Source organism: Pristiophorus japonicus, chromosome 1 (assembly GCF_044704955.1).
Source record: "Pristiophorus japonicus isolate sPriJap1 chromosome 1, sPriJap1.hap1, whole genome shotgun sequence".
NCBI classification, from domain to species: domain Eukaryota; kingdom Metazoa; phylum Chordata; class Chondrichthyes; family Pristiophoridae; genus Pristiophorus; species Pristiophorus japonicus.
Genome location: NC_091977.1, coordinates 220,125,964 through 220,613,550, shown reverse-complemented (window position 1 = coordinate 220,613,550; position 487,587 = coordinate 220,125,964). Strand labels below are relative to the sequence as shown.

Genomic DNA, 487,587 nt, shown 5'->3' with positions numbered 1-487,587 from the left:
TTTCGTGGAATATACTTGTCGTTTAGGGAGGGAGCCACAGAGCAGTTGATAAAACTTAATACAGTATTATTAAATACATAGAAAGGTCAGGTCAGCTATTCTATTTTATAAATAATGATGCGATGACAACTGAAAAAACTACTGATTTTGACGTATGAGATTGATACTTTGGAATATAGGAACAGGAAGAGGCCATTCAGCCCCTCGAACTTGTTCCACCATTCAATTAGATCATGGCTGGTCTGTACCTCAACTCCATCTACCCACCTTGGTTCCGTAACCTTTAATACCCTTGCCTAACAAAAATCTACCAATCTCAGTTTTGAAATTTTCAATTAAGCCCCAGCCTCAACGGCTTTTTGGGGGAGAGAGTTCCAGATTTCCACTGCCCTTTATGTGAAGAAGTGCTTCCTGACATCACTCCAAAATGGCCTAGCTCTAATTTTAAGGTTGCGCCTCCTTATGAATGTAAAGGACAAGGCTACAAAATGGCATCAAATGCCCAACATCTGCACAGACAGATACACTGATCCAAAATCTGATGGTTGTCTGACAAATTCAAGGAAGTGTGAAATTTACTTTATATGCTCCGCATTGCTGATTTTAGAGGAATATTTCACAAACTACAAATATTATAAAAAGAGGACCTTGGCTTATCAGGATGACAGTATAATAGATTTACATCATTGGCCTTTCAAGGGCACAGTATTTACAAAATAAGCCGCCATGCTCAATCAAAGTTTCTTTCAAAAGCTGACAAGTAGTTAAGTACACAAAGACAACAAGAAGGTACTTTTTTTCGCAGGCAACAGTCACAGATAGTTCAAATTGTCTCTTTGGAGATGAATTAAGCGTGAGCATTTCAACAAGAGCCGGGGTTTCAATCTATTGAGCTGAAACAATTGCTCTTTGTGTCCAAATCCCAGGTCGGAGGGCAAAACTGCAGAGAAAGCACCTAATGTCTTAAAGGCTCGGCAGTTTCCACAGATCAGGGCCACCTGGAGTAGAGGCCTGCATTAAACTATGGAGGCAAAGGGAACGTTTTTGTGTAGATTAGGGTTCTGGCTATGCCGATTCCGGCTCCGCAGAGAGGAGAACATCATGTTGCACCCAGGAACCTTGCACTTGTGCATTTCACGGAGATGCACAGTCTTGTAGTGAACCCTCAGAGTCCCCTTGTTGCTGTACATTTTGTGGCAGATAATACACATGATTCCACCATTGCTAGTTGATGCCGCCTGCAGTAAGGAAGCCTCTAGGATGTCATGACTGGAACCGGCTGCTTGGGACTGGGCCTCTGCTCTGTGAGCGGATTCACCACTGTCGCTGGCCCCATCCATCTCATCCAACAGGATCCCCTCATCGCTGCCCGCCTCCGATTCCCGCGACGAGTGGATGCTGCTGCTGGATTGGACACTGGAAGTGGTGCTGAGGTCTAGCACCATGTAATCATCTGCTGTGACTCTCGCATAGCCATTGGTGTGGGAATCGTCTGTCCCTGCCGGTGAACTGGCTTCGTCCCTCATGTCCAGCCCGATTCCATGGTGCCCACCGTAGATCTTGGCCAAGAATTCTTCGCGTAAGTCCTTGGCGAGTGGTGGAGCTGCATCCATCCCCATTTCATCCAGTTCTTTGGTCAGCAGCTTACGGTGAAGGTTTATGTTGGCACTGTGTCTGGAAAGAGTAAGAAGGAGGTGAGGTCAGTACATGATATGTTCATAGCAGTCCTAGCATTCTAACCTGTACCAGAACTTAATAAATATCAAGGTTTGCGAATACCATGGGCAATGAAAATTGTCCACAAAGAACCCTACTGACATTTCCCCAACTCCTGTGCTTTAGTTACTAGAGTATGACAATAATTTATAAGCAAAGCTAGAAAGCGTAGAGAACAGTCATCATTTGTTGCTGCAAACTTGCTCACTACTTTGACGTTTAAGTGGTGGGTTCTCTCCCAAAAATCCCCAATCTCAGCCAGAGCTGTCTGGAATTGTTGGTGACTGGAGGGAAGGTAGGAGGAAGAATCAGAGGGATAGTTGATTGGTGCTAAACAGCTACTCAAAGCCCAAAACAGCACATTAGAACAAGTGGCCTGATCACTGATTCAGTCTGGCGGTCACCCTTTGGGCTTTTCTGACCATTTTTCCACAGAAAAGAGTTACATTCAAATGTTGGGTTTTTAAAGCAAAAGTGCAGTCACAGAAGTTGAACAAGAGCACGGGGATGAAAGTTAGTTAAAATGCTAATGAGATAGTTATTTCATCAAAGACCGAAACCAAGTAATTCATTAGCCTGCCTTGGTAATTGATAAAGACCTCACACTGTGTTCGGAAGTCTCTTATCTGGGTTGTTTGGCAAGGGGTGTATGACATAGGCCCCTGCTCTAGTAGTGAACACAGAGCTAAAGTGGGATGGAAACACACACTGGCAGTTAGGTATTTTAGCAGAAAGCTGGTAGGGTAGGCTTTCACCACAGACACAGGTGGTTAGGAGCAAGAGAGTCATTAGATATTTTTTGGTTTAAGACAACCCACTGATGTGGGGAAGCATAGCATGCTCACTATTTTGTATTATGCAAAGACTAGTTATACTGATTAAATTAAGTGAGTCTGATCATAACTGTTCACTTGCTGTCTGAGTATTAAAACAACTTAATGTTTCATTCTGGCCCTGTCTGTTGAAGTGGAAACCCTGCCTACTGAAGGATTGGAGAACACATGAGAACAGGTGTAAAAGACCCAATATCCAGTCTGTATGTCAAGGGCAATGTACTGACAATTGTATAAGTAGGAATTGGGCTGTGTGAGTTAATTGCAAGCTGTAGGTTCCACTTAAAGGAGTGACTGATGTCATTGAACCCAAGAAGGTATTTACGAAAGACCCAAATTTGTAATACAGACAAAGTGCACATGCAATAGAAGCATGGTGAGGGGATGAGGGGTATCTTCAGACAGTGGGAAAAAAACAAGGTTTAAAATAAGGGGAGGGGAAAGTCAGCTCTATAGTTAAAATTAGAAAGGTCAGTTAAGTTAAAATGTATTACAAATGTGTGAAACGTATAAGATTCTGACGGGACTGGACAGGTTAGATGCGGGAAGAATGTTCCCAATGTTGGGGAAGTCCAGAACCAGGGGACATAGTCTTAGGATAAGGGGTAGGCCATTTAGGACTGAGATGAGGAGTAACTTCTTCACTCAGAGAGTTGTTAACCTATAGAATTCCCTGCCGCAGAGAGTTGGTGATGCCAGTTCATTGGATATATTCAAGAGGGAGTTAGATATGGCCCTTACGGCTAAGGGGAGCAAGGGGTATGGAGAGAAAGCAGGAAAGGGGTACTGAGGGAATGATCAGCCATGATCTTATTGAATGGCGGTACGGCTCGAAGGGCTGAATGGCCTACTCCTGCACCTATTTTCTATGTTTCTATGAAACACAAATCTGAAGGCAGCTGAAGTTTGCTGGAGCCTTGCCTGAATTGTACCAAGTGTAACTGCCCAACTGTACCAAGACTCCACATAGAAACAAGAAACTTCCTGGATAACCTTTGCCCTCTGCCCTTCATGCTTTTAAAATGTTTTTAATATTTAGACCTCCGTTCTATCATTACAGACTTATTGACTTTTGCTTGTTATTTTTATTGGGGGGGGGGGGGCTGGAGGGGGGTAAGAATGATAATTAAGTAATGTGGATTGTTTTTATTGAATTTCTAGTTTGCATATTTAACCAGTCATGGTATGATACAACGGATGTCAAATTGTTCAATCAGGTACTAATGAGTGGAACCAGTTTAGATTTTAATATGCGCGGAACATTTGTGTGAAACATCCAGTGCATAGTTTAGACATATGGGCGTACGACATATAGAAAGCAGTGAAGCATTCAACATCTCACTGGTAATGCTGACTCATAGTTAACTAATGGCTTCCTATCGGTCACATAATCAATACATTTGCACTTGCTTACATCACAACTTTTCTAATCTACTCTCAATGAATTCACCAGTCACTCAACCTAACAAGCTTTACTTATAAGTAGTGTAATCCAAGTAAAACAGATTTAAAAAGTTAAACTGTAGAATATGATCATCAAAAGGTGGTGATACAACAGCAATATCCTGAGGTTCCAGTGACACTGGGAAAGCACACTGGTATTCCTCGTCTGCTTATGATGTCACCTGATTGAATTACAGCCTTATAACTCACTTCTAGCTGTGCCTTGTTCTGTGTAACTGTATCCCCATGTCTGTTTAATATTGGCCAATGTTTACCCATGTCATGATAAATGTGGCACACATCTGTCCTGGGAAATGATTCCAAGCACAACACAAATCTACCGACTCCAACAAAACACAGCGAGGGAGCTGAATCATCAGCAAAATGCACTCCTTTGCTTTGTATGAAAATATATTGCAATGGTGCACAGGTGTGATAAGGCACAAAGCTGAATCCAGACATTCGCAGACCTGTACAAATGGCACTAATGACAGCTAATGCAGGCAAGGTATTGGAAATTGTGGAATATTGTGATTACCTGCAAGATAATTATTGTATCATCAATACAAAAATCATCATGTTGCATCTTTAGATGGACTTCTCAAGATAAATCCTTAAAACCTAAAGGCAGGATTGATATAACACTTCCTAAAGCTCTTTGCAGGTCAAATTCCAAATGATACTTGAATTAGATTACACCTTGTCGCAGTCTTCAAACTCTAGTTGGCTGAGTGATGTGCTGAGATGGGCTATTACAGCGTGGGACTCTTTTCCTACAAGTCCCCCTTCCCTTTGTCAGCAGTACAGCTAGTTTCATATAATCCATTTATATTGACATTTACTCAATTTGATGCTCTTGACTACTGTAACAAATTGCTCCATTGATGCAGGTGTAATGTAATAACTAAAATGAACTCTGAGGAGTGCATTAGTGCTGGATGCAGGAGCCAGTTGGGGATGTAGAAAGTTCTAACTTGAAAGGCTTTTCAATTTACTAATGGAGGAGTTCCAACTCTTCCCGCCCCCCCCTCCCCCACCCCCCCAAAAAATCTATTATTTGCAGAAGCCGTGCTCAAAGAAAAAAAAGTTCCCAGGAATGTATAGTCAAAAAAGATGGGAACCACAACTCCAAATTTCCTTGCAGGTCTGTTACAATGATGTTTCAGTAATACCCCCAAAATAAAATACGACAGGAATCAGCAAGAGGCTTTTCACTCAACACTCCCTACGACATAGTACATAAGAAGGACCACCTTGTACTGTAAACAATATACAATAAGATCATTTCTCTTTTCTTCAGGACACTTTTGTGGAGTGTTTGATCCGTGGGCTCTCTGGCTTTAGCCTGGCTAGGCACCGGATGATGGACAGACATTGTCATTCCTCGGTGAAAACATGAAGAAAATGGAGTCTTGGTTCAGTTGTGCTGTCTGAACTTTGTGACACCTACTTTACTTTTAGCAATGAGAGGCCCTTTAGTCTGTGGTTTGCCAAATGCAATTTTGTATCCACACAGGTTGGAATTTCAGCACAAAAATAGAGAACGGCAGGGAAACAAATATTCTTCTAATAAACCACCCTTGACGGATATGAGCCTTAAAAAGCCAGTTGAACCCTTTCTGAAACTACAAATGAGAGGGTGATTTAGTGATAGTCTCTGTCACCCCTCCGTCCCGTCCCCCCATCCCTCCCAACACTTTGATGTAACCAACATTTTCTGGCTTCTCCACTATTCTAGTACACTATTCTAGTGTAGACTGAACCCTAACAATGAGCTCAATTCACATGTGCAGTTAAGTTACCATGACAATGATTAGATTCAGTGTGTATCTGTGAGAGAGGTTGTGTGTGTGGCTGTGTGTGTGTGAGGTTGTGTGTGTGTGTGAGAGAGAGATTCTGTGTGTGTGTACTGAGGGAGTGCTGTACTGTCAGAGGTGCCATCTTTCAGATGAGACATTAAACCGATGGAGTGATTATCTGCAACAACATTTTTGTGTCCTTCTACACATGCGCGCGTTCTGCCCTATCCCTTTGCACACCCGATCCTTTATGCACATGCGCAATGTCACCGAGGTCTGGCTGCACATGCACAGTATCCTACAGTTGCAGCTGCAGCGGGGCCCACACTTTCCTCAACCCTGTGGGAGAAGGCCCCTCACTGGATCTGTGGCGAAAACAGAGGATCGAAAGGGCGATTGGAGAGAGGATAGAGAGGGAGAGATCAGAGAGATCGGAAAGAGAGGGAGGGGAGAGAGAGAGGGAGAGAGAGAGAGATGAGGAGAAAGAGAGGGGAGAGAGAGGGGGGAAGAGAGAGGGGGGAAGAGAGAGGGGGGAAGAGAGAGGGGTGAGAGAGGGGGGAGAGAGAGAGAGTGGCAGGGAGGTGGGAGAGAGATAGATGGGGAGGGGGAGGGGGAGAGAGGAGAGATGACAGAGAGAGAGATCGGAGAGACAGAGGGGAGAGAAAGAGAGAGGGGAGAGAGCGAGGAGAGAGAGAGGGGGAGAGAGAAGGGGGAGAGAGTGAGTGGGGGGGGAGGTGGGAGAGAGAGAGATGGGGAGGGGGAGGGAGAGATGACAGAGAGAGAGATCGGAGACACAGAGGGGGAGTGGGAGAGTGCGAGGGAGAGAGAGAGGGGAGAGAGAGCGAGCTCAGGAGAGGGGAGAAAGAGGGGGAGGGGGGGAGAAAGAGAGAGGGCGGGGCTTGGAGAGAGGGGGGTCAGAGAGAGAGAGGTCGGACAGACAGAAAAAGAGAGAGAGGTCGGAGAGAGGGGAGAGAGAGTAAGAGGAGGAATCAGAGCCAAAGGGAGGAATCGGTGGGGGGAAGAGAGGTCAGGAACTCGGTGGGGGGGAGGGGGGCAGGGGGGGTAAAGATCACAGAGAGCACGGTGGGGATGGCAGAAGAACGTGATCCAGGTCTAAGGGAGGGGGAGTTAAGAGTGTGATCTAGATGGCAAGACTGGACGAAATCCAGAAGTCACGACACTGTCACTATTAACTTCATACACAATATACCTGTTAACAATCCATGGGGTTGGGGAGTAAGTCAGGAGCTTGGGCGGGTGGGGTTAGATAATGAACTTGGGCGAGGGGGGCGTGGGGCAGGAACTTGTTTGGGGGTGGGAGAAGGTCTTAACCTGTGAAATTGAGCTCTATTTTGTCTGGAGTCGGCAGTCAGAATGGCTCAAATGACACTTTGCAAAGTCACTGACTACGTAGGCAGGGCAGTTCTAATTACACATTCAGAGGAACTGCTGGCTGTGCCTTATCCTCTAAAGGGACCAATCAGCAATCAGTCATGTGATCAAGGGGACCCAATCAGAGCTTTTAAGTGTTATAAATAAATGCGTCCTTAAACTGAGGCCCAATCTGCCCTCTCACATGGACGTAGCACTATTTTGAAGAAGCGCAGGGGAGTTCTCCCAGTGCCCTGGCCAATATTGATTCCTCATCCAACATCATTAAACCGATTATATGCTGCTGTTGTGCGACCTTGCTGTGCGTAAATTGGCTGCCGCATTTCCCACATTACAACAGTGACTACACTTCAAAAAGCACAACATTGATTGTAAAGCATTATGGGATGTCCTGATGTTGTGAAAGGCGTGATATAAATGCAAGTCTTTTAAAGGTAAATAATAGGAGAACGAGAATGTGAATGTATGAGAAATGGTGGCAACTGAGAGTTCAAAAGGTTAATGCTATAATATCAAAAGCAAACCGTGCTCAATGAACAAAAGGTACTTTTGGAAAATTAAGCAAGCAATGGCAGATAACAATATAAAGATTGTGGTGCCTGGTATGGTACACTGTGTGCCACTCCAACAGCACCTTGTGAATAATCAAAATAATTCCAAAATTATGACCTTGGTCTTGCTTTTGGGTGTGTTATTGTCAATATTAAAATTGCTGCAATTACAACCAGTCCATGATGATTTTATTCATTGCTTTTGATTTATTTTTAAGAATCTCACAGCACAGACAGAAGCCAGTCGGGCCATCGTGCTATCCAATTTAGACCCACACAGCAGCTTTTTCCCCATAACCCTGCAAACTTTCTTTCTCTTCAGAGAACAGTTCCTACTCATTGTGGGAACCAGATCCAGGGTGCAAGCTTGCTATTTGGTTGATTTTGCGATTATGGAATTGATTTGAAACTGACACACAGATAATCAGGGGGGAGAGAAGGGGGATGCGGACATTTAAAGAAAGATAAGCTTAAATTCAGGTTATGCATCAGCTCAAGCAGTTTCTCTGGACAGCAGATGATCATATCAGTACATGAATCAAAACTGGGATGGGAGGGACTCGGAAAATACGGGAAGCTTCAATAAACTGTTGTTAATAATAGACATCCCTTCAATTCAGTGAAATATCAACACTCCCTTAGCACAGTCTCCAAACATTACTATGGTTTCTTATATCTACTGATACTTGGCTGCATTTTACTCACTGGATTAGCATTTTTAACATGCTAATTATGTTAACATCAGGCAGTTATCATTAGAAAATACCTGACAAGCAGTTATATCTTAGTAAGAGTTTAAGTCTGGCACTGAAGTAAGAGTTTGTTCTTTGTACAATTTTAACGCACTCGTACCAATTTTACATTGGCGTGCACTTGCAAGTATTTCAGACAGTAGTTTACAATTTCACAATAAGCTACAACTACTTGTAAGATTAGTAAATGGTTTATACCTGTGCGGTATTCTGTGTATGGGATGCCTGAGAAATGGGTTATATAAAAAAAAGAAAGAAAAATTAGTTACGCCTTTTAGTCACATAAACCAGGAAACTAGTGCTTTCATAATCAGTACTGTTACAACTGGAGAATGGATACTGTTAACACGTCAATACATATTAGGAAACAAAATGGGACCCCTCTCCCGTACTTTCAAAGACATCAGAGGACAAACCAACTTTTAAAAAGAGAACCTGCTTCACTGGGGAGCTGGCCTGTGAAATACAGGGAAGATCTGTAAAGTAATTCTTGAGTTAATTTATTTCCTTTATTTTGACACACTTGGCTAAGACCTCGACTACAGACCTCCTTCCCACATGGGATGGGCGCCAGTATAAAACTCCATTCACAGCGTCTCCTCTGACATGTTGTGTTCATTTAATTCCACTGCACAGAAGCACAGGGGAACATTCAAAATTGTCACCCTTTTTTTCTCTCCAAAAGACAATAGTCTGAGCACACTCCCTCCCCCCAAAATACAGGATAAAGGATCGACACGCCGTACAATCACCAAACTCTTGGCTTGATTCGCACTCAAAACGGACTCCTAACTGCACACAATGAACGGGGGAGGCAGTTGATGATGTAATTTAAACTAGTCACCGATGATGGTTCAGGCCAAAAATCAAAAGGGGTGAACAGGATCTGCAATTAAAAAAAAACATAGTTTTCTGACATTTATTTTAAAACATTGAAGCAATACATCAGCGTAAACTCATCTTCCTTCCCTTCCCCTTATGCCCCTGCTCTAGCCTGGTGTACCATTCAATCATCCCTGTTATTTATGTAGTTGTTCAAGGTCTAATACCTTTATTTATTTATCCGACTGTAATACTATCCAGTGAAAATAGGCGGAAAACTCTTCCAAAAAACTACAATTAAATAATAGAATATTAGACTGATTTAACAATCTTCGAGTGAGGGGACTGGGAGGTGCAATGGCTTTGCATATTTTTCCTCCGCCACTGCAAGCTGGGTTTGAATTGAGTCCAGACTGAGAGCTCAAAGTCTCATCTCTCCAATGAAATACCTACAAAACACTTCCTTCAGAAAGTACAAGCAGCACTCACTGAACATAATCGCCTGCCCCACGCCCCATTAAACCAAAGTTTAGGAGAGTTTCAACCCACAAGACAATATTATAAACCTACCCATAATTAAGCACAAATTATACAAGGTTTGCAATTTTACTCCAAGAGACCACAAAGATGACTGCTGTAGGAGGTAGAAATATCACAATGGTTTAGTAAAGAGTGCTCTTCCGAGATTGGAATAGAATAGAGAGAGCTTTACTCTGAACCTGACCCGTGCATAATCTGGGAATGATTGATGCCAATCGAAGGCACAAAAGGTGGAAAATTTCCCAGTCTTTTTGCATTTGCCACTTTGATAACCACTGGTTCATCAAATCCTTTTTTTAAAAAAGCTTAAATGATAATTGCAATCAAGCCAGTTCAATAATTTAAGCTTTTCAGGAGCAGGATATCGAGATTGTTTTGCATTAGGCTGGGTTGGGAACCTCAGCTCCCTTATTTTTGTCAGCACAATTGAGAATGCTACATAAGGATTAGAGATTGACACATGCATTAGAACCACTGGCAATCAGAATTAAACATTGGATGCTGTAGATTGCTGGTGAAATCATTCTACAATAGGCTTACTATGCATCCCCGTTTTCTGGGAACAGTCCCCGGATTAGGTACTGTGTCTCCGGGCAAACAATGATCCTGGAAAAGTCCCTGGTTCAGTAAACTCACCCCGTATGTAGTCTTTGTTATATAAATGCAAATGTCATAGTGAAAGCAGAGGTAGTTGAGATACTGAATGGGATAAAAATTGATAAAGAGGTACTAGAAAGGCTGGCTGTACTTAAAGTAGATAAATCACCAGGACCGGATGTTGAGGGAGGTAAGGGTGGAAATCGTGGAGGTACTGGCCATAATCTCCCAATCCTCCTTGGATACTGGGGTGGTGCCAGAGTTCTGGAGAACTGCAAATTTTACACCCTTTTTCAAAAAAGGGTATAAGGATAAACCCAGCCACTGCAGACCAGTCAGTTTAGCCTCGGTAGTGGGGAAGCTTTTAGAAATGATAATCTGGGACAAAATTAACAGTCACTTGGACAAGTGTGGATTAATTAAGGAAAGCCAGCACGGCTATGTCAAAGGCAAATCGTGTTTAACTAATTTTCGAAATTCGAGATTCAGCTTAAAGTGAAAATGGCATTGTCTCTATACGTAGTCCACTCGCTGAAGCAACAAAGCTGTCCTGCCGGTTTTCTTGATACGCGTCCTAGCTACTTTGCTGTGCTCCCACCCTGTGTGTCCGCGGATTTGGTTTAGGAAATATGGTCACTCTGTTCTACAATTGAGGCTCCACTGACACGAAAGAGCCTCAAAACAATATCTATCATGGAGAAGCTTAAGATAAGGTCATAAGCGAGGCTCAACCCAGCTGTAAAATTCTGCTCCAGTGTTTACACGGCCAGACTCTTAATAATTGTGCCACACCAATCAGTGAAACCATGAACCACACGTTTCCAAAAAGGAGAATAGGCCGCTGCTGACATGCGACTGTGTGCAACACAAGGCAACTGACGCCATACAAAGGAGACTCATGATTAGAGACTTAATAGAATCAGGCTTCTGTAGCATGACTGTAAGCATTGTGGCTTTTAAATACCCATATTGTTTAATGGAATAGGCTCTATTTCTATTCTGTTTTTAAAGTGTAACTGTTTGAGTACTAAATAATCCTTCCTGCTTTCAAAATAAGTATGTTTCTATGATATTAATTAAGGAAAGCCAGCACGGATATGTCAACGGCAAATCGTGTTTAACTAACTTGAGAGATTCGAGATTCAACGTAAAGTGAAAATGGCATTGTCTCTACACGTAGTCCACTAGCTGAAGCAACAAAGCCATCCTGACGGTTTTCTTGACATGTGGAGACCTGGTTGGAGACACCAGCAGCAGTGGGGATAAAAGGTGCAGTGCCCAAGGTCCAGTGCAACACTGACCTGGTTGGACACCAGCAGCAGCAGCGGGGGTAAAAGGAGCTAGTTTGGAGCCGCCACAACCGGCAGCAGCGTGAGCCGACCTGAGAGGGAGAGAGGGGTAGAGAGAGGAGGGAGGGGGGGAGGAGGGAGGAGGGAGGGGGGGAGGAAGAGGAGGGAGGGGGGGAGGGGGAGAGAGGAGGGAGGGGGGGGAAGAGGAGGGGGGGGAGAGAGGAGGGAGGGGGGGGGAGAGAGGAGGGAGGGGGGAGAGAGGAGGGAGGGGGAGAGAGGAGGGAGGGGGGGAAGAGGAGGGAGGGAGGGGGGGGAGAGAGGAGGGAGGGGGGGGAGAGAGGAGGGAGGGGGGGAGAGAGGAAGGAGGGGGGGGAGAGAGGAGGGAGGGAGGGGAGAGAGGAGGGAGGGAGGGGGGGGAAATCAAAGTATGACGTCACAGGAAAGCAGGTAAGTGATTGGCTGGTTGGTGAGTATTTCTCCTTTTTTTCTAAACTTGGGCATTGGGTTAAATTAAGAGCCAGGATTAAAAAGTAAACATAGATAATTGATATTTCAACTTAAAACCTAATTAATTAAATAAAATATAATAGAGATGGGAGAGCAGGCAATGTGTTGCAGCTGTTGCATGTGGGAGCTGGTGGACACCATTGAGGTCCACGGTGACCACATCTGCAGCAAATGTTGGCAGCTCGAGGAACTTCAGCTCAGAGTTGATAAGCTGGAGTCCGAGCTTCAGACACTGCGATACATCAGGGAGGGGGAGAGTTACCTGGACGCTGTGCTCCAGGAGGCAGTCATACCCTTTAAGTTAAATAATTCAAATTTGGTCCGTGGTCAGGGTCAGGAGGGTGTGATGATGAGTGAGGAAGGTATGGGGACTCCGGATGGAGTGAAGGAGGAGCCTCAGCGCTTGTTCTTACTCCCTGTGTAGACGAGAGCAGGGACTGCAGGGAAGATGAGCAAACTGACCACAGCACCATGATACAGGGGGCCATTCAAGTGGGGGGAGTAAAAAGAAATGTTGTAATGACAGGTGACAGAATAGTTAGGGGGATAGATACCGTTCTCTGCAGCCAAGAGCGCGAGTCACGAAGGATGTGTTGCCTGCCCGGTGCCAGGTTTAAGGACATCTCCTCTGGGCTGGAGAGGAACTTGGAGTGGGAGGGGGAAGATCCAATTGTCGTGGTCCATGTAGGTACCAATGACATAGGTAGAACAAAGAAAGAGGTTCTGCTGAGGGAGTATAAGCAGCTAGGGGCTAAATTAAAAAGCAGAATTGCAAAGGTAATAATCTCTGGATTATTACCTGAGCCACGAGCAAATTTGCACAGGGTACATAAGATCAAAGAGATGAATGCTTGGGTTGAAGACTGGTGTTGAAGAAATGGGTTTCAATTCTTGATGAACTGGCACCAGTACTGGGGTATGAGGCAGCTGTTCCGTTGGGACGGGCTTCACTTGAACCGAGCTGGGTCCGGTGTCCTGGCGAATCAAATAACTTGGCTTTAAACTAAATAGTGTGGGTGGGGGCGGGGGAGGGTTCAGGTAAGCGGAAATTAAAAAAGTCAAAGAGAAAGGAGAAGGCAATAGAGCAGGGTAGCGATAGGGGAAATGATAACCAGAGTGTGACAGGAAGGGACAGAATATATAAACATAAGAGTGTATCAGAAAGTGGGGTCAAAGCAGGGAAAAATAGTAAATATACAAAATTAAAAGCTCTTTATCTGAATGCATGCAGCATTCATAGCAAGATAGACGAGTTGACGGCACAAATAGATATAAATGGGTATGATCAGATGGCCATTACAGAGTCAAGGTGACCAAGGCTGGGAACTGAATATTCAGGGGTATTTGACAATTCAGAAGGATAGACAGAAAGGAAAAGGAGGTGGGGTAGCTCTGTTAATAAAAGATGAGATCAGTGCAGTAGTGAGAAATGATATTGGCTCAGAAGATCAAGATGTAAAATCAGTTTGGGTGGAGATAATAAATAATATGTGGAAGAAGTCACTCGTGGGTATAGTCTATAGGCTATAGTACAGTAGCTACACTGTAGGACAGAGTATAAATCAAAAAATAATGGAGGCTTGTAAGAAAGGTACGGAAATAATCATGGGCGATTTTAATCTTCATATTGATTGGACAAATCAAATTGGCCAAGGTAGCCTTGAGGAAGAGTTCATTGAGTGTATCCGGGATGGTTTCCTTGAACTATTGTGGAACCAACCAGGGAGTAGGCTATCTTAGATCTGGTAATGTGTAATGAGACAGGGTTCATACATTATGTCATAGTAAAGGATCCTCTAGGGAAGAGTGATCATAGTATGGTTGAATTTCAAATTCAGTTGCAGGGTGAGAAAGTTGGGTCTCAAACCAGTGTTCTGATCTTAAATAAAGGCGAGAGATCCCAGCAGATTGGAAAACCGCAAATGTAATGCCCCTATTTAAAAAAGGAGGGAGACAGAAAGCAGGAAACTATAGACCAGTTAACCTAACATTTATTGTTGCGAAAATGCTAGAGTCCATTATTAAGGAAGCAGTAGCAGACCATTTGGAAAAGCATAATACAGTCAAGCTGAGTCAGCATGGTTTTATGAAAGGGAAATCATGTTTGACAAATTTGCTGGAGTTCTTTGAGGATGTAACAAGCAGGGTGGATAAGGGGAAACTAGTGGATGTGGTGTATTTGGATTTCCTGAAGGCATTCAATAAGGTGCCACATAAAAGGTTACTGCACAAGATAAGAACTCACGGGGTTGGGGGTAATATATTAGCATGGATAGAGGATTGGCTAACTAACAGAAAGCAGAGAGTCGGGATAAATGGGTCATTTTCCGGTTGGCAAACGGTAACTTGTGGAGCCTCAACTATTTACAATCTATATTAATGACTTGAATAAAGGGACTGCGTGTAATGTAGCCAAGTTTGATGATGATACAAAGAGGGGTAGGAAAGCAAATTATGATGAGGACACAAAGAATCTGCAAAGGGATATAGACAGGCTAAGTGAGTGGGAAAACATTTGGCAGATGAGGTATAATGTGGGAAAGTGTGAGGTTATCCACTTTGGCAGGAAAAATAAAAAAGCAAATTATTATTTAAATGGAGAGACATTACAAAATGCTGCACTACAGAGGGACCTGGGGGTCCTTGTGCATGAAGCACAAAAAGTTAGCATGCAGGTACAGCAAGTAATCAGGAAGGCAAATGGAATGTTGGCCTTTATTGCAAGGGGGATGGAGTATAAAAGTAGGGAAGTCCTGCTACAACTGTACAGGGTATTGGTGAGACTACAATTTTGGACTCCTTATTTAAGGAGATATAGACTTGCATTGGAGGAAGTTCAGAGAAAGTTCACTAGGTTGATTCCTGAGATGAAGGGGTTGACTTAGGAAGAAGGGTTAAGCCTATATTCATTGGAGTTCAGGAGAATGAGAGGTGATCTTATTGAAATGTATAAGATTCTGAGGGGGCTTACCCAAGGTAATTGTGGAGAGGATGTTTCCACTCGTGGGTGAATCTAGAACTAGAGGGCATAGTTTCAGAATAAAGAGTCGCCATTTAGAACTGAGATGAGGAGAAATTTCTTCTCTCAGAGGGTCGTAAATCTGTGGAATTCTCTGCCCCAGAGAGTTGTGGAGGCTGGGTCATTGAATATATTTAAGGTGGAGATAAACAGATTTTTGAACGATAAAGGAGTGAAGGGTTATGGTGAGCGGGCAGGGACGTGGAGCTGAGGCCAAGATCAGATCAGCCATGATCTTATTGAGTGGCGGAGCAGGCTCGAGTGGCCAATGGGCTACTCTTGCTCCTATTTCTTATGTTGTTATGATATAACAGCTGTATTAATCCACTTCCTGGGCCTTCCTGATGCTAATTACCATCAAGCAGAATTAGCAAATGCATGTAGCTACAGAATATTTGTGAATCTAAAACATTTTCTAAATAAACAAATACATGCGTCAAGTTTTAATTTAAATGATGGTTCACGATATTTTAATATCATAACATGAAATTCTATTACATGCAGACATAGTGTCAGCCAGCACTCATTAAGTCACCAGGTGAACGCAGTGTGACATGTTCTTGCTTATTGCTGTTGCTTAATCTGAGGATTCAGAGTTTGGAGTTTTCACTTTATAACTTTCCTGTTCTGAATTTCATAATGATTTTTACTACGTGACAATCCTGACAATAATGTATGATTCCTAAACCTTGCAAAATAGTTTCCAATTGAAAACACTAAGAAAACAATCTCTCAAGAAATATATTAATATATAGACACAAATGGAAGGCAAATTATAGCCATTTAATGGGGCTGTGTCCTAAAGAATTCCTGGCTCACAACTGAAATAAACTGAAAAGTGATTTGTTCGTCCAAGTCTGGGGCAAAATTTAAGTCAGATATTATTTTCCCAATACAAATGTTTCTGCAAAATGTCTAAACTTTGCAACTTTGAATAGTTTCAAAGAAATTCATTTAGATCATAACTGACACATGTATCCCTTATGCTGGATAGTCCTAAAATGAAAGAATTACTATATAATAGATTAAGTCCATTGGCTTCACATCCTTCATGCAAGACAGCATTGACTATTCCTGACTTCTTGTCCACCGTTTCTATAACACACTGAAAATTCTCAGCCTTCTGTTCAAAATTCCTCCATGGCCTTACCCCTCAGTATCTCTGTAACCTCTTCCAGTCATATCTCTGTGCTCTACCAATTCTTGAGCATCCCCATTATACACCACTCCACCTTTGGTGGCCGTGGTTTCAGCTGCCTAGGCCGTAAGCTCTGGAAATCCCTCCCTAAACCTCTCTCACACTTTAAGATGCTCCTTAAAACCTACCTCTTTGACAAAGTATTTGATTGTCTATCCTAATATCTCTTTATGTGGCTTGATGTCAAATGTTGTCTGATAATCGCTCCTGTGAAATACCTTGGGACATTTTACAATGTTAAAGGTGCTATATAAATGCAAGTTGTTGCTGTTGAAAATACAGATCAAGTAAAGACCAATTAAGACTATTCCAATCAGAGTCCATGTCTGATTATTCTATCATGGACTTCCCTCCCAAACCTTTTGTTGATTCTCTACTTTTAATATTATTTTGTTTATAGTACCAAAAACACCTTATGAAGAGCGTGTACTGTGGAAAATAGAAATGGTGGGTGAAGCACATGGTAGCATACATATTGGAACTACAATGATCAATGCCGTGGAGTGATGGGATAGAGGTTTGATTTCACCCCACCCCAACTTCCATTATTCTACTCTGGGAATGTAGGTAGGTGTGGACCAATGAGACAATGGAGAATGGTATGCAGCAATGAGACAATGAGAATGGTATGGACCAATGAGAGAAGGGAGTAGGTATGGACCAATGAGGAAACAAGGTAGGCATGGACCAATGAGGGAAGGAGGTAGGTATGGACCAATGAGGGAACAAGGTAGGCATGGACCAACGAAGGAAGAAGGTAATTATGGACCAATGAGGGAAGGAGGTAGGTATGGATCAATGAGGGAAGGGGGTGGTATGGAACAATAGAAACATAGAAACATAGAAATTTACAGCGCAGAAGAAGGCCATTTCGGCCCATCGTGTCTGCGCCAGCCGACAAAGAGCCACACAGCCCTTGGTCAGCAGCCCTAAAGGTTACATATAAACCTATGAAAAATGACGGAAAGGCAAAGAGCACCCAGCCCAACCAATCTGCCTCACCACAACTGCAACACCCCTTATACTAAAACATCCTACACTCCACCCCAACCGGAGCCATGTGATCTCATGGGAGAGGCAAAAACCAGATAAAAACCCAGGCCAATTTAGGGAGAAAAAATCTGGGAAAATTCCTCTTCGACCCTTCGTGGCAATCGAAACTAGTCCAAGAGATCACCCTGGCCGTATTCTATTCCCTGCAGTACTTACCATTATATCTGCTCCGTCCAACAACAGGTCATCGAGTCTAATCCCAATTACCAGCTCTAGGTCCATACCCCTGCAGGTTACTGCACTTCAAGTGCCCATCCAACCATCTCTTAAAAGTGGTGAGGGTTTCTGCATCCATCACTCTTCCAGGCAACGAGTTCCAGATCTCCACAACCCTCTGCGTAAAGAAGCCGCCCCTCAAAGCCCCTCTAAACCTTCCACTAACCACCTTAAAACTATGCCCTCTCATTATAGACCCCTCCACCAATGGAAATATACCCTTACTATCCACTATGTCCAGGCCCCTCAATATTTTGTACACCTCCTCTCAACCTCCTCTGTTTCAATGAGAACAAACCCAGCCTATCCAATCTGTCCTCATAACTAAGATTCTCCATTCCAAGCAACATCCTAGTAAATCTCCTCTGCACCCTCTGTAGTGCAATCACGTCTTTCCTACAATACGGCGACCAGAACTGCACGCAATACTCCAGCTGTGGCCTAACCAAAGTATTATACAATTTAAACATAACCTCCCTGCTCTTATATTCTATGCCTCGGCCAATAAAGGCAAGCATTCTGTATGCCTTCTTAACACCTTATCCACCTGGCCTGCTACTTTCAGGGATCTGTGGACAAGCATTCCAAGGTCCCTTTGTTCACCTACACTATTAAGTGGCCTACCGCCGGAGGATTGGAGGACTGCTAATGTAGTGCCCTTGTTTAAGAAGAGAGAAAGGGACAGGCCGAGTAATTACAGGCCTGTCAGCCTAACCTCAGTGGTGGGAAAATTATTGGAAAAAATCCTGAAAGACAGGATAAATCTGCATTTGGAAAGGCAAGGATTAATTAAAGACAGTCAGCACGGATTTGTTAAGGAAAGATCGTGTCTGACTAACCTGATTGAATTTTTTGAGGAAGTAACCAAGAGGGTAGGTGAGGGTAGTGCGTACGATGTAGTATATATGGACTTTAGCAAAGCTTTTGATAAGGTCCACATAGTAGACTGGTCATGAAGGTTAAAGCCCATTGGACACAGGGCAAAGTGTCAAGTTGGATCCAAAATTGGCTTGGAGGAAGGAAGCAAAGGGTAATGATTGATGGAATGTTTTTGTGATTGGAAGGATGTTTCCAGTAGGGTTCCGCAGGGCTCAGTACTAGGACCCTTGCTTTTTGTGGTATAGATCAATGATTTAGATTTGAATATCGGGAGTATGATTAAGAAGTTTGCAGACTTCATTAAAATTGGCTGTGTGGTTGATAATGAAGAGGAAAGTCATGGGCTGCAGGAGGATATCAATCTACTGGTCAGGTGTGTGAAGGAGGTATGGACCAATGAGGGAAGGAGGTGGTATAGACCAATGAGACAATGGAGGACTTGATGAAAAAAGATTCACATTTGACCAAAAGGAGGAAAGGGGATAAGAAGGTAGACTGCATTATTGCCTTTACAGCACCTATAAATATGATGATTGTGCAAAAGTGCACAGTCACTATGTATCTTATGGAAGTTGCAGTTGTTACACATTACAAAACAATATACATTAGCCAGTAATTCTATGCTCGTTGAACATTATACTGAGCTTACATTCACCATTTATTACAGAGATTAGTCCCAATATGCAACAATTACAGTCATTATGTATTATATGGAGATTATACAATCACTATACATTGTACAGATTACAGTCACTCTGTATTACACATAATAATGTATATTGAACAGACATTAATTTTTGCTATTATTATTGCATTGCAAATGTCTATTCTAGGCTTTTTTTGCAATGTGAAGTGAGGTTACTAAATGTTACACTGTTTTATTTTATATGTACTATCCAAGTGGTATTTTGTTCAATTCTAAATACATGTTGGTAAAACAGAAATGACTGGAAACCACAATCCTTTTTTCCAGCAGCGGGACAATATATGTTTGTATGAATTAAGGTGGAAAGTAACAGTCATTTAAAGCTGCTTTAATGTGAAACAAATCACTCACACTGGTCACGCACACAGCTCCCTCTCCAGTCAAATTATTCACTTCCAGATAAGCTACTGCGAAACCCTTATGGGGTTTAACTAATTTACTGCACAGATACTGCATGTCTGTTATAATAACAGGTAGGATGTATTGGGGTCGACCATTTATCAGAATTAGACTTCTTTTCTCAATTCGCATTGAATTGCTCTGCCTACACCATTCCCTTCACTGTAGCCAGGCAGCCCCTCATGGCCTGTAATGTGGCAGCAAGCAAAATTGACACTCTCTCTTTTCTTGTCGGGGGGTGGGGGAGTCTCTGGAGGGGCTCGGAAAAGTTTTGCAGAGGAAGTGAAGTACTAATGGATTTATCTCTGGAATGTTAATCATCTTCACACTTCTCTACGTTTGACAAGCAGGGACACTTGTTTACAAAGTTAATTACGTGTTAATGAATGTGTGACAAATCGCACAAAAAATTCAACAATCAGAAGGTAGATGGCAAATTTTTGAGGCAGGATAAGAAATATTACATAGGTGATTTTTTGTTTCTTCAGTTAATATTTGTATTGCAGGGAGGAGCTTGCATGTTTTTGTAATTATTTTCTGTATTAGTAAAGATAGAAACGTGTTGTTTCTTAAAGGAACGTACCAATCAAACTATGTTCATATAAATGGTTAGGATAAATTATCCAGCACATCATTACTGATACATTCCTGACTTTCTCTATTTCGGTCCAGGAAACATGCAGTTTCCATAAGCAGACCAGTGTCTCCTATGATCCGAAACTTAAACCACTACATGAAATAGGAGCAGTGTACCATAGGATTAACAATGAATGTTTTACCATGGGACATTGCATGGACTGCCCATGATTCACTCGTACCCACTCTGAGAGGTGTATAGCACCATGCTATCAGACCATATCACTCGGCTAAAACTAGCAGTCAAATTTATTTGCAAGATTATTAATTACATTGATGCTAAAGGTCTACAGTGAGTAATCAGCAATATAATGTCTAATTTATATAAAACTTTAAACTGCCTTGAAAGTAACAAAATGTATGTCTTAGAATCCTTTTCAGAATCTTTCGACTGAAACTTTGATAGTGTTTCTTCAATCCATGGAGTTCCATATCACCATAAAAATATGGAAACACACTGTTGAGGCAAGAGAACTGAAGATTCAAGGTAGCCAGCATTCCTTCTATTTCGATTTGACACATGATATCAAAGCAATCCTTTCCTACAAGGCAGGCTAGCAGGTTACAAATCAATTTCACCATTGAGGTAGATCTTAGACTTCCGGTCTTTGGTGAGTTGAGTGCTTTTGACCTTGACTCACGCATTAATTAGCTTTGCTGTCCTCAGATAGCTTGGCACTGATATGCTACTGGAAGCTTGCATGCATTAGCTCTCAAAAACGTAAGGGAATTGCAGGTGCAATTAGCTATTAAGAACAGGCAATCAACAGCACTGTGAGGAACCATGTGGGCCTCCCTCCAAAGCCCATGGCTGTCTTTAGACAGATTTATGTATTGTTTCACATCTTCCATACTAAGACAAATAATCCTGTTCCAATGACATCTCTCAGAGATCCATTTTAAATTTACTGGCCTACCCAAAATTTTGTATGAAAAAATTGTAACACAGAGACTGAGGGAGCTCTGCTTCCATCACTGCACAATCCTGGAATAAATCCTACCAATTTCTACATTTGCTGCAGGTAATATGATTTGCAATTTGTGTACTACAATTTTCCATTAAAAGATCCTGGACACAGTGAAATTGCAAATTTTCTGAGTGAATCGGAGTGAGCACAATTGCCTGCTGCAATTGAATTACTTGTGCGTATCGGTGCTGGTTAGAATAGAAGTATATGCAGGTTCTAAACTGGACTTAGAACATAAGAACATAAGAATTAGGAACAGGAGTAGGCCATCTAGCCCCTCGAGCCTGCTCCGCCATTCAAAAAGATCATGGCTGATCTGGCCGTGGACTCAGCTCCACTTACCCACCCGCTCCCCATAACCCTTAATTCCCTTATTGGTTAAAAATCTATCTATCTGTGACTTGAATACATTCAATGAGCTAGCCTCAACTGCTTCCTTGGGCAGAGAATTCCACAGATTCACAACCCTCTGGGAGAAGAAATTCCTTCTCAACTCGGTTTTAAATTGACTCCCCCGTATTTTGAGGCTGTGCCCCCTAGTTCTAGTCTCCCCGACCAGTGGAAACAACCTCTCTGCCTCCATCTTGTCTATCCCTTTCATTATTTTAAAATTTCTATAAGATCACCCCTCATCCTTCTGAACTCCAACGAGTAAAGACCCAGTCTATTCAATCTATCATCATAAGGTAGCCCCCTCATCTCTGGAATCAGCCTAGTGAATCGTCTCTGTACCCCCTCCAAGGCTAGTATATCCTTCCTTAGGTAAGGTGACCAAAACTGTACGCAGTACTCCAGGTGCGGCCTCACCAATACCCTATACAGTTGCAGCAGGACCTCCCTGCTTTTGTACTCTATCCCTCTCGCAATGAACTTTTGTACTCTATCCCTCAGCTTTTGTCCAATGTGTTTGTCAGTCTCTCCCCCGTCCCGTCTGTGATTCCAGCACAGAACATTTGTGTTCATGTACAATTCCATATCAAAGATTTACAAATGGTTCATGATCCTTGTGGTTGTGAGTTCCACATTCCCACATTCACTGGGTAAAGAGGATTCTCCTGAATTCCTTATTGGATTTATTAGTGATTATCTTATATTTATGGCCCCCTAGGTTCGGACAGTCCCATAACTAGAAACACCAGTCTCCTTAAGTGGAGGATTTTTGTCATGGATCATACAGACCGATGCAAGTTTTTCTCTTTTCTCCACTTTCCACCTCCAATGCCACATAAATCCAAATCTCAACGATAACAAATACTGTAAAGGACACTGCAGATTAAAGAGCCCACTGATGGGGTGCACATGTTGGGTACAAACAGCAGTGGGTTTTACATACCAGTGGTGGTGGCAAATATGCCACCTTTAGTGCAAAAAGAACAAAAACTCAGGGGTAGATGTTGACTTTGGGTAATATGGATGATAGCAAGTCGGCAACTTGTTTTCCATCTCTCCCTTTATTGACTACAGTGCAAATAAAAATGGGGAGAGATGTAAACCATGCTGCCGAATCACCCGTTTTACACCATCGTACAAAGCTAAGATCTACCGCATAATCTTTCACTGGACAACCTGTGCAGAACCTTCACATTTCTTGCTGATGTTTGCAACCAGGAAGTCCTGCCAGCAATGATACTTTAAACAATTGTAGTCACATCTCCCTGTGGCTCAAATTCTATTGCCTCAACCACTCCACGTGTCACATTCTCACCACTCTCTGGGTAAAGTCTCCAGAATTCCCTATTGGATCTATTAGTAATTATTTTATATTTAGTTCTGGTCTTGCCCCAAATGGAAACATCTTCTCCACATCTACCCTATCAAACCCTTTCAGAATCTTAAGGACCTCTATCAGGCCACTCCTCTGTCTTCTCTTTTCTAGAGAAATGAACTCCAGCCTGTTCAATTTTTCCTGATGGTTATAACCACTCAGTTCTGGTATGTAACCTGAAAATGTAACGCCCCTTTTTAAAAAAGGAGACAGACAGAAAGCAGGAAACTATAGACCAGTTAGCCTAATATCGATCGCTGGGGAAATGCTGGAGTTCATTATTAAGGAAGCAGTAGCAGGACATTTGGATCAAGCAGAGTCAGCATGGTTTTATGAAAGAGAAATCATGTTTGACAAATTTTCTGGAGTTCTTTGAGGATGTAACAAGCAGGGTGGATAAGAGGGAACCAGTGCATGTGGTGTATTTAGAGTTCCAGAAGGCATTCGATAAGGTGCCACATAAAAGGTTACTGCACAAGATAAAAGTTCACAGGGTTGGGGTAATATATTCGCATGGACAGAGGATTGGCTAACTAACAGAAAACAGAGAGTTGGGATAAATGGGTCATTTTCCGGTTGGCAAACAGTAACTAATGGGGTGATGCAGGGATTGGTGCTGGGGCCTCAACTATTTACGATCTATATTAATGACTTGGATGAAGGGACCAAGTGTAATGTAGCCAAGTTTGCTGATGATACAAAATGGGTTGGAGAGCAAATTGTGAGGAGGACACAATAAATCTGCAAAGGGATATTGACAGGCTATGTGAGTGGGCAAAATTTGGCAGATGGAGCAAATGTGGGAAAATGTGAGGTTATCCACTTTGGCAGAAAAAAATAGAACAGCAAATTATAATTTAAATGGAGAAAAATTGCAAAGTGCTGCAGTACAGAGGAACCTGGGGGTCCTTGTGCATGAAACACAAAAAGTTAGTATGCAGGTACAGCAAATAATCAGGAAGGCAAATGGAATATTGGCCTTTATTGCAAGAGTGATGGAGTATAAAAGCAGAGAAATTCTGTTACAATTGTACAGGATATTAGTAAGGCCACACCTAGAGTACTCCATATTTAAGGAAGGATATACTTGCATTGGAGGCTGTTCAGAGAAGGTTCACTAGGTTGATTCTGGAGATGAGGGGGTTGACTTATGAAGAAGATAGGTTGAGTAGGTTGGGCCTATAATCATTGGAGTTCAGAAGAATGAGAGGTGATCTTATCGAAACTTATAAGATAATGAGGGAGCTCAACAAGGTGGATGCAGAGAGGATATTTCCACTCATAGGGGGAACTAAAACTAGGGGGCACAGTCTCAGAACAGAACTTAAAACTGAGTTAAGGAGGAATTTCTTCTCTCAGAGGGTTGTAAATCTGTGGAATTCTCTGCGCCAGAGTGGAGGCTGGGTCATTGAATATATTTAAACCGGATATAGACAGATTTTTGAGCGATAGGGTAATAAAGGGTTATGGGGAGCGGGCAGGGAAGTGGAGCTGAGTCCATGATCAGATCAGCAATGATCTTATTACGAGGGACTGCCTATGATGATGAAATGAAGGAGCAGGCTCGAGGGGCTAAATGGCCAACTCCTGCTCCTATTTCTTATGTTCTTATGTATCATCCTTGTGAATCGTTTTTGCACCGTCTCCAGTGCGTCTATATTCTTTTTATAATATAGAACTGTACGCAGTACTACAAATGTAGTTTAACCAAGGTTCTACACAAGTTTAACATAATTTCTCTGCTTTTTAATTCTATCCCTCTAGAAATGAGCGGCAGTGCTTAGTTTGGTTTTCTTTATGGCCTCATTTACCTGCATTGCTACATTTAGTGGTTCCACTGAAAATGATTTGACTGCTTAAAAGACAAAGTGATGGTTGTTGGTGTTACATTACGGAATTCTGAGGGTGGGGTAACAAAATGGCTAACTTTAATCTTGTCGGGGCCATGAATGACACATTAAGATGACACAGAGCTTCTCCCCTATGGCCAGAGGAATTTGGACAGAGTGGTAAAACAGCAGAGGATTTCCCATTTGAAGAAATTCGAGTGCAGTCGTATATATTAAACCCATGCAATGGTATGAAGCATTACCCAATCATATAGGTGCAAATGAGATTTACTAGAATGACCTGAGGAATGATGGACTTCAGTTATGTAGAGAGACTGAAGAAGCTGGGATTGTTCTCTAAGGAGAAAAGATTTAATATAGGTGTTCAAAGTGATGAAGTGTTTGATAGAGCAGATAGAAACTGTTTCCAGTGGCAGAAGGGTTAGTAACCAGAGGACACAGATTTAATATAATTGATAAAATAATCTGAGAGATGAGGAGAATTTTTGCAGCGTTATGGGGAAAGAGCAGAGAAGAGGGATTAATTGGATAGCTCTCTCAAAGAGCCGGCACAGGCACGATGGGCCAAATAGAAACATAGAAACATAGAAAATAGGTGCAGGAGTAGGCCATTCAGCCCTTCTAGCCTGCACCGCCATTCAATGAGTTCATGGCTGAACATGAAACTTCAGTACCCCCTTCCTGCTTTCTCGCCATAACCCTTGATCCCCCGAGTAGTAAGGACTTCATCTAACTCCCTTTTGAATATATTTAGTGAATTGGCCTCAACTACTTTCTGTGGTAGAGAATTCCACAGGTTCACCACTCTCTGGGTGAAGAAGTTTCTCCTCATCTTGGTCCGAAATGGCTTACCCCTTATCCTCAGACTGTGACCCCTGGTTCTGGACTTCCCCAACATTGGGAACATTCTTCCTGCATCTAACCTGTCTAAACCCGTCAGAATTTTAAACGTTTCTATGAGGTCCCCTCTCATTCTTCTGAACTCCAGTGAATACAAGCCCAGTTGATCCAGTCTTTCTTGATAGGTCAGTCCCGCCATCCCGGGAATCAGTCTGGTGAATCTTCGCTGCACTCCCTCAATAGCAAGAATGTCCTTCCTCAAGTTAGGAGACCAAAACTGTACACAATACTCCAGGTGTGGCCTCACCAAGGCCCTGTACAACTGTAGCAACACCTCCCTGCCCCTGTATTCAAATCCCCTCGCTATGAAGGCCAACATGCCATTTGCTTTCTTAACCGCCTGCTGTACCTGCATGCTAACCTTCAATGACTGATGTACCATGACACCCAGGTCTCGTTGCACCTTCCCTTTTCCTAATCTGTCACCATTCAGATAATAGTCTGTCTCTCTGTTTTTACCACCAAAGTGGATAACCTCACATTTATCCACATTATACTTCATCTGCCATGCATTTGCCCACTCACCTAACCTATCCAAGTCACTCTGCAGCCTAATAGCATCCTCCTCGCAGCTCACGCTGCCACCCAACTTAGTGTCATCCGCAAATTTGGAGATACTGCATTTAATCCCCTCGTCTAAATCATTAATGTACAATGTAAACAGCTGGGGCCCCAGCACAGAACCTTGCGGCACCCCACTAGTCACTGCCTGCCATTCTGAAAAGTACCCGTTTACTCCTACTCTTTGCTTCCTGTCTGACAACCAGTTCTCAATCCACGTCAGCACACTACCCCCAATCCCATGTGCTTTAACTTTGCACATTAATCTCTTGTGTGGGACCTTGTCGAAAGCCTTCTGAAAGTCCAAATATACCACATCAACTGGTTCTCCTTTGTCCACTTTACTGGAAACATCCTCAAAAAATTCCAGAAGATTTGTCAAGCATGATTTCCCTTTCACAAATCCATGCTGACTTGGAGCTATCATGTCACCATTTTCCAGATGCACTGCTATGACATCCTTAATAATTGATTCCATCATTTTACCCACTACTGAGGTCAGGCTGACCGGTCTATAATTCCCTGTTTTCTCTCTCCCTCCTTTTTTAAAAAGTGGGGTTACATTGGCTACCCTCCACTCCATAGGAACTGATCCAGAGTCAATGGAATGTTGGAAAATGACTGTCAATGCATCCGCTATTTCCAAGGCCACCTCCTTAAGTACTCTGGGATGCAGTCCATCAGGCCCTGGGGATTTATCGGCCTTCAATCCCATCAATTTCCCCAACACAATTTCCCGACTAATAAAGATTTCCCTCAGTTCCCCCTCCTTACTAGACCCTCTGACCCCTTTTATATCCGGAAGGTTGTTTGTATCCTCCTTAGTGAATACCGAACCAAAGTACTTGTTCAATTGGTCTGCCATTTCTTTGTTCCCCGTTATGACTTCCCCTGATTCTGACTGCAGGGGACCTACGTTTGTCTTTACTAACCTTTTTCTCTTTACATACCTATAGAAACTTTTGCAATCCACCTTAATGTTCCCTGCAAGCTTCTTCTCGTACTCCATTTTCCCTGCCCTAATCAAACCCTTTGTCCTCCTCTGCTGAGTTCTAAATTTCTCCCAGTCCCCAGGTTCGCTGCTATTTCTGGCTAATTTGTATGCCACTTCCTTGGCTTTAATACTATCCCTGATTTCCCTAGATAGCCATGGTTGAGCCACCTTCCCTTTTTTATTTTTACGCCAGACAGGAATGTACAATTGTTGTAATTCATCCATGCGGTCTCTAAATGTCTGCCATTGCCCATCCACGGTCAACCCCCTAAGTATCATTCGCCAATCTATCCTAACCAATTCACGCCTCATACCTTCAAAGTTACCCTTCTTTAAGTTCTGGACTATGGTCTCTGAATTTACTGTTTCATTCTCCATCCTAATGCAGAATTCCACCATATTATGGTCACTCTTCCCCAAGAGGCCTCGCACAATGAGATTGCTAATTAATCCTCTCTCATTACACAACACCCAGTCTAAGATGGCCTCCCCCCTAGTTGGTTCCTCAACATACTGGTCTAGAAAACCATCCCTTATGCACTCCAGGAAATCCTCCTCCACCGTATTGCTTCCAGTTTGGTTAGCCCAATCTATGTGCATATTAAAGTCACCCATTATAACTGCGACACCTTTATTGCATGCACCCCTAATTTTCTGTTTGATGCCCTCCCCAACATCCCTATTACTGTTTGGAGGTCTGTACACAACTCCTACTAACGTTTTTTGCCCTTTGGTGTTCTGCAGCTCTACCCATATAGATTCCACATCATCCAAGCTAATGTCTTTCCTAACTATTGCATTAATCTCCTCTTTAACCAACAATGCTACCCCACCTCCTTTTCCCTTTACTCTATCCTTCCTGAATGTCGAATACCCCTGAATGTTGAGTTCCCAGCATTGATCATCCTGGAGCCACGTCTCCGTAATCCCATTCACATCATGGCCTCCTTCTCTGCTGTAAAATTCTATATGAACTCAACTTCCTGCAGGATTTCTTGGGAGTAAAATGAAGGCATATAGGAACTAATATGCCAGTGTGATCATGGAATGAGAGGAGTTTTGACAGCTTTGTAACTGTTTGGTGCTGGCTGGTGAAAATGTTTTTGGGCAATTGTTGACAGTACGGTGGACACAGAAGCTTTCATGATTGTTCAACTGAGATCGGTTGTGGCAGAGATGAACTAGCTGGAATGGGAAAGCTGTGACAACCTGGAATCAGATCCTTTTGAACAAGGAAGCTCCTATTTGCTGCAGTTTTGAAGTAAAGGAGGAAACATCTAAGTTCAAACAGGCAGGCCTGGAATCTCCTGAAATGGCATTACGTCAAAATTTACGTCACTCCTGTGCATCTCATCAGCACATGCTGTAAATGTAAAAACCAGTGACAACATATTTGCTCCTCAGTAAAAATGGCAGTAACCGGTTATCCAGTGGGAATGGAGAACTATCAATGTTTGTGATTTTAACTGCTCACTTGCCCAGTTTCCACCGAGCAGGTTGGGTTAAAATCAGGACTCTAGTCCCAGTGCTACAAGGAAGGAGCTGACATTTCTGCTTATGACATCCTCTAAACTATTCAACTATTTTGGTTAATTTAATTTTTTGGTGAAAATATAAAATGGTGACAATATATTCTCTTCCATTGACTGTGGAAATGAAAATCAGGAGAAATGTATAATGGGCGGCTGGCTCAATATCATTGTCACCCAATGTCGAAATGACCCCTTGAGATTTCAAGCTCATTCAAGGAAAGAAAGAACTTTCACAACCTCAGGATATTCCAAAGCGCTTTACAACGAATGAAGTACTTTTGGAGTGTAGCCACTTTGGTAATGTTGGAAACGCAGCAGTCAATTTGTGCACAGCAAGCTCCCACAAACAGCAGTGTGATAATGACCAGATAATCTGTTTAGTGACATTGGTTGTGGGATAAATATTGGCCAAGACGCCGGGGGAGAACTCCCCTGTTCTACTTCAAAATAGTGGCCATGGGATCTTTTATGTCCACCTGAGAGGGCAGATGGGGTCTTGGTTTAAAGTCTCATCCGAAAATCGGCATTTCCGACAGTGCAGCACTCCCTCAGTACTGCCCCTCCGACAGTGCAGTACTCCCTCAGTACTGCCCCTCCGACAGTGCAGTACTCCCTCAGTATTCCCCCTCTGACAGTGCAGCACTCCCTCAGTATTCTCCCTCCAACAGTGCAGCACTCCCTCAGTACTGCACTGGGAGTGTCAGCCTTGAATTTTTTTATTTCCAATATTCTGCATGAATGATTAACTTGACTTAAAATTTGCGACATGCTTGTACCCATGGTGACTCAGTTTGAATTTCACAGCTCTTTGTTGAATAATTACAGGTGCAACTTCAACCTGTGATACATTTTATCCTGAAGCAGCCAGTATTGAGTGCGTTTCCGATTTGCTTTCTTGGCATATTTGAAAGATTGGTCTGTAAAAGATTAAAGTGACAGTCAATGCATTTATTGTTTTAAGGCTTTGAAATTCCTGTTTGCTCACTCGGGTATGGGTTCAACACATCAAAGACTTGCAGATATACGTTTATGAAATATCTCTTCTCTTCCTCATAAGAGAAGATGGTTTTAGTTAACAGTATCCAGTGAAAGGTCTCTGCACAACATCAGGAATGTAAGATTTTCATTTTTCTGTTTCTTTTCAATCATATTATGGATGACAAAGGTTGTGGGTTGCTTGAATTATGGGATATGGTTTTAGAAACATATTCGAACTTATGAAGAGCCTGGGAGTTTCCCTACATTACAGGTGCTATATAAATCATCGAATCATAGAAACTTACTGCACAGAAGGAGGCCATTGGACCAGTCGTGTCTGTGCTGGCTCTTTGAAATAGCAGTTGTGCTTAATCCCACATCCCCGCTTTTTGTCCATAACCCTGTAAGTTCCTCATCCCCAAATACCTGTCCAACTCCATTTTAAAATTATTTGTGGAATCAGCTTCCACCACCTTTTCAGGTAAAGAGTTTCAGATCCTGACAACTCTGAGTGAAAAATTCTCATCTGTCCTCTAGATCTCTTGCCAATGCAAGTCATTGGTGGATTATCTCACAAGGAAACATAAAAGGAAAAAAAATCCTTCCATGTTCAAAATGGATAAAGGGGTAAAGAACACAACCATATCTGTCCTAATATTAATCCTAAAATATTTATGTTTGCTGTCTTCATCCCATGAAGCTCCACGGAAGGTCATCAGGTTTCTTATATAGAATGATACAGCACAGAAGGAGGCCATTCGGCCCATCGTGACTGTGCCAACTCTTTAAGAGAGCTCTCCAATTAGTTCCACTCCCCTTGCTCTTTCCCCATGGCCCTGCAAATTTTTCCTTTTCAAGTATTTATCCAATTCCCTTTTGACAGTCACTATTGAATCTGCTTCCAGCACCTTTTCAGGCAGTGCATTCCAGATTATAACAAATCGCTGTGTAAAATAATTCTCCCTTCTGTTTTTTTTGCCAATTGTCTTAAATCTGTGTGCTCTAGTTACCGCCCCTCCAACCAGTAAAAACAGTTTATCCCTATTTACTCAATCAAAATCCCTCATAATTTTGAACACCTCTATTAAATCTCTTCTTGACTTTCTCTGCTCTAAGGAGAACAATCGCAGCTTCTCCAGTCTCTCCACATAACTGATGTCCCCCATCCCTGGTATCAGTCCAGCAAATCTCCTCTGCACCCTCTCCAAGGCCTGGACATTGTTCCGAAAGTGAGCGGCCTAGAATTGGACACAATACTCCAACTGAGGCCTAACCAATGATTAGTAAAGTCATTTACAATTAGGAAGAGACTAGAGATTGATTTGGCTCTCATATTCCAGTTTCATTTACATAGTCCACCATAACTAATCCTCTTGTGGAGTTATCATGATGGATTTATTTTATTTTCACCCCTCTCTGCTCTTCCCATGATGCCGTGATACAGTCCCCAACCTACTGGGTGTCATCTGCTGCCCTGTATATTTGTCACTTGTAAGCCTCGACAGTAAGCATCATCAGATAATTCCACTATGGGGGCCTCTGGTGCTGAGCTTGGTGGTATTCTCATCCAACATAGAAACATAGAAAATAGGTGTGGGAGCAGGCCATTCGCCCCTTCGAGCCTGCACCGCCATTCAATATGATCATGGCTGATCATGCAACTTCAGTACCCCATTCCTGCTTTCTCTTCATACCCCTTGATCCCTTTAGCCGTAAGAGCCACATCTAACTTCCTTTTGAATATATCTAACGAACTGGTCTCAACAACCTTCTGTGATAGAGAATTCCACAGGTTCACAATTCTCTGAGTGAAGAAGTTTCTCCTCATCTTGGTCCTAAATGGCTTACCCCTTATCCTTAGACTGTGACCCCTAGTTCTGGGCTTCCCCAAAATCGGGAAAATTTTTCCTGTATCTAACCTGTCCAATCCCGTCAGAATTTTATGTTTTTCTATGAGGTCCCCTCTCATTGTTCTAAATTCTAGTGAATACAAGCCTAGTCGATCCAGTCTTTCTTCATATGAAAGTCCTGCCATCCTTGGAATCAGTCTGGTGAACCTTCACTGCACTCCCTCAATAGCAAGAACGTCCTTCCTCAGATTAGGAGACCAAAACTGTACACAATATTCAAGGTCTTACAACTGCAGTAAGATCACCCTGCTCCTACACTCAAATCCTCTCACTATGAAGGCCAACATTTCATTTGCCTTCATCACCGCCTGCTGTACCTGCATGCCAACTTTGAATGACTGATGTACCATGACACCCAGATCTCGTTGCACTTCCCCTTTTCCTAATCTGTCACCATTCAGATAATATTCTGCCTTCCTGTTTTTGCCACCAAAGTGGATAACCTCACATTTATCCACATTATACTGCATCTGCCATGCATTTGCCCACTTACCTAACCTGTCTAAGTCACCCTGCTTAGCTTCCTCCTCACAGCTCACACTGCCACCCAGTTTAGTGTCATCTGCAAACTTGGAGATATTACAACCACTCGGGTCACCAGATACTGATCAGGGACAGGAACCCTGACTAATTATTCTACTCACCAGACCAAGAATGGCAGATTTTAAAAATAATTCATAAGAAAATGCGTCCGATATTTTATGAACTCACTATGTAGTCTGTCACATGAAACCTAAAGCAATATATTGGTGCATTGTTGTGCACATAATGAGGACATTGTGCTATTTGGAGGGGCATTGGGATTATTACATAGAATCTTACAGCACAGAAACAGGCCATTCGGCCCAACTGATCCATACTGGGGCTTATGCTGCAGAAAAACCTCCTCCCACTTTTCTTCACCTATCAGAATATCCTTCTATCCTTTTCCCCTCATGTCTTTATCTAGCTTCCCCTTAAATGCATCTATACTATTTGCCTCAACTACTCCATGCGGTAGCATGTTCCACATTCTCACTCTCTGGGTAAAAACAGTTCTCCTGAATTCCCTATAGGATTTATTAATGATCTTATATTTATGATCCTTAGTTCTGGTCTAACCAGGTGGAAACACTTTCTCTACATCTACCCTATCAAACCTTTTCATAATCTTAAATAACTATCAGATCATCCCTCAGCCATCTCTTTTCTAGAGAAGGTTGAGGAGTTAAATGTCTCAGTTCTGGTAACATTCTTGTAAGTCTTTTTTGCATCTTCACCAGTACCTCCATATCACTTTTATAATATGGAGATCAGAACTGTGCACAGCATTCCAATTTGATGACAGTCCCTGGAGTTTGGTTGGATTGAGAGTGTCAATGGCCTTCCAATTACTGAGTCTAGTAGGATTGGAGCATTGCCCTTTAATGGAGGGGTGGGGGAGAGATGTTAATTTGTACTTCCCCTCTAACCTACTTAAAGGGTTTCCCGGGTCCATGGGAGAGAGGCTCTGGTTTATGTTGATCTCCAAGAACAGATGCCAACCCGCCTGGTATTTCCTGGATTCCATTCGTCATCCTTTCTGACTGGCACATGTTCTACGGATATTTGTTGTGAAGCGGGAAGTGCTTTGCTTTAGCAGGAGATGCATATTCTTGTGGCTAGAAGTGGTACTTGTTCTAGTCTCTATGTCACGGGGGAGAGGGGAATTCATTTTCTAGTGGGTAAGTCTAGCAGGTGTGGGCATTGGTCTGTAGGGTCTGTCAGGCCTGTTTTCCCTCTGAGACCCTTCGAATTGTTCCTCAGAATGATTTCAATGAAGCAGCAGAGAGAGTGCATATTTATAGAAATACTGAAGGCAGCTAGTGTGCTAGGCTTTACTTCTGTACGAAAGCTACACAGATTAAAAAGGAACTGGCTTATTTAATTGCTCATTATCCTAGCTGCAAAAAGTTAATGTTACAAAATAACTACTAGATAACCTTAAATTGTTCATTTGATCTGTAAAGCCCAGAGAAAGGGTTAATGTGAGAATCCCCAATCTCTCTGCGAGATATCAGCTTTAATGCAAGTCCCACTCTGGCGTTTCATATCTCCACGATCCCAAGCAACGGGAAAAAAAATTTCAATAACATACTTTTACCATTTTAACAGTAAAGAACTCCTGGGATTGACAAAGTGCTCAGTCTATTCCGAGGAGAGGAGAAATCAGCAGCTCAAATATAATTAACCTTACATTCTCAATGCAAACTGCCGTTCATGGGAGCTTGGCAGTCTATTAGCCAAGTTTCTAACGACCACCACATCAGGCAGCAATGGTCAAAATTGGCTGCTGCTATATTTTGGAGGAATTATGATTAATGACACTAATAATCTCGATGATTACTGATATGTGTGTCTCCATCAGTTTATCATATTACAGCAACTGCCAACATTCACAATAAACATGCTATCATTTACCTCACTTTGATAGTCAATGCTTCTGCTAAGGTCATCCAGGAATGCATGCAAATCACTCAGCAATAATCTCTCATTAAATACTTTGGTCTGTTGCAATCAACATTGGATGCCGAGAAATTTTTTTAAACCCTCTAGCTTTAACCCTTTCAAGAATGTGGTGTTCATCTTAATCCCATGCAGAAAAAGAACGTTGCTTAAAGGAGTGTCAGTACCTCAGACAGATATCGGCAAAGTCGGGAACCACCTTTCTGAAAATGCTGCTGCAAAGCCATGTTACACGTTGGCTGAGTATGGCAGTGTGAATGTTGCATTATGTCGCTCACTGCTTTCTCCCCCTCCTTTGTAATCTCCTCGAACCCTACAACATCCCTGCGCACCTCCAATGCTGACCTCTTGTGCAGCCCTGATTTTCATCGCTTCACCATTGGCGGCCGTGCCTTCAGCTGCCTGGGACTAAGCTCTGGAACTCCCTCCCTGAACCTCTCCACCTCTTTCTCCTCCTTTAAGATGCTCCTTTAACCCTACCTCTTTGACCAAGCTTTTTGCTCACCTGTGTTAATATCTCCTTATGTGGCTTGGTGTCAGATTTTGTCTGAAAACGCTCCTGTGAAGCACCTTATTAAATGTTTTACTACGTTAAAGGCACGAAATAAATGCAAGTTGTTGTTCCTTTAGCATTAGTTTTCACATTTAATATTAGTGGATGCAGTCCAGGATATGATAATGTTCCATTACCTGTCACATGATTGCAGTTATCTACTTACTTACTAGAGAATTTAGCAGATGGTAATGCCCCTTTAAAAATGTATGTATTTCAGCTGAATGACAATGTGACAATCATACAGATCTCACTTTGCCTTCTATTTTTATCTGTTTGTCTCTTGCAGCAACGCTGCTCAGTTTGATTTGATATGATCAGAGGTATTGGAAAAACTGCTGACAAGAGCTAGAATATTTATTTATTTAAAAAAAAAGATGACCAGAACTGGCAGGAAAGTTGCCAAGTGTGAGAATGTAGAGTGAAATTGAGAGACACTCACAGAGAGCTGGGTATAGGGATGGAGGTGGGGAGAGGGTGGGGAGCGGATTCATCAATGCACAAAATATTACAATTTAGTTTTTAGTGGGTTAAATTCCTGCAACTAAATCAGGCAGGGGGAGCAGAGCAAGTGTTGGAATCTCTTGGAATTTATAGATAAGCTCTTCTCAACCTGTAACAGCATCATTTAATATCTTATCATGTACTGTTAGGATTAACTCGCATGTTGGCAATGGGGACCAAGGAACATTTCTATGAAATTTGAACATGTCAAGCAAACTGTAGTCAAGTAATTATTACTGTTCAATTATATTAAATTATCATTCATCGAACCTAAGGTGCAGGCAAGGGAAACTAATCGCGACCAGCAACTGCTATCAATCTGTTACTTGTCGGCTAATGGTTGTTTTCTCTTGTAATACGTTCCGCATATTCTTATTTCATTCTGCACTAAGTAACAATAAATATAATCGGGAATTCAGGAGAAACTTGTTTGTCCAGAGAATGGTTAGAATGTGGAACGCGCTACCACAGGGAGTGGTTGAAACAAATAGTATAAATGCATTTAAGGGGAAATTAGATAAACATGAGGGAGAAAGGAATAGAAGGATATGCTGATGGGGTGAGATGAAGAAGGTGGGAGGAAGCTCTTGTGGAGCATGAACACTGGCACAGACCAGTTGGGCCGAAAAGCTTGTTTCTGTGCTGTAACTTCTATGTAAAATTGTTTCATAAGGCTGTGTTTTTTGTGTCAGTCCATTCTGTGTGGTAAAGTATTTTAAATAAAGACACCTGTCTCTGAACATTTCATGGGTTTTGTCCGTCTATCCGTGGCATCTTTGAAGGTATTGGAAAAGACGATTGGCTTAATGATTAATGGGAAAGACAGGAATCTGTCACAAAAAGCCTCACTCTGCAGGGATCGCTGGTGGAAACAATACAGCTCAAATGTGAGCAGAAAAAAAAGACACGGATTACGTGTTTTATTCCAAGTTAAACTTAAATTTAAAAATATTAAATGCTGGCACCTTCAAATGCAAATGAGGGTAAGGCCACAAGCACCTTTGCTAAAAGTGAGCAGTGAATGGCCGTTACTTGTGACAAAAGAATTTTCACAACTGCCCCACTAATTGACCTCAGGAACCAATTGACTTCAATGAGTGATATCAACGGTCAGTAAAGGAGGCTATTTCAGTTAACTGTACAAAGCACAGGCCGGTCATCTCACAACATGCTTAATTTAGCCCAAGGGCATAATAAGACAAGTTCTGACTGCAGATTTAATACGACAAGGCAAATGTAATGGTCAGGCTTTGTCTTTACCATTACAGTTACTTTGAGGTAATACTTCACCTTTCTTATTTATGTGTGTGCGCGTAGTGCTCAATGCCCATTAAAAGCATTCGAACTTTGAAAATAAAAGCCTGTTTGCATCAAGGAATTCTTCCCATCGTTCTGCTCCTACTACTTGATTTCAGAAATTTAAAAAAGTTGCTTCTAATTTGCTTTTATAGTGCTACACTGCACAGTGCAGGAAAAACATAAGTTTGTGTTCAAGGGCGAATGAACAGAACTTTGTCCATAAACCCTATTAAAAGGATTGCAGTGTGTGAAATTCTACTTATGAAACTTAGTATACACTAATATTTAATGTAGTATGATAAGGCAATGTTCACAAACAGAGAAATCAGCCCTATAGCTAGTTGAAAAAAGGGGACTGGCGTCTAAAGTCACTCTTCATGGTCTCAAATTTTTCCCAGAGAAATGAAAGAAGTGAGATATCAAAAACTGCAAGGATTAGCTTTATCAGCAATGTCAGGAACATGTTGCTTGATCCTACTTCCTGGTAATGTAACAGTGAAGTACTAAAGGCGACTCATTATGTTACTATTATGGAATCATACAACACAGAAGGAGGCGATTTGGCCCATCGTGCCGGTGCTGGCTTGTTGAAAGAGCTCTCCCCTGCCCTTTCCCCATAGCCCTGCAAAATTTCCCCTTCAAGTATTTATCCAATTCCCATTTTAATATTATTATTGAATCTGCTTCCAACACCCTTTCAAACATTGGAAGCAAATTTGTATTTTCTTCCCCTCCCTCCCAGGTCACACATTATTTCTGAGCTGAGAACATGGCCAATAATCGGCAAGTTCCTGATAATGTTGCTCTGGGACTCTTTACTAGGAAGTGTACAAGACTCGCCATCTCTTCACTTTTCTTCACTCAGCTTATCTCCTGAAACTACAGACAGGATCAGGAACTCACCTGGAGTAAGGAATATTTGAAGGGGAAAAATTTGCAGGGTATGGGGAAAGAGTACGGGAGTGGGACTAATTGGATAGCTTTTTCAAAGAGCTGTCACAGGCACGATGGGTCGAATGGCCTCCTTCTGTGTTATATGAGTCTATGACTTGAATGTAGGGGGTATGATTAAGAGGTTTGCAGATGATACTAAAATCGGCTGTGTGGTTGATAATGAAGAAGAAAGCTGTAGACTGCAGGAAGATATCAATGAACTGGTCAGGTGGGCAGAACAGTGGCAAATGGAATTCAATCTGGAGAAGTGCAAGGTAATGCATTTGGGGAGGGCTAATAAAGCAAGGGAATACACATTAAATGGTAGGACACCGAGAAATGTAGAGGAACAAAGGGACCTTGGCGTGCAGGTCCACAGATCCCTGAAGATAGCAGGCCAGGGGTATAAGGTTGTTAAGAAAGCACACAGATACTTGCCTTTATTAGCTGAGGCATAGAATACAAGAGCATTGAGGTTATGCTTGAACTGTATAAAACACTAGTTAGGCCACAGCTAGAGCACTGCGTGCAGTTCTAGACACAAAAGGCATCAAGGGGTATGGGGACAAAGCGGGAATATGGTGTTGAGATAGAGGATCAGCCATGATCATATTGAATGGTGATGCAGGCTCGAAGGGCCGAATGGCCTACTACTGCTCCTATTTTCTATGTTTCTATGGACACCACATTACAGGAGAGATGAGATTGCACTAGAGAGGATACAGAGAAGATTTACGAGGATGTTGCCTGGACTGGAGAATTTTAGCTATCTGGGTTTGTTTTCTTTGGAACAGAGGAGGCTCAGGGGAGACCTTATTGAGGTCTATAAAATTATGAGGGGCCTAGATAGAGTGAATAGGAAGGACCTATTTCCCTTAGCAGAGGAGTCAACAACCAGGGGGCATAGATTTAAAGTAATTGGTGAGGGGATTTGAGGGGAAATTTCTTCACTCAAAGGGTGGTGGGGCTCTGGAACTCCCTGCCTCAAAGGGTGGTAGAGGCAGAAACCCTCACAACATTTAAAAAGTACTTGGATGTGCACTTGAAGTGCCGTAACCTACAGGGCTACGGACCAAGAGCTGGAAAGTGAAATTAGGTTGGATAGCTCTTTGTCGGCCGGCACGGATACGATGGGTCGAAATGGCAACTTCCGTGCTGTAAATTTCTATTCTATGGTTGTACGAATTACGGGTGCAAGTCCTACCACTGCATGGCATATTGCAACTGACACAGTCTTGCACTATCCCTATGGTTATATTTTTTTATATAGTAATAAATTAGAGTACTTATTAGTCTATTATTTCACTGATTATGTGATTCACACAAGCCAGATTGAAAGAAGCTACAGTGCTAATGTCAAGCCCAAGTTATAAATGAGACCGTTAAATGCAATCATCGCAACAAAAAATTCCACAAAGTGCTCACTGGTATTCATTGAATTTGGACTGACAGCACAAATTATCTTTGAAGACCATAACACACAACTACTGGTGAGGGCACTGACCCAGTAAAGCCCTACTTGTGGCCACTGAGAAAAAAGAGGGACGGAATTAGATGGTTCCCTCTTGTAGCTACATGACCTTCGAGTTTTTAAAATTCTGTCATAGCAACCCCAAAAACATCTACCTGTCACCCCAGCTCATGTAATCTTGATATCTCTGCAATATCAGCCTTCATTCATAATAAATTATTACTGCACACCTCCATCCAGAGTATGCTTGCTCTTTTCTAGACGGTTCTTTTATGAGCCGTGAGTCACTGTTAGACCATGCCTTCATTTCTACAGGGACAACACAATATGCGGTCAACATCAGTGTCCATGGTTACTGGATGTTAAATTTTAATCACGCTTATTTTGGTATGATGAAGAGAGCACTCAAGTCCCAGAACTTGAACAAAGGCCACTTTTCATCACGAGCAGCAAAGCTTGCAACGCGTGAGAATCCCATCACTGCTCGTCAAGGCAATGGTTCAGGCTCCAACTTTGAGCGTTGCTTCAAACCCCTGCCGTCACTGCAGATGCTGCGGGAGCTGCTAGTCACAGCTTCTTATGGAAGCAAAAACAGATGATGAGCACAAAAATGTGGGCACAAACTCACTGTAACAGATTTACCACCAAATCTCTTGGTGTTACGTGGCTGCAACCTGTACCTGACTCTCTCATTCTACCCGTTCATGTTTAGTAAACTACACAAGGGCTACAATTATTTAATTACAGAGGCAGAGACATACCGGCTGCTCCTTACCGCACTGCACTGCTTCTCTTTAACTCTTTAAACATTCCTTGCCCTTCACTGCTCAAATCATGCTTGGTTGTTAGAACAAGGAGATAATACATTATATAAATTCATACAGAAAAGTATTAAGTAGAATTCAATAATTCTTGAACATTTTTACCTTTTTTGTTATGATATACTCTGAATAGGCTAAAGAAAATTCTTAAGAAATCATCTTTGATATAAAACTATTGCAGTTGAATCCTGACAATTGGGTAAGTACTTTGCCAAGAAATGTTATGCTTAAATCAGGATTGTGTTTCGATGAGGACCGTAAATGAAAATAACCGATTGGAGATCACAGCCCAATGAATCAATTATTTAGTAGCTCAATTTAAACAAAAACAAAGATTTATGTTTTACACAGGGAAGAACGGAATTCTGAAATATACCGTGGTATTATTGTTTGTTATTTGAACTCTTCAATATCACTAACAACTATTGGAACTTCTATGGTGTTACATAGGGGTAGACAAAGTTGTGGGGGTTAGAGGAAGGGAAAGGGGCAAGTGAAGAGAGAAAAGGAGAGGAGGGGAGGGGTGAGAAGAGGAAATGGATGAGAAAGTGGTGGAGAAGCAGAATAGGAATGGGAAAAATACCTCGGGTGGATGATTAGAAATATACCTCAGCAGATGAATGGAGGTTTGGAAAAGTACCTCAGTTGGGAAAGTCTTTGATTTTTCAACAAATGAGGAGCTCTCAGTTTTTCTAACACTGACGAGGTTCTAATATTTTACAAACTGCACAAGTCCCAATTTTATTACTTTTAATAGGTCCCAGATTTTTTATTAAAAAATCGATAGGCCCTAATTTTATTATGTTTTTAAAAATGAACAGAAAGATCCCTACCTGTACTGGTAAGATTTCTTCATTTCTGAACAGACATCAATTTCTCCAGGTTTGCTCCTGAGGTAAGGGGCTAGTCTTTCCACTACGGTCGCTATCGCCCCAAAATGGGTGATATTTACGGCCTTAGTGCTTTTTTAATTTCAGGATTGCTGGAATATCGCCCATTTTAAAAACCGCTAGTTTTGCCTTTTTAATTTGGGCGATAGCCTCAGCGATGTGAAATGGGCCTTAGTGATGTATTCAGTCGTGCAAGGCTGGCGTCCACAGCAACGGCCATTGTGCGCATGCGCGTTTCTTTTTTCAGGCAAAAAGTTTTTCCTACGGGGGTTGACAGAGAGACCGGGGACCTGGTTCCCATCAATAACATAATAGAACCTTTATTTTATTCTAGCCCCTATTGCTTTATAAAATAAAATCTATCAGCCAACTGAGGTGAATTCCATTTCCTTCGTCATGGGATGACATACCCTCGTTCTGTTTCTACTTGTACTGTGGACCAGAGGGGGAAAAAAATCCATGATTAATATTAACCCTGACATTACAGCAATATATTTGTATGTAACTTTTCTCATTTTATTCTGCTGCATGTGAGTAGTGATCAATACTGGTTGAGAAATTATAGGCCCCATCACTATAAACGTCCTTAATTTTTCCTCAACAAATACAAATGTGATTAGATGATTGGCAGGAGTCAAAAAGGCCCTTAAACTCACTCACAAATTGATTCTCCTGTCAGCCTTTTACTACAGGTCCTCCCCGTAGTGCCGAGTTATTACAACTTTTCTTCAGCGTATTTTTAGGCCGGCGATCATTTGGGCGAATTGTCAGCGAAATGCCGAAAGTAGCGCTCAGTGATAATCTGAGTGATAATTTGGGCTATAATCGGGCGCAAGTTTATTATCACTATTCTTGGCCTTGCACGAGGATGATGTCATATATATTTTTTAAGTAGGCCGGGCAATGCAGCTCATTCATGTGTGCCAAAAGTTGGGCCGGTGATAAATGGGCCATAATCGGGTGCTAGTTTCCACTTTTCAGCAAATATGGGCGATAGCCTGCATCTCAGCTCTTATATCGGCGCTAAATGGGCGATGATGTGCCGAAAGTCGAGCCCAAGGTGTTATGGTGCAAGGCGGTATGAAGTTACTCAAGTTCGCAAAGTTTAACACTGATAATCCCTATTACAGTACCACCTACAGTCATAACAGGTACTGCAGGTCGTTGTGGACATTTTTATAATGGGATTATTGATAAGGCTAAGTTGACATAGGAGTGTTAAATGCATTGTGCAATGGAATACTGTGAGCAACCTAGTATTTTTAATATATTTATAGTTTTGCTAATTCTCTTCATAAGTTTGAAGACTTCAATTAATTCGCCATTCGCAGCAGGAGTGAATGAGAAACTGTTTGATGTATTGAAACTCTGCGATGGGATTGGGGGTGGCATTTGATACATTACAGCTCTTTGTAATTAGAGTGATGGGAAGTAGTTTGGAGTTTTGCACAACTTAGTGGGTGCTCCGCCCAATCATGGTCAATAGGTGGAGAATTTAGCCCAATGAGGAGAACAGGACATGGCTTGATGCATCTGGAGTGAATGGGCTGCAGTTTAGAATGCAGTGAAATAGGAGTGAAGGGGAATTACATAGGATTACATAGGATATACAGCACAGAAACAGGCCATCAGGTCCAACCAGTCCATGCCACTATTTATGCTGCACTCAAGCCTCCTCCCGTCTTTCCTCATCTAAATCTATCAGCATAACTCTCTATTCCCTTCTCCTCCATATGCTTATCTAGCTTCCCTTTAAATGCATCTATACTATTCGCTTCAACCGCTCCCTGTGGTCGTGAGTTCCATATTTTAACCACTCCCTGGTAAAAAAGATTCTTCTGCGTTCCCTGTGATTTATTGGTGACTGTCATATATTGATGGCCTCTAGTTTTGCTCTTCACCACAATTAGAAACACTCTCTATGTGTCTACACTATCAAAACCTTTCATAATTTTAAAGACCTCTATTCGGTCACCCTTCAGCCCTGTCTTTTTAAAAGAAAATAGGTATAATCTCACTCTGCTTTTTTGCACCCTCTCCAGTGCCTCTATACCCTTTTTATAACATGATCAGAATTGTACACAGTACTCCAAGTGTAGTCTAACCAAGGTTTGATACAATTTCAGCATAACTTCTCTACTTTTCAATTCTATCCCTCTAGAAATAAACCATAGTGCTTGGTTTGCTTTTTTTAATAGTTAACAGTGGACTTCCAAAAAGTGGAAGTGAATAAGAAGGTATTTCAATATGTTGGAATTTTGTACAACAGGAGTGAACAAGAAGTGATTTGGCCCACTGTGTTTCTATATAACAGGAGTGAAAGGGAAATGGCTTGGTCCAACATATTCTATGCTAGAATGAAGAATGTATTCATTTATGTATTTATGTGGCTTGACGTCAGTCTTCGAAAGGCGAATGCTTCTCATTGTGTCAGTCTGCTCAGAAACAGGGGGGGTAGATTATCTTCAGTCTCAAATGGACACGTCTCTGGTGCACATCACATTGGTTTACCAGGGGCTGCTTCAGGTTGTCATTAAGTAGGCTGATAGAAATTGGACGACCACATTCTTAAATGTCTGCAGGTGTATACTGTAGAGACGACGTCTGTGGCACATCAAAGTGTTGGAAAGTGCCACAGACATTTGCTCAACTAATCACAGTGAAAGCATGCCAGGAAAAGTCAATGTGGAATGCCTGGATGTCTAATTGCCTTTGAGATACATCAGTATGAAATCTATGCCAAAGGATGCTGTAAATTAAGCTCTGCATCTACCTACTTAGGTGTATTCAATCTATATGGGTCGTAATATGATATGCTTGGTAAGGGAATTCTGTCTGTTTGGGAGTGCAATCTCTGTTCATTCATACACCATAATACTCAACTCTACAAAGTGTGTGTGTGGGGGGGGGGGGGAATGAGAATCTAAACATTTACAGTAGAGAAATTCTACAACATATTCAAGTTCTTGAAATCAATGCTGTTTTAAAAAGACACTGTACTCTATTCACCAAACATGCAAAAAATCTAACATTTTAAAACCACCCCGGTCACTGGCATCCCCCGCATCAATAAAAATCCACAAAGGAAGTGAAATATTTATAACTCTCGATATGTACCTGTTCCTAAGCAACAAAGCAATAACAGAGGCTGTAGATTTCTTTTGTTGGCAACACGGATTCAACCCAAAGTTCCAGCAATTTGAACCTTAAATTGTGCACAGCAACCATCACTGAACGGGTCTGGGCCAATGAAAAAATGACTTGCATTTATAGAGGGCCTTTCACAATCTCAGGTTGTCCCAAAGTGATTTACAGCCAATTTTGGAAGTATAGCTACTGTTGTAATGTAGGAAACACGGCAGCCAATTTGCGCACAGCAAGCTCCCACAAACAGCAATGTGATAATGACCAGATAATCTGTTTTAGTGATGTTGTTTGAGGGATAAATATTGTCCCAGGCACCGGGGCGAACTCCCTGCTCATCTTCAAAATAGTGCCCTGGGATTTTTTATATCCACTTGGGAGGACAGATGGGACCTCGGTTTAATGTCTTATCTGAAAGACGGCATCTTCAACAGTGTTGCACTCTCTCAGTACTGCACTGGAGTGTCAGCATGGATTTTTGTGCTCAAGTCTCTGGAGTGGGACTTGAACCCACAACCTTCTGACTCAGAGGTGAGAGTGTTGCCCACGAGATATGGCTGCCAAAATCAAACAATGTCAGGATATATGACTGTGTGATTTTGTACAGAAGAATCTATGTATAATGGCATTGTATACTGTGGAGAGAGATGCACGTATATAAGGATGTGTAGGCTATATAGCTATGCATGTATGAAGAACTATAAGATTTTTATCCCCTATCCACATATGCACGTTTGTTTAGATTTGTAAGCATTATCTAATATCCTGCATTCATTGCTACATCTTCCTAACAATGTGTTTTGTGTTTCTAAAGAAACTCATTAAAAATGATAATTTGCTACTTTTTATTTGAGCTGTTAAAGAAATTGACATATGATATGGGATGGGATTGACAGTAGCAAGTGCATTATTTTTTGGTTAGTTGTGGTAAAAGGGAACTGGATCAATTGCAGGGTCAGAAGTGCAGCAGGGCCTACCCCCTGTCCCCTTTATCCCTCAATCAACATAACAAAAACAGATTATCTGGTCATTATCACATTGCTGTTTGTGGAAGCTTGCTGTGTGCAAGTTGGCTGCCGCATTTCCCACATTACAATAGGGACTACATTCCAAAAGTACTTCATTGGCTCACCACCATCTTCTCGAGGGCAATTGGGGATGGGCAATAAATGCCGGCCTTGCTGAGAATGAATTAAAAGAAATCACCCTACATGTCTACAACCTACATGCCAGATTAGATGTCAGTAGATGCTTGTGCATCAAGAAGCTTGAATGGTCTAAAATAACTTGGTGTTATGGTTTTGAAAGACATGAACGTAGTAAGATTTGCAATGATACAAAGAGCTATAATGTTTTATGGCATGGCATGGGCGAGGAGTAGATGTGGAACAGGCTACACTTTGTAGGTGACAATCTTTGGTCCTTCATGAGATTCATGGTATTGTTGGGTGTTGTTTCCTTGCCAGCAACCCTTGGTATTCGCCATCTGCCATCCTATCCTTCATGTAGTAGACACAGCGAAGAGCCCAGTTATCATGTGCAGTCAAGAGTCATGCCCTTGTGTCTACTGGGAAGTGAGCTCTTACGTGCCAAATGGAGCAAGCCTCCTCACACCTACCTCTGGTTTGTCCGTTCTGGGGAAGCAGGGGTTGGGTTTGGGTGCTGTATCCTTCATCCACTTGCCCAGACACTCAGTGCTGTTCATCCAAGATGTGTTTCCTTTCACTTCTCACCTTCAACCCAACCTCGGGAAAACTCACTAATATCTGCATATGATCTCGCAGCTTGATAAAGGTTGAAATAAATATTTGTCACCACAGGCAGGCACTTACCTTTAAGAAAGAAAGAACTTGCATTTATACAGCGCCTTTCACAAACTCAGGACGTCCCAAAGCATTTTACAACCAATTAAGTACTTTTGAAGTGCAGTCACTGTTGTACTGTAGGGAAAGACAGCAGCCAATTTGTGCACAGCAAGATCCCACGTACAGCAATGTGATAACCAGATAATCTGTTCTGGTGATGTTGCTTGGCCAGGACACCGGGGAGAACACCCATACCCTTCTTCGAAATAATGCTGTGGGGTCTTTTACGTCCACCTGAGAAAGTAGATGTACAGCGTTCCACTGCATGGTTTGGGGACAGTCAGTGTTCAATGGCACCGTTTAAGGACAGTCAGAGTTCAATGGCATGGTTAACAGTGGCAAAGCAGTACTGGGGGTGGGTGACGGGTGTGTCCCAGAGGGGTTTGGTGCACCTACATTGATTGGTGTTTCACTCCTCCTCATTTCAATGTTGTATAGTACTATGACCACCTGAAGTTAAACCCACCCTCGCTACTTTGGAATGTTCAACATCAAAACAAAGAAAAACTGCGAGTAATGAGGAAAGTATTAGTGGGAGATGGGGCACCCAAAAATAAAGAAATAAAACTGAAGAATGGAGGAAAATGCAATCCAGAGGAAATAAAAACACAAATTTAAAATAATGAATAAAAGCTTCCTTCTCTTTTTTAGCAACGTGCTACAACAGGAGAGCTCCTGAGGAGTCATGTGCCTAAATTTAATGAATGAGGCTGCACTCAAAGGAGCTTTATTCTTTTTCAAGTTAGTTTATTTTTAGCCCCTTTGGCTCTGGGGTTATTCTGACTTTGTGCAACAGTGTAAAACGGGTGAAATCGATTCAGCCATTGAAGTCAATAGAAATTAGAATTGGAAGGGCAGTTTAAGGGGAGACTGAATGAATATCGTCCATTTTACACAGTCGCACAAAGTCAGAATGACCCCATATGTGTTTTGAAACTGACTGTTACTGGGCTCCCTCTGAAAGAAAGAAGGAACTTCCGCCTTTCAACACCTCAGGACGTCCCAAAGGACTTTACAGCCAATGAAATACTTTTGAAGTGTAGTCACTGTTGTAATGTAGGAAATACAGCCAATTTGTGCACAGCAAGATCCCACAAACAGCAATGAGATAAATGATCAGATAATTTGTATTTTAGCGATGTTGTTTGAGGGGTAAGTATTGGCCAGGACACCTGGAAGAACTCCCCTGCTCGACTTCAAAATAGTGCCATGGGATCTTTTACGTCCACCTGAGAGGGCAGACTGGGTCTCATCTGAAAGATGGCTCATCTGAAAGACGGCACCTCCGACAGTGCAACACTCTCTCAGTACTGCCCCTCCAACAGTGCAGTACTCCCTCAGTACTGACCCTCCGACAGTGCAGTACTCCCTCAGTACTGCCCCTCCAACAGTGCAGCATTCCCTCAGTACTGCCCCTCTGACAGTACAGCGCTCCCTCAATACCTCTTCTCAGATAGTGCAGCGCTCCCTCAGTACCACCCCTCAGACAGTGCAGCGCTCCCTGCAGTACTGCCCCTCCGACAGTGCAGCACTCCCTCAGGACTGACCCTCCAACAGTGCAGCACTCCCTCAGTACTGCCCCTCCGACAGTGCAGCATTCCCTCAGTACTGCTCCTCTGACACAGCAGCGCTCCCTCTGTACTGCACTGGGAGTATCAGCTTGGAATTTGTGCTCAACTCTCTGGAATGGGACTTGAACCCACAAAATTCTGACTCAGAGGCAAGAGTGCTACCCACTGAGCCACAGCTGACAGCTGATTGATACATGGCGATGTTGGCCTTGGTATGTTAACTACTGTTAAGGTCAGTGATTTACTGTGGTTTGGAATCCCATGACAAATCCTGCGAATTTCCCCACTGAGTCCATTCCGTTTTTCGAGTTGAGTTGCGCTGCTTGAAAAGTCCTGCAGGCAGATAGGTCCCACCATGTTAGAGTCACATTAGTATCAGTACGTATCAGGGGCTGAGTGGATAGATCAAACAGCAACTGGGGAGAGAGGCCACTGTGGGGAGCACCAGCTCAGAAACAGACTGCCTTTTTAAAATTTGGCAAAATATCAGTATAAAGTTTCCAGTATCTTTAGTATTTTTAAACAGAGCGGCTTGATTTGGGGCCCAGTGGTGATGTCAAAGCCTGAAGCTGGGAGTGATTACAGGGCAGTAACCCAATTAAGGCTTTTGTACTGAGCGTGCCTGCAGAGAACGGCTGGGCCAGGCGACACAGATAGGTGGCAAGTGATGTGCAGGAGTGTTTGGCAGGCATGGGTTGCTACACAGACACGAGAGCAAGTAACGGTTTGTATGTGACAAGCTGTCCAGATTTTAATTGCTGTATTAAACCAATTGTGCGCAGTGCGTTTCGGACAGTAGTTGGCATGTTCAGCTCATAAGCTCAGTATGTAAGGGCATAGTCACTGGTGTAAACTAAAGGGCAGAGGTCACAGTGACAATCAGTGCAGGTGATTCAAACCACTGACTACATGGAATAAAACAATTATTGAAGAAATTGTTCCCAAAACAAGATGAGGCCTGTTATATATTCAGATGCATGTGTAACTGTCTGTCTCCATGTGTGTGTATCTGTCTGCGTGTGTTTGTATGTGTCTGTGTATCTAGGTGTGTGTGTGTGTCAGTCTGCATGTGTTTGGGTGTGCGGGTGTGTGCGTCATGGTATGTGTGTCATGGTGTGTGTGCAGGCATGTGTGTGTGCGGGCATGTGTGTGCGGGCATGTACAGGCGTGTGTCGGCACGTGTGTGTGTCGGTGCGTGCGCGTGTCTGTGCGCGTGTGTCAATGTGTGTGTGTGCGTGGATGTGTGCGTCGGTGCATGTGTGTGCGCGCATGTGTCGGGGTGTGTGTGCGTGTCAAGGTGTGTGTGTGTTGGTGTGTGTGTGTGTGTGTCGGTGTATGTGTGTGTGTGTCGGTGTGTGTCTGTGTGTGTGTGTGTCGGTATGTGTGTGTGTGTGTGTCGGTGTGTGTGTGTGTGTCGGTGTGTCTGTCGGTGTGTGTGTGTGTGTGTGTGTGTGTGTGTGTCGGTGTTGGTGTGTGTGTCGGTGTGTATGTCGGTGTGTCTGTCGGCGTGTGCATCGGTGTGTCTGTCGATGTGTGTGTCGGTGTGTATGTCGGTGTGTCTGTCGGCGTGTGCATCGGTGTGTCTGTCGATGTGTGTGTCGGTATATGTGTCGGTGTGTGTGTCGGTGTGTCTGTCAGTTTGTGTGTCTGTCGGTTGTGTGTCGGTGTGTCTGTCGGTATGTCTGTCGGTGTGTGTGTCTGTCGGTGTCGATGTGTCTGTCGGTGTGTGTATGCGTCGGTGTGTGTGTCGGTGTGTGTGTCGGTGTCGGTGTCCGTAGGTGTGTGTGTAGGTGTGTGTGGCGGTGTGTGTGTCGGTGTTGGTGTGTTGGTATTTCTGTCGGTGTGTGTGTGTGTGTGTGTGTGTCGGTGTTGGTGTGTGTGTCAGTGTGTGTGTGTGTCGGTGTGTGTGTGTCGGTGTTGGTGTGTGTGTCGGTGTGTGTGTCAGTGTGTGTGTGTCGGTGTTGGTGTGTGTGTCGGTGTGTGTGTGTGTGTCGGTGTGTGTGTCGGTGTTGGTGTGTGTGTCGGTGTGTGTGTGTGTGTCGGTGTGTGTGTCGGTGTGTGTGTCAGTGTTGGTGTGTGTGTCGGGGTGTGTGTGTGTCGGTGTGTGTGTGTCGGTGTTGGTGTGTGTGTCGGTGTGTGTGTGTGTGTCGGGGTGTGTGTGTGTGTGTTGGTGTGTGTGTGTCGGTGTGTGTGTGTGTGTATCGGTGTGTGTGTCGGTGTTGGTGTGTGTGCCGGTGTGTGTGTCGGTGTGTGTGTCGGTGTCGGTATTGGTGTGTGTGTTGGTGTCAGTGTGTGTGTGTGTCGGTGTCGGTGTGTGTGTCGGTGTCGGTGTGTGTGTCGGTGTCGGTGTGTGTGTCGGTGTGTGCCGGTGTGTGCTTGTCTCTCTGCAGCCGAAGATCTGCGAGCCGCGGTTATGCTGCAAACACGGCCACCAAGGTTGTCCAACTCTCCCGGATTATCCACGAGTCGCCTTGAACTGAAGGTTTCTCTTCTGGGCACTGCTGCTAACAATTCAGGAGAAACGTACTTTACATTCACCAATCATGGAACTTTGGGCCAGTGCACCTCAGGCTTGCAAACCCGCCTCCCCCACCATCACACGTGCTCGAGTAGGCTGCGTAACTGTCTCAGCCATTCCTTGCCTCTCAGAATTGGCCTGGGATTTCCTCATAGCTGGTCCTGCCCCCTGACCTCTTGACCTTGCACCTCCAGCAAAGTTACACTGTGGAATGAGACGAGCCAAAAGGAAATTCCCTGCCCTAGAAATTCAACTCTCTTCTCTTTGTCTATTAACCAGTCCAGTCTGTAACATTCGGGGTTGATATTCGAATGTGTAAGAGCAGGGTGAGAAGGGGTAAGAGCAGGGTGAGGAGGGGTAAGAGCAGGGTGAGGAGGAGGAAGAGCAGGGTGAGGAGGGGAAAGAGCAGGGTGAGGAGGAGGAAGAGCAGGGTGAGGAGGGGGAAGAGCAGGGTGAGGAGGGGTAAGAGCAGGGTGAGGAGGGGTAAGAGCAGGGTGAGGAGGAGGAAGAGCAGGGTGAGGAGGGGAAAGAGCAGGGTGAGGAGGAGGAAGAGCAGGGTGAGGAGGGGGAAGAGCAGGGTGAGGAGGGGTAAGAGCAGGGTGAGGAGGGGAAAGAGCAGGGCGAGGAGGGGGAAGAGCAGGGTGAGGAGGGGAAACAGGGGTGAGGAGGGGAAAGAGCAGGGTGAGGAGGGGTAAGAGCAGGGCGAGGAGGGGGAAGAGCAGGGTGAGGAGGGGAAAGAGCTGGGCGAGGAGGGGTAAGAGCAGGGTGAGGAGGGGAAAGAGCAGGGCGAGGAGGGGGAAGAGCAGGGTGAGGAGGGGAAACAGGGGTGAGGAGGGGAAAGAGCAGGGTGAGGAGGGGTAAGAGCAGGGTGAGGAGGGGGAAGAGCAGGGTGAGGAGGGGAAAGAGCAGGGTGAGGAGGGGAAAGAGCAGGGCGAGGAGGGGAAAGAGCAGGGTGAGGAGGGGAAAGAGCAGGGTGAGGAGGGGAAACAGGGGTGAGGAGGGGAAAGAGCAGGGTGAGGAGGGGTAAGAGCAGGGTGAGGAGGGGAAAGAGCAGGGTGAGGAGGGGAAAGAGCAGGGTGAGGAGGGGAAACAGGGGTGAGGAGGGGAAAGAGCAGGGTGAGGAGGGGTAAGAGCAGGGTGAGGAGGGGAAAGAGCAGGGTGAGGAGGGGAAAGAGCAGGGCGAGGAGGGGAAAGAGCAGGGTGAGGAGGGGAAAGAGCAGGGTGAGGAGGGGAAACAGGGGTGAGGAGGGGAAAGAGCAGGGTGAGGAGGGGTAAGAGCAGGGTGAGGAGGGGAAAGAGCAGGGTGAGGAGGGGAAAGAGCAGGGTGAGGAGGGGAAAGAGCAGGGTGAGGAGGGGAAAGAGCAGGGTGAGGAGGGGAAAGAGCAGGGTGAGGAGGGGTAAGAGCAGGGTGAGGAGGGGAAAGAGCAGGGTGAGGAGGGGTAAGAGCAGGGTGAGGAGGGGAAAGAGCAGGGTGAGGAGGGGGAAGTGCAAGGTGAGGAGGGGGAAGAGCAGGGTGAGGAGGGGGAAGAGCAGGGTGAGGAGGGGGAAGTGCAGGGTGAGGAGGGGGAAGAGCAGGGTGAGGAGGGGAAACAGGGGTGAGGAGGGGAAAGAGTAGGGTGAGGAGGGGAAAGAGCAGGGTGAGGAGGGGGAAGTGCAGGGTGAGGAGGGGGAAGAGCAGGGTGAGGAGGGGGAAGAGCAGGGTGAGGAGGGGTAAGAACAGGGTGAGGAGGGGAAACAGGAGTGACCTAGTCTCCTGCGAGGAATGGAGTGACGCCACAGGCCACAGCCCCTGGGTGGAATGATCCAGCCGTTAGGAGAGGGATAATTCCTGTCGACCAGCGCTGTGTGCTGTTGTATAAAGTATTTTATTACATCAGGGTTCACCGTGAGCCTCACCTCCCTGAAGCTGGGTTTCTGCAGTGGGGTGCATGAGTCAGTGAATTGAATGAGGTTTTGTTTTGGTTTTAATTATTTTTTATACCTTGCGGTGTATTGTAAAAAATTCATAAAATTGCACAAGAACTTCAGCTGGAAGTTATGTATATCAATGACGTTTTCACTGAATCAGTGGAATTTACTTGGTGTTTCTCACTGCGATCGATACTGTGTCACGTGATCGAATGCCACAAGACCAAACGTCACCTGATCAAACCTTCAGGAACACATCAATCGGAATTGGCAGCCCTATGACCCCCGATAGTGGGATCAAAGGGAAGTAACGCCATCTGCTTAGGGCTGGTGCTTGTTTGCTCCATGGTGTTGCAAACAGCAACTCCCTCCTTAACAACACTGTGAGTACCTTCACCACACGGACTGCTGCAGTTCAAGAGGACGGCTCACCACCACCTTCTCAAGGGGTAACTAGGAGATGGGCAAAAATTGTCGGCCTTGCCAGCGATGCCCACATCCCGAGAATGAATTAAAAAAAATAATTTTCAAATGAATATATGATTGTGACGGTCGCTTTAGGATTTTAACGTTCCAAAATGTCGTCTTGATTAAAGTCACACCCAAACAATAACCATTGTATATACCGCAATTAATTTTTTAGACTGACAAAATAATCAAATTAAGATTCTGGGCCTTGGTAAATTTTGTCCACAGTTCAGTTCCTTGTGACTGGGATTAGTTGCGTTTAGGGAGAATTGAGGTTTCGAGACCTTTAATGTAGGTCACCTCTGCTTTTCAACAGCCATTAGGGCCTTCAAGCCAGCAACTTTGAGCACCAAGTCTCCAGAGGTTCAAGGCCAAACTCAAAAATGGAGACTTGGTTTGCCCGAACTCCTTTGTACAGAATCCACTGCCAGCAACGTGACCCCTCTCAGGCTGAGGGTGTGCCTGAGAGTTCGGTGGGCGGAACATGAAATCCAATCACTATAAACTGGCACCCCATCCACATTAGCACTGCCCCTGGCTTCTTTCTGCTGATTTCTCTCTCTCTCTATCCCCTTCAGTTTTACTGCCACAAACCTTTCTCTTCTCCCACATTCCTGGACAAAAGCAAAATTCAAATAAGAATGTATATTTTCCCCTCAACAAATTCCTCCTTTCTTCTCCTGAGGCGTTAATTAGATGGGCACCAGACCTCTCTGGCCACTTAAGCCTAGTGGTGATTCATGCATGGGCCTCAATAATGAACATTGGCAGGAGGCATCATCACCTAGCCTGTTCGAGTTTCATCCAAACTCGGGCATGGAACACATTGAGTGGAATGGACCTATATTCTCTGGAGTTTAAAAGAATGAGAGGTGACCTAATTGAAATGTATAAAATTCTTAAGAGGGCTTGACAGAGGCCGTTTCCCCTGGCTGATCAATCTAGAATTAGGGGTCATGGTCTCAGGATAAGGGAGTCGGCCATTTAGGACTGGGATGAGAAGAAATTTCTTCTCTTAGAGGGTTGTGAATCTTTGAAATTCTCTACACCAGAGAGCTGTGGATGCTCAGTTGTTGAGTATATTCAAGACTGAGATCGATAGATATGTGGGCACTAAGGGAATCAAGGGATATGGGGATCAGGCGGGAAAGTGGAGTTGAGGTAAAAGATCAGCCATGATCTTATTGAAAGGCGGAGCAGCTTGTTGGCTTGTATGGCCTACTCCTGCTCCTATTTCTTATGTTCTTATGGACAATGATCTAGAATAAGAACTCTTAGCTGAATTTTTCCTCCTTGACCTTGGGGCATTTAAGAGAACTCTAATGCCCCTTCTGCCAAACTGCTACTCCAGCAAGCACCAAAGCTGGTCTGCATGGATCAGCAAACGCACCTGATAAAATTTGCCAAGGCACAAGGGGAGTTCAACAAAATAGGGACAATAGATAATAGATGTGAGAGGCATTCCTTCATCATATATTTCACCCCTAACCCTTTATGAGAGACAGCAGACAAGCCACCACTCTTCATCACCTATCGCCCCTGTGCTCGCTGGCCTACACTGGCTCCCGGTCCAGCAATGCCTCGATTTTAAAATTCTCATTCTTGTTTTCAAATGCCTCCATGACCTCGTCCCTCCCTATCTCCATAATCTCATTCTCATTAGATCTCCCCGTGATGAACATCCAGCCCCAAAGTCCCCCCACCAGCCCCAAACTGGGAATTTGAAGCCCAGTTTATCTGGGCACCGCATTTCAGGAAGGATATATTGGCCTTGGATGGGTGCAGCGCAGAATCACCAGAATTACCGGGGCTAAAAAGGATTAAATTGTGAGGACAGGTTGCATAGACTATTCCCTTCAGTATGGAAGATTAAGGGGTGATCTAATTGAGGTGTTTAAGATGATTAAAGGAGTTGATAGGGTAGATAGAGAGGAACTATTTCCTATGCTGGGGTTGTCAAGGACAAGGAAGCATAACCTTGAAATGAGAGCCTGTCTGTTCAGGGGTGATGTCAGGAAGCACTTCTTCATACAAATCTGGAACTGTCTCCCCAAAAAGCTGTTGAGGCTGGGGGCCAATTGAAAATGTCAAAACTTAGATTGATAGATTTTTGTTGGGTAAGGGATATGGAACTAAGGAGGGTAGATGGAACTGAGATACAGATCAGCCATGATCTAATTAAATGGTGGAATAGGCTGGAGGGGCTGAATGGCCATCTGTCCCTATGCTCGTACTGGAGGGGCAATGGGTGGCAGGTACGCTATGAAACTATCGAGTGGGAAATAGATCGGTAAGTGGAATGCTGAAAGCAGCATGACTACACCCAGTGATATGGTTTTAGGAAAAATCGGCCAACAACATAAAATGTGCAGCAACTCTGAAGGAAGAGGCACCGACTGCAAATGTCAAGTGCCGGAACTCCCCATCACTTCTTACCACAGATATACCAGCAGATGCCCAGAATTTCTGAATGTTGATGGGATCCTGTGGAATACTTCTGGATATGCCTGTTGTTTATGAACATATCTTCCTTTTATACTTTGCAATTCATTTTCTGCTTCTCATTAGATCTCCCAGTGACGAACATTATAATCCCACCGAGAAAATAAACAAGTGACTGGTTTGTGGTCCTCTATTACTTGTCCTCTTCACATTCGCTGCGGGGGGACACACAGAAGTGCTGTGATTAACTCGCACCATCATCCCTTGTGTTATTGAATCACTCCTGCCCTCCACCCTACTACGTTCTTTCCCGCCCCTCTTTTCCCTGGCTCTGTGCTTGCTTATAAACTGTTAAATCTCAAACTTCTTCCAGTTCTGATGAAAGGTCATTGACCTGAAACATTTCTCTCTTCACAGATGTTGCCTGAGTTGTTGAGTGTTTTCCAGCATTTTGTGTGATTATTTCGGATTTCCAGCATCTGCAGTATTTTGCCTTTGCTGTTATGCGATGGGTTAGCTCACCCTCCCTCTGATAAAATTCCTCATCTCCCCTCACTGTTTTCTCAACACAACATGGGTGGAATTCAGAGCCTGCAGGAGCTGTACAGTCATCATGTGCCCTGCCATTTCATGGAGAAGTACATCAAAGACCCACACCACAGGCCTGCAGCACATGCAATGCTTCCAAACTGCTGTAACTACCAGAGAAAGCCCGCATCCATAAAACAATGTCGTTTACACAACGTCTTTTTAAAACATTATACTTAATTGTACTATTAATTTTTTGAAAATAAACTAAAAAATAAACAGCAAAATAAACACAAAAAAAATCTGGAAGTAAACACTTAATTTTTAAGTAATTGGCATTCAGTTAAAGTGAAGGTTGTAAATTAAATACATTCAAAAATAAATCAGACAAATGACAATACCTGTCTCTGCTCCTCCGAGATGGGAACGCTGCATTGCAACCTTCTACTGTGCAAACATGCATCTCCTTCAGGTGAACATTCTTGTAGTGTAGCTTCACGCTGTACGAACTTTTAAAGCTCTTCTTGCAGACGTAACAGATCTTAGGATCAGGACTGGAGCACAGTTCACTCTCTGGTGAGTATTTCTGGGGGCTGCTGTATCCCATTGAAGGAGAGAAGCCCCCTTGTAGGGCAGCCATGCTCCCTCCTCCACCATTGTACAACCCATACTGGCTGATACTGTAAAACGTGTCATAGGTTGGGTCAGTGAACTCTTCCTTTATTTTAATGGTCTCTGAATGAGGGGAAACACAGCCTTTGTCTTCATGATTGCTGCTTGACATTTCCTCCTGATCAAAAACCTCTCGATGCATCTGCTCATCATTATCTGTGGGGTCATCGCACATTTTAGACTCGGAGCCTTCGGACTCATCCTCAAAATCTCGATCATGCTCTTGATCCTCAGAGGTAATGCTATCCATTTGTTTATCATCAAACCCACCAAGGCTTCGCTCCTCATCTGCTTTCCTGCTGCTGTGCATGTGAATGGTGGGACTCATTTCTTCATGACAATGGCCATTGTTCATTTCCCCATCATGGATACCATCACTAACGTGATTTTCGTTGACCTGATCGTCTTCATCAAATTCACCGGCCGTGTCAATCACTTCCTTTTCAATCTTGACGGGCATGCTTGACTTGCGAGATTTTTTCTTGGGGGCGAGGTCAGCTGTAAGTTCCTGAACCGTGGATGGATGTTGCTCAGGGCCGCAAGGTTGCTCAAGGGTGGGCATCACTGGCATTATGGGACTGGTAGGGAGTGATGTTGGAGGGCTGACCATTTCACCCGATGTCAGCAAGCTCCTGTAAAATGGAGGGACGGGTTGTACTGTCTTTAGTGAAGGGAATACCAGTGGGTTCTGAAGAACTGGATCTACTGAAGATGAGTTGAAGCCCAGGGATGGTCGCCCGGGAGATGTTAGACTTAAGCTTGATTTGATGCTGGATATGACTGGAGTGGCGGCTCCAGATGTGGCTCGGATTAGGTCTTTGTCTCTGTTGTTCCTCAGCATTGGCATGTGCAGGCGTGGATTGGGGTTGGCACTGTGACGATTGCGGCTCCGCAGGGAACTGAAAACCATATTACAGCCGTCGATCGTGCACCTATGTTTAATCTTCAGGTGCACAGCATTGTAGTGGATTTTGAGGGTACCTTTGTCATAAAAAGTCTTACCACAGGCATTGCAGACCACTCGGCCCTTTCTCGGGGACAGTCCAATTCTTCTCATCCTCTGAATCTTTGCACTCAGAAGACTACTTTTGGAGTAGTCGGACTTGACGGGGTCGCTTGCAGGAGCTGGAGTGCGAATCGGGGACAAACTGTTCTGCTCGGTTTTGGGCTCAATGTTGATAATACTGCTGAGGGCATTCCGGCTGCTTACTTGGTCACTTCGAAAAGGAGAAACAGAGACTTCAGACTCACTGCTCTCCACATGCTCATTCTGGATGGGAAGGTTGGGTTCCCTCAATCTCAAATTCGGCTGTTCAAGCATGACGCCATTGGGAGGGAGGCCGAGTAACGGAGCAGAGGCGGGGTTTATGTATTGGAATGGAAGTAGGAATGCCAGGCTATTGGGGATGTTTTCAAAATGGTGGATACTGGAAGGGTTGCTGTTTTCTAGATGAGACAGGAGGCTCGGGCTTCGCGCCCGATTGTTGCCTTCTATAAAAGTCCTGATATCGGAATCTGCTTTCGAAGTCGGCACAGCCACAGCCTGCCCTTCTTTTTCTTGGATGGCCATCAGCTCCACGATGGATTTGGTTTCCCCGAACCTCAGGAACTGCTGGAGGGTAATGATCTCCTCTTCCCGGGACATGATAGCCCAGCGGTCCAGCACCTTGCCTGCAGCATCCTTCAGGCCATATCGAAGAAACAACAAAGACAAACACAAAAAAACTTATTGATTCCGCATAATTACAGCAGTCTTATTGAGAAGGTGCTACAACTGTCCTACTGATGAAACAGAGGCCCAGGAGCAACATGCAAAGATTGTTAATACCATTCGACCCACAGAGCAAACTTTTCTGCAAATGTGGTAATTAGGTTCGGTATTAGTGAAACAGACAGAGTTTAATAATGTCAAAGCAAACACAGTGAAAACCACTGGGACTCTATGAAATGATCCACCTAAGATTCTGCTATTACAAAGACAATGATCTCTTTTATGCAGATGTTCAGTATATATTGCTTATTAATATGGGAACACTTGCTGTGCAGACCCAGACTAAATCAAGGAGCTTCACTATAATTCTTATAGATTTGATGATATTGGAGGGGGGATCAATTCTGAGGAACAATTTTTTTTCTCTTCCTGTACACAAGAATGAGAAGCAAAAATTGATAACACAGCATAATAAAAACATACGTTTATTTAACAAAATTTGTCGTGTTAAATGTTCCTGGTAATAGAACAAGCACAAGTTATCTTCTTCCAGTGCAACTCAGCATGGAAGCGTTCCTGATTGTCCCAAGATAGGTGCCACATTCTGCAATACACCGTGTGATTAGAGTCTGTTTTCATAAGCTGTTATGACTAATGTAGGACGCAAATAATTGTGGATCAGTCTTGTTGCAGTAGCTCATCAGATAGGAGCAGAGCTGTGAACTTAAACTGCTGAAACCGTCCTTCTAAATTAAAAGCAAATATTAAAAATGAGACGGTTCCAATGTGCACAGTTACATTCCCTTTAATCATCACATTTTCACAAAAGAAAAAAAAGGAGAATGTTCTGGAGCCAATGATCACTACAGTCTTTGCTGTTAAATATACATTAAAAAGCATTTCACAGCTTTCATATTAGTGTCTTGGACTGCTTTGTGCCTTGAGGTAGCGCCAAATACTTGATGTTATACATTATTCTTATTCTGGACAAATGTTGTAATATATTAATGATATTGGTGTAGCATTTCAAAATATTCTTTTTTGTTTAAACATTAAATAGCAACGAGGAAAAGGCAAAAAAAATATCAGTTCAGTGAGAATGTACAATCTACGAATGGATCATTATTTCTCAATCTGGGTTTGAATTTCTTGCTCAATACAAATTTTCCATTGTTATCCATTTCAATGTTGTTCTGGGATAAGTAGATTTGGGTTTTTATGGTGGAGGGAATAAACTGGAAAAATTCTGATCAATCAGGGTTCAGAACTCACTTGAGAGCTCATCCCTAATAAAATCCGATCCTCAAGAGTCCCCCACGCATTAGACCGATAATAACACGTTTGTACCCACTAATATTTTCCAGGGATATGTGGTGTCTGTCAGGCACTTTATTGATTCACTAACAAGTACATCAATACTCAGAAGGAAAACAGAATTAGCATCGCTCTCTATTAAGGCCAAACGATCTTAAAAGAAACTGAATAACTAGCAAGTTACATTGCCTCGTCCTGTGCCATGCAGTCTCACTTACTCTTTTAGTTCAATTTACTCTTCTAACAAGTTGCGCTGGGGATGAATAAATAATCAGCATGATACCAAAACATTCGGGCAGACCAGTTGGAACTGTCCACTTTATTCGGTCAGCCTAGTTTGGTTGGAGGACACAACATTTGCAGAATGTGAAAGTCTTGTACAAAAACAAGAACAATACTTTAGGAACATAGGAGCAGGAGGCCATTCAGCTCCTCGAGCCTGTTCCGCCATTCAATTAGATCGTGGCTGGTCTGTACCTTAACTTCAGCTACCTGCCTTGGTTCCGTAACCCTTAATACCCCTTAACCTAACAGAAATCCATCAATATAGGAACATAGTTCAAGCATTCCAAGATTCTATGATTTGTTCAGGCAGTGCCATTTTACACTGGAAAGGAGGCAAATGATGTGAAGAAATAAGCAAGAACTATTGCTAATTGCTCAGAGTAGAAAAAGAGATTAAATCAAATATAGCTTTACAGTTAAAAACAATTCAGATGTTTTTTGTTTCCCTTTCTCCTCCCGTGCCCTGAATGCTGCATTTCATGGACTGCATGAACCAGATCAGTGGACACAGCAGCATTCAGCGGCTATTTAATGTCAGATCCAGTTCAGCTGAGATAATCGGAGCCTCCAGCTCCCCTGTAAACTTGAGTCTCTGCATTAGGGTTGCCAGCCCTACAGGATTACCCTGGAGTCTCCAGGAATTAAAGATGAACCGGAAGATAAAAATCAGAGGGGCTTTTAAAAAAAAACTGTGTTTAAAAAAAAATCTTTGAACATTTTTGTTTGTACGTTACAAAAATACTGGACATGGGGAAAGAAGACTATTTAACTGACAGCCAAGAATCATCCAATCAGATAAGGAAGTGACTTCGCTTTCCAATTGGCCGTGGGAAGGTGGTCATGTTGGCGGAAGTGTGGGGGCGGGGCAGCAGGTGGTCATATGATGACACCTCCAGGAATACATCCAAGCAGTGTCGGCAACCCTACTCTGCAGGGGTGCGGCACAAAAATATAATTTTGCTCTGCTCTAATCAAGTGGGAGTTTTTAGAAAACTCATATTATGGTGATAAAGAAGAAAGGAAGCAAGTGCTTTGCTTTTTGAAAGTAGTTCCTCGTACGTTAATGCTCGAAATAAACAACAGACAAAGTTAGCATCTGGAAGAGACATGCAGGTCATTGCTTCAGGTGGGATCTCTCGTCAGTTCTGCTGGAATGTGCCACCCAAAACGTTAATGCACTTTTCTTTTGCAAGTGTTGACCAACTTGCCATGGATTTCCAGCAGTTTCTATTTCTTTTACTTCAGGTTTCCCTTGTTTGCATCCCTTCCTCCTATATTTCTGTTCTCTTTTCATGTCATTTGGATTTTAAAGCTGTGAATAGTAATATAGAGGAAACAATGATAAAATGAGCACGCAGCATACAGTGACCAGCTTTGCTGATTGTGAGGAGTATGTGGTTATATTTAGAACAGTACTTGAGAATGCTACTGCTGCCTTTGGCTTGGCTTGTCTGAACCAACCAGATTTGGGGCGCCTATGTCTTTCGTCATAGTTTATTGGCCACTCTCCTCAGTTCAAGCAGACTTCTTTATGCACCAGGTACCAGGTACATACCGGCCATCTCTTTAGCTTCGATATCATTCCAGCTATCCCATTGACAAATCATTATCCAGTTAGAACTTCATAGAATCTTACAGCACAGAAGGAAGCCATTCGACCAGTCATGTCTGTGCCAATACTCTGGAAGAGCTATCCAATTTAGTCCCACGTCCCAGCTTTAACCTCATAACCCTGAAAATTAGTCCTATTCAAGTATTTATTCAATTGTGGTTTGAATCTTAACAACCCTGTGTGTGAAGAAATTTATCCTCATTTCCCCTCTACTGCTTTTGCCATTTATTTTAAAGCTATGACCTCTGGTTACCGACCCACTTGCCAGAGGAAATTATTTCTTCCTAGTTGTTCTATCAAAACCCCCCTCATCATTTTGAATACCTCGATTAGGTCTCCCCTTAACCTTCTCTTCTTAGGAGAACAAAGTCCAATATTATAATAGTTACATTTTTACTAGGACCATGCTGAGAATTATTGATGGTAGGAATTCGATTGTGGGACGGGTGGGGGTAAAGTTAGCTTTGATCATTATTTTAAGCATTTCCCTCCCTTCTATACTCACACAGCATTTACAAACTGCCCTGAAGGATGCTCTTTTAGCTGCGATGCATCAACCTGAAGTCTGGTTTGATACAAAACTACAGCGCAAGATCACAGGCGTACAGCAGCTTGTTGTGATTATCCACGAGCCCATTTGTTGATCTGAAGCTGGTGCAAACTGACATTAGAAAAAAGCTTACATAAATCTATGAAAGATGGTGCTCCTCCAAGGACTGGTGTCCACACCATCCAATAATAGTCGGGCGACTCAACATTGAAAACTGTTTTCAATTTCTACAAGTTGTTCTCAAAAAATCATCCTGAAGTAATTTCCTGCTGGTATTTCCAAGCGCCGAACAGTTTTTGAGTGTACTGACCCAATCCTATTCAACACTAAGAGACATATAAATAAACAGAGCGGTGGATAGATACCAGTAAATGGACTGATGCGTGCATGTTACACTGTTAGCCTGCAGTGCATTCATTTTGCAGAGTAAACATTAATGGTCCCAATTCTTCAGGTTAGGGGTCAAATTTTGGTTAAGTTATAGACCTGCAATGTTTTCCCAGTGTCTTAACAGTTTGGGTGTAGGTCACAAATATATGCAACCAGATATACAGAGCTATCTATCTCCTTAATGTGCAAGTTAATTGCAGGGAGAAGACTGGTATTTGCTACCACAGGGAGTGGTTGAGGCGAATAGCATTGATGCCTTTAAGGGGAAGCTAGATAAGTAACTGAGGGAGAAAGGAATAGAAGGATATGCAGATAGGGTTAGATAAAGAGGGGTGGGAAGAGGCTCCTGTAAAGCATACACACCGGCATAGACCAGATGGGCCAAATGGCCTGTTTCTGTGCTGTAACTTCTATGTAATTCTATGATTTTCGTCTTGCACAGAGTAGCTGTTCTAAACATTGTTAGGGTTAAGCATGGTGTAAACAGGTTACAATTTAAGGTACCCTGAGCATTGTTCCTACAGCACAGTATGTACCTAAACTTAAGAGAATTGTCTTGGCTTTCAGTACGATTCTGAAAGGGAAAAATGGGATTTAATAGAGAGAGTGTGAGCTCTCTGGATAGGGATTCATTACTTCCTGGGACAAAATACTTCTGGGGACGTAGCTGGAGAAATATTTGGAAAGAATTTAGGATTTTCTCTTCTCCAGCTCGTAACAACACCCCTAGATCACTTTTTACGACAACGAATGATTTGATTTTCCCCATTCATATTTTCACTTGATGCCACATTCAGCTGGGAAGCTGGATAGTCTGGAATGAAGACATGTGTATAGACGGCAACAATGTCACCAGTCAGTGACCAACATGAAGTGTTCCTCTGCAAAGCAGGGAACGTGTGGCAGCTCCAAGCTGGAGCGTTCTGTACTATGGTGAAGAGTTTAAACTAGCTGCCTGGGCAAGAACTAGCCAAAGTCACCAAGGCAGACAGACACAAGTGTCAGACCTGACCTGCTGTCTGCCTCTATTAGTTGCAGTAACAAAATAATATAATTACAGCACCAACCAGTTCTGTCATTGTTTTAGAAATAAAGACTTGCATTTCTATCGCCCCTTTCATGACCCCAGGATGTCCCAAAGCGCTTTATGCCTAATTAAGTAGTTTTTGAAGTGTAGTCACTGTTATAATGTAGGAAATGCAGCAGCCAATTTGTGCACAGCAAGCTCCAACAAACAGCATCTAAATACAATCATCTTTTTGAGGTGCTGGTTGAGGAATGAATGTTGTCCAGGACACTGGGAGGGCTCTCCTGCTACTTCTTTGAAATAGTGCCGTGGGATCTTTTACACCTACCTGAGAGGGCAGATGGAACCTTGGTTTAAAGTTGCATCGGAATGATGGCACCTCCGATAGTGCAGCACTCCCTCATTACTGCCCCTCTATTAGTGCAGATTCTGTGCTCAATTCTCTGGAGTGGGACTTGAACCCATGATCTTCTAGCTCAGAGCCGAGAATGCTATCCACTGAGCCAGGTCTGACGTACATTGACATACCTAGGTAAGGGGCCGAGGCCCATCCTGTAAGTATTACCAAAATGCACAAAGGTTGGAGAGAAGGTGAGTAAATGAGGAAGTAATGATTAATTGATGCCAAGCACGGGTTTTAAAAGGGCGTGAAGTGAAGGAAAATCTTGATGATGTGCACACGACATAAACTTCATCGCTTGCACATAATGGAAGCATTTAGGGTAATCAGACTCGCAAAGGCAGTGGACACAAATATACGAACCCCAGGAGTGAAGGAGATTCACCCGGGTGGCAATGATATAATTCTGACTGTAAAAAGTGCCAGAAATATGTTGCTACCAGTAATACATTTTTCAACAATCTTGAGGATAAGCCTCACTTTGCAGTGACTAATTTTGAGGCAACAGTTATGATTTGCACTGGGCTCTGCATTCCGAGTATGCCACAAAAACTTAGTTTGAGAATTGGCAGTGCTGATGTAATTTGCATCTACATCCTTTCACTGTCATTAGAGGCACAGCCTCATTAAACACAAGGCCCTGAAATCTGGACAACTTACACCCACTTGTATATTCTTGCTTAATTTGCTTCTCATCTTTGGAGAATACCCAGCCATTTAGAAAAGAGAAGGGGCATATTTGCTAATGATTACTGGTGCTGTGCCTTTTACATAACAAAGATAATAGCTGATTGTTAGATTGAAAAGCACAGTATGGAGCCAAAATGCTGTTTTAAAGGCAGAAACACAGGTCAGAAATACTGACATGCTTTCCTTGAAAAAAAAAGTATTATGAATGGGAAGTACAATTAAACTAATTCCTATTTTGGTTTTCTAAATATCTCGTATTGCTCAGAATGATATTTATTGTCCTTGTTCTGTTTCCAAACTGCTCCTCTGTTATTTCAAGTCCCTCAATATCTTTTCCGCTTGTCATAGATTGTGGATGATGGATACAAATTTACTTCAACACCCACTCAGAAATACAGTTACAAGCAAAGTAACTGTTGGCTTAAAGCTTCATCGCCAATTAACAATCACAATTAACCACTCTAGGCTCTGTTGGCATGATTTAATGTTCAGGAGAATTCACTGTGTGAAATGCGCAAGGCAGTCTGCTCTATAGTCACGGAAATATACCGGAGTCAATCCACACACATTCATGAGGCCCAACATTTTGTGTGTTATACGGCATGTGTGGTATGGTGAATGTCCCTTAAGACTATTTCCAACATAGCATGGAGATTTAATTAGGGATCAAAGTACCGAGGCTTTGTGGCATTGTGAAAACTCTTAAGCCCCATAGTGCTGGTGGGCGTCTATTCAATCTTATCAGAAAATTCCGGTCAGCATCTTGATATGTAAATTATTTAAATGAATAATTTTGAGGCTTGATATTGAGTCATGTCGCAGTTGCCCTGTTATGTCTCTCCGTGTACAGTATATTCTGACCGATTATACATGACAGGCATTCTCTCACGTTCCTGCTCATACTTCAAGAGGGCAATTGCTGCTGGCGAAACACATTTGACCAAAGCATGCCCAGTCCATCTTGGCAAGATGACACCACCGTGAGCTTTCGTTTTTAACCTTACAATAGAACAGAAGCGATTTCAAAGAGTTTAAAATGTGAAATGAGGTGGCAAGTCTATCATAAGTCTGAAACCAGCCAGAGTTATCCTTTGATGTGGTATATTTGGACTTTCAGAAGGCTTTCGACAAGGTCCCACACAAGAGATTAATGTGCAAAGTTAGAGCACATGGGATTGGGGGTAGTGTGCTGACATGGATTGAGAACTGGTTGTCAGACAGGAAGCAAAGAGTAGGAGTCAATGGGTACTTTTCAGACTGGCTGGCAGTGACTAGTGGGGTACCGCAAGGTTCTGTGCTGGGGCCCCAGCTGTTTACACTGTACATTAATGATTTAGATGAGGGGATTAAATGTACTATCTCCAAATTTGCGGATGACACTAAGTTGGGTGGCAGTGTGAGCTACGAGGAGGATGCTGTGAGGCTGCAGAGCGACTTGGATAGGTTAGGTGAGTGGGCAAATGCATGGCAGATGAAGTATAATGTGGATAAATGTGAGATTATCCACTTTGGTGGTAAAAACAGAGAGACAGACTATTATCTGAATGGTGACAGATTAGGAAAAGGGGAGGTGCAAAGAGACCTGGGTGTCGTGGTACATCAGTCATTGAAGGTTGGCATGCAGGTGCAGCAGGCGGTTAAGAAAGCAAATGGCATGTTGGCCTTCATAGCAAGGGGATTTGAGTACAGGGGCAGGGAGGTGTTGCTCCAGTTGTACAGGGTATTGGTGAGGCCACACCTGGAGTATTGTGTACAGTTTTGGTCTCCTAACCTGAGGAAGGACATTCTTGCTATTGAGGGAGTGCAGCGAAGGTTCACCAGACTGATTCCCGGGATGGCGGGACTGACCTATCAAGAAAGACTGGATCAACTGGGCTTGTATTCACTGGAGTTCAGAAGAATGAGAGGGGACCTCATAGAAACATTTAAAATTCTGACGGGGTTAGACAGGTTAGATGCAGGAAGAATGTTCCCAATGTTGGGGAAGTCCAGAACCAGAGGTCACAGTCTAAGGATAAGGGGTAAGCCATTTAGGACCGAGATGCGGAGAAACTTCTTCACCCAGAGAGTGGTGAACCTGTGGAATTCTCTACCACAGAAAGTTGTTGAGGCCAATTCACTAAATATATTCAAAAAGGAGTTAGATGAGGTCCTTACTACTAGGGGGATCAAGGGGTATGGCGAGAAAGCAGGAATGGGGTACTGAAGTTGAATGTTCAGCCATGAACTCATTGAATGGCGGTGCAGGCTAGAAGGGCCGAATGGCCTACTCCTGCACCTATTTTCTATGTTTCTATGTTTCTATGTTGATAGTCTATATAAACCAAACTAATTAAAGAACTTGGGCAAAACTGTTACCTTTTATTTTAAAAAGTATGCGTGTAAACATTGTACAATAATTTTGCCACAGAAATTTGTGATAAAATCAGATGTTTTATTATTTGCATAATTTATTCAACATTTCATTCTCAATGCTTCGTTACATAATTTATTTATTCATATATGGAATTTATTCCATTTCTGAGAAAGATCTTTTCATAAATCACTGCGTGTCTTTGTCACTTGTGAGTTTTCAGAACTCTCTTGCTTGTGGAATAGATATTACACTGGTTCACTCACTGAGTGATCTCCCAGTCTTGTAACCCAGAGGGAGATAGACTCAAGTAGTGGCTGGACTGATAACCAGACTCTTCTTGTTGAAAATAAATTGTTTGGAATCATCGAGGCTGAAAGGACCAACAAGGTGACAACACAGGGCTATAATGTGTTGAAAGGAATTATTTTGCTACTATTCATGTCCATCAAATTGGGGATGTTTCAGTAATTGGAGAGCTAATATACGTCACTCTACTAGTGAGCTAGCAAGAGGGGAAAAAACTAATCAGCCATGGGTTTTAGCTTCTGATCACATTCAGTGACCCCTGCTCTAAAGCACCCACATGGACATAAGGTAGGTCAGGATTGAGCCCCTTGCTTTACCGACACATGGTCCAGAGGAGGGGAGGGGAGGGGAGGGGCGAGTGGTGGGTTGGGGAGGTTATAGGAGGGTAGGGATGAGATAGGGTGGGGTGAGTTGGGTGGTAGGGGAGGGGTGAGGTGGGGAAGGGATGAGGTAGGGAGGGGTGAGTTGGGTAGTAGAGAAGGGGTGAGGTGGGGAGTGAAGGGTTGAGGTGGGGAGTGAAGGGGTGAGATGGAGAGGGTAGGGGGTGAGGTGGAAAGGGTAGGGGTGAGGTGAGGAGGGGAGGGGTGAGGTTGGGAGGGGAGGGGTGAATGGTAGGTTGGGGACGTTATGAAAGGGTAGGGGTGAGGTGGGGGTAGGGGTGGGGAGGAGAGGGGAGGGGTGAGGTGGTGGGTAGGGGTGAGGTGTGGCCCCGACCAGCGAGGAACGTCAGCGGCAGACCGGGGCCTTAAAAGGAGCATACCACTCCAGGAATCAGCGCGAGTTGGTGCAGGAGGGCGACGGCAGTGAAGAGGGTGACTGGATTGGACGTCACCATAACCCGGGTCGGTGATTGGAGCATGGGCAGGTACAGCGGGAGCGGCGAGGTTGGGGCGAAGGAGCGGCAAGACATTGCAGAGCAATGTGATCGGGGCCCAGGAGAGGCGTGAGTTCGGGGCCCAGGAGAGGCGAGGGCCCAGAGACAGCACGGACCAACCCACACTGCAATATGTGTGCGCACTAGGTCCGTGCAGCAGAGCTGGTCTCCAGTCCTCTTGATTGACCCTTGTCAGTGGACCATGACCTAGCTCTGTCAAACCCGTGTGGTGGCTGGTGTGCAATGGGCACCACACATTAAAAAAATCCACGCACAGGCATCTTCCACCCTTCAACATGTATTTCGGGACCTGGAATATTAGGTCCTTCATTGAAACACCTGTGAACTCATCCCTTTTTGACATGGAAGGAAGTCATCCTCGATATGAAGGACCGCCTAAGAAGAAGAAGGAGGGGTAGGTGGGAAGTGGGGGGTGAGGTGGGGAGTGGAGGGGAGGGGTGGGTTGAGGTAGGGGAGTGGACAGTTATTGGATTGTTTAAGCTTAGCAGCCTACAACAGCAGTGTGTCTCTCATTATGAAAGAGAGGGTCAGAGCTAAAGAAAACAGGATAGATTAAATGAATCGAAAACAAGCAACTGTAGGAAGTTTATGTAGAAATCTGGAAGACAAAGGTATTTGAGAGGTAAAAAAGAAAACTGTAGCAGCACAAAAGGAACTTTGCCCAGATAAAATGGAAGACAATATTGTCAAATAAAAGATCATGGCCTAGAAATTGGTTCAGCCAGCTCAAACTGAGTCCAGAAGGCTTGAGGCACACCCGATATTGGGCCTCGGGTCTCATTTAAATAAGAACATAAGAAATAGGAGCAGAAGTAGGCCATTTGGCACCTCAAGCCTGCTCCGTCATTCAATAAGATCATGGCTGATCTGATCATGGGCTCAGCTCCACTTCCCTGCCCGCTCCCTATACCTCTTTATTCCCTTATCGCTCAGAAATCTGTCTATCTCCACCTTAAATATATTCAAAGACCCAGCCTCCACAGCTCTCTCGGGCAGAGAATTCCACAGATTTACAACCCTCTGAGAGAAGAAATTCCCCCTCATTTCAGTTTTAAATGGGCGGCCCCTCATTCTGAGACTATGCCCCCAGTTCTAGATTCCCCCATGAGTAGAATTCCTCTCTGCATCCTCTCTGCATCTATCTTGTTGAGCCCCTCATTATCTTATATGTCTCAATAAGATCAACTCTCATTCTTCTAAACTCCAATGTGTATAGGCCCAACCTGCTCAATCATTCTTCATAAATCAACCCCTTCATCTCAGGAATCAACCTCGTGAACCTTCTCTGAACTGCCTCCAATGCAAGTATACCCCTCCTTAAATAAGGAGACCAAAACTGTAAGCAGTACTCTAGGTGTGGCCTCACCAATACCCTGTACAGTTGTAGCAGGACTTCTCTGCTTTTATACTCTATCCCCCTTGCAATAAAGGCCAACATTCCATTTGCCTTCCTAATTATTTGCTGTACCTGCATACTAACATTTTGTGTTTCATGCACAAGAACCCCCAGGTCCCTCTGAACTGCAGCATTTTGTAATTTTTCTCCATTTAAATAATAATTTGCTTTTTTATTTTTTCTGCCAAAGTGGATAACCTCACAATTGCCCACATTATACTCCCTCTGCCAATTATTTTCCCACTCACTTAGCCTGTCTATATCCCTTTGCAGATTTTGTGTGTCCACCTCACAACTTGCTTTCCCACCCATCTGCAGACACCAAATTAATGAGTATGGGACATTGTGAAAAAGACTGTGACAAGATTGCAGGAAGTCAGAGATAGGCTATGAGGTTGGGCAGATGGGTGGCTGATGCAGTTCAATGTAGAAAAATGTAATTTAATATATTTTTGAAGTAGGAATAAGGAAAGGAAGTCACTTAAACTGTTTAAAGGGAGCAGAGAAGCAGAGGGATCATGATGTATAGATACACAGATCATTTAAAGTGGCTGCAGTGGTAGATAACAACAACTTACATTTATAAAATGCCTTTAGCATATTAAAACATTCCAAGGTGCTGCACAGGAGCGTTATCAGAAAAAATTGACACCAAGCCACATAGAGAGATATTAGAGCAGGTGATCAAAGGCTTAGTCAAGGAGGTAGATTTTAAGGAGCATCTTAAAGGAGGAGAGAGAAGTCGAGAGGCGGATAAGTTTAGGGAAGGAATTCCAGAGCTTAGGGCCTAGGCAGCTGAAGGTGGAGCGATGAAAATTGGGGGTGCGCAAGAGACCAGATTTGAAGGAATGCAGGGATCCCAGTGGGCAAACGCATGGCAGATGCAGTATAATGTAGATAAATGTGAGGTTATCCACTTTGGTGGCAAAAACAGGAAGGCAGAATATTATCTGAATGGTGACAGATTAGGAAAAGGGGAGGTGCAACGAGACCTGGGTGTCATGGTACATCAGTCATTGAAAGTTGGCATGCAGGTTCAGCAGGCGGCGAAGAAGGCAAATGGCATGTTTGGCGAGAGGATTTGAGTATCGGAGCAGGGAGGTCTTACTTCAGTTGCACAGGGCCTTGGTGAGGCCACACCTTGAATATTGTGTACAGTTTTGGTCTCCTAATCTGAGGAAGGACATTCTTGCTATTGAGTGAGTGCAGCGAAGGTTCACCAGACTGATTCCCGGGATGGCAGGACTGACATATGAAGAAAGACTGGATCGACTAGGCTTACATTCACTGGAATTTAGAAGAATTAGAGGGGATCTCATAGAAACATATAAAATTCTGACGGGATTGGACAGGTTAGATGCAGGAAGAATGTTCCCGATATTGGGGGAGTCCAGAACCAGGGGTCACAGTCTAAAGATAAGGGGTAAGCCATTTAGGACCGAGATGAGGAGAAACCTCTTCACTCAGAGAATTGTGAACCTGTGGAATTCTCTACCACAGAAAGTTGTTGATGCCAGTTTATTAGATATATTCAAAAGGGAGTTAGATGTGGCCCTGATGGCTAAAGGGATCAAGGGGTATGGAGAGAAAGCAGGAATGTGGTACTGAAGTTGCATGATCATATTGAATGGTGGTGCAGGCTCGGAGGGCTGAATGGCCTACTCCTGCACCTATTTCCAAGTTTCTATGTTATAGGGCTGGAGGAGGTTACAGAGATAGGGAGAGGTGAGGCCATGAAGGGACTTGAACACAAGGATGAGAATATTCATTTTGAGGCATTAACGGATTGGGAGCCAATGTAGGTTAATGTAACGAGATGAGGTCATAAAAAAAGTAAACAGAATCTTTAGTTGAGAAGCACAGAATAAAAAAGCAAAGGAGGTTATTATGAACTTGTAAAAGACCTAGGTTAGGCCACTATTAGAATACTGTGTGCAGTTTTGGGCATCCCATTATAGGAAGGATATGAAAGCAATGGAAAAGGTAGATTGAATAGGATGTTACCAGAGATGCAGGTTTGAGCTTCTTTCTTGAGCGCTGAGAAGGTTAAGGGGTGATGTGATGGAAGGATTGAAAGGCAATGATAAGGTAAATAGCGATATATTGCATCCACTGGTTGATGAGGCAGTCAGGAGCGAGAACATATTGAAGATGACTAGAGAGAGATTAGAAACAATTCTTCACAAAGAAGGTGGTGAGAATGTAGAACTGGCTGCAACAAACTGTTGTTAAATCAGAGTGCTTTTAAAAGAGAATTAGATAGTTGATTCAAAAAGAGTAATATTTATAGGATCTGGGTAATGAACAGGTGAGTCAGATTAGATGGTAGTCTGTGAAGAGAAAACAGACATGACATGCCCAGTGAACTGTTTCTATGCTGTAACAGCCACTGATTCTGCAAAAAAAACAGTGCATTGACCTCAAAGAAGAGAAACAGACACAATAAATGCTGGAGAGAATAAATCATCCAGCTCATAGTACAGGAGCAGAGACGCAGCAATTACAAATAAAATTCTACAATCCTACACAAAGAAAATAAAAGAGAAATAGAGTAGCAGTGTAGATAACTACTTCAAAGAAGAGGACCCAAGGGGAAAGAAATAAATAAACAGGATCAATATTAAAATAAAATTTACATTGTGTAAGATGTTTAGCTATTAATAGATTGGTGGCTACTGGATATTAATATACAAGATATCGCTATCTTTCAGCAGCAGTAGCCTGTGCGTTCTAGAATCTGATTCAAAAGATACATTCGAAGGACCAACATTTGTTTCCAAATGCCCTTCTGATACCAGGAATTCAACAAAAAATTCCCAGGTTTGGAGCCATCATTTTAAATAAAGCCACCATTAAGCTGACTGCACCGATACCCAGCCACTGTTCTGGTCTATCAGAGCAGTAATCTGAAGATCAGCAAGATTGAAGAGGTTGAGGCTCTTTATGTCTATTAAAGAGAAGGCGGAGGGGTGACCTAACAGAGGTCTTTAAGATAATGAAAGGTTATGATAAGGTAGATGCACAGAAGATGTTTCCAATTGTGTGGGGAGACCAAAACTAGGGGGGCATAAATGTAAGATAGTCACCAAGAAACCCAATAAAGAATTCAGGTGAAACTTCTTTACCCAGAGAGTGGTTGGAATGTGGAACATGATTCCACAGGAAGTGTTTGAGACAAATAGCATAAGTGCATTTAAGGGGAAACTAGATAAGCATTGGAGGGAGAAAGGAATAAAAGGATATGTTGAAAGGATTAGATGAAGAAGAGGCTCGTGTGGCGCATAAACACAAGACTAGACCAGTTGGACCAAAGGGCCTGTTTGTGTGTTGTAAATTCTACGCATTATATGTAGTACTGTTATGTTGGCTCTGGTCTAAGAGGCGGAGCTGAGATCATGCCCCACAATTGAGCATCAAGAGCTTTCACTGTACCGGTTTATATCTCCTGGCATGGGTTGAAATTCTTGGATCAGTACATGCTGTGCGATAGGCAAATATAATACCCAGGTGGCCACTGGGCATGATTTCTTTGTCTGAAATTCAGAGCACCGCTGAGCATTCACAGACAAACACATGGGCAATGGTGCAATGTATCTGCGCCTCTACAATCTGGGTCAGAAGGTTGTGGGTTCAAGTCTCACTCCAGAGACTTGAGCACAAAATCTAGGCCGACACTCCCAGTGCAGTACTGAGGGATTGCTGGACTGTCGGAGGTGCCATCATTCGGATGAGACTTTAACCAAGGCCTTGTCTGCCTTCTCAGGTGGGCGTAAATAATGCCATGGCTACTATTTCAAAGAAGAGCAGGGGAGTTCTCCTCGGGTGTCCTGGCCAATATTGATCTCCCATTCAACACCACTAAAACCAATTATCTGGTCATTATCTCATTGCTGTGTGTGGGAGCTTGCTGTGTGCAAATTGTCTGCCGCATTTCCTACATTACAACAGTGACTACACTTCAAAAATACTTCATTGGCTGTAAAGCATGCACTGACCCAAGAATTTCAACCCATGCCAGGAGATATAAACCGGTACAGTGAAAGCTCTTGATACTCAATTGTGGGGCATGATCTCAGCTCTGCCTCTTAGACCAAAGCCAACATAACAGTACTACATGTAATGCGTAGAATTTACAACACACAAACAGGCCCTTTGGTCCAACTGGTCTATTCTTGTGTTTATGCGCTACACGAGCCTCTTCTACATCTAACCCGTTCAACATGTCCTTTTATTTCTTTCTCTCTCAAATGCTTATCTGGTTTCCCCTTAAATGCATCTATGCTATTCATCGCAAACACTTCCTGTGGAATCATGGGACATCCTGTGGTTTTGAAAGGCGCCATATAAATGAAAGTCTTTCTTTTCTTTATGCAGTGGTGCTGTGGTGTGCCTATTGTATGTTGTCAGTACAACATAAGTGAGGGTGATGCAGTTTAATGTTGACCACTCACGCAGTAAGGATAACCATTACCCCGTCAAACTCAACTGAATCTACAGAAATGACTTTACTTGTGACCCTCCCAGTATTGGCTGTGAAGCACTTTGCGATGTCCTGAGGTCTTACTTTCTTTCTTTCTTTCATTCGCGTTTTCTTCTTCTGCAAACACACAGCTCAGTCAAATCCACTTCTGTCCAAACCCAACAATGCCCTGCTTGATGCCCAATCAAATCATAGGCGATCCTTCGAATGAGGATGACTTGCTTCCATAAGAGCTCGCAGATGCTTCAATGAAGGACCCGATGTTCCAGTCCTGAACTCCAATTGATGCCTGTGCGTGCATTTTTTTAACATGTGGTGACCGTTGCACATCAGCCACCACACGGGCTCGACAGAGCTAGGCCTTTATCCAGTGGCAAGGGTTGAATCAGGACGACTGGAGACCTGCTCTGCTGCACGGATCTAGTGCACACACATATCGCAGTGTGGGAAGGCCCGTGCTGCCTCTGGGCCCTCGGCTCTTCTGGGTCCCGTACCCTCATTCGCCGCACTTTCGCCCACGATGTTCCAGGGCCCGGCGCTCCAGCTCTATTTATAGCCCCGAACTGCGGTGGTGATGCACATCAAACCAACACACATGTCTAGTCAGAAAGAACTATTTCTTCATCCATTCCAACTAATGGTACATAGGATTCCAAAGAGCATGTCTTTCAGACTCCAGATAATTTCATGGCTGCACTAGAAGAAATAACTCTCGATGATCAAAGTTTGTTTTAAATGCCACATGTTATATAATACAGGCATATTCTAGTCAATAGGATTGATGTAACACTATTCTGACCCTTTAGTACACCTTGTCCCCAAAGCCTTAGTTTGTTAGGTAGCCCAATTCCAGAGACAGGCAAATATGTAATTAGAAGCCCTCATGATACTGTGTTTTCAGCCCTCCATTAACGTAATGCAGCTAGTTTCTGCACATTTTCATACAGTCCTCCACAAATCTCATTAATATTTCCCCAGTGCTTTGACAGATTACCTTGTCATTATGCATCCTGGAGCCTTTTAAACAATATGGGTAAACTACTGTTTTGCGAGGTTAATGACAATTATCCCATAATTACTGCATAAGTCACTGGGTCCACTTCAGCTCGTAGTTAAAAGCTCTGTGCAGTGTCTGCATTGTGCAACTGCCACTATGTCACTGTAAATGAATCTTGTACAGATATATTTATCTGCTGTTACCTTGTAAATTATGCTGACAGCAGGATGAACAAATTACTGTGTGTCATCACTTAAATGCCACTGTTGATAAAACAAAACAGACAACAATTGCTCCCGTCTACCTACAATTAGCACAATCACATGAATACTTTGTACAGAGCCTGTCCAGGCACTTGGGCAACACAAGTCAGCATAACAATATATACATACAAGAGCGACAATATATCATTTTTGTAAATTCTTTTTCGGAACATTAAAGATTAAGCGGCGAGTCCTAGTAGCTGTTTTATAGCCTATTCCACTGCGTCACATTTAAAGGTCTATCATTTGTTTGCCATTCAGAACTGACCTAAAGGGGTCAATTGGACAAACATATTAATAGACCAGAATTTGCTGGGAAATTAATGGTAAGTTTAATGACACGCGCCAGTATTGATGTTAAATCGCCCAGCAACTTGTGACGAGGAAGAGATACCCACAAGTTGCTGGATGATTTGTGCTGCTCCGCCATTAGCCTTGCAAAAACAACAGCTCACCCTCAATCTCCCCGTGAGTTTCAGGAATTTGTTGCATTTGCGCATTAATTACCCATTAAACTCGCTGTAGAAAGTTAGGGTTGGAACTTAACAATGTAAGGACTCTTTTAATGAGGAGATTTATGTTCCTGCAATGCCACTCAACCTCTCTGACCCAGAAAAGGAACAATTCAAACTGTGGAGTCTCATTCCTGCAGGTAGTAATTTTTTAAAAAAGGCATTACATTTGTGTGTTACTTTTCCTTTCTGTCTCTTTTTCTTCTCTCTCCTAATGCAATCTTCCTTTCCTACTCTTTTTTTCTCTTTCTGTACCTGATTTGACTCTAATTCACCCTGTTTCCTTCTCTGTTTCTTTCTCAATCCTGAAATCTCATTGGTTAAGGAGATAGACTTTTGGTCCTGTCGTTCACTGAGGTCCCAGATGCCCCGTTGTCCTCAGTGCATCATTATCAGCTCGCACTTCCAACAACTTACAGGGCAAAACATATTCAAGCTGAAGGGTGAGGGGAAAAGTCTGACCAACAGGGTTCGTTGTGAGATGCCCCGCTCCAGCAAATTCTGGGCCTTTTTTACCCCATGCCTTGTATGGCACACCAGTTTGTATTTGCCAGTACACAAGATAGGGCTAGCCATGTCAAAACACATTGTCACAAAGAGTAGGAAAGAAAGATGAAAAGAAAGGAAGAATATTTATATAATTCCTTACCAAGTCTCCCAGAAACAGCTCTTGTACTTCCTACACACTGTTTACTCTGAAGTGAAGTCAGTGTTGCTATATTGGCAAATGTTGATCCTGATATTTTCATCAGAAGAAGGAAAAGTGTGTCGAATCATTTTTCATGAGCACAGTGCCCTTTAATGACACAGGTTCTTGGCTGGTGTGGAGTCATTTTTTTTTTAAACGAGTTTTTGAGGGAGAGGATTAGTTTGCAGGGAAGAAATGATCAAGCTGTGTTTCTTAGAAAAGTCTGTGCATAATTGTCACAAGGAGTCATGACTCTGAACCAGAATCTTTTGTCATTATTTTATTGCTGTAGTGAAAACAAATATACAAGTTTGTCTCTTTGTTTTTTTTACACACAGTTATTACAGAGAAATACTGAGTTCCTTAAAGCGAGCTGAATCCTGGGTGCATTGCACTCAGACAGACACTAGCTACATCTGCTGGGATGTGGGAAACCAAAACAGCAACCAATTCTGCGTGTCCTTGTAAGTGTAAAATCAGGACCCCTTAAAATTAATACATTTTTCCCAAAAAAAATCTTCGTTGAAGTCTGTTGTCGAGTTTTGGCTACAGTGAAAACTCTGTTTAGAGGCCAATACAGTGGGTAATTCCCAGCTGTTTCAGAAACTCCTCCAAACCATCTGACTGCACCTTTAAGTACAGAAGTATTAATGTGCAGTAATAATAAGATGAATAATTTGTGTATGAATTGATGCACCTTCACCCCCCACCCACCCCCAGCTCATCAACAAAATCCATCAAGAAGCAAGGGCAGATACACCTGTAAATAGCACAAAAGTAAATGTCTGTATTTTAACATCACAGCACAAAACAAAGGGGGGAGGATAAAGAAGCAAGCTGCACTACATTCATAACAATAATCAGATCTCATCATCTTGCATTATCTCATTAAAGACAGGCTTGTCCTCGCTGCTGTCTTTCCAAATTAAAAGGAACTGTATCCTTTTGTTCCAAGCCTCATAGTCCAAATTTAAAAATAATTAGCAATTCAAATATATGTAACATTCATGTGTCCCTGCCTTGTTGATTCCGAGGGACTGCCTATGATGATGAAGCCTCAAGATAATAAAGTAATTAAATTTGGTCAAATTACTTGACAGCTGTACAGCAGAAATCAGGTCTGATTTTTAGTCACAGACCTGATTCTACAACATTCAAACTCAATTTTTCAAGATGGCTGGGGATTCTGTGACAGAGACACACTGTACCAGTGGACTGGCTCAAACAATGGGCCTGTGCGGGAGTCTCAATCAGCAGAATGGCCCACGCCACCCTTCTCTATCTCGCTCTCCCCACTGAATTGAGAACTGGGTTGCTGAAACATTTCACACAGCAACACGAGGCGGAGAAGCAGATCTGACTGTATGGCCATCAAACATCCAGCCAGACTGCAATTTCCTTTCTCGAGTACCAAATGAATGCCTTTCGCTTCTGTGCACTTCTTCTGTTCAAGTCACATAGAATTACATAATATTTCCAGCACAGGAACAGGCCATTCGGCCCAACGGGACCATGCTAGTATTTATGCTCCACTCGAGCCTCCTCCCAACCCTCTTCATCGAACCCTATCAGCATATCCTTCTATTCCTTTCTCCTGCATGTGTTTATCCAGCTTCCCCTTAAAGGCATCTGTGATATTTGTCTCATCTACTCCATGTGGTAGTCAGTTCCACATTCTCAGCATCTCTGGGTAAAGAAGTTTCTTCTGAATTCCCTATCGGATTCATTAAAGGGTTGACGATGGATACTTAAAGGGTTGACGGTGAATATGCAATGGTAAACATTTAACGTATCACATGGATGAGCTTCAACAATTATACATCCCTGTTTGGAGTAAAAATAAACCGGGGAAGGTGGCTCAACCATGGCTAACAAGGGAAATTAAGAATAGTGTTAAATCCAAGGAAGAGGCATATAAATTGGCCAGAAAAAGCAGCAAGGACTGGGAAAAATTTAGAATTCAGCAGAAGAGGACAAAGGGTTTAATTAGGAGGGGGGAATAGAGTATGAGAGGAAGCTTGCTGGGAACATAAAAACTGACTGCAAAAGCTTCTATAGATATGTGAAGAGAAAAAGATTACTGAAGACAAACGAAGGTCACTTGCAGTCAGATTCAGGTGAATTTATAATGGGGAACAAAAAAATGGCAGACCAGTTGAACAAATATTTTGGTTCTGCCTTCATGAAGGAAGACACAAATAGCCTTCCGGAAATACTAGAAGACCGAGGGTCTGGTGAGAAGGAGGAACTAAAGGATATCCTTATTAGGCAGGAAATTGTGTTAGGGAAATTGATGGGATAGAAGGCCGATAAATCCCCGGGGTCTGATAATCTGCATCCCAGAGCACTTAAGGAAGTGGCCCGAGAAATAGTGGATGCATTGGTGATCATTTTCCAACAGTCTATCGACTCTGGATCAGTCCCTTTGGATTGGAGGGTAGCTAATGTAACCGCACTTTTTAAAAAAGATGGGAGAAGAGAAAACAGGTAATTATAGACTGGTTAGCCTGATATCAGTAGTGGGGAAAATGTTGGAATCAATCATTAAAGATGAAATAGCAGCACATTTGGAAAACAGTGACCGGGATCGGTCCAAGTCAGCATGGATTTATGAAAGGGAAATCATGCTTGACAAATCTTCTCGAATTTTTGAGGATGTAACTGGTAGAGTGGACAAGGGAGAACCAGTGGATGTGGTGTATTTGGACTGTCAAAAGGCTTTTGACAAGGTCCCACACAAGAGATTGGTGTGCAAAATTAAAGCACATGGGATTGGGGGTAATGTACTGATGTGGATAGAGAACTGGTTGGCAGACAGGAAGTAGAGAGTCGGGATAAATGGATCCTTTTCAGAATGACAGGCAGTGACTAGTGGGGTGTCACAGGGCTCAGTGCTGGGACCCCAGCTAATTACAATATACATTAATGATTTAGATGAAGGAATTGAGTGTAATATCTCCAAGTTTGCAGATGACATTAAATTGGGTGGCGGTGTGAGCTGCGGTGGAGGATGCTAAGACAGGTTAGGTGAGTGGGCAAATACATGGCAGATGCAGTATAATGTGGATAAATGTGAGGTTATCCACTTTGGGGGCAAAAACACGAAGGCAGAATATTATCTGAATGGCGGCAGATTAGGAAAAGGGGAGGTGCAACGAGACCTGGGTGTCATGGTACATCAGTCATTGAAAGTTGGCATGCAGATACAGCAGGCGGTGAATGCGGCAAATGGTGTGTTGGCCTTCATAGCTAGGGGATTTGAGTATAGGAGCAGAGAGGTCTTACTGCAGTTGCACAGGGCCTTGGTGAGGCCTCACCTGGAATATTGTGTTCAGTTTTGGTCTCCTAATCTGAGGAAGGACGTTCTTGCTATTGAAGGAGTGCAGCGAAGGTTCACCAGACTGATTCATGGAATGGCTGGACTGACAGATGAGACTGGATCGACTGGGCCTGTATTCACTGGAGTTTAGAAGGGTGAGAGCGGATCTCATAGAAACATATAGAATTCTGACGGGACTGGACAGGTTAGATACAGAAAGAATGTTCCCGATGTTGGGGAAGTCCAGAACCAGGGGATAGAGTCTAAGGATAAGGGGTAAGCCATTTAGGATTGAGATAAGGAGAAACTTCTTCACTCAGAGAGTTGTTAACCCCTACCTGTGGAATTCCCTACCGCAGAGAATTGTTGATACCAGTTCATTGGGTGTATTCAAGAGGGAGTTAGATATGGCCCTTATGGCTAAAGGGATCAAGGGGTATGGAGAGAAAGCAGGAAAGGGGTACTGAGGTGAAGGATCAGCCATGATCTTATTGAATGGCGGTGCAGGCTCGAAGGGCCGAATGGCCTACTCCTGCACCTATTTTCTATGTTTCTATTAGTTATATTTATATTTATGGCCCTTAGTTCTGGTCTCCCCACAAGTGGAAACAGTTTCTCTACGTCTACCCTATCAAACCCCTTCATAATTTTAAAGACCTTCATCAGGTCACCTCTCAGTCTTCTCTTTTGTAGAGAACAGAGCCCCAGCCTGTTCAGTTTTCCCAAACCAGTATATTCTCTCAGTTCTGATAACAAATCTTTTTTTGCACCTTCTCCAGTGCCTCTATATCCTTTTTATAATATGGAGACCAGAACTGTGCACAGTACTCCAAGTGCAATTCAACCAAGGTTCCATACAAGTTTAACATAACAGAGCATCAGTGTCATCTGTCGGGGAGACCTCAAGCATATTATTCCCACTGATATTATCAAGGTGTTGGCATCTAAAAATATGATAATGGCCAGCTATAACATGTTTCGAGACAGATTGCAGAGCACCATTAGCGAGGAATTTGGAGACATGGAAGTGGAACCCTCTGTGTTTGTACAGCTCTGAGCACAGGAACAAGCAAATGATCGTCAGCTGATCACAAGTCACTTGCTAGCAGCCATATGTGGATATGTAATGGTGGAAGTCCCGATAAACAAGCAAACTCCAGCAGCTGAGGGAGGATCGGCTGTAAGATCTGGCACACATCGAGATAAAGGACCAACTGAATGACAACTAGGTACACAGCAAACCTTTCAGGAAGTCTCCACACCCATTTACTTCAGTGGTACCTGTCGCAGGGGTGGTACAGGAGAAATATCATGGCGCACAGACCACAAGGGTTAGGCACATCTCCCGAGCCACACACTACACCTTCAACACACAAGCACCCGACCATAAACTTTGCAGTCATTGTTTAGTTTCAAAATGAGTAGCTTCCACATAAACAGTACTGTTGAGGAATGGTTAAAAATGAAACATAAAGGTCGGCCTCAAGAAAAGAAAAAAGACTCAGTCAGAGCCTGGGACGCCTTGGTGAGTCCTGCAGCGATTGCCCAGCTTCTGCCATCATGCTCTGGCTCCTCCTCATGCCACAACCTATGGCTGCTTATCTTCCAGAAACTTATGCTCGTTTCGACCAGCCATGTCTTGGAGCCCACGACACACAGAAATTGGGCTGGATTTTTGGCTTTGCTCTTTTCGAAGCGAAAATGGAGGCAGGCAGGAAATTTACCACCCGATTAATGTTTGCGCTGTGTGGCGCAATTTTTTCATTTGGCCCTTGCGGGACACAATGCAAAGGGAGGCGTTGTACGACTTTCGCGGTGCAAAAACGGGAACTTCGCCAACTAAAGTGCGGAGTCGGGAGTGCTCCGAGACAGGCCTTGGGTGTGGGGAGGGGTGGATTTAAAAACAAATTCACAAAAACATTTAAAAAACATTGCCAACACCCTTACAACACAAATCGCTACAAAAATATAAAAGAATAAAGACTGGAACTTACCTTTGTTGCAGTTTATCCACCTCACTGCCGCCGGCAGGGCTGGACCGCTGTTTTCCCTGGCGGTCATTGCGGGGCGCGCTTCACGGTGTACGGGTTGGGTATTTGTCGAAACTTCTACTGGTGTCGCAAGGAGAACCGCTGCACACCCAGCGCAGCTCTCCTGGTGGTGCTTCTAAGCGCCGCAGCAAAACCCAACTGGAGGATCGCGCCCAAATGCAAAAGAGCTCACCACCCCATTTTTTGCTGCGGAGGGGCAAAACCTGGTGAAAACTGGGTCGCAAATGACCTGAAAATCCAGCCCAATTTTCTAGCATCTTCCTCCGGATAGATTGTAGAGAATGACTAATGTGGTCCAAATATGGGAACCATGCAAAATGTGCTTGTGTGGGGCATAAACACTGGCATAGACCTGTTGGGCCAAATGGCCTTTTCTGTGCTGTAAATTCTATGACATGTCTGCTTGATAATATTCTTTCCTGCTGGATGTGCATCAGAGTAAGTTCTTTGCTAATTAGGAGGATGTGAAGTGCAGAGAGGGAAGTGACAGGGGAGGGAAGAGGGGTGGGGAGATAGGGGAGAGGGGGCAAGGGGGGAATGGAGGGGCATGGAAGGGGGCAAGGGGTAAGGAGAGGAGGAAAGGGGGAGAGGGGAGGGAGGAGGGGGGAGGGTAGAGGCAAGGGGAGAAGGGCGGAGGGGGGAAGGAGGGTACAGTTATTGTTCAGCACTGCCTTAAGCCACTTTTCAAGTGCGTAACCCAATGTTCTGACTCCAGAGGTGAGAGTTCTTCCACTGAGCCAAGGCTGACACAATAACACCAACATGAATCAGCAGTGCCAAAAAGTCTGTTTCTGTGCTGTACATTCTATATAATTTGTAACCAAACTCAGAAAGGGTCCTTTACTGAAATACCAAGCATTGTTTATGAAGTCTGCAATCCCTAGGAGCGTACACTTTGCCGTGAAGGTCAAAACAGAAGACATTCAGCCATGAATGAAAATCACATCCTTTATCTTTATTTCAATCTAATGTCAATCCTGAGCAAGGGGTTGATATGGAGAAAGTCAACAAACTAATTATTTGGTGAGCCTAATAACCTGTCTGGATGATCTGTGGAAAGAAAAATATGATCTTCCACCTTTTTTGTCCACAAATTGCTATGGTCAGAATCTGACCAGCCCTGCGAGTGCAGGTTTGGAGTTGGTCCTGATTGACAGTGGGGCGGAAGTCCGTTCTGAACCCACCTCATTGTGAATTTTCCAAGTGCCGGCTCTGCCTGCGGTTTGCAGACCTGGCACTAAGCGGCGTGTCAGGCAATTGAGAGAGTTAAGAAGCTGCTTAAAGCTATTTAAGCAACATTTTACCAGGTCCTAACCATTGTACCAAGTTTCTATGAGGTTCCCTCCCCCGGGTACCATGTCAGGTAAGTGTGTCTGGTTCTCAACAACTCTGGATTGGTTTGACTAATTGACAGCTGCAGAAGTGATATAAAAGCTACCATTTCACAGCTGTTCAATTTCCAATCTTAGAAGCCGGAGCCTTCAGGATTTGGAATACATGTTTCAGCTTTATGGAGGTTTGAAGTGTTTGCAGTGAACTCTCTATCCAGTGTCACCTCCTTGGAGCAACCTTTCTCACCAATGACAGATCGCTCTGTCATCTCAACTTCAGCTGCCATCTATTCCATCAGCATTGGTGCCCTTGAAAAAAAATCTCACGTTGGTCCTCAGAATCCCACCATGATGAGCCCTAACACCGACATCACGAGGCACACCAGCATTACCAACAACAACACCAACCTTCTCCGCAATCGCCTGATGCTGCACAGGACATAGGGCATCAGCACCGGAGCACATTGCTGCCTGGGATGCCAGGGATGGCTTCACCATGGCCAGGTTTATTTCACTTGACACTGTACACCCATATGGCTGCCACAGGATGTGCAGCATGGCCAGTCGAGTCGGGGGCGGAGCCAGCGGCCTGCGCTGAAAACAGTGCCGGGACATCTGCACATGCGCAGTGGAGTGTCTGCGCATGTGCAGTAGCTCCTCGCTACAGTTTCTCTGTGTGTCTGCTGCAGCCGCTGTGTGTGTGGGACCCGATGCCTGCCCCTAGCTATTTTTGAACTTTCTTAAAGACTTGTCATTTTCCTGGACTTTTGGATATTTTGAAAATATTATGTAAATATGTTTTGTCTCTTGTGAATAGCGGTGACCATTTGTCAAGCCTATTCACCTGGTGCTATTGAGAAAAAAGAACATAAGTGACGGAGGAACACTGAGAGAATATCTTATTTATTGAAGTCGACTTTATTTAGATAATATGGGCTCAATTTTGGCCCAGCATAATCATTGCAAACAAATAGTTGTTTAAATTAGTTGTGAGATTAGGGCAATTTACTTCAACTATCTTTTACTTTTATTTTTGTAGTTTAAGCTTCCATGAATGCTTCTGTTGTATAGTAAATTAACTTTGCGAAGTTTGTCATATGATGTCCTGTATAGCTGTTTGATCCTATTCACATTCTTTAGTCAAGTCATTAAGTTCTGCTGACCTCCGATGTACCTACCAACGCTGATTTCTTAACTCTCCGCAAGGGTTTTCTGAAGTGGCCACATACGCTGGCCTAAGTAGATTTGGAGTAACAATTAGCTGGCCAAAGTGGCCTAAATGGCCAAAACTGGCGTAAGTGGCTGGTAACGCTCCCTTTTGAGAAAAAAAACGAAACAAAAAAAATCCTAACTAACTCACTTAAACTTGCGCAAATTGAATGTGCAAAATGGGGATTTTTAAGGTACTCCTGAAAAATCAAGTTGCTCCAAAAAAAGAGCAACTCCTGGCCAAAATTGAGCCCTTTTTGAGGGAGTTCCAGTGATTAGGGCCCAGGCAGCTGAAGGCATGGCCACCGATGGTTCAGCAATTTCAATCAGAGATGTTCAAGAGAGCAGAAATTGATATCTCGGGGCGGTTGTGGGACTAGAGGATATTACAGGGATAGGGCGGGGCGAGGCTATGGAAGGATTTGTAAACAAGGATGAGAATTTGGAAATCGAGGCGTTGCTTAACCGGGAGCCAATGTAGGTCAGCGAGCACAGGGGTGATGGGTGAATGGGACTTGGTGCGAGTTAGGACACGGGCAGGTGAGTTTTGGATGACTTCAAGTTTGCGTAGGGTAGAATGTGGCAGGCCAACCAGACGTGCGTTGGAGTAGTCAAGTCTAGAGGTAACAAAGGCATGGATGAGGGTTTCAGCAGCAGACGAGGCGAGGTCAAGGCGGAGATGGGCGATGTTACGGAGGTGGAAATAGACGGTTTTAGTAAAGCCGCGGATATGTGGCCAGAAGCTCATTTCGGGGTCAAATATGACACCTAGGTTGCGAACAGTCTGGTTCAGCTAGGGAGAGGGATGGAGTCGGTGGCGAGGAGACGCAGTTTGTGGCGGGTTCCAAAGACAATGGCTTTGGTCTTCCCAATATTTAATGGCAGAAAATTTCTGCTCATCCAGTACTTGATGTCGGACAAGCAGTCTGACAATTTAGAGAAGTGGTGGTGAGGTAGAGCTGGGTGTCGTCAGTGTACATTTGGAAACTGACGCCGTATTTCCCGATGATGTCACCAAGGGGCAGCATATAGATGAGAAATAGGAGGGAGCCAAGGATAGATCATAGAAACATAGAAAATAGGTGCAGGAGTAGGCCATTCTGACCCTTCGAACCTGCACCACCATTCAATAAGATCATGGCTGATCATTCACCTCAGTACCCCTTTCCTGATTTCTCTCCATACCCTTTGATCCTTTTAGCCGTAAGGGCCATATCTAACTCCCTCTTGAATATATCCAATGAAGTGGCATCAACAACTCTCTGCGGTAGGGAATTCCACAGGTTAACAACTCTCTGAGTGAAGAAGTTTCTCCTCATCTCAGTCCTAAATGGCTTATCCCACATCCTCAGACTATGTCCCCTGGTTCTGGACTTCCCCAACATCGGCAACATTCTTCCTGCATCTAACCTGTCCAGTCCCGTCAGAATTTTATATGTTTCTATGAGATCCCCTCTCATCCTTCTAAACTCCAGAGAATACAGGCCCAGTCGATCCAGTCTCTCCTCATATGTCAATCCTGCCATCCCGGGAATCTGTCTGGTGAACCTTTGCTGCACTTCCTCAATAGCAAGAACGTCCTTCCTCAGATTAGGAGACCAAAAACTGAACACAATATTCCAGATGAGGCCTCATCAAGGCCCTGTACAACTGCAGTAAGACCTCCCTGCTCCTCTACTCCAATCCCCTAGCTATGACGGCCAACATACATTTGCCTTCTTCACCACCTGCTATACCTGCATGCCAACTTTCAATGACTGATGTACAATGACACCCAGGTCTCGCTGCACCTCTCCTTTTCCTAATCTGCCGCCATTCAGATAATATTCTGCTTTTGTGTTTTTGCCCCCAAAGTGGATAACCTCACATTTAGCTACATTATACTGCATCTGCCATGTGTTTGCCCACTCACCTAACCTGTCCAAGTCACCCTGCAGCCTTTTAGCCTCCTCCTCACAGCTCACACTGCCACCCAGCTTAGTGTCATCTGCAAACTTGGAGATATTACACTCAATTCCCTCATCCAAATCATTAATGTATATTGCAAATAGCTGTGGTCCCAGCACTGAGCCCTGCGGTACCCCACTAGTCACTGCCTGTCATTCTGAAAAGGACCCATTTATCCCGACTCTCTGCTTCCTGTCTGCCAACCAGTTCTTTATCCATGTCAGTACATTACCCCCAAAACCATGTGCTTTAATTTTGCACACCAATCTCTTGTGTGGGACCTTGTCAAAAGCCTTTTGAAAGTCCAAATACACCACATCCATTGGTTTTCCCTTGTCCACTCTACCAGTTACATCCTCAAAAGATTCTAGAAGATTTGTCAAGCAGGGTTTCCCCTTCATAAATCCATGCAGACTTGGACCAATCCCGTCACTGCTTTCCAAATGTGCTGCTATTTCATCTTTAATAATTGATTCCAACATTTTCCCCACTACTGATGTTAGGCTAATCGATCTATAATTACCCGTTTTCTCTCTCCCTCCTTTCTTGAGAAGTGGTGTTACATTAGCTACCCTCCAGTCCATAGGAACCGATCCAGAGTCGATAAACTGTTGGAAAATGATCACCAATGCATCCACTATTTCTAGGGCTACTTCCTTAAGTACTCTGGGATGCAGACTATAAGGCCCTGGGGATTTATCGGCCTTCAATCCCATCAATTTCCCTAACACAATTTCCAGCTTATTAAGGATTTCCTTCAGTTCCTCCTTCTCACTAGACCCTCGGTCCCCTAGTATTTCAGGAAGGTTATTTGTGTCTTCCTTTGTGAAGAGAGAACCAAAGTATTTGTTTAACTGGTTCGCCACTTCTTTGTTCCCCATTATAAATTCACCTGAATCCGACTGCAAAGGACTTACGTTTGTTTTCACTAATCTTTTTCTCTTCACATATCTGTAGAAGCTTTTGCAGTCAGTTTTTATGTTCCCAGCAAGCTTCCTCTCATACTCTATTTTCCCCCTCCTAATTAAACCCTTTGTCCCCCTCTGCTGTATTACAAATTTCTCCCAGTCGTCAAGTTTGCTGCTTTTTCTGGCCAATTTATATGTCTCTGCCTTGGATTTAGCACGGTCCTTAATTTCCCTTGTTAGCCACGGTTGAGCCACCTTCCCCGTTTTATGTTGACTCCAGACAGGGATGTACAATTGTTGAAGTTCATCCATGTGATCTTTAAATGTTCACCGTCAACCTATCCACTATCAACCCTTTAAGTATCACTCGCCAGTCTATTCTAGCCAATTCACTTCTCATACCATCGAAGTTACCTTTCCTTAAGTTCAGGACCCCTAGTCTCTGAATTAACTGTGTCACTTTCCATCTTAATAAAGAATTCTACCATATTATGGTCACTCTTCCCAAAGGGCCTCTTACAACAAGATTGCTAATTAGTCTTTTCTCATTGCACATCACCCAGTCTAGGATGGACAGCCCTCTAGTTGGTTCCTCGACATATTGGTCTAGAAAACCATCCCTAATACACTCCAGGAAATCCTCCTCCACCGCATTGCTATGAGTTTGGTTAGTCCAATCAATATGTAGATTAAAGTCGCCCATGATAACTGCTTTACCTTTATTGCACGCATCCCAATTTCTTGTTTGATGCTGTCCCCAACCTCACTACTACTATTTGGTGGTCTGTACACAACTCCCACTAGAGTTTTCTGCCCTTTGGTATTCCGTAGCTCCACCCATACTGATTCCACATCATCCAAGCTAATGTCCTTCTTTACTATTGCATTAATTTCCTCTTTAACCAGCAATGCCATCCCACCTCCTTTTCCATTCTGTCTATCCTTCCTAAATGTTGAATATCCCTGGATGTTGAGTTCCCAGCCTTGGTCACCCTGGAGCCATGTCTCCGTGATGCCAATTACATCATATCCATTAACTGCTATCTGCACAGTTAATTCGTCCACCTTATTCTGAATACTCCTCGCATTGAGGCACAGAGCCTTCAGGCTTGTCTTTTTAACACACTTTGCCCCTTTAGAATTTTGCTGCAATTTGGCCCTTTTTGCTTTTTACCTTGGGTTTCTCTGCCCTCCACTTTTACTTTTCTTCTTTCTATCTTTTGCTTCCCTCTGTCTACTTCCCTTTGTCTCCCTGCATAGGTTTCCATCCCCCTGCCATATTAGTTTAACCTCTCCCCAACAGCACTAACAAACACTCCCCCTTGGACATTGGTTCCGGTCCTGCCCAGGTGCAGACCGTCCGGTTTGTACTGGTCGCACCTCCCCCAGAACCGGTTCCAATGTCCCAGGAATTAGAATCCCTCCCTTCTGCACCACTCCTCAAGCAATGTATCCATCTGAGCTATCCTGCGATACCTACTCTGACTAGCATGTGGCACTGGTAGCAATCCTGAGATTACTACTTGTGAAGTCCCACTTTTTAATTTAGCTCCTAGCTCCCTAAATACATCTTGTAGGACCTCATCCCATTTTTTTACGTATATAGTTGTTACCTATATGCACCACGACAACTGGCTGTTCACCCGCCCTCTTCAAAATGTCCTGCACCCGCTCCGAGACATCCTTGACCCTCGCACCAGGGAGGCTACATACCATCCAGGAGTCTCAGTTGCGGCCGCAGAAACGCCTATCTATTCCCCTTACAATAGAATCCCCTACCATTTTAGCTTTCCCACTCTTTTCCCTGCCCTCCTGTGCAGCAGAGCCACCCACGGTGCCATGAACTTGGCTGCTGCTGCTCTCCCCTGAAGAGTCATCCCCCTGAACAGTACCCAAAGCGGTGTATCTGTTTTGCAGGAGGATTACCGCAGGGGACCCCTGCACTACCTTCCTTCCACTGCTCTTCCTGTTGCTCACCCATCCCCTACCTGGCTGTGTACCCTTTACCTGCGGTGTGGCCAACTCACTAAATGTGCTATTCACGTCATTCTCAGCATCGTGGATGCTCCAGAGTAAATCCACCTGCAGCTTTAGTGCCGCAATACAGTCTGTCAAGTGCTGCAGGCGGATGCACTTCCCACACATTTAGTCGTCAGGGACACAGGAAGCGTCCCTGACTTCCCACATAGCACAGGAGGAGCATAACATGTGCCCGAGCTCTCCTGCCATGACTTAACCCTTAGATTAACTTAATTTGGCAACAACAATGCTAAAAGGTTACTTACTGATAAAGAAAAAGAAAAACTACTCACCAATCACCAGCCAATCTCTTACCCACTTGGCTGTGACGTCACTCTTCGATTGCTTTCTACTTCTTTTTTGCCTCCCTGCTGCAGCTGCACCAGCTGGCCTTCTCCTCGACACTGGGCCTTTTGTAGGCCTCTCCGACATACCACTCCGCCTCCTCGACTCCCCGCTGGCCTTCTCCTCGACGCTGGGCCTTTTGTAGGCCTCTCTGACATACCACTCCGCCTCCTCGACTCCCCACTGGCCTTCTCCTCGACGCTGGGCCTTTTGTAGGCCTCTGCGACATACCACTCCGCCTCCTCAACTCCCCGCTGGCCTTCTCCTCGACGCTGGGCCTTTTGTAGGCCTCTCTGACATACCACTCCACCTCCTCGACTCCCCACTGGCCTTCTCCTCGACACTGGGCCTTTTGTAGGCCTCTCTGACATACCACTCCGCCTCCTCGACTCCCCACTGGCCTTCTCCTCGACACTGGGCCTTTTGTAGGCCTCTCCGACATACCACTCCGCCTCCTCGACTCCCCACTGGCCTTCTCCTCGACACTGGGCCTTTTGTAGGCCTCTCTGACATACCACTCCGCCTCCTCGACTCCCCACTGGCCTTCTCCTCGACGGTGGGCCTTTTGTAGTCCTCTCCGACATCCTGCTCTGTCTCCTCGACTCCCCGCTGGCCTCCTCCTCGACGCTGGGCCTTTTGTAGGCCTCTCCGACATACCACTCCGCCTCCTTGACTCCCCGCTGGCCTTCTCCTCGACACTGGGCCTTTTGTAGGCCTCTCCGACATCCTGCTCCGCCTCCTTGACTCCCCGCTGGCCTTCTCCTCGACGCTGGGCCTTTTGTAGGCCTCTCTGACATCCCGCTCCGCCTCTTCGACTCTCCTCGAGATCCTTGGGGGACACCAGAGGTCACGATGCGGGAGTGGGAAGAAAAGCCATTGCAGGTGATTTTCTAGCTATGATTAGATAGATAATAATGGAACCAGGCGAGTGCAGTCCCACCCAGCTGGACGATGGTAAAGAGGCGTTGGAGGAGGATAGAGTGATCAACTGTGTCAAAGGCTGCAGACATGTCAAGAAGGATGTGGAGGGATAGTTTACCTTTGTCACAGTCAGAAAGGATGTCATTTGTGACTTTGATGAGAGCCGTTTCAGTACTGTGGCAGGGGCGGAAACCAGATTGAAGGGATTCAAACATGGAGTTCCGGGAAAGATGGGCACGGATTTAGGAGGTGGCAACACATTCAAGGACTTTGGAGAGGAAAGGGAGGTTGGAGATGAAGCAGTAGCTTGCAAGCACAGTGGGGTCAAGGGTTGGTTTTTTGAGGAGAGGGTTGATGACGGCAGTTTTGAAGGAGAGGGGTACAGTACCTGAGGAGAGAGAACTGTGTAAGAGTGTAATAATCAAGCCCTCACAAACAGCACACTGGTACATTCAGTTCGTAATCCACAACCGCTGCTCGAAACTATGACATAAGACAGAAAAGGTAACAGGTGGAGTACCTGAAAAGAATAGAGCTGCATAAAAGGGATGCTGTACAAGAATTAATAATCCGTTTGTTCAGGAGTAACTTTTTGTTAATGCTGTACTCTTTGCTATTATCTTGACCCTGAAAGTACTCAATGACTCACACCCAAACAGTCTGTGAGAAAAGCAGCTAATGTGGGCACATTTTCAAGCTTTTTTTAAGGCCACAATAGAAAAAATTCTGAATTTTCGTAAAAGACCCCTCCCATTTACTAAAAATACCCCTTTCTGAAATCCTAAAGGATCCTATAGAATTCTGCTAGCTTCTTGAATTGAATCCTATAAAATCCCATAGGATAAACTGCAAATCCTATAAAAGTTTTATGTCTTATAGGATTCTGCAGGTACTATGGAAATCCTTAGGGAATATTTGGCAGGGGATTTTCACTAGATTCTTTTTTAAATAGGTCTGAAATATTGCTTACAGTACACAGACCAAAGGGAAGCAGAGAGAGACGTTCTCCTGCAACCCCCCACCCCCTCTCCTCGGCACAGTCTGAAATGAAAAGAAAAGCTGAAAGTCCAATGTCAAGAATAGTACTTGAAGCGATGGATCGATTTGAAGCGAGTGGTACCCTCCAGGTCTCAGACCTCCAGAGACTCGGCTCACTGCCTGTCCTGTGTGCAGTCAATGCAACTGCAGCAAGACATCTGCTTGGCAAGTGACTGCAGTGTCCACTTCAAAGAATATCAGTTCCTGAAAGCGGACAGAAACATCATGCACATGTCCCGGAGCATCTATATATCACAGGCTCTACCTTCTGAAAATAAAAAATATGGTGGAGAGGTGCAAGCCGAAAAAAAAAATCACCAGGTTTTAAAAGGCAACCATTGTTTCAGGCATTAGTATGTCACCTCTCACCCTGACATCCTTGACCTCTGCTCTCCCTACCCCGTGTTTATAGCCATGTTGCTGACATGCTGGTCAGATGAAGTCAGAAGTAGTTTTACTGACAAGCAATGGAGCTCAATTTCATCAGCATATCTTGTGACCCTTGCCTGCTGGACTATGTCCCTAGAGATTTTCCCCAACATGGATCACTAGGAAAGAACTATGACCTTGTTTGGTGACCACAATAATTTTAAAATCCTGAGACACATTGATTTTGTGTTCATGCCAGCGCATTGTTTGATCTATCTGTTACCCTCCTAAGGACATTAAGTGCTTACATATTTGACACCGTCAACAGCTACATCTCACAGAGAAATGATTATGGTCATAAAAAGCATGTATGGTTTACTGTAAACAGGACCTTTTGCATTTCCAACTGAAACCTTTCCCAATAATGGAATATATAGGCATGTGAGGGAATCAAGCAGTAGATTGTGAGCAAATTGTTTTTAAATCTCGGGATGCCCGGTGACAAAGAAATACCGAGCGAGCATAGCACTCGGATGGGCTGAAGGTTCAGCTTGCAGATGTACTGACAGTCCTATAAATAAACAGAACTGACCAGGCAGCACTGGGGCCGTGAAGCAGCACCAGTACATCTTTGGAGAAAATGATAAGGAATTATTTATTTGTTATTCCTACATCAGTTGGACTGATTTATTGCCTTGTGATTTGTTCTCACATGCACAAAACTGAATCTCAGCACTGGTTTAGCTTATTGTAAGTATCTAAATCTTTATCATTAATCCACTAAACCTTGAATTTCCATAACTTTTTTTTTGAGGGCATGTTGGCCTTTTAAGTTTCTCTCTAATAATTGTTCCTCACTTTTCCTGGTCTCGCTGGGATTTGCACCTCTTGAACCCCAACAATCTGCTCCCCGACTCCTTGCCAATGCCATTCCCGAGACAGCCACTGAGGGCAGCATCCTGGTGACGACTCTGCTGTTGTCCCTATGGGAACATTCCTGGCCTCAGCTCAGCCTCTCCCTCAGGGCAGTCTGCTTCAGCCTGGACAAGAGTTGAAGTGACTATTCCTACCTGCCTGCCCAATCCCATTGAAAAAGCAGAGCACCTTTGTGTTCCCTTAGCTTTCAGGGAGAACTTGCTAAAGTGCTTTTACAGTTCAGTGGAGAACCAGCAGTGTTAGTTTACACATACAGCATTCTCTAAATGAAATGAAGCAGTCCACAGTGAATTCAGATGAAATGAATCATAGATATATCAGAACAACCACCTATTTTGTCCATCATGCCAGTACCACATCAGAACTATCTAATCTAACCCCATTTTCCCGCTCTTTTCCCATAACTCCATTTATAACAAAAAATAATTCTGCACACTAATATTTAGCCCATAGAATTAGCAAAATAATCTTGCACTAACTGATTTTTTTTTAGTATACTTTCAGAAAAGCATTCAAACTAATTCAACGACAGGGATCATTCCTCAGGATCACAATCTTCTTAATGAAAATTACTGAGTCCGTTTTAGATTAAGATCCCAACATGAAACAGCAGAGTGCAGTAAATTCAAGTTGGGAAAGTGTTGGGCTCACATTCTCTGGATGATTGAATGTGCAGTTAGTTTCCAGAAAGCATCCTTCTCACTTGCCCTGTTTTATCAAATCTCAAGTTAGTGATGCTATCTCCTGCTCCTTAACAGAATGAAGCCCCTGTAGATATAGCAAAAGTCCTAACATGGTGTGATTCTGCAATAGACAAGATTTCATGATATTCAATCTCCTCACAAGCATTTCAGTGAAGTGTCACAGTGAGTAGGTGAAATTTTCATATATAGCTCAAAAAAAAACATACTGCTGTACCAAGTAGATTAGAGAGTTTGGCCTTCAATAACTTGGGACAGTGTCTAGAAAGAATATTTTGATCTGTATTAATATGTGAGCAAAGTACTGGTAGTTATGTGTTCCTCACTGGTGGATGAATTCGGAGCATCACACAGGAAGCGTTTTGTACAACATTAAAACAGGCCGGGGTATAAATTCATCGTGGGCATTCAAGCAAAATGGGCGATAGCGAATCAGCAGCGAGCTTTACGGCCCGCCCAATTCAAGTCAATAGAAAAGAAAACCATGCAGAGTGTGAGTGGGTTACCGATTTGCTATCTGTTGGCTTAAGCATACTTTTTCTGTCTCAGTGTATTGACACCAATAACTAATTAAATCTAGACAACAGTGAACAGGTAAAGGTGGTTTTGTCCAGGTCTGTGCCAGTGGTGAGGAATCTTCCCCGTCATGGCTGGGATCAATGGATAGACATTTCTGGAATTCTTGAATAGACGCTGGAGCTGATCCAGAACCCCACTGCAAGCACAGATTTGGAAAACCTAACCTTTAAAGGGACACTGACATCTGCCAGAGTATCTGGAAAGAATTCTTACCGGGAAGAGGGATTATTCTCCAAATAAAACACAATATTTTACAAAAAGTGTGACAAACCTGCTTTCTACTCATATTAACATTTTTTTTTAACATTAATGAACAGCAGAAACATTTTCATCAAGTTTTTAAACAAGAAAGCACCCAATGGTATCATTACTCCACTAATCACACACGTAGTGTCAGATTTTTATATTTAATAATTCCAACTGGCAGAAAACTTAAAACATTTAGGGCCCAAAAATGGTCAATGTGTGAGGTCCACCCATTTCTCGGCAGTATGCCGGCGGTACATCGTTTCACACTGCCGGCATACTGCCGAGACTGAAGAGGACAAAATTGGTCAACATTTTGTTGGTGTTATGTTGGCGGTCTACATCGGGCGGTATGTATCCTACTAGTCGATCCGATTGACTACCTCCTCGATGGGTGGTGTGGCATGAAACTGCGCATGCGCAAATTTTTTTTCTCTGTTTTTTTTATACAAGCCTTTTACCGCAATTTCGGGGGTCAGGGATCACCCGCGCATGCGCAGTGAGTTGAAGAGGGGGGGAGAGAGTGTGAGAAGGAGCAGAAAGCTAGTCGACAGGCAGTTACTTGAAAAATACCAAATATATTCCTACCAACTAATAATTCTTCAGTTTGAAGACTAAGAAGAGATATTTAACAAAGCAAAAATCATACAAATACAAAGATTATGGCAATGTTAAAAAAGACATCAAAGCACAGGAACATCGAGAAGGAGCACATAAAAGAGAGGTACTCCGAGTTAACCAAGGTGGGTCGTGGAAAGCCCCCCCAAATGAGTCCAACTGAATATGGGACGAGATTGGAGAGGCTGTGTCCTCGAAAAGTACAATGGTACACACCGGTGAAAGGTGCCGTAAAAGGTGGAATAACCTGGTGAGAGACACAAGAGTAAGTAATGATTTTATTTATGCACCCCCCCACCACCCCCCACATTGTGCTATGTACCATGTAAATGTAGGTTCAGTATCACACGGATGATGTTATTTATCTTAAGGTTACGGCGATGTATTCAATCTTTTCAGGCAATGGCAAGAGGATCAACACAGTGCTTTTTTTTTGTTTGTGTGTGTGTGTAAACGTGCGATGTTAAATGGATTAAAGATTTTTACTTTGATTTACTTTACTTTACTTTTTGCAGAAGACATCTGCAATAGCAGCCGATCAGCGTCGCACGGGGGGAGGACCCACAACCCAGGAGCCTCTTACTGACATGGAGATCGATGCCCTGTCCCTGGTCGGGGATAGCAACCGTACCACCACTGGCATTGGAGCTGACCCACTCACACAAGATGGTAAGTTGAATAAAATGCAGTTTGTGTTGCGGTCCTCTCATGTTGTGTAATGTAACTGTAACTGTAATGTTGGCCTGATGTAATGTCATGTAAGTTTATTGTTGGCCTCATGTACTGCAATGTTGGGGGCATGGAACGCAATTCATATATGTATTTTCTGTCTGCGATATGTAATGCAGTACTGTAGCAGTGGTGGACATATAAATAAGATTGCGTTAAGTCACATTACTATGTACGAATGTAATCCTGACCCCTCCTCCCCTGATGCCAAGCTTTTTCAAATGTTCTTTTGTACTTCCAGACTCCGATGATTCAGACCACAGCGACACAGAGAGACCAGCCGACAGATCCACTGCCTCCACCTCTAGCATCACCCAGCCCCCTCCCGATTTCACCACTGGCAGAGATGATGAAGACGAAGAGGAAGAGGAAGAGACGCTGTTCCTGGAGCCAGTGGAGGTGGAGCTGGTGGTGGAGACGGAGGAGGATGCACCAGCTCCATGTGGGCCAGCTGGAACATCCTCCATCACTGAGTCTATATTCAGGAGATTCCCCCATGGCTCCTCTGATTCTGCGGGACCAAGCAAGGCACCCCCAGTATTGCAGTGCCTTTGCCACAACGACGGAGGTTGGTGCAGGAAAGGTTAGTTGCTGTAGGCATGTACCAGGACATGGTGCATCTGTCACAGGCCAGCATCGACATAGGTCGAGAGCTGCTCAAGGCCATGACTACAATAGCCACCAACATCGCGGCTCTATCAGAGCGGCAGTTGGAGGAAAGGTTGCGTATGATCACCGCGATGGAGCGAACCGCCGATGCCGTTGAAGCCATGCGGCAATCGATGGGATCGGAACATGATGCGGAACCACCCCACCCGCCCCCGTGCCATAGTAGTCTGGTCGACAGCACATGAGGGTGGGGAGCTGACATCATCTTCCAGCCCTGAAGCCGTGCCCCAGTTATTTTGCCTGTAATGTCTGAGCCCCAACGACAGCAATGCCACTTGGGGTGCAGTGCTACACGCCGACTTGCTATCAACACGGGGAGGTCCGTGCCCAGGGGCACTGGGAAAGGGAAGGGCAGGAGTAAGAAAGGGGGAAATAGCCCCAAGGGTGGTGTAGCACGCGGGCGTGGATGGGGCAGAGGGTGTGGGTGGGGAAAGTAAAGGGTCTTTTTGTTGTAATTGAAGTTTTATTTGTAAAAGTTTACTAAAGTTGTAAAATGTTTGTTAAAGTTGTTATTAAAGTTGTTAAAGTTTTGAAATTGTATATTTTTTTACATTTTTACATAAATGTTTGAATTGAATTTAACCACTCTTGTACAGTGTCAATCTTTTGGGGTAACAGTCATGACGGTCCCAAAAAGCAGCTCTCCACATTCAAGCAAAGCGTTCATTTATGAGCTGCTGATGTAACAATTTTGCAGTGGCATATGCTCCGTGTGCCCTCTGCTGTGGTGTTGGGGTGGGGGGGGGGGGGGGGGGGTGGGGGGGCTGGTGCGAAGGGTTCATCTGCAAGCTCCTCGTCATCCTCCTGCCCCTCATTGTCTTCTTCTTTCTCCTCCGTCTCCTGCACTCTCTCCTCAGGTGGTCCTGCAGTCCCCTATGGGAATTCCTGTCCCCGCGTGATTGCTAAATTATGCAACATGCAGCACACCACTGTGAACTGAGCAACCTGCTCAGGGTGGTATTGCAGCCTGCCTTCCGATTAGTCCAAGCATTGAAAGCACTGCTTCAGCACTCTAATTGTCTTTTCAATTATGTTACGTGTGGCTATATGGCTTTTATTGTATCGTTGCTCGGGTTGTGTGTGAGGGTTCCGCAGGGGGGGCCAAGAGCCAGGTACCCTTTGTCGCACAGCATCCAGCATTTACCTTGTGGCTCAGACTTAAACAGGTCAGACACAATGCTCTCCCGCAAGATATGCGCATCATGGATGCTCCCTGGAAAGTTGGCATTCACTGCCATTATGCGCTGTGTATGGTCACATACCAGCTGCATGTTGAGGGAGTGAAATCCCTTACGGTTTCGGTACACCTCTGCCTCCTGTAATGGTGCTCGCAGGGCAATATGGGTACAGTCAACAGCACCCTGCACCTTGGGGAAGCTGGCAATGCGTGCAAATCCTAAAGCCCTGTCACTCTGAGCCTCCCTCATCATTGGGAAGTTTATAAATTCCGTCCGGCGTTCATTCAGTGCTTCGGTTACCTGTCGAATGTACCGATGAGTAACATACTGAGAAATAGCGCATATGTCCCCAGCTGATGCCTGAAAAGGCCCAGATGCACAAAAGGAAAGTGCCGCAGTCACTTTCATCTCGACAGAGAGTTCAGTAATATTGGTGCTACTGGTCCTGCAGGTCTGTCTTAATGAGCTGGCAAGTCTCAGTGATGACTTATTTTCGGAAGGGCAGCCTTCGGACACACTATCGATCGGTCAGGTCCAAGTACGAACACTTCTCCCTGAAGATGTTTCGCGGGTAAGGCCTCCTCCTCCTCATCATTCTGCAACCTCTTCCATGACCCTTATAACTATGCTGAATAAACTTTCTCACGTCTGTTTATTCTATCAGACAGATTGTGACCAATACAGGCTGAGATAATATAGGTCCGATTCTTGAAAAAACTAAAACTAAAATGCCTTTCTATCTTAATAAGTTACTCAGTAATAGTAAATATACCTTTTCCAATCAAAATTGCACTGTAAAATCACAGTTCACCTCAGAAATACAGAGCTGCTGCTTTAGCTGACAGTTCCCGATTTCCAAAATGGCGGATCACTGCACTCCGCCCATTCCTGCCCACTTAACATTGCATAAAACCACTTTTTCCAGGATGGTATGGAGCTCCGGTGGTATGTTGGCAGTATGTGATGAAAATTGCACTCTTTGGGCGGTATGCGGGCAGTCCTGCATGGCGGACGGTGTGCATACCGCTCGGCAGTATGTCAATGATGAATATTCCGCCAAGCAGTATGCCAGCGATATGTAGGTGTTTTTTGAACAAAATCGCATTTTTGGGCAGTACGCCGGCGGTACACGACCAAGTATGTCGACCAATTTCGGCCCCATGTAAAATAGAGAGTTTTCTCACTTAGAGTTATGAGTACAGTTCTGGTCGTCATATTATAAAAAAAATATATAGAGGCAGTGGAGAGAGTGCAGTGAGGATTTCCAAGGATCATACCAGAAATGCAAGGGTATACATACATATCCGGAAAGGATGAACAGGCTGGGTCTTTTTTCTCTTGAAAAAAGGCTGAGGGGTGACCGAATAGAAGTCTTTAAAATTATGAAATGTTTTGATAGAGTGGATACAGAGAGAATGTTTCCGCTTGTGAGGAAGAGCATAACTAGAGGCCATCAATATAAGATAGTTACTAAGAAATCCAATAGCGAATTCAGAAGAAACTTCTTTACACAGAATGTGGAACTTGTTACCACAGGGAGTGATTGAAGCAAATAGTATAGATACATTTAATGGGAGGCTAGACAAGCAGGAGGGAGAAGGGAATAGAGGGTTATGTGGATAGATTTAGATGAGGAAAGAAGGGAGGAAGCTCGAATGGAGCATGGACTGGTTGGGCCGAATGGCCTGTTTCTGGGCCATATATCCTGTGTTATCCTATGTAATATACCATCCACTGTGATGTGATGTTACATCCACATTTGGCTGCATTTTTCCTCAGTTTTCAGAACAACTTGTATTGATAGAGCACCTTTAATGTAGTAAATCATCCCAAGGCATTCCATTGCAGCATTATCAGATAAAATGTGACACCGAGCCACACAAGGACATATTCAGACAGGAACTTGGTCAAAGAGGTAGGTTTTAAGGTGCGAACTAAAGGAATGGAGAGAGAGGTAGAGAGGCAGCAAGGTTTAGGGAGAGTTCCAGAGCTGAGGGCCTAGGCTGCTGAAGGCACAGCCGCCAATGATGGAGCGATTAAAATCAGGAGATGCGCAAGAGGCAGAGATCGAGAAGGGTTACAGAGCTGGAGGAGGTTACAGAGATAGGGAGGGGCGAGGCCATGGAAGTATTTGAAAACATGGATGAGAATTCTCAACAGAACAGCCTATTAAAGGGGCTTAACATTGCATCTTTACTGTTACAAGTGTGGCTAACAGACAGAATACACGGTTCAGGGTAGCAGGGAGTGTATCTTCATTCTGATTAATCTGTGAATAAAGTAAAACAGCAATGTACACTTTGAATTGTGCTAAGGATTGACAACCAGATCCCTTAAAATGAACATGATGTTTCAGATAGTTTGAGATGTTCTGATTTTATTTTGGTGGAGGGGTTTCCACGTGTTTAAGTCATTTGACTTGATTATCTTGGGGCAATATTTGTTCATTAGACTGTACAATTACTGACTAACATTTATATAGAGAAAAAAACATGTTGTTCTGCTGTGTGCTGCAAAAGAATGAGGTAATAGGATATCTACTTAATCTAATTGTCCCCATTATTGACATAATGCCAAGAAAATGCAAGGCTATTAGCATTACAGCATCTCACTTGTGTATGGACTGAAAAATAAAAGCCAGCATTTAACATACAATTGAAAGGACAGATATTTAGACAATAAATTCACTATACATATATATGTATACACACACACGCATATGTAATATATAAAATGTAAAGTTTGCACAAATTATAGGTAATGTTCTGTCATTCTTCTGTTATAAAAACAGACGTCCACTTATCTCCTTTTAGAACAGATTTAATGAATTAAATGTAATTTATCTTTCAATTCTCAACTTGTGTACACAAGTCTTTAAAAACAGAGGGAAAAGGGAACTCTGTAAACAACACAGCTTTAGCTGCACACAGGCATAGAGACACAGACCTGACACAGGCATGGAGACACAGACCTGACACAAGTATTGTTATATATGTGGACTTGTATTTACTCTGTACAGCCACCAGAGGGCTCATTCTCCGGAGTCCCAAGGGATCCCATAATCCCTTGGGAGCACAGGTATTTAAGAAGGCTTCATAGGTTGGAGATGCACTCTGGAGACCTGCAATAAAAGACTATGTTCACACTTTACTTTGAGCTCACAGTGTTCAGTCTGACTCTTTCTCCATACACAACAAATGGCGACGAGATACAGATAGCGAACCTAAAGATGCAGAGAACAGTGGGCATCCTGGAGAAATTTTCGAAGGGAGATGATTAGGAAACTTTTGTGGAGCGACTCGACCAATACTTCGTGGCCAACGAGCTAGATGGGGAAGAGAGCGCTGCCAAATGTAGAGCGATCCTCCTCACCATCTGTGGGGCACCAACGTATGGCCTCATGAATAATCTGCTCACTCCAGTGAAACCCACGGAGAAATCGTACGATGATTTGTGCACACTGGTCCGAGAGCATTTGAACCCGAAGGAAAGCGTTCTGATGGCGAGGTACCGGTTCTACATCTACAAAAGGTCTGAAGGCCAGGAAGTGGCGAGTTATGTCACCGAGCTGAGACACCTTGCAGGACATTGCGAATTTGAAGGACATTTGGAGCACATGCTCAGAGACTTTTTCGTACTTGGCATTGGCCACAAAACCACACTTCGCAAGCTTTTGGCTGTAGAGACCCCAACCTTTAGTAAGGCCATAGCAATAGCCCAGGCGTTCATTGCCACCAGTGACAATACGAAGCAAATCTCTCAGCACACAAGTGCTGCTACAAGTACTGTGAACAAAGTGATGTTGTTTTTGAATCGTAACGTACAGGGCAGGTCACACATACCAAGCAGCTGCACATCCGCAGATGTCTCAGAGTCCACCATCAAGGGTGATGAATGCAAGGTCATGAACACCTTGTTGGCGCTGCGGGGGTGATCATCGTTTCCATTCATGCTGATTCAAAGGATACGTTTGCAAGGGCTGTGGAACAATGGGACACCTCCAACGAGTGTACAGGCGAGCTGCTAAGCCTGTTAAACCTGCAAACCGCCACGTTGCAGAGGAGGACAGATCCACGGAGGATCACTACGAACCAGAGTCTCAGATAGAGGAGGCAGAGGTACATGGGTTGCACACATTCTCCACGACTTGTCCCCCCGATAATTATGAATGTTGAGCTAAATGGACTCCCGGTGTCAATGGAGCTGGACACGGGCGCGAGCCAGTCCATCATGAGCAAAAAGACATTCGAAAGGTTGTGGTGCAACAAGGCCTCAAGGCCAGTCTTAACTCCAGTTCGCACGAGACTAAGAACTTACACGAAAGAACTGATTCCTGTAATCGGCAGTGCTGCCGTAAATGTCACCTACGATGGAGCGGTGCACAAGCTACCACTCTGAGTGGTACCGAGCAATGGTCCCATGCTGCTCGGCAAGAGCTGGCTGGGAGGGATACGCTGGAACTGGGACGATGTCCGAGCGTTGTCACCCGCTGACGACACTTTGTGTGCCCAGGTCTTAAACAAATTTCCTTCGCTGTTTGAACCAGGCATTGGGAAATTCCAAGGAGCAAATTCCGGGGGCGCGACCCATCCATCACAAGACGAGAGCAGTACCGTACATGATGGGAGAAAAGGTAGAGATCGAGCCAGACCGGCTGCAACGAGAGGGCATCATTTTACCGATCGAGTTCAGCGAGTGGGCCAGTTCGATTGTCCAAGTCCTCAAGGCACCATCAGAATTTGTGGTGATTACAAAGTAACTATCAATCGTTTCTCCCTGCAGGACCAATACCCACTACCAAAAGCCGACAACCTCTTTGCAATGCTGGCGGGAGGAAAGACGGTCACGAAGCTGGATCTGACTTCAGCCTACATGATGCAGGAACTGGAGGAATCATCGAAGGCCCTCACCTGCATCAACACGCACAAAGGTATTTTTGTTTATACCAGATGCCCGTTTGGAATCCGATCAGCCACGGCGATATTCCAGTGAAACATGGAAAGTTTACTAAAGTCGGTCTCGCACACTGTGGTCTTCCAGGACGATATCTTGGTCACAGATCGTAACACAGTCGAGCACCTGCAGAACCTGGAGGAGGTTCTGAGTTGACTCAACCGCGTGGGGCTCAGGTTAAAACGCTCGAAGTGCGTTTTCCTGGCGCCTGAAGTGGAGTTCCTAGGAAGGAGGATTGCGGCGGACAGCATCAGGCCCACCAATGTGAAGATGGAGGTAATCGAGGACGCACCGAGGCTACAGAACATGACGGAGTTGTGGTCGTTTCTGGGACTCTTGAACTACTTTGGTAACTTCTTACCGGGTCTCAGCACACTGTTAGAACCACTGCATGTCTTACTACGAAAAGAGGGCGAATGGGTTTGGGGTGAAAGCCAAGAAAATGCCTTTGTAAAAGCGAGAAAATTGTTATGTTCAAACAATTTGCTTGTGTTGTATGATCCATGTAAGCGTTTTGTACTAGCATGTGATGTGTCGTCATATGGTGCGGGTGTGTATTGCAACAAACTAATGATTTCGGGAAACTGCAACCGGTTGCTTATGCATCCAGGAGTCTGTTTAAGGCCGAGAGAGCCTACAGCATGATTGAGAAAGAAGCATTAGCATATGTTTATGGGGTAAAGAAAATGCATCAGTACCTGTTTGGGCTAAAATTGAAATTGGAAACTGACCATAAGCCACTTATATCCCTGTTTTCCGAGAGTAAAGGGATAAATACCAACGCATCGGCCCACATCCAGAGATGGGCTCTCACGTTGTCCGCATACAACTATACCATCCGCCACAGGCCAGGCTCAGAAAACTGCGCTGATGCTCTCAGTAGGCTGCCATTGCCCACCACGGGGGTGGAAATGGCGCAGCCCACAGATCTAGCCATGGTTATGGAAGCATTTGAGAGTGAGCAATCACCCGTCACTGCTCGGCAGATCAAAACCTGGACAAGCCAAGACCCCTTATTATCTCTAGTCAAAAGCTGTGTGCTTCACGGGAGCTGGTCCAGTGTCCCAGTGGAAATGCAGGAAGAAATAAAGCTGTTCCAGCGGCGCAAAGATGAAATATCTATACAGGCAGACTGCCTTCTGTGGGGCAATCGAGTAGTGGTCCCGAAGAAGGGGAGAGACACCTTCATCAATGACCTCCACAGTACCCACCCAGGCATCGTAATGATGAAAGCGATAGCCAGATCCCACGTATGGTGGCCCAGTATCGATGCGGACTTACAGAGTCCTGCGTTCACAGATGTAATACATGCTCGCAGTTAAGCAATGTACCCAGGGAGAAGCCGCTAAGTTTATGGTTTTTGTAAAGTCCTGTCCCCTCAGTACAGATTCACATGAGGCATGTCGTGAAGTCAAGGTCACTCTGGACCTGCACCTTTATTTCACAGCTCTGGAATGCTGCATTTGCCTGAGACCTGTCCTTATATACCTGTCTCTTGCAAGTGCACCCCTGGTGGTAAGGTATGCTGGTGGTTACAGGTCATATCTTATTACAGTCATGTATAGCATGTTAGGATACAGTTATATATAATAATGTAAGATACATGACATCACCCTCCCCCAAGGTCTTATTGTCTTTATAGGTTCAGTCTCTCAGGTGGTCTACGCTCTCGCGTGGAGCGTCTGAGTTGTGGTTCAGTTGTTTGCCTTGGTGTCTGTTTTTCTTTGGGTGTGGTTGCTGGTATCTCGCCTGGGCTGTCTGTTTCGATTGGTGTGATTGTTGTTGACTCGCCTGGGCTGTCTGTTGGGATTGCCCTTTCCTCAGGTTGTTCCCTCTGTCTGTCCACCAGGTGTGGTGCGAGTTCCACATTGTCGTCTGCCTCTGGTTCCACAGTGTTGTTGGTAAATCTGCTTTTGACTTGGTCTACATGCCTCCGGCAGGTTTTGCCATTGTCCATTTGTACGACCAGTAGCCTGTTTCCTTCCTTGCCCGTTACTGTCCCTGCAAGCCATTTGGGACCCCTGCCATATATTAGTACAAACACTTTGTCCCCTCTCTCATTCCATCTCCCCCTCGAATTTCTGTCATGGTACTCTGTCAGCTTACAGCGCTTTGCCTCAACGATTTTGTGCATGTCTGAGAGGATTATTGAGAGCCTTGTTTTTAAAGTCCTTTTCATCAACAGTTGCGCGGGGGGGGATCCCAGTCAATGAGTGCGGACGAGATCTGTATGACAGCAGCAGTCACGACAGGCGACCCTGCAGCGTGGGACCTTGGATTTTAAGCATGCCTTGTTTAATGATTTGCACTGCTCTTTCTGCCTGGCCGTTGGAGGCCAGCTTGAACGGTGCCGTCTTGACGTGATTTATGCCATGGTCAATTATAAAGTCTTGGAATTCTGCGCTGGTGAAGCATGGACAATTGTCACTAACCAATATGTCAAGGATTCCGTGCATTGCAAACATGGTTGCGAGGCTCTCCACAGTGGTGGAGGTTGTGCTTGAGTTTAAAATGGTGCATTCAATCCACTTTGAAAATGCATCTAAAACTACGAGGAACATTTTGCCCATGAATGGGCCCGCATAGTCTACGTGCACCCGCGACCACGGTTTGGTAGGCCAGGGCCAGGGGCTCAGTGGAGTCTCCCTGGGGGCATTGCTGAGTTGGGCACAAATGGTGCACCTTCGGACGCACAGCTCCAAGTCCGCGTCAATACCAGGCCACCAGACGTGGGATCTGGCTATGGCCTTCATGAGAACGATCCCCGGGTGCTCGTGGTGGAGCTCCCGGACAAATGCCTCTCTGCCTCGTAGAGGCATGACGACACGGCTGCCCCACATCAGGCAGTCTGCTTGGAGTGATAGCTCATGCATGCACCTGTGAAAGGGTTTTAATTCCTCGGGGCAGGCATCGCGAGCCTCTACCCAGTCACCGGTTAGGACACATCCTTTTACTAAGGATAACGTTGGGTTGCTGGCCGTCCAGGCTCTGATTTGGCGAGCCGTCATGGACGAACCTGTGGACGCAAAGGCATTGATTGCCATGACTATCTCACAGTCCTGTTCGTCAGAAGCTTCCATGGTCGCCAGGGGTAGCCTGCTGCACGCGTCGGCACAGTTGTCTGTGCCTGGTCTGTGCCTTATGGTATAGTCGTAGGACGCCAGCATGAGTGCCCACCGTTGAATTCGCGCCGAGGCGTTGGCGTTTATTGCCTTGCTCTCGGATAGGAGGGACGTGAGGGGCTTGTGGTCGGTTTCTAACACGAACTTGGCCCCGAAAAGGTATTGGTGCATCTTTTTGACACCGGACACGCACGCGAGCGCCTCCTTTTCCACCATTCCGTACCCACGCTCCGCCTGCGAAAGTGACCTGGAGGCATAAGCTATGGGTTGTAATTTGCCCGCACTATTGACATGTTGCAAAACGCACCCAACCCCATACACTGACGCATCGCATGCGAGAACTAGCTTTTTACCTGGGTCAAAGAAAGTCAAAACACTGTTGGAACACAGAAGGTTGCATGCCTTATTGAAGGCGCGGCCCTGGGCATCCCCCCAAAACCAATCGCACCCCTTCCTGAGTAGCACGTGGAGAGGCTCCAGCAGCATGCTTAAGTTCTGCATAAAGTTCCCAAAGTAATTGAGTAGCCCGAGAAAGGCGCGCAGTTCTGAGACATTCCGGGGCCTGGGTGCCAGGCGAATTGCTTCTGTTTTGGACTCTGTTGGGCGGATTCCATCAGCGGCAATCCTTCTGCCAAAAATTCAACCTCGGGTGCGAGAAACAGGCACTTGGATTTCTTGACACGTAGGTCTACCCGATCCAACCGCTTTAGTACTTCCTCCAAATTACAGAGATGGGAGTCGGTGTCCCTGCCCGTGATAAGTATGTCGTCTTGAAATACAACCGTCCCCGGGATGGACTTGAGCAGACTCTCCATGTTGCGCTGGAATATGGCAGCTGCCGACCTGATGCCAAATGGGCATCGATTGTACATGAAAAGGCCTCGATGTGTGTTGATGCTGGTGAGTAGCTTGGATTCGTCGGTCAATTCTTGCGTCATATACGCAGATGTGAGGTCTAGTTTTGAGAAAAGTTTACCTTCAGCCAATGTGGCAAATAAGTCCTCCGCTCTGGGCAGCAGGTACTGGTCCTGTAGGGAGACTCTGTTTATGGTAGATTTGTAGTCCCCCACAGATTCGTACGGATCCATCACGCTTCACGACTGGGACGATGGGACTTGCCTAGTCGCTAAATTCCACAGGTGATATAATGCCTTCCCGCAGAAGCCTGTCTAGTTCGTGTTCAATCTTTTCCCTCATCACATAGGGTACAGCTCTGGCCTTGTGATGGACCGGCCTAGCATCCTGTGTGATGTAGATTTTGACTTTGGCCACTTTGAAAGTGCCTACACCTGGCTGAAAGAGATGTTCAAATCGCTTTATAACTGTTGAGCAGGAGGTCCGTTCCTCTAATGACATGGCATGGACATCATCCCATTTCCAGTTTAGTTTTGCCAGCCAGCTTCTCCCCAGCAGTGCTGGGGGGTCTCCGGGGACAATCCACAGGGGAAGTCGGTTCACTGTCCCTTTGTGTGTGACAGAGAGCATGGCGCTGCCGAGGACTGGTACGATTTCTTTGGTATAGGTCCTTAGTTTGGTGTCGACCCTTGTGAGTTTTGGTCTGTCTCTTTTCTGCGGCCACAGTTGTTCAAATTGTTGAGCGCCCATGAGAGATTGGCTCGCTCCCATATCCAGCTCTATGTTGACAGATATCCCGTTGAGTAGGACCCTCATCATTATAGGAGGCATCCTGTTGTAGGAGCAGCGGCCATTGATCGTGTTGACCCACTGTACATCGGTGTCCCGGGTACTGTCACCACCATCTTCTGGTCCGCATTCCAACCCATCCGATTCATATACCAGCCGAGCTGCTGTTTTTTTGCACATGCGAGCCAAATGTCCTGTATATTCACAATTTCTGCAAACAGCCTGCTGAAATCGACATCCCCTTGATGAGTGCCCACCCCCACACCTCCAGCACCGACCTGTTCCATTGTTCAAAGTGTTCCCAAAGAATGAGCTGCGTCTGGCTGATCTCTCTTGAGCTTCTCTCAGTTTGTAGTTGATTGCTCGCATTGTGGGTTGATGAGGTGTGAACGGCTGTTCCTGTGGCCCTTGATGGCTTCTGCCTGCTGTCGAGAGCCTGTTCTCCCGGTTTTGTCTGTGTGTGGGGGTAGCAGCTTGTTTAGTATTGTGAACTTCTTGTTCCGATGTTTGGTTATTTGGAGAGCAGGCGGCTTCAACAAAGTACGTACCATGATAGCGCAAATGTGTCACGCGAGATTGAAATCAATGATCCTGTATTTGTATTAAATTATGGACAAGGTCCCAAGTGGCTTCCCGGCACTGTTTCGGGTCAAACTTTCAAATGGACTCATTCACCGGAAACACTTGGACCAAATCAAACTCAGATTCACGGACTATCCTGAGCAACCCACCTTGGACCGTACCTTTTTTGATCCCCCAACATACACACCAGTGGCAACCGGCACCACGGTTGACCATGAAGCAGAATCCATTATCCACAACAGCCCAGCAGGGCCCAACACATCAGGCAGCCCAGCAAGGCCAGCTGCACAGCAGCCCAGCGAGGGCCGAACAAATGATTCAACAACACCAGCTTTCACACTGAGACGATCAACCAGGGCAAGAAGGGCCCCAGATCGACTCACATTGTAAATAGTTACACTATTGACTTTGTGGGAGAATGTTGTTATATATGTGGAATTGTATTTACTCTGTACAGCCACCAGAGGGCTCATTCCCCGGAGTCCCAAATGATCCCATAATCTCTTGGGAGCACAATTTAAGAAGGTTTCACAGGTTGGAGAGGCATACTGGAGACCTGCAATAAAAGACTAAGGTCACACTTTACATAGAGACACAGACCTGACACAGGCATAGAGACACAGACCTGACACAGGTATGGAGACACAGACCTATAGAGACACAGACCTGACACAGGCATAGAAACACAAACCTGACACAGGTTTCGAGACACAGACCTGACACAGACCTGACACAGGCATAGAGACACAGTCCTGACACAGGCATAGAGACACAGACCTGATAGACACACAGGCATACATTTATTGTTAGTCAAAGAATGTTAAATGTTTGGAATAATCTACCAAACAAATGTCTAGAGACTAAAGTATTCAGAATATAACATAATATGTTATGGTGAGTGTGGAGACGTATTAGAGAGACTATTTCCTAGAGACTGGGACCAGCCAAATGGACTGCAATGGCCTTTTCTGTTTCGAAAGAAAGGAAGGAAGAAGGAAAGGAGGAATGGAAGGAAGAAGGCAAGAATGAAGGAAGGAAGGAGAGAAAGAGAGAAAGAGAGGAAGGAAAGAGAGAAAGAGAGGAAGGAAAGAGAGAAAGAGAGGAAGGAAAGAGAGAAAGAGAGGAAGGGAGGAGAGAAAGAGAGGAAAGAAAGTGAGAAAGAGAGGAAGGGGAGAGAGAGAAAGAGAGGAAGAGAGGAAGAAAGGAAGAAAGGAAGAAAGACCACAGGATATCCAAAATTGCTTTACAGCTAATGAAGCAGAGAAGGTTAAGGGAATATTTAAAATGATGAAGGATTTTGATAGGGAGAAACAGTTTCCAGTGGTGGGATGGTGGGTAACTAGTGGACCCAGATTTAAGGTAATTGGCAAAAAAATGGGGGGAGATGAGGTGAAGTTTTTTACACAGCGAGCTGTTATGATCTGGAATGCACAGCCTGATAAAATGGTGGAAGCAGATTGAACAGTAACTTTCTAAAGGAATTGGATAAATACTTGAAGAGGAAAAATTTGCAGGGCTATGCGGAAAGAGCAGGGGAGTGGGACTAATTGGATAGCTCTTTCAAAGAGCCAGCACAAGCACGAGGGGCCGAATGGCCTCCTGTAAGTTTCTATGATTCTAATTCTATTTGTAGCTAAACCCTTTTTAAAATGAGCTAACTGAATGAACTGTTTTATCTGGTAGTTTGTGCCGACTATTCTGGGGCGGTGGTCAAGGGATTTGTTTAAAAAGAACGAATCTCACCCTCAATCAAACCTATAATGTTATATTTAGACAGTAATGAACATTTATTAAATAGCATATGGAGCTGGTAGCAGTGCATTAAAGCTGTCACAATTCACCTTCAGCTGTGGGGTCTGCGAATTCTGACATTTTGACACTTGTGAATGAACTCAGAAACACATTACGACCAGTGTAATATCTTCTACATCCGTGATGATTATTAGCTAGTTGACCCCCTAAGCACCAAGTAACCTTTGCAGTTTTCAAACAGACACGATTTTAATGCCTTAACCTCTGTCTGCCTGATCTTCTGCAAATTGCTAACCTCAAGTGTTCGTGAAGTAGGATGAGAGATTGCCACAGAGCCGTGACACATTTGTTCAACAACAGCTCACCTTAAATAAACTATCCATTAGTAATCGCAGTATTTTTTATTCTGAGTGCCCATTTCCTTCTATAGTTGAATAGCAGAAATCTCCTTCTAATTTTCCCCCTACAGTCTATGGGGGAGTAAGTGTTGCCTAGCAACACATCAGGCCAGGTCAACAAGCAACATTCTGCTTCCACAATACAGAATTTGCGCATTCGAAAGGCACGGTGTACGAACATTTTAACATTTACGAAGCACTCTACTGTGGCTAATACAATGTAAAACAAAGCCCGATCTCCAGTTCTATCACCAAGTGCTGCCTGTTACATGTTAATAATACTTGGGATATTCAGTCGCTCACACACAAAGCTGAGAACACTCCAGGCAACCACAGACTCAGCACCTGTCGTCTTCCAACACTGCCATCAAAAATATCAAAGCAATTTTGTCTATTTTGTAACTGTTTCACACAAGGTCGGACAGGGCACAGAGTGGAGGGAGGCTTCTTCATGAGCACAACACCCAGATAATGAGTTGCTCATCTTAGATATTTGGGAGAGCATCCAGACACAGACGAGAATGAGAGGGCAAGTCGAATTTGAATCTATTCACAGACCTCCTAGTGGTCAACCTTGAAACTGTGAGCACAGGCAAATAAACTCATGAAATCTGGGCAATAGAGTACTCGAGGAAAAATAATGATAATGATATATAAAACAATGGTTAGGCCATGGCTCAGTGGGTAGCACTCTCGCCTCTGAATCAGGAGATTATTGGTTCAAGTCCCACTCCAGAGACTTGAGCACAAAATCTAGGCTGGCGCTCCAGTGCAGTGCTGAGGGAGCACTGCACTGTCAGAAGTTGCATCTTTTGGATGAGATGCTAAACCAAGACCCCGTCTGCCCTTTCAGATGGATGTAAAAAATACTATGGCACTATTTTTAAGACAAGCAAGGGAGTTATCCCTCAATCATCATCACAAAAACTCAGATTATCTGGTCATTTATCTCATTGCTGTTTGTGGGACCTTGATGTGCGCAAATTGGCTGAAGCATTTCTTATACGTGTAGAGCGTCCAAAATCCAGAAACCTTGGGACCGAGGCCGTTCCGGATTTCGGGTATTTCCAGATTTCGGAACGTCTTTCTGACATCCCGCGTCCAGAAATGCCTGGGCCGAGGTAGGAAGGGAGGGGAGGGAAGGGAGGGCTGGGCGGCCGAGGTGGGGGTCGGATGGCCGAGGCGGAGAGCTGGGGGGGGCGGGGGGTGGGGGGAGAGGTCTGGCGGCCGAGGCCAGTGAGTCCGGATTTTGGAATATTGACCAGTTTCTGGACGACCCCACCACGGATCCGCCCGGTGTCTGGATTCCGGAGCATTCCAAATTTCGGAACTCCAGATTTCGGACGCTCAACCTGTATTACAACAGTGACTACACTTCAAAAGTAGTTCATTGGCTGTAAAGTGCTTTGGGAGATCCTGAGGTCGTGAAAGGCGCTATATAAATGCAAGGCTTCCTCTTAGTAAAAACATGATGTTGATTAATCCTCAATAAAATGAAAGAGAGACGTTGGGAGAAATTTCTTTACACAAAGAATTCCTGGAGAATGGAATTCTTTGTCAAAGGGAATGGTTGAGGCAGAGACCATTGCATCTTTTAATGGAAAATTGGATGAATATTTGAAACAGAGGACGATACATCATCATCATAGGCGGCCCCTCGTATCCACACCAAAAAGGGATGAGTTCACAGGTGTTCCAATGAAAGATCTAACATTCCAGGTCGCGAACTACATAATTGAAGGGTGGAAGATACCTCTGCGTGAATTTTTTTAACGTGTGGTGGCCGTTGCACACCAGCCACCACAAGGGCTTGACAGAGCAAGGTCTGGGTCCAATGACATGGATTAACCAAGACGACTGGAGACCAGCTCTGCTGCACGGACCTAGTGCACGCATATATTGCAGTGTGGGCTGGCCCGTGCTGCCCCTGGGCCCTCGCCAATCGGCGGGTTGGGGCCTTTGGGGGAACGGTGTGCAGCCCAGGAAGATGCAGGGCTGTGGGGGAGCATGGGGCAGTGGGGTTACTTTGGGTATGCTCCAGCAAAGAGCCAGCAGAGGTACTGTAGACTGAATGGCCTCCTTCAGTGCTGTAAGCATCTGGGAATCAGAAATCTGAGAATAGCTTGCCTTCCCCTCCACTCAATGGGGAAATAGTATGTGTTGGGAAGGGGGCGAAGAGACCTAAAATAGAGGAGGAAATATACACCTATGTGTCTTTTTAAGTGCATTAAAAAAAATCTAATAAGGAACTTGAAGACTACCTCTGGGACCTGGGCTTGACTCCAGCTCGAGTGAATATATGCAAGGTTCCGACTTGTACAAGCTCGAAGTATCCTGCACAGGTGACCTTGGCCAGTCTGAAGCCACATCCTAGCAGGTACGAGATTGCAGCACACAACTGCCCAGAATTCATCACAAAATGGCCCAGTATTGAGTGGCTCACTCACGGCCATAGAAATTGCTGATTTGTGAAATGGAAATTAAACACTACTGCAGGGGGGGTGAGCGGAGGGAGGTGGGGAGGGGGACGGTTGCTCCTCTGAGGTCACTGTAAACGAGATCATCGATTGTTTCCACTTAATAGAAAGGGACCACTCGGCTCATCGATTCTGCACCCGGACTTCTCTACAAATGGGAAAGCTTCATGTTGATCTGGGTGCCGAAGCTAGACAGAGCCATATTCTCCAGTACTGATACTCTTACGTTTTCATGGTTCAAATAACACATATAAAAACAGTTTGTGACATCATCGCCGCCTCGTATTTCCCTGTCTCCGCAATACCAAATTCATTCAAAGAAAGCACGATCACTGACACTGCTTGGAAACACTACTGTCACACTGCAACAACTTGCATGTATGTAGCATCAGGAGATATTAGGACAGGTGACCATAAGCTTGGTTAAAGAGGTAGGTTGCAAGGAGAGTCATAAAGGAGGAGAGAGAGGTGGAGAGGCGGAGAGGTTTGGGGAGGGAGTTCCAGAGCTTTGGGCCTAGGCAGCTGTAGACACAGCCACCAATGGTGGAACAATGAAAATCAAGGGATGTCTCTATATGACATACATCAGCGGAGTGACTTGCAATATTGATATGGAATAAAAAGCTGAGATAACTACTTTTTACACACAATCTAAATTAAAGAAACATAGCAATTTCTTTTACACTTTGAGATTGCTGAGGATTCATGCTCAGTAAGAATTTCCAACTGCTTCAGATTTGGGCTTTGAAAGTTTAACTGTTATTTCCTGAATAGACAGTGAACCCTCAGTGCTATAAGGTGGCCGTGAGGAGATCACTAAATTAACATGGAGCAACCCGTCCCAAGTATCTGATGGAGCTCAACCGAGCCGTGGATTAGACCAGTTGAGTGGAGGGAGGCGATGGGCAGAGATTATGACCAGATTTTGCTGTCAAAGTAATATTGAGGCTAACAGCATTCACTATTATTTATGGGCAAATGGTACAGCAACTTCAGGCAAGGGTAGATACCGTTAGGTACCCTGCTATAGAAAAATCTAGCTCCGTGTTGTTCAGTGGAAGTCAACATGGCTTCCCTCATTCATCTCCTATTGACTGAGTGAGGAATGACAAGCAATTGGGAACAGGTTCTGAGGCCGGCGAAGAAAAATTAATGGAAAATGGTCTGTGGAGAGAAAAAAATGATGTTTGTTAAACAAATATTTAGCTTCTCTCCAGAATAGACTCCTCAAACCTTCGCAAAACAAGCAGTGATATTTAGTTTGTAAACGAGTGCTGGGAATGGATATCAGTGCTAGGACTGCACTGTTTGCCTTTGGTAATCTCACCACAGTCGCTGTGTCCTGGTCCTACAGGAACGACAAGACTTTGCAATAAAGGTCTGACATTTACAAAGACTGATACAAAGATTGCGTAAAACATTCAAAATGATTAAGGATGGTGGATTAATACATAGTTTTGGAACTACCAGTTCACAAACTAGGGTTGTATTCCCTGGAATTTAGAACATTAATGGATGATTTGATTGAAGTTTTCAAGATATTAATGGGAACTGATAGGGTAGGTAGAGAGAAACTATTTCCATGGTTGGGGAGCCTAGGACTAGGGGACATGATCCAAAAATTAGAGTCAGGCCTTTCAGGATTGAAGTTAGGAAACACTTCTACACGCAAAGGGTGGTAGACGTTTGGAACTCTCGCAAACGGCAGTTGATGCTGGGTCAATTGTTAATTTTAAATCAGAATTGCTAGATTTCTGTTAACCAAAGGTATTAAAGGATATGGGGCAAAGGTGTGCATTTGGAGTTATGTCACAGATCAGCCATGATCTCATTGAATGACACAACAGGGTCGAGGGGATAAATGGTCTCCTCTTGTTCCTATGTTCCGAACCAGTTAGCTCCGACGTGGTGTTTGGGCGGTTCATCCAGGTATGTATTGATTTACATAAACCTGAGTTGCACGGTGTTACTGTCGGAGAACAAACTTCCCGAAACACCCTTTACACTTCCATTTATAAGTCCAACAGCATAAATCTGGAAAAGTAAGAATTAGCAAGCTAGACAAAGGTACAGGTAGAGATGGTTCCTCTCTCACAGTCAGTAATGTAATTTATAAGATTATAAATCGGCGAGAGGCCTACAAAAGGCCGCGAGAGGCGTCGGGAGGTGCGTGGAGAGACATCAGTCCGGGGTCGGCGAGAGGCCGACAAAAGGCCGCGAGAGGCGTCAGGAGGTGCGTGGAGAGGCGTGACTCTGGGGTTGGCGAGAGGCGAGCCGGTGCAGCTACAGGGAGAGGGCAAAAAGAAGTAGAAAGAAACAGAAAGGTGACGTCACAGCCAAGAGGGTAAGTGATTGGCTGGTGATTGGTGAGTAGTTTTTCTTTTTTCTCTTCTATAACAGTGAGTAAACTTTAGCATTGTTGTTGCCAATTTAAGTTAATCTAAGGGTTAAGTCATGACAGGAGAGCTCGGGGTCACGTGATATGCTCCTCCTGTACCATGTGGGAACTCAGGGACACTTCCGGTGTCCCTGACGACTACGTGTGCGGGAAGTGTATCCGCCTCCAGCTCCTGACAGACTGTGTTGTGGAGTTGGAGCTGAGGGTGGATTTACTCTGGAGCATGCACGATGCTGAGAATGACGTGAGTAGCACGTGTCGCGAGTTAGTCTTACCGCAGGTGAAGGGTCCACAGCCAGCTAGGGAATAGAAGACCAGCATGAAGAGCAGTGCAAGGAAGGTAGTGCAGGGGTCCCCTGCGGTCATCCCCCTGCAAAACAGATACACCGCTTGGGTACTGTTGAGGAGGATGACTCATCAGGGGAGGGCAGCAGCAGCCAAGTTCATGGCACCGTGGCTGGCTCTGCTGCACAGAAGGGTGGGAAAAAGAGTGGGAGAGCTATAGTGATAGGGGACTCTATTGTAAGGGGAATAGATAGGAGTTTCTGCAGCCGCAACTGAGACTCCAGGATGGTATGTTGCCTCCCTGGTGCAAGGGTCAAGGATGTCACGGAGCGGCTGCAGAGCATTCTGGAGAGGGAGAGTGAACAGCCAGTTGTCGTGGTACATGTAGGTACCAACGATATCGGTAAGAATTGGGAAGACGTCCTACAAGCTGAATTTAGGGAGCCAGGAGTTAAATTAAAAAGTAGGACCTCAAAGGTAGTAATCTCTGGATTGCTACCAGTGTCACGTGCAAATCAGAGTAGAGGGAGCAGGATAGTTAGAATAAATACGTGGCTTGAGCAGTGGTGCAAGAGGGAGGGATTCAAATTCCTGGGACATTGGAACCAGTTCTGGGGGAAGTGGGACCTGTACAAAAGGGACGGTCTGCACTTGGGCAGGACTGGAACTGATGTCCTGGGGGTAACATTTGCTAATGCAGTTCGGGAGTGTTTAAACTAATATGGCAGGGTGATGGGAACCTATGCAGCGAGATAGGGCGAAGTAATATGGAGTCAGAAACAGATGGTAGAAAGGTAAAAAGCAATAGTGGAAGGCCGAGTAAACAAAGGCAAGAAACAAAAAGGGCCACACTACATCATAATTCTAAAAGGACAAAGGGTGTTAAAAAAACAAGCCTGAAGGCTTTGTGTCTTAATGCAAGGAGTATCCGTAATAAAGTGGATGAATTAACTGTGCAAATAGATGTTAATGGATATGATGTGATTGGGATTACGGAGACGTGGCTCCAGGATGATCAGGGCTGGGAACTCAACATCAATGGGTATTCAACATTCAGGAAGGATAGAATGAAAGGAAAAGGAGGTGGGGTAGCATTGCTGGTTAAAGAGGAGATTAATGCAATAGTTAGGAAGGACATTAGTTTGGATGATGTGGAATCTATATGGGTAGAGCTGCAGAACACCAAAGGGCAAAAACATTAGTGGGAGTTGTGTACAGACCTCCAAACAGTAGTAGTGATGTTGGGGAGGGTATCAAACAGGAAATTAGGGGTGCATGCAATAAAGGTGCAGCAGTTATCATGGGTGACTTTAATATGCATATCGATTGGGCTAACCAAACTGGAAGCAATACGGTGGAGGAGGATTTCCTGGAGTGCATAAGGGATGGTTTTCTGGACCAATATGTCGAGGAACCAACTAGGGGGGAGGCCATCTTAGACTGGGTGTTGTGTAATGAGAGAGGATTAATTAGCAATCTCGTTGTGGGAGGCCCTTTGGGGAAGAGTGACCATAATATGGTGGAATTCTATATTAGGATGGAGAAGGAAACAGTTAATTCAGAGACCATGGTCCAGAACTTAAAGAAGGGTAACTTTGAAGGTATGAGGCGTGAATTGGCTTGGATAGATTGGTGAATGATACTTAAGGGGTTGACTGTGGATGGGCAATGGCAGACATTTAGAGACCGCATGGATGAACTACAACAATTGTACATCCCTGTCTGGCGTAAAAATAAAAAAGGGAAGGTGGCTCAACCGTGGCTATCAAGGGAAATCAGGGATAGTATTAAAGCCAAGGAAGTGGCATACAAATTGGCCAGAAATAGCAGTGAACCTGGGGACTGGGAGAAATTTAGAACTCGGCAGAGGAGGACAAAGGGTTTGATTAGGGCAGGGAAAATAGAGTACGAGAGGAAGCTTGCAGGGAACATTAAGACGGATTGCAAAAGCTTCTATAGATATGTAAAGAGAAAAAGGTTAGTAAAGACAAACGTAGGTCCCCTGCAGTCAGAATCAGGGGAAGTCATAACGGGGAACAAAGAAATGGCAGACCAATTGAACAAGTACTTTGGTTCGGTATTCACTAAGGAGGACACAAACAACCTTCCGGATATAAAAGGGGTCAGAGGGTCTAGTAAGAAGGAGGAACTGAGAGAAATCCTTATTAGTCGGGAAATTGTGTTGGGAAATTGATGGGATTGAAGGCCGATAAATCCCCAGGGCCTGATGGACTGCATCCCAGAGTACTTAAGGAGGTGGCCTTGGAAATAGCAGATGCATTGACAGTCATTTTCCAACATTCCATAGACTCTGGATCAGTTCCTATGGAGTGGAGGGTAGCCAATGTAACCACACTTTTTAAAAAAGGAGGGAGAGAGAAAACAGGGAATTATAGACCGGTCAGCCTGACATCGGTAGTGGGTAAAATGATGGAATCAATTATTAAGGATGTCATAGCAGCGCATTTGGAAAGAGGTGACATGATCGGTCCAAGTCAGCATGGATTTGTGAAAAGGAAATCATGCTTGACAAATCTTCTGGAATTTTTTGAGGATGTTTCCAGTAGAGTGGACAAGGGAGAACCAGTTGATGTGGTATATTTGGACTTTCAGAAAGCTTTCGACAAGGTCCCACACAAGAGATTAATGTGCAAAGTTAAAGCACATGGGATTAGGGGTAGTGTGCTGACATGGATTGAGAACTGGTTGTCAGATAGGAAGCAAAGAGTCGGAGTAAATGGGGACTTTTCAGAATGGCAGGCAGTGACTAGTGGGGTACCGCAAGGTTCTGTGCTGGGGCCCCAGCTGTTTACATTGTACATTAATGATTTGGACGAGGGGATTAAATGTAGTATCTCCAAATTTGCGGATGACACTAAGTTGGGTGGCAGTGTGAGCTGCGAGGAGGATGCTATGAGGCTGCAGAGTGACTTGGATAGGTTAGGTGAGTGGGCAAATGCATGGCAGATGAAGTATAATGTGGATAAATGTGAGGTTATCCACTTTGGTGGTAAAAACAGAGAGACAGACTATTATCTGAATGGTGACAGATTAGGAAAAGGGGAGGTGCAACGAGACCTGGGTGTCATGGTACATCAGTCATTGAAGGTTGGCATGCAGGTACAGCAGGCGGTTAAGAAAGCAAATGGCATGTTGGCCTTCATAGCGAGGGGATTTGAGTACAGGGGCAGGGAGGTGTTGCTCCAGTTGTACAGTGCCTTGGTGAGGCCACACCTGGAGTATTATGTACAGTTTTGGTCTCCTAACTTGAGGAAGGACATTCTTGCTATTGAGGGAGTGCAGCGAAGGTTCACCAGACTGATTCCCGGAATGGCGGGACAGACCCACCAAGAAAGATTGGATCAACTGGGCTTGTATTCACTGGAGTTCAGAAGAATGAGAGGGGATCTCATAGAAACGTTTAAAATTCTGACGGGTTTAGACAGGTTAGATGCAGGAAGAACGTTCCCAATGTTGGGGAAGTCCAGAACCAGGGGTCACAGTCTAAGGATAAGGGGTAAGCCATTTAGGACCGAGATGAGGAGAAACTTCTTCACCCAGAGAGTGGTGAACCTGTGGAATTCTCTACCACAGAAAGTTGTTGAGGCCAATTCACTAAATATATTCAAAAAGGAGTTAGATGTAGTCCTTACTACTAGGGGGATCAAGGGGTATGGCGAGAAAGCAGGAATGGGGTACTGAAGTTGCATGTTCAGCCATGAACTCATTGAATGGTGGTGCAGGCTCAAAGGGCCGAATGGCCTACTCCTGCACCTATTTTCTATGTTTCTATGTTTATTCTACAAGAGGCCTGTTTCCAGTGCAGAGAATGTTAGATCTAATACATCTTTGAATACGAATTACAAGCTTAAGGAACTGATAGATGTAATAAATATGGACTACTTAATGTCCCAGACACTTTCTGGCCAGAGGAGTGCGAGTTATAATTTACCCACATGCCACGGGTACAAGCCACTCGAGTGCTTTCTAAAGGGCAGAAAACGGTGGAATTGCTGAAATTGGTTATTATTACCCAGTTCATTTTCCATGACATGTTCTGCAGTACAAAAGGATTCATGATGTTTGAAAATGAGTACCAATAAAATGAGATATTCTTAAGGTATTGACTGACTGAAGTTGCAGTCAAAAGGTCTGGACTAGACCTTGACCAAACATTGCAAATGAAAGGCCTGTGACACTCTACAATGGATAAGGAATGTATGGTGAGGCAGATTGAATTTCTAAATATCTTAAACGTATTTCTTTTTTTTTTCAAGACAGATTGCTTTATGTTGGGGTGAGGGTCATCATTTCAGTGGAACTTTGAACATATACTTGAAGTGTAATAACAGATTTGTAAATGTAGCTTTGTAATCATCATTTCTGTTACATGGAGCAGATTTTGTTGACCAAAATACTGAAGCAGAGAATTGTGTGTGTCCTGCTTTCGCCAGCAGTTATTTATCACAAGATGAACTGCTGAGCAGTCTGTTACTTTGCAGTCTGCTGCCAATATAAGGGAACACCATTAGGTCTAATAGGTTTAGGCAGGCAAAAAAATCACTAATAACCCAACTTGCATAGAGCAGGACTGACTATAAACATACGGACTTAAGCAGGGAACCAATTGGGACTAAACAACAATGTACTAAGATCACAATTGCACTCTCATTTTCATTTAGGAATGGAAGAAAGAAATGTCAGTATGACTTGAAATCAAAACAGAAAATGCTGCAAACACTCAGCAGGTCAGGCAAAATCTGCGGAGAGAGAAACAGAGTTAATGTTTCAGGTCAATGATTTTTCGTCGGAGTTCTGATAAGGATTCATCAATCTAAAAGGTCAATCCACCTTTCTCTCTCCACAGATGCTGCCTGACCTGCTGAGTGTTTCCAGCATTTTCTGTTTTTATTTCTGAAGTCCAGCATCTGTGGTATTTTGCTTTCCATATGATTGGAGACAAATGACATGGTTTGTGCGTTGATGATATGTGCATTATCCGGTATACAATAGCACAAAACAACAACAACTTGCATTTATATAGCGCCTTTAAGGTAGTAAAATGTCGCAAGGCACTTCACAGGAGTGTAATCAAACAAATTTTGACACCAAGCCACATAAGGAGATGTTAGGATAGGTGACCAAAAGCTTGGTCAAAGAGGTAAAGAAAGAGTTCCAGTCTTTCACAACCACTGGATGTCTCAAAGCGCTTAACAGCTAATGAAGTATTTTTAGAATGTAATTACTGTTGGAATGTGGGAAACGTGGCAGCCAATTTGTGCACAGCAAGCTCCCACAAACGGCAATGTGATAATGACCAGATAATCTGTTTTTGTTATGTTGATTGAGGGATAAATATTGGCCAGGACACCGGGGATAACTCCCCTGTTCTTCTTCAAAATAGTGCCATGGGATCTTTTACATCCACTTGAGAGAGCAGACGGGGCCTCGGTTTAACGTATCATCCGAAAGACAACACCTCCGACAGTGCAGCAGTCTCTCTGTAGATTTTAAGGAGCGTCTACAAAGAGGAGATAGAGGGAGAGAGGCAGTGATGTTTAGGGAGGGAATTCCAGAGCTTAGAGCCCAGGCAGCTGAAGGCATGGCTACCAATGGTGGAGCGATTAACATCAGGTTATGCAAGAGGCCAGAATTGGAGGAGTGGAGGGTTATAGGCTGGAGAGGGTTAGACAATAGGGAGGGGCGAGGCCATGGAGGGATATAAAAGCGTATGTTCTTTTAGAAAAATGGACAGATTTATAAATAGAATCTTGTGATTACTTAATCAGCTAAACTGTAAGATTTTTTTAAATATGCACTTTGGAAATATATTGATTTCAAGAATAATTAAAATTTCTTCTGAAAGCCCTCACATGGAAGACTTGACATCAGAATAGTGCAAGTCACATTTACTATACATTTAGATGCTACCTTTATTCTGGCTCCACTTTAAAACAACTTTTTCACCAAGGGACACCTGGCAGTCTTAATGTTTGATGTTTGTTTGTGTTGGCTCCGCCTTAACTCTGCTCTGTACGACCAGTGACTCATCGTCATCATCATCACAGGCAGTCACTCGGAATCGAGGAAGACTTGCTTCCACTCTTAAAATGAGTCCTTCGGTGACTGAACAGTCCTATACGAGAACCACAGTCCCTGTCACAGGTGGGACAGATAGTCGTTGAGGGTAAGGGAGGGTGGGACAGGTTTGCCGCATGCTCTTTCTGCTGTCTGCGCTTGATTTCTGCATGCTCTCAGCAATGAGACTCAAGATGCTCAGCGCCCTCCCGAATGCACTTCCTTCACTTAGGGCGGTCTTTGGCCAGGAACTCCCAGGTGTCGGTGGGAATGCTGCACTTTTTCAGGGAGGCTTTGAGGGTGTCCTTGTAACATTTCCTCTGCCCACCTTTGGCTCGTTTGCCGTGAAGGAGTTCCGAGTAGAGCGCTTGCTTTGGGAGTCTCATGTCTGGCATGTGAACAATGTGGCCTGCGACTGGCTCTTGACTCGCAGGGCTGCACTATTAATGGGCAAAGAATGGTGTATAGGATCTTGGTTTACAAATGCGCATGTCAATGTTAAAACTTTACAAATCACTGGTTAGGCATCAGCTGAAGTATTGTGGCCAATTCTGGGTTCCACACTTTAGAAAGGATGTCAAGGGCTTGGAGAGGATACAGAGAAAATTTATTAGAATACCAGGAATGAGGGACTTCAGTTATGTGGAGGTACAGGAGAAGCTCAGGTTGTTCTCCTTAGAGGAGAGAATGTTAAGTGGAGATTTTTTTTAGAGATGTTCAAAATTATGAGGGGTTTTGATGTGGAGAATAGGGAGAAACTGTTTCATTTGGCAGGAGGGTCAGTAACCAGAAGACACATTTAAAATAATTGGCAAACGAACCAGAAATGAGACAAGGTAAATGATTTTACATAACAAGTTTATGTGATCTGGAATGCACTGCCTGAAAGGGTGGTGGAAACAGATTCAATAGCAACTTTCAAAAGGAGCCAATTATATATTTTTTTTATTTAACAAAATGTAACCATCACAAATCTGCAGCTGTGTGTCACACTAGCTCTCATCTGGACCAGTGCTCTAAATTGCCACGATTGTGTAAATGGCGTTACTTAAAATTAAGTCAGCCAGCAGAATCCCTCCATTAATATCCTCTCCGCATTTTCCTTTGAAATAAATTGATTACACGGAGGAATACATGGAGGAGAGCACGTCACAATAAATGTGCACCACAGCAAAATGCGTTTGTGTTGCTAAATGCAAAGAGAATTTAACCCTTACTATAAATATGTTCATATTTTCCATTAAGGTACAGAAATTAAACATCCTGCAACAATTAATCACAGCTTTCATTTCTGTTCTGAAATGAGCTGTACGGTTGGACACTCCAGCTTGGAAATCACAGATTATATTCAACATGCAGAATACATAAACTAGTCTGTGAAAAATCCATTTCAGTTTATTACAATTCAAGTTTTGTAACATTAAGGTATTTGTTTACATGTGTGCATATCTGTGTGTGCGAGTGAATCTGTGTGAGTGAGCATGTGAATGAGTGAGCGTGTGAATGAGTGAGCGGGTGTCTGTGCGTGAGTCATCTTATCATAGGCAGTCCCTCGAAATCGAGAAAGACTTGCTTCCACTCCAAAAGTGAGTTCTCAGGTGACTGAACAGTCCAATATGGGAATTACAGTCTCTGTCGAAGGCGAGACATGCAGTCGTTGGAGGAAAGGGTGGGTGGGGAGTCTGGTTTGCCGCACGCTCTTTCCGCTGCCTGTGCTTGTTTTCTGCAAGCTCTCGGCGATGAGACTCAAGGTGCTCAGCGCCCTTCCGGATGCTCTTCCTCCACTTAGGGTGGTCTTTGGCCAGAGACTCCCAGGTGTCGGTGTGGATGTTGCACTTTATCAAGGAGGGTGTCCTTCAAACGTTTCCTCTGCCCACCTGGGGCTCACTTGCCGTGTAGGAGTTCCGAGTAGAGCGTTTGCTTTGGGAGTCTTGTGTTGGGCACGCAGACAATGTGGCCCGCCCAACGAAGCTGGTCGAGTGTGGTTAGTGCTTTGATGTTGGGAATGTTGGCCTGATTGAGAACACTGACGTTGGTGAATTTGTCCTCGCAGCGGATTTGCAGGATCATGCGGAGGCATCACTGGTGGTATTTCTCCAGCGATTTGAGGTGTCTACTGTATATGGTCTACGGCTCTGAGCCATACAGGAGGGCAGGTATCACTACAGCCCTGTAGACCATAAGCTTGGTGCCAGATTTGAGGGCCTGATTTTCGAACACTCTTTTCCTCAGGCGGCCGAAGGATGCACTGGTGCACTGGTGAGTGAGTGTGTGTGTGTGTGTGTGTGTGTGTGTGTGTGTGTGTGTGAGTGAGAGTGAGTGAGTGTCTGAGTATGTGCGTCTGTGTGAGTGAGTGAGTGTGTGTCTGTGAGTGAGCGAGTGTGTGTATGCATGTCTGTGATTGAGTGAGTGTGTGTGTCTGTGAGAGTCTGAGTATATATGTCTATGAGTGAATGAGTGTGTGTGTTTGGGGTGCTAAGGAGAATAACTGATCTATAGCCATGTTCCAAGCATGGCTGTATTTTAGGATTGGAGCTTCTGTGCTATTGCTGCACTTTGGCAGTGTGCTGACTTATCATCCAGCAGATAGAATATTGTCAGTCAATAACCAATTGGTCACACTATGGTTTGGAGATGAATCACATTTGCACTGCTTTCTGTCACATTAGGACAAATGACTAATCTCTTGAAGGAGAGTCACACTTAGGCCATCTCTAAAGAAGCATGTCAATACTTAGATGCTCCACAGGACAGCTTAGCATTTTTCACTGCAGTCAATAAATGAGGCTACAAGTAGGCCATGGCTTAGTGACTTAACCAAAGCAGAAGCCTCTCCTCCATGCCACATAATGCAAAATGGATTTACTTTCTGTTAAATCATCATTACAAGTTTGTGTATTTGATTCATATCAACGTTTTATTTTCCAATTATTGCTGCTATTATGTAATTTTCAAGGAATATATTTATTTCTCATGAAGTTTGAGAAGGGAACCAATAAAATGACTTTAAAGTCTGTGCGCATGTTTCTTTTATGAAGACATGTTAATAGAGAAACAACACAAACCCGGCTAGTCTGTGAGGTTGGATGTTTTACGGTTTGCATTCCTGTGCTCACTCTGGAACTGGTTGTAAACTGCTCTCTCTGGTTACGGATTTAGGCATCGCACTTGGATCAGCTCCAGGACATCCTTCAAACACAATTATGTGTTGCCGATTACAGTCATGTGCAGTGCCATCATCACGAGGGAAAAGTACTTCATTCGATGTAAAGCACTTTGGAACGTCCTGAGGTCGTGAAAGGCACTATAGAAATGCAAGTCTGTCTGGAAGGCAGCAAACTCGAGTTCAAATTCAACCTGATCCACATGAGGGGAAAATGTGGTTATTTGAAATGTTGATCAGGACCCTTCTTTACTGTATTTTGGGTGTAAAATGTTTGGGGGGAGGGGGGATATGATGGATTTTGTGGGGCTACGGCTGGGAGTGTTTGATAGTGACACTGGGTGCCTGAAATGCCAACACTTCCATTCCCCAACAACTCTTTTGATAGGTGACAAAATTAACCAGTTAAGTCAAGTGCCCCCCAATCTGGGGGACACTCCAAACATTTTTCAACTGCCCTTTTTTTTTGTTGTTTTTTTTTGACTTTTTGGGGGGTTTTTTGTGATTTTTTGGGGGGCAATAAAATCATAAATTTTACAAGTGCCCCCTATAAAAGGGGAGGGGGACACTATCCATTCCCCAACATCCCTCATCTTAAGAAGACAGGTGATTAAAATTAACACGGTGTTTTAATTGCGATAGTAACACCAAGAAAGCATTGCAATTGTGTTTTTCATGTTCTAACCCAAAGCACTTTACAGCCAATGAAGTATTTTTGCCTTTATACTTTTGTAATGTGGGAAACACCAATTTTCACACAGCAAGCTCCTACAAACAGCAATGTGATAATGACCAGTTCATCTGTTTTTAATGATGTTGATTGAGGGATTAAAAATTGCTCTTCTTCGAAATACTGCCATGGGATCTTTTATGTCCACTTGAGAGGATATACAGAGCCTCAGTTTAATATCTCATCCAAAAGACAGTGCAGCACTCCCTCAGTACTGCACTGGAGTGTCAGCCTGGATTTTTGTGCTCAAGTCTCTGGAGCGGGACTATGAATCCACAACCTTTCGACTCAGAGGCGAGAGTGCCATCAACTGAGCCATGGCTGACACTAGTTGAAAAGGCAGTGGAAGCAGATTCAATAATAACTTTCAAAAGGGAACTGCATAAATACTTGAAACAGAAAAATTTGCCATTCTACGGGGAAAGAGCGGGGGAGTGGGACTAATTGGACAGCTTTTTCAAAGAGCCAGCAGTCACGATAGGCCGAAAATCCTCCTTCTGTGCTGTACGATTCGATGATTCTAGTTTGGACATTTTAGATTGATATTTGTATACCCTTATAAGACAGTTTTCAATTGACCTTCCTGTTAAAAGACCATAGACCACGATTCAAAGATAATCAGGGAGTTCAGCCCAGTTTCTTGGTCAACATTCCTCCCTCAACCAACAACCAAAAGCTGAGTAATGTGTCATTCATACCATTGCTGTTTGTGGGATCTTGCAGTGTACAAAAATGGCTGCCAGCTTTGCCTGCATGACAAAAATCAGTAGACTTCAAAGTATTTGATGTGAAGCTCAATGAGACATTTCTGAGAAATGCATGGAAAGAAATTTGCCGGTATCGTCTGTCGAGCCGGAGGACGCTCTCCTGCTCCTCCTGGCTCCACAGCAACGGTGTCATCCTAAAACCAGCTGCTGAATAATCCTGAGGTCTGATGGCTGACCCACTCACCAGCTGACTAATTTGAGCAAGGGGTCCTTCATGGGGCCTAGCGCCCATTTTAGGCATTCACTAAAAACGCCTAAAAAATGGGCCCCAGGAATTTAGCAATGGGAGAAACATCTGCACATTTCTGTTATGTATGTAAACATTACCAATGTGTAAGACTTGCCACCAGGGGGCGGACCTGTGGGAGACCCAAGGGTCACCTGCACATCCTAGGCAAGCAGGTATAAAACTCAGTCTCCCATGCTGCTTCCTCACTCTGGAGTTACATTAAAGAGACCAAGGTCACAACAGTTTGAGCTTACAATATACAGTCTTGTGGAGTTATTCTGAACATAACAATTGTCGACGAGTAACAGATCACAAATTTTCACGTGGTTATGGCTGACGTTGGTATTCTTGAGAGACTTGTTGAGGGTGATGATTGGGAAGCCTTCGTTGAGCGTCTTCACCAGTACTTCGTGGCCAACGAGCTGGAAAAGGCAGAAACCGCAGTCAAGCGCAGGGCGATTCTCCTCACAGTTTGCGAGTCCACGATATATGGCCTCATCAAAAATCTGCTAGCACCGACGAAACCAACGGAGAAGACATATGAAGAGTTGTGCACGCTGGTTCAGGAACACCTCAAGACGAAGGAGAGCATCTTGATGGCCAGGTATCGGTTTTATACGCACCATCGCGTCGAGGGCCAGGACGTGGCGAGTTATGTCGCCGATCTAAGACGCCTTGCGGGACCGTGTATATTTGCTGGATGTTTGGGGGAAGTGCTGTGGGACTTTTGTGTGCTTGGAATCGGCCACGAGGTCATTCTTCGCAAACTGCTGTCTGCCGAATCCCTCGATCTGAGTAAGGCCAGGCTTTCATGTCCACGAACGATAACACTAAAGAGATTTCATTGCAGCACCGAAGTTCACCGGCAAGTATTGTGCATAAAATAACGCCTTCAGCAGGCAGAACTGTACATGGCAGGGCCTACACGCCTGCAGAGGCCAGACCTAGGATGACTCAGAGCCCGCCGTGGGGCGTGAATATTAATCAATTAGCACTATGTTGGCGCTGCGGGGGTAATCATTGAGCCCATCAATGTCGATTCAAGCACTACGTGTGCAAGGGCTGTGGAATAATGGGGCACCTCCAGCGAATGTGCAGACGTACTGCGACTCACCACGTGGCAGAGTTGGCAGAAGATGACCGATCCGGCGCGGATCACGCTGAACGAGTAAGAGAGGCAACTCAACCCGAGGCTGAAGAGGAAGTGTATTGGGTACACACCTTCACCACCAAAAGCCCTCCGATAATGTTAAAAGTCAAATTAAACGGCATTCCAGTTTCCGTAGAATTGGACACGGGGGCGAGTCAGTCAATTATGAGCCAGAAGGCCTTTGAGAAACTGTGGGGCAACAAGGCACAAAGGCCAAAACTAAGCCCAATCCACACCAAACTGCGCACTTACACCAAAGAGCTCATACCAGTCATTGGCAGTGCGGCAGTGAAGGTATCGTACGATGGAGCTGTGCATGATTTATCACTATGGATTGTACCAGGCGATGGCCCAACGCTGTTCGGCAGAAGCTGGCTAGGAAAGATCCGATGGAACTGGGACGACATCAAAGCAATGTCTTCAGTAGATGACGCCTTGTGCGCCCAAGTGCTAAACAAATTCGTATCGTTATTCGAGCCAGGCATCGGCAATTTCACAGGCGCCAAAGTGCAGATCCATCTAGTCCCTGATGCACAACCCGTTCATCACAATGCCCGAGCAGTTCCATATATAATGCGAGAAAAAGTCGAGATCGAGCTGGACAGACTTCAACGAGAGGGGATCATATTGCCAGTCGAGTTCAACGAGTGGGCCAGTCCAATTGTTCCAGTGTTGAAAAGCGATAGGATGGTCAGAATCTGTGGGGGCTACAAGGTAACAATCAACCGAGTCTCGTTACAGGACCAGTACCCACTACCCAAAGCGGATGATCTGTTCGCAACACTAGCAGGGGGGGGAAATCGTTCACCAAGCTGGATCTAACCTCTGCTTACATGACATAGGAGCTGGCTGAACCTTCGAAAAAATTGATGTGCATCAACATGCACAAAGGACTGTTCATATACCACAGATGCCCCTTTGGGATTCACTCGGCGGCGGCCATCTTCCAGAGGAACATGGAGAGTCTGCTGAAATCGGTTCCGCGCACCGTGGTGTTTCAAGACAACATCTTGATCACTGGTCGCAACACCACTGAACACTTGCACAACCTGGAAGAGATTCTCAAGCAACTGGACAGAGTGAGACTCAGGCTGAATCGCTCCAAGTGTATTTTCCTGGCGCCGGAGGTCGAATTTCTGGGGAGAAAGATTGCGACGGACGGCATCAGACCCACGGACTCCAAGACGGAGGCCATCAAAAATGCGCCCAGACCACAGAATGTGATGGAGCTATGTTTGTTCCTGGGACTGCTCACAGTTTTGGTATTTTGGTAACTTTCTACCGGGGTTGAGCACTTTGCTGGAACCATTGCATTTATTACTACGCAAGGGTGACGACTGGGTTTGGGGTAAATCTTAAGAAACAGCCTTTAACAAGGCCAGAAACCTGCTAAGTTTTAACGTTACTTGTATTGTATGACCCGTGTAAACGTTTAGTACTAGCTTGTGATGCATCTTCGTACGGGGTCGGTTGTGTGTTACCACAAGCCAATGTGTCAGGCAAAGTGCAACCGGTTGCATATGCATCCAGAAGCTTATCAAAGGCTGAAAGAGCCCACAGTATGGTTGAAAAATAAGCATTAGCATGCATATACAGGGTTAAGAAAATGCACCAATACCTATTTGGACTCCGGTTCGAGCTTGAAACCGACCACAAGCCACTCATTTCGCTGTTCTCAGAAAGCAAAGGTATTGACACCAATGCTTCATCCCGCATCCAAATATGGGCACTAACGTTATCTGAGTATGACTCTGTAATCCGCCACAGACCAGGCACTGAGAATTGTGCTGATACCCTCAGTCGGCTACCATTGCTCACCACCGGGGTGGAAAAGGCACAACCCGCAGACTTGCTCCTTGTAATGGATGCTTTTGAGAGCGAAGGGGTCACCCATCATGGCTCGCCAGATCAGGACCTGGACTAGCCAGGACCCTGTGCTATCACTAGTAAAAAGCTGCGTCCTCAATGGGAGCTGGTCGGTGGTTCCTAGGGAAATGCGAGAGGAAATTAAGCCGTTTCACCGACTCAAGGATGAAATGTCCATCCATTCGGGCTGTCTCCTATGGGGGAATCGTGTAGTTTTGCCAAAAAAAGGCAGGGAAACGTTTGTATGAAACCTTCACAGTACCCACCCAGGCATAGTCATGATGAAGGCCATCGCCAGGTCGCACGTTTGGTCGCCCAGCATTGATTCGGAATTGGAGTCATGCGTACACCACTTTAACACTTGCTCACAGTTGAGCAATGTACCAAGGGAGGCACCACTGAGTCTGTGGTCATGGCCCTCCAAACCGTGGTCCAGGGTCCACGTAGATTTCGCTGGTCCCTTTCTAGGAAAGATGTTCCTAGTAGCAGTGGACGCTTACTCTAAATAGATTGAATGTATAATGTCGTCATGTACGTCCACTGCCACCATTGAAAGCCTCCGGGCCATGTTCGCCACCCTTGGCCTGCCCGACATCCTTGTTAGTGACAATGGACCATGTTTCACCAGCTCGGAATTCAACAAGTTCATGACCGCAGTGGCATCAAGCATGTCAGGTCTGTACCGTTTAAGCCCGCATCCAATGGTCAAGCAGAACGGGCAGTTCAAACCATCAAGCAGAGCTTGAAACGCGTGACGGACGGTTCCCTGCAGATCCGGTTATCTCGCATCCTGCTCAGCTACCGGACGCGACCCCACTTGCTTACCAGGGTTCCCCCGGCAGAATTGCTAATGAAGAGAGCACTCAAAACCAGGCTCTCCTTCGTCCACCCGGCTTTCAATGATCATGTAGAAACCGGCGTCACCGGCATAACATGTACCATGATCGCGCGGCTGTATCGCGTGACATTGAGGTCAATGACCCTGTGTTTGGTCTTAATTACGGTTCTGGTCCCAAATGGTTTGCTGCCACTGTTTTAGCCAAGGAGGGGAATAGAGTATTTGTTGTCACACTTCTGAATGGACAAACGTGTAGAAAGCACTTGGATCAGACCAAACTGCGGTTCACTGACAATCAAGATCAGTTTGAAGAGGACATTACCATCAATGATCCACCCACACACACCCAACCAGCAATCGACCTCACGGTCAACCACGAGGATGAACCCACCATGCCCGACAGTCCGATCAGACCAGCCACACCGCAGTGCAGCAATGATCTGACTGACTCACTGAATGTCAGGACTTCAACTCAGGCGATCAACCCAGGAAAGCAGAGCCCCAGACCGCCTCAACTTGTAAATAACTTGTATCTAAGACTTTGGGGGGGGGGGGGGTCGAAATTTTGTTATGTATGTAAACATTACCAATGTGTAAGACTTGCCACCAGGGGTCGGACCTGTGGAAGACCCAATGGTCACCTGCACACCCTGGGCAAGCAGGTATAAAAGGCAGTCTCCCATGCTGCTTCCTCACTCTGGAGTTACATTAAAGAGACCAAGGTCACAACAGTTTGAGCTTACAATATACAGTCTCGTGGAGTTATTCTGAACATAACAATTTCCACTGCTAAATTGTTCTGTTTTGCACCTGTTTTACACCTAGAAAAGAGGCGCAACACACACCAATCTCTGCCTCCTGGAGAAACACAAGATAAATGCAAGTCTTTCCATTTCCTTCAAATTTGTAGATTCACAATTTTGAACTCTTGGACTCCAAATGCAAAGTCAGGATTTACTGAAGTGGTGTTCGTCGTCCCAGCATGAAGCCATTGAAGGTGCAGGAGAGGGTGTGTCGATCACACACTAGGGTGGGATACAGAGGCTGAGATTAGAGGCAGAATGAAGCAATAACAGACTGTAAGTAACATAACACTGAACGTTCATGCAGGGACAGTTAAAATAGCCCCATTGAAGAAAGAAACTATTTTGATCTCAGGCCACATGAGCAGGATAATGGTTGTTTTCTTGAGGATGTTTGTCAGGACAGTCATGGGTTTTAGTCTCATGAAATTAGTTTAACTGATGCACAATAAATATTATCTTGGCCTTAGGCGTTAAAGGTATTAAAGGTCAATTCTGCAGTTAGGAAGTAATGTGCAGATTAATGTAGATCAGCTTGGACTTTTAGTGGCAAAACTGTAAAATAGGGGACCGAGCATAGAAATCTTTTGCTGGAAGATAGAAATCCTTTCCCTGCCTCTTGCTCCTTCTGTTTGTGCTGCCTGTAGAGTATGTATCTATCTATATCTGTAGATATATATATATGAATACACTCCAGGGGAGTGCTGCACCATTGGAGGGGCAGTACTGAGGGAGTGCTGCACTGTCAGAGGGGCAGTACTGAGAGAGCGCTGCACTGTCAGAGGGGCTGTCTTTCGGATGTAACGTTAAACTGAGGCCCCGTCTTCCCTCTCAGGTAGATGAATAAAACTCCACATCACCATTTGAGGAAGGGCATAGGAGTTTCTCGCCAGTGTCCTGGCCAATATTTATTTCTCAACGAACATCCCTCAACATGAGCTGGTCATTTATCACATTACTGTTTGTGGGAGCTTGCAATGCCCAATTGGTTGCCGCATTTCCTATATTTCGATAGTATCTACACTTCAAAAATATTTCATTGGCTGTAAGGTGCTTTGGGATGCTCTGAGGCTATGAAAGGGGCGATAAAAATGCAAGTCTTTCTTTAGATATGAAATGAGATTGGTCAGTCTCAACTCAGTTCTTAGTGAATGTGAGTCTGAAGCATAAACTGGTTTTAATCTGGCTCTATATTAGGAATCTCACTGTCCAGATAAAGATGGCTAATGGAAGAAAGTGGGGTAGTGGGTATCACACTGATGCAGAAGGGTTTGGTTGGGGCTAAAGTGTCTTTTTGAGACAGAGTAACAGGAGCTTTATTCTGCATTGGGGAGTGTTATAATTGACCTCGCAGTGGAAATAATTCATTTCTCAGTATTGATTTCCCTCAGCTCAATGAACAGAAACACGACAGAGAATCAAACTACCCCAGAAAGAAAATGGTTCCGGGTTCAGGTCTGCTACGCACAGTATTAGATTGCAGAATAAATAAATTTGTGAAAATGGAAAGTTCTTGACTTGTGTGTGAAGAGCATGAATCACCTGAAACACAAACTGCCCTTTGGGGAGCGCGTCACAAAAGTGCGGAACGCTTTGATGAAATGCCACCAGCGCCAAAACTCTGAAATCGCATCACACGGACACAGTGAATCCAATAGCTCTTTTGAGAGACTTGCAATACTTAAAGTGTTGCTTATTTCACAAATAGATGCCAGATTTGCAAATCTCTGCAGAGATAATGAGGACTAACAAAACCAGCAGTGTGTGTGAGTGCAACGGAGCCCTTATGCAATTCAAAAGTCAAAGGTTCACATAAATCAATCCGTCTGTATCTTGCACGGGTTTTAAAGACACTCCTTAATTTTGGGGGGATGGGAGATTGACATTTCACGACTATGCTTTTAATTACAAATTATATCTACATTGATCTTGCACAGATGTCAATAGAATGTAGATGAGCTAGGTATAAGCAAGCAATTTGACTTGCAGTGTGAGCATAGAAAGAAAGAACTTGCATTTCTATCGTGTCTTTCACAACCTCAGGTTGTCCCAAAGCACTTTACAGCTTTTGAAGTGTAGTCATTGTTGTAATGTAGGAAACACAGTAGCCAATTTGTGCACAGCAAGCTCCCAAAACAGCAATGTGATAATGAACAGATATCTGAGTTTTGTGGTGTTGGATTCATAGAACTACAAAATACTGATTTAAAATGAACAAGCCGAGACAGAAAATAGTTAAAGGGGACACTGCACCGAGGATTATAAAACTGTAGATTTGGTCAGCCCAAAATTCTAGGAAAGTAAATCAGAGGACATGCATTAGGTTTGTGAAAAGTACATTTAAAGACAGATATTAACAGGAATTTATTCACTCAGAGTGTTCTATATTTGTAATAATCTGCGGGGTAGAATAGTAAAGGTAAAATTATTAGAGACTTTCAAAGTACAGTTTGAGTGTACAACGGGAATGTCAGGGTGCTAGAGAAGTGAGCGCGAGTGGACCAATGGGCTTGTTTTTTTCCATGACTTTCCATATATCCTTCTGTAAACATCAACTGAGACGTGAAGTTAGAATTGTACTTCCCGCAGAATAGTAGATATTGTAGAATAGAGTCCCAGTAAATGCAACTGACGTCGTGTCAATTAACTCCTTTAAAACGGAGTTGGATAACCATCTGGCTGGGAATAGGATTGGAAGTTATGTTGATAGATATAGACTGAGATGATAAAATATTCCACTGGGATCTGATAATTCATGTGCTGCTGGGGCCAGGGGAGATGGGAGTGTTACCTGGGGATGCTAGGACCTGGTTCAATAGTTAAGTTGTGAGGATTGATGAATAGTCTGGAGCTTTATTCGACAAATTTAGGGGATCGGAGAGAATTTTTATGCAGAACTTGCAGGAGATAGAATTGGTAGAGGGGAGCCCATGAAGCTTGAGCAAGGTACAGACTCGATAGGATACTATTATCCGATACTTTCTTGTGTTATGATTTATGGTATCTTGAGAGATTTTCATTCTTTTTTTTTAAAGCATGAAGCAGGATATTGTAGTGTTAATAAAACCCCTTTGCAAGTCTTACAGTAACCAGCCATCCAAAAACCGCAACAGAATTTACAAACCACACCAGAGTTAAAGGCACTGCTTGTATTTTTATTTTATTTATTTTTGTTCAGGTGGCATTTTGGTTTTCAAGAGTCTTTCTGCCAGTTGCGATTAATTTAAAAAAAAATGTTTTTGCCCTGCGCTCCCTTTATTGGCATCAGAGACTTTGCCACAAGCGATCGTCGAAGCTGATATGCTCAGAGGCAGTGAGATGGCCAGGCAGTCAAGCTATTGGAGAGGGGCTGGGTGCCCTCCTGCTGGCACCCATACCACCACCCCCACAACATCTGGAGAGAACAGTAGCCTCGCATTGGCAGATGTTTGTGTTGTCGAGGCTCCGCTTCCCCAGGGAGATTTCACCAGTGTCACTATGCAATGAAGGTCCTTGAGAAGCACTTTCAGCATGTTGTGTTTTACATGGTATGATACACAAATATCGGAACAATGACCAACAGGAAAAGACTCTCTGGTCCATCCAGATTGTCCCACACAATTGTGGTACCTTGTGCATCGCGATATATAGACTCCCCATCCCTGCTGAGACTGTGTTAACTCCTGGAAGAGGTGAAAAACCAGATTAAAAACTCCAGGCCAACTTGGGAACTAACGTGTGCCAGAGCGATCAGGAGATGGCTCTGTTGGTAGGCCACTCATGCCAAGATGCCACCAACTATTTGTGCAGACCTTGGGGAACCCAGCTGGCAGTAACCCTGGGAACCTGCTGTAGGAACACCTGCGATAACCACACAGTGTAGGGACGGTAATGGTCAGCTGGTGCCTGGAACTTGACTCCAGCTCCTTACCGGCATGTGGGGATGTTGAACTATGGGATGGTGGTGTGGGAGTGGTGTACAGGGCAACTCGCCTCACAGGTATCTCATGCAGCAGCACTTCAACTTCAGGAACCCTCATAAGGAGGAGGCCAACTGCTAGGCTGAGAGGTCACCTGTCCACAAAGTCATGCCTAGCCAAGCTTTCCTTTCCCATAATCCTGGCCAAATCACCTCTTAATATCCTGCCCCAGCAGCCTTGGCAAAGGCTTCTGATAAGTTGAGATGGGTTTTATTGATGCCAGAAGCTTTCTGAAATGTTGGCTCTTCCCTTTCATTGTCTCCAGCCCTTTAAATGTACTTACAACCTTCCCCTGTGCCAGTAGGAGTGGTAGAGGAAAATACATCCTCAGTGAGAATGGTGATTAAAAGCCTCTACCGACATTACATAGAATAACATGGAATATACAGCACAGAAACAAGCCATTGGCTCAACCAGTCCAAGAGCAAAACTAAAGGCCATCAATGTAAGATAGTCACCAAGAAATCAAATATGGAATCCAAGAAATCAAATATGGAATTCAGAAAAAACTTATTTCCCAGAGAGTGGTGAAAATGTGGAACTCGCTACCACAGGGAATGGTTGAGGTGAATAGTGTAGATGCATTTAAGGCGAAGCTAGATAAGTACATGTTTCATCCTATCAGAGTAAGCTATGGAAAGGGATATGTTGTGAAGATAGTATTTACATGATTTCTCTATGGAGAGGGATCCATTAACAATGCATGCTTTTATCAGAGATCACGATATATCAGTGAGACACACAAACACACGTGCACACACATACGCACACGCACACACATACAAACACGCCACACTCAGACACAGGCACACAAACACAGATGCGCACGCAGACACACACACACACACACACACACACCGATGAGCATGCAGACACACATACAAACACATATACATATACACATACACACACACACAAATGCAGACGCACATGCAGAGACACACGTACACACATACACACATCAGTATTTTCAGGTCAATTATTAAGCGAATAAAACTGAGGGAAACAGGAATGAAGCATTTTAAAACTGTGTGCATGAGCTGATTTGGAGTGTGATTAATGCAGTTCAACATCACAATCTGGCAGTAGATCACATTAGCTTGGATTGACAAAAGAAAATGCATGAAACAGATGTTCCAGAAGGTGAGAGAACACAAAATATTGGTGGATTTGCTTGCTGCAGTGTGCTGGCATTCGCTAACTGCAATGATATCCAGAATATGCTGTCAGTACCGTGCTGTAATTAGGGGATGGGCATTTTTTCTTTTACCTTCTTATTTGTGAACGGAGTTTGGGCCTATTAGCAGTTGATGGGAAGCGCAATATCCTCCCTGATTCCCAGGCTGTTCCTCTGCCCACGTGCTGGGCAGGTGAGGAGGAACACTGACCTTTTGGAGCAGAGCAAACAGAGAAGATAATTATAAAATAGTCACTAATATATCCAGTAGGGAATCCAGGAAAAATTTCCTCACCCAGAAAGTGGTTAGAATGTGGAACTCGCTACCACAGGTAGTGGTTGAGGCGAATAGCATGGATGCATTTAAATGGAAGCTAGATAAACACGAGGGAGAAAGGAAAATAGATACGCTGATCGGGCGAGATGAAGTAAGGTGGGAGGATGCTCGTATGGAGCATAAACACCTGCATGGACCAGTTAGGCCAAATGGCCTGTTTCTATGCTGTAAAATTCTTTGGGGTGGAAATTTGTTACCACCCATTATGAGGCGTTAATCCAGGCGGAGCGGTAAGTATAGCGCCTTGAAAAAGTTTGCGCCTCCCACCGAGAAATTTGTTGGAATCGGGCCAAGAGCTGACAGGGGCACGAAATCAGTGGTTACACACTTGACCTGTGGGGGGGGAGGGACGCTAACGAAAATGCTTGCGTTAAATTCTGGAATCCATTGCGCATGCTCCGAAGTCCGATTTGAAGTCCCGGGAGAAGCAGAGTCTTAAAGGCGCGGCATAGTAATGCACCCATTAAAGTTTTCAAAATCACTTGTTTTTAACCTGTACTGTTATGTCTGACTGTCGCTGAAAACTCAGAGGCTCACGCACCGTGCTCTGTGCAAACGTTGCACTGACTGTGATCTCCGAGGGAAGCGCTTCCTCGTCCCTTTAAGTAGCCACCAGTTAACGACTGTGGAAAGCTATACCAACTGTTTTTTCAGACGTGATTAGTGGCTGTCGCTAAATGAGACAGCTGGACCAAACTTAGCGAGCAGGGCGGTAGTGCGGTTGTTGCAGCCGACACACGCCATTATCGGACTGATAGGCAGCAGCCAGGCACTAGTGTTTCACACCCCAGTTAGCCCCTTCTGGTCGCTAACTGAGGCGCTAGGCAACCGAACCCTATGTAATTCCACGCAAGGTTGGCCCTCAGTTTATGGACCATTTCCTTCAAGCCTAACAATTATGTAAATGTGGTGTGTGTTATTTAAAAAATAAAAGCAGAAGTCCTATGAAGCAAATGTTCCCCTTTAATCAAGTAGCAGCGTAATAAATATACCGTGGAGGGAGAAGAAACCCAGTTGTAAGAACAAAACACAGGGACAAAAAAAATGGATGATAGACCCAGTGAAGTGTAAATGGTGGTTTTAAGTGAAAAGTCATGCAAAGCTACAGCAGGGCCTTGTGTCTCCAGTGGTTCAGGTACATCTAAATCAGCCTGCTGCTTGTGAACTCGTGCGATTAAAGCTGGGACCATCCATTTGATGCTCGCAGGTACAAATGGCCCATTTGCTTGTACATCTGTGATTACAGGCTCCCGTCTCCAGTCCAGCGTTAACAGCATGTAAAACAGAAAATGCCCTTCCTCTCTCTCTCTCACTCTCTTTGATGCACAAAAAACATCTCCACTCACAAAAAGTATTCTTGCTAGGGGCTCTCAACTATGAATACAAAAAGCACTGGGAAAGGATTAGCAGCAGAAGCTATTAGAGGCTACTGTGAAAAATGGACAAGATTCAGAAAGCCCAGGTTAATTGTAAGATAATGTTCCAGAAGTTTACGAAAGAGATACGTGCTTTTCGCCTTCCCACCAACAGAAAAATAAAGGTTAAATCTAAAGCGACACTTCAGAGTTCTCAGCTCCTGGTAAACACAGAAGACTGTTCTCCACAAACTCCTCTTCAATTCTCGTCTGTCACTTAAAGTCACAATGCTGTATTATTACCATACAGGTAGAAACTAAAGCAGCCAAACTCCAGGGGTGTCTGCTACACACTCTCATTACTTTCTGTGTGACCCTGGACAGTGAGAATCAGCAGACTATTCCGTCATGAGGGGCAGCAGTCCCCAAAAACACAATCATCACATTCTCACCCGACATCCAGTGCGTGTGGTATAATCCTCTGGGGCCACCGGATAGGGGGAGAGCAGCCATCCTCGGTGATTTTTGCCCTCCCTAGTCCAGCAACACTGAGTTTAACGGTCATGACCCTACTACTGACCTCCCTGAGATCGTCTATCTCAACACAGACCAGGGGTCAAACAATGGACCTTCGCTGCTTTGCGTGACATGGTGTATCTAACCCCCTTGGACACCAGCTTTTTAACACTGCGCAGATCAATACCAAACAGAATGCAAGTACTCCCAGTTCAGACCTCTGCTTTTTTCACCCCAGTTCTTGGCAGTCATTGAGTTGAGAACTAAGGGTCAAAGAGCAAAGGTCATTTCTGTAACTATGCAACAGTCCTCTTACTAATACTGATACTCTTGGGGAACAAGAAAATCTTAAAAAGATGTTGCAACAAAACATGAGTCATAAAGAATAAGGTTTCTTCAGCTGCCACAAGGACAAAATTCTAATCACAGGGCACCGCGACTTTAAAGCTAATCTTGCACTCTAAGAAAAAGAAAGAGACAGAAGTGAGTGTTGTGTTGAGAGCGTTGTCGAGGATGGATGTACTTGTTATACAGCCGGTGTCATTTCAATTGAAAAGATCCTGGCTGCTGCAGTGCAGCCGGACAATGACACAGGGTTCTTTAATAACTCACTCTGAATTAATAGCGCACTACACCTGCCAGGGCTACAGCAGAATCTTTTGGAAAATTAAATGTCACAGATTTTTTTTTAAATGGTTTACTTTATATTTAAAAAAGGTGATTACGGTTAGACACAGTGGGGCTGATTGTCATATCATTATCGCCCTTTGCTACCTAGTTAATGAGGTATAACTGCACGGTACCATGGCAGAATAATGTGCAGCAACAGCATCCTGGGTCACTGGGGTCAGGAACACCCACCAATCAAATTTAAATATAATAATGACACAGAAGTGCCATAATTACGCTGTTTGAATCCTCTATTTGTAAGGTGTGGAGCTCTATACAGCAGTATGTTTAAAGGGCCTTGTGAAAAGATTCATTCAACAATTTTAATACCATTTCTGTTTTTCTTCATTGGTTTTATTTTGTGTTGGTTGTCATGAAATTTATGCCAACTGGGTGTAATTTTTTTTTTTGCTGCCAGCACCATGACTGGGACCAACGGGCTTCCCAATGGGAATTCCCTTACAGTAATATCTGTATGAAAAGGAAGACCAGTGGAGACTGCAGGTAGGTGAGGTTGAGCAAGAGGTGCTTTGTGCCCATCTAGCCAGATCTGTACACCTGTATCTGTAAACAGACATGACCAGATCTCGCTGTGGCAGATTAGATCATGTGGAGACTACTACTCCCAAAACTAGGCCCAATGACACCACTAAGGATGCATGCATGACTACCCATAACGTTGGATGGTTGTTCAGAGGCACCACAACCACATTGTATCATGCGGACAACTTCACATCTACCTGCGGACAGCTGTGGGGAAAGCAGGCTCGGCGAGGTCACTAAAGAACCAGGTACAGCGCAGCGCCATCTGCTGCACAGACACCAGCGACGTGTGGTGGGCAGTGGATCATTTAAAGACCTTTCGAACAATCTCACTAAAAATAGCAAAGAAAGAAACCTTCATCAGCATCTTTAAGATGTCGCTGTACATGGCGACCAAAGGAACCAAAGATGATGAGGAATTTCTTCACTCAGAGGGTTGTGAATCTTTGGAATTCTCTACCCCAAAGGTCTGTGCATGGTCAATCGTACAAGACTGAGATCGATAGATTTTTGGGCACTGAGGAAATCAAGGGATATGGGGATAAGATGGGAAAGTGGAGTTGATGCAGAAGATCAGCCATGGTACTATGGAATGGCAGAGCAGGCTCAAAGGGCCATATGGAATACTCCTGCTACTATTTCTTGTGGTCTTTGAACTCCAGTCAGATTTTCTGATCTGAAGGCACAATCCTTTCAATTCTTCTAGTGAACAAAATACTTAAGGACACATAGTTCACAAGTTTTGAACATACACATTTATTTATTTATTTTATCTAACTTCTGTTTTTCGGTTATTTAATTTACTCCCCGCTTCCCGGCTCGCAGGCTAGCTCGAGATTCTGTTCTCAAACCTTTAGCAATGCTCACTGCCAGCAGATGTTTGAAAGTAGGCATGGGTAACTTGCAATCTCTGGTTTTCCACCCCCACATTCACTTCCCTCTGGGAAATTGCCTCGTCTCCTCTTAGTGCTTGCATCTACCAGTGTAGGTAGTGATAGTCAGTGCTTGCATCTACCAGTGTAGGTAGTGATAGTCAGTGCTTGCATCTACCAATGTAGGTAGTGATAGTCAGTGCTTGCATCTACCAGTGTAAGTAGTGGTAGTCAGTGCTTGCATCTACCAGTGTAGGTAGTGAGAGTCAGTGCTTGCATCTACCAGTGTAAGTAATGGTAGTCAGTGCTTGCATCAACCAGTGTAGGTAGTGATAGTCAGTGCTTGCATCGACCAGTGTAAGTAGTGATAGTCAGTGCTTGCATCAACCAGTGTAGGTAGTGATAGTCAGTGCTTGCATCGACCAGTGTAAGTAGTGGTAGTCAGTGCTTACATCAACCAGTGTAGGTAGTGATAGTCAGTGCTTGCATCTACCAGTGTAAGTAGTGATAGTCGGTGCTTGCATCAACCAGTGTAGGTAGTGATAGTCAGTGCTTGCATCTACCAGTGTAAGTAGTGATAGTCAGTGCTTGCATCGACCAGTGTAAGTAGTGATAGTCAATGCTTGCATCTACCAGTGTAGGTGGTGATAGTCAGTGCTTGCATCTACCAGTGTAGGTAGTGGTAGTCGGTGCTTGCATCTACCAGTGTAGTTAGTGATAGTCAGTGCTTGCATCTACCAGTGTAGTTAGTGATAGTCAGTGCTTGCATCTACCAGTGTAGTTAGTGATAGTCAGTGCTTGCATTTACCAGTGTAGATAGTGGTAGTCGGTGCTTGCATCTACCAGTGTAAGTAGTGATAGTCAGTGCTTGCATCGACCAGTGTAAGTAGTGATAGTCGGTGCTTGCATCAACCAGTGTAAGTAGTGATAGTCAGTGCTTGCATCTACCAGTGTAAGTCATGATAGTCGGTGCTTGCATCAACCAGTGTAGATACTGATAGTCAGTGCTTGCATCTACCAGTGTAGATAGTGATAGTCAGTGCTTGCATCTACCAGTGTAGTTGGTGATAGTCAGTGCTTGCATCTACTAGTGTAGATAGTGATAGTCAGTGCTTGCATCGACCAGTGTAAGTAGTGATAGTCAGTGCTTGCATCTACCAGTGTAAGTAGTGATAGTCAGTGCTTGCATCTACCAGTGTAGATAGTGATAATCAGTGCTTGCATCTACCAGTGTAAGTAGTGATAGTCGGTGCTTGCATCAACCAGTGTAGATACTGATAGTCAGTGCTTGCATCGACCAGTGTAGGTAGTCATAGTCAGTGCTTGCATCTACCAGTGTAAGTAGTGATAGTCAGTGCTTGCATCGACCAGTGTAGGTAGTCATAGTCAGTGCTTGCATCTACCAGTGTAGATAGTGGTAGTCAGTGCTTGCATCAACCAGTGTAGATAGTGGTAGTCAGTGCTTGCATCTACCAGTGCAGGTAGTGACGGTATAACGAGCATGGTGGATAGAGGTGTACCAATGGATGTGGTGTATTTAGATTTCCAAAAGGCATTCGATAAGGTGCCACACAAAAGGTTACTGCAGAAGATAAAGGTTCGCGGAGTCAGAGGAAATGTATTAGCATGGATAGAGAATTGGCTAGCTGGCAGAAAGCAGAGAGTCGGGATAAATGGGTCCTTTTCGGGTTGGAAATCGGTGGTTAGTGGTGTGCCACAGAGATCGGTGCTGGGACCACAACTGTTTACAATATACATAGATGACCTGGAAGAGGGGACAGAGTGTAGTGTAACAAAATTTACAGATGACACAAAGATTAGTGAGAAAGCGGGTTGTGTAGAGGACACAGAGAGGCTGCAAAGAGATTTAGATAGGTTAAGCGAATGGGCTAAGGTTTGGCAGATGGAATACAATGTCGGAAAGTGTGAGGTCATCCACCTTGGAAAAAAACAGTAAAAGGGAATATTATTTGAATGGGGAGAAATTACAACATGCTGCGGTGCAGAGGGACCTGGGGGTCCTTGTGCATGAATCCCAAAAAGTTAGTTTGCAGGTGCAGCAGGTAATCAGGAAGGCAAATGGAATGTTGGCCTTCATTGCGAGAGGGATGGAGTACAAAAGCAGGGAGGTCCTGCTGCAACTGTACAGGGTATTGGTGAGGCCGCACCTGAAGTACTGCATGCAGTTTTGGTCACCTTACTTAAGGAAGGATATACTAGCTTTGGAGGGGGTACAGAGACAATTCACTAGGCTGATTCCGGAGATGAGGGGGTTACCTTATGATGATAGATTGAGTAGACTGGGTCTTTACTCATTGGAGTTCGGAAGGATGAGGGGTGATCTTATCGAAACATTTAAAATAATGAAAGGGATAGACAAGATAGAGGCAGAGAGGTTGTTTCCACTGGTCGGGGAGACTAGAACTCGGGGGCACAGCCTCAAAATACGGGGGAGCCAATTTAAAACTGAGTTGAGAAGGAATTTCTTCTCCCAGAGGGTTGTGAATCTGTGGAATTCTCTGCCCAAGGAAGCAGTTGAGGCTAGCTCATTGAATGTATTCAAGTCACAGATAGATAGATTTTTAACCAATAAGGGAATTAAGGGTTACAGGGAGCGGGTGGGTAAGTGGAGCTGAGTCCACGGCCAGATCAGCCATGATCTTGTTGAATGGCGGAGCAGGCTCGAGGGGCTAGATGGCCTACTCCTGTTCCTAATTCTTATGTTCTTATGTTCTTATCTACCAGTGTAGGTGGTGCGAGTCAGTGCTTGCATCTACCAGTGTCGGTAGTGATAGTCAGTGCTTGCATCTACCAGTGTAGGTAGTGATAGTCAGTGCTTGCATCTACCAATGTAGGTAGTGATAGTCAGTGCTTGCATCTACCAGTGTAGGTAGTGATAGTCAGTGCTTGCATCTACCAATGTAGGTAGTGGTAGTCGGTGCTTGCATCTACCAGTGTAGATAGTGGTAGTCGGTGCTTGCATCTACCAGTGTAGGTTGAGATAGTCAGTGCTTGCATCTACCAGTGTAAGTAGTGATAGTCAGTGCTTGCATCTACCAGTGTAGTTAGTGATAGTCAGTGCTTGCATCGACCAGTGTAAGTAGTGATAGTCAGTGCTTGCATCTACCAGTGTAAGTAGTGATAGTCAGTGCTTGCATCGACCAGTGTAGTTAGTGATAGTCAGTGCTTGCATCTACCAGTGTAGTTAGTGATAGTCAGTGCTTGCATCGACCAGTGTAAGTAGTGATAGTCAGTGCTTGCATCGACCAGTGTAAGTAGTGATAGTCAGTGCTTGCATCTACCAGTGTAGATAGTGGTAGTCGGTGCTTGCATCTACCAGTGTAGGTAGTGATAGTCACTGCTTGCATCTACCAGTGTAAGTAGTGATAGTCAGTGCTTGCATCTACCAGTGTAGGTGGTGGGAGTCAGTGCTTGCATCTACCAGTGTAGGTAGTGATAGTCAGTGCTTGCATCTACCAGTGTAAGTAGTGATAGTCGGTGCTTGCATCTACCAGTGTAGGTGGTGGGAGTCGGTGCTTGCATCTACCAGTGTAGGTGGTGGGAGTCAGTGCTTGCATCTACCAGTGTAGGTAGTGATAGTCAGTGCTTGCATCTACCAGTGTAGGTAGTCATAGTCAGTGCTTGCATCTACCAGTGTAGATAGTGGGAGTCAGTGCTTGCATCTACCAGTGTAGGTAGTGATAGTCAGTGCTTGCATCTACCAGTGTAGGTAGTGATAGTCAGTGCTTGCATCTACCAGTGTAGGTGGTGGGAGTCAGTGCTTGCATCTACCAGTGTAGGTGGTGGGAGTCGGTGCTTGCATCTACCAGTGTAGGTAGTGATAGTTTACTGATCTAGACCATTTTGGATATAAAACGTGACCCCCAATAATCTGTAGCATAATGTGCCAGAACCCTGATGCGCTTCGTCACTGCACCCTCTGCAGAATCTGCGCATACTTGGTGGTGAGGTTCTCCTCAGTCAAAAATGGCAGAGTTCCCCGCGTGATGATGACTCATGCTGTGAGGAGCTGAGTCCTCGTGCGTGTTGCATCAGTTAATCTCACCCAGGATAATAATAGGAAACTACAATTGGTCCCAGTATCTAAGGTTTTTTCACTCCAGTGAAGCAACTTGGGACGTTTTATTACATCAAATGTGCTATATAAATATAAGTTGTTGTTGTTGTTGGAGAGCAGGAAAAAGAATCTCGGTCAGGGTTTCTTCCTGATTGCTTGAAGGTGCCCATGTTTGGGCAATAGGTAGGACTGGATTGGGTTGTGATGTCCATGTGCTCGAATAGCTTGCTAACACTCACTGTCTGGGCTCAGACCTGAAAGGTACCTGATAATCATCAGCGTTGCTGGGTCAAAATCCTGAAACTCTGTCACAACAGCATTGTAGGAATACCTTCACCACACGGGCTGCAGCAGTTCAAGAAGGTGGCTCACCACCACCTTCTTAAGGGCAATTAGGGATGGGCAAGAAATATTGGACTTGCCAGCGATGCCCACATCCCATGAACAAATTAAAAACAAATAATGGTAAGCGGTGGGTCCATAAAGGCAGCAAGGAGTTTATAAAGGCAGCTGATGCTAGATCAATTGTTAATTTAAATCCGAGATTGATAGATTTTTGTTAACCAAAAGGATTAAGGGATATGGGGCAAAGGTGGGTATAAGGAGTTATGTCACAGATCAGCCATGATCTCATTGAATGGTGGAACAGGCTTGAGGGGTTGAATGGCCTACTCCTGTTCCAGTATTCCTGTATAATGAGTTATTAACATCTTCAAGGTGGAGAAACCTATAGAAACACAAATTTCCTTAAAGGCACTTGCATTGGAGAGTACTGGATGTCACAATAGGTTAGCTCTGATGTATAACAACTATTGTTATGCGTCAGTAGAGTGGATGCTTTTAAGAAGTGCAAAGAACATTATAAAACGTTAAAGGGAGCCAAAAAAAAGAGAAACTTAAATCTATCTTTTCTAAGGTAGTTTATAAATATTTATTATCCATCAGAACAATTTATGATCTATGCCATTTGAAGGATTTCACTACACACAATCCTCCCAGAGTGTAGCCTCAATCATAAATCCACACACTGGTCATCAAACCATTATACTGACCAGAGAAAGACAGATATGGAACAGTCAATGTCTGAGAGCCACATACAGTAGTGGTGAGCATGATTCCACCAGTTTACTAGTCTCGTCTGAACTTTTACATAAGACCATAAGAATTAGGAGCAGGAGTAGGCCATTCGGCCCCTCGAGCTTGTTCCGTCAATCAATAAGATCATGGCTGATCTACCTCAACTCCACTTGCCTGCACTATCCCCACATCCCTTAATATCCAAAAATCTATCAATCTCTGTCTTGAATATATTCAATGACTGAGCCTCCACGACCCTCTGGGGTAGATAATTCCAAAGATTTACCACCCTCTGAGTGAAGAAGTTTCTCCTCATCTCAGTCCTAAATTTCCAACCCCTTATTCTGAGACTCTGACCCCTGGTTCTAGATTCCTCAGCCAGAGGAAACATTCTCCCTGCATCTACCCTGTCAAGCCCTGTAAGAATTTTGTATGTTTCAATTAGATCACCTCTCATTCATCTAAACTCTAGAGAAGATGGGTCTAGTCTACTCAATCTCTCCTCATACGGCAATCACCCCATCCCAAGAATCAGTCTGGTGAACCTTCGTTGCACTCCCTCAATGGCAAGTATATCCTTCCTTCGGTAAGGAGATCTAAACTGTACAGAATACTGCAAGTGTGGTCTCACCAGGGCCCGATATAATTGCAGCAAGACGTCTTTACTCTTATACTCAAATCCTCTTGTAATAAAGGCCAACATACCATTTGCTTTCTTAATTGCTTGCTCTACCTGCATGGTAACTTTGTGATTTGTGTACAAGGACACCCAGGTCCCTCTGAACACCAACATTTCTCAATCTCTCACCATTGAAAAAATAATACCCTGCTTTTCTATTTTTCCTACCAAAGTGGATAACTTCACATTTCCCCACATTATATTCCATTTGCCATGTTCTTGCCCACTCACTTAGCCTACCTATATCCCCTTGAAGTTTCTTTGCATCCTCCTCATAACTTATATTCCCACCTAGCTTTGTATCATCAGCAAACTTGGATATATTACAGTTGGTCCCCTCATCCAAATCATTGATATAGATTGTGAATATCTGGGGCCCTTTGATTTTTCTTTGATTTCCACAATGCTTTTAGTTAAACATAAATGTATTTCAAAAAATACTTATTAGTTTAGCCCTGGAAGAGGATGATGTTTTCCACTCCCTCCCCATTTTCAAAATATATTAAAGCTTCCATTCATCAATGAAGATTTATTTCAAAGTTTTAATAGGTTATTTGAAATTATATATTCTTTGGTAAATGTTGTTGGAAACTATGCTTCAAATGAAAAGTGGCACAGGTTAAAGTAAGTCATCAAGTGTGGAACAGACTTGCCACAACATCAGGTCTTCCTTGCCATGCGTTATATAGTCCATTAATCTGTGTGGTGATTTCCCCTTGCCTTCTTCACGGTTTTGGACTTTGGAGGACGTATTCCCATGTGGGTTGCAACCAAGGCTAAAGTGCTCTCCCCTACCCTGTACGATGGGGAAGGGGCCACCTGTTGGACTCAAGTTCCCTCGCTGGATGTTAACCCAATATTGAGAGACCACGTTCTAGTCTCTACTCCCCAGGGCTGTCTGGAGTGGGGTCGAACCCTTCACCTTCTGACTCAGAGGTGAGATTACTACCCCAGAGCTAGCAGTCACACCGTAAATTAGAGAGTATAAAGTGCGAATTGTTTCATCCAATTAGTTAATTCTCAATGCTGCTAAACTGCACAAGTTATCAACGGAGTTTAACCATTTAGCCATCAGATTATTTAACTTCCTTCCCTTGTACATTTGAAAGTGAGCTTTGTTGTTACTTGGCAAAATAACATTATTTTATTTGATTCTTCCAGGCTGTGTTTTACCAACATTTTGTCTTTGGTTTATTATGCAGCTCCCAATGTTTTCACCCATTACCAGAGCTGAGATATTACCAAGGCAGATGGGGGAATCAAACCGTTTGAGGTATACATGATTGTGTTTGTTTCAGAGGGTGTGTGACTCAGATAACCAGACATGCTTAACGAGCATAAGGGGTACATGATGTTGCCCATTGGATAACAGCAAGGGAAACTCTACCCACAGAGTATTTAAGACGATTTTAACCCTACGCGTCCTGCAGGAACGAAAGGGGGACGGGTGGTTAAAATGGCAACCGGGAGCTTCTTGCTGCGTTCCCGATGCATTTTACACCTTCCGCCATTTCAACTGCCGTAATTTTGCAGAGTTTGGGGCTGCTGATCACAGGCAGGCAGGAAGAAAAACTCGTTATTATTTCAAATTGGGGTCCGTTTAAATCATTTGGATCCCAATGTGATTTTAATTGCTAGTCGTAGCAGTGGTACTCAGTGCCACACAAGAGTGAGGCAAGAAGAGGCTCAGCTGAGTTTTAATTTTAATTTTATTTTTGAAAGGGTTCCTTGAGGTATTGCCCCACAAGAAACCTTGAGCCTCCCCTGGCCCAGGCTTCCCCTCCCCACTCCCGAAATCCCAATCGTCTCAGAACTCCTAAACCCGCTCCCACCTGCTCACCACTTAACAGCTAAAATCAGAGCTTTAACATTCAGTATTACAAATCTTGCTCCTGGTACTATAACAAGACTGAGTTGTTAAAAAACTAACTGAAGGGAGTTGATGGAAAATAATTGAAGCTATTATTCTGGCTAAACTTATGCTATTCATCAGCGGATAAGAACATAAGAAGAACATAAGAAATAGGAGCAGGAGTAGGCCATTTGGCCCCTCGAGCCTGCTGTGCCATTTAATAAGATCCATCTTTGTATCATCAACAAACCTGACTATATTACACTCGGTCGAATATTAAACATTCCAGTGAAAATATACAAAAGATTTGATTATAAACAGCAGTGGGTTAAGCCCCAGTGAAAATTCGTGATGCTCGTCCTGGACTGCTAAGTCAGCAAGTTGTGACACATTAAAAATTCAACACACCTTTCCAAACTTTGTTTTAAGTGACAGCCAAAAGGCTAATACAAAAGCAAAATAATGTGGATGCTGGAATCTGGAATAAAAACAGAAGATGCTGGAAATCTCAGCAGGTCAGGCAGCATCTGTGGAGAGGAAGCAGAGTTAATGTTTCGGGTCGATGCCCTTGGCTAATGGTTGAAAATATTTCCCATTAAGACTTGCCAGTAAGGAGAATTCTTCTTGATGTCCCAGTATGATGAAATAATACGATGAGCGCATGAGCTGTTTTTGAAATGAATAAAAAGCCCAATAAATGTAGTTTTCCATCCTCCAATTTTCCAAGTATTGCTTTCTTCGCTACTGCAGGCCATACATGGCACACAGATCTGTAGCTTAGTCTGTACAGTTGAACTTATGAAAGTGACAATGAGAATGGCAGAAAGGTCAAGGGTGAAGAAAGACTATTTAGCCCATCAAACCTCATCCTTCATCAATTCTCCCATCAAGACATCAAATTGTATTTAGAAACCCCCCAATCTTTTTGTCTCCATTATATTGCTTAATAGAGTATTCCAAACATTTATACTCTTTGAGTAATGAAGTTTGTCCTGATATCTGTTCTAAATTTACTTTTCACTTGTTTCCATTCATATCATCTGGTCCTACTTTATTGGCATTGTTTGAAGTAACAATCTGGATTTGTTTATCTATACTATTTAATATTTTATATACTTCGATGACGAAGCCCCATTGAGTTCCTTCTTCCTAGACTGTGAAGCTTAACTTTCTCCAACATTTCCTCATAACTCATTCCTTCACACTTCACATCAATTTTACTGCACTTTTCTGTACTTCTTTCCAATGCACAAATAACTGATTGCACTGTGTGATTTGACCAGTATTTTGTAAGGATTTAGCATAACCTCTGTAGAATAATATTCCATTAATACTCCTGGGACATATTCCCAGTCTCCCTGTGCTAATTTAGTTCAATTTAATATATACTTAAGTCCCACGTTTCTTTTACCTATGTGTAATATTTTACATTAAACATTATTAAATTTCATTCAGTCCTATGCCGTGAGATACTAATGCTTGTTGCACTTGTTTGAAATCTTCTCTCTCTGCTATTTTAACCCATTTAAAACAAACACATTAACATCTCAATTAAACACCAGAGAAATAAATTTCAGATAAACATATTGGCTCGGATTTTGCATTGAGAATATCAGTGCTTACCTTTATGAAGGAATAAATTGGACAGCAACTTCCGGCGACCACACATGCATAGTTAAATGTGGAAATCAGGAATTTGCTGTCCGAGTTGCCCTGCTCCTTCACAAGCTTTGCTACACCTCAATGAGAGACTTGGCATTGGAATCCATGTAAGGGCATCAAGTTGCGGTACTTACCCACTAGATACCCACTAAACATGCCAAAAAAAGTTAGGGCTGGTGCATTCAGGAATTTTTAATGGTGTAATAATTGATAATTATGCCAAACAACCTCTCTGGCCCATAAAATTTACTTTTACAAATGGGGAGTCTCCCTCCCTCAGAATTTCATTAGTGTTGGAGAAAATAAAAGAAATTAAAATATATATATATTTTTTAGCTTTTTCTGTTTGTCTCATTTAACTTTCTCTCTTAATCCCATCTTTCTTTCTAAATCTTTATTTTTTCTTTCTGTACATTATTTTACAATGAATTAAATATTCTAATTTATATTTCCTACTTTATACTTTCTCTGTGTGGCTCAGTGAGGATTCTTTAATCTGATTGGTTGAAGAGCCACGCTGTTGCTTGTTCTGCTCAAACACACCACAGATCCCCTGTAGAGGGCGCCGCACTGGATCAGACGCCTGATAAGCCCGCAAAAAGTCTGTGGGCAGCTGTCAGTGTGATGAACTGCGAGCGCCATTCCTTCGCCACTGACTGCAAAATCGGTGCCATTAAGTGCTAGGCTTCTGATATCACACAGTTTAATTTCAGAGGCAAATTGCCGGACTGTACAATCAATCTAAATCTTTCTCCAAATCTTTTACTGCATCTGCTACCTCAATTGCATTCCCTATCTTTGTATCAGTAAACTTGAACAGCTAATTTTGATATCTAGACCATTTATATAGATTAGGATTAATAGTTCAATCACCAACACTTGTGGAACTCCATTCAGAGGGCCCAAATTGGGCCCACCCGTTTTTTCGCCGCACTCAGGTGAGATGCGCCGACTTCTTAGGATAAAAATGGCGCCAAAAAGTTGCCCCCAGATTCTGGCCGCTCTGTGGCCTCTCCCATGGCTTGGCGCGGTGTGGCAATTCAATTAGGGGGCGGAGCAAGGGCCCTGCCGGCAGCTCAACGCATGCGCACTGGAGGTTTCGCGCATGCGCAGTGGCTCCTCTGCAGCGGGGACCCAATGTTCTGCCCCTATCCCAGGCCGAGTGTCCTCACGACGCGCGCCAGGCTGCTGCACGTCATAGAGAGAATCCCGCACCTATCTCCAGCTGAGTGGCCTCCCACACCGGCGAGTCCACTGACTTCCCAGACCGAGTTAGGAAGGTAGGACTTAAGGTTTTTTTTTATTTATTATTGATGGTCGTGCTTTGTTTAGTGAGGAGAGTTTTGATCGGAGTGGGGGGGGGCGTGAGTTTTGATGGGGGGAGCGGAGGGGGGCGAGATAACTGTGTAGCCAGTAATTTTAATGAGCTTACTCAAGACTTTCTTTGACCCTGTTGATGAAAATACTTTCCTACATAAGAACATAAGAATTACGAGCAGGAGGTACTTCTATTTTTTAATTTGGATATTTTGAAAAAATTATGTAAATATGTTTTGTCTCTTTATTTCTTTTATTTTTGTAGTTTAAGCTTGTATGAATGCTTCTGTTGTATAGTAAATTAACTTTGTAAAGTTTGTCATATGTCCTGTATAGCTGTTTAATCTTATTCACATTGTTTAGTCAAGTCATTAACTACCTACCTGTGCTGATTTCTCAACTCTCCTCAAGAGTTTTCTGTGCAGCCACAAGTGGCCACATACACTGGCCTAAGTTAGTTTGGAGCAACTATTAGCTGTGAAAAATGGATTAAATGGCCAAAACAGGCGTAGGTGGCTGGTAACGCCCCCTTTTGAACAAAACAAAACTAAACTAAAAAAATCCTAACTAACTCACTTGCACTGGCACAAATTGAATGTGCAAAATGGAGATTTTTAAGATAATCCAAAAAAATCAAGTTGCTCCAAAAAAACCAGAGCAACTTCTGGCCAAATTTGGGCCCAATAGTTCCACCCAATCTAATCTTACACATCACATGGATTCCTCTTATTGTCAAGCTTCTGCCCTGGCTTTAGTTAAATTAGAAGTCTTTCATGTGGAACTTTTTCCAAAATCTTTCTGAAAGACTATATAAACTACATTATTAGGAGTGCCTCTACCTACTTTATCTGTAACATCCTCATAAATGTTAAGATAGTGTTTCATCCAGTATTGCCCCCTTCTAAATTCTTCTTGGCTGTTTTTTATTAAATTAAATTGAGAACAGATTCCCTTGAGTATAGAAGAATAACGGGTGATTTACTTATTTACTTGTGGTGTTTAAGATGACTGAAGGAATTGATAGGATGGAAAGAGAGAAACTATTTCCTTTGGTGGGAGAGTCCAGAACAAGGGAGATAACCTTAAAATTAGAAATAGGCCATTCAGGGATGATGTCACAAAGCACTTCTTTACACAAAGGGTGGTGGAAATCTGGAACTCTGTCCCTCAAAAACCTGTTGAGGTGAATTGACAATTTCAAAACTGAAACTGATAGATTTTTGTTAGGCAAGGGTATTGAGAGTTACGAAACCATGGCGGAGATATCGAGTTAAGATACAGATTAGCCATGATCTAATTGAATGGCGGGACAGGCTGGAGGGACTGAATGGCCTCCTCTTGTTTCTATGTTCAAGATGGTGGGTAGGTGCACTCAAACCTTGGTGATTCTGCCAACAATGTCACTCTAGCACCAGTCTAGGAGGTAGGCAGATATACTGACCAAATCTTAAAACAATGAGATTGTGATTACGCGTTGCTTGTGATGAGAGTCTATGACATAGAATTCAAAAATTACCGGAGTAAGACTTAAATATATTCAAAGCGCACAGTCTAATTTAATTCTGGGAAACTAAAGGAGAAGAAAAAGGCACTATTCACTCCCATTAATAAAGTACACTATATAGAGCGATTTTACTTTACATCTGCTCCCACTCTTTAGATTCTCTCTGTTGTGGCCGCACTCAATTCTCACCCAAGAATACTGGCGGTCACTAGTCAGTGTATAAGAATAGCCTTGAGCCCATGATCCCTGCCCTTCACTCTGTGGAAATGTCTGACTCTCTATCTGGCCTACCTCAGGACCTGGGCGAGATTGGAAACTCACCATGGGTGAATCCTTGGTGTGAACTGGCATCCTGCTCTCAGCACTGAAACGATAGCACACAACCTAATCATCATTCTTCACTAATAATGAAGCTGAGGCTAAGTGAGGTGGTAGAGGAGCGGGTGCCTCTCTGCTTCTGCCTCATAGGGTTAAACAGCCAGCTCGGCAGTTAGTGTGCAGATGTGACAGAATGTTTTCATTCTGTAAATGCTGCCTCTTTCTGACACACTGCAAGATGTACAGCGAGTAAGTGCTTCAGGCGAATATGCCACACCAGTCTTACATCTGTCTGCTTTCATTTGTCTATAACTGTGCTTGCAGATAAAACAAGCCTTCCAGATGTCACGACAATTGGTGTTATGTACGCTGACTTTAAAAAGACAAGATCTCCTTTCTGTCAGCTTAACTGGAGTGTAAAGGAAGTCTTTCAAAGCCAGATTGTTGCAGAATGCCTAAACATATTCTAGTTTCTTACTTTATATAACTTCGTCAAAAATTAACTTGGTATTTTAAGAAGGAACTTCAATGGACAAGTAAAAAAGATGAGTCATCTGCTTTACACTGTTCTAATCAGACCTGCCTATATGTATTTCGAAGTCTTTCAACTTAGAGTCTGGCTGTACGTTGAACTGGAATATTATATTCGGTTTGTCACATGGGTTTAGGAAGAGGTGGTCCTGCCTTGTCTGTTCCCAAAGTACTGGAACAAAATTATTCAAGGATAATAAAGACAACTGTCATCAAATATTTCCAGCTCGCTTCAAAAAGGATATCTACCTTCATTCTTTGAAAAGACGAGGGGGGTGGGGGGAGGGAGAGAAGATACTAGCAGGGGAAGTGTCGGACAAAGACTGCAAGGAGGGAGGCGTAGGGGGAAATCAGTAGGCATTGCAGCCTCTTCATTCTAAAACACTGTTATTTATTCCTGTGGATCAGAGTTCAGATCCAATGCAGAGAGAAATGATGGTGACCCTCCCTCCCACTGATAGCTGTTAGGGGTCACAAACTGAAGTGAGATACAGCAGTCTCACCATAATCACCAGAGTCTGCAACTCCTTAGCCTTTAATGACCAGGAATCTGGCACCTTTATCTCGGAGCATCAAATCCGAGAGGCCAAGGGTCGCGACCTGGAATGGGGATGTCAATGTTTATTTGCTGTGATTTATAAATTTACAGTAACAGATATTTAAGTGAGTTACAGTATACCAGCACAATTAGACCGAAAGTACATTACCATGCTGACTCTTGACTTAACAGCTGCCTTGCAGTACTGTATAGGGTTCAACTGTTGTTATATTAAAGAACAATTTTTAAAGAATGCAGATAGAGGGCGGTTTATTTGGTACAACTGATCCAGCCTACCATTCCCACACCAGGCACACATCACTAATACCCACATTCAACAATCATGGGTGTCACCCATAGGTGTCAGCTGTGGCTCAGTGGATAGCACTCTCACCTCTGACACAGAAGGTCGTCGGTTCAAATCACACTTCAGAGACTTGAACACAATCCAGGCTGACACTACCAGTGCCAGTATTAATGGAGTGCTACGCTATCGGAGGTGCTGTCTTTTGGATGAGACGTTAAACCGAGGCCCCGTCTGCTCTCCCAGATGGATGTAAAAGATTCCACTGCACGATTTCAAAGAAGAGCAGGGGAGTTCTCACCAGTGTCTTGGGCCAATATTTATCCCTCAACCAACATCACTAAAACAGATTATCTAATCATTATCACATTGCTGTTAGTGAGATCTTATTGTGTAATAATTGACTACTGTGTTTCCTACATTACAGCAGTGACTATACTTCATTGGCTGTAAAGTGCCTTGGAATGTCAAGGTTGTGAAAGGTGCTATATCAAGTCTTTCTTTAATTCTATAACAGTTTTAACTATATAAAATGATGATGATGCAGTGCATTGCTAGTGGAAAAAAATCAAATACTTATGAGTTCCTTTAGGACAAGTGCTATAATGACCTAACGACATATGAACAAAATGAGCAATTTTTGCTCAAGTAAAGGCACTTTCTAAATTACAACAACATGTTCAATACCAAGATTAAGCTTTATAGTTTAGTTTTCCCAATTAGTCAATGAATTCCATGACTTTAGCAACAATGAAATCTATTGTGCAACCAGATGCAAGAAGGCACTCGATGTTGTCCAGGTAAACAAGTCCTTCAATTTTAACTCTCTCCCGATGCAAAAGCACTTCCCCTATGTCCAGCCAAGATTGGGCACTCACTGTGTAGGAATTTATGAGGCGTGAGTCAAATGGGTGCTTTTTTGTTAAAATGGACTACTTACACACAGTAAATATCAAACTAATTGGACCACAGTGAGAGTGCGTATAGGCCCAAAGCCATGAGGGATTAAATACATATCTAGAATAGATGCCCACATCTGTATTAAATCTTCAAATCAATTTTGATTGTGTATAAACAATTTATTTACTAATTTCAGTTTGTAATAAATGGCCATTCACCTGCCAGTAATATTCAGCCCTTCATAATGATGAATTAAGGATGTATCAGATTCAATATACAAAGGCATTCTGCTTTAAATAAAAAATGGGAGATTTGCTTTTTTTTGTATAATTAATAACTTATCAACAAAATCTCAGGAATGCATGGTTTTGAAAGATGCACAATTCACCAAGAATGCTATTTTGTTCACGCCAATGAAACCAATTATGATGCTCACATAATTATGATATGTTCATGCTTCTCAAGCAGCTAACAACTCACTTAACCAGTGTAAAATTCAAAAATATTGTTAATCCAGTTGTGGAGTTTTACAACAAGCAGTGAAATTTCAAGAAACAAAATTTTGGGATATGGTACATGAGTAATTTGAGACATGACGTGTGGTGAGTGTAGCGTGCTCGGGTGGAACAGGTGATTTTGGGCCGATGGTTCCCAAAGCTCTCCACCATTGGGGTTTTCCTCGCCTCATGTTTGGGTCTGTTGTAGACTTATTGATATAGATTGAGGGCTGGGATTAATCAACAACTCCATTATCCTTGTATTATGCGATGACCAGGATGGTAGAAGGTAAACTAGATGGACCTTGGTTTTTGTCTATCTAGCAATTCCCTATGTTCCAATGAAATTCTGACTTAAGAACAAGGGTCTGCAAGTCCTGGCATCTTGAAGCATGCTTTTAATGGGGAGGACACCCTCCAAATATATAAATGAAGCATTGGCAATTTGTTACTCTCAAAATATACTCCATCTCAGCTAATCCGAGGATATGGCTCAAGACCTGAAAGGTGGTTCAAATGTTAAAGAAGCACTGCATTAGGAAGGATGTTGTTGGAACACCATCACCTCCAAGTTCCCCTACATGTCACACGCCAACCTGACTTGGACACACAGGGGCATTCCATCATTGTTGCTGGGTCAGCATCCTGGAATTCCCTAACAGCAGTGTGGGAGTACCTTCACCACAAGAGCTGCAGCGATTCATGAAGAACGCCCACCACCACCTTCTCAGGAGCAACTAGGGAAGGGCAATAAATTATATAATGTATATGGGCAATAAATTGCTGGCTTTGCCAGTAACACCCACATCCAGAGAATAAAATAAATGTGGGAAGTATTAGATGTGAAGGTAGCTGGGTAATATGAACTGCAATATACTTGTCATGGTGGGTAATAGGATATGTGACAAAATGGATTTTACATGGGTTAAATAGCCACTTCTTTGGCCCCACTGATTTTATGTATGAAGGTAAAACTTAAACATAACAGGATGGCACAGCGTGTGTTGGACCTCATGACACTCCATATGACTCCAGATGCTATTGCATTATTGGGGGTGTGAATATAGAATGGGTAAGGTTGTGGAGATCATTATATTGCACAGAAATTGCATAAGGCATCATAGCTGACAATACATATACATGTGTATAACAGTGCGTGCAGTATCAAAATATCTCATGTTTTCTTATCTCCTCTCTCTACAGCATAAGGCAGCACACAGCTCTTTGCTAACCCCACTTGAACCACACAACAATGCCAATGCACAGTGATGTTGATGAGGAAGCTCAGAATGAGGTACCAAGTACTAGTGAGCAGAGGGTAGCAGTGATGGTGGTTGCCGAATGCAAGTACCTGCACAATGGTCTGCAGTCACCCACCATATTGGGTGTATTACAACACTAGACCCAAACTCTTGATCAGGACACACTCATTATTCATTTTCTTAAACACAAACACAAAATAGACTAGTTAGACAGCATTTGTAAAGAGAAAAGACAGGTTAATGTTGTGTGTGAGAGCTGTCCTCAGAACTGTGGAAAGGTGCAACAGCCGAACCATTAACTCGTCACCTGTCTTGGCAGATATTGACTGATCTGCTGTGAACCTCCAGCAACTTCTGTTTTTATTTCAGATTTCCAGCATTTGTGATTTCTATACCGGGACTCTGTTCTCACTTTCCGTTAGCATTTCCTTGATGCATTACTGGGAGGGAGTGTAAAATCTCAGATCAGTGCTAAAGATCGGTGAGGAGTTCAGTGGTACTTTGTCCTGACGTTGCACTACTTTTTCATTGCTTCTGTTTTTCATTAAGAATAGCGAAGCAGGAAAGTTAGCCTCAAGTGAACAATGATTTAATCCAGAATAGAAAAAGAAGCATAAAGATAATCGGCATCTTCTAATATGTGTACAGTATTATGTTACGAAGTATGAGTTTTATGGGTATATTAGACCTCTACCAGGCGTTTACGCTCACAACAGTGACAAATCTGCTTTCTGTTCTCCCCAAATGCTACATTTCATCCAAATATATATAACCGTTGCTGCCTGTCTGCAAATGAAGAATCATTTGGCTATTTATGCCAGTTGCAGATACAACCTAGCCATTCAAATTGGCGGCTCTTCCGTATAGAATGCCTTTCTGCACACCTAGATAGAGCTTTGCACCTTGAGTGCAAGAAAGTCAAATCTGAATCAGTTTCTGCCAAATAAATAAAAAAGAGACAGATCTAAATCAGTTTGACAAAAAAGGCCAATATGCCCAAAGCTATAAACATCTGCTGCTGCTCTTAATGGGCTGTTTGTTCTGAGGAAGCAGCTTCCTACCACGACACACGACTGTGGTTTCTCAGCCATGGGCCCAGTGTTACACAAATCCCAAAGATGAACGTTCATCTTTCAACTTTGTTTATAGAAGTGGTAAATAATTCCAAACAAAACCATGCTCCAACGTGCAGCGTCGATGGCTGGGTGATAAGGGCCTGGTCTTTGGCACCAGCGCCAGTTCTGGCAGCCAGTCAAAATGGATGAGGTCACTGTGATAAGTAAATGGCCCGATATTCCTGGGAATGGAACATTAAAGCTGCAGGGTCCCTTTGCGACAGTCTGCACTAAACTCGGTCTTTGCAAACCTCAGATAGAAAAAGAGGCACGGTGACCTTCTGATGGTCTCGCATCAAACCAAACAACGAATAACTCCATCTGAAAGTATTACATCAAAGAAATTATCAAAGTGGCTAAATAATGAGGCATTGTAATTATCACCAATAGCGATTTTTTCAACAGATCTTTGCAGCTCTGAACTTTATGGAATGTATCTTGAAAACTGCTTGATGCATCAAGACACAAGTTATATTGAAAATAACTGGCAGCTGTCTTTCCTTGCATCTGCAAACACTTTGCTGCAGTTCAGCAGACTTCTGAAAAAAAGCACAGACTGGATGAATTGAAAGTGCTGTTGGATGCTAAAATGATGCAGTGTGGGAGTGCGGCACTTCATTTATTAGTTTGTAAATAGAGCCCCAACACTTAGCAGATGGGAAGGAGCTGGAGTGTGAAATGGACAGGGAGCTGCCAGATCGGGAACAGAGAAATTCTGCCGTGTTTAGCTCTGCGACTCCCAGGGACACTGGACCCAGGAGCTGTGCTACCCTGGCGATAGAGCTGAGTGGAAGCAAACATCAAATAAACACACGTGGGGCAAAATCAACTGTTTTCCTACAGATGCCCTTTCCACTGGGAGCAATAGCCTCAGGCAGCAAGACTATTGCTATCATTGTCCTGCCAAAATAAGACTGGATCTTTCATTTGGATTCAATGGCTGTCGCTGGTTAGACATAAAATCCAGATCTTCCCAAAGTCTAATCACTTTTAAAAAAGTAATTATCTTGGTATTAGACCAATCGAGTTGTAGTCGGTCAGTTGGTAAAATAGCTGCAGCTCTTCGTCTTCTCGTGGGCAGACTCCATTGCCTCACTGAGTGCCCATTACTCATGTAGAACCCAGAATACCAGGGGGAGGGGAGGAAGAAAGAAGGGAAGGGAGGGGAAGGAATGAAGGAAGTAAATAAGGAAGTAAAGAAGGAAGTAAGGAAGGAAAGAAAAAAGAAAGGAACAGAAAGAAAGAAAAACATTTGCATTTATATAGCGACTTTCACAAGCTCAGGATATCCCAAAGCACTTTACAACCAATGAAGTACTTTTGAAGTGCAGTCACTGTTGTAATGTAGGAAATGCGGCAGCCAATTTGTGCATAGCAAACTCCCACAAATAGCAATGTGATAATGGCCAGATAATCTGTTTCAGTGATGTTGGTTTACCATCCCCAAACTGCCCTTATCCACCATCCATCCAGACACGCACTTTAAGCAAGGGCTGGAAATGCTCGCCCATTTCCCTGCTAATCCTGAGATGCCAAATCTTTGAAGTTCCACTAATATTACCTCAGGCTCGAAAATGGGCCTTCATTTGTCCATATGGCTCGTATCTCACTGGGCCCACAGGGGAAGCCTAAAAACCTTTCTATTCCCCGACAGTTTTCACCTCCATTTCCTATAAGCTCTTTATTTATACAATTGTCTCTTTTGAAATCATTTTCTTTTTTAAGCCACTTTGTTTTCCAAAAGCAATACATGGTTTGATGTAACCGTTTAAACGATCACAAATCTGGATTCATTGGAACATAATGGAGTTCTTAGAAATATTTGTGCCCGAATGTGTTGGGGTTTTTTAGTGTGCGATCGCACCCACATCATATTTAACATTGTGGCTCCCATATATACACTTCTTTCTTTCTGGATGAACAGAAACAGACAAAATGAGTATAGAAGTTTAAAGGGTGATCTAAGTGAGATAGTTAAGGAGCTCCTTCATGGTAAACGAGCCAAAGGTGGACAGCGGAAACGTTATAAGGACACCCTCAAAGCCTCCCTGGTAAAGTGCGACATCACCACTGATACCTGGGAGACCCTGGCCGAAGACCGCCCGAGGTGGAGAAAGTCCATCCGGGAGGGCATTGAGCTGTTCGAGTCTCGACGCAAGGAGCATGAAGAGGCCAGGCACAGGCAGCGGAAGGAGCGCGCGGCAAACCAGACCCACTGACCCCTTCCCTCGACGAATGTCTGTCCCACCTGTAACAGGGTCTGTGGCTCACGTATCGGACTGTTCAGCCATCAAAGAACTCACTTTGGGAGTGGCAGCAAGTCCTCCTCGATTCCGAGGGACTGCCGATGATGATGAGTTAAGATGATCAAAGAAGTTGATGGGGTAGATAGAGAGAAACTATTTCCTCTGGTGAGGGTGCCCAGGACAAGGGGGCATAACCTTAAAATTAGAGCTAGGCCGTTGAGGGGCGATGTCAGGAAGCACTTCTTCACACAAAGGATAGCAGAAATCTCGAACTTTCTCCCCCAAAAAGCTGTGGAGGCTGGGGGTCAATTGAAAATTTCAAAACTGAGATTGATAGATTTTTGTTAGGCAAGGGTATTAAGGGTTATGAAACCAAGGCACATAGATGCAGTTAAGGTACAGATCAGCCATTATCTCACTGAATGGTGGATTAGGCTCCAGCGGCTAAATGGCCTCCTCTTGTTTCTATGATGAAAGAATTCAAATTTTCCACTCGGGATCTGCCACGAGGTCTACATCAGCTGTTAGAAATATTTCCTTGGCTTTTAGATCCCCTGTTGTTGCTATGATTCTTCCTTTAGGTGAAGCTTGTGGTGCGGGGTAATTTGTCAGGAGTCTATCTGGAGTAGTAGTGCGTATGGGAGAGGAGTGAGTCTGCTGGGGGGGGGGGAGGGGCGGGGGGGAGGGTAGTGTGTCTGGGGGTGGGGTTAGTGTGCCAGGGTGGGTAGAGTGTCTGGTGTGTCTGGGGGGGGGGGGCGCACGGCCTGTCTGGGGGGGGCGCACGGCCTGTCTGGGCGGGAGGGGGGGGGCGCACGGCCTGTCTGGGGGGGGGGGAAAGAGGGCAGAGCAGCGCGTCTGATGGGGGAGAATAGCATGCCTGGGTTGGGTTAGCGCGCCGGGGTCAGAGCAGCGCGCCTAGTGTGTGTCGGGGGTGGGGGGGTGGGGGGAGGGGGAGGAGAAGTGTGTCTGGGGGGAGAGGAGGGAAATTGTGTCTGAGTGGACAGGGGGGAAATTGTGTCGGGGGGGAGTGTGTCTGGGGGGAGAAGGGGAAATTGCGTCTGGGGGGGGAGGGAAGAGTATGTCGGTGGGGGGAGGGAAGAGTGTGTCTGGGGGTGGTGGGGGTGGGGAGAAGAGCGTGTCTGGGGGGGTGCAGCGTGTCTCGGGGGGGGCAGTGTGTCTCGGGGGGGCGCAGCGTGCCTCGGGGGGGCGCAGCGTGCCTCGGGGGGGCGCAGCGTGTCTCGGGGGGGGGCAGCGTGTCTCGGGGGGGGGCAGCGTGTCTCGGGGGGGGGGCAGAGTGTCTCGGGGGGGCAGCGTGCCTCAGGGGGGGGGGGCAACATGCCTCGCGGGGGGGGGGGGCAGCGTGTCTCTGGGGGGGCAGCGTGTTTGGGGGGGGCAGCGTGTCGGGGGGGGCAGCGTGTCGGGGGGGCAGTGTGTCGGGGGGCGCAGTGTGTCGGGGGGGCAGTGTGTCGGGGGGGGGGGCAGCTTGCCGGGGGGGGGGCAGTGTGTCTGGAGGGGGCAGTATGTCTGGAGGGGGCAGTGTGTCTGGTTGGGGGGGGGGGCAGTTTGTCTAGGGGGGGCAGTTTGACTGGGGGGGGCAGTTTGTCTGGGGGGGCGGCAGTTTGTCTGCGGGGCGGCAGTTTGTCTGAAAGGCGGCAGTTTGTCTGGGGGGCGCAGTTTGTCTGGGGGGGTCAGTGTGTCTGGGGGGGGGCAGTGTGTCTGGGGGGGGGCAGTGTGTCTGGGGGGCACTGTTTCGGGGGGGGCACTGTTTCGGGGGGCACTGTTTTGGGGGGGGGCTTATTGTGTTTGGAGGGGGGGCTGTGTGTCTAGAGGGGGGGCTTAGTGTGTCTGGAGGGGGGGGCTTAGTGTGTCTGGAGGGGGGGCTTAGTGTGTCTGGAGGGGGAGGCTTAGTGTGTCTGGAGGGGGAGGCTTAGTGTGTCTGGAGGGGGGGGCTTAGTGTGTCTGGAGGGGGGGGCTTAGTGTGTCTGGAGGGGGGGGCTTAGTGTGTCTGGAGGGGGGGTTTAGTGTGTCTGGAGGGGGGGGCTTAGTGTGTCTGGAGGAGGGGGCTTAGTGTGTCTGGACGGGGGGCTTAGTGTGTCTGGACGGGGGGCTTAGTGTGTCTGGAGGGGGGGCTTAGTGTGTCTGGAGGGGGGGTTAGTGTGTCTGGAGGGGGGGTTAGTGTGTCTGGAGGGGGGGGTTAGTGTGTCTGGAGGGGGGGGTTAGTGTGTCTGGAGGGGGGGGGGTTAGTGTGTCTGGAGGGGGGGTTAGTGTGTCTGAGGGGGGTTAGTGTGTCTGAGGGGGGTTAGTGTGACTGGAGGGGGGGCTTAGTGTGTCTGGAGGAGGGGGTTTAGTGTGACTGGAGGGGGCGGTCAGTGTGTCTGGAGGGGGGGGTTAGTGTGTCTGGGGGGGGTTAGTGTGACTGGAGGGGGGGCTTAGTGTGTCTGGAGGGGGGGCTTAGTGTGTCTGGAGGGGGGGTTTAGTGTGTCTGGAGGGGGGGGGGCTTAGTGTGTCTGGAGGGGGGGTTAGTGTGACTGGAGGGGGGGATAGTGTGTCTGGAGGGGGCTTAGTGTGTCTGGGGGGGGCTTATTGTGTCTGGGGGGGGCTTAGTGTGTCTGGGGGGGGGTTAGTGTGTCTGAGGGGGGTTAGTGTGTCTGAGGGGGGGGTTGGTGTGACTGGAGGGGGGGTTAGTGTGTCTGGAGGGGGGGTTAGTGTGTCTGAGGGGGGGGTTCGTGTGTCTGGAGGGGGGGGTTAGTGTGTCTGAGGGGGGGGGGGTTAGTGTGACTGGAGGGGGGGTTTAGTGTGACTGGAGGGGGCGGTCAGTGTGTCTGGAGGGGGGAGTTAGTGTGACTGGAGGGGGGGGTTAGTGTGACTGGAGGGGGGGATAGTGTGTCTGGAGGGGGCTTAGTGTGTCTGGGGGGGGCTTATTGTGTCTGGGGGGGGCTTAGTGTGTCTGGGGGGGGGCTTAGTGTGTCTGAGGGGGGTTAGTGTGTCTGAGGGGGGGTTAGTGTGTCTGGAGGGGGGGTTTAGTGTGTCTGGAGGGGGGGTTAGTGTGTCTGGAGGGGTGGTTAGTGTGACTGGAGGGGGGGATAGTGTGTCTGGGGGGCTTAGTGTGTCTGGAGGGGGTTAGTGTGTCTGGAGGGGGGGTTAGTGTGTCTGGGGAAGGCTTAGTGTGTCTGGGGGGTTTAGTGTGTCTGGAGGGGGTCAGTGTGTCTGGGGGGGGTTAGTGTGTCTGGGGGAGGGGGGGTTAGTGTGACTGGAGCGGACGGAGTAGTGTGTCTGGAGGGGGGTACTATGTCTCGGGGGGGGGGGTGTAGTATGTCTGGAGGGGGGGACAGGCAGTGTGTCTGGGGGGGCAGGCTAGTGTGTCTGGGGGGAGTGGGCTAGTGTGTCTGGGAGGCGGGGGTGATTAGTGTGTCTGGGGGGGGGGGGGGGAAAGAGTTTTTCTGCAGGTGGAGGGGGAAGAGATTGTTGGGGGCGGTGAAATGTGTCTGGGGGGTGGGGCGGGGTAGTGTGAATGGTGGGGAGTTAGTGTGTCTGGACGGGGGTTAGAGTGTCTGGAGTGGGGGGGTTAGTGTGTCTGGAGGGGGGGGTTAGTGTGTTTGGAGGGGGACGGGCAGTGTGTCTGGAGGGGCAGTGTGTCTGGGGGGAGCGTGGTAGTGTGGCTGGGGGGAGCGTGGTAGTGTGGTTGGGGGGGATGGGCTAGTGTGTCTGGGGGGGCGGGCTAGTGTTTCTGGGGGTGGCGGGCTAGTGTGTCTTGGGGGGGCGGGCTAGTGTGTCTTGGGGGGGCGGGCTAGTGTTTCTGGGGGGGGCGGGCTAGTGTGTCTTGGGGGGGCGGGCTAGTGTTTCTGGGGGGGGCGGGCTAGTGTTTCTGGGGGTGGCGGGCTAGTGTGTCTTGGGGGGGCGGGCTAGTGTGTCTTGGGGGGGCGGGCTAGTGTGTCTTGGGGGGGTGGGCTAGTGTTTCTGGGGGGGGCGGGCTCGTGTGTCTTGGGGGGGCGGGCTCGTGTGTCTTGGGGGGGCGGGCTAGTGTGTCGGGGGGGGCGGGCTAGTGTTTCTGGGGGTGGCGGGCTCGTGTGTCTGGGGGGGCGGGCTAGTGTTTCTGGGGGTGGCGGGCTCGTGTGTCTGGGGGGGGGCGGGCTAGTGTGTCTTGGGGGGGCGGGCTAGTGTGTCGGGGGGGGCGGGCTAGTGTGTCTGGGGGGGCGGGCTAGTGTGTCGGGGGGGCGGGCTAGTGTGTCGGGGGGGGCGGGCTAGTGTGTCGGGGGGAGTGGGCTAGTGCGTCGGGGGGGGCGGGCTAGTGTGTCGGGGGGGGCGGGCTAGTGTGTCGGGGGGGGCGGGCTAGTGTGTCGGAGGGGGCGGGCTAGTGCGTCGGGGGGGGCGGGCTAGTGTGTCGGGGGGAGTGGGCTAGTGTGTCTGGGGGGGCGGGCTAGTGTGTCGGGGGGGGCGGGCTAGTGTGTCGGGGGGGGCGGGCTAGTGTGTCTGGGAGTGGCAGGCTAGTATGTCTGGGGGGGCGGGCTAGTGTGTCTGGGAGTGGCAGGCTAGTGTGTCGGGGGGGGCGGGCTAGTATGTCTGGGGGGGCGGGCTAGTGTGTCGGGGGGGCGGGCTAGTGTGTCGGGGGGGGGCGGGCTAGTGTGTCGGGGGGGCGGGCTAGTGTGTCGGGGGGAGTGGGCTAGTGCGTCGGGGGGGCGGGCTAGTGTGTCGGGGGGGCGGGCTAGTGTGTCGGGGGGGGCGGGTTAGTGTGTCGGGGGGAGTGGGCTAGTGTGTCGTGGGGGGGGCAGGCTAGTGAGTCGGGGGGCGGGCTAGTGTGTAGGGGGGCGGGCTAGTGTGTCGGGGGGGGCGGGCTAGTGTGTCGGGGGAGGCGGGCTAGTGTGTTGGGGCGGGCGGGCTAGTGTGTCGGGGGGGCGGGCTAGTGTGTCGGGGGGGGCGGGTTAGTGTGTCGGGGGGGTGGGCTAGTATGTCGGGGGGGGCGGGCTAGTGTGTCGGGGGGCGGGCTAGTGTGTCGGGGGGGGGCGGGTTAGTGTGTCGGGGGGGTGGGCTAGTATGTCGGGGGGGGCAGGCTAGTGTGTCGGGGGGAGTGGGCTAGTGTGTCGGGGGGGGGCGGGCTAGTGTGTCGGGGGGGGCGGGCTAGTGTGTCGGGGGGGGCGGGCTAGTGTGTCGGGGGGGGCGGGCTAGTGTGTCTGTGGGGGGGGGTCCAGTGTGTCGGGGGGGGTGGGCTAGTGTGTCTGGGGGGGGCGGGCTAGTGTGTCTGGGGGGGGCGGGCTAGTGTGTCTGAGGGAGGGGCAGGCTAGTGTGCCTGGGGGGGGCGGGCTAGTGTGTCGGGGGGGGCGGGCCAGTGTGTCGGGGAGGGGCAGGCAAGTGTGTCGGGGAGGGGCAGGCAAGTGTGTCGGGGGGGGCGGGGGCAGTGCGTCTGTGGGGGGGGGGGGGGGGCAGTGCGTCTGTGGGGGGGGCAGTGCGTCTGTGGGGGGGGGGCAGTGCGTCTGTGGGGGGGGGGCAGTGCGTCTGTGGGGGGGGGCAGTGCGTCTGTGGGGGGGGGGCAGTGCGTCTGTGGGGGGGGGGCAGTGCGTCTGTGGGGGGGCAATACGTCTGTGGGGGGGGGCAGTGCGTCTGTGGGGGGGGCAGTGCGTCTGTGGGGGGGGCAGTGCGTCTGTGGGGGGGGCAGTGCGTCTGGGGGGGCAGTGTGTCTGGGGGGGGGGCAGTGTGTCTGGGGGGGAGGAGGGACAGTGTGTCTGGGGGGGAGGAGGGGCAGTGTGTCTGGGGGGGGGAGGAGGGGCAGTGTGTCTGGGGGGGGGAGGAGGGGCAGTGTGTCTGGGGGGGGCGGGCTAGTGTGTCGGGGGGCGGGGACAGTGCATCTGTGGGGGGGCAGTGCGTCTGTGGGGGGGGGCAGTGCGTCTGTGGGGGTGGGGGCAGTGCGTCTGTGGGGGGGGGCAGTGCGTCTGTGGGGGGGGGGCAGTGCGTCTGTGGGGGGGGGGGCAGTGCGTCTGTGGGGGGGCAATGCGTCTGTGGGGGGGGCAGTGCGTCTGTGGGGGGGGGCAGTGCGTCTGTGGGGGCAGTGTGTCTGGGGGGGCAGTTTGTCTGCGGGGGGCAGTGTGTCTGGGGGGAAGGAGGGACAGTGTGTCTGGGGGGCAGGAGGGGCAGTGTGTCTGGGGGGCAGGAGGGGCAGTGTGTCTGGGGGGCAGGAGGGGCAGTGTGTCTGGGGGGGAGGAGGGGCAGTGTGTCTGGGGGGCTGGGGGGGGGGCAGTGTGTCTGGGGGGCTGGGGGGGGGCAGTGTGCCTGGGGGGGGGCAGTGTGTTTGGGGGGGGCAGTGTGTCTGGGGGGGGGGAGTGTGTTTGGGGGGGGGGCAGTGTGCCTGGGGGGGGCAGTGTGTTTGGGGGGGGGGGCAGTGTGCCTGGGGGGGGCAGTGTGTCGGGGAGGGGCGGTGTGTCGGGGAGGGGCGGTGTGTCGGGGGCAGTGTGTCGGGGAGGGGCGGTGTGTCGGGGAGGGGCGGTGTGTCGGGGAGGGGCGGTATGTCGGGGAGGGGCGGTGTGTCGGGGGCAGTGTGTCGGGGAGGGGCGGTGTGTCGGGGAGGGGCGGAGTGTCGGGGAGGGGCGGTGTGTCGGGGAGGGGCGGTGTGTCGGGGAGGGGCGGTGTGTCGGGGAGGGGCGGTGTGTCGGGGGGCCGTGTGTCGGGGAGGGGCAGTGTGTCGGGGAGGGGCAGTGTGTCGGGGAGGGGCGGTGTGTCGGGGAGGGGCGGTGTGTCGGGGAGGGGCGGTGTGTCGGGGAGGGGCGGTGTGTCGGGGAGGGGCGGTGTGTCGGGGAGGGGCGGTGTGTCGGGGAGGGGCGGTGTGTCGGGGAGGGGCGGTGTGTCGGGGAGGGGCGGTGTGTCGGGGAGGGGCGGTGTGTCGGGGAGGGGCGGTGTGTCGGGGGGCAGTGTGTCAGGGAGGGGCGGTGTGTCGGGGGGCGGTGTGTCGGGGAGGGGCGGTGAGTCGGGGAGGGGCGGTGTGTCGGGGAGGGGCGGTGTGTCGGGGAGGAGCGGTGTGTCGGGGGCAGTATGTTGGGGAGGGGCGGTGTGTCGGGGAGGGGCGGTGTGTCGGGGGGCAGTGTGTCGGGGAGGGGCGGTGTGTCGGGGAGGGGCGGTGTGTCGGGGAGGGGCGGTGTGTCGGGGAGGGGCGGTGTGTCGGGGAGGGGCGGTGTGTCGGGGAGGGGCGGTGTGTCGGGGAGGGGCGGTGTGTCGGGGAGGGGCGGTGTGTCGGGGAGAGGCGCTGTGTCGGGGGGCAGTGTGTCGGGGAGGGGCGGTGTGTCGGGGAGGGGCGGTGTGTCGGGGAGGAGCGGTGTGTCGGGGAGGGGCGGTGTGTCGGGGAGAGGCGGTGTGTCGGGGAGGGGCGGTGTGTCGGGGAGGGGCGGTGTGTCGGGGAGGGGCGGTGTGTCGGGGGGCAGTGTGTCGGGGAGGGGCGGTGTGTCGGGGAGGGACGGTGTGTCGGGGAGGGGCGGTGTATCGGGGAGGGGCGGTGTGTCGGGGAGGGGCGGTGTGTCGGGGAGGGGCGGTGTGTCGGGGAGGGGCGGTGTGTCGGGGAGGGGCGGTGTGTCGGGGAGGGGCGGTGTGTCGGGGAGGGGCGGTGTGTTGGGGAGGGGCGGTGTGTCGGGGAGGGGCGGTGTGTCGGGGGCAGTGTGTCGGGGAGGGGCGGTGTGTCGGGGAGGGGCGGTGTGTCGGGGAGGGGCGGTGTGTCGGGGAAGGGCGGTGTGTCGGGGAGGGGCGGTGTGTCGGGGAGGGGCGGTGTGTCGGGGAGGGGCGGTGTGTCGGGGGCAGTGTGTCGGGGAGGGGCGGTGTGTCGGGGAGGGGCGGTGTGTCGGGGGCAGTGTGTCGGGGAGGGGCGGTGTGTCGGGGAGGGGCGGTGTGTCGGGGGCAGTGTGTCGGGGAGGGGCGGTGTGTCGGGGGCAGTATGTCGGGGAGGGGCGGTGTGTCGGGGGCAGTGTGTCGGGGGGCAGTGTGTCGGGGGCAGTGTGTCGGGGAGGAGCGGTGTGTCGGGGAGGGGCGGTGTGTCGGGGAGGGGCGGTGTGTCGGGGGCAGTGTGTCGGGGAGGGGCGGTGTGTCGGGGAGGGGCGGTGTGTCGGGGAGGGGCGGTGTGTCGGGGAGGGGCGGTGTGTCGGGGGCAGTATGTCGGGGAGGGGCGGTGTGTCGGGGGCAGTGTGTCGGGGGGCAGTGTGTCGGGGGGCAGTGTGTCGGGGAGGAGCGGTGTGTCGGGGAGGGGCGGTGTGTCGGGGAGGGGCGGTGTGTCGGGGAGGGGCGGTGTGTCGGGGAGGGGCGGTGTGTCGGGGGCAGTATGTTGGGGAGGGGCGGTGTGTCGGGGAGGGGCGGTGTGTCGGGGGGCAGTGTGTCGGGGAGGGGCGGTGTGTCGGGGAGGGGCGGTGTGTCGGGGAGGAGCGGTGTGTCGGGGAGGGGCGGTGTGTCGGGGAGGGGCGGTGTGTCGGGGAGGGGCGGTGTGTCGGGGAGGGGCGGTGTGTCGGGGAGAGGCGGTGTGTCGGGGGGCAGTGTGTCGGGGAGGGGCGGTGTGTCGGGGAGGGGCGGTGTGTCGGGGAGGGGCGGTGTGTCGGGGGGCAGTGTGTCAGGGAGGGGCGGTGTGTCGGGGAGGGGCGGTGTGTCGGGGAGGGGCGGTGTGTCGGGGAGGAGCGGTGTGTCGGGGAGGGGCGGTGTGTCGGGGAGGGGCGGTGTGTCGGGGAGGGGCGGTGTGTCGGGGAGGGGCGGTGTGTCGGGGAGGGGCGGTGTGTCGGGGAGGGGCGGTGTGTCGGGGAGGGGCGGTGTGTCGGGGAGGGGCGGTGTGTCGGGGAGAGGCGGTGTGTCGGGGGGCAGTGTGTCGGGGAGGGGCGGTGTGTCGGGGAGGGGCGGTGTGTCGGGGAGGGGCGGTGTGTCGGGGAGGGGCGGTGTGTCGGGGGGCAGTGTGTCAGGGAGGGGCGGTGTGTCGGGGGGCGGTGTGTCGGGGAGGGGCGGTGTGTCGGGGAGGGGCGGTGTGTCGGGGAGGAGCGGTGTGTCGGGGAGGAGCGGTGTGTCGGGGAGGGGCGGTGTGTCGGGGAGAGGCGGTGTGTCGGGGAGGGGCGGTGTGTCGGGGAGGGGCGGTGTGTCGGGGAGGGGCGGTGTGTCGGGGAGGGGCGGTGTGTCGGGGAGGGGCGGTGTGTCGGGGGGCAGTGTGTCGGGGAGGGGCGGTGTGTCGGGGAGGGACGGTGTGTCGGGGAGGGGCGGTGTGTCGGGGAGGGGCGGTGTGTCGGGGAGGGGCGGTGTGTCGGGGAGGGGCGGTGTGTCGGGGAGGGGCGGTGTGTCGGGGAGGGGCGGTGTGTCGGGGAGGGGCGGTGTGTCGGGGAGGGGCGGTGTGTCGGGGAGGGGCGGTGTGTCGGTGAGGGGCGGTGTGTCGGGGGCAGTGTGTCGGGGAGGGGCGGTGTGTCGGGGAGGGGCGGTGTGTCGGGGAGGGGCGGTGTGTCGGGGAAGGGCGGTGTGTCGGGGAGGGGCGGTGTGTCGGGGAGGGGCGGTGTGTCGGGGAGGGGCGGTGTGTCGGGGGCAGTGTGTCGGGGAGGGGCGGTGTGTCAGGGAGGGGCGGTGTGTCGGGGGCAGTGTGTCGGGGAGGGGTGGTGTGTCGGGGGCAGTATGTCGGGGAGGGGCGGTGTGTCGGGGGCAGTGTGTCGGGGGGCAGTGTGTCGGGGAGGAGCGGTGTGTCGGGGAGGGGCGGTGTGTCGGGGAGGGGCGGTGTGTCGGGGGCAGTGTGTCGGGGAGGGGCGGTGTGTCGGGGAGGGGCGGTGTGTCGGGGAGGGGCGGTGTGTCGGGGGCAGTATGTCGGGGAGGGGCGGTGTGTCGGGGGCAGTGTGTCGGGGGGCAGTGTGTCGGGGGGCAGTGTGTCGGGGAGGAGCGGTGTGTCGGGGAGGGGCGGTGTGTCGGGGAGGGGCGGTGTGTCGGGAAGGGGCGGTGTGTCGGGGAGGGGCGGTGTGTCGGGGGCAGTGTGTCGGGGAGGGGCGGTGTGTCGGGGAGGGGCGGTGTGTCGGGGAGGGGCAGTGTGTCGGGGAGGGGCAGTGTGTCGGGGAGGGGCGGTGTGTCGGGGGCAGTGTGTCGGGGGGCAGTGTGTCGGGGAGGAGCGGTGTGTCGGGGGCAGTATGTTGGGGAGGGGCGGTGTGTCGGGGAGAGGCGGTGTGTCGGGGAGGGGCGGTGTGTCGGGGAGGGGCGGTGTGTCGGGGAGGGGCGGTGTGTCGGGGAGGGGCGGTGTGTCGGGGAGGGGCGGTGTGTCAGGGAGAGGCGGTGTGTCGGGGAGGGGCGGTGTGTCGGGGAGGGGCGGTGTGTCGGGGAGGGGCGGTGTGTCGGGGAGGGGCGGTGTGTCGGGGTGTGTCGGGGGGCAGTGTGTCGGGGGCCGAGAACAGTGTGTCTGGGAGGTGGGGGGGGCGGTGCGGAGAGATGACTGTGTCTGGGGAGAAGTGTGTCTGGGGTTGGGATTTGTCTGGGGGGGGTGGAGTGTGTCGGGGAAGAGAGTGTGTCTGGCGGGTGGTGGGGGGGGGAATGTGTCGAGGGGCGGAGGTGGGGAAGACAGTGTGTCAGGGGTAGCTTTTTTCGATGACATCTTATAGTTCTGCTGAGTAACTATGGAGAGGAACAATGGGCCAGACGTTCCATGAAGGCCCTCAATGCCCGACTGCCTGCTGAGAAGGATTGCTAACGTTTGCCGAAAAAAGCTGGTGGGAATTTCCATTTTGAAGGTAAAAGTAAGTAGAACTGATCGTCCAGCGAGAAAATGGGCTTTGCACATTCATTCTCGGCGGTTTTCTCGGCAGGTAAGTGCGAAGTTAGGCAAATGGATGGTCGTTACCGGAATGGACGGTAAGTCGAAAAATTTAGTCCGTGGCTGCGGTTGGGCCTTGGGAAGGGAAAAACTTTTTATAAAATTAAACACGTACAAAGTATTCCCAATACAGTTTTAACCCTAATCGCTGTGTTAAAATTTTTAAAAAAATAATTAAAGAACCTTTAACTTACCTTTTTTTGCAAGGTCCCCCCTTACCGACCTGTTAAAGCACCTTTTACAGGGCGGGTCTCTCGGCGATCTGGATGTCGGTGGTTGAGGCCAAACATACGCCCTGGCGGTTGTTCTCGGCGTCTCATCTGGTTCCGGCGGGCGATTTCAGATGTGGGCGATAACGTTCAAAAACTTACATGGAAACTCTCGCCGGGCGAAAAACCAACTGTAACGCCAAGAAAATCGCTGAAGCTGACAATGAAGCTGAAAGTCTGGCCTGAAGATTCGATGGGATAGCAGAAGGCAGAGTGATGCTGTCTGTGTTAATTATTTCCAACCTCCTTCCTATCCCAACTGAAAGTGCTCCATCTAGCAGTCTGGCTGAGACACCATTAAATGCGTTTTTCCCCACTGCTGCCAGACACTTTAGAGCATGAGTAGAGGCTGAGATTTGTACTCCTCAGGATGGCAGTCTAGAACAATCTACCATTTGAGCTAAATGCCTGCCTCAGACATCATTTCTATTTTTTTGTAAATTTGAGTACAAAATAGCTGAGCTGGAGACACGTGTGTGAATGGCGACAAATATCATCGTCGTCATCATCACAGGCAGTCCCTCGGAGCCGAGGAAGACTTGCTTCAACACTAGAAATGAGCTCTCAGGTGACTGAAGAGTCCAATGCGGGTTGTTCCGCCTCGGTCACAGGTGGGGCAGACGGTGGTTGAAGGAAAGGTGTGCTCCTTCCGCTGTCGACACTTGGCTTCAGCTTGCTCTCGGCGAAGAGACTCGAGGTGTTCAGCACCTTCCCGGATGGTCTTCCTCCACTTTGGGCGGTGTTGGGCCAGGGATTCCCAGGTGGGGACGTTACATTTTTTCAAGGAGGCTTTGAGCGTGTCCTTGAAGCATTTCCTCTGTCCACGGGGCTCACTTGCCGTATCGGAGCTCCGAGTAGAGCGGTTGTTTTGGGAGTCTCGTGTCAGACATGCGGGCGATGTGGCCTGCCCAGCGGAGCTGATCGAGCATGGTCAGTGCTTCGATGTTAGCGATATTGGCCTGAGCGAGAACACCGACATTGGTGCCCCTATCCTGCCAATGGAGCAGCAGGATCTTGCGGCGGTAGCATTGGTGGTACTTCTCCAGTGTTTTGAGGTGCCTGCTGTAATAGTCCATGTCCCTGAGCCATATAGGAGGGCGGGTACCACCACTGCTCTGTAGACCATGAGCATGGTGCCTGGTTTGAGGTCCTGGTCTTCAAACACTCTCTTCCTCAGGCGACCAAAGGCTGCACTGGCACATTGAAGGCAGTGTTGGACCTCATCATCGATGTCTGCCCTTGTTGACAGTAGGCTCCAGAGGTATGAAAAATGGTCCACGTTGTTCAAAGCCTCGTCGTGGATTTTGATAACTGGGGGGGCATTGCTGTGTGGCGGGGGCAAGTTGGTAGAGGACCTTTGTTTTACGGATGTTTAGTGTAAGGCGGTGAAGGTGTTGACCTTGGCTTGGAGTTTAGCCTCCGAGTGTGCGCAGACGCAGGCGTCGTCTGCGTACTGTAGTTCGATGACAGAGGATGGAATGACCTTGGATCTGGCCTGGAGGCAGCGGAGGTTGAACAGATTCAGTTTGTCCTGTAATTTAGCTCCACTCCAGCGGGGAGCTTGCTGAGGGGGAGATGGAGCATTGCAGCAAGGAAGATCGAGAAGAGCGTTGGTGCGATGTCCCATTAGACGCTGGATCAATAACCCTCAAAAACCCAGTCTGGATTCACAAGCAGCCACCAATTACACGTTCCAGCTCCATTGTTACCGTATATTATTTAATAACTTCCACGCCCTGTAGATGACGCCATCCTATTTCAGAACGAGTAATTAAAGCAGAGATGTGGGTGCTCTCTTAACCTTGCATCTTTCGGAGAGATTTTACCGCCCAAATTGAAGCCTTTGCGCATGGGCAGTCTTTATGTGAAATGGCTCGGTGTCAATGTGTGCGGGGAGAGCTTAATGACTGCAATGATGCTGATATACAAGGCGGTTGTTGGTGCGTGTTAAATTAAAATAATAAATGGCAGGCTTTGTTGTGAGCTTTTCCCCGAGTCTCTTGCAGCGCTGGGAGTCGGATTGAGAAATGGCACTTTTCCCCGGAGCGCCTTCCCTTTCAATATCTATGTTGCTGTGGGACGTGAAAATATAACAAAATAAAGCTCGCCGAGCAGTAACCTTTCTTTCCCGTTATTCTATCACCGTCATGAGAAGGATTCTCTTCTGTGAACAAGCTCATCTGTATTGTTTATTAGTAATTATGAGTAGAGATGCCTCTAATTAAAACAGATTGCAGGAAGTCTTCCATTAAACACACACACAGCAGCATTTCAAAGGCAGTAAGGCAGCTAGAAATGGCTTCTTCCCTTTGCCCAAGTTACTTGTTATTCTGTTCGAAGATTGCTTTCCAGTGAAGCTGTTTTGGCGGTCTGGAGCTATCTCCACAGGTCCTTCCCACTTGCCTTTTAACGGGAGCAGCGCCAGTCTCCCGTTAAAAGGCAAGTGGGAATAGTTTAGCGTTGTTACTTCTACATGTTGCGGACATCACGGTTGTAAAATTTAGGGTAATTGTTAATCAAAACACAGTTGGGTTTCCATCACACTCCTTCGAGGTGTCAAACCAAGCTCAAGGAACGTGATCAATTTAACAAATGACTCAAACAGATCGGGAACAGCAGCATTCTGTACCTCGCCGCAAAACAAAATACTTTGGACAAAATTCAACTCGAGGTCATCCTTGATGAAACAAATTTTGTTCCTTAATGAAAGGACTGTGGAAATTTCTGCCCGGTGTAAATCTGTTTAGAGACAAATTATTTTGCGTGTGTGTACATAACAGGATTACACGGTTCCACTTAAAGTGGTATAAAAGTCAAACAATAGTCAGAATTGGCTGGTTCGTTGAACGAGTCACAACGGGTGACATTAAGGAGGTTCCAGAGAAGGAACTCGGCGCTCGGAGGGTTAAGGCCAGGCCCAAGGAAACCAAACGGAATAAACAGGTTGCTTCTATAAATGTTGTGGAGAGTCTATTTACAGAACCCTTCTGCCAACAAGCCCAGTAAACAAGTGTTAATATTTCGAGAGAAGAGCGATCCAGTGGGAAATCGGTGTAGTTAGCAGCACGGAGCAAAGATCTGATCGGACAGGGAATTGTGTCAGGCTGGGCGAATCGGCAGAATGCGGCTGTCAGCACCGTGAAATGGAGCTGCATCAAAGCCTTGCAGGCCGTGACCTGAATACTGCACATATCTCCCTCACTGAGAGGATCAATGACAGCATTTGCCGGGCTCTCGTCAGAGCCCGTTGCTAATGAAAGCAGTGCTGAAAGGCGAGACCCAGGGCCTCCGCGTTCTGCAGTGCCGAGCTGGCACTTTGTAATGAGCTGGCTGGAAAGACACTGAGCCGCTGGTCCCTCCAGCTGCCTGCTCGGTGTCACTCCTGCTGAAGATCTTACACACGACGAAAGGCAAAGTGTCAGGTCGGCTGACTCGAATCATATGGGGCGGGGCTGGTGGTAGTGGTGGGGATGATGTGGTCAAAAACAATCACCTTGATCCAGAGCAGTCTCTTTGATGTGCCTCAAGCGAGCTTAGTGCCCAGACTAAGGTACAACTTCTAAAAATCTGGCTTGACGTTTTTAAATCATAACCAGATGAAGTGAAGTAACACATAAAACATTTTGTTCTCCCCTCACGTGAGAGCAGCATTTGGGATAGATAACATGAAACAGGTTTGAAGATAATGGTGCTTCGGTCCGATGTAACATACTTCTAACATTCGGTCGGATTACTTTCCTTCCCTACAGATCAGTGCCATCCGCAGCTCCTCAGAAAAAGCAGTCCATGCCCGCATACAACAAGACCTGGACATCATTCAGGCTTGGGTTGCTAAGTGGCAAGTAACATTTGTGCCTCACAAGTGCCAGGAAATGACTATCTCCAATAAGCAATAGTCTAGCCACCGCCCCTCGAGATTCAACGGCATTACCATTGTCGAATCCCTCGCCATCAACATCCTGGGGGTCACCATTGATCAGAAAATCAACTGGACCAGTCACATAAAAGCAGTGATTACTAGAGCAGGTCAGAGGCTGGATATTCTGCTGCCAGTGACTCACCTCCTGATTCCACAAAGCCTCTCCCATCATCTACAAGGCACAAGTCTGGAGTGTGATGAAATACCTCTAGTTGCCTAGATGAGTGCAGCTCCAACAACACTCAAGAATAGGCTGCGCAGGCTGGGTCTCTGGGAGGAACAGCTGGGTCTCTTTTCACTTGAAAAAAGGCTGAGGGGTGACCTAATTGAGGTCTTTAAAATTATGAAAGGTTTTGACAAAGTGGATAGGGAGAGAATGTTTCCACTTGTGGGGAAGAGCAAAACTGGAGGCCATCAATATAAGATAGTCAGCAAAAAATCCAATAGGGAATTCAGAAGAAACTTATTTACCCAAAGGATAGCGAGAATGTGGAACTCGCTACCACAGGGAACAGTTGAGGCAAATAGTATAGATGCGGCTAGATAAGCACGAGAGAAGGGAATAGAGGGCTATGCTGATAGATTTAGATGAGGAAAGATGAGAGGAGGCTCGAGTGAAGCATAAACACTGGCATGGTGTGTTTGGGCAGAATGGCCTTTTTCTGTACTCAACACCATCCAGGATAAAGCAGCCCGCTTGATCAACAGCCCATCCACAACCTTAAACTTTCACTCCTTCCACCACTGGCACACCGTGGCTGCAGTGTGTACCATCTATAGGATGCACTACATCAACTCGTCAAGGCTTCTTCAGCAGCACCTCCCAAACCCACAACCTCTATCACCTATAAGGAAAAGGGCAGCAGACACATGAGAACACCACCACCTCCAAGTTCCCCTCCAAGTCACACGCCATCCTGACTTGGAAATATATCATCATTCCTTCATTGCTGGGTGAGTTAGATTAAAATTACCCGCCCGCCCCCAGTTTATTTTTGAACCTTTTGTTCATCACTCTGTAGGTTTTGTGACGGTAATCCATCCTAACTCAAAATAGCCATATGGTCATTTTGAAGTAGAAAAAGATATAAAATACCTTGAATATTATATAGAATTAATCTAGAATATACAATACAGAAGCCGGCCATTCGGCCCAACGAGGCCATGCCGGCGTTTATACTCATTGGAGCCAGCCTGTGCCTTAAATTATTACTAAACTTTGAGAATAATAAGAAGCATTTGTAAACAACGTTCGATTGTCAACTTTCACTTTGATGTCTGTTTTATTAGTGTGACATTACAGTACGAGTTATTTATTTATACATAATTAAGCAAAATTCAGATTTTATATTAAAATGGAGGGCAGAGTGCGAATTCGTGAAGACTGCTAGTGACAGCAACTTACATGCTCCTCGCGTACAGAAAGACTTATCACAAACGTTAACACCAAGCGGGAGGGCGGGTGGAACAGAAAGATTGGGGAAAAGGAACAAAGCAATAGCTGAGGAGAGAGATGGAGTGAACTTGGTCTTGTGCGGCACAGCGAAATATGTGATAGCGAATGGGCAGTCCCTTGTCACACCCCAATTATCATTTCCACTGGGTCAGTCGAGTAGGATTTGTAATACGAGCTGCCGGTTACACTGACGCCCGTTTTGCGGGTTTTGTCCAAGACCAGTTTCACAGCACACCCCCATCCCCTCCCAATATTTTGGAAAGGTTTTGACAGTGGGGTGGGGAAATATGGTCACAATTCTGGTTGCAAAGAGAAGCTGTCAACAGTGGTGTTGAAAGGAACGGGAGGAAGAATTAAACCAAATTTGGCAGCAGTCTGAAAGGTAAGATTTTTTTTAAGTAGTAAAAGATATATTTTGAAGCAAGATATGTGGCTTTCATTTCAGCACTTAAAAAAATTGAAGAGAGAGGTAATAAAAGCTACACATGGGTGCTAGGGAGCCATTAAAAACTGTTTTGGAGTCGTGCAGAACACATTTTTGTGGGGTTTCAATGGAAGGAGATTGACTGAGAGCTACAGCGACATCTCAGTACAATAATTAACCAGTAATTAGGAGATATTGTGAAATAAGAAATTGTTTCCAATTCAGCTTTGACAACATTGCCCATTACAAGTAAAGTTTCTCGATGCATTTATTTGTACGAACTGAAATGCAGCATTTCTCTGATTGGTCTCCTTGGAGGATAAGCCACACCCTGAAGTTCCTCTGGAATGTATAACTGGAACCACCCATCCCAAATTCTGAATGAATTTCCAATTTGTAATTCGATCCATTTTGACTTCAGAAGCCACAGAGGATAGATCTCCCCAAAAGCCAGCAAGTTCCAGGCGAAGTCCTTTACCCCAGTGTGTGCATCCCTCTGCCAACTTAAGACCCTTACCCCAGCAATCCCTCCGCCAGCTGAAGACACTTACCTAAGCGCAAGACCTTATACACCCGCATAATGAAGTGAATAGTGACAGTGTCGTGACTTCTGGATTTCATCCACCCAAACGACGTGCCTTGCAACACATGCACCGAGCTTGCACACACCAGGGGATAGGAAGAACGTGATCCGTCTTCTCCAAGTTCCTTCTCTCCTCCGATCTCCCCCTTCCACCACCCCACACCCGTGTGTCTCTCTCTCCCCCCAGGCTCTCTCTCTCTTCACCCCAACTTGCCAAGCTCACTCTCCCTCTCTCTCGCTCTCCTCCCCCCCGCCAAGCTCTCTCTTCCTTACCCCCCACCCCACCCCAAGCTCATTCTCCCCCCCACCCAGCCCGCTCCCTCTGACGCCGAGCTCTCACTGCACCACCCCCGCCACTCTCTCTCTTCCCCCAAATCTATCTCTCCCTCTCCCCCCTCGAGCTCGCTCTCTCTCCCTCTCCCCCCTCGAGCTCGCTCACTCTCCTTCTCTCCCCTCGAGCTCGCTCTCTCTCCCTCTCCCCCCTCGAGCTCGCTCTCTCTCCCTCTCCCCCCTCGAGCTCGCTCTTTCTCCCTCTCCCCCCTCGAGCTCGCTCGCACTGCCTCCCTCCACCCTTGAGCTCGCTCGCTCTCCCTCCCTCCACCCTCGAGCTCGCTCGCTCTCCATCCCTCCACCCTCGAGCTCGCTCTCTCTCCCTCTCCCCCCTCGAGCTCGCTCTCTCTCCCTCTCCCCCCTCGAGCTCGCTCTCTCTCCCTCTCCCCCCTCGAGCTCGCTCGCTCTCCCTCTCCCCCCTCGAGCTCGCTCGCTCTCCCTCCCTCCACCCTCGAGCTCGCTCTCCCTCCCTCCCTCCACCCTCGAGCTCGCTCGCTCGCTATCCCTCCCTCCACCCTCGAGCTCGCTCGCTCGCTCTCCCTCCCTCCACCCTCGAGCTCGCTCGCTCTCCGTCCCTCCACCCTCGGGCTCGCTCGCTCTCCCTCCCTCCACCCCCGAGCTCGCTCGCTCTCCCTCCCTCCACCCCCGAGCTCGCTCTCTCCCTCCCCCCCAAGCTCGCGCTCTCTCTCTCCCTCACCCCCAAGCTCGCTCGCTCTCTCCCCCCCAAAACTCGCTCGCTCTCTCCTCCCCCCCACAAGCTCGCTCGCTTTCTCTCCCCCCCCCCCCCAAGCTCGCTCTCCTTCTCCCCCAAGCTCGCTCGCCCTCTCTCCTTCCCTCCCAAGCTCACTGGCGCTCTCTCCTTCTCCCCCCAAGCTCGCTCGCCCTCTCTCCTTCCCTCCCAAGCTCACTGGCGCTCTCTCCTTCTCCCCCAAGCTCGCTCGCCCACTCTCCTTCCCTCCCAAGCTCACTGGCGCTCTCTCCTTCTCCCCCCAAGCTCGCTCGCCCTCTCCCCTTCCCTCCCAAGCTCACTGGCGCTCTCTCCTTCTCCCCCAAGCTCGCTCGCCCTCTCTCCTTCCCTCCCAAGCTCACTGGCGCTCTCTCCTTCTCCCCCCAAGCTCGCTCGCTCTCTCGTTCTCCCCCCAAGCTCGCTCGCTCTCTCCCCCTCCCCCCCAAGATCGCTTGCTCTCTCCCCCTCCCCCCCAAGCTCGCTCGCTCTCTCCCCCTCCCCCCCCAAGCTCGCTCGCTCTCTCCCCCTCCCCCCAAGATCGCTCGCTCTCTCCCCCTCCCCCCCCAAGCTCGCTCGCTCTCTCCCCCTCCCCCCAAGATCGCTCGCTCTCTCTCCCTCCCCCCAAGCTCGCTCGCTCTCTCCCCCTCACCCACAAGCTCGCTCGCTCTCTCCCCCTCCTCCCCAAGATCGCTCGCTCTCTCTCCCTCCCCCCAAGCTCGCTCGCTCTCTCCCCCTCCCCCCCAAGCTCGCTCGCTCTCTCCCCGTCCCCCCAAGCTCGCTCGCTCTCTCCCCGTCCCCCCAAGCTCGCTCGCTCTCCCTCCCTCCCCCCCAAGCTCGCTCGCTCTCCCTCCCTCCCCCCCAAGCTCGCTCGCTCTCCCTCCCTCCCCCCCAAGCTCGCTCGCTCTCCCTCCCTCCCCCCCAAGCTCGCTCGCTCTCCCTCCCTCCCCCCCAAGCTCGCTCGCTCTCCCTCCCTCCCCCCCAAGCTCGCTCGCTCTCCCTCCCCCCCAAGCTCGCTCGCTCTCCCTCCCTCCCCCCCCAAGCTCGCTCGCTCTCCCTCCCTCCCCCCCTCAAGCTCGCTCGCTCTCCCTCCCTCCCCCCCCAAGCTCGCTCGCTCTCCCTCCCTCCCCCCCAAGCTCGCTCGCTCTCCCTCCCTCCCCCCCAAGCTCGCTCGCTCTCCCTCCCTCCCCCCCCAAGCTCGCTCGCTCTCCCTCCCTCCCCCCCAAGCTCGCTCGCTCTCCCTCCCTCCCCCCCCAAGCTCGCTCGCTCTCCCTCCCTCCCCCCCCAAGCTCGCTCGCTCTCCCTCCCTCCCCCCCAAGCTTGCTCGCTCTCCCTCCTTCCCCCCCAAGCTCGCTCGCTCTCTCTCCCTCCCCCCAAGCTCGCTCGCTCTCTCTCCCTCCCCCCCAAGCTCGCTCGCTCTCTCTCCCTCCCCGCCCCCCCCCAAGATCGCTCGCTCTCTCTCCCTCCACCCAAAGCTTGCACGCTTTCTCTTCCCTCCCCAAAGTTCACTCGCTCTCTCTTCCTCCCCCAACCCCAAAACTTTCTCTCTCCCCTTCCCCCACCCCCAAAGCTCTCTCCCCTCCCTCCTCCACCCCAAAGCTCTCTCCCCTCCCTTGCCCCACCCCCAAGCTCTCTCCCCTCCCTCCTCCCACCCCCAAGCTCTCTCCCCTCCCTCCCTCCCTCCACCCCCAAGCTCTCTCCTCTCCCCCACCCCCAAGCTCTCTCCACTCCCCCCAACCTCTCTCCCCTCCCCCCATCCCCAAGCTCTCTCCCCTCCCTCCCCCAACTCCAAGCTCTCTCCCCTCCCTCCCCCACCCCAAGCTCTCTCCCCTCCACTCCCATCCTCAAGCTTTCTCCCCTCCCCTCCCATCCCCAAGCTCTCTCCCCTCCCCTCCCATCCCCAAGCTCTCTCCCCTCCCCTCCCATCCCCAAGCTCTCTCCCCTCCCCTCCCATCCCCAAGCTCTCTCCCCTCCCCTCCCATCCCCAAGCTCTCTCCCCTCCCCTCCCATCCCCAAGCTCTCTCCCCTCCTCTCCCCTCCCATCCCCAAGTTCTCTCCCCTTCCCCCACCCATCCCCAAGCTCTCTCCCCTTCCCCTACCCCCCAAGCTCTCCCCTTCCCCCACCCCCCAAGCTCTCTCCCCTTCCCCCACCCCCAAGCTCTCTCCCCTTCCCCCACCCCCAAGCTCTCTCCCCTTCCCCCACCCCCAAGCTCTCTCCCTTTCCCCCACCCCCAAGCTTTCTCTCCCTCTCCCCACCCCACTCCAAGCTCTCTCTCCCTCTCCCCACCCATGCTCTCTCTCCCTCCCCCCCACCCAGCTCTCTCTCCCTCCCCAAGCTCTCTCTCCCACCCACCCCCAGCCAGCTCTCTCTCCCACCCCCCCAGCTCTCTCTCCCTCTCCCCACCCCACTCCCCAAGCTCTCTCTCCCTCCCCTCCCACCCCCCCAAGCTCTCTCTCCCACCCCCCCAAGCTCTCTCTTTCCCCCCCCAAGCTCTCTCTCCCCCCCCGCCACCCCCCCCAAGCTCTCGCTCCCATCCCCCAAGCTCTCTCTCTCCCTTGCGTAGAAGGGAGCCTTAGTGCAAATAGTTACTGCAAAAGTTTATTCTGGTGATTTGAGGCCATGTAATTTAAATGACATGGAATTATATTGAATATACAGAAACAGGCCATTCGGCTAAACCATTCCATGCCAGCATTTATGCTCCACTCGAGCTTCCTCCCATCCTTCCTCATCTAACTGTCAGCATAACCCTCTATTCCCTTCTCCCTCATGTGCTTATCTAGCTTCCCCTTAAACTATCTGTACTATTCACCTCAACCACTCCCTGTGGTAGAGATTTCCACGTTCTTACCACTCCCTGGGTAAAGAAGTTTCTCCTGAATTCCTTCGTTGATTTTTTGGTGACCATCTTATATCGATGGACTCCAGGTTTACTCTTCCCCATCAGTGTATAAAGCTGTGAAATAATTAAAATCTTTTGGCTTAAACAGATGACTCTGAATTAATTGTAGTCAGTATAGAGACAATGGTCTTTGAGCAAGGTGCTTTAATAAATGGAAATGTCCTTAAGGACTCGCAGATCCTCTGAAACAATCAGGCAGCAAAGCATTATTGATTCTCATTTAGTCGCAATGTGATGACATCATGCATAAGCAAATCCACATCTGAAATTCATATCGCTTCAAATATTGTTTAACTGTCTCAGAAGCTGGTAAGAGTTGCCAACTCTGGCTGATGTATCCCTGGAGGTTTCATCACATGACCACCCCTCCCCCCACCATCTCCAATATTTTTATGACTAATAAACTAAATATAAATAAAGTTGTTCATAGAATGAAAAAAAGCACAATATTTGTTTAACACCTCAGCGATTTTTCTCCTAGTTTGCTTGCAACAGTGTCCTGGAGATTCATCTTTAATTCCTGGAGTCTCTAAGACAATCCTGGAGGGTTGGCAACTCTAGAAGCTGAATGGGTAAAGCTCGGAATATTCCGTGGCCAGCCACCATTGAAGTGCGAGTGAAGGGTGGGAGGGTGCGAGTGAGGGGGGAGGGTGCGAGTGAAGGGGGGGAGGGTGCGAGTGAAGGGGCGGAGGGTACGAGTGAGGATGCGAGTGAGGGGGGAGGGTGCGAGTGAGGGGGAGGGTGCAAGTGAAGGGGGAGGGTGCAAGTGAAGGGGGGAGGGTGCGAGTTGAGTGAAGGGGAGGGTGCGAGTGAAGGGGGAGGGTGCGATGAGGGGGGAGGGTGCGAGTGAATGGGGGGAGGGTGCGAATGAAGGGGGGAGGGTGCGAGTGAAGGGGGGGATGGTGCGAGTGAAGGGGGGGATGGTGCGAGTGAAGGGGGGGATGTGCGAGTGAAGGGGGGGATGTGCGGGTGAGGAGGGAGGGTGCGAGTGAAGGGGGGAGGGTGCGAGTGAGGGGGGAGGGTGCGAGTGAAAGGGGGAGAGGGTGCGAGTGAAGGGGGGAGGGTGCGAGTGAAGGGGGGAGGGTGCGAGTGAAGGGGGGAGGGTGCGAGTGAAAGGGGGGGAGGTTGCGAGTGAAGGGGGTCGGGTGCGAGTGAGGGGGGGAGGGTACGAGTGAAGGGGGGTGGGTACGAGTGAAGGGGAGGGAGGGTGCGAGTGATGGGGTGGGTGCGAGTGAAGGGGGAGGGTGCGAGTGAAGGGGGGGAGGGTGCGAGTGAAGGGGGGGAGGGTGCGAGTGAAGGGGGGAGGGTGCGAGTGAAGGGGGAGGGTACGAGTGAAGGGGAGGGAGGGTGCGAGTGATGGGGGGAGGGTGCGAGTGAAGGGGGAGGGTACGAGTGAAGGGGGGAGGGTGCGAGTGAAGGGGGAGGGTACGAGTGAAGGGGGGAGGGTACGAGTGAAGGGGGGAGGGTACGAGTGAAGGGGGGTGGGTACGAGTGAAGGGGAGGGAGGGTGCGAGTGATGGGGTGGGTGCGAGTGAAGGGGGAGGGTGCGAGTGAAGGGGGAGGGTGCGAGTGAAGGGGGGGAGGGTGCGAGTGAAGGGGGGGAGGGTGCGAGTGAAGGGGGGAGGGTGCGAGTGAAGGGGGGAGGGTGCGAGTGAAGGGGGAGGGTGCGAGTGAAGGGGGGAGGGTGCGAGTGAAGGGGAGAGGGTGCACGTGAAGTGGGGAGGGTGCGAGTGAAGGGGGAGGGTGCAAGTGAAGGGGGGAGGGTGCGAGTCGAGTGAAGGGGGAGGGTGCGAGTGAAAGGGGGGGAGGGTGCGAGTGAAGGGGGAGGGTACGAGTGCAGGGGGTAGGGTACAAGTGAAGGGGGGGTGGGTACGAGTGAAGGGGAGGGAGGGTGCGAGTGAAGGGGGGAGGGTGCGAGTGAAGGGGGAGGGTGCGAGTGAAGGGGGGAGGGTGCGAGTGAAGGGGGAGGGTGCGAGTGAAGGGGGGAGGTTGCCAGTGAGGGGGGTGGGTGCGAGTGAGGGGGGAGGGTGCGAGTGAAGGGGGGAGGGTGCGAGTGAAGGGGAGGAGGGTGCGAGTGAAGGGGAGGGTGCGAGTGAGGGGGAGGGTGCGAGTGAAGGGGGAGGGTGCGAGTGAAGGGGGGAGGGTGCGAGTGAAGGGGAGGAGGGTGCAAGTGAAGGGGAGGGTGCGAGTGAAGAGGGAGGGTGCGAGTGAGGGGAGGAGGGTGCGAGTGAAGGGGAGGAGGGTGCGAGTGAAGGGGAGGGTGCGAGTGAAGGGGAGGAGGGTGCGAGTGAAGGGGAGGGTGCGAGTGAAGAGGGAGGGTGCGAGTGAGGGGAGGAGGGTGCGAGTGAAGGGGAGGGTGCGAGTGAAGGGGAGGGTGCGAGTGAAGGGGGAGGGTGCGAGTGAAGGGGGGAGGGTGTGAGTCGAGTGAATGGGGGAGGGTGCGAGTGAAGGGGGAGGGTGCGAGTGAATGGCGGGAGGGTGCGAGTGAGGGGGTCGGGTACGAGTGAAGGGGGGAGGGTGCGAGTGAAGGGGGTAGGGTGCGAGTGAAGGGGGTAGGGTACGAATGAAGGGGGGAGGGTGCGAGTGAAGGGGGGAGGGTGCGAGTGAAGGGGGTAGGGTGCGAGTGAAGGGGGTAGGGTACGAGTGAAGGGGGGAGGGTGCGAGTGAAAGGGGGGAGGGTGCGAGTGAAGGGGGAGGGTACGAGTGCAGGGGGTAGGGTACGAGTGAAGGGGGGGTGGGTACGAGTGAAGGGGAGGGAGGGTGCGAGTGAAAGGGGGGAAGGGTGCGAGTGAAAGGGGGGAAGGGTGCGAGTGAAAGGGGGGGAGGGTGCGAGTGAAGGGGGAGGGTACAAGTGAAGGGCGGAGGGTGCGAGTGAAGGGGGGAGGGTGCGAGTGAAGGGGGAGGGTGCGAGTGAAGGGGGGAGGGTGCGAGTGAAGGGGGGAGGTTGCCAGTGAGGGGGGTGGGTGCGAGTGAGGGGGGAGGGTGCGAGTGAAGGGGGGAGGGTGCGAGTGAAGGGGGGAGGGTGCGAGTGAAGGGGGGAGGGTGCGAGTGAAGAGGGAGGGTGCGAGTGAGGGGAGGAGGGTGCGAGTGAAGGGGAGGGTGCGAGTGAAGGGGAGGGTGCGAGTGAAGGGGGAGGGTGCGAGTGAAGGGGGGAGGGTGTGAGTCGAGTGAATGGGGGAGGGTGCGAGTGAAGGGGGAGGGTGCGAGTGAATGGCGGGAGGGTGCGAGTGAAGGGGGGAGGGTGCGAGTGAAGGGGGGGAGGGTGCGAGTGAAGGGGGAGGGTGCGAGTGAAGGGGGAGGGTGCGAGTGAATGGCGGGAGGGTGCGAGTGAAGGGGGGAGGGTGCGAGTGAAGGGGGGGAGGGTGCGAGTGAAGGGGGAGGGTGCGAGTGAAGCGGGGGAGGGTGCGAATGAAGCGGGGGAGGGTGCGAGTGAGGGGAGAGGGTGCGAGTGAAGCGGTGGAGGGTGCGAGTGAGGGGGAGGGAGCGAGTGAAGCGGTGGAGGGTGCGAGTGAGGGGGAGGGTGCGAGTGAAGCGGTGGAGGGTGCGAGTGAGGGGGAGGGTGCGAGTGAGGGGGAGGGTGCGAGTGAAGCGGTGGAGGGTGCGAGTGAGGGGGAGGGTGCGAGTGAGGGGCGAGGGTGCGAGTGAAGGGGGGAGGGTGCGAGTGAAGGGGGAGGGTGCGAGTGAAGGGGGGAGGGTGCGAGTGAGGGGCGAGGGTGCGAGTGAGGGGAGAGGGTGCGAGTGAGGGGGAGGGTGCGAGTGAGGGGGAGGGTGCGAGTGAGCGGGGAATGAGTGGGTGAGCACGGAGTGGATATATATATATTGTTTAAAAGAGGAGAGATGTAAAAGTGACCACTTACTTAAACAAGTACGGTGAAGGAGAGCATGGAGTGAGTGGCTGGGGCAGTGGTCATTTTGCGGGCTCTGCTGGGCTGTGGGTTGGGTCAGGTGAGGGGGACCTGTCACCTATAAGCACTGTTCTGAGGTTGGATCAGCACGAGAGGCTTGGATCTGAAAGTGGAGGACTCACTCACTATTGTACCGTTAAATTGAACAGCAGGACAGAATTAGCATGATGGAAATAGCACGACAGCAGGAAGTAATTAAGAGTCACTGAATAGAAAGTACATAATATATATTGCAGTAGTGTGTGTGTGCTTATTTTATTGGGAACAGGGGTTGAAGTTTTTAATGTACACACAGAGGTTTCAGGCACAATGTGACCAATATCTTGTTCTGTTCATGGATCTCGTTTTAAACTGAACTGAATCAAAAACTTACTATTAGGATATACAATAGAAATTGAGCACCAGTAAGCAGGACTCGGGTTGTCTGGCGCAGTACCAAGACATCCCAGATTCAATCACTTTAGCCAGGGCAGTGTTGCATGTGCTATTGTTGATGTTGAAACTCCTGTTCTAGGGAGCTTAAAAAAAATTGGCCCGAGTTCCCCTTCTACCTGTTATATTAAAAGTTCCAGTAGAGAGTGTTTATGTAGACATGGATTGCTCGTTGGACTGAGATCTGCTATAACCCTCGTCCTCCCCCATTGCTGGTAAAACAACCAACACTTAATGTCACGGCCACTTGTACACGATACTTAAGGGCTATCAGCAACCATAGAAACATAGAAACATAGAAAATAAGTGCAGGAGTAGGCCATTCAGCCCTTCTAGCCTGCACCACCATTCAATGAGTTCATGGCTGAACATGCAACTTCAGTACCCCCTTCCTGCTTTCTCGCCATACCCCTTGATCCCCCGAGTAGTAAGGACTTCATCTAACTCCCTTTTGAATATATTTAGTGAATTGGCCTCAACTACTTTCTGTGGTAGAGAATTCCACAGGTTCACCACTCTCTGGGTGAAGACGTTTCTCCTCATCTCGGTCCTAAATGGCTTACCCCTTATCATTAGACTGTGACCCCTGGTTCTGGACTTCCCCAACATTGGGAACATTCTTCCTGCATCTAACCTGTCTAAACCCGTCAGAATTTTAAACGTTTCTATGAGGTCCCCTCTCATTCTTCTGAACTCCAGTGAATACAAGCCCAGTTGATCCAGTCTTTCTTGATAGGTCAGTCCCACCATCCCGGGAATCAGTCTGGTGAATGTTCGCTGCACTCCCTCAATAGCAAGAATGTCCTTCCTCAAGTTAGGAGACCAAAACTGTACACAATACTCCAGGTGTGGCCTCTGTACAACTGTAGCAACACCTCCCTGCCCCTGTACTCAAATCCCCTCGCTATGAAGGCCAACATGCCATTTGCTTTCTTAACCGCCTGCTGTACCTGCATGCCAACCTTCAATGACTGATGTACCATGACACCCAGGTCTCGTTGCACCTCCCCTTTTCCTAATCTGTCACCATTCAGATAATAGTCTGTCTCTCTGTTTTTACCACCAAAGTGGATAACCTCACATTTATCCACATTATACTTCATCTGCCATGCATTTGCCCACTCACCTAACCTATCCAAGTCACTCTGCAGCCTCATAGCATCCTCCTCGCAGCTCACACTGCCACCCAACTTAGTGTCATCCGCAAATTTGGAGATACTACATTTAATCCCCTCGTCTAAATCATTAATGTACAATGTAAACAGCTGGGGCCCCAGCACAGAACCTTGCGGTACCCCACTAGTCACTGCCTGCCATTCTGAAAAGTCCCCATTTACTCCTACTCTTTGCTTCCTGTCTGACAACCAGTTCTCAATCCACGTCAGCACACTACCCCCAATCCCATGTGCTTTAACTTTGCACATTAATCTATTGTGTGGAACCTTGTCGAAAGCCTTCTGAAAGTCCAAATACACCACATCAACTGGTTCTCCCTTGTCTACTTTACTGGAAACATCCTCAAAAAATTCCAGAAGGTTTGTCAAGCATGATTTCCCTTTCACAAATCCATGCTGACTTGGACCTATCATGTCATCATTTTCCAAATGCACTGCTATGACATCCTTAATAATTGATTCCATCATTTTACCCACTACTGAGATCAGGCTGACCGGTCTATAATTCCTTGTTTTCTCTCTCCCTTCTTTTTTAAAAAGTGGGGTTACATTGGCTACCCTCCACTCCATAGGAACTGATCCAGAGTCAATGGAATGTTGGAAAATGATGTCAATGCATCCACTATTTCCAAGGCCACCTCCTTAAGTACTCTGGGATGCAGTCCATCAGGCCCTGGGGATTTATTGGCCTTCAATCCCATCAATTTCCCCAACACAATTTCCCGACTAATAAAGATTTCCTTCAGTTCCTCCTCCTTACTAGACCCTCTGACCCCTTTTATATCCGGAAGGTTGTTTGTATCCTCCTTAGTGAATACCGAACCAAAGTACTTGTTCAATTGGTCTGCCATTTCTTTGTTCCCCGTTATGACTTCCCCTGATTCTGACTGCAGGGGACCTACGTTTGTCTTTACTAACCTTTTTCTCTTTACATACCTATAGAAACGTTTTGCAATCCGCCTTAATGTTCCCTGCAAGCTTCTTCTCGTACTCCATTTTCCCTGCCCTAATCAAACCCTTTGTCCTCCTCTGCTGAGTTCTAAATTTCTCCCAGTCCCCGGGTTCGCTGCTATTTCTGGCCAATTTGTATGCTACTTCCTTGGCTTTAATACTATCCCTGATTTCCCTTGATAGCCACGGTTGAGCCACCTTCCCTTTTTTATTTTTACGCCAGACAGGAATGTACAATTGTTGTAGTTCATCCATGCGGTCTCTAAATGTCTGCCATTGCCCATCCACAGTCAACCCCTTAAGTATCATTCGCCAATCTATCCTAGCCAATTCACGCCTCATACCTTCAAAGTTACCCTTCTTTAAGTTCTGCTTCATGGTCTCTGAATTAACTGTTTCATTCTCCATCCTAATGCAGAATTCCACCATATTATGGTCACTCTTCCCCAAGGGGCCTCACACAATGAGATTGCTAATTAATCCTCTCTCATTATACAACACCCAGTCTAAGATGACCTCCCCCCTCGTTGGTTCCTCGACATATTGGTCTAGAAAACCATCCCTTATGCATCCAGGAAATCCTCCTCCACCGTATTGCTTCCAGTTTGGCTCGCCCAATCTATGTGCATATTAAAGTCACCCATTATAACTGCTGCACCTTTATTGCATGCACCCCTAATTTCCTGTTTGATACCCTCCCCAACATCATTACTACTGTTTGGAGGTCTGTACACAACTCCCACTAACATGGAATCAGTGTGCGTGTCAACGCCTTGAGGGGAGGGGAAAGTGGAGTGGAGATGAGTGGGGAGAGGAGAGAGGGGAGGAGAGAAGTGTAGAGCAGTCGAGTGGAGTGAGGGGGTGGGGAGGGGAGGGAGGAGGAGTGGGAGGGGCGGAGGGGAAAGGTGGAGGTGGAGGGGAGGGGAGAGGGTAGAAGGGGGAGGAGGGGGAAGGAGAGAAGAGGAGGAAGGAGAGGAGAGGGGGAGGGGAAGAGGGCAGAGGGAAGGGGAGGGGTGGAGGGGAGAAAGTTGAAAAAAATAACATGGAGCCATAAAGCAACTGAGAATACGAAAGTGTTTGGACAACATCAGAAACTGGGAGGGCAAAGTGAATGTGTATAGCATTCAGCTGGAATATTTCATCAAAGAAAATTGAACAGCCCTTTTGGAAATTATGTAGAACAATGTGGTTTGAAGTCGGTTGAAAACTGATGTGTTTTATGGGGGGTAGACAGACAGATAGACAATCACTGACTGACTGCAGCTACGGTTTGGCTTGTGCGCCAAGTATATCATCTGCTCCAGCTCTACTGCCAAGCAGCCCAGTTACACCGCAAAGAACTACTGCTTTTACTTCCCCACCGACATGTTTATTTTTCTTTTAACTGTCAATTGTTATTTTCTACCCTTCTCCTCTGTTGCTCTCCCCATGCGGCACATCATTCTTGATTGAGGGACCAGGCTGGCCTCCTCCTCCCCCAACGACCAGCATCTGGTTTTCCTACAGTGTCCGGACTTTGATCATCAACCCACAGTCTGGGGAACTGGACGCAAACAACGGATTTTACACTAGCAGACAATTCCAAACTCAGCTCTCTCAAACCTCTTATGATCGCAGCACTTCCCGTTCATAAAATGCAATCAGAGCGGGCCGATAGTGAAATCTGAGCACCCGACCCCTGATCCAATACACCGGCCCGGGAACTGAGGGAGGCCAAACGGGCGTCTCGCCAGAGGAAGGTTTTCCAATAACAGCCCGCCCCGGCCAGAGACAACGCTCGTGTGGGGGCGGGGGAGGGAGAAGGGGAAAGGATGAGGAGGAGTGGGAAGGGAGGGGAGGGGAAGATCGCGTGGAGAGGGAAGGGGAGGAATATGGGGAAGGGAGGGGAGAGGAAGATTGTGGGGAGAGGGAAGGGGAGGAAGAGTGGGAAATGAAAGGAAGGGGACAGTCGCATAGGGGAGGAAGTGATGGGAAAGGGTGGGGGGTGGGGGTGAGGGGAAGTTCATGGAGGGGAGGGGAGACAAGGTGGAAAGTCGGGAAAATGAGGGGATCAGGAAACTGAGAGGATTGGGTACCTCGCTTGGTTTACTCTCCATTGAGGGCAGTGGAGACTAATATTGGGCAGGTGTAAAATTGATGTTCCACCCCGATTCTGTGGAATTACCCCCTAAAGTACTCCTTTGAAACTTCAACATCAGAATGGAACAAATCAAATCCTCATCTTGTTCAGAGCCTATCATCCCCTGTGAGCATTTTTGATCTTTGCAATATTTCAGATTTAAGCACAGTTTACACTTTGGGCAAGCATTGGGATTGTGTGTAGAGACTTCATGCATTAAGATCTGAACACACTTTGTACGCGATACACTGTATTGTAAAATGCTCCACCGCAAGTTCGCCACAGTGCGTACTTTTAAAGGGCTTTATGCTGTAGAAGGATATTGAAATAAATAATCTAGCTTCCGATTCACCTCTTGGAGGCACTAACTGAGACCTGGGCACAAGCTGAACTTTCACTCGGGGATAACTTGATGGCATAGAGACAACAAAAAGGCTCATGAGAGAAAAGAAAATGATTTGTGTTCCTCTCCACACATTCTCCTTGCAGCCATGTCCTTGTATGCAATGGCTGTGGAGACATCAATGACTACTAATTTTAGCCAATTCGACGGAGGTGAAATGAGCAACATTCCTCTCCTTCTGCTGCCTGAGCACTGAGAGAAACCTTTCCCACATGTGGCTAGCACATTGTGGAATCATAGAATCCTACAGCATAGAAGGAGGCCATTCGGCCCACCATGCCTGTGCTGGTTCTTTGAGAACACTATCCAATTAGTCCCACTCCCCTGCTCTTACCCCATAGTGCTGCAATTGTTTTAATCTTCAAGTATTTATCCAATTCCTTTTTGAAAGTTACTATTGAATCTGCTTCCACCGCCCTTTCAGGCAGTGCATTTCAGATAATTAAAACTCAAAAATAATTCCCCTCATCTCCCTCTGGCTCTTTTGCCAATTACCTTAAATCTGTATCCCCTGGTTACTGACCTGCCTGCCAGTGGAACGGTTTCCCCTCATTTACTCTAGCAAAGCCCTTCATAATTTTGAATATCTCTATTAAATCTCCCCTTACCTTCCTTGCTCTAAAGGAGAACAATCTCAGCTACTCCAATCTCTCCACATAATTGATGTCCTGCCACCCCAGTCCCATTCTGGTAAATTCCCTCTACACCCACTCCAAGGGCTTGAGATGCGGTGCTCAGAATTGGACGCAGTACTCTAGCTGACGCCTAACCAGTGATGTCAGCAATGGACAGGGCTGGAGTTTCACCACCATGGTATAAATTGATCTTCAGCACAGGTCAATACATCAGTCGACTCACGTCTGCCTTACTACCGAATCATTAGGTCTTAATTTACCTCATCTTTGCTTTTTCTCTTTCACCCTTGGTGTCCACCAAAATGGGCTTCGGCCTACCACCCAACTGTCTTGTCCAGAATATAATTCTGTCTTCAGGCTCATTTATTTAAGTCTTTCAAAAAAATGTGTGTTTATTGTACTGAAATGACTGCCATTCAGGGTCAAGTAATCATTGTGCAGAAGATGAAGATTTTTACATCATATGACCGTTTCAAAGTAGTTCTTTGCTATCTGATTACTGTCCAGTCCAAAAAAAAAATCCTCACAACCAACCTAAGGGCAAACAGCTTCCAAAATAGAAATAAAGAGGGAGTGACTGTTCTAGTATATTAATTTTTCAACAGCCACCTAGACTTTTCCTTTAGGTTTCCACCAACTTTGAGCTTTATCCCACGAGCCAAACAGCACTGGTATTACTCGCTGTCATGACCTTCATATGCCTGGTCTGAGGTAATCATCAATTAAATGAGACAACTGTGCATGTTGTCCCACATGGGAAGGCAGGGTGGGGGTGGTGAAGGAAAGTGATTGGAAATGTCCTACAAATTCCCAACTAACAGTTAAGACGTTTGGGTGTCTGGCATGCAGATGTAGGTATTTGAATAAAGAGCTCCATTCTACAGCCCTCTGAGTTCTCAATAGCTCGCACTGCTCCCTCAGGGGAACAGCCACTGCAGCTGAGCTTGGAACTCATGCCAGTCAGGAAAAGCACATCCCTTCGAGCAAAGCAAGCAGGATGTTCTACAAGGGCAGAGCATTAGCGAAAATGTCACTCAGACCCAAGTTCCACATGTTGGCTGCCATGGCCTCGCTCCTCCCAGCATACCCCATTGATAGGATTTCCATCTGCTAGCCAGACAGTAACAGTGAAGAAATATTGGCGTCTGTTACCCATTTCTCTCAGCTTTTGTTCCCTGTTAAGCTGTAGCTAGAAACATATGAGGGTCTGAAAGGGCCATTTACTGGCACAGATTGGACTTTCTCATGTTTTTCACACTTTGAAATTGATTAACTTGTTTTTTTGCGGGGGGGGGGGGAGGGAAAATAACAGAATCGTCTCGAAGTGATTGAAATGGGCGGCCCTTTTGTTAAGTCTGTGACACGTCATTTGCTACAGAACTGGAAAACGGGGACATTTAAGCAGCCTTAAAATCCATACATTCAGAAGCAGTGATATAAAGCAAAATTTAAAAAATTACAACTTTATTCAGATGCCACATGTGGGGTCAGGAATAAAATGGTTGTCACACACTTATAACTCTTTATACTGTTGTAGTCTGGTTTACAAATTAAAGGCAACTGGGCAGGGACAGTAGAGAATGCTTCTTTTAACCCTTTCAATACCCATAAAACACGAAATGCTCAGTATGCAGCCATTAAAAAGAATATACATTATAGAAATGCTCAAATCTGAATCGTTTAAAAAAAATGTTTTTTCTATGGGTGATAGTTACAAATAATGTATAAAAGAAACAATCTGGATATGAATAACAATAGCAGAGTTTCAGAAACTGACCATGCATAGGATTTAGTCAGGGTAAGATCACATGGGCATCCAGGATCTTGATGTAGCATATCCACTGGCAAACAGTAGCATAGTGGGTGTTTTACTGGACTAGTAATCTTGGCGAATGATCCAGGGACATGAGTTCAAATCCCACCATGGCAGCTGCGGAATTTAAATTCAGTTCATTAAATTAATCTGGAATAAAAAGCTAGTTTCAGTAATGGTGACCATGAAACTATCGTTTTGTTGTAAAAACCCATCTGGTTCACAAATGTCCTTTAGGTAAATCTGCCGTCCTTACTTGGTCTGGTCTATATATGACTCCAGACCCACAGCAATGTAGTTGACTCTTAACTGCCCTCTGAAATGGCCCAGCAAGCCATTCCGTTGTACCAAACCGCTACAAAGAACATCGATTCAAGAAGGCGGCTCACCACCACCTTCTCAAGGGCAATTAGGGATGGGCAATAAATGCTGGCCTTGCATCGCATGAACGAAGATAATTTTTAAAATGCTTAAACGGCTATTTGTCTTTTTGATTCTTTTACATGAATTTTCTTTGCCTATTTTTCTTTCCTTTTTCTCGAGACTTGCACTTTTTTTAGTTCCTTTCTACTTTCCGATTATCTCCCCATGCAAGGTATCTTCCCCAAACCAACCTGCCCCGAGACTGCTCGACAAAGCTGCTGTGAAGCAGCACACAGTCCTGGACGTCACCCTCAGATGATTCCCCCCCCCGCCCTCCCACTCTCTAATGTGTAGCCTCTGATTGATAGCCCCCCCCCCCGCCCCCATTGTCGGAACTCGAGAGGTGTGGTGGGTATGCGTCCCCTCATTCCAATGGCTCAGCACATTGCCATGTCCAGGGGCTGCATTACTCTGCAATTTCTCTACAGTTTTTGGTTTGTTGAACTTTAAGCTGTGTATTTTTTTTTAAACTTTCCCAGCCTCAGTTCTCACCTTGAGGAAGTATTTGTAATATCGTGTTTGGCATTCCGTGTACAGCTGTAAACTTATGCACTCTATAAACCGATGTGGATTTAATAAAAGTAAAATATGTGCATCAACTGTACCCGATAGATGTTTCTTCTGAGCCCATGTAAAAGCAGTTCTGCTTATTAAAATATAATGGGCTGTAAGATTGCCAGAGCTTTACATTTCTAATGAAATACTTTGCCACATGTAGTTTGCAGTTGCACCAATTTCATTTGATTCATGAGGAGTGAAAACTATAGAAACAAATGTACTGGCTCATGTCAGCACATGCACGATGGGTCGAATAGCTTCCTTCTGTGCTGTAAGATTCTATCTAAACAACTTTACCTAAATTAAGCAATAATAAACCTGTGTACACTCGACTGATTTAGTCCAGCTTGCATTGGGCCGGTCTTGGAGCAAATTACCTGCAGCACAGAAACAGGCCATTCGGCCCAACTGGTCTATGCTGGTGTTTATGCTCCACATGAGCCTCATCCCACCCTACTTCATCTCATCCTATCAACATATCTTTCTATACCTTTCTCCCTCATGTGTTTATCTAGCTTCCCCTTAAATGCATCTATGCTATTCGTCTCAACCACTCCTTGTGGTAACGAGTTCCACATTCTCAACACTCTCCGGGTGAAGAAGTTTCTCCTGAATTCCCTATTTATTAGCGACCATCTTATACTTATGACCTGTAAAACATCGTCCATGACATTTGGATAGGTTTTCAAAATAGGGAGCCTTGCCACTGTTGCAATATCAGCCACAGAAAAGCACCCTGGGCAGCATTCAACATTCAGTAACAAAATAAGGGCCCAAAATACTTCTTTTAACAAAAAATGTGAGGATTTTTTTTCTGTAATTAGTACATTATTTGTTAAAAGAGGAATTTTGTTCCCCAAATGAGCTAAGTGTGAAATGTGGCTCATCTTAAAGAGGCAGTACCTACCTTTTTTGGTCTGGAATCTGATGAACAATAACCCTCATTATCTGAACATTTCAAGCCAACACACAAGAAAGCCTGTGCTCACTACAAAATAATGTTAGTTACTGGCTGTGATGGGTTTCCTAAAACCATGCAACTGGCACTGTTTGAGGACTAATATTTACATCAAGCAAAACAAGTTCTAAACAGACCACTTAAATGTGGAGATCTGCTTTTATGCCAGTTTCAACATGCGCACAACAAACATTCTGTACACATAAGTTGCCAAATCTTGAAGGCAAAGCTGTGTCCTTAATTACATGACATCCAGGACTACCTTTCATCGCATCTAAACCTGTAAATGTTGCTGAAACCGTTTCTGACAAAAGGAGAGTTGGAATAGGTTCAGAGTTCACACTGAACTGCTTGAGCACCCAACCAAATATCTGAAGTTTGGCACTAACCCATTGTGCTAATGACAGCTCGGTGGCTGGAATGCAAGCTGCTCTCACTGTGCCAAGCCACGTACAAGCTATATTAGCTGTATTAGTAGCACGACAGTGGAGTTCTGATACAAAGCAATTACAGTTCATAAAAGCCAGGAAGTTCAAAAAGATGCAGCTGCCGGGGTGAGTCAGTTACTGGAGGAGCACGTAGCTGAGCATCAATAGCAGAGCACAGAATGACAACTGACGAGTTGAATCACAGGGGAGCAAAGAGATGAGTTATTAATGGCGACAGGCGCACTACCTGGGAGACAGGTTGAGAGGAAAGAAAGAAAGATTATTTATAAGTGAATAGTTAACAGCTGTACCTACTGCTAAGCATTATATGCATGCCACAAACTCTAGAATTCAAATCGAGGGTTATTCAAGCAAAAACAACTGCCTGTCACCAAAATGCAATGTTCCACTACAAATTAAGTGCGGGAGGAAGGAGGCGGGGGGGGGAGATGAGTACAGAAATCAAGCCTTACTGAGCCAGAAGTGTCATTGCTGAACTCCACAGGAAAGGTGAAGAACTCAACTACCTGAAAAAGACAGGCCTGCATTTCTATTGCACAATCTCAGGATGTCCCAAAACACTTTACAGCAAATGAAGTACTTTTTGAAGTGCAGCCACTGTTGTAATGTCAAAAAATGAAAATATTCTTCAAATAATCTCATTGAGGCACCTGTACAATGGTGTTAGAATGGGGTAGCAGATTATTCCTCCTAGTTTTATCCAGGGGATTGCATTCCTCATTCCTTGTTTTAATAATTGTATTTTGTTTCAGTACAAAGTTATTTTAAGCACAGATGGTAGGCAACTAAATCTTACAAAAAGGTCCTGCACCTGTCCCTCCAAAGTACAGGGTCACTTTCACCTGCACCAACCCTGGACAGTATACAGGCCCAAGATGGAGGAGAGAATTCTTCATGACTAGCATAATTCTCGGAATCATCAAAACAATGTTTGTTTAGTTGCTCTGGTTGTGACATTTTTCATTGTTGTACATGGGCGTGCCTGTGCATGTGTGTGACTATGTGTGTGTCTATGTATGTGCTGTGTGTATGCCTGTGCATCTGTGTGTGTGTGTTTATGTACATGTGCGTGTAAAACACAAATACAGCTCAAGTCAAATTCTAGTGTTGTAATCAAAAATCTTTTACACATTGGTGCTGATGAAACAAAAAGAAATTTACTTCATACTAAAGTTTCTGGAAGATAAGAATGTTTGTAACATTTTAAAAATACGATCTGTGCAGCGTAAACTACAATAGGGAGCTCTTACAATTAAAACATTGGCACTTGATTTAAAATAGCTCATCACCGGCTGAGAATAAAACTCATGGTGCCAAGAGTTCATTCTTGGATATGCAGATGATTAACTTTAGATGCCAATTGTTGGGTCTTCAGCAATGAATTAACAAACATTATACAGAATGTAATGGAAAATGGTTGGAGTTAACAGGCATCACAATCTTCAATAAAACATCAGACATCGGTTATATTTCTCTTTATTCCCTTCGACATGTGGCAGGGGCGGGGATTCCTTACCAGAAGCAGCCTGTGTTAGTTTTACTGCAAAGCACGGGTTGATGCACGTCTCACTGCCAATTGTCACTAATTCCAGCAGATTATCTAAGGTCAATTTTTCAAACATCATATTTAATCTTGCTGTTGGTGAGCCTCTTACAGTGTCAGAAAGACTTGCATTTATATCTTTCACAGCCTCAAGATGTCCCAATGCACTCAACACTAAATGAAGAACTTTTTGAACTGTAGTCATCGCTGTAATGGAAATGCGGAATACAATATGTGCACAGCAAGATCCAACAAACAGCAATGAGATAATGACCGAATAATCTGTTTTTAGGTGTTGGTTGAGGGATAAATATTGACCAGGATTCCCCTGCTCTTCTTCCAAATAGTGACCATGGGATAGTTTACTCCACCCGAGAGAGCAGACGGGGCCTCGGTTTAAAACCTCATCCGAAAGACGGCACCTCCGACAGTGCAGCACTCCCTCAGTACTGACCCTCCAGCACTGCAGCGCTGGAATGTGAGCCTGGATTTTGTGCTCAAGTCTCTGGAATGGGTCTTGAATCCACAACCTTCTGAGTTAGAGATGAGAGCGCTACCCACTGAGCCACTGGTGGCTGGTCAGCGGGTAGTCTTCCCAGGAGTCCCTGTCTATTCAAAGGATCGAGCCTGCCCCCCCAACCCCCACCCAGGGCAGCTCGCCAGCACCTGACCATCCCAATATCAGGCAACCCCTACTGACCTCCAGGTCAGTGGAAGGGAGGCCCCGTGGTGCGGTGGGTGGGAGGATGCCTGGAGGTCTTTCCAGGTCAAGCACTCCTGCTCCTCCCGGCCTGATTTCCCCCCCCTGACTGTAGCCCCCGGCAACCGTCACCGCGGCAACGGAGCAGGTGGTCACTACAGATCATTTTTTGGGGGGATGGGGGGAATCACTCCCCGCTTTTCAGCCGAGCAAGCCTTGATGCTCAAAACAGCTTTTCACAAATTATCAACATAACCAAAGTAAGGCAAATTTTGCATCAGTAGGCTGATAAACCGGGCACTGAAGTGCTACAACAGCTGTACTGAATTTGCTAGTTGCAGACTGGCTGAGGCACTTCTTCGACAGATATGAAACCAGGCCCACGCTGGTGGGCTGAAGGTTTCCCCTCTCTTTGCTAGTGTTAAAAGTCTACAGTGAAACCACTCTCAACTTCTATGAATGGCCGGCACACACCTCACCCTTGTAAACTTCCTTCTCTGCCAAGAGCTTCCTAGAATGGTGCCAGAGTTGAGGGACTTCAGTTAAGTGGAGAGATTGGAGAAGCTGAGGTTGTTCTCCTCAGAGCAGAGAAGGTTAAGAAGATATTTAATATAGGAATTAAAAATCATGAAGGGTTTTTACAAAGTAGATAGGGAGAAACTGTTTCCACAGGCGGAAGGTTCAGTAACCAGAGGAAGATTTAAATTGATTGGCAACGGAACCAGAGGGAAGATGAGGAAACATTTTTTAACGCAGCGAGTTATGATGATCTGGAATGCACTGCCCTTTCAGATTCAATAGTAACTTTCAAAAGGGAATTGGACAAATATTTGAAAAGGAAACATGTGCACAGCTCTGGGGAAAGAGCAGGGGAGTGGGACTAATTGGATAGCACTTTCAAGGAGCCGGCACAGGCAAGATGGGCCGAATGATCTCCTTCTGTGCTGTATCATTCTATGATTCTCTGTGTACAGCTTAGATTGGGAACTCACTGCGTAGTCGCTGTACTTTGTGCCAGGAAGCTGCTCTAGAAGACAATTATGCTTTATGGATATGGATTTGTATTGCAAATATTCTCTGGGAATAGTTTATTTTTCCTGAATAGCACTGATTCCTAGAATAATCGTAATAATTGAGAAATGCAGCTTTAATTGATTAAAATACATCCAAATATTTTGAAATGAAAAAGGAATTGACTGGGTAATGAATTGCATTTGTCCAACTGTACGATATGAGTATGGTCTTAATCACAGATCTCAAACAGTTATATCCTGTGACATGTTATGTTATGTATTAGTTAAACAGATTACAGTGCAGAAAATCTCTTTATTAACTGCATTCTCTAAATAAGCTGTCAAACTCTAATCTTAAATTTTTCACTGCTGTGCTGTGCTGTGCTTCAGAGGATCTGGGTAGAATGTCAGAAAGCAGATATAACTTATATAGAATATTCATGGTAGATATTAGTGACAGTACAAGACCATGGAGAATAATGGATCGCTGGGAATAATTACAGAGCAGTAAACATGATCAAGGGGTTCAGAACCCAGAGATTCGATTTATTTCTCATACTTTGAGCTTTCTGCGGGTTTCCTGCCAGTTTTGAGCCTGTTCCGGTCCTGACAGTGACTGCTGTTGGTGACCACAGACTTTCATATCTTTTGATCCAAAATAATCTCCATTGATCCTCTTGAGAGATTACTTAAATTACGCTTGTATTCCCCAGACTATAGAAGGTTAAGGAGTGATTTGATTGAGGTTTTTAGGATTTTCAAAGGAATTGATAAGGTAGATAGAGTGGGGGCGAAATTCCCCTGCTATGTGCCTCCCGTTAGCGTCTCGGGAGGGCGTTAACAGAGCGCAAAAGTGTTTTCGCCCGGGGGTGGAGTCGCTACCAGCCACCGCGAAATTGCGTGAGTGTTAGCGGAGGCGTGAAACCAGTAGCACCGTGACTCCCTGGTAGCACCCTGGGCCGCTAGGCTTCCAGCGACGACGTCGTTGCCGTGTACAGTCACCCCTTTTCGCCCTGTGGCAGAAATTGGGCAGTGCCCCATGAGGCTGCCGCAGGTGACGTCAGCACTCCGCTTGCGGGGCATAATTTAATGGGGAGGTGCGCTGCCCTCCGACTTACCGGTCCGGCCTCGGTGGCAATTTTCACAGGGTCCGTGCAGCCCGTCACTCCGTTTTGCTGCTGGGCTATGGCCACAGCATCCCCAGTGGCCTAGTGAAGGCCATGGAAAACCCTGCAGAGCTCACACCGTAACTTTAATGGAAGGTGAGGGCCCTTGGGACGCGTCAGCCCTACACGCGTAGCATTCCGACGTTCCCCCGGGTAGCGCCCCGAAGCCCATCCGAGAGGAAGTGGAGCACCCGATATTGCACTCCACTTCCTGTCAGGGGCAATTACCCCAATTTAGGTTGCGCGGTAGAACTTCTGTACTGGGCGAGGGTTACCGCCCTCAAATAGGGTGCTCTCGAATTTCGTGGTCAAAGTTTTTCCGCTGGTGCGGAGAGTCTAGGACAACTGGGATATTACCTTGAAATCAAAGCCAGGCCATTCAGGAGAGAAGTTAGAAAACACTTCTTCACACAAAGGGTAATAGAAATGTGAAACTCTCTCTCACAAAAAGCAGTGGATGCTAGCTCAATTAATAATTTTAAATCTGCTAGATACATTTTTGCTAGACAAGGGTATACAAAAATGGATGGCGGATGGCGTTAGGATACAGATCAGCTGTGAGCTCATTGAATGGCGGAAGAGGCTCGAGGGGCTTCGATCCTCTTCTGTTCCTATGATTCTTTGCAGAAAAGATAGTGGCCCAGAAATTCCTCTCGAGGTTTTCCTGGGGCAAAGCACTAAAGAATGGACAGAAAATGCGCACTTACCTGAACCTGCTAGGCCCGCTCGAGATCCCGGTCCGGAGGCCTCTCATGACCGCGTCGCAGCGCGTTCACGTTGGGACGTCTGCAGAAGTCGCATAGGCCTGGACACCCAATCACAGATAAGTATTTTCTCATTCATAGGAGATACGTAAGTCCGAATCTCCTGTTACTATGAATGAGAAACACCCCAAAACACACAAACATTACATAAAACATTTTAAAAAACACCTCACATAAATACACTAATAGAAATTAAAGTTGTTATAAATGTTTTTTAAAGAAAGAAAATTTGTCAATTTAAAAAAAGTTTTAATTCTGGTTAAAAATAAATGTAATGTATTGGGCAGGGTTTTAAAAAATTATATGCTTTTTAAATTTTATTTTTTATGTTTTAAGTGTGTTTTAAAACTCTTACACCTGTAAAAGTAGGCTATGCACCTGCTTTTATCAGGCGCAAGAGTTTTGAGGACATTTGTCGGGCAAGATCTGGGTAAATACTGCAATCTTTGCTCATGCAAATGTCCTCGCTCCCGATCTGTCTAGGATCTCAGATCGGAAAAGCCGGTTTTCAGCGCATATGCATTGTGCGCTGAAAACCGGCTTTTCCGATGCCTTCCCGGGTCCGCAGAAACTTCGTACGGGCCCAGGACGTCAGAATTTCTGGGCCATTATCATCAATGCAGGTTTGTGGAGAGATCATTTGTTTGCGGTGGGTGGGGATAATTCAGAGGGAGAGAAGAGTTTAATGAGAGAGAGAGCGAGAACGGCAGCATAAATTTGCAGGGTTGGAGGAGGACTGCATCAGTAAACATGGCCGGGAGTTGGAGAGGACACAATGGGGTAAAGTTCCATATTCACCCATGGGTTGTAATCTGGGGAGTGGATTTCCCACCAGTTACAGAAAGCTGTCTGGTTTTCATTCCATTGAAACGGTCTCTGAATTTTGTTGCGTTGATTTGCTTGTTTGATTTTTATTTTACAATCTTTACGCGGGAAAATCTTTTCTTGAGCTATCGGGTCACAAAGATGGATGATAGCAATTTTGCCTGCTGCATGTAATAGTTATCCTGCAGAAGGAAAGATCGTTTCTCTCTTACTCACTGGCACCCTGATCGACTCTCAAAGCAGGGTAATATGGAGATCTCTCTTATAATATTTATGCTACATGCTACATCGTAACATTTCGTCAGTCCGCCTAGATTACTCTTAATTGGGGAAATCAATGTATCTTCATGTGTTTATCTAATTAACTGGTAACGAATATTTGAAGACTGGATTACACCCTTCATTTCCGGTTAACATACTCAGGATCAAAATCTTTACAAGTGCAGCATGGTAGCCAGACAAGAATGGCCTCAGCTTAGTTGCTGCAAATAATAGGATAAAGACTATTAAAATTATTTTTTAAAAACACTAGCAACACTCTATAATTAACCTCAGAAGCATCAACATTCAAGAGTTACTGTTGACTGCAAGAGACCGAAAATATCTCATGGACGAGGGTCAAATACTTTCCCACCATGCGCATGGCAGTGTTTTATTCCAAGCACTCAATTTCCTTTCTCCTCTCCTGAAGGCAATGACTCAATGCTAAGCCACAGTTCCACAGACATTGGCAGCCCTCCATTTCCTCACCACTTCTACAGCAAGCCTAGACAAGGAGTGCTGGTACCCTATAGAGCAAAGAGACCACAACACCAGCAGCCAGTTTGATTCTCAGTCCATGTCCATTATCCAATCCCTACCCTTAGAGCACCAAGGTTAGTTGCAATGCTCCATCACTGCCCAAGCACAAACCAGGGACAGCCCACCTGGTCTCCTGGTCTGTACTGCATTGACCTACTGAGCCATTGTAGCAGGCACACGTGTTGATGGTCTTATTCCCAAATAAAAGAATGGCTGTAACTCACCTTTAATGGTGAGATATTCTGTGACTTTGCAACATCTTAACAGAGTCATTAAGCAACTCCTTCAACAAAGTTGAAAACATTTTGTGCTCCTGAACTGAAGATTAAGTTCGATTTCACGTACAGAGGCGGCATAAATCAACTTCAGCAGGGGTGCCAAATGGACAGGAGTGAATCGATCGGCCATTATACACTCTGCCCAATTCGCCTTCCCAATGACTTGAATTTTACCTCCAGAGTGTTCTGTTGTAAGTAAAAGATCAATCCTATGGGATTGAAATCCCAAGTCATGTTTGCATGAGGAGAATGTTTCACATACAGCGAACATCCAGAGATATAGGAGTCACATTGCCCATCCACCTCTGGAATATGAGATATATAGGAGGCACCCTGCCCATCCACCTCTAGAATTTGAGATACAGAAAGCACATTGTTCTCCTACCTCTGCAATTTGAGAGACAGGAAGCACACTGTCCTCCTACTTCTGGAATTTGAGAGATAAAGGAGGCACACTGCCCTCTCATCTCCTAATTTAGGATTCAATCCAGCCCAGATTGAGGGGATGAAAGTCTCCTTTTTCTGCCAGATGAAAAGGTCCTACGTGAAATCTAGACAATTACAAAACAGTTCCTTGTGGCCATAATTTAGCCCTAAAAGTGCAATCTCACTTAGAGAGCCCATGAGGTTGGCTGCTGCGGGAAACAGAAATATCATTAGAGGGTGGGAATTTAGATAAAATGGAGGGAGCTTTATTCCCCAGTATAACCTGCAAGACGTGACCTGGAGTTTTGATTACCAGGTGTGGAAAACATCTTCCATTCTGCCACTCGGACATCCCTCATCTCGAGGCACAGGATCAGACTAGTTTTACAGAAAGTTGCGAGTCAATATATTGAAAGTTTGAGTAGATTAAAGAAAAGTTCACAGGGGTAAAGTTGTCTCTTAATTGACTATAACCAAGTATTATGTTTATATATGGGGCCATTATGAACTGTGTGTGGCAACTGGCAAACAGCTGCCAACAACAATCAGGACGACATTCTTGTAAGTGACGAGAAAGGCAGGGTTAAGGCATCTCCTCTGGGCTGGAGAGGAACTTGGAGTGGGAGGGGGAAGATCCAGTTGTCATGGTCCACATCGATAGCAACGATATAGGTAGGACAAACAAGGAGGTTCTACAGAGAGATTATGAGCAGCTAGGGGCGAAATTAAAAAGCAGAACTTAAATGGTAATAATTTGTGGATTATTACCTGAGCCTCGAGCAAATTTGCATAGGGCAAATAAGATCAGAGAGTTAAACACGTGGCTCAAAGTCTGGTGTGGGGGAAATGGGTTTTGGTTCATCGGGCACTGGAACCAGTATTGGGGTAAGAGGGAGCTGTTCCATTGGGACGGACTCCACTTGAACCATGCTAGGACTAGTGTCCTAGTGAATTGAATAACTAGGGCTGTAGAGAGAGCTTTAAACTGACTATTGGGTTGGGGGGGGGGGGGCGCAGAGGGATCAGGTGAGTGGGAATTTAATAAGTCAAAGGGCAAAAAGAAGGCAATAGAACAGGGTAGCACTGGGGGAAATGATAACCAGAGTGTGACAGGAATGGACAGAATGTATAAGCATAGGAGTGCATCAGAAAGTGGGGTGAAAGCAGAGAAAAATGGTAAAGAAATTTTTTTTTTAAAGCTCTTTATCTGAATGCATGCAGCATTTGTAATAAAATAGATGAATTGACAGCATAAATAGATATAAATGGGTATGATCTGATGGCCATTACAGAGACATGGTTGCAAGGTGACCAAGGCTGGGAACTAAATATTTAGGGGTATTTGACAATTCGGAAGGACAGACAGAAAGGAAAAGGAGTTGGGGTAACTCTGTTAATAAAGGATGAGATCAGTGCAGTAGTGAGAAATGATATTGGCTCAGAAGATCAAAATGTTGAATCAGTTTGGGTGGAGATCAGGAATAATAAGGGGAAAAAATCACTGGTGGACCTAGTCTATAGGCCCCTTAACTAAAGCTACACTGTTGGATGGAGTATAAATCAAAAAATAATGCAGGCTTGTAAAAAAGGGACAGCAATAACCATGGGCGATTTTAATTTTCATATTGATTGGACAAATCAAATTGACTAAGGTAACCTTGAGTAAGAGGTCATAGAGTGTATCCAGGATAGTTTCCTTGAACAGTACGTTGCGGAACCAACCAGAGAGCAGGCTATCTTAGATCTTATCTCGTGTGTAATGAGACAGGATTAATAAATGATCTCCTAGTAAAGGATCCTCTCGGAAAGAGTGATCATAGCATGGTTGAGTTTCAAATTCAGTTGGAGGGTGAGAAAGTTGGACCTCAAACCAGTGTCCTAAGCTTAAATAAAGTAGAGTACAAAGGTATGAAGGCAGAGTTGGCTAAAATGGACTGGGAAAATAGATTAAAGTGTGGGACAATTAATGAGCAGTGGCAGACATTAAAGGAGATATTTCATAATTCTCAACAAAAACATATTCCAATGAGAAGGAAATACTTTTAAGAGAAGGGATAACCATATGTGGTTCACTAAGGAAATGAAGGATGGTATCAAATTGAAAGCAATGGCATACAAAGCCAAGGCTAGTGGAGGCCAGAGGATTGGGAAATTTTAAAAACCAGCAAAGAACTAAAAAATAATAAAGAGAAGGAAGATAGATTATGAAAGTAAACTAGCAAAAAATATAAAAACAGATAGTAAGAGTATCTACAGGTATATAAAAGGAAAAAAAAGAGTGGCTAAAGTAAATGTTGGTCCCTTAGAGGATGAGACTGGGGAATTAATAATGGGGAACAGGGAAATGGCAAAGACTTTGAACATATATTTTGTATTGGTCTTCACGGTAGAAGACACTAAAAACATCCCAATAGTGGATAATCAAGGGGCTATAGGGAGGGAGGAACTTAAAACTATCACTATCACTAAAGAAGTAGTACTTGGTAAAATAATGGGACTAAAGGTGGACAAGACCCCTGGGCCTGATGGCTTACGTCCTAGGGACTTAAAAGAAGTGGGTGCAGAGGTAGTGGATGCCTTGGTTGTAATCTACCAAAATTTCCTGGATTCTGGGGCAGTCCCAGCGGATTGGAAAACTGCAAATGTAACGTCTTTATTTAAAAAAGGAGACAGACAGAAAGCAGGAAACTATAGACAAGTTAGCCTAACATCTGTCATTGGGAAAATGCTGGAGTCCATTATTCATTATCATACGCAGTCCCTCAAAATCGAGGAAGAATTGCTTCCACTCGTGAGTTCTCATGTGGCTGTACAGTCCAATGTGGGAATTAAAGTCTCTGTAACAGGTGGGGCAGACAGTGGTTGAAGGAACCAGTGGATGGGGAGCCTGGTTTGCCGCATGCTCCTTCCGCTGTCTGCGCTTGATTTCTACATACTCTTGGCGACGAAACCCAAGGTGCTCAGCGCTCTCCCAGATGCTCTTCCTCCACTTTGGGCGGTCTTTGGCCAGGGATTTCCAGGTGCCAGTGGGGATGTTATACTTTATCAAGGAGGCTTTGAGGGTGTCCGTAATGTGTTTCCTCTACCCACGTGGGGCTTGCTTGCCGTGTAGGAGTTCCGAGTAGAGCACTTGCTTAGGGAGTCTCATGTTGGGCATGCAGACGATGTGACCCGCCCAACGGAGCTGGTCGAATGTGGTCAGTGCTGCGATGCTGGGGATGTTGGCCTGAGTGAGAACACTGACGTTGGTGCATTTATCCCCCCAGTGGATTTGCAGGATCTTGCGGAGGCAGTACTGGTGGTACTTCTCCAGTGCTTTGAGGTGCCTGCTGTATATAGTCCACATCTCTGAGCCATATAGGATAGCAGGTATCACGACTGCGGTGTAGACCATGAGCTTGGTGCCAGATTTGAGGTCTTGGTCTTCAAACACTATCTTCCCCAGGCGACCGAAGGCTGTGCTGGCACACTGGAGGCTGTATTGGACCAAGTCATCGATGTCTGCCCTTGCTGATAGTAGACTCCTGAGGTATGGAAAATGGTCCACGTTGTCCAAGGCCGAGCCATGGATTTTGATGACAGGTGGCCACTGCTGTGTGGCGGGGTCAGGTTCGTGGAGGACCTTTGTCTTACGGATGTTTAGTGTAAAGCCCATGCTTTCGTACTCTTCGGTGAAGGTGTTGACAATGGCTTGGAGTTTGGCCTCAGTGTGCGCAGTGTCCGCGTACTGTAGTTAGACAACAGAGGATGGGATGACCTTGGATCTAGCCTGGAGGCGATATAGGTTGAACAGGTTCCCATTGGTTCTATAGTTTAGTTCTACTCCAGCGGGGAGCTTGTTGATAGTGAGATGGAGCATTGCAGCGAGGAAGATCGAAAAGAGCATTGGTGCGGTGATGCAGCCCTGCTTGAACCCGGTCTGGATGTGGATTAGGTCTGTGGTGGATCCTTTTGTCAGGATCACGGCTTGCGTGTCGTCATGGAGCAGGTGGAGGATGGTGACAAACTTTTGGGGGCAGCCGAAATGGAGGCGGACGCTCCATAGTGTCTCACGGTTGACTGTGTCAAAGGCCTTTGTAAGGACAAAGAAGGCCATATACAAGGGTTGGTGCTGTTCCCTGCATTTCTCTTGTAGTTGTCGCGCGGTGAAGGTCATGTCCGTTGTACCCCTTAGTGGACGGAATCCGCACTGTGACTCTGGGAAGAGCTCTTCAGCCACAGGGAGAAGACGGTTGAGGAGGATTCTTGTGATGACTTTCCTAGTGGCTGACAGCAAGGAGATTCCTCTGTAGTTGCTGCAGTTGGACTTGTCCCCTTTTTTAAAGATGGTCACGATTACGGCATCTCTGAGATCTCCTGGTATGCTCTCCTCCTTCCAGATAAGATATACGAGGTCATGCATTCGTGCCAATTGAACTTCTCCGCCATTCTTTAGTGCCTCAGCAGGGATTCCATCTGCTCCTGATGCCTTGTTGTTCTTGAGCTGACAGATGGCCTTTTCTACCTCATGCATTATTAAGGAAGCAGTAGCAGGACATTTGGAAAAGCATAATTCAGTCAAGCAGAGTCAGCATGGCTTTATGAAAGGGAAATCATGTTTGACAAATTTGCTGGAGTTGTTTGAGGATACAACAAGCAGGGTGGATAGGAGGGAACCAGTGGAAGTGGTGTATTTGGATTTCCAGAAGGCATTCGATAAGGTGCCACAAGATAAACGTTCATGGGATTGGGGGGTAATGTATTAGCATGGATAGAGGATTGGCTAAATAACAGAAAACAGCGAGTCGGGATAAATGGGTCATTTTCTGGTTGGCAAATAGTAACTAGTGGGGTGCCACAGGGATAGGTGCTGGGGCCTCAACTATTTACAATCTATATTAATGACTTTGATGAAGGGACCGAGTGTAATGTAGCCAAGTTTGCTGATGATACAAAGATGGGTGGGAAAGCAAGTTGTGAGAAGGACACAAACAATCTGCAAAGGGATATAGACAGGCTAAGTGACTGGGCAAAATTTGGCAGATGGAACATAATGTGGGAAAGTGTGAGGTTATCCACTTTGGCAGAAAAAATTAAAAAACAAATTATTTAAATAGAGAAAAAAATTACAAAATGCTGCAGTACAGAGGAACCTCGGGGTGGGAGGTGGGGGGGGGCGGTCCTTGTGCATGAAACATAAAAAGCAAGTAATCAGGAAAGCAAATGGAATATTGGCCTTTATTGGAAGGGGGATGAAGTATAAAAGCAGTGAAGTCCTGCTACAACTGTACAGGGTATTGGTGAGGCCACACCTAGAGTACTGCATACATTTTTGGTCTCCGTATTTAAGGAAGGATATACTTGCATTGGAGGCAGTTCAGAGAAGGTTCACTAGGTTGATTCCAGAGATGAGGGAGTTGACTTATGAAGATAGGTTGAGCCTACACTCATTGGAGTTCAGATGAATGAGAGGTGATCTTATTGAAACTTATGATAATGACGGGGCTCGACAAGTTAGATGCAGAGAGGATATTTCCACTCATTGGGGAATCTAGAACTAGGGGGCCTAGGGCTCAATTTCCCAAAGCCCGTTTTCCTGTGTACTGCCAGAGTTACACCCGTTTTTCTAGGCCAGAAATGTGCTGGAAATGATTTGCCAAAATTTCCCCGATATATAATTTGAATTTGGCACCATGCAGCGTGTCCAGTTGCCTCGGGGGGGGGGGGTGAAGCCTGCTGTCTGCGCTGAAAAATTATGCCGCACCTTCTGTGCATGTACGGAAAAAAGACAGTTACGTTTTTGACGTCGTTCCAATAGACGCGCATGCTCAGTACAGCTCTCAGTTGGTCATCGGCCATTTTTAAAGAGCCAGTTGTGTGTGTGAGGAGGAGTGCTGTGTGCGAGCATTGGAAAAATCACAGCTGCAGCAATACAAGATGCAACGCGGTGCAAGGACCAAGAATTTCTTACAGGATGAAGTGGAGGCTCTAGTTACTGTGATTGAGAACAGATGGCAGGAGCTGGACACCAGCAGAGGTCACGTAAAAGATCCACCCAAAGAAATGAAGAAACACTGGAACCAACTTGCAGAAGATTACTGTGCAATGGTGACCACCACGAGATCTGGAGGCCAGTGTAAAAAGAAGTGGCAGGACCTTAGTCAAGTAGTTAGTGTAAGTAATATTTTCATTTATTCAATGGAATTGCAATTGTAAATGTGACCATCTGTATGTCCCACCCAGCAGAAAGACATCCTGTCTAAAAAGTTAGGTTTTCATCTTTGCAGAGGAAGGTGGCTCATAATAAAAGGGAAAGAACTTGAACAGGAGGAGGCCCAGCAAATCTGCACCCACTGACACCCTTGAAAGAGAGGTCGCTGCTTTGATGGGTCCTGCCTGGAGAAAAGCAACCACCACTGCACAAGCTGGGCCCACACGTGAGGGAGAGGGTAAGTCCTGCAAATTCATTGTGGTCCTTCAAATCAGCCTGCTGACCTGCGATGTGTGAGCCTACTCATGCCACCCACCCTGCCTCCTCCTCTGCTGCTAACCATTTGAATGTTGTGTTATATTTTGCAGAACTTGAGGCCAACCCTGGCAATGCAGAAGAAGATTTAGACGCGGACGTGCCTGAAGAGAACATCTTCCAATCCAACCATCCAGATCAAAAACATGGGGGTGAGGGGGAGGGGGAGGGGATGGAGCTGGATGAAGCTCCCACTGTTGTACTGATTTTGGAGAAAATGCCGCTCATGGAGGTGACAGCCCCTTCCGTGACTAGTGGTTTGAGTGCTGGTGGGACATTCCATGGTTTCACACGTTCCAAGGTTGCTGGTCCCAGTGGCGGGGTGCAGCGAGGCACACATGTGGAGAGGAGGGGAAGGAGAGCTCGACCGCGCTCTCCTGAGGTGTAGGGTATAACAGATGTGGTTCCGATGATGTCATTGTGTGCGGAGAGCATTGACCTTACCCGATCACTCCTGGATGCCACCAGTAGGGTGAGTGTTGAGGTAGTGGGACTCAGGAGACATAACAACAATGACACCAGATATGTAAATGATATCCGGGACCATTAGTGAGGGAATAGTGGCCATGAGGGAGGGAATGTCAGAGGTAGTGCAAACCACGTCACTGACCATGAGGGAGGAAATGTTGCAGGTAGTCGACACAGTTTTGCTCAACATGAGGGAGGGACTGTTGCAGGTCATTGAGACACTGTGAGGGCGCATAAGGGGCTTGTTGGAGTTAGCTGCTGCAATAAGGGAACACGGCCAGACCCCGCGCCCATTGACAGAATGAACTGCCACTCCCACTCCAATCCCCACACCAGCCTCTGAAGAGCCCAAAGCCGGACCCTCCAACATGCCGCCTGGGCCCTCCAACTTGCCACCTATTGTGGACGCCCCCCCCTCCTGCATCCCCTCCCCCTACCCCTGTCAAGAGGTGCACAGTACCTGAGATGTTAGAAAGAATAAGCTTGGTACCAAGCCCAGAAACACAGTGCCACCGCCTGTGGGCAGGGGTGATGGAGAGTCCAAGACCGAGCGCAGCGGGCGGTCTTAGAATAAGGTGAAGGAGAGATGGGTGGGTGCAGCCTTTCTTTGCTGCTGTTGTTATTATTATTGTTGTTAATGTTGAAACTGTTCTCAAATTAAAAGTTTTTATGTAAGTTCTGTAAATTTACAAGTTTATAAAAGTTTGTAAGTGATCTTAAAGTAAAGTTTGATACAAGAATAATTTTATTAAAGTTAAGTTAAGTACGTTGTTAAACTTTTGAATAAAATATATTTTACATTAAAACTGAATCATGTTCCATTAACACAACACAACATTACGGAACAGCTCCAAACAGTAAACATGTCCATGTGGAATAGTTGTCGCTGAGCCCTCAGGCATCAGTAAAGTGCTCACGGATGAGCTGCTGGCACAAGGCTCAAGCAACTGTTAAAGGGGCACGATGGCCTGCCCTCCTCCGCCGTCGTGCTCCGGCCTCAGGCACTTGCTTGGCTTCCTCATCCTCGTCGTCGTCCTCCTCCTCCTCCTCCTCCTGCTCGTCACCTGCATCTTCCACATCATTATCATCATCAGCCACTCTCACCGCAGCTGAGTCTTCCACTACCAAGTGCTGAAACATCATGATGGCTAAGTTATGCAGCATGCAGCACACAACAGTGAACTGACCGACAATCTTCGGGGAGTACAGCAAGTAGCCTCCGGAATGGTCCAGGCATCAGAAATGCTGTTTCAAGATGCCAATGTGCGACATGTTGTATACACAGTCAACTTCCGTCCGGGTTACGCGTGGGGGAGTCATGAGCCAGGTGGTTAGGCCGTACCCTTTGTCTCCCAGTAGCCAGCTCTGCCCTTCTGGCTGCTGCTGCTGAAACGTGGCAGATAGAATGCTGTCGCGTAGGATGAACACATCATGGGTGCTCCCAGGATATCTTGCATCCACTGACATTACATGATGCATGTCGTCACACATGAGCTGTACATTAATGGAGTGGAAGCCTTTTCTGTTCCTGGACATCTCTGAATCCTCCAAAGATACTCGCAATGTGATGTGGGTAAAATCAATGCAGCCCTGTACCTTTGGGAAGCCAGCAATCCTGGAGAAGCCCATAGCCCGGTCATGGGTTACTTGGCGGTCATGGGGAATGTTATGAAGTAATTCCTATGCACATACAGTGCAGCCATGACCTGGTGAATGGAGACATGTGTTGCACGTTGAGAGATGGTGCACACATGCCCAGTTGTAGCTTGAATCGAGCTGGAGGCATAGAATGAAAATGCAGCTGTAACCTTCACTTCAACTGATAAAGCAGTCCACCTGATGCTTCTAGGTTGCAGATCTGCTTTGACCAACTCACAGATCTCACTTACAACTTCTTTGCGGAAACGCAGCCTTCTGACACAGTCTGCATCACTCAGGTGGAGGTACGAACGCCTGTCTCGATATACCCGAGGTGGGTAAGGCCTCCTGCCCAGCACCACAGAACATAGAAAATAGGAACAATAGTAGGCCATTCGGCCCTTTGAGCCTGCACAGCCATTCAATATGATCATAGCTGATCCTCGATCTCAACACCATATTCTCGCTTTCTCCCCATACCATTTGATGTCTTTTGTGTCCAGAAATCTATCTATCTCCTTCTTAAATATATTCAGTGACTTGGCCTCCACAGCCTTCTGTGGTAGAGAATTCCACGGGTTCACCACCCTCTGAGTGAAAAAGTTTCTCCTCATCTCGGTCCTAAATTTCCTACCCCGTATCCTGAGACTGTGACCCCTTGTTCTAGACTTCCCAGCTAGGGGAAACATCCTCCCCTCATCCAGTCTGTCCAATCGCGTCAGAATTTTATATGTTTCAATGAGATCCCCTCTCATTCTTCTAAACTCGAGTGAAAACCCTACAGGTTCTGATGTTCCTGATGCGATGACGTCGAATCAATTGTCTCCTACGTAGCACCATGATGCAGAAGGCTCACACAAAGTACGGCATTGTCAGTATTGCCCCCATACATAAATTTAACCTTTGAAAGCAGCTCAAAACGGTCGGAAAGCAGGCAGGCACGACAGGTTTGCAGTTCTCTCTCTCCCCAAGGTCGGTATGGATGGATCACACCCAAGGTCTTGTGACTTCTCCTCTTTCCCCCCCCGCGCACCCCGCCCCTCCAGCACCCCCACCCACTCATTGCAGTCTTCAGTGCAGAAGGCTTCCGCTCAGCACCTTGCACCCCGGCTCGAGGCCTTCCGATCGGTCTCGGTCGCTCTCTCCTCCCCACAGCTTGTTTTATAGCCAAGCCCCGAGCCTCTGTGTCCGGGCGTAGGTCTGATTCTGCCGGCCAAAGCTACAACCCTCCAGCCCTGCTTCAAGACATTCAGTGATGGCATGTGAGTGAGTAAAAAAGAGAAGACCTCTGAATTCCAACAAATTTATATTTATTACATTGACAGGTATAAAAATGTGAACTTTATTATTGATTTTGACAGTGATCTTGACTCCCTCCAAAATCTTTGATTTAAAAACAATGGCATCTTTCAGCGCCGATTTGTCAATGTGCGCTGGTTTTCTTAAGTGCCCAGATTTTTTGGGAGTGGCCAGATACGCCAACCTAGGAGGACAAAATGTTGGACAAACTGCGAAAAATGTTAAAAACCGGCGCAGACATAACGTTAAAAAAAAAAACGGGCCTAGAAAAATCGTAACTAAGTCAGTTACACCGGCGCAAATCACAGCGGCAAACTTGGGAAAAAATAAATACGGCAAAAAAAATGCTGCACGACAAAAAAATAGCTCAAATGACCGGGGAAAATTGAGCCCATAGTTTTAGAATAAGGAGCCGCTCATTCAAAACTGAGATGAGGAGGAATTTCTTCTCTCAGAGGATTGTAAATCTGTGGAATTCTCTACCCCAGAAAGCTGTGGAGGATGGGTCATTGAATATATTTGAGACGGATAGACAGATTTTTGAGCGATAAGGGAATAAAGGGTTATGGGGAGCGGAGAGGAAAGTGGAGATTGAATGGCGGAGCAGGCTCGAGGGACCAAATGGACTACTCCTGCTCCTATTTCTTATGTTCTTATGTTCTTATACTGGTAGCAACAAAATGCTCCCTTTACTTAAATTATCAGGTATCCATGCCCAAGAGAGCAACTGATCTACAGTGCACTCAAAAATATTTAAATTTAACACTGGTCATTAAATGCTGTCATTGTTAAATTCAATATTTTTCACTTTTCTAATTGGTAGTTAATACCATGTGTGAATCCTTGTGAAAGTATGAGAAGTTTCTATTGTGGAAACGTTTTTGTTTAATTCAGTATGGAAAGTAAGGTTCCTGTTTTCACTCATTTTTTCCAAAGAGAGTAGGTGCGAGTGTAAAACAACCATTTCATGGTCACCTGCCCCTGTGCAGTCCTTCACCGCACTCGTGCCTGGACTCACCGGAGTATTAAAAGTAAAGAAAGTGTTGCTCGGGGCAGCAAAACTCAAATATTACCATGGATGTGTACATCATGACCTACTTTCAGCCAACCTCAATCAGGAATCCAACGTATTACAGGTAATACCATTTTATGGTCTATCATACCTCAATCACAATCTCTTAATGCAACTAGCAAATCTTTCCCAATAGTTTCCATCTCTTTCAATGGAGTAGTGATCTATGGTGCATACTATCCGAAGCTAAGAATTCAAAATTAGAGAATAATGGATCATATGGTACATTTATCATGAATTTTAACTCACTAGGCAATGATCAAAGTTGGACAATGATCAAAGATGCTGCACCCAACTGCAAATTAAAATTCATTAATGTCATTGGGGGCATGTGTATTTTTTTGAATCACAAATAAGATGTTTGAATTTTCCTATTGCTGTATGCGATTCTCCTGTTTGACCAGCTGTTTCTCTCAATCACTCTCGGAGACAGAGTGAAACCATTGCTCAGCAGAACTCTGATAGCCCCACACATAATTGCAAGTCTATTGCTCCTTGGTCACGACAGACAAGCTCAGCATTGGTGTGAAGCCAAAATCCATTCGCACCAGTGAGTATAATTCGGGTATGAAGGCCTGAACTGACTCAGACGTGGAGTCTCAATGCTTTGTTTCGTGACACTGGATTCAAGCAACAATTGCACTATCAATATGAAGCAAGAGCACTTTGCACTGACATTGCAGTTGTAGTTTAAAATGAACCCTTAATATGCAGGGTCCAGAGTAGTATGGGCCTTGCAGTATGGGTATAGGTCTACATTGTCCTATTGAAAGAGAGAGCGTGAGAGGCAGCTTAGTACGTTTCCATGATGGTCAAAGATGGCAGCTTAAATGTAAATCTATCACAACAAATTGTAATGAATTGGGGAGGAGTTCTGAAGTGGACACTCAAAATGATAACTGGCATATGAAGACCACCACTTCAAAACTCATTGTGATCGTAAAGGTTTCCTGTGGACTTTTATTTGTTTCACCATCTTGGAAACTCCTAGGTGTTTACATTCGGACATTTTCTGCTTGCAAGCATTAAATTCCTGATCATACTGTGACTTCAGGAGTACTGCAGAGATACACTGCAGCATACTCCACCCACACGATTACGCTCTCAAATTATATTCTGGATTAAGACTGGCTTCCATTCAGTGATATGACTCACCAGATAAGTTTACTTATTGCCTAAACTCAGTATTAAAACAAACACAAAAGAGGAAAGAGGAACAAGCTTGTATGTACAGTATGCCTATCACTAATGTCGAAGAAAGAGAATTCATGCAGAGTGCTGGTTATTGGAGAGATACAGCACGCTACAGAAACTAAAACTATTGGGAATGGATTGCGTTTCACAACTGCTGTAAATCTTAACAGTTCAACTCTGCTGGAGGTAGTCAACATAGAAACATAGAAAATAGGTGCAGGAGTAGGCCATTCGGCCCTTTGAGCCTACACCGCCATTCAATAAGATCATGGCTGATCATTCACCTCAGTACCCCTTTCCTGCTTTCTCTCCATACCCCTTGATCTCTTTAGCCGTAAGGGCCATATCTAACTCCCTCTTGAATATATCCAACAAACTGTCATCAACAACTCTCTGCAGTAGAGAATTCCACATGTTTACACCTGTGAATGAAGAAGTTTCTCCTCATCTCAGACCTAAATGGCTTACCCTTTATCATTAGACTATGTCGCTTGGTTCTGGATTTCACCAACATTGGGAACATTCTTTCTGCATCTAATCTGTCCAGCCCTGTCAGAATTTTATGTTTCTATGAGATCCCCTTTCATCCTTCTAAACTCCAGTCCATACAGTCTCTCCTCATATGTCAGTCCTGCCATCCCAGGAACCTGTCTGGTGAACCTTCGCTGCACTCCCTCAATAGCAAGAACGTCCTTCCTCAGATTAGGAGACCAAAACTGAACACAATATTCAAGGTGGGGCCTTACCAAGACCCTGTACAATTGCAGTAAGACCTCCCTGCTCCCATACTAAAATCCCCTAGCAATGAAGGCCAACATACCATTTGCCTTCTTCACCGCCTGCTGTACCTGCATGCCAACTTTCAATGACTGATGAACCATGACACCCAGGTCTCGTTGAACCTCCTCTTTTCCGAATCGACCGCCATTCAGATAATATTCTGCCTTTGTGTTTTTGCCCCCAAAGTGGATAACCTCACATTTATCCACATTATACTGCATCTGCCATGCAGTTGCCCACTCACCTAACCTGTCCAAGTCACCCTGCAGCCTCTTAGCACCTTCCTCACAGCTCACACCGCCACCCAGCTTAGTGTCATCTGTAAACTTGGAGATATTACTTCAATTCCTTCATCTAAATCATTGAAGTATATTGTAAAGAGCTGGGGTCCCAGCACTGAACCCTGTGGCACCCCACTAGTCACTGCCTGCCATGCTGAAAAGGACCCGTTTATCCTGCTGTCTGCCAACCAGTTCTCTATCCACATCAGTACATTACTCCCAATACCATGTGCTTTAATTTTACACACCAATCTCTTGTGTGGGACCTTGTCAAAAGCCTTTTGAAAGTCCAAATACACCACATCCACTGGTTCTTTGTCCACTCTACTAGTTATATCCTCAAAAAAATTCGAGAAGATTTATCAAGCATGATTTCCCTTTCATAAATCCATGCTGACTTGGACCGATCCTGTCACTGCTTTCCAAATACGCTGCTAATTCATCTTTAATTATTGATTCCAACATTTTCCCCACTACTGATGTCAGGCTAACCAGTCTATAATTACCTGTTTTCTCTCTCCCTCCTTTTTTAAAAAGTGGTGTTATATTAGCTACCCTCCGGTCCATAGGAACTGATCCAGAGTCAATAGACTGTTGGAAAATGATCACCAATGCATCCACTATTTCTAGGGCCACTTTCTTAAGTACTCTGGGATGCAGACTACCAGGCCCTGGGGATATATTGGCCTTCAATCCCATCAATTTCCCTAACACAATTTCCCGTCTAATAAGGATTTCCTTAAGTTCCTCCTTCTCACTAGACCCTCGGTCCCCTCGTATTTCCAGAATGTTATTTGTGTCTTCCTTTGTGAAGACAGAACCAAAGTATTTGTTCAACTGATCTGCCATTTCTTTGTTCCCCAGAATAAATTCACCTGATTCTGACTGCAAGGGACCTATGTTTGTCTTCACTAATCTTTTTCTCTTCACATATCTATAGAAGCTTTTACAGTCAGTTTTTATGTTCCCAGCAAGCTTCCTCTCATACTCTATTTTCCCCCTCCTAATTAAACCCTTTGTCCTCCTCTGCTGAATTCTAAATTTCTCCCAGTCCTCAGGTTTGCTGCTTTATCTGGCCTCTTGCTTGGATTTAACACTATCTCTAATTTCCCTTGTTAGCCACGGTTGAGCCACCTTCCCTGTTTTATTTTTACTCCAGACAGGGATGTACAATTGTTGAAATTCAGCCATGTGATCTTTAAATGTTTGCTATTGCCTATCCACCGTCAACCCTTTAAGTATCATTCGCCAGTCTATTCTCGCCAATTCACGTCTCATACCATCGAAGTTACCTTTCCTTAAGTTCAGGACCCTGTGTCACTTCTCCATCTTAATAAAGAATTCTACCATATTATGGTAACTCTTCCCCGAGGGGCCTCGCACAACAAGATTGCTAATTAGTCCTTTCTCATTACACATCACCCAGTCAAGGATGGCCAGCTCTCGAGTTGATTTCTCAACATATTGGTCTCGAAAACCATCCCTAATACACTCCAGGAAATCCTCCTCCACCGTATTGCTACCAGTTTTGTTAGCCCAATCTATATGTAGATTAAAGTCGCCCATGATAACTGCTGTACCTTGATTGCATGCATCCCTAATTTCTTGTTTGATGCTGTCCCCAACCTCACTGCTACTGTTTGGTGGTCTGTACACAACTCCCACTCGTGTTTTCTGCCCTTTGGTATTCCGTAGCTCTACCCATACAGATTCCACATGCTCCAAGCTAATGTGCTTCCTTACTATTAACCAGCAACGATACCCCACCTCCTTTTCCTTTCTGTCTATCCTTCCTGAATGTTGAATGCCCCTGGATGTTGAGTTCCCAGCCTTGGTCACCCTGGAGCCATGTCTCTGTGATGCCAATTATATCATATTGGTTAATTGCTGCCTGCGCAGTTAATTCGTCCACCTTATTACGAATGCTCCTCGCATTGAGGCACAGAGCCTTCAGGCTTGCCTTTTTAACACACTTTGCCCCTTTAGAATTTTGCTGTAATGTGGCCCTTTTTGATTTTTGCCTTGGGTTTCTCTGCCCTCCACTTGTACTTTTCTTCTTTCTGTCTTTTGTTTCTGCCCCCATTCTACTTCCCTCTGTCTCCCTGCAGAGGTTCCTATACCTCTGCCATATTAGTTTAACCCCTCCCCAATAGCACTAGCAAACACTCCCCCCTCGGACACTGGTTCCGGTCCTGCCCAGGTGCAGATCGTCCAGTTTGTACTGGTCCCACCTCCCCCAGAACCAGTTCCAATGTCCCAAGAATTTGAATCCCTCCCTCTGCACCACTCCTCAAGCCACATATTCATCTTAGCTATCCTGCAATTCCTACTCTGACTAGCACGTGGCACTGGTAGCAATCCTGAGATTACTACCTTTGAAGTCCTACTTTTTAATTTAACTTCTAGTACGCTTGTGCTGGTAAATGTTATTTTCTAACAACGCGACCTGCTCATGGCCAATGCAGATTCACCATAGCGTAGACCAATTTGATGATCCGAAGACTAGCTATACATAGCATGATAGCAGTGAAACACATTTTTAATCACTGCGCGACACTGTGCGACTGCTAATTCTCCTGGCAACCTTTCAAAAAGGATATTTGTTGGCTGAATAATTTTCAGACAAGGTTGGTTCATTTGACCAGGGGCCATGGGAATGGATTAGTAAACCTCTAGAAATATAGATACCTGCCATGAATTTAGAAATTATTGCCTCGAAAATCCAGAGAACATTGCATCTGGGCGTAAAATCTGAGATGCCCCCTCCCTGGGCCTCTGTTGCTTACCCTGCCAAAGATTGCTGAGTCCTTTCATTAGCCTGGTATTGAAAGGTGCCCAGGCCCTAGAGTCACATCTCAGCTGCCACCATTATCCAAGCTGGAAAGTCCAGTGGAGGTAGACTGGTTGGGGAGTGGATCAAGATCCTCCCAAACGAGGATTTTGTTCCTCCACCACCACTCCCCACAGCCTCTTTGGTAAGGGGGCTGCATGAGAAAAGATATTTCAATTTTTAAAAAAAAATTAGATTGTCCTTTAGAGGTCCAACCTTGATCCTAGCCTCGACCACCTGGTGATCCCCACATGATCCCCTTGGTTGCTCGGCACCTGCAGGTGCTCCTGCATCGACCGTATGTTGGGTCCCATTGAAGACCCAGGAGGCAGGGATTCTCAACATGAGGAGTCTCCCCTGACCCCACTCCACATGTACAGCAATTGTTTTCCAGGGGACGGGTAGAGGCCATTCCAGATTTTGGGTTAGGATTTGGGCAGACGTGGGTCCCAGCCTAGCTTGCAGCCACTCTGACACCCACCGCCTAGAGATAGGACGAAGTATGCTATAACGGCTACAGATTTCTCAGCCTCCGTTATGCATAGCTACATTTCTTCCAATAAATTGGGAAAGATGTGCCTCAACGTGCAACCTTCAAAGAAACAAACCCAAGTCGTCACCTGGTGCAGAATGGGTTGTGAATAGCAACTCGGTGGGCTTACTGTGGAAATGCCACTTCTCATTCTACAATGTTTCTGGGGGATTGAAGCTGGTAACCAGGTGTCGTAACAAGCGTAGCTGTCCTCACCTAGCTAAAGTCACGTGGGCGCTCGGAGCGACCCAGTTTATCCACGCTTTATGCTAGTTCCTACCTGAAGGATGTAACCGCGAACGTAGTCTCGGAGAGTCCAGCCCAGGCCATGCAGGATCTGAAGCACCTCCTCCTGTTTGAGCACGCTGAAGAGACGGTCGAGAAGGATCTTGAGGCGCACTGGGACTGCCTGGGTCCCGTACAACATCAGGCTGCTGATGTCGAACACCACATTGGATTGAACGATCTCCACCTGAGTTGGATGGTAAAGGTGTTGGGTGCTGAGTTTGTCCAATGCTGGGGAAAAAAGAAGAGGAAATTAGATATTTAAAAAAATAGAATCATCATGCAGCACAGATGGAGGCCATTCAGCCCATCATGCCTGTGCCGGCTGTTTGAAAGAGCTATCGAGTAGAATTACATAGAATGCATAGCGTAGAAACAGGCCGGGAAGCATTTCTTCACTCAAAGGTCATGGAAATCTGGAACACTTTCCCCAAAAAACTGTTGAGACTGGGGGTCAATTAAAAATTTCAAAAGCAATATTGTTAGGCAAGGGTATTAAGGTAAATGGAACAAAGGTGGGTAGATGGAGTTTACAGATCAGCCACATTCTAATTGAATGGCAGAATAGATAAGAGGGGCTGAATGGCTTCTTCCTGTTCCTGTGGTCCTTGATTCAAGAAACAAATGTACCTCTGTGATCAACTGATGTGTTTCAGTGAGCTCGGATCAATTCCTTCACCCATCCTCTTTCCCAAGAAGAAATGAAGACCCCTTTCTGTCACAACTGATGAACTCCACCCAAAGTGAGTCAATCTGTTTATAGATTTATTAATATATTTTCCTCTGTTCCCCACTTTTTGCTTTGCCATTATCAAGCCCCATCCCAGCAGGTACTCTGGTACCTCACATCTACCAATGGCTCTATAGCTACCTACTTGAAGCAGTCCGGACTGATTGTCCTTGCAATCGATCCACCCAATACCCCTCCTCCTCCCCGATTATCCTTCATCCTTCCTCCCTTCCCTCCTCCTCCCTCCCATCACTCTTCCTTCCTACCTGCCCCTTCCTTCATCCTTCCTCCCTCCCCTCCACCTCCTTCCTCCTCGCCCCCTCCCCTCCCTCCTCGCCCCCTCCCCTCCCTCATTCTCCCTTTTCCTCCCTATCTCTCCCCTCCTCGCTCTTCCTTCCTCCCTGCCTCCTCCCCACCTCCCTCCCCTTCACTCTTCCTCCCTGCCACCTCCCCTCCCCCTCCTTCCTCCCCACCCTCGCTCTCTCGCTGCCAGCTCCCCTCCATCCTCCCCTCCCTCGCTCTTCCTCCCTGCCACCTCCCCCTCCCTCATCCCCTCGCTCGCTCTTCCTCCCTGCCACCTCCCCTCCTTCCTCCCCTCCCCTCCCCACTCTTCCTCCCTGCCACCTCCTCACCCTCCTTGCTCTTCCATCCTTTTCCCTCACCTCCCTTCCTCCCTCCTTCTCGCTCTTCTTCCCTCCATCTCCCCTCCTCTGCTTCCCCTCCCTCCCTCCCCCACTAATCCTCCCCCTCCCTCATTCTTTCCTCCAGCTTGCCCCCTTCCCTCGCTTTGTAGAAGCACATGACCTCCGCTCAGCACCTCCCCAGAAGGGCAAACTGAGACAGGCACAAAAATCGCAGGAACAAACTTAAATGGCAGCACTTTATGCAGAGAGTGTAGCAACTCCAACACACTATTCCACCACTGTGCCCCAGTTAAGACAATATAGGGCCCACAAATTCCACACAGCGGGTAGTCATTTTACTTTAATTTTTAATTGTCTGTTCTTACAAAAAAGATATAGAGGCACTACAGAAGGTGCAAAAAAGGCTCACAAGGATAATAACAGAACTGAGAGGTTATACCAATCAGGAAAGATTGAACAGGCAGGGGCTCCTTTCTCTAGAAAAGAAACTACTGAGGGGTGATCGGATAGAGGTCTTTAGAACTATGAAAAGGTTCGGTAGGGTAGACAGAGAGAAGATATTTCCACTTGTTTCCCCGGTGTCCTGGCTTATATTTATCCTTCAATCAACATAAAACAGATTATCTGGTCATTATCTCATTGCTGTGCACAAATTGGCTGTCACGTTTCCTGCATTACACCAATGACTGCTCTTCAGAAGTACTTCAGTGGCTGTAAAACGCTTTGGGATGTCCTGAGGTTGGGAAAGGTGCTATATAAATGCAAGTCTTTCTTTTAAGTGAAATGAATTAATTGCACTAAATTAATTACCACAGCATCATTAGGCTGATGATGTTACAGCACTGTTAATGAAGTATTTATTGAATGCGATACCCTGTTTATACAGAAATCATTGTAGTATACTACATTATATGCATACATGTATTGCAGCACAATAAAAAGAATATAGAGGCACTGGAGCAGTTGCAAGAATGATACCAGACCAGGCTCATGCCAGAGCAAGGCTTTTGATAAAGTCCCACATAGCAGACTGGTCATGAAAGTAAAACCCCATGGGATCTCGGGCAAAGAGGCAAGTTGGATCCAAAATTGGCTCATAGGCAGGAAGCAAAGGGCAATAGTTGATGGGTGTTTTTGTGACTGGAAGGCTGTTTCCAGTGGGGTTCCACAGGGCTCAGTACTATGTCCCCTACTTTTTGTGGTATACCTGTATAACAATTATTTAGACTTGAATGTAGGGCGTATGATTAAGAAGTTTGCAGATGATACTAAAATCGGCTGTGTAGTTGATAAGGAAGAAGAAAGCTGTAGACTGCAGGAAGATATCAATGAACTGGTCAGGTGGGCAGAACAGTGGCAAATGGAATTCAATCCGCAGAAGCGTGAGGTAATGCATTTGAGGAGGGCTAACAAGACAAGAGAATACACATTAAATGGTAGGAAACTGAGAAGTGTAGAGGAACAAAGGGATCTTGGAGTGCATGTTCACAGATCCTTGAAGGTAGCAGGTCAGGTAGATAAGATGGTTAAGAAGGCAGACGGAATACTTGCCTTTATTAGCCGAGGCATCGAATACAAGAGCAGGGAGGTTATGCTTGAACTGTATAAAACACTAGTTCGGCTACAGCTAGAGTACTGGATGCAGTTCTGGTCATCACATTACAGGAAAGATGTGATTGTGCTTGAGAGGGTACAGAGGAGATTTGCGAGGCTTTTGCCTGGACTGGAGAATATTAGCGATGAGGAAAGATTGGATAGACTGGGGTTGTTTTCTTTGGAACAGAGGAGGCTGAGGAGAGACCTCATTGAGGTGCATAAAATTACGAGGGGATAGAGTGGAGAGGAAGGACTTATTTCCCTTAGTAGAGGGGCCAACAACCAGGGGACATAGATTTTAAATAATTGGTAGGAGGTTTAGAGGGGATTTGAGGGGAAATTACTTCACCCAGAGGGTGGTAGGATGGTTTGGAACTCACTGCCTGAAAGGGTGGTAGAGGCAGAAACTCCCACCACATTTAAAAAGTGCTTGGATGTGCACTTAAAGTGCCGTAACCGACAGGGCTACGGACCTAGAGCTGGAAAGTGGGATTAGGCTGGGTAGCTTTTTGTCGGCTGGCACGGACGCGATGGGCCGAAATCAGTGGCGTAACTACGCCAATGCAGCGGCATTGGGGCCCTCGCCTGAAGGGGGCCCACCACCTGCTTCCTCGCAAACTCGTTGGTGGTGTGGCTCAGCTGGAAAACACTCTCGTCCATCCTCTTGGTGAAAGTTTTGAACCCGTCGACCCTGCTCTCGACCTCCTGCAGGTCGAGGGGGCTCTGCAGGGTGCTGAGCGTCAGGAAGAAATTGCCCCCCACCATGTCGTCCTTCTCGGCTTTCCTCTTGCCCTGCTTCCCAGCCTTTGCTTTGTTGCAGGTGAGGAATGCTGGAAGTCGTCACAGCGGGTCATGTGGTTCATCCACAGGATCAGCCCTTTCTTCCGATGAAGTCCTCCTCGAAGCGGCCGGTGGCTTGCTTCTTGGGGATATGGGGCACCGAGATGACGGGGAACTTTGCCCCCGTACTCACTCGCTAACAGCCCGTCCTGTCAAAATCCGAGAACCCGCCACCGCCGCCGGCTTCCCCGGACAGCGGCTCGTCCGTCACCGTCAAGTTATCGTCCCAGTCGTCGTCGCCGCCGCTGCCCGACGCCTGGTGCTGTAGCTCCGCCAGGACCAGCCCCCCAAGGCCGCCACCACCACCCATTTGGGCAAGAGGCGGGGGGGCAGAAGGTGCTGGCGGCAGGGCAGGCTGGCAGGGGAAAGCTGCTGGGGGGGGGGCTGAGGCAGCACCTCGTCCTCCTGCACCGAGATCTCGCCCACATTCTCGCTCTGGAAATCGTACAGAGCCCGAGCCTGGAGTGCCATCGTCCCACCATCCGCACCCGGCTCAGCTCCGCTCCCGGACCCCGCGGTAACCCCCCACCCCATAAACCCTCCCTCACACCGGTCCCGGCTCCCCCTCACACCGGCTCCCACAGACCCCGAACTCCCTCTTCGGCCCCCCTGGACCCCCTCACTCGAGGGGCAGCTGCGCAGGGTCTTCCCTGGCTGCTGCACTTTTCCCTGTCGTTCTGTGATTTTTTTAGATCTATGTTTGCATTGGGGCCCACATCCTCTAGTTATGCCACTGGCCAAAATGGCCTCCTTCTGTGCTGTAAATTTCTCTGATTCAATGAACTGAGGTTATACCCACCAGGAAACATTGAACAGACTGGGTCTCTTTTCTCTAGAATAGAGAAGTCAGGGGTGAACTGATAGAGTTCTTTAAAATTATGAAAGGGTTCAATAGGGTAAAGGTAGAGGAGGTGTTTCCACTTGTAGGAGAGTCCAAAACTCAGGGACATAAATAGAAGATAGTTACTAATAAATCCAATAGGAAATTCAGGAGAAACCTCTTTACTCAGAGAGTGGGGAGAATGTGGAACTCATTACCACATGGAGTAGTTGAGGCAAGCCGCACAGATGCATGTAAGCGGAAGCTGGATAAACACATGAGGGAGCAAGGAATATAAGGAGATGCTGACAGGTTGAGATGAAAAGGGGGGGGAGGAGGCTAGTGTGGAGCATAAATAACAGCACAGACCAGCTGAGCCAAATGGCCTGTTTCTGAGCTGTGTCTTCTGTGGAAAATGCTGTGTTGAGTCACTGCTATCAGTTTCTAACTTCAGTCACTGAATAATGGCGCCTCTTTGTGATACCCTGTAGTGTGAATCGCATTTCCATAATCAAGTGTTGACCCATGGAAAGGAAAAGGAAGGGGCAAGGGGGTATGAGTATTAGCAAAGTGACAGTGTGAAGTCTAGTGCAAATTAATATGCCAAAGGAGGTTTGGGTGCATGTCAAAAGAAAGGACTCTTGAAATTATGCCCAGGATTTTAGCTTGAGCAAAAGAAATGATTGGTTACACATAACCCCGAATGGACAACTCAAAACCAAGTTAAAACATTTTTCACCAAACAGCAGATCATCCCCTTGTGCACATCCTCCCATTGTGTGCCTCTGTAAGGGCTGGACACCACCTCTGTCCATGTAGCCTGCGCAGCACAGCACCACAGACTGAGGAGAGCTTCACCTCCTCACTGCACAATCCCAATGGAAGGAGTGTGATCTCCCCAATTCTAAGCACTCTACATTAGCACCACACAGAACAGAGTCACACTAAAACAACACACAATGAAACTCTATGTCTTGCACCATTTCTGAAGGAAAAATATTACTTGGAAGAATACAAGAATATGCATATTTTAGATATCAAAAGTTACAATTTGCCAGAACTTTGAAAAATATCTGCTCACGGTAATTCAATTAAATGTATAAGTTTCACTTATTTAAAATCTCCTTGATAAGACTTCAAATGCATCATCTACGCTATTTGAGATCTGTGCTTTCACTTATTCAAATGTATATTCTTAATTCATTTTATTCTTCTCTTTACTTGACTGAGCTAATCCGAGAAAATGTGAATTTAATTTGTAAATGAGTAAGTCTATATTAATTAACCACCAACGATTCCAACTAGTATGCTTAAATATTCTTTGATATTGCAAAGTATATTCATCAATTAACACAATTACAAAAATAAGGAAATTACCCCAATTAGGTCCAAGTAATACTCTGTGATTGAAAGTGATAGAGCTGTCTGCCTGCATGTGATAATCATTTTATCTTCACCACAGTGAGATAACTTATAGTTTTGCACACATCATCCATTCATGTATACAGAATAAATTAAAATTCATAAAAAAGGAAACTTTTATCACATTTCCTATTATCTTATTCCAAACGACACTTCAGATAACTGCTAGTTTTCATAGCCACAGGCAAGGTGCTGTTACACGCTCCCATCTGCAACTTTTGCTCCAAACTTTGAACCAAATCCAGTTTTACACAGTGCCCTTTTTATTTAATAACTATCAGGTTTCCGCTGTCTCCTGGCTTTGAGGCAGTCGTGCCATAGTCAGCACCTAGAGATAATAACATCTCCGGATAAAAGCAGCAGCATTAATGTAATTGTCGGCTGATCTCCCTTGCAAATCTTTTGGAGTTTTGACCGCAGATATGACACCTGTTTTTGTCTCCTCTGATCCTACGGCAAGCTTTCCGCTGATGGGTTGCCTGACACACATTCTGCCAGACGTGAGCATAATAAGAATGAAGTAGTACTCGTCAGAGGGGTTGCCAGCATTTACATGAAAAGTATTTCTGCAGGCTGCTCTTTCTGTCTCTCTCTCGCTCACACACACACTCTCATTCTCTGGCTGACTGTCTCTCTCACTCTCTCCAACTCTCTCTCTCTTTCTCCCCATCTCTCTACCCCCCCACCCCCCAATCTCTCTCTCTCTCACTCCCTGCCGCACCCCCCCCCACACTCCCCACCACCCTATGTCTCTCAGTCTCTGGCAAGGATACATGGTCTTGCTAAAGTTGGTCCTAGCATGTCGGAGCTCGGCCAGTGTCTCTGAACCAAGCATGTATTTGGGTTTTAAATGCTTTTCACTTATTTTTGAAAGGTTACTTAAAAATACGCCGTGAAAGGAAGAAGAAAAGTTGTTCATTTGCTGATGAAAGGCAGATCCCAAAAGTGAGGTCATAATTGCACGAGATATCTAGAATCAATGACTTGTGGTTCTACAATCTCTGCGATGCTCAATTTACAGTTACAAGACTGGTGGTCACGAGAACTCAATAGCATCAGTTCCAGAGGCCGCAACCATCGCCAAATTAGATTTCATATCTGAAGTTGTCCAGCTTTACGCTCACTTGAACGTACGGCAATAACATTGGCCAAGATTCAGGTTAGCCATGAAGGATAGTGGTCCAAACATGGATACAAATAGCTCATGAGTGCATGGTTCTGCTAGTGTTATAAATTATTTACAGAAACCCGCCATTCAGCCCAACTGATCTATGTTGGTGTTTATGCTCCACACAAGCCTCCCCCCACCCTACTTCAATTCCTTTCTCCCTCATATATTTATCTAGCTTCCCCTTAAATGCATCTATGATATAGAGGCACTGGAGAAGGTGAAAAAAATATTTACCAGAATAACATCAGAACTGAGAGGTTATACCTATTGGGAATGATTGAACAGGTTGGGGATCTTTTATCCAGAAATGATAAGGGTAAGAGGTCTTTAAAATTATGAAGGGGTTTCATATGGTAGATGTAGAGAAGCTGTTGGCATTTGTGAGGAGTCCAAAACTAGGGGACATAAATATAAGATAGTCACTAATAAATCCAAAAGGCAATTCAGAAGAAACTTCTTTACCCAGAGTGGTGAGAATGTGGAACTTTCTACCACATGGAGTGGTTGAGGTGAATAACATAGATGCTTTTAAGGCAAAGCTAGATAAACATATGAGGGAGAAATGAATAGAAGGATATGTTGATGGGGCGAGATGATGAGGGGTGGGAGTAGGCTCGTGTGGAGCATAAATGCTGGCTCAGACCAGTAGGGCTGAATGGCCTGTTTCTGTACTGTAGACGCAATGTAATTTTATTCATGAATTCATAGCCCTAAAACAAAGAGAACATTTTGTAACAATTATTTTTCCATAGATTTCATGGATAAAATGTTCTGAAAATAAATTATGTTATTGCTCTTACTTATTCGATCCTAAGCTCCACCCCTTTGCCTCCTGCATTTGACCAATTATAGATAGAACAGTCTAAAGGTCTCCCACTGGAAGGATTTGTGCACTAACACCCCGAGGCCAGAGAGAGGCATATTGAATCAAATTGGCCATTAACCCATTAAATTAGAATGAGAGCAAGCTGACAGTGACCTCCACATTGGGCAAGTGTTGTCATCTCAGAACTTGTAGCATGCATCAATTAGAACCAGCCCCTGCATAAAACTCACAAACAAAAATGGCTGAATATTTTTCTGCATTTAGGATTAGTAGAGGCTTTTTATCCATCTGAATGGATTTAGATTTTGTAAGTAATTCTAATTAAGCACTGGATTTTTGTTTATGCTCAGGTGAAACAGTGTTGTATCACCTATTGCATATGGCCATTATTGAATCTTGCTCATTTTTTTCAAAGCCATGTTGGTTCTCTTTCCAAACATCGGTCATATTCCCATTGATGAGGAGACAACCAGGAAACTTTCTCCCAGGCTTCTGCCATTGTTACTTTCTAAAGAAGCTTCTAGAATGCACAACAGAGTCTTCCCTCACCCTTTGGTATTCTGTAGCTCCATCCATACCGATGTGGAATCGGTATGGGTGGAGCTACGGAATACCAAAGGGCAGAAAACGCTGGTGGGAGTTGTGTACAGACCACCAAACAGTAGTAGTGAGGTTGGGGACAGCATCAAACAAGAAATAAGGGATGTGTGCAATAAAGGTACAGCAGTTATCATGGGCGACTTTAATTTACATATAAATTAGGCTAACCAAACTGGTAGCAATGCGGTGGAGGAGAATTTCCTGGAGTGTATTAGGGATGGTTTTCTTGACCAATATGTTGAGGAACCAACTAGAGAGCTGGCCATCCTAGACTGGGTGATGTGTAATGAGAAGGGACTAATTAGCAATCTTGTTGTGCGAGGCCCCTTGGGGAAGAGTGACCATAATATGGTAGAATTCTTTATTAAGATGGAAAGTGACACAGTTAATTCAGAAACTAGGGTCCTGAACTTAAGGAAAGCTAACTTCGACGGCATGAGGTGTGAATTGGCTAGAATAGACTGGCAAATGATACTTAAAGGGTTGACAGTGGATAGGCAATGGCAAACATTTATAGATCACATGGATGAACTTCAACAGTTGTACAGCCCTGTCTGGAGTAAAAATAAAACAGGGAAGGTGGTTCAACTGTGGCTAACAAGGGAAATTAAGGATAGTGTTAAATCCAAGCAAGAGGCATATAAATTGGCCAGAAAAAGCAGCAAACCTGAGGACTGGGAGAAATTTAGAATTCAGCAGATGAGGACAAAGGGTTTAATTAGGAGGGGGAAAATAGAGTACGAGAGGAAGCTTGCCGGGAACATAAAAACTGACTGCAAAAGCTTCTATAGATATGTGAAGAGAAAAAGATTAGTGAAGACAAACGTAGGTCCCTTGCAGTCGGACTCAGGTGAATTTATAATGGGGCACAAAGAAATGGCAGACCAATTGAACAAATACTTTGGTTCTGTCTTCACGAAGGAAGACACAAATAACCTTCTGGATGTACTAGGGGACCGAGGGTCTAGTGAGAAGGAGGAACTGAAGGATATCCTTATTAGACGGGAAATTGTGTTGGAGAAATTGATGGGATTGAAGGCCGATAAATCCCCGGTGCCTGATTATCTGCATCCCAGAGTACTTAAGGAAGTGGTCCTAGAAATAGTGGATGCATTGGTGATCATTTTCCAACAGTCTATCAACTCTTGATCAGTTCCTATGGACTGGAGGGTAGCTAATGTAACACTACTTTTTAAAAAAGGAGGGAGAGAGAAGGCGGGTAATTATAGACCGGTTAGCCTGACATCAGTGGTGGGGAAAATGTTGGAATCAATTATTAACGATGAAATAGCAGCGTATTTGGAAAGCAGTGACAGGATCAGTTCAAGTCAGCATGGATTTATGAAAGGGAAATCATGCTTGACAAATCTTCTGAAATTTTTTGAGGATATAACTAGTAGAGTGGACAAGGGAGAACTAGTGGATGTGGTGTATTTGGACTTTCAAAAGGCCTTTGACAAGGTCCCACATAAGAGATTGGTGTGCAAAATCAAAGCACATGGTATTGGGGGTAATGTACTGGCGTGGATAGAGAATTGGTTGGCAGACAGGAAACAGAGAGTTGGGATAAACGGGTCCTTTTCGAAATGGGAGGCAGTGACTAGTGGAGTGCCGCAGGGCTCAGTGCTGGGACCCCAGCTCTTTACAATATACATTAATGATTTGGATGAAGGAATTGAGTGTAATATCTCCAAGTTTGCAGATGACACTAAACTGGGTGGCGGTGTGAGCTGTGAGGAGGATGCTAACAGGCTGCAGGGTGATTTGGACAGGTTAGGTGAGTGGGCAAATGCATGGCAGATGCAGTATAATGTGGATAAATGTGTTATCCACTTTAGTGGCAAAAATACAAAGGCAGAATATTATCTGAATGGCGACAGATTAGGAAAAGGGGAGGTGCAACGGGACCTGGGTGTCATGGTTCATCAGTCATTGAAAGTTGGCATGCAGGTACAGCAGGCGGTGAAGGCGGCAAATGGCATGTTGGCCTTCATAGCTAGGGGATTTGAGTATAGGAGCAGGGAGGTCTTACTGCAATTGTACAGGGCCTTGGTGAAGTCTCACCTGGAATATTGTGTTCAGTTTTGGTCTCCTAATCTGAGGAAGGACGTTCTTGCTATTGAGGAAGTGCAGCGAAGGTTCACCAGACTGATTCCAGGGATGACTGGACTGACATATGAGGAGAGACTGGATCAACTGGGACTTTATACACTGGAGTTTAGAAGGATGAGAGGGGATCTCATAGAAACGTATAAGATTCTGACGGGACGGGATAGGTTAGATGTGGGAAGAATGTTCCCGATGTTGGGGAAGTCCAGAACCAGGGGACACAGTCTTAGGATATGGGGTAGGCCATTTAGGACTGAGATGAGGAGAAACTTCTTCACTCAGAGAGTTGTCAACCTGTGGAATTCCCTGCCGCAGAGAGTTGTTGATGCCAGTTCATTGGATATATTCAAGAGGGAGTTAGATATGGCCCTTACGGCTAAAGAGATCAATGGGTATGGAGAGAAAGCAGGAAAGGGGTACTGAGGTGAATGATCAGCCATCATCTTATTGAATGGTGGTGCAGGCTCGAAGGGCTGAATGGCCTACTCCTGCACCTATTTTCTATGTTTCTATGTACCCTCCAAACCGGGAAGATCATCCTCTGAATTGCCTCGCTGAGATTGGGTACATAGAGGTCCATCGGATCTACAGCACAGAAACTTGCCATTCGGACCAATAGGTCCATGCCAGTGTTTATACTCCACACGAGCTTCCTCCCACCCTATTTCATCTCACCCCAACAACATAACCCTCTATTCCTTTCTCCCTCATGTGTTTATCTAGCTTCCCCATAAATGCATCGAGGAGAGTGCCATGTGCCAGTATATAATGTAATGTACAATATTTTGAAGGTGCAAGAATATTAAACACCAAATGTTTGAGTTTCAGTCCATATAATATTCTATAAAAGGTTTATCGCGTAAAGGTCACTTTGGTGACATCACTGACAGAGTTTGTCCCTGTATTTGCTAGAGTGGCTCAATGGAAAACAGTAGGAGCCAGGACTCCAAATTGGCGTGTTGGCACAGTTCCCTGAGGTCAGATCGGTCCATAGCTGCTATTAGCTAGGAGTATTATGTATCATTCTGGTCTTGATATTACAAAAAGGATATAGTGGCACTGGAGAAGGTGCAAAAAGCGATTTACAAGGATGGTACCAGAACTGAGGGGTTATAACTATCAGGAGAGATTGAACAGGCTGAGGCTCTTTTCTCTAGAAAAGAGAAGTCTGAGGGGTGACCGGATAGAGATCTTTAAAGTTATGAAAGGGTTCGATAGGGTAGACGTAGAGAAGGTGTTTGCACTCGTGAGGAAGACCAAACCAGAGGTCATAAAAATAAGTCACTAATAAATCCAATAGGGAATTCAGGAGAAACTTCTTTACCCAGAGAGTGGTGAAAATGTGGAACTCACTATCACAAAGAATAGTTGAGGTGAATAGTTTAGATACATTTAAGGGGAAGCTAGTTAAGTACATGAGGGAGAAAGGAGTAGAAGGTTATTGTTGACAGGGCGAGAGGAGGCTCGTGTGGAACATAAACACTGGCACGGACCAGTTGGGCCGAATGGCGTGTTTCTGTGCTGTACATTCTATGTAATTCTATGTAAACTGGGTCCTTCCACATCAAAAGATTGAAAGCAGTAAATCTGCTTTATGATGCCTTAAGGAACTCTCTGACATCACAGGGACAAGCGCACAGTGTAATATCAGATTATATCGCTGAGGAGAAACCACCATCACATGTGGCATAATGTAGGGTGTCGGGGACAATGTATTGGCACTGCACATTAGTGATCTAACACTTAGAATCAGTGGGATGACTTTATACTCAATCCCAAACTCCACTCAATCCCTAAGGGCAAGGAGGTGCCAGCTCAGGCAGGTTTTTAAGTTAGCATAGTTCAAGCTACCACTTGTTCTGAACTTGCAACTAAAAAGGAGAAGTGTTTGGCAAATGAGTTCCTTTCTTTGGAAAGCTAGGAGAATCAATGCCCCAATTTCATTACAGCGACAACAAGTGACTCAATAATATAAAACTGATCTTGGACAGCAGCCAGTTGGCAGCCCAATTTTGCGTTTTCCATTGACCACTGGTTACTTGCTGTAGAGCAATGCATTCCTGATCACGGGACACAGTTTGCGCTTTGCGAGCTCCAACTAGTGTTGACAAATTTCCCTGAAATAGGTGCAGGACCTTCATTTCAACATTGAAGTGACGTCTGCCCTCATTTCAGGAGATCACCAGGGCCACTGACATAAAGGCCCCGACAAATTTAGCTGCAGCCTGTTTTACATCGTTTTGTGCCCGGATGGGTTTCTGAAGAAAAGCATTCAGATTTGTCACTTTTTTATGGAAACAGTTTTCATACAACGGGAAAAGATCATAACAGCCATAGAATTGTATGGCGCAGAAGGAGGCTATTCGGTCCATTGTGCCTGTGTCTGTTCTTTGAAAGAGTTATCCAATTAGTCCCACTCCCCGGTTCTTTCCCCATCGTCCTTCAAGTATTTATCCAATTTCCTTTTTAAAGTTATGACTGAATCTGCTTCCACCATCCTTTCAGGAAGTGCATTCCAGATCATTACAACTCGCTGTGTAAAAAAAAAAAATCATCTCCCCTCTGGTTGTTTGGCCAATTCCCCTAAATCTGTGTCCTCTGGTTACTGAAATAGCCACAATCGAAGAACTTGAATAAATAGAAAAGTGGAGATTTTTAAAAAAGAAAGCCTGGTTTCTGATTAAATTAATTTGTCTCCCAGCACCACATGGAGAAGTACACTTGAATACTTGGTGCAAATTAAGTTTGGGACTAAATGACAGCTCCAGATGTGCAACCAGGAGTCAAAATGATGCCATAATAGACTTAAAAATGATCTTCAAGGATTATCAAAAACATAATAAAGCATGGATCAAGAAAGGTTAGTGAGCCAATCAGGTCAGCTCCTTTATATATTGTACCCCACCCATTCAAATCCAGTGAGAAAGCTTTGCATAAACATTCCCAAATTCTCAAAGGTGAACAAAAATCCCAAATATTCATACATTTTCACATCTGCTATTGAACTTTGACTGCTATGCTCTTTTGCCCCAGAGAATTGGAAGCATTATGTCCCGTGGAGTCTCTGATCATTTCTGTCTATCTATACCCCAATAATTTCCAAACCTTTACCCAACCAGGAATATATCCACCTTCTCTTGAAATTAGTTAACCATTTCAGCCACAGGTGCTTTTACTGGGGAGGTGGGGCGTTGTTCTTCATATCCACATAGTCCAAATCAAACATTCACATCATCTATGTCTTTTGGAGAGTTGGATTATAAAAGGATTTTTTTTCTCTCTTTAAAAAAAAGACTGAGGGGTAGAGATCTTTAAATTTGATGGGTTCAATAGGGTAGACGGAGAAAATGTTTGCACTTGTGGGGGGGAGTCCAAAACTAGAGGTCATGAATATAAGATAATCACTAATAAATCCAATATAACATTCACGCGAAACTTCTTTAGCCAGAGAGTCGTGAGAATGTGGAACACGCTACCACATGGAGTGGTTGAGGCAAATAGCATAGATGCATTTAAGGGGAAGTTAGATAAGCACATGAGGGAGAAAGGAGTAAAAGGATGTGCTGACAGAGTTAGATGAAGTAAAGTGGGAGGAGTTTCGTGTGGAGCATAAACTCCGGCATAGACCTGTTGGGTCGAATGGCTTGTTTCTGTGCTGTACATTCTATGTAATCATGTCATCACTCAAAACATTTGGTGTAAACTGTTCCTCTCACTCACCATGTGCCACCCAGCCATGTTTACAATGGTCACAAGTCCGTAGGTTGATCTTTCCTGGCTGGAAACACTCACACGTGCAATTTACCAGTGTACAGCGGATGGCCTAAAGGACGGAAAGAAAAAGACAACTGTCAGGTGAATTACAATAGATTTCAGACTCCCTTCATTGTGTCATTATCGCCTAAAATGTGTGTGTGTGTGTTTTATCATCGCTCTGTGCTTGCAGATTCTTTGATTATGATGATGTTGGAGCTATCTTGATCTGAGAATCTTTTCACTCAGCAAAAAATAAATCACTCTGTTCACAAACTGGGCAATAGACTTAGTCCTAAAAGGGCTTCCTGCCTCAGTCTGTCCCCCATGAGGAGCATGGTGCCTCCAATGGACAATCTCACCAGATGAATTTCTAAATCTTCACTTTAGTCAGAGAGAATTGAATTAATTTACAAATGAGGCCAATGTTATAGTAAGTTTGGATTCAGGCCAACTATAGAACCTTTTCATAAGAACACAAGAAATAAGAGCAGGAGTAGGCTGTACAGCATGGCTGAATTTCTACAACTCCACTTTCCCGCCCTATCCCCATATCCCTTGATTCTCTTCGTGCCCAAAAATCTATCAATCTCAATCTTGAATATACTCATCGACTGAGGATCCACAGCCCTCTGAGATAGAGAATTCCAAAGATTCATAACCCTCCAAGTGATGAAATTTCTCATCTCATTCCTAAACGGCCAACCCCTTATCCTGAGACTATGGATGGAGGGGAAACAACCTCTCAGCATCTACCCTGTCGAGCCATCTAAGAATTTTATACATTTCAATTATATCACCTCTCATTCTTCTAACTCACAAGAATATCTGCCAATTTTACTCAATCTTTCCTCATAGGACCGCCCTCTCATCCCAGGAACCAGTCTAGTGAACCTTCGTTACACTCCAGCTAAGGCAAGTGTATCCTTCCTTAGATAAGGAGACCAAAACTGTACACAGTATTCCAGGTGTGGTCTCACCAAAGCCTTATATAATTGCAGCTTCCTTACTCTTGTTCTCCAACCCCTTTGCACAAAAGAGTAACATATCATTTGCCTACCTAACTGCTTGCTGTACCTGCATGTTAACTTTGTGATTCATGTACAAGGACCCCTAAATCCCTTTGAATAGCAACATTTACTAGTCTCTCACCTCTTTAAAAATATTCTGCTTTCCATTCTTCCTACCAAAATAGATAATTTTACACTTCCCCACATTATACTCCATCTGCCACCTTCTTGCCCAATCACTTAACCTGTCTATCTCCCTTTGCAGCCTCTTTGCAGCTTACTTTCCCACCTAGCTTTGTATCGGCAAACTTGGATACATTACACTTGGCCCCCTTATCTAAGCCATTGATAAAGATTGTAAATAGCTGAGGCCCAAATATTGATCCTTATGACACTCTACTAATTACACCCTGCTATCTCGAAAATGACCCATTTATTCCGACTCTCCTTCATTGGGAGTCACCCTGAAACATGTTCCCACTGATTAACACAGGAACTAAAACATTTTTTGAGCAGTCACTTGCCGCACGATAGTAGACTTTGCAAGATACTGGCCAAGAGGGAACAGGAAAAACATAAACCTGGAGCCCCCACTAAATTAGGTGCCACTGCTCCTGATCACGCTCAAAATACAGCAGACAAGTACTTTAGACAGTAGTAAATGCGTCAATCATATTGTAGCATTAAAAATTGGGACTTCTCGGTGCATCTACTGTGTTAGATTCTGGTTAAAATCTGGCAGGTTGAACTGTGTAGACCATGTCTGCTGATGGTCTGGTACTAATATGGTCCCTCAAACCCAGCGCTCCAGCACTGTCAATGCAAGCTCCGGGCAGAATTGAACATAATCCATTACGAGTGGATTTTTTCAACCTTCCACTTGCTCAGTGCCACCTAATCGATCTAAAGTGGTTTTTATTACGATCTAATAAGAAAACCAAACTATTATCAGACTGCAGTACCTGACGCCAAATACCAGTGAAAATACCCAGATCTATACGGACTCTGTATAATGCCCAGCAGAGAATTGTTTAGATTCCAGACTTTAGACCAGTAGTTCAAAAGTTTATCCTTTATTTGAAAATCTTTAAAACATTTACTGAAACAAGGATATCGCAGATAAATGTAGCAAATCCAAGTCTTGACCTGATTATTCAAATTAATGTTTATTTCAACATTTCAGTAAAGGTAGTAAATAGAGATATTGAGAGATAGAAGGCACACTGCATTTCCAATTTTGGGAAAACCACATTATACTCTAAACCTTAGAAAGTTATGCGGTGATCAAGAGGGGTGGGAGGAGTCTTGTGTGGAGCATAAACACTGGCATAGACCTGTTGGGCCAAATGGCCTGTTTCTGTGCTGTAAATTCTATGTAATTCTTGGCTATACCATTTCCCAATGTTGCTCGACCCAGTTTAAGTTCCCGGTTGGCACCATAGTCTATGAAACACCGGTGAGAAGTGGAGGTGCCAAATCTAACACCACTTCACAAGATCCAATGCTAAAGTAGGATGAGGTCATTCACAGAGTGCAACTGGTAGCAGAGGAATAGCACATGTCATCGGTTGCACATTTTTTGTAATGTGAAAGCATCTAAAGTTTCCTCAAATGCACATCTGTAGGTCCCAAATCCCCAGCAGCTAAGGGCTTGTAACCAAGATCTCGTTGTGTTTAATCCACAGCTCCAACCATATCCGTGTTGGGTGCATTTTGCGATTCTCAGCTGAGGTTACTGGTTGGCGCTCCCATATTGCAGCAGGAACCTCCTCACAGTGAGGAGGGAAAGGTTTACATTGTCTTTTGAGAATCACACTTAATCATGGAGGAGTCAAGAACCCAGAGCTTCTTGTGTCACTGCTGGAGGACAATGCACAATAAGGGGGCAGAAAGAATATTACACCCCTTACCCAAAAGATGTACAAAAACTATGGAATTCTCCAGGAGGAGGTGGATTATGGATGTAAAACTTCAAACAAAGAATGATTTGAAGGCCACTCTGAAGCAACTCAAGTAACTCAGTAAGTTATAGTTTGCTGGAACAGCACCATCTGGTGTATCAGCTGAGCAATTACAGGTATCTGTACCCTCTATGTATATAGCACCAACCATTGTAAGAACTGGGTGCTGTAATTAAAGCAGCAAAGATTCTTCTAAATTGTTCTTCTAAATAAATAATAGTCTTCAGCACGATTTAAAGAACCAGAGGGGTAAAACATTGGTTCACGCACTCACTTCACACTGTTGTGCTCAGGGTTGTAGTGAATGACACATGATAACAAACCGAGTCAGTCTCTGGCTGGTCTCCGTAGAGAGGTGCACAGTGCTGCTAGTGTATTTCTGCCTTTTAAAGCCACAAAACATTTATTTCCTCCCATCCTCCCTATCAGGATATGAGTAGAGCAGGTCTCCACTCAACTGAGGAAGGAACTGTATCAATGCCATTACAGGGGTGTGTGTGGCCCACTAGTTTGATCTGTCCATTGCACGCAGATTTAATTGTCACAGCAACATAAGGACACAAGTAAATGGAGGGAGGAGTGGGATAGAATTAAATAAAAATGGTAAGTAGACAGTCAATGCTTGGCCACTGCAAAAACACACTGATTTCCTGCTGTAAAAATGTCACTTGACGAGTTGGTTTACAGAAATAATTCAACGATGTTGTTCTGATCTGGAACGCACTGCCTGAAAGGGCAGTGGAAGCAAATTCAATAGTAATGTTCAAAAGGGAATTGGATAAATACTTAAAGAGGAAATAAATTGCAGGGCTATGGGGAAAGAGCAGGGGGAGGGGACTAATTAGATAGCTCTTTCAAACAGCCAGCATAGCCACGATGGGCTGAATAGCCTCCTTCTGTGCTGTAAGATTCTATAAGAACATAAGAATTAGGAACAGGAGTAGGCCATATGGCCCCTCGAGCCTGCTCCGCCATTCAATAAGATCATGGCTGATCTGATGATTCTCAGTGTTAGAGGAACCGCACAGCATCCTTCACTCTCAATACTCTTTTGATGAGAAAGGTTTTGCAAATAGCCAAGGTCGCTACTAGTACATTTGGTCACTCATCAACCAATTTTCAATGAATAAGTTCAATGTAGAAATGAATATTTATGGTTTTAATCAACAGGATGATGTTAAAGTTGAGTGCAGTTTGGATATTTCATTGGAATCTATTAGTCCTTTAATTCGAGGTTTAAAACTGTTGGTATTATTGACAAAGTCATCCAAAATTAATTTCATGATTTCTACAGCCCACTTGCACTGATAACTTTCGGATATTCAGTCTAACCCACAGAATGTGCCACCCTCAATCTTTGACTTTCTATTTGGAAGGAAATCTTAAAGTATTATCTGAAGTGCTTGAACTCACTGAATATTTTCATCAGAACACATTTTTACTTTGTAACCAAAACCTCTTCTTTTGTTGAATAAAGTACTTTTTGCTCAATTCACTATGCCCCACTTTATACCCAGCGCTCTGACTATAATTCAATCCTATCTCCAGCTAATAATATTTTTATGCACCATTGGACTTCCTAGTTCTCTGTGATATTGGCAGGTCAGATAACTAGTCAGGTATTAATGTGATATCCTCTTGAAATTGCCAATAGCACACTGACCTGCCTAATGGACTTTGTTTCATTTGTTATAGAGTTAAAATATACCGGGGTGATGAGTTGGGGTGGGGGGTCACAGGAGGAGTGCCAAGTGGATGCAGAGGGAGGTGCGGGGGGTACGGAGAGTGTGCGGAGCAGGTACGGGTGGGTGGGTAGGGGGTAGGAGGGGGTGTGGAGGTGGGTAGGAGGGAGATAGGAGGGGGTGCCACAGAGGGAGGTGCGGAGGGTTGGGTACCGAGAGGGTGCGGGTGAGTAGGGAGTAGGAGGGGGAGCAGAGACGGGCAGGAAGGGGTGCGGAGTGCATGCGTGGAAGGGGTGGAGCGGGTGTAGGAGGGTGTGCGGAGAGGGTGGGGATAGGGGGAGTGCGGAGAAGGTGCGGGAGGTGCAGAGAGGCAGCGAAGGGAGGGTTGCGGGAGGGTGCGGAGTTTGACACAATCACGGCAGTCACTTTGTTGAAATGAAATATTCAATAACCAGAAAGTTTCTGCGATCAAATTAAATTATGCGCAAAATTGGACAAGATGGAATAGGGTGTATGTTTAATTCATTTTGCAAAATAACTAACTGCAATTTAATTTTATTATGAAAAAAAATCTGAGTTTGCATAGTGGATGAAACTTGCGTAATAATTTGACCCTGTGTGCCATCAAGATGTCAATGGGGATCGGGAGATGATTGGCTCCCTGCTGTTTGTAAGTAGAACCAAAACCAGCACAACACTGCGATTCCCTGAATCAGAAATTTTATAATCTGCCCAGTGACTGCAGCAGTTTAGAATCTGTGTGCAACCAGCATTGGAATCGGCATTAAAAAGAGAATTGAAAACAATTCAGAACATCACGAACAGACAGTTTTTCTTTTAAATAGGGCACCAGGGAATCCAACCCTTGCACACTATTTGCTGTTTCTGAAAATATTTCTTTCTTGGTAAACGGAAAGCTGGGCACTAACTGTAGTAACAATGAGACACAATTTTGCTACTTGATCCCTAAATCTTATTAACTTGTGAGAAATCGTTGCATTTTACTGACAGCCAAAAATGTATTCCAATATCCAGGTTACTACATTCTGCACACTGCGTAAAATCGCATTTAACCTGTAAGTACATTGCTGATAGTATAAGGAATGGAAGAAGGTATGAAATAAAGTCACACTGCATTTAATTCCTCACCAGAAAGTGAGCAAGACGCAGAGCAGATATCGTGCCCCTGTTTGCAGTTAATACTGACAGTTACTCCGGTTTACACTGTTAAAAGTATTTCAGTCCCGGGTTAGTTCTATGCACAATGTCTTTCAATTCCGGTATGATTATAGATTGACAAAAAGAAAGCATTGTAGGTACACACGGGTGAATCAATAATACATTAAGATGAAATCATTTACTGTAATTGTGGGGTGACTGGCCAAGCTTTTTAATCGCTTAGGAAAGCACTAAAAAAATGTAATAGCTCATTAAAACAATTATTGCCATTCTATGATGATTTATCTTACACGTAAAAAGACGTATCATGAAGACTGTAAGGCAGATTCACAAAACATATCAGGACATAATTAAAAATCCGGTTTTGAATGTTGTGCTGCGCTGCTTTTGCTGAATAATAACTGTAGATTCTACACAAGAACAATCCTTTGAATTAACAAGGATCATGCACTGAATAATTCTTGCGTAACCGAGCAGCTCGAGATCTGAATTCTTTCCCTCTTCACATCATTTGATGCTTTACAAGTTCTAACATTTAACATCTGCACAAATTACTTTCCAGAGATTTATACAGTTCGTAGCATAATTAGAGAAACGGACACAACCAGTTGCTCACAGCCGGTGAATGAATGAACCCGCACCACCCTGTTTTAATCTCTCGTCATTCAACTAAACTCACAACTGAAACCGTGGGAGGGGGTAAGTGCACACATTTATGCAACCATACACGCACACATATAAACACATACAGACATATTCACACATACATATACAGATTCACATATACACACACATTCACACAGACACTTTCACACACACATATACACACTCACATCACACACAGCCACACACACACACACATACATACTCACACACAGGCGCATTCACACACACATACTCTGACAAGACACATTCACACACACGCACAGACTCACTGACACGCACATTCACACACACACAGACTCTTGACACATACACACACACACACACACACACACAGACTCACTGACACACACATTCACACACACATAGGCTCACTGACACACACACACACACACACACACTCACTGACAGACACATTCACACACACATACTCACACACACACACACATATAGACACACATATCAACACTCACACACAGACACACACACAGACAAAAATGAATGATCAAAACAGCTCTTACGTGTGTGTCACCCATCAGCTTTTTTTTGAATGGTTTACAAGCAGCCCAGACACCCTGTTTACAAGTATTTGTTAGCAATCTCTTTGGTTATGAGTAACAAATTTCTTTTTTGGTAAGCCGAAAAAAGTGTCAAAGGTGGCAGTGAAGTGCAGGCTTAGTACGTCCTCACTGTAATGAGGTTTCAGGAGAGTTTCAAGCATTCAGGCTTCATACAGCAGCTTTTGTGCATTACAGTGCTGAACATGCACACACTTGTCCCAAGCAGTATGCTCTTGCTGGATTCAAACACAGTAAATACAAATAAAAACATTAGGGGGTGTAAGGCAAATTATAGCTTCCAGTTGCGCAATAAAATGTTTTAATGATCGTCAATCTTTCCTGCCTTATAAATAGGAAAGTATGAACCCTGCAGGAATCTGCAACTGACTACTAATTACAAGAGTCTCACTTTTGGTAATGAAAGTCAGACAGGAACAACAAAGCTGGCTTTTGATGTGGGTTTCTAACGTAGAATTAGGAAAAGATTTCCACACTTTGGTGGTGGTACTGGGGTGGTGGGGTTGGGGGTGGCGGGGGGTGTAAAACATTGCACCGATTCACACATTTGCAGTAATGTCACTCATTCACACGGTCAATAAACAAGGAGGCATGTCCCATTGGCACGGAAACTGTGGCTAAAAAGAAAAGTACACCCAATTCACCCAGAAACTGTGAGAATAAAATAAGGCACTGGGTTATACGCCCAGCAATTATGTGAAAAATACCCTACTTTGACCAGGAGGTGGTGACTGACCGATTTTTAAACTTATGACAACTTCAGAACCTATCATCTTTTCATGTAGAAACTGAAAACAAAATATTCCCTAACCCAGAATAAAATTGTTCAACAATGTCGAAACCATTCCTTCCTATAGTTGTTACACTGTCACAACATATAGCGCCTTTAACGGAGTAAAACATCCCCAGGTGTTTCACAGGAGTGTCAGCAAACAAAATTTGATACCGACCCACTTAAGGAGATGTTAGGCCAGCAGCTTGGTCAAAGGGGGAGGTTTTAAGGAGCATCTTAAAGGAGGAGCGAGAAATAGAGAGGCAGAGGTTTAGTGAGGGAATTCCAGAGCTTAGGGCTCATACAGCTTAAGGCACGGCTGCCATGGATGGAGTGATTAAAATCAGGGATGCTCAAGATGGCAGAATTGGAGGATCGCAAAGATTTCGGAGGATTGTAGGGCTGCAGGAGTTCCATAGATAGGGAGGGATTTGAAAATAAGGATGAGACTTTTAAAATTGAGGTGTAGGTCAGTGAGCACAGGCTTAAGAACACCATTCCAGAAAATGTAACGAATATATAGGCATGATGTGTCATCATTTTATATATGTGTATGTTTATATATAAAAAATGGTGGTGAAGGGGTGATGTTCAAACCCCCCCCCCCCCCCCACCCTCCTGCCTCCCGAAACAAAACTAATAAACTACTGGCAACAGGTCTGTGAAGATCGGAGGGAGCTCAGGAATCTTGCTATGTCCACATTATGCAATTATTTGCATAATATATGTTACCACCCTAACGTGTCCACATACAATCACTCAGGTGATTTACACAACAGGGTAGTAAATGGATAAATTTGCGAATGCACTCAGAATATAATCTCTATTTTTTTTACAGTGGTTCCCGAAATGAAACTAGGGGATGTACTATTTAACCATTATGTCTCCCCACCATCCCCATTTCATGCAGTCATGCAGTGCGCAGCAATGCGAAAAGGAAATCGCAGAGTGAGACACAGCACACTGGTGAAGGGGTTGTTGCAGGGATTGGGTGAGGGGGACTAGCTGGTGCAGTGCAGAGGGAGAGCATGCTACATGCCCATAGCACATTTAGACTTACAGATCTTAGTGTGTCCGCTTTGAATACAGAGGCTGATGGAGCAGTGGGGCCAGAATCGAATTGTCACTTGACAATCAGGTTAGGGTCGTGACTCATGTGGGGAATGTCAATATCAGAGAATGATACAACACAGAAGGAGCCCATTCAGCCCATCGTGCCTGTGTTGGCTCTTTGAAAGAGCTATCCAATTAGTCCCACTCCCTTGCACTTTCCCAGTAGCCCCTTCAAGTATTTATCCAATTCTCTTTTGAAAGTTATTATTGAATCTGCTTCCACCACCCTTTCAGGCAGTGCATTCCAGATTATAACAATTTGCTGCGGAAAACAAATTCTCCTCAGCTCCTCTCTGGTTCTTTTGTCAATTATCTTAAATCTGTGTCCTCTGGTTACAGAGGTGGAACCAGTTTCTCTTTATTTACTCAATCAAAACCCTTCAGAACTGTGCAGACCTCTATGAAATCTCCCCTTAACCTTCTCTGCTCTAAGGGAAACAACCCCAGCTTCTCCAGTCTCTTGACGAAACCGAAATCTCGCATCCCAGTATGTCGACATGACTGGCATCTTGCACACGAGTGACGTCACAGAGCGACAATTGTTTGCGTTGTAGCCTGCCAGAGGGAATGATACCAGCTGTATCGGCAGTGGGAGAGGGAATTTACGTAGGTGATAGGTATGGTAGGGGCATCTTTCATTAAAGCTTCTACTGTCATCTTAGAATCTGTGGGGTCGGGACTTCAAAGATGATTACAGGCTTTAGGGAATGAAGGATTCGGAAACCCACTGTTATATTTTCAGAACAGGTCAGTTCACTGCAAAAAAATTAAAACAAATTAGAACTGATATTCAATGCTGTGGTGAGATTTTAAAACGTTCCTGTTTGTTAAGCTCACTAACACCAGATGTTACTATTTTTAAGTCGACTGTAGCTGAAGCGAGTTACAGGAGGTCCTCTTTATGACCTTCAAATGGAAATATTGATTTCCGCGCCACCCATGTTCATGAGTCCACTTTTGGAGTGACAGACACTTTCAAAACAGAGCGAAACACCTGTGAATAGTTAATTCGCACTCTCTACAGATATGCCATTTTCTGCACTCATCTATATTTTTGTTAAAATGAGTAAAGTCAGGAATATCAACCTCAGTGCGAATTAATGCTTCTTCACTTGAGAAATGACCTATGATCCTTTCGCCTGCGATGTCCGAGGACATTTCCTTGCAAATATGAAAGAGCAACTTCAGAGTTGGAAATCCCCAGCCATGAAATAATGTAGAGATTGCAACGATTTGAGAAATCCTCTTCACAATGTAGTCAGTTCTGTAATCCCCACATTCACCATTTCTTGCCCGGTGAAGCTACAGCAAATGTACATGATGATGTCATGATTCGACGCACTCTCGTTGAACTCCAGTCGCATCACTCGTGGGTAAAAGTGAAATAAAAATTGCGTGTCTCACTTCCTGTAGCTGTCAGTCTGCTTGTCTTCCACAGTCTGATTCATTTATTCTGCCTCTCTCTGCATTCCCTCTCACTCATTTTCACTCCTTGTCTTTGAACCTTATTGTCTCGCGTTCTGGCTGTACGCATAACTACTTCTCTCTGCGTGTCTGTGTTTTTCTCTCTCTTCCACTTGTCCTCGTACTCTTCTCCCCCTCAATGTTTGTCTTTCAAACAGCAGCACAAAATAGCTTTTATAAAGGCAAAACCACAGCAAATAAAAAAATGAAGATAATTAAAACAGATGATCCACAAAGTCAGATAGCTGAAGAACAGTGTTAAAACAATCAGGAAACATAGGAACAGGAGTAGACCATTCAGTCCCTCGAGCCCGTTCCGCTGATCTGTATCTTAACACCATCTAGCTGCCTTGGTTCCGTAACCTTAAACACTGTTGCCTAAAAAAAATTATCACTCTCAGTTTTCAAATGTTTAATTGACCCCCAGCCACAGCAGCTTTTGCGGGGAAAGAGTTCCAGATTTCTCAAAGGTCATTAAAAAAATAAAATGTAGGCCCCCGTGTCTCCCACAATAATCTGAAAGAGTCACACACCCACACCGCGCTCAAAAGTTACATTCACAACACTTGTAAAATTCAATTTTTAAAAATATATAGATGGATAGATTTTTATAGAAAATGTTTTAAAATATTTTCTTTAAAAAAAAAGGCAGCCAACTCCTCTGAGATAATATATAAGATCATGATTAGTTTATCAGGGTTTTCTTGCGGGCTCCTAATAACAATTTGCTTGATATCTCACTTGACAACCAATTCTATGAAATATGAAATATGTTTTGCATTTCATGAGGATGACACCACAAATTAAAACTGCAGCGCTGTGAAGCAATAGCATTTCCACAGGAAGCAGTCTCCATTCCACGAATCAACTAATTCTTATTTCAAACAATGACTGACATTCATCATTTTAATTATTTAAAAAGTGTGGTATATAATTGTAGTAGATGAAGTGACACTGGTCATAATCAATGTTCCCTCTAATTTTCTTTCCGTGCGCAGCATAACTGCAGCTTTAACTGGCTGCGCAGCCTATTCAAATTTTCATGTATGCGCAGTTTCTTCCATTGAAATGCCGGTGAGCGGCCTGTGTGGGACCACCAGACCAATGCACGCCCACAGCTTAGCGGGAATGTTGGTCATAATACATGTGAACCTTCATCAGTTGTGAGTTATCAAATCAGTGTGTGATAAAGTGCTGTCTTTTGCATTATCCCCCATACACCACACATGTATAGTTCATATTTCCACAGTTTCGTCGTAAGACACTTGAAGACTTCACCAAAAACAGGATTCGGAACACTGCATAGGTGAAAGATCAACAAATGTTTAAGATACAGAAGTTATTGGAGTGCAGTCCTTGAGTCCAAAACTAAGGGCCATAAATATAAGATAGTCACTAATAAATCCAATGGAGAATTCGGGAGAAACTTCTTTACTGAGAATGGCTAGAATGTGGAACTCGCTACCACATGGAGTTGCTGAGGCCTAACCAGTGTTTCATATAGTTCAAGCATAACCTTTTTTTTAATTTCAAAATATACTTTATTCATATAAAAATTTGTACAGCACATTCAAAAGCAGTTCACTACATTTAGCTGTGGTCAGCAATCCCATACACTACATTTGGGTGCTGACGGCAGTTCCGTTGGATACATTCCCTTGCTTTTCAGTTCAAGTACAATTCGGTACAATATGGGATACATTGTAGTACATTCAACAAATTACATTACATGTGTCACTATACAGTACACGGAATGGGTGACGGTACATTTACACTTTTCCTTTCCAACGTGCATAACGAAACAGACCTTACATGGCACTACATAGGTGTTTACAGATCATGGTGCTCCATGTACACAAAAAAGAAGTTACAAGTACGGCCCGAGGGGAGTTTTGTACTGATTCCTGCCCCCTGGTTTACCGTCGCAGATAACCTCCTTGCTCTTGTATGCCATGCCTCAACTAATAAAGGCATGTATTCCATATGCCTTGTTAACCACCTTATCTACTTGGCCTGCTACCTTCGGGATCTGAGGACCTGCACTCCAAGGTCCTTTTTGTTCCTCCTCACTTTTCAGTGTCACGCCATTTAATGTGTATTTCCTTGCCTTGTTAAACCTCCCCAAATGCATTACCTCACACTTCTCAGGATTAAATTCCATTTGCTACTGTTCCGCCCACCTGACCAGTACATTGATATCTACCTGCAATCCGCAGCTTTCTTCTTCATTATCAACCACACACCTATTTTAGTGTCATCTGTAAACTTCTTAATCATACCCCCAATATTCAAGTCCAAATCATTGATATATACCACAAAAAGCAAAGGATCCAGCAATGAGCCCTGTGGAACCCCAGTGGACATTCCTTCGAGTCACAAAAACACCCATCAACCATTACCCTTTGCTTCCTGCCTCTGAACCAATTTTGGATCCAACTTGCCACTTTGCCCTGGATCCCACGGGCTTTTACTTTTGTGACCAGTCTGCCATGCGGGACCTTATCAAAAGCTTACTAAAATCCATATACACTGCATCATATGCACTGCCTTCATCGACTCTCCTGGTTGCCTCCTCGAAAAATTCAATCAAGTTAGTCAGACACAACCTTCCCTTAACATAGGGTGCTACCCAGCACTGAGCCTGTGGCCAACATCTCGCCGTAGGCAACTAGGCCTATGTAGCAGTGTCTGGTCTCCAGTCGTCTTAGACCCCCTTGCAATTGGATCAAGACCTTGCTCTGCTAATCCCGTGTGGTAGCCGGTGTGCAACGACCACCCCACGTTAAAAGAATTAATGCACAGGCATCCTCCACTCCTCTAACATGAAGTTCGGGACCTGGAATGTCAGGACCCTCGTGGCCAACTCCAACTGTGACAGGCCGGAACACTGCAAACGACTATCTGTCCCACCTGTGACAGAGTCTGTGGCTCTCGTATTGGACTGTTCAGCCACCTAAGAACTTATTTTAAGAGTGGAAGCAAGTCTTCCTCGATTCCGAGGGACTGCCTATGATGAAGATGAGATGCATTTAAGGTGAAGCTAGATAAACACATGGTGGAAAAAGGAATAGAAGGTTATGTTGATGGGGTTAGATGAAGAGGGGTGGGAGGAGACTTGTGTGGAGCATAAACAGCATGGATTAGTTTGGCCAAATGGCTTGCTTCTGTGCTGGAAATTCTATGGAATACTGTGAAAGGTTTCTGACAAACCTTCTTTGTTAACAAAGGCGCAAAGGAATAATGTAAATGATGTCAAACACATCACATTTATTGCATCTGACATTATTGTGACAAATCTCTTCTTGCATTCCTCCCTCTCGGAGCAAGATAGATTTTCCAAATATATTTTCATAAAGGTAGTGTCCCTTTAACGTGCAATAAAATAATCGTGGGGGAGGAGGGCATATCTCCAGTAGGCAATGTAAACTGCACAGCTTGAAAGCTATCAGGTCAGTCTAGCAATGCTGTTAACAGCGAGGGAATGTTGGAAGCAATGACAGCAGAGAGATTTTGAGACTGACAAACAATTTTCAAATCCCTTTAAACATATAAAGCTGTGGTCATTTTACAGAATGACCCAATGATAAAATACCTTACAAAATTGACAAGAGCCAAGAGTCTACAACAACACCCATTTATATAGTTCCTTTAACATCCCAAGGCACTTCACAGAACCGTTATCAGCCGAAATTAGAGACCCAGCAACATAAAGAGATATTAGGACAGGTGACCTAAAGCTTGGTCAAAGAGGTAGGTTTTAAGGATCGTTTTAAAAGAGGAGAGAGAGGTGGAGAAGCGGAGTAGTTTAGGGAGGGAATTCCAGAGCTTAGGGCCTAGGTAGCTGAAGGCACGACTGCTAATGGTGGAGTGATAAAAATCCGGGATGCACAAGAGGCCAAAAATTGAGGAGTGCAGAGATCTCGGAGGGTTGTGGGGTTGGAGGAGGTTACAGACATAGGGAGGATTGAGGCCATAGAGGGATTTGAAAACAAAGATGAGATTACAAATGAAAATGTAAGTGTAAACCCTTCCTATTTGTAAGCATTCTTTCCACCTTTATTATCTAACCAGCTATGCATAAAAGAACACTGGGGGTGGAGGCGGGGAGGACACGATTTTAACTCTACAAAAACTGGGCAGTTAGGCAGTTTAAAAAAAATATTAGTTACTCACCCTGGAGCTGCCTGGATCTCTCAGTCCATGATTTTAACCCGCTCTTCCTGAGCACGCAGCAAGGACACCCACCCAAAGCCAGCGGGATCCAGCTTTACAGATGGATTCTTGGGTCCCGATTACATCACCAGGAAGAGACTGTAATTTTAACTCAGGCCTGGGGGGGGGACTGTGGAAATTGGACCCCATGACATTGGTGGGGGAATCTGGTTAAAGGAGACAGAACAGTATGGACTTCAGATTGGAATGTTTTGCTGCATTAAAGGCGCTATATAAATGCAAGTATTTGTTGTCAATTAATGGTGTGCTCTACAGTGACTCCATGCCAATGCTGTCAATCAAAACTGGTCCCAGCTTCACCTCATTTATCAGACATCGCAACCTGCGACTTCTCATCGGTTTCACACTTTCACATTACCAGTTTTATTTCCTCAAAGATACACCAGGGTGAAATAAAAACATGCAATCTATTTGATATCAACAGGAGATACTTGAATTGAAAATAAGCATCAATTAAAAGCAGGATTACATATATTACAAATAATTGCATGGAATTTACAGCCCAATAACAGGCCATTCGGCCCAATTGCTCCATGATGGTGTTTATGCTCCACACGAGCCTCCTCCTACCCTACTTCATTTAACCCTATCTGCATATCGCTCTATTCCTTTCTCCCTCATGTGTTTATCTAGCTTCCTCTTAAATTAATCTATACTATACACCTCAACCACTCCCTGTGGTAGCGAGTTCCACATTCTCACCACTCTCTGGGTTTGTCCTGAATTCCCGATTGGATTTATTAGTGACCATCTTATATTTCTGACCCTTAGTTTTGGACTCTAGAACAGCGCGCCAATAACTTCTGGATCTTAAACATTTGTTGATCTTTCATGTGCGCTGTATTCTGGATCCTATTTTCAGTGATGGATTTATTAGCTGGATTTTTTTTTAAAAATTGGGATTAATATTTAAGAATCATTACACATCTAAGAGAGGTTATAGGAAGTGTCATGCAAAATAGCAATCTCATATTTTGTATTGATTTCTTCATACTCAAAGTACTTTTCACATCCCTCAAGGACTGATATTGTTGCAGTGAATTCTGCCTGTGGGTTGGTTGCAATTCTATATTTTCCGAGCTTTCCACTTTCCGATTTTCTACTAAACTGCTCAGACTCCAACGCTGCAAGTCCCCAAGATCCTGTGGAATTATTTATTCCCTTGAAGTTTTTAAAGCATTGTAAAAATGATAAAGTGTGTTGGATTTTCCCTAATAATTAAATGTAAATTTCTATTTCGTTATGGCTACTTTACACTTTATAGGCTGAAATCCTTTATTTAATTAAAAATAGTCCAACTTTCTCCACAAATTCCCTGCTTTTGACTCACGTCTACTCTTTCACTCAGTTTAACAAAGACAAAAATTCTGGTCCACATACCATTCTGTGCCATCCAAACACTTATCGCCTGTTATTTGCTGAATATTTAACATGGAATCCAACGGTGTCGGTGTACAATTCTAATGAATCCACATCAGCCCCATCTGTTATCAGGTGTTGTGGAGAATATCCTGACGCAGTTAACTCAAGAACAACACATGCATGCATCTCAAGCAATATTCACATACTTACGAAGAATAACATTGAGCCTACAGTACAGAAATGGCCATTTGGCCCAGCTGGTCTATGCTGATGTTTATGCTTCGCACGAGCCTCCTCCCACTCCTGTTCATTTAACCCTATCAGCATGGCCTTCTATTCCTTTCTCCCTCCTGTACTTACAAAGCTGTCCCATAAATGCATCTATGCTATTCATCTCAACCACTCCTTGTTGTAGCGAGTTCCACATTCTAACATGGGTTTATTAGTGATTACCTTATATTTATGGGCCCTAGCTTTGGACGACCCCACAAGCCGAAATATCTTCTCTATGTCTACCCTATCAACCCCTTTCATAATTTTAAAGACCTCCATCAGGTTTCCCCTCAGCCTTCCCTTCTCGAGAGAATAGTGCCCCAGCCTGTTCAACCTTTCCTGATAGCTATAACCTCTCAGTTCTGGTATCGTCATTGTAAATCTCTGCTTAAGAAGCTGCTGCAAGGACACAATAAACCAATTTGTGTACAAGAGTTAAACATAGATACTCTCTCCTATGCACTAGATACAGGTTTTCTCCCGGTTCTGTACCCTGTGTGTTGTGCTGTGTGTGGTATGCTGTGCATGGTGAACTGTATATCATCTATGAGTCAGAGGGTTGTGTGTTCAAGTCCCACTCTAGAGACTTGGGAGCTTGCTGTGCACAAATTGGCTGCCACATTTCCTACATTACAAGAGACTACACTTCAAAAGGTATTTCATGGCTGTAAAGCACTTTGGGGTGTCGTGAAAGGCGTGTTAGAAATTAAAATATTTCTTTCTCTCTTTCTACGTACAGATATGGCAAAGTATTCAGTGAGAGTTTTCAGTGGGGGCAATGTCCCATTAACAGGGACATTATTTTGCTCTTTGCAGAGCGAAGGAACTGGATTTCCAGAAGGAACATCAGGATCGCATTGATGGATTCTGACACAGCGACTACCTGGCTCTCGTAGTGCATCTGGTCTACTTCCAGTGTAATGTATCCGGTGTGTCAATAGATGGGATGTATTTATTTAGTTTAAAAAACTGTATATGGTCGTGCTCTACTAATAATTAGTGCAGCTTCCTACAGTACTCTCAGTGTTGACAGCTGAAGAGCTACTTAAGCAACTTTTCTCCAGTAATTAGTAACTCACCGTCTATTAGTCTATAACTTCTGGCACCTTTTGAATAAAGTTACTTCCTGGCTGCATTAGGATTGCTGTCAAACGCCTGAGCCCTTCGTCAGATTAAAATGAAACAATTACTGGAATTAGAAAAAAAACAGAAGAATACAACAGTTCATTTGCTGAGGCATTTAACCACATCCTTGTCAAAGCTTTGGGCTCCATGCTTGTGAAGTATTTCTAATTCCTTGCTATAAGAGCACAGCATGCCTGTGGTTGATGGGGACTGTGCTTATAAATGCAGCAGAATATTGTCACCACAGCAAACAAAATTGCTAACCTATGTCTTGCCACATATTTCAAATTAGTCACCGACTGTCTAGCCTGGTCTCCCTATATGGCTGCAAGGATTGAAGGTGGGACTTTATCTTCCCTCTTTTCCCCTGAAGGACTGAGATTAGAATTTTCCTTTATGCCTGGATCACATTGAAAAGACATGTCATTTCTTCTGGCTGTAACTGCTGGATTTTTGTTTTTTTAATAGAGTAAATGCATTCAGGAAAGTTCTAGCGTTAAACCAAAAATTCATCTGAGAGACGGCACTTCGGACAGTCCAGTGCTGGAAATGTAAGCCTAGATTTTGCGCTCAAGTCTCTGGAGTGGGATTTGAACCCATGACCTGTGGATTCTCAGTCATTGAGTATGTTCAAAACTGAGTCAGAGGTGAGATTGCTATCCACTGAGCCTCAGCTGATACCCTGGGCAAAGTGGAAGTTGGAATTGTGTCAGAAGCCAGTTTAGAGAATCAGTAATAATCACAGAAAGGTGCAGGCGCATCAAGCACTTTTTCTGGGGAGTGACGGATGGGATTCCTGATCTTGTCCCAACCACAATAGCATATTCCCTGATACTAAACCAAGGAGCCTGCACAGAATTACATGTGGAGGGAAGGAAAAATACTGGCAAGTCAATGATCTCATACATCTCGAGGTGACCCATTGTGCAGCAGCATTAGTGGTTGCCAACCAATGTTCCGTGTGAGCTGCGCTTTGTCCTGCGCAGCCCGTTTCTTTTAATGCGCGGTCCCTTAAATGTCTGCGCTGTGCGGTATTTACAGTGTGAAAGGCGGTGAGTGGTTTGAGCGGGATCTTTCAGATTACTGCGCAGCCGCACGCGGACCTTAGCGGGAACATTGTTGCCAACCCTCCAGGATTGCCCAGGAATTAAAGAGTAATCTCAGGACATTGGTGCAAGAAAACCCAGGACAAAAATCATTTATTGGCAGTAAATAAAAAAAATGGTGTTTTAAATGTTTTTTCTTCAAACAATTTTGTTTACAAGTTATTCAAATATAGGAGATGGGGGGAAAAAATCATTATAGGCAATCCCTTGGAATCGAGGAAGACTTGCTTCCACTCCTAAAGTGAGTTCTTTGGTGGCTGAACAGTCCGATAGGCTGAACAGAGCCACAGACTCTGTCACAGGTGGGATAGGCATTCGTCGGGAGAAGGGGGGCGGGGTGGGACTGATTTGTCGCACGCTCCTTCCGCTGCCTGCGCCTGACCTCTTCATGCTCGCGGCGAGATTCAAAGAGCTCAACGCCCTCCCAGATGCACTTTCTGACAGTCAAGAATCATTCAACTGGGTAAGGACGAGTCTGTTCGGGCGACCAATTGCGAGAGTGTGGGAGCAGGGTGGTTGGAGGCAGGAGTCATGTGATGAAACCGGCAGGAATATGGGCAACCAAAGTTGGCAACACTGAGCAGCATTGGAGCACAGGTCAGCCCACCTAGCTGCCTCACGCATGAAAAGGTTTCACTAATGGGTTGGGTCCTCTAAATTTGCTGTTGATTTGTACTCAGGAATTTTTTGATCTGCAACCCAAGACTTGGTCTCTTCAACAGAGAATACAGTAATTCCTCGGTAGGGAGTTTTGAAACAGGTCTACGCTCAAAGAAAATCTTGCAGAGATGTTTGGGTAGTCCTTACCACAAAGTCTTATAATATGTTACAGGATTTTTAGCTTTTGGAATAAACCATCCATGGTGCTACAAAATAAGCTTCAAATTATTAGAACTTCTACAGCATCTTATTGAATCTAATCAGAACATAAGAAACAGGAGCAGGAGTAGGCCACACTGCTCCTTGAGCCTGCTCCGCCATTCAATAAGATCATGGCTGATCTTCGACCTCAACTCCAATTTCCGGCCCGATCGCCATGTCCCTTGATTTCTTTAGAGTCCAAAAATCTATTGATCTCAGTCATGAATATACTCAATGACTGAGCATTCACAGCCCTCTGGAGTAGAGAATCCCAAAGTTTTACAACCCTCTGAGTGAAGAAATTCCTCACCTCTGTCCTGAATGGCCGACGCCTTATCCTGAGACAGTGCTCCCTAGTTCCACAATCCACAGCCACAGGAAACAGCCTCTCAGCATCTACTCTGTCAAGCCCTCTAAGAATTTGCTTCTAATGGATAAGTTTTAAGACCTGGTTGTATTGATGGAATCTTTTATAACTACAAATGAGCCTAACTGAAACTAGTTGCTCTTATAAAGGCATAATTTTTAAATAGAAATCTCAAAGCAGCCATTTCACACATGACTGACTTGCCTTGTCAGTCTTTTGCTAATCCCAGCCACTCTTTATAAATGGTCAGATACTCAATCTTTTGATTGTGGAAAAATAAGAGTCAGGTAAACTCGTTTGTGAGCGCAGTGCAGGTGATGATTGCTGTATTTATAAATTTGCGCCTTGATATTTTCCTTACTCCAACACAGAAATAGCCACCAAGTTATAGATCTTTGCTTAAAAATAAACTTTGAACCTTGGATGTTTGCTGAAAACTTCATAAAGCCTTCTGACTGGCAGGCAAACAAGCAAAATAAAAATGTTAGTTTAACAGTATTTAGAAACCATGGTACATCTGTTGAGTCCCACTTAGCACTTTGATTAGTAATTAATTTAACTCCACAAAAACTCTTAAAACCCACCATTTGACACAGAATTGCCCTTTAGAAATCCCAACGCTAACAACGTCCATATAGTTCTGTACATGGTCCCCACCAACTATGAGAACATAGAACAGGAGGAGGCCATTCAGCCCCTCGAGCCTGCTCCGCCAATCAATCAGATCATGGCTGATCTGTATCTTAACTCCATATTCCAGCCTTTGCTCCATATCCCTCAATACCTTTACCGAACAAAAATCTATCAATCTCATTCCATGCTATTCATTTAATTGTCAGGTTCAAATTACTGCATAAAATGCCAAAGGTCCAACAGTGTGATTAAATGGCATGTGTGGTATTGTGGCTCCAACAAATATTACAATTAACATTTTAAAATAAGTGTAAAAGGACAGTTACTTTCCACTACTGTACCTTCACCAGAACCCCCAAAGCATCAGCCACAGCATTCTGCCACCACCTTGAAGAAGTTGGCGTTTATTCAGTGGTGGGAAAGGCTACAGTCGAGTGTGAACACTCTGCTGAGATTTACTGATTCTACTAATAACCAAATGGTGCACTTCACTTTTGAATAGTAGATCTAGTCATAAAAATCAAAGAGTTGTATGGACTGTTGTTGTAACTGAATAGTGGCTGCCACTGAGAGGCCAAGAATTAAACATTGGACCAATCAATATTACTGCGATTGAGATGGATTTTAATACCTTGAAGATTGCAGAAATATTTAGAAATGTTAGAAGAAACTTTCATTTTGAAAAGAATTGCTGACATTCTGAGCAGTCCTGGAGTACGCATCAATAACTGCCTCGGAGTGATGGTATAGTTAACACATGAAGAAACAAGAGGTAAATTCTAATGCAATTATCATACTCTTTTAAAAGAAGGGTGCAGGCACTAATACCTAACAAAAGAAATGGAAAAGCAAAGAGTAAATGATCTAGCGGATTTTCTTATCATGTTCTTTTATCGATAGATTTTTGGATACTAGGGGAACCAAGGGATATGGGGATAGTGAGGGAAGGTGGGGTTGAGGTAGAAGGTCAGCCATGATCTTAATGAATGGCGGAGCAGGCTCGAAGGGCCGAATGACCTACACCTGCTCCTATTTCGTATGTTCTTATGTGATGTGTATTGCAATCTTTTTCTTTTAGGAATTGAATTGAACACATTCTAACAATCAGTGAGGTGGACAGGAAAGCAACATTTTTGTAGCATTCTTGGCAAACCAATGTCATTGCTACTGACGGAGAACAGCAGTGGGGTATCACAATGAGGTCTTGCTGTTTGCTGCAGTGCTTGCAAAGTCTCAAATTTAAACAAGCCTTGCGTTGCTCTCTCAGCCCCAGCCTGACCTGCATTTCTCATATGCCCTATGAACACTGGTACGCGAACAAACATGCTTCCTACTCATATGGCAACCTTACCACACTCAGATGGTTTTAAGGGCAGGATGTTGGACTATTTATTGCATATTGTTTCACTGCAATAGATACTGGCTGCAGGTTGCGAGGTGCATATTTAACGTGTGCAGACAGCACTCATATCATCATCATCATCATAGGCAGACCCTCGTAATCGAGAAAGACTTGCTTCCACTCCTGAAGTAAGTTCTTTGGTGGCTGAACAGTCCAACACGAGAGCCACAGACTCTGTCACAGGTGGGACAGATAGGCATTGAGGGACGGGGTGGGTGGGACTGGTTTGCCGCACGCTCTTTCCGCTGCCTGCGCTTGATTTCTGCATGCTCTCGGCGTTGAGACTCGAGGTGCTCAGCGCCCTCTCGGATGCACTTCTTCCACTTAGGGTGGTCTTGGGCCAGGGACTCCCAGGTATCAGTGGGGATGTCGCACTTTATCAGGGAGGCTTTGAGGGTGTCCTTGTAGCGTTTCCGCTGCCCACCTTTGGCTCGTTTGCCGTGAAGGAGCTCCATATCATCCACATCCAAGTGGAAATGCCTTCTGAATTTTACTCGATTAGTATTGGTTGTTGTTTGGGGTCCTCCCTCCTCCAGACAGCTTTTTGCTAAACTAATAAAGGCAGATAAAGCATTATACACTCCTTAACTGGACGTCCGTGGATCCTCTCCTCCTTCTCCCTCCCTCCCTCTCTCCACCCATATTGTAATTTACACTGGTTTACGATCACTCTCAATGTCATTCCAAAAGGCAAATTAACTTTAGTGGTCCAGGCAAAAATGGTACAGATTCTTTAAGATAAAGTTCCTTCCAGCTGTTTTTCTTGGAGCAACTCAGCATTGAGTGCAGAGCGATTGATTTCTCAGTCTGCTTACATCATCTTGTTTGTAGCCTTTTCAAACCCTATCTTGCTGATTTTCCTTTACATCAGGCACAGTTTGTGCCTTTTAAACCGTTTCTGATTGTTGCACCTTATGAATCGCGTGCTTCAAAAGTGCCCATACAATTGGTGGTCACTAATAACTGTCAATAATGAAAAAAATATTTAGCAGAGACGAGATAGACAAACTGAAAGTCATTCAGCAACTTGGAGAAGGTTAGGCAGAATCTCCAGATGATTTTTTTTTGTAAGCAAGACACATAACAAATAGTGTGTTATTACGTTTTGTGTCCACACAGTATATACCTCACAGACACCAGAAAATGAGAGCCTTTCCTATTATTTGTTTTCTGACTGCCAAATAGCTGTGTGACATTTGGAAAAGGTCAAGATATAATACGCAGGGCTGTCACTCCTGAGTATACGCAAGTAAACTTCCAATCCACAGTATGCCAGAAAACTCACCAAATATACGTCAAAGTAGAACTTTGGCCCATGTTTTCAAAAAACATTCTTTTAAAACAGAATCCATGCTTTGGAGAGACAGGAACTGGTTCACTGTGGCGTAAGGAAACTTGAGCCTCGCCTGCAATCATTTGTTCTATTTAACCATCATCACAGGCAGGAATAGAAGGTGCACTGTAGAAATATAACATATTACAGGGCAGTACCTCCTGACTAAAAAATATAAGTGCTTGTATAGTGAAACGGAGAACCTCATTTATACCAGTGGCAATCCACTGCTCGTTTTGATTGTGTCATTGCCTGGGATGTACTTCTAAATTACGGTTTATGAATCCAAATAATCTAAACACATACCTTCGGCTTATCCAATCCCAGTGGTTGATTAGTTTTGATTGGTTTAAACTATCATAGAATCATACAGCACAGAATGAGGTCATTCACCCCATTATGCCTGTGTTGGCTCTTTGGTAGAGCAATCCAATTAGTCAGACTCCCCTGCTCTTTCCTCCATAGACCGACAATTTTCTCCCCTTCAAGTATTTATCCAATTCCCTTTTGAAAGTTACTATTGAATCAGCTTTCAGGCAGTGCATTCCAGATCGTAACAAGTTGCTGTATAAAAAAAACTGTCTTTATTTTACCCCTCAATTATTTGCTAATTATTTAAATCTGTGTTCTCTGATTTCTCTGAAAATAGTTTCTCCCTATCTACTCTATCATAACTGTTCATAATTGCGAACGTCTCTATTAAATCTCCCCTTAACCTTCTCTGCTCTAAGGATAACAACCCAGCTTCTCCAGTCTCTCCACATAACTGAAGTCCGTCATACCATTCTAGTGAATCTCCTCTGCACCTGTCTTCACATCGTTCCTAAAGTGTGGATCCCAAAATTATGCATAATACTCCAACTGAGGCCTAACCAGTGATTTATGAAGGTTTACCGTAACTTGTTGAAAAGTTCTCAAATTCAAGTTTTTTGTAAAACAAAAAGCTAAATTCTATACTATAGTTATCCTCGACAGGGCATCCTTGTAATGTAAGCTATTTCTACATTCACAGTACAATTTTCAGCTATGTCTTGCACAAATCATACAAAAAGGACCAGTGATTGGGCGCAGACATATTGCATAAATCTTTCCATTTAACCATCTGTAGTGCAATTTCTCATCACAAGGTTTATAAAAGGGCTTAGAGCCAGTGGAAATGGCATTTATCGCATGATAACAAATCACCTACTTCACATAAAAAGTATATAAACTGTCCTTTAATTCTTAAATGTTGTTGTCGGGTGGAGTGAGGAGGAGCTGGAGATGGTTCTTTGACATTGTTGGTTCACTGAAATTAGTTTCTTGAACTTGGCCACTCTGCTAAAGTCAACCAAATGGGAAACTCTTCACTGGTTCACCCTACGTTCCTGTTCATAGCTAGTTTATCCAGTTAGGTTCTTACATAAAAAGGCTTGAAAAGCATATAATATTACGAAGAATAGTAGTAAGCCTGAGGATTGGGAGAGTTTCAGAAAGCAGCATAGAATGACCAAAAATTGATATAATTGATATGAGAGAACACTAACAAGAAATATAAAAACAGATCGTAAGAGCTTCTACAAGTATGTAAAAAGGAAAAGAGGAACAAAAGTAAACGTTGGTCCCTTCGAGGCTGAGACTGGAGAAATGATGGGAAATAAGAAATGGCAGAAATGTTAAACAAATATTTTGTATCTGTCTTCACAGTAGAAGACGCAAAAAGCATATCTAAAATGGTGGGAACCAAGAGTCTAAGGAGGGTGAGAAACTTAATGTAATTAACATAAGTAGAGAAAAAGTACTAGAGAAACTAATGGGCCGAAAAGCCAACAAATCCCCTGGACCTGATGGCCTACATCCTAGGGTTCTAAAAGAGGTGGCTGCAGAGATAGTGGATGTATTGGTTTTATTCTTTCAAAATTCTCTAGATTCTAGAATGGTCTCCGCAGATTGGAAGGTAGCAAATGTAATACCGCTATTCAAGAAAGGAAGGAGAGAGAAAACAGGGAACTACAGGCCAGTTAGCCTAACATCAGTCGTCAGGAAAATACTGGAATCCATTGTTAAGGAAGTGGCATCAGGGCACTTTGAAAATCATAACATAGGCAGAGTCAACATGGCTTTATGAAAGCAAAATCATGTTTGACAAATTATTAGAGTTTTTGAGGATGTAACTAGCAGGGTAGATAAAGGGGTACCAGTTGATGTAGTATTGGATTTCCAAAAGGCATTCGATAAGGTGTCACATAAAAGGTTATTACACAAGATTTGGGATCAAGGGATTGGAGGTAATGTATTAGCATGTATTGTATGTATTAGAGGATTGATTAACACACAGAAAGAGTATTTTTTTAAATGGTGAGAAACTTTTAAATGTTGGTGTTCAGAGAGATTTGGGGGTCCTCGTGCAAGAAATACTGAACGCTAGCATGCAGGTACAGCAAGCAATAAGAAAGGTAAATAGCATGTTGTCATTTATTGCAAGGGGGTTGGAGTATAAGAGCAAGGAAGTCTTTATACAATTGTACAGGGACTTGGTGAGACCACACCTGGAGTACTGTGCACAGTTTTGGTCTCCTTATACTTGCCTTGGAGGTGGTGCAATGAAGGTTCACTAGATTGATTCCCGGGATGAGAAGGCTGTCTTATGATGAGAGATTGTGTAGAATGGGCCTATACTCTCTGTAGTTTAGAAGAATGAGAGGTGATCTCATTGAAACATAAAAGATTCTGAAGGGGATTGACAGGGTAGATGCTGAGAGGTTGTTTCCCCTGACTGGAGTGTCTAGAACGAGGAGGCAGAGTCTCAGGATAAGGGGTAGGCCATCTAAGACAGAGATGAGGAGAAATTTCTTCCCTCAGTGGGTTGGGAATCTTTGGAATTCTCTGCCCCAGAAGGCTGTGGATGCTGAGTCTCTGAGTATATTCAAGGCTGTGATAGATAGATTTTTGGAGTCAAGGGAAATCAAGGGATATGGAGATCCAGCGGGGAAGTAAAGTTGAGGTCGGTGATCAGCCATGATCTTATTGAATGGCTGAGCAGGCTTGAGGGGCCCTATGGCCTATTCCTGCTCCTATTTCTTACGTTCTTTTCTTATTATTTATATAGCGCCTATCACAACCTCAAGATGTTTCAAAGTGGTTTACAGCCAATGAAGTACTTTTGAAGTGTAGTCACACTTGTAATGTAAGAAACACAGCAGCCAATTTGTGCACAGTAAGGTCCCACAAACAGCAATGTGGATAATGACCAGATTATCTGTTTTGTGATACTGGGTGAGGGATAAATACTGCCAGGACACCTGGGAGAATTTTCCTGCTCTTCTTCAAATAGTGGCCATTACACCTTTTATATCTACCTGAGAAGGCAGATGGGGCCTCGGTTTAACATCACATCTGAAAGATGCCACCTCCGACAGTGTAGCACTCCCTCAATACTGTCCCTCCAACAGAGCAGCACTCCCTCAGTACTGTCTCTCCGACAGTGCAGCGCTCCTCAGTACTGATCCTCCAACAGTGCAGAATTCCCTCAGTACTACCCCTGACAGTGCAGCACTCCCTCAGTACTGCGCCTCCAACAATGCAGCACTCCCTCAGCACTACCCTGAGTATCAGCCTGGATTATGTGCTCAAGTCTCTGGAGTGGGACTCGAACTCACAACTTTATGACTCAGAGGCAAGCGTGCTACCCCCTTAGCCATGGCTTACACCTAACAAACAGTCCCGGGGGGGAAAAAAATGGAAAATAGAACTGAATGTGAGAAATATATCAAATTGTAATATTTATACTGGATCATGAATAACTGAGTCATACACTGGGTAAAAAATACCAATCTCGAATACTCAGCACATGTCACGTGACACTGGATTGTGGTAATTATTTATATCAGTATGACTGTGCTGTTATCCATTCACATCATATCCCAGTACTCACAATCCCACTCTCCTCTTGTTTGCATTAGCATTTGCTATAGGTACAGATTTTACAAATGAAGCAGAACCCCTGATGTATTTATTACCCAAAGGAATGCCCATGAGAGCGCTGGCTACAACAGCACTGCCCTCAAGGCTCAAATTAAGTTACAAATGATGATCTTCCTGAACCCCAGAGATTGTGCCTCCCAATTCTAGCCATCTGTTTTCCTATATGTTCAATCTCTGCACAACGGGGGAACCCACTGCATGGCAGATATGGACACGGAGGTCATGGACCAAATCTATCTCATCGTATGCCACTGTCTGACTCTAAATGGGAAACTGAGTCTTACTACAAGACATTAATCTGTACCAGTGATGTTATGCTACGGAAATCAACCAAAAGGCCAGCTTGTAATCAATACAGACTCTTCTTTGTTGTATGTGACTACACTACATTATGGCTAGATGTCAACTGTAGGAATAGGAACAATTACACCAGTAACATGCCACCTTCAATATTTAACACTCCCATACACACACACTTGCCACATCATACAAGAACACACATAAATCATGCGTTCAACCATTTAAGAAGCTCATGGGGTCTTTGCACACGGTCTCCATCCTCTGAACCTCTGCAATGCCTGCTCTGCCTCATCACACCTAAGTACCACTGGCACAGTACAAAGACTTACTGCCACAAGTCAATGCACTTTGTCTAAATAAAAGCCTACTGTATTTTGGTGTTTTTTTCCATTACATTGGAGCCTGTACCCTCAGGGAGGAATCTTTCAAAATGACTGTTTCCTGGGCAGTACCTCAGAAGAAATTAAGCTCTTTAGCATAACTCATTTTCAGAGAACTTTCATTGCTTTTATTTCTTTATTTTTTTTTACAAACACTCGGTTATTTTTCACAAGTCCAAGAGTCATGACTTGTGCCTTTGAGACTTCTCACAATGAACACTTGATGTATTCGTGAAATGATTCTAAGGCAATAAGGAAGATAAAAGCAGATCGAACGTAAACAAAATCTCTTCCCTGAACTCACAGGAAAGTCATATTATTTTCTGCTTTAGTCACAGTGTGCTGCACTTAACAGAATTCAGAACACATGTTTCAAATATGTGCTCTCTGAGATACTCATTTATCATCATCCAGATAAAGGCAATCTCAGATTTCAACTCCACATTCTACAACAAAAATTCTTGTAAAAAATATTAAGTGTCACAGAGTCCTTTAAAGATATTTATGATGTTTCCAATTATATAGTTTGGTACGAGGGCGCGAGTGAGTCACAGAAGAGTCCGAACTCTTGCCATTTGGCCAAACACAAAATTGAATTGAACCAACCACTTCTCCTCTGCAGAAAAATAAACCCAAAATGTTTGTTAAAGCACTGTTCCTCTTCACAAGGGCCCATGCAGGTGTAATTACTTTTGCTGTGGACTTTGGAAGATCACAAAAACTATAACCAGCTGTGTACGATCTCCTGCACAAGCAGGATTATGCCTCTTTTTCCAAATGTGGAACAGATCATCTCATTTTACCTTCTCCCAAAACATCAGCAAAGGCTGAGATTCACCTTGGTCCAATTGAGGTTTTAAATCTGTGCAAGCTGAGATTTTGCCCGAATCAGAGCGAGTCTAGCTTGTCCTTGTAGGGTTCTCACAGATGCCCATGTTGATCGAAGCTCAGAAAAACTGCATAGCTGCTCACATTCATCTCTTAACACTTTGAATATTTTGCTTTAAAAGTTTTATGTACTCTGTAGATCTCTCTTGATTCAATTTGAAACATAGTTTGTTCATCTTTTAGATTTCTCCTCATGCAAAGCCAGGAGGGCAAAGTGTTTTGAACTATCTGCCAATGCCCCTCTTGTACCAGCTGTTCAGAGGCACACAGCTGCAGCCTGGAGAAACTCATCCTGAGTTTTTCTCCATTCTGCCCTGTCGGAGAGAAAGCCTGACATTTCCCGATGGGATGACGAAGATCAGCAACATGGCGTGTGGGGCATGGTGGGCACTCTGGTATTTCTTCCCACCCTTGGGGCGCACTGTATTGGCTCACCATCCAGCCCACCATGCTGTGTGTGGGAATCACTGATGAGCTCAAAGCGGTTAGAAATACATTTTTGATGCTCTTTTGTTTGCAAGCCTGGGGACATCGGATAAATTCCACAAAACTGAAATTGTTGGTAACTGGGAAAAGCTGTAACATCTGAAATTGTCCAAAAAGAAAACTTTCAGCAATGCATGGATGGAAATCTATTCTGTAACAGTCAGCTGCCAAATAGAACTGGCTGGTTTGATGTTTCTGGGAACGCAGTAAGACTGAGAATTACTGTAGCACCTCCCCAAGATTAGTGATTTGGCTGACACCAACCTCTGCACAATATGCAAGGTTTATGGCTTCGTAAGTAACAATGGAGTTACACAAGAAGTTGTCCTCCTAATATGCCTCCCAATACAGCAGCATCTTCACTCTATTCTCAAAGGATATGTTAGAATTCAAACAGGGGGATCATACCCTTTTTGAGAGAATTGTTTTCTTAAATTATTAATGCTTAAAGAAACACAGCCTTGCTTGCAGGTTTTCAATGATCATCCCTGTGCATGTATTTATTTTAAACGTCTCAAGCTGTCAGATTAGTGGGCTAAGAATTCCTCTACCTGTAGTGACAGCTTTGAGAAATTGCAAATGTCTTACGTTTTCCTTTGCATAAATAATTTAGACATGAGCACGAGGAATGACAAGTTTTGCCGATAATGTAATGACAACAATTTTTCCGATAATGTAATGACAATTATGGGTCATGCAAAACTGTGACGATGAATGGAAGAGAAAGAAAAAAGGACTTGCATTTCTATAGCATCCTTCATCACTTCAGGGCATCCCAAAGCGCTTTGCAGCCAATGAATAACTTTTGAAGTGTAGTCACTGTTGTAATGTAGGAAACACGGCAGCCAATTTGTGCACAGCAAGCTTCCACAAACAGCAATGTGGTAATGACCAGATAATCAGTTTTGGTGATGTTGGTTGAGGGAAAAATATTGGTCAGGACATTGGGGAGAACTCCCATGCTCTTCTTCAAAATAGTGCCATAATGGATCTGTCACGTCCACCTGAGACGGCAGACGGGGCCTCGGTTTTATGTCTCACCTGAAAACAGCATCTCCAACAGTGCAGCACTCCCTCAATACTGCACTGTCAGCCCAGATTTTTTGCTCAAGTCTCTGGGGTGGGACTTGAACCCACAACCTTCTGACTCTGAGGTGAGACTGCTACCTAATGAGTCACGGCTAACACCCAAGAGATTGCAAGAGGGCAGAGCTGGACCGAGGTATGGTAGAGTCAGTTTAATGCAGAGAATTCGCAGCAGATTTTGAAAGGAAATGTAGCCTACGGCAAGACTCAAAGCTGAAAAAACAAAGATCTAGGTCTCCAGATGCATAGATCTCTAAAGGTGAAAGTGCAGATAAAAATAGGCACAAAAAGGCAATAAAAAGGTTGGGTTTTATACACAGGGACATTGAATACAAAGGCAAGGATGCAATGATGAATTTGTACAAGGCAGTTTAAGCCACAGTTAGAGGATTTTGGGCACTTCTGGGCATCCCATTGTAGGAAAGATAGTAGAGTCATGGAAGAGGTACGGCAAGGATTTACTAGAATTTTACCAGGAATTAGAAGTTATTGTTGTGAAGATTAGCTTGCAAATTCCAAACTTTACTCAGTGGAATGAAGATTTAAGGGGGATCGAATCGAGACTTTCAACATTGCAAAAGATCCTGAGTGGGTAAATATTAAACAATTGTTTCCTCTGGTTAGTGATTCAGAAACAGGATGCAAGAACAAAGGGGGAAACTAAAAGAAATGTTTTCACACAGCGGATTATTAGAGATTGGAATGCTTTGCCATAAGTGGCTAATGAGGTAACAACCATAACATAATTTAAAAGAAATCAGATAAATATTTGAAAACGAAGAAAACGAAAGGACATGGGGATAAAAGGCAGGAAAATTGGATTAAAGCAGACGTTAGTCAAAGAGCTAGAATCCGCACATAGTGGGCCAAATGGCAAATGCTACGGTTCCACAAAACGTTGGACAAAGAAAAGCTTCAGCAATGGATTTTGCATGTCGATAAACAGTGACCAGTGTCCTTCCTCCTAGATTGCTTAGTGAAAGATCACGAGAAGATTGTCCAAAACAAATTTCACAGAACCTTCTGGATTTTGCCTTGTATACCCTATGTTCCCATCCAGGACTCTGACTACTTGCTGCCCGTCTCACCGTCAATAGTTTCAACTAGTCTTCACCTTTGTAATGAATATGGACATGCTTATTTGCAACAGCGAAATGCTCTGATTGGTTCCCTTGGAGGATAAGACACACCCAGCAGTTTCTCTGCAATGTGTAATTAGAACTGCCCTGTCTACATAATCAGTGACTTTGCAAAGTGTAATTTGTGCCATTCTGACTGCTGACTTCAGTCAGGAGCGAACTCACTCTCTCAGGTTAAGACCACCCAAGCCAACCCCCAACGCCCAAGTTCCTGTCCCATCCCCAGCTCAAGTTCCTGACCCCCTCCCCCCCAGCCCAAATTCCTGCCCCAATAGTTGGGGCATTGTATGTGGGTCATGGATTGTTAACAGGTTTATTGGGTATGGTGAAAAGTGACAGTGTTGTGACCTCCAGATTTCATCCACTCCAATGATGTCACTTGTCACACACACACCCGAGCTTTCCACGAAATCAACCAGGTATAGGGGAGGAGTGGGAGAATGTGGTGCGGGTGTCAAGGGAGTGGGGTTGGAAGAACGTGATCCATCTTCCCCGAGTTCTCTCTCTCTCTTTCCCCCCTGATTCCCTCTCCCCCATCCCCTCTCTCTTCCCCAGTCTCTCTCTCTCTCCCCCCGCCCCACCCCAGTCCCTCTCTTTTTCTCTGTCCTCCTAGTCTCTCTCTCCCCCACTCTTTCTCTCTCTCTCTCTCTCTCCCCCCTAGTCTCTTTCTCTCTCTCTCTAGCTCTCTGTCTGTCTGTCTCCCCCAGTCTCTCTCTATATTCCCCCCCCCACTCCCCGATCTCTCTCTCGCTCTCTGTCTTTCCCAGTCTCTCTCTCTCTCTGTCTCTGTCTCCCCCAGTCTCTCTCTCTCTCCCACCTCTGATTTTTTTCTCTCCCATAGAAGGCTGCGAAAATGTACGTGTAAATAATCACAGCGATATTTCAAGCAAAAGTCCTGGAGATAATCCAAAATCCCGTGATGCAGCTCCAATGAGCTCCACGCGGTTCGTGGTTCGGCCCCACTTCCGGCACCTCATCTGTCGCACTGCGCATGTGCGACCAGATTGAGCACACATGCGCAAAAAGGGGGCGGAGTCCAGGACACGCGTGCGCAGGATGGATAAACGTTGTTGCAAATAATCACTTCAAAATAATATCAGCTGATACTTCCACTGTTAGCAAAGTTCAAAAGGTCAAATACTCACCAGGGCACACACTTTTCCTTCAAAGATCTCCTCCACATCTTCTTCTTCAGCAGTCCCTTGGAGTCGAGGATGACTTGCTTCCACATTAAAAATGAGTTCTCAGGTGAGTGAAGAGTCCGATGCGGGACCTACAGCCTCTGTCACAGATGGGGCAGATGGTGGTTGAAGGAACGGGTGAGTGGGGAGCCTGGGTTGCCATGCGCTCCATCTGCTGTTTGCGTTTGGCTTCAGCTTGCTCCCGGCGTAGAGACTCGAGGCAATCGGCGCCTTCCCAAATGCTTTTCCTCCACTTTGCGCGGTTTTATGTTCTTTGGCCAGAGATTCCCAGGTGTCAGTGGGGATGTTGCACTTTTTCAAGGAGGCTTTGAGGGTGTCCTTGATATGTTTCCTCTGCCTAGCTGGGGCACGCTTGCTGTGTCAGAGCTTCAAGTAGAGCACTTGTTTTGGGAGTCTCATATCGGGCATGCGGACGATGTGGCCCGCCCAATGGAGCTGATTGAACGTGGTCGGTGTTTCGATGCTGGGGATGTTGGCCTGAGCGAGAACACTGACGCAAGGGATTATAGTACCATTAGTGATTCTCACCCAAGGGTACATGGAGACACATCGTGTGAACAAGAAACAATTGGTGTGCCAGCAGTGCCTGACTTAGCTCCATTCAGACGATAGAATGATATAGCACAGAAGGAAGCCATTCATGCCCGTCCTGTCTGTGCCGGCTCTTTCAAAGATATGCAATTAGTCCCGCTCCCCCTGCCCTTTCTCCATAGCCCTACAATTTTTTCCCCTTCAAGTATATATCCAATTCCCTTTTGAAAGTTACTTTGAATCCCTTTCAGGCAATGCATTCCAGATCACAAGTCGTTGTGTAAAAAAAACTCCTCATTTCACCTCTGGTTCTTTTGCCAATTACCTTAAATCTGTGTCCTCTGAACCTTTACCCTAGAATAACACATGGACTATAACACATGGTGTTGCCCTATAATCCACAACAAGTAATTCTCTCTAATACTCTGGTAGTATAGCATTCGAGATTTCATACACACTTGCGAATACCACAGCAGCAATTTATTGGATCACTCCTGACAAAAGTTCCACATTTCAAAACACACTGACAATATCATATAAAACAGCAGAGCCAGTTCAAGGCTGTAATTCAGACTTGAGGTTAAAATGACTATAAACCTGGTCACTCATTTCCAGGTGTCCCTTCATTGACTGTGTAAGACAAGAGTAAAATAGTTAGGTGTATTAAAGCACGGCAGTATCGCAGTACATAGCCTGTCATCCCAATCTGACAATCCTGCTCCCACCCCCTGTCAGTTTTGGTAGGTAATTAGGGGTCATCACCTGAAGCTGCAGTTTCCCATTTGCATCAGAATGGTGCATCTTTCGCTCTACATGTTGCCTCTGTCCCATTCCAGTCTCACTAAAATTGGAACCTGATGATCTTATTCCTGCCTCTGCTTCAGGAGGCCAAAGACTGAGTCATGTTGAAAGCATTCAAAGTTGTTCAAACACTAGTGACTGATTCTCTGCTCCAGTCACCTGCTGATTCTGTCCAGGTGTTTCAAGGGTATCTTCAGGCACTAGAATTCAGACAGAAGATAGACTGTGCCAACCCTTTGTCTGGAATTGTACATTCCTAGCACAGATGGTGGATAGCCACAACCCAGACAGCATTTCAATCTCACTCCCCAACAATTTCTTCAAATGCAATACATTTTTTAAAATACATATGATCTAAATGTTAAGTTATACTTCATAAATGAATATTTGTTACGTTAGCAGGGATGATATGTGAAAGCTATTTCCTAACTGTATAATCATTCCAATTAAAAGAAACACTGGATGTGTTGTTTAAAAAAAAAATGTTTTGCAATCCCTTTTTTGTTAGCATGCAGATACATGGTGCAATACACACTTAGTGTTGAAGGATATCATCCCACTACCTGTGCATGGTGAATGTGTGACATGCTTTTCTTTGACCAAATCCCTTCCGCCCTTCCTATCCCCAAACAAAACAAGGTTTGCTAAAGGTTTCTCCATGGCGAAGGTGCCTCTTTTAATAGATTGCTTCACCTATGAGCTGCTGTTGGGTAATTTGGTTCGTGTTTCTCTAATGAGGCTTGATTAGTAGGTGTGGCTGAACTTGGGTTATTTCTCTGGATAAAGTGGCAGTCTTGTGGCAACTGGAGAGGAGGCGAGTGATCGTTGGAAAATCCTCAGGGTGTTGCCAATAGCAAACTATCAACTGTAAACTTATCAATAATATCTTTGATGAATTCTCATTACAATGATAAATGCAATACTGTTAAGTAGGCAGTTTTTGTAATGAGTTATTTCTGCTTTGCAAGCCAAAAATGGCAAAGTCCTTTCAAAGTAAAATGTTCGTTTGGTGGCTGGTTTATAGAATCTTACAGCACAGGAGGTCGTCATTCAGCCCATCGTGCCTGTGTCGGCTCTTTGAAAGAGCTATCCAATTAGTCTCACTCCACCCTGCTTTTTCCTCCATAGCCCTGCAAATTTTTCTTTTCAAGTATATAACCAATTGCACTTTTGTAAGCTACTGTTCAATCTGCTTCCACCACCCTTTCAGCTTTGATTAAAAAAAAAGAGCAAAATTGAAACAGTCTCCGAGATTAACAGCGTTTTTTAGAAAGATGCATCCAGTACCTTAAGAGGTCAAAATATTTTAGTCCACTGACCTAAAATGTAAGTCTTATTCTAACTTGAGCAAATTACAAGGAATGTAGATTGCAGAAAACATGAAGTGGTCCTCACTATTGAAATCACACTCCGAGCCCCTTTGCTGGAATGGTGGTCATACGTGCAGAAGCCTGCACACATGAACCCAGCAGACAGCCCCATGCAACTTCTATCACTTCCTTACTGTCATGCTAAAGAAATAAAAGTTTGTTACATAAAAAGGACTTGCATTTTGTAGCATCTTTCACAACCTCAGGACGTCCCAAAGCATTTGCAGCCAATGAAGAACATTTGAAGTGTAGTCTCTGTTGGCAGGAGCCAATTTGCGCACAGCAAGCTCCCACAATCCGCAATGTGAACGTGACCATATAATCGTTTTTAGTGATGCTGGTTGAGGGGATAAATATTGACCCAGGACACCGGGGAGAACGCCCATGCTCTTTTTCAAAATAGTATCCATGAGATCTTTTACAGCCACCCGAGAGGGCAGATGAGGCTTCGTTTTTACATCCCATCCAAAAGACAGCACCTCCGACAGTGCAGCAGTCCCTTAGTATTGCCCCTCCGTCAGTGCAACTCTCCCTCAGTACTGCCCCTCCGACAGTGCAGTACTTGCTCAGTACTAACACTCTGATAGCTCTGAGAATGCCAGCCTGGATGTTGTGCTCAAGTCTGGAGTAGCACTTAAACCCACAACCTCCTGACTCAGAGGTGAGAGTGCTACCCACTGAGCCACAGCTGACATCTTCTGAGCAGCCCAGCAGCTGTAACGACCCGAGATAAGGAAGATACAGGCGGCCCAAGTATTAGAGGGTAAAGCGTTCTTGGGCAGATTATTTAAATGTGGAAGTGTTGCCGGAAGAAAGCAATGCTGCATAGGAATGAGAGGCTACATAAAGGAAATGGGAAACCAATGAAATGTGAAATAATCAGATAAAATTCTGGAAACATGTCGGTCAGCATCTGAAAGAGAAAAGACAAGCCAATCTTTTCATTGGAACACAAGGCCTCAAAACACTGGAACACTGATGTCTGATTGGTTCCCTTGTGTGAGAGATGACTTTTATTTCTCAGCCCCTCTCATACACATTCTTGTACCCTCCCTGTACTAAATCCTAGGATGCAGTCTCTACTGTCTGTCTTTGTAATAGTCTATGTTAATGGACCGGAAGATCTTTTTAATGCTGATAGAACTGCAGTGTCAGAAAAATTCAATCTATTAAAGTCTGGATGATCCTCATTTCAGCAATGGGGAAGTGCAGATTGGTCTGAATAACTCGTCAGAGTTTCTCCCATTCACTCCCAGGAATAGAGAGGAATACTTTGCTATCTTGAATTGCAGTAAGGCAGGAATGTTGCACATTGTCGAACCCGCTGATAGATTAGTCTGTACAATATAAACAGCAGAAACCAAATGGAAGGAAATTCTTTCAGCAGTCCAGTCTGAGCTGCGGGATATGAGGAGGGGGTGGGGCAAGTGTTCTTTGCTGTCACAGCTTGCCTATTAAAATTTACCATAGAATGCGTCACCCAGTGCAAAGGTCTGGAGGCACTATTGACTTTCTGGTTAAATACTTTACCACAATGATTCACTTCGCACTAATAGACTGGTTGCAAAGTGAAAACCATCACTTTGCAAACCATTGAGCGCTTTCCAACTGTAAACCATTTCACCGCTCTTAAAGGTTTGGTGATAGCATTTCATACTCGGAACATTCGTTAAAAAATTGCTGTACCTTTTATTTTCTCTTCTGCCTTTATGTTTTCCTCTCCCGCTCCCCCGTTCCACAATCCATTCCCTGGATCCTTGGGCACACACACAAACATCCCTTCGGTGAGTGATACAGTGCGTTGTAGCATCGCTGAGTGCTAAATTTGCACCCACCATGGCTTAGTTAATGATTTCAATGGTGAGGAAGTGGGAGGGATTGGACATTGTCCCGGGCAAAGACTATCCTTCCAGCAAGGGAAGGACTCCTGCAAGGAGAGTCAACCTTATTATCCTCATAAACTTCATTAGTTTCAGAACAGCATAGGCAGAGGTCCAAAATTGACGACCTCACTAGCCCACCCACTAGGGCTAACACAGGGAGGCTAATTTGAGCAACTAGGGAGAGAATAAATTAAAGAAGCCTTAACCAACACAATCTCTGCCCCCACCATATCCTTATGCACAGACATAAACGCATTGATTTTGCACACTTGCCAGGTAAGGGTTAAAATTGGGCAAGGTGACTCACCAGCTCCAGATCACTCTGTGCCCACCAAGTACTATTTTCTCTTCACCAACTTTTAAGCTGTCTGAGGCTTCCGCTCCATGTAAAGCTCGCGACCCAATGATGTCATTGGCTCCGCAAGTCTATTTTAACCAGAGCTCCGGAGTGGGGGTTTTACCCACCAGAGAAACTGGTCAGAGGGAGCAGAGTGGTCATAAGAGACCACAGTCTGTTTCATTCTTTACTCTGCGGGAGGAGTTCCTTGGGAGACCAGAAGTGGCTCCTTTGAGCCCTGGAGGGAATCCTTAGGCTTCCCCTCCACTCCCCGCACCCAGCATCCATTTGGGAAACGCATCCTCTCCCCAGCACTCACATGCCGCACACCGTTCCCTAAGCTCCCCGACCCCCGCCCCTGATCCCAGCCACCGCCCCTGACATCATTCCCTCCGGCTTTCGGGAGACAGGTTTGAAATATTTGAAATTATATCTAGCAGTTCAAATCTCCAGCCCTCGCTTCCTTTACTGCTCCCAGTGAACCTCTCATGCTTTGGGCCCCTCACACAACCCATCCCGTCCGGACTTAAAATCAATCCTAAAACGTGTAATATGCTCTGAATTCCAACAACAGCAACTTGCATTTATATCCAGACCTTTAACATAGTGAAATGTCCCAAGGCGCTTCACAGGAGTGATTATCAAACAACATTTGACACCAAGCCACTAGGATAGATGACCAAAAGCTTGAACAAAGAGGTAGGTTTTAAGGAGTGTCTTAAAGGAGGAAAGAGGGGGAGAAAGGCAGAGAGGTTTAGGGAGGGAATTCCAGAGCTGAGGGCCGAGGCAGCTGTACAAAAGATGTACCTGACTTCACCAAGCTCTTGATGGGATGCTTGTGACTGTGAGGTTATTGTGTGGGATGAATTGAGGGCCGTAAATCACAGCTTTATGGCTCAGTGCCTTGAAACACTGTGGCAGAGCTACTGGATAATCTGAGGAAAGGATTTCTATTTAGATTTCACATGCTACTTAAAGGGAAGCAAATTCCTAACACGATTTTAACCCCATAACTGACGAGAATGGGGCATGCGGGGGGAGGTTAAATTAGAATCCTGACCAGTCCTTCCCCATCAATGTGATCTTCAAGGGAGCTATAATTCCTGCTCTCTCCTCTCTGGACCAATGGAAATATTTCACGACATCTTGTGAGCAGCAATTTCAGGCAGGTGTAGAGGGCCAGGAGTTTAATATTTCACTTCTCAACATGAAGGCAAGTCTTCCCCATGTGAAAAATCAACAGATTCAATAGTACTTTCAAAAGGGAATTAAATAAATACTTGAAAAGAAAACATTTGCAGGGCTATGGGGAAAGAGCGGAGGAGTGGGACTAATTGGTTAGTTCTTTCCAAAGGCCGGTGCAGGCACAAAGGACCCAATGGTCTCATTCTGTCCTGCATCATTCTACGATATTTAAAGTGCTGTAGGGGGCATCACTCTGGTGGAGAGAGTGCTACCTGGAGGGCGCAAAAAGACAAAAATGGAAACACTCCGAAAACGTGTTCGTCTTAAAGGGATGTGTTTACAACCCAAATTGTTCCAATAATCATTTTTATTGAAAAGGCCATTATAACCAAACCTTCGTTATTTTCATTAGGGATGGAAATAACAGGGCTTAAGTAAACTGTGCATTTTTAAACCTGGACCTACTGTTGCAATTTACACAGATAATTATTGCGCACACATTCTAATCTACTTACTCAGTTACTAGGGAGAGATATTAGCCTATCCACAGCAGGTACACATTTCTTCACAGACTAGCATTTTCTCCACTAGCTCTCTGCACAGGCAGGGAGGACATCAACAACAATCTTGCTGGACAGTAATGGAGCAGCACATTATATATCCTGAAACAAAATCAGGACAGGGTTAGGGTCCAAATGGCAGCGTGCTGTCCCACTGTTTGGTAAACTTCACACAAAGACGTTATCAGACATTTGCAGCAGTCCAAGAGTTTCCACAATCTCTATCCGTTTAAGTGCCTACATTTTAGTACAAGTCGACAAACTCCATGAAGCTGTGCTGCTGTGTGTCAGCTGTGGGTAACACACACACGCCAAAAAAAAGTGGGCGGGCGTTAATATTGAATCTCAGCGTTAAATCCGTGCAGAAAGTAAGGCTGGACAATATTATGGGCATTGAATTCGCATATTCACCTCTGACTCAGAAGGTTGTGGATTCAAGTCCTATTCCAGGGACCTGAGCACATAAATCTAGGCTGACACTCCAGGGAAGTGCTGCACTGTTAGAGGTGCCGTCTTTCGGATGAGACGTTAAACCGAGGCCCCGTTGCTCTCTCAGGTGGACGTAAAAGATCCCACGGTATTATTTTGAAGAAGAGCAGGGGAGTTATCCCCGGTGTCCTGGCCAATATTTATCCTTCAGTCAACATAACAAAATCAGTTTATCTGTTCATTATCACATTGCTGTTTGTGGGCGTTGCCGTGCACAAATTGGCTGCCACGTTTCCCACATTACAACAGTAACTACACTCCAAAAGTATTTCATTGGCTGTAAAGTGCTGGTCGTGAAAGGCGCTACATAAATGCAAGTCTTTCTTTCTTCTTCTTTGGTTTATAAGGTTTACACTGCTGGTGAGCATCTTTATAACCCACTTTTTTTTTAAGCTTACTTTTTTTGTAACTCACAGTTTCAAGATCCAGTATCCGATTTCATAAAAGCCCTTCCTGTCAACTTCACCAACTTTGCCATGATGCACATTTTTTTATTTGACTGACTGACTGACTGAAAACAAATTCCCAAAGTGCTCTCTGCTCTAAGCACTGCGATGAATTTCTGAAGACCAAAAAAATGTCTGAAGGCAGTCGCTCCTGTGGTTCTCTGTATTAATATCCCGAAAAGCTGAGAGGTCGAATCAACCAAAATACCAGAAAGATTGAAACAACATCAAAAAGACCAGACTTTAGAATTTTAGTTCAATGGCATTAATTAGATGAGTGGCTTTCCTGCTTAACTCTCTTAAAGCTAAGCGCCTAGGCTAGCACAGAAAATGTTTTTAAAAAGTGTTGGGGCTGAACAAAAGCACTGTTATGTCGTGGAGAGGAAGGACTCAGTTACATTAGATTGTCAGTAGTTTGAACAGGGCGGCATGCTGTGTAACTAGGCTGCACAAGTTATTTCTGGCAGGCTTCTTGGCTTCATAAAAGTTACGCAGATGTGTAGTCTGTACAAGTAATGCACTGCAGCCTTTAAATTCACTAAAACAACTTTTTTTGACACAAAACAACAAACGGAAAATGGGATCGCAGAAGAAAAAGTAAGTGTTATGGGAGGCAGTTGTGTTTTAAATTCTAACTGAGACAATGCAAGAATGCCAGGCAATGTACTAAAGGTGTTGTTCTTTTATTGGACAAAGACTTCTTTTAATTGTGGATTTCTAACTGGTGTGGTCTTCTGGCTACTGTTAGACTTAAGCTTCTAAGCTCTGATATGAAATATAGCCTTTCATTGATAGCATTTAAAGAACACAAGAGCAATAAATTATTGGCAGTGAAATCAAAAATCCTTTAAGGGTTTTTTATGCGTTGTCCCTTCAAGACTTTTTTTAAATTAAATTCCTCAATCCAGCTGCTGCTCGCCAAACCAAATCCATGTCCCCAGTAACAATCCTGTTCCATTATTTTGTTTAAGCAGTATGTCGCCATTGAACAAATTCCAATTCCTGCTCGCCCAGAAAATGCTCCGAATCTATTACAAGCCTTGCCTTTTAACCTACGGCATTCACAACGAACAGGGTTTAAGTCACAGCAGACATTCTGTTAAACAGACGCAAGCAACCAACACACGCAACTAGCTGACAGCAGCGTACACAGACAACAGACCTGCATTAACTTACGTCGCCTTGTACCTCAGACTGCATGGTTAGTAACTGCCTTCGGCCAGACATCACGAGTTTTACTTAGAAAACAGGCGAGGAAGGAGTCTGATCATGCAAACAGGCCCTTCCTCCTAAATGTTAGGCCATAAGCAGCAGCGTTCAGGTGAACATCTTGCAGTAGATATCCGCTGCGCTGCTGATCTGAACATCTTCCAAGCCCTCATTTATCACCAAAAAAAAAATTAAAGAAGGTATTTAAATCAAAAGGTATTCGGCTTCTACTTCTGTTGAATGGTCGTGCTCATTCCTAGTATCTCTATCATATTTGCAAAGTTCAAAGGTACTGAGCTGCAGCATGGAAAGACAGAGTGTCAGTGTTTTGGGTGCCACAGGTCATCCTATTGAGATATAGAAGGGACTTGTTGCGACACAACAGTCAGCTCAGATATTGGCTTTAATAGCAGTGCTGTGCACACAAGAACACAAACATGCTGGTTAATGGAAATCCATGCAGTGTTTGCATAATGCTCTTGCTAAGTAGAGAACAGATAAATTCAATGACAATCGGGATGATTTTCTCTTAATATGTTTACACTCAACAGGAGAGCTAACCTTTCATGTGGTGACGTGTAGGAGGCAGCCCTTTGCAATGGACATGGAGCAGAGGCATTACTACAATGTGGACATCATCATTCAGAAGGCGGAGATTGTTTGGCTTGCTTCAGCCAGGCACACCAAGCCTGGACCAGGGTCTGGGACTGGGGGCCTGGGGGCTAGGCCTCACTATTCTGCACCATAGCAGCACTGTTGCAAGGGCCCAATTTTGAGAAAATAAGTCCCAAATCATGGCTTGCACTGGCACTGCATTGTGAATCAATCAATCAATCGTTCTCGTGGCTGAGTGACAGTATTGCCGAATTATTGTGATGCCCAGACTTCTGCCAATGTCTTCTGTAGCATGCTGCTAGGAGGCTCACGGTAGCAGCAACAACAACTTGCATTTATATAGCGGATTTAACATAGTAAAATGGCCCAAGGCGCGTCACAGGAGCATCATCATACAAAATTTGACACCGAGCCACAGGAGATTAGGACAGGAGACCAAAAGCGTGGTCAAAGAGGTAGGTTTTTAAAGAGTGTCTTAAAGGAGGAGAGGCGTAGAGGTTTAGGGAGGAAATCCAGAGCTGAGGGCCATAGTTTGAGACTGCATGCTATTGCAGATTCTGGCCACCAGGTGACAATGTGAAGCAGATTTATCATTGAAACTTTTTGATTGCCTTTTTATTTCTTAGTAACTGACATTTCGAATGTCCAAAATAAGTGTTTAAACAAAATAAAAGATTCAACCAAAATGTATGATATCCAGAGTTGTGTTTTAATACTGTCATTAGAGTTTTTACTTCAAGTTCTCAGTCTCAAAAGAGTGAGCTTTATCGTAATATATTTGCCCAGATCTGAAGTTTAATTGTGCAATCGCCCATATGCAGTGCATCTACTTTCCGAGAATGCATCAGCCAGCTGTAGTGGTGGAATTTTTTCTTTAGCTTTTACTGTTTTTTATTAAAAATTACTCTGAATAAAAGCTAGAGGATAAATTTCCAAAGTTTTATTCGGATAAAGTTTGATGGGTTTATGTTCTGAAACAAAGACTTATATCTGTGTCCGAGAGAGAAAATGTGAAAAAAATGACAATGTAATGATTACAATCCTGTAGTAGCTTTCGTTTTGTGTTCTATATTCTTCAGAAAGTGTATTACGTTGAAACAGAGGATGAATGAGGAAGAGATCGGATCAGTGAGACAGAGATCAGGAGAGAAAGAGAAAGAAATTCTTTCTTCATGCTAGTTCAATTCTTTTTTAAAAAGTGGTTGAATTTTGAAGCCAATTAATTATCTCCATAGGCTACAGTGGCTTAGTGGAATTGGTACTGAACGAGCACCTCAGAGATGTGAATTCAAATCCACAATGGCAGCTTGTGAATTTGAACTCAAATGGTCGAGAAATTTGTCTCGGGCGGTGATGCAAATCAGGCGGTATCAGATCAGCCGCCCATTAAATGCAGTTAATATTCAGCTCCATTGCAATCAATGAATTAAATATCAGGCGCTGCGTATAACAGATGGCTAATCTGATACTGCCCGATTTGCGCCATCACCCGAGGTGAATTTCTAGGTCCATAAATCTGGTAATTTATGGGCCGGCACTAGGAAAAATTATCATCCAGCTACCAGATTGTTGTATAATACCAACTAATGAACCTGCCATTGATGGACTGACACATCTGTCTGGTTCCACAATATGTGGTTGATTTTCAATGCCAGTCTGATGTGCCTTAGCAAACAACTCAATTATAAAACAATTTCTGCAATATGAGAAATATCAGGTGGATCCAGCGGTACTGACACAGGCATCATATCAGGACAAGACTCGGGAAATCCCAGCCCACTTGACCCACCAAGGTGCTTCTCACCAACTTCTAGAGATTGGTGTCCAAGTGGGAGAGTTGTTCGACAGACATTGCCGTGCTCAGCATCATGTCTATCAGCAAACATCCCAGACTCCTCTGTCACCACAGACAGCAAGAGAAGAGGACAGACAGAAAAGCAGAAAGAGTTAAGGAGAGAAGACCAGAAACAAGTAGAAAGCCAGAGAGAAACAGCGCTAGGGAGAGGTGAACGACCATATTCTCAGACTTACTGAGTACAACACCACAGGAGATAGACGAGTTTAAAGGAATCCTTAATGATACCAATGTGCATAACTATCAGAGAGAGAAAGGTCAATTAGGATTCATAACTAGCAGGCTTGAAAAATATGGTATTTTGAAATTTGAAAATGGAGAAATGCAGGATAAATATTCCACTTCACCTTGCTACCTCCATCTTTGATCAAAAGTTTCTTACTTAATTATTTCTTTGACTTTGCCTTTGGTTCCCTCCCCTTAATCTTTCCCATCCCTTCATTGGAGGATTTATATTCCTCTTGTAAATCTCTCCGAGATCTTCGACCATGCAACGGGGCGCAATATAAATGCAAATTATTACTGTGTAGTATTTATATCCCAGCTTCATAATAAGTTACAATATAATAACATTGCAAGGCACAGAGAAGTATAAACCACCGATGATCAAACTGCCAACTTATCTTCATGTTAATCATAATCCAGTAGAACTTTTCTGACATCAACAGAAACTCTGTTCCAACGTCGACAAGTTGGCATATCCATTGATGTATATGGAAAAACAATTCCAGGAAAAGAATACCAGGATTCTGGCACAGCGATAGTTCCCAGTATTTATATCGAAGTTCTTCCAACAGTCACATACAACAACTTAGAACGTTACGTTCAAATGATTGCATTTAATTTCTATTGTGATCTTTGTGACAATGCAATGTGCAGTTAGAGTGTTCCGATCTCGATGAATCGATTTTGTACAGGCAGTTTTAGGTTAGTAAGTGAATGTTAAAGCGTTACTACATCACCATCAGTGCACCTTTATGACCAGCAGTTACACAGATCAGACACTTTTTAAATGTGATTATTCCTGTCTGCCTATTGATTTGTGTTTTGTTTAAGCAGTTGATGCTGGCACTTCAATGGGTGAATGAGTGAATTGGAGAATTGACTCACGAAGAATGCTGGATTAACAATGGTGGAGTTGGGCTCAGTATCTCTCCCCAAGTTGCTGTTCTCATGAGGTCTCGATTACTCAGAGGAGCAACCTTGGGAGAGACACGGAGCTCAGGGGAAACCTTCCCCAGCACACCTTAACCCAAATCTTCATCATCCCTTAACCAAAACCTCAGAACAGCACTTTCTCCACCTAAACCACCAGTGTGAATTTTTCCATTTCCCATATCAGCCAACCCCTTTGCCTCTCTGACTGCCAGTTGTCATCACTGAATTATAGGAAGCTTTGAGTTGTGGACATGCGCACTCCAGTCGATAAGTTGGCACTGCCCCAACTCATTTCCTTCTATCAGTTGAGACTGGATTGAAACCCAAGACCCACTACATCAAGTCATCCTGAACTCCGAGGGACTGCCTAAGAAGAAGACCACACCAAACTAATCGCTACATAAAAGATTGGAGACACTCACAAGGTCAATCAGTATCTGTGGAGGGAACAGGCAAGATCTTTCAGGATTGGAACCTTCCTCAGCACTGCATGTAGTCTCCACGTATTAGTGCTTTAGAAAATATGCTGCCTCATCCTCTCTCAGTAGAGTCATGAGTAAGTATTGTGTGGCTGCTGTAACACTGCAGTTCTACTGCAAATGTAATTTCACATCATTGCAACAATACTAAATTGTAACAGGCCTGCCTATATGTTCATACGTGTATGTGATACAGACAGTATAGGCAATAGTAAGACAACTTGTAGTTATATAGCAGTAAAACATCTCAAGGTGCTTCACAGGAGCGATCGTCAGACAAACTTTGACACCGAGCCGCGTAAAGAGATATTACGACAGGTGACCAAAATCTTGGTCAAAGAGGTAGGTTTTAAGGAGCATCTTAAAGGAGGAGCGAGAGGTGGAGAGGTGCGTGAGAGCATGAGTATCCATGTACACGGAATACTTCAGCAGCAGGCTACAGCAAAGTGCATTTCATAACATCATGAAAATTTAGTGTGTGCATTATTTCAGCAGTGGGATCAAGCAAGTTGTTTAACACTAGAACTGCATGATTCCAGATCACCAAGTGGCCGTTGTTCGCAAATTATTATTTCCTGCTGCATTTAGCTGGAATAATGTGCAATATTCCCACAACAACAACTTGCATTTTTACAACACCATTTAGCGAAGTAAAACATCCCAAGGCACTTAACAGAAGCATTATTAAACTAAATTTGACATCCAGTCACATAATGAGATATTAGGGTAGATGCAGGTTTTAAGGAGCATCTTAAAGGAAAAGAGGCGGAGAGGTTTAGGGAGGGAATTCCAGAGCTGAGGAGTGATTAAAATCGGGGATGCGTAAGAGGCCAGAATTGGAGGAACACAGATATCTCGGAGGGTTGTAGGGTTGGAGGAAGTTACAGAGATATTGAGGAGCAAGGCCATGGAGGGATTGAAAAGAAGGATGAGAATTTTTAAATTGAGGCGTTGGTTAACCAGAAGCCATTGCAGGTCAGCGAGCACAGGGGTGGTGGGTGAACTTAGTGCGAGTGAGGACACCAGCATCAAATTTTGGATGACTTCAAGTTTACGAGGGTAGACGTGGGAGGCCGGCTCGAAGTGCCTTGGAATAGTCATGTCTCAAGGTAGCAAAGGCAGTGCAGGCTGGGGTTCCAACAAAAGCCATTCTCCAGGGACAGAAGGATTAATTCAGATAGTGTGCTCTTATTTACATCAATGCATATATTGATTTAAATATTAATCAGGTACTTGTTCACACAAAAGCAGAGGTGAGCTGGAACAACCATGCTCTTGCTGTAGGGTGGTGCGAAGCATTTGATCGCCGAGCCATTGGACAGTTCAGCAATGTTCGCGAGGCCACGAAGTATCAACATTCGTGACCAGCTACTTGAGAATTTTACACTGTTAAACAAATAGCTGGATTCTTAAATCATTTGAAACTATCCTGAAGCAATCGGGGGAGATACTTCTTTTGAACTCCTTCGCTCGCTGGTTGAACTTCTAAAGAGACAGAGGGTTTGGGCCAGGGATCTCCGCAGAGCCCAGTGTTACAGTCCTGTACATGCCTAGGTGGTGCAGTCCAGATAGGAATTCAGGGCGTTTGAGGTTGTCCTGCAAGGCTATCTGCAGTTTTCCCACACAAAGTCAGCAGCCCTCCACCAGCCACGCTGCAGTTACTCGGGTACTGCACTGGGAGGATAGACGCACCAACATCAGTGTTCTCGCCCAGGCCAATATCCCCAGCATCGAAGCACTGACCACATTCAACCAGCTCCATTGGGTAGGTCACATCGCCCACATGCCCGACATAAGACTCCCAAAGCAAGTGCTCGACTCGGAACTCCCACACGGCAAGCGAGACCTAGATAGGCAGAGGAAACGCTTCAAGGACAACCTCAATGCCTCCTTGATAAAGTGCAACATCCCCATTGGCACCTGGGAATCCCTGGCCCAAGACCGCCCTAAGTGGAGGAAGAGCATCCAGGAGGGCATTGAGCACCTCGAGTATCATCGCCGAGAGCATGCAGAAACCAAGCGCAGACAGCGGAAGGAGCGTGCGGCAAACCAGACTCCCCACCCACCCTTTCCTTTCCTTCAACCACTGTCTGTCCCACCTGTGACAGAGACTGTAATTCCGGTTTTGGACTGTACAGTCACCTGAGAACTCACTTTTAGAGTGGAAACAAGTCGATTTCGAGGGACTGCCTATGATGATGATGATGATGAGACCGCATGACGGCACTGGAGCTGCGGATGGACTCACTCTGGAGCATGCGCGATGCTGAGAATGTTGTGGATAACTCATTTAGTGAGTTGGTCACACCGCAGGTAAGGGTTAGGACAGAGAGTGAATGGGTGACCAAGAGACAAGGCAAGAGCAGAAAGGCAATGCAGAAGTCCCCTGCGGTCATCTCCCTGCAAAACAGATATACCATTTTGGATACTGTTGGGGGAGATGACTTACCAGGGGAAGGCACCAGCAGCCAGGTTCATGGCACCATGGGTGGCTCTGCTGCACAGAAGGGCCGGAAAAAGAGTCGGAGAGCTATAGTGATAGGGGACTTTATTGTAAGGGGAATAGATAGTTGTTTCTGCGGCCGCAACCGAGACTCCAGGATGGTAAGTTGCCTCCCTGGTGGAAGGGTCAAGGGTGTCTCGGAGCGGCTTCAGAGCATTCTGGAGCGGGAGGGTGAACAGCCAGTTGTCGTGGTGCATGTAGGTACCAATAATATAGGTAAGAAGCGGGAAGAGGTCCGACAAGCTGAATTTAGGGAGCTAGGGGTTAAATTAAAAAATAGGAACTCAAAGGTAGTAATCTCTGGATTGCTACCAGTGCCACGTGCTAATCAGAGTAGAGGGAGCAGGATAGTTAGAATAAATACGTGACTTGAGCAGTGGTGCAAGAGGGAGGGATTCAAATTCCTGGGACATTGGAACCAGTTCTGGGGGGAAGTGGGACCTGTACAAAAGCGACGGTCTGCACTTGGGCAGGACTGGAACTGATGTCCTGGGGGTAACATTTGCTAATGCAGTTCGGGAGTGTTTAAACTAATATGGCAGGGGGATAGGAACCTATGCAGCGAGACAGGGTGAAGTAATATGGAGTCAGAAACTGATGGTAGAAAGGTAAAAAGCAATAGTGGAAGGCCGAGTAAACAAAGGCAAGAAACAAAAAAGGCCACACTACATCATAATTCTAAAAGGACAAAGGGTGTTAAAAAAACAAGCCTGAAGGCTTTGTGTCTTAATGCAAGGAATATCCGTAATAAGGTGGATGAATTAATTGTGCAAATAGATGTTAACAGATATGGTGTGATTGGGATTACAGAGGCGTGGCTCCAGGATGATCAGGGCTGGGAACTCAACATCCAAGGGTATTCAACATTCAGGAAGGAGAGAATAAAAGGAAAAGGAGGTGGGGTAGCATTGCTGATTAAAGAGGAGATTAATGCAATAGTTAGGAAGGGCATTAGCTTGGATGATGTGGAATCTATATGGGTAGAGCTGCAGAACACCAAAGGGCAAAAAACGTTAGTGGGAGTTGTGTAGAGACCTCCAAACAGTATTAGTGATGTTGGGGAGGGCATCAAACAGGAAATTAGGGGTGCATCCAATAAAGGTGCAGCAGTTATCATGGGTGACTTTAATATGCATATAGATTGGGCTAACCAAACTGGAAGCAATACGGTGGAGGAGGATTTCCTGGAGTGCATAAGGGATGGTTTTCTAGACCAATATGTCGAGGAACCAACTAGGGGGGAGGCCATCTTAGACTGGGTGTTGTATAATGAGAGAGGATTAATTAGCAATCTCGTTGTGCGAGGCCCCTTGGGGAAGAGTGACCATAATATGGTGGAATTCTACATTAGGATGGAGAATGAAACAGTTAATTCAGAGACCGTGGTCCAGAACTTAAAGAAGGGTAACTTTGAAGGTATGAGGCGTGAATTGACTAGGATAGATTGGCGAATGATACTTAAGGGGTTGACAGTGGATGGGCAATGGCAGACATTTAGAGACTGCATGGATGAACTACAACAATTGTACATCCCTGTCTGGCGTAAAAATAAAAAAGGGAATCGTGGCTGTCAAGGGAAATCAGGGGTAGTATTAAAGCCAAGGAAGTGGCATACAGATTGGCCAGAAATAGCAACGAACCCGGGGACTGGGAGAAATTTAGAACTCAGCAGAGGAGGACAAAGGGTTTGATTAGAGCAGGGAAAATAGAGTACGAGAGGAAGCTTGCAGGGAACATTAAAACGGACTGCCAAAGCTTCTATAGATATGTAAAGAGAAAAAGGTTAGTAAAGACAAACGTAGGTCCCCTGCAGTCAGAATCAGGGGAAGTCATAACGGGGAACAAAGAAATGGCAGACCAATTGAACAAGTACTTTGGTTCGGTATTCACTAAGGAGGACACAAACAACCTTCCGGATATAAAAGGGTCAGAGGGTCTAGTAAGAAGGAGGAACTGAGGGAAATTAGTCGGGAAATTGTGTTGGGGAAATTGAAGGGATTAAAGGCCGATAAATCCCCAGGGCCTGATGGTCTGCATCCCAGAGTACTTAAGGAGATGGCCTTGGAAATAGAGGATGCATTGACAGTCATTTTCCAACATTCCATTGACTCTGGATCAGTTCCTATGGAGTGGAGGGTAGCCAATGTAACCCCACTTTTTAAAAAAGGAGGGAGAGAGAAAACAGGGAATTATAGACCGGTCAGCCTGACTTCGGTAGTGGGTAAAATGATGGAATCAATTATTAAGGATGTCATAGCAGTGCATTTGGAAAGAAGTGACATGATAGGTCCAAGTCAGCATGGATTTGTGAAAGGGAAATCATGCGTGACAAAACTTCTGGAATTTTTTGAGGATGTTTCCAGTAGAGTGGACAAGGGAGAACCAGTTGATGTGGTGTATTTGGACTTTCAGAAGGCTTTCGACAAGGTCCCACACAAGCGATTAATGTGCAAAGTTAAAGCATATGGGATTGGGGGCAGTGTGCTGACGTGGATTGAGAACTGGTTGGCAGACAGGAAGCAAAGAGAAGGAGTAAATGGGTACTTTTCAGAATGGCAGGCAGTGACTAGTGGGGTACCGCAAGGTTCTGTGCTGGGGCCCCAGCTGTTTACACTGTACATTAATGATTTAGACGAGGGGATTAAATGTAGTATCTCCAAATTTGCGGATGACACTAAGTTGGGTGGCAGTGTGAGCTGCGAGGAGGATGCTATGAGGCTGCAGAGTGACTTGGATCGGTTAGGTGAGTGGGCAAATGCATGGCAGATGATGTATAATGTGGATAAATGTGAGGTTATCTACTTTGGTGGTAAAAACAGAGAGACAGACTATTATCTGAATGGTGACAGATTAGGAAAAGGGGAGGTGCAATGAGACCTGGGTGTCATGGTATTTCAGTCATTGAAGGTTGGCATGCAGGTACAGCAGGCAGTTAAGAAAGCAAATGGCATGTTGGCCTTCATAGCGAGGGGATTTGAGTACAGGGGCAGGGAGGTATGACTAGAGTTGTACAGGGCCTTGGTGAGGCCACAATTGGAGTATTGTGTACAGTTTTGGTCTCCGAACCTGAGGAAGGACATTCTTGCTATTGAGGGAGTGCAGCGAAGGTTCACCAAACTGATTCCCGGGATGGCAGGACTGACATATCAAGAAAGACTGGATCAACTGGGCTTGTATTCACTGGAGTTCAGAAGAATGAGAGGGGATCTCATAGAGACGTTTAAAATTCTGATGGGTTTAGACAAGTTAGATGCAGGAAGAATGTTCCCAATGTTGGGGAAGTCCAGAACCAGGGGTCACAGTCTAAGGATAAAGGGTAAGCCATTTAGGACCAAGATGAGGAGAAACTTCTTCACCCAGAGAGTGGTGAACCTGTGGAATTCTCTACCACAGAAAGTTGTTGAGGCCAATTCACTAAATATTTTCAAAAAGGATTTAGGTGCAGTCCTTACTACTAGGGTGATCAAGGGGGAGGGCGAGAAAGCAGGAATGGGGTCCTGAAGTTGCATATTCAGCCATTAACTCATTGAATGGCGGTACAGGCTCGAAGGGCCGAATGGCCTACTCCTGCACCTATTTTCTATGTTTCTATGACTGGGGTAGCACTTCGTCGGAGTACGAGGGCACATAAACCCCCCGGGAGTGCAGAGGAAGGGACCGACAGTTGGATCCCCAGCCATTACTGCCAGGGTCTGTTTAAGGCAGACACACTTTCCGTCCCAAACATGGCCCAGACTATTGGATGTGAAGGGTCCAGGGGAGAAGTAATTCCCACAAGGAACAGGAATCCTGACTTATTTTGCTCTCCCAAATCCAAGAGTGCAAAAACCAAGTGAAATGCTCCTATTGTTACATTGGCTCAGATCATCAAGGCCAGAGATCAAACTTGGACCTTCCTGTCTGCACAGCTCAATTACTTGCTGAGCCAGCAAGGGAGCTTTCCCCTTCATCTCAACATTGCATGTCTTTCATTTGCTCCTCCTGTCCTTAATGCCAAGATTCCCTCTGGGAGCATACTAGCCCCCTTGGGTCTGTCAGTTTCAAAAAATAAAAACACAGGAGTCTGTAACGACATCCAGTCTGTAAAATAAAACAGCTCAGTATGAAATTTATGAATGTATGAAAGCCGATTAAATCTAAATTAAGAAACCAGAAATAAAACCAGAAAATGCTAGAAATACTCAGCAAGTCAGGTAGCATCTGTGGAGATAGAAACAGAGTTAACGTTACATTTTGATGAACCTTCATCAGAACTGGAAAAAGTTAGGGATGTAACAGGTTTTTAATCAAGTGTAGGGGCAGGGGGAGGGGAGGAAAGAACACAAGGGAAGGTCTGTGATAGGGTGGAAGGCAGGAGAAATTAATGACAAAAGGGATGATGGTGTAGGGCAAAAGGAAATGGTAATGGGACAAGTTAAGAAACAAAAGATGACTCTAGATGAGGTGTAAATGTCATGAGAAGAAAAAAATAGGGGCAGAGGTAATGATCTGAAATTGTTGAACTCGATATTGAGTCCAGAAGGCTGCAAAGTGCCTAATCGAAAGATGAAGTGCTGTTCTGCGAGCTTATGTTGAGTTTCATTGGAACAATGCAAGAGGCCGAGGACGGAGAGATCAGAACGGGAGTGCAGCGGAGAATTAAAGTGCTTTTAAATTTAGAAACTAGTTTAGTTCCCCTTGTAACAGAATGAAGGATGAGCGATGCAAGCGACTGATGCACGAGGTCAGTTCATGGAAAAAAAGCAGAGGAAGTTGATGGGCGGGTAGCCCCAGTACAGCACACACCAGTAGCATTTGGCTGTCATCCCACAAGGTGGCCTTGGAGAAAGAGGTGATGAGAATGCGTACGGAATTGTTTCTCAGAACAGTATGTTACAGAACCTACAAGGGAGCAAGCTATCTTAGATCTGGTCCTGTGAAATGAGGCACGAATAATAAACGATCTCCTAGTAAAAGATCCTCTCGGAATGAGTGATCACAGTATGGTTGAATTTGTAATACAGATTGAGGATGAGGAAGTAGTGTCTCAAACGAGCGTACTATGCTTAAACAAAGGGGACTACAGTGGGATGAGAGCAGAGTTGGCTAAAGTAGACTGGAAACACAAACTAAACGGTGGCACAATTGAGGAACAGTGGAGGATTTTTAAGGAGCTCTTTCATAGTGCTCAACAAAAATATATTCCAGTGAAAAAGAAGGGCGGTAAGAGAAGGGATAACCAGCCATGGATAACCAAGGAAATAAAGGAGAGTATCAAATTAAAAACCAATGCGTATAAGGTGGCCAAGGTTAGTGGGAAAATAGAAGATTGGGAAAATTTTAAATGACAGCAAAGAATGACTAAGAAAGCAATAAAGAAAGGAAAGATAGATTACGAAGGCAAACTTGCGCAAAACATAAAAACTGATAGTAAAAGCTTTTACCGATATATAAAACGGAAAAGAGTGACTAAAGTAAATGTTGGTCCCTTAGAAGATGAGAAGAGGGATTTAATAATGGGAAATGTGGAAATGGCTGAGACCTTAAACAATTATTTTGCTTCGGTCTTCACAGTGGAAGACACAAAAACCATGCCAAAAATTGTTGGTCACAAGAATGTGGGAAGGGAGGACCTTGAGACAATCACTAGCACTCTGGGGGTTTTGCTGGACAGGCTAATGGGACTCAAGGTAGACAAATCCCCTGGTCCTGATGAAATGCATCCCAGAGTATTAAAAGAGATGGCGGAAGTTATAGCAGATGCATTCGTTATAATCTACCAAAATTCTCTGGACTCTGGGGAGGTACCAGTGGATTGGAAAGCAGCTAATGTAACGCCTCTGTTTGAAAAAGGGGGCAGACAAAAGGCAGGTAACTAGAGGCCGGTTAGTTTAACATCTGTAGTGGGGAAAATGCTTGAAACTATTAAGGAAGAAATAGCGGGACATCTCGATAGGAATGGTGCAATCAAGAAGACGCAGCATGGATTCATGAAGGGAAAATCATGTTTAACTAATTTACTGAAATTCTTTGAGGATATAACGAGCATGGTGGATAGAGGTGTACCGATGGATGTGGTGTATTTAGATTTTCAAAAGGCATTCGATAAGGTGCCACACAAAAGGTTACTGCAGAAGATAAGGGTACGCGGAGTTAGAAGAAATGTATTAGCATGGATAGAGGATTGGCTGGCGAACAGAAAGCAGAGAGTCGGGATAAATGGGTCCTTTTCCGGTTGGAAATCGGTGGTTAGTGGTGTGCCACAGGGATCGGTGCTGGGACCACAACTGTTTACAATATACATAGATGACCTGGAAGAGGGGACAGAGTGTAGTGTAACAAAATTTACAGATGACACAAAGATTAGTGGGAAAGCGGGTTGTGTAGAGGACACAGAAAGGCTGCAAAGAGATTTAGATAGGTTAAGCGAATGGGCTAAGGTTTGGCAGATGGAATACAATGGCGGAAAGTGTGAGGTCATCCACCTTGGGGAAAAAAAACTGTAAAAGGGAATATTATTTGAATGGGGAGAAATTACAACATGCTGCGGTGCAGAGGGACCTGGGGGTCCTTGTGCATGAATCCCAAAAAGCTAGTTTTCAGGTGCAGCAGGTAATCTGGAAGGCAAATGGAATGTTGGCCTTCATTGCAAGAGGGATGGAGTACAAAAGCAGGGAGGTCCTGCTGCAACTGTATAGGGTATTGGTAAGGCCGCACCTGGAGTACTGCATGCAGTTTTGGTCACCTTACTTAAGGAAGGATATACTAGCTTTGGAGGGGGTACAGAGACGATTCACGAGGCTGATTCCGGAGATGAGGGGGTTACTTTATGATGATAGATTGAGTAGACTGGGTCTTTACTCGTTGGAGTTCAGAAGGATGAGGGGTGATCTTATAGAAACATTTAAAATAATGAAAGGCATAGACAAGATAGAGGTAGAGAGGTTGTTTCCACTGGTTGGGGAGACTAGAACTAGGGGGCACAACCTCACAATACGGGGGAGCCAATTTAAAACCGAGTTGAGAAGGAATTTCTTCTCCCAGAGGGTTGTGAATCTGTGGAATTCTCTGCCCAAGGAAGCAGTTGAGGCTAGCTCAGTGAATGTATTCAAGTCACAGATAGATAGATTTTTAACCAATAAGGGAATTAAGGGTTACAGGGAGCGGGCAGGTAAGTGGAGCGGAGTCCAAGGCCAGATCAGCCATGATCTTGTTGAGTGGCGGAGCAGGCTCGAGGGGCTCGATGGCCTACTCCTGTTTCTAATTCTTATGTTCTTATGTTCTTATGCGAGAGGAAGAGGAGATCAGAGGGGGAGTCAGCTTAATCTGCCCTCACATCTCCTAGTGACCAATTAAACAGCAGCATCAACAAAAGCCACAAGCTTTCTTGGCGGGTCAGTGAGCCGATTCACCAAGTGGTGCAATTATTAATCTGTATGGACCAGAAGGTCCCAGGTTCATGCATGCCAACCATCAATGCTTCACTCAGGCACTCAGCAATTTCAGATCAGTGTCTGCATTTCTGGGACTTGAACCCATGGCCTTCTGACTCAGAAGCGAGAGAGCTACTCACCGAGCCAAGGCTGACACCAAATGTATGGCATAGGGGTGAGCTGGCATAAAGAGGATCACAAATAAAAACAAGCCAACCTTGATAAATAAGTATTTTGTTTAAACATTTATTTTGGACATTCGAAATGTCAGTTACTAAGAAATAAAAAGGCAATCAAAAAGTTTCAATGAGAGGGGATCGACCAGGCCATTTAGCCCAGCAGCTGTATGAAATCATCTCACTGTCTCAATGGGGTGCTCGCTCGTGCTACTGTAACAACTCCTGTTGCTCAATCTTGGGACACCAGGGCCACAGCCCTTGAGGAGTATGTGGACCAGATAGGCCCAATCTCGCTACTCAGCAAATCTGGCTAGCCTTCAGGAGCTTGTAGTGGAAAATTAAGCAACACAATCAAAAAATTATTGTTTCCCCATTTTAGAGTTTTACAGTCCAGAAGCAGGCCAGTCGCCCCAATAGGTCCATGCTCCACACGACCCTCCTCCCACCCTATTTCATCTCATCCTATCAACATATTCTTCCATTCCTTTCTCCCTCATGTGTTTATCCAGTTTCGTCTTAAATGCATCTGTGCTATTCACCTCAACCACTCCCTGTGGTTGCGAGTTCCAGATTCTAACCACTCTCTGGGTAAAGAATCTGCATTTTCACCCTTAAGACACATTATGAAACTCACGCAAAAAAACCCGACAAAATTATATCGCATCCAAGGAACAGTAACTCTAATATTTATACAGTCTTCCATTTAAAAAAAAACTTGATTGTGGTTCACAATTAAACAGTTACAGATTTCCGGACTTGTTTCACCCCCTACCCTGATTTTACCACATCCTAACAAAAACACGACCAGCTTGGCTCAAAAACCAGAAGGTTCCAGCTAATGAATCACATACTTTACAGCAGATACAGTAAGTATTACCAGCTGTGACATTCGCATTCTGGCAATGGAACTGTGGCAAACTCGGCAGAACAAGGCTGACACATTTGAAACCAGCTGTACTACAAACCGCAAGCAGAAACACTTCCAGCTGCCTTCTCAGGGGCTCTTTTGTCTCTCTGTTTGTCTCGCCACTTGTCCCTTGACTGCTGCGCACACACAGCCATCTTGTTTTTAAACAAAGTCTGGCGAGTCCAGGGCAGTTCCAAGGCTAATATCTGCATCTTATACATCTTACAGAAAAGCATTTCCAAGTCAAAGGTTTCTTTTAAAAGACATATGTTCTTTTTTCTCCATGCTGCAGCCATTGAAAACATATTACAAAACCAACTACTTTTCTTCCTTAGTTCTTTGAAAGCTGGGGTGCTCGCCCCCCAACATTTAGGCAGAAAATTCCATCAAATTTTTTCTCCAACATTTTTTTGGAACAGACAGTGCAGCACTGCAGAGGGTGGGTGGGTGGGTTACAAAAGACCTTTCACAAGTATTGGACACACGTTTTCTATTCTCTTAGAAGTGCCTTGAACAGCTTTTTTTCATGCTCAAGTGAAAAAATAGCAGCAATCAATGGTGTGATATTCTACGGGTCGATTTTAAACACCTCCCGGAATGTGTTTACACTGTGCGACCCATTAAGTGAGGGTTTAGTATAGTTAGTTAGAGTCGCTCTTTCCCCTGGAGTTCATTAGCACATTCCTGGGGGATGGTGTTACCACTAACACCAAACCGAACATAAGAGAGACCATCACGGAAATTAACAGGCACAAAGTAACATCTGGAATGCACCCATATTTGCATCCTCACAGCAAAATACACAGTGTAACATCGCCTGTCTCCACTCCTGCATCAGCCCATCTGCTGCAAAACCCTCATCCATGCCTTTGTTACCTCCAGACTCGACTATCCCAACACACTCCAGGCCAGCCTCACAACTTGCACCCTTCATAATCTTGAGCTCAACCAAAGTTCTGCTGCCCATATCCTAACACACAGCAAGTCCTGTTCGTCCATCGCCCGCTGACCTGCATGAGCACTTGGTCCAGCAATGCCTTTATTTAAAAATTCTCATCCTTATTTTCAAAATCCCTCCATGGCCTCAGCCCTCCCTATCGCTGTAATATCCTCCAGCCCTACATCCCTCCGACATATCTGCACTCCTCCAATTCTGGCCAATTGCACATTCCTGACTGTCATCACTCCAGTTGCGGCCGTGCCTTCAGCTACTGGTCTCTGGAATTCCCACCCTAAACCTTTTCGTCTCTCCAACTCTCTTTCCTTTAAGACACTCCTTCGAACCTACCTCGTTGACGAAAGCTGTCCCAACATCTCCTTACGTGGCTCAGTGTCAAATCTTTGTGTGATAATACTCTTGTGAAATGCCTCGAGACGTTTTACGACATTAAAGGCACTATATAAATGCAAATTGCAGTTGTTGTGCTAGCATGATCCCATACTTTCTGTTGATACAATGATACTGTGCTCGATTTTCATCTAGTGTCTGGACTCATTGATGCCATTTAATAAGGTTGTGGGTTCTGGAGAGCGGGCAGGGAAGTGGAACTGAGCCCAAGATCAGTTCAGCCATGATCTTATTAAATGGCGGAGCAGGCTCGAGGGGCCAAATGGCCTACTCCTGCTCCTATTTCTTATGTTCAATGTTGGGATTATGAATCGATGGCTCGTTATAGACACTGGTCGAGGGAAGTGGAAGCCGAGCACTTTCTATAAACGTGTGGTCACTCTGCAGCGCCAGTTTCAGACCCGGCTGGCAAGTTGAAAATAGGACCCACTGTTTTGTAAGTGTTAACCCTTTTGAATGAACAGCCCTTCCCAGTTATAGCCTGAAAGATCCTTGATTAAACAAAAAAAATGGCGGAATCAACCTGTTGGTTATTCACGCGAGTTGCACTCAGTACCCGCAGGATGTTGATTTTTGGAGATAATTTTCTAACGCTCGTGGGTATTTCCCTCTGCTCAGTATCGTTTATCAGCAAGTCAGCATGAGTATAAAGTGTGGAGACCTCTTGACATTCATGCCAGGTTAATTTCACTCACATTAGTAAACAAAGGAAACTTTACTTGAACCTGCGCTGTTGGAGCACATCTGGATACAGTGAGCTCGGCCCTTCCACATTCCCAGTGTGACATACCTGGACGTTGAGCTTATTGCGTCTATCAGAACCGTCGAACTGACTGTCACCCGCACCTGAACCCTGGGGTTGGGTTTGGGAATCTGCGCAGTCCCTCTCTCATTGACCTGTTCTGCAGGGTAGCTGCCTCACCTGTCGCAGGTTGTGGGTGCCTTGGGCTAATTCAAGAATTCACTCGTTCTTCCTCCGATGGAATTTCATCCATTGAGGGCCCTTGAGCATAAAATGGTTGCCGTTTCTCCTGCTTTACAACAGTGACTACACTCCCAAAGTACTTCATTGGCTGTGAAGCACTTTGGGACGTCCAGAGGTCGTGAAAGGCGCTATATAAATGCAAGTTCTTTATTTATTTAGCAATTCCACCTACAAATACCAGATCAGTAAACAAGTCATTCTTTTTTTGCATTAAGGCTGAAATATTCAGGAAATATAGGAACATAGAAATTTACAGCGCAGAAGGAGGCCATTTCAGCCCATCGTGTCCACGCCGACCGACAAAGAGCCGCACGGCCGTCGGTCAGCAGCCCCAAAGGTTACATATAAACCTTTGAACAATGGCGGAAGGCAAAGTGCACTCAGCCTAACCAGTCCACCCCACACAACAGCGACACCCCTTAGACTGAAACATTCTACACTCCACCCCAACCGGAGCCATGTGATCTCCTGGGAGAGGCAAAAGCCAGATAAAAACCCAGGCCAATTTGGGGAGAAAAAAATATGGGAAAATTCCTCTCTGACCCATCTAGGCAATCGAAACTAGTCCAGATCATCCGGCCGTATTCGATTCCCTGCAGTACTTACCATTATATCTGCGCCGGCCAACAAAAGGTTATCCAGTCTAATCCCAATTATCAGCTCTAGGTCCGTAACCCTGCAGGTTACGGCACTTTAAATGTCCATCCAACCAGCTCTTAAAAGTGGTAAGGGTCTCTGCATCCACCACTCTTCCAGGCAGTGCGTTCCAGATCCTCACAACCCTCTGCGTAAAGAAGCTTCTCCTCAAATCCCCTCTAAACCTTCAACCAATCACCTTAAAATTATGCCCCCTCGTAATAGAACCCTCCACCAATGGAAATAGGCCCTTACTATCCACTATTTCCAGGCCCCTCAATATTTTGTACACCCCAATGAGGCCTCCTATCAACCTCCTCTGTTCCAATGAGAACAAACCCAGCCTATCCAATCTGTCCTCATAGCTAAGATTCTCCATTCCAGGCAGCATCCTAGTAAATCTCCTCTGCACCCTCTTCAGTGCAATCACATCCTTCCGAAAATACGGTGACCAGAACTACAGACAATACTCCAGCTGTGGCCTAACCAAAGTATTATATAATTTAAGCATAACCTCCCTGCTCTTATATCCTGTGCCTCAGCCAATAAAGGCAACCATTCCGTATGCCTTCTTAACACCTTATCCACTCGGCCTGCTACTTTCAGGGATCTGTGGACAAGCATTTCAAGGTCCCTTTGTTCATCTACACTATTAAGTGGCCTACCGCTTAATGTGTGTACCCTTTCCTTATTAGCCCTCCAAAAGTGCATTACCTCACACTTCTCTGAATTAAACTCCATTTGCCACTGCTCTGCCCACCTGACCAGTAGATTGATATCCTCCTGCAGCCCATGACTTTCCTCTTCTTTATCAACAACACAGCCAGTTTTAGTGTTGTCTGCAAACTTCTTAATCATACTCCCTGTATTCAAATCTAAATCGTTGATATATACCACAAAAAGCAAGGGACCCCACTGGAAACATCCTTCCATTCACAAAAACATCCATCAACCATTACCCTTTGCTTCCTACCTCCAAGCCAATTTTGGATCCAACTTGCCACTTTGCCCTGGATCCCATGGGCTTTAACCTTCATGACCAGTCTACCACGTGGGACCTTGTCAAAAGTTTTGCTAAAGTCCATATACACTATATCGCATGCACTAACCTCATCAACCCTCTTGGTTAACTCCTCAAAAAATTCAATCAAGTTAGTCAAACACAGTCTTCCCTTAACAAATCCGTGCTGACTGTCCCTAATTAATCCTTGCCTTTCCAAATGTAGATTTATCCTGTCTTTCAGGATTTTTTCCAATTATTTTCCCACCACTGAGGTTCGGCTGACAGGTCTGTAATTACTCGGCCTATCCCTTTCTCCCTTCTTAAACAAGGTACCACATTAGCAGTCCTCCAATCCTCCGGCACCATGCCTAAATCCAAAAAGACTTGAATCCTGTGAAAGTCCTGCACACCTTGGCAGTTATTAAATATCTCCCAAGTGTTGCTGTTGGTACATTTAAAGACACTTGGGTAGATTTTAACATATGGGCTATTAAGTGGGGGGGGAAACACACCAACTGCTCCCCACCCCACTCTGTCCAGAGTACAAGAGGTCGGAGTCACTTTGGAGGGGGGGCGGGGGAGAGGTGGGGCGGGTCATTTAAATGGAACCAATGAGCAGGGTGTCAAGCAGGATTACAAATTTGACTGATTCAGGCCCAGGGAGTTTCAGTCTGCTTCTGCGTTGGGGTGGGACAGCCCACAGGTGGGGGAAGGTGTGTGCTCAGACCCTCAGACCCACAGGTATGTCCCAGATGGCCGAGGGGGGGGATGATGCATGAATGGGAGCCCAGGCTCCACTGCGGCCTGCGATACTTTTGCTGAGCAACGAGGTGCTTTCCCACTCCTTCAGCTGTGGAGGAAATTTCGGGGCTGTTTTCAGAGGGTCAAGCCAAGGTCCGTCATACAAACTGCTCAATGTTGGAAATGCGGACGGAGCGAGTGCCCCTTAAAATTCCAATCGGGGTCTTGCCAATGTCAGAGGACCCCAACTTGCATAATCGAGAGGTCGAAAGGCCGAAACAGGCTGCCCAAAGGAAGGCTCCTTTCAAAATGGCAGTGACAGGGAGGTTGCCGGTTTCGGGGTGCTGATTCTACCCACACACGTTGCAAGGTAGTTACCACTCCATCAACCCTGGCTTCAGCCAATGACAATCAACCAGAGCGTTTTAACATTCTCACCGGGTGGGCCAGTGTAAATAGAACCAAGGATTTGTGTTGCGCTACACAGTGAACAGACACTGAGGGGGAATACTGCTGCCTTAAGCAGGTTTCAGTTACTTAGGCACCTTATAATGAAGACAAGCAACGTGAATATCCCTCTGGCATTAAACAAAATAATATTTATTTAGACTTTGTTACAGTGTTAGAGTATAATTGGGCTCTTTGGACATGGGACCAACTGGGAGAAGATGTGAACCAGTTACTGTGGGTACACAAACTATTAACAATTCCAATCTTGTTCCATTTCCACATGTAGTTAGCATTTCCGCCCCACTGTTACATGTTCCAGCTCAACCCACTTTACGCTCAGCTAATCGCCCATCAGTTTTAATAACTATGTCACCCTCACAAAGCACTACCATTGCTCATTTCCTTCTTTTAATCCCTGGGAATACATTTCAATTTTGCTGCTCCTTCAGTTTAGTAAGAATCGTGGCAGGCTGATAAATACCGTCCACACTGTAGTTCCATTGACAGCGTTTGTGGCTTGAGAAGGTGATTCAATGAACACACTTGGACCACTTGGGGTTCACTGGGCAAAACAAAAAGAGGGGACTTCGGAGATCTAATGTTCAGGAGACATCTAGTCCCTCAAAAAGATACATTCAATTCGTAAAAGTGGCAGAGCATGTGTTCTCAGAGGGGAAAGTATTTGTGGGCCATCTTGTTCTAATTCCAGAGTGGTCAAGCGAGCGGTTGCCACCTTTAGGTTGGCGCCCCTCTGACTAGAGTCAATAATTTTTTTTTTGGTTAGTTGCTTTTAAATTAAACTTGCAAGTGGTGCACAGAGAGAGAAGGAGCAGCAATGGAGAAGGTTCCCACTTCTAGAGATAGAAACCTGACCAGAGAGGAAACACATTCCTCATCAAATCAACAGAATCAATTCAGTCAGCAAAGTGAACACACCAATCTCGCAGTGGGTTGGATCTTACCGGCGTTGACGCGGATTAACCTTTCAACTGCTTTTCAGCACTTTTCATGCACTGACAGCAATTACTTTACGATTGAAACATTTAAAACATTCATCTGGTGGGCGAGCTGTGTGAAACCAAACAGACATCCGATGAAACTCACCAGATTATGGCCTCAGGTTCAGGTCAGGGACACCGCCAGCAAGGTATGGAATAGGAGTGGGGGACGATGCAATCAAAGGCTCACAAAAATAATTCCTTTGGGGCCTCCTTGATTCCATCAACAATGGAGCTGGTCGCACTCTGCATGGATTAGGGTAAGACCACTTCTGGCCTCAAGTGCAGTGCTGAGGGAGCGCTGCAAGGTCGGAGGGCAGTACTGAGAGAGTGCTGCACTGTCAGAAGAGCAGTACTGAGGGAGCGCTGCACTGTCGGAGGGGCAGCACTGAGGGAGTGCTGCACTGTTGGAGGGACAGTAATGAAGGAACATTGCACTGTCACAGCAGCAGTACAGAGGGAGTACTGCACTGTCAGAAGGGCAGTACTGAGGGAGCGTTGCACTGTTGGAGGGGCAGTACTGAGGGAGCGCTGCACTGTCGGAGGGGCAGTACTGAGGGAGCACTGCACTGTCGGAGGGAAGTACTGAGGGAGCACTGCACTGTCGGAGGGAAGTACTGAGGGAGCGCTGCACTGTCAGAGGGGCAGTACTGAGGGAGCGCTGCACTGTCGGAGGGGCAGTACTGAGAGAGCACTGCACTGTCGGAGGGAAGTACTGAGGGAGCACTGCACTGTCGGAGGGAAGTACTGAGGGAGCGCTGCACTCTCAGAAGGGCAGTACTGAGGGAGCGCTGCACTATCAGAAGGGCAGTACTGAGGGAGCGTTGCACTGTTGGAGGGGCAGTACTGAGGGAGCGCTGCACTGTCAGAGGGGCAGTACTGAGGGAGCGCTGCACTGTCGGAGGGGCAGTACTGAGGGAGCACTGCACTGTCGGAGGGAAGTACTGAGGGAGCACTGCACTGTCGGAGGGCAGTACTGAGGGAGCGCTGCACTCTCAGAAGGGCAGTACTGAGGGAGCGCTGCACTATCAGAAGGGCAGTACTGAGGGAGCGCTGCACTGTCGGAGGGGCAGTACTGAGGGAGCACTGCACTGTCGGAGGGAAGTACTGAGGGAGCACTGCACTGTCGGAGGGAAGTACTGAGGGAGCGCTGCACTGTCAGAGGGGCAGTACTGAGGGAGCGCTGCACTGTCGGAGGGGCAGTACTGAGAGAGCACTGCACTGTCGGAGGGAAGTACTGAGGGAGCACTGCACTGTCGGAGGGAAGTACTGAGGGAGCGCTGCACTGTCGGAGGGAAGTACTGAGGGAGCGCTGCACTGTCAGAAGGGCAGTACTGAGGGAGCGCTGCACTGTCAGAAGGGCAGTACTGAGGGAGCGCTGCACTGTCAGAAGGGCAGTACTGAGGGAGCACTGCACTGTCAGAAGGGCAGTACTGAGGGAGCGCTGCACTGTCAGAAGGGCAGTACTGAGGGAGCACTACACTGTCAGAAGGGCAGTACTGAGGGAGCGCTGCACTGTCAGAAGGGCAGTACTGAGGGAGCGCTGCACTGTCAGAAGGGCAGTACTGAGGGAGCGTTGCACTGTTGGAGGGGCAGTACTGAGGGAGCGCTGCACTGTCGGAGGGGCAGTACTCAGGGAGCGCTGCACTGTCAGAAGGGCAGTACAGAGGGAGTACTGCACTGTCAGAAGGGCAGTACAGAGGGAGTACTGCACTGTCAGAAGGGCAGTACAGAGGGAGTATTGCACTGTTGGAGGGGCAGTACAGAGGGAGTACTGCACTGTCGGAGGGGTAGTACTGAGGGAGCGTGCACTGTCAGAAATACTGTCTTTCAGTTGAAACATTAAACCGAGGCCCTCTCAGGTGGATGTAAAAGATCCAATGAAACTATATCAAAGAATAGGGGAGTTCTCCCCGGTGACCTGGCCAATATTTATTTATTCCTCAACTAACATCACTAAAACAGATTATCTGGTCATTGTGCCATTGTTGTTTGTGGAAGCTTGCTGTGTGCAAATACCCGTCACGTTTTCTATATTGCAACACTGACTACATTTCACTGGCTGTGAAGCATTTTGGGACATCCTGAGGTCATAAAATGGGCTATATAAATGCAAGTGTTTCTTTCTTTTTAAAATGGAAATCAGGGTCTCTATTTACATCACGGGACCCCTATTTCCCTATTAAAAATGGATCCATTGCCTAAAATAGATGGTGCTTTGGACACCAGGCATTTGGCCCCTTTCAAAATGGCAGCACCCCCATTACCGGGGTTGGTGGGTGGGGGGGGGGGGGGGGGAGGCTGTGGACCCTATTTCTAGACCCTTACCCCCTCAGTTAACGCCAGGTGAAGGGAGTGAAAAATCAACCCCAGGGTAACTATTACAGTGAGCAAATTCCAACTGAGGAATTTACTTCATTTTGTAACTACAGGGAGTGAGACTCCCGAAATAGTGAGATTATTGCTTGTTTACTGTAAATATCATAATTGTTAATCTTTCACTGTGTCTGCTGTAACAAGGTGGGGATTTTCCCCCTCTCACTCTTCTCCGCCCCCCCGAATAAAGAAACTGGGGCAACTGGTCATAAATCCTTACTCTCCATCTGTGCACTCTGAGCCTCTCAGTCACAGTTGGAACATAAGAATATAAGAAATAGGAGCAGGAGCAGGCCATACGCCGCCTTGAGCCTGCTCGGCCATTCACTAACAACATGGCTGACCTTTGACTTCAACTCCGCTTTCCCACCCAATCTCCATATTCCTTGATTCTCTCAGTGTCCAAAAAGCTATCGATCTCAGCATTGAATAAACATAGAAACATAGAAAATAGGTGCAGGAGTAGGCCATTCGGTCCTTCAAGCCTGCACCACCATTCAATAAGATCATGCCTGATTATTCACCTCAGTACCCCTTTCCTGCTTTCTCGCCATACCCCCTTGGTCCCTTTAGCCATAAGGGCCATATCTAACTCCCTCTTGAATATATCCAATAAACTGGCATCAACAACTCTCTGCGGTAGGGAATTCCACAAGTTAACAACTCTGAGTGAAGAGGTTTCTCCTCATCTCAGTCCTAAATGGCTTACCCCTTATCCTAAGACTGTGTCCCCTGGTTCTAGACTTCCCAACGTCGGGAACATTCTTCCTGCATCTAACCTGTCCAGTCCCGTCAGAATTTTATATGTTTCTATGAGATCCCCTCTCATCCTTCTAAACTCCAGTGAATACAGGCCCAGTCGATCCAGGTCAGTCCTGCCATCCCAGGAATCAGTCTGGTGAACCTTCGCTGCACTCCCTCAATAGCAAGAATGTCCTTCCTCAGATTAGGAGACCAAAACTGAACACAATATTCCAGGTGAGGTCTCACTAAGGCCCTATACAACTGCAGTAAGACCTCCCTGCTCCTATACTCAAATCCTAGCTATGAAGGCCAACATATCATTTACCATCTTCATTGCCTGCTGTACCTGCATGCCAACTTTCAATGACTGATGAACCATGACACCCAGGTCTCATTGCACCTCCTCTTTTCCTAATCTGCCGCTTTTCAGAGGATATTCTGCCTTCGTGTTTTTGCCACCAAAGTGGATAACCTCACATTTATCCACATTATACTGTATCTGCCATGAATTTGCCCATTCACCTAACCTGTCCAAGTCACTCTGCAGCCTCTTAGAGTCCTCCTCGCAGCTCACACCGCCACCCAGCTTAGTGTCATCTGCAAACTTGGAGATATTACACTCAATTCCTTCATCTAAATCATGAATGTATATTGTAAATAGCTGGGGTCCCAGCACTGAGCCCTGCGGCACCCCACTAGTCACTGCCTGCCATTCTGAAAAGGACCCGTTTATCCCGACTCTCTGCTTCCTGTCTGTCAACCAGTCTCTATCCACGTCAGTACATTACCACGTCAGTACATGTGTGATATGTCCTTACTATACAGTACAAATGCACACGAGGCCCATACTTGAGAGAAGGTCACTCTGTGACCAGTAACCTTTATTCCAGCACTGAAGTGATGAAGGTGGTTGGAGCTTCCCCTTTTATACCTAAAAGTCCAGGTTAGGAGTGTCTCCCACAAGTTCACCACCTAGTTGTCAGTGTTCTCACGGTGTACAACTTAGGTCAGTTTATACATGGATTACAATGACAGTTGAATACATGACAATGTGCTTTAATTTTGCACACCAATCTCTTGTGTGGGATCTTGTCAAAAGCCTTTTGAAAGTCCAAATACACCACATCCACTGGTTTTCCCTTGTCCACTCTACTAGTTACATCCTCAAAAAATTCTAGAAGATTTGTCAGGCATGATTTCCCCTTCATAAATCCATGCTGACTTGGACAGATCCTGTCACTGCTTTCTAAATGCGCTGTTTCATCTTTAATAATTGATTCCAACATTTTCCCCACTACTGATGTCAGGCTAACCGGTCTATAATTACCTGTTTCCTCTCTCCTTCCTTTTTTAAACAGTGGGGTTACATTAGCTACCCTCCAGTCCATAGGAACTGATCAAGAGTCGATAGACTGTTGGAAAATGATCACCAATGTATCCATTATTTCTAGGGCTACTTCCTTAAGTACTCTGGGATGCAGACTATCAGGCCCTGAGGATTTATCGGACTTCAATCCCATCAATTTCCCTAACACAATTTCCTGCCTAAGGATATCCTTCAGTTCCTCCTTCTCTCTGGACCCTTGGTCCCCTAGTACATCCGGAAGGTTATTTGTGTCTTCCTTCGTGAAGATAGAACCAAAGTATTTGTTCAATTGGTCTGCCATTTCTTTGTTCCCCATTATAAATTCACCTGAGTCCGACTGCAAGGGACCGATGTTTGTCTTCACTAATCTTTTTCTCTTCACATATCTATGGAAGCTTTTGCAGTCAGTTTTTATGTTCCCGGCAAGCTTCCTCTCGTACTCTATTTTCCCCCTCCTAATCAAACTCTTTGTCCTCCTCTGCTGAATTCTAAATTTCTCCCAGTCCTCAGGTTTGCTGCTTTTTCTGGCCAATTTATATGCCTCTTCCTTGGATCTAACACTATCCTTTATTTCCCTTGTTAGCCACGGTTGAGCCACCTTCCCTGTTTTATTTTTACTCCAGACAGGGATGTACAATTGTTGAAGTTCATCCATGTGATCTATAAATGTTTGCTATTGGTTATTCAGCATCAACCCTTTAAGTATCATTTGCCAGTCTATTCTAGCCAATTCACACCTCATGCCGTCGAAGTTAGCTTTCCTTAAGTTCAGGACCCTAGTTTCTGAATTAACTGTGTCACTCTGCATCTTAATAAAGAATTCTATCATATTATGGTCACTCTTCCCCAAGGGGCCTCGCACAACAAGATTGCTAATTAGTCCCTTCTCATTACACATCACCCAGTCTAGGATGGCCAGCTCTCTAGCTGGTTCCTCGACATATTGGTCAAGAAAACCATCCCTAATACACTCCAGGAAATCCTCCTCCACCGCATTGTTACCAGTTTGGTTAGCCCAATCTATATGTAAATTAAAGTCGCCCATGATAACTGCTGTACCTTTATTGCACACATCCCTTATTTCTTGTTTGATGCTGTCCCCAACCTCACTACTGTTGTTTGGTGGTCTGTACACAACTCCCACCAGCGTTTTCTGCCCTTTGGTATTCCATAGCTCCACCCATACTGATTCCACATCATCCAAGCCAATGTCCTTCCTTACTATTGCATTAATTTCCTCTTTAACCAGTAACGCCACCCCGCCTCATTTTCCTTTCTGTCTATCCTTCCTAAATGTTGAGTTCCCAGCCTTGGTCATCCTGGAGCCATGTCTCTGTGATGCCAATTACATCATATCCATTAACTGCTATCTGTGCAGTTAATTCGTCCACTTTATTCTGAATACTCCTCGCATTGAGGCACAGAGCCTTCAGGCTTGTCTTGCCAAATGTACACACGACAAGTCGTCATAATTGCACATCTGTGTGACCAACTCTTTCAGTTTCCACACCTGTGAAATTTTAATGGCAAGAAATGTAAATGTGACAAGGATCGGCACAGAACAAGAGATGTTTAAATCATTGTTCGACTGTGGGATCTTGCCATGCAGTTGGTGAACTATCGCTGTACTGAGAGTGGAGATACTTGCATTGATGTGACAGCTGAAAACACACACAGCGAGTGATCTTCCACAGCCTGAATCAGCTTTATGGTTTGGTATAAACTTCCTCATCAGCAGTAACTCCCTTATCAAAATCATTCTCCAGCCAAGACAAACATTGTACAGGTTATATCACACTGTTTTCACAGGTTGTTAGGAGAAGGGCAGCAAGAACTTCCTAGGTGTATTTAACACAGAGAACACGCTTTCTATTTTATCAGTGAGCTTCTTCCTAATTGAGTTAAAATATAAAAGCAAATATGATTCGGCAGTGCTCTGCAAACAGTTCCCGCAGTGGACGGGCAATATATTAATTCAAAAGCACAATTCCCTTGACAGTAGCACTTGGGCCTTTTGAGGAAGTGGTGTCTTTTGTCTGCAGTCCATAAATCTCACGCCTTAAAGAGATCACGTCCTGTCTGCAGTGTTACCCAGGGCTAGGAAATCTGCACAACGTCCTTCAATATTTGTCCAATGCTTCTGAAGAGGAGGGACAGAATTTAAAGGGGCACACCCCTCTTTGATCTTTTTGTTTGGAGTATCTGAGCGATGAATCGATTCTATCCAACACCAGCGTCATTTGTTCAATCAAGGAATCATAGAATGGTTGCAGCACAGAAGGAGACCACTCAGCCCATCGAATTAATTTATGTGTAACGGTCATCGGCACACAATCCCAGCTTCTCTAGTGTCCCCACATCACTCAGCTATACGTACAGTATATGTAAGTGGGAGGGGGGGCAGCCTGTTGATAACAATAAGTGGTGGCATGTGCCTACTGAGCAAAGCAGCTAAAGGACAGCTAGATGAACCTACTAACACCAAGCCAAATGCACCAGACTGAAGACTACCTTTCACTCAAACTTTGAACAATTTCCGAAAACTATTGTACCCTCTGTCCGAAAGGTGAAAGGTCAGCCCTGAGGTCGGACGCTGTGAAGAGTCTCTATTTTGAGTGCTATTTGTTCATGTACCGTGTGCAGAGACATTGGGCCCAAGTTTCCACATGATTTGCGCCTGATTTTTAGGAGCAACTGGTGGAGAACGGACTATCTTAGAAATCGCAATTCTCCACATTTTTTTTCTGCAGTTCTCGTCAGATAGAACAGTTCTACTTTGGAACAGAATTTTTTCTTCAAAAGGAGGCGTGTCCGGCCACTGACGCCTGATTTGAAAGTTTCCACAGTGAAAACGTACTCCAAACTAAAGTAGAATGGAGCAAGTGAAGATTTTTGTAGAACTGAAAAAACCTGTTCTACACATTAAAAAATCAGGCGCAGGTTACAAATTAGGCGTCCAGAACGAGGTGGGGGGGGGGGGAATGGAAGTCATTACATTCTACAATAAATCCTTATTTATACTTCTACAAATATTATACAAATAAATTCAACCTGAATAAACATTTATAAGCAAAGAAAAGATTAAATAAACCATCTTCCTACCTGTGTGAAAGTGCTTCAGGCACGGAGAATTCTGCAGTCAGCCTGAGGCGCCCGTTCTTCCCGCGGGGGGGGAGGAGGAGGTGCCCGTTCTTTCCCGTGGGGGGGGGGGGAGGGGAGAGGAGGCGCCCATTCTTTCCCGCGGGGGTGGGGGGGGGGAAGCGCCCGTTCTTCCCGCGGGGGGGGGGGGGGGGGGGAGAGGAGGCGCCCGTTCTTTCCCGCGGGGGGGGGCGGGAAGAGGCGCCCGTTCTTCCCGCGGGGGGGGGGGGGGAAGGAGACAGTGAGAAGGCTGCAAGTGCTGATGGCAATGTGCTTTTATTTTAAAAAATTTCAAAAATTAAACAGCTACAAAGAACTACAAAAATGGCCGAGTGCCAATGTTTTTTTCACACTGAGCATGCGCGAACGCTCCAACGCGCACGCGCAGGGTTGCCGGCAGGAAAAAAACTAATTTAAATAGTACCCGCCCCCTCCCACTTACAAAATCGGCTCCTCCCCCCTGGGCGCCACGCCAGGCAGACAAGGAGCTGCAGAACGCTCCAGAATCGCGAGTTTTTTTTTAGGCGCCGTTTTAGGCGCGAAAAACGGGCGCCCAGCTCGGAGGGGCGCCCGTTTTTTATCGTGTGGAAACTTGGGCCCAATACATTATTCCAACGCCTGTCAAGGAAATTCATTGGAAATGTGTCAAAGATCAAATCCTGTTCATCCACATCAATATGAAGCAAATGTCTGGAAATGCTGGTGATATTGTTGAAATGTCCTTTACTGTTTAGCAGTTAGGAAACATTTCTTTTGTTTTTAAAGGATGTGAGCTGCAATGAAAAGGTAAAAAAAGAGCACTGAATTGAATTTGTATCCCAAACTAACCTAGGTTAATTCAATCAATATAATCATACAACAGGCTGCCCCCCACCTCCCCACTTACATATACTGCACGTATAGCTGAGTGATGTGGGGAGAGTAGAGAAGTTGGGACTGTTCTCCTTAGAACAGAGAAGGTTAAGGAGAGATTTAATAGAAGCGTTCAAATTCATGAAGGGTTTGATAGAACAGGTTGGGAGAAACTGTTTCCAGTGGCAGGAGGGTGGGTAGCCAGAGGACACAGGTTTAAAATAATTGGCAAAAGAACCAGAGAGACGAGGAGAAATTCTTTACACAGCAAGTTGTTTTGATCGGGATTGCACTGCCTGAAAGGGTGATGGAAACAGGTTCAAAAATAACTTTCAAAAGCGAATTGGACAAATACTTGAAAAGGAAAAATTTGCAGGGCTGTGTGGAAAGGGACTGATTGGATAGCTCTTTAAGTGCTGGCACAGGCATGATGGGCAGAATGGCCTCCTTCTGTGCTGTGTGATTCTAAGATTCTAATTAGATTTTCTTGCAGCTATCCAAATTTCAGCCTGTACTGCATTCGATGACACACATTCCCTTAGAATTAAAAAAAAACTCAAGAGGAAAATCAGCCTATTGTTGAATGCAAATCCAGGGACTTGTGCTGAAAACTGCATGGGTGAGAACAGGACTGAGCTCTGTGGCGACGCCCTGTATTGCTGAATAGCCAGCCAACAATCACAGGCTCGTGCATGAAGACTGGCCATGTGGTTGTACTGTAGGCTTCCATGGAACTGTACTCACGCATGGATTTCCACTTTCAAAAGAGAACAGGCAGAGAATTGTGGAGCAGGGAAGGTAAAAGAGTCTGTTCTTGTCATTTTGCCATCGTGACTCCCTTCATTTAACCTCTGCCAGTGAACTGGGATTTTGGTCCCAAAAGTAGCTAGCTTTACAGAAACAAATATTTGTTCCTCTGTCAGAAGTCATGTGGAGGAATGGGGTGTCTGATTGTCAGCAGTGTAGTGAAGAGGTGTCAGACATTGGGGAGCAATCCCCTACAGCATACGTTATTGAACAAGTCTGTGGGGCAGAGGTAAAACTGGAAATCAATGGAAATGTACGCTTGTTTCAGAATCTTTGTGCTGATAATTCAGTTGGTCTCCTTTTACCTCACAACCTGTACCTGCAATAAACATTTTTAACGTGCTGTGTCACTCATAGTCTGTGTGCTCACGTGAGATTTATCCTCCCCATCCCCTGCATGAAGATTGTGCCTCTTTCTATAATTCTCATTCTTGTTTTCAAATCCCTCCATGGTCTCGCCCCTCCCAAACTCTGTAATCATCTCCGGCCTTACAGCCCTCCGAGATCTTTGCGCTCCTCCAATTTTAATTGCCCCACCATTGGCGGCGAGCCTTCAGCTGCCTGGGCCATAAGCTCTGGATTTCGCTCCCTAAACCTCGCCGCCTCTCTCTCCTTCTTTAAGAAGCTCCATAAAACCTACCTCTGTGCCCAAACCTTGTTCTAATATCTCCTTCAGTGGCTCAGTGTCAAATCTCGTTTGATAATGCCCCTGTGAAATGTCTGAGGATGTTTTACTAGATTAAAGGCGCTATATAAATGCAATTTTTTGATGCTGAGTGTTTCAAGAATAATATCACGCCATGTAATTTCCAGGCTAGTTTATAGTTATGAGAGTGCTCTATGGGAATACAGAGTAAAGATTTATTTTTTGCCCCTTAAGAAATAGATCTTTTCTATCTGCATGACCACTACCAAGTGCAGAAAATACTGTCCGAGTGGAAGCATTGAACAGGGAACTGCACAGAGTACTGGTTCAGCATAGCGTACAGGGAGCTGAGGCATGAGAAAAAGGTGAAAATTGTGAGGTACAGAAAAAAACCAGCAGGTCCAACAGCATCTGCAAAGAGAAAAAACAGGTTAATGTTCAACATCAAAACCGCTATTCAGCGCCGAATCTTCACCGAAAGATTAAGCAGCCTTTTCACTTTACAGATGCGGATGAGAGAAATGGTGAAATTGAGCCTAGAAAGATGATCCGATAAGGACATTGATGTCAGGAAGATTTGTGTCGACTGAATTTGTTCCCCCCACCCCCGATTCCTTTATATGGTGTCAGCTGTGGCTCAGTGAGTAGCACGGAGTCAGAGAGTTGTGGGTTCAAGTCCTACTCCAGAGACCGGAGTGCACAATCCAGTGCAGTACTGAGGGAGTACTGCACTGTCAGAGTGCCGTCTTTCAGATGAGACATTAAACTGAGGCCCCGTCTGCTCTCAGGTGGATGTAAAAGATCCCATGGCACTATTCGAAGAAGAGCAGGGAGAGTTCTCTTTGGTGTCCTGGCCAATAATTATCCCTCGACCAACAGATTATCTGTTCATGATCATATTGTTTCTGTGGGAGCTTGCTGTGTGCAAATTGACTGCTGTGTTTCCTACATTACAACAGTGGCTACACTTCAAAAAGTATTGGCTATGAAGTGCTTTGAGATGTCCTGAGGCAGTGAAAGGCGTTATAGAAATCTTTCTTTCTATTTCAGGGGCAAAAAAATTGAAAAATCTCAGGCATTGTTTTTCATTCTGAGAGTTATTCCTGTAAAACTGAAGCCTTGTCATTTCTGTGGACACGGCATAGAAACACTGCTTCCCTCCTTTGAGAGCTGAGACTGGGCTCACTGTGTGCTCTGTGTGAAATGGACATCGGCATATCTGGCCTGCAGTTTTCCTGCGGGGTTTGTCCTTCAGGCTGGCTGGGGAATAGTTGTCTGAGCTCTACCGAGGTCAGGCTGCTCAGCTGACAGGTTCTGTCTTTGTACAAGAAAAGAATCAATACTTTTAGACGATGGCTGCACCCTCAGTGTAAAACAACAAACCTGTAAATTCTGACATGTTTTCAGGCAAGCCAAGGCACCTCTCAACTGATCTGCTCCCGGCAGCTGCTGCTGTCTCCTGCTCAAAGGAGCAGGCAGCGAGCGAGAGAGAGAGAGAGAAAGAGAAAGAGAGAAGCTGAACAAAGTGCTGAGGTGCAGCCCAGTGTCAGACCCTACAGCTATTAATCAGTCAATAAATCACACAAACTAATACAGCGCACACTCCTATCGAATTGGGCTTTTTTTTATTGTAACAAGGGATCAGAGGGACAAAGAGCAAGGAACTTGCTGTAATTATAGCAAGAGGAGAACAAACATCTGATGATTTCAGACATACACATACACACGCACAAACACAGAGACTTAGCCACAGGTACTGCAAGGACAGATGCTTTTCACTGAGAACATTCTGCATTCAGCTCAACATAAAGTATCAGTTCAAATTCCGAGGGTCTGAATAAAAGGAGCAAAACTAACAATGAGAACACCCGTGGCAGAGGGAGCAGGGAGAAAGACCCCATACCCCTGCCTTCACGTGGAGACCCAACGCCAGAATCAGCAGGCACATTGGCGGGCTGCCTTTACACTCCTGCCCAGCTCCAATAAAGCACCTTTGCCTTTAATTTAACCATTTAAATTATGGCTCTAAGAACCTTGCCCATGTGTGCACACCAGACACAAAATATTTGCGCAGACATATATTAAGAAAGAAAATTATTATTCCATTATTTTAATCATGCTGGTAATTCAGTGTTGGAAGATGGCACATGAGGGGAATCATAGGTTGTGGTGGGGTAAGAGGAGGGACAATACAGAGGGACATGAACTGACCACCAGTTTGGAGCACCAATGATTCCAACTGCATCTAAATTGGCCCCGGAGTGAGATGGTCCCAGAGGTGATTCTTTAGTTTAATGAGAAATGGAAAATTTTTTCAAAATTCACTCTCAGGATGTGGGCATTGCTGGTAAGGCTGGCATTTATTGCCCATCCATAGTTGCCCGAGAAGATAATGGTGTGTCTTTTTCTTGAGCTACTACAGTCCTTGTGGTGAAGGTGCTCCCACAGTGCTGTTAGGGAAGGAGTTCCAGGATTTTGACCCAGCAACAATGAAGGAATGGCGATATATTTTCAAGTCAGGATGGTGTGTGGCTTGGAGTGGAACATGGAGGTGATGGTTTTCCCATGTGCCTGCTGCTCTTGTCCTTCTAGGTGGTGGTCGCAGATTTGGGAGATGCTGAAGCAGCCGCCTTGGCAAGTTGTTGCAGTGCAGGTATGTGGTTACACCGACTTCTTTATACCATTTTAAATAGGATATAAGACCCATCGGGGGCACAGAGACTCTCCCAGCTGCTGATCTCCTGGGATTTCAGCCTTACTCCCTCCCATTACCAAAATACTGGGAATAATTAACCATCCCACCTCCAGCATTCTCCACTCTGTGATTAGCTGGTATGTCTTTCACAATTCCTCACTCAGTGAATTCCTGTTCCCCACCATATTGCTGTGGGAAGACCCTAAATGAAGACCACGTATATCTCCACAATGGGGCAAGAGTCAGCTCAGGCCACGTACCTTCCAATGGTGTGGCTCTGCGATTCCGAGAATGCCAATAGTTCTAAGATTGACGGTAAGCAGAGTTAATGCGACAACAACATACTGTGGATCCAAGCAAGGGCGTCAAAAGCTGAAGATATACACAAACATTGTTTGAAATCTAAACCCAAATGCGGAATTAGTGAGGATTTAACCAAAAATAAATACTTCTTTCTCGTGTCCTGGTCCCTGTGTTATGCCACTTATGATCCAGCCACAATAGACAGCCATCACCCCCCTAATTAGGCTGCTTACCACAATCCTCTGTGTCACTCCATACATGGGAACAGGAGCAAGCCATTCAACCCCTCGAGCCTGTTACATTAGGAACAGGAGCAGGCCATTCAACCGCTCAAGCCTGCTCTGCCATTGATCTGTACCTTAACTCCACTCACCCACCTTTGCTCGAGGTCCCTTGAAACCCTAACCCAACAAAAATCCATCTAAAGCTCCAAACGTCCCCCAGTGTCCACAGCGCTTTGGCGGGATGGGGGATGAGTCCCAGAATTCTACTACCCTAGATACCAGCCCTGTTCCCTAAACATAATTCTTCTCTACAAAAATGTTCATGTATGTCCAAAAATGTAAATAATATTTTACAGTAATGAAGCTACGGACTCAAATTAGCAAGTCAGCTTCACACATTCTATCCATGTAGACTCCAATATTAATCCCAGATTGCAGAAATATACCCCTATTACTGGAGTAAATCACAGATAAATTAGATCAAATTTTATATACAAATTGTAAAATAAAATGTATGATACAAATATTATTTAATACTGCATCTAATTTATGTATAAATACATAATAAACACAGTATCGTGCTTTTATCCTTACGATCAGACGGTTGGAGGTTCAAGTCCCACTCCAGGGACTTCAGCACAAAATCCAGGCTGACAGTGCAGTACTGAGGGAGTGCGGCACTGTTGGAGGTGCCATTTTTCAGATGAGACTTTAAACCGGGGCCCCATCTGCCCTCTCAAGTGGATGTAAACAATACCATGGCCACTATTCGAAGAAGAGCAGAGGAGTTATCCCCAGTGTCCTGGCCAATATTTATCCCTTAACCAACATCACAAACAGATGATCTGGTCATTATCACATTGCTGTTAGTGGGATCTCTATGTGTGTAAATTGGCTGCTGCATTTCCTACATTACAACAATGACTACACTTCAAAAAGTACTTAATTGGCTGCAAAGCCCATTGGGATGTCCTGAGGTCATGAAAGGCACTATAGAAATGCAAGTCTTTCTTTCTTTAGTACTCAATACACAAATCTTTCGAATGCAGAGTATTTCCCATGAACAAAAGTAAAATGGCTCCCCGAAATAAATTCACCTTTAACCCCAAGTCCTAACTTACCCAAAAGACTAAGCCAACTTTCACCCCAAGCCCTCATTCCAAGATCATCCCAAGCCCCAACCCTCAAACCTCATCCCAAACCCCAAACCTCATCCCAAGCTCATCCCAAACCCAAACACTCATCCCAAGCCCCAACCCTCATCCCAAGCCCCAATGCTAATCCAAGTCCTAACCCTCATCCCAAGCTCCAACCCATTCCCAAACCCAAATGTTCATCCCAAGCATCAGTCTATGAATTTGTTCAGTTTGCAAAAGTAGATGAAATTGGGAATTCAGGAACTGTTGAAAGAAGTCAGTCTTAACCCAACACTTAATTGATTGCTCATTGGATTCTGGGATTGTTTCTTATTGAACTGCACGAAAGCTCTCACACCAGAAGGTGATTTCTCTTCCAATCAGATAGCTCATGTGACATGAGGATTATCTCTTAAATTCTAATCTAAAACTATTACATTGCCACACCATTCATAAATTTACAAATGATCTGTGAAGACTAGCAGTAATATCTTGCTGCCATATCTCCTAACCTATCCTCCTTCTCCATTTGTATTTATTGAACACCGGTGTCTCCTTAATCCTCATTATTGGGCATTTTAATCCACAATAAGGTAATTGCACCTGATTTTAACATCCCCTATGTAATAAATTACACAGTAGACACTAAAAAAGCCTGCAGGTAACTTGCAAGACATCTTGGTGAGAGCAAGGGCAAAGTGGGAGGAGAGCAGGACAACAAGGCACTGGGCATGGTAGCAACGAGAGAGAGAGGGAGTTGGTGGAATGGGGGAAGGTGGCATGACAAGGTCACAACAAGATCAAAGATAAACTTGCATGCAATCCCACACCAGTAACGGCTGACCAGCAAGTGTGCTGCAGAAGTTTTGTAGAACCAGGTGCAAATAGTCTTCAAAATCGCACGAGATCCAACGGCAAATGGAAGTAGCCAATATTGGCAATCTCGTAAGAGAGCTCAGAATGAATACTATAAGCAATCAGTCTGACCAGAACGGGTACTGTGTTCCTGCCCCTCCCGGACCACGTTACCCCTTATTACACCAAACGGCAGAGAAGGTGACATTGTGATATACGATAGTCTTTGCAATACAAGAAGTGAGTACATTACCATCCAAAGCAACCTGCATCCCAATAAAACAATAGCATTCTCTATTTTCTTGCAAAAAGTAATCTTTCCCATAATTACAAAGCTGATGTGTGTGAGGATGAAGATTCTTCATGCTATCATTTCATGACAATTAAAGCAAACACAACTAATACAGTCTGATGATACTTAATATCCAGCCGAACTGACTTCCATGTGAAACACCTTCCAATTCTCAGTCAAAGTTTTCTGCAGTTTGTGAGAGCTTGGCTATACTTTGGCTGCCTTTGAAGTGGGCCTATATTTCTGACTTGGAGTGTGAGCTTCAAGAGGAAATGAGATCAGGAGCATGTTTTCCATGTGTCCAAAAGTGACACAAAACTCCCAAAGCCAATCATTGTAATAGGGACACGGATTAATTGCCTCTCCCTCTCTTCCACAGGTAAAAGGCAATTATAACATATTATTCAGCACCCATTACCAGAGTCAGTATTCAAAAGATCAATCATACACCTTTGAACTGTTATGAATGATGGCGCAGTTAAAACAATAGCATATGTCTCACCCTCAAATGTGCATGCTCCAAGAGTTAGCAGTGATTAATCATCTTGTAACAGGAACATGAATTAATTTAAATTAAACTACTTTTAAGCATCTCGTAGCACGAGAGTATTTCTACATCAAGTCTAATCAGCCTCCACAAATAACGAAATCATCACACATGACCTCATTTCCTGTTGGAGTTGATATTCTAGAATTGTGCGAGATGCTAGGAAAATCACAGCTCGTAAATGCAGCCCGCTTTACAGTGTGGATTTCAGCAATTCTTAATATGGCCACCTGCAGAAGACTTTTGACAAACCCTTCAAGGACACTCCCCCCCCCCCGCCCCCCCCCCCCGAACACACACACCCCATACACACATGTACACACTGACATATGTGTATGCACACACTGCCGCATATGCACACACGCACTCATGCAGATATACACAGACACACACGCATGCACACTGACACACAGACACACTGAGACACATTTATACACCGATACACGCATGCATACACTGGCACACATTCAGGCACACTTGCATACACGTGCGCACACTGGCAGACACACAATCACACAGAAACACACAAGCGCATGCGGACACTGACACGCACACCAACTGTGACACACTGGTATACACGTGCGCGCACACACTGACACACACACGCACACTGACACACACCTTGCGCATACCCTAAGGTTCATTGCCGACACTTGACTCTTCACCTTCCCCAGGCTTCCTAAAGACTAAAGTATTCCCCACTCTTGTGCACACTGTCACTGTGTTCTTCTGCAGTTGTACAACACTGGCAGCAGCCTCATTCTGTCACACTTACAGACACTTCAAGTGCACCTAAACATTCCGATATTGACTCCTTTCAGTCTCCTGGGAAAAGTCACTTTGAGCTTGCATTCCAGATGGTTTGGGACAGTGATAAGGGCTTAAAATCAAAAGCTTTAAGTCTTATTCTTAGATTTTTCAGTTCTGGGTGGGGTGTGGGGGAGAGGGGGGCGGGGGGAGGTTGAAGGTGTAATTCAGTCTTTAAACAAAATCAAACTTCTGAAACAGTGTTACTTCTGTTCTTTCTAGGATGTGGTCTGTAATATATGGGTTCAACAAATGAAAAAACGTAATTAATTACAGACTTCCGTGATAAAAATTAATTTAGTTAAAATAACATTTAATTATCAGTTGGGAATGGGGCTGGGCTGAACAGAAAGAAGAAAGATAGGGGAAATAGGGCAAATGAATAAAAAAAAGTGAAGCATCAAAGGAACAAAATGGGGAATGGGCTTCCCTTTAAAGTGACACTGATTAGATTAGGGGAGGGAATTCCAGAACCCGCACCCTAAATACTTCCATAATAGTCACTGGAAACGTCTGTGCAGTAGGAACCGCTGCACCGAGTGTGCAACAGGCTTTTATACTGTGGCGTGTCACTTTCTCAGTTTAATCTTTGTTTGGAATTTGTGTGGATCTGTAAAGGAAACTAATGACAGCTGATAATAGTGCATCATCCAGGTCAGTTTTGCATTGTTTTGTCGATTGTCTTTAATTAATTAATTAGGCCACATATCAATCATTTTAACCAAATATCATCTTGCAGATGAGATGTTAAACCGAGGCCCTCTCGGGTGGACGTAAAAGATCCCACGGCACTATTTTGAAAAAGAGCATGGGAGTTACCGAGTGTCCTGGGCCAACAGTTATCCCTCAACCAACATCATTAAAGCAGATTACCTGGTCGTTATCACATTGTTGTTTGTGGGATCATACTTTACACAAATTGGCTGCCGTGTTTCCTACATTCCAACAGTGACGACAAAAGTATCTAACTGGCTGTAAAGCGCTGTGGGCATCCTGAGGATGTGAAAGGTGCTGAATAAATGCAACCTCTTTCTTTCTTTTCTCAAATCATTAAATAAGGCCCAACAAGCTCAGCAGCTGAAGTGAGTCAAGGGACTCGTTCCGACTCTGATCTGATCAGATATCACTGTGGCCCAAAGTTATTCTGTAAAAAATGCAGTATTCAGGTGCCGTACAGCAGGACACGAGGCAAAGGTAGAAATTATTGGGATTTGTCACAAGATGTCTGGCCGCATTAAGTCACCTCCCCTAAACAGGAGCAACCACATCACAACTAACTTGCAAAACATTTGCTTGGCAGTTTAAAACTTATGGAGGTGATGTGGGAGCAGCACCGGCTGTTCCACTGTGATCCTCGAACATTTCCACACAGGGAGATGGCCATAGCTTTAGCGAGCGTTTTATAAAGCCTCCAACATGGAGCTGCAGCAGCAGAGCTTCGGAACTAACCAGTCCGACACCTCTTTGTTTTCACCTTACTTGAACTCAAAGCTCACTTTCCCAGTGCGTTCCCAAACCATCCAAAAGAAAAAGAATCGTGAGAGAAATTGACTTTGCCGGCACACATCACACCAGGCAGGAAATTGATGGCTAATCCACTGCCTTGTCTAGCATACATGTTAATCTAGTATATGTGGAAAAATAGTTGTACATGTGGTTGTAATTACATGCTTGATATCTCAGAGAAGTGCAGCACCAGATGCCACAATGGGCCCAGTTTTATAACATTTTGCGGTGCTTTAAGATCACGTCTGACCAGGTGCAGATATTAAACTTCTTTCAGCTTATTTTCTCCCCATTCTGCCCTGATTTCCTCATGCTGCCTACTGACCGTACCCAGGAACAGAGAGGGGGGAGTCAGGCAGGTCTCCGCTACTGCTGCTTCGCACCAATTTGTGGCATTCACGAGAGCAATGCAGGAATGATTCCGCTCCCATTTCCCTCCCCCCACCCCCATTGGAAACCACCTCGTTTCCATGCCAACGTAGCTGAGATTATGGACACAGTGCTGTGGAGGACAATCTATGCACAGTATGAGGGCACTGAGGCACTGCACTACTGACCTCTCTTGGAAAACTTGCTGGAGATAGTCCAGGAGGCCTCACCTTACCTTTTCCAAGATTCAACTCTTGTAGGAGAAGGTTCTTCAAACGGTTAGGGCTAAAATTGCTTTAGAAATGGCATTCTGAACATCCTTTCCTGACACCGTCAGGTACAAAGTGTAGTTACAGACCCCACAATAGGAGGCAGTGGATTGGAAGGTTAGAAACATAAAACATAGAAACATAGAAAATAGGTGCCGGAGTAGGCCATTCGACCCCTCGAGCCTGCACCACCATTCAATAAGATCATGGCTGATCATACAACTTCAGTGCCCATTCCTGCTTTCTCTCCATACCCCTTGATCCCTTTAGCTGTAAGGGCCACATCGAACTCCCTTTTGAATATATTTAATGAACTTGCCTCAACAACTTTCTGTGGTAGAGAATTCCACAGGTTCACCACTCTCTGAGTGAAGAAGTTTCTCCTCATCTCGGTCCTAAAAGGCTTACCCCTTATCCTTAGACTGTGACCCCTGGTTCTGGACTTCGCCAACATCGGGAACATTCTTCCTGCATCTAACCTGTCCAATCCCTTCAGAATATTATATGTTTCTATGAGATCTCCTCTCATCCTTCTAAATTACAGTGATTATAAGCCTAGTCGATCCAATCTTTCTTCATATGTCAGTCCTGCTATTTAGTGAGCAGAGAGATACCTTTTATTGTGCTGTTGATACATCATCTACCCTAAACAAAGCTCGTAAAGTGAGCAGCAAAATCTCTTGCAGACAGCGGTATTATGGGACAGTAAATGGGGAGTAGAGATGGACGTTCAGAGGCGTGTGCTCAGACCATGTCAACTATCAATGCAAAACAACCAGGGGGAGATAAGGAGAACTTTTTTTACACAGCGAATGTTGTTGATCTGGATTGCACTGCCTGAAAGGATGGTGGACGCAGATTCAACAGTAACAGTCAAAAAGGAATTGGGAATAAGCTAGAAGGGGAAGATTTTCAAGAGCAGAAAATTCTCTTCTGCAAACAGCAGTTGATGCTTGGTCAATTGTTAATTATAAATCTGTGATTGGTAGATTTCTGTTAACCAGGGATATTAAGGGATATGGAGCAATGGCAGTTATATTGAGTTAGGTCACAGATCAGCCATGATCTTATTGAATGGTGGAACAACCTCGAGGGGGGCTAAATGACCTATTCCAGTTCCCAAGTTCTCCCCGGTGTCCTGTCCAATATTTATCCCTCAACCAACATCACTGAAACAGATTATCTGGCCATTGTCACATTGCTGTTTGTGGGAGCTTGCTGTGCACGATTTGGCTGCCATGTTTCATACATGACAAGAGTGACTACACTTCAAATGTATTTCATTGGCTGTAAAGCACTTTGGGATGTCCTGACATCGTGAAGGGCACTGCATAAATTTGGTTCTTTCTTTAAGGCTAGGAATCTTACGCAAATTCCTTGCATCATTGTGTAGCACATCCCAGATACACAGATCCTTCCCTCCCATAACAGAACCATTACAGGAATATTCACTATATTTTGTCATTTTTATGATACTGCACTTTCCATTTTGCAGCGATGTCACAGCGAGATTGTAACTCTGGAATCAGGTTCCAATATAACTAAAGCACTCAGTGATGTGAAACCCTGTCTCAATGCACTAGGGATTGGCCCTGCATGGAGTATAATTCCACTGCAGTGTCAAACTTGGTTAGAAAAGATCCATCGGACCTCCTGGACAGAGCTTGATGTTTTAAGAATAATTACACTTCCTTCCCTGCAGCCCCTCCCCCCCACCCCACATCCCCTCCCGACTCCCCCTGACGTTCACAAAAACATTTCCTGGATGTGGAGCCAAACTCTTTATATCAGAACATAGGAACAGGAGGAGGCCGTTCGGCCCCTCAAGCCTGTTCCACCATTCAATTAGATCATGGTTGATGTGCATCTCAACTCCACTTACCCATCTTGGTTCCGTTGCCTAACAAAAATCTATCAATCTCTGTTAAAATTTTCAACTGAACCCCAACCTCAACAGCTTTTTGGGGAAGACATTTCAAGATTTCCACAACCTGTGTGGAAAGGAGCTTTGTGACATCAGCCCTGCATGGCCTAGCTCCAATTTTAAGGTTATGCCTCCTTGTTCTGGACTCCCCCACCAGAGGAAATAATTTCTCTCTATCTACCTTATCAAATGTTTTAATCATCTTCATCAGATCACCCCTTAATCTTCTCTCAACAAGTCTGTGCAACCTGTGCTATAATTCTGGTGAATCTGCACAGCACCCCATCCAAGGCCAATATATCCTTCCTAAGATGCGGTGCCCAGAACTGAACACAGTACTCCAGATGGGGTGGGACCACTGTAGCATAACTTCCACCCATTTGTATAGAATCATAAAATCATAGAAACCTACAGCACAGGAGGCCGCCATTTGGCCCATAGTGCCTCTACTAGCTCTTTGAAAGAGCAGTCGTATTTCATACCACAGCCCCCTTATGCACGGAAACACATCAGCACAGAGCTCTCCCATGACAGTGGGAGTGCAACTTATGGTCAGGCAATACATTTTCAGAATGGTGGCGCAGTATAACTACAGCTGCACAGGTCTGGCGGGGCAGGTCAATAGTTCTTTACCTTGGACTGGGAAGTGCCAGTCAAAACCTACAACCAGAAAATCTCTGGTCTCTCCCCCGCTTGCTCCCAAAAGTCAGTCTATCTTTTCTCTTTCAGAGACTGACTGCACGATCAGCATTTTGTGCCCAATTCTATTATTAATCATCATTTTCACGGTCAAACAACTTTGGCTTCATCACTTACTGACTTCATTCGTATGAATACTGACTTTAGCGAGAACACAAAGATATTGGGGTGGAGTTCCTGCTCATTATATCAGCACAATCCAGTGCAATCAGCTGAACTAGCACAAATGATTGGGAAATTCAAAGTGTTCGTGAATTACGCTCCAAAACCAATTACCCTCATGTTCTGCACGATCTTTTACACTGGTTCAGGATTCAGTTCACCCACAAAACTGGCCCCACCCACAAATCTGGCCACGACCCCAGGTTGAGATTGCGAGATTCAGCCAATTGCGCTGGTTCAGGAAGGCACGTCACATTGCGCTAATTTTCTGAGGCTCACAATTTTCTAATTGCGTCCCAAACGGAAACTCTTGTTTTCTATCTATACCCCAAAAATCAGGAATAGAGGCAGCAGTATTTGGCAATCTCCAGGCCTGCAGTAGCTTCAATGGTGATCTGAGGCCTTATTGTGAACGAGTGATCCAGGGGGCAATGTTCAACTGCTGCTCTACGCCCGATAAGCGGGTGTCTGAGTCTACTTCGTAGCAACATATGTATATCCCAGCACTGCCCCCGGTGCACAGAGTAGTGGGGCTGCGTTGTCTTCATTCACTTCACTAACGGCAATCCAATGCAACATATAATTATATCTCTTTCGACAAAACATCAAACTAGTTCAATGACATGAACTCGAATGTATTTCTTTTTATGCAGCGGGTTACGATGATCTGGAATGTACTGTCTAAAAAGGCGGTGGAACTAGAGTCAATCGTAACTTTCAAAAGGGAAGTTGATATATATTTGAAAAAGGAAATATTTGCAGGGCTGTGGGGAAAAGAGCAGGAGGGAGTGAGACTAAAGAGCCAACACAGGCACGCTGGGGTGATTGGCATCCTTCTGTGCTGCATGACTTTCGGATTCTATAACAATAAATTGATGCGAGCATTTAATCTCAATGCCACTAACTGAGCTCTTCCCTGAATAGTGTTCAATAAAAGAGTAAAGAAAAAGTATCACCATTTTCTCAGAAGTCAGCACCAACTGTGACATCTTCCTATCTCTATCATAAAGCCCCGAGGGTTAACCCTCAGCATGCTTGTCACCTCCACATATTTTCCCGTCATCCTCCATTAAAAAGAAACATAAGCAAAAAGAAAACCCCATTTCACACAAAAGTCTGTCATAATCAATTTTATCGCATTATTCAGTAATTTCACACAGTCTCTGATATGAGAAACCAAGAGAAACGATTTTGTAATGTTTTCTCCAATACCATGGAGGCTGATGCAGCTCCTTATACAGAGGCTGCAGCTAGACTCTGTTTCCCTTGTCAGATCTGTCACTAAACTCTGTCCGGAAATGAAAATTGTGTTTTTCTCCAAGACCCTTCATCACACTATAGATGAGATAGTGGAGTGTTGTAAACCTCTCTTACACACTCAGCAAAAAAGCCCTCAGGTTGCGCTTTCTTCAGAGTTGCTGGAACTAAGAGCTGCAGCTGAACTTAGAGGGCTGGAGTAATTGAATGTCACCAACATTCAGTACCGCTGAATGAAACAGTCCATTCAACTCTTGCAGTGACATATCAGCTAAAACCAAACCTCATTTTTTTACCGCTTTGAATGGCAGATCTATTACACCACTGCCATTCATAGGTAAACCGTACAGAAGGACATTGCTGGTCTGGATCCACTATCCAGTACAGGCCCATTTACACCTGTCCTCTCCTGCTTAATTTAAAAAAAAGGCCCATTTCATGTATTCTTCTTTCTTGAATCTTGCCTTTTGGTGTTTAAAAATTGAATCTTTCTATGCAGTGTTCTCTGCAATTTCAAGATTTCGGTGTTAAATCAGACAATCATACTATTTCCAAGCAGCATAGGAACACGAGGAGGCCCTTTGGCCCCTCGAGCCTGTTCCGACATTCAATGAGATCGTGGCTGTTCTGCATCCTAAATCCCTCCACCCACCTTGGCTCCATCTCCCTTAATACCCTATGTTAGCAAAGATCTATCAAGTTCAGAATTAAAATGATTAATTGAGCGAGCCTCTACTGCTTTTTGCGAGCGAGATTTCCACACTCCTGCCACGCCTTGTATGAAGAAGTGTTTCCCAACTTCTCTCCTGAATGGCCTGGCTCTGATTTTAAGGTTATGTCCCCTTGTTCTAAACTCCCCCCTCCAGCGTAAGAAGTTTCTTTAGATCTACCCTATCAATTCCTTTCAAAATCCGAAAAACCTCAATCAACTTACCCCTTATCCTTCTATATTCCAGGGAATACAAGTCTAATTTATGTAATTTAAGCCTTTCGTTGCTAAAGCTAACTAATACTTCGAAACAGTAAAACTTATTGAATGGAATTTTATCCAATTCCAATCCAATTATGAAGACAGGGAGGGGAATCAGAGGGAAGTCTGAGGGTGGGGCTTTGTAGGGGGGGTTGGAGGGGAGTCAGGGAGAATCTGAAGGGATTTGGAAGGGGGTCGGAGGGAGTCGGAAGGAGGTCAGAGGGAGGTCGGATGGAGGGCAGTCGGAGGGAGGTCAGAGGGAGGTCGGAGGTGATTCGAAGGGGAATCAGTGGGACGTTGGAGCAGAGTCGACTGGGTGGGTCAGAGGGGGGAGTTCGCGCCATCATGGCTGATCTTATCATGGACTCAGCTCCACTTCTCGGCCCCCTCCCCATAACCCCTTATCGTTTAAGAAACTGTCTATTTCTATCTTAAATTTATTCAATGTCCCAGCTTACACAGCTCTCTGAGGCAGCGAATTCCACAGATTTACAACCTTCTGAAAGAAGAAATTTCTCCTCATCTCTGTTTTAAATGGGCGGCCCCTTATTCTAAGATCATGCCCTCTAGTTCTAGTCTCCCCCATCAGGGGCAACATCCTCTCCGCATCCACCTCGTCAAGCCCCCTCATAATCTTATACGTTTCGATAAGGTCACCTCTCATTCTTCTGAATTCCAAGAGTAGAGGCCCAACCTACTCAACCTGTCCTCATGTCAACCCCCTCATCCCCGGAATCAACCTCGTGAACCTTCTCTGAACAGCCTCCAAAGCAAGTATATCCTTTTGTAAATATGGAAACCAAAACGGCACGCAGTATTCCAGGTGTGGCCTCACCAATACCCTGTATAGCTGCAGCAAGACTTCCCTGCTTTTATACTCCATCCCCTTTGCAATAAAGGCCAAGATTCCATTGGCCTTCCTGATCACTTGCTGTACCTGCATACTATCCTTTTGTGTTTTATGCACAAGTAGCCCCAGGTCCCGCTGTACTGCAGCACTTTGCAATCTTTCTCCACTTAAATAATAACTTGCTCTTTGATTTTTTTCTGCCAAAGTGCATGACCTCACACTTTCCAACATTATACTCCATCTGCAAAATTTTTGCCCACTCACTTAGCCTGTCTATGTCCTTTTGCAGATTTTTTTTGTCCTTTTCACACATTGCTTTTCCTCCCATCTTTGCATCATCAGCAAACTTGGCTACATTACATTCAGTCCCTTCTTCCAAGTCGTTAATATAGATTGTAAATAGTTGGGGTCCCAGCACTGATCCCTGCGGCACCCCACTAGTTACTGGTTGCCAACCAGAGAATGAACCATTTATCCCGACTCTCTGTTTTCTGTTGCCAATCCTCTATCCACGCGAATATATTACCCCCAACTCCGTGAACTTTTATCTTGTGCAGTAATCTTTTATGTGGCACCTTGTCAAATGCCTTCTGGAAGTCCAAATACACCACATCCACTGGTTCCCCTTTATCCACCCTGTTCGTTACATCCACAAAGAATTTCAGCAAATTTGTCAAACATGACTTCCCCTTCATAAATCCATGCTGACTCTGCCTGAACGAATTTTGCTTTTCCAAATGTCCTGCTACTGCTTCTTTAGTAATGGACTCCAACATTTTCCCCACCACAGATGTTAGGCTAACTGGTCTATAGTTTCCTGTTTTTTGTCTGCCTCCTTTTTTAAATAAGGACGTTACATTTGCAGTTTTCCAATATGTAAGATTCTGAGGGGGCTTGACAGGGTAGATGCAAAGAGGATGTTTCCCCTCATGGGGGAATCTAGAATCTAGTTTCAGAATAAGGGGTCGCCCATTTAAAACAGAAATGAGGAGGAATTTCTTCTCTCAGAGGTTCGTGTATCTTTGGAATTCTCTACCCCAGAGAACTGTGGAGGCTGGGTCTTTGAATATATTCAAGGTGGAGATAGACAGATTATTGAATGATAAGGGAGTCAAGGATTATGGGGAGCGGGCAGGGAAGTGGGGTTGAGGCCAGGATCAGATCAGCCATGATCTTATTGAATGGTGGAGCAGGCTTGAGCGGCCAAGTGGCCGACTCCTGCTCCTATTTCTTATGTTCTTATGTATGTTGTACCTTTGTCATATTCAAATTCTGCCACAATTGTGCTGGGTGGGAAGGTGTACTGAAGGTGTATGTAGTCCTTTTTGCTAAATCTCGTAACACTCTTGTGAAGCATCTTGGGACGTTTCACTACGTTAAAGGCGCTATATAAATACAAGTTGTTGGATATGAATTATTAACTCAGTACTGACGAGGGATTCCATTTTGGAAACAGTTGTATTTACACCGCGGGAGAGGCATTCCACAAATGGAATGTGTTTGAACTTTTTTCTGAACCACGCAGCATAATTCCGGCACAGAACAAAAAGCAAATTCACAAGGAAGTATTTCAAATGTTAACAGCCCCAGTTTTGATCTCCATATCATCCCGAGTGACTATCAATGCTCGATTTGTGTGGCTAGATCTCAAATTAAATTCAAATCAGGCCCGTTCACCTGGTTTGTTCGGGCCTCTCATGGAACCACATTTGGCATCCATCAGACACCCGCTAAAAGCCAAAATCAGGACCAACATTGTGGAAACGACATGAAGGTGCCATTATGCAGAAAAAAACTTGATAAACTAAAATATTCATGAGAAAAGAAAGAATAAGACTTGCATTTCTATAACGCTTTTCACAGCCATGGACGTCCCAAAGCACTTTACGGCCAATAAAGTACTTTTTGAAATGTAGTCAATGTTTTAATGTAGGAAGCAGGACGCTGAGCACAGAGTCTCGTCGCTGGGAGCATGCAGAAAACAAGCGCAGGCAGCGGAAGGAACGTGCGGCAAACCAGACTCCCCATCCATCCTTTCCTTCAACCACTGTCTGCCCCACCTGTGACAGAGACTGTAATTCCCGTATTGAACTGTACAGTCACCTGAGAACTTACTTTTAAAGTGGAAGCAAGTCTTCCTCGATTTCGAGGGACTGCCAATGATGATATGATGATATAGGAAGCACAGCAGGCAATTTGCACACAACAAAATCCCACAAACAGCAATGTGATAATGACCAGATAATCTGTTTGTTATGTTGGTTGGGGGATACATAATTGGCCAGGACACTGGGGATAACTCCCCTGCTCTTCTTTGAAATAGTGCCATGGGATCTTACATCCACCTGAGAGAGCAGTACTGCACTGGGAGTATCAACCTAGATTTTTGTGCTCAAGTCTCTGGAGTGAGACTTTAAACACACAACCTTCTGACTCAGAGGTGAGAGTGTGACCTACTGAGCCACATCGGACACTGAATTAATGGGCTCAAGTTTCGGCCTGAGTTGCTCCTATTTTTTTGGAGCAACTAGTTTAGAATGGAGCATCTTAGAAATTGCAATTCTCGGCATTTAGTTTGCTCCAGTTCCAGTGAGTTAGAACAGTTCCATTTTAGAACAGATTTTTTTTTCAAAAAGGGGTGTGAGCAGCCACTTACACCTGTTTTGCAAGTTTAGGCAGCGAAAATTTACTCCAAACTAACTTAGAATGGAGTAAGTGTAGATTTTTGTACGCTCAGAAAAACATTGCCTACACTTATAAATCTGGCGTAGGGAACGAGATATAGGGAGGGGGAAGGGGGGTTTACAAACATTAAACACTTCACTTTTACAAATAAAGAGCCATCATCAATAATAAATGATAAATAAATCAATAAATCAATCAAAAAAATAATAAAAAAATCAATAAATAAATAAAAAATTAAGTTTCTACTCACCGACTGCAGCACCGGGAGCCCTCCAACAGCGTGCTGGGACAGCCCCCTCCACCCCCCCCCCCCCCAGTGTCTCTCTCTCTGCTTCTGACGAGGGGTGGGGGGAGATGAGAGGGGAGGGGGGAGGGGGTGGTGGGGGGGGAGCAGAGGAAAGGAGGAGAGGGCAGAAGGGGGGAGAGGGGAGGGGGTAGGGGGTAGGGGGAGAGAGGGGGGCGGGTGGAGAGGGGGGCGGGGGAGAGAGGGGGGCGGGGGAGAGGAGGGAGGAAGAGGGGAGGAGGGAGGGGGAGAGGGGAGAGGGGAGGAGGGATGTGGGAGAGGGGAAGTGGGAGAGGGGAGGGGGGAGAGGAGAGGGGCTGAATGGGGGGGAGGGATGGGGCTGAACGGGGGCAGGGGGAAGGAAGGGGGCTGAACGGGGGAGCTGAATGGGGGTGGGGGGGGGAGGGAGGGAAGCTGAACGGGCCGCCGCCGAGCTCCCACGGAGGACTTTGGGCAGGACCCGCCCCCAGCAAGAGGCCGGGCGGCCCCGCTGACGAGGTAAGAGGTGTCAAGCCACTCGGCCCGGGATAGGGGCGCGTGCATTCGGCCTGGGATAGGGTCGTCGCCCGGAGACAGGACGCGCTGGGAGGGCCAGGAGCTACTGCACACGCGCGCAGCTGTCAGCACTGTTTTTGGCGCAGGGCTGTAGCTCCGCCCCCAGCAGCTCCTGCTGCGCCGCGCCGAGGTGGAAATTGGCCTACAAATATCGGAGAATTGCGAGGTAAGTATTCAGCGTAATTTTTGTTCTACAAACTAGGCGGGCCTCTCTGATGTGTGTCGTTCTAGCGGGGGTCCGAAACTTGATCCCAATACCCTGTTCAGATAACAATTATCATTTCGAAGAATAGTTTTAAATTGCTTTAATAAATTGTGTGGAGAGGGGTGGAATGGAGGGTGGATTTTCACTTTCCCTGGTTAAACGAGGGATTTGCAATCATTGGATATTATGAGTTTATTTTTCATTTATACCAAATACTGCATCGTGAGATCTTGTACAGAACTTTGGTTACTCCACACTTGGAGTACTGTGAATAGTTCTGGTCTCCATATTATACAAAGGATATGGAGGGAGGGAGAAGGTGCAAAAAGCTTACTAGAATCGTATTTAAGACTATGAAAGGGTTTGATAGGGTAGATGTAGAGAAGGTGTTTCCACCTGAACTAAACCATAAATATAAGATAGTGATTAATAAATCCAATAGGGAATTCAGGAGAAACTTCTTTTCCCAGAGAGTGGTGAGAATGTGGAACTTGTTACCATACGGAGTGGTTGAGGCGAATATTATAGATACATTTAAGGGGAATCCAGATAAACACATGAGGGAGAAAGGAATAGAAGGTTATGCTGATAGGATGAGATGAAGAGGGGTGGGAGGAGGCAGAGACCAGCTGGACCGAATGGCCTGTTTCTTTGCTGTCAATATATTGCAATACTTTGTGATTCAGGATTGTGGGTCTGGTACAGCAGCTCAAAACACACAGAAAATAACAATTAACCACTTTCCACCAACAATGTACAGATATCATATGCAAGGTTGGAACTGGAGGATTCTAATAGCAAGACATCGGCTGATAGCTGTGAATTTACAGAAAACCCCAGAAAATGTGAGTACGGGGGCCCAATTGGAGAGCAAAGAAAACCTCTGCTGACCTCATGTGCCTGATTATTCTGCTCTCTCTGTCTGAATGGAAACGTTCCTAGTCTCAGAATCGTGTGGGATGAAATGATAATGACTGGTCTGGTGATTAACACACTGATTCACCGGGTAAAGGGACACAGACTGTTTCTCTCTCTCTCTCTGCTCACCAGATGAGATTCCCAGTCTTGAACACGGGGTGCGGGGTGCGGGGGGGGGGTGCGGGGGGAGGCAATTGAAGAGGGAGGAAGCCCAGTGCAGCGGTGGCTGCTTCTGAATAATGCAGAGAGGCCTCCGAGCAACTCACCTATTGGCCCTCTCGTTCAGGGCCTGGAGTGGGGCGAGAAGGGAGGCCGACTGAACAGGGAAAATAAACAAACTTACAAAGGGAGAGAGCAGCGCAGAACTGAGAGAAATCTTCGAACAACGAACATGACTTTTAAGTTATGACGGGTCGCACTGTAATTTAAGCTCCACACAGACAGCCTGAAACATGTGTGCTTTGCAAATGGAATCTGAACTTAGCTTAACAGCCTCATTTATTCCTGATGGTTTAAATTATTTCATCACAATTAATGACACCACCCTCCCCGTGCACCTCCCCCCAAGTTTCCTATGCTGAGCTGCCAGATGTTCAGAGACCACTGTGGCAGTCTTTCCACTGTTGGCTGGTGACAAGCCTTTCTCTCAAGGACATTCCCTCGATGCACAGACCGGTGACACCCCCTCTGCTTAGCACCTCACTGTCTCCATGGGGAGCCCATTGTGTAGAGGAGCAGGAAGCAGCAACACACAAGTGAGTATGTGAGTGAGGGCTTCGTTAAAAATATACATTCATTAAAAAAAAGCTGTTTGCCTCACACAGATTCTGCCAAACTTTATGGGACTTAATTCGTTCCCTAAGTTACTGTTTCAGATAGGCAGGAAATGCAAGGACTTGTTCCATTTAGCAAAGAAATGCCAACCTGCAGTAGCCATTTCCATCACAGCATATTTGTTTGAAGGACATTTTTTAAAATTCCAAAATAAATAGCCTTCACAATAGATTAGAAGCAGGTATCAGTTTAAAGAAAGTGAACAATTCCAATCTTCTAACCCAGCTTCCATGTATTTTGGCAAATCAACTGCATTTTTTGGATTTACACTGATCTATGTCAGTGAATGTGTGCATGCACGAATACAGAACTTAGGCTATGTTTGTATGTGAATGTGTGTGTATGTTTATACATTGTGTGTATATAATATATATATTGTGTGAGTGTGTGCGTTTGTGTCAATAGTGTTTGACAGTGTATTGGTTTTCTAATGAGTCTGTGCGTTTCAGCCACAAAATTGGGACCGGCAGTGGGCCATTAAGGCTGGTTTGGAAGAAAAGATGGTGGACACCATTTTGGGCAGGTCGGCAAGCTGCCGTGGCCTGCGCTCGCCGCGCATATTTAAATGATCCAGATGGTGACATCAATCTGCATGCAATATCTGAATTGACGCATCATCTGTGATTTTCGACGTTTCTGCTCTGCATACCGCCCTCTTCAAACCACACACGGAAAAATGTGCATGCAGCAGTACAACAGAGACACTGCCAGCGCTTCAAAAGGGACACACACAAACTTTCAGGTAAGTTTAGATTTTTGCTTTTGGACTAGTTTCTTCATATTTTATTGTCGCAATGGCTTGGTGCACAAGTTAAGAAATGATTGAACTGTGCAGGGAGTGCAGAGAGAGCTGTTGGACATTTGCAAGACTTTGGCTCTTCAAGGGAGGCCTCTGAGAACATCACTTGCTCCCAACCCTGGGGGCTCTAGTTGCAGTCCCCCTTTGGCTGCAGCATCACCTGGAGATGGAGCAGAGGCAGTAAAGGGGAAAAGAAGGAGGAGGAGGAGGCAAAAGAGCAGGAAGCAGATGGAAAGATGCAACTCAGACAGCCACTTTTTGGTTGGGATATCTGGGATGAAATCATCCACCTGCAGTACCAGTGACCACAACCCCAATTCCCCTTTCAACAGTTGTGCCACAACTTGCCTTCACTCTGTTACTGACCATCACAGCGTCCTTCTGGCCACAATGCAGAAATAAAAGCCACCACAAAGAAAACAGTCGGTGACATCAAGGAGCCCAAGTAAAACTGAAGTCAGTGGGAATCAGGGGGAAACTCTCCACTGGCTGGAGCCATACCCAACACAAAGGAAGATGATTGTGGTTGTTGGAGGTCAATCATCTCAGCCCCAGGACATCGCTGCAGGAGTTCCTCAGGGCAGTGTCCTAGGCTCAACCATCTTCAGCTGCTTCATCAATTGCCTTCCCTCCATCATAAGGTCAGAAATGGGGATGTTCGCTGATGATTGCAGTGTTCAGTTCCATTCACAACTCCTCAGAAAATGAAGCAGTCCGTGCCCACATGCAGCAAGACCTGGATGACATTAAGACTTGGGCTGCTAAATGGCAAGTAAGTGCCAGGCAATAACTATCTCCAAGAAGAGAGTCGAACCACCTCCGCTTAACATTCAACGGCATGACCAAGTCCCCCACCATCAACATCCTGGGGGTCACCATTGACTAGAAACTTACCTGGACCAGCCACATAAATACTGTGGCAACAAAAGCAGGTCAGAGGCTGAGTATTCTGTGATGAGTGTCTCACCACCCGACTCCCCAAAACCTTTCCACCATCTGCAAGGTACAAGTCAGGCGTGTGATGAAATACTCTCCACTTGCCTGGATGAGTGCAGCTCCAACAACACTCAAGAACCTCGACACCATCCAGGACAAAGCACCACCTTAAACATTCATTCCCTCCACCACCAGTGCACCGTCGCTGCAGTGTGTCATCGCCACAGGTTGTCCCTCGTATTGAGGGTGACTTGCTTCCACGCCAAAAAGGGATGAGTTCACAGGTGTTTCAATGAAGGACGTAATATTCCAAGTCCAGAACTACATCCTGAGGGGTGGAAGATGTCTGCCTGTGCGTGGATTTTTTTAGCGTGTGATGGCCTTGCACACCAGCCACCACACGGGCTTGACAGAGCGAGGTCTTGGTCCAGTGGCAAGGATTAACCAAGACGACTGGAGACCAGCTCTGCTGCACGGATCTAGTGCGCTCACATATCGCAGTGTGGGCTGGCTCATGCTGCCCCTGGGCCCACGCCTCTTCTGGCCCCAAATTCCCGCCACTCCTGGGCCCCGATCACGTCGCTACGATCACTCGCCGCTCCTGCGGCCCAACCTTGCCATTCCTGCAGTACTCGCCCCCACTCCGACCAGCATCGAGCACTCGACACTTCAGAGAAGCGCAGACTTAGGGGTGATCTGATCGAGCTTTAAAGATGATGAGGGAATAGATTGTGCTCGATTTGACAGCTTGTTATTCTAGAACCAAATGTTGGGAGGATCTACGGTCGGGCCTGAATCACCCTGTCCTCTCCCCGGGAATGCTGCAGTTAAATCGGGAACCACTGTTCTTTCTTCCTGGTCTGGCCACTAAATGTTGGCAAAATATTCAGGCAGCATGTTCTTTCCCTGTTACTACATCTTGTATACATCTGGGTTCTTGGCCAACAGAAGACCAACACGGGGAGGGGGGGCGATAACAAATCCCTTCATCCGGCAGAAACCGAGTGATATCGCTGACTGCAGCAGTTCAAGAAGGCGGATCACCACCATCTTCTCAAGGGCAATTAGGGATGGGCAATAAATGCTGGCCTTGCCAGCAACACCCACATCCGATGAATGAATAAAAGTAAATAAAAAAAATAACGGGCGTTATCAAAGCAGTCCATTTATACTCTTTTTCTGACACACGGCCATCGTAAAGCTAACACCTGCCTGACTCCTGAATTTATATTTCATCGCGATCCTATTATGTATAGGATCCTAATACCATTATCATGGTATATTGGGTGGAGGGGAGAGGCTGTCAGACCAGGAGCAGAGGCCCTCAAAGGTAAGTTCCCTTCAGCACCGGTGCACCGTGGCTGCAGTGTGTACCATCTACAAGATGCACTGCAGCAACTCACCAAGGTTTCTTCGACAGCACCTCCCATACCCATCCTGACTTGGAAATATAATTGCTGTTCCTTCATTGTCACTGTTATGTATGTAAACCTGTAATTACCATGTCTAACCACCAGAGGACTTATCCCCTGGAGTCCCAAGGGATCCCACAATCCCTTGGGAGCATCTGTATATAAGGAGCTCTCACAGGCTGGAGAGGCACTCTGAGATCTGTAATAAAGGACGATGGTCACACTTACTTTGAGCTTGCAGTATCTAGTCTGACTCTTTATTCAAGACATAACAACTGGCGATGAGATACAGATGACGAATCCCAACGCAACAATGCAGAGAACTGTGGGCATCTTGGAGAAATTTTCGGAGGGAGATGATTGGGAAACCTTCGTGGAGCGACTTGACCAATACTTCATGGTCAACGAGCTGAAAGGAGAAGGGAATGCTGCCAAACGAAGGGCAATCCTCCTCACCGTTTGTGGGGCACCAACGTATGGCCTCATGAAAAACCTCCAGCGAAACCCACAGACAAGTTGTACGATCAGTTGTGCACACTGGTCTGGGAGCATCTAAACCCGAAGGAAAGCGTTCTGATGGCGAGGTATCGGTTCTACACGTACAAGAGGTCTGAAGGCCAGGAAGTGGTGAGCTATGTCTCCGAGCTAAGGCGCCTTGCAGGACATTGCGAATTTGAAGGACACTTGGAGCATATGCTCAGGGACTTCTTTGTACTTGGCATTGGCCATGAAATAATACTTCGCAAACTTTTGACTGTAGAGACCCCAACCTGGAGTAACGCCATAGCGATAGCCCAGGCATTTATCTCCACCAGTGACAATACAAAACAAATTTCCCAGCACACTGCTGCAATTACTGTGAACAAAGTAGCGTTGTTTTCGAATCGAAATGTACATGGCAGGATTACACGCATATAGCTCCACATCCGCAGATAATAAGAATTAGGAACAGGAGTAGGCCATCTAGCCCCTCGAGCCTGCTCCGCCATTCAATAAGATCATGGCTGATCTGGCCGTGGACTCAGCTCCACTTACCCGCCCTCTCCCCGTAACCCTTAATTCCCTTATTGGTTAAAAATCTATCTATCTGTGATTCAGAGTCCACCATCAAGGGTGGTGAATACAAGGCAATTAACACCTTGTTGGCGCTGCGGGGGTGATCATCGATTCCATTCATGCCACTTCAAAGGATAAGTTTGCAAGGGCTGTGGAACAATGGGACACCTCCAACGTATGTGCAGGCGAACTGCAAACCCTGCTAATCCTGCAAACCACCATGTTGCAGAGGAGGACAGATCCACGGTTGATCATGACGAACCAGAGCCTCAGACTGAGGAGGTAGAAGTATATCGGGTGCACACATTTACCACAAAGTGTCCCCTGATAATGCTGAAGGTTGAATTAAATGGACTCCCGGTGTCATGGAGCTGGACAGGGGCGCAAGTCAGTCCATAATGAGTAAAAAGACTTTCGATAAGTTGCGGTGCAACAAGGCTTCAAGGCCAGTCTTGACTCCCATTCATACCAAACTTAGAATGTACACAAAGGAACTGATTCCCATAATTGGCAGTGCTACCGTAAAGATCTCCTACGATGGAGCAGTGCACGATTTATCACTCTGGGTGGTATCGGGCGATGGCCCCACGATGTTCGGCAGGAGCTGGCTGGGAAAGATACGCTGGAACTGGAACGACGTCCGAGCACTTTCATCCGTCGACAACATCTCATGTGCCCAGGTCCTAAGCAAGTTCCCATGCTATTCGAACCAGGCATCGGGAAGTTCCAAGGAGCAAAAGTGTAGATCCATTTGATTCCGGGGGCACGACCCATCCATCACAAGGCGAGAGCGGTACCTTACATGATGAGAGAGGGTGGAGATCGAGCTGGACAGGCTGCAACAAGAGGGCATCATTTCACCTATCGAATTCAATAAGTGAGCCAGTCTGATTGTTCCAGTCCTCAAGGGAGACGGCACCATCAGAATCTGTGGTGATTACAAAATAATTATCAATTGTTTCTTACTGCAGGATCAATACCCACTACGAAAAGCAGACGACCTATTTGCGACGTTGGCGGGAGGGAAAACGTTCACGAAGCTGGATTGATCTCGGCCTACATGACGCAGGAGCTGGAGGAATCATCGAAGGGCCTCACCTACATCAACACACACAAAGCTCTCTTCATTTACAACAGATGCCCGCTAGGGATTCGATCGGCCGCAGCGATATTCCAGAGGAACTTGCTGAAGTCGGTCCCACGCACCGTGGTCTTCCAGGACGACATCTTGGTTACAGGTCGGGACACTGTCGAGCACCTGCAGAACCTGGAGGAAGTCCTTAGTCGGCTTAATCGTGTGGGGCTCAGGCTAAAACGCTCGAAGTGCGTTTTCCTGGCGCCTGAAGTGGAGTTCCGAGGGAGAAGAATCGCGGCGGACGACATCAGGCCCACCGATTCGAAGACGGAGGCAATCAAAAACGCACCAAGACCACAGAACGTGATGGAGCTGCGGTCATTTCTAGGATTCCTGAACTACTTTGGTAACTTCTTACCAGGTCTTAGCACATTGTTGGAACCCCTGCACTTTTTACTGCGTAAAGGAGATGAATGGGTATGGTGTAAAAGCCAAGAAAATGCCTTTGAGAAAGCTAGGAAGTTGTTATGTTCAAACAAATTGCTTGTTTTGTACGATCCATGTAAACGTTTGGTACTAGCATGTGATGCGTCATCATATGGGTCGGGTGTGTATTGCAACAAGCGAATTAATTTAGGAAATTGCAACCGGTTGCTTATGCATCCAGAAGTCTGTCTAAGGCTGAGGGGGCCTACAGTACGATCGAAAAAGAAGCGTTAGCGTGTATTTACGGGGTAAAGAAAATGCATCAATATCTGTTCGGGCTCAAATTTTAATTGGAAACCGACCATAAGCCACTTATATCCCTCTTTTCTGAAAGTAAGGGGATAAATACGAATGCATCGGCCCACATCCAGAGATGGGCGCTCACGTTGTCCACATATAACTACGCCATCCGCCACAGGCCAGGCATAGAAAACTGTGCCGATGCTCTCAGTAGGCTGCCATTGACCACCACCGGGGTGGAGATGGCACAGCCGGCAGATTTAGTTATGGTAATGGAAGCATTCGAGAATGAGCAATCACCTGTTACCGCCCAACAGATTAGAAACTGGACGAGCCAGGACCCCTTACTGTCCTTAGCAAAAAACTGTGTGCTCCACGGGAGTTGGTCTAGTGACACGTTAGAGATGCAGGAAGAAATAAAGCCATACCAGTGGCGCAAAGGTGAAATGTCTATACAGGCAGACTGCCTCCTATGGGGTAATCGGGTAGTTGTGCCAAAAAAGGGCAGGGACATTTTCATTAGTGATCTCCACAGTACCCACCCAGGCATTGTAATGATGAAAGCGATAGCCAGATCCCATGTGTGGTGGTCCAGTATCGATGCAGACTTAGAGTCCTGTGTGCACAAATGTAATACATGTTCCCAGTTATGCAATGCACCCAGGAAGGCACCACTAAGTTTATGGTCTTGGCCCTCCAAACCGTGGTCTAGGGTTCATGTTGACTATGCAGGCCCATTCTTGGGAAAAATGTTTTTAGTGGTTGTAGATGCGTACTCCAAGTGGATTGAATGTGTGATAATGTTGGCAAGCACGTCTGCTGCCACCATTGAAAGCCTACGGGCCATGTTTGCCACGCACAGCCTACCTGATGACCTTGTAAGTGACAATGGCCGTGCTTTACCAGTGCCGAATTCAAGGAATTCATGACCTGCGATGGGCTCAAACATGTCACATCTGCCCCGTTCAAGCCAGCATCCAATGGTCAGGCAGAACGAGCAGTTCAAACAATCAAGCAGAGCTTGAAAAGGGTAACTGAAGGCTCACTGCAGACTCGCTTATCCCGAGTCCTGCTTAGTTACCGCACAAGACCCCACTCGCTCACCGGGGTCCCTCCCGCTGAACTGCTCATGAAAAGGGCACTGAAGACAAGGCTCTCACAAGTCCACCCTGATCTACACGAATAGGTAGAGAGCAGGCGGCTTCAACAGAATACATATCATGATCGCACAAATGTGTCACGAGAAATTGAAGTAAATTATCCTGTATTTGAGTTGAACTATAGGCAAGGTCCCAAGTGAATTGCTGGCACTGTTTTGGCCAAAGAGGGGAATACGGTGTTTGTGGTCAAACTTGCAAATGGACTCACCTGCAGAAAACACTTGGACCAAACCAAACTCAGATTTACGGATTATCCAGAACAATCCACAATAGATTCTACCTTTTTCGACCCTCCAACACACACACACACACGTGGCAACCGACCCCCCAGTGGTTGACCACGAAGCAGAACCCATACCCCAGCAGCCCAGCAAGGCCAGCTGCGCAGCAGCCCAGCGAAGGCCCAACAAACAACTCACCACCAGCATTTGCACCGAGACGATCAACCAGGGAAAGGAAGGCCCCAGATCGACTCACATTGTAAATAGTTACACGATTGACTTTTGCAGGGGGAGGGGGGGGGGGGCGGGGCGGGGATGTAAACCTGTAATTACCATGTCTAACCACCAGAGGGCTTATCCCATGGAGTCCCAAGGGATCCCAAAATTCCTTGGGAGCACCTGTATATAAGGAGGCCTCACATGCTGGAGAGGCACTCTGAGATCTGTAATAAAGGACTACGGTCACACTTACTTTGAGCTTGCAGTATCTAGTCTGACTCTTTATTCAAGACGTAACAATCACTGGGTCAAAATCCTGGAACTCCCTCCCTAACAGCACAGTGGGAGTATCTTCAACACATGGACTGCAATGGTTCAAGAATGCGGCTCACCACCATCTTCTCAAGGGAAATTAGGGGTGGGCAATATATGCTGGCCTTGCCTGCGATACCCACATCTCATGAATGAATAAAAAAAAGGAAGGCTGCTGACTTTCAGTGGGGGACACTGCAGATGGCCTTGCAGGATGACCGAGGAGCTGGTGGCTGGGAGTGTGAAATTGAGTGACGGTATTTCTTCTTCTTCACTCTCCTTGATCAACTACTGGCTGGGCAGGCTTGATTTCATGACATCAGGAAGGCACAAGGGTCGGGTTGTGGTGAGGGGAGAGGGGTAAGGCAAGAGGTGCATGCTTACACCACGTGCAGCTTATACATCAGAAGTGATAATGGGATGAAGGGAAAGTGGGATGTGAGAAGGAGGATAACGTATGAGGATATCGGCATCTTGTATTCTTTCAGCCCCAGCGCTGGCCATGGGTTCAGCCATGCCCCTGCTAAGAATCGCCCTCACAGTCTCCTCCAAAGGGGTGTGGTGAAGCTAGGAATGGGAGGTGTACATTGTGTTTGTTAGAGATTGTTGTTAGGTGAGTGATTGGTGGGGGAAGGGGGGGTGGTGGGGAATCATGCAATGAGCATTATGTGAGGCTAGTGGTGCAGTTAGTAGGAGATGACTTTGAAGATGCATTCATCGGTCACCTGAGGAAGAGAGTGTTTGAAGACTAGGACCTCAAACCCGGCACCAAGCTCATGGTCTACAGAGCAGTAGTGATAGCCGCCCTCCTATATGGCTCATAGACATGGACTATGTACAGCAGGCACCTCAAAACACTGGAGAAGTACCACCAATGCTGCCTCTGCAAGATCCTGCAACTCCATTGTCAGGATAGGTGCACCAACATTGGTGTCCTCGCTCAGGCCAATATCCCCAGCATCGATGCATTGACCACACTCGATCAGCTTCGTTGCACGGGCCACATCGTCCAAATGACTGACACGAGACTCCCAACACAAGAGTTCTACTCGGAGCTCCGACACGGCAAGCGAGCCCCAGGTGGGCAGAGGAAACATTTCAAGAACGCCCTCAAAGCCTTCTTGAAAACGTGCAACATCCCCACCGATACCTGGGAATCCCTGACCCAAGACTGCTCAAAGTGGAGGAAAAGCATCCGGGAAGGCGCTGAACGCCTCGAGACTCTTCGCCGGGAGCAAGCTGAAGCCAAGCGCAGACAGCGGAAGGGGCGCACGGCAATCCAGGCAACCCACCCACCCGTTCCTTCAACCACCGTTTGCCCCACCTGTGACAGAGACTGTAGGTCCCACATTGGACTCTTCAGTCACCTGAGAACACAATTTTAGTGTGGAAGCAGGTCATCCTCGACTCCGAGGGACTACATAAGAAGATCAGAAATAGGAGCAGGGGTAGGTCATTTGGCCCCTCGAGCCTGCTCCGCCATTTAATCAGATCATGGCTGATCTTTTCTTTGCCTGAGAAGAGAAGAAGGACAGCACACGTGTGGATGCTGAGCATGCGTGGTGATTGGTGGCAGTGCTGTGAATTCAGAATGAAGTTCATCTCGCAGCTTCTAACAGTAGAGGGATTCTCGGTAATTTCCCTTGACAACAGCACCCCCTGCCCCAGCCCGACTGCACCTGGGCTCCAAGTCTGCACAATCCTCCGCAAAACCAAAGCCAACACTTTTCAACATTAATTTGCACAATTTTTTTTTAAACAGCATCAATTGGGGCGAGCGAGCAGGCGAGGCAGGGGGCAGAGGCTGGTAGCCGGCAGGGAGGGGATGGGCTGGCGGGCTAACAGCGATAAGCTTTTGAGTTTCAACTTTTTTTTAAACATACTGACCATAAATAAACAGCTAGCTGCAGCACCAGAAGCCCTCAAGAAACCTTAATCTGAGTGTTTTACTATTAGAATTCTGGATTACAGGCAAGAGGTGATGGCAGATGCAATTTATTGAAGGTGTCATTGCTTCTAGTCTTGGGCCTTTCCTTGTTGGCACTGAGTCATTGTATTTCGTGACCTGTGACATTGGTGGTTGTGCATTCAATATTTGCATTATTTGTAACCGCGGTTCATTAAAATATGTTAATGATTAACTTATTAAATCAAAAACTGGCCTTAATTTCTTTGTCTGTATTACCTCATTCCTCGGGTGAGAGAGAGAGACAAAAATTATAAGATTCAGCAAGCCCACATACGGAGGCCATTGCCTTTAAACTGTGGCAGATGCAAAAGGAGATAAAATGGACAGGAATTATGAAATAACCCATCTCCGCAGGTTCGCAGAGAGGAAGAATCACTGGAAAGAGCTCACATCTGGCAATCATTTGTCAGTCGCTGTAATGAATACGGCAGGAAACTGTCTGGCTGTTGGAGCAGATGAAAAGACAAAATGAACATGTGTCACACATGCACATTGTGGACACATTGACGACTACATTTTTAACGAGTCATTTTCCATTTGGAATGGTTCGTTGAGGTTGTATTTCAAAAGTGAAATCATGGATAAACACGGCACAGGCCATTCACTCACTCCCCTGGTCTACCGAGTAACCTGGAGCAACTGGACAGCAAGCTACAGACTCCGCCCTGCATCCTGCATCGGGCAAGGGTCACGCCACTCCGCAACACTGTCCCTTGCTGGACATTGCTCGCTCATTAAAAATAATTAACCCGACTGTACATTGCTCACTCATTAGTAATAATTAACGATTTCTCATTAATATTTTTATCAATTGTACGAAGCAAAAAAAGGAGTTACTATAATTTCTATCAAGAAGGATGCAGGATAAATCGTTTGGTTTGTTGGGAACTGTAAGTTTTGGCAGATGTTAGCTTGAGATTAACATCTGCCCATCATATTAATTTTAAGGACATAATAACTGCAAGCATCGCTCATGGTTAACCTGTAAACAGAATCTTTCGCTAATTTTAGCATCTGTTGTTACCAGGCCCAGATATAAACTGGTGAGACTGATAATCCTAACCTGGCCAGAATGTGATACTTCACAAAACATTCTCTCCTGCCCATTCTGTCCCAGCATCGTCACTCGCATTCTTTCAGGGTGACCCCAGGGTGACCCCAGGGTGACACTAATAACCCGAGGACACGGACGTCCTCCCACTCCCACCCCCCGCCCCCACCCTCTGCCTCGGAGGTCAGAGGTCACTGCTGTTGTTCCCCCGACGCAGTTGCTGCTGCCCTCCTGCACTTGAATCAAATATCTCAAAAACTATCAGCAAACACTGAGAAGATAAAAGCAAAATAGCCGGCGGGCAGGAGGGGGGAGAGAGGAGGTTTTTTTTGCGCAGCAAGGTGTTGTGATCTGGAATGCACGGCCTGAAAAGACGGTGGAAGCAGGTTCAATAGTAACTTTTAGAGGGAATTGGATAAATACTTGAAAAGGAAATAATTTGCAGGGCTATGGAGAAAGAGCAAGAGAGTGGGACAAATTGGATAGCTCTTTCAATGAGCCAACACAGGCGTGATGGGCTGAATGGCCTCCTTCAGTGCTATAAGATTCTATGGAGAAGAAATTTGTCTCGGACGGTGGTGCAAAACAGGTGGTATCGGATCGACTGCCCGTTAAACACAGCGGCTGATCTTCATTTCCACTGCAGTCAAGGGGTCTGGACAGAGCAGATAGAGAGAAACTATTCCCATTGGCAGAAGGGTCGAGAATCAGTGGACACAGATTTAAGGTGATTGACAGAAAATCCAAAGGCAACATAAGAAAATACTTTTTTACGCAGCAAGTCATTGTGATCTGGAATGCACTGCCTGAAAGAGTGGTGGAGGCAGATTCAATTGTAGCTTTCAAAAGGGAGTTGGATAAGTACCTGAAGAAAAAATAAATTGCAGTGCTATGGGGAAAGGGCAGGGGAGTAGGACTAGCTGAGGGGCTAGCAGAGAGCCAGCATGGGCTCGACGGGCCGAATGGCTTTCTTCCGTGCTATAATCATTCTATGATTCTATGGAATTAAATATCAGGTGCTGCGTATAACGGGCGACGGATCCGACACACCCCGTTTACCGCCACCACCTGAGATGAATTTCTTGACCTATAATTCTATAAACCCACGAATGCTGGGCAGCCATAAGAAAAACCTCAAATGCTGGCAATGTGCAGCAGATCCATCAGCTTCTTTCACTAACACAAAGGTTACCCTTTGGGTGGAGCCAAAATGTATTTCCCTTCCAGAAACTGACCTGCAGCAATGCAATCCCAGCATTTTGTGTCTTGGTATCAGTAGGGGTTGTTAAGCTGCTGGCTTTGAGACACCAAGACACCCAATGGATGACAATTCTTTCTGTTCAGTGTGTGTTCCCAGTCAAGCCTCTCAAATCTGGAAAATTCATTATGGAAAACACACGCTCCGATTATAAAACTTTCATCGTTCCAGTGTGTGTCAGCTTTCACTGCTGGATGACAATAATGTAGATCATTTCTCACCCATCAACAATTCAGCCAATTGGCAATATTAATATAATTTTTTTTCTTTTCGTGGCCTTTTAATGATTACGGTTTATAATTATCGGCATACAGTAAATCACGACAGTGCGTGCTTGGCATTCACAATAGATTGGTACATCACCACTTCATGGCACCCCCGGTGCCAATTAAAGCGTGCTCAGCACTCTCTGTCTTGCTGTAGTCCCCAGTGGTCGCCAGTCCGCAGCATAAGGCAGCACTAATACAACGGGTTCAGCTCAGAGACCAGTGAACAGGTAGGAAATGGTAATATCACCCTGGATGCTGGAAGTGATGTTTCGAGGTGGATTTCGGGTGGAATTAGCCATGACCGAGAGTTTGACCACCCCTCACCATGAAGAATTGCAACATTCTGGAGCCGTTGTCGAAAGAGAGTACAAAGGACGGGCAAGATGATATAGTTTTACAATGCAGCCACTTTAGCACCGGTGCTGTTTTAATTCAGACTGTGGTCCCATGAGCCTGGGCCTGGCGTTTGCAACTATTAAATCCACCTCCTTTGTCCTGGCAGCCAACTCATAGACCCAGGTTTTGTGGATCTACAGGTTAGGCCCCAAGGTAAAGGAGGTGGACTTCAGCAGTGCAAACTGTGGGAACTAACTGGCGGATGCTGGTATCTCAGAAGTTGATATAAAACAGTGCCGCTAGAAAATAGCAGCTTGTGTTTCACAGGATGCTGAGAAAGAACGTCACACAAAAAGCACGGTGTTTGATATGGGCTCCTGGATAGTAAATCCTGCAGATTTCAGTTTGTTTTATGATTTTATATTAATATATACTGTGAAGAACGACTTGAGGACATGAAAGATGCTATATAAATTCAAGTTCTTTCTGACCTCAACCTTTGATTAGACTTTGCGGCTCCACTTTAGCAAAATATATTAAAGACTTGATATAGCACCTTTTACAACCTCAGAATGCTCCAAAGTGCTTTACAGCCAATGAAGTACTTGTGAAGTGTAGTCATTGTTGTAATGTGGGAAACACAGCAGCCAATCTGTGCAAAGAAAGCTCCCACAAACAGCAATGTGATAATGACCAGATAATCTGTTGCAACGATTTTGATTGAGGGATAAATATTGACCAGGACACCGGGGGGAACTCTTCGAAACATAGAAACATAGAAAATAGGTGCAGGAGTAGGCCATTCGGCCCTTCTAGCCTGCACCGCCATTCAATGAGTTCATGGCTGAACATGCAACTTCAGTACCCCCTTCCTGCTTTCTCGCCATACCCCTTGATCCCCCTAGTAGTAAGGACTTCATCTAACTCCTTTTTGAATATATTTAGTGAATTGGCCTCAACAACTTTCTGTGGTAGAGAATTCCACAGGTTCACCACTCTGGGTGAAGAAGTTTCTCCTCATCTCGGTCCTAAATGGCTTACCCCTTATCCTTAGACTGTGACCCCTGGTTCTGGACTTCCCCAACATTGAGAACGTTCTTCCTGCATCTAACCTGTCTAAACCCGTCAGAATTTTAAACGTTTCTATGAGATCCCCTCTCATTCTTCTGAACTCCAGTGAATACAAGCCCAGTTGATCCAGTCTTTCTTGATAGGTCAGTCCCGCCATCCTGGGGATCAGTCTGGTGAACCTTCGCTGCACTCCCTCAATAGCAAGAATGTCCTTCCTCAGGTTAGGAGACCAAAACTGTACACAATACTCCAGGTGTGGCCTCACCAAGGCCCTGTACAACTGTAGCAACACCTCTCTGCCCCGTACTCAAATCCCCTCGCTATGAAAGCCAACATGCCATTTGCTTTCTTAACCGCCTGCTGTACCTGCATGCCAACCTTCAATGACTGATGTACCATGACACCCAGGTCTCGTTGCACCTCCCCTTTTCCTAATCTGTCACCATTCAGATAATAGTCTGTCTCTCTGTTTTTACCACCAAAGTGGATAACCTCACATTTATTCACATTATACTTCATCTTCCATGCATTTGCCCACTCACCTAACCTATCCAAGTCGCTCTGCAGCCTCACAGCATCCTCCTCGCAGCTCACACTGCCACCCAACTTAGTGTCATCCGCAAATTTGGAGATACTACATTTAATCCCCTCGTCTAAATCATTAATGTACAGTGTAAACAGCTGGGGCCCCAGCACAGAACCTTGCGGTACCCCACTAGTCACTGCCTGCCATTCTGAAAAGTCCCCATTTACTCCTACTCTTTGCTTCCTGTCTGACAACCAGTTCTCAATCCATGTCAGCACCCTACCCCCAATCCCATGTGCTTTAACTTTGCACATTAATCTCTTGTGTGGGACCTTGTCGAAAGCCTTCTGAAAGTCCAAATATACCACATCAACTGGTTCTCCCTTGTCCACTCTACTGGAAACATCCTCAAAAAATTCCAGAAGATTTGTCAAGCATGATTTCCCTTTCACAAATCCATGCTGACTTGGACCCATCATGTCACCTCTTTCCAAATGACATCCTTAATAATTGATTCCATCATTTTACCCACTACCGATGTCAGGCTGACAGGTCTATAATTCCCTGTTTTCTCTCTCCCTCCTTTTTTTAAAAAAGTGGGGTTACATTGGCTACCCTCCAATCGATAGGAACTGATCCAGAGTCAATGGAATGTTGGAAAATGACTGTCAATGCATCTGCTATTTCCAAGGCCACCTCCTTAAGTACTCTGGGGTGCAGTCCATCAGGCCCTGGGGATTTATCAGCCTTCAATCCCATCAATTTCCCCAACACAATTTCCCGACTAATAAGGATTTCCCTCAGTTCCTCCTCCTGACCAGACCCTCTGACCCCTTTTATATCCGGAAGGTTGTTTGTGTCCTCCTTAGTGAATACCGAACCAAAGTACTTGTTCAATTGGTCTTCCATTTCTTTGTTCCCCGTTATGACTTCCCCTGATTCTGACTGCAGGAGACCTACGTTTGTCTTTACTAACCTTTTTCTCTTTACATATCTATAGAAACTTTTGCAATCCACCTTAATGTTCCCTGCAAGCTTCTTCTCGTACTCCATTTTCCCTGCCCGAATCAAACCCTTTGTCCTCCTCTGCTGAGTTCTAAATTTCTCCCAGTCCCCGGGTTCGCTGCTATTTCTGGCCAATTTGTATGCCACTTCCTTGGCTTTAATACTATCCCTGATTTCCCTTGATAGCCACGGTTGAGCCACCTTCCCTTTTTTACTTTTACGCCAGACAGGGATGTACAATTGTTGTGGTTCATCCATGCGGTCTCTAAATGTCTGCCATTGCCCATCCACAGTCAACCCCTTAAGTATCATTCGCCAATCTATCCTAGCCAATTCACGCCTCATACCTTCAAAGTTACCCTTCTTTAAGTTCTGGACCATGGTCTCTGAATTAACTGTTTCATTCTCCATCCTAATGCAAAATTCCACCATATTATGGTCACTCTTCCCCAAGGGGCCTCGCACAATGAGATTGCTAATTAATCCTCTCTCATTACACAACACCCAGTCTAAGATGGCCTCCCCACTAGTTGGTTCCTCGACATATTGGTCTAGAAAACCATCCCTTATGCACTCCAGGAAATCCTCCTCCACTGTATTGCTTCCAGTTTGGTTAGCCCAATATATGTGCATATTAAAGTCACCCATTATAACTGCTGCACCTTTATTGCATGCACCCCTAATTTCCTGTTTGATGCCCTCCCCAACATCACTACTACTGTTCGGAGGTCTGTACACAACTCCCACCAACGTTTTTTGCCCGTTGGTGTTCTGCAGCTCTACCCATATAGATTCCACATCATCCAAGCTAATGTCCTTCCTAACTATTGCATTAATCTCCTCCTTAACCAGCAATGCTACCCCACCTCCTTTTCCTTTTATTCTATCCTTCCTGAATGTTGAATACCCCTGGATGTTGAGTTCCCAGCCCTGATCATCCTGGAGTCACGTCTCTGTAATCCCAATCACATCATATTTGTTAACATCTATTTGCACAGTTAATTCATCCACCTTATTACGGATATTCCTCGCATTAAGACACAAAGCCTTCAGGCTTGTTTTTTAACACCCTTTGTCCTTTTAGAATTTTGCTGTACAGTGGCCCTTTTTGTTCTTTGCCTTGGGTTTCTCTGCCCTCCACTTTTCCTCATCTCCTTTCTGTCTTTTGCTTTTGTCTCCTTTTTGTTTCCCTCTGTCTCCCTGCATTGGTTCCCATCCCCCGGCCATATTAGTTTAACTCCTCCCCATCAGCACTAGCAAACACTCCCCCTCGGACATTGGTTCCGGTCCTGTCCTGGTGCAGAGCGTCCGCTTTGTACTGGTCCCACCTCCCCCAGAACCGGTTCCAATGCCCCAGGAATTTGAATCCCTCCCTGCTGCACCACTGCTCAAGCCACGTATTCATCTGCGCTATCCTGCGATTCCTACTCTGACTAGCACGTGGCACTGGTAGCAATCCCAAGATTACTACTTTTGAGGTCCTACTTTTTAATTTAGCTCCTAGCTCCTTAAATTCGTTTCGTAGGACCTCATCCCTTTTTTTACCTATGTCATTGGTACCAATGTGCACCACGACAACTGGCTGTTCTCCCTCCCTTTTTAGAATGTCCTGCACCCGCTCCGAGACATCCTTGAACCTTGCACCAGGGAGGCAACATACCATCCTGGGGTCTCGGTTGCGGCCGCAGAAATGCCTATCTATTCCCCTTACAATTGAATCCCCTATCACTATCGCTCTCCCACTCTTTTTCCTGCCCTCCTTTGCAACAGAGCCAGCCACGGTGCCATGAACTTGGCTGCTGCTGCCCTCCCCTGATGAGTCATCCCCCCCAACAGTACTCAAAGCAGTGTATCTGTATTGCAGGGGGATGACCACAGGGGACCCCTGCACTACCTTCCTTGCACTGCTCTTCCTGCTGGTCTTCCATTCCCTATCTGGCTATGGACTCTTTCCCTGCGGTACGACCAACTCGCTACACGTGCGACTCACGTCATTCTCAGCATCGTGGATGCTCCAGTGTGAATCCACCCTCAGCTCCAACTCCACAACGCGGTCCGTCAGGAGCTGGAGGCGGATACACTTCCCGCACGCGTAGTCGTCAGGAACACTGGAGTCGTCCCTGAGTTCCCACATGGTATAGGAGGAGCATAGCACGTGACCGAGCTGTCCTGCCATGACTTAACCCTCAGATAAGCAACAACAATGCTAAAGTTTACTCACTGTTATAGAAGAGAAAAAAGAAAAACTACTCACCAATCACCAGCCAATCACTTACCCCCTTGGCTGTGACATCACCTTTCTGTTTCTTTCTACTTCTTTTTTGCCTTCTCCCTGTAGCTGCACCGGCTCGCCTCTCACCGACCCCGGAACTCACGCCTCTCCACACACCTCCTCGACGCTGCTCCCGCCTCAGCGACGCACCTCCACACGCTGCTCCCGACTGCCGCCGCGTTGGGCCTTTTGTAGGCCTCTCGCCAACCCCGGAACTCACGCCTCTCCACGCACCTCCTCGACGCTGCTCCCGACTCAGCGACGCACCTTCACACGCTGCTCCCGACTGCCGCCGCGTTGGGCCTTTTGTAGGCCTCTCGCTGACCCCGGAACTTACGCCTCTCCACGCACCTCCTCGACGCTGCTCCCGACTCAGCGACTCACCTCCACACGCTGCTCCCGACTGCCGCCGCGTTGGGCCTTTTGTAGGCCTCTCGCCGACCCCGGAACTCACGTCTCTCCACGCATCTCCTTCTTCAAAATAGTGCCATGGGATCAGTTATATCCACCTAAGAAGGCAGACAAGACCCCAGTTCAACATCTCATCCAAAAGACGGCACTTCCAACAGTGCAGCACTCCCTCAGTCGTGTACTGGGAGTGTCAGGTTTCTGGAGTGGGGCTTGAATCCACTTTGTCTCTGAGAAAATCTCATACAAAATTCTTTCCAAATCCCTGGTCTGCTTGGGACATCTGATCTATTGACACGCGAGATCCAACAATATGTAAATGAGACGAGGGACTTTAGTTTTGTGGAGAGACAGGAAAAGCTGGGGTTGTTCTCTGCAGAGCAGGGAGATTTGATTGAGGTGTTCATGATGGGTTTTGATCGAATAAATAAGGAGAAACTGTTTCCAGTGGCAGGCAGGTCAGTAACCAGAGGGCACAGATGTAAGGTAATTGGCTAAAGAACCAGAGGGGAGATGGGGAGAATTTTTTTTAGGCAGCGAGTTATGATCTGGAATGCACTGCCTGAAAGGGTGGTGCAGGAAGATTCAATCGTAACTTTCAGAAGGGAATTGGTTAAATAATTGGAAAGGAGAAATTTGCAGGGCTATGGGGAAAGAGCATGGGAGAGGGACTAATGGATAGCTCTACCAAAGAGCCAGCACAGGCACGATGGGCCAAATGGCCTCCTTCTGTGCTGGATGAGTCTGTGTGGAGATATATAATATATATAAGGAAAGGGATACAATCACTTTAAATACAATCAAGTTAGGCTAACGAAAGGGATGGATAAAGACATTCACTCTGTGCAGTCATCCATGCAAATCACTTGTGTGCCTCTACATCCCAGTTTCTTGAGCTAACCAGGCTGACACCTCAGCCATGTGCTACAGGTTGTTTTGTAACCTGACATAATCTCGCCAGCTTGTCAAACCATTATAGGAGCGCTGTCATCACTAAACACGCGTGATCACAGTTAATTACAATTCAGAGCAGAGAGCAGCAGCAAATGTTCATTAATTACAGGAAGCACCTCATTTAAATGTTATGGAAATTTACACCAGGACTTCAGTGACTGTGAGCGTGTTACTGCAATGGCTTCCTTGAATTAATTCAACAAATAACACTATTAAGATGTAACCCAGGATAAAATTCATATGAATGACAAGAAGTTCTCTTTCCTCCCTTGAAGAATTGTCTTTTCCCACCCAAGATCCCTCCTGCTAATTATAATTTGTCACCAGACAAACTCAGCTGGACATCAGTACATAACAAAACTTAAAGCGATAGAACACATTGACACAGCCCAACGTCAGTGCCAATGTCAGTGAGCCGATAGTCACCTGTCACAGTCTAGATTCTGTTGTGCAACTCAAGCTCACGTCACTAGCCATGGCTTGGTGGTTAGGACTCTCGCCTCCAAGTCAGAAAGTTGTGGGTTCGAGTCCCACTTGAGAGACTTGAGCACAAACTCCAGGCTGATACACCCAGTGCAGTACTGAGGGAGAGCTGCACTGTCTGAGGGGCAGTGCACTGTCAGAGAGGCGGTACTGAGGGGGCACTACACTGTCAGAGGGGAATTACTGAGGGAGGGCTGCACTGTTGGATGTGCTGCCTTTCGGCTGGGATGTTAAACCAAGGCCACGTGTGCCAACTCAGGTGGATCTGAGGAGGTGTTTTGGCCAATATTTATCCCTGAATGATCATCACAAAAACAGATTATCTGATCATTATTCATTGCGGTTTGTGGGATCTGGCTGTTTGCAAATTTTTAGCCATGTTTCTTGCATTACAACAGTGACTACACTTCAAAAGTGTCGGTGTTTAAGCTTTGCACAAGCTTCCTCCCACCCTAGATCATCTCACCCGATCAGCATATCCTTCTATTCCTTTCTCCCTCATGTGCTTATCTCGCTTCCCCTTCATTGGCTGTGAGGCGCTTTCGGATGTCCTGAAATCATGAAATGCGCAATATAAATGTTTTCCTTTCTTTTTTCTGGCATTAATCTTCTGAAGGATTTTGTTATATTGTTCCATTCATCTCTCTGGTCTACCTGTACTATACACTCGATCCACCGTCCATCCACCATCGATTCAGCTGGCGAGCAGACAGCATGTTCACAGGGAATTTCTGGTTCTTCTCATGGGTCTGGATGATTCTGCCTCCAATTTTCTGGTCTCCCTTTGAGGATGCACCTCTTCTCTGATTACTGCCTTCTGGCAATGATGTGCCCTACAACACAGGATTACATTGAACTGACAGCACAGAAATAGGCCATTCGGCCCAACTGGTCTATGCCGATGTTTATGCTTCACCCGAGCCTCCTCCAACCCCTCTTCATCTAACCCTATCAACATATCCTATTCCTTTCTCCCTCATGTGTTTATCTACCTTCCCCTTAAATGCATCCAGGCCCTTCGCCTTAACCACTCCATGTGATAGCGAGTTGCACCTTCTCATCACTCTCAGGTTGCTCCTGAATTTCCCATTGGATTTATTAGTGACTATCTTATATTTATGGCTCCTAGTTTTGGACTCCCCACAAGTGGAAACATCTTCTCTACATCTACCCTAACAAACCTTTTCATAATCTTAAAAACCTCTATCAGGTCATCCCTCAGTCTTCTCCTTTCCAGAAAAAAAGAGCCCCAGCCTGTTCCTTCTTCCCTGACAGGTATAAACTCTCAGTTCTGGTACCATCCATCAATAACTAAACATGTCAGGTATTCAAAAGTACAAATCCACAGCAAGGCACACTATGACTCGGTGCTTGCTGCCACAATCCAATGCACTAGCCCAGTTCTCCAAATAACATTATGAGAAGTACAATTTGAATGGATTGTCAAACTTATACTCTAAGTTAGAACTGAGATAATTTTTTTTTTAAATGACTGCAATTAACATTCATGCCAATTAAAAAAATATTTACTCTTATTCCTATTATGATTATTTTGCTGTAAAAATTATTTCGGTTTTCGTACAGATAAACGAGTGCAGCTTCAATATTTCTCTATGTTACAACAGTGACTACACTTCAAATGTACTTCATTGGCTGTAAAGTGCTTTGGGACATCCTGAGGTTGTGAAAAGCCCTGTATAAATGCAAGTTCTTTCTTTAAATCTAAATACAGGCATTTGCTCCACACTTTCAGTATCAAACTGTTGCCTTTGAACCTCAGCAGATGCAAAATAAAGGGACATGAAACTGCTTTCCCTAAGCAAACAGAACAAAGCTGTCTGGGAGAGGAGTCTTGCCTTTTATCATCATCATCATCATAGGCAACTGAGACAGTGAGGAGCAAGATTCATTTTTCAGATTGTTACCAGTACAGTTAGAATTATGGAATATTGTCTATTCCCGGAACACCAGGCCTTGCGCTATAAAACACTGCTCAATACACACCCTGGATTAACTTCTACAGTGTGCACGGTTTAGATGCACATCTCCTGAGATGTACTACGTAAAACTCTTATCTGTGTCCACTCCAAATCATCTCCGCCTATGTACAATATAAAACATTGCACACTGCAAAATATGGTCCATAACAGCACAACTTCTGGCCACATAAAACTGCCTGGACTTTATATATATTTTGTTTCATTTAACATTCTCTCGGTTTATAAAACCTAGGTCGAAACATTACTATTGCTAAAGATCATTCTTGCGGCTTTGAGTGGCAGAAACTATAATAATACTGTTCAGCATTTAACCCTAGCATGACTGATTGTGAAAGGCGGCCAGTTGCCAGGTATAATGGGCCAGTTAAACCACTGCTTCTATGCTGATGCAAAATGGTTTTGGATAAACATCAACACAGAACCAACAGTAAACCTCAGGACAGCAAGACCATGACATGCGAGAGGTTCAAACCACATGGGGTTTACATATGGCGCAACATAATAACAGTCTGACTCAAAGCCAGATTTAAAAGTCCATTGGATGACTGAGAGAACTGCTTAAATGTAAACCTAAATATTTTTAATCTTAACAGAGATTGGCTCTTCAACATCACAAAAACAGGTCATCTGGTTATTATCACATGCTGTTTGTGGGAGTTTACTGTGTGCAAACTTCTTGCCTGCAATAGAACAGTGACTACACTTCAAAAATACTTCATTGGCTGTAAAGCGCTGTGGCAGGTTCTGAGGTCGTGAAAGGCTCGATAGAAATGCAAGTCTTTCTTTCTCTTTGTTAATATTAAATGTTAACTGGCATTCAGAACCGTGCACATATGGCAGGGTTACCAACTCTGATCGGTCGTATTGCTGGAGGTTTCATCACATGACCTCCTGTTTCCAATCGCCTCGCCACTGGTCACCCAACACGTCCATCCTCGCAACACTAAGCCTTCCCACGGCCAATGGGAAAGCAAACAGACTCTTAGTCCCCCGACTGGATGATTCTTGACTCGGTCAAACAGCCTTTACCCCAATATTTTTATAACTAATCAGACAAAGTGATCAAAAAAAATGAAAATAAAACTCATGATTTTTCTCCCAGGTGTTGCTCATAGCAGTGTCCTGGAGGTTAATCTTCAATTCCTGGAAACTCCAGCCAGTTCTGGAGGGTTCCCAAGCATACAAGTCCAGAGCAATTCTGGTGAGGAGTCCACACTGTGAAGCTTTTACTTGTCTTGTTCTCTCCACACATGCTGAGTGTTTCCAGCCATTTTCTGTTGCTGTTATAGAACTCGAATAGGAACTTAGGAATAGTAGTAGACTATTCAGCCCCTTCAGCCTGTTCCACCATTCAATTAGATCATGGCTGATCTGTATCTGAACTCCCTCAACATGCTTTGATTCCATAACCCATAATACCCTGGCCTGACAAAAATCTATCAATCTCAGTTTTGACATTTACATTTGACCCCCAGTCTCATCATTTTGAGGAGAGAATTCCAGATTTCCACTTCCTGCCATCACCCCGAACGAGCGAGCTGCAATTTTAAGGTTATGCTGCCTTGATCTGTACTCTCCCACCAGAGGAAATAGTTTCTCTCTATCTAGAGAGAAAGTCTTGCATTTATAAGAGTACCTTTGAAGACCTCAGGATGTCCCAATGGGCTTTGCAGCCAATGAAGTACTTTCTGAAGTGTAGTCACTGCTGTAATATAGGAAATGTGGCAGTCAATTTGTGCACAGCAAGCTCCCAGAAACAACAATGTGATACTGACAGAGATAATGTGATTTTAGTGATGGTGACTGAGGGATAAATATTGGCCATGACACTGGGGTTCACTCCCTTGCTCTTCTTCAAAAAAATGCCATAGGATCTTTTACGTCCACATTAGAAAGCAGACGGGTCTCGGTTCAATGTTTCATCCAAAAGATGACACCCCCAACAGTGCAGTGGTCCCTCAGCCTAGATTTTTGTGCTCAAGTCTCTGGAGTGGGAACTGACTCAGGAAGGCTACCCACGAGGTCACAGTTGACACACTAACTTTGCATTGCCCTCCACAGGGACTGACTGAGTCCGGAATGTGCAACATAACTGGTACCGAGTGAGCGGGCAGCACCGTATACGGTGATGGAGCTGCGAATCCTGGGGTGTGCTTGTCTATTTAATATGGAGCAAACACAAAGTGACATGAGTACAATCCCTCTCCTTTTAGCAGCTAATGTTTTAATAGCCTTTGAATTCAGACAATCAAAAAATAAAAGGCAAATGACCCCTTAACAATAATAGTCTGTGGAACAATTACTGTGACCACAGGGTCTAGTACGCACTCCATGTATTGCAGGTTGCTCATAAAATAGGTTCTGCTTCACAGTCAATTGGTCATTAAGTTTATGACCCCATAAACCTTTTCATCATAATTGTGAGGAAGGCAGAACATGATTTTTTTTTAAATGCTCCAAAAAAATAGATACAAGAAGTTAAGTGATTATATGTGACAGACATTAATGGGTCTTAATAAATGCCTGGTTGAAATTTAATTTCACAAATCTCTCATTTCGTCTGAGATATTTTGAAGAATACTTATATATACAGGAACGTTCTTGTCCCTTAAAGGGAAGATATCTCCCCCAAGAATTAGTCATAATCAAAAATATTACAAAGAAAGATATTGGCCTTGTGTTTTACAAATGCTGGTTCGAGGCTGTCTCTGTGGAGCACCCCCTTATATGACATTGTAACATTATAGAGATAGGAATTATGGAGACTTACCATTAACACTGTAACCAAAATGAAGCTTCATGGTGTCACAAGGAGAAGCTGTTAAAATATCTGCTCCCAGAAAGTCTGTAACCAGCAGTTCATGATGGCAAATGGGGGAAAACCAAGTGATTTCTGCCATAATTCATCCACTATATTGCAACAACTTGCATTTATATAAGCATAGAACATAGAAACACTCTTGCCTAACGGAATAAATGGATACTAAGCCACAGGTGAGATTATGAGAGGTTACCAAAAATTTAGTCAGGGAGAGGGGTTTTATGATAGGTGTTAAGGGATGAGGGAGTGGAGAGGCGGAGGGATGTAGGGAAGGAATGGGCAGCATTTGAGGCAAAACGGCTCAAGCCATGGCTGTCAATGGGGAGGATGGATAAGAGGCCAAGTCAGAAACAGAGGACACAGACTTAAGACAATTGGCAAAAGAGACAGGCGAGACGAGGACATTATGCAGCAAGTTATGATTGATCTGGATTGCGCTGCATGAAAGTGTGGTGGAGGCAGGTTCAATGACAACTTTGAAAAGAAAATTAGGAAAAATATTTGAAAAATAAAATTTTGCAAGACTATGGGGAAAGAACAGGGGCGAGTGGAACTAATTGGATAACCCTTACAAAGAGTTGGCACAGGCACGGTGGGCTGAATGGCCTCCTTCTGTCTTGTATGATTCTGATTCCAGGAGTAAGTGAAGTGCATTAGCAACTGTTCAGACACCTCCCTTGATAGCATTGAGGCTACTTGGGCAACAGAACATACTTCTCCTTTAACAGACACAATAACTGCTGTAAGCCCTAGCATACAGAGATAAAGAGTTTGTTTGCATCTGCAAGTTGCACTATCTCCTACAGTGACACATCATTTTGCTGCTGGTCCTATTTAAAGGGGCAGTGTCACACTTTGGGATCATTCTCAAAGGCCTTAAAGGATTTGCATCGAAAACAACACTAAATGAGTACTGTTTTATGAAGAGGAATTACTAATGTCTGCAATCTCAATTACAATGCAAAATTTTGCATTTTAATTCATGTTTTTTTTAAGTTACAAAAATAATGGTCTAGAAATTTGATGAGGCTAGTTTTTAGGACCCAGATGGGGCCACAGGAATAATCCCAGCACCAGGAGACCAAGCTAGCCAATTACAACCCTCAGTTAAGTCCTGAGAGGGAGGGCTGGAAGGGAGGGAAGAGGTGGGGAGAGTGGTTTGGAGGGCAAAGAGAAGAGGGGAGGAGGAGAGAAGTGAGGGGAGTGAGGGGAGGAGAGAAATTGGGGGAGTAAAGGGGAAGGCAGAAGAGGGGAGGGAAAGGCAGAAGAGGGGAAGAGGGGAGGTCAGGGCAGAAGAGGGGAGGGAGAGATTCCCCCAACACCAAATGAATTAAAAAAAAAATCTCTACGTTCCTCCAACTCTAGCCGTTTGCGCATCTCCAATGTTAGTCGCCCCACCACTGGTGGCCGTGCCTTCAACTTTCTATGCTCTGGAATTCCTTCCCTAAACCTCTCTTTCTTCCTTTAAGACACTTCTTAAAACCTACCACTTTGATCAAGCTTTTGCTCATCTGGTCTAATATCTCTTATGTGGCCCGGCGCAAGTTTTGTCCAATAATCACACCTGTGAAACACCTTGGAACATTTTACTATGTTAAAGGTGCAAGATAAATGAAAGTTGTTGTTGTTTTAGGTCGGATTTTTTGGGGGCGTTCTTGGGGCACCGGACGTCAGTTCCCCAGATTCAGCCTCATTGCGCAAATTTTACGCCTGTTATATAAGGTTCAATTTTTGCACCAATATATCTATAGTGGCGGATGCAATCACTGTTTCAATAACCATCACTTTCTATACATGCACGAAGACATATCACAATTTCAACAACCACATATGAAGAAAATGATGCATTATGAAACCCTAGCGAGATGAGCAGTCGCGAGTACGTACCGAGCCTGCATGCACTCTCCCTACGACATACAAGTAACCTTTCCCTGGCCAAGCAATGTATGGCCTGCATGTTACAAACAGTGCCTGCTGGGATAAGGCTGCAGTCTTCAAACAAAGGTGGGACACAATAAATCCTTTCCGCTCATATATTCAACAGACAGATTTTGCTGCCAAAGTAGTGGCGAGCTTAATGGTGTTGCTGTTATTAATGTGCAAATTGTCCAGCAACTTATGGCAGGGGAGAGATTCCCCAAGAGTTTTGAATTGCCACAAGTTGCTGGACGAGTTGTGCATTTGAATATTAATTACCTATTAAACTTGAAAGTCAGGGCTGGTACTTAACAGCTCAAGGACCCTGTGAATAAGGAGATTTATGTTCCTGCAACCCCATGCTGTTGTTAAGATGTTGAGTGGCATTGCAGGAACTGGGGAGGGAGGGAGGGAGAACAACAGAAAGAGAACAATTTAATTTGTAGAGTCTCAGTCCTGCAGGTAATAAATTGTTCTTAGAGATTTAAAAAAAATGCTTACTTTTCCTTTATCTCTGTTTTTTTCTCGATCTCTAGCTCCAGTCTTTCTTTCCCTCTCATTATTTCTCTTTCTGTATCTGATTTGACTCTAATTCATCCACTTTCCTTCTCCGTTGTTCCTCTGTGTCTTTCATAATCTTTAAATCTCATTGGTTAAGGAAATAGACTGTTGGTCCTATCATGAGGTCCCAGATGCTCCATTGGCCTCGCCGGCTGTTATCAGCTCACACTTCCAGCAAGTTACGGCGCAAAACATGTTCGAGGTGAAGGGGAAAAGTCTAACTAACGGGGCTTGCTGTGAGATGCCCGACTCCATCAAGCTCTGGGACAATATTTTGCTTGTTGTTAAACAAAATAATTGGATTTTTCAAAGTTATTTGCCTATTGGTTATACTTTGTGGTTAGGGGGAAATGAAAGTCCTTTTCCTATCCAAGGAAGTAGCTAAAGTCATGCTGGGATATGTGGGAAAAATCGCCCAAGGTCCCAAATTGTTATGGAGCAAATCGCTCCTGGAGGCGCTCGCTGTAAAACTTCAGATGTGACTATGCTGCATCACATGGGCGAATAGCCTGCGGACGCCAAGGCTGACGCATGCGGAATGACCCTCCCCTCAGCCAAAGTGACAGGTGAAGGCTGTGATCCGTGTTGCAGTAATGCCAGTACGGGCGTCATAAACCGTGGTAGGGAGGGGAAAGGGCAAAAACAATTGAAGGGAAAATTTGGGAGCAAATAAATGCTGCAGCAATTTGAAATAAAGTGTGCGACTCAGTGTCATTCATGTAACGGACCTGCTTTCCAACTTACTGAGCGAGGTTTCACATACACAAAGCAACAGGAAGGTTCATTATTAGAACACAAGCTAAAAAAAATGTATCTTGAAACAGTTTACAAGATAAATGAGACATCGAGTAACATTTGCCCCACAATTTAATTGAAACAATTCCACTGCAATCTGCCGCAGGTCACAACAAATCCAAACCTCCATTCACCCCAAGCCCAAAAACATTTTACTGGAGCTAATATTTAATTTTTAAACAATCCCCCTACTTAATTCAACATTGCATTTACTAAACATTTTAACTTGATTAATTTAGCATAGCTCTTAAAATTCTTCATGTACTTATTTTTTTTTCTTTCCTACTGTCTTACTGTCTTCTTAAAACAAAAATAGAAAGAAAGAGAGAGAGACAGAACGAGAGAGAGAAGGAATGAGGGAGTATTGCGGTAACATACAGTACCATGAGCTGCTGTGGCCTCCCAGTCAGTTGTATACAGTTAACAGATCACTCGCGGCCTGTAGCAGACTGCAAAAACAGCTCTAGGGGTTCTGGCACTTTCACAAGCAGGCAACTCTGCTCCACTCTGGCACATTCCTTCTCTCTACCTCCCAGCCCCTTGCATGCGTCTCGTCATATTTCCTTCAGCAGTTAATTGTCTCAACGGTGAGATTTTAAACAGCCACAGTTTAGAAATGTGAAATCCTCCTAAGTGACTGTCACAGCAAATCAGCCTCACGTACCAGTGGTAACATTTTCCAAGGAAGTATTCTGCTAGCAGTTCCTGAATCGGTTCTCCCCACTCCCCCGCCCCCCCCCCCCTTCCGTCCCTCGAGAACTGAGCGCACTTGTGGCAATAAAACATTCATGCGACTTGGAATTTTAACACAATGCCATTTCCCTAGTTTAACCTGAATGGAATGCAGTAGTCACAACAGACTACATCATCCTGCCATTAAACACTGCCAAGGAGCCTCTGCTCACTCTGACGAGAGTGCAGCTCACAGACACCACCGAGAAACCATTCCTGCTTCCCCTTGACCTCCTGCAGCTACACCCTGCTCCTCGCCCTGACCTTTGCCCTGCTTCAGGATTGTGACAGAATTGTGATGTATCTGTCACTTACACAAAACTTCGGCCTCGAGTAATGAAGTCTCAGAGTCACAACAGTTCAGACTGACCAGACTTTAAACTGAGCTGCTGTGGAGAACTACTGTACGAGTTCCCTTCCAGTTATTTCATTAACTCTTTATGCATCCACTCTCTGTTCCTGTTTGCTGTAAACCTTTTCCATCACTTTGCACTCAGGTACAGGCTGCTCATAGGCTCAGAAACGACAGCAACTTAAAACAAAACTATAGCCGGTCTTCAAAATCTTGTGCTGCCAATTGCTTAGAAATCAGAAAGAAGTGAACCAAACAAAATTACATAAAATAATAATAGCTAGTAATATTTAAAATAAAGTTTAAATTTGATAGATTAAGGAGGTGGGAGAGAGGTTGGCATACATGCACACACAAACGCACCTGCACACACACGTGCAAGCACCTGAGCACACATATGTATACACACAAGCACCTACACACATACTCCAGTACACACACACACATGTATATACTCACACACACACATGCATATATACACACATGCAAGCACCTAAGCATACACATGTATACACACGTACAACACCTGCACACACATGTATACACATGCACACACAAGTGCCTGTGCACACATGTATAAACACACCCAAGCACCCAAGCACGCACATGTATACACACAGAAGCACCTGCACACACATGTATAGACAGACGCAAGTATTTGTGCACACATGGACACATACAAGTGCACATGCACACATTAAACAAACATTTACATATCTTTGCACACACAATTCTTTCCAGTGTGTTCCCTTTTACTAGAGGTTCATGGTTCCAGCTGCTTCTCATTATTAATGTAAATTATGTCCCATAAACCTTGCCTTGAATTCTGCCTGGGGGGGGGGGGACAGGGGGAGGGGGGTGGGGGCGGGGATTTTCTTTCGGCCGATAATACGGAATGTTATCAGAAGAATGCTAAGAACTAAATAGTCAGACACAGCTTGTAAATGTTCAGTTTCAGTGGACACAGTCCCTCAGGCTCAGCTTGCTAGTAAGGGACAGACTAATGTTCAGGTTGTCTAGGATTGCACAAGGCAGGGTTCCCCATTGGATGATCAATATTCTACCGTTCTCTTTACACAGTTCCATAGCTGTCCCTTGCCTTCCCTTCTCCATCAACACAGCATTGATCACTTTGCTGTGAGCCCATAAAGGTAAGGTCCTAATGAGGACTCTGGGGAAAGGGCAGCGGGGTGGGACTAATGGGATAGATCGTTTCCAAGAGCACGATGGGCCGAATGGCTTCCTTCCATGCTGTATGGTTTTATGAGTATGGGTGGATGGCTCTTTTGAAGAAAGGAGGAGGGGGGGGGAGTGGGGGGGGGGGGAGAATGCCTTGCTTTCTCTGTAATTAGCAACACATTCACACAAACATGCAGTTCTGAAATGTACACTTTTTGAGAAAGAAAGTGGGAATTCCCCAGAGTGTTCACATTCAAGCTGGAATGCCAGGTTCCAAGTGGCAAAGCAAGGCCCACTCCGAACATACACTATCACATGAGGCATTTTAACAAGCCCAGGCCCTCCTGTCCTGTAGGTAAGACATCACTAAATAGCTGTCAGAAACAGTACGGTTTCCATCTGTCTAGTCTTTGAATGGAGGTATTTCTGAAATTTAAACTAGAGAGTAAAGGTCTGGAGGGCAAAATTGCCTCTTGCCCCAATTGGAGGTGGTAACCATCTGGGGCCGGGACTTTTATCACCCGGCCCGGAAGTCCCATCTCCGACATGGAATTAGGCCCTATGCGCCTCAAAGGAAGCAGAGCACTGTCTCCAGTGCTCCGCTTCCTTTGAGGGAAGCTCCCGGGGCAGTAGCGTGGCGCTGAGTCCAGCGCTACCGTGCTACAACACCCCTCCCATTAAAGGGGAGGGCTGCTGTGCACTCTGCATGGCTCCTTGGTGGCTGCCACTGGGCCACCAGGACAGCGCGAGACCGGACCAGCAGCCCGGCACCCAAGACGGAGTGCCGCGGTGAACGATGGCGGCCCAGTCCACACTATGGCCGCCATGGTCGAGCCGACCCAAGATTCGGCCGACCAACAAAGATGGCGGCCCGGGGCGCTGCAGACCTCCCCTTTAAAAAGCGCCCCGAGAGCGGATGTCTGCCGGTCCCGCAGGGCGGGGAGGGGACAGCGCACATGACAATGACATCATTGCCAGTTATACGGCGGCCCGGGGAGTTAACCGCTGGTCACAGGGCTGGCAGGACTGCCCCCCACCCAAACCTCTAGCCAATTTCCCGGGAGGCGGTAGCGTCCCCGCCCCCCCCCCCCAGACAAAAATGGCCTTGAGCCCCGTTAGCACCACCGAAGGCACTAACGGGGCTATAAAAATGGGCTATTTCACCCCCCTGATTTAAAAAAATTCTGTGGCAGTTTTTCTGCACATTAAGGTGAAGTATTAAGGAAGAAAGAATATTTTCTTTTAAAAATACAAATCCTTATTCGTTACTGACTCCTGGGCCTCATCACGTGGATGTGTTCGTTCGTGAGACTTTCACTTAATTTTCATCATTAGTAAATAAAATGTCAGAACTCCAGCCATTATCCCAACACTTGTCCTGCTCCAATTCTAGCACCTCCCCCCTCCCCTCCCACTCCCTCCTCATCCCTTCCCTTCACCCTCCCCCTCAGCTCTCAATCCTCCCTCCTTTACACTCACGCCTTCCCCCTCCCCTCCCTCCTCCCCCCTTCCGCCACTCCCTTCTCTCCCTCCCCCCAATCCCTTCTCCCCCTCCCCCACTCCCTTCTCTCCCTCCCCCCACTCCCTTCTCCCCCTCCCACCACTCCCTTCTCCCCCTCCCCCCACAGCTAGTTTTGGAATTGACAAGTAGCAGCAATCCCATTATGAAAATATGACTGTTATTTGTTTTTTAAATTATGGTGCAATGCATCTCTACCAGAAAGTAACAGTTGAAAGGGGCCATAAATATGTGACAGTCATTCATAAATCCAATAGGGGATTCGGGAGAAACCTCTTTATCCAGAGAGTGGTGAGAATGTGAAACCATGGAGTGGTTGAGGCGAGTAGTATCGATGCATTTAAGGGAAAATTAGATAAGCACATGAGGGAGAAAGGAATCGAAGGATATGCTGATGGGGTGAGATGGAGAGGAGTGTGAAGAGGCTCGTATGGAGCATGAACACCGACAAAGACCAGTTGGGCCGAATGATTGATATTGGTTCCCATCCACCATTCCCCACGCAAACACCTGAGCCAAAGAGAAGACAAGCATTTACCTACAAGTCCTTCCCCACCTGCTTTCCCTCTTAACTGGAGGGATGGCCTGTCACAGTAGGGAAGGGTCCAGTGGAAAAGTAGCAAAATTAGTGAGAGAGAAAAATAAACAAATAGGGATAGAAAAGAAAGTGTTAAATGGTCCATTGTTAGCAGGAATTTCCAGTTTGCAAGCCCACAGATTCCCATACACGCAGAGTTCACTTTGTTAATATATAATCTCACACCTTCGCAACTTTCGGAAGAGATAATTATATAGTGAAAAAATTCAATAATATGCAATTATGGGAATGATCAAAATTCATATTTTTTTATGTATTTTATGTTCAGTATGGTAAGGAGTGTCACTGCTGAGAAATGGGACGTGCATCCAATCAAGTTTGGTTTGGATTGGATCTGGTCCCAGAGGTAACATCTGTGCACAAAGCCTGCATGATTGAATCCTCCAATTATTGAATTACAAAATAAAAATATCAGTTGATTATAAAAATAACAACTCACTAGGATGACAACAGGCCTTTAAGAAAGGGTATTTGGACCAGGCGGAGGAATAAGGAGCCTTGCATGTTTTACATCTACTTTTGGTGTATCTGCTACCTCAGAAATTCAACTAAAGTGCTTTCTAAACAGGAAGCAACATTAACACAATCTTACCGGCATCCTGGATGATGCCCTGATTATTGAAGATATTGAAGTTTCGGTCAAACATCGATCAAATCCACCTTGGCTGAATAAGTAAGTGTAGAAATTTGTTGTGACAACACAGTGTCAAATTTTGTTTAGTAACGCCTCTGTAAAGCACCTTGGGATGCTTTACTACATTAGAGGCACTATATAAATGTAAGTTGTTGTTATTGCAGAAAGTGCTGTGTTGAAATATCTTGAAAATATTTATAGATGTTCTATAAAAACATATATCGTATAATACAACATATAAGAGCCGAAATTGCCCTATGCCCCATTTGGGGCAGATATTTAGAATTAATTGAAGATTTAGCTCCCATAGAGATGGGACGGAGAATGGAGCGATATTCAGGGCTTTGTTTTTTAGGTAACCTCCCGGCGCTCTCGGGAGGCGGGAGCGGGGCAGAAGAGAGTCGTGAGCGGGGCGGAAGGCGGGCGGTGGCACTTAGCGTGGCGCTGATGATGTCAGCGTGACATACCTCCCCTTCATTTGAAGGAGATGGACGCGGTGAGGCCTAGTGAGGCCTCCGTGGCGCTTACTGGGCCACCAGGGAGGGGTTCGGCCAAATCAGCAGCCCGGCATCGAAGAGGAGGTGCCAGGCTGCCTGTTGGCTGCCCGGCCAGACCAACGACTGCCATTTTCAGACCAACTTAGGTGTCGGCCACCAATTAAAACAAAATGGCAGCCACGGCAGTACGCCCTCCCCTTTAAGGGGCAATTATCCCACAGACGCAAAAGGGGTCGGCGCCAGGCGAGGCAGGAAAGGTGGGGCGTGGCATAAATCTGTTTGCACTGGTCACACCCGCCGCCTGCCCCCAGGTGGAGAGGCCTTACCACCCAATGATAACAGGCCTTAAAAAAGGGGCCATATTGGCCCAATAGACTTTTGTCAGTGAGGGAACTCTGGTTACACTTTCAGCAATGCTAGTTTTAACTTAGTTAATAATTTTCATTGTTAACAAGCACATTGAATTGTGAAAAGGGTGAATATGGCAACACTGAAATGTGTAAAACTTGCTCAAGTGAGGTGAATGTTAATGATGCAAATCAACATAAATTTTAGTATATTTTAGCATTCTTGTTTGTGCCAGATAGTTTTGTGTCCGTATCAACAACAGTCTCTGAAACAAACTTTCTAATTGTTCTCTGCATTGTAAACATTGTGAATCAACGCAGTAGTACAAAGTGAATCACCAGACAGCTTTTTGCTGGATTTTTCATAGAAGAGAATTTTGGGGAGAATCTTACCCAATTCTGCCTGCTCTGCCATATCCCTGCTGAGAATTCCTTGTGGGATTCAGAGTTGGTGTTTTGTTAATAACCCCATGAAAGGCTCCATTTTTACTCAGGGTCGATGCTGTTTATCTCCAGGCCAAATATGAATCAGCATTTGTCTATCCATATTGTTTATTTTCATTGCCTAAATTAGCACATATAAACAACTTGCATTTATATAGCATCTTTATATTAGTCTCAAGGCACTTCACAAGAGCATTATCAGACAAAAATTGACATAAGGAGATATTAGGGAAGATGAGCAAAAGCTTGGTCCAAGAGGTAGGTCGTAAGGAGCGTCTTAAAGGAGGAGAGAGAGGTGGAGAGGTTTAGGGAGGGAATTTTAGAGCTTGGGGTCTAGGCAGCTAAAGGCACGGCTGTCAATGGTAGAGCAATGAAAATCGGGGAAGTACAAGGGGCCAGAATTGGAGCATCGCAGGGATCCCGGAGGGTTCAAAGAATGGGCTTCAGGGGCAAAACATCAGTGGGCGGAGTCAGTGCCCTAGTGCCAAGGAAGGGAGAAAATTCTCTGAAAAAAAACTGACTGTTCCCTGAGGACAGGCTGATTTGTGCAGATATCCCCTTGTGCTTGAAGATGTCATTGGCCAACATTCTCTGTTCTTTCTGCTACCCATGTCACTTGTTGAAGACCATCGGTCACTGCTGTTAATTAGCGGGACATAATGAAAACTATTTTCTCACACAAGACGGCTCTCCAGCCCCTTCAAGGTTACTGCAATGGTCAAAGAATGTAATAAAATCTAATAATAATATCACTTGCTCAGGAACACCAGAATCACTGACTCATTCCCAACACACTTTACTGCAAGAAACATACATTACACTGCCACCAAGGAAGGACACGTATACTAAAGGGCCTCCTCTGGGCATTAAAGCCACAAATCTTAAATCAATTGACTTTATTTTTTTATCACCACCAGTCCATTAATGAAAAAGTCTGTGTGGCAGCATAATCCATGCCACTGAAATTCCCAGTTCAAGTCCCTGCTGAAGGCAGACTTTTCAATGTATCTACCACACAATGACTTTCATTAATTTATCAGCAGTTGGAGGTCTAGATCTCCCCATCCTATGAAAAACTGGAAAAGTATAATGCCTCTGGTAGAGTTGGCATGGTTGGTAGACCCTTTTGGGCCCAGCATGGTCTCGAGGGACCTGCACAGAACAGTCTTGATGAGATGTAAAACCCTGGCCCCATCTGGTGAGGCCAGTAGGTGTTATAGCTCCCTAGGCATGCAAGAGGCACAATGTAATCTCAGTACCACAAGCCCGAATAAACCCCTTCTGCACAGGAGCTACATACAATTTGTTTCATGTCAAGCTTCTGCTCTGTGGCAACAAAATCATAAACTACAACCAGCCCCCTCTACCCACGAAGCAGTTCTTTTGTTTCTCTTCAGAACATCCAAATTATAAGCAGATCATCTGGCTGCCAGCTGTGCTATATGGTTTTTCAACTATTTGAGAACCCAACCAATATAGCGTGCCCAGGACTCCATTACTCACCGGTTAAAAAGAGGTCAGGGTCACTCATGCTGTAGACATGACATACCGCATCTAGCAGATGCCTATCCCTACTTTTAGGTTGTACACTCTCCCCCCATCACCCCAACCCTACCCACACAAAGGTTAGCAGCGAAAAGAATGAAACATAAAATAATAATTTCTATCAGCAGCATCATTGGTCACGAGATATGGTATTGCCCCACGCAGGGTCCTGTAACACTCAGACAGTTATGGAACAGATCAACCGTGTACTACTAGTCACTATCTATAGTTCAAGAGGGGGTATTTGCCAACAATTCTAGAGCCTTTTTGGAGATAATCACAAAGATTTATGCATCTTCTTGGATGACATACAACTTTTCTTGTCACAAAAGGTTTGACTCATCCAGTTGAGGAGCATCAGTGCTGAGGAACGGAATAGCGTTTGTACCCAGTGTCAGGATCAAGCATCGCAGGTCAGGAGTAATGTGCTCCCATGCAGAGTAAAGCTCTTCCTAATCTGCAGCAACAAAGGGGGAAAGCTTCCTTTCAGTGCCAGTGAACAGGTTGCAAAAGAATGCGTTTATGATTCTACACCTGCTGTACAGAAGAAACTTTTTAGTCGCAACCTCAGAACTGCATTCCAATACTGGATCATTGGGAACTTTCTCACTTCCTGTGCCAGCGATCACTGTGGCATCTCTGAGTGAGATTAGTAATTCTATGACAATTTGTACCATACTGAGAGCCCATAGGAACTGAGTTGAAACTTGTCCAAACATGTAGGGCCTTCACAATCAGCAAAGGCTTGGAACTTTCTCATATCTTGGGTTGCAATTCTTAGCCCAAGACCCAGAAATGAAAGGATAGTCCCATATGCCATCCAAGCCCCAGTAAAATGTATTTTATTTATTTAAAGCTTCAACCTCAACCCAGCACACTGGCCACATAAGGATCCAGTGGTACCCGGTGGTCAACGGTATGCTCACTCAATATTAATCATACACTGGATCCGACATGTCACAGTGTCCCATAAGACCCTTCAAAGTCCACATAACATCTGAATATGATTAAAGAGATGAGAGAGAGTCATGAATGTTAGGTTTGCACTAATACATCACATCTTCAATTCACTTCAGAGGCAATCACTCCTCAAGTCCTCAAGGCCTCAGCCGGTTTGCCAGACAAGTGTTTCAAGAAGGCTTCAACACTTGTCACAGCCATTCCAGGGCAAATCTCATGGAGATAATTGATTAGTTATTCTTTGGCACCACAGATTTTATCATTTGATGTTATTATTTATCTACCAGTACAGGATTCGCCATTCAAAGCAGCATTACGACAGTTCAAAAAAGTATTTCATTGGCTGTAAAGTGCTTTGGAGCGTCCGGAGGTCATGAAACACGCTGTATAAATGCAAATCTTTTCTTTCTTTTTAGACTGCCTCACACAGTGATCGCAGGCAGCATTAGGCTTGAGTAATGGTGTCTGCTCTTTGGTAAAGCGGTACTAAGCCATGTAAGGGAATCCCTATCCATACCACCCCAAAAAAACAAGCAGGTGTGTCTCATTTGCTCACATCTTGTGAGTCGCTGTGATTAATGAGGCGTTAGGTGTTGAGAATAGAGGTTTTATGCTCACCACTATGGAAAAGGTTGTGCAGGTGGCCACATGCCTCAAGACACATATTAGAGAGCTGGTCCCTAAAGAACACAAAATCTCAAAGCACTTTCAACAACTCCTGTGTCGATGGGAGCATAATGTTAATACTATATACTCAATGTGTTTACAAAGTAGTTCAGACTGATCGTAATTCTGAATACATTTGGATCTAAAAATCTAAAATTTTCATAGTGAAATGGCAGGTGTGTTAAGCAGCATACAGATAGTGTACTTTATCCCTGTTATGTGTAACATTCGCAAAGTATTACAAAGCACTTACAGCACAGGAACAGGCCATTTGGCCCATTTTAGTGTTGATACTCCACACGAGTATCCTTCCAACCTTCTTCATCTTACCCAATCAACACATCTTTCTATTCCCCTTTCCCTCATGTGCTTGGGGAGAGGGGGAGGGGAGGAGGGGGATAAGTGGAGGGGAGGAGAAGACGAGAAGGGGAGGGGAGTGGAGGAAAGGGGAAGGAGCGGCGGAGGGGAGGAGCAGGAGAGAAGAGTGATGGGAAGAGGGGAGGAGAGGTGAGGAGAAGAAGGTGGGGAGAGAGAAGAGGAGGAGGGGCAGAAGGGGAAGAGAGGAGAGGAGCAGGAGATTTCCAGATTTCCAGCATTTTCAATTTTTAGAAGTCGAGGAGCTGATTTTGAACACGTAGTTAATGCACATTCCACATGATCAAGCTAATAAGATTGAATTGATTGTGCTGTCCTATTGGATCGTACAGTATGCTGAACACAGCCTGCATTCTGCAACATACTTTAAATATTTGTTTAGACTTTATAAAGTGAAATCTCTGTTTGAGCAGACAGCGTGAAGTGACACTGCTGATTGTGGGGCGATGATATGTTTATCTAACAAGTGGCACATTCAGTGCAGTACTGAGGGAATGCTTCACTGTTGGAGGTGCTGTCATTTGGATGAGATGTTAAACCGAGGCTTTGTCTGCCCTTTCAGGTGCATGTAAAAGATCCCTTGACACTATTGGAAGAAGAGCAATCGAGTTCTTCCCGGTGTCTTCCCTCAATCAACATCACTAAAACAGATGATCTAGTTATTATCACATTGCTGGGAGCTCGTTGTGTGCAAATTGGCTGCCGCATTTCCTACATTACAACAGTGACTACACTTCAAAGTATTTCATTGGGCGTGCAGAGCTTTGGGAAGTCCTGAGGTTGTGAAAGGTGCTATAGCAATGCAAGTTTTTCTTTATTATATAATGTACATTATAAAGCAAGAAGAAAATTGCTCCTTACATGAATCATGAGCTCTTTTCGACATTACATACAAGGTCAGGCATGAGTTTGTATATTCATCAACAATAATTCCTAATGATTCAGAAATGCATGGCCGAATTATTGCCAGAGGAACAGGAGGAGACCATTCAACCTCTTGAGCCTGTTACGTCATTCAATTAGATCATGGTTGATCTGTACCTCAACTCCATTTATCCACCTTGGCTCCATATCCCTTAATATCTTTGCTCAACACAAGTCTATCGATCTCAGTTTTGAAAGTTTCAAACTACAGGGTTGCCTGTTCTTAGACACTTGTAGCAACCTACCCAATAGCCAAGGACAGCAGCATGACAACCATTGTGGGGACCAACCCTTCCTCCCCCACCCCATCACTCACCCCCACCACCATCCTCTACTATCCCTTCCCCCTCCCTCCCCCAGTCGCACTATCCCACCCCCATTCCTCTCACTGGCACCATGCAGGCATGCTCCATATACCATGTGTGGGAATATACATGATCATAAAATGTGTGATCATACAATGACTTCAGAAAATATATACATGAATGTACCCTTAATCCTACAATAACTTCCTGCAATATATGGGAATGTGCAAATGTCTGTATAATAGCTTTGTAAAGTGTGAAACTAATAGAAAACTACAAAAAAATGTAAACTTAATATGGTTTGTGTTTTTCATTTTTTTTAAAGCTACATAATTCCCCCCCCCACCCCCACCCCCGCCCTTCCTTCCTCTCATTCTATGGATACTCTTTAGATTTCCACTCTCTGCGAGTATCTCTTTGCCAGCAGAGTGAGGGCAGTAAATTGTCCTTCCACTTTTTTAAAATCAACTGCTGGGACATTGGGAAGAGAAATTAGTCCTGAGTCAGCTTCAAGAGCTTACTCACACCTCGAAGAGAGAGCGACGTCTTGCCGAGAGCTTGGGAACAGGACACTCGCCTGCCCTTCGACTGTGCGTGGCACAGGCAGAAAATACTAAGTAACTCACAAAACTAAGCTAAGCTACCTTCTGGGTTGAAAGATGAGAACAGATGTGTGGACTCTTAAATACTTATGTTGAATGCTCAATGCCTTGAAGTGCTGTCTGAACTATTTGTGATTACTCGGTACAATATTTGTCGTATTAACCTATTGTTCTTCCTGATGATCATCCTTTTGATTTCAGGACAATTTTATAATTCAAATTCAGCTCTTCAGCAAATACAGTTCAAATGACAAGTCTGTCAGCAGGTAGCGCATGGGTAAGATAATTCATGTAAAAAATATCTCGTATGAATGTGACATATGAGGAGGACGAGGCCATTCAGCCCCTCGAGCCTGTTCCATCATGGGCTGAAATCATTTCACTGCAAGTTAGGAACAATGATTTGAGTGAGGTTTCATTGAGGCCACGAAAACTTATTGCAACAACAATACTGCAGCTTCAATCAGACTTTGGCATGTTTTAACAGCACTTCATCGCACTAACAATCTGGCACCAAGTAAAGAATCTGTCAGTCTCAACAGCCTCACCCTAAAGTCAGGCGCCCCAGCTACCTCCCTGAAGACGTGAGTTTGTGACCTTTGTCAGTCCAAATAAAAGTGCAAGTTGATCCTTTCAGTTGGTCCTCTTCTCTGCTGAGGTCTCGTTCCTTTCTCTTCAGATTCTGCACACCGCAATCTCCCCATCGCAATTAGCAGAAACCTTTTCCCCAAAAAAGGGAGCGGACTGCACTTTTTAATATATTTGCTGCTTACGGTTACGATTTTAATGGCCATATTGCTAGCATTACTGCAGAAAAACAACATAAGGGAAAAGCTGGGGTAAGCAGCCAGCAGCAGCCAGCAGCAGCAGCCCAGTGTGTGTGGCCCAGGCAGCGGGAAGCAAGCAAGCCCAGCAATACAAGAGTGGAGAGGCAGCTGGGCCGACATGCTAATTCAGCGCTTTAGCAAATCAATGCCACTTGAAGAGTACAATGTGAGCCCTCACTGTACAGACGCCAGGGGACCAAGAAAATGCATTCTCAAGTATTTCACATTAAGAGGGAATAATGTGTTAATTTATAACTCTTCACCCTGTACACTTGGATTATCCATCTGTGTCAGCGATTTGACTTCGTAAATTTATCAAAAACTGGGAGAAGGGAACAGCATCCTCCAGTCAAGAACCAGGGAATGGTACTTAAAAAAAAAATGCAGTCCATTTTTGCCCCTTCAGCTCTGTTACATGGGTTGCAGTGCCCAGGGGAGCTCTGCTCGCACTGCAGTGATTGCACCAGGTCTCATCATTCACAAATGACAGGAGGGAGAAGCTTGCAGCAGCAACCAAGACTGTTAGCAATAGACTTTACTTTAGGAAAGTTAGCAAAGTCCCCATGTACAATTTCAAGCATTCACACACTCACTCTCAAACTCACATGCACATTTACACACTTTCTCTCACTCACTCATATATGCGCACACATATTTATACACTTTCACTCTCTCACTCACACACTTTCTCTCACTAACATTTACACACTTTCGCTCTCACTCACTCACAAACACAGTTACACACTTTCTCTCATGCTCACTCACACTGATCCGGACTCAGACACCACAACACAAGACTAGATGCTGACATACAGACCGCAATTAAACATTGATTGAGATCCAAGCCAACAGGGGAATGAGTAACTTTAGGGAAGCTTCGTTGAGTGGGTCAGCTGAGCGCATGTAGGAAAAAATATGCACTGACCTGGATGTACATCAAGCACAGTGGTGTTTCCAAAAATGTTAATGGTCTTGGTTAACCCTTTGACGACCATATTTCAGGATCAAAACAGTGAAAGTGGAACAAGTAATGGATGTGCTTCATGTTTTAATTAACAGTCATCATTGGGAATGTCGAGAGCATCATTTGTAAGGTACTTTATGAAAGAACAGAAATCTGAGATCATTCAATGCACATGGGCTTAATGTTACACTGGCTGTCATTTTGTTTTGTACAATCTCTTCTGCACATGCTGCTAGGTTCCATCCCTAGCACAGCGCATGGAAAATTAACACTCAGTTTGTATTGGAATGGCTGTCTTGGCATACAGTGGGCAGAATATTAACCAATAGCAGTAGTGATCTGGAATGTTATATAGTTTAGAAATCCTATCGTATTCAGTGCATGGCTAATGAATAACATTAGTTGTCATCTCAGCTTCCCACTGCCATCAGAATTATCAACTCTCAGCATCAAATATGTGCCACAGCAGCATTTGGGGAAGGGACTGGCCATCAAACATTTGGCAAGTGCTTCTTCCCAAACCTGCAACCTCCACCACCTAGAACGACAAGGGCAGCAGGTGCATAGGAACACCACCATCTCCAAGTTGCCCTGGATGTACAGTAGTAGATTGGATGTGAAGTGAAGTGAAGTGGATATGAAGTAAAATGGCCCAAATGCAGAGTGGATTGCATTTTTTCATTACACTTAATAATCCCAAGCTACACAGAAACCCACATCAGTAGAGTTTCTGTTTGCCTGACACAGAGTGCACACTCTCTCCCTATTGAAACACATCCCATTATCAAAGCCTAAGAGGTACTTAGGTGTAGGTTGGCTAAAGCCAATGTTCGTAACCATCAAGTGTGCACAGAGCGGTTGCTGGAATTTAACTGGCTGGAGCTTTGCAGCTCACCAGCACGGACCCCTGGTGGCATCGCCTCACACTAAAACGATGCAGAGTGGGAATCCCAATGCCCAGGTCCCACCTATCAGCCAGAGGGGCTGGTTAATAAGCAATGCCCTGTACAGCATCTGGCTCAGTTACACTATTTTATCACTCGTCATATAATCTCAAAGCCAAGCTGACCCCAAAGAACATGCCGCTTATCTTCCTTCCAAGAGGGATTGTCTGTAGTTGGTCAATGAATAAGATGTGTGCCCTTGCTGGACAAACAGCAGTTATTGCCTGAGCAACAGGATTCACCATAACATGTGTCTAGCCACCATCCCGCTGAGCGCAGCCCTGAACCAAGGTTTCACGAGTTGGATTGGTGCTGGGTGGGCCCAATGTTTGACAGACTGGATATAGGTTGGGTAGTTGGCTGTAGAGTAGATTGGGTCTTGCATGGTTTGGGTTTTGAATGGACAGGGGATTAGAGTGTTTGGTTTTCGGGAGCTCAGTTTCCTTCAGTACCTCATCTGGAAAAAATATTCCATATCTTGCTCTGGGCGACAATCTCGGTTAAAAATTCATACCAACATATTTTTCAAATTGCAATGTTGTTCACATGAAGACAAGAACAGATTTCCAGCTTTGTTTCCATTATCTCTTTGGTCACTATTACAACAGAGCCATATTATTGACAGGATGCTCAACCACAACACATTCCCCCGTCCTAATTCTGCCTCTCCACAAACCACAACAACTTCCAAACATCAGGGGCTGGAAGCAAGGTTACTGGGGAAAGGGAAACTTTTAAGTTCATGCCAAATATCTCTTGCTTTAGGACGAACTGTGTACACTGGTTGCCCAGCCACCAAAGGAAGCATTTAAGCCTCGGTTTCTCAGCGTTCCCAACCAGAAATAGCGTTTGAACTTCCGCTAAAGTTGCCACTGCACCAGCCAGTGGATGTGCATATTTCTCCCACTGTTTCCCGAACACTGCCCGTATTTAGTGCGCTTGCGGATATTGTGGCTCAGTACATCAATCAACAATAAGTCAATCTATCAAATCAATCAATCAATAAACGAATGATAAAATACTGTATTGCGCACGACAATTAAAATAATTATAAATATCATAAAATGTGGCCAATCCATTATTCCAAATGTAACAAACATTTGAACACTCATTTGCACGCTTGCCGATTTAATGCATCACGATCTAAGTTCTGGGGCACAATTTCTGAGGCGTACTGAATTGTATTTACATTTTCAGAACCAGTTGAAATATTGTTCGCCCATACAAATTACACAGATTAATTGATAAACATACTGAATTGTTTGTTTCAACCCAAAGCTTAATTTTTTAAAACATTTTTCAGAAAATATGTATTTAAAAAAAAATCTTAGTTACATAACTCCATATGATAAATCAGTTGGTATCGTTTTCCTTTTTCAAATGTTACCTCAGCCGTGTCTTCGGATTTTTTATTGCAGTTTGTTGGTTCTTGTACTATTGTATCGAGTGTTAAACGGTGGAGAATCAGGACTGATTTCAATCGCTATCACACCAATGTAGTTATTTATCCTTTTTTTAAATGCACGTGTCGGCAGACTATCCATATTGGATGAGAAATGTGACTCCCTGTGGGGTTAAGAGTTCCATTACAAGAGAAACACTAAAGGAGGAATATTGTGCACGGATAATAAAAATGTAAAACTGTTAATATCCCTGCAAGTAAAAGGTGATAATAGGCATATTGCCATAAACAATAAAAATACTAATGTTACATAAAAATTAACCAACCCCTCATTAAGATGCAATAATGAAAAGTCTATCACTTTCGCCCTAATGAGAATCTCAGCTTCAATCAGCAACACAGATTCTCGTCTTCAATAAGGACTAGAAAAGCCTTCTCTTTTTATACAGAGAAAAAAAGAACTCATCAAGCCCGAGTTTCAGCTCCGCCCATCTCGCAATATTCCCGTCTGTCCCAGCTAACGGTTTTCCCTAATGGAAACTATCTATTCTTATCAATTCCTGCTCTGTACAGTTAATCCTCTCCCGCGTCACCGAAGGGGTTAAAGCGCTGAAGTACATTTGCAACTTGTCAGTGACATATAATACCCTGGGTCCTTCATGCAATCAACTTTACTTGACATGTATTTGCTCATCACAGGATCCACATTACTACTGGGAAAATGAAGAAAAACCTAAATTAACACTTGACATTCAATATGGTCAAGTCCTTAATTGGCTGGTCTTCCTGAGAAAGCAATTTTCTATTCCCCAAACTGTTCGTATGTCATGTGTAGAGTGGAGCTCCTGGCCATCACTGCTGTCCCTTGCTCACTCTAATGAGTGCAGATGAATTAGTGCTACGTGACACGATTTTAGCAGCACTCCCTCCCCCCTCTGCAGTGACAGGCATCTGGCAGAGAGAGAGAGAGAGAGAGAAAATACCAAATCAACGGTGCTTGCAAATAGAAGCTGAATATATGTTTTTCCTCTGTTGCAGACTCATTTTGATGCTTTAAAAAAATGTTTATATAAACTGGGCTGCCTTTACTTGCATCCCTCGATGAGACAGTATCCCAACATAATCTCAGATAAGAATGTGACTCTGCAGTAATCAGCCATTGCCACCAATGCTGAGATTTCATTCAGAGTTTAGTTTAGTCATTAAAGGAGGAAAGAAAAATACAAGAGGGTTTAGCAGGGCAGGCAACATCCTGTTAACAATTAGACACTGAATGTATGGAGTCAAGTGGAATAGATGGGGAGGAAGGGGAAAGGACAAGATGCAAAAACTTCTGAACCATTGATGGTATTTTTGTCAACCAGACCAACCAATTCCGAAACCCCAAACTGAAGGCTTTGCAGAATGAGAATTTATTCTGATGATTGAAGCAGTGTTACTGTTGAGTACAATAGGTGCTTTCTGTTGTCCCAACAGACTGTATTCAGAGAAAAGTTGAACTTCAGGAAATAATCACAGCAACAAATAATTACAAAATGACAAAACAACATTAAAGAGTCTGCATTTCGCCTTTTGAACACAACAATTTTAAACGCAAAGTAAATCCTTCAAATACTAAAGGACAAGTTTAATTCTCCGTGCTGCAAATGTTCAGCTTAAAATACTTGAAGGGGGGAAATTGGTAGGGCTGTGGGGAAAGAGCAGGGGAGTGGGTCAAATTGAATAGTTCTTTCAAAGAGCCGGCACAGGCACAACGGGCCAAATGGTCTCTTTCCTGAGCCGGATAAGAGAAAAGTTCACAGCACACCACTGTCAAGATTTCACAATATATTCATACCCATATTCAATTTTTCATAGTTCTGAATGGAATCCACTGAGAATCAGGGGACCTTTGGAATACCAACGACTAAACGCCAACACACATCACAGAATCTGCTCCCCATCTCCCACAGGGAGAAGGACACCAACATTTGCCCCCTCAGGCTGGCTTAATTAGTAACTAATTGGTTATTGGTTCATTGTCTCTTAACGGTTACCTGATGAAGCAGCAATGGTACCAGAGCATGGAGGGAGACAGTAGAGGGGTCTATGGACTCTTTGATCATCTCTTGAACTGGTCAATTCTGAGTAGGTTAGCTGGAAAGTCTCCGAAAGAATGAGTAATCGCAGTAACAAGTCCCTTCGACCTATTTGATCTTACCTTCCAAGATATGGCGGGATACACCTTGTTTAACCTGCAGAAAGAGTCTGCTATCTGTGTGCAGCTGGAACGCAAGGTTTCATTACAGCGTGGCTAGTACAATGGTATCACAGCTCTGGAATTCCCTCCCTAAACCTCTCCGCCTTTAAGGCATTCCTTAAGACCTACCACTTTGACCAAGCTCTTGTTCATCTGCCCTAATATCTCCTTATGTGGCTCCGTGTCAAACCTTGCTTGAAAATCGCTCTAGTGAAGCACCTCGGGACGTTTTACTACGTTAAAGCTGCTATATAAATGTAAATTGTTGTTGTTGATTACATACAATAAATGAGTTCATATAACCCATTTATACAACTGTTGGATTTGTGGCAGGATTGGCAAATTGTCTCACATCCAGCTCTGCTCCTTCCATTTCATATCAGTGGGACTGGATCACGATATGAAAAGAAATTAGTTGCTCTTTCAGTAAATTAAATGTTTACTTTCAAAAGTTTGCAAGACGCCCTTCACAATGAATTTATAGGTGACTATTATCGGCGTTCATCAATACAACCACTCACTAATGATTTCTATATCCAACAGTCAAATGGGGAATTTCAGTGATGTCGAGGACAACACTCATGAAATAGTGACCTTCAGGACAAGGGTCAAGCATTATTGAATTCAAACTGTGGAAATCATCTCATACGAAGATAGCAGTTCACCTATCTCCTTCTCTTATAAAGGCATTGACTCTTTGCTGGGGTACAGCTCTACAGCCATCCTCTGTTAACCGCCCCATCACATCTGGCTGTTATTCATGTGTGAGCCTTGGGCAGTGAATGTTGCCGAGCTATTCCATGCCGGGCCAAGCCCTAACCTGTCCTCATTCCCCATTTGCCCATACGCGCTTCTGGTAGGAGTCACTGAATAGTGATAGGGGCTGGGAACCTTGTCCTCCATAACCACAGGCATTGAGGCCCATGGTAGTATCCCAACCACCACTCTGGCAGCGTCCAGCCAGCCGAACACAGACCGGGGATTGCCAGGCAGAGTTTACAGGAAAGTTCCACTTTAGAACTTAGTCCACAACTACAGCCCAGAAAACTCTGCAAACTCAGAATTTCCAGCGACATCCGGGTCACGTGGAGAACTGCAAGATTAGTGGTGCATTTTCACTGTTTGCAGACAACTAAATGGTAAAAGGGGTGCAGGATCAGAGAGACCTAGGGATATAGATAGGCAAACCTTTGAAGGTGGCAGGACAAGTTGAGAAGGCTGTTAAAAAGACACAGGAGATCATTGGCTTTATAAATAGAGGCATAAAGTGAAAATGCAAGGATGTTATGCTAAACCTTTATAAAACACTGGTTGGACTTCAGCTGGGTGTGTCCAATTCTGGGCACCGCACTTTAAGAAGGATGTCAAGGCCTTGGAGAGGGTGCAGAAGAGATTTACAAAAATGGTAGCAGGGATGAGAGACTTCAGTTATGTGGAGAGACTGGAGAAGCTGGGGTTGTTCTCCTTAGCGCAAAGAAGGTCAAGGGGAGATTTTGTAGAGGTGTCCAAAATCATGAACTGTTTTGATAGAGTAAATAAGAAGAAATTGTTTCCAGTGGCAGAAGGGTCAGTGATCAAAGCACACAGATTTAAGATAACTGGCAAATGAACCAAAGGGGCGAAGAGGACAATTTTTTTTACGCAGTGAGTTGTTATGATCTGGAATGCACTGCCTGAAGGGATGGTGGAAGCACATTCAAAAGGGAATTGAATAGATACTTGAAAAGGAAAAATTTGCAGGGCTATGGGGAAAGAGCAGGGGAGTGGGACTAATTGGATAGCTCTTTCATTGAGCTAGCACAGGCACGACGGGCCGAATGGCCTCCTTCTGTGCTGTATGATTCCAGGAGAACATTATTTGCAACAACGAACCTAAACATCAGGACAACGGCTGAACCGACTGAACTGGGCTTTTCTCCTGAATGTTAGTCTGTACCTGGGATCAACCTAACGAGGATGGGGCCGAGCTCCACCTGCTATGTCAATTCTACATCATGTAAAGCTCAATTGCACTTCACCCTCTTAACAAGTTAGAAACAACAATCCCATACAGCAGAAAAAAGGGGCAAGAATATAAAAAAAGACTTCAGCAATGCATTTCACCAATCCAAGCTGGACACTTGCTCGGGCATTTGTTTGGTTGGGGGGGGGGGGGGGTCAAATTCTACTTCTCCGAAATTAATAGCAACTGAAACTGCATCCGTCATTGGAAAGATAGCTGCCTAATTCCCGGCTGGGATGTTTCTAAAAGCAGCAAGTCACAGCTGTGTTAGCATCAAACTTGTGGAAGGTGAGGTGTCAGCGCGGTTTCGACACAAACAATCACAGATGCCTTTTTGTATGTCGGGGATTGTGCCAACTGTTTGCCGGGAGAGAAAGAAAGGAAAAGCGGGGGTGGGGGGAAAGAACCCCCCACCCTCAAGAGGCTGAAGAAAAAAAAATCGACTCTTGATTTAGCTGTTAGACAGGAGCTGGCAGCTCCTGCACACCACGCCCAGCAGATGACTGTCCGTGCTACAAGACTGTAGGAAGCATTTGCGCAATGTCCACCAGTGCCGGCACTAATGAGGGAAGGAATGATGGTAATGTCCCCTGAACACCAGCTGACAGGACGGGTGGTGACATCCAGGCTCCTGAACTGTTAAATCAGCAATAGCATTAACACCTCCTCTCGCCCATGCATCCAGAGAAAGGTCAGTAAAAACCACAAGAGCTTTTCAGCACCCTGCCTTGATAAGCCGGGGCCATATGGAGACATTTTTTTAAAATCATGCCCTGACTTACATCCATAGTTACACTTTCAAAAGAGGGCAGAATGCGGCATGTCACCGCTCTGAGCTGACCAGCTCTGGCGTGAAGGATTCCAGCCTTTTCTTGTAAAGTGACACTTGTGCAAGTCTCAGTCTGCACTAATGAGCCAGCAGCTATTAGCGGCGACACTAACAGCAACAGGCCAGGAAGAAGCCCCAATATATCTTCCCTTCGTGGCCCCAGCGCTGCACGTGTCTCATCGCCTGCCCCTTGTACCATCGGTGCTCTGCTGCGATAACATGTAAATTCAGGGGGGCAAAAAAACCTCTACAGTTGAGTAGAGAGAGCTGCTCATAATGTAACATGGATACAACAGTCAGACTCAGTTAGGGACAAGCTCGGCTCTTAAAAAAAGTTCTTCACAATATTTGCAGATCTTGGCGTCTTCAATCTGCGTCGATATTAAAATACATCACAATGATATTTCGAGAGAAATGCTGCTTCATAGAACGAGTCAGTGCAGGCACATCTTCACTGAAGTCACTGGATGGGATTGGGACCTTGTTCTTGTGCTAAATTAGCTCAACACCATAATCAAAGGAGCCAACAAGCTGTTTGAAAATATTATCTCGTTTTTAAAGTCCATCCTTTTTGCTTAGGTTTACCTCGGGTGTGTCATTCGCTTCTGGCAAATTACACATGTGCAAGCGAAGAAGAGAGCAAGATTTCTGCTTCAAAGCATCACTTTGTCCATCGAGTGTTTTAAGACACAATAATAAAGCGTGATCTACACAAAAGTATTGGTTTGAACGCTGGCTGGGTTTCTCGTAAGTTATTCGGGACTCTTTGGACAGACCTTACCAGCAATTTTTCAGGTTACTCTGACTGTCCGCCTTGAACATAAGAGCACCTGTGTCGCAAGACGCTGCAATCTGGCCAGGCTACAAACCAGCGCTGGCTGCTCAGGTAATAGAACAGGACAGTCAGACACACACCTGGATGTGAGTGGGCCATGTCGCTCTCTGCTCTCAAATCTGCCAGGGACAGTCCTTCTGGCTGTTCTCAATCGGGCAGCTGGATGGATCATGTCACCATGACAGCATGCGTAAAATGGACACTGCAATAAATATATATATTAGTCTTGGAGCGGGAGCAGCGCAGGTTTACCAGAATTATACCAGGGCTCAAAGGGTTAAATTATGAGGACAAGTTGCATAGACTAGGTTTGTATTCCCTTGAGTTTAGAAGATTAAGGGGTGATCTAATTGAGATGTTTAAGATGATTTAAGGAGTTGATAGGGTAGATAGAGGGAAACTATTTCCTCTGGTGGGGGAGTCCTGGACAAGGGAGCATAACCTTAAAATTAGAGTTAGGTCATTCATGGGACGATGTCAGGAAGCACTTCTTCACACAAATGGTAGTGGAAATCTGGAATTCTTTCCCCCAAAAAGATATTGAGGCTGGGGTTCAAGTGAAAATTTCAAAATTGAGATTGATAGTGTTTTGTTTGGTAAGGGCATTAGGGTTATGGAACCAAGGTGGGTGGATGGAGCCTAGATACAGATCAGCAATGATCTAATTGAATGGTGGAAAAGGCTCGAGGGGATGAATTGCTTCCTCCTGTTCTTGTGTTATTAGATATTCCTGGTTTCGGAAGACCAGAGTGCACTGGCAGAAGCTGAGGAGAAGTTGGGAACAGCTCACTTTCCTCAAGCCTGGGATTGCTTTGAAACCAGATGGAAAAATGAGGGAACTTTCCGAGGGAATGAAATTAGAATGATCCCTTTTACATTGTTTTCATAAAGAAATCATTCAGATTAAAGTGTTCGGGCAGTTCATGGGGACTGAACAACAACAACAAATTGCATTTATATAGTGCCCTTAATGTAATAAAATGTCCCAAGGCGTTTCACAGGACTATTATCAGACAAACTTTGACACCGAGCCAAAAAAGGAGATATTGGACAAGTATCCAAATGCTTTGTCAAAGAGGTAGGTTTTAAGGAGCATCTTAAAGGAGGACAGAGAGGTAGAGAGGCGGAGAGGCTTAGCGAAGGAGTTCCAGAGCTTGGGGCCTCAGCAGTTGAATGCACGGCCGCCAATGGTGGGGTGATTAAAATCAGCCAGAATCAAAGGAGCACAGAGATCTCTAAGAGTTGTAAGGATGGAGGAGATTAGAGATAGGGGGGAATGAGGCCATGGAGGGGTTTGAAAACAAGGATGTGAATTTTAAAATTGAGGTGTTGCTGGACCAGAAGTCAATGTAGGTCAGCGAGCACAGAGGGACTTGATACGAGTTAGGTTACGGGCAGCACAGTTTTGGATGAATTGAAGTTTATGGAGGGTGGAAGATGGGAGGCTGGCCAGGAGAGCAACTAACCAGTTGCCAGGACTGGCTATCACTTGGGCACCCTTTGGCCACTCAGACTCATTGGCACGTCACTTGAACTTCCTGGCAGGTGAGTTTTGCTGGTTCTCAGTTGGATTAGCTGATGTAGTGATGCCAGCCATCCAGGGAGACACCAGCTGGGAAATAAGGATGCCATGTATATTGGGGGAGGGGCTGGCTGCAGGATCAATATTTAAAATAAAACACTCAAATAAAATTTTAATCATTTTTAAATAAAATGTAATTGAAATAAAATTATGTCAGCTGTGGCTCAGTGGGTAGCACTCTCGCCATCGAGTCAGAATGTTGTGGGTTCAAGTCCCATTCCAGAGACATGAGCACAAAAATATAGGCTGACACTCCTGGTACAGTACTGAGGGAGTGCTGCACTGTTGGAGTGCTGTCTTTAAGATGAGCCATTAAACCGAGGCCCTTCTGCTCTCAGGTGGACGTAAAAGACCCCAGGGTCACGATTGGAAGAAAAGCAGTGGAATTCTCCCGGTGTCTTGGCTAATATTTATCCCTCAATCAACATCACTAAAACAGATTATCTGGTCATTATCACATTGCTGTTTGTGAGAGTTTGCTGTTCGCAAATTGGCTGCGCGTTTCCTATTTTACAACAGTGACTACACTTCAAAAAGTACTTAATTGGCTGTAAAGTGTTTTGAGACATCTTGACGTTGTGAAAGGTGCGATAGAAATCCAAGTTTCTTCTTATTTCTTAACAAAAATACCAAAACAAAGCCAGAAATAAATACATGAATAAGAAGGAAAATGAGTTTGAAAGGAAAGTAATGAAAAAGTTACAGCTTAAGTATTACTGGGCGGATCAAACAATGGACAAGCATCTCAGAGGACGTTGGGCGAACGTTCAACAACCCCCTCTCTCCCAATAAAACACACAAAAAATAATCAAAGAAAAGCATCTGTTGGTGTAAAGCTCACTACTGTATGATGATGTTTGGAATGAAAACCATTAGCGAGCTCGAAGTTTCACTTGAACAGCAAACCAGCACTTTTGAAATGTAATGAGAGCAAAGTCAGTCCATGGGCCTGAAAGCAAACAGCTTATGGGACTAGAAGGTAAGCTCACTTCATGGGAAAGGCTCTGGAACTTCCTGCGTGTTTACCTCCCCTTGCATCTGCTTTCACTTCGCTTAAAATTTACAGAGCCCTAGATTTGAAGCCTGTCAGTTGGGAGCCAGGTGTGCAGAACCTGCCACTCACTATTAGCAGACGGGAATCGTGCAATGGTCTTTCAGAGGTGATGGGGGAAAACATAAAACTCGATGCATCAAAATGAAACTTTTTTTCCAGTATCCGGTTAGGAGTTTTAAATTCCAGTTTTAATTTGCAACCACATGCTTCCTGGATAATATGCTAAAAATGATGCAAGATACAGGACACAAACACAGGGCTGGCATACCTCTTTCTTGTGTCTCTCAGCAAAAAGATTATGTTTTGGTTCCTTTAAGCCTCTGGATCCTAAAGGACATTTTCAGTATTAAGAATACACACTTTCCTCTTTGCAAAAGTTATTCTATGCAGAATTTGAAAGCTGAATATTAAAAGAAGGAATACAATAAATGTAAGGAGGTAAGGACAATCTTTAATGATAGCCTGATTCCTTACAGCTTTGATTATGATGCATCTCAACTCCAAGAATAGGCAAAATGTATCTACACTGCACTATCTAGCTTATTCCTAGAATGCTATGGATTAAGCAATGTTTCAATGGCTCATTGTGTTCCTCTATTTCAAAATAATATTCACACCAGAAGGTTGGAATGAATTTCTGTTCAGCGTGTAATGGGGGAGCTGTGGCAGAGAGTGCGATGGATGTGGGTTTTGATCACCCCCTGTTGTGATTAATGACCGGCCTCACTCACACCTTCAGAGGGTGAGCTCCTCTGGTCGCCATATTATAAAAAGGATATAGAGGCACTGGAGAGGGTGCAGAGAAGATTTACAAGGATGATACCTTGTAATGTGAGGGAATAACTATCAGGAAAGGATGAACAGGCTGCATCTCTTTTCTTTTGGAAAAAGAAGGCTGAGGGGTTACCTAATAGAGGTCTTTAAAATTATGAAAGGTTTTGATAGAGTAGATACAGAGAGAATGTTTCCACTTGTGGGGAAGAGTATAACTAGAGGCCATCAATATGAGATAGTCACTAAAAAATCCAACAGGGAAATCAGAAGAACTTCTTTACCCAGGAAGTGGTAAGAATATGGAACTCACTACCTCAGGGAGTGGTTGAAGCGAATAGTATAGATACATTTAAGGGGAGGCTAGATAAGCATATGAGGGAGAAGGGAATAGAGGGTTATGCTGATAGATTTAGATGAGGAAAGACGGGAGGAGGCTCAAGTGGAGTATAAAAGGCGGCATGGACTAGTTGGGCCGAATGGCCTGTTTCTGTGCTGTATATCCTATGTAATGCTATGTAATCCTCACATTGAGTGAACTATCAGGCAACTCACACAGTCCATCAGCCAAGGCCGCATTGCACGGTGCCAAAGGAATGAGAGCACAAGACAAAATAAATACCTTAAAAAAAAAAGCTGAACGGACGATAAATTATTTAAAATAAAAATGAATTGAAAGGAGTATCTTTCCAAAGGACTCTTTGAGGACACAAAGAGTTAAAAGCAGCTATCTCCTAGGTCGATTTCATCCGCTTATAATAAAAAGAAATTCAATCATTGACAGTCGAGCTTTGGTGGGGGGGGGGGGGGGGGGGTGTCTGATCGCTGGAGTAAGGAAACCAATCTCACTCTGAATCAGACGTTATGATCGGATGAAGTCCAAGCAGGAATGACAACAAGATTTTGTTCCTCCCTCATTAAGCTAAAAGATCTAAAAGCATAAAGTTTTTTTTGTTACTTGTTCAGTTCCATGACACCAGCTTGTTATCAGTGTACAAAGTGTACAGCCCGTGCTTCCTTGAATTGGCCCACTGTGTCACAATGACCTGAGTGAATAAATTCTTACTATCACAAACAGTCCTAGTAATCTCTGGCCTCGACAGTGACACACACACACATCCTCACTCAACCAAACTGCCCAGTTACCAGATGTCTTATTCAGCAACCAATTAGTCACTGAGGTTACTTCTTGGCTCCTAACCCTGACACTGGGGTGGGAGACTGCAGTAATGTTCTGCTCAAAAGCTTCCTCTCTCAGCATTAATCAAGAGGCACACCATAAAGCATCAACTCTTTCAAACACGCACGCAGTACAGACGGACCAGCTTAAAAAGGTTAATTGAACTATGGTGACCAACATTAATCTCATATAACGGCTCATTCAAACATCATAATGCTGGCGTTATTCCTTTAGTGTTCCCTAAAATAATGAGTGGGAGTCGGAATATAATTTGAAGCATTTGTAGCTCTCCTAATTAACAAAGGCCTGAGTAATCTGCGTCAAGGTACTGCACTGTGATCACGCCTGCGGAATCTTAGGGAAAAGGCTGCCTCACTGGGAGAACGAGGCACCTGGCTCATGGGTCCAGTGTGGGCCTGGATTCGAAGGTCGGCACAGGGTTTTAAATAATCATGCGCTGGAGAATTGCAAATCCACCCACTTCGGAAAGAAAATTAAACCAACAAAGATATTGTCAATACTGAGTATGACTCTCCTGTGTCTGTCTTTGTAACCTGACAGGAGGATCTGGGCTTTCATAATACTACTCTTCAGAATGCATTGGCCTGAATTGTTTTCTATTAATTTCTACTTCACCTCCCCCCATCCCTTTTAAAATGTACAAAAACAGAAGACTTTTATAGTTTATTTTGCTAATTGGTTAATGTTTGTGTTTCACTAAGACTGTCTTTAATCATATTTCTGTACTAGTGCTTGTTTCAGAGCGCAAGGGTGGCACTTTACACTTGCTAGTCTGAAAATAAAGCAGTACTTGCTGTTTTAAAACATCTCTTTTGCTGTTAATTAGCCTTACCAAAGAGAAGCTGAGCTGGTTATAAAAATGACTTGGGTATTTCAAACCATCTTTTTCTCATGTCTTTAATCAGTGTAGAAGTTTCAAGGCCCCATTACCACCTTTTCAGTAGTTGCTACACAAATTCTCACTTGGAGATAATTGTGTAGTCTTTCGATAACATCAAAATATGTCTTTGGAAGTGAATCGATTTGAAGTTATTTTGGAGAATTCAGAAATCTGTACTTAATATATGTACCAGACAATCGAAAGCGCGTTACTCTAAAGCAGGGTTAAGCAGTCCCGAATTCAGGGGAAAAAAACGCAGCAATGCGTAGATTAAAACCAGACCACCTTCCTGATGTGAAAAATACAGGGAGAGAATGGCAAAGTATCATGCAGCAAAGGTCTATTGCCAGCAGAGCAGGAGAGAGGGAGATTTAGAGACTCTGGTCAGTCTCGACCTGTCACAGATCAAAAAGCTCCCGAATCCTCTCCCTCCCAGCCCCACCCCCAAAGATCTGTTCAGCAACTACACTTTAAGGGTTATCAGGGTCCTGAGGCAAACCTGACCCTTTGAAAAATTCCGACACTTTTACAAGTGAAGAAATAATAAAAACAGGATTAGAGTCAGGTCTTCTGGTACCTTCTGCCTGCAAAAAGGACAAATAAATCCAGCCATGCCAGTTCGAATGTAAATCTGTTGAGGAATGTGGACCCGTCACTTCCACAGCCCGGGTCATTTACATATAAACACACCAGAGTGAGGGGATTACAATCTCCAGCTGCCCATTTACCTGCCTTCTCGCAGGTGATTGCTCAGTCCTGGCCCACCACGATCACAGTACTGGGACCATCTCACTCGCACTTTTAATTTTAACATCCTGGTTACGAAAAGAAACCCAAACAAACCAAAGGAAACACACACAACGAATATATCTTCATAGTATATGTACAGCATAACTCCATTAAATCTACCATTCATAATAAATTATATTTCTTTAAAAAATGATTATCCTTCTGTGAAGTGCATAAACACCATACTGATTATTAGGTCATGGTGAGACTTAAAAATAATGTTTTTATTTTACTACGAATTATTCTTTCTCTTTAATTATTGTGTTTTATTTCCCTGTAAAACAATTACCGTTTCACTGTGCGATCAAACATTTCACCAGTGTTTCAGGTCTGCAGCTACCAGACATACAGATCTTTGAGTGGTCGGAACCTTTCGAGAAGTTAATAAATGTACAGTCCTTATTCCACAAGCACCGCCATAGGCTGCTTTACATGTTCCTGAAGTAATTCGGATTTCTCTATTGCATAACAAGCGAAACAGTAAATGATTTATCTATTTACTGACAAAGTCAGCACTCAATCATTTGATGCTGCATTTCTTATTTTTACGGTATTATATTTAAAATTTAATTGCTCACAACAAAAAATATTTGCTTCTTCCCTTCACTTCCCCAAGTGTGACTCACCTGGGTTAAAGTGCATTTGTGACAATATTATATACAGTAGCGTATTACTCAGGCACTTCTTAATTTTCAACCCGTGCGGCAACATTTATTGTGGATCTATGCGTTTAAGTATCATGGTCATAAAGGTGACTTGGTTACAGGAAACTGACAATTTTTAAACAAAGAAGCACAATCACTTGCTTCGATAATCTTCCCTCTTTGATTTTTCCTAGAATTTCTGTTAGTTCTGAATTTGGATTGAAAGTATTTTTTTTTATAGCGATCAGCTCCGAGGCACTTATTGAAAATAATATGACTCTGATCTGACAGGCACGGATTTAAACTGTCACAAACAAATTAACCCCTCAAAGGTTCGATACCATTTTTCCATCAAACACAAGGAGCTTACAATGTGCGTTTTTTTGTTACCCTGTTCTGAAAACACTGCGAGTTGGGAAAAGCTCCACAATCCCGCATGTTTCTCTAATTCACCGACGATACACAGCTCAATAGGTGTGCGCGGTTTCAGGGCCGCAACGTGTCCCTGCTGCTCAATGGGTTTTACCCTGAAGAACCAATTCAATGCTTTAAATAGCAAAAAAAAAACCTTCTTTTCTGTTATTCATTACCAGGGACTGATTGCGTTCACCTTCCTTTGATCCTACCAACAAAACTAAATCTACCTCAAAATATGTTCTCCCACTGCACAGTAACCTGACTCAAATTGCAATCTAGTCTGTGTCATTTAAGCGAATGCCTGGTGAAGGAAAATTTATGGGAAGTGAGCAGAAAATGAGAAATCAAGTCCCCCTTTCTTTCTGCATTCACTATTAATTCTGGCTGTGACTTCCTATTTAGCGAATTTGTGTTTTGTATCAGTCACGCATTTTCCTTGTTTAGAACTCAAATTACATAAAGTCACTTTCTATAATTATCACCTGTGTGTGTTTTCCATTATTACTGTCAAGAAACAAAATTAAACATAACAAAGCATAGAGCAATTTATATTGCAGACAATCTTCTGTTACAAATTGAAACTGGGCATGATATTGTGTGACAGAAAATCCCTCGCTCTCTTCCATGGGAATTCCTGTTATGTGGATATTCCTGCTCCGCTAAAAAAAACAATTAGGTAACAAAGATATTCACTTTGCAGGAATTGACTGTAACAATTAATGAAGCCAATTAACACTTGATCGTGTTTCACTATTTACACAAATACACAAAAAGAAGAAAAAATATTCAGTATCTCGCGGCCCTTGTACTGATTACGATAAGGGAGCTCTGTAGGCTTTTATCTCTTTACCTCAGTCTTGAGTCAAGCGAGTAATTTATGTCTGAAAATCATTAACCCCCCCCTCCCCAAAAGAGAAGTGGAATCTGTGATTTGCGAAAGTCTGTTTTCACCAGTGCTTCTTATGCAAAGTGTCATTCAATCGCAAAGTTCACCCGTTCACACTCAAAATCAAACTGTGCGTGAGCCACACTGCTTCACAAAGCAGAAGGGCACTTCATTGTCTCAGTAAACCTTGTAGCTCCTTTAACCAATTTTAGTTACATAATCGAATCCTCCTGCATGGAATTCAAATATCAATTTGGGTTGCATAGAATTTTTACAAATTCATTACCATGAAGTAAGTTTTGCTCCTTTACTATACATGTATATATTTTTATATCTGCCAATGGATCAAACATGGTGCTTTCTATTGCCAGGTTATCATATTTATTTCAAAATAAAGCTACTCTTCTACAGGATTGCTCACATTTCATCATGGTACTGATAATGCTCTTTATCTCATGCAAAGACCATCCATGATAAGCAACAGAAACAGAGCTCCAAATGCTCTCATCTACCTGCCCTGCCTGAGCCTCACATTACTCATATTAACACTTTGCAGAATGTTGCCACATCTGTTCCACTTCCATTCGCTACATGAGAGCTTCCCTTCCCATCTGAACTTTTACTGACTGGAAGGATAATGATGCACGCCTGCAAGTCTCAGAATGGGGATTAGCACCGCACCACACAAAAGCAGTTTGTTCAAACCATCTACAGACAGAGCGATCTGGGCTCGGAAGAGTTATATTCTCTCACTGCCTGTTGTCTCTGTTCCCCACTCTTGAAAGGGAAGCCGTCCACCCAATCAATAAATACCCCCACAAAAAACAATCGAGCGAGAGGCAGACTGAAGAGAAGGTAAAGTCTCCATTTGCTCAGTGAGAGAGGCAGCGCAGGGTGTGCACACTATAAGCAGTAACTGGGGTCCCTCTACAGGAAACAACAAAATTCACCTGCTTTAGATCGATACATCCAAAATAGTTAAGAGTCTTGGAGTATCAAATCGTTAAAAATTGGACTATAAATTTATTAGGCGTCATTAATAGTATTTCCATTTCTTGAGGGCTGGATCCGGTACTAGACTGCAGTGAGCGTCTTCACTCCCGGACTCTCTGTTCTGTCGCTAATGACCAAACTAGGCAAGAATTCCACATGTATGAACACTGGAAGACAGGAGCGACCCTGTGGAAAGGTTGGGGTTGAACTTCCCTGCCCTTGTTTGAGCTGTGTCCAAGAAGAAACTATTGCTTTCATTCAGCAGAGCCAAACAATTTTGCAAGAAGACCGGGAGCAGGCAGGGCACGTATCATTGAGTGCCTGGTACAGAGACACCCGCTTCTGTGATTAATTATCAGTTATTACTGGCCCTGCAACAAGATTTCTGGTCTCCCGTCAGAAGGAGCATGCCAAGTTCCAGCTGCCTGTAAAGCGGCCCCTAGTGCAGGCATAGCACTGGGGGAAGAGCCAAGATACTGCTCGGAAAACAGAGAGAGAGAGAGAGACAAACAGAGAGAGAGAGGACAGAGCGAGAGAGAGACCTAACAACTGAACCGGTCTCCGCACAAGACACTAATGATCCCACTGCTGAACTCTGGCAAGGATTCCAGCTCAACACTCCGACTCTCACCGCAGCACATAAACCTGCATTCTACCACATGAAGCCAATTAAATAACTCAGAGGGGCCCCTCAACCTACTATCAGTTTCAGCCGAGGTTCTGTCATACGGGGGAGAGGGGCTCGGTGCTCCGTTTGTTAGAAGCATTCGAGGTACAATCAACTGCATGCAACTGCAAGCCTCGCCAGAATCCTCTCTCCGTGAAACTTTACAGCAGCTGACTCCTGCACTTTTATTTTCTTCTTCCTTCTCCTCAAGCTAGGCAAGCCGTGCTCTTAGGGAGGCAATGGGGCGAGCATGTACAATCCAGTCACAGCAACATGGCAGCTCAGTGACAACAAATGGAATGAATTCTACACCAAAAAACAACAAAGCAAGCTGAATGGGGAAAGAAAGATAAACTTGGAAAGAAAACAAAGAAAAAGCATTCAAAAAAATAGTATTTAAATCAAACTCACCTGTTGGGCCATTCTGAATAGCAGGTTAGTCTCGGAGTTCTGCCATGTCCCCATGAAACCAAGCTGTGTGGATGCAGCTCTTGTGCTGAACTGCATGAAGTAGTTGGGTACTTAAGTCTCTTAAAGTGAAGTCGCTTGCTCTGACTCACTCACACACTCTCTCTCTTTGTTTTTTTTCTCTCTCTCTCCCTCACATTCCCTTCTGCCGCTCCTGACTGAAAGGTATTGGTGGGTTTTCAAGCCTCTGGGCTGTCGACGGTAAGAAGCGCAGTTAAAAATCTGGCTGCAACCATGCACTCCTTGGGGGTCACTGCTCCTTTCGCACCTCCTGAACAGATACCCCGATCATTTATGGAGAGACTGTGACTCCCTAAGCACGCCCTGTACAGCTTAACAGCTGCCAGTCAGGTGTGCAGGCAACACGGATGAGACCTGACCATCAGCTCACCCTCCCAGTGACTGGATGTCACTGGATAACAGCGTAAAGAACTCAAAGCTCTAGCCTTACTGGCAGGCACAGAATGACATCCTGTGGCAACTCTGCACAGACAAACTGGGGGGGGAGAATTACATTCAGAAACACAGAGCTGAACAATTTAGAAATTTAGAGAGCAGGAGGGAAAAAAAAATCAGTGGCATTTTCTGACAATCCTCTGCCTCTTTAGAGCTTATGAGTTATAATGGAAACTCACCCTTTGGCACAGTAGAAAGCACTCGAGTGATAGCTCTGTGTCATTAGTGTGCCAATGAGAAATAATGAGTAAGTGTACACAACAGTGACACAAATGCACATTCCCCTCTCTCTCTCTTGCTCCCTAAAAGCTTTCCTACAAACTTTCCCTCCACATGCACTCTTGACTACAGACAATTCACTGCCATTAGATTAAAAAAGCACTAAGGCAGAAAAGGCTGGATTTTCTTTTAAAAACACTAAAAAATAAAAATGCACGAAAGGAAAAAATAAAATAAAATAAAATAGCCCTGGATTATTGCCCCAATGTCCACCTGTGGTCTAAGAAAAGATCCCGTAGGTGTAATTTTTGTTGTGTGTCTGTACTGATCGATAATGCCACACAGTAGCTGCACTCTCAAACCTGCTCCTGCTCGCTCTAACTCCCTTTAAAAATTAGCTAGCCTCTTGAATTCTGAAGTGGCACTCCGTTCTCCAGTCAAGCTGCATACTCTGCTTCTGACCTTCCCACTAATGGCTGTTAGTTGTGAGAGGCTAAAGGACACTGCCAATAGCGTGCTCTCCCTCTCCCCCTCTGTCCCGCAGTCCTCCCAGCCTAGACAGCCTGCAGTAGCAGCAGCAACAGCACCTGCAGTAATAGACTCCTTTATTAAAACTGTTATTCTGCAAGACTTGAAATTCCCCCTAGACTGGGGCCATGTCAAAGCCGATATAATTAACTAGGAAGCTCAGCAACGGATCAATTACCAGACAAGCAAGTGATAGTGAAATCAATGAAAGATCATCAGCCACATTATCAGTGTTGCAACTCATTAGGGTAAAACGAAGGAATGCGCTCAAAGCAAGCTGAAGTGAGGTAGCATTCCCAAACAAAGGGCTAATTTGGAGCCCTGCTGTGAACAATCTGTATTAGAATTAGCCTTTTTTTTAAAACGCTGCAGCCCCATAACTAAATGTGACAGACTGAGCAAAGCAGTTTATTAAGATACCAACTCCAAGTTTATTTAGTTCATAAACTTGCCCTTAGAAAAATCAATAGACTCTGTGCAGGGATTATTAGGCTGACTAACTAATACATCCAGTTCCAGGCTTCCCAACCAAGAGTGTTCGACAATAAGCTACCAGCAAGGTCTCAGGGTCGGAGAAATGTTCCTGTGCTGTTTTTGTGTTGCTAAGTTTGTGGTAGTGTGGACATTAACAGACAAAGTAACCCAGACGCTGAGGATGACCCTGTCTGGATCTTTCCAGAGGAAAGCTGCGATTTGTCATACAAGAATGTGCAAGAATCTCCAAGTTTTACATCATCCAAACTCTTATCTGTAAATCCTCCAACACTTTATTTTTTATATATATATACAGTGCCGCTATTGAGCTTTGTTTAGTAACCAGAACCTGCTTTCCATTTCTCACATTCAGGAAGAAATAACGCAGAGCCAGTTTATCTTGTATGAAAATTAGATTGCTTATTAAAAATTCTGCGTTGCAATTTTTAATTTTTGGCAACACAGGATGAGATTATGAACTACAGAAAACAAAAGTATTTAGTTTGTGAGAATTATTCATATCCCTACAGTTAAAATAAAGATACTTTAAAAAAACCACAATTCAACTGAAGACAGCAAACCATCCCAGAAAAGGAGCCGTGACTGAAATGATTTTGTTTAGCGCTTTACAAACAAAACGTGAAACTAATTAATATTGAGATTCTGGAGTAACTTCCGCTGAAGTGGGAAATGTGGATTAAGACTGAAGTAGGAATCTGCTCAGTGTATAAATCCAGATGAGAAATTTCATGCCATTATACCATATTTATATATTTATCTAATGTCAGCTGTGGCTCAGTGGGTAGCACTCTCGCCACTAATTCAGAAGGCTGTGGGTTCAAGTCCCACTCCAGAGACAGGCACAAAAATCTGGGCCGACACTCCTAGTGCAGTACTGAGGGAGTGCTGCTCTGTCGTCTTTCGGTTGAGATGTTAAAATGAGGCCCTGTTTGCTCACTCGTAAAAGATCCCACAGCACCATGAAGAGCAGGGGAATTATCCCCGGTGTCCAGACCTCAATCAACATCACAAAAAAAATATTTGGTCACTGTCGCATTGCTGTTTGTGGGACCTTGCTGTGCACAAATTGGCTGCTGCATTTCCTACATTACAACAGTGGCTACAGAACTACATTGACTGTAAAGTGCTTTGGGGCATCCAGAGGTCGTGAAAGGCGTGATAGAAATGCAAGTCTTTCTTTCTTTCTATTTTACAATAATCACAGATCACATTTGTCTCACGTAAACAAGATTTCTGTTTGTTTGCTTGTACAGATTCCACAATGCGATGAAGTCAGCATTCTTTTAGGAACAATTTAGTTTTTTGTGCATAGAAAAATAATATTTTTTGAAAACAGTTTGCTTTTTAACATAGATTGTTAATAAAAAATAAACTCTAAGCAGTTGATTGTAATTTCTCTCATCCAGACTGTGAAAAAGCATCACTTGTACCAATTAATGTCTGTAATAGTGTCCAAAGAACACTCCTTATAGTTCTAGTTCTGACCATATGGAAAGCTTCTTTTCCAGGAGTAATTTGAAACACTTGCCTAATTTTTTTTACAAGTATGAATTAAGAAATAAACATATTCAATTTGTTTTCCCAATTTGGAGGAATAGAATTAAAACAGTATCATCTCCAAACATACAAATTATAAAACCATTCCCTCGTTCAACAGTAACAATAAAGAAGTGTGTTCGCGACAATCCTGATTATATATCAATCAGAAAAGCAGACACTTTAACAAAGTGCAATTATGATAGAAAATAGAGGGCTCTGTATCTGAAATGATTCTGAATACTTCAAGAGCAAACCTTAACTTTTCACTTCATACTTTAAAAAAGTGAGTTCCTGCTTGGCATGGGAGTTAAAAAGTATAACAGTAAAGATGTCACATTTAATAATTTTGGGAGATAGCCAAGCTGTGTCAGCAGAAGGGGGTATTATCTCTTTAAGTATCAGGCTTGCAGGAAATTGGGTTAAAGATCAGTGATTTCTTCATGTGACATTATGTGCTGCTAATGGCTCAGTGGGACAGAATTGTCACTGTTGCTGCCCAATATAGCATGGCCCACATCAACACATGACAATCAGATCACCTCCAAGGCAAAGGTCGGGGGGAAGGAACACTCACTTCTGCATTCAGAGCAAAGCAAGTAAACACTTCATTGCCAAACCTCATGTTCTAGCTGCCTTTTCAACTTAAGGGAACATAATTTCACCAAGTTTACACAGTGAAATCAGTTGGTTGTCACCCACCAAGGCACACTGGACAAGGATCTTTAAGACACAGCAGTGTGTCAATGCCTAACACCGTTATTCATCCCCCTAGACACCTCCCCCAATTTAAACATTTCAGTGCTTGCTCACCAGAAAGCCAGTTGCTCCAATTGTTGGCGCAAACACTCACAACATTTCACCATTCACTTTAAACATTTTCAGAAAACTATGTCTTCATCACCATTTCTTCCATATGTGTCAAATAAGACATCTTCTTATGGCAATTACAATCAGCGGTCGGTGCACACAGCTTTGGCGAAAACAAATTCCTAACAAGGTGCTGATTGAAAGAGACAGTTTTGTTGCACACACAGTCAGGAATGGTACAACGGTTCCCTATATTCCAATCCGGTGACATGCAACTTTCATGTTCCTCTCAATGCATTGCATCTCACAGCACTGTCATTGCATACATTAAACACTTTTGATTTCATTAAAAGGTGTTTCAAGTCTCTCTCTATCTCTCAGAATCGAGGATGACTTGCTTCCACACTAAAAATGAGTTCTCTGGTGACTGAAGAGTCCAATGCAGGACCTATAGCCCCTGTCACAGGTGGGACAGACTGTGGTTGAAGGAATGGGTGGGTGGGGTGCCTGAATTGCCGTGCGCCCCTTCCGCTGTCTACCGCTTGGCTTCCGCGTGCTCCCGGCGAAGAGACTCAAGGTGTTCAGCACCTTCCTGGATGCTTTTCCCCCACTTTGAGCGGTCTTGGGCCAGGGCTTCCCAGGTGTTGCTGGGGATGTTGCACGTTTTCAAGGAGGCCACCTGGGGCTCGCTTGCCGTGTTGAAGCTCCAAGTAGAACGTTTGTTTTGGGAGTCTCGTGTCAGGCATGCGGACGATGTGGCCCATCCAACGAAGCTGATCGAGCGTGGTCAATGCTTCGATGTTGGGGATATTGGCCTGAGCGAGAACACTGATGTTGGTGCGCCTATCCTGCCAATGGATTTGCAAGTTCTTGCAGAGGCAGCGTTGGTGGTACTTCTCCAGTGTTTTGAGGTGCCCGCTTTACATAGTCCTTGTCTCTGAACCATATAGGAAGGCGGGTATCACCACTGCTCTGTGGAGCATGAGTTCGGTGCTGGGTTTGAGATCCTGGTCTTCAAACATTCTCTTCCTCAGGCGACCAAAGGCTGCACTGACACACTGAAGGCAGTGTTGGACTTCGTCATCGAAGTCTGCCCTTGTTGACAGTAGGCTCCCAAGGTATGGAAAATGGTCCACGTTGTCCAAGGCCTCGTTGTGGATGTTTATAACTGGGGGGGCAATGCTGTATAGCGGGGGCAAGTTGGTAGAGGACTTTTGTCTTACAGATGTTTAGTGTAAGGCCCATGCTCTCGTACGCCTCAGTGAAGGTGTTGACGATGGCTTGAAGTTCGGCCTCCGAGTGTGCGCAGATGCAAGCATCGTCTGCGTACTGTAATTGAATGACAGAAGATGGGATGACCTTGGATTTGGCCTGGAGGCGGCGGAGGTGGAACATATTCCCGTTCTGTAATTTAGCTCCACTCCAGTGGGGAGCTTGCTGAAGGTGAGATGGAGCATTGCAGCAAGGAAGAGCGAGAAGAGCGTTGGTGCGATGACACAGCCTTGCTTGACCCTGGTCCAAACGAGAATTGGGTCTGTGGTGGATCCATTGGTCAGGATCACGGCTTGCATGTTGTTGTGAAGCAGGTGGAGGATAGTGACAAACTTTTGAGGTCAGCCGAATCTGAGGAGAACGCTCCATAATCTCTCATGGTTGACAGTGTAGAAGGCCTTTGTGAGGTCAAAGAAGGCCATTTACAAGGAATGGTGCTATTCCCTGCATTTCTCATATTTGCCGTGCGGTGAAGATCATGTCCATTGTGCCCCTTAGTGGACGGAATCCGCATTACGACTCTGGGAGAAGGCGATTGAGGAGGATTCTTGTGATGATTTTCCTTGTAGTCGACAGCAGGGAAAGTCCTTTGTAGTTACCGCAGTCGGACCTTTCACCTTTCCTAAAGATTGTCATGGTTACTCCGTCTCTGAGATCTCCTGGCATGCTCTCCTCCTTCCAGATAAGAGAAATAAGGTCATGTATTCGCGCCAATAGTGCTTCTCTGCCATGTTTTAGTGCTTCGGTGGGGATTCCATCTGCTCCTGATGCCTTGTTGTTCTTCAGTTGTCAGATGGGGTTGTGCCGGGCTGGGGTTGTGCTGAGATGGTGGCGGGTAGCATGCTGTGGGATGGAGTATAGGACACTCACGTCAAAGACAGAGTCTTGGTTAAGGAGATCTTCGAAGTGCTCTTTCCAGCGGGCACTGAGTGCCTCTCTGTCCTTGATGAGTGTCTCCCCTGTTCTTGGCCAGCAGTGGGATGGGGCCTTGGGTGCTTTGGCCGCAGGTGGTCTTGACTGCGCTAAAGAATCCTCGCACGTCTTGGTTGTCGGCTAACTGCTGGATCTCCTGCGCTTTCTCCACCCACCATCTGTTCTTTCGGTCACGGATTTTTTGTTGGACCTCGGCCTTCAGCCGTCTGTAGAGATGCTTTCTTGCTCTCGAGTTGTATTGCTGTTTCCAGTTCAAGAATGCCTTGTGCTTGTGGCTTATTCGCTCCTGGATCTCCTGGTCATTCTCATCGAACCAGTCTTGGTGTTTCCTGGTCAAGTGACCGAGCGTCTCTTTGCACCGCTAATTATGGACGCCTTGAGGGCAGACCAGGCACTGTGGACATTCTGCGTCTCTGGGTCACCGGGAGTCATTAGGTTGGCAGTGAGGTGTTGGCTGAATACGCCTTGCTTAGCAGAATCTTTGAGTGCTCCAGCGTTTATTTTTCTGCGGCATTGTTTCTGTTGCCATCGCTGTTTTGGGACTACATTGATGGTGATGACATAGCGGATTAGGCGGTGATCCATCCAGCAGTCATCAGCTCCTGTCATGGTGCGGGTGAAGCCCACATCCTCGTGTTCCCTCGCTCGGATGATGACATATTCTAGCAGATGCCAGTGCTTGGAGTGAAGGTGTTGCCATGAAGTCTTATATTTGTCTTGCCTGTGTGGTAGCTGATGTGCAACGGCCACCCCACGTTAAATGAATTCACACACAGGCATCTTCCATCCTTGAAAATTAAGTTCAGGACCCTCATGGAGAACCCTAATAGCAACAGACTGGAACGTCACACTGCTATAGGTGCCTGGGAATTCAGATGTTTCAATGTGGACATCGCCACCTTAAGCGAGACCCGGTGGGCAGGGGAAGGCCAGCTCAAAGAACAAGGTGGTGGTTACAGCTTCTGCTGGAAAGGCAAACCAGAAGCAGAATGCCGCCTCCATGGGGTTCGCTTCGCCATAAAAATGAGCTAGTTGGCCATCTCAGAGACTCCCCTAGCGGGATAAACAAATGCCTCATGACTCTTTGGCTCACCCTAGCCTGGAACCAGTGCGCTCCAGTCTTCAGCACATACGCCCCAACACTGGAAGCTACAGACGATACCAAAGAAGAATTCAACTCCAGCCTCGAACAATCCCTGTCCCGAATCCCAACGGGCGACAAGCTGATCTTCCTTGGCAACTTCAACGTCAAAGTTGGAAAGGACACAGACCTCTTAAGAGGTATGATCGGCAGAGAGGGGGTAGGGAAAACAAACTCCAATGATACCCTCCTCCTGACGAAATGCTTAGAACATGGCCTCATTATAACCAATACCCTGTTCCATCAGAAAGATAAATATAAGACTGCTTCAAGTACAGTGCAGGGGATTACTGGTACTCAGTACGAGGCCTGTACAAGGGAATTCTCCCCAGTGTCCTGGCCAATATTATCCTTGAACCAACATCACTAAAACATTGCTGTTTGTGGGAATTTGCAATACACAAATTGGCTGCCGTGTTTCCTACATTTCAACTGTGACAACACTTTAAAAGTAGTTCATTAGCTGTGAAGCACTTTGAGACGTACTGAGGCCGTGAAAGGCGCTATGTAAATGCAAGTTCTTTCTTTCTTTTTGCATCGATCTGTGCTTTGGGTTTTATTTGTTGAAGCCCAGGTTAGTAGGCCTTAATAGAAGAAGAGGAGCAGGAGTAGGCTAAACTGTAAACTAAGTTACTCAAATACAAATGTAATGAAATTTAATTAAATAGAACATGGTCATATAGGGATGGTAGTGCAGGTGGTGTACCACAACTGCAGCATGAGGGAAGTTTGTGAAGAGTACTGTGATCCTGGACAACCACGTTTGCAGTAAGTGCCTGCATCTTGAGAAACTTCAGCTCAGAGTTGTTGAGCTAGAGTTTGAGGTGTAGACATTGCAGGGCATCAGGGAGAGAGAGAGTTACCTGGACATTTTGATCCATTAGGCAGTCATACCCCTAAGGTTAGGTTGTGATAAAGGTCTGGTTAGTGGTCAGGGACAGGAGAGTGTGACTGCAACTCGAGCAGGTAAGGCGACCTCAGGTGCATTGCTGGAGAAGCCTTCGCATTTGTTTTTATCCAACAGGTATGAGGTTCTTGTTGCCTGTTTGGATGACGGAAAAGCCTGCAGGATGGATGAGCAAGCCGACCATGGCACCATGGTGCAGGAGGCCATTCAAATGGGGGGAGTGAAAGCAAATGTAGTTGTGGTAGGCGACAATATAGTCAGGGGGATAGATACTTTCTCTGCAGCTGCAACTGGGTGTTCGGAAGGTTGTGTTGCCGACCCGGTGCCAGGGTTAAGGATATCTTATCGTGGCTGGAGAAGAACTTGGAGTGGGAAGGGGAACCAACGACATAGGTAGAACTAGGAATGAGATTCTGTTGAGAGAGTTTGAGGAGTTGGGATCCAAATTAAAAAGCAGGACCTCAAAGGCAATAATCTCCAAATTGTTACCTAAGCCACATGCCAATTGGTATAGGGACAAGGAGATTAGAAGGTTGAATGTGTGGCTCAAAGGGTGGTGTGGAAGTGAGGGGTTTTGCTTAATGGGGCACTGGCACTAGCACTGGGGAAAGGGGGAGATATTCCATTGGGACGGACACCACTTAAACCAGGGTGGAACCACTGTCCTGGCGAAATGAATAACTAGGGCAGTAGACAGGGCTTTAAACTAATGAATGGGGAGTGGGAGGATTCAGGAAAGAGTAAATTTAAAAGTAGCAAGAGAAATGTCAAGGCTCCAAAGCAGAGCAGAGTTTTGGGTAAAAATAAGCAAAGTGGGTCAGGAAGGGACATAGAGAGTAACAAAGGTAACAGGGCCTCACCGACTAAGGTAGTATCAGGGAAACACAGAAAAAAGTCAAAGCTGAAGGCACGATATCTGAGTGAAGCTTTTGTAACAAAATAGGTGAATTAATAGTGCAGATAGAAATGAATAGGTTTGATCTAATAGCCATTACTGAGACTTGGTTGCAAAGTGACCAAGGTTGGGAAATAAATATTCCAGGATACTTAACTTCTGGAAGAGATAGACAAAATTGAAAAGGAGGAGAGGTAGCCCTGATAGTAAAGGATGGGATAAAGACAGTGGAGACAAAGGATCTGAACTCGGAAAATCAAGAAGTAGAATCAGTTTGGATGGAGCTAAGAAACAGCAAGGAGCAGAAAACATTGGTGGGAGTTGTTTATCGGCCCCCAAACAGCAGTTGTAATGTAGGACAGTGTATAAATCAGGAAATTAGAGGTGCATGTAACAATGGTAAGACAGTAATCATGGGGGACTTTAATCTACATATAGACTGGGCAAACTAATTTGCAGTAATAGTGTGGTGGACGAATTCATAGAATGTATGCAAGGTAGTTTTCTAGATCAGTATGTTGAGGAAATAATTAAGGAATAGGCTATTTTAGATCTAGTATTGTGCAATGAGAAAGGGTTCATTAATACCGTTGTAGTAAAGGGGTCCTTAGGGAAGAGTGACTATGATTCGATTAAATTTGAAAGTGATTTCGTTAAATCTGAAACTAGGGTCTTAAATCTAAACAAAGCAAACTACGTGGGTATGAGGGGCAAGTTGGTTGAGGTATAATGGGAAACTACATTAAAAGGTATGACAGTAGACAAGCAATGGCGAGCATTTAAAGAACTAATACATAATTTGCAACAAATATACATTCCTTTAAGGGACAAAAACCCCACAAGAAAAGTGGTCCAAACCATTGCTAACTAGAGAAGTTAAAGATAGTATCAGATCAAAGGAAGAGAGCATAATCACATAAGAAATAGGAGCAGGAATAGGCCATATGGCCCCTCAAACCTGCTCCGCCATTCAATAAGATCATGGCTGATCCGATCTTGGCCTCAACTCCACTTCTCCGCTCTGTCCCCATAATCCTCAACTCCCTTATCTCTCAAAAATCCATCTATCTCCACCTTAAATATACTCAATAAACCAGCTTCCACAGCTCTCTGAGGTAGAGAATTCCAAAGATTCACGACCCTCTAATAGAAAAAATTCCTCCTCATTTCTGTTTTAAATGGGCACCCCTTATTCTGAGACTATGCCCCCTGAGATTCCCCCATGAGGTGAAACATTAGAGGCTTATAATGTTGCCAATAGTACGGCTGAGGATTGGGAGGATTTTAGAATTCAGCAAAGGAGGACCAAAAAATTGATAAAGAGAGGAAAATAGAATATGAGAGTAAACTCACGAGAGACATAAAAACTACTATAGGTATGTAAAAAGATAAAAGATTAGCAAAAGTAAATGTGGGTCCCTTACAGGCTGAGACAGGAGAAATTATAATGGGGGATAAGGAAATGGCAGAGAAATTAAACAAATAATTTGTGTCTGTTTTCACAGAAGAAGACACAAAAAGCCTCCTGGAAATAGTGGATGTAATGTATTTGCTTCATGGGCTCTTTGCTGAAGAATTCATACCAACACATTGCTATTAAGAACTAGTTGGTTTATTAACAAATGTTTAACAATCACACTACACATTACCAGTTCATCCACTAGCTCACAACTGCATACCTCATCGTAGATGACCTAGACCCAACTAACTGGGGTTTTACTGAGTCTTGTGAACATCACGTGACTGGCGAAGCCACTCACAATGTAACAGCTTTACAACTCTTTTAGAGGAGACAAAATTAACCAGTTAAGTTAAGTACCCCCCAATCTGGGGGACACTCCAAACATTTTGCAAGGCCCTGTGAGCATACTCACAGGTGCATACATTACAGTAGAAAATCAAGGGTCGAGCGAGAATGAGGAACTGAGAGAAATTAGTATTAGTAAAGAAATAGTACTGGAGAAATTAAGGGGACTGAAAGCTGATAAATCCCCTGGACTTGATGGCATATATACTAGGGTTTTGAAAGTGGTGGCTGTAGAGATAGTGGATGCATTGGTTGTGATCTTCCAACATTCCATAGATTCTAAAACGGTTCCTATGGATTGCAAGGTAGCAAATGTAACACCGCTAAGAAAGGAGGGAGAGAAAACAGGAAACTACAGACCAGTTAGCCAGACATCAGCAGTAGGAAAAGTGTTAGAATCTATTATTAAGGACGTGGTAACAGGGCACTTAGAAAATAACAATAGGATTGGGCAGAGTCAACACGGATTTATGAAAGGGAAATCACGTTTGACAAATCTGTTAGAGTTTCTTGAGGTTGTAACGAGCACAATAAATAATGGGGAACCAGAGGATGTGGTGTATTTGGATTTTCGATAAGGTGCCACACAAGAGGTTATTAAAAAAATTAGGGCTCATGGGATTGAGGATTGGTAACGGACAGAAAAGAGAGTAGGAATAAACTGGTCATTTTCGGGTTGGCAGGCTGTAACTCGTGGGGTACCGCAAGGATCAGTGCTTGGGCCTCAACTATTCACAATCTATATCAATGATTTGGATGAGGGGATCAAATGTAATATATCCAAGTTTTCTGATGATACAAAGCTAGGTGGGAATGTAAGTTGTGAGAAGGATGCAAAGAGGCTGCAAGGGGATATAGGCAGGCTAAGTGAGTGGGCAAGAACATGGCAAATAGAATATAATGTGGAGAAATATGAAGTTATCCACTTTGGTAGGAAAAATAGAAAAGCAGAGTATTTTTTAAATGGTGAGAGATTGGGAAATGTTGGTGTTCAGAGAGACCTGGGTGTCCTTGTATACGAATCGCTGAAAGTGAACATGCAGGTACAGCAAGCAATTAAGAAAGCAAATGGTATGTGGTCCTTTATTACAAGTGGATTTGAGTATAAGAGTAAAGATGTCTTACTGCAATTATATCGGGCCCTGGCGAGACTACACATGGAGCATTTTGTATAGTTTTGGTCTCCTTACCGAAGGAAGGATATACTTGCCATAGAGGGAGTGCAACGAAGATTCACCAGACTGATTCCTGGGATGGGGGATTGTCCTACGAGGATAGATTTAGAGATTGAATAGACTAGACCTATATTCTCCAAAGTTTAGAAGAATGAGAGGTGATTTCATTGAAACATACATAATTCTTACAGTGCTTTACAGGGTAGATGCATTGAGGATGTTTCCCCTGGCTGGGGAGTCGAGAACCAGGGGTCACAGTCTCAGAATAAGGGGTAGGCCATTTAGGGCTGAGATGAGGAAAAATTTCTTCACTCAGAAGGTGGTGAATCTTTGAAATTCTCTCCCACAAAGTGCTGCTGAGGCTCAGTCGTTGAGTATATTCAAGACAGAGATCGATAGATTTTTGGATATTAAGGGAATCAAAGGATATGGGGATAGGGCAGGAAAGTAGAGTTGAGGTACAAGATCATGATCTTATTGAATGACGGAGTAGGCTCAAGGGGCCGAATGGCCTACTCCTGCTCCTAGTTTTTATGTTCTTATAGCTCTGTATAATTGCAGTAAGACTTCATTATTCTTATACTCTTTTATAATAAAGACTAACATACATTTGCTTTCCTAATTCCTTGCTTTACCTGCATGTTCATTTCTGTGGTTCATGTACAAGGACACCCAGGTCCCTCTGAATACCAACAGTTCCCAATCTCTCACCATTTAAAAAATATTCTGCTTTTCTATTTTTCCTATCGAAGTGAATAACCACATTGCTCCACATTATATTAAGTAGAATAATTCAGGGGTAAGGAGAGATGATCAGCCCCCAAATTCCACTATTTATTTTCCATATCCACTCTTGCATTCAGAAATAGTGGATGTAACATGGCATTTTTTTTACTTCACTCTCTGTATACGAGTCTGAGTCCAAAATCATGGAATAAAATGCCTGCAGAAACAAATCAGAACGGATCTCATAACCAGCATTCCTGGACAGAGAATGACGACAGGAAGATTAAGAGCAGAATTCTCCACCCCTCCTTCACATTGGATTTTGATTTGTCTTGGTCAATCCTGAGTCTTCAGTGTGGAAATCCAGATCAGATTTGCAATAATATTTCTAACTTTCCAAACGCTGAAAAACTGTGATATTCGCTAATCTCACACCCTCCTCCCTTAAAAAAAGGAAAAATAAATGTAAGAAAATAAAATTGCTTTTGTGTCGAACCTTGTTACAGCAAAGTGCTTCACACAAGGAACTATTTTTGAAGCACAGTCACTGTTGGCATGTAGAAAAATGTTCCTCTTGGGTAAAGCATTCTCCTGAAAACTTTCACATGTGCAGTTGAACTGGGGGTGAAAAAAAATAAGAATACCAGACGCATTGCTGCCCGCCTGTTTGATAAAAAATACACGGCCTGCTGAGAATGTTAAATGCAGAATTTAACTGATAGTCAATCCATGCAAAGCAGAACTGTCAGAGAATGATATTCGGCCCATCGTGCCTGTGCCGGCTCTTTGAAAGAGCTATCCAATCAGTCCCACTCCGCTGCTCTTTCCCCATAACCCTGCAATTATTTCCTTTTCAAGTATATATCCAATTCCCTTTTGAAAGTTACGACTGAATCTGCTTCCTAACCCTTTCAGGCAGCACTTACCAGATCATAACAACTCGCTGCGTAAAAATTAATGCTTTTCATTTCCCCCTAGATTTTTTGCCAAATACCTTAAATGTGTGTCCTTTGGTTACTGACCCTACTAATGGAAACAGTTTCTCCCTATCTACTCTATCAAAACCCATCATATTTTTGAATACCTCTATTAAATCTCCCTTTAACCTTCTTTGTTCTAAGGGGAACAATCCCAGCTTCTCCAATGTCTCCACATAACTGAACTCCCTCACCCAGGTACCATTCTAGTAAATCACTTCTGCACCCTTCCCAAAGCCTTGACATCATTCCTAAAGTGTGAGAAACTTTTCTTATTTCAGGGACAGTATTATAAGTAAAAAATTATTGCAGAGACATCAGCATCAAAAATCCCCTAGAATAACCCAACCGAGGTGGACAATTGTCTTCAAATATCGTAGAAAAGGCAAATGTCATTGTTTTAACTGCTTGTGCGATAAAACAACTTAAAAAAATTATTGTGTAGAATACGCAATTATGGTTATCTAAAAATTAATGCCAATGTGTGAGGGAGCACTGTGGTAACAGGAATCAGCAACAGTCAATTCCCTTTATTTCTTATGTCCTTGCACCGAACACACATTGCAGCAAAGTCACAATTGAACCCTCATCATCAACTCTTCATCGCATCAGTCATCCTGCAGAGCAGCAGAAGTGGTGGCAAATGGCACGTTAGCCCTGAGAGTCCTGAGCGTCCTTTTCACTGTACAATACATGCAAGAGGTTTCTATCCTCACGCATCTGTGGTGCTGAGTGTTAAAGAAATGTAAGAACCGCAAAATCCATTCGTATTCAATATTTTCTCTGGGGAAAAAAAGTTTCTTCATAATTTTATTTTTCTGTGTGTTGTTATATATTGCGCTGACGTGGGTATATAAAGAGTAACAGTAAATTAGATGCAGAGGTACAATTGCCAAAGAAAAATGCATTCTAATAAATTTGTTTGAGATGAGACTGAAAGGAAATTTAAGCAAAGCGCAAGGAGTCAGTCAGCTATATTATAACCACTTGGAACAGGCCAACCTTTAAAGTGGGAATATGGCTGCAAGTTCGCAAGCCAGCAGAAAGTAAGATATGGGAGAGGAGCTTGGAATTCTGTAGCTGCTGATGGGAAGATGGAAATTACGTTTGAACAAAATAATCCAAATAAGAATATTGTTAAGAACGTTTAACTTTGATACTGTCACAGTGCTCCAATTATTAACAGAAGAATTTTAAGATCACACTCCAAAAGCATTCAACCTTTGAACATTCTGGTGGTTTGCACACACTGCAACAAATGCCTTAAATGTTACTGTTTCATTCACAGAATATGAGGCTTGTGGCATTCCCCTTAATACTTTAAACTTTTCCATTCCTACTTTCTAATACAGTATTTGATGTTTGAGAAGTCTGGGGAAAACTTAGAATGAGTCCATATGATCACAAGTCGCTGGCTGCATTCAGCACAGAAAGGGTCAATCAAACAGTAATCTATTCCAATACAATGTGTAGTCACTGGCCCCTCTGTCGAATGCCAAGAGCAAGTGTCCAGTGACTGTGAGCTGTCACATGGATTAACCTGGTGGACGAAACAAAAAGTCAGCACATTCTGCCTAGCACTGGTATCTATCATTCTGCATCACTTTCCAGAGCTCCCCTCCCATCATTCCCTGAATAATTTGTGCGAGATACATCAATATAGGTCTCAATAGTTTGGCTGGCCTTTCTCGTGAGATGGGAGAATTAATTCCAGTGCCTATCCACTACGCAGCCACTGACTGACCTCAGGGATCTGGACATCAGAATAAATGACTAACCTCCAGACCATCAGACAGGTCGCAGCGTAGCAAAGACCAGACACTTTAGACTAATTCCAATAACCCTTTAATCCCCTGACCATTTTGTTGACTGTGGCAAAGAAATAGGATTAGGGGGAGGGAGAGAGGGAGGGAAATTGCTTGTATCACCATCCTCTTAAAGTAGATCAACCATTTTTTGATACCCAATATTTCATAAAGTATTTAATGAAAACAAAATTCTTGCTTGTCAGCTTGAATCTAAAGGACAATTTCCTGCTCCATATGCAACAATGCCCAAAGGAGACGGGAGTTTCAAAGGTTCAGTACCTTTAGAAGCTAGTGACATGGCATCATTTTGGGGAGCAGATTTTTTCATAAGAAATTTTGCAGAAATACTACACAGCAAGAATTTTACTTCTAGATAACCAGGGGTGATTCTGACATGCGATTCGAATCAGGTCTTCTCTTTATTACATTTTTCAAAATTCTTCAAGGAATATAACGGAATTGCTTGTTGATTATTAATAGTCAGTTCTCATTTCATAGGTTTCAAATCCTTTGACTGATGATGTGGAAAAGGATTTGGCAAATAGCCAAATAAATCCAGGAAGAGGGTGCAGTGTGCCCATTACTCGATAAATTCCACCTCCCATCAACTTGATTACCCGGATTCTAGTCAGGCATGTCTGTTTAATGGCTGCTGGGGTGCTTGCATGCAGACCTTTTAGTAGGTTGCTACATTTGCCTGCTAATTAGAATCATAGCACAGAAGGAGGCCATGCGGCTCATCATGTCTGTGCCGGCTCTTTGAATGAGCTATCCAATTTATCCCATTCTCCCTGCTCTTTCCCCATTGACCTGCAAATTTTTCCTTTTCAAATATACATTCAATTCTCTTTGGAAAGTTACTATTGAATCTGCTTCCATCATTGTTCCTTCATATTCGTTGGGTCAAATCCTGGAACTCCCTCCCGAGCAGCACTGTGGGAATACCTTCGTCACACGGACTGCAGTGGTTCAAGAAGGTGGCTCACCACCACCTTCTCAAGGGCAATTAGGGATGGGCAATAAATACTTGCCTTGTCAGCGATGCCCACATTTTGTGAATGAATGGAACAAATAACAATTAATTTAATTTTAAATTTTAATTATTCCTTTAGATTTGGAACAAAAAAAGAAACAAATGTTAAATTTATATTCTCATTTCAGTATAAGGAAAAGTTGCACTTTTGTCGCCTTTCTGTTTAATGTATAGCATTGCTTTTTCATAGTTTTCAAATAATCTACACACACGTAAAAATGGTTGGCACTTTAAATAAAGTTTATCCTAATCACAGATTATCTTAAGAGAATTCTACTGCAGCAAAAAATATTACACTAATCTAAAGCTGATGTTACTGAGCCCTAAAGGGCCATTTTCAAATGAATAATTATTATGAAAAGAGCAGCCGTTTTTTTCAAATGCTTTCATTACAGAACTGATTTGCATAAATGTCACATTCCCTTCAATCTGTAGTATTATAAGCATATGATTCAAAAAATATTATGGTGTGAAAAACAGGATGGGAGAAAGCATTTGAAATTAATAAGATACAACCAAAGACAATTCAATTAAAACATTTTTTTTAATGTAAGCTCTCTTCCATGCGTGCTCAAAAAAAAGAACCATCACTCTGCCTGTGTAGTTCTATATGTTATTCCTTGAGACGATCGACAAATATATATTTCTTTAAATTATAGGAAACCTTGCAAGAGAATGCTGAAATCTGTGAGCAGTCCTTCCATGCATAATGCAGGATGCATTTTATGCATTTTTAAAGTGGCCCACTTTTCGTTGGCCCACCTCGGCTGTAAAGTCATAAGCCTTCAAACAACCTCACGTGTTCAGGATGTTCTGTCCCTGTCAATATGTTTCTTTCAAACAGAAACCCTTATAAACCGTAAAAGAGATTTCTCTCGAAGAAATCTGATCGGAATAAACTGATTGAAACCAGAACTTTGTTGGGGGAAGACTTCATCCGTAGTTGTCACCTGTTTCCCAAGAGTTTAAAGGATTGTGGGGGTTAAGTTTGAGAGCTTCTGGGTGTGTCCAGCACTACCCTCTCCCGACCCAGCATTACTCATCTCGCGCACAAATGATGAAGTCCAAGGAGACCCAATAGTGGCTTCAGGAGGAGGCAAGAACATCAGCTCAGGATTGGGGACTTCGAAGGAGCAATTGTGTGATTGGAGGGGGGGAATTAAGGTTCAGGGGGTCTGGTTGTCAGGGATCTGAAGACCAGGATTGACGGCGATTGTGATGAGCACCTACCTTTATATTTGGGCCATGTTTCAAGTTGGTTTTCCCAGTGCTGCCACTGACCGTCTTGAGAAAACCAGGGTTGCAGCGGGGACTGAAGCAACTGTTCGGCTCCTTATTTGCAAATGCAAAAGCCTAACTTGTGTTTCAGGCATGGGTAAAGTACGCCTCTCGTTTGTCCTTATCCAGTATGGTGGGTGCCGCACTTCCAGTCGGAAATGTGTGCGTGCTTCCTGCCTGCTATTGTGGGGCCATAGGTGGCTGCATAATGCCTGAAGAATGTGTGCTATGTGCACCAATTAAACCCCCATTGATTTTTATTTTGCTCCACTTATTTCCTCCATCAGTGTACTGTAAAAAAGATAACATTTGTTTCAGGTATATAAAAGTCTTTGAGCGTAAACCCCCTCCCTCCTACTAGACTCTTAGGAAAATGCCGAATGTTATCGATGGTCCCTAACAAACTGAATGCTGTGCAGATTTAACGCTTGCATTACTTAATGCCTTTCGCAAAGTTGGGAGTATTTATATTCTTCTGTAATGTAGGTAGGAGGACTGTAATAGATAGCTCAACGGATGCTCAAGGAACAGCACCTCATCTTTCGATCAAGCACTTTACAACCTACCAGACTCAACATTGACATCAACAACTTTAGATCAACCACTGCTCCCATTTTTTTGGACAGTAGGTACTGATAATAATTCTGTTGTTACCATTTACAGCTCCTCTCGACCCATCTTTTGTTTCTTTGCTTGTCCCATTACCTCCCCCTTTTTTCCTTGCATCATCATCCCTTTTGTCTCTCTAATCTCTCCTGCCTTCCATCCTATCACAGACCTTCCCTTTTTTCCACCTTCCTCCCATTTTCCCTGGCTCTGTACTTATTTATAAACAGTTAAATCTCTAACTTCTTCCAGTTCTGAAGAAAGGTCATCAACCTGAAATGTTAACTCTGTTTCTCTCTCCACAGGTGCCGCCTGACTTTCTGAGTTTTTCCAACATTTCCTCATTTTATTTATAATAGATGGGGTGAGCTGGGCTGCTGACATCTGGGACACAGTGATTTTGTCCTGGTGGGGACGTTAGGGCTTTGATTGCAGATAACATTCTGTAATGTATATTATCTCCAGCTTTCTATTACCAGTAATCTTATGTCATAGAGATTATTGTGGACTATTAAGTTGAAACACAATGGCTTGGAGTTTGCAGTCAGCTCGCTGCTGACCTTGAAGAAAGCTCCCCACAAAGATCTAGCGACCTTTGTGGCCTGGATTTCAACTTTCACGATGTTAATTTCATTTTGCCGTTATGTATAAGGGATCTCTGGTGTCCAGCAGCAGTAATGTCATCAAGCAGGCTAAGCAGCCAAACACATTGAAGAATTCTCACAGACAGCAAACCAGAAAGTAAAAAGTAGAGCGAAATAAAGATTGAGACATACACATGGAATTAAGGTAGAAATTGAATTATTATTTTAAAAATCTATGGGAATTTGTATGAGAGTGGAGAAATTTGACATTCCACAAGTATAAAATTAGTTTTTCAGGCCCACAGAGCTTGTTCAGCAGTAATTATGACTTAATACGCCATTAAAAACCCAGTTACACGTCATTCATGAAGGCTTAACTTTTATGGGGTTTTTACAGCGAGATTAGAGTGTAAAAAGTGGAAGTTCATGTCGATTCAAGTGATTTCTAAGATCTCCATCTTCAACAGTGCACCCTATGGAGGAGCAGGGAATCACTGACAGCAGCTACTGGATTTTCGTGTTTAATTGCACATGTATGGACGCCAGAAGGTACTGTCAGTTTTATCGTCATTACAACTGCAAATTCGAGGCCTAAAAATTTTTGACCAATAAAACAAATAAACTGGATAAGATTATTCTCCAGAAGCTTAGAAAACTGCAAAATGTAACAATGATGATGTAAATTAAGGACATATGCAGAACCCAATTAATATATGAGCAGCATTTTCTGAACAGTTTTGATTATATTAATATAATATTTGATGCACAGTAATAAATATAACATAATAATAAACATTTCTGAACCATTTCACCATCAATGCAAGTGCTTTGAGGTGCTCACTAATTCTCGGTACTTCAGCAGTTAATTCTGAAAATTGCGTTGCTGCTAATTACCAAAGCATTTTTTTTTTCATTTTGCTAAAACCCCTCATGAATTGTTTCACTGCAGTCACAAAAATGCAGCAGGGCAGTGAAATGTTATTGTTCAAATGATAGATTAAAAAGTTCACTTTTTTTTGCTCTATTTTCTAAATCAACAGGCAATAGAAAAGGGAAACACTGATTCGGGACAAACACGGATGGCTTTGCTCATTCATAAAAGAATCAGCCAATACACAACTTCTGCCCACCAAATCTAAACCGCATTGTTTAATTTTAAGAAAGAACTGTGAACAACATTGAATGGATTATCAGGCCAGGTCACTCGAATGGAACATGGCCTGTGTGGGTGACGGGGCAAAGCTGGTTATTCCCTAATTAAGCACATGGAATCCCACATTTAAAAATAAAGGACATTTCAAGATGTTGTGATTTATCTCTCATAAATATCAGATGGAACCACCAGATCTCTTCAATCCTTCTTTCAGACATTGTCTAGCTACACATCAGCGTGCTTTATTCCAGTGAAATCTGCAATGTCATGCAGCCGCTCTCCCACAGTCTGTTCTAGGTACTAAAGTTCAGGGTTGAACAAGTTTTGTGACCCACAAATCTCCTTGGTAACGGCATCAATTCGGTCAGTATTTATCTGTCGCTGCAATCCACTGTAATGTATGTATGCCTGGGTTTACCTGCCATCAGGAGGAGCGACCATCGGAGGTCATTGGGTCACAGACACACATGTGCAGCCCTTGTATATAAAGAAAGCCTCCATGTTTAATCCTGACTTTGAGAGCTAATAAAGTAGAGTCAGGTTGCACCTGATTGAGTTCACGGTACTAAGTCTATTGAGTTATTGCATACGCAACATTTGGCGACGAGGCACAATACGAACTTTCACACACAAAAAAAAATGAGCACCGTTGGAATCCTGGAGCGATTCGTGGAGGGAGAAGACTGGGAGGATTTTACAGATCGCCTCGACCAGTACTTCGTGGCCAACAAGAAGGATGACGCAGTTAGGCGCAGGGCGGTTTTCCTCACGGTTTGTGGTCCAAAAATCTATAGCCTCATAAAGAATCTGCTCTCACCTGCACGTCCAACAGAAAAGACCTATGAGGAATTGTGTGCTCTGATTCGGGACCATCTCAAAACTAAAGGCGGCATCATTATCTCGAGATATCGCTTTTACAAACATGTTCGTTCTGAGGGCCAGGACGTGGCGGAATTTGTTGCCGACCTGAGACGTCTCACTGTGCCGTGTAAGTTTGGGACCGCATTGGAAGACACGCTGCGCAACATCTTTGTAATAAGCATAAACCATGAGGTGATCCTGCGGAAGCTGCTGGTGCAGAGACACTGGATCTGAGCAGGGCCATCACCATCGCCCAGGCTTGCCTGACCACGGTCGATAGTACAAAGCAGATATCCTCGCAGAGTCGGAACTCCATGACAAGTACTGTGCACCAGATTGTGTGGTCGGTTGACAGAGCTGCACCTGGCAGGGCCTACCCAACTGTGTTTGCAAAACCTGTAGCTGCTAGAACTGCACCATTGGGCATGAATCCGATTTCACCCTGTTGGCATTGTGGGGGCAATCATCAGCCTCATCAGTGCCGTTTCTGACAGTATATTTGTAAAGACTGTGCAAAAATGGGGCACCTTCAGCAGATGTGTCCGCAACTCAGCAAGCGTGCTGCGACACACCATGTGGATGATGATAACTGATCCGGAGCGAATCCGGCAATGCAACCCGATATACCCAAGGAGGAAGTGTACAGTGTACATTCATTCCTGACAAAGAGCCAACCGATAATGATTGAAGTAAAATTGAACGGCGTGCTGGTATCTATGGAATTAGACACGGGTGCGAGTCAGTCAATTATGAGCCAGAGGACTTTTGAAAAGCTGTGGGACACCAAGGCCGTAAAACCCAAGCTGAGTCCAGTAAATGCAAAATTGCGTACCGACACCAAAGAGCTCATACCAGTGATTGGCAGTGCAGCAGTCAAGGTGTCGTACGATGGTCGAATTTAACAAATGGGCTAGTCCCATTGTTCTGTGCTGAAGAGTGATGGCACTGTCAGGATTTATGGAGACTACAAGGTTACAATAAACCGAGTTTTGAAACAGGATCAGTACCCATTACCAAAGACTGATGACCTGTTTGCAACACTAGCCGGGGGAAAGTCGTTCACCAAATTGGATCTGACATCGGCCTATATGACACAGGAGTTTGTCAAATCATCGAAGAAACTTACGTGCATCAATACGCATAAAAGGCTGTTCATTTACAATAGGTGTCCTTTTGGAATTCGCTCAGCTGCAGCCACATTTAAGAGAAGCATGGAGAGTTTACTGAAGTCCGTCCCTAGAACTGTGGTGTTCCAAGACAACATTCTGGTAACAGGTCGTGACACTGCCGAACACCTGCCGAACACCTGGAAGAGGTTCTACGTCGTCTGGACAAAGTGGGGCTCAGGCTGAAATGTTCAAAGTGCGTCTTTATGGCACATGAAGTCGAATTCCTAGGAAGGAAGATTGCTGCAGACGGCATCAGGCCTATGGACTCAAAAATAGAGGCCATCCCAAAAATGCACCCAGACCCCAGAATGTGACGGAGCTGCATTCGTTCCTTAGTCTTCTCAACTACTTTGGTAATTTCTTACCTAAATTGAGCACATTATTAGAGCCACTGCACATACTGCTCAGAAAAGGCAACATCTGGGTTTGGGGTGTATCGCAAGACAGGGCCTTTGAGAAGGCTAGAAATCTGCTTTGTTCCAACAAATTGCTGGTACATTAAAATCCGTGCAAACGTTTAGTATTGGCCTGTGATGCTTCACCATATGGGGTTGGTTGCGTGCTCCAACAATCCAATGAGTCGGGAAAACTACAACCCTTTGCGTACGCGTCGAGAAGCATGTCTAAAGCAGAAAGAGCTTATGGCATGGTCTGGAAAGAAGCTTTAGCTGTGTATATGGGGTTAAAAAGATGCACCAGTATCTTTTTGGGCTTCATTTTGAGCTTGAAACCGATCAAAAGCTGCTCATATCTTTGTTTTCAGAGCGTAGAGGTATCAATACCAACACGTCGTCCTGCATCCAGAGGTGGGCGCTGACATTATCTGCGTATCATTCGCCATAGGCCTGGCACCGAGAATTATGCCGATGCATTGAGCCGTTTACCGTTGCTCATGCCGGAGGTGGAAACGCAACAGCCCGCAGACCTACTGTTGGTCATGGATGCCTTTGAGAGTGAAGGGTTGCCTGTCACTGCTCAACAAGTTAAGACCTGGACCAGCCAGCATCCGATCTTATCGGCTGTAAAACGTTGTCTCCTTAGTGGTGATTGGTCGGCCATTCCCAGGGAAGTGTGTGATGAGACCAAACTTTACAAACATCGCAAAGACGAACTATCCATTCAGTCAGATTGTTTACTGTGGAGTAATCATGTTGTTATGCCTAAGAAAAGGAGAGAGAAATTTATACATGACCTACATAGCACTCATCCCGGTATTGTCATGATGAAAGCCATTGCCAGGTCTCATGTATGGTTGCCTGGAATTGACTCTGATCTGGAATCATGTGTGCATCAGTGCAACACTTGCATGCAGCTAAGTAAAGCACCAGCGGAATCGCCACTGTCTGTGGTCGTGGCCATCCAAACTATGGTCGAGGATCCACATCAACTATGCAGGTCCTTTCCTGGGCAAAATGTTTTTGGTGGTGGCAGATGCGTATTCCAAATGGATAGAATGGGTAATCATATCATCCAGCACATCCACAGCCACCACTGAGAGCCTTTGTGCCATGTTCGCCACTCATGGTCTGCCCGACATCGTTGTGAGCGACAACGGATCGTGCTTCACGAGTTTGAAGTTTCAAGAGTTTATGAGACTCAATGGTATCAAGCACGTAAGGTCAGTACCATTCAAACCCGCGTCCATGCTCAAGCGGAGTGGGCCGTCCAAACCATCAAGCAGAGCCTGAAACACGTAACTTATGGTTCTTTGCAGGCTCGCTTGTCATGCATACTACTTAGTTACAGGACGAGACCCCACATGCTGACCGAGGTCCCCCCTGCAGAACTGTTGATGAAGGGAGATCTCAAGACCAGGCTCTCGCTTGTCCACCCTGATCTTAACGATCACGTCGAAAACAGACGTCAACATCAGCAGTGGTATCATGATCGCACTGCCGTGTCACACGACAGCTCTATTAATGATCCTGTGTATGTGCTAAATTATGGTCAAGGCCCCAAGTGGGTCACTGGCACTGTTACGGCCAAGGAGGGTAACAGGGTGCTTATTGTCAGGCTCACTAATGGGCAAACATGCAGGAGGCACATTGACCAGATTAAATTGCGGCACACAGGCGAACCGGAACAGCTTGAAGAAGACACCATCAATGACCAACCGATTCATATTCAGCCATCAGAAGACCCTGCTGTTGTCAATAAATCTGGACCTTCAATCCCCGACATGGACACTGCCACTCCCATTAGATCGGCTACCCAGCCTCAAGTCATGAATGATTCGGAGAGCTCACCCAGATCTGGAATTGAACTGAGGAGATGATCAACTAGGGAGTGGAAAGCCCGGACCGTCTCAATTTGTAAATAGGATTGATACCAAGATCTTGGGGGGGGGGGAATGATGTAATGTATGTATGCCTGGGTTTACCTGCCACCAGGGGGAGCGACCGTCAGAGGTCATTGGGCCACAGCCACACACGTGCAGCCCTTGTATATAAAGAAAGCCTCCATGTTTAATCCTCACTTTGAGAGCTAATAAAGTAGAGTCAGGTCGCACCTGATTGAGTTCACGGTACTAAGTCTATTGAGTTATTGCATACGCAACATCCACAAACTTGATCACATGAATGAGTGAGAAACTATTCCTATCTCCAAGATATTAGTGCTTGCCAGTCAGAAAGACAGGAACTGCTTGTGTAGAACATAGCTCAGGTCATCGCAGTTAGAGACTTCACCAAATACTGACCAAACTAATGCTGACCGGTGACAGGGCTTAAGACATGTCTTAGTAAATTGCTTTAATAATAAATGCAAAACTTACCAAAAAAAGTCACATCTTTCCCTCATGACCACCATTAGACAACTGGATAATAGGATCAAGAATGGGAATGGTAGAGTATAACTGATTAGGAATAGGCCTGGTATGCAATAGGCAGTTGCTTGGATCAGGAATGGGAGTAAGATTAGAACTAGATACTTGGATTAGGAATAGGACTCAGATTAGAAGATACTTGGATTATAGAAACATAGAAAATAGGTGCAGGAGTAGGCCATTCGGCCCTTCACGTCTGCACCACCATTCAATATGATCATGGCTGATCATGCAACTTTAGTACCCATTCCTGCTTTCTCTCCATACCCCTTGATCCCTTTAGCTGTAAGGGCCACATCTAACTCCCTTTTGAATATATCTAATAAACTGGCCTCAACAATTTCTGTGGTAGAGAATTCCACAGGTTCACTGTCGGCCACCATGTAAGTTTTTTTAATGCAGAGCCTGCAGCAATGGTCTTTCGCTTTAAGGGAGGGAAGGAGCCTCCGATCCCAGCAGTGCTGCATGGGGCATTGTGCAGCGCTGCGCCGCTACCGTCTCTCCTGCCATTGTGCACACCACGTACTTGACAGAGGTTGAATGGGGCCAGTGGCCGGGGGGAGGCCAAAATGACGGCAGAGGAAGGGAGGAGAGCCCGAACGTCGCCGGAGGGACGGAGGCCCGAACGTCGCCGGAGGGACGGAGGCCCGAACGTCGCCGGAGGGACGGAGGCCCGAACGTCGCCGGAGGGACGGAGGGACGGAGGCCTGAACGTCGCCGGAGGGACTGAGGCCCGAACGTCGCTGGAGGGACGGAGGGACGGAGGCCTGAACGTCGTTGGAGGGATGGAGGGGTGGAGGCCCGAACGTCGCCGGAGGGACCGAGGCCCGAACGTCGCCGGAGGGACAGAGGCCCGAACGTTGCCAGAGAGACGGAGGCCCGAATGTCGCCGGAGGGAGGAAGGCCCGAAAGTTCGCCGGAGGGAGGAAGACCCGTGCGTGAAGGCGGAGACACAAGGTAGGGCCCAAACCTGTGGTTGGAGCTGGGGACCGCATCCCGCAGCATGCTACCTGCCACCATCTCAGCAAAACCCCAGCCCTGCACGAGGTAGAAAAGACCATCCGTCAGCTCAAGAACAACAAGGCATCGGGAGCAGTTGGAATCCCTGCTTAGCCACTAAAGTATGGCAGAGAAGCATTATTGGCATGAATGCATGACCTCATCTCTCTTATCTGGAAGGAGGAGAGCAAGCCAGGAGATCTCAAAGATGCCGTAATCGTGACCATCTTTAAAAAAGTGGACAAGTCCAACTGCGGCAACTGCAGAGGAATCTCCCTGCTGTCGGCCACTGGGAAAGTCATCACTGGAATCCTCCTCAACTATCTTATCCCTGTGGCTGAAGAGCTCTTCCCAGAATCACAATGCGGATTCCATCCACTAAGGGGTGCAAAGGACATGATCTTCACCGCGCGACAACTACAAGAGAAATGCAGAGACAGCACCAACCCTTGTACATGGCCTTCTTTGACCTCACAAAGGCGGTTGACACAGTCAACCACGAGCAACTGTGGAGCGTCCTCCTCCATTTCGGCTGCCCCCAAAAGTTTGGCACCATCCTCCGCCTGCTCCTGCAAGCTGTGATCCTAACCAACGGATCCATCACAGACCTAATCCACATCTGGACCAGGGTCAAGCAGGGCTGCATCGTCGCACCAATGTTCTCCTCGATCTTCCTTGCTGCAATGCTCCACCTCACACTAATCAAGCTCCCCGCTGGAGTGGAACTAAACTATAGAACCAATGGAAAACTGTTCAATCTTCGTTGCCTCCAGGCTAGATCCAAGGTCGTCCCAAACTCTGTCATCGATCTACAGTACGCGGACGACGCTTGCATCTGCGCATATTCAGAGGCTAAACCCCAAGCCATCGTCAACATCTTCACCGAGGCGTATGAAAGCATCCGTTATACAAAGGTCCTGCATTAACCTGACCCCACTACACAGCACTGCCCCCTGGTCATCAAAATCCACAGCGCGGCCTTGGACAACTTGGACCATTTTCCATACCTCGGGAACCTACTATCAGCAAGGGCAGACATCGACGACGAGGTCCAACACCGCCTCCAGTGCGCCAGGGCAGCCTTCGATCGCCTGAGGAAGAGAGTGTTCGAAGACCAGGACCTCAAATCTGGCACCAAGCTTATGGTCTACGGGGCTGTAATGATACCCGTCCTCCTATATGGCTCAGAGACGTGGACCATATACAGTACACACCTCAAAGTGCTGAAGAATTACCACCAACACTGCCTCCACAAGATCCTGCAAATCCACAGGGAGGATAGACGCACCAATGTCAGTGTTCTCTATCAGGCCAACGTCCCCAGCATCAAAGCACTGACCATACTCGACCAGCTCCATTGGGGGAGTCCAGAACCAGAGGTCACAGTCTAAGGATAAGGGGTAAGCCATTTAGGACTGAGATGAGGAGAAACTTCTTCACTCATAGAGTGGTTAACCTGTGGAATTCCGTAACGCAGAGAGTTGTTGATGTCAGTTCGTTAGATATATTCAAGAAGGAGTTGGATATGGCCCTTACGCCTAAAGGGATCAAGGGATATGGAAAGAAGGCAGGAAAGGGGTACTGAGGTGAATGATCAGTCATGATCTTGTTGAATGGCTCGAAGGGCCGAATGGCCTACTCCTGCATCTCTTTTCTGTGTTTCTATGTTTCTATGAACAGTCCAATATAGGAATTACAGTCTCTGTCACAAATGGGACAGATAGTGATTGGAGGAAAGGGTGGGTGGGGAGTCTGGTTTGCCGCACACTCTTTCTGCTGTCTGCGCTTGTTTTCTGCATGCTCTCAGCGACAAGACTCGAGGTGCTCAGCGCCCTCCCAGACGCTCTTCCTCCACTTAGGGCGGTCTTTGGTCAGGGATTCCCAGGTGCTGGTGGGGATGTTGCACTTTATCAAGGAGGCTTTGAGGGTGTCCTTAAAACATTTTCTCTGCCCATCTGTGGCTCACTTGCCATATAGGAATTCCGAATAGAGCGCTTACTTTGGGATTCTCATGTCGGGCATGCGGACAATGGAGCTGGTCGAGTATGGTCAGTGCTTTGATGCTGGGGACGTTGGCCTGATAGAGAACACTGACATTGGTGCGTCTATCTTCCCTGTGGATTTGCAGGATCTTGTGGAGGCAGTGTTGGTGGTAATTCTTCAGCACTTTGAGGTGTGTACTGTATATGGTCCACGTCTCTGAGCCATATCGGGAACATTCTTCCTGCATCTAACCTGTCCAGTCCCGTCAAAATTTTATATGTTTCTATGAGATCCCTTCTCATTCTTCTAAACTCCAGTGAATACAGGCCCAGTCGATCCAGTCACTCCTCATATGTCAATCCTGCCATCCCAGGCATCAGTCTGGTGAACCTTCGCTGCACTCGCTCAATAGCAAGAACGTCCTTCCTCAGATTAGGAGACCAAAACTGAACACAATATTCCAGGTGAGGCCTCACCAAGGCCCTGTACAGCCTTGCTCCTATACTCAAATCCCCTATGAAGGCCAACATGCCATTTGATTTCTTCACCGCCTGCTGCACCTGCATACCAACCTTCAATGACTGATGTACCATGACACCCAGGTCTCGTTGCACCTCCCCTTTTCATAATCTGCCGCCATTCAGATAACATTCCGCCTTCAGGTTTTTGGCACCAAAGTGGATAACCTCACATTTATCCACATTATACTGCATCTGTCATGCATTTGACCACACACCTAATCTGTCCAAGTCACCCTGCAGCCTCTTAGCATCCTCCTCACAGCTCACACTGCCACCCAGCTTAGTGTCATCTGCAAACTTGGAGATATTACTCTCAATTCCTTCATCTAAATCATTGATGTATATTGTAAATAGCTGGGGTCCCAGCACTGAGCCCTGCGGCACCCCACTAGTCACTGCCTGCCATTCTGAAAAGGACCCGTTTATCCCGACTCTCTGCTTCCTGTCTGCCAACCAGTTCTCTATCCACGTCAATACATTAACCCCAATACTGTGTGCTTTAATTTTGCACACCAATCTCTGATGTGGGACCTTGTCAAAAGCCTTTTGAAAGTCCAAATACACCACATCTACTGGTTCTCCCTTGTCCACTCTACTAGTTACATTCTCAAAAAATTCTAGAAGATTTGTCAAGCATGATTTCCCTTTCATAAATCCATGCTGACTTGGACCGATCCTGTCAGTGCTTTCCAAATGCGCTGCTATTTCATCTTTAATAATTGATTCCAACATTTTCCCCACTACTGATGTCAGGCTAACCGATCTATAATTTCCCATTTTCTCTCTCCCTCCTTTTTTAAAAAGTGGTGTTACATTAGCTACTTTCCAGTCCATAGGAACGGATCCAGAGTCGATAGACTGATGGAAAATGATCACCAATGCATCCACTATTTCTAGAGCCACTTCCTTAAGTACTCTGGGATGCAGACTATCAGGCCCTGGGGATTTATCAGCCTTCAATCCCATCAATTTCCCTAACACAATTTCCTGGCTAATCAGGATTTCCTTCAGTTCCTCCTTCTCGCTAGGTCCTCGGTCCCTAGTATTTCTGGAACGTTATTTGTGTCTTCCTTAGTGAAGACAGAACCAAAGTATTTGTTCAATTGGTCTGCCATTTCTTTTTTCCCCGTTATAAATTCACCTGATTCTGACTGCAAGGGACCTACATTTGTCTTCACTAATCTTTTTCTCTTCACATATCTATAGAAGCTTTTGCAGTCAGTTTTTATGTTCCCAGCAAGCTTCTTCTCATACTCTATTTTCTCCCTCCTAATTAAACCCTTTGTCCTCCTCTGCTGAATTCTAAATTTCTCCCAGTCCTCAGGTTTGCTGCTTTTTCTGGACAATTTATATGCCTCTTCCTTGAATTTAACATGATCCCTAATTTCCCTTGTTAGCCACGGTTGAGCCACCTTCCCCGCTTTATTTTTACTCCAGACAGGGATGTACAATTGTTCAGTCACCTGAGAACTCATTTTTAGAGTGGAAGCAAGCCTTCCTCAATTTAGAGGGACTGCCTGTGATGATGATCTCCAAGGGAAGTGGTAGCGTTTGATTTAGCGTTCTACTTCCCTCCTGGAGTTTGCATCTGCTGGAATTGGGTAGCGCCTGGCAATGCTTTTGCGCTCCTGCAAAATTATTGCCCCAAACCGGTGCTACGCAATTTCTCCTCCTTGAATCAGATGGAACAGTCATGTATAACCGGATACTTGGATCAGGCATTCCACATAATTGGAGAAAAAAGGGAAAGATACTGTATAACTTGGAGAATGAATATAAAGTAAAAGCAGATAGTTGGACGAAAGTTTTGCTTCAATTAGGTTCGTATTATCTGGATTGCAATGAACAGTAAACATCTGCTAAAGGAAAGTGAAACACAGAGGTTGTGAGGGTTCAGAGCAAACATGTGCCCATAAATCAAAAAGGGTGGGTCTCCCAAATCTAGAGCTTCCTGGATATCAAGGGGCATACAGGGTAGAATAAGGTAAAAAAGGAGGCTTATGACAGATACCAAGAGCTAACTACTGCAGAAAGCCTAGAAGAGTATAGAAAGTGCAGGACTGACATTAAAAAGGAAATTAGGAAAGCAAAGAGAGGGCATGAAAAAATATTGGCAAGTAAAATCAAGGAAAACCCAAAGATGTTTTATAAATACATAAAGAGCAAAAGGATAACTAAAAAAATAATTGGGCATATTAGAGACCAAAAAGGTAATCTGTGTGCGGAGGCGTACAACGTGGGTATTGCATCTGTCTTCATAAAAGAAAGGACAATGCAGACATTATAGGTAAGGAGGAGGAATGTGAAATATTAGATGAGATATACAGAGTGAAAAAGGAAATATTAAGGAGTTTAGCATCTTTGAAAGTAGATAAATCGCCAGGACTGGATGAAATGTATCCCAGTCTATAAGAGAAACAAGGGAGGAAATAGCGGAGGCTCTGACCATCGTAAAACATTGGTCCGACTTCAATTGGAGTATTGTGTCCAATTCTGGGATCCGCACTTTAGAAATGATGTGAAGGCCTTTCGAGAGGGTACAGAAAAGATTTACAAGATTGATTCCAGGGATGAGGAACTTCAGTTACATGGATAGTATGGAGAAGCTGGTGTTGTTCTCCTTTGAGCAGAGACGATTGAGCAGTGATTTGATAGAGGTGTTCAAAATCATGAGGGGTCTAGACACCGTAAATAGAGAGAAACTGCTCCCAGAGGCAGAAGGGTCAAGAACCAGAGGACACAGAATGAAGGTGATTGGCAGAATCAGGAACCACAGAATCAAAGGCGACATGAGGAAAAACTTTTTTACGCAGTGAGTGGTTATGATCTGGAATGCACTGCCTGAAAGGATGGTGGAGCAGATTCAATCGTGGCTTTCAAAAGGGAATTGGATAAGTACCCGAAGAAAAAAGATTTTCAGGTCTATGGGAAAAGGACAGGGGAGTGGGACTAGCTAAAGTCCTCTTGCAGAGAGCCAGCATAGACTCAGCATGCACTCTGTGCTGTAACCATTCTATTTTCCAATCCTCTCTGTCTGATCATCTATCTATCTATCATCCATGTATCTAGCTATGTATCTATGAACCTATCTATCTATCTATGTATCTATCTGTCCAGCTATCTATCTATCTACCTACCTCTCTATCTACCTTTGTCCATCTGTTTCCCAATAACGCCAGTATTTTTTTCTCTACATTAAGCCCCATATCTACTCAGTCATCTCCCTTTCTAACTATATCCAACTTATGGCTCTCCATGTAGTTATTTAGCACACACAGTAAGGCCAGTGGGGGAAATCTTTCGATCTTCTGTGAAAGCGTACATCTTGTATTTGGAATACGGTACATTGGAAACATACACACACATCCCTTCTCCTCCTCTCTGTCCTCTGGTTTCATCCACTGATAATGAATAACAGGCTGTACATATATCAAAGTGTTTATCATGCAAGATATCCTGGGCAGAATGCACTCATGGTAAAATATGCCATTTACACATGCGTCGGAGTTGACTATTTCCAGGAGATCACAGTGTTGTTATCTGAAATATGACAAGATATAGTTCATGTGTGTTACATACAAAAAATTCTGAGTCAATTTAAATTGAGCAAAAAGTTTGAGAAGAGATTTGCAGAAGGAATGTATAGAAACTTAAGCGAACATATGAAATGGAACATCCTGATTGCACATACAACAACAGGAAATACAATGTCATGATAACCAATCTCTCTACAGCCTTCTTCCACTAGTGACCTGATCTTCATTTTACCCTCTTTTAATGAATAGTCATGTGGAATAGATCTGTGTTGAGCAATCAATGCAACCATTTATAGGCCTCCGGAAACTACCCACAAACATCTCGGCTGAAACAATAAACAACTGGAACTGGGGAAACTTTTCAACTATGGAAGCTCAGCAGTTGAGTAATTCAAGGCAGAGATTAATAGATTTTTGGATATTATCAAAATCAAGGGATAAGGGGACAGTGCAGGAAAGTGGAGTTGAGGTAAAAGATCAGTCATAATTTCATTGAATGATGGATCAAGCTTGAGGGGCCTAATGGCCTACTCCTGCTTCTATTTCTTATGTTCTTAAACTTCAAGTTCAAAAGGAAGATGTTGGAGACTGAGGCAGACCATAAATCTTGTCTCCCATAGCTCACAGGAGAACCTGCTATGACATGTGAAAGAAGAAAGATTTGCATTTATATAGTGCCTTTCACAACCTCAGGACATCTAAAGCACTTTACAATCAATAAAGTACATTTGAAGTGTAATCACTGGCATAATGTAGGAAACGCGGCAGCCAATTTGTCCACAGCAAACTCCCACAAACAACAATGTGATAAAGACCAGAAAACGTATTTTTGTGGGGTTAATTTGAGGGATAAAGGTTAGCCAGGACACCGAGAGAGCTCCCCTACCCTTCTTCGAAATAGTGCCATGGGATCTTTTACATCCACCTGAAAGAGCAGACGGGGTCTCAGTTCAACGTCTCACTGGGTGTGTCAGCCTAGATTTTTGTGCTCAAGCCTCTGGAGTGGGTCTTGAACCCACAACCTTCTGACTCAGAGGCGAGATCTGAGGAACGGATGACATTTTATGTTATTTATGGTTGTGTTGCAGAAGCAGAAACCAATGTCAACTTCTTCACACACATCCGCAAAGCAATAGGAAAAGAGACTCTCAACCCAACATTCTGGAGAGCACTGATAATCAAAAGAAAGAAAATCAAAGCTCTCTGAAACTTGATATGAAACCTTTGCTGAATGCTGAGGTTCAGGACAGTGGAGATATGAGGACCAGATCTGGATGATTCTCTCTACCTCCATAAAGACTGAACTTCTAACTGCAGTTCTGACAGAGATAGCTTTTATTAGAATACTTCTTAGACAGGGGGGGGGGGGGGGGGGAGGAAATGAGGTTAATGGTTCTGATACAAGGTTATAAGTCAATTATATATAAAGCAATAAAAGATCAGGAGGGGAAAGCGAGTAAATAGAGGGGGAGCCAGTGAATGCTGGTGTGAACTTGTTCTAAGTAGAATCCACCAGCCTATGGAGAAAAGTGAAAACTACAAGAGAAACACCTCAGAATAAAGTACTGTTGTTTGTATTCTCTGCCTGAGCCTATTCTAGTAAGATCTTCTTCTATTTAAATCTGTTATCTCTATGCTCAACTCAAGTGGTCAATATTAAAATTTTCAGTTTGAATCCTTTAACTGATGTATTGTTTTTAAAGGAATATTGACCACAGCAGCGAAGAATATGTTAATCGTTTAAAAAGTATATATTCCTTGTGTCACACAGTAAATGGACATCAACTAGACACAATGAAATGGTCATTTGATTCCATTCCCCAAAGTTTTTTTTAAGACTTTAGAGGTATTCATTTATCAAATGTTCGACAGGGTGCTGATATCACATTGTATAGTCAAAGACGGGCCACACTAAAGTGACACGTTGTGAAGGAGATCACTACACAGTGTGATTGCTTCTCGTGCCCCTCGGGACAGGTCAATTATTTACTGGCACTTACACAACTGAAACGAACTGCTTAAGATAAACCCATTAAAAACAGGAATGCTGCAGAATGGTTTACTGTGCTATTGTTTTAATCCTTTGTCACAGCTTACCAATGCTTTAAAATGTTATAATTGCTTGAAATCACACAGCACAATTTGAAAATTGATTTTTTTTGTTCTCTTCTCTGAAGTCAAGCGATGATGCAGTCTGTTTGTTTGTGGCTTGATTATAGAGGTTCACAGTGTACAGTAACAAGGCACCAGAGAGGATCTGAGATTTCAGCGACAAGCACAGCTTTCCATCATTCTTTAAAATGACATCGGGCCAGAATTTGCTGGAGTCGGCAACCTCACGGTGTGCTCCATTACCCTCACCCTTCAACTCAAATATTTTTTTGCGTCGTAACTTGCTGGCAGTGCAAGCTAATAACGCCTTGGTGAGGGCAATGGGGCATCTGGGACCTTCGTGAACGAAGGGACCAGCAGTCTATCTCCTTCACCAATGAGATTTAAGGATTGAGAAAGAAACAGAGGAATGATTGAAAATGAAATAGGGTGAATTAGAGTCAAATCAGGTACAGAAAGAGAAATAGTGAAAAAGAAAGATTGGATTAAGAAAGAGAGAAAAAGAGACAGAAAAGAAAAGTAAGAAAAAAATGCAAAACCTGAAGGAATGAGAATCCAGTTTCAATTGTTCATTTTTTTGGGTTAGAGGGGTTGATTGGCAATTAATAATTATCATTTGGTTAAAAGGGTACTTATGCTATTAATCACAAGACTTAACTTTCTATGGTGAGTTTAATGGACAATTAATGCACAAATGCAGCAACTTCACAAAACAAGTTCTGGCCCATTAACTTACATGAGTTCTGATTGGTGCAGCAACTTTGTAAAATGTGCAGGAGAGACACTACGCTCAATGTCAGGACACCGTTCATCAGGGTGGTTGCTGGGCAATCGGGGTGTCAACACAGCACTAAACTAAACCAGTTAACTGATGGTACAGACATGTAGCAGTAAATACTTCGGGCTATTTTAGGATTTGCTCTTGCCTTATGCCAAGCTGGTCTCTGATGCATTGGGTAAATACTGAAACCTCCAATCTTCACGTATTGCAACAAAAAACTTCTCGCCTGTCCTCTGATCACAGAATCATACAGCACAGGAGGAGGCCATTTGGCCCATCGTGGTTGTGCTGGTTCTTTACAAGAGCTATCCAATTAATCCCACTCCTCCTGCTCTTTCCCCATAGCCCTGAAAAATGTTCAACTTCAAGTACATATCCAATTCCCTTTGGAAAGTTATGATTGAATCTGCTTCCACCACCCTTTCAGGCAGTGCTTTCCAGATCAGAACAACTTGCTGTGCAAATTAAAAATTCTCATCTTCCCTTTGTTCCTTTTGCCAATTATCTTAAATTTGCGTCCTCTGGTTACTGACCCACTTGCCACTGGAAACAGTTTCTGACTTGGCCTCTTGTCTGTCTCCCCATTAGTGGCCATGGCTTCAGCCCCTTAGCCCAAATACTGCAATTCCTTCCCTTAACTTCCTCCATAAAACCCTTCTCTTCGACTAAACTCTTGGTAATCTCACCATGTTTCAGTGTGAGGTGTTTCTATGTTCTATGCTATATAAATGCAAGTTGTTGTTACTATTACAATAGACGACACAGAAACAGGCCATTTGGCCCAACAAGTCCATGCCGGCATTTATGCTCCACTCGAGCCTCCTCCCGTCTTTCCTCATCTAAATCTATCAGTATAACCCTCTATTCCCTTCCCCCTCACATGCTTGACTAGCCTCTCCTTAAATGCATCTATACGATTCGCTTCAACCACTCCCTGTAGTAGCGAATTCCACATTCTCACCACTCTTTGGGCAAAGAATTTTCTTCTGAATTCCATATTGGATTTCTTGGTGACTATCTCACATTGATGGCCTTTTGTTATGCTCTTCCCCACAAGTGGAAACATTCTCTCTGTATCCACTCTATCAAACCCTTGCATAATTTTAAAGACCTCTAGCAGGTTACCCCTCAGCCTTCTTTCTTCAAGAGAAAAGAGACCCAGCCTGTTCATCCTTTCCTGGAATATCTGGTATCATCTTTATAAATCTTCTCTACACCCTCTCCAGTGCCTCTATATCCTTTTCATAATATGGCAATCAGAATTGGACACAGTACTCCAAGTGTGGTCTAACCAAGGTTCAATATAGGTTTAACATAACTTCCCTACTTTTCAATTCTATACCTCTAGAAATAAATCCGAGTGCTTGGTTTGCTTTTTTATGACCTTGCTAACCTGTGTTGCAACTTTTAGTGAGTTGTGTATTCGTACTCAGAGATCCCCACCTAGGCTCGCACCCTCCAAGTAATAAGTGACCTCCGTATTGTTCCTACCATAATGTAATACAGTACCTCACATTTATCTGTGCTGAACTTCATTTGTCAATTATATGCCCATTCTGCAAGTTTATTAATGTCTTCCCATAACTTGTTGCAGTCCTCCTCAGTATTGACGATCGCGCCCCCCACCCCCCCAATTTGGTGTCATCAGCAAATTCATAAATTGTGTTTTTGATTCCAAAGTTTAAATCGTTAATGTAACTTGTGAACAGCAGTGGTCTCAGCATTGATCCTTGTGGAACACCACTACCCACCTTCTGTCATTGTGAATAGCTTACCTTTTACCCCTACTCTCTGCTTTCTGTCTTGAAGCTAGCTAACTATCCATTCACTACGTCTCCTGACTCCACATTCTCTGACCTTGTTCATCAGTCTATTTTGGGGTATCCTATCGAAGGCCTTTTGAAAATCTAAATAAATTACATCTATTGCATTACCATTGTCTACTCTCACTGTTACTTCTTCAAAAAATTCAATGAGGTTGGTCAAGCAATACTTTCCTTTTTGAAATCCATGTTGACTATTCATTAATATATTTTTGGTTTCTCAATCTTCTATTTTCTCCTTTAGTAGGGATTCTATTATTTTTCCTGCCACCGATGTTAAACTGACTGGTCTATAATTCCCTGGACATGTTCTATCCTCCTTCTTAAATATAGGTATTATGCTAGCTATCCGCGAATCCTTTGGCACGACACCTTTTTTCAACTAATTATTAAATATGTGTAGTAATGCCTCTGCTATCTCTTCCCGAAATTCTTTTAAAATATGTGGATGTGATCTGTCCGGACCAGGGGTTTTATCCTCTTTGAGTTTGATTAATTTTTCAAATATATGCTGTCTTTTTATTTTAAATGCACTTATTTCATTACTAATCTCATCATCCAATATCATGTCCACCTATTTGGTGGACAATTATGCCTGAAATCACTTGGTATTCCTAGACTTTGGTTGCTCTAGCGAGTTATATCCGAAGCCACTAAGTGTTCAATCTTAGATGTAGATTAAATTTTTTTCTCGCATTGGCCAGGGGTATGGTATAGCATATCAGTATATGTCTTCCAAGGTTTAACGGCAATCTCCCTTAACATAAGAACATAATAAATAGGAGCAGGAGTAGAACATACTGCCCTTCGAGTCTGCTCCACCATTCAATAAGATCATGGCTGATCTTCTATCTCAACTCTACTTTCCTGCACTATCCCCATATAGAAACATAGATCATAGAAATTTACAGCGCAGAAGGAGGCCATTTCAGCCCATCGTGTCTGTGCCGGCCGACAAAGATTCCCTTAATATCCAAAAATATATCGATCTCTGTCTTGAATATACTCAACGACTGAGCCTCCACTGCCCTGTGGGGTAGAGAATTCCAAAGATTCACCACCCTCAGAATGAAGAAATTTCTCCTCATCTCAGTCCTAAATGGGCAACCCTTTATTCTGAGACTATGATCTGTGGTTCTAGACTTCCCAGCCAGGGTAAACATCCTCCCTGCATCTACCCTGTCAAGCCCTGTAAGAATTTTGTATGTTTCAATGAGATCACCTCTCAATCTTAAGTAACCAGGTTGGCTCTGTTCCAAACCTGCGTGCTGAATACAAATTCAGCTAAAAGTTAACTGAATGGAAAGTAAACAGAGAGTTTCAGATCTCCATTCAAATGTGTGTGGGAACATTTGCATTACCTGTAGGCATTGCCAATGGAACGCATGTGGGCCAAAATGGTGTGTTAGAGCAGAAAGGTTAAGAGTAAATGAGATGGAGTTTCAGAGTATCAGCACCAGTGGGCATCTTCCCAATATACACAAAGAAAAAAGAAATACTTGCATTTCTACAGCGCCTTTCACAACTTCAGGATGTCCCAAAGCACTTTACAGTCAACAAAGTACTTTTTTGAAGTGTAGTCACAATTGTAATGTCGGAAACGCTGCAAGAAATTTACGCACAGCATGTGCCCACAAACAACAATGTGATAATGACCAGATAGGCTGTTCTTAGCAATACTGATTGAGGGAGAAATATTGACCAGTACACATATAATTCAAAGCCTCCTTGATAAAATGCAACATCCCACCAACACATGGGAGTCCCTGGCCAAAGACCGCCCTAAGTGGAGGAAGTGCATCCGGGAGGGCGATGAAAACCTCGAGTGTCATCGCCGAGAGCATGTAGAAAACAAGTGCAGGCAGCGGAAGGAGCGTGTGGTAAACCAATCCCACCCATCCTTTCCTTCAACGACTCTCTGTCCCACCTTGACAGAGACTGTACTTCCCATATTGGACTGTTCAGTCACCTAAGAACTCATTTTTAGAGTGGAAGCAAGTCTTCCACGATTTCCAGTGAGATCTGCTCAGCAACTGACAACGTATAGCTACCATAAAATATAACAGCTCTATAAAAATGACTTAACAGAATCTCATAGAATGATACCATTTGGCCCATCATAGAAACATAGAAAATAGGTGCAGGAGTAGGCCATTCGGCCCTTCGAGCCTGCACCACCATTCAATAAGATCAACTCAGTACCCCTTTCCTGCTTTCTCTCCATACCCCTCGATCCCTTTAGCCGTAATGGCCATATCTAACTCCCTCTTGAATATATCCAATAAACTGGCATCAACAACTCTCTGTGGCAAGGAATTCCACAGGTTAACAACTCTCTGAGTGAAGAAGTTTCTCCTCATATCAGTCCTAAATGGCCTACCCCTTATCCTAAGATTGTGTCCCCTGGTTCTGGACTTCCTCAACATCGGGAACATTCTTCCCGCATCTAATCTGTCCCATCCAGTCAGAATCTTATACGTTTCTATGACATCCCCTCTCATCCTTCTAAACTCCAGTGTATGAAGGCCCAGTTGATCCAGTCTCTCCTCATACGTCAGTCCAGCCATCCCTGGAATCAATCTGGTGAACCTTTGCTGCACTCCCTCAATAGCAAGAACGTCCTTCCTCAGATTAGGGGACCAAAACTGAACACAATATTCCAGGTGAGGCCTCACCAAGGCCCTGTACAACTGCAGTAAGACCTCCCTGCTCCTAGACTCAAATCCCCTAGCTATGAAGGCCAACATGCCATTTGCCTTCTTCACCGCCTGCTGTACCTGTATGCCAACTTTCAATGACTGTGCTGGCTCTTTGAAAGAGTTATCCAATTAGTCCCACTCCCCTGCTCTTTCCCCAATGTTTCCTTTTCAATTATTTATCCAGTTCTCTTTTGAAAGTTACTGTTGAATTTGCTTCCACCACCCTTTCAGGCAGTGCATTCCAGATCATAAAATCTGTTGAAAAAATCTCATGTCGCCCTCTGGTTCTTTTGCCGATTACCTTATATCTGCGTTCTCTGGTTATCGACCCTCCTGTCACTTGAAACAGTTTCTCCTTATTTACTCTATCAAAACCATTCAGAATTTTGAAGACCTCTATTAAATCTCCCCTTAACATTATCTGCTCCATGGAGAACAATCCGAGCTTCTTGAGTCTCTCGATAACACATATTCAGGAGACTGAAACATGTTGAAATGCATGTTGTAGTGTGTGGTCGTTGGAATAGGTGTTTTCTTGTATTTTTTCCTTACGAGTTTATACAAAGTGACCGGAACTACCAGGCATCGATTCTTAATAAAGGACTTTTGTAGTGAGCTGGCACCGACCAGCAGCTTTCAGATGCTTAAGTCATAGAATCCTTCGCTCCTTCGCCCCGACCTCGCCGCTCCTGCTGCACCTGCCCACGCGCCAATCACCGACCTGGGTTATGGTGACGTCCAATCCAGTCACCCCCTTCACAGCCGTCGCCCTCTCGGACAGGCTCACACTGTACCCTGTAGTAGTATGCCACCACACTGTCCAGGGGTCGCCACTCCTTTTATGGCCCCGACCTGCCGCTGATGTTCCCACGCTGCCCAGGGATCGCTCGCTGCTCCTTTTATGGCCCCGACCTGCCGCTGATGTTCCCACGCAGGTCGGGGCCGTCACAACCAAAGCAATGCTGACACCCGCGGGTCAGTTTTAACCTAACCCATCCATCAAGAAATTAACGGGATCGGGCACAACTGCCCTATTTTAATCTCCAATTGAAGTCAGTGCAAAGTAATATAAGGCAGGGTATAAAACCAGCGTTCCCGGTCCCATAAAATTCCCATCAAATGAGTTAAGTTAAAATTGCCTCCAGGATTCGCAAACTGGCCAAGGGCATCTTTGGACCCCCAGCTACCACCAACATTGAGCTGTTGCATAACTGCGCCCTCTGTGCAAGGAAGAATGCTATGCCAGGCCAACACATCACTAATAAAAGTGCATTTATTTAATTATTTTAAAACAAAATAACATGAATGGCAACCAATGCATCTTATAAGTAGTTTCCTGGTTAGGAAACTGTTAAATTCGATGTTTGTTTCGCTCTTGAAGAAGAATTGTACAACTCTCAAATGCCCCGGTAGTATTTTCCTCTGCGTGTTCATTTGTGCAATAAAACAACTTAAACAGAGGGGTAATTCTGATAGAAAGCAGTAACTGAACCCTTACCCATTTGTACCAACAATTTAAGCAGTTTGCTATCCTAAAACGGGTATAAGGAAATTAGTGGGAAAATATGTTTTGCTTATTAACGACTTACAAAAGGCCAACAAGAGGAAACTTGTGCAGAATAATGCAAGGGCAGGGGAATTAAAAAAGTAAAGTGAGTATCAAACTCAGTCAGACCTAGCATTAATGAATATAAATATTTCAAAGTATTACCACAGCTTTCAGAAAACAGAACCATAGAAATTAAATCAACAAGATTGTACGATGTATGAATTTAATAAAAGTAATTTGTAAAAACACCAATGTTTTTCTTTGCATTAATCTTGCAGGTAATATTATCTGGATCACGCTGGTAAATTCAAGAGGGAACTGAATGGATCCTTGGCAAAGGAAGTCATCGAGGACTATGACTGGTGTATGATGTTTTTCGGACTTTGGGATTGGCTTTGATTGACTGTAATGATATTTTCTGGTCTTATTCCCATCATACGAGTTAATCCACCCCATCAGAGGCCAAGAAAACAAACTTTCTGCGCTGATGCTAAATCCTTCAATAATGTTCTGTGTCAGATGGTTCAATGAATAAGATGGCATTAAAAAAAATAATCACAACAGTGGCTGCCAAACCTCCTGTTATTACAATAACATTTGAAGTTATTAAATCTCCTGTCTTACTGCAAATGATTCTAATACTCGGCAATAACAGTTATTTTATCCTCAGAGTTCAGACAGAGAAATTGTTATGGAGTCACAGGCTTGCTCTTCTTGCTGTAATAGTGCTGCTGACCAGTTATATACAAGTCTGGTTAGGCGCAAATCTGTCCTCCGCTGTTTCAGACACCAGGACATCTTTACTGTGTATATCTTTAGCTGCTGAAAATATTTGATTCACCAGTAATCCCTCTCCCAAACATGCCATCTTAAAATGAAAGAAAATAAAACACTGCGATTCTCTGAACAGAAAATATTTAAGTAAATTAGATTGAAGACATTTATTAAATACAACAACAACTTGCATTTATACAACACCTTTAACATAGTAAAACATCCTAATGCGCCTCACAGGAGTGTTATCAAACAAAGTTTGACACATAAGGAGATATTAGGACAGGTGACCAAAGGTTTGGTCAAAGAGGTAGGTTTGAAGAAGCGCCTTAAAGGAGGAAAGAGAGGTAGAGAGGTGGAAAGGTTTAGGAAGGGAATTCCAGAGCTGAGGGCCCTGGCAGCTGAATGAAGCAAAGAAAATACAGCTCAAGAAAGCTAGAGAAGATAGTAATTTTTGAGTATTGAGTTTCTGGCCCCAGATATTGGGTGCATTTGCGCCCCCATGGGACTCTAATGGGCCGCAAATGCCTTTGCAACTGAGCGCGGTGCTGACATTGACTCACATTGGGCAGGAGTTTAGTGGCAGTGCTACAGTGTTGCGCCCCGATCTCCTGCGCCCAGATACCTGCGCCCATCACTGTGTGCATCACCCTGTTAGCGCCCCGTACCCGAAATTCACTTTCGCCCCCTGCAGCAGTGTCAGGTGAACAAAACGGCAGCTGCAGGAGCTGTGAATTGGGCGCCGGTCACTACCGGGGCAATGATTAAAGGCAAGGTGGCCAAGATAAGTAAAAAATATACTTTTGTTGATGCCGTTTTCTTCGTGGGTTCCTGCCTACGATCGTTCAGCCCGGCACTCCGCTTGAGTCGGCACCGGGCTGATCACATGCGTTCACCGCTCCCTTGGTGTGCCAGGTAGGTCCGTTTTAAATTGCGGAGCCTGCCGTGATGGCTTTTCCCTTTAAGGGAGGGAAGAGCCCATCGTACTCAGCAGTGCCCACAGCCCAGTGAGGTTTCCGGCCCTCCCGGGTCCTTTAGCGCTCCACTTCTTCCTGGAGTGCTAAAGCCAATTTTCTGAGAGCGGAGAAACATTAGCGCCTGATGCTAAGTTTCCCAGCTTTCAAACAGGGTGATAATTAATTTCTCCCCCTTTTTGTTCACACGTCTCCCATCCACCAAAGGCGATATCACATGAGAGAGAGGGAAACTATTTCCTCTGGTCGGGGATGTCCAGAACAAGGGGGCATAACCTTAAAATTAGAGCTAGGCTGTTTTGGGATGATGTCAGGAAGCACTTCTTCACACAAAGGGTAGTGGAAATCTGGAACTCTCTCCCTCAAAAACCTCATGAGGCTGGGGGTCAATTGAAATTTTCAAAACTGAGACGGATAGGTATTTGTTAGAAAGAAAGAAGAAAGACTTGCGTTTATACAGCACCTTTCACACCCACAAGATGTTCCAAAGTACTTTACAGCCAATGAAGTACTTTTTGAAATGTAGTCACTTTTGTAATGTAGGAAACACAGCAACCAATTTGAGCACAGCAAGCTCTTACAAACAGCAATGTGATAACGACCAGTTAATCTGTTTTTAATGATGTTGATTGAGGGATAAACATTGGCCAGGACACCGGGGATAACTCCCCTGCTCTTCTTCAAAATAGTGCCGTGAAATCCTTTATGTCCACTTGAGAGAGCAGACAAGGCCTTGGTTTAACATCTCATCTGAAAGATGGCACCTCTGACTGTGCAGAACTCCATCAGTACTGCACTGGGAGTGTCAGCCTAGATTTTTGTCCTCAAGTCTTTGGAGTGGGACATGAACCCACAAGTTTCTGACCCAGAGGCGAGGGTGCTACCAACTGAGCCACAGCTGACACTAGGGGCCCAAGTTTCCACATGATTTGCACCTGATTTTTAGGAGCAACTGGTGGAGAACGGACTATCTTAGAAATCGCAATTCTCCACATTTTTTTTTCTGCAGTTCGAGTCAGGTAGAACAGTTCTACTTTGGAACAGAATTTTTTCTTCAAAAGGGGGCGTGTCCGGCCACTGACGCCTGATTTCAAAGTTTCCACAGTGAAAACGTACTCCAAACTAAAGTAGAATGGAGCAAGTGAAGATTTTTGTAGAACTGAAAAAACCTGTTCTACACATTAAAAAATCAGGCGCAGGTTACAAATTAGGCGTCCAGAACGAGGTGGGGGGGGGGGAGGGGGAGGGGGGAAGGGAAGTCATTAAATTCTACAATCAATCCTTATTTATACTTCTACAAATATTATACAAATAAATCCAACCTGAATAAAAATTTATAAGCAAAGAAAAGAATAAATAAACCATCTTCCTACCTGTGTGAAAGTGCTTCAGCCATCGTTCGTTCCCATGGGGGGTGGGGAAGGAGACAGCGGTTTGTTGCCGTGGAGGGGAGGGAGGGGGAGGAGACAGCAGTTTGTTGCCGTGGAGGGGAGGGAGGGGAAGGAGACAGCGGTTTGTTGCCATGGAGGGGAGGGAGGGGAAGGAGACAGCGGTTTGTTGCCGTGGAGGGGAGGGAGGGGGAGGAAACCGCCGTTTGTTGCCGTGGAGGGTGGGGAGGGGAAGGAGACAGTCAGAAGGGTAGCCTCAGTGCTGATGTGCTGATGGTAATGTGCTTTTATTAAAAAATGTTCAAAAATTAAACAGCTACAAAGAACTACAAAAATGGCCGAGTGCCAATGTTTCCTTCACACTGCGCGTGCGCGAACGCTCCAACGCACACACGCAGCGTTGCCGGCAGGAAAAAAACTAATTTAAATAGTACCCGCCCCCTCCCACTTACAAAATCGGCGCGAGTGTAGGCTCCGCCCCCCTGGGCGCTGCGCCAAACTGACAAGGAGCTGCAAAGCGCTCGAGAATAGCGCATTTTTTTTCTGGCGCCGTTTTAGGCGCGAAAAATGGGCGCCCAGCTCGGAGGGGCGCCCGTTTTTTATCCTGTGGAAACTTGGGCCCTAGGCAAGGTTATTGAGGGTTACGGAACCAAGGCGGGTAAATGGAATTCAGACACAGATCAGCCATGATGTCCTTGAATGGAGGAACAGGCTCGCCTTGAGGGGCTGAATGGCCTTCTCCTGTTCGTGTGTTCCCATCTTTTTCTTCCTGTTGCCAACTCTGGAGTCCTAACATTTTCTGATCCTGTTTTAGATTTCCACGAGATGCAGCTTTTTTTTCTTACCATCAGAGTACAGGACTTATTCTGTTAATTTGTTTTGAGAGCAATTGCAAAGAAGAATGAGAAATAATTATGGTGCCCAGAAACCATGGGCTCAATTTTCCCCAATGCCATTTTTTGGCGTACTGCAAGAGTTACGCCCATTTTTTTTGACCCCAACTACTCCAAAAAATAACTAGCAAGTTTCCCCATTCTATTTTTTGAAATTGCCGTCATGCAGCCTGTCCTTTAGCTTTGGGGGGGGTGGGGGGGGTGGAGTCTACACCGAAAAAATGATGCTCCCCCTTCTGCGCATGCGCGGGGAAAAAAAGGACGTTTTTGACGTGATTGCTGTGGCGTGCATGCCCAGTGCAGCTCCTGGTCTGCATTTGGCCATTTTTAAAGAGCCAGTTGTGTGTGAGAACTTTAATTCTCATTAGAAAAATCGAAGCTGCAATACAAGATGCAACACAGCTCAAGGACCAAGAATTTCTGACAGGATGAAGTGAAAGCACTGGTTTCTGTAATTGAGGCCAGATTGCACGAGCGGGACACCAGCAGAGGTCACATAAAAGTTTCACCAAAAGAAATGAAGAAACGCTGGAATCAACTTGCAGAAGATTACTGTGCAATGGTGACCACCCAGAGGTCTGGAAGCTAGTGTAAAAAGAATTGGCAGGACCATGGTCAAGTAGTTAATGGAAGTAATATTTTAATTTAGTCAATGGAATTGCACTTGTAACTGTGACCAGCTGTATATGTCCCACCCAGCAGAAAGACACCCTCTCTAAAAAGATTTTCATCTTTGCAGAGGAAGGTGGCACACAACAAAAGGGAAATAACTCGTACAGGAGGAGGCCCAGCAAATCTGCACCCACTGACACCCTTGGAAGAGAGGGTCGCTGCTTTGATGGGTCCTGCCTGGAGAAAAGCAACCACCACTGCACAAGCTGGGTCCACACTCGAGGAGAGAGGGTAAGTCCTGCAAATTCCACAGTCCAGCTTTGCTGAATGTTAAGTACTGCGCGGGCTTGCCATGCTTCGGTTCATGGGGATGTTTCCATCAGCGACGCTTCGGTTGATGCAATGTGCTATCATTCATCATGGTCCTTCAAATGTGCCTGCTGCCTGCGCTGTGTGACCCTACTCATGTCACCTTGCCCCCTCCTCTGCTGCTAACCATTTGTCTGTTCTGTTATATTTTGCAGAACTTGAGGCCAACCCTGACGAGGCTGAAGCCGATACAGAAGAAGATTCGGACGCGGACGAGCCCGAAGCGGAGAACATCTTCCAATCCCACCTTCCAGACCAAGAGCATGGTGGGAGGGGGGGGGAGGGGGAGGTGATGGATGAAGCTCACACTGTTGTACTCACTCTGGAGGAGGTGCAAGTGCCGCCCATTGAGGTGCCAGGCCCTTTCCTGAGTGGCACGAGTGTTAGGACATTCCATGGTTTCTCACAGTCCGAGGCTGTGGGTCCCAGTGGGATGTAGCGAGGCACATCCAGGGCCCCACCGTCCGAGGCTGTGGGTCCCAGTGGGATGTAGCGAGGCACATCCAGGGCCCCACCGTCCGAAGCTGTGGGTCCCAGTGGGATGTAGCGAGGCACATCCAGGGCCCCACCGTCCGAAGCTGTGGGTCCCAGTGGGATGTAGCGAGGCACATCCAGGGCCCCGCCGTCCGAGGCTGTGGGTCCCAGTGGGATGCAGCGAGCCACACCCAGGGTGAGGAGGGGAAGGAGAGCTCGACAGCACTCTCCTGAGGTGCAAGATCTAACAGATGTAGTTCAGATGATGGCAATGAATGTGGAAAGCATTGACTTTACACGATCACTCCTGGACATCATCAGTAGGATGGGTGATGAGGTATCGGGACTGTCGGGAGAAGTAACAGCACTCTCATGAGAAATGGGAACACTGTCCAGGCACATGAGGGAGGGAATGTCTCAGGTAGCTGATACAATGTCGGTGCACATGAGGGAGGGAATGTCGCTGGTAGTTGAAATACTGTCAGGGCACATGAGGGAGGGAATGTTGTAGTTAGCTGCTGCGATAAGGGAACACACCCAGACCCCACGCCCATTGATAGAATCAACTGCCACTCCCACTCCACTCCCCAGACCAGCTTCTTAAGAGGCCCAAGCCGGGCCTTTCACAATACCGCCTTCTACCTCCCACCACCCACGCCGCCCCCCCCCCCGCCCCACATCAAGAAGTGCGCATTACCTGATATGTTTGAAAGAATAAGCTTGGTACCAACCCGAGAAAGGCTGTGCCACTGCCTGCGGGCAGGGGTGGAGTCAACAAGACCAAGCGCAGCGGGCGGTCTAGAATAAGGTGGAGGAGAGATGGGTGCAGCCTTTCTTTGCTGCTGTTGTTGTTGTTGTTATTATTGTTGTTCCTGTTGTAACTGTTCTACATTAAAAGTTTTTTGTAAGTTATGTAAATTTACAAGTTTAAAAGTTTCTAAGTGATCTTAAAAGTAAGTTTGTAAGTGAGCTTAACAAAAACTTTAAAGTTTGATACAAGAATATTTTTATTAAAGTTAAGTACAAACAAATGTTTGTTGAACTTTTGAATAAAATATATTTTAAATTAGAACGGAATAATTTCCATTATGTACACAACTTTTTGAAGAAGAATCATTTCCATTATTTGTTCCATTAACACAACACAACATTACGGAACAGGTCCAAACGGTAAACATGGTCCATTTGGAATAGTTGCCGCTGAGCCTTCAGGCAGCAAAGTGTTCACGGATGAGCTGCTGGCGCAAGGCTCGAGCAATCGGTAAAGGGGCAAGACGGCCCGCCCTTCTCCGCCATCGTGCTCCGGGTTCAGGTAGTTGCATGGCTTCCTTATCCTCCTCCTCCTTCTGCTCATCATCTGCATCTTGCTCCTCATCATCAGCCAATCTCCCCTCAGGGGGTCTTCTACTACCAGCTGCTGCTGCCTCATGATGGCTAAGTTATGCAGCATGCAGCACACAACAGTGAACTAACCGACAATCTCAGGGGAGTATTGCAAGTAGCCTCCGGAATGGTCCAGGCATCGGAAATGCTGTTTCAAGATGCCAACGGTCCTCTCTATTATGCTGCGTGTCACAATGTGCGACATTTTGTATTCCCGGTCAGCTTCCGTCCGGGTTACACTTAGGGGCGTCATGAGCCAGGTGGCGAGGCCGTACACTTCGTCTCCCAGAAAACAACTCTGTCCTTCTGGCTGCTGCTGAAACATGGCAGATATAGCACTCTCATGTAAGATGAACTCATCATGCGTGCTTTTAGGGTATCTCGCATCAACTGACATGATATGATGCATGTCGTCACACACGACCTGCACATTAACGGAGTGGAAGCCTGCACATCTCAGAATTCTCCAAAGATGCTCGCAAGGCGATGTGGGTACAATCAATGCAGCCCTGTACCTTTGGGAAGCCAGTAATCCTGGAGAAGCCCACAGCCCTTTCACGCATTGCCTGGGCATTCATGGGAAACTTTATGTAGTCATTCCTCCAGGCATATAGTGCAGCAGTTACCTGCCGAATGCAGATATGTGTTGCATGTTGAGAAATGGTGCACACATCCCCAGTTGTGACCTGGAATGATCCAGATGCAGAGAATGAAAATGCAGCTGTAACCTTCACTTCAACTGACAAAGCAATCCTCCTGATGCTTCTAGGTTGCAGATCTGCTTTTACTAACTCAGATCTCAGTTACAACTTCTTTGCGGAAACGCAACCTTCTCACACAGTCTGCATGACTCAGGTGCAGGCATGAAAGCCTGTCTCGATATACCCGACGTGGGTAAAGCCTCCAGCCCATCATCCTACGTGCTCTGAGGTTCCTCATGCGATGACGTCGAATCAATCGTCTCTTCCACAGCACCATCATGCAGAAGCCTTGCACAAGAGCTGGCATTGTCAGTGTTGCCCCCATAGTTAAATTGTACCATTGCAAGAATCTCAAAACAGCAAGGCAAGGAGTTAAAGCTGCTTTGTTCGCTCTCTCCCCAAGGTCAACGCCCTAATCTGGACATTACTCAGGTCTTGGCATGTGCAATAGGCTTGCTTAGAATGGGAAACTCGGCATTCAAATGAGTCCATTTGGGGCAACGAAGTCTAATGTAATTCTTTAATTTTAGATTTTTTTCAACGTACCACCCCACCACAAACCGAACGTCTCCTCACTGGGCTCGAGGGTCGGCCGGCAGCCCGGACACAGCGGCTCAGCAAACAACTCCCCCCGCCACCCCCGCCCCATGTCCCTGGGCTTCTTTTGATGCTGCTGCATAGTGTAAAGGTTCTCATCCCTTCAGTTTGGCTTTCACACACCCACTCCCACCCTCCCGGGCTTCTTTTGAAGCCGAGCTCCTGCGTCCAGGCGAAGGAACGATTCTGCCGGCCGACGCTCCGACCCTCGAACCCAGTTTGGAGACGTTCAGTGGTGGCGTGACACTTAGAAAAAAATCCAAAATTAAACAATTGCATTAGACTTCCATTTTCTGCGTTTTAAGTTTGAAAAAATTAAGCTTCATGATGCATATTTAATGTGTTCTTGACTCCCTCCAAAACTTTGCCTAAAAACAATGGCGTCTTTCTGCACCGAGTTTTTAATCTGTGCTGGTTTTTCTTAAGTGCCCAGAAGGTTTTTGGGAGTGGTCACATACGCTGTCCTAGGAAAAATGTAAGTTGGCCAAACTTGCATAAATGTGAAAAACTGGCGCAGAAATTAGGTTACTATGACGCAAAAAAACCCTAAAAAAATCATAACTAACTAAGTTACGCTGCCGAACAATCTTTGGAGAAACTTGGATATTTTAATTTAGACAAAAAAAACAGCGGAGATAACTGGGTAAAATGAAGCCCCATATTCTGAATCTTGGGCTGTAGTGGTCCTCAGAAAATCATTTTCCATTTCAAATCCATCCTAATTGGATAGGAAACACCCTGAAATTGTAATGTCTCGAAGTTTCTACGGACCTGGAAAGGCATCGGAAAAGCCTGGTTTCAGCGCGCAATGCGCATGAGCTGAAAACCGGCTTTTCCGATCTGTCAAGTTTCTGGCTTGACAGATCCTCCATATCTCGGAGTGAGGAGACTTGCAGGGCAAGATTTCTGATAATTACGAATATCTTGCCCTGCACATGTCCTTTAAAATCTTGCACCTGTAAAAGCAGGCGTATAGCCCACTTTTACAGGCGGCAGTGTTTAAAAATACACAGAAGCATTATAAAATAAAGTTATAAAAACACATTTTATTTTTAAAAACCCTCCCCACTCCGGTAAGTTTATTTTAAGGCTTAATTAAAAAAAATGTTTTAAAAGTCGGGAAAATATTTTTTTAATAAGAACTTTAATTTAAATGAATGTTAAATATGTAGTTTATTTTCTATTTTTTATTGTGTTTTGGTTGTTTGTGGGGGGGGGGTGGGGAGGTTCTCATTCATAATAATAGGAGTTCCAGACTTACGGAACTCCTATTACTATGAACGAGAAAATATACTAACCTGATTGGCTGCTGTCTCCAGCTCCCGGCCTGTGCACATCCCCATGTGCACGCGCTGCGACGTGCAGTCACCAGAGGTCTCAGGCTCGGAAGTTCGAACAGGCGCAGCAGCAACAGGTAAATGCGCATCTTTTGTCCCTATTTCACTCGTTTGCCCGCGGGAAGACCTCAATCGGAATTTCAGGCCCAGAGTATCTGTAACCGGATACTCTAATTAAAAAATATATATATTTACTGAAATGTGTAAATATATAGTAGATGATGGCTAGATAAACAAACTTGGGATATGTTAAGTACCCCCATGTACAAATATGCTTCAATCTAACCAAACAACGATTATTGCATCTGCAAACTTTTGTTTCAAAATATAATACATCATTTACAAATTATATCAAAACTATGGCAGAAAGATGTAGAACCAGCATTGGGACAAATGAATGGTGAAACTGGTCAACACAAGTTGTGGGGCTGGACTTAAATAACTAGGTGAGCTGAAATGGCCTGTTATCACTGCTACTTTTTAATGTTCCAATATTAAAGGTCTATTCTGATGGTCAGCCACAGCTGGAGAATAATACCTCCATCACACACCTTACAGTGTCAGCTGTGGTTCAGTGGGTAGCAGTCTCGGCTCTGAGTCACAACGTTTTGGGTTCAAGTCCCAATCCAGAGACTTGAGCACAAAAATCTAGGCTGACACTCCGGTGTAGTACTTGAGGCCCTGTCTACCCTCTCAGGTGGACATAAAAGATCCCATGGCACTGTTTCAAAAAAGAGCTGGGGAATTATCCCGGTATCCTGACCAATATTTATCACTCAATCAACATAACAAAAACAGATTATCTAGTCACTATCACACTGCTGTTTGTGGGAGCTTGCTGTGTGCAAATTGGCTGCTGTATTCCCTACATTACAACAGTGACTACACTTCAAGAATACTTCATTCGCTGTGAAGCGCTTTGGGACACTCTGAGGTCATGAAAGGCGCTACGTAAATGCGAGTCTGTCTTCGTTTTGTACAATGTAATATTTTAATTGGATAAAGAGGGAGAAAAACAAGCAATTTAAGTGTCCACTTCTGAAAGGCGACAAGATAGATTAACATTTTGGGACTGAGGCTTCATGAGTTGCACCCAAAACGGTTCAGGTGTATTGACTGAAATTGTTTACTAATCAGCAATGAAATTAATATTTACTTCCACTAACCCATTGTTAAATCAATGAGTCTCAGAGGTGTAGCTAGAAATTTGAAGTTTGTACTCATCGAGTTATATCGAGTCTACAGCAAAGAAACAGGCCATTCGGCCCAACTGGTCTATGCTGGCATTTTAGTGCACACAAGCCTCCTCCCACCCTACTTCATCTCACTCTATCAAATTAATCCTTCTACAAGGCAAGTTGACTCTACCAGCTGTGTCCCCCTCCCCTCCTCCTGACATCCCTAGCCTCCCTCCACTCCCACTCCCCTCCCAATAATTCCCTCCCCTCCTCTCCCACCCAGCTACCATCCTCATGACTAAGCCCAGACACATACCTTGAAGATGTCAATGTATGTGCTGTTTCTTATCCTCTGGGTCAGCTTAAGAAACAAAATGGCAACCAATGAACTGTGCTCCGAATCCCTCCATCTGATTTCCCTGCCATTGCCAAGATAACACTTGAATAAATTATTATTTATCTGCTCACATTGCATATTTGCCCCCACACCTCAATGCCCATACTGAGTCTACATGTAATGCCTCAGACTCAGCCGTGTCTATGCCATCACCAAAGCACTACTCTGGAATCTCCACCTCTCTGATCAGACTGAACCATCAAACTCTCCTTCCAATGACCGGTTCTGTCCCTCTTACTAATGCTTCCTGCTGTACAGCCAGTTTATGGAGCTGCCAAGATAAATTTACATCCAAACACAAAGTGAATTGGACGACGGGCAATTATGGTGCTGATCTCGATGAGGATCGGGTGTCAAACTTTTATTCATCTTCGACAGGGATCTCATCACATATTTAAACCCACTCTGAATTTGGTCAGTTTAAATCGACACATGAAGAGTACAAAGGGAATTTGGTCACCAGCCATTGAATCAACACCGAACGAGAGTTAACTGGCATCAAACTGTACATGGGGAACAGTAATCAGAGCATCTGCTGGTCTAAGTGTGTTTGTAGGATTTCCATCATTAAGATATGATTCCGAAGCTTTGCTGAGTCCTGACAATTCCAGTATCATTAAGCAGGCAAATATGGACTCTATTATGTGGTAGACTTTACTGTGGAGCTTGTAAATTTTAACTGTGTTCTGCACCAAATTGTGATTAATATTTTTTCCTAATAAAAGTGCCTTGAGCCCTCCCATACGAAAGTAATTTTGTTCAGAAAAAAAAAGTACATTTTTGGTCCTGACCCCTTTGTGAGTGTGAAAACTTCAGTCCAAATAATTGCTTCCATACAATATGAAAATGTAAAGATTTTACATACTTTCTTATTTTTTGGGATGTCGGGCAGGGGAGTGGACCAACAGGTAAGTTGCTGCAATATATTTTAATGTGTTTTTTAAACTGATGCACTGTGTTTTAATGTGTTGGGAGCTGGCTGTATGTTTCACTTTACAGCCTCAGCTCACATTGTGTCCCTAGTTACCATGACAGCCCGATCTTTTTGGCGCGGATCAAAGCTCCACCCAAAAAACTAAAGGGCAGGTTAGGCCACGCCAAAATGAAGAAATCCAATGGGGAAACTTAGAACTTTTTTTTGGCGTACTTAGGCCCCCAAAAAATGGGGGTAATTCTTCAAGTTCGCCAAAAAAAGCTTTGGAGAAAATTGAGCCCCATACATTGTTGGGATTAGAACTTTTTAAAATTTCACTTGCTCCTTTTTAATGTTGTGCAACGTTGCACTGCAATCACCTCAAGTTGCGCCCACCTGACCTGTAACTACCTGTGTTTGATGCGAGTGTCAGACGGCTCTTAATGCTCTCTCCTTGTATAACCCAAGTTTGGAAGGGCAAAATCTACAAATGGTACTACTGTAAAACGTTTTTCACAGTTTAAGTGGACATAATACAAAAATATTTTACATGTTCTCATCATACTCCGCAGTACATGGTAGTGGAGGGAGTGGACATGAGTGACAGGCTGCCGATCAAGGGAAATGCCTGGATGGTGTCTTGAGTGTTGTTGAAGCTGCACCAATCCAGTTGAGTGGTGAATATTCCATTAAATTCTGAATTGAACTTTGGAGAGGCTTTGAGGGGTCAGGAGGTGAGCCTCCCATTGGAGAACATCCAGCTTCTGCCCTGCTGTTATAGCCTCAGTGTTGGTACAGCTGATCCAGTTAAGCTCCAAGATGTTGATGATTGGGGACTCAACTGTTGCTGTTGAAGATCAGGGGGCATCGCTTCAATCTTCTCTTGTTGGAGATGGTCATTGCCCAAAATTTATGCATGTTACCTGCCACTTGTCTGCCCAAATGTGAATGTTGTCCAGGTCATGCTGCAGACCGGAATGGGCTGCTTCATTATCAAAAGTGTTGTGAATGGAACTGAGCACTATTGAATCATCAGTAAATAACCCCAATCCTGATCTTATAACATAGAGAGGATCATTGATAAATCAGCTGAAGTAGCGTGAATTTAATGGAATGTTCTCCAGAATATAGGGTCGTTTTTATAGTTTGTTTTGCTGGTTACTTAATTCTGTTCAAAACACTTTGAGGCTGACTATATTTGCCAGGGATACTTTTTTTCTTTATATGCTATGAATTTATATCAGAACTATTTTTTCTACACAACAGCATTTGTGAAAAAATCATATATATGTGTTGCATTAGCCTCAATATAAAAAGGCAATACATGATCCAGAATCCGAACCTTTGCTCAGGGTTAACCCAGTTTATTCCTTAAATGCTGAAATCAAATTGATAAACATTTGGATCAGTCAAATATTTGCTGAGGATTGACAACGCAAAGTCCTTGCACCTAAATTTTAAGGGTTTACAATAAGGGGCTTCTAAATCTCCTGCCAACATATCAGGCTTTCAAACAGTTCAGTTCAGCTACGTTTTAAAATTCAGCTGCTGCAAACACCTTGTCAAAACAAGACAAATGCTAAAGATTTCTGGCTGTTCCCATTTGCAGATCTGAATTTACTCAGAGAAGGTGCTTTCAAATGTGTTGGTCCCTCACCTTGGTTCACAGGAGATCAAAGTCCATGTGTCAACCCCCTGTATTTACATTGCTAAAAACCAGCTTCTGTATCGCAACAGCTTTCGACCAAGTGTGGCACCAAGGAACCCTAGTAAAACAAGTCTCGTCGCCGAGAGCATGCAGAAAGCAAATGCAGGCAGCAGAAGGAGCATGCGGCAAACCAGTCTTCCCACCCACCCTTTCCCTCAACGACTGTCTGCCCCACCTGTGACAAAGATGTAATTCCTGTATTGGCTGCTCAGTCACCAAAGAACTCACTTTTAGAGTGGAAGCAAGTCTTCCTCGATTTCAAGGGGCTGTCTATGATGATGAGTAAAACTGAAGTCAATGGGGATCAGGGGAAAACTCGCCACTGGCTGGAGTCATACTTGGCAGAAAATAAGAGAGTTGGGGTTGTTGGAGGCCAATCATCTCAACACCCCGACATTGCTGCAGGAGTTCCTCAGGGCAGTGTCCTAGCCCAAGCATCTACAGCTGCTTCATCAATGACCTTCACTCCATCATAAGGAGATGTTCGCTGATGATTGCACAGTGTTCAGTTCCATTCACAATTCCTCAGATAATGAAGCAGTCTATGCCCGCATTTAGGAAGATCTGGACAACATTCAGGCTTGGGCTGAGTAACATTTGCGCCACATAAGTGCCAGGCAATGACCATCTCCAACAAGAAAGAGTCTAACTGTTATGTATGAATAAAGAGTCTGACTAGATACTGTGAGCTCAAAGTAAAGTGTGACCATAGTCTTTTATTGCAGGTCTCCAGAGTGCCTCTCAAGCCTGTGAGGCCTCCTTAAGTACAAGTCCACCCAAGGAATTGTGGGATCCCTTGGGACTCCAGGGGATGAGCCCTCTGGTGGCTACACAAGGTATTTACAGGTTTACGTATATAGCAACACCACCCACCCCACCCCCCAAAGTCAATAGTGTAACTATTTACAAGGTGAGTCGATCTGGGGCCTTTCTTTCCCTGGTTGATCGTCTCGGTGTAAATGCTGATTTTGGTGAATCGTTTGTTGGGCCCTCGCTGGGCTGCTGTGCAGCTGGTCTTGCTGGGCTGCCTGGTGTGGTGAGTCCTGCTGGGCTGCTGCGGGTGATGGGTTCTGCTTCATGGTCAACCGCGGTGTCGGTTGCCACTGGTGTGTATGTTGCGGGGTCAAAGAAGGTAGGATCCAATGTGGGTTGCTCTGGATAGTCCGTGAATCTGAATTTGATTTGGTCCAAGTGTTTCCGGTGAATGAGTCCATTTGAAAGTTTGACCCGAAACATCCAACTCCCCTCTTTGGCCACAACAATGCCAGAAAGCCACTTGGGACCTTGTCCATAGTTCAACACAAATACAGGATCATTGATTTCAATTTCGCGTGACACATTTGCGCTATCATGATATGCACTTTGTTGAAGCCGCCTGCTCGCTACCTGTTCATGTAGATCAGGGTGAACTAACGAGAGCCTTGTTTTAAGTGCTCTTTTGATGAGCAGTTCAGCGGGTGGAATCCCAGTGAGCGAGTGGGGTCTCGTGTGGTAGCTAAGCAGGACTCGGGATAGGCGAGTCTGCAGTGAGCCTTCAGTTACCCTCTTCAAGCTCTGCTTGATGGTTTGCATTGCTCTCTCTGCCTGACCATTGGATGCAGGTTTGAACGGGGCAGATACAACATGTTTGATCCCATTACGGATCATGAACTCTTTGAACTCGGCACTGGTGAAACATGGCCTGTTGTCGCTCACAACGACATCAAGCAGGCCGTGCATGGCAAACATGGCCCACAGGCTTTCAGTGGTGGCAGCAGACGTGCTTGCCGACATTATCTCACATTCAATCCATTTGGAGTATGCATCTACAACCACTAGGAATATTTTACGCAAAAACGGGCCTGCATTGTCGACATGGACCCTGGACCACGGTTTGGAGGGCCAAGACCATAAACTTAGTGGCGCATTGCTTAACTGCGAGCATGTGTTACATTTGTGCACGCAGTACTCCAAGTCCGCATCGATACTGGGCCACCACATGTGGGATCTGGCTATCGCTTTCATCATTACAATGCCTGGGTGAGTACTGTGGAGATTCATTGATAAAAGTTTCCCTGCCCTTCTTGGCGGCCACTACCCGATTGCCCCACAGAAGGCAGTCTGCCTGTATAGACATTTCATCTTTGCGCCGCTGGTACGGCTTTATCTCTTCCTGCATTTCCAACGGGACACTGGACCAGCTCCTGTGAAGCACACAATTTTTTACGAGGGACAGTAAGGGGTCCTGGCTCGTCCAGGTTCTAATCTGTCGGGCTGTGACGGGTGATTGCTCACTCTGGAATGCTTCTATTACCATGACTAAATCTGCGAGCTGTGTCATTTCCACCCCCGTGGTGGGCAATGGCAGCCTACTGAGAGCATCGGCACAGTTTCTGTGCTTGGCCTGTGGCGGATGGCGTAGTTGTATGCGGACAAAGTGAGCACCTATCTCTGAATGCAGGCCGATGCATTCGTATTTATCCCCTTACTTTCGGAAAAAAGGGCTATCAGTGCTTATGGTCAGTTTCCAATTCAAATTTGAGCCCAAACAGATATTGATGCATTTTCTTTACCCCATAAACACATGCTAATGCTTCTTTTTCAATCATGCTGTAGGCTCTCTCAGCCTTAGACAGACTTCTGGATGCATAAGCAACTGGTTGCAATTTCCCAGATTCATTAGCTTGTTGTAATGCAAACCCGACCCCGTACGACGACGCATCACATGCTAGTACCAAACGCTTACATGGATCATACAACACAAGCAATTTGTTTGAGCATAACAATTTTATGGCTTTTACAAAGGCATTTTCTTGGCATGCAGTGGTTCTAACAGTGTGCTGAGACCCGGTAAAGTTACCAAAGTAGTTCAGGAGTCCTGGAAACGACCGCAGCTCCGTCACGTTCTGTGGCCTCGGTGCGTTCTCGATTGCCTCCATCTTCGAATTGGTGGGCCTGATGCCGTCCGCCGCGATTCTTCTTGATGCAGGAAAACGCACTTTGAGCGTTTTAACCTGTGCCCCACATGGTTGAGTCGACTAAGAACCTCCTCCAGGTTCTGCAGATGCTCGACCGACCTGTAACCAACATGTCATCCTGGAAGATCACCATGCATGAGACTGACTTCAGTAAGCTTCCCATGTTTCTCTGGAATATCGCTGCTGCTGATCGAATCCCAAACGGGCATCTATTGAAAATGAAGAGACGTTTGTGCGTGTTGATGCAGGTGAGGCCCTTCGATGATTCCTCCAGCTCCTACGTCTTGTAGGCCGAGGTCAAGTCCAGTTTCGTGAACGTCTTTCCTCCCGCCAGCTTCGCAAAAAGGTCGTCTGTAGCGGGTATTGATCCTGCAGGGAGAAACGATTGATAGTTACTTTGTAATCACCACAGATTCTGACGGTGCCGTCTCGCTTGAGGACTGGAACAATCGGACTGGCCCACTCATTGAATTCGATCAGCGAAATGGTGCACTCTCATTGCAGCCAGTCCAGCTCGATCTCCACCCTCTCTCTCATCATGTATGGTACTGCTCTCGCCTTGTGATGGATGAGTCGCGCCCCCGGAATCAAATGGATCTGCACTTTTGCACCTTGGAACTTCCCGATGCCTGGTTCGAACTGTGAGGGGAACTTGTTTAAGACCTGGGCACGCGAAGTGTCATCAACGGAAGAGAGCGCTCGGATGTTGTCCCAGTTCCAGCGTATCTTTCCCAGCCAGCTCCTGCCAAGTACCACCCAGAGTGGTAGCTTGTGCACCACTCCATCGTAGGAGACCTTTACAGTAACACTGCCAATTACGCGAATCAGTTCCTTTGTGTAAGTTCTCAGTTTAGTGCGAATGAGTCAGGACTGGCCTTGAGGCCTTGCTGCACCACAATTTATCGAAAGTGTTTTTGCTCATAATGGACTGGCTCGCACCCATGTCCAGCTCCATTGACACCAGGAGTCCATTTAATTCAACCTTCAGCATTATCGGGGGACACTTTGTAGTAAATGTGTGCAACCCATATACCTCTGCCTCCTAGGTCTGAGGCTCTGGTTCGTCGTGATCCGCCATGGATCTGTCCTCCTCTGCAACATGGTGGTTTGCAGGATTAGCAGGGTTTGCAGCTCACTTGCACATATGTTGGAGGTGTCCCATTGTTCCACAGCCTTTGCAAATGTACCCTTTGAAGTGGCATGAATGTAAACGATGATCACCCCCTCAGTGCCAACAAGATGTTAATGGCCTTGCATTCATCACCCTTGATGGTGGACTCGGAGACATCTGCGGACGTGCAGCTGCAGGCATGTGGGGCCTGCCCTGTATGTTGCGATTTGAAAACAACATCACTTTGTTCACTGTACTTGTAGCAGCACTCGTGTGCTGAGAGATTTGCTTAGTATTGTCACTGGTGGCAATGAACGCCTGGGCTGTCGCTATGGCTTTACTCAAGGTTGAGGCCTCTACAGTCAAAAGTTTGCTAAGTATCACTTCATGGCCAATGCCAAGTACGAAGAAGTCCCTGAGCATGTGCTCCAAATGTCCTTCAATTTCACTATGTCCTGCAAGGCGTCTCAGCTCGGCGACATAGCTCGCCACTTCCTGGCCTTCAGATCTTCTGTAGGTGTAGAACTGGTACTTCGTCATCAGAACGCTTTCCTTCAGGTTCAGATGCTCCCGGACCAGTGTACACAAATCATCGTACGATTTCTCCATGGGTTTCGCTGGAGCAAGCAGATTTTTTATGAGGCCATATGTTGGTGCCTAGCAGACCGTGAGGAGAATCGCTCTACGTTTGGCAGCGTTTGCTTCTCCTTCCAGCTTGTTGGCCACGAAGTATTGGTCGAGTCGCTCCACGAAGGTTTCCCAATCATATCCCTCCGAAAATTTCTCCAGGGTGTCCACGGTTCTCTGCATCCTTCGGTTCGTCATCTGTATCTCGTCGCCAGTTGTTATGTATGAATAAAGAGTCTGATTCGATACTGTGAGCTCAAAGTAAAGTGCGACCTTAGTCTTTTATTGCAGGTCACCAGAGTGCCTCTCCAGCCTGTGAGGCCTCCTTAAGTATAGGTCCTCCCAAGGGATTGTGGGATACCTTGGGACTCCAGGGGATGAGCCCTCTAGTGGCAACGCAAGGTATTTACAGGTTTACATATATAACACTAACCACCTCCCCTTGACATTCAATGACATTACCATCGCCAAATCTCCCACCACCACCATCCTGGGGTTTGACATTGGCCAAAAACTCAACCGGACCAGCCATATAAATGCCGTGGCTACTAGAGCAGGTCAGTGGTTGGGTACTCTGTAGTGAGTGACTCACCGCCTGACTCCCGAAATCTTCTCAACCACCTAGAAGGCACAAGTCAGGAGTGTGATGGAATACTCTCCATTTGCCTGGATGGGTGCAACAACAATATCATCAATTAAGAAGCTCAATATCATCTAAAAAGAAATGAACATTAAGAACAGGAGTAGACCATTCAGGCCTTCAAAACTGCTCCACTATTCAATTAGATCATGGCTGATCTGTAACTTAATTCCATTTTCCCACCTTTGTTCCATATCCTTTGATACTCTTGCTGAGCACAAAATCTATCGATCTCCGTCTTGAAAGCTACAATTGACTCCCAGCATCCCCAGCCTTTTGGGGGCGGGAGTTCCAGATTCCACTACCCATTGTGTGAAAAAGTGCTTTCTGATTTCACACTCTAATTTTAAGATTATGTCCCTTTGTTCTCGATTCCCCCAGCAGAGGGAATAATTTATCTGTATTTATCCCATTAAATCATTTTAACATTTTAAACACCTCGATCAGATCACCCCTCAAATCCCTATACTAAAGGGAATACAAGCCAATTTATGAAACCTGTCCTCAATTTAACCCTTTTAGCCCTGGTATCATTCTAGGGAATTTGTGCTGCACCCGCTCCGAGGCCAATATACCCTTCCAGAGGTGTGGTGCTCAGAACGAAACGCAGTACTCTAAACGGGACAAAGCTTGCTGGTCTTACTTAAATGAGGCCCAAGATCCAATATCAGATGTACTTCCATTTTTTTTGTTTGCAGGTTATCAGCTGGAGAAGAGGTCAACTTCAGTTAAAGTCGCCATTATCCGTGATCCCTTTGGATATGACTCCCTGGTGGGGTTCCAGGGTCGTTGATTTTACCCTCATATATCATGAGTCAAAGCAGTCAAAACAGAAATAAAAATAGAATGGAAATAAAATTAGCATAGAATAGGGCTGAATAATGCAGCCTTATTAACATATATTTGAAACTCCGAAGCTCCGCTTTGATATGCACTCAGTCTCATTTACACCTCATTTGCCTTAACATGTCTACTTGAACCTGAAGCAATATATTCCCGAGTTTGCACTCCAATGTCACTCTTTGTCTCAAGGCTTCAATTTGTTGAACATCTTCCAATCCCCTCCCCCCTATTATGACTATTTTTAACAATGATACTTCTTGCATTCCCCGCGCCCCACACAATTTTAACGACTCTTGAATTCTCAATCAAAGTTTTCCTGCAGTTTGACTGAATGCTCCCATTTTTAAACAGACATAAACCCGGAAATTACTGTTGATGATAGCAGTAGATAAATGCTAAATACATGATGATGATGATGATCATCATCATAGGCAGTTCCTCAGAATCGAGGAAGTCTTGCTTCCACTCCTGAAGTGAGTTCTTTGGTGGCTGAACAGTTCAATACGAGAGCCACAGGCTCTGTCACAGGTGGGACAGATAGTCGTTGAGGGAAGGGGTGGGTGGGACTGGTTTGCCGCACGCTCTTTCCGCTGATTTCTGCATGCTCTCGGTGTTGAGACTCGAGGTGCTCAGCGCCCTCTCAGATGCACTTCCTCCACTTAGGGCAGACTTGAGCCAGGGACTCCCAGGTATCAGTGGGGATGTCGCACTTTATCAGGGAGGCTTTGAGGGTGTCCTTGTAGCGTTTCCGCTGCCCACCTTTGGCTCATTTGCCGTGAAGGAGTTCCGAGTTGAGCACTTGCTTTGGGAGTCTCGTGTCTGACATGCGAACTTTGTGGCCTGCCCAGCGGAGCTGATCGAGTGTGGTCAGTGCTTCAATGCTGGGGATGTTAGCCTGGACGAGGACGCTGATGTTGGTGCGCCTGTCCTCCCAGGGGATTTGTAGGATCTTGCGGAGACATCATTGGTGATATTTCTCCAGCAACTTGAGGTGTCTGCTGTACATGGTCCATGTCTCTGAGCCATACTGGAGGGCAGGTATTACTACAGCCCTGTAGACCATGAGCTTGGTGGCAGTTTTCAGGGCCTGGTCTTCAGGCATTTGCATGATATCCCTTTCTCCACTACTTTAACACCTCCCCAAAAATAATGAAAAAGAATTTCTAGACTACACTCATTGCTATTGGCACAACATCACTTTCTATAACAAGCAGAAATCTGATAAATCAAGATAAACCTTTCATTTGTCCAAACAGATATGGCTGTGCAACTTTACCCTAAACACCAACCTTTACTTATCCCAGCATTCTAAAACTAATTACAATAAAGAAAGAACTAACATTTATATAGCACTTTTCACAACCTCAGGGCACCCCAAATGCTTTACAGCAAATTAATTACTTTTGAAGTGTAATCACTGTTGTAATGTAGGAAATGCGACTGCCAATTTGCACTCAGCAAGATCCCCCAAACAGCAATGTGATAATGACCAGATAATCTGTTTTAGTGATAAATATTGGCTGGGACACCGGGGAGAACTCCCCTGTTCTTCTCCAAAATAGTGCCATGGGATCTTTTACATTCATCTGAGTGGGCAGACGGGGCCTCGGTTTAACGTCCCCTCCAACAGTGCAACGCTCCCTCAGTATTGCTCCTCCGATATTACAACATTCCCTCAGTACTGCCCCACCGACACTCCAACACTTCCTCAGTACTGCCCCTCTGAAAATGCAGCAATCCCTCAGTACTGACCCTCCAACAGTGTAGCACTCCCTCAGTTCTGTTCCTCTGACAGTGCTGGGCTCCCTCGGTACTGCCCCTCCGACAGTGTAGCGGAGGCTCCCTCAGGACTGTTGCTCCGACAGTGCAGTACTCCCTCAGTACTGCCCCTCTGACAGTGCAGTGCTCCCTCAGTACTGCACTGGGAGTATCAGTCTAGATTTTGTGCCCAAGGCTCTAGAGAGAGCCTCAAACCCACAACTTTCTGACTCAGAGCTGAAAGTGCCTCCCACTGAGCCAAGGCTGACACACAATAGTTGATCAAATTGTATCCAAAAGATGAAACTCAGACTATAAAAGTCCACCATGCTCTCATTTAAAATTCCAGCAGGAATTGTTTGGAAAGCCGATTGAAAAGTAAATCGATGTGTTTGATTTTGTGATGACAGTTCCCCTTGCTGCCATCTAAAGTGACCACAGCATGGCAGAGAATTCCAAATGAAAGGGTCAGGAATGCTAGGAATACCTGGGTGATGGAGAGTTAAAGCTAACCCCAAGAGAATGTGTTCTTTTTGTTGAGAAAAGTTGAAACAAAGATATATGTTGGCCCAAGGTGAAGGAATAGATGGCACTGCTTTCAGTTTGAAACTAAAAATTCAAGTGAATTTTCTGGCAAGGATGTTTTCTTTTCACTTTCAGTTGCCTGGTTAAAAAAAAAACAAGAAGGCACTACTATGACTAAAGCCCATGTGGCAAGTCATCATATAAATGGGATGACAAGAGTTTTTGAAATGTGCTGTAGCAGAACATCCTTCTTTAATGGAACAGTTTGTAATAAGAAGCAGGGTGCAAAAAGGCTATTTACAGAATGTATTGGGACATTACTAAGTCCTTAGGACATCTTTGCACCATTAGACATGCTGCATTGACCACTGCTCGTCTGATAGCTGTCTCTGTGGTGTCGGGGGATTTGCCGTCCAGACAGTCAAATGGATCAGACTGTGTGGTTACATAAAGTGTTTATACTGCACACAGTACCAGATTTCACTGGCGAGCTGTGCTGTTGTCTGATGGTTCCCTACTTACTCCTTCCAGTTAGAATGGATTCAGGTTGAACAGGCGACCTATCTGCCACTCTTCTGACGAAAAACCTTTGAAATATATAGCTGCTGGGCCTCTGCTCACTGAAACAGTTTTGCAGGAAAATGTTTTCTGTGACATAAAGCATTCTCGATCCACCAAGACCCTCTTTAAATGCTGACGAGAAGGTGTCCTACATTCATCACCTCCCTCACCCCCCAAACAGAAAGGGGGCAAAGTCTTTTACATTTTTTTGAAGTGCAATGAAAGTCGGGAGGTTTCCTAAATGATGGGCTGTATACTTTATGATCCAAGCACATTGGAAGGGACAACTGCCGAGCCCCACAATAAAGCCCCCTCGAGCCACTACGTTTATCACTGAAGAGCCTTGCTGTTACACATCGCCCCTTCTCAATGACTCCTCGCCTTCCCCAGGCTTCTTGTGAAACCTGCCCATCTCATCCAAGATGCACCTATTACAAGTAACCTCACTGAAATGAGACCACTTCACTTCTTCATGGCATAAAAGCCCTTTCCATATTCCAGCATGTACAATTTAGTCACATGTCAGATTTCGTCACATCCTTTCAACCGTCAGCTAATTAGAAGCACAAAGATGCTCCACTGTTGAAGAATCTCCACACATTCCCTTCGTAAGTCACAAGAATGCTTAAGGCCAAGTTAATGCATAGACTGAATTTGCATTTAAAAGCTACAAAAAAGTTCACTTGGAGAATCACATTACAATATTCTTTTGCTTTCATATTTCTTTATGTAAATATCCGTTATATGGCTAACTGTTGTCATTACCAGCTGAGGTTGGCAAAGAACAGGAACATTGGCAGCGCTTGCACGAAACAACTGTTCTATGAGAAGATCTGGCTCCCGCTGCCCCCTCCATCTTACAGCAAATCTTTCACTTATTCAATGTCAATGATGACATTTGATTTATTCTCACACGAGGGCTGAGAAGATACCAGATGCTGTCACTATGGTAGCTGCACAGAGCAAGGTATGGGCCTTAGCAACAAAGCAGTATCACAATGGTGGTGTTGTAAACAGGATTACAATGCATCAACAGGCACAAAAAGTTCCACTGGCAAATTGCAGAAACACGAGTGTGAGATATGTTCTTTACGACATCACAACACACTCAGACTTTACAAGATGGCTTTATTCTTGTTGCAAACAGCAGAGACTGCGTTACCACAGTAGTCCACTAGGTGGAACAGTAGCCACTAGATGGAACCTATATTACACTTCTCCCTCCTTAATGAAGAAGCAATTATAACAAACATCATCATACACAGCTTGCATGGTTATACATAACAAAAGATATGGTCTTATTTTGCCATATTTACAAATCAAACTTAACCACTGGTTTTCTGTTTCGCTCTCGAACATAACTTTCCAAACACGGTGTCAAACTTAGACTCTTTCGAGGCTGATCCTGAGGAAAGTTTTCCTCCAAGGGATGCTCTTGATTTACATTTGAACTCTCTCCAACTTCAGACTGTTTGTCTGCATGACTCAGACTCAGACTTAAATTCTGACTTTCTCTTGGACTTATGTCTTGTGCATTTGATGTTGGATATGCTACTGGTACTCTCCTTGTAATAAGACTATCTGATGAATCAGAAATAATCGAATCATTCCAACTTTCAACTCCTTCCATATCTGTAGGTAAAATATGATCAATGTGAACAAACCGAATCTGTCCACGATCAAACATCTTGAACAAATGTGTGTGAGGAGCACATATCTTCACCACTCTTCCTGATAACCACTTTAACCATTTATGATGATGGTTCTTCACTCTCACCTTCTGATTTAATTTCACACTTCTCTCTCTTGCTCTACCTCTATCTTGATTCTCTTCAGATACGTCATAGTAAACTAACATGGTGCTCTCTACCAATTTGCTTTTACACTCCTTGCAAAGCATTCATCTGACTACTTCCACTGGACCTGTTTTTTCAGCAGTTTCTTCAATGGATGTAATACTGTAGTCAAATTTGGAACTTCCCATAATAGTTTAAAAGACCCAAAAATGATTGAAGTTCAGTGACATTCTTGGGAGTGGGTGCATTTCTAATTGCATCCAGCTTCTCCTTGGTTGGATGTAAACCATCTTTGTCTATTTTGTGCCCAAGTACTCCACTGAGCTTTGAAATAACTCACACTTGTGAGCAGTCACTCGTACTCTGTGCTTCTCTAGCCATTTGAGCACTTCATTCAATATGTTATTCAACATCATCATAGACAGTCCCTCGAAATCGAAGAAGACTGGCTTCCACTCTTAAAATGAGTCCTTAGGTGGCTGAACAGTCCAATACGAGAACCACAGTCCCTGTCACAGGTGGGACAGATAGACGTCGAAGGAAAGGGTGAGTGGGACAGGTTTGCCGCACGCTCTTTCCGCTGCCTGCACTTGATTTCTGCATGCTCTCGGCGATGAGACTCGAGGTGCTCAGCACCCTCCCGGATGCACTTCCTCCACTTAGGGCGGTCTTTGGCCAGGGACTCCCAGGTGTCAGTGGAGATGTTGCAGTTTGTAAGAATAAAAGTGTTTATTAATGATTAATATTGATTCTGCGTATGTATAAATGTTAAACCTGTAGATTATATGGAAAGGCCTGTTTGTGTTGAAACAAAATGAAAGCCCACAGGTTGCCAGCATGGGTTGAGTTTTGAAAGAAACAAAATAGAAGCCCACAGATCTGTTGCATGGTTTTGTGTATTGGAAAACCATTTAAACTAATCAATGGCTCAGCCAGGTCAGACAGCCACATATGTGAGGAGAGCCAATAAGGAACTGCCCTGGAACCAAAGTCCAATCCGAAGGCTTTTTGAGGGACAATGGCTTTGAGAAGTATAAAGAACTCAGGCAAAGACTTTTCTCTCTCTTCTCTCTGCTGGACACATGGTACAAGACCTCCTGTTGAAGACCAGCCAAAACAGCAAACTGTGTGTTCAAACCAGCCAGCCAAAGAGAAGTAACGCATATCGCTTTTTATTATAACCTCACTGTATCTCTGTTGTAACTAAGGTGGATGTGCGTGTGTGTGTTTTTTAATAAACTGTTCCAATTGTTTAGAATCATCTCACTGTCGAACTTAAATGCCAGAGATTTAGAAATCTTACAATTGATGGAGAATGCGGGCAGCTGGCGAGACAGCTTTTTGATGAGGCTTTTGAACAATTGGAAATCTCGGGAGTTGCGATTCTAATCTGTGTTGCGAATTATAATTGAAACGTTTGAATGGATCGGGAGAAATTGCATCTCCAGGAGTGGTCATCTCTATAGTTGTAACTGTTTAAGTGGGGTGCATTATAACTGTTTAAGTGGGGGCCCACCAGTAGTTATATTCAAAAGACACAGGAAAGGAATCGGTCATGGACAGTAAGCCAACAATAAAAAGAAATGTTGAGCTAGTTTATCAGGAGAAGTTGTTCAAAAAGTCCCCAATTCAAGAGATGGAAGAGTTAAAGGAACAGGCATGGCACCGGCATGGCACCTTCACGAGGATCAACCTGCGTCATTTGGGGAGATGGTGAAACTTATCCAGGAAAGGGGAGATAAGGGAGAGATAAGGCCAAAACGGGCAAACAGTCTCATGGCATTCAGCGCATTTTATTGTGCCCGGAGAGATGAGGAATTAATGAGACAGGACGCCAAAGTGATACAAGATTTGAAAGAATTGCAAGTAAAAGAGATTCAACTAAAAGAGAGAATGAAGGTATAAAACAACAAAAGGAAGAAGGCCTCCTACTTGTGAAGTAGTTAAAAGAGGGAGAAATACAGCATTTAAGACAAGAAATTGTCCAATTAAACCACAGTATTAAGCAATTAGAAAGAGGGGCCGAACAGGCAGCTTCATTGCTACAACAACAAAGTCTCGCAAACTTAAATGCCACCGCAGCCGTTGTTGAAGCAAATGAAAACAAATTAGAGTTAAAAAAATATAAATTGGAAAACTTGAGGCTCCAGCAAGAGATAGAAGATCCTAGGGGTGCACTAAGGGAAGTAATTAAGAAGCCACATAGGGAGGCAGATCACTCCCAGTGCCAACTAGAAATAGCGAGGCTAAAGAGTAAGTTAGGGGAGCAGCAGGCCCTGGTATCCGCAGTAACACGGGGAGCCATAACAGAGACAGCAGAAGGGGACAAGGGGGAGACAGATCGGGAAGAGGAAGGAAGTCAGTATAATCCCCAGGAGAGTGGTTTAGGATGGGATACCTTGGAGACACAAGAGCCAATCGTAGCCATAGTAACCACTTCTTCACAATATAATGCGCATGGTCACATCACCAGTAGCCATACTGACTCATGGCCCATATCTGGTGCTGACGCCACGGCGTGTAGCCACGAGTTGGGGCCCATTAATGATGGGGACGACCCACTGGAAGTTAATAAAAGGTGGGTAAATTTCAGGAGGGGTCACCCTGAGTTGGAAGAGAGAGACTTAACACGAGTCCTCTTATTGGCCTGTTCCACTTCCCGAAAAGATAATCTGCCAGACGCAGTCCTCCAGACTGGCACAGCGGCCGATGCACTCATGACCGAGATCCTAAACCATTTAGGGATCCAAAACTTAAACTTAGTGGCTCTGGTTAATCAGACCAAGCAGCGCCCAGAAGAGACCCGTAGAGCCTTTAGTAATCGCCTGTATGATATCTATCAACGTACAAAGAACCAGGCACCCGCAAATGCTACAGTAGGAAAGCATCAGGAACAATTTAAATCGATGTTCCTGACCCAACTCCACCCTTTAGTTAAAACCACCCTGGTCATAGCCATGAGGCCCACCAATCAGTGGACAGTGATCAAGGTTCACACTTTACCGGTAAAAGTTTTACCTCAGTCGTCCAGAGGGGTCAAAAGGAGGAACAGGACCCTCAAGTTAATGTTAAAATAATTGTGCGTGGGCCACCCGACTCAATGGGCTAACATGCTGCCAATGTGCTTAATGACAATGAGTTCCACACCTCACAGAACAACAGGGGTCTCCCTACATCAGGCCATGACAGGGAGGCTCATAGAACACCAGGCCAGCTAACATTAACAGGGATGAGTCCCCTGACAATGAAAACATGTAGTTCCAAGTGGCTGGAACAAGTGGTAGATCACACCGATCAGATCAATCAATTTGTGGCCACCAAATGAGGGAAGTCAAGAAGACAAATTAAAAATTACTTTGACAAGAAAGTACATCCCTTTGAACACGCGGTGGGAGACTCAGTAATGATTCCAAATTATGGGAAAAAGAAGCTGCCTTTGAGCCCAGGTGGTGAGGGCTGCATAAGATTATAGACCGATTGAACCCCGTGGTTTATTTGATTCAGTTACCAGGGAAAAGGGTGTTAAGTACAAGAAGTGGTTTCACATTAATCAGTTAAAAACTGCCAAAGAGTAAATACTGCACTAATCTCGTTTCCCACAGACCATGTTACGGATCCTCACGATTGTTAGGACGATACCGGCCATGACCGAAGCCGAGCGAAGATGGAGAAGCGGGAGCTGCAGCATGACTCACGAACATCATCAATCATCAATGTGCTTTGAGAAGCGACGGTGCACTGAAGGCACGGGAAGGGGAGAGTCTCCGCTGGAGATGCTAATAGACTATAATAAATCCCCTACGTGGCCTACACCTTACGAGGGGCAGACCAAGTCAGGCCATCCACTTTTCTCTCTCTCCCTCGTAATGTCTATGATATGTGATCCCTGAGGAGATAAACCATATGAGGGGTCAATAAAGATAGTTCCCCCTCAAGGTGGGGAGTTTGTAAGAATAAAAGTGTTTATTAATGATTAAAATTGATTCTGTGTATGTATAAATGTTAAAAGTGTAGATTATACGGAAAGGCCTGTTTGTGTTGAAACAAAATGAAAGCCCACAGGTTGCCAGCATGGGTTGAGTTTTGAAAGAAACAAAATGGAAGCCCACAGATCTGCCACATGGTTTTGTGTATTGGAAAGCCATTTAAACTAATCAATGACTCAGCCAGGTCAGAAAGCCACATGTGTGAGGAGAGTCAATAAGGAACTGCCCTGGAACCAAGGTCCAATCCGGAGGCTTTTTGAGGGACAATAGCTTTGAGAAGTTATAAAGAACTCAGGCAAAGATTTTTCTCTCTTCTTCTCTCTGCTGGACACACGGTACAAGACCTCCTGTTGAAGACCAGCTAAAACAGCAAACTGTGTGTTCAAACCAGCCAGCCAAAGGGAAGTAACGCATATCGCTTTTTATTATAACCTCATTGCATCTCTGTTGAAAATAAGGTGGACCGTAGGATAATCGACGACTGCTGATGTGTGCATGTGTGTGTGTTTTTTAATAAACTGTTCCAATTGTTTTTAAAAGAATTGTCTCACTGTCAAATTTAATGCCAGAGATTGAGAAATCTTACAACTTTTTCAGGAATGCTTTGAGGGTGTCCCTGTAACGTTTCCTCTGCCCACTTTTGGCTCATTTGCCGTGAAGGAGTTCTGAGTAGAGCACTTGCTTTGGGAGTCTCGTGTCTGGCATGCGAACGATGTGGCTGTCCCAGCAGAGCTGATCCAGTTTGGTCAGTGTTTCAATCCTGGGGATGTTGGCCTAGTTGAGGACGCTAATGTTGGTGCATCTGACTTCCCAGGGGATTTGTAGGATCTTGTGGAGGCATCATTGGTGGTATTTCTCCAGCGACTTGAGGTGTCTGCTGTACATGGTCCATGTCTCTGAGCCATATAGGAGGGCATGTATTATTACAGCCCTGTAGACCATGAGCTTGGTGGCAGTTTTGAGGGCCTGGTCTTTTTGGTGCTGAAATGAGTATGTCATCTAAATAACATACTACCCCTTCAATACCTTGCAAAATCTGGTTCATCACCCCTTCGAATATGGCGGGGCGGAAGACACTCCAAATGGTAGCCTATTAAATTTATATAGGTCTAGATGAGTGTTTATAGTCAAGCATGACTTGGACTCCTCATCCACCTCCATTGTAAGTAGGCATTTGTAAGATCCAACTTTGAGAAGATCTGACCACCTGTCAGCGTTGTGAACAAATTTTCTACATTTGGCAATGTAGTGGAGAGATTATCCTCGAGAACTTGGTTTACCGTTATTTTATAATCACCACACAATCTTACCTTTTACCATCTGACAACAACAATGGGTGTAGCCCAATTACATAGATCTATCTTAGAGATAATGTTCTCAGTCTCTAATCTTTTGAATTCTTGTTCAATTCTTTCCTTGAGTGCATATGGTATGGGACGTGGCTTGCAGTAAATTGGTCTAGCGTCATTCTGTACCCTGACACTCGCCTTGATGCCTTGGATCGCAGAACACCTTCGGATACTTCTTGATGGCATTATCCTTCAATGCAAATCTCATTTCAACACGAAAAATCTCATTCCAATCCAGCTTCAATATTCTCAACCAATTTCGACCTCGTAAGGCAGGCTTGTTTCCTGCCACTACTAAGAGAGGCAAGCTCTGAAATTGATCCTTGTATTTCACCGGTACACAAGAAGAACATAAGGAATAGGAGCAGGAGTAGGCCATATGGCCCCTCGAGCCTGCTCCACCATTTAATATGATCATGGCTGATCCGATCATGGACTCAGGTCCAGTTCCCTGCCTGCTCCCCATAACCCCTTTTTCCCTTATCGGTTAAGAAACTGTCTATCTCTGTCTTAAATTTATTCAATGACCCAGCTTCCACAGCTCTCTGAGGCAGCAAATTCCACAGATTTACAACCTTCTGAGAGAAAAAGTTCCTCATCTCAGTTTTAAATGGTCGTCCCCTTATTCTAAGATTATGCCCCCTAGTTCTAGTCTCTCCTATCAGTGGAAACATCCTCTCTGCATCCACCTTGTCAAGCCCCCTCATAATCTTATACGTTTCGATAAGATCACCTCTCATTCTTCTGAATTCCAATGAGTAGAGGCCTAACCTACTCAACCTTTCCTCATAAGTCAACCTCCTCATCTCTGGAATCAACCTAGTGAACCTTCTCTGAACTACCTCCAAAGCAAGTATATCCTTTCTTAAATATGGAAACCAAAACTGGACACAGTATTCTAGATGTGGCCTCACCAATACCCTGTATAACTGTAGTAAGACATCCCTGCTTTTATACTCCATCCCCTTTGCAATAAAGGCCAAGATTCCATTGGCCTTCCTGATCACTTGCTGTACCTGCATACTAACCTGTTGTGTTTCATGCATTTGGACCCCCAGGTCCCGCTGTACTGCAGCACTATGCAATTTTTTTCCATTTAAATAATAACTTGCTTTTTGATTTTTTTCTGACAAAGTACATAACTCACACTTTCCAACATTATACTCCATCTGCCAAATTTTTGCCCACTCACTTAGCCTGTCTATGTCCTTTTGCAGATTTTTTGTGTCCTCCTCACATATTGCTTTCCTTCCCATCTTTGTATCGTCAGCAAACTTGGCTATGTTACACTCAGTCCCTTCTTCCAAGTCATTAATATAGATTGTAAATAGTTGGGGTCCCAGCACTGATCCCTGCGGCACCCCACTAATTACTGATTGCCAACCCAAGAATGAACCATTTATCCCGATTCTCTGTTTTCTGTTAGTTAGCCAATCCTCTATCCATGCTAATATATTACCCCAACCCCATGAACTTTTATGTTGTGTAGTAACCTTTTATGTGGCACTTTGTCAAATGCCTTCTGGAAGTCCAAATACACCACATCCACTAGATCCCTTTTATCCACCCTGCTCGTTACAACCTCAAAGAGCTCCAGCACATTTGTCAAACATGATTTCCCCTTCATAAATCGATGCTGACTCTGCCTGACTGAATTATGTTTTTCCAAATGTCCTGCTGCTGCTTCTTTAATAATGAACTCCAACATTTTCCCAACCACAGGCTAACTGGTCTATACAGTGATACGACCTAACACAGGAATGTTCTCTCCAATGGGAAATCATTCAATTTGTCGAGATATAGCGATTACGGTACTACGCTCACAGATGCACCAGTGTCGATTTCCATGGGTATCCTGGTGACTGCAACATCTACTTAGACAATACTTTTCTCATTGCTGTTAGATACCCTCATGCTCCTGATGTGTATCTCTTCATCCAGTTGCTTTTCTTCCATGCTATATAGTCTCCGGGGATTTCTACTTGTAGCCTTGAAAGTTGATTTACTCTTCAGTCAGCATGCCTTCGCAAAATGGCCAGTTTTCCTGCAGAAGGAATACTCTACCTTCACTTGTGGACAACTTTGAGCAATGTGTTTTCCCAGACTCTGATAGCACAACTTCAATGTTCTTTTACCTTGGTCAGTTGCTGAGGCCTTGGGGCCCAACTGCCTTTTACTTTTAACCTGCAGGCAATTCACCTCGGTTGTCTGATGACTGGAAATGGTACGAAATTCTCGGGAATATTGGTCGACCATATCCATTGACATAGCTGTCTGACAAGCTAAATCAAAAGTCAAGTTAGGAGTTGTCAACAACTTTCTTCTGATTGCTTCATTCTTCATCCCACAAACAAAGCGGTCATGCAATGCTTGGTCCTGAAAGTTTCCGAAATGACAGTAAATGGATAGCTTTTTTAATGCTATAATGAATTAATTGATACTTTCGTCAATTAATTGATTTTGTGTTCCAAAACAATAACTTTCAGCAATTTCCAGGGGTTCAGGATTGTAGTGCTGTAGAATCTCCGTCAGTGATGTATCCTTTGGCTTAACGGGAACAAGCAAGTTTTTCAGGGTTTCATACACCTTGGGGCCTGCTTCAGTGAGGAAAATAGCCCGTTTTCTTTCCAAAACCATCCGGTTACAGTTTTCAGCATCGGGGACGTCGATGATATTATTCGCAGTGAAAAACATTTCTAGCCGCTCCACATCCGCTCTGAATGTCTCACGGTCAGGTTGAAACTCCCCCAAGCGCCCTATTGTTCCCATAAGCATGGCCATCTGGACTCTAGCAGTTCAGCCAAGTGTGCTTGTAATTTACCTTGGATTTTTAGCTGTTCTGCAAACAAAGGACCTCTGTTGTTTGGCTGGAATCATCTACCAACAGAAATTTCAGCGAGGGCATCCAGGAATCCTATCCTCATCGCCAATGTGATATATTCTTTATGACATCACAACACACTCAGACTTTACAAGATGACTCCATTCCCCAATCAGGGGATTGGGGAGGGGGCAGGCGATTGCGGAGGGGGCAGCCTCTTCTGATTCCACCACCTATCCCAATTTGATATAATCTGCAAATTTGATCTCATTGAATCAAGGTTCTGATTCACTCTTCAAGAGCTCTTTCAAAAAGCCAACACAGGCACAATGGGCTGAATGGCCATCGTCTGTGCTGTATGATACTATGATTCACTCTGTATATCTGGAAGAGGACACAACATGTTCCAGATGTGCAGTTTTGCTCCATTTGAGTTTTGTTTTTTGTTATATATGTGGACTTGCATTTATTCTGTACAGCCACCAGAGGGCTCATCCCCTGGAGTCCCAAGGGATCCCATAATCCCTTGGGAGCACAGGTATTTAAGGAGGCTTCACAGGTTGGAGAGGCACTCTGGAGACCTGCACTAAAAGACTGAGGTCACACTTTACTTTGAGCTCACAGTGTTCAGTCTGACTCTTTCTCCATACACAACAGTTTTAAAAGCTCAGCCAAAGCCCCTGACGTCACATGAGCTCATCTCAACTTCAAGATGCCTGCTTTGCCTACTTCTAGTTCCGCATAAATGATGAAAGAAGACCTGAGGGTTTGTCATAGAATCATTCTGCACAGAAGGAGGCCATTTGGCCCATTGTGTTTGAGCCAGCTCTTTGAAAGACCTATCCAATTAGTTCCCACATCCCTGTCCTTTCCCCATAGCCCTGCAATTTTCTCCCCTTCCAAGAATTTCTCTTTTGAAAGTTATTATTGAATCTGCTTCCACCGCCCTTTCAGGCAGTGTATTCCAGATCGCAACAAGTTGCTGTATGAAAAAAATTCTCCTCATCTTTCCCCTGGTTCATTTGCCAATTATCTTACATCTATGTCCTCCTCCTGCCAAAAATCTACCCTGTCAAAATCATTCATGATTTTGAACACCTCTATTAAATGTCCCCTTAACCTTCTCTGCTTTAAGGAGAACAATCCCAGCTTCTCCAGTCTCTCCACATAACTGAAGTCTCTCATCCCTGGACGATCTCTTCTCCAAGGCCATGGGTTTGATGATTGAAATGGCAAAAAGTACTGATCAGGTACTTGTCCAAACATACCTCATACAGATCTAACACCTTGGAAATTTAACAACAACTTATACTTATATAGTACCTTTAACATAGTAAAACATCCTAAGGCGCTTTACTGGAGTGTTATAAAACAAAATTTGACACCGATCCACATAAGGAGATATTAGGGCAGATGACCCAAAGTTTGGTCAAAGAGATAGGTTTTAAGGAGCATCTTAAAGGAGGAAAGAGAGGTGAAGGGGCTAGGGAGGGAATTTCAGAGCTTAGGGCCTAGGCAGCTGAAGGTACGACCATCAATGGTGGAGCGGTTAAAATCAGTGATGTTCAAGAGTTGAGAATTAGAGGAGTGCAGAGATCTCGGAGGGTTGTCGGGCTGGAGGAGGTTACAGAGATAGGAAGGGGCAAGGCCATGGAGGGATTTAAAAACACAGATGAGAATTTTAAAATTAAGGCGTTGCTTAACTTTGAGCCATTGTAGCTCAGCGAGCACAGGGGTGATGGGTGAATGGGACTTGGTGCGAGTGAGGACACAAGCAGCAGATTTTGGATGGCCAAGTTTACGGAGGGTAGAACATGGGAGTTCGGCCAGAATGCATTGGAATAGTTAAGTGTAGAAGTAACAAAGGCATGGATAAGGGCTTCAGCAGATGAGCACAGTGTAGTACTGAAGGAGTGATATACTGTCGGAGGTGCCATCTTTCAGATGAGATGTTAAACCGAGGCCACATCTTCCCTTGCAGGTGGATGTAAACGATTCCGTGGCAGTATTTTGAAGAGCAGGAAAGTTCTCCCTGGTGTTCTGGCCAATACTTATCCCTCAACCATCATCACTAAAATAGATTACAATAGCAAAACACTGCGGATGCTGGAATCTGAAATAAAAACAAAAAATGCTGGAAATATTCAGCAAGTCAGGCAGCATCTGTGGAGAGAGAAACAGAATTAGCATTTCAGGTCTGTGATCCTTCGTCAGAACTGGAAAAAGTGCAAGTGTTACCTCCTCCCTTCCCACTGTCCAGGGCCCCAAACACTGCTTCCAGGTGAAACATCGATTTACTTGTGCTTCTTAGTATACTGTATTCACTGTTCACAATGTGGTCTCCTCTACATTGGGGTGACTGCTGGGTGAATGGAACACCTCCATTCAGTCCATAAGAGTGACATTGAGCTTCCGGTCACCTGTCACTTTAATTCCCCACTCCACTTCCACTCTGACCTCAGCATCTTACATTGTTCCAATGAAGCTCAACGCAAGCTCAAGGAACAGCACCTCATCTTTCAATTAGGCACTTTACAGTCTCTGGACTCAACATCGAGTTCAACAATCTCAGACCTTAACCTCTATTTTTCAGATGGCAGCTGCTGATGATTCTGCCATTCCCATTTGCAGCATTTAATCCCTCCTGCCTTCCACCCTATCACAGACCGTTCCTTTTGTTCTTTCCTCCCCTCCACCCCGCTTTTCCTGCTTCTGCACCTGGTTAAAATCTGTTACGTCTCTAACTTTTCCAATTCTGACAAAGGCTCACAAAACTGAAACATTAACTTTGCTTCTCTCTCCACAGATGCTGCCTGACCTGCTGAGTATTTTCAGCATTTTCTGTTTTTATTTCAATAAACACTGGTCATGTATCTCATTGCTGTTTATGGGAGCTTGCTGCAGCATTTCCGACAATGCAACAGTGACTGCACTTCAAAAGTACTTCATTGGCTGTAAAAAGCTTTGAGACGTCCTGAGGTCATGAAATGTGCTATATAAATGCAAGTATTTCTTTTAGTAATGGAAGAAAATAGCATAAAATCACTGTGGCTCTTTACCATAACACTGTTTATAAACATTTTCAAACAATGGTCCTGAATTGAAACATGTTTCATGTTGGGCTGGGATGTGGGAAGTTTACATTCCAATCTTGGTGTCGATTATTGGATCCAGGCTACCCCAGATGGTGAATGTTAGCTTGCTTACATCTTTGAAGTATGTCTCCTGGAATGTCATCATAGCAGCTGGAGTGCCAATGTCTAGCGATGTTGGTGTGCTGAATTATATCATTCTTCGGAATGAGGAAGATAACCGGAATCACGGTTGAATCTCAGCAGAACATTGGAACATCTTTAAAAAAAAACTCCCCACTTGAAATTGATAATGATCTTGATGGTGACAAAGGCCTTAAGCTTGCATATTTTGAAGTACACAATGAAGTCTCCCACCTCACCAGTGATGTCACCAGACTGGGCACTGATGAACTCTCCTTTTTCATTGATAGCGTCCATAGTTGCCACGCAACATTCAGGAAACATGCCTGAGACATAACAGATATGCACTGTTGGGCCTAAAGCCACTCATCATAGAATTATATCAAGTCTGCAGCACAGAAACAGGTCATTCAGCCCAACATGTCCATGCCAGTGTTTATGCTCCACACAAGCCTCCTCCCACCCCTCTTCATCTCACCCTATCAGCATATCCTTCTATTTCTTTCTCCCTCACGGACATCTAGCTTCCCCTTAATTGCATCTATGCTATTTGCCTCAATGACTCCTTGTGGTAGTGAGTTCCACATTCTCACCACTCTCTGGGTAAAGAAGTTTCTCCTGAGTTGCCTGTTGGATTTATTAGTGACTATCTTATATTGATGGCCTCAAGTTTTAGACTCCCCCACAGGTGGAAACATCTTCTCTACGTCTACCTATCAAGCCCTTTCATATTCTTAAAGACTTCTTAAAGGTCACCCCTCAGCCTTTTCTTTTCGAGAGAAAAGAACTCCAGCCTGCTCAGTCTCTCCTGATAAGGTATAACCTATCAGTTTCGTATCAGCTTTGAAAGTCATTTTTGGCACAGGCACCTTCCACCCTTCAATATGTAGTTTGCAACCTAGAATGTTAGGTCCCTCATTGAAACACCGGTGAACTCATCCCTTTTTGGTGTGGAAGCGGGCCATCCTCGATAGGAGGGACTGCCTAATACTATACTATACTATATCCTTTTATGTAATATGGAGACCAGAACTGTTCACAGTACTTCAAGTGTGGTCTAGTCAAGGTTCTGTACAAGTCATCTGGTCATAACTGTGCCACCAGCTTTCCCTATTTGTGCAAGTGGCAAGTCTGAATTAACCATTGGTCAGTGGTTTCTCTCCCTGTTATAGGCTTATCTATTCTCAACATATCGCAATTGCCACTGCCATGCATTGGTTATCTCAAGTGTGTCATGTTCTGCTCCCATGCCACACATAACCTCTGCACAACCACTGAGACATAGCTCCGAGGTATGAAACTGTGGCTGTCCAGCTGTCCCTAAGTAGACACTTCTGTGTAGCCATATAAACAAAGCACCCCACCCCAGACTGTTCTGTCAGCCAGTCTGACATGGCACTAGGGGTTATAGCTACCATTTCCCGACCATGCATATCTCACAGCCCTGCTCCCAAGAGGTAGCAGACAAAGTCACTAACCAACCAAATGTAGCCTCAAACAACACCAGTAAACCAGTCTGCAGACCACCATCAAACCCAAGGCAATCATCGAGTGACAAGTCTGCAAGTTTATTGGGACAGATCATCCCTTAAAAGTATCACTAGTGGATACTTGTTCCTCGGTACATGTTGACTTGTGTTTCTAGACTAGGAACTCAGTAATTTTCTCTCACTCCCCCTTAATGAATTAATAGAATGGGTCTACATAAGGTCTCTCTCTCTCTATTATTGATGTAATACACTGGATAATGATGAGCTGCATTTCTGCCAATGATTAGTTTTATTCATGAGTTCTCTATCTCTCGCTCCCCATCGCAATTATTACCTGACGAGGTGCTCCTGAAGTCCTTCTCTCTCCCACGCTCACTCTATCTCTCTCTCCCTTTCACTCTCTCTCACCCTCTCTCTCTGTCTCTCTTCCCCCTCTCTCTCACTCTCTCTGTGTCTGTCTCTCTGTTTCTCCCCCTCTCTCTTTGTCTGTTTCTCTGTCTCTGCCTGTCTCCCTCACTACCTCCACCTGTTTCTCTGTCACTTTTTCTGTCTCTCCCGCTTCCCTCTCTCACTGTCTCTCTCTGCCTCGCACTCTCCATCTCTCCCTCTCTAAACCACTCTCATGCGCTCTCTCTCTAGTTGCCGCTCCCATTCTCTCCCTCTACCTGTCCCTCTGATTCTCTCTGTTTCCCCCCCGCCTCACTCTCTCTACCTGTCTCTCTGTCTCTCCCCCTCTCTCTCTGCATCACTCGCACTCCCTGTCTCTTCCTCTCTCACTCTCATGCTCTCTCTGTCTCTCACTCTCAATCTCTACCGATCTCTCTCTGCCACTCCCCCCTCGCTCTGTCTCACTTTCATTCTCTCTCTATCTTTCTCTGTTTCTCCCCCTCCTCCACATAGAAACATAGAAACACAGAAAATAGGTGCAGGAGTAGGCCATTCGGCCCTATGAGCCTGCACCACCACTCAATAAGATCATGGCTGATCATTCACCTCAGTAGCCCTTTCCTGCTTTCTCTCCATACTCCTTGATCCCTTTAGTCGTAAGGGCCATATCCAACTCCCTCTTGAATATATATAATGAACTAGCATCAACAACTCTCTGCAGAAGAGAATTCCACAGGTTAACAACTCTCTGAGTGAAGAAGTTTCTCCTCATCTCGGTCCTAAATGGCTTACCCCTTATCCTTAGACTGTGACCTCTGGTTCTGGACTCCCCCAACATCAGGAACATTCTTCCTGCATCTAACCTATCCAGTCCCATCAGAATTTTATACGTTTCTATGAGAGCTCCTCTCATTTTTCTTAACTCCAGTGAATACAGGCCCAGTCGATCCAGTCTCTCCTCATATGTCAGTCCTGCCATCCCGGGAATCAGTCTGGTGAACCTTCGCTGCACTCCCTCAATAGCAAGAATGTCCTTCCTCAGATTAGGAGACCAAAACTGAACACAATATTTCAGGTGATGCCTCACCAAGGCCCTGAACAGCTGCAGGAAGACCTCCCTGCTCCTATACTCAAATCCTGCAGCTATGAAGGCCAACATGCCATTTGCCTTCTTCATCGCCTGCTGTACATGTATGCCAACTTTCAATGACTGATGTACCATGACATCCAGGTCTCGTTACACTCCCCTTTTCCTAATCTGCTGCCATTCAGATAATATTCTGCCTTTATGCTTTTGCCACCAAAGTGGATAACCTCACAGTTATCCACATTATACTGCATCTGCCATGCATTTGCCTACTCACCTAACTTGTCCAAGTCACCCAGCAGCCTCTTAGCATCCTCCTCACAGCTCATACTGCCACCCAGCTTAGTATCATCTGCAAACTTGGAGATATTACTCTCAATTCCTTCATCTAAATCATTGATGTATATTGTAAATAGCTGGGGTCCCAGCACTGAGCCCTGCAGCACCCCACTGGTCACTGCCTGCCATTCTGAAAAGGACCCGTTTATCCCGACTCTCTGCTTCCTGTCTGCCAACCAGTTCTCTACCCACGTCAATACGTTATTCCCAATACCATGTGCTTTAATTTTGCACACCAATCTCTTGTGTGGGACCTTGTCAAAAGCCTTTTGAAAGTCCAAATACACCACATCCACTGGTTCTCCCTTGTCCACTCTACTAGTTACATCCTCAAAAAGTTCTAGATTTGTCAAGCATGATTTCCCTTTCATTAATCCATGCTGACTTAGACCGATCCTGACACTGCTTTCTAAATGCGCTGCAATTTCATCTTTAATAATTGATTCCAACATTTTCCCCACTACTGATGTCAGGCTAACCGGTCGATAATTCTCCGTTTTCTCTCTCCCTCCTTTTTTAAAAAGAGAAAGGACGTGTTACATTAGCTACCCTCCAGTCCCTAGGAACTGATCCAGAATTGATAGACTGTTGAAAAATTATCACCAATGCATCCACTATTTCAAGAGCCACTTCCTTAAGTACTCTGGGATGCAGACTATCAGGCCCTGGGGATATATCAGCCTTCAATCCCATCCATTTTCCTAACACAATTTCCTGACTAATAAGGATTTCCTTCAGTTCCTCCTTCTCGCTCGACCCTCAGTCTCCTAGTATTTCCAGAACGTTATTTGTGTCTTCCTTCATGAAGACAGAACCAAAGTATTTGTTCAATTGGTCTGCCATTTCTTTGTTCCCCATTATAAATTCACCTGATTCTGACTGCAAAGGACCTATGTTTGTCTTCACTAATCTTTTTCTTTTCACATATCTATAGAAGCCTTTGCAGTCAGTTTTTATGTTCCTAGCAAGCTTCCTCTCATACTCTATTTTCCCCCTCCTAATTAAAACCTTTGTCCTCCTCTGTTGAATTCTAAATTTCTCCCAGTCCTCAGGTTTGCTGCTTTTTCTGGCCAATTTATATGCCTCTTCCTTGGATTTAACACGATCCTTAATTTCTCTTGTTAGCCACGGCTGAGCCACCTTCCCCATTTTATTTTTACTCCCGACAGGGACATACAATTGTTGAAATTCATCCATCTGATCTTTAAATGTTTGCCATTGCCTTTCCACTGTCAACCCTCTAAGTATCATTCACCAGTCTATTCTAGCCAATTCACGTCTCATACCACTGAAGTTACCTTTCCTTAAATTCAGGACCCTAGTCTCTGAATTAACTGTGTCACTTGCCATCTTAATAAAGAATTCAACCATATTATGGTCACTCTTCCCCAAGGGGCCTCGCACAATAAGATTGTTAATTAGTCCTTTCTCGGTACACATCACCCAGTCTAGAATGGCCAGCCCTCTAGTTGGTTCCTCAACTTATTGGTCTAGAAAACCATCCCGAATACACTCCAGGAAATCCTCCTCCACCGCAATGCTACCAGTTTGGTTAGCCCAATCTATGTGTAGATTAAAGTCGCCCATGATAACTGCTGTACCTTTATTGCATGCATCCCTAATTTCTTGTTTGATGCTGTCCCCAACCTCACTACTACTGTTTGGTGGTCTGTACACAACTCCCACTAGCGTTTTCTGCCCTTTGGTATTCCGTAGCTCTACCCATACAGATTCCACATCATCTAAGTTAATGTCCTTCCGTACTTTTGCATTAATTTTCTCTTTAACCAGCAACGTTATCCCACCTGCTTTACCTTTCTGTCTATCCTTCCTGAATGTTGAATACCCCTGGATGTTGAGTTCCCAGCCTTGGCCACCTTGGAGCCATGTCTCCGTAATCCCAATTATATCATATTCGTTAATTGCTGTCTGCGCAGTTAATTCGACCAGCTTATTACGAATACTCCTCGCACTGAAGCACAGAGCCTTCAGGCTTGTCTTTTTAACACACTTTGTCCCTTTAGACTTTTGTTGTAATGTGGCCCTTTTTGATTTTTGCCTTGGGTGTCTCTGCCCTCCACTTTTACTTTTCTTCTTTCCATCTTTTGTTTCTGCCCCCATTTTACTTCCCTCTGTCTCCCTGCATAGGTTCCCATCCCCCTGCCATAGTAGTTTAACTCCTCCCCAACAGCACGAGCAAACACTCTCCCTAGGACATTGGTTCCAGTCCTGCCCAGGTGCAGACCGTCCGGTTTGTACTGGTCCCACACTCTCACTCTTTCTCTCTATTTCTCCCCATCGCTCTTTCCCTCCCCGTCTCTCCCCCTGGTTCTCTCTCTCATACTCTCCTTCCCAGGCTCTCTCTCTCTCCGTGTTTCTCCCCTTCTCTCACACACACTCTTTCCCAGGTTTAATAAACCAGTTGCTCTTTGCTGACTATGTTTTTGTAAATTGCACTATCTGACATTCCTACAAATTGTAATCTCTGACTGTACAGCCTCTTTACCGGGTCATCTTACCACACAGCATTAAGACCAATGCAGCACAATTTCCTTCCCTCAGTGCACACACCCACACAGCACACACACGCAGTGTGACCACACCATTCGACAGCAAGCTCTGAGATGACATTTCAAAGTCAAAACATTCTGCCACTTTTCAACAGTATAAATGCCCTCTTTAAACAGCTTCTTATTTCTATGGAGCAGCTGCTAAACGCAGCTACGTACAGTTCTGAATATAAACTAATGCTGCTGAGGCTTTTCCAGGCAGGGAGCGAAAAATAAAACTGTTCCTACAACAGTGTTTGGTGCTGTACAAACAAACCTGTCAGCACTGCAGTCCTGGAACCCCAGTCCCCTTAGCCAGGCAATTCAAAACCTCTGTGACCCTTGTGAGTGCCGCCAATATCAACACCTGGTACCTTGAATGTACAGGAAATGTATTCTGAAAGCTCAAGATCCCTTTCATTCTCCTCTCGTGTTCACTGCGCCATTGGAAACTACAGTTTTTTTTAGATACATTACTCAGTGTTTTTAAAGCGGGCCAAAAGGGGATTATGTACTATTAAAAAATGAAAAAGAATATTACAGCTAAAACCTTCTTGATAATTATATAATTTACTGGATCATTTCCTGCTACAAGACTAGCCAAAGGGCTTTGTGCTACTCGGCTGTTTATTTCACATCTTATCAGAAAGCATATTTGCGATACAGGCAAAGGAAGGGGCCTAATCCCCGCACTGGGCACTGGCACTGACTCAGGTCAGTCAGTCCTATTTGGTGACTGAACAGCAGAATTCAGCACTGTGCTAAATTAGTATTTGTATACCGAGATGAGATATCCGCTCTATTGTCAAAATCGCCTACTTTTCCCCTTGTAACATCACCCGACTCCACCCCTGCCTCAGCTCATCCGCTGCTGAAACCCTCATCCATATCTTTGTTACCTCTAGACTTGATTGTTCCAATGCTCTTCCATTTTCCACCCTACATAAACTTGAGCTCCTTCAAAACTCTGGTGCCCGTGTCCCAACTTGCACCAAGTCCCGTTCACCCATTACCCCTGTGCTCGCTGACCTACATTAGCACCCGGTTGAGCAACACCTCGATTTAAAAATTCTCATCCTTGTTTTCAAATCCCTCCACTGCCTCGCCCCTCCCTATCTCTATAACCTCCTCCAACCCGATAATCAATGTCTCTCCTGAGGTGTGCGGCCACGCGCCAATCGGGAGGTCCTGTGCAGGCCGCTCACCAGCTGCTGCTGCTGGAAGATACCATGTATGTGCAGCCACGCAACAAACTTAAAGGGACCGCACACTTCGGCCGCAAATTAGAGGAAATATTGCCAACACCCCTGCGAGATCTCTGCACTCCTCCAATTCTGGCCTCTTGCACATCCTACATTTTAATTGCTCCGCCATTGGCTGCCGTGCTTCCCATCTGCCTGGGCCCTAAGCTCTGGAATTCCCTCCCTAACCCCTTCCACTTCATTCTCCTCCTTTAAGACACTCTTTAAAATTTACTTCTTTGACCAAACCTTTGGTCACCTGTCCTAATATCTCCTTATGTGGCTTGGTGTCAACTTTTGTCTGATAACCCTCCTGTGTAGCGCCCTGGGATGTTTTACTACATTAAAGGCACTATATAAATATAAGTTGTTGTTGTGTGATGTTATAGTTATTTCTTACAGTTCGCTCCCACCAGCAAGCTGTAACTTTCTGGCACTTTCATGAGCCATTTCCTTTCTTCTTGTGACAGTCTTTCGATTTCCGATGAGCAGAGTTTGTGTCCTTTACAAACCAGAAGTTTCTGCCCTGTGGTTTTCAGTGGATATACGGGTCAGAAACAGGCCATTCGGCCCAACCAGTCCATACCGGCTACTGCACCTGGTATCCCCAGGCAGTCTCCAAGTACTAACCAGGCATGACTCTGCTTTGCTTCCGAGATCAGACAAGACCAGGCTTGCCCATAGTAGTTTAGCCGTATCATTTAGAACTTACCCAATCCTGGATGACGAGTGCCTGCTGCACCTTATTGCTCCCAAACCTCTCTGGAAGACCATATTATCAACTCAACACAATTGAGCCGAGGGCAGATTTTGAATGAACTAACTTGACTGATTCAGAGAAATACCTAGGGCACCTGTACAAAGACAACTTTGGGCTGAAATTGTTCATGGGCCTAATCTCGGCAGATAGGCTGGGGTCTCACCCTGCCAGTGTATGTGAGGTCAGTAGGAGGTCACCCTATTTAGAGGCCCTGGGTAGGAGTTTCTGCTACTTGAGGCACATGGGCCCACCATCCCCCCTGTGGCTACAGAGTGTGAAGAAACTATGTTGGTCTGGGGCAGGGGGGAAATCCTGCACCCTTATCCCCCATTCTAGGAGGCTGCTCGAAAAAAAATATTAAATGCAATCCTTGCCCCTTCTTCAAGGGGGTCAAGTTCGCAGTGCTGGACTGGAGCCTCTCCGACCATCTGGTCCTGTACATGTCCTGCCATAACTCCAGCGCATGTCCTTCAGGTGCCCAGTACACCTCTATTCAAGTGTGGTCAGTGCTTGATCAGCTCCGCAGGCCACATAGTCCGCATGCCAGACACGAGACTCCCAAAGCAAGCACTCTACTCGGAACTCGTCCACGGCAAACGAGCCAAAGGCGGGCAGAGGAAAAGTTACAAGGACACCCTCAAAGCCTCCCTGATAAAGTGCGACATCCCCACTGACACCTGGGAGTCCTTGGCCATAGACCGCCCTAAGTGGAGGAAGTGCATTTGAGAGGGCGCTGAGCTCCTCGAGTATCGTCGACGAGAGCATGCAGAAATCAAGCGCAGGCAGCGGAAGGAGCGTGCAGCAAATCAGGCTCCCTGCCCATCCTTTCCCTCAACGACTATCTGTCCCACCTGTGACAGAAACTGGTTCTCGTATTGGACTGTACAGCCACCTAAGAAATCATGCTAAGAGTGGAAGCAAGTCTTCCTCGATCCCGAGGGACTGCCTATGATGACACCTCTATTCACTTGGCGTACTAACCTCCAAACTCACACACGGTCCCTGTTAGGATAGTGGAATCCCAGCATAGGAAGTCTCCATCCTCGACCTCTCTCCTTCCATATTAGTGGCCGTACTCCATTAAAAAGGCCGCAGGAAACTCCAGGGCAAGTCTGGCATCTGGTGTGTATGAGTCCCGTTGGAGCCTGCGGCCATTCCAGTGGAGATATGGTAGGACATGCACTGGAGCCATGTTGCAACATTTGCTGAAACAGCCAAGCAGTTTCAACCCCAATATCTTTAAGAACATCACTTTGTTCCTGACAGCAGTGAATGTGGTGAGAATCTTGTAATTTATATTTCACATTCACAGCGGTGAAAACTCCACATACCACACACAGCAACCCTGTGTCATTTTACATTTGACAATAATGTCCATAGAACAAAGAGGATAACAGCATGGAAACTGCACAGTGTCACTCATGAGAAAAGTGATTGGTAACCAACTTAAACCTGTGGTGCTTGTGAATCCAGCTCTGGGTCCTCACATTTTGTGAAGCAGCAGATACAACTGACCATTGGCTTCCTCCTGTTTCAGGTGCACAGTTAGACTAAGCCAACTGGAAAATTAATTCAGGCCTATATCATATTCATTATTGCTACCTTAATATATTCTAACTAATTATGACTTGAACTTCATTAATGTATCCTTCAATCAGGCAGTCATGCAGTATGTATGCAATAATTACCTCCATTTCTTTATCATTTACAACAACAATAACTTGCATTTATATTGTACCTTTAATGGAGTAAAACATCCCAAGGTGCTTCACAGGAGTGTTATTAAACAAAATTTGATAGTGAACCAAATAAAGAGATATTATGGCAGATGACAAAAAGCTTGGTCAAAGAGGGAGGTATTAAGGAGCATCTTAAAGGAGGCGAGAGAGGTAGAGAGATGGAGAGGTTTAGGCAGGGAGTTCCAGAACTTATGGCCTTGGATGCTGAAGGCACAGCCACCAATGGTGGAGCGATTAAAATCGGGGATACCTAATGGGCCAGAATTGGGCTTTTACTCCATCAGCTATAAATCATCCACTAGGAGTTCTGCCAAAACTGTAGTGTATATTTAATCTAAATGATACTAGTCTCTGCAATACCCATCACAAGAGGTGAAAGGCACAATGCGGTTGTGTTATAGACCTTTATGAAACACAGCATATACAGTATCAAAAATTGCAGCATAAATAAAGTGATACACTTCTCATTTTGTGCTGGGCTAATTCAGCACTATGTTGTACTGACGCTCTCAGGAGTGATGAACCAAGTAATTGTAAATCTCCTCTCCACTATGGTAGATACTATCAACAAGGCGGGGAGTGGGGGTGGGGATGTAATAATGTGAGATGTCATTCCGCAGGTCAGTGTCATGGTAGACCCATGAGAGGGAAATTCTCAAATGGTTTAATTGGCAACATCGCAAGTGGAATTATTTAATGTATTACAAATAGTTGTGCGATCTATTTAACTACTTTTTCACATTTTAATAAAACATAACGGCCGAAATTTTTCTGGAATAGGACACCTTGCAGCCTGCCCCATTAGTTAGACTTGGTCATGCACATTTAGGTTAAAAAAGTTTTTGCTCTGTAACTTGCTGGAAGTGCGAGCTGATAATGGTGCAGTGAGGACAACGGGGCATCTGCAACCTCAGTAGACCCACAGTCCATCTTCTTAACCAATGAGATTTAAGGATTGAGAAATGACCAGAGGAATGACGGAGACGGAAATAGGGTGAATTAGAGTCAAATCAGATACAGAAAGATAAATAAAGAGAGGGATGGAAAGATTGGATTAAGAGAGGAAAATGAGACAAAAAGGAAAAGAAAAAAAAAAGAAAAATTTTAAATTTGACATTTTTTAAATCTCCTAAAACAAATCACAACCTGAAGGAATGAGACTTCTCACTTATAATTGTTTACTTCCTGGGCAAGAGAGGTTGATTATCAGTCATTAAAAAGGACATAAGAAATAGGAGCAGGCGTAGGCCATTTGGCCCATTGAGCTTGCGCCACCATTCAATAAGATCATGGCTGATCTGAATTATATTGTTACTTATTACATTGTTAAAAATTACATATTATATTGTTAAAAATGTACTTATGCTGTTAAGTACCAGCCGTAACTTTCTGTGGCGAGTTTACTGGGTGATTAATACACAAATGCAGCAACTTCTTGACACTCACAAGGAGGTTGAGGGTGAGATGCCGTTTTTACGCAACTAATGGTAGGTCATTAATGGTGGCAAATTATGGCAATTCTCAATTCAAAGGGTATCTTCCTCGTTACAAGATTCTGGATGATTTACACATTAATAAGCTGGAGTATCATTCACACATCATTAGAGTTTCAACAAATTCTGGCCCATTATGTAAATTTAAAATGTAATTACTGTTCCGCCAACAGGGAATTCATGGGAGACATTGATCTTTGTGTTTAACAAAGAAAGACTTGCATTTATATAGCACCTTTCACAGCCTCAGGACATCCCAAAGCGTTTTACAGCTAATGAAATACTTTTCAAGTGTTGTTACTGTTGTAATCATAGAATTATAGAAATTAATAGAATTACAGCATGGAAGGAGGCCATTTCAGCCCATCGTGTCCGCACCGGCCGATCAAGCGCTCTCCAGCCTAATCCCACTTTCCAGCCCTTGGTCTGTAGCCCTGTAGGTTATGGCACTAAGTGCACATCGAAGTATTTTTTTAATGTGATGAGACTTTCTGCAACTACCACCCTTTCAGGCAGTGAGTTCCAGACCTCCACCACCCTCTGGGTGAAGAAATTTCCCCTCATATCTCCTCTAAACTTCCCCCCATTTACTTTAAGTCTATGTCCCCTGGTTGTTGACCCCTCCGCCAAGTGAAACAGATCCTTCCTATCCATTTTATCCAGGACCCTCATAATTTTATACACCTCAACCAGGTCTTCCCTCAGCCTCCTCTGTTCCAAAGAAAACAGACCCAGCATCTCCAATCTTTCCTCATAACCAAAATTCTCCAGTCCAGGCAACATTCTTGTACATCTCCTCTGCATCCTTTCCACTGCAGTCACATCTGTCCTGTAATATGGTGACCAGAATTGCACACAGTACTCCAGCTGCGGCCTAACCAGTGTTTTATACAGTTCAAGCATAAGGTCCTTGCTCTTGTATACCATGCCTCGACTAATAAAGGCAAGTATTCCATATGCCTTCTTAACCAACTTATTTACCTGGCCTGCTACCTTCAGGGATCTGTGGGCCTGCACTCCAAGGTTCCTGTGTTCTTCCACACTTCTCAGCACCATACCATTTAATGTATATTCCCTTGCCTTGTTAGACCTCCCCAAATGCATTACCTCACACTTATCCAGATTGAATTCCGTTTGCCACTGTTCTGCCCACCTGACCAGTACATTGATATCTTCCTGTAGTCGGCAGCTTTTTTCTTCATTATTTCAGTACTATTTTAGTATCATCACACCCCCAACATTCAAGTCCAAGTCATTGATATATACCACAAAAGGCAAGGGTCCCAGCACTGAGCCCTGCAGAACCTCACTGGCTATAGCCTTCCAGTCACAAAAACACCCATCAACCATTACCCTTTGCTTCCTCCCTCTGAGCCAATTTTGGATCCAACTTGTCACTTTGCCCTGGATCCTATGGACTTTTACTTTCATGACCAGTCTGCCATGTGGGACCTTATCAAAGCTTTGCTAAAATCCATACACACTACATCATATGTACTGCCCTCATCGATCCTCCTGGTTACCTCCTCGAAAAATTCAATCATGTTTGTCAGGCACGACCTTCCCTTAACAAATGCATGCTGACAGTCCTTGATTAATCCGTGTCTTTCCAAATGAAGATTTAACCTGTCCCTCAGGATTTTTTCCAATTATTTTCCCACCACTGAGATTAGGCTGATTGGCCTGTAATTACTTGGTAATTATTTTCTCCCTTTTTAAACAAAGGTACAACATTAGCAGTCCTCCAGTCCTCTGGAAATGCAGCCAGAGACGACTGGAAAATGATGGTCAGAGCCTCTGCTATTTCCTCCTAGCCTGGGATACATTTCATCCAGGCCTGGAGATTTATCCACTTTCAAAGCCGCTAAGCCCCTTAATACTTCCGCTCTCACTATGTTTATCTCATCTAATATTTCACACTCTTCCTCCCTCATTGCCAAGTCTTCGACGCCCCTCTCTTTTGTGAAAACAGATGCAAAGTGTTCATTAAGAATCATACCCACGTCTTCTGCCTCCACATACAGCTTTCCTTTATGGTCTCTAATCGGCCCCACACTGTCTCTCGTTATCTTCTTGTTATAGGAAACATGACTGCCAATTTCTGCACAGTCAGCTCCTACAAACATCAAAGTGATAATGGCCAGATAATCTGTTTTTGTTATATTGATTGAGGGATAAACATTGGCCAGGACACTGGGGATAACTCCCCTGCTCATCTTCAAAATAGCATCATGGGATCTTTTACATCCACTTGTGAGAGCAGACAGGGCCTCGGTTTAACATTTCATCCGAAAGACAGCAGCTCCGGTAATGCAGTGCTCCCACCATACTGCAGTGGAGTTGTCAGCCTTGATTTTTGTGCTCAAGTCCCTAGAATGGGACTTGAACCCACAAATGTCTGACTCAAAGGCAAGAGTGTTACCCACTGAGCCACAGCTGACACACAAATAACAGCACCCTCTTGTGGCTTTGACCGCTGCAAGGGGCAAGTGTGCGGGGTGAAAGCACGGAGATATTATTTCTTGGGATTAAACATTGCAAATAAAGAGAGGTATGTCAAAAAATATTTTAAAAATCTACCCACTGTTGTGTCACCAAAGGGAATTAAAAGAAAAATAAGCAGGAGGCACAAATGATTATCATTGTCGGAATCGAGGAAGACTTGCTTCCAATCCTGAAGTGAGTTCTTTGATGGCTGAACAGTCCAACACGAGAGCCACGGACTCTGTCACAGGTGGGACAGATAGTCGTTGAGGAAAGGGGTGGATGGGACTGGTTTGCCGCACGCTCTTTCCGTTGTCTGCGCTTGATTTCTGCATGCTCTCGGCGTTGAGACTCGAGGTGCTCAGCGCCCTCTCGGATGCACTTCTTCCACTTAGGGTGGTCTTGGGCCAGGGACTCCCAGGTATCAGTGGGGATGTTGCACTTTATCAGGGAGGCTTTGAGGGGGGTGTCCTTGTAGCGTTTCCGTTGCCCACCTTTGGCTCGTTTGCCATGAGGAGCTCAGAGTAGAGCACTTACTTCGGGAGTCTAGTGTCTGGCATGCGGACTATGTGGCCTGCCCAGCGGAGCTGATTAAGTGTGGTCAGTGCTTCAATGCTGGGGATGTTAGCCTGAGTGAGGACATTGATGTTGGTGTGCCTGTCCTTCCAGGGGATTTGTAGGATCTTACGGAGGCATCTTTGGTGACATTTCTCCGGCAACTTGAGGTGTCCACTGTACATGGTCCATACAGGAGGGCGGGTATTACTACAGCCCTGTAGACCATGAGAGCTTGGTGGCGGTTTGGAGGGCCTGGTCTTCAAACATTTCCACATTTCCACTCTGCTTCCTGCTCCTACTCTCTGTCTTTGACCTCTGGGGCAATGTTGGCCAATACATTAGCCACTTGACTGAGGGTAAAATTGCATTCCCATAATTCTAATGCCTCCCAAAGCCATGTAGATTGGCAATCTATTGGCTTACGGCATATATTAGCCCCTCAATGGATGGAATCAACCGACTGTTGGTTGTCATGGATTGAGAAGCTATCAATCTCATCAGAATGAAGCTTCCACAGTTAACTCAACCCAGAAGTGCTAAGATTATTATTCTGTATACGGGACAGGGTAGATGCTGAGAGGCTGTTACCTCTGGCTGGAGAGTCTTGAACTGAGGGAATTGTCTCAGGATAAAGGCCGGCCATTTTGGACTGAGATGAAGAGGAATTTCGTCACTTTGGAATTCTGTACTCCAGAGAGCTACAGATGCTCAGTCGTTGAGTATATTCAAGGCTGAGATCGATAGATTTCTGGGTACTAATGGAATCAAAGGATATGGGGATGGAGCAGAAAAGTTTAGTTGATCATACTGAATGGCGGAGCAGACACGAGGGGCCTTATGGCCTACTCCTGCTATATTTCTAATGTTCTTATGTTCCATGCTCGGGTAACGGCATCCAAATATTTTCAGAATTCACACATATTTGACATTCCCTCCTTACCATCTTAATTAATAGGTGCTGAGGCCAACTCTTACTGCCACACTCCTGAAATCAACTAATTCAACAGAGATCAGGGTAAAACCTGGAACCCCCTTTCTCACTGAGCCCTGGGGAGTATTCTCAATTGATGTGTAAATAAAACAGTCTCTTCTGCTCACCTGAGTTTAATGAGCAAAAATAGAAAAAAGCAGAAATGTATTTAATTTGAGCCAATGCGATTATATTTTTTTAGGTCCTAGGTTACAGTCTCTCCATCACATTTAAATTAGGAACATAGAAACAGCAGACGGCAGTCGGCCATTCAGCCTCTCAACCCTGTTCCGCCATCATGGCTGATCATGGCTTATAAGAACATAAGAAATAGGAACAGGAGTAGGCCATATGGCCCCTCGAGCCTGCTTCGCCATTCAATAAGATTATGGCTAATCTGATCATGGTCTCAGCTCCACTTCCCTGCCCGCTCCCCATAACCCCTTATCATTTAAGAAACTGTCTATTTCTGTCTTAAATTTATTCAATGACCCAGCTTCCACAGCTCTCTGAGGCAGCAAATTCCCTCAGAGATTTACAACCCTCTGAGAGAAGAAATTTCTCCTCATCTCAGTTTTAAATGGGCGGTCCCTTATTCTAAGGTCATGCCCTCTAGTTCTAGTCTACCCCATCAGTGGAAACATCCTCTCTGCATCCACCTTGTCAACCATCCTCATAATAATATACGTTTCGATAAGATCACCTCTCATTCTTCTGAATTCCAATGTGTAGAGGCCCAACCTACTCAACCTTTCCTCATAAGTCAACCCCCTTATCCCCAGAATCAACCTAGTGAACCTTCTCTGAACTGCCTCCAAAGCAAATATATCCTTTCGTAAATATGGAAACCAAAACTGCACGCAGTATTCCAGGTGTGGCCTCACCAATACCCTGTATAGCTGTAGCAAGACTTCCCTGATTTTATACTCCATCCTCTTTGCAATAAAGGACAAGATTCCATTGGCCTTCCTGATCACTTGCTGTACCTGCACAAGTACCCTCAGGTCCCGCTGTACTGCGGCACTTTGCAATCTTTCTCCATTTAAATAATAACTTGCTCTTTGATTTTTTTTCTGCCAAAGTGCATGACCTCACACTTTCCACCATTATACTTCATCTGCCAAATTTTTGCCCACTCACTTAGCCTGTCTATGTCCTTTTGCAGATTTTTTGTGTCCTCCTCACACACTGCTTTCCCTCCCATCTTTGTCGGCAAACTTGACTACGTTACACTCAGTCCCTTCTTCCAAGTCGTTAATATAGATTGTAAATAGTTGGGGTCCCAGCTCTGACCCCTGCGGCACCCCACTAGTTATCTCCATCTACCCGTTTTGGTTCTGTAACACTTAATACCCTTGCCTAACAAAAATCTATCAATCTCCATTTTTATTTTCATTCGTTCTAGGACGTGGGTGCCATATTGCCCATTCCTAATTGCCGTTGAGTTTTGAACCCCCGGCCTCAACAGCTTTTTGAGGGGAGAGAGTTCCAGATTTTCACTGTCCTTTGTATGAAGATGTGCTTTAGATTTTAATTAAAGGTTGTAAAGTGGGAACATACCAGAAATCTGGGGGTAAAACTGTAAATCATCAAAGAAAGAAGTTAAGGAACAATAGTTAAGACATTAGTGCAACATCGAAATGGAAACCTAGAAGACTACAACTCCCAGCATGTATTGCTGATCTTCCAGCCAAGTCGAGGAGAAAAAGGATCTGTCTTATAATTTCCTGCTGCCATAAGAACAGTTAAGTGGCAACATGAGTAGGTTGGCAGAATAGAGAGCTTCCTGAATAGGGTAAAATAAAAACTCCACAGGTCAAATGTATACATTGATATGGCTGCATTGGGACCTTGTGGATAGCATCTAATGCCGGGACGGGCAATTATTTGGACTGGAGGGTCACTTAATGAGGTTTGATGAGCTATTGAGGGTCACACACATAAAATGAATTGTGTTAACAACAGCTACCATTAAAATTTGTGATTGCATTTATTGTATAAAGAACCCTTCATGTCGTTTCCACACTTAATAAAAATAACACTTATTAACATGCTAACAAACATGACACAGGTTTACTCAAAACTTATCTTAGCCTTTGATATTATTGTGCCATAATTAAAACTGTACAACTGGTTACTCGACAAATGCTGCAATATTTACATGTGACTCCAGTCCCATACTATCTTATTGATGGCAACTAGGAATGGGCAATAAATGTTTTCCTACCAGTGTTGCCTCCATCCCAAGAACAAATTTTTAAAAATACATTTTCAAGTGTCAAATCCAAAAGTTGGAATGTAACATTGTGGATCCTGTATTCACCCAGAGGGCATAAAAGTGAACCTTGGGATTATCACAGAATTCGGACATTAGGCACAAGTATTTGGTGAAACAATAGTATAATTTACATGTCAGTGAAAATAATCAGGTAAGAAATGCAGATTCCTACACTATTTATTAGGTCATGGCAATGTACAATCAAGGGTTTTGATTCACCAGAAGTCCAAAAGATAAATGCAGTGTGTTCCTGAACAGGTCACTGGTTTGCCTTGGGGATGACTCTGCAGTTGGGCTCTCCCCGCTTGACCGTGGAATCAACCCTTAGAGCTGTTGTTGTGATGTAAGGGTCTCAGCAATGAAGGAACTTGGGAAGTGGAGAGAGAAAAGATCTTACTTAATTTGTGCCAAAATGAATCTATATTTGAATTAGAATAAATATACTCTGCAGCGATTAATTTGTAATGGATGTATGATACAGACAAATGATTTAGGAAGAAAAGGGGGTGCATGAACATAGAGACCTGGGGGTTGAGAAAGCTGTTAAAAAAGCGTACGGGATTCAGGGATTCATAAATAGAGGCATAGAGTACAAAAGCAAGGCAATTATGATGAACCTTTAAAAAACACTGGTCCAACCTCAACTGGATTATTAAGTCCAATTCTAGGCACCGCATTTTAGGAAGGATATGAAGGTCTTGGATAGGGTGCAGAAAAAATTTACAAGAATGGTTCCAATGATGAAGGACTTCAGTTACATGGATAGACTGGAGAAGCTGGGATTCTCCTTCGAATAGAGAAGGTTCAGAGGAGATTTGATAGAGGTATTCAAAATCATAAGGGGTCTCGACAGAGTAGATAGAGAAAAATTGTTCCCATTGGCAGAAGGGTCAAGAACCAGAGGACACAGATTTAAGGTGATTGGCAGAAGAACCAAAGGTGACATGAGGAAAAACTTTCTTATGCAATGAGTGGTTAGGATCTGGAATGCACTGCCTGGGCTTTTTCAGGATACTGTGACTTGAAAGTCGAGTCAGTGTGTCATTTGTACCTATGATGCTAGGCTTGGTATAAGGAACAGGAAAAAAAATTGCAGGGTATGGGGAAAGGGTGGGAGAGTGGGAGGAGTTGAAGTGCTCTTGCAGAGAGCTGGTATGGGCTCGATGGGCTGAATGGCCTCTTCTGTGCTGTAACAATTCTGTGATTCTATGATTCTAAGCACGAATTATACCAAGCCCAGCATTATAGGTACAAATGACACATTGACTCAACTTTCAAGTCACGGTATCCTGATAAAGCCCACCTTTATTGTGTTTCAGTAAAGATACAAATGAAATAGCATCCTCTCAATCCATTCGATTGAGTTTTACATAACCACTCAGTACATGAATTAACCACTCAGGTAAATAATATTGCAGTCTAACTCTCTGCAATGTAATGATGTCCAGCCAAATGTGCAAACAGTTGTCATGTTTGTCCACAATGCAAGAGCTGGAACAGCAACCCAAGGCAATCTACTTGACTTACCTCATGTATCCAGAAACTTCTAAATCTCGGAGATTTGAGCATGTGCAGAAAATATACGTGATTTGCGCATGCATGAAAATATTTTTCGCACATGTGCAAATCGCCATATTCATTTTTTTAAATCGCGAGATTTAGGATCCCAGTTTGAGAATCACATTGCGGGCTGGATAGATTCAATTGGCGAGTCATATTTTGCCCACTTCTGATCTAATGAATTTCAGCCATGGCTCAATTGGTAGCACTCTCGTCTCTGAGTCAGAAGATTGTGGGTTCAAGTCCCACTTGAAAATCTTGAGCATAATAATCCAGCACAACACTCCAGTGCTGAGGGAGTGCTGCATTGTTGGAGGTGCCATCTTTTGGAGGAGATGTTAAACTGAGGCCCTGTCCGGCCTCTCAGGTGGACATAAAGGTTCTCGTGGCACTATGTTGAAGAAGAGCAGGGCCGTTCTCCCCAGGATCCTGGCCAATATGTATCCTTCAATCAACATTACTAAAACAGATTATCTGGTCATTATCTCATTACTGTTTGTGGGAGCTTGTTGTGCACAAATTCATTACAACAGGGACAAAACTTCAATTACTGTAAAGCGTTTTGCGGAGTCCAGAGGTTGTGAAAGGGGCAATATAAATGCAAGTCTTTTTTTTAATATAAATTAATTCAACTTCAAATCTGAATTTGCAGTTATTTTAATCCTCTGACTGGCAAAGCTGAAATTCAAAAATTGTTATAGTGTAGATGTTTTATTAATAAACAGTCTCCATTGGCTGGAGTCACATCTAGCACAAAGGAAGATGGTTGTGGTGGTTGGAGGTCAATCATCACAGCCCCAGGACACCACTGCAGGAGTTCCTCAGGGCAGTGTCCTCGGCCCAACTATCTTCAGTTGCTTCATCAATGACCTTCTCTCCATCAAGTCAGAAATGGGGATGTTTGCTGATGATTGCACAGTGTTCAGTTCCATTCTCAATTCCTCAGATAATGAAGCAGTTCATGCCCGCATGCAGCAAGACCTGGATGACATTCAGACTTGGGCTGATAAGTGGCAAGTTACATTCGTGCCATACAAGTGCCAGGCAATGACTATCTCCAACAAGTGAAAGTCTAGCCACCTCCCCTTGATAGTCAATGGCATTACCATCACAAAATCGTCCACCATCAACATCCTGGGGGTCACCATTGACCAGAAATTTAACTACTGTGTAGGTAAGAAACTAATAAATACTGTGGCAACAAGAGCAGATCAGAAGCTGCATATGCTGCTGAGAATATTTTACCTCCTGACTCCTTTCCACCATTTCCAAGGCACAAGTCAGGACTATGAGTGCAGCTCCAATAACACTCAAGAAGCTCGACACCAGCCAGGACAAAGCAGCCCGCTTGATTGGCACCCCATTCATCACTTTCAACATTCACTCCCTCCACCACCAGCACACCGTGGCTGCAGTGTGTACCATCTATAAGATGCACTGCAGCAACTCGCCACAGTTTCTTCCGCAGCAACTCCCAAACCCACGACCTCTACCACCTAGCAGCAGCAGACACGTTGGAGCACCATCACCTGCAAGTTCTCCTCCAAGTTACACACCATCCTGACTTGGAAATATATCGCTGTTCCTTCATCGTCACTGGGTCAAAATCCTAGAACTCTCTCCTTAACAGCACTGTGGGAGTACCTTCGTCACATGGACTACAGCGGTTCAAGAAGGCGGCCCACCAACACCTTCTGAAGGGCAATTAGGGATGGGCAATAAATGCTGGCCTTGCCAGGGATGCCCACATCCTGGAACAAATAAAACAAAAAGTCACTTTGCTTATGTTTTCCGACATCGTGTCCTTTAACCTGTTGCATGTTCAACCTAGACATGGAGTTTTGGGCAGGATTTTCTGACCAATTAGCATCCATTATTGGTCAGTTTCTGGGTTGGAGCATGAATGGTGTTATTCCACCAGCTCCCTGAACTCCAGTGCAACTTGTAGCTATTTCTGGCAGATGTGATGGCAGACATTGAATATCCCGCCCAATATTTAGCTGTATTGAAATTGTAGGGTAGTGATAGGAATACATCATGCATCAGGCATCATTAACACATTGGCTTCTTCTTCTTTCGAATGGTAGTAACAAAGCAAATCAAATGTGAATATCCAGACCATAGCTTCCGGTGTAACAGTGTGGATATCTTGTAAGCTGCCTGCGAATTTCCTCTGAGGGCAGTGCTCAATGATGTGCTCCGTGGTCTGATGAGGAGCTCCACAGTCGCATGATGGGGATGCTTTAATCTTCCATCTATGGGGAAGGTGGCAGCATCTACCATGACCAGTTCTGAGGCGGTTGTTGGTTGTCCACTGTTTGCGAGAAAAGTTTGATCCTTTAGGTTGTACTGTGGGGTCCTCGATAAGGAATCCATTCCGTATTTCATAGTCCTTCCAAGCATTTCACCATCAGTCATCAAAGCTGAGGGGAGATCGCTGAAGGGTTTCGGCGACAGTCCAAAATGGTCTTCTAGATCTGAGGCGGGTTGGTGGTAAGTTGTCCAAGTCGGCTTGGATCAGCATGTCTTTGCTGTTGTAGGAGTTGTATTCTCTGGAGACTGCATAGTTGCAGCGTAGGTGTGGTGGTGCAATGTTTGCAAACTCGGGCAACCAAGGTGTTGGTGTCGATATAAGCCAGTGATAATTCTCATAGTAGAATTCAGCTGGATATCAACGGATTTGACATGTGGACTTGATAGCCATGCCAGAGAGCAGTACTCGGCTGTAGAGTACACCTGGGTGAGTGCCGCTGTACGGAAGATTTAAGCATGTGGATCCCGCGAGTTTCTGGATCAAATTGACCCTACTCTTTAGTTTCATCCCAAGGTTCTGAAGATGTTGTCGAGATGGCAGAGTGCCATTACACATTAGCCATTGCAGTTATGGATTCTGGTGCTACTAAGGAGGCCGCTCTAAAAAACCTTGCATTAATATAGCACAATTCACTACCTCAGGACATCCCAAAGTGTTTACAGTCAATGTGATCATGACCAGAATATCTGTTTTTGTGATGTTGATCGAGGGATAAATATTGACCAGGGAGAACTCCCCTGCTCTTCTTCAAAATAGTGTCATGAGATCCCAAATCAATGCCCTTCAGCACCTAGAGGGACATGGGCAACTGGTGTATGGGAACACCATCACCTCCAAGTTCCCCTCCAAGTCACAGACTATCGTGACTTGGAAATATATCGCCCATTATTTCATTGTCATTGGGTTAAAATCCTGGAACTCCCTGCCTAACAGCACTTGTGAGAGTACCTTCACCACACGGACTGCAGGGTTCAAGAAGGCCGACCACAACCTTCTCAAGGGGCAATTAGGGATGGGCAATAAATGCCGGCCTCGCCAGCAACACCCACATCATGAGAATACAATTTTTAAAGGTCTGCCATGCCTCTGTCCAATATTTTAATCGCGGTTTTAATCTGTTTGTGGTGGTTTTGAGCAGGAGTGGACCAGCAATAAGACCATTTATTGCAATGTTTCAAAAAAAATTACAGCCCCACAATATCCTTTCTTACAACATTCTGCTGTCTATTCGCAATCGTAAGCAACAAAACATGTTTAAAGGTACCAAAGAAACAAGAAGTAAATAGAACTTTCTGGAAACATTTACCCAGTCAGCAATCAGCTTTTTGGGCCAAATTTAATTATTTTGAGTGTATTTTGTGTTTTATAACACAAAACTGGAATATTTAAACCCGAAGAGTAGTGTCGAGTGTGATACAAACTTTGCCCCATTTGTGAGGATTTTTTTTTCTTGTTTTTCCGCCCAATTTTCTCCCTCCACCTCCTCCATATGTGAAGCCATTAACTGCATACCAGAGTACAGTTCCAGGGAAGCTGAGAAACACACTGTAACCTTTCCCAAATGGACATGCTTCCTATCGGAGCTTTGATCATGAATATGGGCAGGCTGTGACTGCAGGAAGCAGTACAGCCAAAAAAAAGACTGTTCGCTACACATTTCAATGCACCTGCACTTACAACACGAGTTACCAGAAAGCAATCAGGAGCAGGAACCCTGCCCAATTTTCCCATCCTTAACCCAAGGTCAGTAATAGTGTCCCGAGCATCCCAACTGGCTAAGATCAGTTAACACACCACAGGCCGGGGATCAAAATGGGGTAAAGCATCAGCCGTGGCTCAGTGGGTAGCATTCTCACCTCTGAGTCAGAAGATTGTGGATTCAAGCCCCCCTCCAGAGACTTCAGCACAAAATCCAGCACAGCACTGAGGGAGTGCTTTATTGTCAGAGATGCCATCTTTCGGATGAAACATTAAACCGAGGCCCTGTCTGTCCCCTCAGATTGACATAAAAGATCCCATAGCACCAAGTGCTGGTTAACATTTACACCACAACACCGAAAACAGATTATTTGGTCATCATCACATTGCTGTTTGTGGGAGCTTGCTGTGTGCAAATTAGCTTCTGCTTTTCCGACATTACAACAGTGACTACACTCCAGTGACTGTAAAGCACTTTGGAATGTCCTGACAACGTGAAAGATACAATAGAAATGTAAGTCTTTCTTTCTCTCTTATGGGAACTTTACTGGTCATTTATGTTCAGCTAATCATTGGCACTTGCAATCAATATCTGTGCAGATGGATGGCTATGCATTAGAGATAGTTGGTGTATCGTCAAATTTTACCATGGACTAGCACAGTACTGGCTTGTGCCAATAATTCCCCATGCGATGAAGTTCTGATGGCATTCAAGCTAACAGCATGGTAGAATCAGGGCCAATTATGCAGTGTTCTGGTAGCTATTTACATATACTCACACAGAACTTTACAGTATCGAAACAAGTAATTTGGCCCAACAGGTCTATGCCTGGTTTATGCTATACGTGAGCCTCCTCCCACCCTAATCCCTCTCACTCTATCAGCATATCCGTCTATTCCTTTGTGCCTCATGTACTTAATCTAGCTTCCCCTTAAATGCATCTATGCTATTCGCCTCAATCTCCATGTGGTAGTGAGTTCCACATTCTAACCACTCTCTGGGTAGAGAAGTTTCTCCTGAATTCCCTATTGGATTTACTAGTGACTATCTTATATTTATGGTCCCTAGATTTGGACTCCCCACAAGTGGAAACATCTTCTCTACGTCTACCCTATCAATACCTTTCAGAATTTTAAAGACCTCTATCAGGTCAACCCTCGGTCTTCTCTTTTGTACAGAAAAGAGCCCCAGTCTGTTCAATCTTCACCAATAGGTAAAACCTTTCAGTTTTGGTATCATTCCAGTAAAGTATTTTGCACCTTCTCCGGTATCTCTATATCCTTTTAATAATATGGAGACCAGAACAGTACTCCAAGTGTGGTCTAACCAAGGTTCGATACAAGTTTAACATAATTTCTCTACTTTTCAATGTTATCCCTCTAGAAATGAACCCCGGTGCTTTGTTTGCTTTTGGGGTTCATTTCTAGAGGAATAT

At 45.1% G+C, this 487,587-nt stretch overlaps 1 protein-coding gene across 2 annotated transcripts; it reads right to left on the bottom strand.

Annotated features, from left to right (window-relative positions):
• Positions 1-379: 379 nt before the first annotated feature.
• bnc2 (basonuclin zinc finger protein 2) lies at positions 380-386,175 on the bottom strand. 2 transcript variants are annotated; one of them, XM_070870160.1, is made up of 6 exons: positions 386,065-386,175; positions 233,489-233,591; positions 219,006-219,241; positions 55,606-57,557; positions 8,685-8,711; positions 380-1,674 (listed from the first exon to the last, which is right to left on the bottom strand). In XM_070870160.1, the coding sequence occupies exons 1-6, from the start codon at positions 386,158-386,160 to the stop codon at positions 1,017-1,019; spliced, it is 3,072 nt and encodes a 1,023-aa protein (XP_070726261.1). In that variant the 5' UTR covers positions 386,161-386,175; the 3' UTR covers positions 380-1,016. The 2 variants fall into 2 exon arrangements, with proteins under 2 accessions (XP_070726261.1, XP_070726237.1); XM_070870136.1 differs by lacking the exon at positions 8,685-8,711 and having other exon boundaries at positions 386,065-386,160.
• Between the last annotated feature and the right edge of the window lie 101,412 nt (positions 386,176-487,587).

Excerpts from the sequence above, each read along its gene's own strand:
- bnc2 (XM_070870160.1), bottom strand. The coding sequence starts at position 386,160 with ATGCAGTTCAGCACAAGAGCTGCATCCACACAGCTTGGTTTCATGGGG. Across the intron at positions 219,242-233,488 it reads ACATGGCTGGGTGGCACATG|CATTGGACAAACTCAGCACC; the intron begins GTGAGTGAGAGG and ends TTTTTTCCCCAG. Across the intron at positions 57,558-219,005 it reads TTCGCGGTTACATCCTTCAG|GATGCTGCAGGCAAGGTGCT; the intron begins GTAGGAACTAGC and ends TATGGCCTGAAG.